The 576716-nt window shown below is 33.4% G+C and overlaps 2 protein-coding genes across 5 annotated transcripts; both read left to right on the top strand.

Annotated features, from left to right (window-relative positions):
* Positions 1–109330: 109330 nt before the first annotated feature.
* On the top strand, positions 109331–520321 carry LOC114338271 (uncharacterized). Of its 4 annotated transcripts, XM_050659371.1 has the most exons (4): positions 109331–109594; positions 291242–291262; positions 408855–409386; positions 509761–520321. In XM_050659371.1, exons 3-4 carry the CDS (start codon positions 409050–409052, stop codon positions 511065–511067), a joined length of 1644 nt encoding a protein of 547 aa, XP_050515328.1. In that variant the 5' UTR covers positions 109331–109594; positions 291242–291262; positions 408855–409049; the 3' UTR covers positions 511068–520321. The 4 variants fall into 4 exon arrangements, with proteins under 4 accessions (XP_050515328.1, XP_050515329.1, XP_050515330.1 ...); XM_050659372.1 differs by lacking the exons at positions 109331–109594; positions 291242–291262 and adding an exon at positions 352590–352719; XM_050659373.1 differs by lacking the exons at positions 109331–109594; positions 291242–291262 and adding an exon at positions 389092–389271.
* Positions 520322–548001: 27680 nt separating this feature from the next.
* On the top strand, positions 548002–571535 carry LOC126890749 (pre-mRNA-splicing factor ATP-dependent RNA helicase DHX16). The gene is made up of 5 exons (XM_050659920.1): positions 548002–548504; positions 550172–550488; positions 554698–556078; positions 561087–561305; positions 571056–571535. Exons 1-5 carry the CDS (start codon positions 548158–548160, stop codon positions 571462–571464), a joined length of 2673 nt encoding a protein of 890 aa, XP_050515877.1. The 5' UTR covers positions 548002–548157; the 3' UTR covers positions 571465–571535.
* The last annotated feature ends 5181 nt before the right edge of the window (positions 571536–576716 follow it).

Raw genomic sequence — 576716 nt, 5'->3', positions numbered from 1 at the left:
TAGGCATATTCATTACAGTTCATAAATTACTCAAGAAAAAATTCAAGGAAAAATACTGAAAAATAAGCCAACGGTGTCAAATTTTTAAAAGACACCTCAAAATATAATGAATTTTTCGGTGGACATCAGAAATCATCACTGAATCATGGTAAACCAAAAATTCATAAAGATTTTATTAGCTTATGAGTTTTATCTAATTTTGACATTTTGATATCAGTCAGAAATCTAAACAAAGAATTTTTTTGCAAAAAAGGGTAAAAATCAATATATTTATTATTGTTAAACAAAAAGTTAACATTAAACAAAAATATCTTAAAAGCGTTACCGCAAGGAATGTCTAAAGAAAATATATACCAAATTCCAGGTGAGTTGGTCAAGTAGTTTTTGAGTTACAATGTCTACAGCGTGAGAAAAGCAGTTTTGAGAAAAACGCGTTTAAAGTATTGTCAACTTTTATTTTCAATTTCTTTTTTGTCTGTCAAATAGTAAAGTGATGCACACCGAAATATATTTTTAAATCGCGGAGTTATTTACAACAGAAAATAAGAACAGCTATTGACCGTTTCTCACTACTCTCAAGCGCGTTGGAACGAACTTGCTATAAAACGACTCGAAGGTAGGGAGATAGTGTTAAATAGCCTTATTAGCTTCGATTCGATTTGCAGCAGGTCGCGCCAGCACCCTTGAACGTAGTAAACAACGGTCAACAGCTGTTTTTATTTTCTTTTGTAAATTTTACGATTTGAAAGACAAAAAAGAAATTGAAAATAAAAGTTGACAGTACTTTAAACTCGTTTTCCTCAAAACTCCTTTTTTCAAAGGCTGTAGACATTGCAGCTCAAAAGCTACTTGACCGACCAACCTGGAATGTTGTAAATATTTTCTATACGCTGTGAGCTCGTACGTAGAGGGGATATAATATTTACAAATTCGCGAACGCCAGTAGTGCCAAGTTTGTAAACGTTTACTGGAAATTTGACATAAATGTCAAAGTGATTAATTTAAAATTAAAATTAAAAACATTAATTATAAACAATATTAGTTGGTCAAAGCTGTGGTATATATTTTTACCTTAAATATACTTACGTTCTAAATACTGAATTTAAGTTTTTTTAATGTTCCGTAATATCTAATTATAAATAATCTATTGTAATCTTAGCGCCATCTACACGATTATTGTCAAAGTATCCGAAGTAAGAAATTGATATTTTATCAATAGAACGTCAAAATGATTAGAAAAATCTTAAAAAAATCGAGTTGTTTTGATTTCTGAGTGGTATCAAAAAGTCAAAATTAGATAAAACTAAAAAACTTGAGAGCGTTACCTCGAGAAACTCATAAGCCAATAAAATCTTTTTGAATTTTTTGTTTACCATTATTCAATGATGAGTCCTGATGTCCACTGAAAAGTTCATTATATTTTGAGGTGTCTTTTAAAAATTTGCCACCGTTTGCTTATATTTCAGTATTTTTCCTTGAATTTTTTCTTGAGTAATCTCTGAATTGTACTGAATATGCCTATTTTATTTAAAAATAAAAATAATTCTACCATACTTTAAAAAAATGTATTTGGAATATTGAGCCCTAATAGTGCCCCTTAAGGGCACGATTAGGGCTCGATAAGGCACGGCATCCTTAAGGGCACGATAAGGGCCCCCTTAAGCTATGACACGATTTTGATAGGCAACCCATGCTAGAAATATTTGTCTATGTATGAAATTTAATAAAAAAAATGTTTCATCCGGCAAGCAGATGGGTACATTTTGACCTCCTATTCGGATCTTAGACTATTACATGATTGAACCATTCTCTTCGTCTTTGTCCATTACTACCCACCTTACTACATCTTGCACGCCACATTATTCCCTAATCATGTTGTTTCGTATTCTATCCCTTCTTGTCTTCCCTGCAGCTGCTCTTAGTGTGTTCATTTCGGATATTCGTAGCATGCTTTTGGTTTTATTGGTGTCTTCTCTTGATTCATAACAGGTCTGATGCAAGTTTTATATAAATTCTAACTTTGCTGTAAATTATTATATACCGCATCTCTCAAACGCCTGAACATTTGTTTGTTGTTTATTTGGGTTTATATGACTGCGGACACTAAATCCATTCGCCAAAAGCCTGAACATGACTGCGGCCTTGTTTATTTGTCCTCATAGGTCTCTGGCTGAGTCATGATAACTTGATAAATCTACACCTAGATATTTGAACTGGTTTAGCTCTTCTATGGATTTCCCCTCTACCACGAGCTTGCATCTAATTGGATTTTTCGCAATGGTAATGCATTTTGTTTTCTGCGTGGATATGTTCAAGTTCAGTCGTCGACATGCTTAGTAGAATCGATAAAGCTGTCTTTGTAGGTCATCCTCATCCTCTGCAATCAGAGCTGCATTATCCGCATAGCACACTATACTAATTCTACTGTGACCGAGTATATATTCTAGTTGTAGCGATTTCACATCTTCTGTTATTTCATCCATCAACATATTGAATAGAAATGGGCTCAGGCTGTCTCCCTGACTGATTCTCCCTGGTGTTGGTATGTTGGCCGTAGTGATGTCGTTTGTTTAATTTTTGCCATGTTGTTATTTTTCATATGTTTTATGACTTACACAATGTTTGCCGGTATCCTTTTTGCTTCATTCAATTTTGCCTGCATGATATTGGGTGGATTGGGTAGCTCAGTGTCATGTTGCCGGTCTCAAGCAGATAAAGAGGAGGGGCCACCAGGTTAGGTTAGCCCCCTGCCTGGAGGTAGATGTGGCTCACAGAACCGAAACTGCCTCGGAACCAGGACGGATTAAATTTATGATGGAAATATGTACTTAAAAAAACAATGGACCATTCCATAAAACAGGTAGATCCCTTGTTAATAGAATTTCACATCTTGAAAAATAGCACCCAGCTGAGCTGAATATTAACGATTCTCTTAGTTTGCTTGCAGAACCTTACCTTCGAAGATTTGTGGCTTGCCAACAAAGATGGAACCGACATAGCCCAATATTAGGCTGAAATTCTATGAATGACATGTTACGATGTTACGACATTATACATGTAGAGCTCGGGAAATATGCACTTAAAAATCCCTAAAATATACATGCAAATATGCATAAAAAACCGTTTAAATATACACTAAAATATGCTTTTATGCATTTAATGCATACAAATAAAAAACGCAGCAATATTTATACTGAAAGTATTTAATTTATTTTTTCTTCAAACGTCAAATAATGATGAGATTACTTATCTAACTTGATCCTGTCAAAGTTTGATGTCTCCGCCGGCAGCAGTTTTTTTTCCCATTTCTTTACGGCGGAGGGAAAAATGTTGTCATGGCAACAATATGAAACATGTCACAAAGCAACAATACAAATGTCATTAACAACAATTAAACATCATTTTTATTTATAGTAATATTAAAAGTACAATTAGTTAATGAGGCATTTTCAAAATTGAAACCGTGCAAAAATGTTCCCGACTCTTGATACGCATTGGTAATTGTTGATGATACTGATGGTCGAGCACAACTTTCAGCAATCATTCCGACGACTTAATTATTTTAATTTCTAACATCTAGACGACTTTGATAGTTGTCACAGTTAATTTCGAGTAAAAATAGCGTATGAATTGTACTATTTATGGTTGAAAATTGCTATGTTTGAAGAAAAAATAGTATACTTTATTCGGCAAAGAAGCGACTTTTCTTGACTTGCCCTCTATTACGCGCCTCACTTCGTTCGGCGCGTAATATCGGGAAAAGAAAAGTCATGCTTCTCCGCCTCATAAAGTAATATACTATTATCCAAAAGTTAGAAAAATATTTTTTGAAATTTCTACATCATTATATTCATGTATTCTTTATATTCATTATCACCATCATCATTCTTTATTATATTGTTATTAAAGTTAAAACTCTATATTATTAAATGATTTTCTAAATTTTCTAGAGAAAAACTGTGTCGTCCATCTGATAATAATTGTTTATACGCGGAAAAACTTGTTTCTATTTCACCCATGTTGAGCTGACCCCCCCACCTTGTAGAGATTAAAATACAAATAGCACCAAATTACGAGCTATTTATGAGCTTTCATATATCGTAGATTAAAAATTTCGGGCTCGTTACACTGGTCAGGAATTCAGTATTTTTCTGGTGGCTGACGCAGCCCCCTCCCACTACTTAAAAGTAGATATATTGAATAGATCTTTGCGGTGAAATTACGAGCTATTTATGAGATTTCGAAGTGATACAGTTTAGATTTTTGAGCTTATTAATTTAGGCCTCGAACAACCCTTTAATTGATTCAACTGAAGAGAAAAATGTCGAGAAAAATTAAAATATATCGTATTGAGGATATAATTTGTATAGCGTATAAATTCTAAGAATAAACTTTCAAAATACGCGCATTTCGATTATTGAGCTACAACCCTTTCTTCCCGGAGAAAACCTCCCATCTTCCCGGCTTAAAAGAGAATTGTACTTAAAATTAAAAAAATTAATTATTTTGTGACTACATATGGTTTACTAATTTATGAGCTTGCAAAATAGTGCCGTCACTGAAGGTAAAAATCAACTATTACCTTAAATTTCGGTCAACCTTCATCGATGTTCACAAAAATTGATAAAAAGTAAGACTATACCTCAATAAACAAGAGTGACATGGTGCCAACTTGCGCTTTTTACCCTGGGAACAGTATATAGAGGTTCCACAGTAAAATCACTCTTCTGTCGGCGCTTTGATCTCAGGAAGTAATACCGGCGGTACGCAATTGGTAATTCACCAGTGGTGGATGCGGGTTTTCCCTGTTAAAAGCCGTACGTTTCCATACGAATAGTAATGCGAGAGTGGGGCAAAAGCGACTGTCAACATTTCGTGGTCACCATGCGCGACTACAGATTTTACTTCCAATTTTTCGGAGAGTGCTTCTACTGTCCCTCTTTATACTGTGGCCTGGGGACTCATTTTCGGGGGTGAAATTACTTTATTAAAAATAACCCCACAAATATGTAGATAGAGGGACAAATTCTAAGGAAAATTTATTATATAAAGTTATTAAAATAAAAAAAACTTTTTAAGTTATTAAAGATTAAAGAATTTGATTTTTCGTGAAAAAATGCATGTTTTAAAGCGGTTTTTAAATAAATAACTGAAAATATTCAGTTTTAATAAATGGATGTGCACGTATAAAATTTATCCAAAATATGCAAATATGCACTTAATATGCATTTTGCATATTTCCCGAGCTCTATAACATAACATAACTATACATTACCTATGCAATTTCTTCTTTTACGAATTTGAAGTCAAGTAGAATGGAACGTGGAAGGATTTTTATAATTAATGTGTTGGCTTATTATTTTGTTATATTAAAAACATGTTGGTTCAAAGATATTGCCCAATCTAAAGACCCAATTATATGCTTTTACATTCTACAATCAGAACTTGAATACGAATTCGATTTAACCTAAATATAACGATTTGTTTGATTACCAATATACCTCGTATCTGTGAATCTAATGAAATAAAAATGAGGAGATGCTATCTTTAAATTCAGACTAATTGTTGAAACTTCAGTTAACCAGCCTTTTCTTTACAAAAAATTGTGTAACTAATCGCAATACACTATACACGATTTATTTAGATCTTTATCACATACGTAAGGTAATTAATAAAGTTCTGTGGTCCATTAGTATTTTTTATATGAGATGTACGTTTAGAAGTATAAATTTTAAGATTTTAAAATCATTATAGGGTATTATTAGTAGTTATCATACTTCATAAAACAGGTGATGCTATCAACCTCAGAAACTAGAGGTCCATAAGTCTACTTTCCCATATTCATAATCTATTTACAAAATTACGAAACTATTAGAAAATAAATTACAATTTTTTCAGACTAATGTTAGAGTGGGTGATTGTTAAACTCAGAAGACTGAAGATCTACGAAAAATTCCTTCTAGAATTTAACAAAGTCTATGGAATTGGTCCAGACGAGGTGGAAGCTGATCTTGCTGCTTTTAGGTCCTTTCTCACTCCTGAAAAAATTATCCATTTACAAAAATCAAGGGAATGTCACCGGAATTACTATTCCGCTGTCTCTCCTAAACGAAATTTTTAAACATCACGACGTGTTCCGAGGGACTATAATCCTTAAATTATTTATGGATAACAACTTTAGCATGGTTCTGATTAGTATTCCTTCTATAAAATACAAAACTGATTAATTATTTTTGTTTCTAGAGGAATTAGGATTTCCCCCGGTAGTTGCGGTTACAGAGCACTGGCTTGAAGTCAACGAGCCTTTTTTTATAGAAAAATAGATCATAATTGCTAGGTATCGTCCAAGCTCAGCTCATGTGGGCACTCTAATTCTTTCTACAAGTAATGATTTTTCTTTGGTAACAAAATGTGACTTTCTGTTAAGTGAATCCTTCTTTGAGTTTTCCTTAGTTTACAATAAGAATCTTAATCTTTATATTATTTGCATTTATAGATCACCTCTTCAGTCTCTTCAGTGGAACTATTTTTTCAGAACCTGCTAAATTTGCTAGATGACCTCCCCATAAAAGCAGAAAAATTTTATGCGGGGACTTCAACATTGATTATGCTGCTGCTTGTGCTACACAAAAATCCTTGGTCAACATATTTGAATCGTATGGTCTAACAATCCACGTTGATTCTCCTACAAGGATTACATAAACTTCATCCACCATAATTAATTATATTGTCTCATATTTCTCACCCATTGTTGTCCGCTCGACAATTAATTGAACTATCTGATCATGTATCAATTTATACGAAGTTTTAATATCTTCAGCAAACCCTCCTCGAAAACCCGACGTTTAGGTAGAATTTCCCCCCCCCCTAAAACTTTCGTAAATTTAAAAATTTATGCATAACATCTGAATGGGAATTTCCTTCTTTGGACGTGGACTATAATTTCCGTGATTTTTTTTAGATAAGCTTGTCTGTATCTTCAATAAAGCATTTCCCTTAATTAAAATTAAGCCAAAACATTGTAAACCCTGGACTACCAACGGTATTCGAATATCAGCTAAGAATATGCGTTCACTACTCTACATCAAGAAATTTACGACCAACGTCTCTGTCGCTGAATATATCACCAAGTACATTGCAACCTATCTTAAACTTATAAAATCAGCTAAAAAAGTGTACTATCAAAACCGGCTGGGAAGGTCTAACAGTGTTGCAAAAGAAACTTGGTCCATAATAAACGATCTTCGAAATAAAATACACACTTCTCAAATGTTTTCTAAATGAATACTTTGTTAATGTGAGTAAAAATATTACATCAACTATTTTGCCGCAACAAAATTCTATTTCCTATCTCCCTAGTTCAAGAAAGGTCTCGAATTCATTCTTTATAAAACCAGTTGGTAAATCTGAAATGATCCTAACAATCAATAGTATTAAAAGCAAATCTTCCTGTAGTACTGATGGTCTATCGATAAATTTTTTTTCAAATCTCCCAGAAAATGTGTTGGAAGGTAATGTTTTGAGAAAGGTAAATTTCCAGAGTGCCTAAAGACAGCCATCATTATTCCTCTTCATAAGGTTGGTGAAAGATCTAATACCTGCAAATTATCGACCTATTGCACTACTACGCGTACTTTCCAAAATTATTGAGAAACTCATAAAAGCTCGACTTATGTCCTTTCTCATTGAAAACAACATTTATCACAAAATCAGTTCGGCTTTTTAAATAATAAATGTACCAGTGATGCCATGTTTTTTTGTACTACATGATGTTTACCAAGCACTGAATAATAATCTTCGCACTGCCACCATTTTTTGTGACTTCCCCAAAGCTTTTGACTGTGTAAATAACGACATTTTGATAAAAAAAACTAAATTTCTACGGAATTCGAGGTACTTTTTTTAATTTGTTCCAATCTTGGATTGGAATGATAGGAAACAACTGGTTCGAGCAAATGAGACAGACTCTTGTATGTGGGGTACCTCAAGGTTCAGTATTGGGTCCTCTACTTTCCCTTATCTTTATTAATGAGATCACTAGTTTAAAAATCGATGGAAATATTTTTCTTTTTGCTGATGATACCAGTATCACTTGGAGCAACCCAAATATTGCAATTCTTCACGCTACTATAACTTCTGATCTACTTACAATAAAAACCTGGTCCGACTCTAATGTGCTCTCGTTTAACGTAGACAAAACAGTAGCATTATCTTATAAAGAAGATCTTCAACCCTTACTCCTTAAAAACAGCCAGATCAGTAACGTTGATTCTGTAAAATTTCTTGGTATTTTTTTAGACAGCAACCTTAAATGGTCCCTTCATATCGATGTATTAAGGAAGAAATTATCTTCAGCTTGCTATGCTATAAGATCTGTTTCGAAGAAACTCTATTTAGCATCTTCCAAAATAACATATTTTTCTTTGTTCGAGTCACATCTTCGGCATAGTTTTCCTTTTTTGGGTTCTGGTACAGTTGCCCAATCCGATGTTATTTTCAAATTACAAAAAAGAGCAACACGATATCTGTTTAGCCTCAGAAGAATAACACATTGCAGAAGCTACTTCAAAGATCACAGGATTTTAATTCTTCCTTATTTATATATTTTAGAAAGTGTTTGCTTAATTCGTAAACATCTACATGTCTTTCCAGCAAGACCGAATCATGACTATTTCACAAGAAATTTTACCTTTGACGTCTACTAAGCGACCCCGTTCTCTGAGTTAGTAAAGAAATCTATATAATTGATGAATTCGAACGTTACTTGATGGAAGTTCATTTTATGTAACAATAAAACACTGAAAACGTTTGTTTTCTATAATAAATTTTGTGGAAGTATAGAAAACAAACGTTTTCAATGTTTTATTGTTAGAAATCTGTATTAAGTATATTCCGCAAAAAAACTGTACAACCATCTCCCTCTTCAACTTAATCTGCAACATCTATCTCTAAATTCCGTAAAATGACAAAAGCCTACCTATCTGAAAGACGATATTATTCAGTAGAAGATTTTTTTAATCAATAACTAAGAAATTGCAGTGCCCAGCAGCCAAACTTTAAAATTTATTAGTTACTTAGGTAGACTATGCAGTTTGTAATTTATTTAAATTTTTAAATTCTGCAATTTATTGTTTCTCTTTACTTCATTATTATTATATTTTTTTTATTTAATTGACGATTTATGTAATTTTAGTAAATAATTGTATTGTTATTGTTTTGATTTCTTGACTTTTCATAAGATTTGTCGATAAAATTGTACAATTGTTTTCATGACAAAAAAGCTAGTCTATTAAAATGTTACATTTAGGTTGCATTTCTTAGAGGAGTCAATTTTATTTTTTTAATGTGTAGGGGGGTTCAGTAGAAGCTTACGTTCAAGTTTTTGGAGTCGCCACCCTTGTCCCCCGGCCGCCATATTGGAAAAAGGGGTGCAAAGGGCTTTCGCGCTGTATCTCCTAAACTAGCAAACCTACAGAAAATTCCATTATACCTAAAATGTAGAAAATTAAATTTTCTACAATTTTATATGTATTACTTTTTATCGTCAAGTGACCACCAAAACAGTTATACACAAAAATATGAGAAAATTTTGTAAGAAGTTTTCTTTTGGAGGTTATAACTTTTTTTCCGTTCATTTCACAATAAAATAACATCATAGCGATTTTGTAGAGGATTTTTCAATGAATAATAATTTTCACTATAAAGTTGTTTAATTTTATTTATTATCTAGGTTTTACAGCGCTCCAATCTTGACTAGATTCTCGAATTCTCATACGAATACAATAAAAAAAAATACTTTTCTATCTATAATATTAGTCGAGCGGCAGCAATCGTTATGCCGACCACGAAAATCAAATTTAAGGTAAATGACCTTATAGTCCTGTCGCCAGGGGGGGTACAACGGCCTCCTTTATTCAGATGGACTTACCCAAGTCTTTTTCATGTATTTTGACCCGTAGAATACGAATTTTTTGGGTAACAGTTGATCCGAATGTCGATAAGATTGTTATTGACCAAGAACTTGAGGAATTACATAACCGCGATCTCTCGCAAAACAAAACATTTTTTGGTATTTTTTGGGTCATTCTAAGCAAAATATGTTTCTACAATTTTTTTCGTAGGATGGCTAGTTTTTGAGATAACCGCGGTTGAACTTTCAAAAAATCGAAAAATTGCAATTTTTGAACCCGAATAACTTTTGATTAAAACATAAAATAGCCAGTCTGCTTACCGCATTTGAAAGTTTAAGTCAAATTATATCGGTTTTAATTATTTGCATTGCTAAAAATTTATTTTTTTATTGTTTAACAAAGCTATAAACACATAGTGTTTCCCGTGCCTTTACATGCATTTTAACGCATGCTACGTAGAAATAGCCTCGATTGCACTAGTACCTATTCTACCTACTCGTTAGCTTTTAAATGAGAAATCATAGAAAACATCACTCACGCACTAGGTGTTTGTAGCTTTGTTTAACAATAACACAATAAATTTTTAGCAATGCAAATAATCAAAACCGATATAATTTGACTTGAACTTTCAAAGGCGCTAAGCAGAATTGCTATTTTATTTTTTAATCAAAAGTTATTCGGGTTTAAACATTGCAGTTTTTCGATTTTTTGAAAGTTCAACCGCGTTTATCTCGAAAACTGAACATCCTACGGGAAAACTTGTTAGAACATTTTTTACTTAGAATGACCCAAAAAATACAAAAAAATGTTTTGTTTTGTGAGAAACCTCTGTTATGTAATTCCTCAAGTTCTTGGTCAATAACAATCTTATCGACATCCGGATCAACTGTTACCCAAAAAATTCGTATTCTACGGGTCAAAATACATGAAAAAAACTTGGGTAAGTCCATCTGAATAAAGGAGGCCGTTGTACCCCCCCTGGCGACAGGACTATTAATGTTGGTCTATTTTTATGTTTTCGAGGTCGCTGAATCCGAATATGAAGTTTATTTTTATCTAGATTTGGTGGAACATGTTCAAAAATCAAATTTTATACAAAAATGCCGAAAATCAGTTTAGATGATTTTTCAAATTTACCTCGCTGTATCCTTGGTCGCTGTAAATATTTCCTTTTGAAGATTTTACTGTGTCATCTTTGAAGTATGTAAATAACAATGGAATTTGTCCAAAATGTTTAAACACATTAAAAAAGGAGTTGTTAGTTTTTAAACATTTTGTCATCATATTTCATTAGTTTCATGTTTACTTAAAAAAGTTGAGTGACAAATTTTTTAGTTTATACAGTCGAACCCGCTTATTGGAATAGCCTTCGTGACAAGCAAAAGTATTCCTATAACAGGGATATTCTAATAACCGATCATTGGTGGCTAGTAGGAAAGTTTCGGGACCTCAAATTCCTTAAAGTGGGATATTCCTATAACCGGTATTCTAATAAGCGGGTTCGACTGTAATTTTAACCAACACAACAATAAAATATAAGTCATGAAGAAGTTTTTGGGAAAATTTTAAGTCAAAATATACAATAGGAAAAAAGGTATGTTACTTCATAGAGAAGCGGCACACCCCAAAAACGCTTGTATCTCGAGATCCTGACCACGGTGTGGTGAATGGCTAATTTTGATCATTCTTTATGATTTTGATATCAAAAATTCGTTTTTTGCTCTTCTTAAGAATTTTGCATTTTGCGGTTGCGTCATTCTTCTGAACCGGCAAACAACTTCTTGGACCTTTTCTATATATGCTTAGGGTTATAAGTTTTATAGTGGAAAGAAAGGTCAAAAACAGATTAATAATAGCATAGGAATGTTAAAATCATAATAAATTGTATGAATAAAAAATATGTATAGATAGAAAAGTAAGCCTAACTTTTTTTTATTGTATCCCTATGAGCATTCGAGAATCTGGTCAAGTTTGGAGAGCTGTAAAACCTATATAAATAAACAGAATTAAACAACTTTATAGTGGAAATTGTTCGCTGAAAAACCTTCTACAAAATTGCTATAATGTTATTTTATTTTAAAATGAACTGAAAAAAAGTTATAACCTCCAAAAGGAAACTTGTTAAAACTTTTTAACATATTTTTGTTTATATCTTTTTTGTTAGTCACTTGACGATAAAAAGTAATAGAAAAAAAATTGTAGAAAATTTAATTTGCTACATTTTATGTTTAATTAGATTTTTCGTAGGGTTGGTAGTTTACGAGATATAGCGCGAAACCCCTTTGCACCCCATTTCCAAGATGGCGGCCGGGGGACAAGGGTGGCGACCCCAAAAACTTGAACTCAAGCTTCTACTGATTCCCCCTTCACATTAAAGAAATAAAATTGACTCCTCTAACAAATGCAAGGTATGGTTTAAAAAATGTAACATTTTAATGGAGTAAGCATATTTCTAATTCTAATAATTCTAAATTCTCGAGAGAACATGGAGTACGTCAGAGGGACACCATATCACAGAAACTGTTCACTATGCTTTTGAAATATATATGTGAAAGGGTAAAACTGACCGACAACGGCATATATGTATATTAACGGAGGAAAGCCTAGTCATCTGAGGTTTGACGATGATATTGTGCTAATAGCTGATAGGATTAATGGATAGACGAGGCCAAAGAACTTTCAAATCAGCTCTACCTTTCCTGACTAGAAGGGGGATACAAAGTAAATATGTATATTATCTAAAACTCAGATGATGAGAAATCTTTTAGTCAGCGAAGATATATGCGTAAGAACAAAATCCATAGACCAGGTAATGACTTATAAATATCCATTGAGCTTTTCCGTCGCATATGACTGTATAAGACTGACGTGGAAGCTTTTGGCAAGCTGAACCATATTTTCAAATCGTCTCGCATACCAATATGTCTTAAAAGAAAAAGTTTAATCAGTGGGTTTTGCCAGTGTTGACTTATGGAGCGGAAACGTTGACCATGACAAGGAGAACAGTTCAAAAGTTCTGTGTGTCTCAAGGTGCTGTATTGGGCGTTTCACTATGAGACAAGTGCCCGTATTTATAATCGAGTCTCGAAACCGACTTTGAACAAAATTTGGGTTTAGTTTACACACAAATTTTATTCAAGGTCGGTCTTGAGACACGACAAGGTCTTCAGACTCGACTATAAATACGGGCAAAGATCACAAACCGCCAGCTACGATAAAGATCAGGAGTGGCGGATTCAGTAGAGAGAATAGCAACACTGAAATAGAACTGGACAGTTCACGTAGCTTAAATGACAGATAACAGATGGACAAAGCAGATACTGGAATGTAGACCAAGAGATCATGCCTACCAATGTAGGGGTCGTCCACCAACACGTTGGACTGATGATATTAAACGTTGTCATATGAATTGCAATTGGATGCAAGAGGTACAAGATCGAAACAAATGAAAAATTGTAAGGGAGATCTATGTCCAGAAGTGAACAAGCAAAGATTGAATGATAATAGGGTATTGGTTTTAAAAATATTATGAGGACCAGAGAGGCACTTTTTGCTCTCATTATCCTGTTACAAAAGTGCCGTGATTAAAAAAGATGTATTTGCATGCTTCGTAGACTTAGAAAAGGCATTCGATAAAGTACAGCATTAAAATTATCTACTGCAAATACTAAAAAATATAGGAATAGATTACAAAGATATTCGTGTCATTAAAAATTTATACTGGAATCAAACTGCAATCATAAAATTGGAGATAATTACACTGAGGAAATCTCCATACAAAGAGAAATCAAACAAGGTTGCATTTTGGGACATCTTGGATATTAAAGCACCCTATGTAACGCACAGCTGAATGTGGCTGAATTTTTATGTTTGTGCGTTACAGTGTTGCCATGCTGTTTTCTATATATTTCTTTCATAATATCAATCAATGTTAAATGTACCTACAAGAATAATATAATAGTAACGTTTACTTCTCCGTCATTATACTAGGTAAAATGACAAATGAGGTGTCAAATAAAAGCTTATAATCCAAGGGTAGTACTAAATGTGAGAAATTAGACCTAGATTGTCTGTCCCTCAAAAAAGAAGCGTTATATTGGGGATTTATAATGTTGACATTAGAAGTTGCACTATTTTTTTTCTATAAAACATTTTGATCTAAAACTTACCAGAAAACTTATTTGTACTCTTTACTTTAAAATAAACGTGATTGAGAAGCTAAATTTTAAACTTCGTCACACAACTTTTGCGATTAAACTTTGCAATGCACAAATCCGCACCTTTTTCTTTGAAAAATGTATAACCTTTATCATGATAAGAATAAAAACTTGAGGCAGATACCTTTGTCTTCAGAAATGTTACAGCTATATAGTGTAAAAATTTCAGAAAAAAATATTAAAATGGAACAGAGTTGTAGCGAGGTAAACGCAAAAAAACGTGATTTCTTTTTTCTATTTTTAGGTTAAAATTGCGATTTTGACAATGTTCCCCCACATAAAATTCAAAATAAACTTCATTTTCGTTTTCAGCACCCTCGAAAATATAAAGTATGAATAAAATTAGCCATTCATCCCTCTGTGGTCAGTATCTCGAAAACTAAGCGCTTTTTGAGGGTGTCACGCTCGTGTATAATATCACAAAAATTGTAACGTGATAATATAAAAAAATAGAGGATACGGCAACGATGTCACAAGTGATGGTCGGATCGAACGCCAAAATCTACATAGACATATTAGGGTGTTTTCAATTGACCGAACAAATTGGAAGAAAGTTGTACAGTCACCCAGGACCCACCCAGGGTTGTAGTGCTACGTGATGATGATGATTTTTCAATGTTTATTCGCACCAGTTATTTAAAAAGGCACTTGAGAGACAACGATATGGAATAAAAATCAACGGGGAACTACTTAATGTACAGAAAATATTGAACGTCTCCAAATTATTCTTGATCGTATTCACGACGTAGAAGAGGAAATGGGCATTAAAAGAAACTTAAAACTAAATTTTTAGTTTTTAGTCGCCATTCACATCCAGATGCAGCGTTTCAATTAAACGGAGTCCAAATTGTAAAAATGTTCACAAAATGACATATTTGAAAACTGTCATAACGGACCAACTAAATAGATCTAGATATAGAAATAAAACGCAGAATCTTTTTCTTCTTAAAGTTCCCTCTCCTATCGGAGGTTGGATATCATAATGACTATGGTCATTTTGTTGGCTGCTGCTCTGAACAGTTGTAATGAACTACAGTTAAACCACTCTCTAAAGGTTCCTCAACCAGGAGATGCGTCTTCTTCCTATGCTTCTTCTTCCTTAGATCCTTCCTTGCATAATAATTTTCAGCAACTCGTATTTTTCTCCTCTGGTAATGTGACCCAAATATTCCAGTTTTCTAGTTTTTATACTCTTCACAATTTCTAACTCCTTATTTAAACGTCGTAGCACTTCAACATTGGTAATCCTTTGAACCCACTGAAGTTTCAATATTCTTCTGTAACACCACATTTCGAACGCTTCTATTCTTCTCATGTGTTGTCTCTTCAATGTCCAAGCTTCCATTCCGATAGAAATATAGAAAATATGTATCATGTTGGAGCCCTCAATCTGAGAGGCAACTGAAGGTCTTTGTTTGTAAGCAGTGTCTTCATTTTTATAAATGCTTGCCTTGCAGTTTCAATTCGGACTTTAATTTCTTTGCTTTTGTCATTTTTGTCATCAACCCAGGTTCCCAGATATTTGTATATCTTTACTTTTTCTATTTGGCTATGCTCGATCATTAACCTTTCATTTCCATGTTCTGTTTTTGAGACAATCATAAATTTAGTTATTTTCTTGTTTATTTTTAGTCCATATCGCATGCAATAATCGTTAATTCTATTTAGAAATTCTTGTAGTGATTTCAGGGTGTATTCCATTATAACGGTGTCATCAGCGAATCTTATGTTATTTACTATTCTTCCGTTGATAGAGATTCCATCACTTAGCTCCGCTATCGCTTCCTGAAATATGGCTTCACTGTACAGGTTAAACAGTAGCGGCGACAGAACACAACCCTGCCTTACTCCTCTCTTTATATCAATATTCTCGGATTCTTGTTCTTCTATCTTTATGATAGAAGAAGTCTTTTGATTCTAATACAGATTGATGATAATTCGTAAATCTCGTCTGTCTATATCTCTGTTTTTCAATAATTCTATTAGTTTTTCATGTCGGACCCTGTCGAACGCTTTTTCTAAGCCGATGAAACAGGAATACATATCCAGGTTCATATCTAAGCATCTTTGAGAGAGGACATTAAACGCAAACAATGCCTCTCTTGTTCCAAGTCCTTTGCGGAACCCAAATTGGTTATCATCCATATCATATTCTAGCTTTTTGTATAATCTTCCATGAATCACCTTTAGAAATATTTTGAGGGTATGACTTATTATAGTAGGGTTGGAAATTATGCTAAATGTGCAGTCACTCGAGCGCTTTGGGGACCTATTGGGTTGTTAAGAGTAGGTTCTAAAACCAAAAAAAGTTAAGTAAAGTTCTTCATTTTAGTGGGGACTTTCCATTTTTAATTTAATTTTCCATTTCCAACAATCGTTTTTTCCGATTATAGCGCCATCTATCCATGATTCGAAAAAATGTTTCAAATAAAAGTTATTTACTGCAATAAAAAATGGGGGCTCCTATTTAAAATTTTAAAATAACCCCCCAGCCCACATCCGTGGGGGGGGGGGTCATGTTTGGTGCCAATCGATAGATTTTTTAAAGATATTGAATAAGTGTATTTTTCAGATTTTCGATCTGATGTTCATTTCGCGAAATATTGCGGAATTCGTATTTAAAATTTTAAATTTACCCCTCACCCCTCTCCGTGGGCCGTCGTGTTTGGTATTATTCGATAGATTTTTGACAAATATTGAGGACGTATTTTTTAGTTTTTAGATCTATCGTACATTTCGCGAAATATTCGCTTTTTTCTTGTGAAACTTTGTGACTCACATAATTTCCTTACGCCCCGCCCAAATCTTCAGATTTTTGAAATATACACTGTTTTACATGTACTTAACTTACCTTATCTTAATCTGACAATTTCGAGTTTTTCTAAGGATAGAATTTTTTCAGCCCCCCTTAACGAACTCCCCTTGTTTTGAGCCAATATATGGTAGAGGTACATCTACAGGGTACCAGGGTTCTCCCCATATGATAATCTGACGCGCTCGAGTTACTGCAAAAATCCCCGCTTGGGCTCCCCTACCATTAGTGATATTGTCCTATAGTCCGAACAATCTTTGGCATATATTGTTTTTGGTATTGTTACACAGGTGGACACCAACCATTCCTGAGGGATTTTTCCGGTTTTATATACTTCATTAAACAGACTAAAAAAGCAGAATGGCAATGACTAAAACTACTTTTATGAACATGAAGTCATTTTCATAAATCAAGTCATGCCGTTCATCATGGATATGGCTTTTCTACGCTGTATGTTTCTGTCTTTTATAGCATTATCTCAAGTTATCTTCATGCCCAGTTACTTGTTTTCATCACAGTGTTTAATTCATATCCCATCGTCTAATGTAATGGACTGCTTTGTCCCTGCAATACACATGGCACTTTTACCATGTGTATTGGAGGAACATGCCTTTTATTGTTTAAAAACAATTTATAATCATTAATACAAATTAAAAATAAATATAAATAAGAAATACGCCATCAAAAATTCATAAAATTATATAACATTCAAATATCAATAAAAATCTATAATTAAATAATCTGTAAAGTTTGTAAATATGCGTAAAAACAAAAAAAAATCCTTAAGATTATTAAATTATACGAAACATCTGCTAATTATTTTACACACAGCTGACCAACACAGTTATATTATTATTCCATTTTTGTAAAATAATTATAATTAGTCAGAAGTTGTGAAAAAAAAGTGTAAACATTGACCAAATCACATATAAACGTGATCCACAAATAATGGTAAATATGGGTAATAATAATTGTGGTGTATACTTTACTTTTACACCTACTTTATTGGTTTCTTCAGTCCCTTAAAATAAAATTTAATATACCTAATTGAATATGCTAAATATGTAAATTTTTTGCAAAAAATATCCAATCTAATAAAAGGCTCGGACGACACGTAAAGCGGAAACGCTGTTTGTCCGGGACGATAACTCGATATACAGGGTGTAACAAAAATACAGGTCATAAATTAAATCACATGTTCTGGGATCAAAATAGTTCGATTGAACCTAACTTACCTTAGTTCAAATGTGCACATAAAAAAAGTTATAGCCCCTTGAAGTTACAAAATAAAAATCGATTTTTGAAGTTATACTTCTTTAGGCGCGATTGAGATTGAGGGTGAATTTATATTGATCTGCGCGCATGCGCACACATTAATTTCGTTTATAATCATATAATCATATAATAGAAGTATAACTTCTTACGTGCGTACAAAGTACACACACATTCTTTTTTCCAATAATTATATTGAAAACTGTTTTTTTAAACTGAAAACTGAAAAAGAAATTTTTTATTTAAAATGGGCATGTGGCATTCATACGGAAAGGCTAAAATAGGCTAAAATAAAATAAAATAATCTTCGTTTATTCATCATTCATCACAAACCAGTAGTTTTATTTTTACAATATAATAATAATCAAAATTATGTAATTACACTTGTGTGTATTATAAGAATTCATTTAAACCTTAAGAAATCCAGTTATTGCAAGAATTGAATGAAAGACTAAAATTGTAACTAACGAGTAATTCGTTAACAGGATATGTTTTTTCGTACGAAGCAATATTTACATTGTGTATGAATGTACCGGGTGTCCCAATAAGAATGGCTCTCGGAAATATCTCAGAAACCGTTTATAGTACAGCTTTGAGAAAAAAATATTTATAACAAAAGTTGCCTCGGGAAAAGCCTGGCAATTATTTTCATAATTGTAGGTCCACCGCTAGAGGGCGTAATTGAATATCAGAAATTAAAAAATCAAAATTTTACAAAATTTACCTAATGAAAGGGCACTGGAAAACCAATCGTCGTAATCTTCATAAAATTCTGCGCATATTAGATTTCACAAGTTTAAGTCTACCTTTGCAAATAAGAGGTGGGGGTGAGTGGGAACCTTCTTATGAAAAATAGCTGTAAATCCGGTTCTGCTAAATCGAATTTTGCATACTTGGTCTTGTTGAAAACAGCTCTTTTTCATCAATGTATGTGTCTTATTTTCGAAATAGCCTAATAAGTAATATGTAAGCTAGTAGGCGTCATTTAATTATTTTCAGAAATCTAGTTTTCTTTGGAAAATATTAAATACAAGTATGCATTTTTAATCGTGTATTACAAAATTAGACCAAATTACCAATATAATACCGAAAACCGCATGTCGATATCTTTTTTCTATCTCGAGATATCTTAAGAAATGTGTAAATTTTAAACATAACTGTTACTGTCACCGGTAAACGAGGTTAAGGAAAAGTAGTGGGCTATGGAAAAAACAAATGAACGTTTTCCAGATGTAAACGTATATGATTAATTAAAACAACAATAAGACAAACAACAATATAAAATATAACAAAGAAATAAAAGCAACTACTTACGTAGTGGCAACCTAAATGTTCAAATTATTGCTTATCATTTTCGATGCAAGCTTTTACTCTTTCAAGAGTGGATTGAACAGCAGTCTCAATTTCTGCTTTGGCAATGCTTTAAATGGCGTTTCGTATTCTCTAGATTCTAGTTCTAGATCATATTTTCTCGAGTAGTGGGCCTAGCTGCAAAAACAATATCTTTAATCCGTCCCCATAAATAAAAGTCTAAAACAGTTAAATCTGTTGCTATTCAATCTACTCTTGAAAGAGTAAATGCTTGCATCGAAAATGATGGGCAAGAATTTGAACATTTAGGCAGTTACTAAGACTAAGTAAGTATGTAGTTGCTTTTATTTCTTTGTTATATTTTATATTGTCGTTTGTCTTATTGTTGTTTTAATTAATTATATACGTTTACATCTGGAAAATGTTTATTTGTTTTTTTCCATAGCGTCCGGCGACAGTAATAGTTATGTTTAAAATTTACACATTTCTTAAGATATCTCGAGATAGAAAAAAGGTATCGACATGCGGTTTTCAGTATTATGTTGGTAATTTGGTCTTATTTTGTAATACATGATTAAAAATGCATACTTGTATTTAATATTTTCCAAAGGAAACTAGATTTCTGAAAATAATTAAATAACGCCTCCTAGCTTGCATATTACTTATTAGGATATTTCGAAAATAAGACACATACATTGACGAATAAAAAAATATGAAAAAAAGTTTTTAGGAAACGCTTTTTTTAGTTCCGGGTGACTAAAATTATAAATATTAAAAAATCAACTAAAAAGCAAAAAAAAAATTGAAAAAATCCAACACATTCGTCAAAGAAAAGCGTGGGGCGTCTTCATCGAATAAACGGTTTTCGCCCCACGCTTTTCTTTAACGAATGTATTGGATTTTTTCAATTTTTTTTTTTTGCTTTTTAGTTGATTTTTTAATATTTATAATTTTAGTCACCCGGAACTAAAGATAAGCGTTTCCTAAAAACTTTTTTTTCATATTTTTTTATTTTTTACTTTTTAGTCTTACACTTTTCAAACATTAAAATAATATATCGTCATGTTTATTAAAATATGTATATAAAACATATGATATACAAACATAAAAAGTAGTCGGAATCGGCAAAAAATTTGAAACTTCATTGTTTATTTGTGAAGCATAACGTAAACAATTAACGTAAAAAGTGAAATTATGTATAGTTCATATCATTAGCTACAATCCGTAAAAATTTCAAATTTCTAGGTGGTTAAAAACAAGAGAATTTAAGCATTTTCCATTAAAATCGTTTTTTTAACAATTATTAAACATAAAAAAATTTTTTTTATTGACTATTCGTGTATTGTGCCCGCGAATGCATATGTCTGCAAATTTTCATTCATTTGCATTGATTGACCTCTAAAGATTTGACGCAAACTATTGAACTAAAGAAAAGCGTTTAAAAAAAAAAGAAGAATGTGTGTAACTTATTAAATTTAAATTAAAATACATTTTACTGCTGTCATAAACCAGACAAAAATGTTTATATCACAAATAATCATTGCCTTTCGCTTAAATTGGATATTAAAACTTCCAAGAGGCAGGTGGCTGGCGGGAGCTGGCTTGAATATTTAATTTAATCGAAAAGCAATGTTTATTTCTGTAATACACATTTTTTCTGTTTACGGGCAACTGTAAAATGTATTCTGAGTTAAATAAATTACATACATTCTTCTTTTTGTCAAATAATTTAATTAAAAAATTATTTTTGGACACCCTGTACAAATAATTATATAAATTTTTACATTACTGAGTAAAGAATTGAATTGCCTTTCAAATGAGCTATCTCATGTCCCCTATTCTTATTTAAAAAAATCATCGATTACGTCATCGCGCCCAGATGGATGACGTCACTAGTATGACGTATATGCCAAAATATCGTAATTTCAAAATAAAAATCGACCTCTTTCGAGATTTTTCCTTAAAGTCGCCTTTTTACGAAATAACGAATTTATTCCTTTCATTTGCATCATACTGTATAAACAAACATATGAGTGCTCAAAATTTAAAACTTTATTGTTTATTTATGACGCATAACGTAAAAAATTAACGTAAAAAGTGAAATTATGTATAGGTTATATCATTAGCTACAATCCGTAAAAGTTTCAAGTTTCTACATTGTAAAAAACAAGAGAATTTAGGCATTTTTCCATTAAAATCGTTTTTTTTTTTATTTAAACAATTAATAAACATAAACAAAAATTTTTTGTTGTCTATTCGTGTATTGTTCCCGCGAATGCATATGTCTGCAAATTTTCATTCATTTGAATGGAAGAAAAGGTAGTCAAATTAACATCCAAAGATTTGACGCAATCTATTGAACTAAATACAAGCGTTTAAAAATCATCGATTACGTCATCGCGCCCAGAAGGATGACGTCACTAGTATGACATATATGCCAAAATATCGTAATTTTAAAATAAAATCGACCTCTTTCGGGATTTTTTCTTAACCCTGGATTGCTACACTTATTTTCTAAACTCAATCTGCTACATCGAGGTACAGTGGTACCCCAAATAAAATCGACCTAAAATATTTATATATGTATGTTTTAAGAACTTATGACAAAAACAATCTTAAGATAACATGCTAAGAATTTATTTTGTATACAAAAATATTTTATTATATTATTATTCACAAGTTTATTTTCATATTTTCTACACCCACTACTGCAAATTGGTGTAACTTACAAACAAGGTTGGGGTACAAGTGTACCCCAGGTAGCATTCCAGGGTTCAAGTCGCCTTTTTACGAAATAACGAATTTATTCCTTTCACTTGCATCGTACTGTATAAACAAATATATGAGTGTTCAAAATTTAAAATTTTATTGTTTATTTATGACGCATAACGTAAACAATTAACGTAAAAAGTGAAATTATGTATAGGTTATATCATTAGCTACCATCCGTAAAAGTTTCAAGTTTCTACATTGTAAAAAACAAGAGAATTTAGGCCTTTTTCCATTAAAATCGTTTTTTTTATTTAAACAATTAATAAACATAAACAAACATTTTTTGTTGTCTATTCGTGTATTGTCACCGCGAATGCATATGTCTGCAAATTTTCATTCATTTGCATGGAAGAAAAGGTAGTCAAATTAACATCCAAAAATTTGACGCAATCTATTGAACTAAATAAAAGCGTTTAAAAAGAGCTATTTTCAACAAGACCAAGGATGCAAAATTCGATTTAGCAGAACCGGACATACAGGTATTTTTTCATAAGAAGATTCCCACTCGCCCCCACCTCTTATTTGCCAAGGTAGACTTAAACTTGTGAAACCAAATATGCGTAGAATTTTATGAAGAATACGATGATTTGATTTCCAGTGCCCTTTAATTAGGTAAATTTTGTATAATTTTGATTTTTTAATTTTTGATATTAAATTACTCCCTCTAGCGGTGGACCTACAATTATGAAAATAATTTACAGGCTTTTCCCGAGGCAACTGTTATAAATATTTTTTTCTCAAAGCTGTACTATAAACGGTTCCTGAGATATGCCCGAGAGCCATTCTTATTGGGACACCCGGTACGTGGCCAAATTTAACTATTGGAATGAAGTAAATCCAGGTTAAATACATTAAAACAGTATTCAAAGAATGCAAAAACTAAATTCATGCTCAAATATAGTGAGTACTTACTAAATGAAATTGTGCTTGCCCTAAAAAACAAGGTTGGAGCCAATTTTAATGACATTATGCTTTCAGCTAGACGGAGCTCCATCTTTTTTGGTGTAAATGTTCGGCGTTATTTAGATCTGCCATTTTCCCAGACGATGAATTAGGCAGTATTGAATGGCTTTCGCTTTCATCCCATTTGAATCATAAATATTTTATTGGATACATGAATAGTATAATGTATAAAACTAAACCAGCAAGTGTTGCAGAGCTAAGGCAAAAATTTATTGAGATGAATCCATATTAACTAAAAAGGGTAGTTCCGTGGGTTGACTGTATACCATATAGTTAAACAAACTCTAACATGAAGTAAAACCACTTCTATGTAAAGGTATAATGTACTAAAATTTTAAAAATTCCCAATGGATTGAATAAAATATGTTCAGAACGAACGTTTTCGGACCTATCAGTCCATCATCAGTGAACCTAAAATAAAATAAGTAATCCCACTATTAAAATTGAAAAGATGGTTGAAATTTTGAAACTTAAAAAATTGTGGTTATGATTACTTACTCATATACTTGCTAACTAGTCCCAGAACCAAACAATGGTTGTAATTATAAATCAATCTACATTCTGTGCTGTGTGCGTAAAGTGAGTTAGGTCCAAAAATGGTCGAAATTAGCCAATACACTATCTTTATGTTAGAATATGATATCTACATGTGTGTATAATTTGTCAAGTCCAATTCCATTCCTAAACTGAGATATTCATTTTACACAAATGAAAAACAATCAATACTAACTGTGTAAAGCGTGTTAAGTCCTGAAATTAGATATATCACTCTTTACACTAAACATTATTTAAGAAACAGGAAGACAGAAGTAGTGTACAGTGTGTTAAGTCCCACAATTTTGCGACTTAACACACTGTACACTAATAATATACATAAGTTATTACGTTGACTCTCTGTACACCACGCGCCTTTAAAGCTGATTTGGCTATTTTATTAAAAGTATTCGAAGAAACTGAAAGATACCTATAAACTATTATTCAAAAGAAAAGATCAAAAGTAAATCAATTTTTAATTGGAATCCCAGCTTATGAAAGCCACTACTCAAGACGAGATTGTGGAAAAAATTGGTTTTCCACATTTGACAATAGTGACACTATAATATGAAGAAAAACGCGGAGTATGCGTCTGAGTCTAAAAAGTAAGACCAAGGAAATTCAAAAGTTAACGATTCAACCAAAACTCTGACATTTGACATGCAGCAATGCTTTTCCACTCCACTCGTGCACAGTTCTGTAGCATTCGACAAACGCCAACTTTGGACTTTTAATCTAACAGTCTACGACTGCAGTGATGGCACAACTTACTGTTACCTTTGGCATGAAGGTGTAGCTGACAGAGGTGCTAATAAAGTTGGCTCATACATATATGTATACAAATTTTGTTTCTAAAGCTTTAAAACCTGTTGTGAAAAGTTTGACCATGTACTCAGATACATGTGGTGATCAAAACAAGAATACTCATGTAGCAGCTATGTGCATGGTAGCCCTGCAAAATTCTGCTAATTTGGAAGAGAATAATCATAAATTTTTTAGATCTAGCCACACGAACTTTAAGTGTGATATATCACACGCCCTTTTTGAAAAAAATAAAACAGCTTTTTGCTGGATGTTTCGCCATCCTTATGATTGGGCCGAATTTATACAAAGCACTGGTAAGAAACACCCTTTCGTGGTGAAGGAGATAAATTAAGATAGCTTCTATGACTAAGCTGCTAATAACCGAACTTCAGCAGCGAAAAGATGATGTTGTTGGAAACAATTTTAGCTGGAGAGATGTACATTGGCTGATTTTTGTCAAAAACGAGCCTAGAGTAATTTACTATAAGAATTCTTTAGACCTTAATTAACCATTTCAATGCATTATTTTCAAAAGAAGAGGCAAAAAACCATCAGCAATATGGACCCTAGTTTACGTTACCCAATACAAAATTCTATACCTAAGAAGAAAAAAAAATGACCTCCTCAACATGCTTCCGTACATTTTACCAGTATTTAAGCAATTCTATAAAGACTTAGTAACCTCACATGAAGCAGAAGATATCTACGCTGATGACATTCCTGATGAAGAAAATGAAGAGATAGTGCAACTAGTTGACAAAAAAAGGAGGCAAATGTGAAAACCACGAAAAAATGACAGTTGCCAAGAAAATAAATCAACGAAACAAGCTGTCAGGAAGAAGGGAAAAATATAAATACTATATAATAAAACTTAAAAAAGTATTGATTTGTTTTCCTTATCAGTTTTTGTTTATTTTTTGTATTATTTTACTCACTTTGTATTATTACTTACTAGGTTTATATTTATTATTATTTATTAAAACTTGCTTTTTTGGTCTAAAGAATCCCTATTATTATACTTAATTATTATTTTTTATGCTTTTTTTAATAGTTTATATTATGCGTTAAGCGTGTTAAGTTCATGATATTTGTGCAAATTGTGTTAAGTCCATGTAAGAAAAAGTATATTATTTTTTTTATAATAGTTATATGGTTTATTTATATTATTTATCGATTATGTTATTGAGCGAAATAAATATTTAATTGATCAAAAGTATTTAAAAGAAATTTGAGCGATACATTCCTGTAAAAACTCCAAAAGTATAACTCGAATATATTATTGCAAACTTTAAACGCGATTATCTCAAAACAGTGTTTTAGGACTTACTCTCTTTACGCACAGAGCACAGCATTATAATGTTGTAAAATTGAAAAGGCTAAAGACAGATGTTAATAGATAAACTCTGGGAACATGGTGAAACTCTAATCGAAAACTTTAACCAACCATCTTGGGCCAACAATGTCTGCCAAGTGTCAAAAGTTTATAAGGAACTACTTGAAGTGACAGTGACAGTAAAGGAAGAAGGTAGTCGATTTTCAAACCATATTATCGAAACCATATTCGAATCCATATTAATTTCTAGAGCTAGAGAAACATGAAGAAATGTAATAGACGCATTCTACCACCGCGATACTGCCAAATTATAACGGAGAATATTTTGAACACTTTATAATAAGTAGACACTAATTTAGCCATGTACTAAAGTGTAATTTAAGTTACAATTAAAAAAATAATGAATTATATGAAGAGTACGATATTGTAAGATTTGTGAAAAGTCAAAGATTATGGTGGCTGGAACATGTGCAGAGACAACAAGATACGAAGACAACAAATAAAATATTACAATGGAAGCCGATAGGAAGACGAAAAAAGGAAGGCCCAGATCGAGATGGATGAATGATGTGGAAGACGATCTGAACATTATGAATGTAAGACAATGGAGTAAAAGAGCACAAGAGAGGTCTGAATGAAGGGTCACAGTCAGACAGGCAAAGAAACATCCGGGGTTATGATGCCAAAAGAAGAAAAAGAAATAAAATTTAATCATTGTATATGTATAGCTTGTTTCTAGACTTTTGTTCTTCTAGCTGTAATGGGAATACCGTTCGAATCCATCACTTTACAGACACATATTTTCTATTATTTTAAGCGAATTAAAGCTAAATTTAATGTTCTTTCATTGCAAATCTCCGGAGCCTAACCTGCCTAACTAAGTATAGGTTATAGAACCAAATCAACATTCCTGCGAGCTAATAGAATAGAATAGAATAGAATTTATTTCATCAAATATACAAAATTTCTTTTTGTTTTTGACAAGTCAAAAGAGTACCTACGTACCTACATTATAAAATTTTGACAAAATTTAAAAGATAAATATTATAAATTAGAATGAACAGATATACAAACAGGTAGTAACAAATTTAAACAATTTAACACACTATGTAAAAACTTAAAGACATGAAATAAACTTAAAAACATGAAATATCGTCATAATCGGCAAAAAAAAACCTGACCAAACTAGTGTACTTATTATAATGTATTATAACCGGTACCTAAGTACTCTGTCTTTGTGTAAAAACAATGTTTTAAAAAGTGTGATTTTATTTTATTTTTAAACGACTGCAAATGAAGACATTTTACTTCATCTGGCAAAAAATTATACAAACTAACATCAGTTGAGTTTTTTATACTTTTCGTTAACCTAAAACGTTGTGCTCTAATAGCATCGCTCGATCTTGTATGGTGATCATGGAAGTTGGAGTTTATGTTAAACTTAGTTTTGTTGGAATGAATTTCAATCAGCGTCTCATATACAGGGTGAGTTTTTAGTGTGGGATCGGTCCATAATTCCATTACGGTATAAAATATCAAAAAAAGTTATTTAGAAAAAATATAGGCAATGATATTCTCCATGCTTGGAAAATATGTCCATTTCTACAGGGTCATCAATAACAGCGTGGTATATCAAACATATAATTTTTTAAATGGGACACCCTATATATTTTTTCATATTTATATTCCCCTCATAATTCTTGTTCATATAATATAGGGTTTTGCATTACTATACAGAGTATTTAACAAGTTACGACCATTTTTATTTCGAAATCCCTATGAGATTAACACCCTGTATTTAAAGAAGTAATTCATAGACAATAATTTGTTTTATGTAGTAAGATAAACAATATACTGTAGTTTTTAAATGAAGTCCAATTGAAATCATCGACGAATGTTTGTATACAGGGTGAACTACAAAACCAAATTACGATTTTCTCTATTTTTTTAAATAGATCACCCTATATTTTATTTTTCAAAAATATTGTATTTATTATACTCTTTCATTTTTATATAGCATTCCCTATATCTAAACTTATTACTTTCGGAGATATTTTTAGTTTTCTTCAACTTTCGGGAATACATTCAATTTTTCTAGTATAAATAAGTTGGTATTGAATGATAATTAAACAAAATTATTTTTATTCAATAAATAACTAGCACAAAATATAAACCATAGCAATATGCAATGAATGTATCAATAAATGTGATATTAAGGAATTATCATATTTCCCTAATATACAAGAATCATACAATTCCTACAAAACGAATAGGTATCTTGTGTATAATAAAATTACAAGATTATTTTTATTTAATAAACAACTCACACAAAATATAAATCAAAACAATATACAACTAATTTAATAGTTTTTAGATTATTATATCAACAGCATTCTAAGCCAAGAAGTTTTTAGTAACACATTCCTAATTGCAGATTGTGACCCGCAGTTATTAATAATATAATTCTCATATTAAATTTCATTAATATGCATCAAGAAATCCCTACTTTGTTAACATTCAAACTAGGTGATCTATAAATGTTTAAGGTGATATTGTTAGAGATTATGTGATTGGTCCACATTTTTTGACGGTTGAGGTTATTATACGACGGTGCTCCAGTTCTTCCAAAATTGATTTTTTTAAGTGGGGCTATATAAAAAAACCTTGTATACCAGAAGCATCCAACAGCGCTTGATGATATGAAAAATAGAATAAAAGAAGCTTGTAATAATATTGACTTACAAAAATGTTAGAAATGTGGCTGGGTCATTTGAATATCGGTTAAAAAATTGCATAGACGTTGAAAGTGGTCATATTCAAAATTTACTTTAGACTTATGTTCTTAACATCACATTAATTGGTACATTCATTAAATTTTGTTATGGTTTATTATTTTTTTGTTAGTTATTTATTGAATGAAAATATTTGTTATATTATTACATAATACTTATTTGTTAAGTTATTTATATTTATAAGAATTGAATGTATGCCCGGCAAATGAAGAAAACTAAAAATATCTCAGAAACTAATAAGTTTAGGTATAGGAAAGCTATACAAAAATGAAAGAGTATCATAAATACAATATTTCAAAAAAATAAAATATAGGGTGATCTATTAAAAAAAATTGAGAAAATCGTAATTTTGTTTTGTAGTTTAAAAGTGCTTATAAAAATGAATGTTCTACTAAAAAATGCTTGGCTTAGAATGCTGTTGATATACCAATCTAAAAACTGTTACATCAGTTGTATATTGTTTTGATTTATGTTTCATGTAAGTTATTTATTAAATAAAAATAATCTTGTTATATTATTATATACAATACAAAGTTTTTTTTGTAGGAATTTTACGATTCTTGTATATTAGGGAAATATGATAATTTCTTAATATCACATTTATTGGTATATTCACTGCATATTGCTATGGTTTATATTTTGTGTTAGTTATTTATCTAATAAAAATAATTTTGTTTAATTATGACTCAATACTAACTTATTTCTACTAGAAAAATTGAATGTATTCCCGAAATTTGAAGAAAACTAAAAATATCTCGGAAAGTAATCAGTTTAGATATAGGTAATGCTATATAAAAATGAAAGAGTATATTAAATACAATAATGTTGAAAAATAAAATATAGGGTGATCCATTTAAAAAAATAGAGAAAATCGCAATTTGGTTTTGTAGTTCACCCTGTATGCAAATATTCGTCAATGATGTGAATTGGACTTAATTTAAAAACTACAGTATATTGTTTATCTTATTACATAAAACAAATTATTGTCTACGAATTACTTCTTTATATACAGGGTGTTAATCTCATAGTGATTTCGAAATAAAAATGGTCATAACTTGTTAAATACTCTGTATAGTAATGCAAAACCATATATTATATGGTGAAGAATTATGAGGGGAATATAAATATGAAAAAATATATAGAGTGTCCCATTTAAAAAATTATATGTTTGATATACCACGCAGTTACCGATCACCCTGTAGAAATGGACATATTTTCCAAGCGTGGAGAATATCATTGCCTAGATTTTTTTTAAATAACTTTTCTCGATATTTTATACCATAATGGAGTTATCGACCGATCCCGCACTAAAAACTCACCCTGTATATACAGGGTGTCCAGAAACTCTACCGAAAAATGAAGACAGGAGATTCCACAGATAATTTTAAGATAATTTAACCCAATTCACTTAGTCCGAAAATGCTTCCTAAGGGAGCTAAAGCTCTTTGAAGGTGGCGTCTTGTAATTAGTTTTTCTTAAATACCTCCAGAACGCTTCTATTTACAAAAACAAAAATTGGTACGCGTATTTATCTTCAAGATATAAATCTAATCCATCCATTGCAAATTTCTAGTACCGATCATAGGCGTCCGTTTTGGGTAGGGCAACGGTTATTTTATCGCCTAACTTTTTTATCTTTAACTTTTATGCATTTCTGACAATGGATTATTAAATTGTGAAGTATTCTAGTACTAAAAGGTACTCTTGTTTTAAATCGGTAGGACACACCGTTTTCTAGAAAAATCAATTTGAAAATTTTTCGCTTTTTGAATTAAAAAAAAAATTTCAAAGAAAAAACTGTTTAGAAAGACGAAAACTGGTACATTTATTTATATTCCAGAGATAAATCGATTTCATTAATTGCGAATTTCTAGTACTGGTCATAGGTGTCCGTTTTGGGTAGGTCAAAAGTTATTTTAAAGCATAACTTTTTGTCTTGAATTTTTGAGCATTTTTGACACTAGATTATTAAATTATGAGGTATTCGAGTACTAAAAGTTACTCTTACTTTATGTTGGTAGAATACTTCGTTTTTTGTTGAAAAGTTCTTTCAATTTTTTTTCAAATTCCAAAAACGAAAAACTTTCAAATCGATTTTTCTAGAAAACGGTGTGTCCTACCGACTTAAATCAAGAGTACCTTTTAGTACTAGAATACCTCACAATTTAATAATCCGGTGTCAAAAATGCATAAAAGTTAAGGACCAAAAAGTTATGCGATAAAATACCCGTTGCTCTACCCAAAACGGACGCCTATGACCGGTACTAGAAATTTGCAATGGATGGAATCCATTCATCTCTGAAAAGTAAATATGCATACCAATTTTCGTTTTTCTAAATAGAAGCGTTCTGGAGGTATTTAAGAAAAACTAATTTCATGACGCCATCTTCAAAGAGCTCTAGCTCCCTTAAGAAGCATTTTCGGACTAGGTGAATTGGGTTAAATTGTCTTAAAATTATCTGAAGAATCTCCTGTCTTCGTTTGTCGGTAGAGTTTCTGGACACCCTGTATATATATAGAGTGAAGGTAGTGACATAATACCTAACTTCTGAAATAAAGGTTTACAGTGTTCCCTATACTCTGCTCCTGCAAGTATCCTCACTACTTTCTTTTGTAACTTAAAAATTCTGTCTGCGTGACAAGAGCCACCCCAAACAGTTATTCCGTACTTTAAATGGCTATGGAACAGTGCAAAGTAGATCACTTTAGTGGTGCTTTTAGGGATCATAAAAACTAAGTTGCGTATCAAAAATATAGTTGTAGCAATTTTAGAACTTAAGTAGTCTGTATGAGCACTCCAGTCCAAATTATCATCTAGGAAAATTCCTAAGAGTTTAACACTATTTCTTAAGACATACTTCCGGTCAGAACTAAACATCAAATTCTGATTTTTGTCTTCATTTAGCTTCAGACCATTATGCAAAAACCAGTTTTTTGCTTTCTGAGTATCACTATCTATTTTAATTTTCAAATTATGATGATTAATATCAGTATTTATGAGAGTGGTATCATCTGCAAAGCACACACATTTTATGGGAAAAGTGTAGTGAAATAGATCGTTCAGATAAATAAGAAACAAAGTGGGTCCTAGTATTCAACCTTGAAGAACCCCGTATTCGACCGTGTTCAAATCAGAATAGCTATTATTAAGAAAAACTGCCTGTGTTCTATTTGTTAAATAAGATCTAAATAGATTGAGAGTGGTTCCCCTTATACCATATTTATGCATTTTTTCCAACATTTATTTATGCGAAACACAGTCAAAAGCTTTGGATAAATCACACAATGTCAAAGACACGAAATGACCTTCCTCCATGCCGTCGACTATATCTCTCACAATTTTCTGTATAGCATGTGTAGTGCTGCACTTTTTTCTAAAGCCATATTGATTACAGTGAAGTATTTTGTGTTTATCTAGATATTCTATCAAACGAGTATTAAGAATGCTTTCAAAAATTTTACCGAAAATGGGAATGATAGAAATGGGACGGTAATTTCCAATTTCATCTATTAAAGTTGGCTATTAAAGCTATTAAAGTTGGTTGGATGAAAATTAATAGTATATTATTCAACGAGCCTGTAATGATGTCTATTACTCACGATGATGAAGTTTGCGACACGAGCCGTAGGTGAGTGTCGTAATTCATCAGAGTTAGTAATAGCCATTACATGCGAGTAGAAAACTATACATTTTCTACGACCTTTTTTATTTTAATTATTAAAAAATATAATTATTATCAACTACTTGAGATCTAAAATATAATAATTTACAAAAATACCTAAATGCTGTTTACCCCTAGTACGTGGCTGAATAATTGGTTGCCAACTATTACCAAAGTCTTATGTATTGTAAAAATACAACAATAAATAGTCAATCCAAATTCTATTCGTTTCCGAAAAATTATAAGCATATTATATTTGTACCTGCTGTCACTGAATCTAATAAATATGAAATGGCTATTATCGGTGGACGTATTTCATATAGTTATAATGTATATTTACATTTAACTATCATCATCATCATGGCATCTACACTCCTAGCGGAGTGATTGCCGCCCTCTTTGGGCTCTTCCGATTCGTTTGTCGCGATGAATCAATCCGCATTAACATTTTCGTTTTACAATTGGTTGTGTGACTTGGCATCTTCTACAATTTTCCTCCATTCGTTCCTGTTTTTGCTTCTGGTTACCCATTCTCTGACTCCCATCTTCTTAAGGTCCTCCACTATCTGGTCCTCCCATTTAGTTTTGGGTCTTCCTCGTGGTCTGCCTCCATTTGGCAATTTTCTAGATAACGGCTTCTGGATTCCTCCTTTCTATATGTCCCATCCATCTGAGTCTCTGTGCCTTGATAAATCTGACGATGTCTTCTCCTTTCAGAAGTTCTCTTACTTCGTGGTTCATGAGTTCTCTAAATTCATTATTACCAAGTTTAGTGGTCCTGCTATCATTCGAATTATTTTCCTTTCTATGATCCTCAACCTTTCTTCCTCTTTCTGTGTCAGACACATTACTTCAGCACCATATGTGATTACTGGTCTAATTGCTGCTTTGTAAATTTTCAGTTTTTGTATTCTGAGTAAGCTTCTTATCTTTGAGGAAGTTACTGTATTTCCAGTAGGTTCTGTTTCCTGTCTGGATTCTTTCATTAATTTCGATACTTCTATTATTAGTTCCATTAACTGAGACTCCAAGATATTTAAAATGTTCTACCTTGTCAAATTCATATTCACCGATATTTAAGCTTATCATATTAACTGAGTTTTTTCTTGAGCATATTAGGTATTTTGTTTTGTTTTGATTTATTTCTAAACCCCTTTTGGATGCTTCTTTGCGTAACTTCGTAAATTCTTCCTTTAAACTGTTTAGGTTTCTGCTAATTAATGATATGTCGTCAGCATACGCTACAAGTTGCGACGTCGATGTTATAATCGTACCTTTTATTTCTGTAGCTCTTATTGTTCCTTCTATAGCGGCATTAAATAGTGACGTTGATAGAGAGTCGCCTTGTCGTACTCCACTTGCTATTTCTATATTTTTGGTGATTCCGTTATCTGTAATTATTGCTGCAGTTGATCCTTTCATTGTTATTTTCGTAAGCTTTATAAGTTTCATTGGTATATCTAGGTTTTTCATGTCTTGTATTAGGTCGGGTCTTGTTAAGCTGTCAAAGGCTTGCTTGAAGTCTATGAAAAGGATGTGTAAGTCGATATCATGTTCGTAACATTTCTCAATTGAGTGTGTGATTATGTGAACTGCGTCTATTGTTGACCTTCCCTCCCTAAATCCGTGCTGGTAGTCTCCTATTTTAGTTTCAATGTGTTTTGAGAGTTTTTGTCTGATTAATGATGTCAATATTTTGTAGCAGCTGTTTAACAGTGTTACTCCTCTATAGTTGTTACATTTTGTGGTGTCCCCTTTCTTAAGGATCGGAAATATCCATCCAGTTTTCCATTCTTCGGGCATTCTTTCTTCTTCCCAAATCCTTATTATTAGGTCGTATATTTTCCGTTGTAGTTTTTCTCCGCCACGTTTTATTAGCTCATTTGGGATTTCGTCTGGGCCTGCTGCTCTCTTTTGTTTTAGATTTCTTATCACATGTGAAAAGTCCTCATATGACGGCTTTTCGATTTCGATTTCATCATCAAGGTCTGTTTCTTCTGTATATTCGAGGGAACTTTCTCTCGCCTTAAATAACTCTTCGTAGTATTTCTCCCATATTTTGGCATCAATCTTAACTGTGGGTTCCTTCTTGTTTTGTGATTTTATATATTTGTAAAGCTTTACATTATTCTTGCTATTTACTTCCAACTCTTCTATAACTTCATCAATCCATATCTTTTTTTTTATTTGTATAGCATTTGTCTGAGTATGTCTTTTTTCTCCTATACTCTTCCAGATCTTCTTCTCTAGCTGTCTTCAGCCATTTCTTTCGGGCTAGGTTTTTTTCCCTGGTTGCTGTTTCGCAGTCTTCGTCATACCATTCTTTTTGCCTTTTTATTTTTTTGTATCCTATTACTTTTTCTGCTGCTATCGAAATGTGGACTTTTATTTCTTTCCATGTTTCTTCTATGTTATTAGGGTTCGAAACTTTTAAATTTGCTTCAAACTCTTTAGAATAATCTTTCTGAACAGTATCCGAATCTAGTTTCCTTACGTTCCAATTTTTTCTTTTCGTGAATTTCTTTGTGTCTTTAATTATTTTCATTTCCATATTTCCTATTACTAGGAAGTGGTCAGAATCTGCATTTGCACCACGATACGACCTGACATCTTGAATTGTTCTCCTCCACTTCTTTGAAATTAAAGTATGATCGATTTGATTACCCTCCGTTGATCCTGGTAAATATTAGCCATGTTACCTTATGTTCTTTTTTGTGTTTGAAGTGTGTGCTCATTATAAATGTGTCTGTTGCTGCTACTACGTTACAAAGCATTCTCCCATTAGTATTCGTAATTGTGCGGAGAGTTTCCTTACCAGCTACGTCCTTATTTATATCTTCCTTTCCTATCATTTAACTATATATAATATAATAATAAAACTGTATAATATAATATGTTATAACATATTTAACATGATATAACTTAAAAAGGAAACAAAATATTAGTTATAAATTTCAATTAACACAAACAAAATGCGCTAATGTCACTGTCACTAAATAAATAATAAACCGACGCCGACACGCCGACGGTTAAACTGCAAAACCTTGTAAGTCAGTTTTATGTGACTTTAGAGGAGAGGCGAAAAACATGTTGGCTTCTTTATGTAAGACTCAATTTATTCGTTTTTTGTGTGTAGAGTCCTTTTTAGGTAACGATTCCATTACCATTAAGTAAAATTCAGTAATATTGTTTTTTTTTTTATCAAAAAGCGACTTACGAGGTTTTTTAACTTAAAATCTTAAGCTATCATTAAACTTACGAAATTTTGTCTCATAAAAAATGCTTACGTGGTTTTGTAACTTAAAATCTTACTTACGAGGAGGGTTTTGTAGATGTCGCTAACACCATTAAATTTAAATATTGACTTAGCTTTCGTAGTTTAAAAGATGTATAAAAGTATAAACCAACAAAGTATAAAAGTTATAATGGACCATAAATCGACTTACGAGGTTTTGCAGTTTAACCGTCGAAACGTCAAAATTTGTAGTAAACAAGATATACCTAAACGTAAAAAATATACTGACATTGCTACAGTTAAAATTCCTTTAAACATTCTTCGAAGTTAATAATTATTGATATAAATTACAATAATTATTGTATTAAATAAACAAGTTAAGTAATTTTATTTGCAGTTTATATACGATTAATATTAAAAGAGGCATGGGCTACTTGAATCTAATTTCAGCCCGTTAGTAATGATCCGTAAGTAACTTCAACCTTACTCAAGGGTACGGTAATGGGTGCTATTATCTATTAAAGCGAATAATGAGCATGTTATTAAACGGTCGCAGAAAAAAGATTTTTTTCCGATCATAATTCCTCCACAGAACATAACCCTTCCTCTTTTATATTTGTGAACAAATCTGGCAGTTTCCGCTCTTGCTGTTTTTCCTCGTCCTCTAAATGCACGAATTCGTCAATAATCTGATTTTACATATCCTACTTTCTTTTGAAAATAGCAGACTTTTCTAATTTTCAATGTTACAGTTTTGGTGTTGAAGACACCAATTTCGTGATCAATATTGTGCTGCCTAGTTAACTCGGGATTCCATAACTTTTTCTTGCTGTATATATTTTTTTTTTCTTTGGCACGGCAACTACTCTTCTTCTTATCGTTTCAATTAAAATACTTACACCTATAGCTTACAAAAGCAGCAGGTTTCAAATACATAGTGATTCCATATAAGTTTGGTTGAGTATATAGTTTAACCCTTAAACGCCCAACCTTTTTTAGGTCCCATGTACGCCCAAGGGTGGGTAAAAAATGTCCACCTTGAAAATAGCTAATATATTTATTGAGAGTTGTTGGAAATGAATTAAACTTAAGAATCTGATGCTCAAGAAACACAGCATCTTCTAAAATATTAATATAAACAATTTACAAACCTTAAAACAAAATTACAATGTAAATCAAAATTAACATACCAGTAACTGCCAGTAATTCAGATTTGTCGATTTTCTCCACATTCTTCCTTTCAGCCTCCTCATTGGCGGATAATTATGTCGATAATGTAAATTATACGTCGATAATTATATGGATTATGTTCCTACCAACGAGAAATTATAGAGAAACCTTTAGTAACAAGTTTTACCAAAGGTGTACTTTTTATGCCCACCCATATTTAACTCAAGATATTACTTTTATTTTCAAAAATATCGGTAAAACCAAATTAACATCAGATAAAGGGCTGTATTTGTAACAATAAATAATTTTTGAAATATTTTTAAACACGTAATAAATAAGTTACAAGGGAATACGCATTAGGTGGACATTTTTTACCCACCCTTGGGCGTTTAAGGATTAATGGGTGGAAAAAGATGTTTTCAACTACATTTTCATTTCTTTTAACTTTCGGTATGTTATCTTATAGCTTATAAGGTTTAAAGGAATTAGTGAACAGAAATACAGTTTCTAAAATATAGTTCAGTGATTGCAGAAAAGGGGCTAACAATGGAATAAAATTCCTTTTAGCTTGTTGGGCCGTCTTGTCCTTGAAGAATAGAAATGAATTTGAAAGCTTACTGTACAGAAACTTACCTATTTTCATCTAATATTTGTTTTATTATAATCACGTGTCATTAACCGCCATTCAGCAATATGATTATTTTTATTATTATTATTATTGTCGTAGTGTTTAGCTTCCTAGTTTATGTTTTTAAATACTGACCATTCCAATTATTTATTGAAAGTACCCTTAATAATAATGTTTCTAAACAAAGAAAGTGACAGTATGTATGCATGTTTTGCTAACGCTGTAATAGAGTTGAATGATATTAGTTGATAGCTGAAAATATATTCATTAGTGTTTTATACAGGGTATTTGGTAAAGAATTGGTCATAGCTTAACCTTGAATTCCTGAGGTTAAAATAGGTCGATTTAAGCTAACTTACCTTAGTACAAAAGTTAATAATAACCGAAATACATCGTGACAAAGTTAAACTTTTATTTTATTTATTTTTGAATATTTCCTGGCAGGCATGGGACAACAACACGAAATTTGGTAAGTGGTGCTGGTACTGTACACCCTACTAAATTATGTTAAATAAACGTTTCTGGCTACTACCAGAGGAGTACGACGGGGGAACGTGAATAGTTGACCTTTCCCAAATTCTAAGCCACTGGCGGAATTTCTATTTTAGTGCAATTTTTTGATTCACCAATACTTCCTATGTAATTAACATACTCTGTATTCGTAACGATAATGCCATTAGTTTTCGAGATATTTGAAGCTAAAAACGAAGGACCATAATACATTAATCCAGGGCCCCCGTAAGAACTACTGGCGCCTGTGTGCAAAAAATGATTTTGGCGCCCCTTAAGGTATTTTGATAATTTTTTTTTATTTATTTTTTTTTTGAAGGTAGGTAGGTAGGTGCAAATAAAGCAAAATAGGAACAAATAACACCATAGCAAATCTTAATTAAATAAAGTTTAAGGGGCTTTATTGAATCAATTCTGCTGGACCATCTTGTCACACATAGAGGGTTTAGACTTAACCCGAGAACATTTTTGCTCACCTCACAACATCCCACCTTTTTGTGGATGGCGAACCCAGAGTAACGCGATTTTCAAATTTTGTCCATTTAAGGTACGTTTTTACTGCAGCGGCTGGCTCGTTAATCGCTGAAAGATCGTCGCTGAATCTGAGCATTGATTGCGGTATACTGCTTGTGTGATTTGTTGGCGGTGCGTGTTTCGCAGTTTTGTATTTGAGAAATTTTTGTGAAATTTTTGCTTGTTTTTATAAGTATGTATCATTTCATAATTTCCTAATAAATGGTTGTTAATCACAATTTTGAAGTATCCTTCTTCATGTCTTCTTTTAAATATTGCATGTTTTTCTAATCTTGTAGCATTGGACAATTCTTTCTTCATCCTCTATTTCCTCTGCTCGCATGTATTTTAACAATAATTGTTTTCTTTGAATAATAATATTAATATTGTCCGTCTGTCGTCTGTCCGTCCGTCCGTAAACATAACTCCTCATTATACCAGGTAGAATGAAAATGAGGTGTCCAATGAAAGCTTATGATCCAAGGATACTACTACAGGTGAGAAAATTTGACCTAAGACTTCCGCTTTTAGAAATCCAACCGCAAGTACTATTTTAAAGTCAATAGTACAAGCGATGTAATATTCGACGCGCTATAGCAAGATGAGAACAAATATATACCTACTTCTACTTTCATGACTGTCTGCCCGTCTGTTCGTCGTCCGTGAAAATAACTCCTCCGTCATTCCACTAGGTAGAATGACAGATGAGATGTCGAACGAAAGCTTAGGATTCAATGATGGTACTAAAGGTGAGAAACTTGACCTAGGACTTCCGGTTTTAGAAAGGCGACCGGGAGTACTGTTTTAAAGTCGCCAGAATAATAATATAAGCAATGTATTATTCGACTCGCCTTAGAAACACGAGAGCAAATGTATACTTCCGGTTTTCTGACTATCTGTCCGTCTGTGAAAATAACTCCTTCGCCATGGCACTAGGTATAATGGCAAATGAGATGTCGAATGAAAGCTTATAACCCAACGATGGTAATAAAAGTGAGAAATTTCACCTAGGACTTCCGGTTTTAGCAATTCGACCGAAAGTACTGTTTTAAACTTAAGTCGTCGGAATAGTACAAGTGATATATTATTCGACGCGGCTCAGCAATACGAGAACAAATATATATTTCCGGTTTCATGACTGTCTGTTTGTCTGGCCGTCAACGAAATACGCCACTATAACCGCCCAGTGTCTACGATTTTGTCTGCTCTCATACTCTCAGAGCAGTCACCAAAAATCGACACTTGCTGCCCCTGGGTACAAAGGTTATAGACGCTTCAGTCAAAACGGCTCCTACAATCCACACAACCACACGCACAATCAGATACACCGCATTCACTGTTCAGCTACAGAGTTGCTAGATGTGATTTTATAAATCTCCCACTTAGAAACTGAAATTCCCTCAATTTGAAGCTCAAATCTCCCAAATTTAAATTTTTGGAACATTTTAATGCAGTAGTAGTCATATGTAAAGAAGATTAAACCAAAATTATACTACTTATTAACAGAGGCCCTGGAAATAATTCATAGGTCCTATCGTCTTCGATTATATGAGAGTATAATATACAGTTCTATGTACATTCGCAAATTGAATTCCCCTAGTAGACGGTTTCAAATTACCAAAAAATTGTGGGAAAATACCCCAATCTGGCAACCCTGTTCAGCGACGATCTTTCAGCGATTAAACGAGCGAGCCGCGCCAGTAAAAACGTACCTTTAGACGGGACTTACCATAATACTTATAACAAATCCACAGGGTACCAGGCGGTGCCGTGGTCGAAAAATTATTTAAACAATTTTTTTTTAAATAAATTCACAAAAGAAAATTTTTCATTTTGAACAAATTTTTTTTTGATAACTATGGTCATTCTGAGTAAAAATAGTTCCTTGTCATTTTTCTCTAAGATTGATTGTTGTCGAGTTATACGCGATTTAAGATTTGAAAAATGCGAAAAAATGACCATATACCTAACTCGACAACAATCAATTTTAGCGAAAAATCACTAGAGACCTTTTTTGCTCAGAATAACCCAAATTATCTAAAAAAAATTGTTCGAAGTGAAAAAATTATTTTTGTGAATTTGTTTAAAAAAAGTTGTTTAAACAATTTTTCGACCAAGGTACCGCCTGGAACCCTGTGGATTTGTTATAAAGACCTCTTTTTGAGTAAGTTTTTGCAAAAAAAAAACATCGAAATAATTTCGCTAATTGTTAATAATTAAATACAACAGCTTTGTAATAAAATAATGACAAAAATTTCTAAAAAGTTTTAAACTTTGACTTCGTCACTTTTTGACTCTCATATTAATAATTTTTAATCGAGTTACGGGCCTTAAAAATGGCCATTTTTGCATTTTTAAAGTTTAAATCGCGTATAACTCGACAACAATCAATTTTAGTGAAAAATGACGAGAGGCATTTTTTACTCAGAATGACCCAAGCGATCTAAAAAAATTGGTTCGAATGAAAAAAATTATTTTTGTGAATTTGTTTTAATAATTTTTCGACCAAGGCACCGCCCGGCTTTCTGGATTTGTTATAAAGACCTCATTTTGAGTAATTTGCAAAAAAATCGAATCGAAATAATTTCGCTAACGGGGACGACAATACAGGCCGGTCTAATTAGTTATTTGATGGGTACGCGATTATCAAATATTGTCGATTCATCATTTGAGTGTCACACAATCGTTGGCTTATAGATGAGATAGAATTACCGCCCACACACTACTACTTACATGTTTAGAATTTTTCCACGAAATCAGGGCTTAGTTAGGTATTTCTTATCTACAGTTTTGTCTACGGAATGGGTGTTTGTTATTTTTATAGCAGGATTTTTTATTTTATATCTATAGAAAGACTAATAATGTCATCCAAACAAAGTAAAACTGATCTATTTAATTTCTCAACTTTTATTTTAAAATTAATTTTTGCTTTTTGATTTTTTTGTAAATATTTTGCAATTTTTGATCCTCAATTTTTGCGCCCCTAAAGGATGGCGCCCGTGTGCGTTACACACTTTGCACTTATGGTAGCGGGGGCCCTGCATTAATCAAAATAAGTGTGCCTTTTCATTTTTAACTTCAAATGTCTCGAAAACTAATGACTTTATCGTTACGAATGAAGAGTATATTATTTGCATAGAAAGTATTTAGAAAGTATTGGAGAATCTTAAAATTATGCTAAAATAGCAGTTTCATCAGTGGCGTAGAACTTGGGAAGGGTCAACCATACACTTTCTCCTGTCGTACGCCTCTGGTATTAACCACAAACGATTATTTAACATAATTTAGTAGGGTGTATAGTACCTACACTTTCTGCCAAGTACCATAATGATATGTCAAATAGTTTTATAGTACCGGGCACACAGTTCTTAAAGTTTTAAATAAAGAATAAATTATTAAAAAAAAGAATGCTTTAAAATAATTTGACATATCCGTGTGATACTTGGCAAAAAGTGTAGGCACTGTACACCCTACTAAATTATGTTAAATATTCGTTTCTGGCTACTACCAGAGGCGTACGACAGGGGAAACTGCTATTTTAGCATAATTTCTAGATTCTTCAATACTTTCTATGCAAATAATATATTCTTCAGTCGTAACGATAAAGTTATTAGTATTCGAGATATTTGAAGTTAAAAATGAAAAGGCACACTTATTTTGATTAATGTATTATGCTCCTTCGTTTTTAGCTTCAAATATCTCGAAAACTAATTTCTTAATCGTTACGAATGAAGAGTATGTTTTTTACATAGAAACTACTGCAGAATCAAAAAATTGCACTAAAATAGCAATTCCGCCAGTGGAGTAGAATTTGGGAAGGGCCAACCATTCACGTTCCCCCGTCGTACGCCTCTGTTAGTAGCCAGAAACGTTTGTTAACATAATTTAGTAAATTGCACAATTCCAGCACCACTTACCAAATTTCGTGTTGTTATTCCATGCCTGTCAGGAAATACTCAAAAATAAATAAAATAAAAGTTTAACTTTGACACCGTGTATTTCGGTTATTATCAGCTTGTGTACTAAGGTAAGTTAGCTTAAATCGACCTATTTTAACCTCAGAAATCTAAGGTTAAGCCATGACCCATTCTTTACCAAACACGCTGTATAGAGAAATAGTTGTCTCTCATAAATAAAATGGAAAATGTGTCTATGTAATATGAGTGGTTTTAAAATCTTATGATTGCATGACATCCACTTCCCTCCTCACTAAAATTTACTCGAAGTTATTTTCTAGTAAGTGGATCATTTCTTATGACCAAAATCTCGGTGAATTTTGATCATACATAGCTACCTTCAGACTAATTTAGCAGACCAATGCAGTTGTCCAGGGCATAAAAACATTGCAAAAGGTAGATGCATTGATGTAGCCGTGAGAAACCTACATACGACAATGAATACAATAAAAGAATAGGGTATCTAATGGAAAATAGCAATACAGTAACAAATCCAGAGTAGATCCAAGCGGTTATCTTTAAAAAGCGAAGGAATAACTCCAAAGATCAACTAATAGGATAAGAAAGACCCATGGAATGAAAAATTGAAGCGGCTAGCTCACCCTTTAAGTTGAAACCCCTCAGAGGTGTCGTGACGTTTGAAACAACGTTTGTAACAACGATGTGACGTTTGAAACGTTACAAAATGAAGCCAAATACCTATGAATCACATTAAATAAAGGCCTAACGTCTACAAATGCAACACAATAATTCATAAGCCAGAAGCAGCAAAAGCGGTGATCAGAGGAATCACAGGAAAAAATAGAATATTAACAACACTAACAAAGATCAAACTAATAAACAGCGTTATACTACCTATAATCAAATATGCATCGCTCGCATAGAGACACACGTGCAAAACAAACAGAAAGAAGATAATGAGTTATACTCTGGGCTATTTAGCAAAATACAAGGAAAAGTTATTTATACCAGCAATTTTATTGCTGGAATCGAATCTTATGATCGTATATATTAATAATATAGGTATGCAAAGTCTTCAGATAGTGTGCTACTTTTTTTATAAACAAAATGGCGCCCGAAAATCGTGTTTTTTCAATTTTTTCTCTATAACTCCAAAGATTACACTTTACACCAAAAACACTCAAATAAAAATTCACAGTAATTAAATTCTGCATAGAGACATGTTTTTCCCGATTTACTTCGACAAAAATTTTCCCCGGGAAATGCGGGTTTTTCCAACCAAATTTTTAATTTCCAACTAAAATTTTAGATAAGTAATTGTTTATCAATAATTAAATAACTTAGTAATATAGAAGCTCTTTTTGTATAGATTATAATTCCAGAAGCCGATGGATATTGAACGAACCGTTTAGCAACAATTGAAATGTTAATTAAAATTTTACGGTCGCTATAAAAGCCACAATAATTATGATACATAAGAATAACTATGATTTTTGTATAAAAAGACACTGTACCTATCTAATGTATTTAAGCGGCCTCAGGAATATTTTAAAATTATAAACAATTTTTTGGCTTATAAACAAGTAGAATATCTCGGGAATTATTAAATTAAATTAAATCATGAGAACTGATTGGAAAAAAAGGCAGGACGCTTCTTTTAAAAGAAAAAACGTTTAATTGTGTTGAGTGGTTCCTGAGATACAACCGGTCAAAGTTGACAGGTATTTACGGCAAATATATAAACAATAGGATCACAATTTTCGAACCATCACCTCTTTATTTTGGTCCTCTTTCTCTACACCAATTTTCATATCTTTAAAATTTTCATAACATATATTATTATAATAAAAACTATCGATATTACGAGTGACAATTGCCAAAAATAGCAAAATTCCAATAAAAAATTGGTGAAAATGTAATCTCAAAATTCAAAATCGGTATACGGTAAAAAAATGCATGTTCTCGGCTTCCCATGGATCATGGAGCAATTTTCTTCATTCTTTTTTTGTTCCCAAGTAACTCGAGTAGAGCCATCTAACTAACGTATTATTAAATGTCAAAGTTGCTTTTGTTTTCTTATATAGAGGCCATTTTTGGGAAAAGCTTTTCCCAAAAATGGCCTATTCTCCGATCATATGCCCAGACTAATATATTTATATTGGTTTTCACTAGGATTGATTTACCATAGTTTATTAACGAGTACTATGTTATATGATTTCTTTAAATCTACCATTAGCAATTCTTATGCTCTTGAAAGACTTTTTCTATTACTTGGGTTATATTTTTATATGTATACTCTTTCATTTAGTCGGCTTATCCTACTGGTTATGGTTATTATTCTGTAATTATTAAGGTTTTGTTTACTCCCTTCCTTGTTCATCTATATTATTTATCCTTATTTCCAAATATGTATCTGCTCCCCATTTTTATATCTGTTAAATAATAATGTATTTATTTTTATTAATCTAGTAGATTAATTTTTTAAGAGTTAAGCAGGTAGTTCTTCAGAACCAGGACCATGACAATTGTAACAAGGTTATTGCTTTTTTAACTTATAATTTAATCAAATAATAAAGAAAGAGAAGGCACTAGAAATAGTGAGACAGGACCTGGATGGATGAGGTAACAAATTACAAGTAATGCGATCATGTGCCCTTGCAGCCTACAGCTTACAGAATAGACGGATCTGTAATTATTAGGTAAGTACGATGTTTCTACAACCTCGAGCACCAGCTCTTTTAGGCAGGCTGCACATCAAAGAAACATGAAACGTAAAACATGAAACATAAAACGTAAAACACGTTTCATGAAAATAAAACAATACTAAACAAATAGAAGTCTGCCTACCAATGAAACGAGTGTGATTCATGTGTGTGAAACATTTTTATCTTCCGCAGGCGCACACTAAGCCAGGCCGCACATCAAAGAAACAAGAAACGTAAATTACGGTTCATGGAAATAAACCACTGCTAAACAAATATACGTCCGACCATTTATGAAACTCTCCGAAAATAAAAATGTGTCATGAGCATGAATCACACTCGTTTCATTGGTAGGCGGACTTTGAGATTTGTTTAGCAGTGTTTTCTTTTCATGAAACATGTTTTTCGTTTCATGTTTCATGTTTTTCGTTTCATGTTTCTTTGGTGTGCGACTTGCCTAAAGAAACATAAAATGTGAAACACGTTTCATCGAAATAAAACACTGCTAAACAAATAGACGCCCGCATATCTATGAAACGAGTGTGATTCATCCCCTTGAACCATTTTTATCTTCTTGAAACCTGTTTCATGAAATAGGACGTGTTCTATTTTTCAATATTAGTTTCATTGTTTTGAATAATTAATTACGTGCGTAAAATAAATGCCACCAAGAATTTAATATTGCATTGGTTTCTGTGGTGGAGCAGAACGAAGAGTTGTACAATTATAACCTGGAGTGATACTCGAATAGACAATAACAAGAAAATATCGTTTTTTTTTAACCAGGGCCCACAATAAAACAATGTAAATGTTTGAATATTCATTCTATAAAATTATTGAAATTTAACAAGATGATTATTTAATTCGTTTGCAACCAAATATTATGTACTATGGTTATGATTTTTGGACAGTACTCTACAAATTTTATTTTTGTTTCTTTGTCAACACAAGTCCGGTTTTACTTTTTTTCTGGTATATCAAAGGGTGCTTATTATGAGACTAACATTTTCTTAAAATATTTGCCCCGGAACACACATTTTCATTCCTTTAAAGGGGGTAGGGAAAATCCTACTCCATCAGTAGGGTTTTTTATAAATATATATTATGGTTATTGCAACATCCCTGCGGAAACTACCCTTATCCCTGAAAATAAGTTTGGCGAGCATGTTTTTACGATTTTTTACCTATATATTTTTTTGAAACAACGCTTATACAGAATTAAATACCACTATTTGCTCTACAAATAAAGTCCTATGCATTTTTTTGTATGAGCAACCGTTACGGCACAGTGGCGCCGCAAACCTCAGAAATGCTTTGGCGTGCTCCAGTTTTTGTTTTATTTTCGTCACCTATTCATTTTATTATTAACATACTTTTATACTTATGACAAATAAAAGAACATACTGTCTGCTACATATTATATGACCTATACATATTTTACTTTCTTGGCACCCTAAAGCCACAGTGGTGGCCCAGAGTCAATTTTTGCATATATGTATTTTCTTTATTCATTTCCCTTTTTTGGGATGGTTTCGGGGAAAATATGGGGGTGAATTATACAAATTTGTAAATAAAAGTTGTACATGGGTAATCGCTGAAAGTTTTTTTACGCTAGCATAAGCGGTTCAGATGGTATAAAAAGGGACTTTTTAAAACTTAACAACCTGTAATTAAAAAAGAGAGAATGCCCTTAAATGAAACCTATACCAAAAAATAAGACATTTATTTGTGATTAATTGCCGCTAAGTTGCTTCTTGATTCCGATTACGATTAGGGAAAAATATTTTTTTTAAAACATCTTTTTTAAAAACTTGTCAACTTTGGGGCGCCACCTCCGCTAAACGGCGTATGATAGATATATGCTGTCGCGGAATAAATTGTAGGAAATATAGTCCTCTTCATATTTCTATTAAGGAATTTGTAGCAATAACGTATAGGAAGGGCTACGTTTAGCAAAAACCACAAACTACCCCCTTTAAAGGGATGAAAATGGGTGTTCCGGGGCGAAATCTTTTAAGTAAAAGTTAGTCTCATTAAAATTACCCCTTGATATACTAGAAAAAAAAAATAAATAAAACCGGACTTGTGTCGAGTTTGCGAAGTTCAACCTCTGTTTCCTACACTATATAACATGAAACGGTTTCGTTCTTCACAATTTATTTGTTTCATGTTTCACGATTTATGTTTTACGTTTCTTTAATATTAAAAAGCAATTAAAGAGCGGCGCCGACAGCAACGACCACGTCACTATTCATTGCCAACTATACGAATTTTATTTTTGTTTCATCGATTAGCATATCACATGAAACGGTTACTTTTTTTGCAATTTATTTGTTTTATGTTTCACGTTTCATGTTTCTTTGATGTGCCTTATTCTTCATATTATTTTAAGTGGTTCTTATGGCTTTTAGGTAAGAATATTTTGATCCAGTTGAAGTTTCAGACAGTACAAGACATCCCAATGTTCACAGATTGAACTCGTCCGATGGTGTCTTGTCTGGAGAGGAGGTGGCTTTAGTTGGTAGACGACTGTTCAGACCTAACATCCGTTCCTTTCCAGATCAAATCCATAAGTACTAGGTAGATACATCTTCCCTAGTCGGTTTAGAATCTCTCCACTTCAGTAAAAAATATATTTAAATGAAAGCCTGTAATCTCCATTAAGAATATTCTTAAAAAAAACGTTTGAACGAAAAACACAAAACCATTTTTAAGAAATAGCATAGGTACCTATTTACTGTTACTCTACATGTAAGAATAAATAACTCCGCAATAATAACAGTTCCACCTCTACCAAGTAAACTAATTATAACAATTACAGCATTTCAATGTCTTTTAACAATTCTTTTATTCGCCATGTGAGTACAACGACCTTTTTCCGTATTAGCGACTTTTAATAATAAAAACTTTCACCTTTTCGAAGTGGCAAGTTTCATTGATATTACACACCGATACACAGCAAGTGATAGAAAGTCACCAAAAACACACCTGTCTGAAGCGACAAAAATGTGGGGTGAAATCAGATCGGATTAAAGATTATGCAAAAGTTGCATAATGCGAGACGGATTTTGTGCAATTATGGAGAGACTGCAAACCTGATAAGCTTACTTAACACATAATTATATCATTAAATTCATAAATATTGGTACAGCGGAATAATTGAAAGCTTTTTAGGAGTTATACTAATAATGTACCTAATGAATGCAACCGGTTGATCATTTTTACACGGACCGTTATTGGTCTACAGGGTTGCGTAATATCTGGTAAGTGAAAGTGGTCCGGGATAGGGTGGTTCATCACTAGAGACTGGAATATATATAAAAACATGTAATTTTTTAGCAGGCTGTCTCTTTTGCGGCTATGGAGATATCAGCCAGTTCGGTCTGAACTACGCCGGTATTTTTGCTCATATCCCAACTTTATTCTTAGATTCAGTGATCTGGAGTAGGGGAGAGTTGGATAAAACGGGATAGTCGGATAAAACGGGATACCTAGCCTAGAGACCCAACTAGTGCTGCTATCAATCGGACAATGACGAAAACTTGTTCTCAGTCGTCATTTTAAGATTCTCAGATCGTTTTACCTCGATGCCATTATTTGATAAAAAAGTTGTTGTGTTTAGAATTGTTTGACTCTATTTTTTTGGTACTTTGTACTTTTAAGTGCGTTGTTTTCTACATTATATTGCCTACATATCTAAACATATAATTCCGGTGACTATTACATTTAATTAAGCACTCATTACCGAATATTCTCATGTGTAGCCTAAATTAAAATATGGTCCTATAACATCAGTAGATGTAGAACGAACTTTTTCTGTGTCCAAACACGTTTTTAGTGATAGAAGGCAAAAGTTGCTAGTTGAAAATTTTGAAAAATATTTGATTATAAATTCATAGGTCTGGATCCCGCGTATGAAAAAAAAGTTGATTAATAGCAAGCTGAAAATTTGTTAATAGCTTAAGGGTGTCTAGTCGGATAAACTTTGATACATGGGAACACTGGAACAGGGGCAGTTTTAATTCTGGAACAGGTTAAAAATTTGGAACGGTCAGACCACGAAAACGGCACATTTATTTTTTCCGACAGAATAGACTTAAACTCTCCGAACAGAGATTAAACTCTCATGCAAAAATCAGACGGCTATTTATCAGCTGTCATAATTCCTGTCATTTGCAATATTCTACATGTTCCACTCATTAAAACGCCCATTTGGTGATAAATAGCAGTCTGATTTTTGCATGAGAGTTTAATCTCTGTTCGGAGAGTTTAAGTCTATTCTGTCGGACAAAATAAATGTGCCGTTTTCGTGGTCTGACCGTTCCAAATTTTTAACCTGTTCCACAATTAAAACTGCCCCTGTTCCAGTGTTCCCATATATCAAAGTTTATCCGACTAGACACCCTTAAGCTATTAACAAATTTTCAGCTTGCTATTAATCAACTTTTTTTCATACGCGGGATCCAGACCTATCATACTATAATTTAGATTCTTAATTTAATTATAATATCAGTTTTTGTGTGTCATTTCATTTGTTTTTATGTGAAAAATAAATATGTATTAAACATAAATGTAGGTTGAATTTTTTAAACATAAATGTTTATATTTAATATATTGTTTTATTTTTGAATACCTGCAATTTAGAACTTGAACTTTAGAAAAAATACCTGCATATTTGTAGTAAAAGTAATGCATATATATGCGCATATTTTGGTAATGTTGTGTTGCATATATTCCGCTCTCTACTGATAATTCTAAAATTTGAAAACAAAATAATTCCAGCAAAATGGGTTTAGTTAATTTTTTAACGAAAATGTAGCTCGCAGTCAAACACCCTTGTCTGGCCACGGACTACGCGACGACCAATAAAATGAATTCGTCCCTTCGTTTGCGTCACGACGCCAAAGATGGGCCGGCTTAATGTTGCTGCGCGATGTTTTACAGCTCCGTCTGGCCATCTACTATTCTCACCGTGGGACCCATTTTCGCGCTTATTTTTACTTGGCTCGGGCCAAAGGCCCTCGGTCTATACGCCATTGACCTCAAGCGTTATTATCCTTAATACCCTTGGTACCTTAATAACTAATAAAATTTGCGAAGAACACAAAATGTTTCTAATTCGGGTAAAGTGATTAGCAGACTAAACATTATTCCTTCTTAGTAAATCTATGCAAACAATTACGTTCGTAATAGTTATTTTCCTAACTAATGCCGAAAGTAATACTTTTCCGCACGCGATTGCAGTTTGCCGAACGACGCGAAGCGGAGTTCGGCAAGCAAAAAATATTTTTTCTACGAACGTTTAAAAAATGACCAAATCTTAATCAATTAATTGAATTAAAAAATAACGCTAATAAGTTATAATAATCACGAATTAAAGTCAATGCGGTGCTTAAATACCTGTTATGCAGTAATGAATGGTGTATGTGTATATCAATACAGGTTTTAATATTTTAAAGTCATAGCAACGATGTCAAACAAAGCAAGCAAATATTGTCAAAAAGCACGTCACACACTTTAAAATTTCCACGCATCTTCACTTTTTTTTCCACGAATTTTAAAATATTTCAGTGATTTAGATGGCATCAAGTGACGAAGAACTACCCCCATCTATTCTCGGCGTTGTCAATAATCTTAATCTGTTACAGGAAAAATATGTATATAAATTCAGTGCGGAAAAGTAATGCGGAAAAGTAGACTTTTTTGCACGCTCGTAGAAAATAGTTATTTTCCTAACTAGTGCGGAAAGTCATACTTTTCTGAGCGCGATTGCAGTTTGCCGAACGACGCGAAGCGGAGTTCGGTGAGAAGTCGAGTGCGGAAAAGAGACTTTCCGCAAGAGTTAGGAACTAGTTATTTACGAAACAGTTCGTGAAGTATGCTTTTTTCGAACGCATGTGATTTTTAGAGCACGGGCGACAACGGAACGAGTGCTATACATCGCGTAAGTTCGCAAAAAGTACTTCACGCACAGTTGCATACAATATTTTATCTACGATAAACAATAAAAAAACTGTAACTCTTCGTCACTGGAACTCATTTCTATTCTACAATTTTTAGAACTTTGACATTTAAAAATCCTAGCTACTTTCAAACCACAAAACTGTCAAAACTTTTGTTGTAAGTCATTGCTCATATTGTCATCACCATGACAACGCGAAAGTTAAGGATATTTGATTATATTATGAAAGTGTGCCAATAAACCTATTGAAAGTGTGCGAAAAAGTAAATCCCATTTAAAATTCATTGTTACTTCACGCACACTTTAAACCCTTCACGCACTGCTATCTATAATGACTTGACTGCTATCTATAATGAGAATTGAAATACTTGAAATCAACATTTAACTTGTGGCTAAAGGTTCCAAACCAAGGCCAAAAAACAAAAAAAAAATGTTATAATTAATTTTGTAGTACTACCCACCCACTTTTAAAGGGAGAATTGAAATACTTGAAATCAGCATTTAACTTGTGGCTAAAGGTTCCAAACCAAGGAGAAAAACAAAAAAAAATAACTGTTATAATAAATTTTGTAGTACTAGTACTACCACCCACTTTAAGGGATAATTGAAATACTTGAAATCAACATTTAACTTGTGGCTAAAGGTTCCAAACCAAGGCCAAAAAACAAAAAAAAAATTAAATGTTATATTTAATTTTGTAGTACTACCACCCACTTTTAAAGGGAGAATTGAAATACTTTAAATCAACATTTAACTTGTGGCTAAAGGTTCCAAACCAAGGACAAGAAACAAAAAAAAATAACTGTTATAATAAATTTTTTAGTACTACCACCCACTTTTAAAGGGAGAGTTGAAATACTTGAAATCAACATTTAACTTGTGGATAAAGGTTCCAAACCAAGGCCAAAAAATAAAAAAAATAAACTGTTATGGTTAATTTAGTAGTTCTACTGCCCACTTTTAAAGATAATGTTTTATAGGTTTCAAATGGCACGAACAAATCGCTTTCAACCAATAATATATCTTGTTAATGGTATTGATTAATTTTCCAAATACCCAGAACATGCAATACATTTCTATGTTGTTTTTATGCCAACATAAAGACAACATATAAATTAAAAACTATTGTTTTTTATACGATATAAAATTTATTAACAAAAACACTTTAAAAACACGTTAAATTTAGCATTTCCGCTGAAGTTATAAAGCGGATGCAGAAAAGTTTTTACAGACAGAATAAAACAATTCTTCTGTTTACGCCACTTAAATAATCCACCTATTTGTCTTAATAATTATTATTATTATTTAGTTTTACAAGTCTCACAGCTCAAAAACAAAATTTTAAAATTCTTAAAAACAGATGTTTATTATTTGTTTCAGTATTGGTAATACCTGTTAATAATGACAATTAATTAAAAACCATTGTTAATGACCAAAGAAAAAAATTACAGACAAACAATTACTGCTTCCAAAAACAATACTGACGGATGACCTTGCTGTTATGGGTGAATATTTTCGCAAATGGAGGCTACGGCCCAATGCAACGAAAACTGAAGTGTGCTGTTTCCATCTGAATAATGCCCAAGCCAACAAAAAACTCTCCGTTCACTTTGAAAACAGACTACTCACTCATAACTCAACACCAAGGTATCTTGAAGTGACTCTTGACAGAACTTTAAGTTTTAAGGAACACCTAAAAAGAACGGCAGAAAAACTGAAGACGCGAAATAATATAATCCAAAAGCTATGTGGCACCACATGGGGGTCCTCAGCCTCCGTACTCAGATCATCCGCTACCGGACTCGTATACTCGGCGGCTGAATATGCTTTGCCGGTATGGCTCAATAGCAAACACACGAAGATCATTGACACCCAATTAAACCAGACAATGCGAATGATCTCAGGTACAATTCGACCAACACCGAACTATCGGCTATCCATTCTGAGTCACATTCCACCGCATAAACTAGGAAGTCATTCTCCTCTCAGAGAATATCGAAAAATCGAGGCTAACCATCAACTACCCATCCACCATGATAAGCTTGAAATCGAAATGAACAGACTGCGCTCCAGATATTTCCCATTGTTAAGGGTCACTTCCCTACATCAGGAACATTTCGACCTCACCAACGCTTGGAGAAGACAATGGGAGAGCGACTCACCACAGGAAGCACACCAAATGGCCTGTATCGATCAGAAACCGCCAGGCTTTGAACTGCCCCGCAATACATGGACGGCGCTGAACAGAATAAGAACAGGTACCGGTAGATGTGCTGACAGCTTGCATAGATGGGGAAAGGCCCTTACTCCTGAGTGTGACTGTGGTGCGCAACGGCAGACCGTCCGCCACATTATTGAGGAATGCCCCCGAAGGCGGTACCCTGGAGTTTTCGAAGAGTTCCTGAATGCGACCGAAAATGTTTTACATTATATTGATACATTAGAAGTTCGTTTGTGATATTTCATGTAATGTTTTATATATTTCTTTTTTTTTTAATTATGTGTTCTTATTGTATCTATGCCATACGATAAATAAATAAAAACAAATAAACTGCTTACCACATTTAAACAGTGACGTTAAAAATAAACATAGACTGGTACCATCCTATATCACTCACCAACGTATCATGTAAAGTTCTAGAAAAAACTATAGGTAAAAAAAGGCTGTTGTGGTAGGTAGGTACTTAGAACAAGAAAAATGTTTAATTCATTACCAAAGTGGTTTCTGCTGGACATAGGTCTCCCTCAGCAATTTCCATCGGTCTCTGTTCTGTGCGGCTTGCATCCAGTCACCGATAACATGCTTCAGATAGTCGGTCCATCTGGTTGGCGGGCTTCCTCTGCTCCGTAGTGCTTCTTCTCGTGGTCTCTACTCGACAATACGTTTTGTACGTTTTGTCTATCGGTTTTCTGACAATCTCGCGACGCGTCCTGCCAAATTCCACTATTTACCGACGCGATTTTATCGACAGCGTCTGTTATTTTTGATTGTCAAAATAGATCATTTAATGTATATGTTACAGTTCAAGTTGATTCTCAGTTAGAGTCGACTCCAACTAGTTGGAGCCAACTCTAACTGAAACGAGCAGTAAACGTTGATTTTAAAAATTTAAATCAACTTGTACTAGTTGGAGTTTACTCTTCCTGGATCGATTCAGTAAATGTTGATTATACGAGAATCTCAAGTGCATTTTTGATGAGTGTGCGTTTCTTTGTCTTGACCGTTTTAACTACTTATTAGTAGAGTCTGTAAGGTCGTCCCCGTTAGGTTAATTATTCTGATTCGATTTTTTGCACAAACTTACTCAAAGAAATACATCCTTATAACAAATACACATGGTGTCACGCGGTACCGCGGTCGAAAAATTGTTTAACCAATTTTTGTAAAATTCAAAAAAATAATTTTTATCTACTTTATCTCATATTATGTAAGTAAAGGTTTTATTGTGTGAAAATTGTAAATATAGATAGCAGTACATGAAGGGCTTAAAGTGTGTCTGAAGTAACAATGTATTTTAAATGACTTTTAATTTTTCGCACTGTTTTTTAGCACACTTTCATATAATTAAACATCCTTAACTTTCGCCTTCGGGAGGAAATCAGACTCGCCCTTGCAACGGCAACTGAAATGCGCACAAAACAGCGACCACGGAAGCAAAGATGGATGACAGAGGAAATATTGGATTTAATGGATAAAAGAAGAAAATTCAAACAGCACAAAGCAATGTACAAAGCATTAAATAGAACCATTAAACAAAAAATAAAAATTGCAAAAGAAAAATGGATAACAGAACAATGTGAAGAAATCGAAAACTTATATAAAAAAACATGATGACTTCCATCTGTATAAGAAACTCAGGAATTCACAAGCACGACATATTCACAAGGACTAAATAATCTAATCAACGCAGAAGGCAAACTGATTTCAAGCCCTGAAGAACAAATAAACATGTGGGAAGACTAACGACGAAGGTCTTCCAATACTGAAGTTCGAACTGGAATATGCTCTACGTCAACTAAAAAACAACAAATCTGTAGGAAAAGATGAAAAACCAGCTGAGCTGTTGAAGTTAATCAACGAGAAAACTTAGACCTTCTTCTTGGACTATTTAATAATGTTTACAATACAGGGACTATCCCTAAAATATGGCTTGAATCAGTCTTCATACCACTACCTAAAAAGAAGAATGCCAAATTATGCCAGGACTTCCGCCTTATAAGTCTGTTAAATAACATTCTAAAGCTTTTCTTGCGTATCATACAGAATAGAATATAAAGTAGAGTCTCGGTTATCCGCCCTTCATTTATCCGCCGTTCCGTTTTATCCGCCGCTCCATTTAAGTAATAATTTTTTTTTCAAATTTTTATAACTTTGAAAATATTAAAGAATGAGTAAAAATTTTTTAAGATGAGGTAAAATAAGCCGAGCATTCCGAGCAACAAGAAGAAAGAGCTGTCGATATTATGATGCTACAAGATGGCGAGTATTGGCAGCAACAAAACGAGATACATCAGCAAGGCAGATGAAAATCGCTAGTTTTTTTCGTTCATCCTAAATCATTCTATCTACAATGTCCAATGTCAGTCAAAATTAAACTGATTCTCTTATTCTTCTTCTTGTGCCACTCCTATCGGAGACTGTCTCCTATCTAATGACTGATTCGGACCATAGTCTGCAGATACTGTTGGATAGGGATACTGAGAGTTGTGAAAAAATGGGGATGAAGATCAATACTGCGAAAACCAAAGTTATAAAAATATCAAGGAACAAAAATTTACCTCTTCCAATTAATATGTGAAACACCAACAGCTTGAATACGTAAGCCAGTACAAATATCTTGATTGCTGGTTCAACAATAAACTTGATTATAAACAAGAAGTCAAGAGCGAAAATACAGGTAGCCCGACAGGGGTTTATCAAAATGAAAAGCTTATTTTGTAACAGTAGCATTAATATCAGCCTTAGATGTCGTTTTCTGCATTACTATGTGTGGTCAATACTTTTGTATGGAACGGAGGCCTGGACACAACACAATACTGATGAACAAGTTGGACGCCTTTGAACTCTGGCTTTATAGAAGTAACTTGAAAATACCTTGGACAACCCACACCACCAACGAATATGTTCTGAGGAGAATAGGTACAGGTAGGGAACTGCTAAAAATCATTAAAGTCAGAAAAGTTAGCTACCTGGGACACATAATGAGAAACGAAAAGTACCGCCTCACGCAACTGATCATCCAGGGTACAATTGAAGGAAAACGGGGTCCCGGTAGGCGCCAGATTTCATGGCTTAGAAATATCAGAGACTGAACCGGCCTTGATTCAACATCTTTGTTTAGAGCCGCATTGTGCTGCAGTGTAGTCGCTAACCTCCACTAAAGGAGAAAGCACTACAAGAAGAAGAACTTTCGCCATGTCATGGTGATGACATGTGAGCAATAAATTACAAAAAAAGTGTTTTTGTGGTTTGACAGAAGTTTGAATTTTTAAATCTCAAAATGGTGCAATGGTGCATCTCACTCGCACTCACATTAGTAGCTGCGTCAATATGCTCCTAGCGTTCATTGTTAATAATTAAAAATAACCGCTTAGTTTAGTAATAAAATAATAACAAAAATTTCTTCAGTATCTTGTAGGGGGGTCGTTAAAATTTTATTTGGTGACTTTCGGACTTTCTCGTGACTTTCGGTGACTTTCTCGTCACTTTCGGTGACTAATATAATTTTTAAATGAGTTATTAAGCCTTGAAAATGGCCATTTTCGTATTTTGAAATAAATATAACAATAAACAAGTATGAACAATAAATTTTACAGAAAAATCACAAAAGACCTTTTTTGACCTTGCTCCGAATGACCCAAATGATGTAAAGAAAATTGTCCTAAATGAATTTTTTTTGTGAGTTTGTTTAAAAAAGTTGTTTAAACAATTTTTCGACCACAGTACCATCTGACACCCTGTGGATTCGTTATAAGGACCTCTTTTTGAGTAAGTTTGTGCAAAAAAATCGAACTGGAATAATTTACCTATCGGAGGCGACGATACAGCCTAGAATATAAATATCACAATTTGAACATAATTATTTCCAGTAACATTTAATTTCTAGAATGATGACGTCATCTACGTTTTTTTAAATGAGAATAGGGGTCATGTGATAGCTCATTTGAAAGGTAATTCAATTTTATATTCAGTAATATAAACATTAACATTATTATTTATACAGGGTGTCCAAAAATTTTTTTTTGAATTAAATTTTTTGACAAAAAGAAGAATGTGTCTAATTTATTTAACTCATAATACATTTTACTCCTATCAGAAAACAGGAAATAATGTGTATTTGACAAATAAAAATATTGTTTTTGCTTAAATTCAGTATTAAAGCAGCCACCCACCTTCCTCTTGACAGTTTGAACATTTAATTTAAGCTAAAAGCAATGATTATTTTTCAAATAAACATTTTATTCTGTTTGATGAGAGCAGTAAAATGTATTTTGAATTAAATAAATTACTTGCATTCTTCTTTTTGTCAGTAAATTTAATCAAAAAAATAAAAAAATTTGGGCACCCTGTATAAAAAATTATGTTATTAGTTATATTATTGAATAGAGAATTGAATTACCTTTCAAATGAGCTATCACAAGACCCCTATTCCCATTTAAAAAAATCATCGATGACGTCATCACGCCCAGATGGGTGACGTCACTACTATGGTATATATGCCAAAAAGTCGTAATTTAAAAATAAAAATTGACCTGTTTCGGGATTTCTTTCTAAAATCGTCCATTCTCGAGAAAATGAATTTATTCCAACCTTTACGTACTGACTGTATATTATGAAAGTCAGAAACTAAAAAAAATCAAAGATTAAAGCTACCTCTATAAGATCCTGAAGAAATTTTTGTCATTATTTCATTAATAAGATATTATTTCTAATTATCAACAATGAGCGCTAAGCGCGTATTGAGGCGGCCGTCAATGTGAGTGCGAGTGAGATTCACCATTGGACGGCCCAAATGGTGCATCTCTTTAGCACTCACCATTGACGGCCGCCTAATACGCACTTAGCGCTCATTGTTAATAATTAAAAATAAAGCTTAGTAATAAAATAGTGACAAAAATTTCTGCTGGATCTTGTACAGGGGGCTATAAACTTTGATTTGGTCACTTTCTGACTTTCATAATAATGGATTTTAACCGAGTTATTAAGCCTTGAAAATGGCTATTTTTGCATTTTTCAAATTTTAAATCGCGTATAACTCGACAACAATCAATTTTAGAGAAAAATCACAAAATACCTTTTTTGCTCAGAATAACTCAAATGATCTAAAAAAAATTGTTCGAAGTGAAAAAATTATTTTTGTGAATTTGTCTAAAAAAAATTGTTTAAACAATTTATCGATCAAGGTACTGCCTGGCACCCAGTAGATTTGTTATAAGGACCTCTTTTTGAGTAAGTTTGTGCAAAAAATTCGAATCGGAGCAATTTCACTAACGGGGACGACGATACAACCTAGACTAATTTGAACATATTCAGTAACATTAATTTAATTTCTAGAATCGGCTGTTTGTGTGAATCAGAATCAACTTTTACTAAATGGCATTGGGAAGAGTATACTTTTCCTAGTTGGAGTCTACTTTTACTAGTAAATGTTGAATATAAATCTTCATTTTATATTTATAATCAACTTTTACTGAAACCAGCCGTTAGAGTCGACTCCAACTAGTTGGAGTCAACTCCAACTGGATAATCAACTTGAACTGTAACATATATAATAGGTTTAGAGTCAGATGCACGAAGGTTTTGCAAATAATTAAAAGATCATCATTTACGACATGTTTAGAGGCATACGACATGTTTGGAAGTTTACTATTATAGTATCAAAATTACACAAATAGGGGATCAGAGGTGATATACTAAGATTCATAAAACACTTTCTTCAGTCAAGAGCTTTTCTAATGAGAAATCAGTATATCTACTGATTTAGGTTACCGTGTACTGATCTACTGATTTTATCCTTAAATCTACTGAAAAAAATGATCAAATAACCAAGTTCAAATTTAAACAAACAATAAACCGATTACAATAGCAAGTACTTTTGTGCAAAACTTTTTTCTGGGTAGGGGAGATGGAGCAAGATTGAATTAAATAATTCATCGTATTTTGTCAAAACAAAAATGATGTCAAACAAAAATGTAGAATATTTTGAGAGAAACTGAAAAACCTGTGTAGAAAAAAAAAAGAGTTGCCATAATGAGTTGAAATTAAAAGAGAAGTTTAAGAGCACAGAGAGGTAAGGTCGTTCTACAAAGAAGTTAAGAAGATAGGAAAAGGTTACCTGAGCCACTGTAGTTATATGAAAGGCAGTGACGGAAATTTAATTAGCAATCCGGTAGAAATAACGACGCCACTGTGGTTCCAAATGCCGAAAACATGGGCATGAACCTTTAAAAGCGTTGATTGTTTATATAATTCGGAATTAATTTCGTTCTTAAGTGTTTTTGGCATCGCTGATTACGAATCTCACATTATTTTTTCTGAAAAACAAAATGGCGGATCCAACATGGCGTAAAGAAATTCAAAATATCAATCAAAACGTAATTTTTTCTGTCCAATTTGGTAGTTTGAGGTCGCTGGTTACAAATTTAATATTACTTTTTTTTAAACAAAATGGTGGATCTAATATGGCCGAAAGAAATTCGAAAATTTTATTTTAAACGCATATTTGTTTAAAATTTTATATTACAAGGGACTTTTGAAATTGCTGATTACCAATATATTTTCTTTATGAAGTATAATATTCAGAACCTCTTACTTATGTACAACCGGCCATACATACTCAACAATCGCCAGAATCATGTAATATGCGTCATTTCCCACTTTTGTATTCAAACAACTGCCAGTAATGCATATAGTATAGTATAATTGATCCAAAAGATGATAACCCAGACATCCAAAGTGAAAGTTATCCTTCAACAACAAATTGTTCTATATGATCCACGCAATGCCTAGAAAAAAGTTACACCATTTTGAACGTCGGGTTTGGGGGGGAGAGGGGGGAGAAATCTGTAAATACGTAGTTTTTTATGTTTTTCGTCAATATTTTTAAAACTATGCGGTTTAGCGTGAACAACCTTCTATACAAAATTGTTCTACATTAAATTTGAAATAAAAAAGGCCCTATACATAATCCTTCTAAAATGAATGGTTCCAAAGTTACGGAGATAGTACCGTATAACTGGTCCAAAAAAATAACTAACCCAAACATCCAAAGTAAAAGATTTCCTCCAACACCAAATTGTTCTCTATGGTCCACATATTGTTAAGTAAAAAGTTACACCATTTTGAGCGTCCGGTTTGGGGGGGGGAGAAGTCGGTATATTAGTAGTTTTTTTACGTTTTTCGTCAATATTTCTAAAATTATGCTTTAGCGTAAACAATGTTATATACGAAAATGTTCTACATGAAATTTAAAACAAAAAATGTTCAATACATAATTGTTATAAAATCAACGGTTCCAGAGTTACGGAGGGTGAAAAGTGGAGGTTTTCGACACTTTTTATATTTTTTGGGCAATGTATGGTATAACTATACCAAAAACCCAGACATCCAAAGTGAAAGTTATCCTCCAACACCAAATTGTTCTATATGGCCCACACAATGTTCAGAAAAAAGTCACACTATTTTGAGCGTCGGGTTTGGGGTGGAGAGGGGGAGGAGAGGGGGGAGAAATCGTTAAATTCGTAGTTTTTTACGTTTTTCGTCAAGATTTCTAAAACTATGCGGTTTAGAATGAACAAGCTTTTATACAAAAATGTTCAACAATAAATTTAAAATAAAAAAGGTCCTAGGCACAATCCTTCTAAAATGAACGGTTCCAAAGTTACGGAGGTAGAATAGTATAACTGGTCCAAAAAAAGGCCTAACCCAGACATCCAAAGTAAAAGATTTCCTCCAGCACCAAATTGTTTTGTATGGTCCCCATAATGTTCAGAAAAAAGTCACACCATTTTGAGCGTCGGGTTTGCGGGGAGAGGGGGAGAAATCGGTATATTCGTAGTTTTTTACGTTTTTCGTCAATATTTCTAAAACTATGCGGTTTAGCATGAAAATCCTTGTATACAAAAATGTTCAACAGTAAATTTGAAATAAAAAAGGTCCTATGCATAATCCTTCTAAAATGAACGGTTCCAAAGTTACGGAGGTAGTATAGTATAGCTGGTCCAAAAAAAGTCCTAATCCAAACATCGAAAGTAAAAGTTTTCCTCCAACAGCAAATTATTCTATATGGTCCACATATTATTCACATAATGGTGTAAAAAGTTACACCATTTTGAGCGTCCGGTTTGGGGGGGGGGGGGAGAAGTCGGTAAATTAGTAGTTTTTTTACGTTTTTCGTCAATATTTCTAAAACTATGCTTTAGCGTAAAACAATGTTCTATAGAAAAATGTTCTACATACAATTTAAAACAAAAAAGGTCGGATACATCATTGTTGTCAAATCAACATTTCCAGAGTTACGGAAGGTGAAAGTGGAGGTTTTCGATACTTTTTATATTTTTTGGGCAATTTATAATATTATTACTGATGAAAAAAATTTCCCTTAACTAGAAATTTTCTTTTCTTGTGTTTTGTAAATAAAATTTGCTATTTCAGTGGCCGATGGTATGTTAGTGATAAGCTCTTGAAGAAACGTCAACCTTACCACCCAAAATCATCATCAATTGCCCAAAAAATATAAATAGTATCGAAAACCTCCACTTTTCACCCTCCGTAACTCTGGAACCGTTGATTTTATAACAATTATATACGGGATCTTTTTTGTTTTAAATTTTATGTAGAACAATTTTGTATAGAATATTGTTTACGCTAAAGCATAGTTTTAGAAATATTGACGAAATACGTAAAAAACTACTAATTTACCGACTTCTCCTCTATCTCCCCCCAAACCGGACGCTCAAAATGGTGTAACTTTTTACTGAACAATATGTGGACCATATAGAACAATTTGGTGTTGAAGGAAAACTTTTACTTTGGATGTCTGGGTTAGGCCTTTTTTTGGACCAATTATGCAATACTACCTCCGTAACTTTGGAACCGTTCATTTTAAAAGGATTATGCATACAGCCTTTTTTATTTCAAATTTAATGTAGAACAATTTTGTGTCGAAGGTTGTTCATACTAAACCGCATAGTTTTAGAAATATTGACGAAAAACGTAAAAACTACGAATTTACAGATTTCTCCCCCTTCCCCCCACCCAAATCCGACGCTCAAAATGGTGTGACTTTTTCTGAACATTATGTGGACCATATAGAACAATTTGGTAATGGAGAATAACTTTCACTTTGGATGTCTGGGTTTGGGTCTAACTATACCATACTAATAGGCAGTTATAGGCAGCTAAACCAAAGTGATTATGTATCTTCTTACTATATATTTTAAGATTAATAAACATTAGTCGCAGAATTATGCAGAATTTTCTACTTTTTGAATGTATCTTTACAAAATTATGATTATTTCAAGTATATTTTCACAATTTATGCATGGACAAATTTAAGGCATTTATTGTTACTGAACCTTAAGTTAATTTACATATTACATTACTACATACTTAAAACAGAAGAATCTGCTTTACAGCGATAAAATTGATAAAATACAAAACGTTTTACAGCGTTTTCAATATACGCGTTCTTTTTCCCTTTCTCTGTCGACTAAAATAACATGGCTCACTTGTTCCTGAGCTACATCTAGTCTGATCCTTATACCTGCGTATTACGACTCTACGATAGTATGAGAAAACAACTGTAAACATGAAAATCCCTAGATAGGGCCTTTTTTGTCGCCTCATACCACGTTTTCAGCATTTGGAACCACTGTGCGACGGAGTGAAAAAAACATTTCGAAGCATTATTAAATGGTGAGGTGGAACACGGCAGCACGGAGCAGTAGACAACTAGGAGTTGGAGAATACGAGATAGTTGAAAGGCAGCCTACACAGAAGGAGATTATGACAGCAATATAAGAAATGAAAAATAACAGAAACCCTGGTAAAAATGACGTATGCTGGATGGAGATATTGTATATAAATTCTTGGCAAGATATTGAGAAATAGACTAAGTAAATAGCTATATAGTCGAGGAAATGAAGCTGAAAAAATGGCAAAACCTCGCAATTTTTTCGTCCACCATCGATTTGTACAAAAATTTGGGATTAGCCTCATTACACCCTCTAGTTCATTTTCTATATTGAGCCGTTGTACGCTTTTGGTTTTGTAAGGGTGAAAACTACCCCTAGTTGTAAAAAATTATAAAATAACATTTTAAACTTTAATATTGTCCACATTTGGTTCTTATTAGTTACATAATGAATGTTTTAAGATATACTATCATAATATTTCAACCCTTAAAACCACCCTTGTTGGAGCTATATATAAAAAATTTACTTATCCTACAAGAATAATTTCGGCTTGCATCGATTTACATAAAAATTTGGGATTAGGATCATCTCACCCTGTACTTCATATTCTATATCATGCTTAAGGGCGTTGATTATTTTTAGGGGTGTAAACTACCCCTTATTGTCAAATATTATATAAAAATATTGTAAACTTTAATATGGGTAAAATTTGGTTTTGATTGGTTAAATAATGATTGTTTATACTTTAGGATATAATATCATACTATTTCAACCCTTAAAAACCACCCTTAATAACATTACAGTTTTTATAATTAGATATTTTAATAGATCTATACAGAAAAAAAATAGAATTAAAGAATTACAAAAACATTTATTTACACAAAAATATGAATTTACAAATATGTACAAATACAAATACAAATAGTTTTTTAGTCATCTTCCAGTATACGAACCGGTTCTGTGGTATTATACATACATTGCAATTATCCATAAGTGAACTATCCGAATTTTTCGAAAAAAAAAAATTTTTTATAAACATAGCTCCTTCATTTTTGGCGATAAAAAGTTTTTTCGAAAATAACTTTGTAGAATTTTTAAAGAGACTGTGTAAACTATATTCCGTAAGATCCCTTAGTTTTTAATTAGGGTGGGTTTAAAGGTCTCGAATAAGGGGGTTTTTGCTCGTAAATATAAGTTTTAAACAAATATATCTCGCTGACTGTTCACTGTAATGAAAATCTACGTACAAGTAATTTTAAGTTATTAAAAAAGCTACAATCTAGTAGTCTATCATTTTTGTCGTATCTCCAGTATTTTCGAAGATATTTTGAAGTAAAAGGTGAAAAATGGGAAATTCCAAAAAATTAATTTTTATTTTAAACTCCAAGTTTTCTAAAATTAGGCCTTTTAAATAGGTCAAACTTTTTGGGTGTATTTATAATACAAATATAAAAGGAATTACAGAAAGGAGAATACCAATTTTTAATTAGGAGGGTAGTTAGGGGGTTGTTTTCACTGATTTTTTCATAGAGAAAAGCAGGTACCGATTTTTTTTTATCATAAGTCGCTTAATTTTTAGGATAGAAACTTTTTGTTATTATTTTTTGAAAGGTCTAACTGTATTCTTGAAAAAATATTATTTAAGTTTTCCTCAAAAAATGCAAAGTTTTTCCGTTATTTTACTTTGAATATTTTAAATTTTGCATTTGACGAAAAAAACTAACTTTTAACATGCGTATCTCGGTTTGTATTGGTCTTAAAGATATCACAGAAAAATAATTTAGTTTGTGTTACTAAAAGATATATATATATATATATATATATATATATATATATATATATATATATATATATATATATATTTATTTTTAGCATCTCATGACGTCCCCCCATGTTAAACTGTAGTCTCTCGTGGCGTCCAGGTCTTCGTGGACTCCGATATACGGTTGCCACGAGGATTTTCTCTAAAATTTATCGCAGGTGAAAGGTACCACTTCCTACAATGCCTGAACAAAATATTGGCCGGATGTCCTCAGACACGTTATCTGTATAATAATATACACATTACTTGGGGCAGTTGCCGTCAGGCGCGCCACGTTTGCTTGCTGTATATCTAAAATCACTTTAACGGTTTTGATGACGTCCAAATATATATTTATTCATTTTAAGGTTGTCGCGGAATCCGTATATTTCAGTTTATGTTCTCATGGCTTCTACTACGCTGTTGCCACCTCAAATGTTGGTATTTAGACTTTGGATATTTTTATAAATGATTATTGTAGTATTTTAAAACAATTATTTTTGTGACAGATTAATGATATTCTCTTTGTACAGGGAGATTCATTAAGAATGTTCAATCTTTGAGATGTAGATTCTAGACCTCAAAATATTAAGATTTAACCCAAATCATTTAAATAAAATGTGGCTCGTTACTGAGTTACAGGGTGTTTTATTTAAAAATTTAATAACTATTTTTACCCAGAGTTTTAAAACTATTTGACATATTCTTGTCATAATTGGCAGAAAATATAGATACTGTACATCCTACTAAATTATGATAAATAAACTTTTCTGGCTGCTACCAGAGGCGTACGACAGGGGAAAGTGAATGGTTGGCCCTACCCAAATTCTACGCCACTGGCGGAATTGCTATTTTAGCACAATATTTCGATTCTCCGGTACTTTCTATGTAAATATCATACTATTCATTCGTAACGTAAGGTCATTAGTTTTCGAGATATCTGAAGTTAAAAATGAAACGGCATAGCTATTTTGATTCATGTATTGTACCCCTTCGTTTTTAACTTCAAATATCTTGAAAACTAATGATTTTATCGGTATGGATGAAGAGTATATTATTTGCATATAAAGTATTGGAGAATCTAAAAATTGCACTAAAATAGTAATTCCGCCGGTGGCGTAGAATGTGGGAAGGGTCAGCCATTCACTTTCCCCTGTCGTAGGCCTCTGGTACTAGCCAGAAAGGTATATTTAACATTATTTTAGTAGGTTGTATAGTATCTACACTTTCTGCTAAGTATGATAAGGATATGTCAAATACTTTTAAAATACTGGATACAAATATTTAATATTTATGTAATAGGGATGTTTGATTTAAAAATTTAAAAATGGTTTGTACCCAGTTCTTTAAAAGTATTTGAAATGGCCGTATCATACTTGCCAACAAGTGTAGGTACTGCACACCTTACTAATTTATGTTAAATAAACGTTTCTGGCTACTACCAGAGGCGTACAGTTGAAAATGAATGGTTGAACTTTCCCAAATTATACGACACTGATGGAATTGCCATTTCAGCATAATTTTTAGATTCTCCAATACTTTCTATGCAAATAATATACTCTTCATTTGTATCGATAAAATAATTAGTTTTCGAGATATTTGAAGTTAAAAATGAAGGGGCACAATACATTAATCAAAATAACTAAGTTTCATTTTCAACTTCAAATATCTCGAAAACTAATGACCTTAACGTTACGAATGAAGAGTATATTATTTACATAGAAAGTATTGGAAAATCGAAATATTGTGCTAAAATAGCAATTTCGCCAGTGGCGTAGAATTTGGGAAGGATAAACCATGCACTGTCCCCTGTCGTCGTACTACGTCTGGTAGTAGCCAGAAACGTTTGTTTATCATAATTTAGTATACGGCAACTACACTTTCTGCAAAGTATGAGAAGGATATGTCAAATAGTTTTAAAGTACTGGGTAAAAATGGTTATTAAATTTTTAAATAGAACACCCTGTAACTCAGTAACGAGGCACATTTTATATAAGTGATTTGGGTTAAATCTTAATATTTTGAGGTCTAGAATCTACAACTCAGAGATTGGACATTCTTAATGAATCACCCTGTATAATTAACAGTGTATTTTTTTACTGCAAAAATAAAAACAATTAAAAAGTATGTTCATTAAAATTGATGAATTTATCATAACCAGTTGCCGAAACTGGTGGTCTAATTGCTCAATTGTAACATATTATAGAAGTGTTAGAATTTAATTCTTAATTCTTTATTAGAAGATCCAGATTTAGAAATTAGAACCAAAAATACATTTAAAGAATATAAATATCTCGAATCTATATTATCTAAAGAAGGCAAAAGAGACATCGAAAACAGAACGCAGCAGGGCAAAATAGCGGTAAACATTCTCAGCTCTCTACTATGGTCTAAAGCTAAGGAGATAAGACAAAAAACGACAATCTATCGTACCTTGGTAAAGGCTATTATGACTTATGGAGCAGAAGTTTGGCAGATCACAAAAAAAGATATAAGAACGTGTGGTATATAAAAGATCGCATCAGGAAGGAGGACAAAAACTGTATATTCCAGTGTAGATAGAATTGAAACGAGACAACTAGTGTGGTATGGTCCCGTCAAACGAATGAATGAAGATAGATGGCCAAATAAAGCTTTAAATTACATACCACAACAAAGAAGAAGAAGGGGAAGGCCTTCAGTTACCTGGGAAGAACATGTACAGCACATCATGAGAGATAAAGCCATCAAAGAAGACGAATGGTTGGACAGAAAAAGATAGCGGTCGAAATGCGAGAAGTAGCAGAGGCTATAGGAACCTCGCTTATAGATATATAGATAAAATTCTTTATTACAATATTTTTAATAATATAATTTTTCTATTCTCATACTATAATATACCAATTATAATGTCACCACCTGTATCATAGATAGAATCAGATAGATCATTAGATAGAACTAAAAAAGCATGACGAACTTCTCCAGGAAGTACATAAAATAATGCCCTCTATTCGTAACGGAACATCAAAAGAAATATGGGAGACTTTTAAACATTGTGTAACAACACCAACTGATCATCCAAAGATAAATAATCCTGTGAAACGGAAACACTGGATAACAGATGAAACCTTTCAAATCATTGAAAATAGAAGAAATCTTTGTCAAAGTGGTATACATAGTGAAAGGGAAAAAGCTAGTTTAAGAAACCTCAATAAAAAAGTAAAGCGAAGAAGCAAGGCAGATAAAAAACTGTACTATCAAAGTATATGCAAAGAAATTGAGAGACATGATCAGAATAATCAGCCGAGAGATCTATTTATAAAAATACGCTACTTAACAAGATACTTCAAAGCCAGAACTTGGGCCATAGAAGACAACACTGGAACACTGAGAACAATCAGAGAAGATATAGCAGAGACATGGAGATCGTATTGCAGGGACCTATATAAAGATGATTAACCCCAAGAACCTATTAACCAAATATTTGATTAGGTAGAAGAAGAACCTGATATACTTGAAAATAAAGTAAGACTAGCGATCATTAAGCTCAAATATAATAAAGCACCAGGTCCAGATATGATAACAGCAGAAATACTCAAAGCCATAGAAGAAACTGGCTTAAAATTACTTCATCTACTCTGTAACCAAATATGGCATTCTAAACAATGGCCTGAAGACTGAACAAAATCTACAATAACAACAATTCATAAAAAAGGCAGCTTCCATAAATGCGACAATTATAGAACTATTTCTCTTATACCACATGCCAGTAAAATAATACTACATATAATCAATGAGAGACTAAAAACATTTCTTCAAAGAGAAATTCCACAAGAGCAAACTGGATTTAACAAAGGTAGAGGTACTCGAGAACACCTGTTGAATATAAGACAGATAATCGAAAAATCTAGGGAATTAAATATTCCACTGTACATATGCTTTATAGATTATCGTTAGGCGTTCGACAGGGTCAAGTGGAGACACTTATTATACTAAAAGAAGTAGGCGTACCCCAACACTTTATTTCGCTTATAACTGAACTATACGAACACACTATTGGATCGGTTAAACTGCTTGACACACTTTCAAACGAATTTCATCCAGAACAGGGTGTCAGACAGGGATGTATACTATCTCCACGATTATTCAATATATATGAAGAACATATTATGAGAAGAGCACTTGAAGGATAGGAAAAAGGCATCTCAATAAATAATCATAAAATAGACAACCTACGTTTCGCAGATGACACAGCCCTTCTTGCAAATAGTCAATCAGAGCTGATTTATCTTATACGACTGGTTGAAAACGAAAGTCAAATATTTGGTCTGCAATTAAACATATCAAACACATGCGAGTAAGGGCCAAAATAAAGATGAAATTAGCCAAAGACAAAAACCGGAAAGTAAACACAAGAAGAAGACACAATGTGGAAGCTCTTAAACAAGAAACACAAGAATCTATTTCCACAAAAAGACTGAAATTAAACCAAACAGCAGTGTCCCAACATGAGGAAACAGTGGAAGAAATATGGAAAAACTTCAAGGACATTATGCAAAAACTGCAAACGAAATTATAGGGATGAAAAAAAAAAGAGAAAAGAAATGGATAATCGGAGACACATTGTACTCCAGGGAAATAAGGCAAAAATATACGTTCGGAACACTTGACCGGCCAGGTTGCAAATGGATTTTTTGGACACTATATACCTATTACTAGGGAGCGGATTTATATGCGATCAATTTTGATGAAATATGCGCATATATATGCGTTAAAAAATTACGAAATATGCGCAAGATATGCACAAAAATTCAAAAAATGCGCATTTCGAGAAACCACAAATTTTCTATTTTATTCTATTCTAGGAGGTTCTTTTATGGGGGGGCGGTAATCTTATTTATTATCTTTCAAATAAAATCATTTTTTTATATATGCAATTTATTCATAGTTTTTACAAAAACTGCTACCAATAGTTACCTATTTAAAATAAAACAACAATATCACTATAAATATATCTTCGATTATAATTCACTACAATGTGCTTTTCCAAATTCTTTACGAGGAAACATATTCTTTGATCAGATAAAATATTTCTATAACTTGAAAAACTCCTTTCAACATCAATATAAGTAATTGGTGCGTATTTAAAATAACTTGTTAATTTCCGTTAGAAAATCGTAAAACTATGGTTAAGGTGTAAATTCTCTTAACAATAGAGGATTTAAAAGAATCACCAGAATTATAGGTATCTAGTAAATATAATAAAAGTAAGTAAAATTCGGATTTCCGGGTAAACCATCCTTCATCACTTTAACATCCTACAATCATTTTATAACGGCGTACTATAAGTACTTTGTGTAAAGATCGGGTATTTTCTAAGAAAAATGAAAGGCAGTGAATGAGCCGTCTCTCTTCAGGTAGTTCTCGAATTAATCGATACGACAGCCTGTGCGGGAAATATTTTGTGTCAAATTAAAAAATTTTAAATTTTTTTTGGACTAAAAAATGTTTTTAAATAGGCACAAAATATGCATGTTTCTTTAAAAATATGCAAAATTTAGTAAAGTTCTCAAATATGCGAAATATGCATGCAATATGCATTTAGCATAAAATCCGCTCCCTACCTATTACATTATAAATACAAAATGTACGTTACAGTTCGGACGATAATTTTAGTTATTAACAAATAAGGGTCAAAAATGTTAGTTTTTGAATTTTGGTACGATTATTTGTTGCTTCGGAAGTTGCAAAATAAAACTTAAATTTCGAAAAAAAAAATTTGCTATAACTTTTGCAAAAATAAACTTAAGACTGATATTACATGAAAAATTGGGTCAAACAGTCCATGTCCAGTCCAGATAATACACAAAAAATTTCAAGTCGATTCGTCAATTAGTTTACATTTTATTCAATTTGTTTATAAAAAAAAAGCTTTTTTTTTCAATGATGAAGCATGCTTTCTTCATCAAATAATAATGATATAGCAATTTTGTGGAAACAGCATGTCAACAGAAAAAAGTCATTTTTATCATTCCGAAAATATTTTAGTAAAGTAGAGTCATTTTTGGCTTATAAACAATTTGAATAGCTTTGTTAGTATTGACTGCAAACTAAATTAATCGACTTAGGGATGGGAAAAACCTACCGGTTATAACCTAAAACCGGTTTTTTTAATTCGAAATAATCGGTTTTACCGGTTTTTTTTTTCCCGGTTATAACCGGGTAAGTTACCTGTGGAAAAAAAATTTATTTAGAGAAAAATGAAGAAATTTCTATCTATCTTCGATCTCAATCATATGTATTATAAATAATATGCGAAGTAATAAGTAATTAACCCAAACAACCATAATTCAACTTTTATTTACTAATAAAGAGAACTGGACGAAATTGTCACATCAGCTTTTATGAAACAATTTTGGGAATAGTTATTTAGTTTTAGATGATAATATATTTACATAAAAAGTAAGTGATCTGCTTGAAATCGATATTCCAATCATGATCTAAAAAATTGTTTATACTTGAGTACTTGAGACTTGAGACTCTTGTATGAAATGTGAATACCGAAATACGATTAGGAATCTCCAATATGTAATTTTTAAATATTAGGAAATAAAAGGTAGATTTTATGCAAACGTTTTAAAAAATAATATTACCTACTGAAATTTTTTGATGGCAATAGAGAAGTAAATAATGAATTGGTTTATAGAATTTATTTTTAAGTAAAATATAAGTCATTTGGATATTTTTCTAAACTTGATAGATCCAAGGGACATTTCGATAGATCGGTAGGATCATCATTTTTGAGAATATTCCAATGATTGACAACGCAATATACGACGAAGCCGTCTACAACGAGCGACGAATCAGAGATTGGGGTACTTTCGCCCATTTTTTGGGTAATTTGAAAGCGCCTGGGAAAATTTTTAGAGGTTGAATTGGTTGGGGAATTTTTCGGGAGGAAAATTGAGCATACTAAAGTGCAATATAAATGTAATATTATAACCTATTGAGTATTTGCTTTGGATTAAAAAAACGAAAACCGGTTTTTGGAACAACCGGTTATTTGACCGGTTATAACCGCCAGGTTAAACCGTAAGTAAAAAAGACGGTATAACCGAAACCCGGTTTTTTGTTCAACAACCGCCATACACCATCCCTAGACTTTAGGATTTAAAAAGCTGGTACTTTTACATTATTATTGTATTATCGGTTTATAACCTTCTCCGTCTTCCGATACCCGTTCGCCATTTCTCTCTGTCCGCACATTGATCTACTTGCAGACCTCTTTCATCCATGGCTTTGTTTATTCCTGCCTGCCAAATTTTCCGCGGTCTACCTCTTCTTCTTCTACCTTGCGGTTTCTAGTTTTGCACTTGTTTTGTGATTCTGTCTTCATGCATTCTTTGTACGTGACCAAACCATCGTAGTTGTATTTCGTTGATTTCATCATTTATTGTATGTGTGACCTTCATTATTTCTCGTATCGGTTCATTGGTGACATGTTCTCTTCTTGATCTTCCTGCAGCTCTTCTCCAGAAATCCATTTCAGTGACATCTAACATTTGTTTTGATTTTTACTTCATATGACATACTTCGCAGTTGTATGTTATAATGCTTTTCACTACGGCGTTATAGATTTTTTCTTGTTTTGGTTGTTTATCTGCTTGTCCCAGAGTACTGAGTTTAGAAGCCTAATTGCTTTCCTGCCCTGAGTATTTCGTTCTTTAATGGCTCCGTCCAGTGTTCCATCGTTCGTGATTTTCATACCCAGGTATTTATATTCATTACATTTACTGATTGTTTCTCCTCCTTCTATAGTCGAGAAAATGAAGCATTTTGTCTCGCAATTTTTTCGTCCTGCATGGATTTACTTGAAATTTCACAGAAGGTAGGGAATAGTCCAAGGATCATTTTCTACATCATGCCGTTGCACGCTAAAAGCTTGGGGTTTTTGCCACCCCATCTCGGGGACGGGAATTTTTTATTATATTTTAACCATGTAAATCGAAGTAAAAATGAATTCTAAGAAAAAAATGTTTTTTACATTTTCTTTGTAAAACTAGTATTTTTCGAGTTATTCGCGCTTGAAAGTAACAGTTTTTCGACGAAAAAATCGACATTTTTAGATGGTTTTTTTGAAAAATATGCATTTAATAAAAAAAACTGTAGATATCAAAAATGCATCTTTTACTAACACAAATTAAATTAAACTAAAATAATATTTTTAAGTATACTGTTAGACCTTTCAAAAAATAATAATATGAAGCTCCTAGCATGAAAATTAAGCGACTTGTGATCAAAAAAGGTCGGTACCTGCTATTCTCTATGAAAAAATCAGTGAAAACAACCTCCTAACTACCCTACTGATTAAAAATTGGTCTTCACCTTTCTGTAATTTCCTTTATATTCGTATTATCAATACACCCAAGAAGTTTGACCTATTTAAAAGGCCTAATTTTAGAAAAATTGGACTTTAAAGAAAAATTGATTTTTTGAAATTTCCTATTTGTCACCTTTTACTTCAAAATATCTCCGAAAATACTGGAGATACGAAAAAATTATGGACTACTAAATTGTCGCTTATTATTTAATAAGTAAAATTCTCTTGTGCATAGATTTTCATTACAGTGAACAGTTAGCGAGATACTATAGCTATTTAAAACCTCTATTTACGAGCAAACACCCCCTTATTCGAGTCTTTTAAACTCACCCCAATTAAAAACTAAGGGATCTTACAGAATTTAGTTTTCACGGTCTTAGAACTCTTTAAAAATCCTACAGAATTATTTTTGAAAAAACTTTTTATCGTCAAAAATGAAGGAGCCATGTTAAGAAAACGATTTTTTTTTAAATATCGAATAGTCCGCTTATAAATAATTTTCAATGTATGTATAATACCACAGAACCGGTTGATATACTGGAAGATGACTAAAAAACTATTTGTATTTGTACATATTTGTAAATTCGTATTTTGGTGTAAATAAATGTTTTTGTAATTCTTTAATTCTACTTTTTTTCTGTATAGATCTATTAAATTATCTACTTATAAAAATTGTGATGTTATTAAGGGTGGTTTTTAAGGATTGAAATATGATATTTTATCCTAAAGTATAAAACAATCATTTTTTAACCAATCAAAACCAAATTTTACCCATATTAAAATTTACAATGTTTTTATATAATTTTTGTCAATAAGGGGTAGGATACACCCCTAAAAGAATCAACGCCCTTAAGCATGATATAGAATATGAAGTTCAGGGTGATATGATCCTAATCCCAAATTTTTATGTAAATCGATGCAAGCTGAAATGATTCTTTTAGGATAAGTAAATTTTTTATATATAGCTCCAACAAGGGTGGTTTTAAGGGTTTAAATATTATGATAGTATATCTTAAAGCATTATGTACCTAATAAAAACCAAATGTTGACAATATTTAAGTTAAAAATGGTGTTTTTTAATTTTTTACAGTTAGGGGTAGATTTCACTTTTCACATTTCTATATTTATATTTGTATTCTCCATTGCCACCCATAACTTTACCGAAGGTACACTGTCGTATGCCTTTTTCAGATCAATATAATATACGAAATGAATCTCGTGGTTAATCGCTGTTTTCTTTTCCAGGACTTGTGCGATTGCAAAAAGATGATCAATTGCAGATCTTCCGGCTCTAAATCCTGCTTGTTCTTCTGCTTCCATTTTCTTGTATTCGTCTTCTATTCGGTTTTTTAAGATCCTTCCGTATATTTTGCTGATTGTTGGTGTACAGGAAATACCCCTGTAGTTATCACATTGTTTTCGATGTGTACTTTTACATAAATGTTAAAAAAAACTTTCACCTTGGTTAATTACGGTCAAAGTTAGCCACTTTTTTTTATTTAATTCACAGCTAGTTTGTTCATAACAATTAAGAAAACTAACTAACGCTATTTTGAAGTTCAAGGTATGTATATAGTTTATATGTAAAAGTTTGAGTAAACTTGAACAGAGTGGTTAATATATCTTTAAAAATAACGTCCTAACGAAATCGACTCGTGGTCGGCGGAGGGAATTATTAAAATTAGTGCACTCAAAAAATGAAATTTATTTTTCAAAGATATGCTGCTCTTAATATCTCCAGAGATAGTTGATGGATTTTGATCATTTTTTTTTAATTTATATACTTCTTGTAGTCTTGTAGAGTATATTATGTACACATATACCTAACTAACAATACAAAATGTTATGGGGCCGATAATTATGATTCTAAGACCTTCGAGTATACATATAATTTCATAAAAATCGTTCAAGCGGTATCGAAGGATTATGGCAACTAACACTACGACAGGAGAATTTTATAGATGTAAATAAATAGATGGCTATTAAAAAATAGGGTCTTGGTGATAGAAGGGTGAAAATTAAGGGTTGTATATATATTTTTAATTGTACATACTATAAAATTAAGGTAGACAATTTTTTCTAAAACAATAAAAAAGTGGCAGAGGGTAACCCCGCTTATAACTTATTGGTATAAATAATAGATTGCAATCTCTTTTCAGTCCTACAGAATATATGTGTAAAGTTTCATAAAAATCGGGCAACCCCTTTCGGAGGCATATGATAACTAACACTGTTACAGGAGAATTTTATGTATACAGAAGTAACTATAAATTAAATAAGTAATAAAAGTGGCTAAATTTGCTCGTAATTAACCTAGGCGAAAAGTTTTTTTTTAAATTCGTGTAAAAATATCAGCTTTTCAAATCCCAACGCAGATTTAGTCAATATGTTAATATGGTTATTCAAATTGTCTATAAGCCAAAAATGATTCTACTTGCGTAAAATGTTTTCAGAATGGTAAAAATGACTTCTTATTGTTTTTTTAAATAAGTTGACAATGTAAGTATTCTTCTTTCCTGTGGTTTCCAGAGAATTGCTGTATCATTATTATTTTCTGAACAACAACATTGCAAAAAAGCTTTTTGTGATAAACAAATCGAATGCAATTTAAACTAATTGACAAATCGTCTTGCAATTTTTTGTGTATTATGTGGACTGTTTGACTTAACATTTCATGCAATATCAAAGTCTTAAGTTCATTTTTGCAAAAGTTATAGCAATTTATTTATTTTCGAAATTTAGTTTTATTTTGCAATTTCCGAAGTAACAAATAATCAGAACAAAACTCAAAAACTTCCATTTTAAACCTTTGCTTATCTACTAAAAGATGAATAATCTAAATAAGATATTTAATTACGTTATTTTTACCTGTAGTCATTTAAACGAAAAAACTGTCATATTTGACCCTTATTTGTTAATAACTAAAATTCTCGTCCGAACTGTGACGGGCATTGTTGTATTTATAATGTAATAGGTATAACTCCAAAAAAACCATTTGCAACCTGGCTGGTCAAGTGTCCTGACAAAAACCTTATTTTTCTGGACTATTGCAACTAAGAGAAGAAAGAAAGAAACTTAAAGAAGAAATGTTACAAAAAGAAGCAACCGAAGAAGGAAAAGCAGTAGAAAGGAAATACAAAGAAAAATATAGCGGTTAAAAATCAAGCCAGAAAAGACAAAAGATACTACGTAAATCATATGGTAAAAATGTCAGAAAAAGTTGCGCAAGAAAACGACCTGAAAGTACAGTACAATATCATCCGAAATTTGACAGGGAAAACACTAAACAGTAATAAACAAATCAAAGATAAACAAGGAAATAATATAATTAAATCAGAACATAAAATAATACAAAGATGAAAAGAACAATGCGAGGAAATATACTCCAAACACCAGATATAGACGGAGATAATGTAATACAGGAAATAAACATTAGAACAGTTGAAATTACGAAAGAAGAAATACAAAACACACTGAATCAACTAAAAAAGTGGCAAAGCCGCTGAAAGCGACAAACTACCGATAGATTTAATAAACGCGGACGTAAACGAATCAGTAGAAATGTTACACAAACTCTTTAACAAGATATGGGCCGGCCAGGAGCTCCCACAGAAATGAAACGTGGGTGTAACCATTAAGATATCAAAAAAAGGCGATTTAAATAAATGCGAGAATTGGCGAGCAATAACACTGCTAAGTGCCACATTCAAAATAATGTCAAATATCATATTGAATAGACTGAAGCCAGAAATAGACAAGAAACTAAGACTAAGAAGCAACCAAGAAGGTTTTCGCGCCACTATCGACCACATTTCTACTCTATCTGTACCTCTGTATCTTGTAACTGTACCTCTGTATCTCTTGTACTTTATAATTATCTTGGAACAAGCTGGTGAATGGCAAAAAAATATAAACATGTGACGTTGAAAAGGCCTTCGATATTATAAACACTAATAAACAGAGAACAAATGTGGAAGATTCTAAAACTATATGGACTACCGATAAAATAAATCAACTTAATCAGACTATTTTACAAGAAATATAGAGCCAGACTAGAACATGCGGGAAAAATGGTAGTAGATGTAGCTATACAAAGCGGAGTTAAACAAGAATGTGTGCTATCCCCGACAATATTTATAATAATAACGGACTGGATCATGCCGAAATTGCATAACTAGTTGGACGATTTGTAGTTCGCAGATGACATTTGTCCCCTAACCGAACATAGCAGCCATAAGCAAAAGAAGATCGCCAAGCTTGCAAAATACTCCAAGATAATGGGCCTGAAGATAAAGACAAAAAACCAAACTTAAAAAAAACAGCAACCAAGAAACTAAAATTAAAATACAAGGAAGACAAATACAGGAGGTAGATAACTTTACATATCTGGGATCGATCATGGAAAAAAAGGCGCTAGTAGAGCAGATGTAGAAAAAAGGATAGTTAAGGCACACTATGCACTCATTATATAATCATATAATGCATTAAGGTGATACAGTAGCGATCAACAGGTAGCCAAAACGCGTTCCAAGATTGCGGCTGTAATTTTGAATATTTTTTCGAGATATTTGGCACACGTATTCGTAATATAATAAAGAATGGCGGTACAGAGCCAATTTGAAAAAATATATTAATATGTGGAAATTACTCTGTAATTAAATACAATATTAAAAAAACGAGCCTGTACCGCCATTAAGAAGAAAAAAAAAATACACTTTCTTCAAATAAACTTTTTTATTCGATGCCTAGATTTTGTGTAATTTTGGAACTACTAAAATTTTTTATTTCATTAGTAGTTCCAAAATGACACAAAATCTAGGCATCGGATAAAAAAGTTCATTTGAAGAAAGTGTATTTTTTTGTTCTTCTTCATGGCGGTACAGGCTCGTTTTTTTAATATTGTATTTAATTACAGAGTAATTTCCACAAATTAATATATTTTTCAGAATATATATATCAGAATTAACCAAAATCAAAATATTAATAGCTAGAGAAGCCCTATAACAAGAGATCACGAAAGAATTGGCGTTGAGATGGAGAGAAGTCAAACAGAGAGCGAGAAACAGAGAGCAATGGAAAATACTTGTATAGCAAATTTCGAAAGAATAAAACAGAAAAGGATGCGCTAATCCTGTGAATCAGCCATCTTTGATTTTTGGCTAAGAAACGCAAGAGCGACCAATACTTCATAATAAGGGAAGGTATTACAGGGAGAGAAAGAGAAGGAGAGAGAGAAAGAGAGATAGAGAGAAACAATACCGATTATTTATCAAAATAAAATTTAAGAATAAACCTAACCTATCGAAAGGCTCATCAAACACTTATTAACTCAAAAAAAATATTTGTCAAGGGTATATAGTGGTATTGTTAGGCATATTACATTATAACTTATTCCATCGAAATCTTCCGAAATCCATAATATTCTTCCATCAAAATAAAATAGAAAATTTTAAAGTCTAGAAAATACATTATTCACAACTACACCCAAGAAATAAGTTTTTCTAACCTGATTTAAGAGTTCAAAAATGAAAACAAAGAATTTACAGCAAATCCTTATCGTATATCCGAGCAAACCACCTAGTTGGCAAAAGTTATAAATAGAATTTGTCTGGGTTCTTCAACTAAATTCTCACGTAAACACGACCAAGGTTAAATATTTTACTTGATACCATTAGTACATTGTTGCCAGTATAACGGATGCCAAAGCGAGCGCTAACTATATGGAATCATTCTTGTTAATATACACGCTGTATATTGATCGGAAGTCACGAAGAGTCAAAACTATACAGAAGCCACGAGGGACGCAAATGCAATATATATATATATATATATATAGTTCCCGCGCGCACTGAGAGTATAAAAGGAGCTACACAGGCGAAGACAGGTCGTCACTCGACACTGAGGAGTAGGCAGATTGAGACCTCAGTGCCGCTTGACCGTTCTCCTAGAGAACAAGACACTACTGGTACGTCACGAGTGAGGGGAGTAGGCAGATTGAGACCCCGAACTCGAACGGAACCATACCCCTCTTGATAATGGCTCCAAAAAGGGTGCCGAAACGTCGAGTTATAAATTCTCAACGCGGTTCTTCCCGAGAACTTAGTAATTTTCATATATATATATATATATATATATATATATATATATATATATATATATATATATATATATATATTGTTATATTTCTATTTGATATGAAAATTAAATTTTGATAATTATAAACAGAATTCAATTTAATATAAAATATTTTCAATTTTCTCAACCACGGGCATATAAATTTAAAACAACCTGTATACAACAAATTGTTATATGTAATTTTAAGAAGTGATTAGAATAAGCGTACGAAACTCGGAACAATGTGCTTAGAATAAACAAAGTGAATGACGCGTACCATTATCGTTTCTTCGCGGAAGGTCGATCATTAGCCTATGCTAAATAAAACTCAGTGAAATAGATGATAGTTCATTATCGTTTTTCGCGGAAGGTTTCGATCATTAGCCTATGCTAAATAAGACTCATTTGAAAGAGAGAATAGGTCATTAAAATTTGTAAATAGTTAGAAAGTATTTTAGAATGGGAATTAAATATTTTCTTTTGAAATCCATTAAGCATATTTAGAAAGATTAAAAATTGGTTTTGAGGAATATTACGAATGAGAGTTGGTGGTGGAAGATTGATTTGTGAATTTGGAAGGGATATTTAGAAAGTAGGGGAATGAATGACAAAGTGAGATCAGAATGTTTTGAGCTGTCGAGAAGTGAAGTCGAGTAGTAGACGGTAGTGTTCGAGGAGTGAGAAAGCCGGTGTAGTTCCGTGAGTGTGGAGTATCTATCGTGGAACGAGAAGTAGGCCAGGTCGAGAGTAAAAGAACCTCCTTGAGCCCAGAGTGTCCCGGTAGCTGATAGCAGTTTCGAAAAAGGTAGAACACAGCATCACGACAAAAGCAGGAACGAGAGCTATTCGAGCTAGTTTTTCAAAGGAGAACATCACTGGAAGCCAGGACGAGGTTTGATCGCAGCCAAGGATAGCAGGAAAGGGTCTTGTGTGAGGACATTTTCAGTTCACCAGGAAAAGGTCAGTCTCATTTGTTTGGACATGAATGTATGGGTTTTTCGTATTAAATTCCATATAAAAAATTGAATAACATAATCAATAATATCAGAAAAGCTTCATCAAACTTAAATAGAGTTGTTCCTAATAACTCCTAATAGTTAAATGTTAATAAAAACTTTCAATTGAAAACCAAAAGGAAATAAGATTCCCATTTGTAAATGTTATGTTTAAGAATAATAAGAAATAGCAAATATTAAGCATTGATTGCCTTTTAAATAAAATAAAAAATATTTTGATTATAATTGTAACCCATATGTGTATTTTTTTTACTCTTTTCTTTTCTATCCCGATTAGGAACCATTAAGAAATATTTAGAAGCCACGGAAGTAAGTAATTAATTTATAATTCGCCCTGAGATTGAAAACATATTGATATGTGATCTGGTTAATTAATTAGATTAGTATTAATACATTGATTAAATTAAGTAACATATAAGATATTATCTCATATCAATAATCAAGATCACATCAACTGTCGTCCAACGTGGAAAGCATTGAAAAATATTTCTAGTGGCAAATTTGAAGGATAGAAAGAGTAAAGCCGGTATTTGAAAATTTATATGCCTGTGGTAAAAAGTGAGATACTTACATTGGATAACATAAAATTTTAGATCTCTTTAGGTACAAATTTTGCATAACTGATTTAATATTTTAATTTTACGATATTTACATTTGATATATTTATTGACAATTTATAATATTTGGGTGAGAAAAAGTCGTTTTGGGTAACATACTATTAAAATTTCACATTTGGCGGGGATAGTACTTCTTGAAAACAAATGTCTGTGACAAGAAGCCAAAGCAAAGACAACAAAAAACAAAAAGAACATTCAGATCAAGAGGAAAATTCAGACCAAGAAGATATCTTAAACACAACAATCATGGAAACAGGAAAAAAAGAATTGTCAGAATTAGAAAAGATATTACAACTTATGCAACTCCAGTCACAAAAAATGGATGAAGCAAAACGAACAATGGATAAAAATCAGGAAGAAACATCAAAGAAAATGGATGAAACACAACAAAAATTGGATCAAAAAATGGATGAAACATCAAAGAAAATGGATAAAGTGGATAAAAAAATGGATGAAACACAACAAAAAATGGATGAAACTCAACAAAAAATGGATGAAACACAACAAAAATTGGATCAAAAAATGGATGAGACACAACAAAAAATGAAACAAGCAATAGAAGAGAACAACAAGAAAATGGAGGAACGCATAGAAAAGTATGAAGTGAAAATTAAAGATCACATGCAACAACAAGAGACAGAGATTAAAGAAATCAAAAGCAAAATAAATGAGATAACGAATTGCCAGAAAAAAGAAATGGAAAGTTTGGAAAACAAGTTGCAAAACGCTATTCAAGCAGACATAGAAGAAGTGGAAAGAAAGATTGCAGAAATCAATACTCAACAAAATGTCGGAGAAAGAAGAGAAATGGTTATACATAGCACAGATGACGTGAAGATAAGGTTTGGCGGGGATGTAAGAAGATTACACCCAGTGCCGTTCATAAATAGCCTGAAAAAGAAAATACAGCACATCGGAAATTTCGAAACAGCAAAAGAAACTATCAGAAACCATCTCAAAAATGAAGCAAGCCTATGGTTCGATTGCAAAGAAGAAGAATTTGACAGTTGGCAACAATTTGAACAAAAATTTTTGAATTATTTCTGGGGAAAAGTCCAACAATTGGAAATTAACAAGGAATTGCAAAATGGGAAATACAATGATAGGATGGGTATATCAGAAAGGACATATGCATTACAAATTTACTATAACGCAAAACATTTACAATATAATTACTCATCGGAACAATTAGTCGAACTGATTGCAAGACATTTCGAAGAAACGCTGGAAGACCATATCACATTGCAAAATTACAAAGACATAGATAGTTTATGCCAATTCCTACAAATAAGAGAATCACGTCTAAGAGAAAGAAAATCAAGAAGGTCGCGAGAAGATTACAGGCCCCGAGAAACACAAGATTACAGAGATAGAAATCAAAATAGGAGGGACTATACAAGACGAGATTTTAATCCCAGAAGGGAAAACGAAAATAGAGACAACGGAAGAGGAAATTATGAACAAAGAAATAGGCAATGGAATGAGGACAGAAATCGAGAATACCAGAATAGAAACACCACACGCTCAAATCAAGAAAACAGAAATAATGGTAGACAAAATGAACAGGGATATCGAGAAAACCGAAACAGATCCGACAGACCAAGAGAAAATAGAAGAGAAGTAAATAATACCCAGACAGATGAATATGACGGAGAGAGACATTATGACGAAAATATAAACAACGATGAGCAACCGGCGTCTTTTCACGACGGCGCTCACTAAAAACCAAAAATCAAACAGGAATCTTTTGTCACCCCAAGGAGTTTATTAAATTGGCAGGAAACAACGAAAAGAAAAATGGAGTTAATTTAAAATTTGTGGATGGATTTATCAACGAGAAACCAATTAAAATTATGATAGACACTGGATCTGAAATAACATTGGTCAACAGAAAACTAATAGAAGAAGTTAACTTAACAAATTTAATTTATAAAATACCTAGGGTAAATTTAGTGGGCGCAAACAAACGGACATTGGCAACTATAAATGAAGGCATACGAGTAATGGTACGACTGGGCAAGAATATGTATGTACTACAATGTGTAATAATGCCAAACATGTCACATGACATGATAGTAGGAGTGGACGAATTGGCAGAAAAACATGTAGTGATAGATTTTAAAAATAATACGATGAAACTAACAGAAGAAAAAGAAAAAGAACAGGACAAGGAACATGAGAAACAAAATACGGACGAATCAGGTAAAGAACAAACAGTGGAAATGAATTTGGCAGCGAAGCAAGGACAAAGAAGAAAAAGGAGAAAAGGTCAGAAAAAGATAAAAGAAAATGAAACCTGTGGCTCCTCAAAAGAAGAGTTGAGCCCAGAAGAAGAAAATTTGAGAGTATCAGAAACAAAGGAAACCTGGGATTCCTCAAAAGAAGAGACGGGCTCAGGAGAAGAAGAAATAAAGCTAAAAAATGAAAGTGAAAAGAATATGATTGAAACAGTGGTATTTGAAGAGGAGGTATATGCACGGTAAACATGTGTGAAGAATCTGAGAAAAAAGACAGAAAATTGATATGTGGAGAAGGGAAAGAAAAAGAATTGCGGTTGATGTTAAGAAACTACGAAAATTTGATCAATGAGGAAAACAGAGTGGCTAAAAAGTACGAACATTCATTTGAGGTGAAAAACTTGGGAAATTTTCGATCAAAGACTTACCCGATTCCATACAAGTATCGACAAGAGGTGAAAGAAGAAATAAATAAAATGTTGGAAGATCAAATCATCGAAAGATGTGATTCACCGTATGTTAACCCGATTGTGATAGTAAAGAAAAGCAGTGGAGAATTGAGATTATGTTTAGATGCCAGGAATATCAACCAGCACACTGTATCACAATATGAATCACCTCTAAACATCGAGGCCATTTTTGGAAGAATCACCGGGTCACACATATTTTCGAAAATTGACTTAAAACACAGTTTTTGGTTGATACCGTTAGCTGAAAAGTGTAGAAACTACACCGCTTTTTCTATTGATGGTATTGTCTACCGGTTTAAGGTAGTGCCGTTTGGATTGCAGAGTGCTTGTGCTGCACTCGTCCGAGCTCTACATACCATTTTGAATCGCCACGAAGATTTCATAGTTCATTATATCGATGATTTATTAATTTTTTCACAAGATACTCACAGTCATCTGAAACACATAGAAATAATTCTGGAAGAATTGGACACAGCGGGATTGAAATTAAACATTGAAAAATGTCAATTTTTTCAAAAAGAAGTCATTTATTTGGGTTTTCAATTGGACACCAAAACAGTAAGATTATCCGAAGACAGAGTCAAGCTCATAGATGAATACCCAAGACCAACGAATTTGAAAACATTGAGAGGTTTTCTTGGCACGATTAATTATTTTAAAAAACTGATTCCCGATTTGAGCCAAAAGGAAATCCCTCTGATAAAGTTGCTTAAAAAAGGAATAAAATGGAATTGGAAAGAAGAACAGGAGGAAGCTTTCGAAACATTAAAACGAGAATTCGCAAAAGGAACGAAAATATACCACCCCATTTACAATTTACCTTTTATACTCCGAACTGATGCGTCCATACAAAAATTTGCAGGAGTTCTGTCTCAAATACAAAACGACCAAGAAGTGCCGATATGTTTTATATCGCGAGAGACTAAAACACATGAGAGAAAATATAGTGTTACAGAATTGGAGTTTGCCAGTGTACTATATTGCGTAAACAAATTGAGGTTTTACTTATTGGGAGCAAAATTCACAATCGAAACAGACCATGCAGCTTTAGTACATATCATGAAGAATAGATTAGTAAATAATAGAATACATAGAGGTATTCTATTATTACAGGAGTATGATTTTGAGTTCCGATATATAAAAGGAAAAGACAACATAATAGCCGACGCTCTAACACGGGATGAGGACACGGGAAAAAAGGAAACAATTACTCTACAGGTGGGACTAAATAGATTAATACAAGAAGAAGGGATATATTCGTTAAATGAGATAAGGACAAACCAAGAAGACCTAGAGGAAAGAGAGAAAAGAAGAGCGGAAGTAGAAAATGACATATATTTCAAGAGAATAGACGGAAAGGAACTATATTTAGTGACACAGACATTGGCCGAAAAGATAATAAAGAAATTACATGAGGACAATGGGCATATCGGTAGCAGAAAAGTTTGGCTCGTTTTTAGGGAAAATTACATCAGCCGACAGGATTACCGCATTGCAAAGGAAATTACCCAGAAGTGCGATGTATGTCAAAAATATAAGAGTCGGAATTTCAAAAACGAAAATGTTGCCAAAAATATTGAAGCCCGAAACAAACTAGACATTGTAGCAATAGATATGTTAAGCGATCTAATTATGACCACTAAAAGGAACAAACATATTCTGGTAATGGTGGATGTGTTTTCAAAATACGTAAAATTATATAGTTGCCGCACCACAAAGGGGGAGGAAATATTAAGAAAAATCGACAATTTTATAGCCATAGTAGGAACACCAAAAAAGATCCTACTGGACAATGCAACGTATTTCCGAAATGATCGTTTCAAGGGACAACTTCGAGAACGAGGAATAGAGACAAATTTTGTCAGCATCAGGCATCCACAGAGTAATCCTTCGGAACGATTCATACAGGAAGTGACGAAATTTCTTCGCATTGCAACAGATGGTCAACATCGCCACTGGGACAGGAAAATGGCGGAAATAGAAAGGTATCTAAATACAATTCCGAGCACAGTAACAAAGGAGACCCCAGAATACATCATGAAGGGTGTACTGCCGATAAGGCCATGGGAAGACCAAGAGCCAAAAGAATATCAACAGGTGATTGAAACCGTACAGAGAAGATTACGGCGAAGCAACGAAAAATATATCCAAAGACAGGAACAAAATAGAAAAAGAAGACCAGTGACTTTCCAAAAGGGTGAAAAAGTACTCGTGAGGGCATTACGAGTATCAAATCTTCCTGGCGGCATTTGCGCAAAGTTGATGCCTGTTTTCGAAGGCCGGTACATCGTGAATAATGAAAATGGGATAAATAGTTATGAGTTGAGGCACAGGAACTCGGAAAAGATCCGAGGAATTTATAATATTCACGATGTATACAAATATCACGAATAAAAGACAAAATTACATGAAGTAGATAGTAAGTTAGGATATAAGACGTAGATTAAAGTAAGGAAATATACAGAGAGTTGGTTTTGCCTCGAGAAAATTTATTTAAAAATGCAGATAAATTTTATCGAATACAAGGCGGGGATTTGTTATATTTCTATTTGATATGAAAATTAAATTTTGATAATTATAAACAGAATTCAATTTAATATAAAATATTTTCAATTTTCTCAACCACGGGCATATAAATTTAAAACAACCTGTATACAACAAATTGTTATATGTAATTTTAAGAAGTGATTAGAATAAGCGTACGAAACTCGGAACAATGTGCTTAGAATAAACAAAGTGAATGACGCGTACCATTATCGTTTCTTCGCGGAAGGTCGATCATTAGCCTATGCTAAATAAAACTCAGTGAAATAGATGATAGTTCATTATCGTTTTTCGCGGAAGGTTTCGATCATTAGCCTATGCTAAATAAGACTCATTTGAAAGAGAGAATAGGTCATTAAAATTTGTAAATAGTTAGAAAGTATTTTAGAATGGGAATTAAATATTTTCTTTTGAAATCCATTAAGCATATTTAGAAAGATTAAAAATTGGTTTTGAGGAATATTACGAATGAGAGTTGGTGGTGGAAGATTGATTTGTGAATTTGGAAGGGATATTTAGAAAGTAGGGGAATGAATGACAAAGTGAGATCAGAATGTTTTGAGCTGTCGAGAAGTGAAGTCGAGTAGTAGACGGTAGTGTTCGAGGAGTGAGAAAGCCGGTGTAGTTCCGTGAGTGTGGAGTATCTATCGTGGAACGAGAAGTAGGCCAGGTCGAGAGTAAAAGAACCTCCTTGAGCCCAGAGTGTCCCGGTAGCTGATAGCAGTTTCGAAAAAGGTAGAACACAGCATCACGACAAAAGCAGGAACGAGAGCTATTCGAGCTAGTTTTTCAAAGGAGAACATCACTGGAAGCCAGGACGAGGTTTGATCGCAGCCAAGGATAGCAGGAAAGGGTCTTGTGTGAGGACATTTTCAGTTCACCAGGAAAAGGTCAGTCTCATTTGTTTGGACATGAATGTATGGGTTTTTCGTATTAAATTCCATATAAAAAATTGAATAACATAATCAATAATATCAGAAAAGCTTCATCAAACTTAAATAGAGTTGTTCCTAATAACTCCTAATAGTTAAATGTTAATAAAAACTTTCAATTGAAAACCAAAAGGAAATAAGATTCCCATTTGTAAATGTTATGTTTAAGAATAATAAGAAATAGCAAATATTAAGCATTGATTGCCTTTTAAATAAAATAAAAAATATTTTGATTATAATTGTAACCCATATGTGTATTTTTTTTACTCTTTTCTTTTCTATCCCGATTAGGAACCATTAAAAAATATTTAGAAGCCACGGAAGTAAGTAATTAATTTATAATTCGCCCTGAGATTGAAAACATATTGATATGTGATCTGGTTAATTAATTAGATTAGTATTAATACATTGATTAAATTAAGTAACATATAAGATATTATCTCATATCAATAATCAAGATCACATCAATATATATATATATATATATATATATAATCGGTTCATAACGTTCTACGACGTCTTCCGATTCCCAAGCGCCATTGCTCTCGATCGTAGCACATGTCTTCGTTCAAGCCTCTTTCTCTGATTTCCCTATGGATTCCTTCTATCCAGCTTTTCCTAGGTCTTCCTCTTTTCCGCCGTCCTTTTGGTGCCCATCGTAGCACTTGCTTGGGTAATCTGTCTTCTTCCATACGTTGTACGTGGCCAAACCATCTTAGTTGCTTTGTTTTTATATCGTCCATTATTGTGTGCTTTACATCCATTATCTCCAATATTCTTGTATTTCTGATTTTTTGTATTCTTGATATATCAGCAGATCTTCTCCAGAAGTCCATTTACTAAAAGATACAATTTTGATATCTGCAGTTATTTTGATTACATGCATATTTTTCGAGATATTCTCAAAAAACCCTCTCAAAAAGTCGATTTTTTCATCGAAAAATTGTTACTTTCAAGCGCGAATAACTCGAAAAATATTAGTTTTACGAAGAAAATGTAAAAAACATTTTTCTCTTAGAATTACTCTTTACATCGATTTACATGGTTAAAATGTAAAAAAAATTCCCGCCCCCGAGATGGGGTGGCAACGACCCCCAAGGTTTTAACGTACAGCGGCATGATATAGAAAATGATCCTTGGAATATTCCCTACCTTCTGTGAAAATTTCAAGTAAATCCATGCTGGACGAAAAAATTGCGAGCCAAAATGCTTCATTTCCTCGACTAATACGGAAAGAATCCTATACATGAGTATCAGCCGCCTTTTGAAAAGAAAAAAAAATCTACTACAGACCAAATATTCTCCTTAAACTAGGCAAACAATTCTTTATGAAGGTAGAGTTCCTCTGCATGTTTTGTTTGTGGATTTTAGACAAGCATAAATATGATCACGGGATCACGGAATCACGGGAGGCCCTTTTTGCTGTACAGGTGCTATTTCAGAGATGCTTCTTCTTCTTAACGTGCCCTATCAAGTCCCTTTGACGTTGGCGATTAACATGGCGAAACTGTCTCTGTCTCGAGCTATTCTAAATAGTTGTTCTGCTTTCTTTATTCCTGTCCACTCTCGGATATTATTCAACCAAGAGGCCTGCTTTCTACCAATTCCTCTGCGTCCTTCGATTTTACCCATCATAATAAGTTGAAGAATATTATACCGGTCTCCCCTTACTACCTGTCCAAAATTGGCCATCTTTCTATATTTGATGTTATCAAGCAGCTCTTTGATCTCTTAAGGACTGACACATTTTTCAGCATAGCCGTTCATAGTATTTTCAGTGTACGTCTGTGCAGCCACATTTCAAAGGCCTCCAAACGATTAATGGTGGATATTTTTCAGATTCAGAGATGCAGAGATGTAAATTGTAATATATACGTATGCTTTATAGATTACCAGAAAGCATTTGACAGAGTAAAACACGACAAATTAATAACTCTAAATGCAAGAAATTGGAATTGACCACAAAGATCTGAGAATTATCAGAAAAAACAATAAATCCTGTATAAAAGGTATATTTAAAAAACCCTCAAAAGGGCCCCATCAAATTCGCATTACTAGTTTTCGACTGGTTTACCAGTCATCATTAGTGCTTACCTAAAATGAATATAACCTGATAAAAAAGGCAAAGATGTTGAAATTTTGACTAGGGTTAAAAAAATGTTAGGTTATACTCACGTGCAATGTACATGCTTAACCACCAAGATAGTATTACACAAAAATATGTGGGTCAAAGCCCAGTAAAAGTAGTCCGTCAAGGAAACATAGGTATAAAATGCTACCTTAAGCCTGGTAAAATATTATCAGAAACGTTTATTACACTCAAACGGCCAAAATCAAAATAGAAGACCAGTTAACTGATAAAATTTCAATAGAACGAGGAGTACGACAGGGCTGTATGTTATCTCCACTACTATTTAATATTTACTCTGAATGGGTATTTAAGGAAGCTTTAGACAGTTATGCGAAAGGAGTATTAATAAACGGTGAATGGTTGAATAACATTAGATATGCAGATGACACCATAGTTTTTTCCGATAATCTGAATGATTTACAGATATTAACAAATCGTATAACAGAAGTCAGCAACCGATACGGACTAGCTCTTAACATAAAGAAGAACAAATTTATGACAATAAAAAACCAATACTAAACGCTCAACTTACAATCAACCAACAAAATATCGAAAGAGTTGAGCAATATACATATCTGGCCACGAATTTAAATAGCCAATGGGACCACCCAACAAAAATTAAACAGCGAATAATAAAAGCGAAAGCAGCATAGATACGTTAGAATGGGACCCATTTTCAACAGTCGGGACATATAATTAAAAACAAAATACCGTCTGTTGAAATGCTACATATTCACAGTTCTACTCTACGGAATGGAAACGTGGACACTAACTGCTGCATCTATAAATCGGCTCGAAGCTTTCGAAATGTGGTGTTATAGGCGCATCTTACGTATATCCTGGGTTGACGAAATTACTAATGTGGAAGTTCTGCGTAGAATGGCAAAAGAGTGTGAAATTCTCATAACCATCAAAACAAAAAAATTAGAATATCTAGGACATGCAATGAAAAATCTAGAACGTTACGGCCTTCTCCAACTGATTCTCCAAGGGAAGGTAAATGGTAAAAGAGGACCGGGAAGAAGACGCATTTCCTGGCTTCAAAATTTACGAAAGTGGTATAACACGACTACCACTGAACTGTTCCGCGCTGCGGTAAACAAAGTCAAGATAGCCATGATGATCGCCAACATCCGGAACGGATAGGCACTTTAAGAAGAAGAAGATAAGTATGATAGAGTCGATAGAGACAAAATGTATAGAGGAATGGAACATCTGGGTATACCAAAAAAACTGACCAAAATAGTAAAAATGACACTAAATAACTACTGTACCTGTGAAATTGCTTGGCACATCACATTTCCGATCACATTACGGTTGCAAGAAGCGAGAGATAGAGAGATCCTTTATCCACCATCTTATTTAATTTAGTGTTAGAAACTATAATCAGAAAATGCAGCATGAAGGTGGAAGAAACAATCATGAAAAATTAGCGCCGGTGCTTGGCATTTGCTGACGATCTAACGATCCTAGAAAGAAACACGAAAGAATTAAGAAGAGTGATGAACAAAATTATTGAAGAAGCACATACATTCGGATTGGAGCTAAATGAAGGCGAAACCGAATATATTATGTTCATGTGAGGGATAGAAAAAAAAATGAAGAAGAAAACCTTGTGAGCTCTGTAAATGGTAAAAGCATAGTTTTAAAGAGGTGGCCCATTTTGGATACTTGGATGTAGTATTCGATGAAAATGGAATAGAGAAATCAGAGCTCCATGCCAAAATAGAAAAAGTGAATCAAAATTATATTGAGATGCTTATTTGGAGGACGGAAGACAAAAGTCGGGTAGGAGAGAAGAACCAACGACGAATTAGTGGATTTGTACAAAGAACCTACCATCACCAGGTTCGTCAAGTCACAAAGAATCAGATAGTTGGAACATGTAGAAAGATGGCAGTGAACAAAATGTCTAAATATCCCGATCAGGGAACACAAAATTTTACGAAAACTTCCAAAAAAATAAAGGAAGGATGAAAATTTGAGAATGGGTAGTTGAAATTGTCTATTATTATACCGGGTGTCCATTTATATTTTCCCCCATTTTAACTGCCTATAACTTCTAAACGGCTCAAGATAGAAATATGCGGTTTTGAAATGTTTTATTTTAGTAAAAGTTTTGTCTGAATGGATTAAATTTTTTATATCGCTTTCAAATACGAAAAAAAATGGCGGATTTTTGAAAAAAACTTTGTTGACTTTTTTTTAATGGAATACCCAGTATATTTTTTGTAAATTGAAAGAAAGGTCATTTACCTATTAGTCCAGAAAGCCACTGCGCATTCGCTAGGAAAAATATTCTAATTCGGATTTTTTGCACAATCTTACTCAAAAAGGACCCCTTATAACAAATTTGCATGTTGCCAGGATCAAAAGTTGGTCAAAAATTTTTTAAAGGTTTTTTTTTTGTTTTTTTCCTAAAATTATTTTTTTTGCATGGAACAAAATTTTTTTAGATTTTTTGGATCATTCCAAACAGAAAAGGTCTTTAGTGACATTTTTCTAAAGTTGATAGTTTTTGACATATATAAGCGATTAAAAATTGAAAAATTGCGAAATCGGCCATTTTTAACCCTCAAAAACTATGTGAAAAACTGAAAATTTGAACGTTGCCAAGATAGGTAGATATTCTTTAAACATCGATTAATGAAATCCCGAAGAGTTTTTTGCAATACAATATCAAAAACCCCTTTGTTTTTTAATTGGCAATCAAGCATGCGCGACACTATTTTCCACCGTTGCATGTGTATGCAGTATGGTGCAAATGAAAGGAATAAATTCGTTATTTCGTAAATCGGCGACTTTAAGGAAAAATCCCGAAGCAGGTCGATTTTTATTTTTAAGTTATGATATTGTGACATATATGGTATACTAGTGACGTCATCCATCTGGGCGTGATGACGTAATCGATGATTTTTTTAAATGAGAATAGGGGTCAAGTGCTAGCCCATTTGAAAGGTTCTTCAATTCTCTATTTAGTAATATAAACATTTACATAATTATTTGTACAGGGTGTCCAATAATTTAATTTTTTTGTCAATTTGCCAAATGATTTAACTTAATAAAAATTTTTTGGACACCCTGTATAAATAATTATGTACACGTTTATATTACTGACTGGAGAATTGAAGAACCTTTCAAATGAGCCAGCACGCGACCCGTATTCTCATTTAAAAAAATCATCGATTACGTCATCACGCCCAGATGGATGACGTCACTAGTATACTATATATGCCATAATATCATAACTTAAAAATAAAAACCGACCTGTTTTGGGATTTTTCCTTAAAGTCACCGGTTTACGAAATAACGAATTTATTCCTTTCATTTGCACCATACTGTATACACATGCAACTGTGGAAAATAGTGTCGCGCACGCTTGATTGGCAATTAAAAAACAAAGGGGTTTTTGATATTGTATTACAAAAAACTCTTCGGGATTTTATCAATCGATGTTTAAAGAATATCTAGCTACCTTGGCAACATTCAAATTTTCAGTTTTTCACATAGTTTTTGAGGGTTCAAAATGGCCGATTTCGCAATTTTTAAATTTTTAATCGCTTATATATGTCAAAAACTATCAACTTTAGAGAACAGTCACTAAAGACCTTTTCTGTTTGGAATGATCCAAAAATCCTAAAAAAATTTTGTTCCATCCAAAAAAATAATTTTAGGAAAAAAACAAAAAAAAAACGTTTAAAAAATTTTTGACCAACTTTTGGTCCTGGCAACATGCAAATTTGTTAAAAGGGGTCCTTTTTGAGTAAGATTGTGCAAAAAATCCGAATTAGAATATTTTTCCTAGCGGATGCGCAGTGGCTTTCTGGACTGTATTCAGCGATATAAAGTTTTTCAAAATCGGTTGTCAAATGACTGAGTAATTAATTTTTAAATTGAGAGGTGCAACTCTCTAACTAAGCAAATTGATATTATGTTATGTGATTTCAACATTGCATCTCTTATTTTAAAAATTAATTTCTCAGTCATTTGACAATCGATTTTGAAAATTTTTATATCCCTAGATAGGTAAATGATCGTTTTTCCAATTTCTTATGTAAATGGACATTTTTCATATCGCTTTTAAATAAAAAATGGCGGATTTTTGAAAAAAAAACGTTGTTGACTTTTTTTATTAAAACACCCAGTATATTTTTTTTAGCTTGAAAAAATGGTCATTTACCTATCCAGCGATATAATTTTTTTTAAAATGGGTTCTCAAATGACTGAGAAATTAATTTTTAAAATGAGAGATGCAATGTGAAAATCACAACATAATATCATTTTGCTTAGTTACATGTTATTTAGGTATGTGATATCCACGCTGCACCTCTCATTTTAAAAAGTAATTACTCAGTGATTTGACAACCGATTTTAAAAAAGTTTACATCGCTGGATAGGTGAATGATTGTTCTTTCAATTTACAAAAAAATATACTGGGTGTTCCATTAAAAAAAATCAACAAAGTTTTTTTCAAAAATCCGCCATTTTTATTTTCGTAATTGAAAGCGATATAAAAAACTCAATCGATTCATACAAAACTTTTAGTAAAATAAAACATTTCAGCGAAAACCGCATGTTTCTATCTTGAGCCGTTTAGAAGTTATAGGTAGTTAAAATGGGGGAAAATATAAATGGACACCCGGTATAAGAAAAAGTTTACAATTCTACATCCTCTCCATTATACAAAAATTGGGAAATACCGGGTGGGAAATATTTTCTCGGGAGTGAAAAAATATACGAAAAAATATAATAAACTCGGCCCGGAATTGGATAAAATGACTAATTCTAAGCAACTTTTGTTCTATAGAGTTTTTCCATTAAGTCAATACTTTTCGAGTTATTTGCGACTGAATATGTTCATTTTTAACAAAAAAAAACATGTTTTTGGACGGTTTTTCGCAGATAATTAAAAAATAAAGTATTCTAGCGACAGAAATATTCTTAGGAAAATATAGCTTTTAAAAAATTTAAAAAAAATGGTGTAGGCGTGAGGTCTGCAGACCTGGTATAAACAGTATTTAATGAAAAGTAGGTTCTTTTTCGTCAAATTCCAAATCGAATATTTCAATGTGAAATAACTAACAAACAGCACTTTTCGGGGAAATGCATTACAACTTTTTTAAAGTGTTTAAAAATAGGTCTATTTTTGTTTATAAAAAAAAACTTCTAACATTAAAAATAAGTGAGTTACGCTCAAAACACTGTTGGTCCCTTTTATTGTTTGGTACAAAAATCGCGAAAATCACCCTCTAATTAGCTTCCCAAATAAAATTAATCGTTACCACTTTAAAAGTTACTTTACTTAAGTATTGTTTATATAATCTATAAGTTTCATTAGTTCAAAGTGCTCATTTTTGAAAAAAATTGGGTTTAAAAGAAAACATTTTTTTTTTAATTTTGAAAAAAATGGAATTATTCATGGAATTAATTTAAACATTATTAGTAATACCAAAAATTTTAAAGAGTAATAAAATGTACGTTTTGCTTTTCTGAATATTTTTGCTTTTTTGTTTTCTTGTTAGACAAAAATTGGTTATGCTATGGCTGTTCAAAATTTGCCCAAACTCGTGATTAGTTACTCGTTCAAGCCATTTTAACTACAGCTTTTTAAAAAATAAGCACTTTGAACCAATGGAACTTACAGATCATATAAATAATACATAAGCAAAGAAACTTCTGAAATGGTAATGATAAAATTTATTTATGATGCTAATTAGGGGGTGATTTTCGCGATTTTTTTACCAAAAAATAAAAGGGACCAACAATATTTTGAGCGTAACTCACTTACTTTTAATGTTACAGGTTTTTTTAATATTGCTTAGTAATTTTTTTTAATATTAAAAGCTTACTAATTGCCAAAGAACCAATAAAATGCAAAGTGGAGTTAGACAATCAAATTATACAACAAGTAATGACTTTCAAATATCTGGGAATTAATCTATCAGCCGACAACAATATCGAAGAAGAGGTAAAAGACCAAATAATTAAAGCCAGTAGAACGGCCGGATGCCTAAACGACACAATTTGGAAAAACAAACACCTAATATTGGAAACAAAGGCCCGAATATATAAGTCAGTTATTAGGCCAGTTATGACTTACACGGCCGAAACAAGACCAGATACAAGCAAAACACGAAGACATCTGGAAACCAACGAAATGAAGATCTTAAGAAGGATTGCTGGAAAAGGACTACAGGATAGGGTAAAAAGTGAGGAAATCAGACGAATATGTGGGGTAGACAATATAAATACCTGGGTAAAGAACAGAAAAGAAGAGTAGAATGAGCACATAAGCAGGATGTCTGAATCAAGGATAGTAAGAATAGCCAGGGACAAGTCACCGTTAGGCAGGAGAAATATAGGACGCCCAAGAAAAAGATGGAATGACAACTTAGGGGCAGAATGAAAGGCACCGTTGAAGAAAAACAGGCAGTACTGCCTATATAAAAGAAGAAGAAAATTAAGAAGAAGTTTTTTTAAAAAACAAAAATTAACCTTTTCTTAAACACTTTAAAAAAGTTGAAATCCCCGAAGTTTCCCCGAAGAGTGCTCCGTTTTTGGGTTACTTCATATTGAAATATTCGATTTACAATTTGATGAAGAATAACCTAATTTTCATTAGCTAAAATCAGGGCAGCTTTATCCATTAGGCAATATAGGCAGTTGCCTAGGGCGGCACATTATGAGAGGGCGGCAAAAATACTGTACCAAAAATATTTGTATATAAAAATTATGGATCTGGGTTCTGTCAATAAAGAGTATGAAGCTCTTTCAAATTACTTTAAGAGTAAACAGTAGCGCGTCATTAATATTTTTGTTTTTCTAAAGTTCTGCGATCTTTCAACAGTGAGGCAACAATGCGTTGGTAATTCGACACTGACAGTGACATTTAGACTGTCAAAAACAATAATTTTTATACTCATAGGAGCGAAATGTTGTCGAGTCAGTCACGTTCGATTTCTTGTTATAGAATTTTAGTAGATCCAATAGAATAGATTTTTAGTAGATCCAATGTGATACAAAATCTAGGCATGGGATAAAAAAGTTTATTTAAAGAAAGTGTATTTTTTGTCTTTCTTATTGGCGGTACAGGCTCCTTTTTGCAATATTTTATTTGCCACATACTAACATATTTCTGAAATCGGGCTCTTTACCGCCATTCTTTATTATATTACGAATATGTCGTGTGCCAAATATCTCGACAAAATATTCAAAATTACAACCGCAACCTTGGACCGCGTTTGTTGCTACCTGTTGATCGTTACTGTATGCTCTTAACGCAAGGAAGCCAAAAAATTTTGCCCAAATAAAACATATAAAGAAATAAGAAAGATAGAAAAATTCAATTTGACGAGCTTTTCAGCTAGTGATGAGATGAAAATCCACACATTCTATATTATAATCACACTGTGATAAGAGACCTGAATACTCGTCTGGAATCTTATCGACTTATTTATCAACGTTTTCGTGTTATTAACAGATTTGCCAAAATTAAGCAATGAAAAAATTATTTAAGAAGCTAAAAATCTGATACAAAATAAAGACGACCAAGATACATCATTCATACATGAATGCATTCACTTAAAGCGTCATTTGGATACCACAATAAAATCACCAATTGACATAAATATCTTAATATTTAAAGAAGAGTTAGTGCAGTCACTTAAGGTGGATATGAGCTATTACCTCCGATTTCGTTGAACCTCCATCGATTTTCATGAAAATTATTGAGTGGTTAGAGGATATCTCAAGGAACAAAGGTGATATTGTGTCAACTTGCGCTTTTACCCTGGGGGTGGTTACCACCCCTCCTCGGAGGTGAAAATTATTTTATTAAAAATAACCCCAGAATTCGATAGAGGGACAAATTCTAAGCAAAATTTGTTACATAAAGTTATTAAAATTTAATTACACAAAGATTTTAATTTTTCGTGAGAAAAATGCATGTTTTTAACCGATTTTTCATAAATAACTCAAAAACTATAAGACTTTACAAAAAAGATATTATTACCAAAGTTGAAGCTAATAAAAAATGAAATAAACTCCTTACTGTAAAAACCTTTTAATGATAACTAAAAGTGAGTTTTAGGTAATTGAATGTAGGTATATTTTTTTCGGCGAGTACCCAAATCTAAGTATTCAAGCTTAAGTAACGGGAAAATGATGCATTTTATATAAAACATAACCTTCTTAAACAATTGTCAAAGTACTTAGAAATATTTATCTATCAAATAAGCCCCGAACAAGTAGATAGCATTAAAATGTATGCACCAAATATTTTTCAAAATATATCATTTAAAAATTTTTCCAAAAAGTTACTGTTTTTTTAAATAACTCCGTTAATTTTTACGATATCAGGTTTGCCTAAAAACTATTTGAAAGTTCATTTTAATGGCTATTAAAACACGTTAAATTTAATCTTTTCAACCCCTTACTTTTTTAAAAATAAAAGGTTAAATGACCCTGGTTACATGGTTCTCGCAGCAAAATTTAAGCTTTAAACGTTTTTCGGTTTCTTAAATCTCGGTTATTTTTTCCCTACAGAAATAGTAAAAAGGTAAAATATTTGATACAGAACAAACTAAAATTTGGTTATATGCATATATCACTTTTTACGTATATTGAGTATTTTTTGAGTTATCAAAAGGAAATGAAAATTACGATAATCTTATAAATCCTAATTTTTTAATTACACCTTTTTTTTAAATATGCATTCTAAACCGTTTCAAATTGTTGAAATCATTACTTATGCTAATAAAAAGAAATTATTCTAAGGATTACTATAAATTTTTATTTTTTTGGAAAATAATAAATTTTTAGTTCACTTTTTCCTAAAAAGTTCCAAAGGATTCCCTTATTTTCATCATAACTTGTTTAATTGTGATGCTATTAACTTCCACTGCAGCTCATTTGATAGGTACTCCGAAGTACTTTGACAAGTGTTTAGCAGGTATATTTTATAAAATGCATCGTTTTCCCGTTATTTAATCTTGAATACTTAGATTTAAGTACTCGTCGAAAAAAATATACATTCAATTACCCATAACTCACTTTGAATTAACATTAGTTTAGTGCTTTAAGTGATGGGTGTATTCAGCTTTTTATTATATTCAATTTTGGTAAGAATAAGTTTGTAAAAGCTTAGAGTTTTTGAGTTATACGTGAAAAACAGCTTTAAAATATGCATTTTTTTACGAAAAAATAAAATTGTTGATCTTTAATAACTCAAAAAGTATTGATTTATATTAATATCTTTATATAACAAATTTTGCTTAGAATTTGTCTCTCTATCGATTTATGGTATTATCAAAAAAATTTCACCCCCGAGAAGGGGTGGCATCCACCACCACGGTAAAAGCGCAAGTTGGCATCATGTCAACTTCATTGAGGTATCCTCTAACTCAGCGGTTTCCAACGTTTTTTAGTTTGAGGCACACTAACTTAAAAACTGGTTCAGCCACAGTACACTTGGGTAAATAATCTCTGTAATGATAGTGAGTATAATCAAGTTTCGCGGCACACCTACAGGGACTTCAGGGCACACCAGTGTGCCACGGCATACTTGTTGGGAACCTCTGCTCTAACTACTCACCAATTTTCGTGAAAATCGATGAAGGTTCAATAAAATCGGAGGTGAAAACCTGCAGTGACTGCACTAAGTGAATTGAAAGATAATTTTCCTAATTTTGACATTGCTTTGCACATTTATTTGTGCATCCCAGTTGCCAACGTGTCCGCTGAAAGGTCATTTTCGAAAATGTCAAGAATTAAAAATAACTTCCCATCAAGTATGACGCAAGAACGTGTTATAACAATTTGTCGATTTTGTCAAGAAAAAATTTTTTTTGTGAAAAGTCTGTTTTTGAAAGAAAGTCTCTGATGTGATCGAAGAGAAATGACAATTTTTTCTGTTAAGTATAGGTAAGTATACAGAGAGAGTCTGTAAAGTGGAATAAATTCAATATCTCAAATACTAATTGTTTTTTTGGAAAATGCTCAGACCCGTCGACTAGTATTTCAAATTGTCCTTTTTGACATTCAATAAAAATGTATACAGGGTGTCCCAATTTAGAGATATGACGTCATCGTCGATTTTCTTAAATGGCAACACTGTCATTTTGATAGCTAATTTGATAGGGTTTGTAAAGTTATACATAACTGCAAAATATCAAATTTTTATTCTCTACCATTTACAAGATAAGAGAAAATAACAAAGTTATATCTGTAATTTGGAATATATTCAATAATTAAAATACTAACTGTTTTTTTGAAAAATGCTCAGACCCGTCGATTAGTATATCAAATTGTCATTTTTGACATATAATAATAATGTATACAGGGTGTCCCAATTGAGAGATATGACGTCATCGTTGATTTTCTTAAATGGCAACACTATCATTTTGATAGCTATTTTGATAGCGTGTGTAAAGTTATACACATCTGAAAAATTTCAAATTTTTATTCCCTACCATTTACAAGATAATAAAAAATAACAAAGTTATGAAGAACAAAAAGTAATCAAATAATAATTGAATTTATTTATTTCAATTAAGAAAATGCTCATAACGTTGCCCATTGACAATTTGACAATAATTGAGGGCAACATTATGAGTTGTTGCTTAATTTATTGAAATAATTAAATTCAATTATTAGTTGATTAATTCTTTTTCATAACTTTGTTATTTTTTATTATCATCTAAATGGTAGAGAATACAAATTTGAAATTTTGCAGTTGTGTATAACTTTACACACCCTATCAAAATAGCTATCAAAATGACAGTGTTGCCATTAAAGAAAATCAACGATGACGTCATATCTCTAAATTGGGACACCCTGTATAAATTATTATTATATGTCAAAAAGGACAATTTGATATACTAATCGACGGGTCTGAGAATTTTTCAAAAAAACAGTTAGTATTTTAATTATTGAATATATTCCAAATTACAGATATAACTTTGTTATTTTCTATTATCTTGTAAATGGTAGAGAATAAAAATTTGATATTTTGCAGTTATGTATAACTTTACAAACCCTATCAAATTAGCTATCAAAATGACAGTGTTGCCATTTAAGAAAATCGACGATGACGTCATATCTCTAAATTGGGACAGCCTGTATACATTATTATTGAATGTCAAAAAGGACAATTTGAAATACTAATCGACGGGTCTGAGCATTTTCCAAAAAAACAATTAGTATTTGAGATATTGAATTTATTCCACTTTACAGACTCTCTCTGTATAAACTTCGTAGTTTAAATCCATTTTTAGTGTATTCTTATTTAAATAAAAATTTCTGCAACTTTTTTTTCGCAAAAATGGTATATGTTTGAAGGGCGGCTAATATAGAATTGCCTAGGGCGTTAATTTACTTAAACGCGGCCCTGGCTACAATTCTGCTTCTACTGGGTCTACAGACCTCAAGCATACACCATTTTTTCAGTTTTTTATAAGCTATATTTTTGCTAAGAATATTTTTTCGCTCAAACACTCACTTTTTGAGTTATCTCCAAAAATCCGTCCAAAAACATGCTTTTTTCTGTTAAAAATGAACATATTCACTTGCAAATAACTCGAAAAGCATTGACTTAGGGAACAATCTCTAAGGGACAAAAGTTGCTTAGAATGAGCCATTTTATCTAATTCCGGATTTATTTTGAATGTATATTTTTCATCTTTGAGAGAGGGGTATTCCGTAGAATTGTAAACTTTTTCTTATATATAATTATAATAATATAATTTTCATCCTTCCTTTATTTTTTGGGGTCAGATTGTTCTTTGATCGGGCTAAAACTTGTTATGACCAGAAAACTAATCCGTCCAAAAAGAAGAGGTAGACCCAGAACTAGATGGATTTATAAAGTGGAGGAAGCCCTTAGGCGAGGGACTGGAAAAGAAAAGCACAAAATAGAAGTGAATGGAGAAATATTACATTGCTTCAGAGCAGTTAAGAATTTTGTATAGCTACTTCCCTTGCTCCCTATGCTATTGCTATTCCTTATCCTTAGCGTTGGCAGCATTTGGTCGATGACAAACAGTATTTAAATGAAACTTATCAAATACTCTAAAGGCAAAAACCTTCGATCAGTACGTATGGCCAGTTCTGACATATGAAACTGAAACTTAAGCTTTTAACAACAGCCTAGTCTTCACGTGGGTGAAGAACAGAACATGGGTGAACATGGTCTCCAATTAATGTGGAGACTGTGCAATCATGTATGGAGAATCGGCAAATGGCCCAGTGCTTGGTGTACGGCACTATTTACTCCCATTCATAAGAAAGGCGTAAGCACAAAATGTAGTAACTACCGAACTATTTCACTAATTTCACACCCAAGTCAAATTCTGTTGAGAATCATCATGTGTCGCATGCAGACATACCTGGATAGACAAATACCACACGAACAGGCAGGCTTTGTGAAGGGTAAAGGCACAAGGGAGCAAATTCTTAATATGCGACAACTCATTGAGAAAGCACCAGAATTCAAAATTCCGATGATCATCTGCTTTCTGGATTATCAGAAGGCATTTGACTGTGTAGACTGGACAGTTTTGTGGAAAGTTCTACATGAGATGGGGGTTCCTGATCATCTGTCAGCTCTGGTGAAAAGCCTATATGAGAACAGTGAAACCAGAATAAGAATTGAAAACCATAAATCTGATCCTTTTAAAATAGGTAGAGGAGTCCGACGAGGATGTATTCTATCCCCAAGCCTTTTTAATTTCTATGGGGAATATATAATGAGAAAAGCACTCGACAAATGGAATGGCGATATTTCTATCGCAGGAAAGAAGATCTCAAATCTCAGGCATGCAGATGATACAACAATAATAACTGCATCCGAAGAAGAAATGTTCAGCCTGCTACAGCTAGTGGAAGCCGAAAGCAATAGATGTGGTCTCAAGGTCAATAAACAAAAAACGAAAATTATGATAGTAGATTATTCAAATTCACTTCAGACAACAAGGGCCTTAGACCAGTTTGAAGTGGTTAACGAGTTCAATTATCTAGGATCCTACATCGGTAATACAGGATCTTGTGAAACAGAAATACGTAGGAGAATAGACGTGACCAAAAAGGCTATGAGTCGATTATCGAAAATCTGGAAAGATCGCTCCTTGTCGAAGAACACCAAAATAAGATTAGTACGTGCCTTAATTTTTCCTATATTTAATTACGGATCCGAAACGTGGACAATGAAATCGGATGACAGAAAAAGGATTGACGCCTTTGAAATGTGGTGCTGGAGAAGAATGCTTCGGATCTCATGGACGGAACACAGAACAAATCACTCAATCCTCCAAGAGCTTAATATTCAGACTCGACTTTCCTCTATTTGCCTCTTCACCGTCTTAAAATTTTCGGCCACATTGCAAGAAGAAGTGATGATAATCTTGAGAGACTTATAATTTCGGGAAACATTGAAGGGCGCAGAAGTAGAGGTCGCTCACCTACTCGATGGACTGATCAAGTACAGAAAGCCAGTGGAAAAACATTCTCTGGATCCATGAGGGAAGCTCAGGACAGAAGCCGATGGAAAGAGATAGTTGCTCGTATTATAGAGAATCACGACAGTCAGCAATGAGGAAACGACTGAGGAGGAGAGAGTCTTCAAATGACTCAGAGATTAGTGGAACGGAGAATGCTCAATATTAAGTTCAGCGATCGCAAACCCAATGATGAGATAAGAAGACGATCAAAAGTAACACATGTGATCCAGAAGATTGCAATGTTAAAACGAAACTGGCGAGGATACATAGGGAGAATGGAAGATAACCGTTGGACGAAGCGAATTCTCGAATGGCAACCAAGGGCAAGCAAAAGAAGTAGAGGCAGACCTCAAACAAGATGGACTGCGACAAGCGAATGTCGGCCACGAATGGATGCAAAAAAAACAGCAAACAGAGATGAATGGACAATGGACACACCTAAGGTAAGCTTGCATCCGACGATGGACGGCATAGCTGAAGATTATACCTACTTAAGTTTGATTGTAAATTATAATTAATTAATCTAATTATGGTCAAAGTCAAGGTCTTGGTCAAGACCTTAGCTGTTACTACGTTCCAAACAATAGTTTTACTCCAACCCCCTTTAACTACAACTACAACCTGTCACCCATTCCTCCGCTACCATGGCCGTACTCCGGCGATTGTTTGATATTGACATTTAATATTATTCCAAGCGGAGCCCGAGAGTAGTAGGCCGTGGAGCGATATTAAGCGAAGTCCTACCACATCGCGGTTGGCGATCATACGTCGATTCACGTGTTGAGTTCAGTCAGCTCTTGCGGTGACCGGCCGGCAGTTGTTTTCAAAGCTTCTTGATTCTTGAACGATTTTAAGTGCATACTTCTTCTCCAGTGTCGTGAAACTTGTTTGTTGTCTTACTACGAGCTTTCGAATAACGAAATTTGGATTATCTTCAGTCATCAGGTCTTTCGCAATCCAGAGAACACAAGCATCAGCAGAGCAATGGCATTTCATAAACCTCTCGTGGAGGAATTGTTCTCCGAATACATATCCGTTCTTGAAAAGTACAAGTTTAAACCAGAAGAAATATGAAACTTAGATGAAACTGGCCTAATGACCGTGATCTTACCTATAATGGTTGTTGCTCCTAAGGGTAAATGGCAATTTGCTCATATATCATCTCAAGAAAGGACACTTGCTTCTTTTTTGGGGTGTTGTAAATGCTACAAGAGGTACAGCTCCTCTGGTTTCTGTATATCCCAGAATGAGAAACCCAGAAAAATCCTTAGGAGATAAATATTCAGCCGCATCGATTGCTTTTGGAAACAAAAGGAGATGAATGACATGAGAGGGAAATGACTGACATCCTAAGGTAATAAAACACTTCGTCAGTCATCAGTCATGTAAAATGCACTCAACAAAATAGGGTTTTGCTGCTTCTAGGTAACCATTGACCTATGAATCCCACATTTCTGTGGAAGCCACAGGGACTATGTCGAGAAAATGGAATCCTACTGCTCACCGTTCTCCGCATACCATTCATAGGTTGCAGACTTGTAGTACATGGCTCTTTTGAAACGTATGTACCTATACCTATCGACTGCGCATGACTGGTTGCTAGCAACTCCTGCTGTCATAACAATTAGGCACTTAGGTGTTCTGACAAAACGTGTATATGAAACTACTTTTTCTATTAAAAACATGCAGGTCCGTAAGTACGATGTTGAGTGCCCCGGGGAAAACATGATGTGGGGGCCCCCTACCGGGGGTCAGGGGGTTCACCCCCCAGCGGAAGGGGTTCCGGAAAAATGTTTAATATTTAACCCCTTGAAAACGCATTCTAACGCATTTCATGACTGAAGTTTCTTGTACCTACATATTGTTATTTTAGTTAAGCAACACAAAAAAATTTTGAAATCAACTTATTTTAAGCTAAATAATTTTGCAAGTACCATCGATATAACATCGTATTTTAGTCGAAAAGACTAATTTTCCCAGTAGAAAATTCAAACTTTATGTTGAGGTCTAGGGTGTCCCTATAAGGTAATTGTGTTATTTGAAAATATTTCGTTGCGATCGGCTTTTAACATACATATTTAATTTTCCTCGTTAAAATCTTTGCACGGCCATCCAAAAGGGGGCCCCTGCTGGGCCCGCCTTTGCCGGGGGCTCCGGGACACTGCCCGGTTGTCCCAATGGTAGTTACGGCCCTGAAGCTCGTTCAAAAATACTTAGTTTGGCCTTTAAACTGACAAATGTCTAACGAGCAAGACTTTATAGCTTGCAAAGTGACTGAGTTAAGATTGCTAAAGGAGAAAAATCAGCCCAACAAGATTATAAGGAGAATTAAAGACATTAATACGAAGAACAAAACCAGAACAAAAGTCGAGAATGAACTAACATCGGAAGTAGAAATCAACTCGGGAATCAGACAAGGGGATAGCTTGAGCACATTGCTTTATAATTTAGTAATGGACAAAATCATAAAAAACATTAAGTACTTAGGTACACATTAGGTACTGAAAAAGGATATAAGATGGCATGAAAACAAATAAAAATCCTCTGTTATGCTGACGACGCAACCTTAATTTCCGATAACGAGGACAACCTACAGCGAATTGCACAAACTTTCAATACAGTGGCGAAAAACTACAACATGAAGATATCAACAGCTAAGTCATAATCCCTGGTAGTGTCAAGGGAACCCATAAGATGCAAATTAGTAATTAACAACGAACTAATTGAACAAGTCTCGAGATTCCAATATCTGGGAGTCGAAATATGTAGTTATGGAGATGTTAAAGAGAGCGTCCTAAAGCAAGCAAATAAATCCAATTACGTGTCAGGATGTCTGAGGGATGTCATCTGGCAAAACAAAGATATGAGGCTGGAAGGGAAAGTACGCATATACAAATCATGTGTAAGACCGATCATGATGTACGCGATAGAAACAAGATGTGACACAGCAGAAACCAAGAGGAAACTGAGAACATCAGAAATGAGAACGTTGAGGTCAATAACTGGGAAAACACTTCTTCTTCTTCTTATACTTGTTGTAGATATGTCGATCTGTTAATTCCGACGTTGAAATATTTATTTATTGAGAGGTAGACTGCCAGCTATCTTTCCATCTTTTTGGTGGTCTCTCCGGTGGACGCTTGCCTGCTGTTTTTCCTTCTACCGCAATTCTTGGTAGTCTGTGCTTCTCCATTCTTTTTACATGACTGAACCATTCTCTTCGACTTTGTCTGCCCCATCTGACTACATCTTGCACGCCACATTGTTCCCTGATGATGTTGTTTCGTATTCTATCTCTTCTTGTCTTCCCTTCAATTCCTCTTAGTGTCCTCATTTCGGCTGTTCGTCTTGCTATTGTTCTTGGTGTCTTCTCTTGATTCAATGCCGTGGGTCACAACGGGTCTGATGTGCAAGTTTTATAAATTCTAACTTTGCTGTCCATTCTCATATATGAGTTATTCCAGACCACAGCTGTCAAACATCCAGACAAGACAGCGGCCTTGTTAATTTGTCCTCTTAGGTCTCTGGCTGGGTCATGATAACTTGATAACTCTACACCTAGATATTTGAACTAGTTTAGCTCTTCTATGGGTTTCCACCCTACCACGAGCTTGCATCTAGTTGGGTCTTTCGCAATGGTAATGCATTTTGTTTTCTGCGTGGATACGTTCATGTTGATGTTGAGTCGTCGACATGCTTGATAGAATCGATAAAGTTGTCTTCGTAGGTCATCCTCGTCCTCTGCAATCAGGGCTGCATCATCCGCATAGCACACTATACTGATTCTACTGTGGCCGAGTCTGTATCCTAGTTGTAGCGATTCCACATCTTTTATTATTTCATCCATTAGCATATTGAATAGAAATGGACTGAGGCTGTCTCCCTGCCTGATTCCTCCTGGTGTTGGTATGTTGGCCGTAGTGGTGTCGTTTGTTTTAATTTTTGTCGTGTTGTTATTGTTCATTTGTTTTATGACTTCAACAATGTTTACCGGTATCCTTTTTTGCTTAATTTTCTTTATTATATCGCTAAGTATGACTCTGTCTTAGTCTCATGAGCCACTCTCTCAAGCTACTTCTTAAGATAATTCTTAATAGAATCAAGCAGAAATGTGAAGAGACAATGGGAAACAAACAATTCGGTTTCAGAGAAGGATTGGGAACAAGGGAAGCTTTGTTCTCAATGTTAACATTACTTCAACGATCATGGGAAGTACAGAAACCAATTTACGTCTGCTTTATAGATTTTGAGAAGGCGTTTGATAGAGTTCAACATAATAGGTTGTTTGAATAATATCTAGAAATGATTGGAATAGACGATAAAGATCTGAGACTTTTACAACATCTATATTGGTATCAAGAAGCTTCTATTCTGGTAGACGGCAAAGAAACAGACAAAATTTGCATTCAAAGAGGTGTCAGACAGGGTTGTATGTTATCCCCAACTTTGTTTAACGTATACTCAGAAATAATTTTTAATGAAGCCTTGGAAGGACAATGTGGAGTTAGAATCGGGGGAGAAACTATTAACAACATCAGATATGCAGACGACACCGCGATCATGGCTGAAAATATCGAAGATCTTCAATTCCTTATAGATCGAGTCACTAGGGAATGCTCCAATAACGGACTTAACATAAATGCAACAAAGACAAAGTTACTTGTTGTTAGTAAACAAGACGTCGGCCCTATGCAACTAATTGTCAATGATGAATCAATAACAAAAGTTAACCATTTTAAATACCTAGGATGTTGGATAAACGAGACACTAAATCCGGATGAAGAAATTAAAACTCGTATAGAAATTGCAAGAGGAGCATTTATGAAACTTAGATCTATTCTGAGCAACTCTCAGCTGAACTTACAACTAAGAATCAAGTTCCTAAAATGTTATGTGTATCCTGTATTACTATATGGATGTGAAACCTGGATCATGAAGGTTAACATGATGAACAAATTAGAAGCCTTTGAGATGTGGTCGTATCGTAAAATGCTCAGAATATCTTGGGTTCAACGCATTTCAAACAGAGAAGTCTTAAACAGAGTAGGTCAAGGCGAAGGTGACTTAATGAAGATGATAAAAAAGAGAAAACTTGAATATCTGGGGCATATAATGAGAGGTAGCAGATACAGGATGCTGCAGTTAATACTCAATGGAAAGATCGACGGAAAAAGAGGAATTGGTCGAAAGAAATATTCATGCCTCCGAAACCTTCGTCAATGGACTGGCTTATCAGCAGATCAATTGTTACATGCCGCACAAGATCGAGAACGATATCGGCAAATTGTTATGGAAGCTACCCACGCCTAAAAATTTGGGCACGGTACTTAAAGAAGAAGATGACTCTGTCAAATGCTTTCGTTAGGCCTACGAAGCAAATATATGCAGGTTTGTTATATTCTATCGACTTCTCTTTCACTTGTTTCATGACAAATATTGCGTCCGTCGTCGACCTGTCTTTTCTGAATCCTTGCTGTTCTTCTCTGTTCTTTATCTGTGGTTCCAATTTATCCTTGAGTATGCCTGTGAATAACTTCATTGTCGTATTTAAGAGAGTTATTCCTCTGTAGTTGTCCGGACATGATCTTTGTCGTTTCTTAAAAATCGGTATTGTGATACCGGTGTGCCAATCTTGTGGTATTTCTGCTCTGTCTATGATTTTGTTAAACAATGTTGTGAGACAATTATTGAGTTTCTGACAGCCGTATTTCAGCAGTTCGTTCGGTATTCCATCAGTACCTGGCGATCGTCTATACTAAGATCTTCATTCTGAGAGGAAAACACTGAGAGACATAATACTGAACGACAGAATACGAGATCTCTGTAACATACAAGATATAGTACGGTGGGGAAGACAGAGACGACGAGAGTGGAATCAGCATGTGACGAGAATGGACAGCGAGAGACTAGCCCGTATAGCCAGGGATTTGAAACCAACAGGCAAGAGACCAATAGGAAGGCCCTTTAAAAGGTGGCGAGATAGCTGGCAGTCAACATCACAGCTAGGAATACAAGCTCAAAATCAGTTAAGAACAGGCCAAGAGGCCTAATATAAGAAGAAGAGGAATAAGAAGAAAGTGACTGACAAGCCACTAGCTGAAAATCATTCAGAAACTAATGCATTCACTGAAAGTGATAATGTTTCAGTTTTTAGAGAAATAACTCCCCACCTCTTGTAGAAAACTTAAATAGCGATTCTTTCGTTGGATTATTTGTGGAATCAAATACTCTCGTTCACAGAGAATTATCCCCAACAATTCCGGCAGAAAGACTATACCCCACTATCGGGGAAATGAAGCTCATCCAGTACCATGTACTTCAAATCCTTTGTGTTTAGATAAAATCAGACCTTTCCCAAAAAACAATTTCCAACGAATAGAGGTAAATTCTAGCGAACAAAGCAAAAGCAAAAAAAAAGAGCAAAATCGCAAAAAATCAAGATATTTCGTAAGAAACAGTAGCAAAAAAACATGAAAAAAATCCCTAAAACGGCCTTTTGTGTGTAGAATTAAATTAAATTTATACCAATTTTTTTACCACCTGTTATTCCAAACAATAGTTTTACTACAACCCCCTTTTACTACAACTACAACCTGTCACCCATTCCTCCGCTACCATGACCGTACTCCGGCGATTGTTTGATATTGACGTTTAATATTATTCCAAGCGGAGCCCGCGAGTTAGTTAGTAGGCCGTGGAGCGACATTAAGCGAAGTCCTACCTCATCGCGGTTGGCGATTATACGTCGATTCACCTGTTGAGTTTAGTCAGCTCTTGCCGTGACCGGCCGGCAGTTGTTTTCAAAGCTTCTTGATTCTTGAACGATTTAAGTGCATACTTCTTCGCCAGTGTCGTGAAACTTGTTTGTTCATCTACGCGCTTTCGAATAACGAAATTTGGATTATCTTCACTTCTTTTCAATTGGATATTTCGTTGATTTGAACGTAAGTAGTTTTTAAAAATGTATCAACTCAGTCTTATGGAATGTTATCCGTTGCATGCACTCCGTTTTCTTTGTTACGGTAATTGAGGAATGTCGGTGAGTATAGAATAAGTAGGCCTCATTCTAGCTCACAGCAAGACGGTGTGGTTTTAATTCTTGCGATACCGACAAGTACCTACGAGATTTCTTCATTATTTTATGCATTTTTATGCATCCGTTATGTTTTCATTGTGGAATTATCTTTGAAAAAAAAACCTTGTATTTACCTTTCATCCGTAAGATTTGCTTTATAAATTTAGGACATGGAAATAAACGTTTACGAAGAGAAAGTATACAAATAATTCTGATACAGGCTATGAGAATGCATCTTATTGAATATACAAGTTCATTAACTAAATAAACAGTTTTATTTACAAATGATGGATAATTTTTGACAGTTATAATTTTATTTATCTACTTAATGTTATGGTTTTCTATATTGCGTTTAATGACATCATTTTATTTGTTACCTTCTTTGGAGATACTAGAATGGTAGTTCAAGACAAGTTTAATAAAACAACTATCTGTTATACCAGAGTCCTGTGGCCCAACCTGCGGGAGGGGTAATTAGAATAAATAAACTTTAAGAATACATGTTCTCATTCTTTATTGCCAGGAAACTATCCTGATAGAGATTTCATTGTAAACAATGAGAAAATGCACCTGCAAGTAGAGGCACCTACTAGTCGAGGCTTTTTTTATATCCCAAAATAGTACCAGGTTAACAATTATAGTGCCTAGACTTTGAATAATAATTATCGTGGTATAAGCGGTAAACCAATCAATAAACACAGCGGGGCTGTCATATTATCATATCATGAACAAAAATTAAACACCTAATATTAAAGACCAACACCTGAAGTTAAGACAAATGAAAAAATATACATCGAGGAGGGAGAGGTAAAGGAAGAATTAAGAAAATTAAAGAATAGAAAGTCTCCATGAGAAGACAGAGTAGCGAACGAACTCCTAACGTATGGAGGAAAAGGTCTGATTAAACAACTATTAAAACTAATACAAAAAGTGATAGAACAAAATAGAATACCACAAGAATGGAGATCAAGCATCCTAATACCTCTCTTCAAAAAAGGAGACAAATCGGACCCGGAGAATTACAGAGGAATTAACTTATTAAACACAACATTTAAAAAACAACCAAAGCGATAACAAACAAACTGAAGGAAGTTATAACATTAGCAGAAGAACAACAAGGTTTTAGGTCGAGAAAATCATGCACCGACTCTATCTTTATAATAAGGCAAGTTCAAGAAAAATCATTAGAACACAACAAACCGGCATATTTATGTTTCGTGGACCTTAAAAAAGCCTTTGACAGGGTCAAATTAAAGGACGTTATCCGTTTGTTATACTCAAGAAAGGTACCTCTAAGAATAATTAAAACAGTCGAAAATAGCTACCAGAACAACACAATAAAAGTAAAAGTAGAATATGAACTAACTAACCCAATTTAAGCTGGCAATGGAATAAGACAGAGGAATTCCTTGAGTCCTGTATTATTTAACTTGATCATAGATGAAATAATAAAAAAAAGTAAGAAATAAAAAAGGATACCAAATGGGCGAAAACAACTTAAAATAATCTGCTATGCAGACGATGCAATACTAATCTCTCATCAACGTGAAGATGATTTACAAGGTATGCTGCACTAATTTAATATAATCGCCAGAAAATTTAACATGTTAATTTCACCAAAAAAACAAAATGCATGGTTATTACAGCAAATCCAATAAAAAATACTAGATTTGTTGTAAAAGGTACATTTTAAAATACCCTAAAAAAGGGTCACAAGACAAAACGTTTTCGGATTAAGAAATCCATCTTCAGTACTCTAAAAGCCCTAAAATTAAGTATAACCTAATTAATTGAGAAAAAGTTGACAGAGGTTTTAAAAAACAAGAGGTCATACTTACAAAAAATAGCATGCCTGAGCCACCAAAATATGTTGGGTAAAAACCATTTAAATGTAAAAGATCAAATCCAATAAGGTGTAAATTGGAGCTCGATGGTCAGATAATAGAATAAGTGATGGAGTTTAAATATCTAGGCATCACACTATCTAGCTACGGAAGGCTCGATACAGAAGTGAAAGGCCGCAGGTTGCCTGAACGACACAATATGGCGAAACAAAAATATCGGAAAAGAAATGAAAGGTAGAGTTTACAAAACAGTCATCAGACCAATAATGACATAGGCGGCAGAAACACGACCTGGCACAGAGAGGACAAAAAATTGCTCGAAACAGCGGAGATGATGAAAACCCTTCGAGAAATCGATGGCAAGGCACTATGCACAGAGCTAAAAAAATAGAGCAGTAAGGTCAGCGAGAGACGGTTCCCCAATAGGAAGACGATCAATGGGAAGACCACGAAACTGATGGAACAACAACTTACTGGAGGCACAAACAGACAGTGTCATGTCTATACAAAAAAAAAGAAGAAGAATATTAAAGACATTTCCTCTCATCTGATGCTACATAAATATAACAATTTCTCCTAGATTTGTCAGAATCCCTTATCATCATATTTGAATATTTTGTTGATCTTAAATAAGATGCTTAACACATTTTTTTCCTATAGATTTTCATTCCGATTGATGTCCCTAAAAGTTACATCTAAATATGTACAACAAATGTTGCTTTGAAACGAACTTTGATCTAAACAGACATTGCTCGAATAAATGCATTCAACAACGAGGTACTACTAAAGTTTAATATTTTAGACCTGTCTCTCTTTCCCTCTCACTCGTCTTGCGAGGTTATCTCAAATTAAGTTTTTCCTACTATTTTGATAGGTATCTAGAATCCCCAAAATAAAATGAAGAGGTGTCAAGTCGGGTGATCTTACCGTCCAATTAATCACACCTCTTCAAACAATTCATATCATAAAAAAATGGTATAAAAATGATGCCTAACTTCCCTATCATAATGTATTTATACGTTATATAGTCTTCTTTTTCTTCTTATAATTTTTGTAGATCTGTCGATCTGTTAATTCCGACGTTGAAGTAATTCTTGAGAGGTAGACTGCCAGCTATCTCTCCATGTTTTTGGTGGTCTCCCCGGTAGACGTTTGCCAGCGCTGGTTTTCCTTCTAGCGCAATTCTTGGTAGTCTGTGCTTCTCCATTCTTTTTACATGACTGAACCATTCTCTTCGTCTTTGCCTACCCCATCTTACTGCATCTTGCATGCCACATTGTTCCCTGATCATGTTGTGTCGTATTCTACCCCTTCTTGTCTTCCCTGCTATTGCTCTTAATGTCTTCATTTCGGCTGTTCGTAGCATGCTTTTGGTTTTATTGGTGTCTTCTCTGATTTAATACCATAGGCATAACAGGTCTGATGCAAGTTTTACAAATTCTATCTTTGCTGTCCATTCTCATATATGGGTTATTCCAGACCACATCTCTCATCTCTCAAACATCCGGACATGACTATGGCCTTGTTTATTTGTCCTCTTAGGTCTCAGCCTGGGTCATGATAACTTGTTAAATCTACACCTAAATTTTGAATTGGTTTAGCTGTTCTATGGGTTTCCCCTCTACCACAAGCTTGCATCTAATTGGATCTCTCGGTCTCGACATGCTTGGTAGAATCGATAAAGTTGCCTTTGTAGGTCATCCTCATCCTCTGCAATCAGGGCGGCATCATCCGCATAGCACGCTATACTGATTCTACTGTGACCGAGTCTGTATCCTAGTTGTAGCGATTCCACATCTTCAATTATTTCATCCATTAGCATATTGAATAGAAATGGACTGAGGCTGTCTCCCTGCCTGATTCCTCCTGGTGTTGGTATGTTGGCCGTAGTGGTGTCGTTTGTTTTAATTTTTGTCATTTTACTATTTTTTATTTGTTTTATGACTTCCACAATGTGTGCCGGTATCCATTTTTGCTTCATTTTCTATGATATATCGCTAAGTTTGAATCTGTCAAATGCTTTTGTTAGGTCTATGAAGAAAATATATGCGGGTTTGTTATATTCTATAGACTTCTCTTTCACTTGTTTCATGACGAATATTACGTCCGTCGTCGACCTGTCTTTTCTGAATCCTTGTTGTTCTTCTCTGTTCTTTATCTGTGATTCCAATTTATCCCAGTATGCCTGTGAATAACTTCATTGTCTTATGAGAGTTATTCCTCTGTAGTTGTTCAGACATATTCTTTGTCCTTTCTTAAAAATCGGTATCGTGATACTGGTGTGCCAATCTTGTGGTATCTCTGCTCTGTCTAAGATTTTGTTAAACAATGTTGTAAGACAATTAGTGAGTTCCTGACCACCGTATTTCAGCAGTTCGTTCGGTAAATCCATCAGTACCTGGCGATCGTCTATTTTTTAAAATCTTCATTCCCGCTTCTACTTTAGATTCTTTAGTGATATGTCTTCTGTTTTGTAATCAAGTTCGTCATTGGCTTCTTCACCTTTGTAGAATTCTTTGAAGTATTTTTCCCATGTCTCAGTCGGTATTTTGTCTGTACAAATTCATTTACTGTTTTTTCTGTTTTTTAGCATTTTCCACACTTTCTTCTGTGCGCCATAGATATCATGATCCATGTCACTTGTAATCCAATGCTCTCTTTTTATTGCTTTCATTCGTGAATTTATTCTGTTTCTGGTTTCTATGTAGATGGCGCGTTGTTCCTGCGTTCCGGCGCTTTTGTTACACAGATAGTATTTTCTCTTTTGCTCTGCGAGTTCCTTATAAAAATACGTTATAATAACTTATAAAAATGAGATACAAATTTCTGTAAACGTTAATCAAAAATAGATACGATTTTACAAACTACAAAGTAACGATTGATTGCAAAAATAAAAATATGAAACCACGACCGTTAAATAAAAGAAAAAATGTATTTAAGTACAGCAAGAATAAATAATATTTTACGATAAAGTTCCTTGATATTCATACGGAGAAAGATGCTTTAAAAGGTTAAAATGTTTGACCCCCCGACATAAATTTAATTAATTAGTCAGTCTAATAGCATTCATTAAATCATTAACTGATTAGATAATTAAGAATTTGAGATATTTGCAACGAAGAGAACTTCCTGAGTTAACTGCATTATTTATATAAGATTAATTTTAACGGTTCTCATAACAAAGTTTAGGTACAAAGTTAACAATATCTAATAGAAACAATTAATTTATCACTGAGTCACTTAGAAAAGTAACGTGCGGTTATAGCCTAATAAAATAAAAAAAGTCAAAATGTAAATTCGTACAGCTTAAAACAAATTTTATATCAAAGTTTAGGTGGGTACAAAAGATATTTTCAAGAAAGTATCCAAATCATACAAGGGGATCATTGTTTAAATAATTAAAAAGGGGTCATTTTTGCAAAAAAAATACTTTTTTAACTGCTGAGGTAATTCACTTAATAATGAAGATATATGGGATTTTTTTCTGCAAAGCTGAAGGGTAAATATTTCACATAAGACTTACTAAATTAAATGTGACCCCCTATTTATTTAAATAATTGTATATAAAACTTTAAAAACAAATTTGCAAAAAATTATTTTTTGCGTTTTAAATAAGCACTATAAAATATCTTATTTTACAGACTAAATTGCGATATGTTACCAGTATTAAGCAAAAAAAAATTGGTCAAAAAATATTTAATATTTTTTGAGATATTGAATTTGTTTATTAAATGTTACTATATTTTCAATTGCAAAAACGCGGTTGTTGCCAAAGAAATATTCACCTGCTTAAGATCTCATTATTTTTATTTTTATGTAAATTTTTGACAAATGTATTGATAAATTCAAATTTCAATTAAACTCCCCCCTAAAATGGCATTTGAAAATTATTGAAATTTGTTTATAATTTGTTTTTTTAATAACGTCGCAAGGATTAAGTATTTTGAAATGCCGTTTCGATAATTGGGTTCCTGGGAATTTTTTACTAATTAACAAAATTTTTTTGTCGTTTTTTCTTCTTCTTTTTTTCTTGGAGTTATATTACTACGGGCCCTTGTAGGGTTAAATTTTATTAAGAATGTCGAATTTTTGAGTTGTAGATTCTAGACCTAAAAATATTAAGATTTAACTAAAATCTCTTAAATAAAATGTGGCTACTTACTGAGTTACAGGGTGTTTTATTTAAAAATTTAAAAATTATTGTTACCAAGTACTTTAAAACTATTTGACGTATCCTTATCATACTTGGCAGAAAGTGTGGCTATTATACACTCTACCAAATTGTGATTAATAAACGTTTCTAGCTAGTACCAGAGGCGTGCGACAGGTGATAGTGAATGATTGACCCTTTTCAAATTCTACACCACTGAGTGAATTACAATTATAGCGAAATTTTTCGATTCTCCAATACTTTGTATGTAAACAACTTTATTGGTATCGATAAAGTCATCAGTTTGAGAGATATTGGAAGTTTAAAATGAATGAATAGATGAATCAATATAACTATGCCGTTTCATTTTTAACGTCCAATATCTCGAAAACTAATGACTTAACCGTTACCAGTAAGGAGTATATTATTTACATAGAGTGTATTGGAGAATCGAAAAATTTCGCTAAAATAGTAATTTCCTCAGTGGCGTAGAATTTGGGAAGGGTCAACCGTTAACTGTCCCCTGTCGTACGCCTCTGGTGGTAGCTAGAAACTTTTATTTATCACAATTTAGTAGACTGTATAGTACTCACACTTTCTGTCAAGTATGATAAGGATACGTCAAATAGTTTGAAAGTACTTGGTAAAAATAATTTTAAAATTTTTAAATAGAACACCCTGTAACTCAGTAAGTAGTCACATTTTATTTAAGTGATTTTAGAAAAATCTTAATATTTTTAGGTCTAGAATCTACAACTTAGAGATTCAACATTTTTAATGAAATTTAACCCAAAAAGGGCCCGTAGTAATATAATTCCAAGAAAAAAAAAAGAAGAGGAAAAAAAGACAAAAAAAATTTGTTAATTAGTGAAAAATTACCAGGAACCCAATTATCGAAACGGAATTTCAAAATATTCAATCCCCGCGACGCTATTAAAAAAAAACAAATTATAAACAAATTTGAATAATTTTCAAATGCCATTTTAGGGGGAAGTTTAATTAAAATTTGAATTTATCAATACATTTATCGAAAACATACATAAAAATAAAAATAAGAAGATTTAATACAGGTTAATATTTCTTTGGCAACAACCGCGTTTTTGCAATTGAAAATAGAGTAATATTTAACAAACAAATTCAATATCTCAAAAAATATTAAATGTTTTTGCACCAATTTTTTTTTATTAATACTGATAACATAGCGCAACTTATCCTGTAAAATAAGATATTTTATAGTGCTTATTTAAAACGCTAAAAATAATTTTTTGTAAATTTGTTTTTAAAGTTTTATGTATAATTATTTAAATAAATAGGGGGCCAAATTTAATTTAGTAAGTCTTATATGAAAGACTCACCCTTCAACTTTAAAGAAAACAATCCTATAGACCTTCATTAGTAATTGGATGACCTCAGCAGTTAAAAAAGTAATTTTTATGCAAAAATGACCCCTTTTAATTATTTAAACAATGATCCCCTTGTATGATTTGGATACTTTCTTGAAAATATCTTTTGTACCCACCTAAACTTTGATATAAAATTTGTTTCAATCTGTACGAATTTACATTTTGATTTACATGTAGTGTAATTTTATTTTACTAGACTATTACTGTAGTTAGATAAGATGCTGTCTTTTAACAATAATTATTAGATTAATTATTATTTAGATAAAAAACACCGGAATAAATCGATTTTTAAATACAGAACTTGTCGACTTTCAATTTTTATATTGTGTTCGAGATGACATCAGGAAAAGTACAATAGAAAAATGGGTGGGAATGCATAATTGCATTTACAGTGCATAAAATGCATCCAAAAGTGCATAAACATGTCAAAATCAGTATATTAAGGGACATGTTTTGTTACTTGGGGATTTTTGAGGTCGGTAAACATGATTACGCCATCAGAATCCATTTACTGCCTTCATAGACTGTAAAAATGCATTTGAGAGTATTAAGATATGGGCCATAGGACAAACTATTAATAATTTTAGACTAGATTCGAAATAATATACATAATATACACTGCGGTGCAAAAAAATCGATCCACTAAAAACTTGGTCATCTTTGATGTTTCGAATTTCCTAAACCTGTTGTCCGATTTAAGTGACTCTTTTACCACGTTATAGCCTTATTCATTGACAATATCTCTGTAATAATATTGTTGCTAGACAGTCAAACTGTCATTGTATACCGAGTGTACGAATCAAACTGTGTTTTTTTCTCAAAGTTGGCATCACCCTCTGAACTATTCTAGCATTTATAAAGTACTGAAATTATATATATATATATATATATATATATATATATATATATATATATATATATATATATATATATATATATATATATATATATATATATTAGCCTCATATTAGCTACTATAGCCTCAGGTTTTCTTAACATTTTTTCTTTCGATTCATTCGCTTATATTGGATAATAAAAAGTTAGGTACTTTAACAACTGGCCATGTCCGTCATCAGTACAGGGTATTTCTAAATAAGTGCGACAAACTTTAAGGGGTAATTTTACATGAGAAAATAATGACAATTTGCTTTATAGTCATATGTCTGCAAACGCTTCGTTTCCGAGATACGGGATGTTCAATTTCTTTTTACAAACTGACGATTTACTTATTGCTTTAAAACCAGTTGAGATATGCAAATCAAATTTGGTGGGCTTTAAGACGTAGTTATTGCACATTTTTTGACATACAGTCAAGAATTTTATATTCACCATTGGCGTGCGTACGGGTAATTTTATCGGTCATAATACCCCTTTGCGCGCCAATGGTGAATATTTAATTCTGAATTGTATGTCCAAAAATGTTCAATAACTACGTCTTAAAGCCACCAAATTTGATTTGCATATCTCAACTGGTTTTAAAGCAATAAGTAAATCGTCAGTTTATAAAAAGAAATTAAAGATCTCGTATCTCGGAAACGAAGCGTTTGCTGACATATGATTATAAAGAAAATTGTCATTATTTTATCGTATAAAATTACCTCTTAAAGTTTGTCGCACTTATTTAGAAAGCCCCATGTACTGATGACGAACATGGCCAGTTGTTAAAGTACCTAACTTTTTATTATCCAACATAAGCGAATGAATCGAAAGACTAAAAGAAAACCTGAGGCTATAGTTGGGTTTTAATTTCAGTATTTTATAAATGCTAGAATAGTCCAGAGGGTGATCCGAACTTTGAGAAAAAAACACAGTTTGATTCGTACACCCGGTATACAATGACGGTTTAACTGTTTTAGCAATAATATTATTACAGCGATATTGTCAATGAATAATGAATAAGGCTATAACGTGATAAAAAAATCACTTAAATCGGACAACAGGTTTAGGAAATTCTCAACATCAAAGATGACCAAATTTTTAGTGGATCGATTTTTTTGCACCGCAATGTATCTGAAACTGGAAATATGATAGTATAATTAGACGAAAATACAAATTATATCCCAATTAAAAGAGGAGACAAATCGACGTAATAACTCCAAAGCTGTTTATATACAGCCCTACATGACGTCTTCAAAACTACAAATTGGTAATCATATGGCATCACCGCTAATAGTAGGATAACATTGATCCAAATAATGGCATATAACCCAGACATTCAAAGTGAAAATTATCCTCCAACACCAAATAGAATGGAATAGAATAGAAGAATAGAATAGAATAGAAGAATAGAATAGAAATATGCTTTATTGTCACTGAAAATTTTTACAATTTTATGGACAAAGCTTACATACAGTCAAAAGAAAACATAATATCAATAACAAAATAACAACTACAATTTACTAAAATTAGATATATCGTCAATATATGTACAGTATAATATAAGATATAAAAGCCAAGACAAATACAATTTATTCCAAAATTTATATAAATTGCAAATTGAACATACTTACAACAAATAAAATAAAATACATAACGAACTTACAAGTTTATGCTACTGCGTATGAAACCCAATTTTCTTAGCTATTCATTAAGAAATTCTTCTATTGAATAGTATGGTCTTTTAGATGGATAGGCTTTTGTCATTTTACGGAACTTTAGGAAAGATGTTGCAGATTTAAGTTGTAACGGGAAATGGTTGTACAGTTTCTTTGCGGAATATAATATAGATTTCTTTACTAACTCAGTGGATTGAATCGGTAAATAAATGTCAAAGATTGAATTTCTGGTGGAGTAAAGATGATTGGGCCTTGCTGGAAAGACATGAAGGTGTTTACGAATTAAACAAACCGTTTCTAGAATATATAAAGATGGCAGTGTTAAAATTCCGTGATCTCTGAAGTAACTTCTACAATGTGTAGATCTTCTGAGGCCAAACAGATATCTTATTGCTCTTTTTTCCAATTTAAAAATAACATCAAATTGAGCAGCTGTACTAGAACCTCAAAAAGGAAAACCATATCGAAGATGAGACTCGAACAACGAAAAATAAGTTATTTTAGAAGATGCTAAATTGAGTTCCCTTGAGACAGATCTTATTGCATAGCAAGCTGAGGCGAGTTTCTTACTTAACGAATCGATATGAAGGGACCATTTAAGGTTGCTGTGTAAAAAAATACCAAGAAATTTTACAGAATCAACGGTACTGATCTGGCTGTTATTAAGAGGCAAAGGTTGAAGAGCTCCTTAGGATAATGCTACTGTTTTATTTACGTTAAAAGAGAGTAAATTAGAGTCAGATCAGGTCTTTATCGTCAGTAGATCCGAAGTTATAGTTTCATGAAGAGATGCAGTAGTTGAGTTGCTCCAAGTGATACTGGTATCATCAGCAAAAAGAAAAATTGTCCCATCGATTTTTAAATTAGTGATGCCATTTATAAAGATAAGGAACAGAAGAGGACCCAATACTGAACCTTGTGGTACCCCACATACAATGTTTTTGAGACTAGAGTCAGTATCATTTGCTCTAACTAGTTGTTTCCTATTATTCAAGTAGGATTGGAACCAATTTAAAGAAATACCTCGAATTCCATAGAAATTTAGTTTTGTAATCAAGATGTCGTGATTTACACAATCAAAAGCTTTGGCATAGTAGCAGAAAACAGTGGCAGTATAAATATTATTGTTTAGTGCTTGGTAAACCTCATGTAGTACAGAAAACATGGCATCAGTGGTACAATTATTTGTTAAAAAGCCGAACTGATTTTGTGATAAAATGTTGTTATCAACGATAAAGGACATAAGTCGAGTTTTAATGAGTCTCTCAATAATTTTGGAGAGTACCGGTAGTAAGGCAATAGATAAATTGTTCTATATGGTCCACATAATGTTCAGAAAAAGTCACACCATTTTGAGCGTCGGGTTTGGGGGCGAGAGGGGGGAGAAATCGGTAAATTCGTAGTTTTTTAGGTTTTTGGTCAATATTTCTAAAACTATGCTGTTTAGCATGAACAACCTTTTATACAAAAATGTTCTACATTAAATTTGAAATAAAAAAGGCCCTATGCATAATCCTTCTAAAATGAACGGTTCCAAAGTTAAGGAGGTAGTATAGTATAATTGCTCCAAAAAAGGTCTAACCCAGACATCCCAAGTAAAAGTTTTCCTCCAACACCAAATTGTTCTATATGGTCCACATATTGTTTAGTAAAAAGTTACACCATTTTGAATGTCCGGTTTGGGGGGGAGATGGGGGAGAAGTCGGTAAATTAGTAGTTTTTTTACGTTTTTCGTTAATATTTCTAAAACTATGCTTAAGCGTAAACAATGTTCTACACAAAAATGTTCTACATAAAATTTAAAACAAAAAGGTTCTATACATAATTGTTATAAAATCAACGGTTCCAGAGTTACGGAGGGTGAAATGTGGAGGTTTTCGATACTTTTTATATTCTTTGGGCAATTTATAGAAATTTTCTTTAACAGGATTGGGTTTTGTAAATAAAATTTGATATTTCAGTGGCCGATGGTATGTTAGTGATAAGCCCTTGAGGAGACGTCAACCTCACCACCCAAAATCATCATCAATTGCCCAAATAATATAAAAAGTATCGAAAACCTCCATTTTCACCCTCCGTAACACTGGAACCGTTGATTTTATAACAATTATGTATAGGATCTTTTTTGTTTTAAATTCCATGTAGAATATTTTTGTATAGAACATTGTTTACGCTAAAGTATACTTTTAGAAATATTGATGAGAAACTTAAAAAAAACTACCAATTTACCGACTTTTCCCCCATCTCCCCCCCAAACCGGACGCTCAAAATGGTGTAACTTTTTACTGAACAAAATGTGGACCATATAGAACAATTTGGTGTTGAAGGAAAACTTTGAGTTTGGATGTCTGGGTTAGGCCTTATTTTGGACCAATTATACTATACCACCTCCGTAATTTTGGAACCGTTCATTTTAGAAGGATTATGCATAGAGCCCTTTTTATTTCAAATTTAATGTAGAACATTTTTGTATAGAAATTTGTTCATGGTAAACCGCATAGTTTTAGAAATATTGACGAAAAACCTAAAAAACTACGAATTTACCGATTTCTCCTCCCTCTCCCCCCAAACCCGACGCTCAAAATGGTGTGACTTTTTTCTGAACATTATGTGGACCATATAGAACAGTTTGGTGTTGGAGGATAACTTTCACTTTGGATGTCTGGGTTTGGGTAGTTATACCATACTATAATGGTAACAGGTTAAACCACCACAGATTCGCTGAAGACATTGTGATTATACCGAGCACATTTGATGAAGTACAAAATATGATGGAGGATTTAGCAGACAGCTCCTAATACTTCGGCCTAAAAACGAATACGACAAAAACAAAAACAATGACAAGCACAGAAAGTATATCCCAGAAGTATGGTAGTATACCCCAGAAGTATAACGATAAGTGGCAATGAGATCGAATATGTCGAAGAATATATCTACTCAGCCCAAATTCTAAAACTTACAAAGACAACCAAATTGCAGAAATTACTAAAAAAGCAAGACTGCCATGGGTGGGATTTGGAAAATTCAGTTGCATACGTAAGAACGGCAAAATACCACAATACTGCTTAATAAACAAAAAGTTCAACCAGTGCATCTGTAACGTCCTGATCAGAGCAAGACCAGGGCATTAAGCAACACCACACTGCTGGGAGAAACGAGGGGAGAAATTCCTCTAACATCCCTTAGGATATTCAAAAGAAAAACGTCCACCATTCCATCCATCAGAATGGTGCTCTGCCCGACTGCTCAGCCCTGGGTTCGTTCCCTGTTCATTCTACCTTCACACCCATCCCAGAAAAGTACAGGAAATAAAAAGTTCACCAAATCGTGCCATTAAAATAAAAAAAAATAACAAAAATCATTCTAGATATTATTATTTACAGGCAACAAAATTAACTTTTCAAAACTTGACCGAGACCCTGCTGGTTCCCGGTATAAAAGTTATAAAGATAAAAAAGTACTCAGCTTTAAATCTTCCTGTCACACAGTTCTTAAGGGAGGTCCACAATCTCTGCTGAACTTGTTGCTGCCGGTAGTTATGGGAAGTCGAGCGCTATTGGGAAGTCTAGGGCTATCTTGTATAACTCATTCTTCTGATGCATCCGGATACTGTGGGCGGTTGCGAGCCAGTTCTGCTCTCCAAGGTAGTGTGGTTACAGTTTTCTTTCCCAGGTAGTATTTGACTATAGTTTTCTTCCCGAGGTAGGGGCTAGAAAAATTCATACAAGGATCTGTTTTCTCCCAAAAGAAAAGCCTGATCAGAAATAAAGCTGAGTATCGAAAGAAAAACGATCTCAACAAAATCTCTGATCACAGCGTGGCATTATTCGCCTTGTAGGCGACTATTCGTATAGTCGCTTGTAGAAATGCATAGTACGAGGGACAAATACCAAGCGGAGCTTGGTGTAACGTTCAATCGGTTGATTGAAACGTTACACATCCTTCCTATCATGACATATGGATGTCAAACTTATACCCTAAGCAAAGAAAATGTGAATAAACTAGCCACAACAGAAAGGGCAATGTTAGGTATATGACTGTCAGATAGAAAGAGGAACTACTGGACAAGATCAAAAACAAAAGTAGAAGATATCACAATACAAATTGCAAAACTCAAGTGGAGCTTCGCAGGCCACACTGCTCGACAAAAAACCAAAACAATACAACATTGAAGACCTTACGAAGGTAAACGACCAAGAGAAAGACCACAGATGAAATGGGTAGATGACATTAAAAGATAGCTGGAACAAATCGGAAGTATGTTCTTCAAGATAGAGATCGATGGAAGGAGTTGGGAGAGGACTGCCCAAAAAAGGACGATAGAAGGCCAATAAGAAGAAGATGGCTCTTACTCGATTACATATTTTATTTTTTGTGGATGGTCCCAATCTAGCGCTATGTTATTCTGATAACATCGTATTTGTTAGTTCAGTTGGCAACATTTTTTTTTATAATTTATTTTAAAATTCACTAAATATTGTACTTATTTAAATAATGTATGCTGTATACTTGAAATCATATTATAATGATGGTTATATAATACTAAAAATTACAGAAGCATTAAATTGTTGTTATTTGAGTGTATTTTTTTCACACCGGTAACCAAATTTATGGTATAACGTCAACGTTAATAAATTATACTCAATTTACACGAAAAGTAAAAAAAAATACTCATTTATAATAATTACATCGTTCCGACAGAGAGACATTTTTGTGTGTTCAGTTATTGATGTTTTTTACAACGACGTGATAGATTTTATGCCATAATAATCAACACTTCCAATTCATTAATATTTCAATTGCAATTGTTACATCAATACTGAAAGTAAAACCTTTGCCTACCATCATTTCTAGATCTGTATTTTTTAGTTTATCGGTTTTTGTCTTTTTAGTGTGTGTGCTCTTTTTTCTCTATTAAGGGGATCGATACAAAGTTTCTGCTCCAATGCTATTTAATTGGGATCCATTTTTTTGAATCCTGAGAAAACTAATAAGTATTTTTGAAAAATTTAGACGCAGAATGAAAGATTACGTTCTTGCAGAGGGCCGAAAGTCCCTGAAAACTTCTTTAATGTTTATTTTAATAAATTACTGGGGTGAAAAACTAAGAGAAAATGTAGTGTGATTTTAATTTCAAATATCTCATTCAAAAAAAACTTTTTATTTATTCTAAGGGACTTTCGGCCCTCGATAATAATTTAATCTTTCATTCTGCGTTTTGAATTTTTTAAAAATATTTATTAGTTTTTTCAGGATTCGAAAAACATGGACACCGTGTCCGGGGTGATATTTTCCAAATCGAACATTCGCTATCTTTGTCATACAACGCACTAACGCACTGAGTCGAATATAATATGGTGACAAGACAGTTACAATTTTACAGTTTTAAATATTTGACATGGCATCGGGAATATTTTGAGTTGTTGGTTAAATAATATTGATAGTGTATTTGATAAATAATTGATTTAAAATGTGAACTTAATAAAAAGTTACATATAAGTATACATAATCGATTGCCTCTTTTACCATTATAGGTGTCGAGGATTCCTCCTTTACATGACACTCTCTGCAAATTTACGCCACTTCTTCCTATCTGCTGCTAAAACTTTTGCTTCTTGCCACGATGTTCCTCTTTTCTTAAGTATTCAGTTTACACTAGTGTTCCAGCTTTTCCTTGGTCTGCCCCTTGTGCTTTTACCCACTGCTTTGGCCTCCCATGTCATTTTCACTTGTCTGTCACCACTCATTCTTATCATGTGTCCAGCCCATTTTAACTTCTTTTCTTCAACTTTTTCGTTTAGCGATTTTACCTGTGTAATTAATGTCTTAAATCTTCGTTTCTTCTTTTGTCTAATCTTCTTGCTTCCACCACTTTTCTTAAGTATCTCATTTCTGTAACTTGTAATCTTTTTCTTTGTCTGTCATTAAGTAACCAGTTTTCAGCCCCATATATTGTAATTTGCATATACATATACGGTTTTATATACTGTCATTTTGGTTTTTCTCGATATTCCTTTTTGTTTAGGAAATTTTTATACAGTGAATAATAAGTTCTCGTTGCCAATTTTATTCTATTTCCAATTTCATCTTGTTGTGTACCTTTGCTGTTTCACATTATTCCCAAATACTTAAAGAGGTCTACTTGCTCGATTTTTTGCCCTTCAATTTCAATATTTACAGTTGCTTTTTTGTTGGCTATTGTCATTACTTTAGTTTTCTCCATATTTATTATTAAGTTGTAGTTTTTTAGTTCTTCAGACCAGATTCTTAAGTTATCTGCGAGAGCCTTTTCAGTTCTTGCAACTAATACAATGTCATCAGCAAATGCACAGGCTTCCATTTTTATTTGCTGCAGATTTCTATACCCTATAGCGCATTTTTTAGTTTTTTCTAACACTTTTTAATAACTTCATCCATAACAGAAATAAATAACAGTGGGCTCAGCACCCCGCCTTGTCTAACCCCGTCGTTGTTAGATATATAATAAAAAATTATTTACTGTATATTATTTAGGGAAGATCCAAGCAGAGAATACACCAGTATATATTCTGTGTTCCAAGTATTTTGTTGTTAAAGATGTTCAAAATTGTAAGCGTTCCATAGTAACAATATATTATTAAAAAATCACTTTATCACTTTTCCTCTTTTCTCGATTGAGTATTAGTTTTTGTTGTACAGTATGTAAATTATTACAATCACTGAATACATAGTTAGTAAAAAAATTATCATATTAATTAACTGAATTAATAATTTAAGCAATTATACAAGTAACAGTTATCCAAGAACATTCAAAATCATCTCTTTAAAGTTAATGATGACATTGTCAAGTAATGTTTACATATCCATACCAGTGAGCCGTAAAATATTAGCGCCTACACTCTTAATGCTACAACGTAAATTTTAAAATAGATGGGTAGAAAGGATTTTCAAAACTTGGGCGTTACTTTGGGTAATGTAAAAATGAACCCAAGGAAAAGGGTTTTTATTGGAATTTAACTTAGACGAAGAATTCCAGGTTCAAAACGTTCACTACGCAAAACGTTTAAAACTTTTATTTTCTATACTTCCACAAAGTTTGTTACAATTTATTATCACTACAGCTGTTTAATATTAGACCTGGATCCCGCGTACCAAAAAAAGTTGATTAATATCAAGCTGAAAATTTATTAGTAGCTTAACGGTGTCTAGTCGAACAAACTTTGATGTATGGGAACACTGTAACAGGGGAAGTTTTAATTGTGGAAGAGGTTAAAAATTTGGAACGTCAGACTACGAAAACGTTCCATGTATTTTGTCGGACAGAACTCACCATTTATTGGTTATCATTTCATTAAACTCTCATGCAAAAATCAGACTGCTGTTTATCACCAACTGGGCATTTTAATGAGTGAGATACGAAGAACATGTCAAATGACAGGAATCATGTTGGTTAGTAATAGCAGTCTGATTGTTGCATGAGAGTTTAATGAAAGGGTAGCAAATCAATTGTAAGTTCTGTCCCACAAAATACATGGAACGTTTTCGTAGTCTGACGCTCGAAATTTTTAAAATGTTCCACAATTAAAACTTCCCCTGTTCCAGTGTTCTCGTACATCAAAGTTTGTCCGACTAGACATTGTTAAGCTATTAACAAATTTTCAGCTTGCTATTAATCAACTTTTTTTTTGGTACGCGGGATCAGGTCTAAAACATCTCAACTAATGGTACGCAAATTGAATAAGTAAATTAGGTAGAAATAGTCAAAGAGCAAAGAGCAGAGTAAGAGCAGAGAGAATGGAACTGGCATGGGCGGCTTACGGAAACTGAGGGAAGTCTTTAGATCAGATATTCCCATGTGCTTGAAAACTAAGGTCTTTGATCAATATACACTCAACAGCACAAAATTCCGCCACTCAAAATTTTTGATTAAATTTGACAAATTATAACTTTATTATTTGTGCTCCGATTTTCAAGATTCTTACACCAGTTTGTAGGTGCATGTATTGGTATTATTTGGTATTATTCCGGTAACAAAAAAATTGTGCTTGCATGGCATTAGGGTGTTTGGTAAAGAATGGGCCATAGCTTAACCTCAGGTTCCTGAGGTTAAAATAGGCCGATTTAAGATAACTTACCTTAGTACAAACTTTATAATAATTGAGATACAGGGTGTCAAAATTAAACTTTTTTTTATTTATTATTGAATATTTCTTGACAGGCATGAGATATCAACACGAAATTTGGTATGTGGGGGTTTTTCGGGATGAGAAAACTAAATTCCCTACCAAAAAATATATGTTGCTCAGAGGGCGCCACATACCCCTTTCAGCACTAATTTAATACGTTCAATTTTCTTTATCCATCACTCGGTATAATTTTGACATTAAAACGTTTATTCTCCTATTAGTTTTACTTAAAAAAGGTATACCTCTTTCATCTCCCTAAACTCAACCGTTTACGAGATAAACGCATTTTAAATCTGCGGTGCAACATAATTTTTAGCATAATATCATTGTAGTTACACCAGAAAAATAACTTAAAACCATAAAATTATCTAAAAATGTATCGCAAATTTCTTCAAATGGAATTTGCGATGCAATGACATAAATGTGAGAACTCGCACAATTATTATGGTTTTAAGTTATTTTTCGGGTGTAACTACAATGATATTATGCTAAAAATGATGGTGTATCGCAGATTTAAAAGGCGTTTATCTCGAAAACTCTTGAGTTTAGGGAGATGAAAGACGTATACCTTTTTTAAGTGAAACTAATAGGAGAATAAAAATTTTAATGTCAAAATTATACAAAGTGAGGGATAAACAAAAATTGAACGTAATAAATGAGTGCTGAAATGCGTATGTGGCGCCCTCTGGGCAATACATAATTTTTGGTAGAGAATTTAGTTTTCTCGACCCAAAAAAACCTAACATACCAAATTTCATGTTGTTATCGCATACCTGTCAGGAAATATTCAATAATAAATAAAAAAAAAAGTTTAACTTTGACACCCTGTATCTCGGTTATTATAAACTTTGTACTGAGGTAAGTTAGCTTAAATCGGCCTATTTTGAACTCAGGAACCTGAGGTTAAGCTATGGCCCATTCTTTACCAAACACCTTGTACAGGGGTGAAAGAATTCGTTGTATTTTCTCCTAACTTTAAAACATTCTGTGGAAAAATGGAATAGCTGATTTTGTTTCATAGTCACGTCATATTATCCCGGAGGCATCACTGCCGGAGGTAAGAGCTGTAGCATTTTTTGTAAATAAAAACACTGATTGATTGATAAGATTAGAGGTTGGATTGATAAGATTAGAATGGCCCGCATGCAGCCCAGATCTCAATCGTATTGAGTATTTATGGGATAAATAAAAAAAAAAGCTATTTACCGTCATCCTAGGCCTCCAGAAAATTTGGTACAGTTATGGCCCTAGTAAAGGAATATCGGACTATTCCCCAGACAAGGAAAACACATCTTTATTCGATGCTACACAGATTGCGAGCAGTCGTTGCTGCAAGAGGTGGACATACCCGCTATTGAATTGTTTTGTTAATTTTAGTGCGTTTGATATTTTTAATTAAATAAACCTTCAAAGCAGTGTTTTTATTCACAGCTTTTACAAGAAAAGAGATATTCGGATAATTCAAAAAACAAAACCTTAGTGATACCTCCAGGATAATACAAAAAGAGTATGAAACAATATCAGCCCTCCAATTTTTCCACAGAATTTTTTAAAATTAGGAGAAAACACAACGCTTCCATTCACCCCCGCATAATGCCATCTAAGCAAAAATTTTTTGTTACCGAAATAATAACAAACGACACCAAAACATGTAGTTACCTATAAACTGGAGCAAGAATCTTGAAAATCGGAGTACAAATAATAATATGGGAGGCCTATGTTCATCAGTGGATTCAAGACGGCTGATGATTGGTCATTCAGAATTATATCTGTATTTTTTAATTTATTAATTTTCATAGACTCTAATGAAGATAGCTTAAGGTCTTTATTTTGAATACGGCGAATTTTTAATTGTTATTAAAATAATGATTATGATCCAGAAGGTGAAGTGCGTGCGTGGAATCTGTTTTTCTATTACTGAAAGCCATTTTGTGTTTTGCTATACCGTTGTTAAAGATTCTACCAGTTTGACCGATGTATGTTTTTTGGTAGTCATCACAAGTTTTAAATATACAGCACTGTGGCGTGTTTTTTCTTTTGGGTCTTGTTGTTTTTAATATTATATTTGCTTAAGTTGTTGTTTGTTCTGAAAGCTTATTATTCCATGTTTTTCCCTTCTTCTTTAAGTATTTGTCTAGTTTTTAATATCTTGTATAACTAATAATTGAAGATAATTAACTAGTTTTGATGGGAAATAAGCCACAATTTTACTAAAAAAATAATTTTATTAAAAAAGGTACTAGATTTTTTCCTTGTTATGGAAAGACTAATTTTATTTCAAGGCTTTCCTTTGCAGTTTTAGTTTAAAATTTTGTTTTTTTGTCGTTCGTTGTTGCATAAGAAAGCCCTGGAATGAGTCTTTCCACCACCAGAGAGTACCTTTGTCTCTATTACATAGGCAAGATATCAACAAAAAATCGAAACACGTAAAAAAGAGAGGAATAACGCCAGCTTTTCTCACAAACAACAACTTAAGAAAATATATAAGGAATGATTGATGGATTCGACCGTTACTTGATGGAAGTTCATTTTATCTAACAATAAAACACGAAAACGTTTGTTTTCTATACTTCCACAAAATTTATTATAACTAAGTGACTACAGCTGTTTCGGCGGAGTGCCTTTCTCAAGTGATATAGTTTACAATGTGTTTGCCTTTTTTAAGTCTTCAACTGAAGAGGTTGAGGAGTGGGGAGCTGTTTGTCTCGAGTTGGTCATTCAGAATTATATCTGTATTTTTCAGTTTATTAATTTCCATAGATTCTAAAAAAGATAGCTTAAGGCCTTTATTTTGAATATGTAGAATTTGAAACTCTTCATTGAAAGAATGATTATGATCTAGAAGGTGAAGTGCGTATGTAGAAGTGTCTGTTTTTCTATTGTTGAATGCCCTTTTGTGTTCTGCTATCCGTTTATCAAAAGTTCTGCCAGTTTGACCGATGTACGTTTTCGGACAGTCACCACAAGTTAGTTTGTACACACCACTCTGTAGTTGCTTTCTCTTTCGACTTTTATTGTTCTTAATATATTTGCTTAAGTTGTTGTTAGTTCTGAAAGCTGGTGTTATTCCTTTCTTTTTTATGTATCTGGCTATTTTTGTTGTTGTCTTGCCAGTATATGTGAGAGAGCAGAAGGTACTGGGTTCTTTCTGTGGTGGTGGATACACTAATTTCAGGGCTTTCTTATGGAGTTTTTGGTTTAAAATTTTGTTAACTGTTTGTTCGTTATAGCCGTTGTTTACTGCTATTTGTTTAATGATGTTTAGTTCTATCTCGAAGTTATTTTTTGTCATGGGAATTTCTGTCAGACTACACAACAAACATGAGTTCTCCGTATATCATAAACCTACCCATACTGACACAACTATACACAATTCATCATCCCATCCTACACAACACAAATTAGCAGCCTACCATAGCATGATACATAGACTGACAGAAATTCCCATGACAAAAAATAACTTCGAGATAGAACTAAACATCATTAAACAAATAGCAGTAAACAACGGCTATAACGAACAAACAGTTAACAAAATTTTAAACCAAAAACTCCATAAGAAAGCCCTGAAATTAGTGTATCCACCACCACAGAAAGAACCCAGTACCTTCTGCTCTCTCACATATACTGGCAAGACAACAACAAAAATAGCCAGATACATAAAAAAGAAAGGAATAACACCAGCTTTCAGAACTAACAACAACTTAAGCAAATATATTAAGAACAATAAAAGTCGAAAGAGAAAGCAACTACAGAGTGGTGTGTACAAACTAACTTGTGGTGACTGTCCGAAAACGTACATCGGTCAAACTGGCAGAACGTTTGACAAACGGATAGCAGAACACAAAAGGGCATTCAACAATAGAAAAACAGACACTTCTACATACGCACTTCACCTTCTAGATCATAATCATTCTTTCAATGAAGAGTTTCAAATTCTACATATTCAAAATAAAGGCCTTAAGCTATCTTTTTTAGAATCTATGGAAATTAATAAACTGAAAAATACAGATATAATTCTGAATGACCAACTCGAGACAAACAGCTCCCCATTCCTCAACCTCTTCAGTTGAAGACTTAAAAAAGGCAAACACATTGTAAACTATATCACTTGAGAAAGGCACTCCGCCGAAACAGCTGTAGTCACTTAGTTATAATAAATTTTGTGGAAGTATAGAAAACAAACGTTTTCGTGTTTTATTGTTATATAAGGAATGACAAGAACCAAAAAAAGGATGTATACAGTGGTGTATACAAACTTACATACAGTATGGTGCAAATGAAAGGAATAAATTCTTTATTTCGTAAACCGGTGACTTAACGGAAAATCCCGAAATCGGTCGATTTTTATTTTTAAATTATGATATTTTGGCATATATATATCACACAAGTGCCGTCATCCATCTGGGCGTGATGACGTAATCGATGATTTTTTTTTTAAGGAGAATAGTTGTCGTGTGCTAGCTTATTTGAAAGGTTATTCAATTTTCTATTCAGTAGTATAAACATTAACATCGTTATTTATACAGGGTGTCCAAAAACACTTTTTTTATATTAAATTAATTGACAAAAAAAGAAGAATGAATGTAATTTATTTAATTCAAAATACATTTAATACTGTCAGAAAAAAGGAAAATAATGTTTATTCGAAAAATTAACATTGCTCTTCGCTTAAATTAATTGTTCAAACTTCCAAAAAGCAGGTGCCTAGCGGGAGCTGGCTTGAACATTGAATTTAAGCGAAAAGCAATGTTAATTTTTCAAGCAAACATTTTTTATCGCCAACCGTCACTAAAGTCATTCATTATTGTACTCATTTGCCCTCATTTGCGACAACAAAGTAGCACTTTATTGTACTGAAAGAAGAGTTTTATTTTACCTGCCGCGATTAATCAAATTAACCAAGATTGAATGTAAGTGGTCGATGGCAGTAATCGAATGGCGAGTATTTGAGTGGACTTAAAATTTATTTACTTTAATTATTAAAAATATTGTACGCAATTTGCTATATTATCAATTAAATTTATGTCAAAAAGTGAAATTCTGTAGTATTTTGTAATTATATTCATATAAAATAAATTAAAACTTTACCAATTTAGTAATTATTCAATATTGATAACTATCGATTAAAAATCGAAAGCGGCCATCTTGCAAGTTATCTGTCATCACTGTCATGAAATTATTTATTATGGGCGCGTTCAGCGGTGGTTGATCAATTTACGCTACTGATACATCGAATGAACTGCTCTTTATATTCCGCTACATTTCCAGCTCCAATTTGTTTGTCAAATGTCAAATATTTTATTTAGCTGTCAAGAGTGTCACGACCTTAACCAAACTTTATTTTGTAATTTTGTCTACTCTAAAGAAAAAAGAATTAATTATCAGATATCAGATCATCTAGATACTGTTTTATTTTCAACCAGGTAACATTATATACAATAGATACCTTTATAAATCTGGTTCACTTCCTCCCTTTGTTAGGTTTTTATCAAGAACTATTAGAATGGAATTCCAGAATATTCTTGAAGAGGAAAAGGAAAGAGGAATATTTGCGCGAAAAGTACCTGTTTATTGCTTTTACGCATGCGTCATTTTATGCTACACTCAAAGTATTACACTCAAAATGTGCTCCAAAAGACGGCGACCGCTCCGCTACATTTTCGAATCTAATGAATCGAATTTAGATGTTCATTCGATGTAGCGCACAACGCTAAAGTCGTTCAGCGTGAAGGAGCGACTTGTGATCCTATAGATCACTTCATGCACATTCGCCGCTGAACGCCACTAATAGGGCTTTTCATTCACCGTCATTTGTTTCGAGCTTCTGTCATGTGTCACATAATTTTAATATATCTACGTCATACGTTATTGCTATATACCAATGATACAAACCAAAGACGTATGGCGTAGATATATTAATATTATGTGACACATGACAGAAGCTCGAATCAAATGACAATCGATGAAAAACCCTATTACGTCCAAAATTTGAAAAGTTCTTAAAATGTAACTTGCAAGTAAGTGTTAAAACTAATGTCAAATTATGTTGGCAAATATTATTTTATATTAATAAAACATATCTTAACCGATTGTCAAATATACCAGCAAACGAGAAGTAAACTTAACCTTCCCAGGGACATATCTGAGCTTCTTAGAGACAATAAAATATCAACAATACCATAATACACTTTTTAACGGAAATAGGAATAAAAGACATTTAATTGTATCACAAATTTTTCAGGTATACTTTTTGTTAGTACATTATGTATTTACTTAATATTATAATCTCTTTTTATTTTTAATATGTATTTTCCATTGTTGTTCTTTATAACCCCAGTGCTTCGGACGTCATTAAATTTAAAAAATATATGTTGGCGATAAAATTTTGTATGCACCACGTCAGTAAAGACTCCTTATCGAACTCGTCTGTTACTCGCCTCGCTCGCTACGCTCGCTCTTCTCGTAATATCAGACTCGTTCGATAAAGAGTGACTTTACTGACTTGGTACATAAATAACTATTTTCTGTTTTCTGATAACAGTAAAAAGTGTGTTGTATTAAATAAATTACATACATTCTTCTTTTTTTGTCAATTAATTTAATTTAAAAAATTGTTTTTGGACACTCTATATAAATAATTATGTTAATGTTTACATTACTGAATAGAGAATTAAATAACTTTTCAAATGAGCTAGCACACGACCCCTATTCTCATTTAAAAAATTATCGATTACGTCATCACGCCCAGATAGATGACGTCACGCGTGTAATATATATGCTGAAATATCATAATCTAATACTGTCCAAAAACATACATCGGTCAAACTGGTCGAACTTTTAACAAACGTATACCAGAACACGAATGGGCTTTCAATAATAGAATAGTATATTGTGCAACAAGTGCAGAAAGGTACTAATTTCTCACGAGTTTGAGAAGTTGCGGTACGAGCGCAAGCACAGTTTTTCCTAAAAATAAAAATCACAATTTCCAAACGACGATTAATTATAATAGGTACCTATGTGATAAATTTTAAACTGTATTTAATTAATACCTACTAATCAATTTAAATTCCTTATACCTAAATAAATTGCACAGAAATCAGTTAAAAAATTAATGCACTGCCTTAATTTGTTTAAATTTAAACAATTATTACACATTATTGACATTATGCAGTCACGGATTTACACAAAACCTACTTCATTCGACGTGTCTTGCACGGGTTGCTAAATCCTTATTGGTTATTTGATAATTATAAAATGTTTAATAAGAATAAAATTGTAAAATAAAACAGTTGTAACATCCATAATTTAGTTTCTATGCTATAGTTAAATATAATAATTGTCTTATAGGTTATATATTTGTCTAAAGTTTAACCACGGATGTAAACAAAATATAACGTTACTCAGAATGCGGTAGTCCACGGATGTAAACAGAATATAACGTTACTCAGAATGAGGTAGTCAACTGTGCAGAAAAGAACTTTGCGGCACAGAAACGTCACTTTGCGGCACAGAAACGTCACTTTTCTGCACACTAATGTCAAATATCTTACACTGTGAGAAAATATCAAGTTTGCTAACATAAAACCGTGCAGAAAAGTGCACTTTGAATAGTGGTTGTAGAAAAAAGCAGATTCCATATACACACCTTCACCTTCTATGTAAATTATAATCATTCTTTTAATAACCAATTTCAAATTCGTCATATGAAAATAAAGGCCCTTACCTATATTTATTAGACTCTATGGAAAATAACAAACTGATAAATACAAATATAATTCTGAATGACCAACTTGAACTTGACCAACAAACAGCTTTCCCGTCCTCAACTTATTCAAGAATTGTATAAATTTCTAATATTTCCAAACTATGGTTTTTTCCTATGCACACTCCAAGTGACTTCCCATATGAAATTTATTTGTTTTGTAATCGCCACAGAATTTAAATGATCATTTTATTTTTATAATACGTGCAGAGGTATGACCAACAGTAAATAGTATCTTTTCTGTGAGTTAACTTTGTTAGTGCCAAACATAGTTGAGTGTGATAGGCTTCGCTACTTATTTATGATATATTTTCATGACTGATGGAAAATGTAAATTACTACGCAAGTTTCGTCGAAATATTGAAATTTTTGGGCTATTTTTAACTCCATTTAAAAATAAATTTATGAAATATTTGTAAGTGTTTATCTTACTGAATGTATGATAATCTGTTATTAAATAATATTGTATTTTGTTGCGACTTACAAAGTCAATTCTTTATATTTTAAATTATAGGACTTAGGTTCAGAAAGATGTACTGGTTGATGGAAAAAAATACACTCTCTCTACTTACAACAAATTGTTATTGCATAAGAAAGTTTGCTTTAAGGCGATATGGATATTTGAGCTACAGCTATGGGGCTGTACAAAAGAAAGTAACATCCAAATAATTATACAACGATTGTTAGGGAGCATCGTAAACTCTCCCTGGTACTTTGGGAACTGTGCTCTTCACTGAGACCTCCAGATGGATACGGTTAGCCAGACAATAAGTAAGTTTGCCAAGAGTCATGAACAAAGGCTCTCCAATTATGTGAATTTCGAGGTCATCAAACTTCTAGACAAGGCTAATCAGATCTTCTTCTTCTTGCGCCACTCCTATCTGAGATTAGAAATCATCAAGGCTATCCTGACCTTGTTTGTAGCTGACCTAAAAAGTTCATTAGTGGTGCAGCCAAACCACTCTCTCAAATTCCGCAACCATGATATTCTTCTACTGCCTTGATTGCGTTTTCCTTCTATATTTCCTTGTATTATATTCTGAAGTAATGCGTATTTATGTCCTCTCATCATGTGATGTAGATATTCGAGTTTTCTTCGTGTTATCGTTAATAAATTTTCTGGTTATTTTCCTTTCCTTCGTAATCGTAATACTTCAAGTTTTGTGACTCTTTCAACCCAACTTATCTTCAGCATTCGACGGTAGCACCACATCTCGAAACTTTCAATATTTTTATGTTGTTCTGTTTGAGAGTCCAGGCCTCTACACCGTATAATAGCGTGTTAAATACGTAGCCTCTTAGCATTCTTAATCGTAGAGGGATGCTTATATCTCTGTTGCAGAAGAATTTTCTCATCTTTATGAAGGTGGCCCTGGTAATTTCGATACGTCTTTTTATTTCATTGTTTTGGTCTCCAGTTTCGTTTATTAAAGTTCCCAAGTATTTGTAACTTGATACTTTTTCAATTTGAATGCCGTTTTATACTAATACAGTGCGTCCATAAAGTAACGCATAAATTCGTTATTTCGTAAACCGGCGAATTTAGGGAAAAATCCCGAAATAGGTCGATTTTTATTTTTAAATTACGATTTTTTGGCATATATATCATGCTAGTGACGTCATCCATCTGGGCGTGATGACGTAATCGATGATTTTTTTAAATGGGAACAGAGGTCATGTGATAGCTCATTTGAAAGAGTATTTAATTCTCTATCCAATAATATAAACATTAACATAATTATTTATACAGGGTGTTCAAAAAACATTTTTTTAATTAAAATAAGTGAGACAAAAAGAAGAATATATGTAATTTATTTTAATTCAAAATGCGTTTTACTACTGTCAGTAAAGAGAAAAAAATTTTATTTGACAAATAAACATTGATTTTCGTTTAAACGAAATGTTCAAACTGCCAAGAGACAGGTGGGTGGCAGCTTTAATATTGAATTTAAGCGAAAAACAATATTTATTTATCAAATAAACATTTATTTCCTGTTTTCTGACAACAGTAAAACGTACTTTGAATTAAATAAATTACATACATTCTTCTTTTTGTCTCAATTATTTTAATTAAAAAAATGTTTTTTTGAACACCTTGTATAAATAAGTATATTATTGTTGATATTAGTGAATAGTAAATTGAATACCCTTTCAAACGAGTTATCACATGACCCCTATTCTCATTTAAAAAAAAAGTGAGCGGCCGTGGGTAACGGCATAAACGCTGGCCTCATACGCCAGTAGACGTGGATTCGATCCCTGCCAAAGACAAACCATTTTCATTTCCAATAATGACACGAGCCGTCTCACCGTGCCTCGGAGAGTACGTTAAGCCGTCGGTCCCCCTGGGCTAGTGTACATCGACACTAGTTACTTGAAACAGGGTTAAAGATGTAATTGGCGCTGGAACTATCCGAAAGGATCTCCCCGGCAAAAATGCCATACGATATTATTATTATTTAAAAAAAAAACATCGATTACGTCATCATGCCCAGATGGATGATGTTCACTAGTATGATATATATGCCAAAAAATCGGAATTTAAAAATAAAAATCGACCTATTTCGGGATTTTTTCTTATTATCGCCGGTTTACGAAATAATGAATTTATGCGTTACTTTATGGACGCACTGTATATGCTGATTGTGTCATGTTTTTACTGAAGACCATATACTTGGTTTTTTTGATATTGATGTTTATGCCATAATTGTTGCAAGCATTATTTATGTTTGTGAGTAATCGTTGTAATTCTTCTACTGTTATTGCAACTAGTACAGTGTCGTCCGCGTATCGAATATTATTTACAACCTCTCCATTGATTATGATTTCTTCGTTTGCTTGCAATAGGGCTTCCTGGCAATTGCTTTCACTATATACATTAAATAGCAGTGGTGACAAAATGCATCCCTGTCGTTCTCCTCTACGTATTTCTATTGCTTGTGATGTCTCATTTTTTTCTATTTTGATGTTAGCTTTCTGATTCTAATATAAATTGAGAATTATTCTCAGATCTTTATTATCTATGTCTTTCCTTTCAAGAATGTCTCTTAGCTTATAGTGGAGTACTCTGTCAAACGCTTTTTCAAAATCTATAAATCATGCACGTACTTCTTGATTAACGTCTAGGCATCTTTGTGTAAGAAGATTCAAACCGAAGAGAGCTTCTCGAGTACCTAGTCCTTTTCTGAACCCCATCTGTGTATTACTCATATACGACTTTAACTTTTGATAATCTCGGTTATGGATGATTTTTAGAAATATCTTTAGTAGATGGCTCATTAAAAAAGATATTGTTCGATGTTCTGAACATTCTTTTGCATTGGATTTCTTTGGAAGTGTAACGAATGTAGCAACAGCCATTCTTTAGATCTAATCAGATAAGAAGACTTAATAAAACAAAGCCGTTCTATTTAGTGTCATAAGTTAATTAATACGTGAAAAAGCATAGCAAAGTGCGGCTGAAGTGTACACGTTAATTAGGAGTGTTAGGCTCGATGCACACTTGCGTGTTTTCAAGTTGCGTGCACGCTGCGAGCAAGCTGCTTGTTTTCACTTGCAAGCGACTTGTACGCCGCGGCTCAGCTCGAGTGTCCAGTGCCTGATTACAACTCATGTTCTGCCGAAACGCCAGCGATTGCACGCAGCTTGCTCGCAGTACAGCGTACTCGTGACTTAAAAAGACGCAAATGTGCATCGAGCCTTATTATGTATTGGATCCTAAGGATTAGTAATGAATATGGCCTTAGATAAGTCTCCTTTTTAAGCTTTTTTCGTATTTTTATTCATGTTTTGTAGACTTTTAATAACCATATTTATCGCCTGAACTGTCTACTATACTGAATTTTATCTATGTATTATGTTCTAAGTAATTGTTATATTTAATTTTAAACTTATAATGTCTTACTGGGTGCTCGCTACTGGGCGGTAGGGATGGCAGTTTTTAACAAAACACCGGTTTTCGGTTATACCGGTTTTTTACTTACAATTTAACCTGGCGGTTGTTTCAAAAACCGGTTTTCGGTTTTATTAATGAATAGGCAATACCCATTAGAGGTTACAATGTTACATTTACATTGCACTTTAGTTTGCGATACTCCATTCAAATCGATATAAATATTAATCATATCGATACTGTCGAAAGAATATATTGATACCAAGATAATCAATTTTACCCAATTTCGATTCCAGTTGGGATCGAAAATAGAAATCAGTCATCAGTGGTTGTCAAATCGGTTTCGGTTTCGGTCAGCTTAAAATTTCTTCATCGCGCTCGGGGGCGAAAAATTTCCCCATTTTTTCTTTGAATTCGTCATTTTTTCCAGAGGTTGTAACTTATCCGGTTTTTCACCGGTTATTACTGTAAAAAGAGAAAACCGGTTATAACCGGGACAAAAAATAAGCGGAAAACAGATTATTGCAAAGTAAAAAAACGGGTTTTCGGTTATAACCGGTAGGTATTTCCCATCCCTACTGGGCGGCTTCCCTCTATGTTATTTTTCAATGATTATATACAGTATGTCCCTGTAAGTTGTATCCATATGGAAAACTTTTTTATTATTAGTTTTACGAAAACAAGTTATTCTTTATAAAAAGCTCTGCATTGTCCAAAACCTAAGATTTAATCACCAAATATCAAAATTTTTGAATATTATACGAGGTATGTCAAAAAGTTTGAATTTCACTCAAGAGTAAAGTAGCTTTATTTTTCACAATATTGAAAATTGCTATTTTACAGTTGTTTGGAATTAAAAAACTATATTCTAGTATGCAATTACATCCTTCTATTTGAATTTTTTTTTTTTTTTGAAAAATTATGGATAACGTACCATTATTTTGAGTTATTTCAATTCAGATAACTTTTTTATTATTAATTTTACGAAAAAATGTGATTCTTAATAAAAAGTTCTGCATGGTCTAAAACCTAAAATACAACCATCTTATGTCAAATTGTATCAATTTTATACGAGGTATGTCAAAAAATATGAATTTCGTTCAAGAGTAAAATACGTTTTTTTTTTCACAATATCGAAAATTGCTATTATGAAAAGTTATTTAGAATTCAAAATCATGTTTCTGTAATTCATCTAATTGAAATATTCTGATCTATAAAGGTACTTTACTTTTGATCTAAATTTATGTTTTTTGACATAAATCGTATAAAATTGATAAAATTTGATATAAGATGGTTGTATTTTAGGTTTTAGACCATCCAGAACTTTTTATTAAGAATCACTTTTTTTCGTAAAATTAATACCTATTGAAAGAGTTTTATCAGAATTAAAATAACTGAAAATAATGGTTGTTATCCATAATTTTCCAAAAAAAATTTCAATTAGAAGGATATAATTGCATATTAGAATATAGTTTTAATTCCAAACAACTTTTCATAATAGCAATTTTCAATATTGTGAAAAATAAAGCTACTTTACTCTTGAGTGAAATTCAAACTTTTTGACATACCTCGTATAACATTCATAAAATTTGATATCTGATGGTTGAATTTCGGGTTTTGGACCATGCAGAACTTTTTATAAAGAATAACTTTTTTCCGTAAATTTAATAATAAAAAAGTTTTCCATATGGATACAACTTACAGGGACATACATACTGTATATTGCTTATTGTTTGTAATGAGACAGATTGCAATAAACATTGGATGGTATTAAAAAAAAGATAAGTCTTCTATTGTAATTAATTAAGATAGAACTAAGTTGCTTATTCGTTGTAATGATCAGATAGCAATAATTATAAGATTCCTGTTGGAGTTTTACTAAATAAAAAAAAAATATTTTAGACTGTTGAAGCGTAGAACTCACCCTGTTTCCTGTTACAGGTCATGTGTACTACCTGTTACCTACTTCTTTAAGGTGCCAAGGGGGAAACTAATGTAGCTGAACTCATGGGAGTCTCATAAAGTGTTATGTAGGTTGACAATGATCATAGCCACTTTCAGAGCAATAGAAAGCTGTAACCATACCAATATCTTAGATTCTTCCAACAGTCCTTCTGTCCTCTCTATTTTTCGTTGGATTATGAGCCGAAATATGTTATTTCTGCACGTATTATATCTTACATATTACAGTTTTATTTCTTTAACTGTCGTTTAACAGAACAATTAACAACATTAATTAACAAAATCATAAAACACAATAAAATACCGGAAGAGTGGAGAACGAGCGAACTAATTCTACTATTCAAAAAAGGAGATAAAAAGCAGCCAGAAAACTACAGAGGTATCAACTTGTTAAATACTACCCTAAAACTTACAACTTATATCTTACAAGACGTAATGAATCAGAGGATAAGTTTAGCAGATGAAAAACAGGGTTTTCGTACTGGAAGATCGTGTACAGATGCAATATTCGTCATAAAGTAAATTACTGAGATATCACTAGAGTATAATAGACCAGCATTTCTATGTCTGATTGACTTAAAGAAAGCATTTGACAGAGTAAGGCTCAAAGATGTAAGCCATCTTCTGTATAATAGAGAAGTCTCTCTAGATATTATAAAAACTATTGAGAACATCTACCAAAACAGCAAAATGAAAGTCAGAATAGATGGACAACTTACAGAACCTATAGATATAGGTAGCGGAATAAGACAGGGAGACTCATTGATTCCTATGCTTTTCAATTTAATCATGGATAAAATCATCAAAAACGTCAACAAAGGAAGAGGTTATAGAATGGGAAAAAAAGAAGTAAAAATACTCTGCTACGCAGACGACGCAATATTGATAGCCCAAGATGAAGATAGTCTGCAAAGATTAGTCCACAGATTTAACATAAGAGCAAAAGAATTCAATATGACAATTTCATGTCAGAAAACCAAAACAATAGTAATCAGTAAAGAACCAATCAGATGCAAAATAGAAATTGATGGTATCAGTATTGAACAAGTAATGGAAGTAAAATACCTTGGAATTACATTGTCAAGTTACGGAGACCTAGACAAAGAAGTGAGAAATCAAGTACAAAAAGCAAATAGATTGGCAGGATGCCTTAATAACACTATATGGCGAAACCGACATATTAACACTGAGATGAAGTCAAGAATTTTTAAAGCCAGTGTAAGACCAATAATGACATATGCATCAGAAACAAGACCCGATACAGCCACAACACAAAGACTACTGGAAACCGCAGAGATGAGAGTACTGAGAAGAACTACAGGAAATACACTGAGAGATCGAAAGAGGAACGAAGATATTAGAAGACAATGTAACGTACAGTGTATAAACGAATGGACATTAAATAGAAAAAAAGAATGGAACAACCACATAACCAGAATGGGGGTCTCCCTGTGTGGTCAAAATAGCAAGAGATAAATCACCAATCGGTAGAAGAAATAATATCGGCCGACCGCGCAAAAGATGGAGTGACAACCTTCCATAGAGGTATCAATCCGCCAATGAACAAGCAGAATTGCTTATAAAGAGGAAGAAGAAGAAGAACTGTCGTTTTTATGGTTCCTTTTATTTTCGATCAACGTCCAGGAGGCCTTCACATCTTTAACTTAACATTTTTTAAGTGTTGTTTTGCTATCTTTAAGTAATACCTTATTTATTTGAAGGTTTAGTTTGCTATTTTAAAATTTAAAATCAATATTACGTTCGAAGTTCGAACCAACCATAATAGCAGTACTTTATTTAAACAATGAACGTTTAATTTACTGTTGTCTCTAATGCGTTCTTCAAAAGAATAATAATTATGAAAACTATTAGGCAGTTGACCTTAAGAGATTTAGATCAATGCGATTAAAATAAAATTATAAGGTTTAAGTTTAATTTTTTAAAGTCTTTGTAATAGGTACTTCACTTAATTATTTCCAGTCCCAACTGCTGTTATTGTTAGGACAATGATTCGACCTTATTCGATGTCATTTTTGGGTTTAGATATCATCCTGGTCATTTGTATTTTATTTACTACTATTCTTCTTATTCTTTATGTGCCGTGCTTGTTTTCAAGCGTTGGCTATCGTCCTATTAACAAGCTGATGAAATGTTTCTTGGTCGGCAGCTATATGAAAGAATTCCTCGACCGCTCGACATGTCCATTGTCTAATGTTACGCAGCCATGACAGTTGTTTTGTTCCAACCCAGCGTTCTCCTTCCATTTTGCCCTGAACGATCAACCGGAGTAACTAAGTTCTACTACTATTCTACAACAACATAATTTAAAATATTTTTTAATAAGAATAGTCTCCCGTTTTATACCGTTAACGTGGATTTAAGATTATAACAAGATAGTCTGCTATCTCTAGGGCCTACGATATCTTCTTCTTTAGACCATTTCTATCCAACTTCTTCTAGTTCCTGCAGCTTTTACAATATAGTCCTTCCATCGCATCTGAGATCATCCTCTTCCTCTTCTTCCTGTCCACGGTCTCCAGTTTTGTATTTCAGCATTCCATATTTTATCTTCCTTTCTCGCATTGTGGCCTGCAAATCTCCATTTTAACCCTGTTATATGTTCAGTTACATTTTTTACTTTTGTTTTCTCTCTTATCCATTTGTTTGATTTTCTATCTTGTAGTTTTATTCCCAACATGGATCTTTCCATTTTTCTCTGAGTTATTTTAATTTTGTTTATGTTGGCCTTTGTTAATGTCCATGTTTCTGAGCCATACGTCAGAACAGGAAGGATGCAACGGTCAAATACAAGGTTTTTTAGGTACTGTTGGACGATATACAAGGAAGATAACAGGTGTTACATTTACCTCAGCTACATTAGTTTCCCGCTTGTCACCTTAAAGAAGGCCTACAGCTAAGGTTACCATACGTCCGGATTTCGTCTGGACAGTCCGGATTTGAAAGACATGTCCGGATTGGCGTCCGGATATGAGAAAGGTCCGGATTTTTTTCTTTACTAAAAAAAACTGTAAACACTTGGCCTAACGGTCATGTCATGTTCCGAATTTCATGACAAAATAAAAAATGACAAGCCATTTTTTGAAGAATTATGTCTTCTGAAAGTACGAAAGAAGAATAGATGAAGAACAACCTATTTCTGAGCCCAGTACAGACTAAGCAAAACTTGAATATTTATCGTTTTCTTTTTCGTGAATGTTTTTGTTTGTTTTTAATTAAGTAAAAGTGTATTTAACATAACGTCATCATATATTTGCAATTTATTATTTTAACTCCCTTTTCTATTTTAAAAATATTTTTTATATCGTTTTGTAATATTATTTTCTAGGTCTAAAGCACCAATGTTAAAACATAAATATGTAGGTGTATAATATGTATGAGATTTTCGATGTTAGTTGCATATTATAGCGAAACAGCTGTACCTTTAATTTTGCCATATGCATTTCGCATATATGTACAATGTAAAGTAGCACACAGTCAAATTCACATTTTACATTTTCTACAACCCCTTGGACTACCCCTGTCTGGATGTGGCCTTAATAAAATTTGGTAACCCTACCTACAGTCCTATTGATCTCATCCAAAGTTAACGGATATAGCACTTAAAAACTTTTTTTATTGAGAATATGGATTATTGAGAAATTTTAAGATATTTTCTTCAATCTGCACCATTTATACTGTTGCATTGCATTCTACTGGCATTTTATTATTTTTTTAAATCAAAGTAACACAAATAGCTCCTATCCTATAGTTTAATATTTATTATTTGAATATCTGAAAGTAACATTGACTTTTACTGAATTAGTTGATATATTATAACTAACAGAATACGCGAGGAAGCATAATATGTGACATTATTATATAATATGTTTAGATAAAAAGCTAACCTTGGAAGCCCATACTTTATAATTACGACTTACATTTTTACACATAACAATATTCTACTGTTATTAAAAGTGCATGGTATATTTATTTCTCATTTTCAGAATATAGCGAAGCTTACGCAATCCTCTTTGATTAACCATCATTTAACTGTAATTATATAAACATAAATAAACGTAAAAAAAAACAAAAATAAAATAACTGATTATTTTGACGGATTCACTAAGCTCACTACAATCCATAGGAAAAATATACCCAGATAATCACATTGTGGGAAAAATAAAACAAAATCTGATCGAAATACAAAATCATAATAAGGAGGTAATCTTCATTTGGATCCAATCACATACTGGTATTAAAGGTAATGAAGAAGCAGATAAGTGTGCGCGTGAAGCCGTCAACTCAGCTGACTCTACTATCGTTAAATATGCGACAACTAGTTTCAAGTGTTATCAAATCGCGTATCCTAAGTGAGTAACAAAACCAGTGGCAATTTTCATTGTCCAATCTTTGGAATATTAAACCGAACATCAACCCATGGATATGTTTCCCCACCAAAAGTAGGGATCAAGTGATAATAACCCGTCTTAGGTTAGGTCATACCAGTGCCACACACAAGTTCTTGATAACAAAAGAACCCGAACCGAAATGTGATCAGTGTAACGTTGAACTCTCGGTGAAACATATAATTGTAGACTGTCCAGTTTTCTCCACAACAAGAAGAATTTACGGTATTCCAATAAACTTAGAGAAAGCACTTGGTGACAATTGTTCGTTCACAAATATGTTAAACTACTTAAAACCTATTAATTTTGTAAATATATAATATTGAATATTGTAAATCTGCTCCTCGCTAATAACCTTCGGGTTGATGCGAATTTCTAAATAAAAAAAAAGAAATTTGAAAAAAAATTAAAGAAAAAATTTTAGTGAAAGAAAAGACATACGTTTTAATGTATAACAATATGACTAGGTACTCATCAGAAACGGTGGGCGCCAATATGTAACAATAAGAGCCGGTTCACATGAGAGGCGCTTAACGCGCGTTTTAATAACGCCTCTCATGTGAACGGGCTCGAAAACTTCAACCAACGCGCATCGTTGGGAACAAATTGTTTCAGTTTTGAGTAGCTCTGTCTCTCAGGAGTAGGTTCGTCTTATCTTAAATGCAAATCTGAAAAATAAGTTTACGTACCCTTAGGTCCCGTTCTCATGACAGTCGCTTAATGCGCGTTTTGATAACGCGCCATTACAACTACATACATTTTACTTGAGACCGTTCACATGCCAATGCGCGTTTTAAGTCATTAAACGCTCGTTGGCATGTAATCGACCTCAAATAAAATGTATGTAAACAAAGTAAGTTATCAATCGAAGTAGCACAAAAAACGACAATAAATATCGTTCCCATACCACCAGATTGACAACAGGTGGAATTCTTTCTTGGGTTACACCCCCTGAGATTTTCAAAATTTATAAATCAAACAGGATGCCGAGGAAATTAAGATGAGAGAATTTTAAATAATTCGCAACTCATCTGCTCAGCGTGGTAAAAGTTCCAACAAGAAAGATTCCTTAATACTCCTACAAAAGAGTAAATGAATTAAAAATGTATAAACATTTTCAATTTCTTTGCAACAGGAAAATGCAGAAGCTCCATTATAATGCTCTGGTTAAATCGGAGAGTGCAGGAAGAGTCTATACCGGTTTCGGAGGTCTATTCTCCCTCATCAGTAGTCCCATATCCTCTTCTCTCCAATTTTCCCAGGCATCATACTTTGGTCCTTTCCGAATTGCAAAGAAAGAAATGTCACGGGTGAACTAGAACCATCTATCGAAAAACAAAGTAAGTTATCAATCGAAGTAGCACAGAAAACGACAATAAATATCGTTCCCATACCACCAGATTGACAACAGGTGGAATACTTTCTTTGGTTAAAACCTCCCGAGATTTTCAAAATTTATAAATCATACAGGATGCCGAGGAAATTAAGATGAGAGAATTTTAAATAATTCACTCATCTGCTCAGCGTTGTAAAAGTTCCAACAACAAAGATTCCTTAATACTCCTACAAAAGAGTAAATGAATTAAAAATTGTATAAACATTTTCAATTTCTTTGCAACACGAAAATGCAGCAGCTGCATAATACTCTGGTTAAATCGGAGAGTGCAGGAAGAGTCTATACCGGTTTCGGAGGTCTTTCCCCTTCATCAGTAGTCCATATCCTTTTCTCTCCGATTTCCCCAGGCATCACACTTTGGGCCTTTCCGTTTTATTGTCGTTTTCTGTGCTACTTCGATTGATAACTTAGTTTGTTTTTCGATAGAGGGCTCTAATTCATCCGTGACATTTCTTTCTTTGCAATTCGGAAAGGCTCAAAGTGTGATGCCTGGGGAAATCGGAGAGAAGAGGATATGGGACTACTGATGAGGGGGGAAAACCTCTGAAACCGGTATAGGCTCTTCCTGCACTCTCCGATTTAACCAGAGCATTATGCAGCTGCTACTTCATGTTCGTGTTGCAAAGAAATTGAAAATGTTTATACATTTTTAAAATGTATGTAGTTGTAATCGCGCGTTATCTAAACGCGCCTTATGCGCCTGTCATGTGAACGGGCTCTTAGGGTACATCCTTAGCGGAACTTTTTTCTAGTCCAGGCCCAGCTTTTCTGTAGTTTTTTCCCTGCCTTTACATAGGTACTGTATATTTTTCTTGCTGACTTTCAGACCCCACTTTTTGTATTCTTCCACGAGTTTTCTTGACATAATATGTTCTAAATTTTTCTTGTCCTGTGCAATAACAATTTGATTAACAATTTAATGTCCGCTGGTTCGGACTATAAATATGTACTAATCATTGTATCTAGACGCAATAATTATTTGTGTAAATGGATGATCTAAAGTGGTTTAAAATATTTTCTTTTTTACTTTTAGAGTTTGGGTAAGACCGCGTTCCATCTTTAAAGTTTTCATATTTTTTTAACATGATTGTGAACCATTACCATTATGGAGGGAAAACTAAACATTAAAACGTTAAAAATTAAAAAGTAGATACTTCAAAATACTGTAAGTCTATGTAACTCCGGTTCTAGTTGATAGATTTGTATTTTTAATGTGATGTACCTACTTTTTGCGTTACAAATATGAAATAAGTTAAGAAGTTCAGTAGTAGATAAATGATAATATATAATTTGTTTAAACAATTAAAAAAATTTTATTAAAAAAGTCGAAATTTTATTCTTAAAAAATTTAAATTTTTTACGGTTTTCTAATCGATTTTCTCTATTTATGTATCTAATCAGCCTTAAATGCCCATTTCTGGGCATAAGGCTCCCCTGTTAATCTTCATTGGTCTCTATTCTGGGCGATCTGCGTCCAGTCCTTTCCTGCCGTTCTGTTAAGGTCGTCCGTCCATCTCATCTGTGGTCTTCCTCTTTTTCTTTTCTGTTCATGGCCGCCAGTGGATTCGCTTATTCCATCTTTCATCTTTTCGCCGCAGAGTGTGGCCGGCGAAGTTCCATTTAAGTTTTGGAACCTGTCTTGATACATCGTTCAGTTTTGATTTTTTTATCCATGAGTTTCTTTTCCTGTCTTAAAGACCGATACCCAGCATATGTCTTTCCATTGCTCTTTGTGTTTTGGATATCCTGTCGATGTTCTTTGCGAAAGTCTATGTTTTTGAGCCATATGTGATAAATAACTGGTAATATGCACTGGTTGAATACTTTCGTTGGCATATTTGAGAATAGGTCAAAACGGCAAACAGGTGTATGTTTTCAAAAAACTATTGATAGTGTGTAAAAAATATTTTATTATCAGCTAAGTACTTTCAACACATAACGTGCCATCATCAAAGCTTCCTAAAAGGACATATTAAAGATAAGATTTTTTTTATATAAAAAATGAGTGAAAAATTTACGTCCTCTTATAAAACCTTCATAGAAGAGCAATTGCTAAACGACACAATAAAAAACATGCATACTGGGCAAAAGCCACAGATGTAGGGTATAATAACCCTTTAATAGTATAGTATAGTAGTTGATCCAAAAGATGGCATAACCCAGACATCCAAAGTGAAAGTTATCCTTCAACACCAAATTGTTTTATATGGTCCACACAATGTCCAGAAAAAAGTCACACCATTTTGAGCGTCGGGTTTGGGGGGGACAGGGGGGAGAAATCGGTAAATTCGTAGTTTTTTAAGTTTTTCGCCAATATTTCTAAAACTATGCGGTTTAGCATGAACAACCCTCTATACAAAATTGTCCTACATTAAATTTGAAATAAAAAAGGCCCTATGCATAATCTTTCTAAAATGAATGGTTCCAAAGTTACGGAGGTAGTATAGTATAACTGGTCCAAAAAAGGCCTAACCCAAACATCCAAAGTAAAAGTTTTCCTCCAACACCAAAAATGTTCTATATGGTCCACATATTGTTCAGTAAAAAGTTACACCATTTTGAGCCTCTGGTTTGGGAGATAGATGGGAGAGAAGCCGGTAAATTAGTAGTTTTTTTTTTAAGTTTTTCGTCAATATTTCTAAAACTATGCTTTAGCGTAAACAATGTTATATACAAAAATATTCTACATGAAATTTAAAACAAAAAATGTTCTATACATAATTGTTAGAAAATCAACGGTTCCAGAGTTACGGAGGGTGAAAGTCGAGGTTTTCGGTACTTTTTATATTTTTTGGGCAATATTTATGATATAACTTTACCAAAAACCCAGACATCCAAAGTGAAAGTTATCCTCCAACACCAAATTGTTCTATATGGTCCACATAATGTTCAGAAAAAAGTCACACTATTTTGAGCGTCGGGTTTGGGGGGGGGGGAGAGGGGGGAGAAATCGGTAAATATAAAAAGTATCGAAAACCTCCACATTTTACCCTCCGTAACTCTGAAACCGTTGATTTTATTACAATTATGTATAGAACCTTTTTTGTTTTAAATTTTATGTAGAACATTTTTCTATAGAACATTCCTTACGCTAAAGCATAGTGTTAGAAATATTGACGAAAAACGTAAAAAACTACTAATTTACCGACTTCTCCCCCATCTCCCCCCCCCCCCCCCAAACCGGACGCTCAAAATGGTGTAACTTTGTACTGAACAATATGTGGACCATATAGAACAATTTGGTGTTGAAGGAAAACTTTTACTTTGGATGTCTGGGTTAGGCCTTTTTTTGGACCAATTATACTATACTACCTCCGTAACTTTGGAACCGTTCATTTTAGAAGGGTTATGCATAGGGCCTTTTTTATTTCAAATTTAATGTAGAACAATTTTGTGTAGAGGGTTGTTCATGCTATACCGCTTAGTTTTAGAAATATTGACGAAAAACTTAAAAAACTACGAATTTGCAGATTTTCCCCCCTCTCCCCCCAAAACCCGACGCTCAAAATGGTGTGAATTTTTTCTGAACATTATGTGGACCATATAGAACAATTTGGTGTTGGAGGATAACTTTCACTTTGGATGTCTGGGTTTGGGTCTAAGTATACCATACTATTAAAGTGAATAAAATCACATCTAAATTCTGTTATTAATTAATAAGACAACATGGCTGAGTCAAACCATTTTGAGCCCACGTGAACAGCAGATCAGCTGAGGAAGACTGTCATTTATTAAAATGATAAAGAAGGAACTACAATCTTATGCGACCTCTATGTTCATAAATATTAATTAAAAATTGAAAATGACTAAAAAGCCATGTATAGGTTATATTATAGGTTATATTATAACCTATACGTGGCTTTTTAGTCATTTTCAATTTTTAATTAATATGTATGAACATAGAGGTCGCATAAGATTGTAGTTCCTTCTTTATCATTTTAATAAATGACAGTCTTCCTCAGCTGATCTGCTGTTCACGTGGGCTCAAAATGGTTTGACTTAGCCATGTTGTCTTATTAATTAATAAAAGAATTTAGATGTGATTTTATTCACTTTAAAGGGTTATTATACCCTATATCTGTGGCTTTTGCCCAGTATCCATATTTTCTATTGTGTCGTTTAGCAATTGGTCTTCTATGAAGGTTTTATAAGAAGACGTAAGTTTTTCACTCATTTTTTATATAAAAAAAAATCTTATCTTAAATATGTCCTTTTAGGAAGCTCTGATGATGGCACGTTATGTGTTGAAAGTACTTAGCTGATAATAAAATATTTTTTACACACTATCAATAGTTTTTTGAAAACATACACGCCGAAAGAATTGCATTTATTTTCAAAGAACGAAAGCCAAAGTAGTTAGTGAGTTTTACCTCTAATAGGACGATATTAGACCTCTTTATTAGTGAATCAGTTTGTTAATAAATAGTAGAGAATTTTTTATAGTTTATCTATTGTTTAGTAAAATGTGTATCAAGGTGACAAATAATAATATCAATGGAATTTTAAAAACAGTATAGTTATTAAATTACCATCACGTACAGCCGATTCCAGTGATATTTGTTAAGCAACTGATTTTGATATTATTATTTAACCTACCACAAATAGTGTAATATTAGTATTAATAGTTTTGTTGACATTTACCAACAATACTATGCTGTTTATGTTATAAAAATCAACGCAATGTCAACATGTTCACAAAGAAGATTCGTATGATTCATAATACATATTGTATAACGATATTATTCATGTTTTGTTTAATTTTTTTACCAAAATAAATTGTCATCGTTTTCGCCAATGGCTTTATTATTGTCAGTAGTTGTCAGGCATATTTATAACTATCGGGTATTGTATCGGGACTATATCGGTTATGATATCAGGACTATATCGGGAATGACATCGTCAGATGTAATTAATCTTATAAAAATGATTCTCTTTAGTATTTGCTCTCAGTTGCTGGGTGTACATTTATTATCAATTATTTCTCTAAGAAATATCAAATTTGAATTCAAGGTAAGTTATCCAGATACATAGGTACATAAACCTGACAATTAGATAATTGAACAGCTTTAGTGGGAGCATTGACAAAAATTTTTTTGTTGATGTTATACATCTTTTATGCATTCTTTGTTATATCCTTAATTTGTTTCCTCTTATAATTCTATCCATTTATTTACATTTATATTATTTTTAATTCCATAGAGCTATCTATGTAGTGACCTTTCTTTATTGTTACAGAAATTTCATGTTTTTTGTCTACATGCTACAGTTTTGAGATTTCTTTGTGTTTGGTTTTCTCTTATTTAATTTTTTTTCTCCTTCAACTGCATTCCTCTTTAGCTTCGCACCACTTTAATGTGTCCTTTTTCTACTCAGACTTTTGGAACCTTTTCTGATTCCCAAAATACTATAATATAGGTAATACGGTTCCTTCTTTGGCCATTAATGGATGGTGCCTAAATTTTCGCATTTATTTCTTCTTCTTCTTCTTAAGTACCCTCCTGAATGGAGGTTGGCTACTACAATGGCAAACTCTTCTCTTACATTAATTAATTTCCTTTAAAAACGATTCATAAAATTTTTATTTTGAACCAACCTATTACCCTGTCTAACCCATTTATCATCATCAATGGCGTTTGGCGTTAAGACTCTTCGTGAGATTTTGCCTCGTTTATAATTGCCTTCCTCGTTTGTCGGTTTTGTGCCATTATTTCCCATTGTCTTACTCCCATTTTCTCAAGATCGTCTCTGATTGCAACTTTCAATCATTTTCTATTTCGTCCTACAGACCTTCTTTCATCTGGCCTTTCAAAAAATACATTTCTTCTCTAACCTCTTCTATACTTAAGTATTTGCTTATTTTCTTAAATTATTCAATATGGGTTTGATCGTTTTAAATTTTTCTTACTTGCTTTGTTCCTTACCTATTCGTATTAGTATAGTATATAGTTGATCCAAAAGATGGCATAACCCAGACATCCAAAGTGAAAGTTATCCTTTAACACCAAATTGTTCTACATGGTCCACACAATGTCCAGAAAAAAGTCACACCATTTTGAGCGTCGGGTTTGGGGGGGAGAGGGGGGAGAAATCGGTAAATTCGTAGTTTTTTAAGTTTTTCGCCAATATTTCTAAAACTATGCGGTTTAGCATGAACAACCCTATATACAAAATTGTTCTACATTAAATTTGAAATAAAAAAGGCCCTATGCATAAATATTTCTAAAATGAATGGTTCCAAAGTTACGGAGGTAGTATAGTATAACTGGTCCAAAAAAAGACCTAACCCAAACATCCAAAGTAAAAGTTTTCCTCCAACACCAAAATGTTCTATATGGTCCACATATTGTTCAGTAAAAAGTTACACCATTTTGAGCGTTCGGTTTGGGAGGGAGATGGGAGAGAAGCCGGTAAATTAGTAGTTTTTTTTAAGTTTTTCGTCAATATTTCTAAAACTATGCTTTAGCGTAAACAGTGTTATATACAAAAATTTTCTACATGAAATTTAAAACAAAAAATGTTCTATACATAATTATTGTTATAAAATTAACGGTTCTAGAGTTACGGAGGGTGAAACGTCGAGGTTTCCGATACTTTTTATATTTTTTGGGCAGTATTTATGATGTAACTATACCAAAAACTCAGACATCCAAAGTGAAAGTTATCCTCCAACACCAAATTGTTCTATATGGTCCATATAATGTTCAGAAAAAAGTCACACCATTTTGAGCGTCGGGTTTGGGGGGGAGAGGGGGGAGAAATCGGTAAATATAAAAAGTATCGAAAACCTCCACCTTTCACCCTCTGTAACTCTGGAACCGTTGATTTTATAACAATTATGTATAGAACCTATTTTGTTTTAAATTTTATGTAGAACATTTTTATATAGAACATTCCTTACCTTAAAGCATAATTTTAGAAATATTGACGAAAAACCTAAACAAACTACTAATTTAACGACTTCTCCCCCATCTCCCCCCCCCCAAACGGACGCTCAAAATGGTGTAACTTTTTACTAAACAATATGTGGACCATATAGAACAAATTGGTGTTGAAGGAAAACTTTTACTTTGGATGTCTGGGTTAGGCCTTTTTTTTGGACCAATTATACTATACTACCTCCGTAACTTTGGAACCGTTCATTTTAGAAGGGTTATGCATAGGGCCTTTTTTATTTCAAATTTATTGTAGAACAATTTTGTGTAGAGGGTTGTTCATGCTAAACAGCTTACTTTTAGAAATATTGACGAAAAACCTAAAAAACTACGAATTTGCAGATTTCTCCCCCCTCTCCTCCCCAAACCCGACGCTCAAAATGGTGTGACTTTTTTCTGAACATTATGTGGACCATATAAAATAATTTGGTGTTGGAGGATAACTTTCACTTTGGATGTCTGGGTTTGGGTCTAACTATACCATACTATATACCATTTTGTGCCAAGTTTTCTCGTAACGTTATTTCATGTTGGGTAATTATGGCTTTACTTCTTCTTACGATAGGTGATTTGTCTTGGATTAGCGTCTGATTCTCAATGTTTATATTATATGTATAAATGTGTCATCAGCGTATCGTAAGTTACTGATTTTTCTGCTTCCTATATTCGTCAAGTACTTTCCTCATTGTGTATTCAGAATATGTTTTATATAATAAAGGTTATATTATGCTAATTCCTTTTTTTTTGTGTTGGATGCATTTGAGTATATTCCATGTATTTTAACTTTTACCGTTGATTGAAATTATTAATATTTCAATCAACGCTTTTTACTGAGTTTTTATCATACATATTTCGTATTAGATTAATAATATCCAATCAACAGCCATTTTCTCGTGGAATTTTGAGAACTAAGGTCGATTTCCTTGAAAATTGGGATTTAGATAGTAATTATAACCTTTCTCAAAATCTACCCTAAGCCGAACTGCGCTTTTGCCCTGGGGGTAAAAACAACCCCATCTAGGGGATGAAAATGTTTTAATCAAAATGACTATGGAAATCGATAGAGTGACCAATTCTGAGTAAATTTCACTCTATAAATTTTTTTTGCAAAATTGATACTTTTCAAGTTATGTGCGATTGAAACTATGCATTTTTCATTCATTGAAAAAACTCACGCTTTATAACCGTTTTTCATAAATAACTTAAAAAAATTTAATTTTATAGAAAAAATCATTAAAAACAAAATTGTAGCCAATAAAAAAACAAAGAGATTCGCGTCTTAAAGACCTGTGTAAACCCAATAACGACTGAGTTATTGCTCTTTAAAGGATGGTTATTTTCGAAGGACATCGGAATGGAGAACCTTTAATCTCAAATAACTTGAATGTGGTGCAATTTTTTGGGAAAACTTAAGAGACATCTTTTAAAGCCTTTAAGCATTAAAAAGCCTTTCAAATAAGCTGTAACAAAAGTTTTTTGTTTAAGAACTGACTGACTGATGATGCAAATAAAGTCGCTCTCTGCTTCTTTCTTTTTAAAATGTAAAAATTAAACCCTCGTCGTTACATCCTAATAGCAATGCATAGATTTCCACTTCAAATTAACTTTTAGGTATAGTTGATACGAGCCATGTGATTTAACCGGTTTAGAATGTTTCGTTTAGAAAAAATAGTTGATTAAATCGAAAATGACATTTTTAAAATTAACAAAAAAAGTGCATTTTTCTTAAATAAATCTATAAGTGTTCATAATTTTCCTGCTTAGCTCTGCTATTTCTTGAGTGCTTTTTTCTCTTTTTGTTGTATGCTATAGCATAATTCTTTTTTCCCGCTAATTCTAAGATTTCCTCTGAAATCCAGTGTTTCTTCTTTTGGGTTTTACACGGTGTGCACTCTATTTCATATTTTATTTATCTTTTCTGATATTTATGGTTTCTCCTTGTTTATCAGTTTAAATATGAATTTAAAAAGACTCGAAGCAGTGCAATATCGATTTTATTTTCAGTAAACCCAAAATCCTTTCTCTTAATACTTTTCATTGCAGTCATAATGAACAATTTTTTGTCTATTATGAGATTTTATTTCAAGACGTAACTTTAAACTTAAGAAGATTTGCCATAAATTAACTGTTTTATATAGGTACTATCACCATTACATTGTACAAGTCTCAGTAGAAAGCGTAACACATTAAGAATGTTCTGAAAAGTTACTCTTCTAATGCTATAATGATTACAACTATATTATTGTTTTATAACAATTGCATCGCCTACATTAGCAGATATGAAAGTTGTACAGATTTATCTAATATTTCATTTAAATATTTAAGTGCTTATTGTTGTTAAATAACAGGATTCTGTGAGTGTACTAACGGAAAAAGTTACTTCGTTTGAAATTAAATATACAGGATGGCCTGACGAAAACTAAACAAAGGCATTATCAGCAGAGCCTATTTTATTTCAAATCGGGCCCGAGGCACTGCACAATTTTCGGGCCCCTAAATATGATTTAATAATAATAATAATAATAACTGTTTTAAATGAATTAATTAATAGAAATATTGTTGCACCAGAAATTTAAATTTGTATTAGCAATAAATAAAATTTATATTTAAACAATTAAACATTGTTTAAATACCTACAATGTGTCGCATTTAAGATAAATACAGCTGTATATTTCGGCTATCAAAACAAATCGAGGGCGTACTGGGAAAATCCACTAACTCCATTTTTTTCAATTTTGATATTTTAATACCATTAAATCCACAAACATCCAATATAACTGGAAAAAATGTATATCTCCAAATTTGTCATGCACCGTGATTAAATCGGTACATTCAATGACAACTAAAAGCAACTAACTCCATCTTTTTCTAAGTTTTCATGAATAAAATAATGTTTTTCCAAATATTTTTATGTACATGTATGTGTACACTACCTGTGGTTAACATCTTCAAAATCATATCCAGGTACCAAAACTTAAACAGTCGGTGTACCCGATTTTTAAGAGGTAAGCCATAAGGTATAATAATGTTTAAATGCGTTTTTCTCTTTACGTTTGTGAGTTAGTGGATTTTCCCAGTACGACCACGAAATACAGATTTGAAGTTTTGCACAGTCATACAGGTTGGAGGTTCACATTTTTTAAGATACTTAACTGAAATTTAAATTTTAATCGCAGCCTACTGCGAATCCACAAACATAGTTACTTTTCTATATTTTGCTTCGCGTTAGAGATATCGGAAAAAGTTATTTGAAAAAGTACTTCCAAATCTTAATCTAACCCCACATACCAAATTGCATGACAAAATTCGCACTTTGAGTTTTTTCAGTATTTGTAGTTAGGACCCTAAGTCATCTCAGCTGTCGCAAGATGCATGTTGGGCCCGCCAATTTTAAGTTTTAAAGTCCTGACTACAAATAACGAAAAAATTAAAAGTGCGAATTTTGTCATGAAATTTTTTGTGTGGGTTAGAATAATACTTGGAACAACTTTTTCAAATAACTTTTTTCTATATCTCTAACGCGAAGCAAAATATCGAAAATTTACCCTGTTTTTGGAATGAGAGTAGGCTGCGTTTAAAATTTAAATTTCAGCTGAGAATCTTAAAAAATGTGAACATTCAACCTGTATGAACTTCAAATCTGTATTTATTTTGATAGCTAAAATTTAGGGATGTCTTCATCTTAAATGCGACACACTGTAAACCTATATGTCATTTCCTTTTTTTATATATTTATGGTTGCAAATGGTCATTATTGCCATATCCTGCTCTGAAGCCTGCCTGCCTAATTTTTTATTAAAGGAGGACATATTTTTCCGGTACTTTTGACTATTTTACTTTCATCCTTAAGTAAGAATCACTTCAACATTTTTTATTAGCAGTGGGGGGTCAGATAACATCATCATTATTTAAAAGCCCTTGCAATTCGCTATACATTAGTCTTTACATTTTTAAATTCGATCCAATACTTTATTTTTATTTTTCTGGCTACCCATTTCTGTGGCTAGTTTCAACTACCGATACGTTTGCATTGAGAATGGTCTGATATGACCGAAAACGTTTTGTGGTGTTCTTTATTAATCCATTTGGATATTTTTAATAATTTTTTAATAAAATATACCATTTACAATGAAATTTTGTTACTTCATTAGTAAGCTTTTCCAAACTATATTATTTAAATATCGGATAGAAGCCCATTGTCTTCTATGGTTATGCAGTATTTTATGAGTTCGCCGTACGAATTTTTGGTCGATATCATTGTTAATGTTAGGAATACTCTAAACAATCCGCAATCTTAACCCCTTAAGTACTAACACCCCGTCTCTCAGACGGCATCGCTTGTCGAAAGTGGGATATTTCCCTTCCTAAAAAATTTTGAAGGTCACCCGTTTATGACTTTTCAAGTTGGGTGGTTCTTTAGTAGTATTGAATTCGGCAATTTGCGGCAGGTTGTTATTCGAAAGATATTTAGACTCAAAGTGTGATTTCCGTCTAATAGACGGAGTGTTAGTGTTTGTGCTCAATTCGTCATTACACATAATGTGTCCCAGTTCGTCAAAAAACATCAAATAAGGGAATAAAGACCCTTAGGAAACTCTTTTGAAATGATAAATGCAGATTTTTGTTTATATTCGATTCAGAGTTGGACCACCATCTCCATATAGCTATTTCAGCATCCTCATGCCTCCTCAGTGAAGCTATGCAGTCACAACTCATTTGAAATGGTTTGATGAGGTAGAAGACGACATAAGTATATAGTACCTGTCAGTTTTTTTTTTGTTTTAACATTTTTTAAAAACCTTTTTATTTTCATTTTTCTTACTCTTTGTTTTACTCAATTATACATTTTTATTAAGATTATTTAATTTGTTTAATTTTTATCACACTTTTTTCAGGAGTAAAAAGGTACACAAACAATCCTTCCATTCTTGTTATAATATTTTCTATTTTAATAAATACAGAAAAACTAGATTAATTACTGTGTTTTTTGGATAATCAATACTTTCAGTAAGTCATCAGAGATATTTTCTTGCATTAAAATATTTAACAAAAACAATAATTACCACTAAAATATTAAACCCGTCTGTCAGGCGGTTAGTTAGTGTTTACGTCATTGATTTAAGATGTTAGTACTTAAGGGTTAATTGTTTCTCGTTACCTTTTTTGATATTCGTTAAATGAAACATTAAAAAAGTGTTTGTTCTACATATTCATAAAATTTTTAATTAACTTACTACAGCTGTCTGTTGGGTATTCTTTCTCGTGTGACAACAACTGACAACAGATGAGAGAAACGTTAACAGATTCAAGGTTTTAAATTCGTTATTAGGAATTTTAATTATATCATTATATTATTATTATTAATTTCTATGCTTTTATTTGTATATACTTGTCCAATTTCTCATACAGTGATAAGTGCGCTAATTATCGGCAAAATAACGCATGTTATTTAGTAAGATCTGTAATAAATTTAATTTTTCTACGGCCGTGCTGAAAGAGCCACTTTCACGCACGCATTTCGTTTCTGAAAGTTGCACTTTCCCGCACGGCTTGCGTGAAAGTAAATTTTCCCGCACGGCGTGCGGGAAAGCAAAGTACCTTGTAATATGGCAATATAATATATTATAATACATGCAATAAACTAATTTTTAGATATTATTTACCAGTTTATTTCAAATTTATCTTATTGTGTTCATGTTCTAATGAAATTAGCGCGATTATTTCATTCATATGAGATTCTGACCAATAGAAAGCTACATAAATCTAAAGATAATTTTTGATAATTTCCCGTCGTCAAGTATATTACGTCAGATGCCCTTCGTTGCTACGAAAAAATACATTCAGTGACATTAATGACAATTAATATTTTAAAAATTATAAAAGTGATGACTTTCAACCGTCAAGTTAATATTTATAACTGTGTGTTTAATTGTACTAATTTGTACTTATATAAATAAATTACAATAAAATTTTGGTGTTGAACAGTTCTATTCATGAAATAATCGCAACAAATTGCACTCGATCTCTAAAATTAATATAGAATTTTAGAGCTTTTGTGCAATTACTACTGATAATTCAATGAAATAAAATTATTTTGACATAATATTTAAAAGTCAGATCAGTACACAATTACAATGGTTTTGAATCGTCGTCATGGAAATCAATATCGTCGTCGTGGTAACCCATTATATTGAAAGATTGGTTTTCACAACAATGGGTCTATTGAATAAAAAGAAGTATTTGCTATTACACAAGTATTTACTTGATAGTAATTGAATAAATTCATTTCTTTAATGTTTTATTTAATTACTATTAAGTAAATACTTAAATACGAGGAAGTAAAAGCAAATACTTCTTTTTATTCAATAGACCCCTTGTCAGAGAATCAATTTGTGTATTTTCACTTCTAAATAAAAATTGATATAACTCTATTTATTTTTTTCCTAACGTACGGCCCTAGAAAAAATATTGTTCCTAACTCATGCGGAAAGTGTCTTCCCCGCACTCGACTGCTGGCCCGAACTCCGCTATGTCTCGTGCGGGAAAGTATCGCTTTCCGCACTAGTTAGGAAAATAACTATTAATTAATCTTGGTTTAGGCAAACGTAACAAAGCTATGTTTTTAATAACATTCCACAAAAGGACAAAAGCAATATAAATGCAAATTGTGATATTATAGTCTACCAATTTCTAAACCAAATTTTGTTGGTTTTTAAAAATTTACAATCTCTTGTATGGGGAAACTACTAAAATAGAATTAAATTATGGATTTGTGTTGGTATTCACTACCGCTAGAAGTGAATTCCTGATAAAGATTTGCATAATATATTCCATTTATAATTTTATAAAGTATTCAAATTATTAGGCATAAAATGGTTAATTTAATTTTCACCTAAAAGTGGAAATGTATAAATAATTTAACCTAGATTTTAATATCCAACTTCGATATTAAAATATTTATTTTGTTTACTCATGCCATTGATTAATACACACATGGGTACGTTTATAATCAATGCTCATGCAAATATATTACTAGTTACTAGAACAACGTACATTTTTAATATACAAGATATAATGTCGACTTCCTTCACGTTTCAATGGTACTAACGAAATGATTTGATTATTATTAGAGTCTATACTGGGATGCAAAATTAACCGGACACTCAGATGTTTCCTAAAAACTGGCACTTAAAAAAATTTAAGATGTTCCCAATTGGGTATTTAATAATAAACAAAATTTAAAAGTCAAATTTACTACAACTCAAGAATGTCACACAGAAAAAAGAATAAATAATTCAAACATTTGAAAATCTGCAAATAAACTATTTTTTTTTTAATTTAGACATCATCCTGTAAAGTGTGTAAAGCAACAATTGTTCACACAAAACATCTGAACAGGTTCAAACAAAAAAAAACTATTAAGCGCTTTTTACGTTTTTTTAAATTGCTGCCTCCTCAATATTGTTTTTAATTTTTTTCCCAGCTCTCAATATCTTAATCTTCGATGTTATTTGCTTGTTTCAGTTGTACCTTCTGCGAGAGCCTTTTTGGTTTTGCCTCTTTGGTACTGAAGCTCTTTTCCAAAAATTATTGATTTTTGGACCCAAGAATTAAAAAAAATGTGAAATTGTGAAAAAAAAATTATGAAATGTTCCCATACAATATCAAAATAACATGTAAACTCTATATTTTCTGAAACTATAAACATCCAGTCTAAAAGACTTTATTTTTGGTACCACCCCAGGGTTCCTTGCCTCTCGCTTTTGCTGCTCGTAGTTTTCTTCTTATATTGTTATTCATTTTTTGTTATTCCCCGTCTTTTTTTATATCTATATCACCTTTTCGTTTCCATAATATTTCAAGATTTGTTTTTTCAAAATGTGATTATGTGATTAATAATGCACTTATATTTTTGTTTGGTCGATTTTCTTTAGATGAAAACTGTCCCCTGTAAATTAGTCTTGTGCAGTACGCCAAAAAGTATCTTTCACTTTCTTCTATGTAAGAATATTGAAGTTGTCATCTATATTATTAATATTTTAAAGTTATTTCGCTGGTTACATTCAGTAATCAATATTCACCTGTAGCTTTCACATAAGGAATTTATATATTTTTATTACTGTTTTATCTCTTACTTTAGAAACTATTTATAGCGGAAGTGGTAGAGAATATCTATTTTTATAATCAGGAAATAAACCAAATCTTATATACGTCGTATTAAAATATTTATCTACGACTGATACATAATATATGTATTATACTTGTGGTGTTTGCAATATAATGCCATATAATAATCCCTTAGGGATTAATAATGCGGGATAAATAGCTATTAATCCCTCTGGCACAACAATCACAAAATTCACCACGGAAACAAAATAATCAACCTCAAAAAGTGTCACTGTCAAACGAATAGTATATTTGACAGTTTGTGTTGAGATGGACGAAAATGAAGAATCTTTTAATTGTACACCACCAGAAATTGTAGAACTAGCTACAGCAACAGCATCTACCTTAATACCTGAAACATCGAAATCCATTTATAATAAAACGTATAATATAATATAATTAAAAAAAACTCTACTAAAGTTAATGATGATTCTCAACCAATTCAGTTTATTAATTGTACTATTACTAATTTTAATGTTTTTAACAAATAAAGTTGTTCATTAAAAATCTTAAATTAATTAATTTGTCGTAGATAAAGTAGAGTATACTACTCGCAATAATGGCTCTCATTCCCTCGGAATGTTACTCCCTCGCCGCTAACGCGGCTCGGTTCGTAAATATTCCTCGGGAATAATAGCCATCATTATTGACTCGTGGTATAATCTACTCCATTGATTTAACTGATAAATTATTAAATTATTATATAAATCAAAGCTTTGTATATTGATATAAAATATAAAAAGGAAAGAATCCCTCTCATTGGCTGTATACCATAATAAAAATTACTAAAGAAGTAAAATCTTCCTTTGTAGATGGTATATAATTTATTTAAAATTTTTTTCTAAAAAAGATCCAAGTTGAATTTAAAGTGGGTATATCACTGGTACGATACAAACAAACGTTTTCGGACTAATCAGTCCATCATCAGGTTAAAGTTCCAGATCCAAAGTAGTTGAAACTAGCTACTGTGGTAGGTCGAATGACCTTACCTTACCAGTATAAAAAATTAGCCATTTCGGCTACATCGAGAGTAACAATAAGTCGATGTTACAAGATTTAAGTGTAATTAAACCAAAATGGAGTCTTCATCTTGGCTTCAAACTAAATGGTTATGTTGAAGACAGTAGGAACGTTAGTCAACAAATTCAAAATTACGTTTTTACCCCGAAATAGCTATTTGTATAACAAGGGAGGAAAGTGCTACTTTTCCTCTCGAGAATGAAGTTTACTGCCCGACGTGTAGCGGAAGGCAGTAATCATTCAAGGGAGGAAAAGGCACTTTACTCCCATGTTATACATATGGTTTTTCCACCTTCCTCAAATTAATAACAAGTCGTTTTTCATTTTTACTTAATTTATTTATGTAACTAACCAACAAAATTTATTAAAACTAAAACTAAAAAGTAGGTACAATATAACTGTAAACTGTCTAATAACTCTAATACAAGTCACATTATTAATGTAAACATTGTTAAATCAAAATAACAATTTACTGTTTTTTACCATTCTGCAAAATACAGGGTGTTTTATAAATACACGTTAAAATGTATAGATACTTACGTAATAGAAAATAGATATTGTACAGGGCGTCAATAAGTTATATTTCATGAATGAAATACCATGACGTCACTTTTACTTTTCCTCCCTAGGGAGGAAAAGTACAGCTTTGCTCCCTACAATCAGGTCCGGAAAAGTATACTTTCGGTAAAAGTAGGTGGAAAAATATATTTTTAGTTTTTTTTGGTTATTTTAAACACAAAGTTTCCGTATCTTTTCTCTCAAAAGTTGATAGTTTTGGAGTTATAAGCGATTTAAAATCTGAAAATTGCGAAAATGCGCATACGCATTTTTGAGCCTTTAAAACTCATGTATAATATATTAATGTTCACGTTGACGAGTGCCTAAATTGAAGCTTATACATTCAATTTCAAGATTCTTACGAGCAATCGGGGCTTATTTCAGTATAGAACGTTGTTTTTTAATCGTTAATTTTCGCGTGTCTCACTTTAAGGTGCGTCTTTTACTTATGCGAAAAATTAACAAAAAATACTTGACATTTATTAAAATTTTATGATATTTTATTAACATAGCTTTTTAAATAATTTATTTATTTATTCGATTAATTATTGCCAATGTGCTAATTAAATACGCCAATCATATAGTGCAATACGCACCTTATAGGGCAACGCGCCGCCGCGGCGGCTTAAGGGTCGAGTGGACGCTCATAATTATCAATTAAAAACAACAGTCTAAATTGAAATAAGCCCCGATCACTCATCAGAATCTTGAAATTGAATGTTTAAACTTTAATTTAGGCACTTGACAACCTCAAAAATAATAATTTACACATCTATGTTCAAGCTTCGAAAATACTATTTTCGTATTTTCACATTGCTTTCATTTAAATCACTTAAAACTCGAAATCTATCAACTTTTGAGAAAAATGACAAAAGATCTTTTTTGTTTAAGATGATGCTAAAAATATATTTTCGGAGGCAAAAAAGGTGATGTTTTGAATTTGTTTAAAAAAAATTGTTAAACAATTTCTGTCCAAAAATTTCACATGGCACCCTTCTGATCTGTCTATAGGGGATATTTTTTAACAAGAATCCGCAAAGAAACCGAATCAGAACAACCAGACATAGGTAGCATTAAATCCGGACTCTGGAGGTGTCATAGGTTTTCGGAACGGACCCTCAGGGAAAATAAGTGGTGACCCCTGATCTAGATTAATATGTCCTAATACTGCAACTTCACTAGGTTTATTCTACAGGCCTTGTTTCTCAGTTTCTCGTTTTTCATTACCTATATTCCAGTTTCCTGATTTTTTTAACAACTCAAAAAAACTTCCTCGTACTGCCATGTTTAAATTGATGTCGTATATTAAATTGCTGAGCTGTCATATTGGCACATTTATTGTTCATAAAATACAACGGAACGATAATTAATATATATCCTTTCCTAAATGGAATAAACCACGATAATAAATATTCACAGATTATAAATTAATACTTACAACGGATATTCACAAGAGAATTATCTAATTTCACTTTCTTTATGTGTTTGTATCATACCATTTACTTAGTGTGACAAATGTGACAAAAAACAAAAGTTATGCGAAGAAGGGAATTAAAATCTAAACCATTGGCGTACAAAAACAACTAAGTAAGCAAGTAAATAGGTACAATATAAAGTTTACAATTATTTTTAAATAAATAAAATAAAGTATTAGAAAAAATTAAAAAATTCCTAGGCTAATGTATAGGGAATTGTAAGTAAGGGCTTTCAAATGATATCTTATTTGACCCACATTACCATTAAAAAAAGTTAAGGTGGTTCTACCCTGATTTAGGGGTGAAAATAAAATAATCTAAAATACCGAAAACAAAAATCCAAAATTCCCCAGTCGCTGGGTTTCTCAAAAATGTTGTAGTCCTTGATAATGCCTCTTCCCTCTGCTTCGTTTTCGTCCGTTCACTCTATAATTCTTAGGTATTAAAATAATTTAGTATTTAAGAATATTGATCAAGAGCTAATATTGTATATAAAAAAACTAATATAGTGGAAACTAAACACCATAACCTTGTACTTTAATTTAAAAAACAACGAGGAATTTATAAGAAAAAGTTTGATAAATATTCAAATATGCTTTTAATTAATAATTTTCTAATTATATTGTGTATTCAAAGTTTCAACCATTATAGTTGATATTTTTCAACTCGTTTGTGTACAGTTTTATAAAAGTTATTAGCAGATGGTGTTTAAAACAAATCCATATTTTATTTCCTTTCTAGGAACATAAGAAATGAGTCATTGACTTTAACATCTATAATAGTCTGCAATCAGTGACTCAAGAATAAAATTATAAGATGATATTTATTGTAGTATTTATATTATTTATTAGACCAGGACATTTGGTAAAAAAACACCGGAATAAATGGATTTTTAAATACAGCACCCATCCACTTTCAAATTTTTGGATTGTTTTTAGAATGAAGTCAGGAAAAAGGTCTACAATAGAAAAAGGGTTTTCACACCTTTTTCTGCATAATTGCGTTTTAAAGTGCATAACATGCATCCAAAAGTGGATCACCTGGTGCATCTAAAGATTTGGACCAACGACGCCTTAAAGCGCGCTTCAAGATAAAACGGTTAGCACCCCTTGTTACTGTGTAATTAATAAATATTTATTTTTTGATAAAATAGGTTGAACCCAGAGGAAGAACGGTACACCAGCAGTGTCGACGGTAGAAATTTTATTAAATTGGTTAATTCATACAATGATAAAACACAACGTGGTTTGACCACTACATAGTAAATTTACCACGGCACTGATCGTAGCTCCATAGGAAGGGTGGATGCTTTAGTACCTGTATGTTAAATTTCCTTTGAACCGTGTCATTTTACCGACAATTGATCGTAAAAAACGCGACGCTCCACAGGACAATAAAAATAGGGTACAGAGGTCATAAATTAGGTTTCGCTATTTCACGTTGCGTTGAATCTATTTCACTATTTCACGTTGCATTGAATCCCGTCTTCAGTTTTTATCTTTTTCTATTACATTTTTCTATTTTATAATGCCGGCCGCGCCACGTTCCGTGGGATTTATTTTTTAGGCACGTCATCTTCTGGAGTTTTGTGAAAGTCTAGTCGCAACATAGGGGGTCCCGTGGGGAATTTTAGCTCGCCGTGATTTGATGGTAGTATTATAGGTTTTTTGGGTCGCCGAATCCAATGGAAGTGGTCAGGAAGCCCAAATATAGTGCGTTTAATTGTTATTAACTAATTGTGGTAAAATTAGGCATTTTTCAGTAAATATTATAAGCCCTGTAAATAAACTGATAGTGTTAAGGTCTTCTCTGGTGTATTTTTGGTCGCTGAATCGAATGCGACTAGTCGCGATTACTCAAAATATGTTCTTATTTTGTTAATAACAAAATAATTGTTTCTTCGCACAAAAGCTCGAAATAATACGCTATCTACAGCAAGTTTGTAGTCTTTTCATAGTATTTTCATACTCTAAATCGATTGCCACTATTCGTGATTGCTTAAACCACGTTCCGACTTTGTTATTAATAAATTATTGCTAAAATAACGGTTTATAGAACGTTTACGCATGGTTTTTGCTCTAAATTTTAAAAAACCACTTGGATCGACAAGAAAAAAATCCACGTTTTAAGACGGCTTTTCGCAAATAACTCCCGAGATGGAGATTCACCCCCAAAAAGGGGTGAAACTCATCCCCAGCGTAAAAGCACACATCGGCACAATATCAATTGTTTTGTTTGACATGTTAGCTACGTGTATGCCAAATTTCATGTCAATTTCAGTGTTTTTTTTTTAATTTAGAGTAAAAACCGTTAGTAAACGTACTATAAACCGTTATTTTTGCAATAATTTATTAATAACAAAGTCGGAACGTAGCTTAAGCTATCACGACTCTTGGCAATCGATTTAGCGTATAAAAATACTATGAAAAAGACTACAAACTTGCTGTAGATAGCGCATTATTTCGAGCTTTTCGGCGAATAAACAATTATTTTGTTGTTAACAAAATAAGAATATATTTTGAGTAATCGCGACTATAGTCGCATTCGATTCAGTGACCAAAAATACACCAGAGAAGACCTTAACACTATCAATTTCTTTACAGGGCTTCTAATAATACCTGAAAAATACCTAATTTTACCAAAATTTGTTAATAACAATTAAACGCTCCATATTTGGGCTTCCAGACCACTTCCATTGGATTCAGCGAACCAAAAAACCTAAATACCACCATCAAATCACGGCGAGCTAGAATTTCCCACGGGACCCCCTATGATGCGACTAGACTATGAGTTTTCGACACTAAATTGATGCAAACAGATTACTTGGGGTTTTTGAGGTTGCTGATCACGAATATGACATGGTAAACGCCTCTGGAGTATCTGGTGTCCAAGGTCAGGAATAACAATGTCAATGTAAATAATATGTAACTAATATGATAAATGATATAATAATTCATAAGTTTCTCAAATTGTAAATGTAAAATGTCCTCTAAAATATTTAAATTCTTGATTGTAAAAAATAAAGACATGTTTTTTAAGAACAAACCATATTAATTATTAAATTTTTATTTGTATGCGCTCTGGACAACAGATACTCCAGAGGCCTTCACCTACGTCATAATTGTACTCAGCAACCCCGAAACTCCCCAAATACTGCATAAATTTAGTGACGAAAACCTTCGAAACTCCTTAACGTGCCGAAACGTGCCTTAGCAGTCACCGTGGGCACTAGGTGCTTCGGGAGTCGGTCATTATGTCATATTCGTATTCAACAACTCCAAAGACCCCCGAGTAATCTGTTTGCATCAATTTAGTGCCGAAAACCTTCGAAACTTCAGAAGATGACTGCCTTAGCATTAGCAGTAACCCTGTGCACCAGGTGTTCTGGAGGTCGGCGATCCTAAAAACCTCATCATCATCATCATCATCTTGGTGCTACAGCCCTTAGAGGGTCTCGACCTTTTCAAGCTTTCTACGCCATTCTGTTCTGTCCCTTGCTTGCATTTTCCAGTTGCCGACTCCGATCTTTTCGGCATCTTGTGTTACCCCGTCCATCCACTTCAGCTTTGGTATACCCCGTCTTCTCATTGCCACGGGTTGCGCTGTTAGAATCTTTTTTATCGTGTTCGATTCAGGGGCTCGGGATACATGTCCTGCCCACTGCAGGCGGTTTCGCTTAATTATAGTGATTATATCTTTTCCACCAAACTTATGCTTGTAGATACTCTGCAGTTCAAAGTTATATCTACGCCTCCATATTTCACCCTCTTGGGGGTGAAAAAAATTTTCGTCCTAAGTAAGTCCGGAAATGGATAAACTGACTAATTTTAAGTACCTTTTATTCTATAGAGTTTTTTCACTACGTCAATAAGTCAATACTTTTAGAGTTATTTGCCAGTGCTGATGTTCATTTTTTCAACAAAATAACCACACTTTTAGACGGTTTTTTGCAAATAACTCAAATAGTAAGTATTTTGTCGAAAAAACATTCGTAGCAAAAATATAGCCTGTAAAAAATTAAAACAAAATGGTGTATATATCACGTCTCTATACCTAGTAGAAGCAGAGTTATAGCTAATTAAAAATAGATTCATATTCGTCAAGTTCCAAATGGAATATTTTAACGTGACATAACCAAAAATAAAGCATATTTCGGGGAAAACTCATTACAACTTATTTAAGGTGTTGAAAAAAGCTTCATTTTTGTTTTATAAAAAAAAATTTTAGCATCAAAAGTAAACAAGTTACGCTGAAAATAAAGTTAATCCCTTTTTTTTTGGTAAAAAATCGGGAAAATCATCCCCTAATTAGTATCTCAAATAAACTTAATCGTTACGACTTCACAAGTTTCTTGACTCGTGTATGTATTGTTTATATGATCTGTAAGTTTTATCGGTTCAAAGTCCTTATTTTTGAAAGGGCTGTAGTTAAAAGAGCTTGAACGAGTCACTGATAACGAATGTATGCAAATTTAGAAACACCAAATCTTAATCAATGTTTGTCTAACAGAAAAACAAAAAAATACATGTTATTCAGAAAAGCAATACTGACTTTTTTGTTTTTCGAGATTTTTGGTATCTCTAACAATTTTTAAGTTATTTTGAAAAAAAGCATTATTTTTCAAAATTAAAATTTATAAAAATTTTACTTTAAAACCAAATTTTTTCAAAAATAAGCACTTTGAATCGATGAAACTAACAGATCATATAAACACAACATAAGTAAAATAATTTGTGGAGCGGTATCGATTAATTTCATTTAAGTTGCTAATTAGGGGGTGGTCTTCCCGATTTTTTTTGCCAAAACAAAAGGGACCAACTTTATTTTGAGCGTAACTTGCTTAAATTTAATGCTAGAAACTTTTTATAAAAACAGAAATAAAGCTTTTTTTAAACACTTTAAAGTTATAATGGGTTTTCTCCAAAAAGTGCTTAATTTTTTGGAAATTTCACTTCGAAATATTCTATTTGCAATGTGGTGAATATGAATCTATTTTTCATTGGCTATAACTCTGGTTCTACGAGGTCCAGAGACCTAACGCGTACACCATTTTTTTACTTTTTTACAGGCTATATTTTTGCTAAGAACATTTTTTTCGACAAAATACTTACTTTTTGAGTTATTTGCGAAAAACCGTCTAAAAATGTAGTTATTTTGTTGAAAAATAAACATATTAACTTGCAAATAACTCGAAAAGTTTGACTTTGCGAAAAAGCTCTATAGAACAAAAGTTACTTAAAATTAGTCAGTTTATCCACTTCCGGACTTATTTTGGACATATATTTTTTCACCTCCAAGAAGGGGTGAAAGTCACCCTCAGGCAAAAGCACACATCGGTATAATATCACTTTTTTCTTTGACATGTAAGCTATGCGTATGCCAAATTTCATGTCAATCCAAGCGGTTCTTTAAAATTTAGAGCAAAAACCGTGAAAGAATGTACTATTAGGAGAGTTGATCCTAAAAAACCCCATGAGTAATAAAATCTGGCTCTTCATATACTGATTATGACATGCAAAAATTGCATTCACTTTTGGATGCATTTATGCACTGTAAATGCAATTATGCATCTACACCCATATTTTTCAATTGTAGATTTTTTTCCTGATGTCATCTCGAACCGAATGCACAAAGGCAACGGTCGTATTCAGGAGACGAAAAAGTGAGAGAGCAGGTCCCGATGGAGCGGTAACAGTTGTATTTCGTCTTGTGAACGCTCCGCTCCCTAAATTCGTGACAGCCTATCACTTTCTTATAATAATGTGAAGTTATATACTTGCTTCTGCACAATAAATTGTTTTTTACTTCATAATCATGGTCAAATATCATGGATTGTTTACCGTCTGCGGTATTTTCCAATTGATAGTTGGTACTTGACGCCATCTTTCAACAAGTCTATTGACAAGTTCACAAAAGTAGCATACGTTGGACGGAGGTAGCGGAATTAAAATGAGCTCACTGTCATGGCGACCGTTCCGTAACAAGTTCCGCAAGTAGCGCCATATTCAGAGAACGAATTTTCAACAGTTGCGGAGCCGCACCGTCACTTTTTCGTCTCCTGAATGTGACAATTAGGTGCTGTATTCAAAAATCGATTTTTTAGTTTTTCCTAAATCTCCTGGTCTATTATATTTATGCTGCGTTTTTAATCATTAGTTCCTAGCCATGTGCTTCATTATCACAGTTTGATAATTTCAACGGGTTGAAAGTATTTATTTATAGCGAAAATATATACACATGTAGCATTTTTTTAGTATTATGTTTTTATGCCCATAGACGTAGCCAGTTTTTTTAGTCTGGGTTCCCATTCTGAAAATCGCGCCCTACTCCCCAGTCTATAGACCGTGTTTTTAATTTCCAACAATTATATTATAAAACAAAGTAAGTTATCAATCGAAGTAGCACAGAAAACGACAATAAATATCATCTCCATACCACCAGATTGACAACAGGTGGAATACTTTCTTTGGTTACACTTCCTGAGATTTTCAAAATTTATAAATCATATAGGGTGACGAGGAAATTAAGATTAGAGAATTTTAAATAATTCACAACTCATCTGCTCAGCGTGGTAAAAGCTCCAACAAGAAAGATTCCCTAATATTCAAACAAAAGAGTAAATGAATTAAAAATGTATAAACATTCTCAATTTCTTTGCAACACGAAAATGCAGCAGCTGCATAATACTATGGTCAAATCTGAGAGTGCAGGAAGAGTCTATAGCGGTTTCGGGGGTTGTTTCCCCCTCATCAGTAGTCCCATATCCTCCTCTCTCAGATTCTTCCACGTACCATTTTCCACGTACTCAGATTTTACCACGCTGAGCAGATGAGTTGTGAATTATTTAAAATTCTCTCATCTTAATTTCCTCGTCACCCTGTATGATTTATAAATTTTGAAAATCTCAGGAGGTGTAACCAAAGAAAGTATTCCACCTGTTGTCAATCTGGTGGTATGGAGACGATATTTATTGTCGTTTTCTGTACTACTTCGATTGATAACTTACTTTGTTTTTCGGTAGATGGCCCTAGTTCATCCGTGACATTTCTTTCTTTGCAATTCGAAAAGGCCTAAAGTGTGGTACGTGGAAGAATCTGAGAGAGAAGGATATGGGACTACTGATGAGGGGGAAACAACCCCCGAAACCAGTATAGACTCTTCCTGCACTCTCAGATTTGACCATAGTATTATGCAGCTGCTGCATTTTCGTGTTGCAAAGAAATTGAGAATGGTTATACATTTTTAATTATATTATAAACTCATTAAATGTAAATCGAACAAAAAACGAAAATTGCTTATAAAATGTAATTGTACAATGTACGTGTAAAGTTTGGAAATATAAAGATATCTGTGATATCCCGTATGATGTATGTAGTAACAAAGTGTTGGTTTGTATACAGGATGTTTCATTAGTAATTGTCCATATAGTAACTGGAGAAACCTTAGCACAAAATATGAAGATTTAACCTGAAACACTTAAATAAAATATTTCTCCTTGCCGAGATACAGAGTATTTTATTATAAATACCCTAAAATTATTTTAGCCCATTGTTTTAACACCTTCCAATATTTTTTGTTCAAACTTGACAATCGGTTTACACTTGTTAGAATACTTTAACTAGTGTTAAAAGATAGTTTTCCGCTGTTACCAGAGGCGTGCTGTAGGGATATATACTTAATTTTCCCACTTTTTCCCCTTCACAATTTACGCCACTATCCTAATAATAATAATCATTCCAGCATGTTTTTTTTGATTCTTTGTTACTTTATACGTAAATATTATCCTCTTGTCTTAATGCGATAGAGTGAGTAGTTTTTAAGTTATTTGCGTTTAAACGTAAAGGATTCAATAAGATTATATATGTGTATTTTAAACACATAATCTGATTTAATGTTTAAAATACATAATCTTATTGAATCAATTACCTTTAGCCTTCAAACGCAAATAACTTCAAAACATACTGAAATAATTATTACGATAGTGGCGTAGATTATGAGGGGGAAAATTAAGTATATATCCCTACAGCACGCCTCACGTAGCAGCGGAAAACTATTTTTTAACACTAGTTAAAGTATTCTAACATGTGTAAACCGTTTGTCAAGTTTGAACAAGAAGGAAGGTGTTAAAACAATTGGCTAAAATCTTTTTAGGATATTTGTAATAAAACACTCTGTATCTCGGTCAGGAGGAATATTTTATTTAAGTGTTTTAGGTTAAATCTTCATATATTGTGCTAATGTTTCTCCAGTTACTATATGGACAATTACTAATGAAACACCCTGTATATTGTATTATTAGATGGACCCGTGATTTAAAATTTTATATTTTAGACGTTGCCAAATGTACAGTTCTGATATGCGTATTTTTAAATGGGACCACCCGTGTATTTTTCTGTTTTTTGTTACAGTTTTTTATTACCGATGCAACATATTATAATCTTTTCTTTTCTAATCGTTCTGGAGAAATTAGTGCAGTCTCTTCTCTAATTTTGTCTTTCAGTTCTTGGATAATCGGTGGCCTATTTAATTTTTGATTTTTAAATAACCCCATAAAAATAATCTAGAGGTGTCAAATCCGGGATCTTGCCGGCTATTCGATAGCTCCTCTTCTTCCAATCCAACGATTTGGAAACGTATTGTCGAGAAATTCACGAAAGCCTCGAAGATAATGAGGAGATCCTCCATCTTGATGAAACCAAATTGATATATTCGCGAGATAAGGATTTATTTCACCAGAAAAGAATCTAGCCAATTCTGGAATTAACTCCAATTCTAAAAATGCTCAGTATTCTTCACCTATTATGGTTTTATCCCCATTATTTATTTATGGTTTTTATTAAGGTCACAACTCTATTCTGCGTACTGGATGTTATTCTTTTAGTTACTGTAGGTACCAATATTGTGCTTTATAGAGATGCCATTTTTCTTTTTTTTTAACATTAATGAACAGTTGTTTGACGGATTTGATTTTCGGTTATATTACTATTCTAGTAGTCTTATAAGGATTTTCAACCATCGGCAAAAAATGTCAGATTTTGTTTCCTCTGGAGTACCAACAGGGCGAGTTACTTTTTGGAAGTAACAAACATTTTTAAAAATATCATCCTAGGGCCTATAGTCCAGGGCGGATCTGTTTTCGAGATGGACGTTGAGAGGTGACTCTAATTTTTTTTGCAGAAATTGCTAGAAATTAACCCATATAATAATAATTGAGTTATCCTCCCACTCAAAAATGTCCGGAACATTGTTTAAATAATCAAAATGTCAAAAAATGAAGGAAAAATTCGATTTTTTCTTCGTTTTTTTATTATAACTTTAAAAGTATTCACTTCCGAGTTGCACTAAAATAAAAGTTGCGTAATTCAATTTCTTACAATATAAGATTGATTAAAAATTTTTAAAATTGTTACCCTATTGCAAAATAGCAATAATTGCGAAAAAAAAATAAAAAAAAAATAAGTATTCGTATTTTACGTTTTTCAACCATTTCTGCTACACTTAGGACCTTCATATTTCACCCAGAAAAACTTTATGATATCATAAAACAATACTGTAAATTTAGTTAAGATCGGTTCAATCGATTTTGCAAAATAAATTTTGCAATCCAGCTTTCGCAAAAAATTCATTTTTTAAAATGTTGCAAGACTGAAAATAAAGTAGATAGCAAGTTATTTTTTTTACAAATAGAAAAATACTGTACCTTTCATTTGCTATTTGCAAAATTAAAATCGGTTAACTACCACGGCGTCAGGAATTTTTTTAAATAAACATTAATTTTTGGTGCTACGCGCAGGACAGCGGTGTTCGATTCACACAAGTTGATTTCCACCAAAATTTCTTCCAATCTTTAATCTAATATATTATTTTCTTACTCTATATTTTGTTGTATGTTTAAAAATAAATGTTAATATGTTTAAAAATAATACACTTTTATTTTCTAAGTTAAAATAAATGAAAAAAGAAAATTTTTGCTAAATAAAGTGTTATTTCAAAGGACAGAGTATGTGTTTTTATTTTGCAATAAACAAATTTATTTATTTATTTCGAAATTTACTAAAAATTAAAATATATTAAAAATTAAAATATATTAAAATACATATATTACAATTAAAATATTATCAAAGGTCATTGGAATGCCCAATCAGAGCGAACGTACCCGTTGCCTGCGCGTAGCACCAAAAATTAATGTTTATTTAAAAAAATTGCTGACGCCGTGGTAGTTAACCGATTTTAATTTTGCAAATTGCAAATGAAAGGTACAGTATTCTTTTATATGTAAAAAAGTTCAACTTGCTGTGTGCTTTATTTTCAGTGCTGCAACATTTTGAAAAATGAATTTTTTTTGCGAAAGCTGGATTGCAAAATTTATTTTGCAAAATCTATTAAACCGATCTTCATGAAATTTACAGTGTTGTTTTATCATATCGTAAAGTTTTTCTGGGTGAAATAAGCAGGTCCTAAGTTTAGCATAAATGGTTGAAAAACGTAAATTGCGAATCCTTGTTTTTTATGGATTTTTCGAAATTATTGCTATTTTGCAACAAGGGTGAGAATTTTTAAAATTTTCAGTTAATCCTATATTGTAAGAAATTTAATTGCGCAACTTTTATGTCGGTGCAGCTTTTCTCGAAAATTAATATTTTTAAAGTTATAATAAAAAAACCAAGAAGAAAATCCTGGCTAATTGGCTCTGCCAAAGCCATTTTTCAAAAAAAAAAAAATCGAACTGTTCCTTCATTTTTTGACATGTTGATTATTTAAACAATGTTCAGGACCTTTTTGAGTGGAGGATAACTCAAATATTATTATATGAGTTATTTTCAAGCAATTTCTGCAAAAAAATATGAGTCACTTCTCAACATACAAATGTACTAATATTTTTACAGATGCGCCTTGGTCTACTATTAAATTTAAATAACTAGTTAAATACTGTGAAGGTGATAAACAACAACCTAAGTAAAACTATGGTTACCACAATTACGTTACGACGCTGGTAAATGTACTTATTCGAAAACTAATTAATTCAAAACTCTTTCAAATTTTTTGCATATAAAGAATACCTATATTTACTCGGACATTAAACGTTAAAGGCGCCACTGGTATTATGGATAATAACCTTAGTACCTTAATAAAATAACTATGTAATACCTTATCTTATAAAGCTATATAATATATCTGACCAGTAGGTACGTTTGTAAAGCTGTCTTCGAATTATTATCACAAATTTTGTCAAAGTAACATTAATAAAAACAATACCAAACACCTATTGTATAAAATCTTATTTAGGGACTGGCCTATTATAAATATATAATAAAGGCAGTGTCAAGCATGAGTATTTGAAATTTAATCCACGAAACGCCGGAAGTCTGTTCTACCTGACTTTTTTTATCGGAACGCATGAAGATAACGCATGAAGATACCTTTATACGCAGACAGTTAAAGCCGATTATTAAGGCAACGAAAATGTGTTGTGTGTGCTGTGGGTATGTCATGTCCATTCACATACTATTGTAGTTGTACCCCCTATGAGCACGATAGGAGTATGCAGGCATTTTGATACTTTTTAATATTAAAAATATTTTTTATGGTCTAACAAGCTATGTTTCTCTGTTTTTCTCTGGTGGACTAGGCTGTTCTTCAATATTGCTGTATTTCTGCATGGTTTGTCAAAAACTTTTGTGCTCTTTCCCCAAATATAAACCCAACTAATTTCATAATTTTCTGATATTCAAATGAAAATATTCAAGGGTTGCAGTCTAAGTCTAAACAGGTTTCTACTGGAATGAATGTTCAAAGTTGTATTCACAAACGATCCAACTTTCCGTGCAGTTGAAAATTCGTCAACGTGTTAAAAATATAAGGGTAAAATAAAAATAAAAGAATAATTAAGTAGTGGTATATCATTTGTATTGTATATTGCATACAGACGATTGTATACATGACGGTCTTCCGCAGATACATTGGACAAAGTGTGTTACCTTAAAGTAGTTAGGAATCAGATAGACTACATTTTGCTAAATGAAAAATACAGTAATGTTGTAAAAGCCGTGAAAACATATCCTGAAAAAACGTGGCCTCAGATCACAACCCATTTATCACCAGGATTACATTTACACTTAAAAACATTAAAGAACAATAAAGTATTCCTACAATAGACACAAGCAAGCTTAAAGAACCCAACGTAAACTAATGTAACAATCAGTATAACCAAAAAAGGAAATATATATACATATTATTTCCTACACACTACAGTTGGTACTTGCAGAACGTACCAGGAGCAAGCAATAACATGATCTTTTCTTCTTGATGTGCCTATCCGTGACGAATGATGGTGATTATCATGGCAATATTTATATTATCTGCAGCAGTGCTTAAGAGCTGTACAGATGTTGAGTTGAACTAGGTTCTGAGGTTCTTTAACCAAGATTTTCTTCTTATTGCTGGACCTCGCTTTCCAAATATTTTTCCCTTCAGGATAGCTTCCCTCATAACACCAAACATTCCATGTATGTTCCTAGAATGTACACACAGGACATTGAAAACATTCCTGGAATGTCCTCTAATGCACAAGAACGTCCCCTGAATGTCCCAGGAAAGTCCCCTGTCAGCATTTTAAATATTCCCTGAATGTCTTATTCGAACATTCCATGAATGTTCAAGAATGTTCTTAGGACATTCAAAGTATAGTTTTTAGACATTCTCTGGATATACCCCAAAAGCACAAGAACATTCCCTGAACGTCCCAGGAAAGTCCTGTGTCAGCATTTTAAACATTCCTTGAATGTCTTGTTGGAACATTTCATGAATGTCTACGAATGTTCTTTGGACATTCGCAGTATATTTTTTAGACATTCTCTAGATATAGTCGCTGATGTGACATAATACCTCCGATTTGTTTTTTCATGGGTTCTGTAAGAGATACTAAAAACTTTTTTTATATTCACCTCCTGTTTTCATATATTTTTTGAAATGTTTTGTAGTAAATTCAAGTTTTTATTTACTTCAAAACATGTCAAAATTTACATGTGAAAACAGGAGATGACCCTAAAAATAGTTTTTCGTCTCCTACAAAATTCATGAAAGAGCAGATAGGAGGTATTGTCACATCACCGACGATATATCAGAAGTATATTATGTGGTCATACGAAATAATACATCTTTGATAAATATAAACATTCTTATTGCACAAAATCTTGTCATATATTTTTTTCCATAATCATCACTACGATGATGATTCATTGTATTGAATTGTACATTACAATTACAATCTGGTCATAACTGACCAATGAGCAATTTTAATTTAACTTAAATTACTACTGTTTCTTAAAATGAAGAGCTTACCCCCTAGCGTCTCTAATCTAATCTAACAAGATCTTGTACTATTCTAACATACACAGGCACACAAACACTATGCTCTGCTTTTCACTATCACCTATCACTTAAACTGGTTCAAAAGGCTTTGTCCTCTTCAATCTTCTAGTTTGCCCAGTAGTATCGAGCAGCTGGATTTCCTCAATATTCTCGTACTTATGAAGTTGTTGCTCGTGACTTCCTGCCATCTTCTTCATGATTATATCCAGGTTCCATTCCTAGGTCCTTATGTAGATCACTGTGTGTCACATACCAATGAGCATCTACAATATTTCTCAGTATTTTGTTCTGGAATCTTTGTATAATTTTTATATTACTTGATCTAGTACACCCCCATAGTGGGCATCCATAAGTCCATACAGGTCTTAATATTTGTTTATAAAGTAATAACTTATTATGCATCGACAATGTGGAGTTTCTTCCAACTAGCCAATACACTTTTTATATCTTTCTTTTACCTTTCATAGCCACAAGGCTATACGTTTCCTTCCTGGTTTTTTTGTAGACCACTTTCAGCTGATTCTAAAAAAAATTAAAATGAATGGTAATTTTTCTATTCTTTACAATTAAAAATCAAAAGAAATAGGTACTATTTATAGGTAATAATATGCATAAATAATTCGTTTCATAAAGAATAAAGAAAACGGATTTTATAATACTTACATAATTGTTTAAACAAAAGAGATCCAGCCAGAGCAAAACTAACAGACAGAACAGCAAAAAAATCCACTAATTTCCATTTTCATTTTCCAATCAGAAATGTTTAGGTTATTATGAAATGTGATGATAACGCGACACTATAGGACATTGGTAGTATGTTTATAGAATGTCTTGAACGTCCACCAATAATTTAATCAGATGTTCACCGAATGTTCCCTGAATATCCAGGACATTCAAACATTAATAGAACTGTGATATATTCCTGGAATGTTTTATGTTGTTAGGGTTGTAGATTCTCGATTCATTCAGAATAATATGATGTCCGAAGTATTGTAACTTTTGAGATTTGATAGTGATTCTCGTAATCGACCAGACATACGTAAACGTCGCAATTGACGTCTCTGTATCTCTGGAATAAGACCTTTATTGATAACAAAGCCTCTCTCGTACCAACACCATATACATATAAACCCGAACTGGTCGGGGGAAATTTGACTTTCACACAACTCGTAAATTGTCTTATCGTTAGGAACAGTTTTAGGAGATGACTCATGAGCCTTATCGTATTCTTCGCATTTTTTGGCGATGTCGGCCGGTATGCGCTCGACCGTTTTGCGCCCTTACCTGAAATCGGCCGGTTTGCGCTCTAATACTTTCTTATTGGAGATGTATAGCTAATTATTTTCTTATATCGACCGTTTTGCGCTCTCTTGTAATCGACGTTTAATTTTATTCTACCATAACGATCAGGTAAGGGTTAGGCTAGTAAAATTAGTTTTAAAAAATCATAAAACTATAAAAAAAATGGATATAGTCTAGATGATGTGCACAGCAATTGGAAGGTGGAAACACAAAAAAATCTTATGTATGTCTTTGTACTCACTTTATAATGCTAAAAAAATCACGGCTTTTAGATTTCAATGCCTATTTTTTTTATAATTCTCATTATAGAAACACATATAGAAACATGGATAATTTTGTTTTAATTACTTGCTTGTAGCCTGTAGATATGTAGTATGTGGTTCTTTGATAATATTACGAAAATTAATGTCTAAAGACGGAAATACCCGAAAGTTAAGTTAGGACCGAAGGGTTGGGTCTTCCTCCTTACCCACAGATTTTGAGTCAGGTAGGTTCACCAGACTATTATTGTAGAATGAAATTAAAATTATATTGCAAGAGAGCGCAAATCGGCCGATTAAGGAAACTATAGTAGTTAGATATTTCTATTATGAAAATTGCAAAGCGCAAACCGGTCGATTTCAGGTAAGGGCGCAAAACGGTCGAGTGTAAACCGGCCGTATTCTTTTTGGATACTGTTTTTTTTTTTGAAAGTGCAATAAACTCAGACTCAATAAACTCAGCTATTCTGTTCTTAGTATCATGAGCATTGGTTCATTTGTTTATGCTGATATGATCACGCCGGAACTAAGAATTATATTTTTAAGAACGAATAGTCAAGTTTCAAAACTAATTATTGGTAAAAAACACATATTTTCCAAACGAGTACTAGCTTTCTAAATCTAATTGGCTCTTTATTAATGTTTCTATTCCACTTGATTAGGAGTAGGTCAAATATGATACTGACCATTATAAAATTATTGTTGTTAATAATATTTATGTAATAGGTTGGATCGTTCTAATAAAATTCTTAAATGATGAGAGCGGTTTCTACTCTATTTCTTTTAATTAATTTCTAAACAAGGTATTTTATTAAGTAGTGGATGAATTATTGACAGGTTGTAATATTATAAACCGTTTATTATGTATTAGATTTGATTTAATTTTAGTGGCAGCAGGTCTTATTAAGAAAGGCAAAAGATGTTTTATCTATTAGACCAATTAAAAACACTGACCGACCTTATTTTTATAATTTAAACTTTTATTATAATATTTAAATAAAAATTGTATTTGGGAATTAGCTCCAATGACTGAAAATAGATATATGCATATGTTATAAATGGTGAAAGAACATTAGAAATGTGAACGAAAAATGTCAAAATATATAGGGTGTCCCATATAAAAAAACATAAGTTGGTGTTATATTCTCCAAGTGAACTAATTTGGTGAGCTATTGATGATTTTGTTGGACAAGCATTACTTTAACAAAAGAAGAAAGCATGACATTTTAACTACTTTTTTTCTATCTCTTCTAGGTTTTGGTATAAGTACCTGTAAAACATACCAATTTGGGACACCCTGTACATGTAGGACTAATGTTAGGGTAGTAATCTTATTTCTATTAATAACAAGAACAAGCTAATTTTTATTTATACAGGGTGATTGATTAGTGGGGTAAAGCTCAATAGATCCGCTATGGTAATAGATAGCAATAAAAGTTAATAAAAAAATTGTAGACAACTTTGATATTCATATTACAAAATTAGTTAGAATGTTACAGGGTGTTCGATAACCTAGTGACAGACCAAACTTCTCTTTTTTTAAATAGAACACCCTCTATTTTATTTTATATTCGAAATCTCCTTAATGGTCCCATCACAAGAACATAAAGGTTTGTTATGTTATACAGAGTATGTACCAAGTTATAACCAATTTTATATGAAAATCGTAACAATTTCAACATCCTGTATAAATAAAAATAAGCACAACAGAAATGGTTTATTGGTGCCATATTTTTTATTGATTGTCAAAATTTTCAAAAATGATTGATGCTGCTAATTTTTTTTATATCAAATACAGGGTGAGTCAAAACGCAAGTACATTATTTTCTCAGTAATTTTAAATGGAACACCCTGTATTTTATATCACTATTGAAAAGTACCATTACCGTACTTTATTTTCCCCAAATCCCTATGTCTAAATTTATTAGTTTTCGAGATATTTTCATTTTTCAGAGCAAATTATTAATTGGGTGTCTAAATTTTTCCTAATTTTAAGTAAGCCATGACTGAACCGTTTTTGTGAAACGTAGCTTCATCTCCAAATAGTGCATTATCCAAGAAATCTATCTGTTGATTGATTTTATCTAAGGCCCATTCACCAAATAATATTCTCTTTTCAAAATCTTCCTGAATTAATTATTGGTGCATTTGAATGCGGTAAGGATGCATTCTGTTTTTTGCAAGAATTTTTTGCACGGAGTAGTAAGTTTGTTGTTTTTCTTTGGAAATATTTCGAATACTTGCATGTGGATCTTCAGTAACTGCCAGCAACACATCTATTTCGTTTTCCTCTTTTACAGTACTTTTTGTTCGTTCGTGTTTTTCATACCTAACTGAACCAGTGCGGTTAAACCGATCCTTCAATCTTTCAAAAATTGCTTTTGTAGGTTGTCGTCTTCCAGGGAAACGCTCATGATAAATTCTTACTGATAATAATGCATTTTTATTGCACTCCCCCAATATCCAGCCAGATTTACCATTTCCTCAACAGTAAAATTCATCTCAACTATTTAATAACACAATAACAGTTTTATCACGATGAACTGCCAGTTTTCGACCACTCAGTCATGGCTTACTTAAAATTTGAAAAAATTTAGACACTTAAATATTTCGCTCTGAAAAATGAAAATATCTCGAAAACTAATAAATTTAGACATAGAAAATATTATATAAAAATTAAAGTATGGTAATGGTACTTTTCAATAGTGATATAAAATATAGGGTGTTCCATTTAAAATTACTGAGAATATAATGTACTTGCGTTCTGACTCACCCTGTATTCAGTATAAAGAAAGTTAGCAATATTAATCAGTTTTGAAAATTTTGACAATCAACAAAAAAATATGGCACCAATAAACCATTTCTGTTGTGCTTATTTTTATTTATACAGGATGTAGAACTTGTTACGATTTTCATATAAAATTGGTTATAACTTTGTACATGCTCTGTATAACATAACAAACCTTTATATTTTTGTGATGGGGCAGTTAAGGAGATTTTGAATATAAAATAAAATATAGGGTGTTCCATTTTAAAAAACATAAGTTCGGTCTGCCACTCGGTTATCGAACACCCTGTAACATTTATACTAATTTTGTAATATTATGAATCCCAAAGTTGTCTATAATTTTTGTTATTAACTTTTATTGCTATTTATTACTATAGCCGATCTATTCAGCTTTACCCCACTAATCAATCAGCCAGTATTTTTAATTATTACATTTTTTAAAAGTATTACGTTTACCAATAGTGTGTTCTTAGTTTCTCCATCATTTCATCTGTTTTCCCGTCTGTTATTTTTTAATCTCTGTTGATACTTTCACACCTATCGTTTGCGTGGTCTTTGTCCTTAAGTTCCATCGTATTTTTTTCCTTCTTGTTCTTCATGTTTGTAGCTTAATTACAGTTTGCGGCAAAATAAACAGTACTGAAATGAATATTAAAATGTTTATGATTATTTATACATCAAGTATACATTATGTATCCTTGCAAACATTATTCACGACGAGGCACGTTCCCGATAAAATAGGTGTTAAAGATACCCTCTGGTCAGTGGTGGATCTACGGGTAGGGAAAATGAGGAAATTTTACCCCCTAACACGGTCCAAAATTAAAAAAAAAGAATTGTTCAAACGTAAAAATATATCAGCTGACATGAAACCGAAAACACAGGAAGACAAATTTAACACAATAAACATGCTAGTTAGGAAAATTAAGGGAACTTAATGTCTAGTTATTATTTTTGTCTTTTATGTAATCTGAGTTTGCCTTTTTTATGTCTTTTGGTTAGTTTTTCACTAGAAGTTACCCCTAAGGCAAATTTTCCCTCCCAAGGAAAATTTCTAGCTCCGACGCTGCCTCTGGCACGAAAAAGTCTTTAATTCTAGTCCGCAATTCCGAAATGGCAGACGGTGGATTTGTCTGACTCCTTCAGCATTCCCCATATGTACGCATCTGGTGGCGTTAGTTCTGGTGAGTGGAAAATCCCAAAATTATCGCGTAGTTATATTATATGATACATAACTTAAAAGATGTAGCGACTGACTAATACCATACTGTCGGTGTGCACACGCGCCAGGGAATGTAAAAATTCACCCTCGTGCCTAAAAATTATAACTTCAAAAATCACGTTGTTCTTAAAATTAAAAGTTGTACAATTTTTTTCTCTATAAAACATTTTGTTTTTTGTACTATATATTTCAACATAAACTTGATTAAAAACCTAATTTTAAAATTTTTTCACACAACTTTTGCGAGTAAACTTGGCAATTCATGAATCTTTACTTTTTACTTTAAAAAAATTCATAACTTTTATTATAATCAGACTGAAAGACTGAAATAGTTGTAGCTAGTTAAACGTAAAAAACGTGATTTCATTTTTAGGGTAAAATTTCGGTTTTGACAATGATTCCCCACATATTCATAATTCAAAATAAACCTCATTTTCGTTTTCAGCACCATCAAAAACATGAAGTATGACCAAAATTAGCCATTCACCACACCGTGGTCAGTATCTCGAGAAATTAGCGTTGTTTTGGGGGTTATAACTTGTCTATAAAGTCACATAACTTTTTTCCTATTGCAAATTTTTAGTTAGAATTTTCCAGAAAACTTCTTCATGACTTATGTTCTAATGCTGTGTTTGTCAAAATTATAAACTAAAAAGTTTGTCACTCATCTTTTTTAAGAAAACATGAAACTAACGAAATCTGATGACAAAATGTTTAAAAATTAACAACTCCTGTTTTAATGTTTGCAATCATTTTGGACAAATTTCATTGTTATCTAAATACTTCAGATATGATACAGTAACATTTTCAAAAGGAAATTTTTACAACGACCAAAGATACAGCGAGTTAAATCTGAAAAATCATAAAAATTGATTTTTCGCATTATTGCTTAAAATTTGATTTTTGTGTCAAAATGTTGCACCAATTCTAGATAAAAATAAACTTCATATTCGTATTCAGCGATCTCGAAAACATAATGAATGACCAAAATTTGCCACCTATCAAGGTCGCTTTTTCGATTTCTAAGCCTCAAATTAGGTGCGTGCCGCTCGCCTATAAATTTCCGCCCGCCTACATCTGTATCTGGTAATTGGGGGGTTGTTTCTATCATGTCCCAATATTAAAATTACTAAAAATAAAATAAAATCGTATCTGGGTCAAGCGTTTTTTGAGCTGAATATTTGTTTCATATTTTTAAAGTATGTATGTTTAAAATATTAAGTTGATTATAATGTATTTTTATGGGAATTTAATATATTATAAATGTGTTTAACGTATATTTCTTTTTGTTCCAGGTAAGTTGAAAAATCTCCTGTTATATTTGATTAAGGGTAAGAGTTTATTCTCGTAAAATATGTACCTACAATATTATAAATAGGAATAATAATACGTAATATACCAGCGGTACACGCAATGGGGCTTTTGGTTTTTATGGTAATGAAACCAGTCGAACCATGAGACTAAATTTCCCATCGTAAATCTTCTGAGTAGTAAAGTTCTTCTTCTTCTTCTACGGGCCTACGGCACTACAGCCCAAATTGAGCCTTGGCCTTCTTTATTTTTTGCCCCCACCCTTGCTTGTCTGTGGCTGCTCTTCTCCATACACGGACTACTAAAAGGGCTTGTGCGTCGCTGTTTGTGTACTGTATATTCCCAGCGCTTTCTTCGCTTTCCAACCGGTCTCTTTCCCTGCATTCTAGCATTCAGTGCTCTTTTTGGTAGCCTATCCTCTCCCATTATTATCACAGCCCATTGCAATCTTTGTATTCTAATGAAGTCTGACAGGGGTGCTTCCTTATAAAGTTGATAAAGGTCGTTGTTGTATCGACTTCTGAAGATTCCGTTTTCCCTCACAGGTCCTAGTATTCTCCTCAGTACTTTCCTTTCGAATGTGTCGAGTTTGTTTTTGGATGTTTCTTTCAGGACCCAGGCTTCACTGCCATAGCATGTTATTGGTCGAATTAAAGTTTTATAGATTTTTATCTTTGTATTTGGGTGGAGACTTTTAGACCGAAATATATGGGAGAGGGCAAAATAAGCTCTGTTTACCTGCGTTATTCTCTTCCGTATTTCTCCATCTTCTGATCCGTCGGCATATATTTCTACTCCCAGGTATGTAAACTTTCCAACCGTTTCAATGTCATCTTCATGTATAATGTTTTGTGGGACTATATTTCTTCTCGTCTGAGTCATTATTTTTATTTTTTCTGTGTTAATTTCCAGACCTACCATTATTATTTGTGCTTTTAACTCTGTGTATGTTTCCTGTGCTCCTGTTGATATACTCTCCTGATGAGTAGTAAAATTAGTCAATTTTATTTATCCGCGAATTCTAACTCAAAACGGGAGGTAAAATTTAGGTTTTCTATTATGGCACACTTCCTGTACTTGTCTTTCTGTTAATATGAAGAATATCTAGGTTATTTCTCTACTAAAATCACACAATAAAGATGCACTAGAAATAAACAAACAAAGACACGTTGAACGTTACGAGGAGCTCTCGCGAATCATGATTTATACAATGTATAAGTTCCATAGAACTCTTCACGAAAGGGAAAATGCAGTCAATTTTAAATGTAGCCATATTAAACGTATCTTGTTTTTATTCCCACAACTATATATCTTCAAACTGTAATTTTAACCAAACTGTGGCCTTTCTTATTTCCGTTCTTATTTGTCTGTGAATATTGTTGTACATTATTTTATTGTCCTTTGATTTTCTTCTTTCTTTCATGAGTTGTAGTATTTTGTCATTCATCTAACTTTTCCTCTTCTCTTTCTTTTCTATTATATTTTTTCCCTGATCTTGTTAAGGGGTTCACATAAATTCCGGAGTAATTCTTCTGAATTATATGTTTGCTCCATGTTCACTTAGCTTCTCTGAGAGAACCCGTGTGACTGTCTCGTTTGTTTCCTTACCTTTATCGTTTACTATACCTATTGTTTACTACTATACGGATTCGAAATGTGAATGTACCGATGGCTGTCATGAATAAGTTAAACCAGTAAAACTACAAATGATGAGGTATTAACCAAAATGAACTAAGGCTTTTAAATGGCATACCTTTCACATCTTATAATGCTTTATAAGTAATTGAAACATGTATTATACGAAATTATGATTAAAGATAAAAAAGTGAAGAAACAAAAAAGTTATGGATGCGTGACATACAGGATTGGACACATTGGAAGAATTTACCATATTGATCGCCAACCTCAACCGAGAAGAAACTTGGAAGTAGTGTTAATTGTCTATTTATTGGTTCTTTTTCTTCTTCTTAACTCAAGCGAGACTCGTTAGTCTCTGGCACTTGGTCATAAGACCTTTGTACCAAACCCTGTTCTTATCCTTAAACTTTAATAAGTCCTGTGGCCTCAACAAAGGCCAACAGTTTTCTTATTGGTAGTTTTAGGATCTCTTCTGGTTCAAACCTCATTTCACCAGTGAAGTCCTGCCTTACATCACCTATAGCACACTGCAATGGCATAGTATGTGTATGGCAGTTTCTTCTTCCATTTTGCACTTTCTGCACCATGCTTCATTCACCTTACCTAGTTTGTATAGGTGATTTCTTAAACGGCAATGTCCAGTCACCATATCAGTGACTGTTTTGATCTCTCGTTTATTGAGGTTCATTAAACTGTTCGAGAGTTTTTTATCAATATTCTTGATTATTTTTTTAGCCTGGATTTGCCCTTGAGTGGTTCTCCATTTATTTTGATGATTCTTTATCAGCCATTTCTGAACCTCGTTTTTTATAGCATCTTTAGTGATGCCACAGAAAGGTTCTGGGCCTTCAAAAGTTTCTCTCGAGCCTTGTTTCGCTAACATATCTGCTCGTTCGTTCCCATGCACCCCTTCATTACCCGGCACCCATATTAAAGACACTCTATTGTCTTTTGCCAGGTTATTGAGGAGATCTTTGCAGTTTCTCACCAGTTTTGATTTGGTGATAGGGTTCTTTACAGCCAGAATAGCCGATTGGCTATCTGTGTAAATTTTGATTATCTTAGCTTTAGGGTCTTCATCAATGATTTCATCAATGCAGGCCACCAAAGCAAAAATTTTAGCCTGAAACACCGTTGTATTTTGACCTAGGCTGTAAGATTTATTATAGTTACATGTTTGCCCAAAGACTCCTGATCCAGTACCATGGGCAGTTTTAGATCCATCAGTGAACCATATTAAGTCCCCATTAATATTTGGGACTTTTTGTTCTCTAGATGGTATAATTGTGTTAATCTTCTCAGTGAAGATTATTTCTGGTGTCATCATATCTGAGTTCATCATAAAGATGGATTCCTCAAGTATAGTCCCAATAATGTTTGTGTGGCTATTCAATACATAATTTGGCCTCCAAGTATTGTTTGCTTTGAGTCTCAGGATGGTCATAAAGGCTACCGCCGAAATATATAATTCCAGCGGAGGGAGACCTGTGATAGCCTCTAGTGAAGCCATTCCTGTACTATTCAAGGCTCCTGTTATGTATAGAAGCGCTTGTCTTTGTAGGGTGGTGAGAGAGGTCACACAAGATTGCAAAGCCGTCTTTCTCCATCAGAGTACTGACCCATAAGTGACTATCGGTCGTATCACTGATGTGTACAACCAACATATCACCTTTGGTTTCAATCCCCAGGTTTTACCTACAACTCGTCTGCAGTTCCAGAAGGGTCGCTTAGCCCTATTGGTTATATTGGTAATATGAGTATTCCAATTGAGTTTCGAATCCAGGGTTACCCCTAGATACTTAACCTCATTGGTTCTTTCCAGTACCTCTCCAAATAATTTCAGCTCACTCAGTCCAGTAAGCTTCCTCTTATTTGTAAAGGCTACCAGTTTAGTTTTAGAAGGGTTCACGGAGAGGTTTTCTTTCAGGCACCAGTTCTATATATAGTGAAGGGCATATCGCATCTAATACGCAACGGTGCTGGGAAATTTTCCCCTAGTTACTATTACGATATCATCTGCGAAACCCTGGACCCAGATTCCTTGGGCGCTTAGCCCATGAATCAGATCATCGACAACTATGTTCCATAATGACGGTGACAATACACCGCCTTGAGGGCATCCCTTAGTTGCTCTCAGATTTATGGTATCTTCATGCGTATCTGTGGATATTATTCTGCTCTGAAGCATTTGAATAATCCACTTGCATGTTGTGTTGTTGTATTCATTGGTTATTAAACTAGCTAATATTCTTACTAGAAGACAAAAAAATCATCTACAGATCCTCTCGACAAGTTTATTATCGTAAGAAAATATTTATAACATTCCGTCAACAAAATACTTCCTTCATTTAATCTTTTAACCTGTGTTTAACACGTGTCATTTCAAAAATATTGTAAAACAATACTGATATTAAAATTCCTTATGAGTTTAATTTTTATAGTGCTTAAAGTTGTTAGATTTAAAAGGAAGTTGTTTTCTAACACATAATGTTATACCTAATTGTGTTATCTGACTTTAATGAACTTACTGTTAATTTATTGTTTTATAATTATCAAGGTAAATTCTAAAATGTATTTAAAAAACTAACTAAAACGAGTTTTTTCCATTTTACCTGTTTTTAACTAACAGTAGGCCTTGAAAGTTTCTCGTCGACATTTTAAATATCTGGTCCTGCAGGATTTTCTTTATATGATTAAAAAATTCTCAACTCATTCTAGAAAATGGTTAAAGTGAAAATAAATATTAACAAAATGAAAACAATAATAAATAAAAAGATTTATATTAAATAAGATAACAGTTATGTAAAAAAACTGATACATTTGTTCTTGATCATAACGAAAGCCTTTAAGTTTTAACATTTGACATATAACTCAAATCCATTAGGATTAAAAATAAAAAGGTATACCATTTTTATTCAGTTGCAATGCGAAGCCAAAACCGACTAAATTTTTACTTAGATTAGAGAGTGCAGCCAGCACTCTTATCGACGATTTCAGCTCTTGTTAGAGGCTCTTCAGCGAATGCATAGGCTGCTTTCTCTAATCCTGGTAAAAATTTTTCGACATATTAGTCCCCCATTACAACTGACGTGAAGGTAGTAGGTGCGTAGCGGCATCTGATAAATGAAAGACTAAGTTTTTCAACCTAATAAAAATATTTGTTGAATAAAATATTTCTTCTATTGTAGAAGCCTTGAAGGTGTCACCAGTGAAAAAGACTAATAAGTTTTTCAATTAAAAATCTTTTAAAAATATTTTATTCTACAAATATTTTTATTAGGTTGAAAAACTTAGTCTTTCATTTAGCAGATGCCGCTACGCACCTACTACCCTCACGTCAGTTGCAATGGGGGACTAATATGTCGAAAAGTTTTTAGAAAGCAGCCTATGCATTATCTGAAGAACCTCTAACAAGAGATGAAATCGTCGATAAGAGTGCTGGCTGCACTCTCTAATCTAAGTAAAAATTAAGACGGTTTTGGCTTCGCATTGCAACTGAATAAAAATGGTATACCTTTTGATTTTTATAATGGTATTGCTCCTATAGAGTAACTAGGTCCATTTTCCGTTGGAACTTTACCAAGCTGCAGACGGGGATTGTGAATTGCATAGTCTAGAATTCCTTCCCTTTTGTCTTCACTGCAGCATCCATTTGGCTTGCATATTGTAGAAGCCTTCTAGGTGTCACCAGGGAAATGGACTAATAAGTTTTTCAATTAAAAATCTTTTAAAAATATTTTATTTTACAAATATTTTTATTAGGTTCAAAACTTAGTCTTTCCATTGGGATTGTTTATAGGGCTTTTCATTCACAGTCATTTTTTTCGAGCTTCTGTCATATGTCGTATAATCCGTGTATATTAATATTATACACAGATTATACAACATATTATGACATAAGCTTGAAACAAATGACAATAGATGAAAAGCAGTATTGGACAGGAGGAACTTATATCAAATACTATTGACTGTAATACATACAACTCTTGACATTTCCCATTAATTTTTGCGGATGCAAACAAAATAGCGCCATCTAGTAGTATGGGTTGTAACCACAAACTATGCATTTAAAAGAAAGGTATTTTTATAGGATTAAATCAAAATACAAATTTAGTTGTGAGCTATTTTCTTTAATTTTATATTCTTACTTTTTAATTTACATAATTTTTCCTTTTTACTATCGTTAATGTTATTTACATACACTTTTATTAAAAGATCAAAATATTTATCTATAAAAGTTTTGTGACAATTTGCAGGAAGGTACATACATTTTGGAGAGGTTCTTGTAAGTAACATTTTAATTTTAAATTATATTTAACATTTTCAACACTCTCTTGTATATAATTTTAAAAACACCTTTTAAATATATCATTAATTTTATCTGAAGCTCCCTTTATAAGTTACACCTAAATTTCACACTATCACGTGTATCCTTAGACCTAATAATAGAAAATAAATTTCCTATACAGGCTGGGGTTAGCCTTCTTGTAAAAATAAATTGCACCTAAACGCCCTTTCATCGGGGTGAATGGAGGCAAAGTAATACACTTTTTACTTAATTTTGTTGCCATCCTAGGTATTTGCTGAGAATCCATTTTATCGAACCTATTTTATAAGATATTTTGTGTAAAAATACAAACACAATTTACCAAGATTAGCTAATTAATTATTCAAAAATTAACAAAATTAAATTTGTATGTATGTATGTCTCTCCTTAAACAATTATCCCCAGTTATAGAAGAAAGGAAACTAATTCCCCAACACCAATTTGGGTTCAGAACACAACATGGAACGATAGAACAGGTACATAGATTGGTAAAACACATCAGAAGTGATCTAGAAAATAAAATGTATTGTTCTGCTGCATTCCTGGATATTGGTCAGGCCTTCGACAAGGTATGACATGCTGGTATGCTCTTTAAACTAAAGAAAAACCTTCCCCATCCTTTTTATCAAATCCTAAAAAGCTATATTTCCGACCGACATTTCCTAGTCAAACAGGATAATGAATACACAAGATTAAGACCAATAAAAGCCGGAGTACAACAAGGAAGTGTCTTGGGACCGATATTGTACTTGCTCTACACTGCTGACCTACCCACAAGTAACAGAACAACGTGTGCAACTTTTTCTGATGACACTGCTGTACTAGCCTCTCACCATGATCCATATATAGCATCCAGAACCCTTCAGAAAGACCTTAATAATATACAAAGATGGCTTAAAAAATGGAAGATAAAGGCGAATGAGAGTAAATCCATCCATGTAACATTCACCATAAAAAGACAAACATGTCCATCTGTAACACCAAATGAAACGCAACTCCCACAAACCGATACTTCAAGTACCTAGGAATCCATCTTGATAGGAGATTAACTTGACAAAAGCACATTTTTACAAAAAGAAAAAAACTAGGAATAAAATTCCGAGAAATGTACTGGATCATCTGTCGTAAATCTCAACTATAGTCATCGCCAGTTAACTCGGCGAGACGCACAAACCCAAAATGGCAGTGTGGCTTAGGGGATGGTCATCAGTCTCTGTGACGTTTAAGAAAAATTTAAACGCAGAATGAAATTATTACACATTACCGAGGGCAAAATGTCCCTTAGAATAAACAAAAAGTTTCTTTTGAATGAAATATTTGAAATTAAAAATTACACTAAATTTTCTTTTTTTTTGACACCTGTAACTTATTAAAATAAACATTATAGAAGTTTTCAGAGATTATCGGCCCTCGGTAATAATGTAACCTTTCATTCTGCGTTTAAATTTTTTAAAAATACTTATTAGTTTTCTCAGGGTTCGATAAAAATGAATGCATTTAAATAGCATTGGACCAAGATTTTGCGTCTACCACCTTAAACATTTGATTCATCTTATATTTCGTCATTGATTCATAGTCAATTTTTTATTATTTGTTATGTCTAGTTTTTTACTTCCCATGACATGTGGCAATATAAATATGTTTTAAGATCAATCAGGAAGTCTTTTGTAAAATATACTTTCTCCTAGAAAGTAAGGACGCTTTTTATAAATTACCAAAAACCGATAGTTTTATATAATTTACTTCATGGATTTCTGTGTGAAATAATTATTAAAAAAACGGTTATGAAAATACAATGCAGAAGCAAGATATTTGCGGTTTTAGTCACTGTTGATAGAAATACCAGGAATAATTAAGAAGACTAATAAATTTGGAAAGTTGTAATTTGATTAATCTATAATAAAATTACTTTAATAATAGCTAATAGCTAGGAAAAACTGAATAAAGCTACTAAAAACTTCCACAAACAATAAATTCGAACACAGAGAAAAATCAAATTAATTTACAATATAATTAAAAGTAAAAAAGGATAAGAAGTGGGGGTTTTTATGGCCAATGTTTTGTAATGGTTTATTGATTTCCGGAATTATAGGTCATGGTTTTCTTTACTTGATTCTAAACTAACCTGGAAAGATAGTCCAGATCCTACTTATTTTCCAAAGCGAGGTTACCAAAGCCTGTCTCTCTCCTTAGGGCTTAGGGAAAAGTGTACCAATATTCCCAACTGTACAGCTGGATACTGACTGAAACCATTACCTTTTCTTGCCACATACACTGAGTCTTATCTTGTTGATATAACCACCCAGAGCATTAGCATGTTTGGTGGATGTCCCTTACGTGGAAGTCTATGTCATTATTAAATTTTTCTCTGTGGTAGTTGTGTGCAGTATCGATAGGGATTACTTACGATGATGTTTCCACTCCATGTTCACTCCTTTATCATCAAAATGTAGTAGGTACGTTTGTTTTGCATCATCTTCTTTGAAACGAAATAGGCGATAGACTACCCCAGCTAATTGAAATACCATTCGAAGGTAATATTTCAACCAACCAAGGTAGCTATTGTTCACCACAGTCTAGCTCAGTCTCCCAAGGTGTGTGTTCGCCTTGTCCTAATATTAAATATGAACTATGAAAATTCGGAATGGAAGCAAACAAAACAATACTTTAATTAGTTATGTTTATTGTTCAATAAAGATATAATAAAAATGTGACTTATTAAATGCATTAACAAATATATTCAAATTCTTGCCAAAAACTAACAATTCTTGGATTAAACTTATGCATGTGGTACTGGTTCGATGGTAACTTCTTGATGTCGAATGGTACAGCTGTTGACTTCTCTTGACCTGGGTTCGATGGTAGGCCTCAGGTCTATTTGGCAATTTTTTTGGCTTGTTTTATGGTAGGACCTTGATATTACAGTGAAACGAAACACGCGGTGGACTACCCCAGCTAATTGAAGTACCATTCGAAAATAATATTTCAAGCAACCAAGATAGTCATCGCTCAGCACCCTCAGCTTAGCTCAGTCTCTCAAGGTGTGTGTTCGTCTTGTCCTAATCTTAGATGAACTCTGAAAAAGAATGGAAGCAAATAAAACAGTATTTTTAACTAATCATGTTTATTGTTCAATAAAGATATAATAAAAATATGACTTATTAAATGCATTAACAATATATTCAAATTCTTGCCAAAAACTAACAATTTCTGGATTATACTTATGGTTTGTGGTATCTGGTTCGATGGTAACTTCTTGATGTCGAATGGTACTGCTATTGGTTCTGCAACTGGCTCTGGTGTTGTAGGTGTTCAGGGCCACCAGGCCTACAGGTGTTGGTCGTTGCAGTCTGGTTGATTTGGTTGCAGTCTAGATTTCATGTTCCTCGTTCTTGTATCGCCGGCGATTGAGGATTCTTGAAGCTCCCAGAGGGAGGACGGTGATCTTTATCCCAAAAACTATAAGAGTAAAACACATATCAAACATTAAGAAGAAAAACCAAAAACGAGCCTTTGCCAAACAATCTTAAAAAGTAGTTATTGGCTATGGAATAAATTAAATGGAATTAAGATTGATACTTACTTACTTACTTAGTCCTAAGCCTTTCTACCTTTAGGTGTAAGGCTGGTGGAGTTGAGTTTGGCATTGTAGTCTCCATGCTTTCCGATCTTGCGTTAGGTTTCTTGCACTTTCCAATGTCAATCCCTTCTTCTCGACTTCTTTCCTGATTTCATCTACCCACATAACTCTTGGTCTTCCTCTTTTGTTTTTCCCCTGCACTCTCGTTTCGAACACTCGTTTTGTAAGCCTCTCGTTCGACATTCTACACACGTGCCCGAACCATCTTAGTTGTCCCTCCACTATTTTTTCATTGATTGGTTCCAGTTTTAGGTTTTGTCTAATTGTTTCGTTTCGTATTTTGTCTGTCCTCTTTCTGTTTGCTATTTTCCGCAGGAATCTCATTTCCATAGCATTGACTCTGGATTTTTGTCTCCCTGTCAATGTCCATGTCTCGCTGCTATACATGATTGTTGGTCTAACTACTGATTTAACGACTGCCGTTTTTACTTTCTCCGGTATCTCTTTTTTCCCCAAAAATGTTGTTTTCATAGCGTTAAATAAGCTTCCTGTTCGTCCCATTCTCTCGTTTATTTCCATGTCTTGTTTACCATTTGCTTCGATTATTACTCCTAGGTATTTAAAATATTCCACTTGCTCTAGTTGTTTCCCGTCTAATTCTATTGCGTGTGTATTCCTCGTATTTGAAATTATCATTGTTTTTGTTTTCTCTGTATTAATTTTCATATTTATGTTTGATAGTTCTTCTTCTAGAATTTCAAGATTGTTCTGTAAGTCTTCTCTGGTTTCTGCTATCAATACCATGTCGTCTGCAAATAGTAGCTCCGATAGTTGAGTCCGTTTCATTTGCCAGTATCCTAATGTTAGTTTTTTCATTCTTCTCTTGGCTTTCTTTATCGCTTCATCCAGTACCACTGAGAATAGCAGTGGACTCAGCACGCATCCCTGTTTGACGCCTTGACTTGTAGTAAATTCTCTGGATTCCTCGTTATTGGTTCTTATTGTATTTGTATTATTTTTGTATATATCCTTTATTACTTCTATTATGTGTCTGTCGACTCCCCTTTCTTTTAGTGTCTTCCATACGTCCTTTCTTCGGATTCTGTCAAACGCCTTTTCCAGGTCAATGAAGCACTAATGTATCTCTCTATTCTTCTTAATTACCTTCTCACTTACTTGTCTTAATGTGAATATTAGGTCTTGCGTGCTTCTGTCCTTCCTGAATCCACACTGTGTGTCTTCCATAGTTGTTTCTATTTGGGTTTTTATTCTTGTCTCTATTATTCTTGCGAAAACCTTCCCAGGGATACTTGATAAGGTGATACCTCGGTAATTATTACAGTTTCTCTACAGAAACTGTAATAAAAGATTGATACTACTAGTTAAAATTTTATTTACACGTGCATATATGAAGATTAGAAAGAAATAGGTATTTAAAATTGACCATGTGGTCGTAGACATTGAAGGTTACATGAAGTACGTTCCGTATGATGATTTAGATTTTAGATGAAAATAGATATAGGAAATAGAGGATAATAAAAGAGGGCGCCAACGAGTGTTTAACGAAGAAAACTGGTAAAACAAATACAGAAGATAATCATTAATGAAATATTAAAGAAAATAAAGTAAAATAATTATTTAAAAATAAAATATCAAAGATGTGACGTTTGCAACGTTACATCTTATCTTAATAGGTACATATGTAGCCTTTCTTATTCAAGCAAGCAATAGTGATTTAACCCAGCCTAAGAGACTTGCTCACCCCTTGAGAATGACACTCGGGTGATACAACTCATTGGCGAGAGGAGGATTAACTAATTTAAGCAGGAATCACTCCACCCCGCTCCAATGCTCCAGACAATCCACTTCCCCACTGATAGCACTCTGATGCGCTATAGGGGCTCTCAATCAGCAAAGTGCTTATCATATGAGAGTCCTGGGTACACGGACTCCCACATGAAATCTTACCCCGATCAATGCAGGCCAGCGTGAGGCGCTCTATTCCCGCTATCTCTAGTGACTTATCTTCGTTCTGCATTGCTTGCTCGGGTGCCGAGTCCCCGCTCTGGGCTACGTGCTACGTCCAGTTCGGTGACCCGGCACTCGAGGATGTGGGCCCCTCTTGCCCGTTTTTTTTTGGGTTTTGTTAATATTTTTTTATGGCTGCGCCTATTGTTAATGTTTTATTGATTTTTTTAGTGGTCGACGCCGTTTTTTGAGTTTTTGCTAGATTTTTTTTTAGGGAGGTCTGAAACGTATAAAAATCAACATTAATAAATATAATGCGATGCCAAAAGTGAGCACGTTGTCTTCTTTTGATAGAGCTACGATTATCTAGCCTTTATTATATATTTACTAATATTTGCTATTTGGGTCTTCTGTGTTTCCATCTATGGTACACATCATACCTTAATATCTCTTGCAGGATCCGGTTTGGGTGGTCTTCTAGTTTAGCAAATTTTGTTCTCGCTTTTTCCTCGATTATATCCAGTACTCTTATTTGTTTTAGGTCTCTAAATAAGTACCGTTCAGCGACGTATCTGGGCACGTTTTCAGCTTCTCTAAGGCAGTTGTTGTGTGCCGCTTGTATCTTCTTTTTGTTACTTTGACTTGTGTGAACCCATGCAAGAGATGCGTATGTAATTATTGGCAGTATAATGCTATTTATCAGTCTTAATTTTGTATTCATGGCTAATTTGCTTCTTCTTCCTGTGAGCCCTCTTATTGCCGCTCTGGCCGCTGCTGTTTTCTGGACTTTTGCTTTGACATGTGATGTAAATGTTAGACCTTGGTCCATTGTGTCTCCTAAATATTTAGCTTCGTTTTGCCATTCGATGGGTCTTTCTTGCAGTGTCCTGCAGCTGTTCTTCTGGGTTATCTCTTCTCTTTTTGAAGATAACCGCTTGGGTCTTATCTGAATTTATTATCTTTCTTATTCCATAGGGAATTTTCGAAAATTTACATTCCCAATCAGAAATTAATAAAATATTTGGTATTTTTGATATATAATAAATCGGGTTGGCAGATCTAGCAGCGTCAGTCTTTCCATGTATAGCTGTTGCTATTTTTTTATTCATTTATTTTTTTTCCTAATTATTGCCGGACTTGATGTTCCTGTTCTTTTTCTGTTTCACGTAGCTCTTTTCTTTATTGTTAGGTGTCTTTGAATCAGTGAGCTATTCAATGCAATACTAGAATTATTGTGCAGCTACCGTTGAAACAGCATATAGTTGAAATAGCGTATGGAATTTTTGTTTTTATGTGTTTTTTAGTATACTCTCTTACTATACTAGCGTATCATACAGAATGGTGGAATATAATAGATTCAGCACGATTTTCCTTCTCTGATCATTCCTACTGATCGACTTCCTATTTGTTGTAATTCGGTGTATGTGGTTGTTCCATTCTACTCTTCTGTTTCTTACCCAGTTATTAATGTTCTCCACCTTGCATATTCATCGTATATCTGTACTTATAGCTCTGTCCCATACTGTCTTACTATTATATCTTCAGATTGAATAAGTAGGACATTTCGATAAATATATTTTGACAACTAATAAAATATGAACTGACATAACTATATATAACATTACATAACAACTATAATAACTACTATCAATAGAGGAGGATACTATATTCTCCCACGCTATTTTGAACTTAAAAAAATACAAAAGAATTAAAAACCTAAATCTAAAATCTTGACTTGAAAAGTCGAATCCGTTCAGACCTTCTTAACTGTGGAAGATCATTACGTTCTTCAATAGCAGGTTCATTAATGGGTACCGCAGCAGGTTCATTAATGGGTACCGCAGCAGGTTCATTAATGGGTAACAGTTCATTATCAGGATGATCAGGTTCTATCATTGGATCTACATTTTCGTTGATAGCATTTAGATGTAAATGGACTGGAAGTTGGATAGATGGCAGAAGATACAGGGGGGTTCTTGATACTGTGGCTGATAATTAATTACTTCTGGTTCGTTTACAAAGGTTACATTCTTTTTAGGCACCATGGTTTTACGAATTTGGACAATGTGACGTTTTAAACAATAGCCATCATCAGGTTGGACTTGGTAATGTAGCAATCCATACTTTTTAACAATTGTGCCAAATTTCCGTCTCTCGGAGAGAGTACAAGTACGGTATTACCAAGGTAACCAGGAACTTTGGAAATTTGGCACAATTGTTAAAAAGTATGAGTGAGTTTTTGATAGACCGGATATAATTTGATCAATAATTCGATTGAACTCTGAAGGGGCAGTTTTAATTCCAAAAGACAGTCGATGCATTCGACATGTTCCTCGATGTGTTGATATAGTTTGGATAATACTGCTCTCTTCGTCTAGATACTGCTAGATGAAGATATGCTTTTAACAGATTCAATCGACAAAAATATCAATCTTTTAAGCTGTTCAATATATCTTCGATTTTTCTTATTGGATAGTTTGCGGACACAATTCCAGAGATATGTAAAGAAAATAGATCAGGCTAGTCATATGCCACTCAATGCATCGGGGTGTAACGCCGATATCAAGTACGGTGGTCTAGCTATCTTTGTCTGTCGTGCGAGTGTGAGCGTATCTACCAAGAGGTGGGAATAACGAACGACAGTGACACACAGGCGGCGGCCATCATATGCTAGAGAGAGAAAGCTAAGCGCCGGTAGAGAGAGATAGATAGACCACCGACCCGAACTGTTCCGCGTTACGCTATTTTTCGAACTGGCCTAATCTATTCTGTTATATCTATGCAAAATTCTCTCATTAAAACCAATTTTGTAATCTACACAAAGTCTCACACCTCCATCAGTTTTTGGAATAACAACCAGTGGTAAACCCCAATCACTATGGTTGACTCTCGATATAATTCCTTGAGCTTCTAAGTTGTCAAGTTATTTCTCAACTTTCTCCCGAAGTGCATACGGTACATCTCGTTCTTTAAAATAGACTGGCTTGGCATTTTTACGCAGTTGCAAATTTACTTTAAAATTTGATACAAGTCCAATTGATTCTTCAAATATGTCTGAATATTTTTGAACAAATTCTTCTTCATTAGCCGGTATATTTTTGATTTGTCTGATTCCTGTTGAGCTACCGATGTCTTGAAGGTTAATGTTTAAATGTCTTATCCATACACGCCCTAATAAGGAGTCTAATTCATCAGGAACTACGTAAAATTCTTCTGTTGAAATTTTATTTTAATATTGTATTGATGTTTTTGCTTTCACCAGGGGATAAAATACGTTTTTTGTATATGATCTAAAAGCAATATCGGATTTTTGAAGTGGTAAATCAAGATCAAGTTCTTTAAATTTTGATTCTGAGGTGAGTGTAAATCCTGCTCCATAATCAACTTCAAATGATGCCGGTTTGTTTTTAATAAGGACTGTCACATAAAACTTTTGAGCATCCGTGTAAGATTGATTTTCATAAATATCTACAATTTTATTAATGCCAAAAGTATCCTCTGGTTCTGTTTCGTTGGTTGATGGTTGATATTCATTAATTAGATGATGGGTCGAGTTAGTTTTATCTTTGTTTGCTAAAAGCGTTGTAATTCAGACTGTAATGACGTGACCATTTTTTTACAACCTTTGCACTGAAGTAGTTTAGGATCGATTTTACAGTTTTTAACAAGACGTTGTTTACCACATCGTAGGCATTGATTGTCTATACCCAATTATTGAAAATTGATTCTTGACCTATATTGAGAACGCTTCCTAATATGAATCGTTGAATTTGATCTCTGTTTGGATTGACTGATTTGGTTGATATTTAAGGAATTGTTACTTGACGAAAATTCTTTACTGTTGATAATTGGAGATTCTAAGATTAAAGCCTTTTCTTCCGATTTTTCAAATGATTTTTAACTGAGCTCGTAAAAAATGTTCAGAAATGTTTGCCTGACATTCGCACGTAGAGATAAATTCACATTCAAGACTAGCTTGTTTTATCAGTAGTATATTCGGAAATTTACTGATTTTCTTGTTGATATAAGGAAAGAAATTTATGCTGCAACACAAGAATATTTTTCTTTGGATTCAGGCGATTATCAAATTTCTTTACAATGGTGTTGTAATCAAAATCTCTAATTTTGTCAGGTGCAACTAAGGATGAAATCATTGAAAAAGTTGCGGAGCCGATAGAATTCAATAGTAAGTCTAAAGCAAATTTCTTGTCATCGAAAACGTGTTTGATTTTAAGGTAGTTTTCGAAACGTTCTATGTAAATTTTGAAGTTTTCTTTTTGTTCATTAAAATTTTCAAATAGAGGTATAAAATGATTAGTATTATTTGAATTTGAAGTACTTGCCAAACTTTTATGCAGTTGATCTAAAACTTTCTGGTTTACTATCATAAATTGTTTAAATTGATCTGGATCTATGTTTGATATGTAATTTAAAAATCTGGTTATTGAATGATTTACCTCGTCGCCAATTTATTATATCTTCAGATTGAATAAGTAGGACATTTCGATAAATATATTTTGACAACTAATAAAATATGAACTGACATAACTATATATAACATTACATAACAACTATAACAACTACTATCAATAGAGGAGGATACTATACTTACCATCCATTTTTCTGAGGGTTTTCATCTCTGCTGTTTCTAGCATTATTTTTGTCCTCTCTGTCAGGCCATGTTTCTGCTGTGTATCTCATTATGGGTCTGATGACTGTTTTGTAAATTCTGCCTTTCACTTCTTTTCCGATATTTTTATTTCTTCATACTGTTTTAGTCAAAATTGAAGATAAGTATCGTAATATAAAACAGCTATGTATTTGCCGTAGCAGACAAAGAAGAAAAAAATACTGCTATCAATCCACACAAAAATTTATTATCTACCGCGTTCTATCAGTGGTATCTCAACTAGTTTCATAATTTTATATGCGATGAATAATTATTCAGTTTTTTATTCAGTGGGAATTTCCTGAATGTACACATTAATAAATAATTAATATTCTGGTTATGTATAAAACTGGATCGCAATCCAAAACGATCTACAAAATATTTATATCATATGGTAATAAATTTCGCAGAACGCTGTCTTTGTTATAGGATTTTGTCGCTCCCACGGATTATATAAAAACACGAATTTATTTTTATATCTCTATGTCAATCATAATAATTATATTTATAATAAATGGTGCTAGTCTAAAAAAATCACAGAACTATTGGGTTTATTAGCTTGTTTATTCAACTTAAGCAAAATGTTATTTGTCAAAAAGTGATGGGATGGAATAAATAATATGCGTCTTCTTATTCTTAGGGTGCCGTCTTATTTGGGAGATTTTGATGAACAGAGAGAAATTAAATAAGTGAGTTTGAGTAACCACTATATTCGTCTCTCTACGGTTCGTGTTCCTGGAATGTTCAAAAAATAGGGCTAAAAGGAACTAAAACGTTAAAAGAGTTTTATTGTTTCATATGTTCAATGAACCCTCGAATATAAAAAAACCTCAGAGTGCTACCATTTAAAGAGGTGCGTTTTGGGGAAAGGAGTGAATTAGGGTGAATGCACTAGAGTGCATTAGGATGAATTCGATGCACTTTGTATATATACATCTACAGAAAAAGTTGTTCAAAAATAAATTTTCTCTAGAAATATCACATCTCAAAATCAAACATAATTTTTTTGAGAAAATGTATTCAAAAACGAAACAATAAAATCAAGAAAAAACGGTTTCAGGAAAGGTAGATCCACAGCAAGGGTAAGCAAAAAACAAATATGCACCATTTTAGCTATGGTGAAGAATGCATTCAACACGTTATAAAAATATAAAAATTACTACAGAATTGATTAATTGACTTAAAGGAAATAAATTAACATTAGTAATTAAAAAAATAAATAAACAGATAAAGAGACAAAATGTAGATAAAATGTAGAATAGAGATAGCCCGCACGACATTTTTAAAAATGGGGTCATTCTTCTGTAATGATAACTTGCAACTTCAACTTCGAAAGCGCATGATTAAATGTTACATTTTGGTCAATCCTCTTGTATGGTGTCGAAGCATGGACATTAAAAATATTAATCATTAATCGTTTGGAGGCCTTTGAAATGTGGCTGCACAGACGTACACTGAAAATACCATTGACGGTTATGCTGACAAATGTGGCAGCCCTTAAGGGAGCAAATGCTGCCCGCGAGCTGCTTGATAACATCAAATATAGAAAGATGGCCTATTTTGGACACGTAGTAAGGGGAGACCGGTATAATATTCTTCAACTTATTATGATGGGTAAAATCGAAGGATGCAGAGGAATTTGTAGAAAGCAGGCCTCTTGGTTGAAGAATATCCGGGAGTGGACAGTGGACAGGAATAAAGAAAGCAGAACAACTATTTAGAATAGCTCGAGACAGAGACAGTTTCGCCATGTTAATCTCCAACGTCAAGGGGACTTGATAGGGCACGTTAAGAAGAAGAAGAAGAATTAAAAAAGGAATTTGCTTACATCGTTTACATATCTTGAAAAAGTTGAACTCAGACGGATAAGAACACCATATTTGAAAAAACTTAGGTCGAACATGAAAGCTTCAAATTATCAGAAGAGGATAAATCCTGCTAAATCTAATACATATATTCAACCATTATTGTGTATAACGCGCTAGTATAGTAAGATATTTAACTAAAAAGCCCATTAAAACAAAAATTCCGCATAAATACAGTCCGTACAATATAGATACCGTTGCACGTCATCCACGTCATAGCACGTGACGTCACATGATACCAACATGAAATACTTAAGTCGTAGGTGTGTTCCTTTTTAGAATCGTTTAGCTGAGTGCACTGGAATTACAGCCATAGACATAATATTTTATTATATACGCATAGAAATAATATTGGAAGATTTCTATTAATGTAAATTTAAAGAAACATAATATCCTAACTTGTTTTATTTAATTTGTATAAGTGGAATATAAAGCGAACTGCAATCAAACAAAGGTGACATTTTGGCATAAATTGGTAACATTTATTTGACAGTTGCGATATTGACACTTCAGATTTGTTTCTGTTATTTACTTTAACGTAAGATTATAACTTAATTTTTGTTTTCTATTTCTAACGTTTTTATTTATTTACATTGAATATTAATTTGTTTTGTTGTTTAATCCACTTCTCAAAAATTATGTGATATATTTGATTTAAAATGAATTCAATAATTTTTTGTAATTGGCCAACAATGTCAACTTAGATAATGACGTGCAACGGTATGTATATTGTACGGACTGTATACGCTGTTCCAACGGTAGCTGCACAAGTAATAGCACCCTGATTCAAAGACATCTACTGATAAACTGAAGTGCACATATGGGTAAAACAGAAAAAAAACAGGAACAGCAGGTCTGAAAACCATTTAAGATATGCAGTTTTGATGAATGGATAAATGAATGGACAACCAGTAACAAAGATAGATGGAAGAGAACGATGCTGCTAAATCTAGTTCTTCTAATTTAAGAAATTCTGTCATAAAGGCTCATTGCTAACATGTTTATGATTTAAAGCCGAGACAAACTCTAACAAGACTAGATTTGTTATATTTGAGCTTGAGCCCATCAGAATTAAAACCTGCTAAATTATAAAGTTTTAGTTCTGCTAAATCCAAACTAAAGAAGATGTAAGGGGCATAAAGAAAAATGACAAATTAGTGTGCAATTTTATGATATTTATTGATGCCCCTTTGATTGAGGAATGCCGGATACTTTTTGGAAAGTTTACATTTTTAATGTTTTTTTAGCCTCCTGACAAAAGTTCAAAACATGGTTTGATTATTTGATCATTTGTGAGTAAGAATCATATTTTTTCTTTTTCAATATCTTTCAGTTTCCATTCGCTTTTCTATAATCTTATCCCCTTTGCGATTTTATCAACATTTACCTTTCTAAGTAGATTTGTGAATCCTAAATAAAATTCTTATAGATACTTCAAACTTACGATCAATAAATAATCTAATTATAAATTGCTAAACAAATTCAGTTGAATTACCTTGAAAGATTTTTAAAGGACACACGGAAATGTTGATGTTAATATTTGTCACAGGTGTCGTTTCATAGATCCTTTTTGATATTTCCGTCCACGTCCAAGATAAGAGATCATACTAGGAAGAGTCTAATGAATAATGAGGCAACCAAGACTTTTTTAAATTTATGTAGTAGGTCCAAACAGGAAACCAAAAAAGTCATTTAATCTGAAGGTATTGAAATCTAATATAAAACAATTACTAAAAAAAGCAAGCGAGTTTTATTTTAAATAAAATTAAAATAATATCAAAAATAAAACTTTATTCGGGTCAATTTTCTGGTAACACCTTTGTGGTATATAAAATTTGCAAACCAACAAATTGCCGGAGCAAAGATGGCTGAGGGAGATCTAAAAGTTGCATCTCACTTCTCGCCTGTCCAGCGCGGTAAAATTCCAATGGAAAATTGTCGTGCATATTACTCAGTTAGGAGTAGAGCTAATATAAATAAATAATCATTTCGTTGTAAAACGAAACAAGAGCTATCTTATTTTTCAGTTTGTTCAGAGAGCACCATAAGCACCCTAACCGGTTTCAAACCTTATTAGGTTATCATCAGAGAGTGAATATATTATTATCTTTGAACAAACTAAAAATCGGGCTGCCAGTATCGGTTCGCAATGAAATAACATGATGGCATGGATGTAGTGGCGACATCTGCTTAAGACAAGCGAATGTTTTATTTTTAATAAAATTAATACACTATTCACAAAAAGTATCGCATAATTTTTGAAACAGAAAATAAGTTTGAAAATTATTTTTAATTTTTAGCAGAATGTTATAATACCCGTCTATCGTCTTCTTTAGGTGTCTACAAACCCATAACATTTCAAGTTAAAACGTGTTTTTGCCGAAAAAGAAAACAAGAGACAAAACGTTGTTAAAGCAGAGTATTTATTTTGGAAATTTTTTGTGTTCGAGAATTTGATCTGTGCACCATGTCTGCTTGAGTTTTCAATGAGCACGTGTGTTCTTACAAAAAATTAGTAATATAACGTCAGAACAAGCAGCCCAAATTGTAGGTTTAATTGGAGATGGCCGATCGCAGCAATATCTTGCTGAAGTTATGGGAATCCACCAATCCAGCGTATTTTCTCAACGGTCTTCAGATCTTCAGACCTCATGGTGTGTCCTACAAATTGCCATTTATCTTCCGACATCTCTTCTTCTTCTTCAAGTGTCTTGTCCGTTGCGAACGTTGGCTATTAACATGGCAATTCTGATCTTGCTTACGTCACTTCTGAAAAGTTCGACTGAGAGGTCGGGAGGCTTGTCCCCGAGGCAGTTTGGTTTCTTTAAAGGGAGAAGCACGATTGATGCAATCGTGAGTGTATTCGACGCATTGCGCAATAGAGGGGATGAAGACCGGTGGGCGGCCCTGTTGTTGTTCGATGTTAGGAATGCATTCAATACGCTGCAGTGGAACGAGGTAATGAAGGCAATGGAGGAGAGAGAATGTCCTGGATACCTGATGAACGTGCTAGCGGAATATCTGTCTGAAAGTAGAATTATGGTGGAGAAAGGCACGATCGTGGATGTGACGGCAGGTGTTCCCCAGGGATCTGTCTTGGGCCCGACGCTATGGAATCTAGCATATGACGGGATTCTGAACTGTGAATATGGAGAGGGTACGTCTCCCTTCGCATTCGCAGACGATCTCGCTGTGCTGGTAGTGGCGCGGGACGAGCCAGATCTTAAATACCGGGTACGGAAAGCAGGCGGCGTCGTGAAGAAATGGATGACACAGCACGGACTGAAACTCGCGGCAGAGAAGACCGAGGCCATCATTCTGAAGGGGAAAAGGAACAGGCAAAGTGTGGAGCTACAATGTGCAGGAGCGTGTCTAACACCTAGGAAACACGTAAAGTACCTAGGAGTGACGTTGCACCAGAATGGAAAATGGGGGGAGCACGTGCAGGTGGTGACCCGGAAGGCTGCAAACAGTGCGGCTGCGTTGGGGAGGGTGATGCCCAACATTGGAGGACCCAAATCCGAAAGGAGGAGGGCCTTGCACGGTGTTGTGCAGTCGATCGTCCTCTATGCGGCACCAGTCTGGAATGAGGCGGTAGGGATACAGGCCTACAGGGAGCTCATTACACGAGTGGACAGAACAAGTCAGCTGCGAGTTACATGCGTTTACAGGACTGTGTCTGCCGCAGCCTTGTGGGCCATCACTGGATGTGTTCCGCTGCATGTGTTGGTAGTAGAAAGAAAAGAACTGTATGAGAGAAGAGACCTTGAGCTCACTATGGCCGAGAGAAGACAGGAAAGAGAAAGGTCAATTGAAAGATGGCAGCAAGAGTGGAACAACATGGAGCATGTGGCACAGTGGACAAAGATGTTGCTTCCTAACTTAAAGGATTGGATGGACTGTGGTCACAGGCGACTGGACTATTTCCTGACGCAGGTGCTCACAGGACACGGGTGTTTTAGAGCCTACCTCTCTAGGTTTGGAAAGGCTGACACTGATGAATGTCTATACTGCAGACAGCCGGACACTGTTACACATACGATGCTAGAGTGCAACAGATGGATAGTAGAAAGAAATAGAATGGAAAGAGGGACAGGTGTGAATTTTGTGACAGTGCGAGAAATGATTGAGAGAATGATTGAAAATAAAACTGGTTGGACTAGCATACACAACTATATCCGTGTAGTGATCAAGAAGAAAGAAGAGGAGGAAAAACAGCTGTACCAACGATAGGGGTGAGAGGGAAATATATTGTGAGTAAAAGGCAGAGGGAATAAGTTTTGACGAGAGGCGAATAAGTGAGATATATTGTATGAGACAGACTGTGAGAAAAAAGCTCTAATTAAAAAAAAAGAGAAAAAAAGAAAGCCCAATCTTGGGACCAAAAAAAGGGGGGAACGGGGAAAATGAAGGGCCTTCTTGCTTACAGTCTGTGGATAAATGAAGGTAAAGTGCTTCGGAAGCGATGTCGACCTTGCAGCGGCCATTCCGCTTTCGGAGCGCTGGATGACAGAGGAGGGTCTAGTTTAGCAGGTAGGCATTCGGCGTAGCCTCGGCGACGAGAGAGCGTTTTAAAGCACCTCGGTAACTATCGCTGGTACTACGAAGAATGAATCCTGCACTAAGGTCAGTCAGGCGGCGTTCTGGACTGAGGTGTCTTTTGAAGATTCCAGACCCCCCCCCCCCCTCTTTAAAGACGAAAAAAAAAAGTTGTGCTTGATGCGCTTGATGTCGCCGACCACCTTGTTGGAGGACGTCTTCGGTTACGATAGGCATCGTGTCTAGATCTCCATTCCAAAATTTTATTGTTCCATCTTGCATCTTTGAATCCGGCAACGTGTCCCGCCCAGTTCCATTTCAGCGTTGTAATTCTTTTAACTGCGTCCGTAACACCAATTTTTCTATATCCATTTTATTTGAGACTCTGGCTCTGAGGGATATATCTAACATTGACCTCTCCATTGCCCTCTGTGCTGCTTGTTTTTTATTGATTCGTTTTCTGGTAAGGGTCAATATTTCTGCTCCATACGTTAGAACTGGGAGTACACACTGATCAAAGACTTTTTTTCAAGCACATGGCAACATCTGATCTAAAGACTTCCCTCAGTTTTCCGTAAGCTGCCCATGCTAGTCCTATTCTCCTGTTAAACGCTGTTTGATTATTTCTTTCTAATTTAATCTCGTGGCCCAGATATTTACAAGTATATTGGGACCGTGCAAGTTCGGCAAAGCGACACCTGGTTTCTACGCTCAGCAACATTATTCGCACTTTTAATTATATTGGCCAATTATATTAGTCCTGGTTACTGGATAATTGTGAAGGCCATAGTCCAAAAAAATAATAAGAAGAAAAAATTAGATTCAGGTTATGTTATTAAAACGTAAACAATTGTATGTACCTAGTAAATAAAATTAGTTATTAAAATGCAAACCTCAAGCTGCAAGCAAAATACAATTAATTAAATTTACCATTTTAAAATAATTTCATATCATATCAATATTGTGGAGCAATATATAATTTTTCTTCTTCAATGGCAGTAGGTACGAAATATTCGTCAATTTGACAATTTCAATTGACAATATGAATTATTTAAGAAAGTTGCAATATTTCTCCGCTAATGTCGCACGATCGTTTCTTGTATCCCCTCCAAGTACTTGCACACCGCGAATACTTGTTCAATTTGCGTGCCATTAGTTAAGAAGTTTTTGGCCAGTACAAGTTTAGTCATGTATTGTGTTTTGGAAAAATTAATTTTAGGGCCAACTAGTGTACAAGATCTCTGAAGGTCTTAAAGACGTTGGCAGGCATGATCTACCCGGTCTGTAATGATCACTATGTCGTCTGCAAACCTCAAGCTGTTCAGAAACTCCTTATTTATGTTGACTCCAATATTTTCCCAATTATTGTTTCTCATGAACTCTGTAACAAAGATGTAAATAGTTTAGGCGAGATGGTGTCTCGTTGCCTAATACCCCTCTCTAAGGGAAATCTATTTGTGTTGCCATAGTACATTCTTACTCCGATTGTTACGCTATTATATATTCCGAAGAAGAGTTGTGTAGGGGAGAGTTAGATAAAACGGGTTAGTCGGATAAAACGGGATACCTAGCCTAGAGACCCAACTAGTGGTGCTATCAATCAGACAATGACGCAAACTTGTTATCAGTCGTCATTTTAACATTCTTAGTTCGTTTTACCTCGATGCCACTATTTGATGAAAAGTTGTTGTGTTTAGAATTGTTTGACTCTATTTTTTTTTGATACTTTGTACTTTTAAGTGCGAAGTTTTCTACATTATACTGCCTAAATATATAAAAATATAATTCCACTGACTATTACAATAATTAAGCAGTCATTAACGAATACTCTCGTGTGTAGTCTACCTAATTTTACTTTCACATTTAGGCAGCAGCCATTTTTGTTTTTAAAAATGTCTGAGTTGGACAAAACAGGACACTTATAAGTTGGATAAAATGGGATACAGTTTCTTATGTTCCGTTTTATCTACCTATTTACTTGTTGGCCTATTAATTTTTTTAAATAGGGATATGAAGCGTTTTCTCATACCGCAGAGAAGAACAACATATTTTTATGTGACTTTTGTTCTGATATACGTACCTAGTCCTAAATAAAAGGTCTTATTTCCCATTTTGCTATAAAACATAAAAAATTACTATTTTTAAGTTTCTTACTACTGAAGATATTATTTTTTCAAGAATAAATTTTACTATACAGTTTAATGTTTAATTTAGACATAAATTAAGTTTTAGATAATTTTATACAAAAAAGTAAATATTATAAACCTATCCCGTTTTATCCAACCGTGGTTGGATAAAACGGGATGTGTAGGACTTTAATAAATATATTTTTTTACTATTTTACAGTTATTAAAAGTAGCTAAAGATATGTGTTTTGTGTGCTGCAATAAATGTTATACCTATTAAAAATAATATTATTATATTGTCTTTAACATATTTTCCGTAGTAAAAGTAAACAAGAATGGTATCCCGTTTTGTCCAACTCTCCCCTACCTATGATCAATACTACACTCTGTAAAAGGGTGCGTTCACTACGAAGACCATAGGATGGTATCCTAGCCTAGAGCATGGTATCGTACTCTTCATATTCGTAAATTCTCGCATTTAAAATAATTTATTTATTTTACCTGGCGATCGAAACTATATTATCGATCGCTATGTAAAATAACTGCATTATTTTAAATGTGAGAATTCACGAATGTGAAGAGTACGATACCATGCTCTAGGCTAGGATACCATCCTATGGTCTCCTTGGTGAACGCACCCTAATAAGAGCTCTTAACATGGAGCTATACTGGAATGAGTCAAATCTCTCGCTTCGAGCTAATTATGTAGTTATAAATATCATAGATTTTTAAGTGTGTCTAATGTTTTCGCTTTTGTCTAGAGTTAGCTCGTTCTGTCTAGGACTGTCTCCTTTTATCTAGAACTGCCTCGTTCTATCTGGAATTGTCTCGGTATGTCTAGACTTCTAGAATTTTTGCTCTGTTTTTTGGATTTTAATTTAAGAACATACATGTATAAGAAGTGATATTTTATATGTTAACTAGTTTTGAATTAAGTGAACTTTCAAAGATATATTTTGTTTTTTACAATTTTAAGAGAAAACGATAAAATAATTAAGATTTATAACAACAAGACAAATAAACAAAATGATTTATCTATTTTAAGGATTCACTTAACAGAATATTATAATATCTTATTCAAACTACAGTTTTAAATAAATATTGTCATTTATTTTAATTTAATATGTTATGAAAAAAGCAAACGTAAATATTCACATTAATCATTAAATAATTATATTTTTTATAAAACTAGTTTTATATTTTTATGATGCGAATTGTTCCTGACAACTTGATTTATTACAAAAGATTACTTGAGTTCACGGGTTTACGACAGTTTACGTAGATTGATAATGTATTATTAATTACTAGTAATTTTGTCAGTCGCCATTAGTCCAGGAACCGAAGCTTTTCACCTCGCAATTTTTACAGAATAGATCGATTTGCTCGAAAATTTGAGAATAAGTAGTGGATAGTCCAAGGATCAAAATCTATATTATGCCGAAAGGCGCTTTTACCATGGGGGTAGTTGCCACCCCACTTTGGGGGTGGAAATTCTTTATTATATTTTGACCGCAAAAGTCGATAAAAATATGCATTTTAAGCAAAAAATGTCCCATATATTTTTTTGATAAAATTAATATTTTTCGATTTATTCGCTATCGAAAGTGTTAGTATTATATCGAAAAAATCATTGTTTTTCGATATTATACTCATTTACGATTCACTCAATTTTTGCCGTAAAAATTTTTTTTTCAAACCAATTTCTTGAGAATTAAATAACCTACAATTTCATATTTAACAATTTTTTCGTATCTCTGATGCTAATCTTTCTATTCTGAAGAAAATGGCATTTTTACCAAACTACAAAAATTCATTATTCGCTTTTAACTCCAGTTTTTTAAAAACTAATCATTTTAAGTCAGTTAAACTTCTGGAATCTATTAATAATATATAAATAACGAAGAATAAATAACGCCAATGACTACAAATACCGCCAACTTACATTATTATGCTTCCAATTGGATTTCTCCTTTTTTTTTTTAAATATATTGATTTTTTACCCTGTTACTTTTTATTTTTTATCGTAGAAAGTTTTGTAAAAAACAATTTTATAGGTTTTTACAAGCTCTATAAGGCTATTTATATTAAATCCTTTTAAAATCCTCAGTCGCAAAATGAGGTGACTTTGAAGGGGTTGGTAAAGGTGGTTTTTGCATGTTATTACAAGTTTTAATTGCCAATAGCTCACTTAATTTGTGCCGTAGAGAAAATTTTTTCAAACCCCTTTCTTAGGAATTAAATAAGCTACAATTTTATATTTAATCATTTTTTCGTATCGCTGATGCTAATCTTTCAATTCTGAAGAAAAGGGCATTTTTTACCAAAATACAAAAATTCGGTATTCGCTTTTAACTCCATTTTTCTAAAAACTAATAATTCTAAGCCGGTTAAACATCTAGAACCTAGTAATAATACATAAATAAAGAAGACCAAACAAGATCAATGACTAATTTTAATCAGGGTGGTGAGTAGGGGGAAGTTTCCAATCACTTTTTCGCTGAAAAAAATAGGGACTGACATTCTTTTTATTATAAGTCACTTAATTTTTGAGCTAGAGACTATTTTTTTATTTCTGGAGATGGATTTTTTTAAATACTTTAAATTAGTTTAAACAAGTTATCCTTGAAAAATGCATAGTTTTCCCGTATTTTGACTTTGGAACTACAATATTTATCATTTGACGAAGAAGAGCTTATATATAATAAAGTATAGCTCGATTTCTATTGGCCTTAAAGAAATTAAAAAAACGGTTTTGTTTATTTTCTCAAAAGGTACATTTTTGTTAAGTAAAGTTGTTTTGATAAAACGAAAACCTTTGAGTTATTAGCAGAAAACTGTTTAAAAACATTGATTTCTTTGATATAAAATTAACACTTTCGATAGCGAATAAATAAAAAACTATTAATTTAATCAAAAAACTGTATAGAACGTTTTTTGCTTAGAATAAACGGTTTTACCAACTTTTGCGGTCAAAATAAAATAAAAAATTCCCACCCTCGACATGGGGTGGCAACCACCCCCGTGGTAAAAGCGTCTTTCGGCCTCATATAGATTTTGATCCTTGGACTATCCACTGCTTATTCTCAAATTTTCAAGCAAATCGATCGATTCTGTAAAAATTGCGAGGTTTTGTCATATTTTAAGCTTCATTACTTGGACTACATGCGATGTAGGATTCAATCAATTTATATCTACAGTCACTCATAGTAAATCTAAAGTAACATACAGCTTCAAATTATTATATTTTTTTTTCAATTTTGCCAAAAATTTAATTACTGATAAAGTAGTAAATATTTCGAGTAAGGATATTTGAATCGTCAACGTAAAACGACATGTAAAATAGATGAAAGAGTCAATTTACTCAGGTTAAAGCAGAGTCCGTAATGCAAACAACGAATATTGATATATTCGTTGATATAAATGTAGGTACACATTTCACTTGCACATAATAATAAAAGCAATATATTTCTACTAATAGCCTAAGAGCTAGTGAACCCTCCGACTAACGGTCTTCCTGTAAGGCTAGAAATAGTGATAATTCATAGCACACCACGGCTAAAAACCATGACCTGGCAGGCATCAGCCCTGCACGTGTATCTACCAGGTGAATCGAAAAGTGCATAGTTTAGGGGAAAAATCAACTTTCTCCTGTAAAGTCTAAATTTAAGTATGTGTTTGAGTAAGTCATTTAGAAGAAATGTGTACAATGACAGGCGATTCTGAAGAGCATAAGACCTTGCCAGGCGAGGGGAAAGATTAGGGGTTTTTCCTAAAATTATTTTTTTTGCATCGAGAAAATTTTTTTTAGGTTTTTTTTAAATCATTCCAAACAGAAAAGGTCTTTAGTGATTTTTCTCTTATGTTAATAGTTTTTGTTATATAAGCGATTAAAAATTTGGAAAATTGAGAAATCGGCCATTTTTAACCCTAAATCGGACATTTAGCTAAAAATTTCAATGTTGCCAAGGTAGATAGATATTCTTTAAACATTGATTGATGAAATCCCAAAGAGTTTGTTGCAATACAATATCGGAAACCCCTTTGTTTTTTAATTGCTAATCAAGCGAGCGCGACACTGTAGTATAAGTGAGGACGTTTGAGTTGGCATAAATTCATTATCTCGATAATGGGCAAATTTTAAGAAAAATCCTCAGACAGGTCGATTTTTATTTTTAAATTAGAACTTTTTGGCACATATATAATACTAGTAACGTCATCCATCTGGGCGTGATGACCTAATCGATGATTTTTTTAAATGAGATTAGAGGTTGTGTGATAGCTCACTTGAAAAGTTATTTAATTCTCTATTCAGTAATATAAACATTAACATAATTATTTATACAGGGTGTACAAAATTTTTTTTTTATTAAATTAACCTTGATTAAATTTGACAAGTAGAAGAAAAATTGTTTTTGTACAACCTGTATGAATAATGATGTTAATGTTTATATTAATGAATAGAGACTTAAATAACCTTTCAAATGAGCTATCACACAACCCCTACTCTTATTTAAAAAAATCATCGATTACGTCATCACGCCCAGATGGATGACGTCACTAGTATTATATATATGCCAAAAGTCATAATTCAAAAATAAAAATCGACCTGTTTGAGGATTTCTCTTAAAATTTGCCCATTCTCGAGATAATGAATTTATGCAAACTCAAACGTCCTCAATTATGCTACAGTGTCGCGCCCGCTTGATTAGCAATTAAAAAACCAAATGGGTTTTCCATATTTTATTGCAAAAAACTCTTCGGAATTTCATCAATCAATGTTAAAAGAATATCTACGTACCTTGGCAACATTGAGATTTTTAGATAAATGTTCGATTTAGGGTTAAAAATCATTCAAATCAAATCTCTTCAGAATCGCCTGTCATTGTACAAATTTATTCTAAGTGACTTACTCAAACACGTACTTAAATTTAAACCTTACAGGAGAAAGTTTATTTTATCCCTAAACTATGCACTTTTCGATTCACGTGGTAGATACACGTGCACGGCTGATGCCTGCCAGGTCATGGTTTTTAGCCTTGGTGTGCTATGAATTATCACTATACAAATTTCTAGCCTTACAGGAAGACCGTTAGTCAGAGGGTTCGCTAGGCTCTTAGGCTAAAAATAATCGACTCACTCGCTGAATTGTACACGTTAGAAGTCTCGAATTTCCTAAATATGTTGTCCGATTTGAGTGATTTTTTTTAATATGTTAAAGCTTGATTATTTAAGAAAATCGTTATAATAATATTGTTGCTAAGACAGGTAAAGGTCATTTTATACCGGGTGTAACAATCATACTGTGTTTTTTTCTTAAAGTTCGGAACACCCTGTGTAATATTCTAGGATATATAAAATATTTAAATTACAACTCAATTGTAGCCTTAGACTTTCTTAATATCTTGTTTTTTGATTCCTTTGCTTATGTTAGATAATAAAAGAGATATGTACTTTTATATTACAAATGAGGTATGTTATTTGGTCTTGATCAATATCATTCCAAATCTCGAGTACTCTTTCTACCTCTTGTAAGGTTCTAGGAGGTGGTAAACGCTGTCGTAGTCTTCTGCCAATTATGTCCCACAAATTTTCGATCAGGTTAAGAACTGGACTATGAGATGGCCAATACAAAGTCCGAAGATTTACCTGTTGTACATATTCGGTTACAGTTCATGAACGTGAGGTCTTGCATTATCGTGCATTAGCAAAAAATTGTTACTAATATAAGGAGCCGATAGCATAGTAGCTAAGTCCTTCGTTATGTAAGATCACTGCTTGAACATACTCATCGCGGGTCAAATTCCTTGTAGCGCGTTCCATTTCCACCAAACAACAAAAAAAAACTACGGACTTAATTGAAACTTTTATATCATAAATCTACTAATTTTCACAACAAACCAGACGCTTTTTGACAGTCAATCATTTGACATGCATTAGATTGTTAATTTCTCACAGTCTACTTTAGGCTTGCTTATTAAACTAAGCAGAAAATGAGGCTTTATTGATGAAAAACATCGCTAGTTGTTAATGTACCTAACTTTTTCACTATCTCACATACGGAAATGAATAAAAACAAGAATGTGTGTGTACTTTGTACGCACGTAAGAAGTTATACTTCTACTACATATTATTATGTGATTTTTAAGACTATACCAAAAATTTAAAAAAATAAAAGAATAAAACGCACACAAACACATTGAAAAATGCCACAAAGAAAAAATGATTTCTGGACGATAATAATTGTTGGCAAAAACTTTAAATACGCATTTGCTGAAAAAAAAATTATATAACAAATATACTTACAATCATAATATTATGCATAAAAAAATAAAAAAATAAAACTTGCATCGGGAATTGAACCCTTGAATTTCGTGCCGCTTTGACTCGTAATCGAAGCGTAGACTCACTCGTCCAATCGCACATTATTTATCATGTGGAAAAATACGGTAACTGAACGTTTTACTGTTTGACAATTGTTTTGAAAATTATGTAGTTTAAATTTTGTGGAAGAAAATATAAAAATATAACAAAACAGTAAGAAAACAATATATTAGATGAAGATTGGTAGAACTTTTGTTGGTAATCAAATTAAGTATGTAAATCAAAGCATTACATACCTACTAGATAAATAAATCTACGCCAAAAAATCATAATTTAAAAATAAAAATCGAACCTAATTTGGGATTTCTCTCTAAAATCCGCATTCTTGAGAAAATAAATGTATGTATTTCAACCTAATCCAAATGTATAATTACAATATGATTATAATAAAAACTAGGTACTTACCAAATTAGAATGAGTTTTCCTTTTCCAAAATAGTCCAAAAGTCCAAAAATATAGGTATATGAAAACTATTTGGAGGCCGATCCTGACTGTATGTCGGAACGGTGTGTTTATTTTGGCTCTACAAAATAGTTCAAATTAAGTGAGAATAAGTTTTCAAAATTTAACCAAACTTGGTGAAATTATTAGTGATCAATTGAATCTCAACTTTCCAAATTTGTAAGTACAGTTGTACTGTAATTTCCACAGAAAACATCTAATTAGTATTTAACATTATTGTAAATTTTTATATCGAAATCTGCTTGACGTTAAACAAAAACATTTAATTACCATCGACCTGTGTGTCCACTCGGCTTTTTTCCCAGCCGGGGACAGGTCCGTACTTAGAAATGTTTAAAAATCGATCAAGATGTCACAAAGCGGTGAAATAAATTTACCAGGAAATTCTCAAATGGATAATTCTACACCAAGAAGTTACTCTACCGCCCTTATTCAACAAAAACATCCCTCTAAGCGCCAGGCAATCATTTTTAATTCCATTGAAGATGCGAAAATACAAGATTACCTCCTCCCGCTGGGAAAAATCATTCATCCAAAAAATATACTATTCTGCTCTAGATTATCAAACAATAGAATATGTTTGTATTTATCATCTGAAAATATCGTAGAAAAATTCATGACTGAAAATAACGGCAACATTGTGGTTAATAATCAGATTATACAAGCTCGAAGGTATATAACTCCTTCCGAAAGAATTATTCTCTCTAATGTTTGTCCATCAATTCCTCATGATGTATTAATTAAAGAACTCGAGTCCATGGGACTTGTTATTCAATCTACAATGTCCTTTTTAAAAATTGGTGCACCGTTACCTGAATTTAGTCATATAATGAGCTTCAGAAGGCAAATCTTTATCAGCCCAACAGACCTCACAATTCCAGAATCGTTTTTAATCAACTACGATAATACTTCATACAGAATATTCTTATCGAGTGGCAACTTGACATGTTACAACTGTAAACAAAATGGTCATACGGCAACTAACTGCAAAAACCCTATCAATCCAAACTCAAATCCTATCGCTTCGACCTCGGTAGAAAACATCCCAACATTCACTCCTCCAGAAATATCAACCAGCATACCAAAACCTATCAATCCAAAACCAAATCCTATTGCTCCAACCACAGCAGAAAAAAACCCAATATTAAATCCTCCAGAAATATCAACCATCACACCAGCATCTGTTTCAATTCAATCAGCTACCCCAACTACAAACAATCAACTGAACCCCAAAGAAACTGAGAGCGAATCAACTACCTTACATATGAATATTGAGTCTTCACAAAATAGTTCAAAAAGAACGATTGACGATACCTTAAGTCCTCCCCCGCCCCCTAATGATACCACTGATAAACCGATGTTTACCAATCCAGCAGAAATAGCACTTAATCCCAAGAAAAAGAAAAAACAAAATAAAGGAAAATCTCTAGAAGCATTCATAAACCAGCAGTCGCCACCATTTGTTCTAAGCTATGTTCAGATAACAGACCTATTCGAAAACATAAAGAGTTCACCCGATCCACTTATTACCGTTGAAAATTATACAGATAACTTTACAGCTCTCATCGATATGTTAAACAAAATATATCCCTATACTCAAGACAGATCTACAAAGACCCGAAATACCAAATTAAGGAAAATTCTTCTAAAACACTTACAGATGCAAATCCCACAGGACCTAGTATCCGATACAGAAAGTGACTCCTCACAAACAAATCAATAAATAAATTTAATAAATTAAAATGGAATTTAATAAATTAATACAGTGGAATATAAATGGCTATTTCAATAATTTACCCATGCTACAGATCATTCTTTCAGAACAAAATCCAGATTTTGTATGTTTACAAGAGACCAATTTTAAACCAAATCAAAATATAATCTTAAGAAACTATGTTTGTCATAATCAAATAAGACTTAACCAAAACATTGCTAGTGGCGGTGTATCAATTTTAATTAATAATTCATATGACTCGATAAGAATACCTCTAAATACTAACTTAGAGGCCATTGCTGTCACCGTTATTGGGAAAACTAATATAAACATTTGCAACATATATCTACCTCCTGGAGCAGTAATTTCCAGAAACGAACTAGAGGATCTTTTTAAACAAATTCCTACTCCTCGAATCATTTTGGGTGACCTAAACGCATATAATCACATCTGGGGATCCGCATATAAAGATCAACGGGGTACCGCCATTGAAGAAATTATAGATCATCTTAATTTGTCTCTCTTAAATGACGGAAGCCCAACTAGATTTAATATAAGAACTGGAGAAGCTACACCACTTGATCTAACAATATGTGACAGTGATCTTTACCCACATTTGTCTTGGTATCCAATGCAGTACACATACAACAGTGACCATTATCCATTAATTATAGAAAACAATCAACATAAACGCACAACCCATTTCTCTCCCAAATGGAAAATAGATAAAGCCGATTGGAAGCATTTCGCCCAACAGATAGAATCATATATAAACAAGTGCTCGACAACAATAATTAATGTCGAAGAATGTCTAGACAATTTGACCCAAATAATTATTAAGGTAGCTGAAAACTCAATCGGTAAAACAGCTCCAACGAAACATTCAACACCAGTTCCATGGTGGAACGAGTCTTGTAAAAAGGTCATTAGAGAAAGTAAAACTGCCTTTAATAAATATAAAAGAAATAAATCACTTGAAAACCAACTAGAATATAAGAGAACTCGAGCCATAACTAGATTGACAATAAAGACAGCTAAACGTCAATCCTGGATTGATTATGTTTCTAAAATAAACAGCTCTACTCCTATGAGTGACATATGGAAGAAGATAAAACGAATATCGGGAAAAAGTTTAAATTTAAAAATCAACTCACTAAATATTCAAGATAAGGTTATTACCTCCGACAACGAAATCGCAGAAGAAATGGCTAACACTTATAAACACAGATCTAGTAATACCCAGTATAACCAGAGCTTTATTACACTTAAGCAACATGAAGAACGTAATCTAATTAACTTCGATGAGATAGATAAAAGTCCTATAAACTCTCCTTTTTTAATGGAAGAATACAACGAAGCCCTTAACTCATTTAAAGATTCGGCAGCGGGACCTGATGATATTCCGATAAAATTTATAAAAAATTTACCTTCGAACGCTCACCAGTACTTACTAAGGTTATTTAATTTAATCTGGACTCAACATAAATTTCCACCAAAATGGTCAGAATCTATTATTATACCAATTTTAAAACCAAACAATCCAAAAAGTAATCCAAATGCATATAGACCAATATCTTTGACATGTGCTATGGGTAAATTAATGGAAAAAATTGTAAATAAAAGGCTTTTATGGACTCTTGAGAATCGAAACCTAATCATTCCAAATCAAAGTGGTTTTCGTAGAAATCGATCAACAATAGACAATATTTTAGCATTAGAAAATGACATACTTGAAGCTTTTGCTGTCAATCAAAAATGCGTCGCTATATTTTTTGACATCAGGGGAGCCTATGATGTCACTTGGAAACACCTAATAGTCAAGAAACTACATAATTTAAATATCAGGGGACACTGCCTAGCGTTCATTAACAATTTCCTTACCAATAGATCATTCCAACTTAAAACTAATGGTATGCTATCACCAAAAACAAAACTAGAGAATGGTATTCCACAAGGATCAGTGTTAAGCCCTACACTTTTTTTAGTAGCAATAAATGATGTCCTAACCAATATGAACTTACCACTGAAAGGTCTCTTATACGCAGACGACCTTGTTATCTATGCGAGAAGTCAAAATATGGAAAACATCACGAATATGCTACAAACGTTCTTACATCAACTAGAGAAATGGTCGCAAAGTTGTGGGTTTCAATTTTCTACAGAAAAAACACAATTTATATTATTCTCAAAGAAAAGCTGCCCTAATCACCCTTCACTCTCACTATATAACAATTCGTTAGTTCGGAAAAATACTGTAAAATTTTTAGGAATGACATTCGACCAACATCTAAATTGGAAAGAACATATTAAGAAACTGGCAATCGAATGCCAAGGAAGACTTAATATCATTAAATCATTGTCAAAAAAAGACTGGGGAGCAGATAGACAAACTATGCTCTCTCTCTACAGAACTCTAATCAGATCTAAATTAGACTATGGCGCGATAGCATATTCATCGGCTACTGAGTCTTCTCTTAAAATTTTAGATTCAATCCACAATACTGCACTCCGCATTGTCTTGGGAGCTTTCAGAACCACACCAATAGAAAGCCTGTATTGTGAAGCAGCTGAACCATCACTGTATTACAGAAGAATGTACTTAAAGTTAACCTATGCAATTAAATCAAATGCAAATCCTAATAACCACACCTTCAAATATGATCACCTTAACCGATTATCAACATTTTTCTCCAATAAACCACGTCTACACAAACCTTTCTACCACCGAATCAAAATGGATCTCTCATCTCTTAACACCACCTTACCTCCTTGCTATCCTGTTAGTTTTGAACCTGCTACGCCATGGAATTTGGGAGTACCAAAAATAATTACCACCTTAACTTCATTGGACAAACATACTACTAACCATAGTATAATACATCAAAATCTGCAAAACTTATTATCAAAGTATACAAACTTCTCTCAAATATATACAGATGCTTCAAAATCAACAGATGGCGTGGGAGCAGCAGTTATATCCTCGAATATGTGCCAAAAATATAAGTTGCCAATACACTGCAGTACTTTTAATGCAGAATTATATGCCATATACGGGGCACTGACATATATTATATCCTCACCAAATCAGAAATACATCATTTTGACTGATTCACTAAGCTCACTACAATCCATAGGAAAAATATACCCAGAGAATTACATTCTGGGAAAAATAAAACAAAATCTGATCGAGATACAAAATCGTAATAAGGAGGTAATCTTCATCTGGATCCCGTCACATATTGGTATAAGAGGCAATGAAGAAGCAGATAAGTGTGCGCGTGAAGCCGTCAACTCAGCTGACTCTACTATCGTGCAATATGTGACAACTAGTGATGTTTCAAGTGTTATTAAATCGCGTATCCTAAGTGAGTGGCAAAACCGGTGGCAATTTTCAGTGTCCAACCTTTGGAATATTAAACCAAACATTAAACCATGGACATGTTTCCCCACCAAAAGAAGGGATCAAGTGACAATAACCCGCCTCAGGTTAGGTCATACCAGTGCCACACACAAGTTCTTAATAACAAAAGAACCTGAACCGAAATGTGATCAGTGTAACGTTAAACTCTCGGTAAAACATATAATTGTAGACTGTCCAGTTTTCTCCACAGCAAGAAGAATTTACGGTATTCCAACAAACTTAGAGAAAGCACTTGGTGCAAATTGTTCGTTCACAAATATGTTGAACTATTTAAAAGCTATTAATTTTGTAAATATATAATATTTAATATTGTAAATCTGCTCCTCGCTAATAACCTTCGGGTTGATGCGAATTTCTCAATAAAAAAAAAAAAAAAAAAAAAAAAACTATTTAAAAAGGCAGTATAAGTATTAACTAACTTTTGTTTGTTGTTTCTTTTCACACAAATTTTAAAACGCAACAACCATAAATAATCTAACTACAGCTGTGCCACAGCCGCCCTATTGAATAATTTTTGACATGTCATTTGAACATCCAATCAGAACAAAGTTATAATGCGCATGCGCCCGGTCGCTAGGTTTTCCCATATAAAAATTTACCCTCTATCGCCGGTAAAGAAGTATAACTTCAAAAACGTTAATAAAACCTAAGGCTACAACTGAGTTTTAATTTAAATATTTTTTATATACTAGAATATTCCACAGGGTGTTCCGAACTTTAAGAAAAAAACACAGTATGATTGTTACACCCGGTATAAAATGACATTTACCTGTCCAGCAACAATATCATTACATCGATTTTCTTAAATAATAAGGCTATAACAGTAAAAAAATCACTCATCGGACAACTGGTATAGGAAACTCCTCGAGAAACTCGAGACATCTAACGTGTACAGTTCAGCGAGTCGATTATTTTGCTCTCAAGTCTAGATAAAAATTTGAACAGAATTCTGCATCCTTATTACTCAAATATGAGTAAAATGAAATAGGAAAAGACGGCTTTAGATTGAATTCGATTCGGGGCCACTACCATCGGCTGACCATGGTTTCTGCTTTTCAGCGTGTTCAGAGCGCCTGTGGTGTATCCCGAACTGAACTGAATCCAAGCTGTCGAAGTATATTATAATACCGGGTGTCCACTTATATGTTTCCCCATTTTAACTGCCTATAACTTCTAAACGGCTTAAGATAGAAATATGCGGTTTTCGATGAAATGTTTTATTTTAGTAAAAGTTTTGTCTGAATGGATTGAATTTTTTATATCGCTTTTAAATACGAAAATAAAAATGGCGGTTTTTTGAAAAAAACGTTGTTGACCTTTTTTAATGGAACACCCAGTATATTTTTTGTAAATTGAAAGAAAGGTCATTCACCTATCCAGCGATATAAAGTTTTTCAAAATCGGTTGTCAAATCACTGAGTAATTAATTTTTAAAATGAGCGGTGCAACGTAGATATCACATACCTAAATAACATAACTAAGCAAAATGATGTGATTTCAACATTACATCTTTCATTTTAAAAATTATTTGCTCCGTCATTTGATAACCGATTTAAAAAAATTTAATATCGCTGGATAGGTAAATGACCGTTTTTTCAAGCTACAAAAAAATATCAAAAGTCAACAACGTTCTTTTTCCAAAAATCCGCCATTTTTAATTTAAAAGCGACATAAAAACGGTCATTTACCTAAACACTTGAAAAAACGGTCATTTCCCTATCCAACGATATATATTTTTTTTTAATCGGTGGTCAAATGACTGAGCAATTAATTTTTAAAATGAGAGATGCAATGTGGAAATCACATAACATAATATCAATTTGCTTAGTTATGTTATTTAGGTATGTGATATCCACGTTGCACCTCTCATTTTTAAAATTAATTTCGCAGTGATTTGACAACCGATTTTGAAAAATTTTATATCGTTGGATAGGTGAATGACCTTTCTTTCAATTTACAAAAAAATATACTGGGTGTTCTATTAAAAAAAAAGTCAACAACGTTTTTTTTCAAAAATCCGTCATTTTTCTTTTCGTATTTGAAAGCGATTTAAAAAATTCGGTCCATTCACACAAAACTTTTACTAAAATAAAACATTTCAGCAAAAACCGCATATTTCTATCTTGAGACGTTTAGAAGTTATAGGCAGTTAAAATGGGGGAAAATATAAGTGGACACCCGGTATTTTATATTTATCGATCATAGAGGTTAAGTGATTAAGACACAGCAAGACAAATTTTATCATCGTATAAAAGAACTGTTTTAAAGTTGTGTTTGATGCTCATTTGAAGATTTGAAAATCTTTCTTGTTGTTGTTGTAGTCAAAACCAAATTCAGTAAGCCACTAATGCATTTGCTTGAATCCCAAAATCTGGTTTTTATATGCCTGTGTTTATGCCTCAAGATATTTACGCGAATTCGAAGAATATGGTTTTTAGAAAATGCAGATCAACAGCTAAGATGGAAATTCCGTTAACGTTTTTAATTGAGATGTGACAGGCACGGTGGTTATTAGTGTATTTAAGAGTTCTATATATCTCTTCCTAAATTCTAGCAGGTAAATTTTGAAAAGATGCTAACTCACCACATAAAATTTCTTCTCTTTATTGGTCACTAGTCAATCGAGTAAATAAAAACAACATAAATATTTTGGAAAAAACATGATTTGTAAAAAGCCTGTTTCATATTAAAAACAATAATCTCAAATATACAGTGAGCACGTAAAGTTTGAAATAAATTCATTTTTTCATTAATGGGCAACTTTGACGATAAATCCCGAAGCTGATCGATTTTTATTTTTGAATTACGATTTTTTGGCATATATATCATACTAGTGACGTCATCCATCTCGGCGTGATGACGTAATTGATTGTTTTTTAACTAAAAACACGCTCTTAAATAAGAGCGTGTGATAGCTCATTTAAAAGATTGCTCAATTCTCTATTCAGTAATATAAACATTTATACAATAATATAAATACAGTAAATAAATATTTGCTTACCTGCAGGGTGTCTTTATTTTAATTAAATTAATTGACACAAAAAGAAGAATGTATGTAATTTATTGAATTAAGTCGTTATTTTTCTAACTAGTGCGGAAAGCGATACTTTCCCGCACGAGACATAGCGGAGTTCGGGCCAGCAGTCGAGTGCGGGGAAGACACTTTCCGCATGAGTTAGGAACAATATTTTTCTAGGGAAGAACGTTTGGAAAAAAGCTACAAAAATAGAGTCATATCAATTTATTTAGGAGTGAAAATACACAAATGAATTCTTTGACAAGGTTGTCAAAACCAAACTTTCAATATAATGGGTTACCACGACGACGATATTGGTTTCCATGACGACGATATTGGTTTCCATGACAACGATTCAAAACCATTATAATTGTTTACTGATTTGACTTTTAAATATTATTATGTCAAAATAATTTTATTTCATCAGACGCATAGTAAAAACCCATCACTTGATAAACGTGTTCTACCTAAACTAAACAATAAACTAAACTAATATTGCAAACAACATGTTTTCGGTGTTTTATTGATACAATAATATAATGGTTTTTTTAGAACAGAAGTTAACTCTCAAATGAATCATATTCGATGAAATATCCCTACAGATAAAATTTAATTCAATTAACTATTTCCTGTTGAGTCTACTAAAAAATATATTGAGATTTTTTATATCAGGTTCGTGTTTATATCGTGTTTACATATAATATTGAAATTTAAATACATAATATCCAAATACAAAACTTGGAACACGCACCCACTATTTAACAAGTTTTAAATTGTGTTTATATCAATTTAGTTAACAGTTTACATAATTATGGTAATAGACTATCCACGTGTATAATAAAACTTTAATGTGTATATTTGAGATGTAATCGGATTAAAAATTTAAAAAACCTATACTGCTTCGATTAATATTAATGCAGTTTGAATAATATGAGTTTAATGAATAAAAACAGTATTTTAAACAAACGAAAGGGGCTGTACATATATTATGAAATTATGTATTAATACAATTTTTCTACAACCGTGTTAAAAATATGCAAATTTTAGCACTCCATGGGAGCGTTAAAAATGCTACTTTAAAGCACTAGTGCTTTAAAAATTTTAAGGCACTGCAGTTAAAAGTGAATTGTCAAATTGTGAAACGTCAAAATATTTATATTTCATTTATTAACATTAATATTAACAGTACAACTTGCGCAATTTGAAAAAGGTGGTTTAAAAGGTTTTTTAAAATTTAATTTAAACTGTATTATTGCATTTTTAACACGTTTGTAGAAAAAAACTATTTTTACATTTACATTTACATTTACAATTACATTTTAACATTTGTTAGAATATACAACAATAAAAGTAAGATGTTATTCTATAGTTGTTATGATTTACGTATTGACAGTATAGGCAGTTTTGATTAATGTCAAGAAAAATATAAAAATGGAATGTCAGTCACGTAAAAGTCAAGTTCAATTAAAAGTTTTTGTAGATATTGTCCTGTAATTCGCTTCTCTCATTCTGCAAACTTTCACATGCGTGCCTTAAAATTGTACTTTTAACACTTATATCATAAATAACTATTAAGTTGTGTGGACTGTATGTTTTCGGTATCTGGTTCAAGTGGAAATTTAGAGAGGGACTATGATACTATAGATAATGTTATAGGTTCGTAAAAAATCTTACCCAAAGTCCTATTCGGCCACTGTTCGCGTGTTGATCAAACACATATGCCGGTTTCACATGCGGACCAACTGGTTCATGCACGAATTTGAATTGTTTATATGGAATTGGCGTCATATAATATTTGCGCAGAGAAAAAGCGTTTGTTCAGGGATAATGGTACCCAAAAAAAGTTCCAGATGCGTTGCACACGGAAGCTAACACAAGAGAGAGAGATTTATTTATATTTTGCTGCCTTTGCTGGTCAGCAGAGAAATGTTTTGGTGCCAACGAAACCAGAACGATCTTTTCCCTTGGGCAGATAGAACTAGAAGACATTAATTACTGTTCACAATGTTCGTTTTCTTACTAAGATTTAGTCCAGAGAAAGGCTCGCGCATTTTCCTTTCATACCTTTCCACGGCTCCCATACCTTCCACCTTTGCGCAAGGAAGCTAAATGAAAACTCCAAATTGCGTGGAATTGAAATACATTAGAACACACAGACCAAGCTAAATATCTTGGAGTAACTCTGGACCGATCTCTCAGCTACAGACAACACTGCAGCATACGCAGGAAGCTAATGGGAAGTAAATGGGGTGCATGACCTGATGTTCTAAGAACAACGACAAAGGCACTGTATTTTTCAAGTGCTGAATAGGTGTGCCCCGTTTGGAACAGCTTGATACTGCGCTAAATAAAACATGCAGGATCGTAGCGGGATGCATGAAACCGACGCCACTCTCAAATATACAGGGTGAGTTTTTAGTACGGGATCCGTCGATAATTCCGTTATGGTATAGAATATCGAAAAAAGTTATTTAGAAAAAATGTAGGCAATGATATTCTCTAGGCTTGTAAAATATGTCCATTTCTACAGGGTGATCAATAACTGCGTGGTATATCAAACATATAATTTTTTAAATGGGACACCCTATATATTTTTTCATATTTATATTCTTCTCATAATTCTTGTTCATATAATATAGGGTTTTGCATTACTATACAGAGTATTTAACAAGTTATGACCATTTTTATTTAGAAATCCCTATGAGATTAACACCATGTATATAAAGAAGTAATTCGTAAACAATAATTTGTTTTACATAATAAGATTAACAATATACTGTAGTTTTTAAGTTAAGTTAAATTGAAATCATTGACAACTATTTGTATACAGGGTGAACGACAACACCAAATTACGATTTTCTTAATTTTTTTAAATGGATCACCCTATATTTTATTTTTTCAAAATTTTTTATTTGTGAGACTCTTTCATTTTTATATAGCATTCCCTATACCTAAACTCGTCAGTTTCCGAGATATTTTCGGTTTACTTCAAATTTCGGGAATACATTCAATTTTTCTACTAAAATTACATAAGTTGGTATTGAGTGATAATATAACAAAATTATTATTAAATTTACACTCGTAGTCAAACTAGGTGATCTATAAATGTTAAAGGTGCTATTGTTTGCGATTATTTGATTGGCCGACATTTTTTTGACGGTTGAGGTTTTTACACGACGGTGCTCCAGTTCTTCCAAAATTGATTTTTTCATGTGGGTCTATATAAAAAAACCTTGTATACCAGAAACCAGAAGCATCCAACAACGCCTAATGATATGAAAAATAGACTAAGAGGAGCTTTTAATAATATTAACTTACAAAAATGTTAAGAAATGTGGCTCGGTCATTTGAATATCGGTTAAAAAATTGCATAGACGTTGAGCGTGGACATTTTCAACATTTACTTTAGACGTATATTCTTAACATCACATTAATAGGTACATTCATTAAATATTGTTATGACTTATATATTTTGTCAGAAATTCATTGAATGCAAATATTTATTTGTTATATTATTGCACAATACTTATTTGTTAAGTTATTTCTACTTATTAAAAATTGAATGTATTTCCAACAAATGAAGAAAACTAAAAATATCTCAGAGACTAAGAAGTTTAGGTATAGAAGATGCTATATAAAAATGAAAGAGTATCATAAATACAACATTCCTAAAAAGTAAAATATAGGGTGATCTATTTAAAAAAATTGAGAAAATCGTAATTTTGTTTTGTAGTTTAAAAGTGCTCATAACAATGAATGTTTTACTAAAAACTTCTTGGCTTAGAATACTGTTGATATAACAATCTAAAAACTGTTACATCAGTTGTATATTGTTTTGATTTATGTTTTATATAAGTTATTTATTGAATGAAAATAATTTTGTTATATTATTATATACAAGACCAATTTTTTTGTAGGAACTATAGATACGATTCTTGTATATTAGGGAAATTTGATAATTTCTTAATATCACACTTATTGGTACATTCACTGCATATTGTTATGATTTATATTTTGTGTTAGTTATTTAATGAATAAAAATAATTTTGTTTAATTATCACTCAATACTAACTTATTTCTACTAGAAAAAATGAATGTATTCCCGAAATTTGAAGACAACTTAAAATATCTCGGAAAGTAATGAGTTTAGGTGTAGGGAATGCTATATAAAAATGAAAGAGTATCACAAATAAAAATTTTTGAAAAAATAAAATATAGGGTGATCCATTTCAAAAAATTAAGAAAATCGTAATTTGGTGTTGTAGTTCACCCTGTATACAAATAGTTGTCAATGATTTCAATTTAACTTAACTTAAAAACTACAGTATATTGTTAATCTAACTATGTAAAACAAATTATTGTTTACGAATTACTTCTTTATATACATGGTGTTAATCTCATAGAGATTTCGAAATAAAAATGGTCATAACTTGTTAAATACTGTGTATAGTAATACAAAACACTATATTATATGAACAAGAATTATGAGAAGAATACAAATATGAAAAAATATATAGGGTGTCCCATTTAAAAAATTATATGTTTGATATACCACGCAGTTATTAATCACCCTGTAGAAATGGGCATATTTTCCAAGCCTAGAGAATATCATTGCCTACATTGTTTCTAAATAACTTTTTTCGATATTCTATACCATAATGGAATTATCGCCCGATCCCGCACTAAAAACTCACCCTGTATAATATAAAGCAGCAGGTTTTGCAGATCCTTCGACACACAGAAATCTAGAGTAGCACATAGCGGAAATTAAAGAAATCACCACAAAAGGGACTAAGTTTCCAAAAAAAAAAACTTCCTCTTTGAACAGTGAAGAATGAATATCGCCCTAATATTTTCCTCTTCCCCAGGTTCATTGTTGGTCCGATAAATATCTAGATTTTAAAACGTGGAAAACTATGAATAGGATAAGAACGGAGGTCGTTGCAGTAATATCAAACATGGCAAAATGGGGGAAAATAGACCAAGATGATGTAAACTGTGACTGTTGAGAAATACAAAATATGAAACACCTTTTTGCAGAAACTGTCCTAGTCGGTGTATCCTGGAATGTTTGTGAATCGCCAATAAAAATTGAACACACGTAACCCGATCATCCATCATCATCAGCCTCTCTCAATCCACTGATGGACATAGGCCTCCCCTGTTTGTCTCCAAAGTGTTCTGTCTTGTACTTTCTGTATCCAGTTTTTTGTTGTCTTTCGTAAGTCGTCCTGCCGTCGTGTTGGTGGTCTTCGATACTGGAACCCGATACTGGACCGAAATGATATAACTGACATGCCCGGACACGATAAAGTAAAGTAAATGCAACAGCGATCCAATCTTCAAATCTTGGTCTGAAAGGTCATTCAGGATAAAGAAAAAAATAGTGATTTCTACCACGTTGTGGCTTAACTTGCGCAACTGTGAATGGTTTTCTATTTTCACCAATAAATGTGGTTTTAGCACGTAATACAAATTAAAATTAAAAACGTGCATGACAAAATATATGTAATTTTCTATTAATGATTAATAAAGCAATTGCGTTAAGAAGATGAATAGCATAAATAATATTTTCTAATTAATATTAATGATACAAAAACATAATTAAAAATCAAATTGATTATGTGTATATAAAAACACACAGACAGTAGATAAGTATCCAGCAGGCCGTGAACTGTCTGATTATAGACCTTTTATTTTAGTCCAATCAAACTAAATTACAATACATGCAAATCAAAATATAATTCCGTAGAGGTTGGAATAAATTTTACATCAAAGTTCAGGTGAAAACAAAGAATATTTTTAAAAAAGTATACAAGGGAATCATCGTTTAAATAATAAATAAAAAAATATGAAAAAAAATTTTTAAGAAACGCTTTTCTTTAGTCTTTCTTTAGTCCTATCCTTAAACCGTTTATGCAATGAAGACGCTCCCCACGCTTTTCTTTAACGAATGTGTTAGAATTTTTCTTTTAACGAACGTTTTTTTCGAATAATCCTTCGCGTTTGATTTTTTTATTTTTTGCTTTTTAGTTGATTTTTTATAATATTTTTAATTTTAATCACTCATAACTAAAGAAAAGCGTTTCTTAAAATTTTTTTTTCATATTTTTTTATTTTTTACTTTTTAGTCTTACACTTTTCAAATATTAAAATATATCGTCATGTTTAAAAAAAGATGTGAGTATAATATAATAGAGACATTTTTTGTAATTATTTCAAATTTGATACACACATTGTACATTTTCTGTAATTTCTGCATACATTTCTTAAATCAAAATCATTATTTACACTTATTACAGTTTTCGCAGTTTTTTCATCTCTTTTAATCCTTTACTACTGCACGATGTAGCCCCTTTTAATTTCTCGCAATGCATTTCTTCGATGCGCAAGCCTTCTAAAGGTACGTATCCATACAAAGGTAAACCTCGCTCGGTGTAGCAGCTCCACATAGTGGATACGTCGGTGATCGCCGCTCGGCGCTCACCCTCTTCGATTCAACCGTTTCGCGGTTTATATGTAGGGGATCGCATGCCGTATCCATTTGAGCAGCTACACCAAGCGGGGTTCACCTTTGTATGGATACGTACCTTAGTGATCTCAATCGGTTGAATGCAACGTAAGATTTGCAGACTTAATGCAAGCTTTTAAGCCTGTCCTTACGCAAACATTTTCGGGCCCAAGTTCACGACAGCGTAGTCAACAGTCAAACCTTGCGTTTTATGGACAGTCGAAGCCCACGACAATACTAAGGGCAGCATTCGTCTCTCTGCGATGCCGTAACTTTTTTCGCTGAAATCTGGATACGAATCGGACAGAAACTGGATAAATTTGAAACTTTATTGTTTATTTCTGAAGGATAACGTAAACAATTAACGTAAAAAGTGAAATTATGTATAGTTCATATAACTAACTTTACACTCTTAAAAGCTTCAAGTTTCTACATTGTAAATCACAAGAGAATCTAAGCATTTTCCATTAAAATCGTTTTTTTTTTGTTTAAACAATTATTGAACACAAAAAATATTTTTTTATTGACTATTTGTGTATTGTTCCCGCGAATGCATATGTCTGCAAAGTTTCATTCATTTGCATTGAAGAAAAGGCAGTCGAAGTAAGGTCTAAAGATTTGACGCAAACGATTGAACTAAATAAAAGCGTTTAAAAACGGGGCATTTTTGCACAAAATTTACTCTTTTAACTGCTGCGGTAATTCATCTTTAATTTATGAATATTTATCGATAGACCACCTTTACGCAATCAGACATTTCGACCTTACTCAAAGTCATTTAGCTGAGACACCTGGCGAATTCTACGCAATCTAGGCAGCAATGTCTTGTACCTTAGTGTGTCATAGGATGCTGTCGAATCTACGAAAGCAGGCACTGTTATGTATAAAGTTTTTCTTCAAAGCCCTCTTCAATATGTTCTGTTAGTGCGAGGAATTGACCGGTGCAAGAATTGCCGGGTCTGACTCCTCCTTGTTATGGTACGAGGAGTTTATCGAATTTTTCTTTTGTATAGTTTTAAAAGTGGCAACAAAGAGATAGGTCTGTATCTACTGGGATTTTCTGGGTCCTTTCCTTGTTTTAACACGGCTATTATTTTAGATTTTCTTCATGATTTTGCTGTAAGCTTAAAATTAAGCTATTATTGCACTCTTGGCATGGTGTAAGTCTTGAGGGTATATACAAACATTATTAATAATAATATGTAAGCACTACGAGCCTAGTAGGCCCATGGCTTGATGTACTATTCTTTTCCACTCCCTTTTGTCAGTCGCTTTTCTTTCCCAGTTCCTTACGTTAATTCTTCTCATATCTTCTCTAACTCCATTACTCCATCGTGACCTCGGTCTTCCTCTTCGTCTTTTCCCTGCCAGTGCACTAGATAGTACCATTCTGGGAATTCTAGATGGAATCATCCTCTACACTTGGCCAAACTATCTAAGTGTTTGCGCCTTAATTACTGCTAGTATGTTAGGATCTTGATAGAGCTCAGTTAGTTCCTTATTTGTTCTTCTTACCCATTGTCCATTTAAGTTTTTCCCACCGAAGATTTTGCGCAGTATTTTTCTCTCCCAAACTAATAACAACTCTTGATGTTTTTTATTGTGACCCATGTTTCAGAAGCATACGTTACTATCGGCCTTATTACGGTCTTGTAAATTCTTAGTTTTGCTCTTCGTGATATATTTTTACTTCTTAACAACCCATTAAGAGCAAATATAGCGCGGTTGCCCGACATAATTCTCTTTTGTATTTCTTCTTCACAGTTAGGATCTCTTGTGAAGACAGTTCCTAAGTACTCAAATCTCTCAACTTCTTCGAATTTATACTGTGTTCCCTTCGCTGTTGTCATTGTTATGTATTGCCCGAACGAATTGCTTATTTGTCCATTCCATATACTTTGTTTTTGCTTCATTTATATACAATCCTTTGGTTGCTGCCCTCTCCTCGAGTTTCATGACTGTTTCTATAAGTTCTATTTTGCTCCTAGCCAAGATTACGAAATCGTCTGCGAATGCCAAGCACTGATGTTTTTTGTGGTAGATCAGACCTGTTCTATTAATGTTTGCTTCCTGTATAACCTTTTCTAGTAATATGCTAAACATTATAGACGATAATGGATCGCCCTGCCGCACTCCTTGTTTGACCTCAAAGCTTTCTGTTATAGTATTGTTTATCTTGACTTTATTCATTGTTCTTTGGAGAGTTAATTTTATAATTCTAATAAGCTTTGGAGAAACGTCCATGTCTTGCAATGCTGTGAATAACTCGCTTCTTTTCACTCGATCGAAAGCCTGTTTAAAGTCAATGAAAAGAACCATGGTGTCTTTATTATATTCGTAACTTTCAGCCTGTATTTCTCGTAGTGTGAAGACCTGATCCACAGTACTTCTGCCTTTTCTGAACCCACTTTGATATTCTCCTATGCTTTTATCAACCTTCGTTGTTAATCTGTTTTTAATATGCATAGCCAATATTTTATACGTTATCTTTAGCAGCGCTATGCCTCGATAATTCTGACAATCAGCCATATTTCCTTTTTTGTGAATAGGACACAGTATTGCTTCTGTCCATTCCTCAGGTAGTATTTCTTGTTCCCATATATTATTAATTAGTTTATGGATTTTCTCTACTAACTGATTTCCTCCAAATTTAATCATTTCAGCCGTTATGCCGTCGCTTCCTGGGCTTTTGTTCATTTTTAATTTATCGATGATATTCTGAATTTCGCTTATAGCCGGGGCCTGCTCTTCACCCTGTTGATTTTGTATTTCATTTACTAGATCCTCTGTTTCCTCGTTATTATCGTCTGTCTTTTCACGTCCATTTAGAAGCTCATCAAAGTGCTGCTTCCAGCGTTCTAATATCTCTGGTTCACCCATAATGATTTCTCCATGTTTGTCTTTATAATGTACAGTTTTCGGTTGGTGCCCTCGTTTCTCATTTTTTATCCCTTGGTACAGGTTCCTAATTTGATTATTTTTGTAGCTTTCCTCTATATTTTTCAGTTTAGCTTCATAATGTTTCTTTTTTTTTCTCGTAGTATTTTTTGGTTCTATTTCTTTGTTTAGTGTAATTTTCCTGCGCTTCTCTTGTTCCTTGAGTTATCATTTTTAATCGTAGCTTAGCCCGTTCTTCCAATGATTGTTCACATTCTTCATCAAACCATTATTTTTGTTTTTTATTTGTGTTGTCATTGGTGCTGGAAATATTTGCTGCTTCTTTAATTACATCTTTTAATGTTCCCCACATGCATGCTACATTCCTTTCATCCACTATGCTCTCTAATTTGTTGTTAATAATTTGTCCATACAACGTTTGCTCACATTCTGTCTGTAATCTGATTGGTTTATTTCTTTTGTATTTTAATCTCTTTTTGTTTCGAAGAGTTGGTATCATTGTTTCATTGTTTCATCCATATTCCGACCAAATAGTGGTCTGAGTCCATATCAGGTCCTCTATATGTTCTCACCTTTGTTATGCAGTGTTCTTCGTTTTTCTCAATTAAAACATGGTCGATCTGGTTGACTGTACGGCCGTCTGGAGATTTCCATATTCCCTTATTTTCGTTGGTGGTACGTACTTTTTATTATAAGTCCCTTTTCTTTGGCAAAATCTACCAGGAAATATCCATTTTCGTTGGTCTCTGGATGTAAACTGTGCTTGCCTATAGTGGGCATTAATATTTCTTCTCTGCCTATTTTGGCATTAGCGTCTCCTAGAATGATCTTCATATCATACCTGGGTATAGCCTCATATACTTCATCTAATTTGCTATAAAATTGCTCTTTCAGATCCATTCCTTTTTCCTCCTCGACCTTACTAAAAGTCACTTAGCTGAGACACCTGGTGAATTCTACGCAATCTAGGCAGCAATGTCTTGTACCTTAGTGTGTCATAGGCTGCTGTCGAATCTACGAAAGCAGGCACTGTTATAAAGTTTTTCTTCAAAGCCCTCTTCAATATGTTCTGTTAGTGCGATGAATTGACCGGTGCAAGAATTGCCGGGTCTGACTCCTCCTTGTTATGGTACGAAAAGTTTATCGAATTTTTCTTTTGTATAGTTTTAAAAATGGCAACAGAGAAATAGGTCTGTAGCTACTGGGATTTTCTGGGTCCTTTCCTGGTTTTAACACGGCTATTATTTTAGATTTTCTTCATGATTTTGCTACAAGCTTAAGTTTTTATTGCACTCTTGGCATGGTATAAGTCTTGAGGGTATAAACAAACATTATTACTTTAATATTATAACATATCATTATTAGAAACAATTTAGTCATTACTATAATAAATTGTGAAAGATCCAAGCTAATTTCTTGTTTCAATATATTATTTTTTTTTTATTCTCAATTTTAGCAGTCTTACACATAAGATCGTTTTTAAAACGTCTTCTCCTTCTTCCTACCATGTTAATATTTTAACGTCAAATTTAGCTTCCTTTAATGTTGTCTGACCATATTTTTAGTATGTGATGTTATCATCATTTCATTAATAAATTTTTTTAATGTCTGTATGGTTTTTCAATGTGCCTCCAGTAAGTTGTCATTCCATTGTTTTCGTGGTCTTCCCACTGATCGTCTTCCTATTGGGGAGCCGTCTCTCGCTGTCCTTACTACTATATTTGTTTTCATCCGGCTTATGTGGTCATTCCATTCTATTCTTCTGTTTCTTATCCAGTTATTAAGGTTCTCCACCTTGCATCTCCACTTCTAGCTCTGTTCCATAGTGGTAGGGGAGCCCAAGTGGGGATTTTTGCAGTTACTCGAGCGCGTCAGATTATTACATGGGGAGAAACCTTGTACCCTGAAAATGTACAACCTTGTACCCTGAAAATGTACCTCTACCATATACTGGCTCTTAATGCAGGGGAGTTCGACAAAACGAAAACGACAATAGACTACCCCAGCTAATTGAAATACCATTCGAAAATAATATTTCAACCAACCAAGATAGCTATCGTTCACCCCAGCTCAGCTCAGTCTCCCAGGGTGTGTGTTCGTCTTGTCCTAATCTTAGATATGAACTATCAAAATTCAGAATGAAAGCAAACGAAACAGTATTTTTAACTAATCATGTTTATTGTTCAATAAAGATATAATGAAAATGTGACTTATCAAATGCATTAACAAATATATTCAAATTCTTGCCAAAAACTAACAATTTGTAGATTATACTTATGGCACAGTATATAGAGATTCCACAGTAAAATCACTCCTCTGTCGGCGCTTTGATCTCAAGAAGTAATACCGGCAGTACGCAATTGGTAATTCACCAGATGTGGATGCGGGTTTTCCCTGTTAAAATCCGTACGTTTCTATGCGACTTGCAATACGGGAGTGGGGCAAAAGCGAGTGCCAACATTGCGCGGTCGCCATGCCCGACTACAGACTTTACTTCCAATTTTTCGGAGAGTGGTTCTACTGTCCCTCTTTATACTGTGCTTATGGCTTTTGGTATCTGGTTCGATAGTAACTTTTTGATGTCAAATGGTAGTGCTGTAGACTTCTTGTAGACCTGGGCAGATGTTCGGCCCTAGGCACCTGCAGCTGGAGATGGTAGTCGTTGCAGTCTAGATGTCATTCCCATTGCTGTCAGCCCTAGTGTCATTGCCGGAGATAGGCTTTATGCTGGAGGCTCCCCAAGGGAGAAAGATTTGATTCCTTTCCAAAAACTATAAGATAAAAACACATATCAAACATCAAGAATGAAAACCAAATTGTACCTTTGCCAAATAGTATTCAAAAATTAGTAGATGGCAAGGGTAAATTAAATGGAATTAAGATTGATACTACTAGTTAAAATTTGATTTACACGTGCATATATGAAAATTAGAAAGAAATAGGTATTTAAAATTGACCATGTGCTCTCAGACATGGAAGGTTAGGTTAGATACGTAAAAATGATTAGAAAATGCTAGGTATGAAAAACTCACCCCAAGAGAATATTACAGTTGACGGAAAATAAATCTAATATTCGAATTTCATGCCTTTAAATAAATTAATTCTTCCGTTCCATTTTTAATTTGTGCCAAGGAGTAGGGATGAAGTGTCACTGTTATACCAGCGAAACACACAACACAGAACATAAAATTTGAAATAACGACTATGGAACACAAGATTATATCAGATGCTAGAATGTAAGATTATGAAGTATGTTCAGTTGGTGATTTAAATGTTAGATGAAAAGAGAGTTGCCTATATAACGGGCGCCAAACAAGTTTTTAACGAAAAAGCAAGTTAAAACGAATGCAGAAGATAATAATTATCAATAAAATATTAAAGAAAATAAAGTAAAATAATTATTTAAAAATAAAATAGCAAAGATGTGACGTTTGTAAGGTTACAAGGGGGGGGGAGGAATCTATCCAAATCGTCAGATTAAGATAAGGTAAGTTAAGTACATGCAAAACAGTGTATATTTAAAAAAATCTGACGATTGGGGCGTAAGGTAATGGGCGAGTCCCAAAGTTTCACAAGAAAAAAGCGAATATTTCGCGAAATGAATGACAGATCGAAAAACTAAAAAATACGTGCTCAATATTTTTCAAAAATCTATCGAACGATACCAAACACGACTTTCCACGGAGAGGGGTGGAGGGTAAATTTAAAATTTTAAATACGAATCCCGCGATATTTCGCGAAATGAACATCAGATCGAAAAATTGAAAAATACACTTACTCAATATTTTTAAAAAATCTATCGAATGGCACCAAACACGACCCCCCACAGAGGTGGGGTGGGCGATTACTTTAAAATCTTAAATGGGGGCCCCCATTTTTTATTGTAGATTTGTATTCCTTACGTAAAAATAAGTAACTTTTATTCGAAACATTTTTTCGAATTATGGAAAGATGGCGCTATAATCTAAAAAAACGATTGTTGGAAATAGAAAATTAAATTAAATATGGAAAGTCCCCGCTAAAATGGAAAACTTTACTTAACTTTTTTTGGTTTTAGGACCTACTCTTCACAGCCCCATAGGCTCCCATAACGCTCTAGTGACTGCACATTTAGCATAATTTGCTCTCGTACCATAGTGTCTTACTATCGATTTTTCGAAGGGTTTTAAATCTCCGCTGTTTCGAGCAATATATTTTGTCCTCTCTATGTCAGGTCGTGTTTCTGCCGCGTATGTCATTACTGGTCTGATGACTGTTTTGTAAATTCTGCCTTTAATTTGTTTTCCAATATTTTTATTTCTCCATATTGTGTCATTCAGACAGCCTGTGGATCTTTTTGATAGAAAGATAAAACAGCAAATGGGTGGCTGGGGGAATAAAACTCTTTTGTGAGTTTTATTCCTCCGTTATTATTGTGGTGAAATAAGGAGGATTAAATAATAGCCGGAAATTATTCGGAAATATATTTATAAGCAAATTACAAAGAACTTAGGATATAATATACCTATCAATCTTACAGACGGCAAGTGACCAGCTAAGGGTTGACGTAACGTTTTTAACCTGTCGTCTGAATGGGGTCTAACTTAAGAGTAAAACAGATCTATCTATAAGCGAGGTTTCTACAGCCTCTGCCGCTACTCGCATTTCAACCGCCATCATTTTCCGTCCATCCATTCGTCTTTTTTTATGGATCTATCTCTCATTATGTGCCTTACATTTTCTTCCCAGGCAACTGAAGGCCTTCCCCTTCTTCTTCTTTGTTGTGGTATGTAATTTAAAGCTTTCTTTGGCCATCTATCTTCATTTATTCGTTTCACGTGACCATACCAAAGTAGTTGTCTCGTTTCAATTCTATCTACATTGAAATATGCATTTTTTTGTCCTCCTCCTAATATCTTCATTCCTTATGTGATATTTTTTGGATATACCACACGCCCTCCTTAGATAATCCATTTCTACTACTTCTATTATTTTTCTATCTTTTTTCGTGACCTGCCAAATTTCTGCCCCATAAGTCATGATAGGCTCTACCAAGGTTCGATAGATTGTCAATTTCGTTTTTTGTGTTTTTGTGACCAGCACCGGAGAAGCTCTCGGTGCTGTTCAGTTGGAATATGGAGAACAAGCTTGCGCTCTCTCCGATGAGATTCCAATAAGAATCGAAAATCGCGATTCAGAGGGCTGGATTGCACTCCGTATTCTAATTGAAAAGTAAGATTGTTTTGCCTTCGCATTGCAACTGAATAAAAATGGTATACATTTTTATTATTCGTTTTTTGTCTTATATCTATAGACCATATTAGAAAGCTTAGAATGTTTACCGCTTTCTTGCCCTGCTGCGTTCTGTTTTCGATATCTCTTTTTGGTAGTGCCTTCTTTAGATATTATAGATCCGAGATATTTATATTCTTTACATGTTTTTGTGGTTCTAATTTCTAACAAATTCTGCAAAACAGATAATCCCACTTAATTTTTATGAAATATATATATATATATATATATATGTTATAGTTAAAGCCCGAAATTCAGTCAATCCTAGGTTTGACTAGGTAATCCTCAGGTCTGACTGACGGTCTTAGTCAAAGCCCGAAATAAATTACATTTTCGGCCTTTGACTAGTCAAACCTAGGAGAGACTAAGTTGGTCAGGCAAAGGTCGAAATTTAATTTTATGAAATCGGGGTTTGACTAGTCAAACCCCGATCAGCTATTAAAATGTCGTAATTTGTTAGATTAGTTTTAATAAAACATCATTTTTTAATTTTAATGTTTATTATTTTTACATTATCGTAATTAAAATAAAAAAATTAGTGTTTATTCTCACATGTTGAGACATTATATTCTGGCATATAGGGTTGCACAATACGTTAGACCTTTTACACTTATATAATTTTGAAGAGCATTCCCTATTGCAATAGCATTTTATAAAGCCTTGTCTTCCAAATTTAGAATCTTTTGTACTAATTTCTCTTAGAGACATCTTAACGTCTGTAACATCTCCGAAATTAAGAAAATTCTCTTTGCATTCTCTTATTTGATTTCTTGAAAAAGGTGTGTTTATTGTTCCGTATTTCGTAGCAGCTCTATATAAACCGTCAATTGTTTTATCTTGTATGATACTCTAAATATTTCGAGCATCTCATGTGGCTCTATCAAAGCTGGGGATAGGTATTGTTACAGTTTTTCTGATCGAAAATGGAGAAAAATTTTTTTCACTTAATTATTTCATAGCAGTAGCCTGGGCATGAAGACCTTCAATCGCCTTTCTTTTATTTATTTTAATATTTTATGTCTGCGCATGTAACTTTTCTTTCAAAACCTTCATAGTATGCACCAGGTGTGCTGTCAGCGCACACAACATCTGATTACAAACCTGATTACAAATTATGCACGTATGTGCGTCAGAGCTCTCTTTTAACAAATATGTACAACAAACCACATCTGAAGAAGTTAAGAAGTAATCTGAATTGTAAAAACTGAAATGGTTTTTGTACACACTTATGACTACTGAATGACAGGGAGAGAAGAATACTTTTGAAGTGTGTAAAATATTTAATTCCTAGCTGCGCACTTTCTGCTTATAAAGCAATCTACAGAGCTATGGTCAATAATTTGAAAATACCACTATGAAGAGAGAGGGTTCCCATGTAAGATTGAAAAAGACCTTTTCTTATGCAGTTTTTTATTGATTGAAAACAATTTGTACGTTTGGAAAACGTCAACGTTTCACAACTGACAACAAGATTTTTTCCAAACTTCGAACAATGTTTTTTCAATCAATAAAAAACTACATAAGGAAAAGTCTTTTTCATTCTTACATGGGATCCCTCTCTCTTCATAGTGGTACATATTTTGAAATTATTGACCATAGCTCTGAAGGTGGCTTTATAAGCCGAAAGCGCTGAGCTAGGAATTAAATATTTTACACACTTCAAAAGTACTCTTCTCTCCCTGTCATTCAGTAGTCATGAGGGTGTACAAAAACCATTTCAGATTTACAATTCAGATTGCGTCTTCAGATGGGGTTTGTTGTATTTGCCAAAAAGAAAGCTCTACTCACATACGTACATAATTTGTAATCAATTGGTACATGTTCCAGACGATAAGCCGTCCCTAAGAGAAATTAGTACAAAAGATTCTAAATTTGGAGGACAAGGCTTTATAAAATGCTACTGCAATAAGAAATTCTCTTCAAAATTATGTAAAAGGTCTAACGTATTGTGCAACTGTAAATACCATAATGCCTCAACATGTGAGGATAAACACTAATAATTACGACAATATAGAAATAATAAACATTAAAATTAAAAAATGACGTTTTATTAAACCTAATCTAACAAATTACGAAATTTTAATAGCTGATCGGGGTTTGACTAGTCAAACCCCGATTTCATAAAATTAAATTTCGACCTTTGCCTGACCAACTTAGTCTCTCCTAGGTTTGACTAGTCAAAGGCCGAAACTGTAATTTATTTCGGACTTTGACTGAGACCGTTAGTCAGACCTGAGGATTGCCTAGTCAAACCTAGGGGTGCCTGAAATTCGGGCTTTGACTATAACATATATACCTCCTATTGTTTTCCTTGATGAATTTTATTATTTTTATTTTATTTTTGGTAACCACTTACAACACCAACATTACCGAAAACCCATCCAAATTTGTATAAAAAAATTATCGTACAAAACATATTAACATGATTAATCGAGTCATCTTCGAATTTAATGTTAATAGCTTCACGATGGTGGTCTGTTCAATTGTTATGCATTCTACGTAACGTTGATGTCACCACAGAGAAACCAAAACAAGTTGAAAGTTTCCATTTGCCAAATACAAACATAAACATATTATTGTTCTAATAAAACAAAAAGGGAAACCAGACCCATTTAATCGGTATTTCGAAACCATTTTAAGAAACACAAACATTAGAAATGTGTTGCAACCAAAGGGGCTGAGTGGGTTGTTTTCTTAGCGGTACCAGTTAAGATTATTAAAAATAAGTCAATATATTTTTTTCCAAACTTATAGCCCTATCAGGTAACAAGGGTAAAAAACTGGTTGTTTTGCTTACCTTAACGTTTTCAGTAGTTACTGCCCACGGTCATAATTATTACTAATCATTAATTTTGCTCTTAGTAAAAGATCCGATATACTCTTTTAAAGAGCAAAAGAGTATATTTTATGTCTAGGACAAATCACTAGATTAAATACAGAAAATCAGACCGAAGAAATAAAGAGAAGAATAATATTGGTCTGGCCATCATTCGGAAAACTGTCTTATATTCGAAAGGACAGAAAATACCCGCATTACCTAAAAACACGAGTCTTCAATCAATGTATACTCCCTCTTCTAATATACAGGGTGTCCCGAAAAGATTGGTCATAAATCATGCCACAGATTCTGGGGTCAAAAATAGGTTGATTAAACCTAACTTACCTATATACAATAGTGCACACAAAAAAAGTTACAGCACTTTGAAGTTACAAAATGAAAATCGATTTTTTTCCTATATCGAAAACTCTTAGAGATTTTTTTATTAAAAATGGACATGGGCATACTTATGGCAGCAACATCTTAAAAAAAAATTAAAGTGAAATTTGTGCATTCCATAAAGATTTTATGGGGGTTTTGTTCCCTTAAACTTTTGTGTACATTCCAATTAAATTATTATTGTGGCACCATTAGTTAAACACAATGTTTTTAAAACTTTTTTTCCTCCTAGTACTTTTTCGATAAGCCAGTGTTTATCGAGATATTTTGAATATTTTTCGAATTCACTACATATTTTGTATATGGTTAAGTACGATTATAGAGACCTTAATACTTGTTAATAATCTGAAAATTTATTTACAATTTACATTTTTAGGTATATTTTGAAAAAGAATCCATATCTCGATAAAAGGTGACTTGACCACAAAAAGACTAAGAGGCAAAAAAGTTTTAAAAAGACTGTGTTTAATTAATGTTACCACAATAATAGTTTAATTGGAACGTACCCGAACATTTGGGCGGTTTAAAGGAACAAAACCTCCATAAAATTTTTATGTAAACATATTAAAAAGAAGCCGCATCTCGATAAAAATTGGCATCTCGAAAAAATACTAAGATGCAAAAAAGTTTTAACAACGTTGTGTTTAACTAATGGTACCACAATAATGAATTAATTGGAACGTACACAAAAGTTTGGGGGGGGGGGTTCCTGCCCCCCCCCCCCCCCCCCAAAAGATGTTCCTGCCATAAAAATCGTTCATGTCCATTTTCAATAAAATATCTCCAATAGTTTTCGATATATTGAAAAAATCGATTTTCATTTTGTAACTTTAAAGGGCTTAACTTTTTTTTATGAGCACATTTAAACTAAGGCAAGTTATGTTCAATCGAACTATTTTTGACCCCAGAATGTGTGGTATAATTTATGACCAATCTTTTCGGGACACCCTGTATAGCTCTCAGACATGGACGTTTACAAAAGAAAATATGGACATAAATATGGTTTACGAAAGAAAATAGCAAAGACAGAGAGATCCATGGAAAGACAAATGCTGAACATTAAACTATCAGACACAAAAAGTAACGAATGGATCCGTAACAAAACAAAAGTGAAAGATTTCTCAACCCAAGTAGCAAAGCTTAAATGGAAGTTCGCCGGACACATACGACAGAAAGATGAAAGATGGACTAAGATAATTATACATTGAGGACCATGGAACCACAAACGAGAAAGGGAAGTCAGATGATCTGAAGAAACACACTCGGTCAAAATGGATGCAAATTGTCCAAGATAGAGAGGCATGCAAGAAGGAAGAGGAGGCCCATATCCAAGGATGGATGTTAAGGGCTAATTAGATAGATAGATAGATAAGATCCGATATAAGGACGACCTGCACCGATCTATTGTCACCAAATCGTCGTCAAAAGTTATTAAAAAAAACATTAATTCGTTATTTATTATTTTATTTAGCGTATGGCTCTATCACAGTTTTTGTATAAAAATAAAGATCACAATACATTAAAAAATAATAATAATTCTTAGTAGAAGTAGAAATTAAGGCTGCATTTTCTATGTCTGTACGTACGTAAGTTGCTACACCGTAGGCTCTGTCGTAGGTAGCACCCAGTAGATCATAGCCGGGGATTTTTCCTCTTGTAATGCGATCAGATCAATATCGTTATCTTTTAATAGTTTGTGTAGAACTTGACATTTGGCTCTACTTATACCTTCTATATTTAATTGGCAAACTCTTACATTGGGTTCAATTTCTTTTGTAAATTCTTCTTTGGAAACTCCATTCAATAACTGTGTCATCTTTAATAATTATTCTAAAATAACTGTGATATCTGCCAGGAGATCTTTAGGAAAGATTGTCTGTAAATAAAAAATAAAAATTAATTCTTATTAATTCGTTAATAAGGTGTGTGCAACCACAATCGCCAAATTATTGTTATTGTTGTGGTTGTGTCACACTCCTGTCAACAAAGGATTGTACTTTGCCTTTGATGGTTGTAGGCAACAGCCAACTATGGCTGAAAAGTATGAGAGTGGATGTTTTTATGCTCTGTGATACATAAAATTCTGATTATTTTGTGTATTTGTGCAATAGTTCTGCGTGTTATGTGATTCTGTGTATGTATGTGTGTTGTATGTAATAATGAGTTTTTGGGGTAGTTAGTTTTTATATGTATATTGTGTGTTGCATATGCGTAGTGCATAATGATGATGTATGCTTTACGTTTCCCTGTGTTCTATTATATTTCCCTATGTTCTATGTTTTATATTCGTTGATCCTGGCATACATCAAAAATACAGTGATTTATACATACCACAGACATACAAACATGCCTTGGACAATAAAGACAGACCATGTTAGAAAAATCAAAGAAGCAGCCATCATCCCACTTAATGAAGAAAAATGTGTAGCCAATCCATCAGAAGAATACAGCAGACTTTGGTTGTCAATATTTAAAGAAGAAGTGAACAACAAAAACATACCAATAATAGAACACAGGAAAACGTAAATCATTGTAAATTTTTAATCTATTAACATCGACTGTGTCGCTTTTGACTAAGCTTAAATGGCTTAAATTTTGTAATACAAAGGTCATGGTCTGATAACACCGAAAACGTCCAACTTGTATCTTTTTTAATAAAAATTTATATACCATTTACAAAGGAAGTATTTTTTACTTCTTAAGTAATAATTTTAGTATCTTTGTTAGTACCTCGCGCTAAAGTAGTAGTATAGTCGGTTCGCTAAACTGAGACACAACTGGCTAGTGATTTTAGTTGGTAATTTTTTTGTTTTTTGCCAATTACTAACCAAAATTACTAACTATTTAGTAATTATTAACTATTTAGTGGTAACTCCGCCTGTGGTGACAAATGGGTGGATCGAGTAGCTCAGGAGTCACCACTGCCGGTCCTAAGCCCGGATAAAGGAGGAAGGTTGGGCAGTGGGCTGACAACCCACTCCCGGAAAACACACAGTAACAGGACGGAACTTTCGGAAACGACTCAAGCTACGAAACATGGACTTTGCATTTGGAAACTGGAATGTGAGGACGCTAAATAGACCAGAAGCTCAAACCGCACTTCTGTAAGAACTAAAAAGATATAAGCTCATAATTCAAGCTTCAGGAGACAAGATGGCTGGGGAAAGGTGCCAGGGACACTAAAACGCACAGAATTCTATATAGTGGCAAGGAACAAGGAAGCAAAGAATGTGGAGTCGCATTTGAGGTGGATAATGAGTTTAAGTCAAAAATAATAGACTTCCAGGCAGTTATTGAAAGAATATGCAAGTTGAGAATTTGCACCCACTTCTTCAAGCTAACAATGATAAACATTCACTGCCCAACAGAAGAACAAGAGCAACATACAAAGGAAAGCTTCTATATGATAATGCGCCAAAAAATGACATCAAGATTATAATGGGTGATATGAATGCTAAAATAGGCAAGGAGCCGCAGTTCTATGGCACAATAGGGAAACACTCACTGCACAATGAAACAAACGAGAATTGGGAGATTTTGATAAATTTTGACACCATTAAAAATATGGTTATAAGTTCCACATGCTTCCCACATAAAGACATACACAAAATGACATGGATTTTACCAGATATGGAACCACAACCAATCAAATCGACCATGTGCTGATAGACAAAAGGGCAGCCAGTAGTATCTCCGATGTAAGAACACGACGAGGAGCATGCTGTGGATCAGACGAAACGAAAGACAACAAAGAACAAACAAATTGGACCTAGAAAAACTGAAAATTCAGGAATGTAAAGAGAAGTACGAACAAGAAGTCGCAAATGAGTTAAGGACGCTAGAACTGCACTCCATAGAGGGCAACTGGAGTAATATCAAAACAGCAGTACTGACAGCAGCAGCGTCCACCCTGGAAAACAAGAAAAAGGAGAGAAGAGGAGCATGGTTTGGTGACGAGTGCAGACAAGCAATAGAGAAAAGAAATAAAGCACACAAAATGTACATAACAAGAAGAACACGGGAAAGACGAACATTATTTGAAGTCGCAAAACGGAAAGCAGACAAGATATGTAGAAATAAAAAGAGAGCCTATGAAAATGGACAAATAGAAAAAATGGAAGAAAATTTCAGAAACAACGAAACTAGAGGGGCTTACGAATACCTAAAAAATATAAAAAGTGGGTATAAACCTCAAACAAGTCTATGTAAAGATGAAAGTGGGCAAATAATCAGCGACCAACAGAAAGTCACAGAAACCTGGAAGCATTATTTTCAGACCCTACTTGGAACACAAGTAGATATGGAAGATGAAATGGGTATGAACTACGTAGAAGAGAATGAAGTAGAGAATGGAGTAGAAGTTCCAACCATAGAATAAGTTCTCGAAGCTATTATGGCCCAGAAAAACAATAAAGCTCCGGGAGATGACGAAATACCAGCAGAACTGTATAAGGTAGGTGGCAACCACCTAGCAAGTCACATCCACGTGCTCATTAAAGACATATGACAAGAAGAGAAAATACCCGACGACTGGAAGAAAAGTATAGTGTGCCCGATCTATAAAAAAGGAGACAAACTCCAGTGCAAAACTACCGTGGAATCTCTCTACTATATACAGTATATAAAGTCCTCACGTATATTATAAACCAGCGGCTCCAACCACTAGCAAACATATTATTGGAGAGTATCAGACGGGCTTCCGACGGGGAAGATCGACACTGGATCAAATATTTACAGTCAAACAGATCTTGACCAAATCATGGGAACATGATATTAATGTTCACAACGTGTTTGTAGACTTCAAACAGGCATACGACTCAGTCAAAAGGAACAAACTATACTATATATTGGCTGAATTGGCAATACCACACAAGCTAAAAAGACTCATTAAGGCCCCAATGGATGAAACTCAGGCATGTGTACGAATACAAAACCACCGGACAGACTTTTTCAAAATTTCACAGTGGCTAAGCAGGGAGATGGGCTGGCCCCAACATTGTTTAACCTGGCACTGGAGTATGCGGCTAGGCAAATGCAAACTGGACGAGGAAACCTACTGATCAACCGAACGGTTCAATTGGCCGCTTATGCCGATGATATTAATATTATGAGTAGATCATCAACAGGAGCACAGGAAACATACGCAGAGTTAAAAACACAAACAAAAATGCTAGGTCTGGAAATTAACACAGAAAAAACAAAAATAATGACTCAGACGAGAAGAAATATAGTCCAACAAAACATTATACATGAAGACGACATTGAAACGGTTGAAAAGTTTACATACCTGGGAGTAGAAATATATGCCGACGGATCAGAAGATGGAGAAATACGGAAGAGAATAACGCAGACAAACAGAGCTTATTTCGCCCTCTCCCATATATTTCGGTCTAAAAGCGTCCACCGAAATACAAAGATGAGAATCTATAAAACTTTAATTCGACCAATAGGCAGGAAACCTCCAAAAATAAATTCGACACATTCGAAAGGAAAGTACTGAGGAGAATACTAGGACCTGTGAGGGAAAACGGAATCTTCAGAAGTCGATACAACAACGAGCTTTATCAACTCTATATCATTAGAATACAAATATTGCAATGGGCCGGACATTTGATAAGAATGGGAGAGGATAGGCCACCAGAAAGAGCACTGAATGCTAGGATGCAGGGAAAGAGACCGGTTGGAAAGCCAAGAAAGCGCTGGGAAGACACAGTAAACAGCGACGCACAAGCCCTTTTAGGAGTCCGTGTATGGAGAAAAGCAGCCACAGACAAGCAAGGGTGGATGCAAAAAATAAAGGAGGCCAAGGCTCAATTTGGGCTGTAGTGCTGTAGAAGAAGAAGAAGAAGAACTATTTAATATTTTTTTTTGACAATTTTACTAAATTGGCAAAATTACTTGCTAAAATCACTAGCCAGTTGTATCTGAGTTTAGCGAACCGAATATATCTATATTTCTTTTCTGTATCTGTATATATTTCTGTGTATATATTATAATTATTTTCTTACATAATACATACTTACCATTTAAAAGCACTATAACAATTATACACTACCTTTGTTTTTGACGCTCAATTCGGCCACTCCTAAAAAGAAGGTCTATAATTGAAATAACAACGATAAATACATTAAAGAAATTGCAATTCTACATGGCCATAGTTCCATCCTACACCTCAATTGACCTTGAAATTTAAAGATAGACACTTATTGTCCATTTTAATTGCACTCAATGAAGCAGTCATGATTAATATTTGATTTGCTGGTCAGACTTTTAAACACCTTTTAAATGATTTCAACAATTATTTATTGTTGCACCTTTAGATTGTCTACATTACATAACTTTTATAAAACAATTGAATAATCTTAATCTTAATTATTATTTGACTGGTAAAGCGCAGCTAAAGATATTTCTCTGTTTTGTGGACTTGGAAAAAGCCTTTGATTTGATCGTGACGTACTAAGCCAGTGGAAAAAGCCACGTACCAAGATCTGGGAAATATTAAACCGTAAAAATATGAAACTCAAACTTATCCAAGCAATAAAGAGTATATAAATGTACACGTAATAATGTAAGAACGAACAACCGCTTATCTCTAGTATACACAAGGGAGCGTTGAAGTATTACGTAACGCAATTTTTGAAGATTTTTGACCCCCCTCCCCCCCATGTAACGCACCGTAACCTTTTTATGTACCCCCGTCCCCCTACCTAAACGTTACGTAACACCCAAGTGACCATTTGAACCTAAATGGAAAACTAGGTTGCGAAAAGTACCGGAAGCCCGGTAAAAGAACTTTGATATTATTTTAATCGCATTTGAGGTAATAATAAAAACTTACAATCATCATCCAGCCTCAAAAGTCTACTGCTGAACATAGGCCTCCTCCCCTCGTTTCCAACCACGTCTATCCTGCGCCGCGAGCCGCTCTTATCCAGTTTTTATTTAGCTTTCTTACGTCGTCTGTCCATCTTGTAGGCGGTCAACCGACGCTTCTCTTGTCTTCTCATGGCCTCCATTCCAATAACCTTTTTGTCCATCGCCCATCTGTCATTATGGCTATGTGTCCTGCCCATCTCCACTTCAACCTGGCTATCCTTTTGATGACGTCAGTCACCTTTGTTCTTCTCCTGATTTCTTCGTTTTTGATTTTGTCTCGCAGAGTTATTCCTAATATTGACCGCTCCATTCTTCTCTGCGTTACTCTTAGTTTGGTAGCCGAGGCTTTAGGTAGGGTAAGTGTTTCTGATCCGTACGTCAAGACTGGGAGGACGCACTGATCAAATACCTTTCTCTTTAGGCATGTGGGCAACTGACTTTTAAAACTCTCAATCAGTTTTCCAAATGCTAACATAATCCTGACTAACAATGACTAACATAATCCACGAAATGCAGGATAGAGATAAACTGGAAATGTTCCAGGTCGAAGTCTGGAAAAACTCAAACATGTCACCCTTTTCTTACTATACAATCCGCCAGATAATATACCAGCATTGGAATTGGTAGAGCAACAAATCCAACCAAGTACCATCATAATTGGAGATTTCAATAGTCCATCCACGAGATGGGGCTACTCTAGAACTACCAACGTTGGGAAACACCTCGAGGACTTTTTGGATAACAACTATCTTGATGTAGTGAACACCAAACCTACGTTCTTATCGTTTATAGGAAGTCAATCAAGGCCCGATCTTGTCGTAACACACCCACACATTACAGGGAAGACCAGTGTAACCCTCCTGGACGACTCAGCAGGCTGTGGTCACCGCGCTCTGCTAGTGACATGCAAACTGGCAAAGGACAAAAAAGCCCAAAATCGCGCCCCGCGCTGGAATATTAAAAAGGCGGATTGGAAAAAGTACAGGGAATGCACAGATGAAGTCCTTACTCAACTAACACTACAAGAACCAGAAGAAGCAGCAAAGAAAGTAACCGAGGCCATACTTAAATGTGCAAAAGAGTGCATACCGCGAGGTCAAATTAAGGGGTATAAGACTTTCTGGTCCCCAACGCTATCTAAATTGAAAGCTGCCAGAAATAAAGCCAGGGGCAAAGCTGAAAAATCCAAGCAAATGAACGATTGTGTAGAGCTTCGAAAGAGACAAGCGATCCTAACTCAAGCCATTAAGTCAGGGAAAAGAGAAGCTTTCAAATCCTTCCTTGCTAAGCTCGACTTCCGAAAAGACGGCGTCAAAGCGCACAGGTTCATTACTACGCTAAACAATGATGGAAACAAGCAACAGCAAATGCCAATGAGAGGCATGGCTAGAGAACTCACTACACATGCCGATATAGCAAACGAACTCTGTAAACACTACACAAAAGTGAGTAATATTAAGATAAATAAGAGGGAGAGAGCAAGACTGTTGCGCTATCCCCCTCCCCGGCGGATGAGCAAAAGTATAAAGGACATCTGTACAGAATATTTCTCGATATGAGAGCTGGAAGCGGCTCTCTCTGACACAAAAACGAAAAAGGCAGTAGGGATTGACGAGTTGTACCCGGAAATGCTTAAATATCTGGGAGCCGCAGCCAAAAACACCATTCTGAACTTGATTAACCTAACATGGAATTCAAGAGTCCCAAGTCAATGGAGGAAGAGCGAGGTCATACCCACCCTAAAGAAACAAAAAGACCCGAGCCTGACTGATAGCTACCGGCCAATATCCCTCACAAGCTCCTTATGCAAAGTAGCCGAAAAAATGGTTCTGGACAGACTGAACCGAGCCATAACCCATCTTGAACTGATTGACGACGCACAAGCGGGCTTCAGGAAACACAGGAATACCATGGACCATGTAGTCGAGTTTGCTCAAAAATTCAAGGATGCTTTCCACCGTAAGATGTCAACAGTTGCGCTAGTAGACCTCAAAGCTGCATACGACACAGTATGGAGCTGTCATCAGCTGTCAATTTTTCAACCTAATGATAAACGATGTGCTCGCAATGATTAGAAAGACACCTGGTGTTGAAGTCCTTCTGTATGCCGATGACCTCCTAATATGGGCATCAAGTAGCAATCTGAAAGCGTTCGAGGGAATAATTAACCAGGCTCTCAAAAATCTAGAAAAATGGGCGGATAAAAACTGCCTTACTGTCAGTACAACCAAAACCGTATATCAAGTACTTACCCTTTCAACAAAGCAGACTGCTGTCAATCTGACATACAAAGGAGTCGACCTGGAAAGAGAGGATGTAACAAAATACCTGGAGGTGTACATAGATAAGAAAATGACGTGGAAACCTCAAATCGACGACATTGCAGAGAAAGCCACAAAGAGATGTCGACTGCTCAAACGTCTCACAGCAACAAAATGGGGCGCCACGCAAGATGTCTTGGTAGCAACATACAAAACCTATGTCCGGCCGATACTAGAATATGGGAGTGAAGCTACAATAACTGCGAGTACAAACACCAGCTCCAAGCTTGAAGTCGCCCAGAACACTGCCCTTCGCGTCATCACCGGTGCTCCAAAATCAACACCGATTACATCAATGGAAGCCCAGACCGGTATTGAACCAATACAATGCCGCAGAGAGCAACACGCGTTAACCTTCTGGGAAAGGCAAAGACGAATACTTCCACAAAAAGGGGACGAATATAGACAAGCAGCCTCACGTCTTAAAACACAAACCACTCCGCTTACAGTAGTAAATCAAATCATGGAAAAATATCACATTGACCTGTCGAAAGCCGCCCCCTTCCCAGCGCAAACTACAGTCGCCCGCTGTCTACCAAACACAGAATTGCGTCTTGAAAACCATAACGACCCGAAGCACTTATCGCCAGACATTGTCCTAAGGAAAGCCGCCCTAGAGACGATACACACCAATTACTCAGAGCATGAGTGGCTCCAAATCTACTGCGATGGCTCCTCGATGCCGGACTCGGGAAGAACAGGAGCAGGATATGTCTCAACGTTCTCCAAAGGCTCCATAGCTGTGGGTGCCCCTCTCACCAACTATGATGGCGAAATTGCTGCTATACACGAAGCCGCCCAAAGTCTCGAGAATCTCCAACACCCCCAAAAAGTTGCCTTCTTCATCGACTGCCAAGCCGCAATCCTCGCCCTGTCGACAAATCGATATACCGACTGTTATGTGCCCAAACAATATCTTGCCGTGTCCAACTATCGAACTTGCTGGAAAAAGGGTGGCTGATTACTTTACAATGGATCCCTAGTCATGTCGGTGTTAAAGGGAATGAAGCGGCGGATGAACTTGCAAAAGAAGGCACTACTCTTCCACAGCCCCCTAGCTTCCAATCGTACACATCAGCAAAGTCCACCATTAAAAGAGGAATTAAAGCGAAGATAAAAGACCAGCAAATACAAGCCGGTGCTGGAAAATCTTGGGCCCACCTAATAGAGTCACCAATCCCTCACAACTTGCCGAGACCCATCAGTGTAGCCGCGTTCAGAACAACTACGGGGCATGACTACCTGGCCTCCCATCTACATCGCATCAGCGTCCGTGAAAATGACAACTGTCCACTATGTAATCAGCCCCAGATGGATGCTGCTCACCTCCCAGAGTGCCCAGCCCTGATAACAGACCCACCCGAGGAGGATGAAGATCGCCTACGAGAAATGGCTCGTCTATTCTTGTCAGCGCGCCGCCAAATGGCTAACATGCCAAGGGTGGGCGTTGGCTAGTAAGTAAGTAAGTAAGTAAGTTTTCCAAATGCTGCCCACCCAAGAACGATTCTGCTTTTTAGTTCATGTGTCTGGTTATCCCTGCCAATCGTAATTTCATGTCCCATGACATGAAATATGTCCAAAACTTAGAATAATAATCTTTTATTACTAATTTTACATTTACCTACATTTACATTTTCCCTGCTTGGCCCCATCCTTACATACATTTTTGGCTTCATCCTTTATTGTTCTTCTCATGCATTCTTCTATTTTATCTTTTTTAATAAAAATTTAAAATAAAATAACATTTATTATTTCAATATTTTATTTTGCTTAGTAAAAATTTTTGTATAACAAATGAAGCGTATAAAAGCAAAACCAGACATTTGACATTTTTTTTAAATGAGTATTATGGATTCCTTGTAAACATTGATATAAATCCGATTTTCTGACTCTTATATTCATAAACACACATTTGAATGGCATTATTCGTAGTTTAAATGTAGCTTTAGATGCAAAAACAGACATTTGTGTACACTTTTTACGTGCAAAAGCAGACATTTGCCTTCAAACCAATCCGGATGCGACTTCTTAGTCACGTGCCGTTATGTTTAACATGCCGTAGATATTAACTTGATAATTTAGTTTTTGTATTAATTTTGTACAATTCTTTTTTAAATTCATTAAAAGCATTCTTTTTTAAATTTAGTTTTATTTTATTACGACCCTTTTTTGTTAGTATCAGACACGAAGCTATCAATATAAGAAATAATACAAAATCAGTTGAGGTTCATTTAGATGCATAAGCAGACATGTGCAACTCTTAGGTGCAAAACAAGACATGTCTATCTTTTAAAGCAAAATATCTTTTTACAAGTAACTCTAATTTATGTTTTGTTTAGTAGTAACTATCTCTATCAAAGATAGAAAATTTTGGTTCGAACGCGATGTTCATTGGTGTCATATTACGATTTTGGTAGGTTTTTTGCGTTTTACTCAAAACAACTTATATGTCAAATGTCTGGTTTTGCTTTTATACGCTTCAAATAATATACGATGTTGCCAGTAGTTTCGGAAAAATAGTGAAAAAAATGTGTAAAACTTTTTGTTCTTCAACGCCCTGTATCGTGAAAACACATGCCGTTACAAAAATTTTATACTAAGCAAACCCCAATTATTTTTCAGTTTTTCACCTATCTTAGAGATCGTGTTACCTTTTTCTGAAACACCCTGTATATATAAGAAGGCACTTATGGAATAAAATTATTTCTGTCCTTGTTTTAATCAATTTTAAAAAACGCTGAGACCCGTAGATTTTCATATATAAAAATGTGTTCTTTTTAAACATAAATTTAAATGTACAGGGTGATTCATGCAAGCCTACCGTAGTCCATAAGCTTTATTTTTTAACACCCTGTATATTTTTATATTTTTAAAAGCTGCTTAACAATCTGATTTCATGGTCTTTATGAATAATACATGGTGATCATTTAAAATTATAATGTATGGAAACCACTTATGGAATAAAATTGTTGCCATGTGTCATTATTTTAGAAAATTATAAAAACGCTAGGATACGGCAACTTTTAAATTCAACTATGGACTATTTAAACATAAATTTGAATATACAGGGTGATTCACTCAAGTCTAGCATAGTCCATTATCTTTAATTTTAATTAAACATCCTGTATATTTTTGTTTTTAGAAGCTGCTTAACAACCTCATCTCAAAAATGTGTATTATGTCGGGTCTATTTATTATGAATAATGCAAGGTGAAATTCTGAAGTTAATAATGCAAGGTGAAATTTTTAAGTTATGTATAATTTTCGTCAAGATATTAATCACATAAAACTTTGAAATTAATAATTCAGGAATCACACTTTAAATAAGGGTATTATTTTTTTTTAAATATCTATCAATTTTGTAAACTTAGTATCAATATAGTCGGTTTTGTATTTAACGCTTTTTATTTAAAGACATTTTTAAATAATTTGAAAATTTGCGTATTTAAAACATTAATGAATATCTACTGCAGAAAACGATTTCAGAAAACATACATGATTTATGAACATGTAGTTCTCTTTGCAACCTCTGAAATAACATCTGTATCTTTTAATCTTTTGTTGTGGAGAGAGGTCCATCTAATTATTGGAAGCAGATGTTACTGTGCTTCATCTGTGTTACAAATTTTAAGATTTTTTCACTTGAATAGGTACTATTAATTTTGTCCTGTTGTCGGAACATGAGCGGAGCGTGAGGGTGCAACATAGTACAATTCAGGGGTCTATGTAAAACATAAAAGAAATTCCGTAGTTTTTTTTTTCATTTAAGTTAAAAAAAATGTTACCTAACGCGCTGTTCGAACCCCCCTCCCCCCATGTAACGGACAAAGGACAGGTGTAAGACAAGGTGGTGTCCTAAGTCCTTTGTTATTCATCACTCTAAAGGACGAAATTGCAAAACAATGTTTGGGTAAGGTAAACAGGACTAAGGTTGGGGTGTATAAACTTCAACAAGTATAGGTGTCACAGTTGATATACGCCGATGCCGATAACCTGGTAATTGTGACAAAATGAGAAATACATGCAAGTAAATGTCAATATTTGGAATGAAGCTTTTAAGAAATTCGGGATGAAAATACATATTGAAAAAACAGAAGCTTTAGTAATATTGAAAACTCAAGAAAATATAAATGTAAACTAAATAATTTGACCATTACAGAAGTAGATAACTTCAAGCGTCTAGGATCAACAATGAATGGACAAGGAAATATGGAACCAGAAGTAAATAGCAGGGTAATGAGTGCAACAAAATTATGCTATGCATTAAATAACAGTTTTATTAGGAAAAAGGAACTAAACTGAAAAATACGTAAAATATAAAATAGTGATAAAATTTTAGTCGTTGAATGCTGAACGTTCGTTCCATTTAAATTATTAGAGATGGTAAGGTTATGAGCAATGTCAAGAAATTTTCTCTAATTTCTGCCATTTTAAAATTAGCGAGCTATTTAATGCTTTTTATAGATTTATGTGTTAACTATCATCGACAATAAGTAAAGTAAACCGCAATTTACCTCATAATTAATGATGTTTTAACTGCACCAACAAAGTGCAGTATATCGACACATTACGTATGTGCGGTGAAAAATACCTAAGTAAACCACTACTACTTTATAAATAAAAAACAATTATGTATCTTTGGAAGAACCAAATCCGCAAAATACATAAATCGGAAAAGTCTTAAGATACCTTTATATAATAAAATTAATAAAAATAAATATACCTATGTGGTTTAGTCCAGAGAAATAAGGTTTTTTTCGGAACACTTAAGCAGCCAGGTTTCAAATGGATTTTTTGGGTACTATATACCTAATGCCCTAATCCATTATAAATACAAAAATGCCCGTCACAGTTCGGACGACAAACTTAGTTATTAACAAATAAGGGCCAAAATGGCAGTTTCTTCGATTAAATTGCTACAGGTAAAAATAGGGTAATTAAATATCTTATTTATAATATTCTTCTTTTTGTAGATGGGCCAAGGTTTAAACTGGCACTTTTTGAATTTTGGTCCGATCCTTTTTTGTTACGGAAAGTGCAAAATAAGACTAAAATTTCAAAAATAAAAAATGTGCTATAACTTTTGCAAAAATGGTCTTAAGACTTTCATATTGCACGAAAAGTTGAGTCAAACATTCCATACAACGCACAAAAAATTTTAAGACGATTCGCCAATTATTTTAAATTTTATTCAATTTGTTTATCGCTTTTTCGCAATGTTTTTGTTCAGAAAATAATAATGACATAGCCATTCTGTGGAAATCGCATGCAAGAATAATTGTTATATTTTTAAAGTGTTGAAAAAAATCTTTAAAAATCGTTTTTATCACTCCGAAAAAAGGTTAGTAAAATAGAGTCATTTTTGGCTTCTAAACAATTTGAATAACTTTGTTAATATTTACTATAGAGTAAATCTACTTTAGGGTTTCAAAAGCGGACATTTTATACGAATTTTCAGAAAAAAACTTTTTGCCTAGGTTAATTAGGTTCAAAGTTAGCCACTTTTATTATTTAATTCGCAGTTACTTCTATATACATCAAATTCTCCTGTAACAGTGTTAGTTACCGTACTACTCCGAAACGGCTTGGCCGATTTTTATAAAATTTTACACGTTTATCCTGTAGGACGTTGAAGAGGTTTTAATCTATTTTTTATACCCATAAGTTATAAGAGGGGTTGCCCCCCTGACATTTTTTTTGGACACAATTATCTACAGTAGGAAAAATGAAAGAGTACCCATGAACGAACATATAAAACACGCTATATTTTCCTGTCACCGTGTCACACAAAAAATTGGCTAGCGCAAGTACATGTAATAATTATTATTACATGTACTTGCGCTGGGCAATTTTCTTTGTGACACGGTGACAGGAAAATACAGCGTGTTTTATATGTTCGTTCATGGGTATTCTTTCATTTTTCCGACTGTACCTTAATTTTATATGATGTAGAATTAAAAAATACATACAACCCTTGATGTTCACTCTTCTATCACCAACTCCTATTTGTTAATAGCCATCTATATATTTACATCTATAAAATTCTCCTGTCACAGTGTTAGTTTCCATACTCTCCCGAGACCGCTTGACCGATTTTTATGAAATTATATATGTATATTCGGTAGGTCTTAGAATCGGTCGTAATCTATTTTTCATATCCCTGAGTGATAAGGGGAGTTCCTCCTAACATTTTGTAATGTTAGGTGGGGTTGTGTGTACCTAACGTACTCTATAAGACTACGAGTACATACAAATTTAAAAAAATATGATCAAAATCCATCAACAAGTTCCAGCGATATTAATCGCAGTTTCATTTTTTGAGTGCACGTATTTTAGTAACTCCCCTCCACCGACCACGAATTAATTGTGTTCGGACGCCATTTTTAAAGCTTTATTAACCACTCTGTTGAGGTTCAAAGTTTACTCAAACTTTTACATATAACCGATATATCTTCAACTTCAAAATGACTCTAGTTAGGTTGCTTAATTGTTATAAAGAAAGTAGCCGTCAATTAAATAAAAAAGTGGCTAACTTAGACCGTAATTAACCTAGGCGAAAAGTTTTTCTTTAAAAATTCGTATAAAAATACCAGTTTTTCAAGTTCCATGTAGTTTTAGCCTACAGTCAATATTAACAAAGTTATTCAAATTGTTTATAAGCCAAAAATGACTCTATTTTAGTAAAATGTTTTCTGAGTGATAAAAATCACTTTTTAATGATTTTTTTAAATGCGTTGAAAATACGACTATTTTTATTTCATGTTTTTTTCACAGAATTGCTGTATCATTATTATTCTCTAAACAATAACATTGCGAAAAAAAGCTTTTTGGGATAAACAAATTGAATAAAATTTAAACTAATTGACGCATCGTCTTAAAATTTTTGGTGCATTGTATGGACTGTTTGACTCAACTTTTCGTGCAATATGAAAGTCCTTAATTCATTTTCGTAAAATCTATAGCAAATTTTTTATTTTCGAAATTTTAGTTTTATTTTGCAATATCCGAAGCAACAAATAATCGGACCAAAATTCAAAAAACGCTATTTTAAACCTTGGCTCATCTACTAAAAGAAAAATATTATAAATAAGACATTTAATTAACCTATTTTTACCTGTAGCGATTTAAACGAAAAAACTCTCATTTTTGACTCTTATTTGTTAATAACTAAATTTCTCGTCCTAACTGTGACGGGCATTTTTGTATTTATAATGTATTAGGTATATAGTACCCAAAAAACCCATTTGCAACCTGGCTGCTCAAGTGTCCCGAACATGGTATATGCCTTATTTTCCTGGTGTAGTTGTATAAATAATCATTTTGATGTGCCTATCCGTAACAAATATTAGCGGTCATCAGTGGCAACATTTCACCTACAGGGTAGAAACACACTTCGGCATAGAGTAGATATTTTTTTGTTAAAGTATTCCATACGTACTCTTATCCCCTCTACATACTGTTAAAACTTCAAGAAAACCGTTCAAGAATATTTCAAGAAAAAAAGTTAAAACCGTGGTATACTGAAACTAATATGGCAATTCTAACAATAGACGAGGGCATTTAGCACAAAATAAATCGATTTTTAGATACAGCACCCAGAGACTTTTTGCATTGTGTTCAAGGTGATGTTAGGAAAAAATTCTATTATAGAAAAATGGGTGGAAATGCATAGTTGCATTTTAAAGTGCATAAATTGCATCCAAAAGACCATAAACATGCCAAAATAAATGTATTAATGGCAATATTTTATTACTCGCAGTTCCTGGTTCCCAGGGGGACCTGGTTCCCTGTCGTACGTCATTTGAAGATTTGAGGGTTTTTGGCACTATATATATATATATATATATATATATATATATATATATATATATATATATATATATTCAAAAAACCTTTTTACCACATAGTGGTGTAAGGCGACAATACATTACATTATGTTGCATTATAATACAATACAAAAACAACTTAATCTTAAATGTAACTAATAACTGCTATACATTACCGTACACATGGCCTACTTTGCCCAGCAAATTTCAGTTTTATTTAAATATTTCTTTTCTTAGCACATATAAATAAATTCAAAAATTATTTTGAGAACTCTCGAAATATTAACCGAGAATGTTCTTATCATTTTTTATAAAAATCTGTAACACAGCCGAGAAAAAAAAATAAATACAAGGTGGGCAAAGTTGCCCCGGAAAAGTTCAACATTGCCCACCTATTTTAAATTCACTGTAGGGCAAAATTAAAACGTAATAGGACTACTTTGCCCATGGCATACGTTTTAATTTGTCTACTATTCCCACGATATACGTTTTTAATTTTATTTTTTAATAAAAACTAGAACAAAAAGCTCTATTTTTCAGAGTTTTCTTTAATTTCGGAGAAACTTTTATTAAAAAATTAGAAAAAAATTATTACACTTTTATTATAAAAATAGAAAAAAATATTACACTTTTATTAAAAAAAACACGACAAACTATAACTGAAAAAACTTAAATTTTCTTTAATACTTTTGGAAGGTTCCTTTAATATTTTTATAATTTCTTCAAAATTGACATCCGATATGTCTAATATGTTTGGATAAAAAAACCATTTATATTTTTTCTTAAAAATTTTACGGTGCAGTATGTATTGTCGTCGTTTATTACTACTATAATTCCGATGAAATATTTAACGGTTTTTTTTTGTAAGAAATTGGACCACCACAAAAGTACCAATTTTTAGATTATTTCCGTCTACTTCGATATTTTCATCAGACTCGATATTTTCAACCATTTCATCCTGCTCTTCTTGATGTAATTCATCTGCCTCCCTACCAATATCATCGTCACTGTTAGTCATCTACATTTCTCCTGCTAAATTTTCGTTGTCACTCGTCTCCATCTCTATTTCTTCTTCTAAATCCTCGTTCCCACTTCCCTCCTGATTCTGACCAATTTCTTCAAATTGAACTGATTGACCGGGTTCCGTATTAAGCAACTTTTATTTTTGTTTTTTATTTTTTGTTGGAAAAAAATTTAATAATGCATTATAAATTTCAGAACTTACTCTTTTGGCAAATCTCTCATTTTGCATCTTTTTTAGCACTTCATGTGGGCCAAAGGGACAAATTCTAGTTGCACGAAATGAACTTTGAAAATTTTTTTGAAAATTTGGTTCAATCACGTCTATTAGTTTTGTTAGCAATTGAGGAAAGATGGTTTTTTCTACTGAATTTAAGTTAGGTTGACTAGTTTTTAAATCAGTAAGGATCTTTCTCCAGGCTCTTTTTAAAGGCCGGAAAAATCCAACATCAAGTGGTTGTGTAAGCCCTGTAGAATTAGGTGGCAAAAATACAAACCTTATATTTGCCCTTTGACAAACCCTTATTATCTCAATATTCAAATGTGGGGACAAGTTGTCTCCAATCAAAACCTTTGTGCTGTTATCCCGTTTTGACCATACAACTTTAAAAAACCAGTCTTGGAAAGTTGATGCATCAAGGAGCACCATATTCTGCACTTGCAACATCCACTAAATGACGTTCTTCTATTTTAGTGAGTGTAAGGGGATGGCCAATGGAGGAAACATGCGTTCGTTTAATTTTATTCAGAATAGTTCGGCGTGGCATCTTAAAACGTTCTTCTGCCTGACGGGAACTTAAACCTCCTCTCACTGCTTCCACAGCTCGTTCAAGCATGGTTTCAAAGTAGTTTACATACTGCCTTGCTCCCAATTTTTTTCTGCCTTTTCTTGGCATTTTGATTGGTCCTTGAACGAAAAAAAAAACAATTAGGTAAATACTGATACTGACATGCTGTTTTACGTAAAAATTAATACTTTGTAGCGTTAAACTCAAAAGCACACTTCCGTTTCCTATTACTAAATAAGACGTATAAAGAAATATTTAGTCAATATTCCTACTGGTGTATACCCAGCAGTGCTTAGCTTTTACCCTAAAAAAACTACAAACACGTGTTCAAATTTCTTACCTTACTACAAGCATTACACTTCACTCACACAGGTTAGATTAAACTGTCTTGATTTATGCATGTTTCTTAGTGCGCGCGTAAACGTCTGTGGTACTTTGTTATGTTGCCAAGTATTTTTTTTTACAAATATTATAACCCTTACAGTGGGCAAAGTTGAACCCACTGGGCAAAGTAGGCCATGTTTACGGTAATTTATTCCTTCTTATTTCTAGTCAGCGTCCTTGCTTCTATCCACGTTGTTCCCCTTTTCTCGATTATTTTGCCTAGTGTTCTATCCCATGTTCGTCGTGGTCTACCTTTCTTCTTTCTTCTTTGCCTTTTTGCCTGCCAAATTTCTTTCACCGGTTTTGTCTGATCCATTCTCTGAAGATGACCCCACCAATTGAGTTGCCTTCTCTCTACAAATTCTAACGTTGACTCGATTTCCAAATCTTCTCTTATTTGAGTGTTCCGTAATCTATCTCATTTGATAACTCCTCGAACTCGTCTAAGGTATTTTATTTCTACTGCCTGTATTTTACTCTTTTGTCGTTCTGTTAGTACCCATGACTCGCAACCAAAGGTTAATACAGGTCTATATATTGACTTGAACACATTAATTTTTATTTTTCGTGTTATTTTTTTTATTTATAAATTTATTGCTCATTGCATGGTATAGGTTCATTGTTTTTGAATTATATTATTAATTTTTGTTTCCTGTCTTCCGTTGTCTTCTAATTCTACTCCTAATTATTGAAATGTTCGTGCTTGTTCTATATTTACTCCTTCTATTTTTATGTTTATCTTTTCTTCTTCTGCCTTTTCCCCCATGACCATAACTTTTGTTTTATTTTAATTAATTGTCATTCTATATTTCCCTAGTGTTTCATTCCATATTTCTATATTTCTTTGTAGTTGTTTCTCATTTTCGGCCAATATGACGACGTCATCGGCGAATGCTCCTTCTGAAATGTCTACTCTTCTTAAATTTCTATAACCCACATGCATTTTTTTCACTTTTACTTTACATTCTTTAATTACCTCATTCATGTAAATTATAAACAGTGTTGGATTTAATCCTCCTCCTTATCTCAGTCACTCGTTCGTAGTAAATGGTTTTGATGTTCTGTTTTGGCTGATGATATAATTCACATTGTTGTTGTAAATGTTCTTAATTACACTTATCATTTTGTTACTTATACCTCTCTTCTCTAATATTTCCCATAATTTTTACCTTGGTACCGTGTCAAAAGCCTTTTCAAGATCTATGTAAGCCATATACATTTTTTTCTCCTGTTGCTGAGTTTTCGGCACTAAATTGATGCAAACAGGTTATTCGGGTGGGTTTTGGGGTCGCTGAACAAGAATACGTCATCAGAACCGACCCTTGGTGCACCTGGTGCCCAAGAACCCTCAAAAGTCCAAAAGATAACACGCTGTAGCAGTGACGTTGGTCACCAGATAGACGGGGGTCGGTTCTAACGACGTATTCGTATTCAGCGACCCCATAAACCGGCTAGTTATCTCTTCGCATGCATTCAAGGCCGAAAATCTTCGAAACTCCAGAAGATGACGTGTCTTACCAGTGACGTTGGGAACCAGTTGCTCCGAGGGTCAGTTTTGATAGCGTATTCGTGTCCAGTAACCTTAAAAACCGCCCGATTAATCTATTTGCATCAATTTAATGCCGAAAACCCTAGAAACTCCAGAAGATGACTTGCCTTAACAGTGAACCTGGGCCCCAGGCGCGGGTCGGTTATGATGGCGTATTCGTATTCAGCGACTCCAAAAATCTCCAAGTAATCTGTTTCCGTCAATTTAGTGCCGATAACTCTCGAACCTCCAGATGACGTTAGCAGTAACCGTGGGCACCAGCTGCTCCGGAGGTCAGTTCTGATGGCGTAGTCGTCTTCAGCGACTCCAAAAACGCCCGAGTAATAAAATCTGGCCTTAATATGCTTATTTTGACATATTTATTCACTTTTGGATGAATTTTATGCGCTTTAAAATACAATTATGCATTTTCATCCATTTCTCTTTAGTAGACTTTTTTTCTGACATCATCCTGAACACAATGTAAAAAGTTGCAAGTCTCTAGGTACTGTATTTTAAAATCGATTTATTTCGGTGTTTTTAGTGCTAAATGCCCTGTAGTCCAGAGAAATAAGGATTTTCTCAGGACACTCAAATATCCAGGTAGCTGACTACTTTTTAGTTATTGTAGATAGGAAGAAAACCTACCTATTTCCTGCCTAGAGTTCGCGTTCGTTTTTTAATTATTAACAATTTAGTGCAAAAAAAGCGATTTTTTCGATTTTTTGCACCCCATTAAAAAGCTAAATAGTTGACATAAAGTTACAAAATTTTATTTTTTATAACATTGGAAAAGCTTCAAAATACTGATTTCTGAATGTTAAAAGTCAATTAGCAACCGACGTCGTCGAGTTTCCGGGCTGGACGATGGGAAATCAGAGGCCGGCCACACATCGGTGGGTACCAGGCCTTGCGTGGAAAAGATGCGACTGGATAAAACAAATAAAACAAATGAAAATATCAGAAAATATACTGTTAAGATAGCTACATGGAACGTAAGAACTCTTTATCAGACTGGAAAACTAAACAACGCAATTAATGAAATGAAGAGGCTCAGGTAATGGTAAGTGCGAGAAGGAGGATGCAACAATATTTTTTTCGGGCAGCAGAGAAGAAGATGTCAACCATAGGCATGGAGTAGCGGTTCTAGTAAATAATAAAATCAGAGAACATAAAAAATTTTATTCCATATTCAGAACGCTGCATGTTGATCCAGATAAGTGCGCACCCTCTAGACATAAATATAATTCAGGTTTATACTCCCACATCTGAGAGTACTGATGAAGAAATTGAAGAGTTTTACGAACAATTAGACGAAATCATAAAAAACCTAAAGAAATAAGACATAACCATGGTAATGGGAGATTTTAACTCCAAAATAGGAAAAGGCGAAGTCAGTGACGTAGTTGGCAAGTATACGTTGGGAACAAGAAATGAACCAGGTGATCAACTAATACAGTTTTGCCAGGAGAAAAACTTAATTATCACTAATACTTGGTTTAAGTTACCATTAAGAAGATTGTACACTTGAGGTCACCACAGGACAAGTCTGGGTACATCGTTAGAAATCAGATAGACTTCATAACAATTAACAAATGATTCCGTAACCCAATAATATCAGCGAAAACATATCCTGGAGCTGATATAAACTCTGATAATAATAATCCTCTTGTAGCCCTATTACGAGTCAGACTAAAAACCTTAATCCAGAAACAGAATAACAAAAGATTAGATATGGATCAACTTAGAAATCCCGAGATAAAAGTCAAGCTTACAAATAGCATTAACAGTAATGTTGCTTTAACAACCAATACTGATGATATTGAAAGAGACTGGATCAACTTAAGGGACGCTATATGCAACGGTGCGAAAGAAGTAATTGGTGACTACGAGCGGAAGAAGAAGAACGAATGGATGACAGATGAAATATTACACCTCATGGACAGAAGGAGGGAAAATAAGAATAATCCCGAACAATATAAAGAACTGGATAGAACTGTCAGCAGAAAGATAAAAGAATCCAAAGAAAAATGGTTACAAGAAAAATGTCAAGAGATAGAAGAGCTAGAACGAAGATACGATAGTTTTAACATGCACAAAAAAAACCAAGGAGTTTACTTATACTTACAAGAAAAAACAGTTTGGTAAGTTAATAGACGAGAACAGTAGCGGATCCAGGGGTGGGGCACGGGGCCACGTGCCCCCCCCCCCCCAGACGGATCAAAAATACACTAGATAGAATAGATTTTATCGGGGTATATTCCAGATTCCTAAGTTTGTACCCTATGTGCCCCCCCTAATCGATTTTCTGGATCCGCCCCTGGACGAGAACAACAAACTTATTGTAGATAAAGAAGAACAGTTACAGACTTGGGCAATTTACATAAAATATTTGTTTATGGATTATCGTCATATTTCTACGAACACTCTTGATCTGAATGGACCAAAAATATTGAAAAGTGAGGTGATAAAAGCTATAGATCAAACGAAAGATGGGAAAGCAACAGGATGCGATTAAATACCAGTCGAATTTTTAAAAGTTTTTAACGAGAACAATATGAATGTAGTATTGGAACTGTTTAATAAGATAAACGATACTGGTCAAATTCCATCGGACTGGTTGAAATCTACATTTGTGCCCCTTCCCAAGAAATCCAATTCTAAGACGTGTAGCGAATATCGCCTTATAAGTTTAATGAGTCACACCCTTAAAGTATTCTTGCGTATTATCCATTCCAGAATACGAGCAAAATTAGAACACAGCATAAGTAAAACACAGTTCGGTTTTAGATGCGGTTTTGGAACTCGAGAGCCCCTATTTGCAATACCAGTCTTGATTCAAAAATTCCTGGATCAACAGAGAGATGTTTACTTACGCCTGTTTTATCGACTATGAGAAAGCATTTGATACTATCAAACATGACAAACTCATAGAACTATTACATATTTCAGGACTTGACACTAAGGACATCCAGATTATAAAAAATCTATATTGGAATCAAACAACCCACATAAAGAATGGACATATGGTGAGTGAAAACATAACCATTTCTAGAGGGGTTAGACAGGGCTGTATTCTTTCGCCACTGCTTTTCAACCTGTACACGGAACAAATATTTCTAGAGGCACTGGAAGAGTACAATGAGGGCATCAAGATTAATGGCGTACCAATAAGTAATTTTCGATATGCAGATGATACTGTTATACTGGCCGATAACATCGAAGATTTACAGATGATGCTAAATAGAGTAAATACAACTGGCAACCGATTTGGACTGAAGGTCAATAGAAAGAAAACTAAATTTATGGTGATCAGTAAAAAGAACATTCAACATATCGACCTGAATATTGAAGCCGAACGTATTGAAAGAGTACACCGATTTAAATATCTGGGATATACAGTAAATGATAAGTGGGACCCAGACGTAGAGATTAGGATACGAATTGAAATAGCAAGATCCAAATTCATAAAAATGAGAAAGCTCTTAAGCAACCGCAACCTAAGCATTAACCTCCGATGGCGCGCCACGAAATGCTACGTATTTTTTACGCTACTTTACGGAGTAGAAGGGTGGACGTTAACAGCAGCAACTATAAAGAAGTTAGCGGCTCTAGAAATGTGGCTGTATCGACGCATACTGAGAATACCTTGGACAGACAGAGTGACCAACACAGAGGTATTGAGACGAATGGGTAAAGAGGTGGAATTGTTAACAACTGTTAAAAGGAGGAAAGCGTCATACCTGGGCCATGTGTTCCGTAATGATAAGTACAGTCTGCTACAGCTTATCGTGGAAGGCAAGATTGAAGGTAGAAGAGGTTTGGGCAGAAAGAAAAAATCCTGGCTGAGAAACGGGAGAATGGTTTCAAATACCAGAAGCTGCGAACAAAATACATGCGGCACAAAACAGAGAAACCTATCGTTTGATGGTCGCCAACCTTTGGTAGAAGACGGCACATAAAGAAGAAGAAGAAAAGTCAATTTGTTGCTTCGCAAATTGCAAAATAAATGAAAATCGATATTTGTTAATAACTTTTACTAAATTTGACTTGGAATTTTAGGGTTTCATCCAAAGTTGGGTATTTTGGTACTTAAAAGACCCTCTAAATTTGAGACCGATCCATTAATTAGTTTAAAAGTTATTCTATTTGTTTTTCCCAGAGACCTTTATTTTGCAATAACATTAGACAGAAAATAATAAACATAAGGCAATTCTGACTATGCCAAATGAAAGTAGAAAAGTGATAGTATCAAAATGTATTAAAAAGGGATAAAAAATTATCTAATATAGTCAAAAATCCTAATTCAAAATTTTTGAAATTTTCTAGTTTATAAACATTTAGAATAACTTTAAAAATATTCTCCGTAGAAAAAATCATTTCACATATTTAAAAATCTGGTATTTTACACGAATTTTGAAAAATGTACTTCAATTGGTGACTAGTCGTGGTAAGTGAAGGGGGAGCCGACAAATGCACGAGTTTAAAAGCTAAAAACGGCAACTTAAACTTACCCAACTTTGGGTAAAGTTCTAAGGTAGTTTTAGTAAAAGTTATTAACAAATAACGATTTTCACTTATTTTCTAGTTTGCATAGCAACAAATTAACTTTTTCTTTCAAAAATCGGCATTTTGAAGGTTTTTTAATGTTCTAAAAAATTAAATTTTGTAATTTTATGTCAACTATTTAGCTTTTGAATTAGGTGCAAAAAATCGAAAAATTCACGATTTTTGCAGTACATTATTAAGAATTAAAAAACGAACGCGAACTCTAGGCAGGAAACAGGTAGGTGTTCTTCCTATATGTCTACAATAACTAAAAAAGTAGTCAACTACCTGGATATTTGAGTATCTCGCACATTGTCTATTTCTAGCTTATTTCCCTGGAGTACTGGTCTACAATAGTATATTGTACAAGAGAGAAAAAAGACATATTTCTCACGAGCGCAGAAGTTTGTTGCAAATCAAGCGAGAGAGAAATATGTCATTTTCTCTCGTTTTGTACACTGTACTTTTTCTATGGATGCGTTTTTGTCAAGAGTTCAAAATTCAAAATTAAATAATTTAGGTGCTTTTAGGTATATTATATGCCTAAATTGAAATAAAATACATATATACACATAGGTATTTAATATTCTTAATATTTATATACTTTATTTATTTAAAATTATAATTCACAGTTGAACAGTTTTAAAAGGTAATTTTTGATAAGTTTTGACAAGTTGTTTGACATTTTGTTTGACAAAAATAATTATGTTTGTATTGTGCATGTTACTATGGAAATGGCGATCATATGTATGTAAACTGGCGGTGAACCCGTGAGAAAAAATATTTCTCACTGCAATAGCCGACTTTTCTCACTGCCTGAGAAATTGTTCGTTTTGAATATATGTAAGTAATGAGAGAAATTGCACATTGTATAGCATCCATAGAAAAAATTATTATTTTGTGATTTTCTACACTTCTCCACTCTACAGTATTATTTATGCACACTTTGCAATATTTGCCCACGCGTGAATATTTAATCGATCGAATACGAATATTTGATTATAAAATAATTAACTTTTGTTAGTAATATCACATACATATTATTGATTTTTCAATTAGTTACCTTCCTACTAACACAAAATATTTACCATATTTTTTTGAAAATATTCCAGTATATCACGTAACTAAATATAAAACTGTTAATAGACCTTAATTAAAATTTAAAATCTAATTACCATTTGGGAAATAGACGTCAATCACAAATTTGAATATACATACCATAAAGTTCAACAAAATAGAATAATTATTTCTTTTTGTGGCCGAACTTTGAATTGGTGATAATTCCAATGTAGATATTTGAACCGACAGATTATTCAAATCGCTTTATAATGTTATGGTGGTAATTGGATAATAGAACACCTTAATACGCAGTTGACAGATTACCTAATAAACACATTGTTTCTTTTTTTTTACTGAGGTTTTTACTTAGTGAGGTAAATTATTATGAATTTAAATGTAAGAATTATACAGTTTCAGAAATTATAGAATATAAAAATTGTCATCATTATCATTATCATGAAACTTCGTCCGTCCACTGCTGAACATAGGTATCTACCATTCTACCATTTTTCGCCACTTTCCACGGTTCTGTGCGTATTGTTGCCAACGAATGACATTCGTTTAATCTTGTCTATCCAGCATGTTGGTGGTCGTCCTCTGCTGCGTTTGTCTCTGGGGTACCAGTCAAAAGTTGTATTAACTATTAAATTAAGTATAGATTTCAAATAATATCAATAAACATAAAAATGGATTTGTGGAAAGGAATTTAGCACTGCTGGTTCTTTGATAATCAACATTCAGTATATTTTACTTATTGCACCACCTTAAAAATGGGTACCTAATTATTGATGTCTCGAATTTCCTAAACTTGTTTTCTGATTTAAATAATTTTTTTAATATATGTTATACCCTTATTCTATAGCAATATCGCTGTAATAATATTGTTGCTAGACAGGTAAATTGACATTGTATACCGGGTGTACCAATCATACTGTATTTTTTTTCTCAAAATTCACGTCACCCTGTGGAATATTCTAGCATTTATAAAATACGGAAAATAAAACCCAACTATAGCCTCAGGTTTTTTAACGTTCTGTTTTTTTATTCGTTCGCTATAATAATAATAATATCGTATGGCATTTTTGCCGGGGAGATCCTTTCAGACAGTTCCGGCGCTATTTACATCTTTAACCCTGTTTGAAGTAACTAGTGCCGATGTACACTAGCCCAGGGGGACCGACGGCTTAACGTGCTCTCCGAGGCACGGTGAGACGACTCGTGTCATTATTGGAAATGAAAATGGTTTGTCTTTGGCAGGGCTCGAACCCATGTGCACTGGCGTATGAGGCCAGCGAATATGCCGTTACTCCACGGCCGCTCACTATTCATTCGCTTATGTTGGACAATAGAAAAGTTAGGTACTTTAACAACTAGCCATGTTCTTCATCAATACAGGGTGATTCTAAATAAGTGCAACAAACTTTAAGGGGTAATTCTGCATGAAAAAATAATGACAGTTTGCTTCATAAACATATCTCCGCAAATGCTTCGTTTCTGAGATACGGGATATTGAAATTTTTCTTACAAACTGACGATTTATTTATTGCTTTAAAAGCGATTGCGATATGCAAATGAAATTTGGTAAGTTTTTACTTATGAGGTAGTTATTGCGTATTTTTTGACATACAATTAAGAATTATATATTCTCCATTGGCGCACGTACGGGTCATACTAACCTTTTTTTGATACAGTTTTATATTGGAGTGCATACTTCGTTTGTAGCAAACTCTACAACATATTTTATTATAAGACTCGAACACCAAGTTTTTGTAGAAGTTCTACTTTAAATCTGGAATTAATGAGGCTTTCCATCCCCTCATATTATAAGCTAATTAAGAAAAGGGAAGATAGTTTTTATTGCTGTAGAAACAGTATTTACATTCGTTCTATCTTTAATCGATGTAAATGCGATAAATATGGTATTAGTTATTATAGTTAATGAACTATGTTTTGTTTATTGTTAACATTATTTAATAACGATTTATTTAACGAAAATATATTTATATTAAAGTAGAGTTTCTTAAAGTAAAACACGTTCATATACTATCAATTTTATGTAAAGAAATTATTTCTTTTGATTCATGTTGCGGTCACAACTTCCTTATTTTTGCGAAATTCCCTACTTAATCTGAATATACTTTTCCTGTTCTGATTTCGATAAATGGTTATATTTCTTCACCTCTAAACAAGAGATTAACGAAATGTGAATAAATTATTCCAAGATAAGATTATTTATTTTTCTGAAGCTATTTTCTTGTGGCATCATAATACAATTTACTATTTTTATTGGGAATAATCCACAATTTTACTTTAAAATAAGTTTATTTTGACGTTTCGATTTCCACTTCAGAAAAGATAAAGCCATATTTATATATTTTCACTTCCACTAAAAGCTATAAGAACTACTTAAAATAACATGCAGAAGTAGTAGGTATTGTAAACAAACAGTATAGACCTGGATCCCGCGTACCAAAAAAAGTTGATTAATAGCAATCTGAAAATTTGTTAATAGCTTACCGGTGTCGTCGGACAAACCTTAATGTACGGGAACACTGGAACAGGGGAAGTTTTAATTGTGGAACAGTTTAAAAATTTTGGAAGGTCAGATTACGAAAACGTTCCATGTATTTTGTCGGACAGAACTTCCAATTGATTTGTTACCATTTCGTTAAACTCTGTCCTGTGAATCATGTTGGTTAGTAATAGCAGTCTGATTTTTGCATGAGAGTGTAATGAAAGGGTAACAAATCAATTGGATGTTCTGTCAGACAAAATACATGGAACGTTTTCGTAATCTGACCTTCCAAATTTTTAACCTGTTCCACAATTAAAACTTTCCCTGTTCCAGTGTTCCCATACATCAAAGTTTGTCCGACTAGATATCGATAAGCTATTAACAAATTTTCAGCTTGCTATTAATCAACTTTTTTTGGTACGCGGGATCCAGGTCTATAATATGGGATTATAAAATGTCCAGGTAAATGTGGCATTATAAGGGGGGAAATGTAAAAATAAAAGAGGTTACGAGGTCGAAAAAGTATTGTACATAATATAATTGTAGATCTTGCAATAAATGTACCGTCTATTCCGTCGTGCTGCTGGAAGATTCAATAACCTCACTATATGTAATTTGTTTTTTTGGACCATGTTACTATATCAGGGATTAACATTTTGGTTCATTGGGCCTGCGACTTTCATACCTCCCATTCTTTTTGCCATATTTATAACATATGATCTTACTTCGGATTTTATTTCCGATGGATGACCCTTTTCTCTGTTATATAGAGTTTATCTTTCTTCTATGAGATGAATGGGGAGCGTACCCATTATAACTTGTAGGGCAGTCGTAAAAGTGTTCAGATAGAGAGGGGCTTTTAGGAGGGGCTTTCTTTGTACCTTTGTAAACAGTTCTTTATACAATATGCCCCTCTAAGTTGGAACCATATGGAAAACTTTTTTATTATTAATTTTACGAAAAAAAAGTTATTCTTCATAAAAAGTTCTGCATGGTCTTAAACCTAAGATGCAATCATCAGATATCAAATTTTATCAATAGTATATGAGGGATGTCAAAATTATGAATTTCTCTCAGGAGTGAACTACCTTTATATTTCACAATATTGAATATTTTTATTATGAAAAGTTGTTTGAAATTAAAATTATTTCTAATATGCAATTACATTTTGAAAAATTTTCTCAAATTACGGATACCTAAATTTTATTTTTGATAACTCTGATATTAATTTTACGAAAAAAGTTATTTATAAAAGTTTTGCATGGTCTAGAAACTACGATGCAACCATCATTTATCAAATTTTATCAATTTTATACGAGGTTTGTCAAAAATATGAATTTTGCTCAAGGATAAACTACCTACATATATAGTTCGCAATATTTCAATTAGAAGGATTTAATTGCATATTCTTACATATTTTTTAATTCTGAGCAACTTGTTTAATAACAATTTTCAATATTGTTGGCTATTCAAAACTTTTTATAAAGAATAACTTTTTTTGGTAAAATTAATAATACCGGAGTTATCATAAATAAAAGTAATGTTAGGTATACGTAATTTAAGAAAAAAAAATTTTCTCAATTAGATGAATGTAATTGCATATTAGAACATAATTTTTAATTAAAACAACTTTTCAGAATAAAAATTTTCAATATTGTGAAATATAAAGGTACTTCAATCCTGAGAGAAATTCATATTTTTTGACTTCCCTCGTACACTATTGATAAAATTTGATACCTGAATTACATCTTGGGTTTTAGACCATGCAGAACTGTTTATGAAGAATAACTTTTTCGTAGAATTAATAATAAAAAAGTTTTCCATTTGGTTCCAACTTAGAGGGACATTATGGTATATAGCTATTCTCAAGGCCTTGTACCGTATGGGGGAGCCGTATAAGAGGGCAGAATATACAACCTAAAGGTTAAGGTCCTTCCTATTCTTCCTTTGAGGGCATTGGACCGCCGGCCGATGTTTGGCATAAATTTTAAGCTTACAAATTAATATTTTTGATAAAATTTTTAAATAAAGCCACAAGTCATATTTAAATAATAGTTAGGTATACTTGATTTTATCGTGTTCTTTTATTTATAACGGTAGCAATTTCATTAATATTTCTAAAACTATCGACCCAGAGTGAACCTTGATAAGATGGACGCTTGTGGGAGGACATCAAAACACCATTAACACAAAGAAAATTACATTAATGCAATTCTAGTGCCATAAATACAATGAAAGGAGCTTGCAGTTAAATTGAATAATGGTTTGACTCCTTAGCATACTGTTTTAAGGTCTTTGATTAACGACGTCTATCTCGTGGCCAGGGTAATGTCCTTGCGTTATTATAGTAATAGTTTGTTTGTTTACTAAAGCTAAAAATAAACAACGTGTAATTTTATACCAAAACACTGGACGTACCTAAATATAATGTAGTTGGTGTTGAAATTGTTAGAACAACCACATAAATTGGAACTTTTTCTTCAATATTGATTTATATATTATGTACCTTCAGTACATAATATGTTGAATCGAAACTAAAATTTTAAAAGATTTTTAGATTTAATAGCAGTGAATCCCCCTATTCCCTGCTGCGTTTATAGGTTAGAGTAGAGAATTAATCGAAAACGGAAACTGAAAAATACTTGAGAAAAAGTTTTGGATGGATCTCAAGCTAAAATAACAACAGAAGAAAGTAGCACAAACACAATTGCAATAGAAACAGGAAAGCGATAAGGCGATTCCATGTCAACCACACTATTCAACGTAGCAGACGGTAGCAGTAGAAGGAAGAGTCAAGGCTAGTGGATTTAACACAAATACTGGCCTATTCGGATGATATAGTTCGTATGGAAAAATATGAGGAAAGACTAAAGTAGGTCTAGAAATTAGCGAAGGAAAAACGAAATTTCTAATCTGCTCTAGAAGAGAATATAACAAGACGGGAGAAATCAAGATAGAAAACTACACTGTTGAAAGAGTTCAACAACTGAAATACTTCGGAGTAAATACCAATGACAAATTAAGAGAAATGAAGAAGTAACGGAGAGAATACTAGCAGGCAAAAAACTTACTGAAAATATCATAGGCTAATGAAGTACAAGAACTTATCCAGAATTACAAAACTGAAAATATACAGAGTTACAATCAGACCAATAGTTAGGTACATACGCAGCTGAGAATATATGCTGAGACTATGTATTCATCAAGATAAAGATGAAGAAATATTAATAATATTCCAAAGGAAACTCCTTAGAAGAATTATGGGCCCAATAAGAATGGTAAACAGAGAAATGAGAAGAAGAATGAACCATGAAATAAGAGACATAATGAAGGGAGAAAATAGAGTTATCTTTACTAAAGCGCATAGACTGAGATCTGTAGATCTGAAATCATAGGTTGGGATACAAGTTAAGAAGGTTAATTATGCACATGAAAGCCAGAAACTGAAAGACAAAAGGGAAAACCTAGACAAAACCTAGATGGAAGAACCAGGTCATGAGAAATATCAAAATTCTGAAAGGGAGACCTAAAGGCACCTATGCCCAGATCCAAATAAGTGGACTAAAATTATAATGAATGCGAAGTCATACAACAAACTTTGACAATATACAAGAAGATTACCAAGTGATTCACCGCAATTAGCGGATCAAAGAGCTCTAAGTAAAAGGGCAAAGATTTGTTTTAAAGTATTTATCTAAAATGAGATTAAAAATAACCTGCATAATAATTAGGGTCGGTGTCGGCGAACACAAAGTTCTTAAAGCTCTATAATAATATGTCGTAAAATAGAAAACCTTTGTCTCTAATAAACATAATAAAAACATAATAGCTGAGAAAGTGAAAAGTCTGGTTTAAATTCACAAAAGTTGGCCGAAAAATATAGTGTTGAAAAATTATCAAGCTGTATTATAGAAAAAATAAAGATGAGTTGAAGAATTCTTTAAAACGCTTCACTATACGCTAACATCAGGAATGAAATGCCTTGGTGAATATGATGTTCACTAATACAGAAAGACTTTCATTTTCTGCAAACATGTTGATAAAAATATCATCTGTACACAAAGTTTTGTCCAATAATTTCAATATTTTGTTTTCTTGTTGTTTTTAAATTAATGTTATAGTTTGTATTATATTTTTAGTTCTTGTATTTATCTTACAGCTTTTATGAGTTTTTTTCGATCGAAACAGATATTTTTCATTGTGCTTATTTATCCATATGCATTTGTATTTAGCCAAATGGATTAATTGCGTTTGTCAAATTTGTGCTCAATCAACTAACTTAAGTCTCTTTATTTTTCGAGTAAGTACCAACTACCAACACTTACTATCCAGTTAAAATAAATGGTATCACTAAATCGTTTTACAGATTCAATTCTATTAGACCGGAAGGTATTAGGTAGAAGAAGTTCAGCCACGATTTTCTCCTGTCACAAGGAGTCCTGTCCTTTGCAATACTGGAAGATTAGAGGAAATACTTATAATTTAAAAAATCCACGGGTTTACTGTGAAAATTAGATTTTTCATTAAAAAAAATGGGTTGCTGCAATGCATTTCTTAGTCATTTCTTAGTCCTGCCATATCCATAGAATAACAAGATACTATCGATTTTATGAAGAAACTCTTGAAAATTTTATTATATTCATTACATGTTGGTATATAGGTAATATACATATTTAGCCCTTTTGCAACCTGCCTGCCCGAAAAATGTTTTTCATAAAATTAATAATATCCTATCATTCTATGGATGGACTCAGAACTTCATTGCAACACCCCATTTTTTTTTTAATGAAAAACCTAAATTTTCACAGGAAAATGTTACAAGAAACCCGTGGATTTTTCAACAAATTGTAAGTACCTCCTCTAACCTTTCAGTATCGCAAAGGGCAGTACTCAGAAAATCGTGGCTGAACTTCTATCTAATATACAGATTGATTTTTAAATAAATATAGGCCTGGATCCCGCGTACCAAAAAAGTGGATAAATAGCAAGCTGAAAATTTGTTAATAGCTTAACGGTGCCTAGTCGGACAAACTTTGATGTACGGGAACACTGGAACAGGGGAAGTTTTAATTGTGGAACAGTTTAAACATTTGGAATGTCAGATTACGAAAACGTCCCATGTATTTTGTCGAACAGAACATGCAATTCATTTGTTACCCTTTCGTTAAACTCTCATGCAAAAATCAGACTGCTATTATTAACCAACATTATTCCTGTCATTTGGCATGTTCCTTGTGTTCCACTCATTAAAATGCCCAGTTGGTGAAAAAGACCAGTCTGATTTTTGCATGAGAGTTTAATGAAAGGGTAACAAATCAATTGGATGTTCTGTCCGACAAAATACATGGGACATTTTCGTAATCTGACGTTCCAAATTTTTAAACTCTTCCACAATTAAAACGTCCCCTGTTCCAGTGTTCCCATATATCAAAGTTTATCCGACTAGACACCCTTAAGCTACTAACAGATTTTCAGCTTGCTATTAATCAACTTTTTTTTCATACGCGGGATCCAGACCTATAAGAGGCAAAAAAGTTAAGATACCGCGTTTTAATTGAGGACGGCAGAGTAGGTACCGCGGTCGGAAAATTGTTCAAACATGCAAAAATCAGACTGGTGTTTATCACCAACTGGGCATTTTAATGAGTGGAACACGAAGAACATGTCAAATGACAGGAATCATGTTGGTTAGTAATAGCAGTCCGATTTTTGCATGAGAGTTTAATAAAAGGGCAATATCAATTGGATATTCTGTCCGACAAAATACATGGGACGTTGTCGTAATCTGACGTTCCAAATTTTTAAACTGTTCCACAATTAAAACTTCCCCTGTTCCAGTGATCCCGTACATCAAAGTTTGTCCGACTAGACACCGTTAAGCTATTAACAAATTTTCAGCTTGCTATTAATCAACTTTTTTTGGTACGCGGGATCCAGGTCTAATATACATACATTGAGTTATCATTCAACAGTTTTAGTTTATTTCTGTACAATTTTTTTAAAGAGTGAAAACTAGGCAGCATCCTGTCTGAGAACTTTTATTGTATTAAACGCATGAATAAATTTATTTCTTTTTTTATGTATTTATAACTTTTAATCGCTTATACAGGGTGTCCAGAAACTTTACAGACAAACGAAGATTGGAGATTTCTCAGATAGTTTTAAGACAATTTAACCCAATTCACCTAGTCCGAAAATGCTTCCTAAGGGAGCTAGACGTCTTTAAAATGGCGTCTTTTAATTAGTTTTTCTTAAATACCTCCAGAAAGCTTCTATTTAGAAAAACGGAAATTGGTACGCATATTTATCTTCCAGAGATAAATCGATTTCATCCATTCCAAATTTCTAGTACCGGTCATAGGCGTCCGTTTTGGGTAGAGCAACGGGTATTTTATTTCATTACTTTTTTATCTTTAACTTTTAAGCACTTTTGACTCTGGATTAATAAATAGTGAGGTATTCTAGTACAAAAAGGTACTGTTGCTTTAAATCGGTAGAACACAACGTTTTCTAGAAAAATCGATTTGAAAATTTTTCGTTTTTTGAATTTGAAAAAAAATCAAAAAGATTTTCAAAAAACGGTATATTTTACCGACTTAAAGCAAGAGTAACTCTTCGTACTAGAATATCTCATAATTTAATAATCTAGTGTCAAAAATGCTTAAAAATTGAAGACAAAAAGTTACGCGATAAAATAACTGTAGACCTGCCCAAAACGGACGCATATGACCGGTACTAGAAATTCTCAATTAGTGAAATCGATTCATCTCTGGAATATAAATAAACGTACAAGTTTTCGTTTTTCTAAATAGTTTTTTTTTATTTTTTTTTTTTAATTCAAACAACGAAAAATTTTCAAACCGACTTTTCTAGAAAACGGTGTATCCTATCGACTTGAAGCAAGACTAACTTTTAGTACTAGAATACCTCAGAATTTAATAATCCAGACTCAAACATGCTTAAAAACTATGACAAAAAAGTTATGCGATAAAATAACCGTTACCCTACCCAAAACGGACGCCTATGACCTGTACCAGAAATTGACAATGGATGAAATCGATTTATCTCTGGAAGATAAATAAACATACCAATTTTAGTTTTTCTAAATAGAAGCGTTCTGAGGATATTTAAGAAAAACTAATTACAAAACGCCATCTTCAAAGAGCTCTAGCTCCCTTAGGAAGCATTTTCGGACTAGGTGAATTGGGTTAAATTGTCTTAAAATTGTCTGAGGACTCTCCTGTCTTCGTTTATCGGTAGAGTTTTTGGACACCCTGTATAATCCTTTATTTCTTATATTCCTCGTTTTATCTGACTATCATGACTTGTTTGTTACCTTATCGTCCACATATCAAATAAATCTCAAACTGACAAAACCCTTTATCGAGCAACTACGGTACTTTACTTTTGCACAATATGGCTCTAAATTGAACAATATTATTGCACATCATCTCGCTGTTAGATTAAATTTAACTTGATTATGGTCGATGATGTTTTCTCGGCATTAACAATTTCTTCATTAAAACGAAAATGAAGCGTGTATGCATCGTAAACAGGATGCTAGCATTGAAAAAGGAGGCGTTTATGTTAAATACCGTATCCTATTGAATCTGTATGTAATTGATCAAGATTTTTTAATTGTGGTCTAAGAATATCGTAATTATTCAATTTATGTATACCTACACGGTGTCCGACATATAGTGCGAGGATTGTTTGCCTGGCTTAACAAAGAAAACAGTAAATATAGATAAGACTTCAGGTCTCCAGTAAGGTAACTAAACGATGCCGATACAAGGAATGTTTTTCTATTTTCGTCAAAACATACTCAAAACACCATTATGGTTGACAGGTATTTGATAGTCATCCATATTGCACAATACGTACATAGGTCAGGTCTCACCTGATAGTTGAAATACTTAGAGAGGAATATTGAGATTCGAATTGAAAATATCTATTTATGTTGTTCTGAAGTTATTTCCTCGTGGCATTTTTGTAATCAACTATTCTAAATGGGAAATAAGCCACAATTTAACTAAAAAAATGATTTTATTAACGTTTCGACGCCTAAATCGGATGTCGTTGTCAAAATACAAAATATTACTAAATTAAACACAAATGTTGTTGCTTAGTAAAAAATTCTTCTGATAATTTATTTAATCTGACTCATTTATATTGGCAGTTCAGACATATATTTCGGCAATTCAGACTTTAAGATGATATTGCCAATATTTATGAGTTGCGTTTCTGGGACGACTTTACAGAAAAATAGTTCATTCGATTACATGAAATCAACCCCAACTCAAAAATATCCGTCACAAAAATCATAGCAGGTGATCTGTCTTTAAGAAGACAACCAAATGCAACGGTGACAGTAAAATTCTCGTGTTAGAGATTCCATAGTAAATCACGAGGGAAAACCAGGAAAAAACCTCGTGATACTATCCCGACATCGCATCGTAAGTATTTGGCCTCGTGATATATAAGTAATACTAAAATATATAATATGTACTCGATATGTTATTGACTTACCAATCGTGGTATTTTCTTTCTATTGAGATCTCTCTAGTTTATATGTCAAAATACTATTCTTTAGTTTATATCAGCATATCGCCTATTTACACTACAATTAACGTGCACACTACCGCACTATGCGCACCACACTAGCTCATATGGTTTAGTTCTTTTGAGTCGTCTGGTCTGATTCGTGCTCTCAAGGAGCTGGCTCAACATCCATTAAAGATAGTCTGTCTAATGGTATCGATCTCCAGATCTTTGTGAATGTTAACTTCTAATATACCAAGGGGCATGCACGATATTCCTTCGTACCTTGTTCTGGATGCGTTGAATTATTTGTACATTACGTTCGCTGGTACACCCCCATAGTTCTATGCCATAACTCCAAGCAGGCTTGAGGATTTGATTGAACATTAGCACATTATTATGAATTGATAATTTGGAGTCACGTCCAAGAAAAAAATATTTTTTTTATAACTGATTCCAAGCTCTTATATTTTCTTTTTAATTTGTGCTTTCCATCTGAGCCTTGCATTAAGTGTGATACCTAGATATTTCGCAGTATTGCCTACTGCTACTAGTATTGCCTAGTATACCTACTTATACCTACTAGTATACCTACCTATACTTGCCTAGTATACCTACTGCTTCTTTATGTATATCTATTTCCAATTGCGATAATACCCGTGCGATCTGCAAATGTGTCAATAGTAACCAAAATGTAGTAACAAATAGTGAAAAACCAAAAATTGTAACTACATAATAATTATATTTATTTATTGTAAACAGATATCTGTCTTGAAAAATAATTAAAATAAATTCGAAAGCTTGACAGTAAGTCAAAGAGTTTTTTGTCTTGTGGGCCAAATAGACTGCATCCTTAAGAGTCACTACTTGATATTCATTTACTTGATATTCAAATAGTCAACATTTCATTATTCACCTTAAGTTTCCCTTAAATTTGGGGAAAACGAACTGTAGACCATAACTGGAAAAATGTTTATATTGAAAATACTAGAATGATTTTGTAGGTTTTTTTCTCATATAATACACCTACACATATCAGACACAAGATTACAATCAACTAGTCTCTTACCATTACCTCCTTTAATTGCATTTGTATAATACGTAATAACTTATTATGGAGATGTAATATCTACGCGCCCGTGTTGAATATAAAAACCACATCCTGTTTGCTGTTTGTTTTAACGAAGATGTATGTAACTTGTCTCCCAAAGTATACTGGTAATGTATTATTTATAAGAACTAGTACCTATGCATTTAGACATAGCAAGAACTAGCGCAAATATCAGGAAATAAATTTCTAATTAAGTTCTTAGATTTCAGAAAGGCGGTGGTAAATGAGATCAGGTTTAAATAAAACATGTATGAACGGTATTTATTATGGCTTAGTTAGAAAAACTTTAAGGAAGTTACAAGTGTAGAATATAATAGCATTTGTTATAGGAAAACAAAATTTAAATTTAGGTAATTACATTACTGTATTAAATTAGATTCCCAGTTAAAATCTAAGACGTTTTCTTCATTTTTTTTCTACTATTTTGTCAAGAAAAAAAAAAGAAAAAGAGGTCGCCCAGCACAAACTTGGAGAAGATCCATCATGGACGAGATAAGAAGTCAAGGAAAGTCTTGAAAGTTTTGGAATGAGGTGAAGGCCCTAGCGCAAAATAGAACCCGATGGCGCGTTTTCACTGAAGCTCTATGCCCCACTTAGGAACATTATATATATATATATATATATATATATATATATATATATATATATATATATATATATATATATATATATATATATATATATATATATAGTGGTTTGAAGTTTCAGCAATTCGGTCATGTGAAATAAAATTCTATTTGTTATTTCTCAATATTTCGTCACACTTTTGTGACTTCTTCAGGAGAAAACTGTAAATTTATTAAGATTAGAAATTAACAAAAGCTAAATATTTAGTTACTTACAACTATAAGAGTATTAATTTAGATTTTTTTGAACATATCGTAAGGGACATTGACTTAATTTTGATTTTGACATTTATTATTTCGGAGTTATGGTAACTGTAATAAATTTTATTTTCATAGAATATTGTCTGATATTTAAAATTCTTTTTTTAATAATGAATAGGTCAAAGTAAACCAAAGAAAATATTAACGGAATTTTAAGGTTGAAAAGTATGATTAATAGTAGAAAAATTTTAGAAAGGGACTAGATTATATTAAATTGATCTATAAAATGTAAGTGATGGTACATAGTGAGTTAGTATAAGGCTGATATTTTTAGAAATTAAATAAAAATTAAGATGGATTAATTATTAGATGAATAATTGAGTAATTTGTTTGAATTTTTACACTTTTTGAAAATATTTTAAAGGTTATTTATTATTTAGAATGTTACAGTAGATATTACTCAAATGGTTAGTATCAGTCTTATAATTAATAGATTCTGGAGTTTTGATAATATGTACCATCTCAAGGAAGAGTCGTTTTTTATAATTGTCAACTTGTTCCAAGATTTTTACATTGTTAAAGTCAAATTTATGTCCCGTCTTTAAATGGTGTTCTACCAAGGCACAACAGTTTTTTCTGATATTACAGTCACTTTTATGTTGAGTGACACGTTGCTTAAGCCACTGTTTACTTTGACCTATATAACAACCTTGACATTCAATGCAATTTATTTTGTAAATTATGTTGCTCATTAATCCTAAGTAAATTAATCATAAGTAAACAGTGGCTTAAGCAACGTGTCACTCAACATAAAAGTGACTGTAATATCAGAAAAAACTGTTGTGCCTTGGTAGAACACCATTTAAAGACGGGACATAAATTTGACTTTAACAATGTAAAAATCTTGGAACAAGTTGACAATTATAAAAAACGACTCTTCCTTGAGATGGTACATATTATCAAAACTCCAGAATCTATTAATTATAAGACTGATACTAACCATTTGAGTAATATCTACTGTAACATTCTAAATAATAAATAACCTTTAAAATATTTTCAAAAAGTGTAAAAATTCAAACAAATTACTCAATTATTCATCTAATAATTAATCCATCTTAATTTTTATTTAATTTCTAAAAATATCAGCCTTATACTAACTCACTATGTACCATCACTTACATTTTATAGATCAATTTAATATAATCTAGTCCCTTTCTAAAATTTTTCTACTATTAATCATACTTTTCCACCTTAAAATTCCGTTAATATTTTCTTTGGTTTACTTTGACCTATTCATTATTAAAAAAAGAATTTTAAATATCAGACAATATTCTATGAAAATAAAATTTATTACAGTTACCATAACTCCGAAATAATAAATGTCAAAATCAAAATTAAGTCAATGTCCCTTACGATATGTTCAAAAAAATCTAAATTAATACTCTTATAGTTGTAAGTAACTAAATATTTAGCTTTTGTTAATTTCTAATCTTAATAAATTTACAGTTTTCTCCTGAAGAAGTCACAAAAGTGTGACGAAATATTGAGAAATAACAAATAGAATTTTATTTCACATGACCGAATTGCTGAAACTTCAAACCACTATAACACAGTACGGTCGAAAATATTTGTACAAATATATATATATATATATATATATATATATATATATATATATATATATATATAAACAAATGAAATAGAGAATGCGGAAAAATCCCCTTACGAACAATTCACACATCCACTACTTCGGGCTGGGAAAAATTTTTTGAATAGAATCGAAGATCCAAACACCATATATATATATATATATATATATATATATATATATATATATATATATATATATATATATATTGTCAAGTATTGATTGTACAAAAACCTAAAAATAACAAAAGAGCAGGAGAAAACGGTATCCCTGCTGAGATTTTTAAGGAAGGCGGCGAAAAACCGAAAGAAAGAATATTCCGTTTGACATTAGCAGTTTTAGACGGGGAGATATTAGATATATTACAATCACAATAAAGATGCACTAGAAATAAACAAACCAAGACACGTTGAATGTTACAAGGAGCACTCCCAAATCATAATTTACAAAGTTTATGTATTGTAAATCATGATTCGGGAGTGCTCCTCGTAACATTCAGCATATCTTGGGTTGTTTATTTCCAGTGCATCTTTATTGTGATTTTAGTATAGAAGTTCAGCCACGATTTTCTGAGTCCTGCCCTCTGCAATACTAGAAGGGTAGAGGAGGTACTTACAACTTATGGAAAATCCACGGGTTTCATGTGACATTTTTCGGTGAAAATTAGATTTTCCATGAAAAAAAAAATCGGGTGTTTCAATGAATTTCTGAGGCCTGCTATACCCATAGAATGAAAGGATGCTATCGATTTTATGAAGAAAATTTGAAGAAAATCATGAAAACTTCATTATTTTCATTACGTGTTTTTGCAACCCTCCTGCCTAAAAAAATTTCTTTATAAAATCACTAGTATCCTGTCATTATATGAATATGGCGACTCATAAATTTTTTCATGGAAAGTCTAATGGTAGGGGAGCAAAGTATGCTAAATTTGCAGTCACTCGAGCGTTATGGAGACCTATTGGGTTGTGATTATTAGGTCCTAAAATCAAATAAAGTTAAGTAAAATTTTACATTTTAGTGGGTGCTTTCCATTTTTTAATTTAATTTTCCATTTCCAACAATCGTTTTTTCCGATTATAGTGCCATCTATCCATAATTTTAAAAAATATCTCGAATAAAACTTGCTTATTTTTACGTAAAGAATCCAAATGTGCAATAAAAATTTGGGGTCCCATTTAACATTTTTAAGTAACCCCCCACCCCGCCTCCGTGGGGGGCCGTGTTTGGTACCATTCGATAGATTTTTCAAAAACATTTTGAAAGTGTATTTTGCAGTTTTTCGATCTGATTTTCATTTTGCGAAATATCGCGGAGTTTGTATTTAAAATTTTAAATTTCCCCCAACCCTCTCCATGGTGGGTCATGTTTAGTACCATTCGATAGATTTTTGAAAAATATTGAAGACGTATTTTTTAGTTTTTCGATCTGACGATCATTTCCCGAAATATTCGCTTTTTTTGTGAAAGTTTTTGACTCGACGATTTCCTTACGCCCCGCTCAAATCGTCAGATTTTTGAAATATGCACTCTTTGGTATGTACTTAACTTACCTTCTCTTAATCTGACAATTTAGAGTATTTTTAAGGATAGATTTTTTTTCGGGCCCCCCTTAACGAACTTCCCTGTGTTAAGAGCCAATATATGGTAGAGGTACATCTGCAGAGTACCAGGTTTCCCCCCATATTATGCTAATCTGACGTGCTCGAGTAACTGCAGAAATCCCCGCTTGGGCTCCCCTACCATAATGTGTCCAGGAAAATGTCAAAGGAAACATGTGGATTTTTCCACAAATTCTAAGTACCTCCTCTAACCTTCACGTGTTGCAAAGCACAGGACTCAGAAAATCGTGGCTGAACTTGTATCTAATATCTCCCGGTCTATTCGTCCTATCTATAAAGAGACGTCAAAATGAAGAGAGAAAACTACACTCACCGGCAAAAAATTCCACCACCCAAAATTTTTGATTAAGTTTGACAATTTATAACTTTATTATTTGTGCTCCGATTTTTAAGATTCTTACACCAGTTTGTAGGTACATATATTCATATTGTGGTATTATTCCGGTAACAAAAAATTTTGCTTGCATGTCATTGTACAGGGGTGAAAGGAAGCGTTGTATTTTCTCCTAATTTTAAAAAAATCTGTGGAAAAATGGAATAGCTGATTTTGTTTTATAGTCCTGTCATATTTTGCCGGAGGCATCACCAATATTTTGTTTTTTGAATTATCCGAATATCTTTTTTGTTGTAAGAGCTGTACCATTTTTTGTAAATAAAAACACTGATTGACTCATACAATTGAGGTTGAATTGATAAGATTAGAATGGCTCGCATGCAGCCCAGATCTCAATCATATTGAGCATTTATGGGATGAATAAAAAAGGCTATTTGTCGTCATCCTAGGCCTCCAGAAAATTTGGTACAGTTATGGCCCTGGTAGAGGAATAGCGGGCTATAACCCAGGCAAGGAAAACACATCTTTATTAGATGTTAAACAGATTGCGAGCAGTCGTTGCTGCAAGAGGTGGATATAACCGCTATTGAATTGTTTTGTTTTGTTATTAAATTTGTTTTGTTTTGTTAATTTTAGTGCGTTTGATATTTTTAATTAAATAAACCTCCAAAGCAGTGTTTTTAATAATTTCAGCTCTTACAAGAAAAGAGATATTCAGATAATTCAAAAAACAAGACCTTAGTGATACCTCCAGGATAATACAAAAAAAGGAGTATGAAACAAAATCAGCCCTCCAATTTTTCCACAGAATTTTTGAAAGTTAGGAGAAAAAACAACGCTTACATTCACCCCAGTATAATGCCATCTAAGCAAAAAATAATACATTGTTTACCGGGTAGGAAAAGCTTAACATTCCTGGACGACTGTGAAGATTGCTAAGTCGAGGCGCAAGCCGAGACTTAGCAACACAGAGTCCAGGAATGTGGCTTTTCCTACGAGGTAAACATACTATTTTTCCGCAAATCGTTTAAAATTCGACAGATATTGATTGATTTAAAAAAAAACGCGATAATTTTATTCCCAAATAAATGGTGCTTTGAAATTCCTAATAAAATTACTTGGGTTACTATGGAAACGTATTGAGGTTGAATTGTCAAACTTGACGCTTATAAATTTAATTGCTGGTGTTCTCGAAAGTAAAATGATAAGTGATGATGAAATTTCCATTCCTGGGACTTCAAATTACTGTATTACATATCAAATTTCAAATTACTGTAAATATAACAAATTGATCTTAAAAATGTATTCAGCAATGACTTGATGTTTTCAAAATATAAATTAATTCCTTATAAGCAATGTGTTTTCTATCATTTATGTAGAACACTAACAACTGTACGGAAATATCATTTCCTTACAGTAAGGAAATGACATTTCCTTACAGTAAGGAAGTCCTGACTTTTTCTTCTAGAAATTTTGACAGGAATGTCAAAATTTCCTGGCGATTTGCGGAAAATTTTATTACCGGAATAATAGCAATTGACATCAATACATGTACCTACAAACTCGTGCAAGAATCTTTAAAATCGAATTACAAATAATAAAGTTATAGATTGTCAAACTTGATCAAAAATTTTGGGTGGCGGAATTTTGTGCCGGTGAGTGTATTAGTCTATAAAATACTTCCAAAAATTATTAAGGCTATGGGTACATAATTCGCAAATATTTTACGGCTATCCCTACTTTTTCTGTCTTTACACGGCAAATTACGTGTAGTAAAATTCTCAATGGTATGGAAACTGCAGATGTAAACATTAGGTTGACAGTGACATTGTCATTAGAAAGGTAGAGATGGCTATTTCGGTTTCGTTCAGTTTTTAAATGTTCTTGGATAACCTTTACTTGTATAAATGAGAGGATTATTTTTTCACTAATTATGTATTCAGTGGTTACCATTATTTATATACTATACAAATAGTCGAAAAAGAAAAAAAGTTACTGTTACCTGTGACGAAAATGTCCTGTTACCATGGAAAGCTTAGATAAGGTTTGAACATGTTAAGAACTGCGTTGTATAAATGTAGTATTACTCAATTAATTTATAAAGACTTTATTTATTTCTTTATTTGCGCAAATTAAAATATGGGACGTTGTTCAAGAAATGTGTTACTGAAAAGCGAAGAAATAGACGGTTAGCTCAATTGAAGTAAGTACTTTTTTACATAAATCAAATTAATTACTTTTGTATTTTTCAAATTAATTTTAAATTTATAGTGAAAATATAATCTATAAAATCTATCGGTAAACCAATAATTTTCGCATTAAATTTTATTCTCGTTTAAAGGAGTAAACTATTATTTATTACTACACAACAGAAGTACCTACTACTGACCAGAAGTATCTACTACAAAGCGTAGCGCCAGCCGTGTCTTCATTACACCAATCGTGATGGAATTAGTTTTCCATGTGCTTGTGATTTGTGAATTCACATTTTTACGTACCAAATTATGTATTAGAATTGTACATGAGTAAAAATGAGTGACTCAGATCCGAAGCGACAAAAGAGTTACGCGAGGATAAAAATGAACGATTGTTATTTGTTAATCTTCTTCACAATTATTAAATTTTATTTGATAAAAGAATGACCCCAAAAATTAAGAATCTTCTTCTTAGTTTGTAAATTTTTCTATGACACACATTCATAAATGCTGCCATATTGTAACAAAAAAATACCTACGCCGAAGACATCCACCCACCAACTTCACTTAAACTGAAGCAAAATACTACTAAACAAGCACATACTTCAAAAGCGTAGTACATTCTTATATGTAGGCTGGTAAATAGTAGCAAATACTACGGAGAAAAGCAAATGCTTTTTAAGTGTAGTGAAATCTTCAAAAATGTAGTACGTACTTGAAGCATTAGCATTTACTACATGTTATGCCACCATGGGCATTTTACTTTATAGCTAAACTCTTACCTATTTACGGTTATCGGAACAAACTCATATAAAATAATTTTATTTGAACTTTAATGACTTGAAATCGTTGGATTTTCCATAAATAATATATTAGCAATAAATAACTATTTATTAATTGTACGCCTTAAATCAATTATTATTTTTTAAATACACTATCAATAATATTTAATAAACAACTCTGATTGATTTTATTATCATCGCAAAAGCGTTAAAAAGCAGTAGCAGAATGAACTGCTATATCAAAATAGCGGGTCGGACACATCTCTACTTGTCACTGTCTTGAGTCTTATCATAACATTATATTATTCGAATGAGTGCGTTGTATGACAAAGATAGCGAATGTTCGATTTCCACGGATTCGTGGAAATCGTTCGATTTTTTTCGAATCCTGAAAAAACTAATAAATATTTTTAAAAAATTTAAACACAAAATAAAAGACTAAATTATTATCGAGGGCCGAAAGTCCCTTAGAATATATAAGAAGTTTCTTTCGAATGAGATATTTGAAATTAAAAATCACACTACATTTTCTCTTAGTTTTTCACCCCTGTAACTTATTAAAATAAACATTATAGAAGTTCTCAGGGACTTTCGGCCCTCGCCAATAACGTAATCTTTCATTCTGCGTTTAAATTTTTCAAAAATACTTATTAGTTTTCTCAGGATTCGAAAAAAATGAATCCCCATTTGAATAGCATTGCAGCCGAAAATACGTACCGATCCTCTTAAGAAAAGATTAATGAAATATGATAATAAAGTGATCGGAGAATAAAATGAAAGTTTTAGACCAGGAAGAACTACTGAGGATCAAATAAGTATGCTAAAATTAATTCAACAATATAGCTACGAACATAAATTAGGATTACACGTTTTTTAGTGATTTTGAACAGCCATACGATTCCTACGATTCCATAAACCGAAGGATGGTGTATGAGGAATTGAAAGGAAGTAGATGTCATGGATCTCATTCAAGAGATTATATAATACGTCGCATCGAAAAGGCAAAAAGTGCATTCTTGACTATCAGCTCTGTGTTCAAGAGCCATAACCTCACCCTAGAAACAAAAATAAGGCTCCTTAAATGTTACATGTACTCAGTGCTTCTATACGGAGTAGAAACGTGGACATTTAAGGCGTAAACTCTATCAAACTTCAGGCTTTTTAGCTATGGTTGTACAGAAGGATCCTGAAGATACCATGGGCAGACAAAGTCGCCAATGAAGAAGTGCTACGGATGATGAACACAACGGCAGATTTGGTCAACATCGTGAAGGGCCGTAAGCTGCAGTACTTGGGATATATAAAAAGAAATCAAGGTAGATACGAGCTACTCTAATGCATTTTGTAAGGTAAAATTGGAGGAAAAAGTGCCCCAGGACGAAAAATAATATCCTGGCTTGCTAACCTGAGAGCATGGTATAGAAAGATCTCAACAAAACTATTCCGTATAGCAACCTACAAAAACATCAGAGCCAGAATGATCGCCAACGTTCGTAACAGGACAGGCACCCTAATAAGAAGAAGATGTCATGGCTCAAGAACATTCGTGATTGGACAACAATACGCAGTGTCGAACATCTATTCCGGTTAGCTGAAGACCCTGAACAACTCTCCCATGCAATTGCAGACGTTAGGGGGACCTAATACTGCACCGAAAGAAGAAAAAAGAATCGAAGGAGATAGTCGTTTTTATTTATTATTATGTGAAAAATTGATTGTGTCAAATGTCTTTAATAATGTAATATATATGGCGTAATTTTAATAAAATTGAACATTAATTTTTTCTATGAGTTTTATATAAAATAGTCAATTTGCTCCCCTACCCTCAGATGTAAATAATATTATCAAGGTTTATTGGCAAATTATTTGCCAAAGTCATTACAATAAATTATGACAAAAAAGGCCTTAAATATAATGACTAGAGGCTCAAGTAACATTTTAAGACCTATATTGCCTTATTTACATAATTAAAATGTTTATACGTTTATTATATATAGTTAAAATATCTTAATATTTATTACTAACGGTTTCTATTGTCTTTTTCAGGAAATTGGTTATTTAAGATAGGTATGTAAGAATGTTATATTTATTATTAATATCTTAGTTAGTTTTATGGTCTGGAAAGATAATTAAACTGTAGAGATATACCTACTTTCACATACTTGTTTTTATGTCGCTGCTGTAATAAGTACCTACTACCTACATTTTATTATTGTAACTAATGCTTAAATTGAAAATACTCAACCATCTATCACTTTTTAGAAGTGCCAGAAACCAGAAATAATTATGACAATAATTATGACATCTTCATACACGGCCTGTTAAAATAAAATAATAAATATCTTACCTTTCAACATTACCTTTCTACATATCTTCAAAAGTATTAATATTAGATATAGGAAACCCTAATATCATTGTGTGAAAGACAAGTCACTTCTTTTTTCAATAAAATTTGGCCGTGATGACGTAATCGATGATTTTTTAAATGAGAATAAGAGTCGTGTGCTAGATCGTTTAGACCTAAAAGTTAGCCAACGACTCTCCCAGTAAAGTCCATCCCAACAATTGAAATACTTTGGAGATCTTATGAGAGCAAACACAGAAAACATGAAAAGATTAATTATACAAGGAAAGGTGAAAGGCCGAAGATCACGAAGAAGATCTCCAACAAGATGGATCGCTCAAATTACAGGAATATACAAAAGACCTATGCCCTATGCATGAGTTAAAAGAAATGACCAGAGACAGAGACTTTTGGAGATGGGCAATACACGACATCACCTCGACCACTACACTCCCTCCGGGGGGTCAGGATTGAAGAGAGAGAGAGATAGAATAGATCGTTTGAAAGGTTATTCAATTCTCTATTCAGTAATAGAAACAGTAACATAATTTTTTATAAAGGATGTCCAAAATAAATTAATTGACACAAAAAGTAGAATGAATGTAATTTATTTAATTAAAAATACATTTTACTGGTGTCAGAAAACAGACAAAAATGTTTTTTTGACAAATAAACATTGTTTTCCGCTTAAGTTCAATGTTCAAGCTGCAACCTACCTGCCATTTGGCAGATTAATTATTTAATTTCCAACGAAAAGCAATGTTTATTTGTGAAATAAACATTTTTTTCTGTTTTCTGACAGCAGTAAAATGTATTTTGAATGATAAATTACTTATATTTTTCTTTTTGTGTCAATTAATTTAATTTTAAAAATTTTTTGGGCACCCTTTATAGATAATTATGTTATTGTTTATATTAACGAATAGACAATTAAATAATCTTTTAAATGAGCTAGCATACGACACCTATTCTCATTTAAAACAATCATCGATTGCGTCGTCACGCCCAGATGGATGACGCCACTAGTACTATATATATTCCAAATAATCATAATTTAAAAATAAAAATCAACCTGTTTCGGGATTTTTCGTTAAAGTGTCCGGCTTACAAAATAACGAATGTATTCCAAACATTTGCACCATACTGTATATATAATGTAAGTTCGTCGTAAAACACCCTGTATATTTATGCTTCAATACTTCTGCATATACAGTATTATACTCCAGGCTTTATTAATGTTCAATAATTCCAAATCTTGCTTCGTTTTTATATTCAATGTAGAATATCTTGTCATGAGTATTGGGATAATGTAGAAATAATGTTTTGTATAGTTTTTTGCCCGTCGGCATTTTTTTTAAATACGCAAGTATTTTTACTTAACTTACCTCTTAATGTTTGCTATTAATTAGATGTTGATAATAATTAAGCGTACCTAATTGACAAAAAAACGATTTGTGACGTTAATTGGTAAAAGATAAAAGCAATTGCCACAATGTATTAAAAATAAATATGTATTGCAGCAGTACGTAACAAAATTAGCAAGATAATCATTTTGCAAACTTTTGGTTGCATATTTGCAGCATAGTCAGTACCTACTTATTTATTTGGCCTATGATACAATAATAAGAAAAATAAAAAATACAAAAACAAAAACAAGCATTCATACGTAATTGAAAACAAGCATAACATTTAATTAGACCATGATGTCGAGACTGCACATTGAGTTTATTGCTTCTGGGACTGTTTCAAAAAAGTCCTGCCATGAATATGGATCTGCTCGGAGAGAGCATTCTAAGGTAATGTATTATATGGTTTGTCTTGTATGACCACAAGCTTATGACGGAGCCTTGCCTCACATCTCTAGAACGGCAGCATATATCTACCACACTCAGATCTGAATATATTTAGTGTCAACCATGTCTTGCGATTCAAACCAAAATCTGGAACCTGCTGATCAGGATGTGTGAATATGTGGTTCTACGCTCTCTTTCTTTCAATTCTTCCAATAATTTTTTGGTTTCAAAATTGGCCGCGAATAGGGAACTAGATGTTAACCAAAGCGGGTTACATCATTTTCAGATGATCTAACAATAAAACACTGAAAACATTTGTTTTCTATACTTCCACAAAATGTATTACAACTATGTGACTACGGCTGTTTCGGCAGAGTGCCTTTCTCAAGTGATTTAGATTACTATGGGTTTGCCTTTTTAAAGTCTTTAACTGAAGAGGTTGAGGAGTGGGGAGCTGTTTGTCTCGAGTTGGTCATTCAGAATTATATCTGTATTTTTCAATTTATTAATTTCCATAGATTCTAATAAAGATAGCTTAAGGCTGGATGAAGTAGTTTGGATGAATAAAAATGGTATACATTTTTATTTTATAGCTTAAGGCCTTTATTTTCAATATGCAGAATTTGAAACTGTTCATTAAAAGAATGATTATGATCTAGAAGGTGAAGTGCGTATGTAGAAGTGTCTGTTTTTCTATTGTTGAAAGCCCTTTTGTGTTCTGCTATCCGTTTGTCAAAGGTTCTGCCAGTTTGACCGATGTAAGTTTTCAGACAGTCAACACAAGTTAGTTTGTAAACACCACTCTGTAGTTGTTTTCTATTTCGGCTTTTATTGTTCTTAATATATTTGCTTAAGTTGTTGTTAGTTCTGAAAGCTGGTGTTATTCCATTCTTTTTTATGTATCTGGCTATTTTTGTTGTTATCTTGCCAGTATATGTGATAGAGCAGAAGGTACTGGCTTCTTTCTGTGGTGGTGGATAGACTAATTTCAGGGCTTTCTTATGGAGTTTTTGGTTTAACATTTTGTTAATTGTTTGTTCGTTATAGCCATTGTTTACTGCTATTTTTTAATGATGTTCAGTTCTATCTCGAAGTTATTTTTTGACATGGGAATTTCTGTCAGTCTATGTATCATGCTATGGTAGGTTGCTAATCTGTGTTGTGTAGGATGGGATGATGACTTGTGTATAGTTGTGTTAGTATGGGTAGGTTTATGATATACGGAGAACTCATATTTGTTGTGTAGTCTGGTAATTGTTACATCTAGAAAGTTTATGGACGTATTCTGTTCGGTTTCTATTGTAAACTCAATATTACTATGAAGTGAATTAATGTATGATAGAAATTGGTCAAGTTGCCTGTTAGTTCCTGTAGAGCATACTAGTATATCATCCACGTATCTCCACCAATATAAGAACTGTTTAAATACGGGATGTTTAGAAATTGTTGTTTCAACAATCATATTGTTGAAACAACAATAGTACCGTTTTAACAACATGATTGTTGAAACAACAAATTATTTTCAGATGACTTAGCAGAGACTTTGTTAAGGTGTCGCTTGTAGGAAAGGGTACGATCTAGAGCAGTGCTGTTTTATCAATGATGTAGCCAAGTAGGGTCTTAGATTTTTTATAGTTTTCGGTACAAATTATAGACAAATTCCTGAATTGTTTCCTTGATCCCAAATAGCTTTAAAACGCCCTTTTATGAGACTAAATTTAAAAAGTTTTCCCTGGGGCGGACCTTCTTCTGAAAATCCCCCAGAACATTGCGTACCGAAACCTATATTGTTACAAAAACAGCACTGATCTAGAGTAATATCAGCATATTTAGGAAACTTATTACATGAAAGTATTTTGTCCTGAAATATAATGCTTAATTATTTCTTATGTGTCATTTTATTGTTGAGATGGAAACAGGATACTTTAGTTTTACTAACACTAGGACCAATTCTTCAGTTTTTAAAATATACCCCTACAATTTTTGGATCCGTCGGACAAGTGCTAAATCATCGGCGTAGCAAAACTGGCTAGAACTAGTATGTGGAAGATTTGAGATATATAGATTTAAAAGAAGGGGTGCGAGTACTGAGCCTTGAGGAAGTTTATTGTTTAATTTTCTTTCATTGCTCATTTTGTCTACCACAACGACTTTAAATCTTCTGTGAGATAGTATTTGGTTGATTAATCGATCAGTTGTTTTGAAAGGAAATGCCTGTAAAAAGTTATACATCAGTCCTCTCCAAATTGTGGCATAAGCAGCTGTCAAGTCTATAAAAACCACTGATGTTTTGAGGCAATTCTGAAAGACAGCTTTGGTATTAGTTGTTAGTGCCAGTATCTGATCGCAGCAGCTCCCATAGACCTAAAACCTATTTATTTCGTTTATTCAGAAACCTTTACCACGATTCTGCCAAAGATTCTCTTAAAATAGTTTTTTCAAAAGTTTATAGACACAGTTTTTCATATGATGATCATAATATGATCATATTATAAACACGACATAAGTAAAATAATTTGTGGAGCGGTAACGATTAATTTCATTTAAGTTGCTAATTAGGGGGTAGTCTTCCCAATTTTTTTTTTGCCAAGACAAAAGGGACCAACTTTATTTTGAGCGTAACTTGCTTAAATTTAATGCTAGAAACTTTTTATAAAAACAGAATTAAAGGTTTTTTAAACACTTTAAACAAGTTATAATGGGTTTTCCCCAAAAACTGCTTAATTTTTTGGATATTTCACTTAGAAATATTCTATTTGAAATTTGGTGAATATGAATATATTTTTCATTGGCTATAACTCTGGTTCTACGAGGTCCAGAGACCTAACGCGTACACCATTTTTTTACTTTTTTACAGACTATATTTTTGCTAACAACGTTTTTTTCGACAAAATAATTACTTTTTGGGTTATTTACGAAAAACCGTCTAAAAATGTAGTTATTTTGTTGAAAAATGAACATATTAACTCGCAAATAACTCGAAAAGTATTGCCTTATCGAAAAAGCTCTATAGAACAAAAGTTACTTAAAATTAGTCAGTTTATCCATTTCCGGACTTATTTTGGACATATATTTTTTCACCCCCAACAAGGGGTGAAAGTCACCCCCAGGGCAAAAGCACACATCAGCACAATATCACTTTTTTTCTTTGACATGTAAGCTATACGTATGCCAAATTTCATGTCAATCCAAGCAGTTCTTTAAAATTCAGAGCAAAAACCGTGAAAGAATGTACTATTCTTTAGGCGCGATTGGGAGTGAATTTTCATTATTCTGCGCGCATGCGCACACAGACAGTATGGCGTTTAGTTGCTAACTCTTTCAAGTTATGTATAAATATATCAGTGCAAAAAAAAGTGTGAAAAGAATATATTAGTGTTTTTAGTAAATATATTTATTATAGTTTGTGTCTTTGGACTTGCCTTCCTCAGGAGTAAAATAAGTATTATTAAAACATTTATATTTATGTATTATACTTCTTCACTTCATCTGTTTATTACCGTGAATTGTCATTATGTCCGAGACGATAGAAACACAGACCTCGTAGGATGATTGGTATAGCATTCGTTTAGAGATAGAGAGGTCTTGAGTTCAAATCCCGGACCATTCCTATTCTTTTATTTTATTTTTGGAAAGTGGTAAGCATTATAATTTGTTTAGTATTTAAATAAAATTAAAATAAACTGTTTAAAGTATATTTATTTCGTTGAAATCGTATAATAGAAGTATATCTTCTTTTTTTTTTCATTATGAGAATTAAAATTTCTCTGCTTGTTCTTTCGTTCCTCTGCTATAGAAATGCATAGAATCATGTATGAATAAGTTTGCTTTAATGATACTTTTAATCATAAGTTTCTGGTAAATTCTCCACCTGGTAAAACCAATGAAACCGCTTCGTGACAAAAATGCGAATAGATCTGTCGACATTTAAACAAAGAATACTAAATCAATTGATTTTTTGTTTCACTATAATCGCAGCTAGAATCATGTCAGGTGTTAGACGAATAAAATTAGTATATATTGTTGATACATACAAATGGCGTACAAAACCTCGTAGATTTTCCTTGTACTTATATAACAAACATATCAATTATTTATAAGGTCATTATGCAGCCAAGTCGCGAATAGGAAATTAGAGATAAGCCGTAACTTAGACTATGTATGGTTTAATTTAAGTAGTTTGGAGAAGATTATAATGTTATTATATACACATACCCAAACTTATATGGAATCACCATGTATTTCAAAGTAATATTTATTTTTCTTGAAAAAACTTGTTATTGTTTCGAAGAATAAAGGTTTTTATTGAAAATTAACAAATATATAAGACATTCGGATAGTAGAGCTCGGTACGGTATAGGTTGTTTGTAGTGATGAGCGAGACTGGTCTTGGTCTTGCGGTCTTGGTCGTGTTCTTGCAGCAAGACCAAGACCAAGACCAAGACCGCCTTTTGGTTGCAAGACCAAGACCAAGACCAAGCTTGCAAGAACAAGACCAAGACCAAGACCGAACCTTGCAAGACCACGCAAGACCAAGACCAACCTGCAAGACTCTTGCACTTTTTTGAGAAAAATTGGTTTTTATTATTTAGCTTTATTTTTTTAGTTCAATAATATATACTGACATTGTAACAAACCTTAAATAATATCGAATTTTTAAAATACGTAATATTTTGGTTATATTTTTAAGTCGTTTTGATTAAGTCAAACGGTTTGCATTTTCTCAACCTTCAAAGTGTCCAGAAGGCAAGTTTTCAAACGGCGACAGTTCAAGGATAATTTAAATTACTTGTAAGACAAAAAAATGTAATTATAGATAGGGTAATCCATTAAAAAAAATGCAATTAAAAACGGTTTTTATGTACCAGTAGTTTTCGCTTTTTTGTGTAATAAAAATACTGACACTTATTTCAATAATTCTTTTCGCACAATCGAGGAAAAATATCATAATAGATTTTGAAAAGGGATTCACAATGCTGTGAAAGGATTGTGGCCTGAATAAAAAATAATTGGTTGTCGATTGTAATGTGTCAAGCTTGGTATCGCAAAATCCAGAGCTTAGGTTCAGGTTCTGAATATAATGACAAAAATTCCGATACTGGGAAGTTTTTAAAATTATTTTTTGGATTAATTTTTTACAATCAACGAAAGTTGGAAGTTGAATTATTTGTGAAAATCCCGGATTACAAACGTGTAAAGAATTTTACTGATTTCATAGTTGAAAATTATTTGGAAGAATCTAGGTTTTCCCCAGAAAGGGCCAGTACTACAAATAGTATGTGCCGCACTTGAAATGCATGCGCAGCATTTCAGTGTGTTTTAAATTCTAGTTTTTACTACCCACATCCGAATATTTTCAACTTTTTAAATGTCATAATGGGTATTCAATCCAAAAATATGTGAAAATAAAAAGTGCGAATAACTCGTGTTACGAGAGCAATGTAGTTTAAATAAAATTAAAGAACTGCAAGATAACAAATTACAGAATTAAGCGTTTATAACTCCCCATTAGGTTTAGTTATTATGTTATAGTATTAGGTCTATAAATTGGTATGGTAAATATGTACGTATTTACTAAAAAGTATGTTTTATTTAGTTTATAAAAAAGTTAATTATAATAAATAATGATTAAATAGAATAAAAAATATTTGATTTTTGTGTTCTCTTAAAAAAATTTAATTTATGTTCTTAAATTTGACCCTCGTAGGATAAATACTACAGTGTTCGAGTGAAAGGATCAGATCATTATCTGTTAACAACTATAAACCGTTTATCCCTTTTCGTAAAATCCGTGAATTGAAGGTCCCCGACCATTTGTGGCACCTTTAAGAAGCTCTTTTTCTTTAACATTTTATTAAAATACAGGGGCAATAAACAATAATCCAGACTCAAGACGTGGTCTGAAGGCAGGCGGCAGGTATCAACAGCATGCAAAACACAGCGTGACACAACCGAAGGCCGGCAATTGCAACAAGGGTTGTAAATGTAGGTTTTTCCTACTGATAAACATTACCATTATAAAAATATACTCTTCTTCTTCTTTCTCATAATCCTTAGTGCCCTTCAGGGCGTCGGATAAAAATATACTCTAATCTCTTTATATAGAGAGAAATAATTAGGTCATTAGGTGAATGTATAATGTTTAAATTGGTATCCGTTTGAAACTACATTCTACATTCTGTTAAAATTTTAAAGCAAAAAATATAGTTTCATTCTTCACATCTTTATTTATTTCAATGTACATTTTATTCGAAATGGTTTGGTTCAAATTATTACTACCAAAAAAGCAAGACCAGCAAGACCAAGACCAAGAACAAGACCGGCTAGTGCAAGATCAAGACCAAGACCAAGACTGCCTTTTAGCTGCAAGACCAAGACCAAGACCAAGCTTGCAAGAACAAGACCAAAACTAGCCTGGTCTTGGTCTTGTTCTTGTTTTGCTCATCACTAGTTGTTTGCTTGAGTTGCAAATTGAACGAAAATAAATAAACTAACTTTTGCACCCAAAAACGAAAATATGCCTCATGTGGGATTATAGAAGTTACAACGGGAACAGATTATTGGTCTTGTGAAGAAAATAATGTTCTCAGAGGGACATGGCCGTAAAGCTAGGCGTAACACAAGGCGTTCTGTCCAAAACCTATGATAGGTAACAGTAACTAGGAAAGCTAAAAATAAAGCAAGGGAAAGTCGCCAGAAAGTAATAACAACTTGCCAAAATCGATTAATTGTCTAATCAGCTGGAAAACACCCAACAATTTCTCACCTGCAGCTCCAAAGGCAGCTTTTGGAAGCTACAGGTGTAACTTTTTCAGTTGAAACGATAAGAAAGAGAGTTCGTGCCAAGAAGTATACAGCAGGAGACAGTTATGAGTTCCCGAGTTATCTAGGCACCACAAGATTGATCGCCTAAATTGCTGTCTTCACCACCAAAACTGGAACATTGGGAGTTGACAAAATGTGCTATTTTCAGAAAAAGTCAAGATTGGTGTAAAATCAGATGACCCACGAAATCGTGTACTTAGACGTCGAAGAAGACAAGCAAGAACGAAAACTGTCAGATCTGTTCTCAAATATACAAGGGGAAGTATAATGCTCTGGAGAGGAATTGTGATCCGTAAAAAAACTCGTTTAATTTTCATACAATCAACTTTAACTGCTCACAGGTATGTTGATAACCTATAGTCAGGCTCTGAAGAGGTGCAATAGGAGACAATTTAATTTTATTGCATGATAATTGACCTTCAGGTTCCTAGCTATTTGTATTTATCAACAATTTCTATCGGTACATTTCCCAAATGTATGCTTGTTTGTATGTTTGTTTTCTTAGTAATTATCATGTATTTGGTCTTTTATATATTCATTTTTAGTCCATATTCTTCACAGAAATTGTTTGTTTTGTTTAGTAGTAGTTGAAGTTGTTCAGCAGAGCTTGCCATAATCACGGTGTCATCTGCATATCTTATGTTGTTAATAGATCTTCCGTTAATTATTATTGCTTCACTTTGAGATAGCAATGCTTCTTCAAAAATGGCTTCACTATATGCATTAAAGAGTAATGGAGACATAATATATCCCTGCCGAACTCCTCTCCTGATTGCAATTTCTGGAATGGGTTCGTTATCTATTACAATTTGTGCTCTTTGATTCCAGTAAAAGTTTGTTATTATTCGTAAGTCACTTTTGTCTATATTTTTTGTCTTTGGAATTTGAACTAATTTTTCATGTCTTACTTTGTCAAAAGCTTTCTCAGAATCAACGTAACGTTCAGTGTTACCTCAATATAATTGCGCCTTAAGAGTACTTCTGCTCGCACAAAAAGGTGATGGAAAACATCATGCGAGACCGTAAAGCTACTTGCCGAATCTTGAGAAAGCTGAAAGCTTTCATACAGCACAACTCTTATAGCTTAATACCAGATTCAAACGAATCCTTAAAGCTACTGTTTGTTTGAAGTTCAGTAGTCTACTCTTAAATATTATCAGAAAGGTAAGCTTCACATTGAAAGAATTTCTGGTGTTCAGAATTTCAGAAAACTGGAAATTGTCACTGTCATAATTCTGTTTTGGAGGCATGTTCAATAGAAAGGGTACGGAAAATAGCATCATACATGATATTCAACACGCACAAGTACGAAACAGAATGCAATGTCCTGCAACATGCGCTGCTAAGAAGTGGTGACTGAAACTGATCAGCTACGAAACTAAGTAGGGGTAGTTAGGTATATATTAACAAATAAGAGATCTTCTGAAGACAGTTGAAAGGCTGTGACAGATGTGATGTATGTAACATATTTAACTGTTCTAAAAGCCGCCGAAAATGTAGTCATTGTCCTAAGACCATATCAAAGGATTACACCGAATAAGTCCTATCTTGGAATTTAAATGAGTGCCGAGCATATTATTGACCTTGCTATCTTTTTAAACGAGACAATCAGTTTTATTTTCTAAATATGCAATCTTGATAATCCGATTTTAAAACATGCCAGTTAAATCATACTTGATAATATTATCAGTAAATATTGCTTTGTTTTTAAATTTGAATTATTCATGCACGATCAATATCATGCAACGTTTCGTTTTTTTTTTATAATTGTTAATTTTTGTAATTTAATATACTACTTGCAATTTTAACTATTTATAATGGGAAATAAGCCACAATATTATTAAAAAATGATTTTTATTAACGTTTCGACGCCCAAATCGGGTGCCGTTGTCAAAATACAAAATACTACTAACATAAACAAAAATGTTGTTGCTTAGTAAAAAAATTCTTCTAATAATTTATTTAATTTGACTCGTTTATATCGGCAATTCAGATACATATGATACATTTTAAAGTAGAAGACTTTAAAATGATATTGCCAATATTTATGAGTTGCGTTCCTGGGACGACTTTACTGAAAGATAGTTCATTCGATTACATGAAATCAACCCCAACTCAAGAATATCCGTCACAAAAAAATTATAACATGTGATCTGTCTTTAAAAAGACAACCACATGCAACGGTGACGTTAAAATTCTCGCGTTAGAGATCTCATAGTAAATCACGAGGGAAAACCAGGAAAAACCTCGTGATACTATCCCGACATCGTAAGTATTTGGTCTTACATTTAATTTACTCTCAAAATTAATATAAAATTCTGACTTTACTATAATTTTGTTTAAATTATATATTAACAAGCAACAACATTTTTGTTTATGTTAGTAGTATTTTGTATTTTGACAACGGCACCCGATTTGGACGTCGAAACGTTAATAAAAATCATTTTTTAATAATATTGTGGCTTATTTCCCATTATAAATAGATAAAATTGTAAAAATGCCACAAGAAAATAGCTTCAGAACAATACTACTTGCAATTCCACCATAGTGGAATATTTAGAATTTCAATAATTAACACTTAAAAACGGAACAACAATTATTAAAAGATAACTATTGTAAATATTCTGACCTTTCAACTTTATAAGCACAGAAAGATCAGAATTTCACATCAATCACATGGTACAACATCACCTCTCAGAATTTTATCCAAAATATGGCTACTTACCTACAAGATCGAGGCTAAAATCATATTTAACGCTTCTTACCATTCGAGAAAAGTGTAGATGAGAAAGAAGGTCTATTCAAGAGAAGAATAGTAGAAAAAATATGTTGGAACATGAAAGGAAGCCCTAATACAATTTGGAGAAAAATGGCCAGTAGTATTAGAGAGACTGCTATTGAAATACTTGGGAAAACGTCAGGAAAACAGTTTGAGGATAATGAGACTTGGTGGTGGTCAAACGAAGTACAATAGGTCTGGATCCCGCGTATGAAAAAAAAGTTGATTAATAACAAGCTGAAAATTTGTTAATAGCTTAAGGGTGTATAGTCGGATAAACTTTGATATATGGGAACACTGGAACAGGGGCAGTTTTAATTGTGGAACAGGTTAAAAATTTGGAACGGTCAGACCACTAAAACGGCACATTTATTTTGTCCGACAGAATAGACTTAAACTCTCCTAACAGAGATTAAACTCTCATGAAAAAATCAGACTGCTATTTATCACCTGTCATAATTCCTGTCATTTGACGTATTCTACATGTTCCACTCATTAAAAAGCCCATTTTGTGATAAATAGCAGTCTGATTTTTGCATGAGAGTTTAATCTCTGTTCGGAGAGTTTAATTCTGTTCTGTCGGACAAAATACATATGCCGTTTTCGTGGTCTGACTGTTCCAAATTTTTAACCTGTTCCACAATTAAAACTTCCCTTGTTCCAGTGTTCCCATATATCAAAGTTTGTCCGACTAGACACCCTTAAGCTATTAACAAATTTTCAGCTTGCTATTAATCAACTTTTTTTTCATACGCAGGATCCAGACCTACAAGGAAAAGTAAAAGAGAAGAGAAAATTATATAAAAAGTGGCAAGAAACCAGATCCGACACAGATCTTCAAAACTATATGGTGACGAAAAAGAAAGCGAAAGTAGCAGTAGCAAAAGCCAAAGCAGAAGCGTATTCAAACCTATACGATCAACTTGATACCAAGGAAGGCGAAACGAAGATATTTATAAAATAGCCAAACAGAGAGCAAAGAAAGCAAAAGATTTTAATCAGATTAGATGTATCCGAGATGAAAATAATAAAATACTAGTTCACGAAAGGGATGTCAAAAAGAGATGGAGAAAGTACTTTGACAGCTTATTAAATGAAGAATTTGACAGACAGCCTGTAGAGTCAACGTAGACAGTAGCAGCAATGTTCACCAAAATAACAAACGAAGAAGTGGCTCAAGCGCTTCAAAAAATAAAGAAAGGAAAAGCGGTAGGACCAGATGATATTCCTGGGGAAGTATGGAGAGCATTGGGAGAGACAGGAATAAGTTGGCTAGCAGGTCTATTTAATAGAATTATGGAAGTTTGACAAATGCCAGACGAATGGAGAAGCAGTATACTGGTACCTGTTTACAAAAACAAGGGAGATATACAACAATGTACAAACTACAGGGCTATAAAACTGCTTAGCCATACCATGAAAATATGGGAAAGAGTAATTGATAGACGGATACGTGAAGAGACCGAAATATCCAAGAATCAATTTGGCTTTATGCAGGGCAGATCAACAACAGATGCCATTTTCATTATAAGGCAGTTGATCGAAAAATACAGGAGTAAAGAAACAAACGCTCATATGGTATTCATTGATCTTGAGAAAGCATATGATAGAGTTCCTCGAGAGATTCTGTGGTGGGCACTCAATAAGAAAGGAGTCCCTGGTGAATATGTAAAGATTGTGAGGGATATGTATGAGGGAGTAACGACTAGTGTTAGGACAGGTGTGGGAGAGACTGATAAATTTCATGTGAAAATAGGATTGCACCAAGGCTCTGTGCTTAGTCCGTATTTATTCTCATTAGTTTTGGACCAGATAACATCGAAACTACAGGGTAACATTCCATGGTGCTTAATGTATACTGATGATGTCGTGTTAGTAGGAAATAGTGAAAGAGACTTAGAACTAAAACTGGAACAGTGGAGGCAGGCTCTAGAGGAAACAGGTTTAAAACTTAGTAGGACAAAAAAGAGTATTTGGAATGTTCATTTAAAGATGGAGTTACTACAAATAAAATGGTATTTTTGGATGGTGAACTGATTGTAAAAAGCAATAGTTTTAAGTACCTGGGATCGGTATTACAGAGTAATGGAGAAATAGATGGAGATGAATGCAGTAGAATTAGGGCTGGATGGATAAAGTGGAAAGAAGCGAGTGGTGTGTTGTGTGACAGAAAAATTCCAATGAAGCTGAAGGGAAAATTCTATAAAACAGCCATAAGACCGGCTATGATGTACGGAACTGAATGTTGGGCAGTGAAGAAGAAAGAGGAACAACGAATGCATGTGGCGGAAATGAGAATGCTTAGATGGATGAGTGGAGTGACAAAGAAGGATACAATTAGAAATGAGTATATTAGGGGAAGTCTAGTTGTGGCACCAATTGATGCCAAAATGAGAGAGCATAGGTTAAGATGGTTTGGTCATGTTCAACGTCGAGATGTTAGTGACCCAATACGAAGATTAGCTGAATTGCAGATTCCTGAAAGGAATAAGAGAGGAAGACCAAAGAAGACCTGGGGGGAGACGATAAGGCAGGACATGTTGGTAAAGGGGATTGGCATTGATATGGCCCAAGATAGAATTGTGTGGAAAAATGCAATTAGGGAAGCCGACTCCGCATAGGGATAAGGCAAAGAGAATGATGATGATGATCATTCGAGAAAAGTGAACAACAGTCTGGAATTAAAAACCAATAAATATTTTTTACGAAATCAACACAACATTCTACTAAAGTCGTTAAAAATTCAACAAATAATGTCAGTTATGTTATGTACACAGTATAGACAGTTATGATCAAACCCATCCCATTTTAACGGCATTGGTAAATACAGTAAATCGTGGCAATAGGGCTTTTCATCGATTGTCATTTGTTTCGAGCTTCTGTCACATGTTGTATAATCTGTGTATAATATGAACAAGAATAAAAAACCGCTAAACGCCGTAAAAATGAGTTGCGCATACAATACTCCAGCTACAAAAGATCTGATATGAATATTACGTGGCGCGAAAATGTATTTTTTATTTTATGTAACATAAAATTCTAGTTGTATTTTAAAAGATTTTTTCATAATATTTTCTAAATTTGAAGTAAAACGCGAAACAAAAGACTAACTTTGCTACAGTTTCAATTTTGAAGCTCTTTTGTGGCGCATTTTCTTAAAATTTGGCAAATATTATGAGAAAATCTTTTAAAATAAAACTCGAATTTTATTTGGCATCAAAATGAAAATACATTTTCGCGCCACGTAATATTCATATCAGATCTTTTGTAGCTGGAATATTGTATGCGCCACTCATTTTTACAGAGTTTAGCGAATTTTTATTCTTGTATCAGGAGTTTTTCAAAGTTATTTATAAACTAAATGTATGAAGTTGAATGTAATGTTTCTCGATTACACGTTAATCTTTATAAGTGGTCGCCTTTGTCGCATTATCTCCCAAAAATGATCTAGTAATCTAGTGTGCATTGAATGTACACTAGATTTTTTTCTATTCGAAATAGATTGAAACAAAAATATGGGATGGCCGATAAATTAACTCGGATTGCCCGTTGCCAGATCAAATTTAGCGTCGTAACCACTACAACTACGTAAACCGTTTCGGGGATAATGGTTAATTGGATTATACCTTTCTAGCTTAATAACTTCTAAACGGCTTAACCGATTTTGATCACTAAACATGAGTTTGAAACGTATTGACAAGTAATATCTGATGCATCTAAGGTCAAGTATGATGACTGAAGGTATTACAGGAATTATTGAGCTTGAAAAACTGTTTTTTCCCATAGGAAATAAATTTAATAAATCTTACTTATGAAGCCTATAACTTAAAAATTCGAATTTTCCCGGATATGAGGTGTACACAGTACATATCGAATTTTACGAAAACATATCCAAAATCAGTATGTTAAGGCCCAGAATTTGTTACTAGGGGTTTTTGGGTCATCCAAAAGTGCATGAAATTTTTGGATCCATATAGACTGTTATGAAAATATGTCAAAATCAGTATATTAAGGAGGTTAAGTATATTAATCAGATTCTGTTACTCGTGGGGTTTTTTGGGTCACCGACCCCCGGAGCACCTGTTACTCAGGGTTACTGCTAAGACACATTGTGACGGGTAGTTCTTTCAAGACGACATACTCAGTAAAACACAGGTTAAAACAAAATAAGTATATTAAATGTAATTATGTACAGATCAAAAAGAAATAAAAATAAAATACAATTTGTCGCCGCGTTGCAGCGAAGTCCTCCCCCGGATAGACGTCTGTAAAAGAAAAGCAAAATTAATAACAATACTAAATATTCTTACACCTCAGTCCAGTGTAAGTTGCACAACAGTCACGCGATTAAAATATATAAATTTATCGGGAGCTCTCTCACTTCGCTTGCTACCGTTTAATAATAAGCCGCAAATTACTTCAACACGCTACACCTTGCTGCTCAAGTCGGCCTGCCTCGCTCACCTCGCTTGGCTGGTAGTGGAGCCAAGAGCTGTCGCTTCAAGCTTCAAGACTGGAGAATCTCGGTTCGGTGGCCTTCTTAAGTATCCCTCTGCCTGTGCTGTTTAGGAGAAGTGGAAATGTGTGGGGCATCTGCGCGGATTGTGGAACTCATACGGTTCTAGTGTTCAGTGCCAGATTAACCATTAGGCGGACTAGGCGGCCGCCTAGGGCCAGAGCACTTGATGGGGCCGCATCCCACACAAATGCATTAATTAATATTTAATTATTTAGGCAGTTATTTAAAAAAAAATTATGTTAAAAAAATCAAATAGGGCTAACTGAGACAAAAAAAAAAAGAAAATGGCTAATTTATGATTTCCAATCAAACTCAGTTTTTTGCTTTGTCTTTTGTCAAATATCAGAAAAATACAACCGACTTCAAGACAAATTAAGCAATTATCTTTAAAGGCATTTTTATATTCCATGTTCTAATCATTCCCTCAATTTGGTAATCAATTTTGCAAGCAAATTTTGATAAAAGCTGGTAATTATTTTGGCATGGTACGTTTTTTTTTTCAGTTTCTACCCACCGATGGGCCTTATAGTCCATTCACTCACGGTAAAATATTGCAAAACCTCCGGATTTTAAAGAAACTTTGGATTTGAAACAAGAGCTTGGATTGACATGAAATTTAGTATAAGCATAGCTAACATGTCAAATAAAAAAGTGATATTGTACCAATGTGTGTTTTTGCTCTACGGTTGAGTCCACCCCTTCTCGGTGGTGAAAAAATATACCGTCAAAATACGTCCGGAAGTGGTAAACTGACTAATTCTAAGCAACTTTTGTTCAATAGAGTTTTTTCATCAAGTCAATGATACATTTCGAGTTATTTGCAAGTGAATATCTTCATTTTACAACAAAAAATAACACGTTTTTAGACGGTTTTTCACAAATAACTCAAAAAGTAAGTATTTTATCGAAAAAATATTCTTAGCAAAAATATAGCTTTTAAATAATTGAAAAAATGATGTATGTGTACAGTTTGTAGACCCAGTAGAAGCAGAGTTGTAGCTAATGAAAAGTAGGTTCTTATTCGTCAAATTCCAAATCGAATATTTCAACGTGGAATAATCAAAAAATTAAGCACTTTTCATGGAAAACTCATCATAACTTGTTTAAAAGTTTTTAAAAAGCATTATTATTGTTTTTAAAAAAATCCTATCATAAAATGAAATTAATCCTTACCGCTTCACAAGCTACTTTACTTATATATTGTTTATATGGCCATTGGCATGGTACAGTGGATTTTTCCAATCAGGTACCTAGTGTAGTGGGTAGTGTGTGTGTGTTTGTGTTGAGTAAATGTCTTGTTACTTAGCAAAGTCGTCATTGTTTTTGCAAAGAGACGCTAATTGTATCCGAACGTCTGCGGTCCCTCCGGTGAGTACAGATCCCACAAGGTTAGAAACTATTTTCATTTATTAATTTCTAATAAATGAAAAATTCTCTACCCAGGGTATGCAAATTTTGAACAGTCATATCTTAACCAATTTTTATCTTCCAAAAAAGCAAAAATCTGAAATATTCAGACAATCAAAACCTATATTTTTTACTCTTGAAGATTTTTTGTACCACTAATAATAATTTTTAAGTTATTTTGAAAAAAAAAATATTTTTTTCAAAATTTCAAAAAATTTGTTTTACTTTAAATCCCAATGTTTTGAAATATAAGCACTGTGAACCGGTGAAACTTACAGATCATATTATATTATATACTTATAACTTTTTTCAAGATTTTCATAAATTTTCAAGATTTTTGTGTCAAAAAAATGGAATCAACATTATTTTAAGCTTTACTTGATTAATTTTGATACTTGAAACTTGTTTAAAAAAATAAAACAAAAATAAAACTTTCTTAACACTTTAAAAAAGTTGTGATGATTTTTCACCGAAAAGTGCTTCATTTTTTGGTAATTTACGTTGAAATATTTGATTTGGAATTTGTCGAATAAAAATCTACTTTTCATTGGCTCTAGTTCTGCTTATACTGGGTCTACATGCTTCATACATACACCATTTTTTTAAATTTTGTATACGCTATATTTTTTCTAAGAATATTTTTTCGATAAAATACTTAATTTTAGAGTTATTTGCAAAAAACCGTCTAAAAAGGTGTCTTTTTTTTGTTGAAAAATGAACATATTCACTCGCAAATAACTCAAAAAGTATCGATTTAGTGAAAAAACTCGATAGAATAAAAGTGACTTGGAATTAATCAGTTATCCAGTATTTTGAATGTATGTTTTTTCACCCCCGAAGGGGTGGCACTCATACCCAGGGCAAAATCACATATCGACACAATATCCCTTTTTTTGGAATATTAGCCATAGAATACTAATGAGAAGTTGTTGCGAAATGTAAAAAAAAAAGAAAAATGATCTTTTTTACATTGTCGTAATTTATTTTTGGAGTAACTACTTCCAAAAACAACATAAATATCTGTAAATTTGTTTTAAGTAAATGGTCGATATAAAGGGGCCGACTTCTTGTGGTCGCCTAGGGCCCCATAATGCCTTAAACCGTCACTGCTAGTGTTGGTGCGTGTTCGCGGCGTATCATTACAACAACATCTTCTGGAATTTCGGGGTTTTCCGACACTAAATTCATGCAAAACCCTCGAAAATCATCCAGAAGATGACGTGCCTTATCTGTAACACTGGGCACCAAGTTCTCCGGAGGTTCTTTTTGAATTCTTTTCATGTTCAGCGACCCCAAAAACGTTCGAGTAATCTGTTGTCATCAATTTAGTGCCGAAAATTCTCCAAACTTTAAAAGCCTTGCCTTAGCAGTAACCCTGGGCACCAGATGCTCCAGGGGTCAGTTCTTATGGCGTATGCATATTCGTCGATCCCAAAAACCCCAAAATAAAAGGGTGTGGCCCTTAGTATACTGATTTCAGGGGCGTCATTTGATAGGGTCAGGGGGGTATTTGCCCTCCTAACAAATTTGATAGGCAAAGACACTTGATAGGCAAATGCCCCCCTGAACCTGAAAATGACTGAAATTTACAAAAAATAGATCAATTTTGTATTATGTTTGCATAAAAATGTATTGTATATATTATGCTTCCCCCTATCAAAATTTCAAATGACGCTCCTGACTGATTTTGACATGTTTATGAACATTTTTATGCATTTTATGCACTGTAAATGCAATTCTGTATTTTCTAACATTTTCTAATATAGACTTTTTTCTGATGTTATCCTGAGCACAATGCAAAATGCAAGAAAGTCGATATAGGTGCTGTATTTAAAGTCTATTTATGCCGGTGTTTTTTGTTCTAAATGCCCTGGTTTATTGTGATTGAATTGGGCACCGATTTGTTTAGTCTCATTTTTATCGATAATAATAGTATTCGTTTCTTCTTCTTCTTCTTCGTGCAACTAGGATTATTCCTGTTTGTCTGCCTCTTATTCTGTTTCAGTTGTTAATGATTTTACATTGTCTTTCTACTTTTTCGGCGGCCTTCCAACAGGTCTTCTGCTATACGGCTTGTTGTTTTTACAGATGTTCGCTAATCTATCTCTTCCCATTCGGTTTACATGTTCGTTCCAGTTTTTTTTCTTGTTTTTATCTACCTCTTCATATTTTGAATTTTGCATTGTTCGCATATACTTCTGTTGCCTTGTCTGTCTCTTAATGATATGCCCGCTATTGATCTGAATGCTTTCATTTCGATATTGTTGATTTGTTGTTTCGTCTTTCTTGTATCGGTCCTTGTCTCCGCTGCATATGTTAGGATTGGTCTTACTGTTGTCTTGTATACTCTCATTTTGCTTTCCGTGGACAGATATTTGTTTCTCCATATAGTTTCTTGGAGGCAACTACTTACTTTTACTTTTACTACTTTTGCTGCTTGCCTTGTCGTCTAGGTTCTTATGTTCCTGTCACTAGTGATCTCTACTTCTAGGTAATTGAATTTTATTATTTGTTCTACAATTTTGCCTATTTCTAGTTTGCATCTACGCGTCTGTTTACTGATAACTGATCACTATACATTTAGTTTTTTCTATATATTTTATTTTGTCTCCAAGAAATATGAAGCAGTTTCTTTGAGATAAACGAACATATCCTATAACTTACTAAATTTTCTTGAATTTGCATTGATACTCAACAATAATTATAAAACGTAAATAAAACATAATAATTATCGATACCGACAGTTTACATTAAGTAGCTTTTAATTATAGAAACAATTTCGGCATTTTCCTGGTAAAGGAATTATGTATTCAGACGTAAACTCCATAAGGTTAAGAATAATATTACGAACAAATTAAGCATTAACATTTTTTAAAAATTATTTATTGTCAGACATTAATGACACTTCGATTAAAGTTTAAATAGCAGACCTTAAAAATACATTAAACATTATCAATGTGGTTTACTTTGAACCCCTACTTACGTAAATTAGGTATAAATTTTTTTATAATTAGACAAAAACATTCGTCCTGCGTAGGAACATTAGCAGTTCAATAAACTAATAACGAAGTTTTATCAAGATATTATGTTTTTTGTCTAGTTTACGACTCTGTGATACAAGGAAACAATTATGTAGTTTTTGTAAATTTAATATTAAAAAAAGACAAATACATGAGACGTGTTAATAGCAGGAAGTTTATATGTATGTGGAAAACTATAAAACCGTATCCTGTACAAAATTTGTGCAATTAAATGAAACAGTAATATGTAAGATAAACTACTTATAAGTCATTTATCCGAGAGATTTCTATATTGATATTATCTGACCTTTACTAACCTGATCTTAACCTCTAGGTTGTTAGAGACGGCTCTAGCCCATGTAGCGCCCGTGTGCAGTCGATGCCCTGGCGCCCTTTGGTAGACGTGCAGTCAAAATGGAATAGTTGAATAGGTACTTGTACATAGGGTATTAGGTAATCTTATAATGTAAACAAAATTCCAGATGCAAATAGTGCAATATTAAATTATGTCGGGAGCCAATAGATATTCACGGCGTCAGAACAACCTACCCAAATCTGTTAAAAATATTTAATTAAAAATGAACTTTCTATCTATGAGGTAAGGTTGAAAATTGGTTGAGGTTGATAAAATGATGAACTACATACTACGTATTTTCAGTATTACTTAAAAAACCAACAACAAATTGTTAATATGGATAATTTTTGAGGAGCTCTGACTCCGCTGAAAGTCGCAATAATTGTGGTAGTCTTCTTAGCGTGCCTGTCCGTTCCGAACGTTGGTGATCATTCTGGCTGTGATGACTTTGTTGGTTGCTATACGGAATAGTTGTGTTAAGGTCTTTCTATACCATGCTCTCAGGTTAGCAAGCCAGGATATCCTTCTTCGTCCTGGGGCCCTTTTTCCTTCAATTTTACCTTGTAAAATGCATTGGAGTAGCTCGTATCTGCCTCGATTTCTCATTATATGTCCCAAGTACTGCAGCTTACGGGCCTTTACAATGTTGACTAAATCTGCGGTTGTGTTCATCCTCCTTAGAACTTCTTCATTGGTGAATTTGGCTGTCCATGGTATCTTCTGGATCCTTCTGTACAACCATAGCTCGCAAGCCTGAAGTTTCGTTAGAGTTTCTGCCTTCAATGTTCAATGTCCACGTTTCTACTCCGTGTAGACGCACTGAGTACACGTAACATTTAAGGAGCCTTATTTTTGTTTTTAGGGTGAGGTCATGGCTCTTGAACACAGAACTCATAGTCAAGAATGCACTTTTTTCCTTTCCGAAGCGACATCTAATCTCTTGAGTATTGTCCCATGATTCATTGATTATAGTTCCCAAGTAGTTGTATTGTGAGACACGTTCAATTCTCATTTGGTTCACATACAGATTTGCTCCAGTTACCTATGTTTTGCTTGCTGATGATCACTAGCTTGGATTTGCTGGTGTTTATATCTAGTCCATATGTTCTACTTGTTCCCGTTATTTTGTTCATTAAGTTTTGCAGCCCTTCTATGGTATTGGAAAACACTATTGTATCATCTGCATACCGCAGGTTACTGAGCTTGATTCCATTTTTATTGAGATGCCTTCATCAATATCTTTTAGAGTTTAGAGCCTCTTCAAAAATGTGCTTTGAATACAGATTGAACATCAGCGGTGAAATTATGCATCCCTGTCTCACTCCCCTTAAGATTTTGACCTGATCTGTATATTATCCATCTATTCGGAGCACTGCTGATTGATTCCAATACAGGTTAGCTATTATTTTCAGGTCTCTTCCGTCAATCCCTGTCGTCTTCAGCACTTCCATCATTTGTTCATGCCTGACTCTATAGAAAGCCTTCTTGTAGTCAATCAGGCATGCAAAAACATTACAGCTGACATCTCTACATTTCTGAAACAACACCTACACGCTAAATAAAGCCTCCCTCGTACCAACAGCGTTCACAAATCCAAACTGATTGGGCGCAATTTGTTCTTCGCATTTTCGGTAAATTGTGGTAGTAATAACAGAAAATCTTCCTTTTAATAAATTTTAATCAAATGAAAAGCCGCTTTAATTTATATTTACATGTTAACTTAAATCAAATACTTAATCCATTCCGTCAAAGCTTATTTCGCAAAATTATCCCGCGACACCTGTACAAACGCCTTTGAAAATGCCCGACAAATCCCAAGCAATTTGACCTTTATAGGTTCCACAACAGATTTCGGAAACATTGTCGGTATGTCTTTAAACGAATCAAAAGATCGCAGTCCGTCCGTTGGACGGACAGCCGGGCGGACGGCAATCTATAAATCGCGCTTAAGTGCCAATGTAATTTTTCATTAATCGTTTTAAAGCATATTTTATGTTGAAACACTGTAAAGGACCCGCTCTTTGGCGATCGGCGCCCCCAACATCCCGGCGCCCGTGTGCACCGTACACCCTGCACAATAGGTAAAGCCGCCTCTGGATTAGCTTTGGTATTTTTGATCTTCACCCATTCTTTTAACTTGTCCGTACCAAGGGCGGATCCAGAGAGGGGGTCATGGCCCCTCCCGAGAATATAAAAAAAAACTTAAATTTAAATAATATTTTTGCTATTTGCAAATATTACAAAAAACACATATCCCACTTGTCACGTTAATAATGAATCAGGTTCAAAGTGCAAATGTTTGCTCTTATTTCGTTTCGTCATATTTGACATATAGTATTAAACTTGTTGAAAGAACTGCACTTGGATCCGAAGAAATGTATAGGAATCGGTATTGGCAGTTGTAGAGTAATGAGCTCTGAAGCAGTCGGTGCAATAACAGAAATAAAAAAGATCGCACAAAATGCAGTTAGATGTCCTTACCTGAATCATATTTCAAACAATTCCCTTTCAACTTCTATTAATGAAATCCCACTGTATTTCATCAGAAACACAGTGGGAGCAATGAAGTGTCAGTAATATCATTTTTTTACATGTCAGCCAAGTGAAATGAAGTTTTAAAACTGAAACTCGGGCAAAATTTAACAAGTTTATGCGAAACAAGATGGCCCCCAAGTTCAGACCTGGCATTGTACATGTAAGTGAAGCACTAACATCTATCTCAACATGGAAGGATCCCAAGACTGCTACACTTGCATAAATTTTGCTTAATTCTTTATGCATATCTGAATTTCTGATGTCACTGATTGACCAACTAAAATTAACATTGCTACTAAGCCGACTTCTACAAACAAAATCTCTTGATGCTAACTTGGCGACTAAGGCTGTTTCCAATACCATGTCGACTTTGAAAGATAAAAGATCTAACTGCAAAAAAATTTTTAGTAGGATCTTTATCGAAGTTTAAGAATTAGCAGACGAATTGGACGTTAGAGGTTACCTAGATTTGTGGGTAGACAGACTAAGAGAGCCAAAAAACCAGGTGGCCCAGAAGAATATTGCAGACGTTTGATTTACATACCTCTTTTTTTTTATTGACATCCCAATTTATTACAATCTGCCGTTTTTTACAAAGTAATAAGCATTAAGTAATATTTATGTCGGCTAAACTATTGACACGTGGCGAACATACCCATTAATATGCCGCTCTTAATGTTAGTCTACTAAACTATTATTGGTTCTGGGAAAACATAAATAAGCACTACACTTGTTTTTAGCTCACACTAAATCACTAGTCACTTACGTTTTAACCTGCGCACTGCACACATCTGCATCAAGTTCCTTGCTAGGTGGTTTGGGTGTTCCCGCAATCGGTCCTTGTATTTTTTTATCCGATATGTAATTTCTTCCTTTACATAAGTTACCTCTGCATCTCGATGTACGGCGTTGTTGGTGATATACCACGGTATATTTAAAATCATCCTTGGCATTTTGGATTGGAACCTTTGTATAATTTCTATATTAGAATTTGCGGCTGTTCCCCACAGTTCTATCCCATAGGTCCAAATTGGCTTCAACACCGCTTTGTATAGGAGTAATTTATTTTGTGTTGATAACTGGGATTGTTTTCCTATTAGCCAGTATATGTCTCTCACTTTATGGCCCAATTGTTTTCGCTTGGAAAATATGTGTTTTTCCAGGTCAGTTTTCTATCCAGGTGAATCCCAAGGTACTTTATATCATCTTTCTGTGGTATTTGTTTTCGGTTAATACATACAGGTGGACAGGTTCCTCTACGGGTTGTAAATGTTACATGTATCGACTTTTGCTCATTTGGTTTAATTCTCCATTTTTGTAACCATTTTTCGACTTCAGTTATGTTATTTTGTAGTAGTTCTGATGCGATGTTTGGATTCTTGTTCGATCATAAGATCGCAGTATCATCTGCAAATGTAGCTGTTGTTGTGGCAGGTGATGTTGGAAGATCGGCAGTATAGAGTAGGTACAGGGCAGGACCCAGTACACTTCCCTGGGGGACACCCGCTGTTATGGGTTGGAGTTCTGATATTTCATTGTCGTATTTGACTCTAAAGCGTCTATTTGTAAGGTATGACTTTAGTAGTGTGTAATAATTTATAGGCAAACAACTCCTCAGCTTATAGAGCAACCCCTGGTGCCACACCTTTTCAAACGCTTGTCCTATGTCTATGAACAGGGCGGAGCAATATCTGAATGCTTCGAGGTCTTTATGGATTCTGTTTACTATTCGATGTACTTGTTGAATGGTAGAATGTTTCTACCTGAATCCAAATTGGTGAGTTGGAATTATTGCCTTGTCTTCTAGGAGAGGCGTTAGTCTTGTTAATAAAAGTTTTTCGAACACTTTGGATAGCACTGGTAGTAGACTGATGGGCCGGTATGATTCTACCTTTTCAGGTGGTTTGCCTTGTTTTAAAATGGGTGTTATTTCGGCTACTTTCCATTGTGGCGGAAAATAGCTGATTTTCATGATTGAATTGAATAATTGCGTTAGATATATATATCCTATTTCCGGCAGTTCTTATAGTAATATTTGTCCTGTAATTAGGTCGTACCCTGGAGCTTTTTTAGGGTTGGTATTGAATCTTATTGTGGCCTTTATTTCACTTTTTTTGAATCTTTTTTCTGGTAATTCTAGCTGGTATGATTCTTCAAGTGCTTGGTTTATTGTTTCCTCTTGGTTGGGGTCAGTTGTTTCATTGGGAATAAACACAGTTCTTAGGTGGTTTGCAAATGTTTCTGCTTTTTCCTTTGGTGTTTTTAACCATCCGCCCTGCTCTTTTTTTAATGGTGGTATATTGTATTGGGGTCTTTTTATTTTTTTAGTAGCCTTCCATAGGGAGTAGTTTGTTTGTTCAGTTGTATCTAGTTGTTTTATGTGTTCACTGAATTGTAGATTCTTTTCTGTTGCTATCATTTCTTTTAGCTCTTTAACAGCATTGTTCAACTGCGTTTTTGTTTGGGGCGCTCTAGTTGCTTGCCACTGTTTTCTAAGTTTTCTTTTCTGGGCTATTTTCTCTCTTATTGATATTGAAGTGTATTCACTCTTCATTTCATTGTTGCTGGGTGTTGTTGAGTCCCAGGCAGCTTGTTGTATAACTAAGTTTAGGTGTTCTACTGCATATTCGATCTCCTCATTGGTCTTTAGGGAAATGTTTAGTTGAAGTCACTCCTTGACCAGTTGTTTAAAGATGTTCCAGTTTGTTTTTCGGTTGTGCAATACACATGGTTTTTCCCTGTGGAGAATTTTTTTATTTAGTGTTATAACATTTGGCAAATGATCGGAAGAAAGTTCATAACATGACTCCGCATGCATATAGTTCTTGTTAATTTGTTTAGTAATGCTAAAGTCCAGAAGATCGGGTGTTTTATTTAAGTCGGTTGGCCAGTACGTTGGTTCTCGTGTTGTTACTACTTCTAGATTATCGTTGTTTATTGCTTTGTATAGCTCTCTTCCTCGGGTCGTATCTAGTGTAGAACTCCAACTCTGATGCTTGGCATTATAGTCACCGCCACAAATGAATCGGTTGCCTAGTTCATCGAAGAACTCTTTAAAGTCCTCTTTTGTTATTTTGTGCTTTGGAGGGCAATAAACCGCAGAGAAAGTAATGGTCTGTCCAGTCTTCTACAACTATGTTTGTGGATTGTATGTATTCTTTTGCAAGACAAGTTGCGAGATGATGTTTGATTGTGTTTTTAATAATGATTGCAGTGCCACCGTGGGCGGTTCCATCAGGATGCATGGTATGGTAAACTGTATAGTATGGAATCTTTAAGACGTTCTTTTTTGTGAAGTGCGTTTCTGATTTTAATATTAGATCAATTTTATGACTTGTCAAGTATAAACTAAGTTCATGTTTGTGTTGGGCTAATCCATTCGCATTCCAGATCGAATTGGACGTTAGAGATTACCTAGATTTTTGGGTAGACAGACTAAGAGAGCCAAAAAAACCAGGTGGCCCAGAAGAATATTGCAGATGTTTGATTTACATACCTCTTCTAGACAATTGTTGGTACCGATTAAATGACAAGACTACATGCCACCTCACTGGAATGCTTGGGGCTACGGGGCATTATTCCCACACTCCTAACTGATTCCCAATGAGAAAAAGAAGTGGAACTATTAAAAGATTTGAACAAAGTAGATGAACAGTTTTCACTTATCATGGATATTGGTGTAACACAGACAAACATTATTCTATTTATATGAATTGAATATTTATTCAGATGCAGTAACAAAGGTTCTTGACGTTTGTGACGGAAATGTCTGTGTGGCACTCAAAAGTATATGAAAAGTGCCTTAAAACTCAGCATTTTAACCCTAATTTTGATAATTTTCCCCCAGACCCCCGTTATCTCCCTCAAAAAAAAAAGTTCATGGCTCCTCCCGAAAATCGGTCCTGGATCCGCCCTTGGTCCGTACCATGTGAGTTCGTTAATAAAAGTGTTGCTGATCTTCTGGGAACTTCCATTTGTGTTACAAAGACGTTGATTAAATTGCCAAAATTTCTTCCGGATGTGAATGAGCTTTTAACAAAAGAATCATCAATATGAAGAAAACAATTCATTTATATTCTTTAAAATAGGTATATTTATATTAAAAAGACCCTTTAGGGCTACATCACAAAACGTTTTCGAAATTAAAATTTCATCATCAGTGCTGCTAACAAGTGTACATACATGCTTGAACCATCAGAATATATTTGTGAAAACCTTTTAAATGTTGTAAAGTTGTATAAGAGTTACATGTTTGTATAAAATAATATGTGATGTTTAAACTATTCCTTGCAGGACTCCTCACAATGTGGGTTGCTAGTCCTCACCATCAGAACCTCACAATACGGACTCTAAACAACTGAGTCAAAAAATTCTTTATTCTGAGATTCGGGTACGGATCGAGATTCGTCTTATAGTAATCATAATCTAAGGTGCGTTTAGACGGGCCACTAAAATTGCATATTTTCGGCAATATTTAGTAGAAATATTGCTAAGCGATATTTGTGAAAACAGATATATAAGGGCCTATTTTACCACTAGGCCCGTGAGGCACCTTCCTCGCGCCCGTATCTGAATGGGGCCCGCAAAGATCACCAAACAAAACATGTTTATTACAATAAAACAAATTTTCAAAATTCTTTCATTTTACGAACAGGCAATGATAAATGATAACCATAAGAGTTGTAATTAAGTGGATAAGTGCAAACTTACGGCTTCAATGCTCCTTAAATGCATTCATTTTTTCGAATCCTCAAAAAACTAATAAATATTTTAAAAAATTTAGACGCAGAATGAAATCTTACATTATTACCGAGGGCCGAATGTCCCTTAGAATAAATAAAAAGTTTCTTTTGAATAAGATATGTGTTTAAAATTAAAAATCACACTCAAGTTTCTTTTTTTCGCCCCTGTAACTTATTAAAATAAACATTATCGAAGATTTCAGGGACTTTCGGCCCTCGGTAGTAACGTAATCTTTCATTATGCGTTTAAATTTTTCAAAAATACTTACTAGTTTTCTCAGTCTTCGAAAAAAACGAATGCATTTAAATAGCATTGAGGCCGAAAGTTTGCGCCTATCCCCTCAAACAATGTTTAATTGTTTAAATATAAATTTTATTTATTGTTAATAAAAATTTTATTTCCTTGTGCAACTATATTTCTATTAAATAATTAATGCATTCAAAAAAGTTATTATTATTAAATTATATTTAGGGGCCCGAAAATTATGTAGTGCCTCGGGCCTGATTTGAAGTAAAATAGGCTCTGAGCTCGCTTACGTATGGCCTGTCAACAATAAAAAAAGATATTTACTGCAATATTTCCAGCCATGCTTCTTGCATTATATTTCCGTTTTAGACGAAAAATACCCTTGAAGTATTAACGAGACGAAGTCAAAATACAGATGTCCGACATTGTACAAGATGCTGCGTCCTTAATCGTGCTACGACGATACATAAAAATGAAAAATAAAAAGCAGAAAATATGGATACGCCCTGTTTTAAGTAAACGCGAAACAGTGAGTAATTTAACTATGGAAATAATGCTGGATAATTATTTGTTTAAAAATTTTGCAAGGATGTCAAAAAGTGATTGCAAACTACATATTGTTTTCACCCAATTTTGAAAAAATGTGAAAACGTTAAATTATCCACGTCCGTCCGTCTGTCCGTCTGTAAACACAATTCCTCCGTCATTATACCAGGTAGAATGACAAATGAGGCGATAAATGAAAGCTTATCATCCAAGGATTGCAGTCACACTATCACCCTAATACGCTGATCAGCTTAAGTCACCAACTTCCTAATGTTCTAATCAGCTTAAGACGAAATACTGGTAGTTCTGTTGTGACATTGTGCAGTCACACTCAATTCCTAATATGGTGATCAGCTTGAGTCACTAATTTCCTTATATGGTCATCAGCCTGTGACAGAGTCGATAGAGGGATACGGGTAGTTCGGTGATGAGACACGGTCAGAGTGATATGATAGAGCAGGATCAGTAATGTATTTATAGTAGTATGTGTCAGGTGGTTGAATATAAAACTATATATTCTTGACGGTGCGTGATGTGATTGTGTAATAATCATATTTGCATATTTAATAAATGTTTATATTCGTAAATACGTGTTTAATTATTTAAGTAGACGATAGTTACCTAAATAGACTACAGGATGGCACTAAAGGTGAGAAATTTGACCTATAGGACTAGGACCTAGGTTTTAGAAATGTAACTGGAAGTACTGTTTTAAAGTCGCCGAAGACTACTAAAGACGAGAACAAATATATACTTCCGGTTTCATGATTGTCTGTCCGTCCGTTCGCGAATGTAACTACTCCGTTATTACTACAGATAGAACGACAAATGAGGTGTCGAATGAAAGCTTATAACCCAATGATGGTATTAAAGATTAGAATTTTGACCTCGGACTTCAGGTTTTCAAGTTGCAACGGGAAGTGTCGTTTTAAAGTTACCGAAAAAGTGTAAGCGATATATTGTTCGACGTGCCTTAGAAAGATGCCTTTGATATAAAATATAATATAAAATATGAGTATCCTTTAATATAAAATATGAGTAACCAAAAGTATCCTTTTGGTTTTTATCTCATTTCCGATTAAAAAGTTCAAAACGGAAGTATCATAATATTATAGTCGCAGAAATAGTACATGTGACATATCAATCGAAGCGTATTGAAAAGTCGAGCTTAAATCTTTAGTTCCGGTTTTGAAGTCATTTCCGTTTAAACAATTATGACCGAAAGTTTAGTAAAAATGACCAAAAATTAGTGAAGTCGTATATGAATTGACGCAAAGTTACACGAAGAGTTCAAATATCGACTTCCGGTTCTACTTTCGGTCAAACGAAATCCGATTTTGGGTGAAAACCTATGACTTACGAAGTCCAATTACTTATTGTGTTTTCATTTGACCACGCATTCATTTTTTCTTTGTATGTTTGACAAAACCAAATTAAATTTCAACAGAGTAGCCGAGCAATATGCAAGATTTTCCACAGTAGTTCTACTTTATCGGCAACGCATCAGCCACTAATGCAATAGTGTTCAAAAACCAGCAATAGGTGTACCTAATAGGTGTATTTAGACGGGATAGTTTTTAAAGAAATACCTAGCCGGCAATATATATTCGATACTTTGCTGGCAACATTGCAGCATCTAATGAAAAAATCGCCGTATGGCCGAGCCATGTGGCCGAAATAATCAGATCATTAAAAAATATCGGAATCCGAATATTTCGGTTGCTCCCAAAAAAATATAAATTATATTTATCGTCATTTAATGAAAACTAAGTGATAATATGATTAACTAGGTACTCTATTTATAGCATCCTCCGCCTTCCGGTTCCAGCTTCGTCCGTCCTTCCATTCGCCAGGGTGAAGGTTCCTTTCCGAAATTGCCTTCTGAATGGCGCCTAACCACGCATATTTCGGCCTTCCTCTCTGCCTTCTTACCCTTGTCGTCCATTTTAAAATATGTTTTGGCAACCTGTCGTCGCCCATTATTCTACATGACCATACCAGATCAGTTATCTCCTTTGAATTTTATATATGAGGGTTGACTTGACTCTCATTATATTTCTGATTTGGTCATTTTGTGTTCTTTCAAGTCTTGATTTTCTAGCTGTACTGATCTTTTCCAAAAGTCCATTTCCAATGCAAGTATTTAGTTATTTTGTACAAATTGTACAAATTTTGGTAAAATTATAAAATAAAATTGAATTTAAAAAAACAGGGATAAACTTTAATACCTCTAAACTCACAAGTTTTTATCCTATAGACTATAGACATTTAAAATGTGAATTTTACACGCGCCTTTATCCAAGTCAATCACGAGTCAGTAATCATATTTATCCTCAATAATCTATTGATCTTAAGAGGAAACAGTAGCGATCAACAGGTAGCGAAAACGCGTTCCAAGATTGCGGCTGTAATTTTGAATATTTTTTCGAGATATTTGGCACACGTATTCGTAATATAATAAAGAAGCCGCAGTACAGAGCCCAATTTGAAAAACATATTAATATGTGGAAATTACTCTGTAATTAAATACAATATTAAAAAACGAGCCTGTACCGCCATTAAGAAGAACAAAAAAATACACTTTCTTCAAATAAACTTTTTTATCCGATGCCTAGATTTTGTGTCATTTTGGAACTACTAATGAAATAAAACATTTTAGTAGTTCCAAAATGACACAAAATCTAGGCATCAGATAAAAAAGTTTATTTGAAGAAAGTGTATTTTTTTGTTCTTCTTAATGGCGGTACAGGCTCGTTTTTTTAATATTGTATTTAATTACAGAGTAATTTCCACATACAGTCGAACCCGCTTATTGAAATAGCCTTCGTGCCAAGCAAAAGTATTCCTATAAGCGGGATATTCTAATAACCGATAACTGACGGCTAGAAGAAACGTTTGGGGACCTCAAATTTCTATTCCTTAATCCGGGATATTCCTTTAAGCGGTATTCTAATAAGCGGGTTCGACTGTATTAATATATTTTTCAAATTGGGCTCTGTACCGCCATTCTTTATTAGATTACGAATACGTGTGCCAAATGTCTCAAAAAAATATTCAAAATTACAGCTGCAATCTTGGAACGCGTTTTGGCTACCTGTTGATCACTACTGTATCACCTTAATGCGAACAATTAATAATCATCCATTATTTAATGCGATAAAATTGGGTTTGACGAATTTAATTTTTAAATCTACTAAAATTTGATGGCCCTGGTACAATAATACCACTCTCCAGGGTTGGGAACACTGTCTACCAGTTAACCAATTTTGTGTTTTCAATATTTAAAAAACATTTCTTAGAAAAAGTATAATATGCCATTCATTTTTTAAATAGTACTATTATTATATACGAATATTTTATTAAACAAAATAACTACTTAAAGCTGGAATTTGTTTATCTCTGTATTTTTTAAATTTTAATAACTACTTATTAGGTATGTACTTCTATATAACATAAGAATACAAATTATATTTTATAATACGCAATAAAATAACGATTTCCTTTTATGTCTAGTAAAAATATGTTTACTATAATTGTCTATAAAATGACGATTACTTTAAAAGTGCTCAAAATACCCCTCTTCTTTTAATTTAACACGAAAAGGGTGCTGAAGACTGGGATCGGCCTTCACCAAGTGTGTTTTTTTGTGTTTTCTGATCCACAACGCCGAAATATCGATCGATCTTCGGTACAAAGTATGAACCGATCAGACCTTTTTTTTTCTTTTTTATGGCAGTATGATTGTATCACTGGCGAACGTTCATGTAACCACTGTTACCATTGGTAACAGTTAAAAATTTTGCAAATAAATATTTTATAACGATGAATAATTCCATTTACCAATATTTTTACCCATAGAAATATATTATTATATTATGTGGGTTTATTACCTAACTCGGTAAATAGCCCACTACTCGACACCAAAATATTGGCGAGTTTATGTGACTCTGTTGCACTGTATTATACTCTGTTACCAGTCTCATTTCTGGTTACAATGGTTATACCCGCGGTGGTGCTCGGGACCGGCTAGTGTCTGAAAATTTTGAAGAAGCGACGGCGTAAGCGCGCTGTGTATATCAGTAGCCGTGTTACCAGATTTAAAATTTGTTACAGTAGCTATAAAAAGTGTGCGTGCAGTTAACCATGGATGAGTGTCGCTGCGTAATCGATCAACTACTTGAAAAGTAATTCTCCTTGTATAATTTTGAAGAAAAAAATGAGATTATTGAAAATGAAAGACCTATTTTAAACAATTTAAAGAAGGAATCAAAAAAAGTAGTTCGATATTTTAAATTTAGTTGGTACAGTGAAAATCCTTGGTTATATGGTTGCAAGAAAAAGGGACTGTATGGTTGGCCATGTCTTCTGGTTTCTACAGAAAAATGGGTGGACCAGGTTCACGATTTAAATAGTGTTACAGTTTTAAAAAGCAGACATGGAATTTCTCCGTTATCTGCATGTAAGATGTATACCCAATTTGATTCAGTTTGGCAAAACAAGAATCGAAAGTTCTCTTAACCAAGCTTTTAAAGCGAATATTGCTAAACATAATGAGTTTGTTAAAAAATAGATAGGCATATCCTTAGCACACTTATAATAGATAGGTACCATATGTTTTTGGGCCAAACAAGAACTAGCGCTTCGTGGTCATTTTGAGGGCGACGACTCTGACAATCGAGGCAATTACAGGGAATTGTTAACATTAATTGCCAAAAAAGATCAAAAATTTTGCCAACATCTAGAAACATTTGTTTTTTCGGGAGTTTCAAGTGATATACAAAATGATATTATTGAAGCTATATACATATACATTTAGCCATATCTTCATTTTTTTAAATAAGATTTTTTGCATATGGTTTTGGTAACACTTCAGAAAAAGTCACGCGTCGCCACTGGATTGTATACTCGTACTCATGTGTACAGGGTCTAAGCATCTCGACGTTAAGCATGATAAAACCATCTTAACGTATGCTCTCTCATTTGGGCATTAATTAGTGCAACCCTTAAGAATATACTTATTCTTAATTTTATCCATTTTTGTCACTCTACGCATCCATCTAAGCATTCTCATTTCCGCCACAAGCATTCGTTGTTCCTCTTTGTTTTTAAGTCACTAATATTCAGTTCCGTATATCATAGCTGGGCTTATTGCAGTTTTATAGAATTTGGCTTTCAGCTTAATTGAAATTTTTCTATCATACAATCATACATGCTTCTCCACTTATTTCCACCTTACTTTGTAATACCGACCCTAGATACATAAAACGATTGCTTTCAGCATTCAAATATACATACCATATTATTGTTAGTAACTCTATCTTTAACGCCCGGTTTCATAATCAGTTAAAGTGGATTTTAAATTTTAAGTTGGTACCTTTATCAATGCAATTCATATGGGTAAATGTCAACTTTAAAGTAAACTTTAGTTAATGTTCACTTTAAGTTGATTATGAAAGCGGGCGTAAGAGATTTTAAAAATAATTTTAAACCTTTTTTCTCAAGAGCTAGTCTTCACTATTCCAGTTGTGGCTCTAAATGGATTTCACTATTTCTTGCGCCTACGCCGTTAACCTTCGGATGACCAAGGGGGGTAAATTTTGACCCCAATATATGTTTTTATTTAATAAATTCATTATTTTTTTATTTGAGTTTAATATCATTCTAAATATCCTCATATATTGTAATAAAAAAAATTCCCTATATTTTACGAAAAAAAAAATTCCTGAATTTGGGGTCAAAGACGAACTCCCTTGGCCTTCCATGTTCCAATTTTATAAATACCGTCTATTATGTGGAATTGTTTGTAAGAAACATTCCAATATTGAAAAAAAATTGTTTGATAAACCTGTGGCGACGTAGATGAGTGTGTATTTACTGGCCGCATATGAAATGCCTCCTGAAAAAGGGTTTTTTACCTGTCGCTAAAATGGTCACATACGAATTGCCTCCCAAGGTTTAAATAAATTACATGCTTCTAATCTTTATGTGAAGGTGAGACGTTGCCACATCTTCGTCCCTTTGTAAGTTTTTGGCAAAATTGGTATTTTGTTATTTAATTTATTTTAGTTTCAACCTTTATGTATTAAACATTATTGACACAAGGCGGTATTTATAAATTTCAACTAACTTATACATATATGCAATTAGTTTTATAACCATTATAATATATTTTATAATAACCATTATTTTTGGTTAGTAATAATTTAACAAAAAATACAAAAACATAATAAGTATTTTATAGATTTATTAAAAATAACATCACAAAAAATTTATTTGGAAAATATTACAAAATGTGTATAGAATTATAAAATTACAAAATATTTTTCCTAAATTTATATGATACTACTTTTACAAATTCTAATCTATTTATTTTACATTTAGGTCTGGATCCCGCGTATGAAAAAAAAGTTTATTAATAGCAAGCTGAAAATTTGTTAATAGCTTAAGGGTGTCTAGTCGGACAAACTTTGATATATGGGAACACTGGAACAGGAGAAGTTTTAATTGTGGAACAGGTTAAAAATTTGGAACGGTCAGACCACGAAAACGGCACAGGTATTTTGTCCGACAGAACAGACTTAAACTCTTCGAACAGATATTAAACTCTCATGCAAAAATCAGACTGCTATTTATCACCAAATGGGCGTTTTAATGAGTGGAACATGTAGAATATGTCAAATGCCAGGAATTATGACAGGTGATAAATAGCAGTCTGATTTTTTCATGAGAGTTTAATCTCTGTTCGGAGAGTTTAAGTCTGTTCTGTCGGACAAAATAAATGTGCCGTTTTAGTGGTCTGACCGTTCCAAATCTTTAACCTGTTCCACAATTAAAACTGCTCCTGTTCCAGTGTTCCCATATATCAAAGTTTATCCGACTAGACACCTTTAAGCTATTAACACATTTTCAGCTTGCTATTAATCAACCGTAACCATTACTTTCCGTAACAATTTTTTTTTAGGTCGAAACAGAATTAATTCATTTTAATGTAGGGATTTATTTGAAATTGTAAAATTATATCAGTAAAATTATTAATGTTAGGATGAGGGCAGTAGAAAGAAGAATCATACTTGGAATGAAAACTTTCGGATGGGTTTGTGGTTCTTTGTAAGGATGAAGAGTGTTCAGCCCAAATTTCATCCCTTTTTCACATCCCTGTGTTTTCACAAATGCTTTGCAGGTTTTTTTTAGTACATGTCCTCCGTTTTACTGTATCTTTGGCCAACATTTTTTGAAAACCGAATGTAAAACCATCAATTGATAGTAAAGGTTTGCCCTTTTCACTGACACTTATCATTGATTCCATTATTTCGGATGTTATGACAAACACAATTTGATCTTGAAATCGACGAACTGACAAGCTTGAAATAGACAAACTGACTGATGCAGAAAGTAATAAACTTTCAAGAATTTATACAACATTTATGCCTGGTTGCACCAACAAATCTTAAGCTCCAGCTTAGCCCAGCTCTGCTTCTAGATAGGGCTATTATGGTAGGATTAAGTCTAACTTATTTTGCACCATAATTTTCGATTTTTATCGATCCAATCTACGTGGCAATCCATTGTGACAAGCTGAAAATTAATCTCAGACTCAATGGTGTAACGCTTATATTTCGTAAGCTGAGCTTAAATCACTTCTTAAGCTTAAGATTTGTTGATGTAACCAAGCATTAGCCCATTAGCACAATTTACAAAAGAGAATATAAACAAACAAAAAGATTAAGGTAAAAGTACCTATTCATGGAATCGTTAAGAAGAGATTAGAATCGGAATTGGAATTACCCAGAGAATATAAACAAACAAAAAGATTAAGGTAAAAGTACCTATTTATGGAATTATAAAATGGACTTATAAATATGGAAGAGATTAGAATCAGAATTGGAATTTCCCAGAAAAGCTGGATATTAGATTGTCTGGTAACAACTTTCTTTTCTAAAAAGAAATATGTCATACTGTGAAATATTTACGTGAAACAAATTTTATGTACACTGCATTAAGAATTAGAAAAATCCAAATAGATAGATACTACCTATTTAAATTATGATTTGGCAACATTGTGTCATTGTACAGAGATTAAATAGACAAAATATCAGCGTAAATGATTAAAGAAACGGAAGAATTTCGATTGTACCTGGGAGGCATTTCATGTATGAAAATATTTACCTGAAAAAGTGGGAGGCATTTCGATAACGCCGTATTTACTGACCGGATAAAATAACAGATGTAAAACAACAAAAACTATGGAGAAGAACAAAACAAGATAAAGTAACAGTCACGATAAACAGAACGAAATGAAAATGGATTGGACATACTTTAAGAAAAGATCAAAATAACCAGAGAGGCACTCTAATACCAACCAGGCCAAAGAAGAAGGGAAAGACCCGATAATAGCTGGAGAAGAACTGTAACAAGAGATCACGAAAGACTTGGCTTAATATGGACAGAGGTCAAATAGAAAGCAATAAATAGAGAAGAATAGAAAAGACTTTTAGAGGAAAGAGCGCCCAATATTCCACATGGATTAAAAACAACAGAGAGAGAGAGATAGGGAGTGAGAGAGAGATAGGCAGGCGTGATTAAACGTGTCTGACCTAATTTTGTCAAGTAGTCTGTTTACTGTTTAAATCAAAAGATAGATAATTTTAGACAATTTTAACATTATCTGCTTTAGACTTATCTTTGGACCTACAATTTTAGCAAAAATAGACTACAATACAAAATTATCGGTGTTCCTACAGTAATACAGTTTAATATTCAGACCTTAATTTATTCATTTCTAGATAACGTATGTTTTAATTTATAAGCAAATTACACAAAGATAGGCTAATATTTTTAAAATTGACAGTTTCATGGCTGTCTGGTTATCATAAGCTGACACAGCAACCCAGAAAACGCTCGATGGCTATGGATACACGGATATAGTACAAAGAGCGTTAGATAAGTACAGGTTATAGTACCATAGTTCATCTACAGACAATAAAGACACTTATCGAGAAGTGTAACGAATAAAATAGACCTCTTCATTTGGCATTTTTTGATTACCATAATAAGGCATTCGATTCCATAGAACTCTGGACTATATTAGAAATAATGAATAACTCAAGAATTGATTTCAGATACAGAATACTCCTAAAATACATGAACGACAATGCAACTATGCAAAATTGATGATTTTTAAGTCAACTAAGATTTGCCGGTGACATATATGTAGTACTCATAAGCAACAATACCTAGGAAATAATCTACCTGTTAAAGGAGCTTAAACAAGAATCTAAGAAAATTGGTTTAAAAATAAATTTAAATAAAACAAAAGTGATGGCAAAATCAAAATATTACAATCGACTTAGATGGAAGTAAGATCGAAAGTGTCGAAGAGTATAACCTAGGTCACCCGATCAAACTGGGCAAACAAAATCAAACAACAGAGATAAGTAGAAGAATCCGAATGATTTAGCAGCAGTCGAAAGACTAAGTAATGTGTTGAAAAGCAAAAGGATACCAATCAATCTAAAAAAGTCTTTAACAGTTGTATTCTACCAGTTATGACCTATGGTATGGAGACCGTGACACTTACAGAGTTATCAGCCAATACGTTAAGAACAACGCAGCTGGCTATCGAACGAGCTACGTTAGGAATATCTCTGAGAGAACATACACGAAATAAAGTGTGAAGCAGGATGAAAGTGGATCATGTAATTGAAAGAATTGCGCAAATTAAATGGAACTGCGCCTGGGTAAGCCTTAAAATCCGTTAAGGCTTACCCAGGCGCAGATGTCTATTCAGACCATAACCCTCTAATAGCGCAAATGAGTATTAGACTAAAAAGATTGGAGCAGAAGAGAAAAGCAAACCAGATAGACGTCAGTCATTTATGTAACCTGGAGGTAAAGGAGGAACTGCAAAGATGTTTTAATAATAATTTGAAAATACTTCATGAAAAAGAAACATCTCAGCCAACGAACAACATAGATAAAAAAATGGCAAAACGTAAAAATGGCGATAACAAGTCCTGCGAAGAAAATTCTGACCAAAGAAAAATCAAAAATGAAGCAAAGATGGATGACTGATAAAATCCTTCTTCTTATGGACAATCGGAGAATAATGAAAGGAGAAAACGAAGAAAGGTATAAACAAATACAGAAAGAAATCAAAAAAGAAATCAGAATAGCAAAGGAAGATTTTTATAAAAGAAAATGTGAAGAAATAGAGCAATTGCAGGCAAAACATGATATTTTTAATGTACATAAAAAAGTGAAAGAACTTGCAGGTACACAAAAACGTAAGCAGCCAAATATCCTGTATAATGTCAACGGAAACATAATAACAGAACTAGAAGAACAGTTGAAGACATGGAAAAACTATGTTGAAGAACTCTTTTCAGATGATAGACAACAATCTGAACTGAGTAACATACAAGGAGACGAATGTCCAGAAATAACGGAAGAGGAAGTAATGTACGCACTAAAAAGAATGAAAAACGGTAAAGCCCCAGGTCCAGATGAAATACCAACGGAAATCCTTAAACTAATAGAAGACTCGATCAACATTTTAGTTGAACTTTTCAATAGCATTTATACATCAGGAAAAATACCACAAGAATGGCTTTTATCCACCTTTGTTATTATACCAAAAAATATTAATGCCAAACAATGTAGTGATTACCGTACAATCAGTTTGATGAGCCATGTACTGAAAATATTCCTGAAAATTATACACACTAGAGTACACAGAAAACTGGAAATGGACATCAATGATACCCAGTTTGGATTCCGAAATGGACTCGGAACAAGAGAGGCGTTGTTTGCACTGAACGTTATGTCTCAAAGATGTCTTGACATAAATCAAGATGTATTCATGTGTTTCATAGATTATAACAAGGCCTTTGATAAAGTGCGACATGATCATCTAATCAGACTCCTGGCAGAAAAGAATTTAGATAAACGAGACATCCGACTTATAGCAAATATGTACTACAATCAGAAAGCAGTAGTGAGAGTAGAGAATAATACCACTGAAGAAATTGAAATAAATCGAGGTGTGAGACAAGGGTGTATACTGTCACCAACCCTGTTTAATCTCTATTCCGAAGACGTAATGAATAGAACACTCTCTGAGCAATCCATAGGTATTAAAATAAATGGTGTTAGATTAAACAATCTGAGATTTGCCGACGACACCGTTCTGATCGCAGAAACACTTGAAGAGCTACAGACATTGGTGACTAAGATAGCAGACTGCAGCGAAGAATATGGACTATCTTTGAGCATAAAGAAAACTAAATTTATGGTAATATCGAAATCAACACGAAATGTCCAAAATTTATATTTACACAATGAAATTATCGATCGAGTTAGCAAATACAAATATTTAGGCACTTTAATAAATGAAGACAACGATAGCTCAGCAGAAATCAAAATAAGAATAGAAAAGCCAGATCCATATTCACTAAAATGAAGAGAGTGTTCTGTGGAAGAGATTTGAGCCTTGAAATGAAACTTCGCCTGATGAGATGTTACGTACTTTCTGTGCTGTTCTACGGAATGGAGTCATGGACGCTGAAAAAGATTGATACCAAAAAATTAGAGGCATTTGAACTGTGGATGTATCGCAGGATCTTGAGAATATCATGGACGGAGAGAGTCACAAACGTCGAAGTCTTGAGAAGAATGAATAAAGAAAAGGAAGTCATATTTACGATCAAAAAACGAAAACTGCAATACTTGGGACACATTACAAGAGGTGAAAGATATGAACTGCTTCGAATAATTATGCAGAGGAAGATAGCAGGAAAAAGGTCCATAGGAAGAAGACGAAACTCCTGGCTAAAGAATCTACGGGAATGGTATAGCTGTAGCAACAACGAATTGTTTCGGTCAGCAGTTTCCAAAATACGTATAGACCTGATGATCCTTAACTTTCGGAACGAAGATGGCACTTGAAGAAGAAGAATGGAACTTGGTAGGACACGTGGCACAACGAAAGGTGGACGCTAAACATTGTACATTGGAAACCAAGTGAGCACAGTCATATTATTAGAGGAAGACCACAAAACGATGGCTAAACGACATCACAGCAAAAGTGAGGAGAAACTGGCACCAAATAGCACAAAACAGAGAAGAGTGGAGAACTCATGGGGAGGCATTTGTCAAGGAGTGGATGCAAACAGGTTGAAGAAGAAGATGAGTACAAAAATGACTTTATGACTACGAGTATGTATACATATAAACCAAATTAAGATAACGAATTGGACAGTAAAAAACAATATCTCAAAAACATACAAAAAAATTATACTCAAAGTGTTAAATAGCAATGACGAAGAGATGAAAATCGATTGACCCTAATAAGACCCATTTTGACCCATTTTCATCAATTATTTCTATCAATTATTGTGGATTAATTCCATATAAACATATTTAATATATTTAATTTAAAGTTTGTGTTACAAAACAAGTAATTAAACACTGAGAACCAGTTGGTCAATTTAAAACTACAATCATTCCAAAAATAGACTACAATTATTCAAAGATCTACTAAATGCTACCCATTTATATACATACTTAATACGAATGTATACTCAAATTATCCAAAGATAGGCTAATATTTTTAAAATTGCTAATTTCATGGCTGTCTGGCCATAACAGAGTGCCACAGTAACCCAGAAAAGAAGAAGACCGGATAATTCGGAATCTAAAAAAGCCCCGCTCAGTCAAAACACTTGCTAAGCATGGCGCCTCACGAAGAAGAAACGTGATTTAAGATATCCAGCAAAGAATTGATTATGAATACAGGGTGATTTATTTTGTTATATGGTTTGTTTTCAAGAATATATTTATTTTATTGTGACATCTTGTATTTTATTAATTATATGATGGAAAATATTAAAAATTAAAAAAAAACTACTTATTTTATGTGAAAATGTCTTTTCAGATCACAACCCTTTTTCTTCAGGTACCTATATTTGAAATTAACTTTAAGTTTCTTAATTTCCAGACCTATTCTTCGATTTGATATGTGTGTTTAATCATACACAACCAAACTTGGAATCACCATGTATTTCAAACAATTTATTTATTTCTTTTGAAAAAATTTGTTATTTTTGAAACTTAAAAAAACAGAACACAGCTCTGTACGTTCCTTATGTAAAGATATGCCTTACGTGGGGTTAACGAATGTCCAAAGGGGAAAGAATATTGGTCTTGTGGAACAAGGAATGTCTCAGAGCGACATAGCTGCAGTTTATTTTTATTTAGCGTATGGCTTAAGTATATCACAGAATATATTTAGATTTATGCATTATACAATGCATCACAAACAGATGTCCAATTTTTTTATATATTCGATTGACCCTTCGGTTGCCATTACAAAGTCTATAGGGTCGCCTGTGTATGCTCTGCGTGGGCAGTCCTGAACAATGTGACTGATCGTCTGTCTTGCAGCGCCGCAGTCACAAGAAGGCGAGGAGAGTTTACCCCATCTGTGTAGGGAGTCGGCGCATCTTCCACAGTTTGTTCGAATTCGATTAAGGGCTGCCCAAATCTTACGGGGACGTTCAAATTCGCCAGGTTTCCCTATGATGTCCGGTAGACTATGGTAATGCGGATCTGTCCTACTTTCCCAATCTTCTCTCCATCGGGTATTTAAGTCAAAGTTGGATTGCTGCAGCGCTTGAGCAGATTGTAGAGGGGGTAACCTGGATCGGAGACGGTTTCCAAGAATATCGGGGATGTCGTTGTGGACTAGAAGCTGGCGACTGTCCATTATTTTGTTATATTCTTTAACCAATGCATGTTCGCGGCGTAGGTTGGGTGGTGCTATATTACTAAGGGTAGGTAGCCACATTGTAGGGGTGGGCTTAATTGTGCCTGTTATCATACGCATAGTACGGTTTAGTAGGGTGTCGACCAGGTGGGTATGCCTGCTATTTAGCCACACTGGAGCACAGTATTCTGCCACCGGATATATCAGGCCAAGAGCAGAGGATCTTAATGTTGATGCTGTGGACCCCCATGTAGTGCCGCAGAGTTTCTGTATTATATTGTTGCGTGTTTTCAATTTTGCTGCTGTTTTCGTCAGGTGTTCTCTGAATGTGAGCGTTCTGTCTAGAGTAACCCCAAGGTATTTCGGGTATTTATTGTGTTTTAACAGCTTGTTATTAAAATACACTCGCAATTCTCTGTTTGCCAACTTGTTGTTTAGATGAAAAGCTGATAGTTCAGTTTTTGTAGTACTTGGCTGTAGTCTCCATTTCTTAAGGTATTCGCTGAGGATGGATAAGTCATTCGTGAGAGTGATTTCTGTAGTTTCTAAAGATTGGTGGCTTGTTGCAAGGGTCCAGTCGTCAGCATATCCAAACTTCCGAGATTCGGTTTCAGGCATGTCAGCAATATAGAGGCTGAAAAGTAAAGGGGCAAGGACAGAACCCTGTGGAAGACCATTGTTAAGTTTCATCTGTCTACTCGTCTCCTTTCCCATTATAACCTGGAAGGCTCTGTTGGTCAGCATGTTGTCAATAAGGTTAATTATCTTTCTGCAGGGGATAATGCGGGCCAGTTTATATATTAATCCCTGTCTCCAAACAGTATCATATGCTGCTGTTAGATCTATAAATACTGTTGCTGTCTTTTGTTTCTTTTGAAAACTAGCTTCTATAAAAGTTGTTAATGACAGCACTTGGTCCGTACAGCTTCGATGAGGGCGGAAGCCAGCTTGTTCAATGGGGACATTTTCTAGTATCCTGTGACTAATTCTGTTGAGGAGAAGCTTTTCTAATAGTTTCTATACCATGCTGAGTAGAGCTATGGGGCGGTAGTTTTCTGGCTTATCGTTTGATTTGCCCGGTTTCGGAATTGCAATTATCTTTGTTCGCTTAAGTGAAAAAGGAATGTTACCTGACTGAAGTATATCATTAAAGAACATTGCAAGCCACTGTTTCGTGTATGCACCACTGTGTATCAAGAACTCTGGATGGATACCATCAAAGCCAGGTGCTTTACCTGATTTCATTTCTTTCAGCGCATGTGTGATTTCAGAAATAAGTATTCTTGCTGAATATTCGGAGTTCGTTCTGTTCATTTGTTTTAATGCCCTTAAGTCTCTTTTCACGTTGGTAGTATGTGTTCGATCTCGTGGAGCTCTGGATAGAGATACTATATGGGAGGCAACCTTGTTAGGAGACATTTTAGACTCTCTGGATTCCAGCTGGTTAGCTCCTCCAATTTTCCGCAACAAGGACCATGCCTGCCGGCTTGATTTTTTGAAGTCAAGGTATAGCTGCAGTGATAAGCGTAACACAGGGCGTTGTGTCAAAAACCTACGCTAGGTATGAGGAATTAGGAACGCTTCAAAGTAGATCAAGACAAAGGCGGCAAAAAGTAACGGCAGCTCGCCACAATCGTTTTATTTTCCACGTAGCTTAAAGAAACCCAATAATTTCTCACCCGCGGCTCCAAAGGCAGCTTTTGGAAGTTACAGGTGTAAGTGTTTTAGTTAAAACGATAAGAAAAAACTTCGTGCGCAAGGACTATATAGCTGAAGATAGTTACGGGTTCCCGAGTTATCGAGGCATCACAAGACTGATCGCCTAAATTGATGTCTTCGACACCAAATCTGAAACATTGGAAATTGGCAAAATGTGATATTTTCAGACGAAAGCAGGATTTGTGTAAAATCAGATGACAGACGAATTCGTGTGCTTAGAGGCCGAGGAAAATAGGCAAAACTGGAAACTGCTAGATCTGTTCACAGAGATAAAGGAGGAAGTGTCATTTACGTCCAACCAACAGCAGTTCGCAGGTATGTTAATTTGGTTCTAGAACCTGTGGTTCGCCTCTGAAGAAGTTCACTGGGAGACAGTTTAATTTTCATGCATGATAGTGCACCTCCACATACCAGGAGTTTGACTATAGACTTCCTTGAAGCAGAAGATGCCACTGGTCTGGAGTGGCCTGCTTGCTCCCCGACCTTAACTCGATAGGGCATAGGGCATTTATGGGATATGCTTAAAAGAAGAATTAGAGCTCGCCGGGATAATCCACAAAACACGTCACAGCTAATACAAGCTGTTCTAGAAGAATGGAACAACATACCACAACAAAATGTTGACAATTTGATTATGAACATGCTAACGCGAATTCAAGCTTGCATTATATTAGGCTAGGAGTGGTAACACTGACTACTAAAAAAACATCTTAACTAAGCTCGACAGTTTCATCTAAGATTGAATCATTATCATTGCGTGTTGGTATTGTTGCATTAGCGCTTTGAATTATCATGAATACGAGCGGTATGTCTTCTAGATGTCTTGTCTATACATTATACTTAAGTTATACTTAGTTTTTATTGCCTTCTGGTATTGGCATTGTTTTTCATTTCTTCGTCTAACTCTTTGGAAAACTCTTTTTTCTTTTATTTTGAAAAGAAATTTTTATATGGTGTTTAATAGTAATTATAGTTACTATTAGAAAGTTAAGCTGACAACTATTGGCATAAATATACATAGATCAGATATAATAATAGTATAATGATCCCCAATGACCTAGAGCTGTGTAATATTTCAACACTGATCTAGACCTCCCCACTCCCCAATGATTTAGAGTTATGTAATATTTAATTTGAGCGAGGTGTATTTACGTCTAAAGTAAGTTTATTTTAAATTTTGACAATATCATAAAATATATGGTTCAAGTTTTTTAAATATATAAGCTCAATACAAATATGTTTTTCCTGTATATTCAATACATTTTGGATTTTCCAGAGTTTTTGATTGGTAATGAATTAATTAAAAGATATGACATATCTCAAAATCGTAATAAATTCAACATCATGATTATTTCTAAAATCAGAAGATAAAATTTAACTTTTGCATAACATGATTGTGGATAGTGTAAGTGTTTACGATTTTAGGATTATTTTATTATTTCACAAATTGTGCAACAAGAAGTCAAAACAACAGCTTGTTTACTGGCTTCCTTATTTTTTTTTCTATCAGCATCGAAAACTACAATATTTTTTGCTTAAATGTAATTCAATGAAATGCTTAAATATAATCGTCAAAAACACGACCTTACACAGAGAGGACAAAAATACTGCTAGAAATAGCCAGAGATGAAAACCCTGGTAAGACACTATGGGCCAGGGCTAGAACTACACATATACGAAGAAGATGCAAGGAAAAGAACATAACTGGCTAAGAAACAGAAGAGTCGAATGGAACACGATCAGATAAGCGGAATGACAACACATGTTCCTCACATAATCATGTGATATTTAATACATCCAAGTTTATTGTAATAATTCTAGTCAATGTTTCCATGACTGTTTAATTCTAAAGGGTTTTTACCCAAATATTTTCAATTTTTGGTGGCTTAGCATGTCAGCATTCTGTTCAGGGCTGATGATGATCTGTAATCAGATCGAAAACTAGTTCTGCTTTTGTGATGTAGCCCTTTTTAGGGAATTTTAATAAATATACCTTTTATAAAAGAATTTACTTAAAAAAAATTTGTGATATATGGTATACAGCCAGTTACAGGAAAACCTTTTTCCTTGTGGATTTGTATATTAAACATATGTAGTCTCAAAAGTTATGCATCATTTAAAATTGAGGCCATGAGAGCCAGAGTGGCCTAACTGATTTTAACATTACTTTACATAATCAAAGAAAATGATCAGAAGCCAATAACGTCCGATTGTTTTAGTAGTATGTTGACCAAGAATCATTATTGGTCAACATACAATTGCTAAAACAATCGGACATTCATAGCTTTTGATCATTTTCTTTGATTATGTAAAGTAATGTATCAGTTAGGCCACTTTGGCTCTCATGGCCTCAATTATGCTCATTTTTATAGTTGCTTTTTTCCTGAACAGAGTAACGGATTGCGCTATTTTTTTTACAATTTTAGGTTTTTGTTTGGTATTTGCACAGTTGGGCAAAAGTTTACTCAAATTTTTTTGTACCTATACCGGGTGAAAGAAAAAAATGTTTTTCTTATGTTAAGTTTAAGACGCCCTGCAGGGAGGACAAGGTACAAGTGTGAGTATATATCAAAACCGTATTGTAGTCTTATGTTTTGAGAAAGTTCTGATTTTTTTATTTCCCCTATATTTTTAGAAACAAAGAAAATAGACGATTTTATTCTTTAACATGTGTTAACTGAAACAAAAGTTTGAGACACCCTGTAGGGAGAAAAAGTTACAAAGATATACATCGAAATTATGTTGTAGTCTTATGTTTTGTGAACATTTTGTTTTTTTAATTTCTCTGATATCTCTAATAACAAAGAAACTAGACGGTTTTACTCTTCAATATTTGTTTTAACTGACGACATGCGGTAGGAGAGAAGGACTTGTCTTATCATACACTAAGAGGAAATTATTTCTTATATATAGTGCGAAAGGAACCACATTTTCACCAAACAAAATCTGTGTAATATACCTATCTCTCGCTATTTAAAGAGCCTCCACGTAGATAGCAAATCCATACTTACTCTCAAGGAAATTTCACCCCAAAATATAACAGAGCCTCCATTAAACAATCTCGTCTCTGTTATGTTGCGCTGTGCATACCGCTCACTTGGTCGACAAATAACTCTTATAGGTGTCGATCAGAAATATTTACGTTATGTGCCTTTCTGTTTTAAGTTTTGTTCACGGTTATTTTTTATTGTGAATTTGGTTTTATTTCAGTTAAAACTCATCATGTTAAAGAATAAAACCGTCTATTTTCGTTGTTTCTAAAGATATCAGGGACACTAAAAGCACAAAATGTTTACAAAACATAAGACTACAATACGATTTTGATGTATACCCTGTCATCCCTACAGGGTCTCCCTACATAAGAAAAACATTTCTTTTCCTCCACCCGGTATAAGTTCAAAAAAGAAGTTTGAGTAAACCTTTGTCCAACTGTGTAAACACCAAAGAAGCATCTAAAATAGTAAAAAGATCAACTATGAAAATGAGCATAATTCTAGGTGATTCGTAACTTTTGAAACTATATGTATTAACATCATGGTCAACAGCTATTCCATCAACCGTCGGGTGAAGCCTCCCTCAGGTGTGTTCATTCATGTCCGTGGTTTTTTGCATCCAACCGTGATCAACCATTCGCTTGATGTCATCAGTCCATCTGCTTAGAGGTCTGCTCTATGAAATAGAATTTCGAATACCCAAAACGAATTATAATACCCAGGCGAGTAGAGATAGAGATAGTACATTATTATATTTACTTACTTACTTAGACCTAAGCCTTTTTAACTTCAGGTGTAAGGCTGGGGGAGTTGAGTTTGGTATTGTAATCTCCATGCTTCTTGTACTTTCCGATGTCAATCCTTTCTTCTCGACTTCTTTCCTGATTTCATCTACCCACATAACTCTTGGTCTTCCTCTTTTATTTTTCCCCTGCACTCTCGTTTCGAACACTCGTTTTGTTAGTCTCTCGTTCGACATTCTACACACGTGCCCGAACCATCTAAGTTGTCCTTCTACAATTTTTTCATTGATTGGTTCTAGTTTTAGGTTTTGTCTGATTGTTTTGTTTCGTATTTTGTCTGTTCTATTTCTGTTTGCTATTTTCCTCAGGAACCTCATTTCCATAGCATTGAGTCTGGATTTTTGTCTCAACGTCAATGTCCATATCTCGCTGTTATACATATTGTTGCTCTACCTGCTGATCTAACGACTGCCGTTTTTACTTTCTCCGGTATCTCTTTTTCCCCAGAAATGTTGTTTTCATAGTGTTAAATAAGCTTCCTGTTCATCCCATTCTCTCGTTTATTTCCATGTCTTGTTTACCATTTGATTCAATTATGACCCCTAAGTATTTAAAATATTCTACTTGTATACCTAAGTTGTTTCCCGTCTAATTATATTTCGTGTGTCTTCCTCGTATTTGAAATTAACATTGTTTTTGTTTTCTCTGTATTAATTTTCATATTTATGTTTGGTAGTTCTTCTAGGATTTCAAGATTGTTCTGTAGTTTTCTCTGTTTTTTGCTATCAATACCATGTCGTCTGCAATACATTATTATACATTTAGGAAAATAACTAGAGCGTTATCTTTTGTTTCGGTTTCATCGATCAAAATGGCAATGTTAACCTTTGCGTTTGTTTATACACTACTGACTAATTTTATATTTTTTCCAAATTTTAAGTTTGGGTACTTGACCTGTCGGAGCACACTTCGATTCAATGTTAATTTCTAAATTGTCTCCGGCACACACTGATCAGTTTCTATACACGATAATAAGTGTTTGTACAATGTACATTTAGGTAAATAAAAACCCAGGTGTCTGATACGACCCAGACAATATCACAGAGAAAAGAAGTTATGAAAAAGAACCTTAAATATTGAAATCAGAAATTGAGGTGGCAATAAAAAAGCTAAAATTTAGAAATAAAAAGTAGAAGGGGAAGATGGAATAGCAGCTGAAACTCTAGAAGAAATGAGAGAATTAGGGACGGAAGTAATACTTAGAATTTACAATGAGATCTGGAATAAAGAAAAGTGGCCAAATTACTGGGGTAAACTCACGTTTTTCCCATATATAAGAAAGGTCCTCCTACAGATTGTAGTAATTACCGTACAGTATCATTGATATCTCACCCGAGCAAAGTACTAACTATCATCAATGAAAGACTAAAGTTAATTCTCTTACCACAAATTCCCCAAGAACAATGTGGATTCGTACCAGGAAGAGGAAGAAGGGAACACATTCTTAATATTCGTCAAATTATCGAAAAATCGCGAGAGTTTAACATAGAAACATACATATTTGTGCTTTCTTGGCTACTCCAAGGCATTCGATAACGTAAATTGTAATAAAATTTGGCTTATACTTAGAGAAATAGGTACGCAAGAAGATCTAATCTATTTATTACAAGAACTTCAAGCAAATAACACCGCTAATGTAAGAGTTAATAATGTAGTTTCGAAAAACTTCAAATATATAGTGAGCACATTGTATGTCAAGTTTTTGAGGAATGGCAAGGAAAAGCAACTATAGGAGGAAGAAAAATCAAAAACCTACGTTATGCTGATGACTCTGTTATATTGGCGTCTTCACCAGAAGAACTGGAACAAATTATGAATAGGTTAGGTACTTATTAAGTGGTCAGACAATTTAATTACTTAAGCTCCGTTATTACTAACAGTGAAGGATGAGAAGACGAGATCCGTAGACGCATCACAATAGCCAGATTGGCAACAGCCAAACTCACACAAATATGACAGAACACTGACATTACAAAAAACACAAAATTACGCCTTGTTCGAGCATTAATATTTCCTATTGCCACCTACGTTTCAGAGACTTGGACCATCAAAAAGACCGATTCGAAGCGTATAATGCCATTTGAAATGTTGGTCTACCGTAGAATGTTGCACATACTATGGACCGCACGTCGCACACATAATTCAATACTTCTTCTTCTTCTTCAGGTGCCATCTCCGCTACGGAGATTGGCAATCATCATAGTCATTTTAATTTTTGAGGCAGTAGCTCTAAATAGTTGTTTTGAGCTGCATCCAAACCATTCTCTCAGGTTCTTCAGCCATGAAATTCGTCTTCTTCCGATGCTGCTTCTGCCATCTATCTTTCCTTGCATTATGAGTCGCAGGATGCCATACTTCTCGCCCCGCATCACATGTCCGAGATACTCTAGTTTTCTTTCTTTAATTGTTCAACTTCCTTCTCTGTACCTATTCTTCTCAGTACTTCGTTGTTCGTAACTCTATCTACCCAAGAAACCCTCATAATTCTTCTATAGGTCCACATTTCAAAGGCTTTAAGTCATCTCATTGTCTCTACATTTAACATCCAACATTTAACGTCCATTTAACGTTCAATACTAGCAGAACTTAACGTAAACACTAGACTCACCACAACTATCAACCAAAATATACTGAGATAGTTTGGACATATATCTAGAAGAAGAGAAGGAATGGAACGAATGATAGTTGAAGGCAACGTAGAGCAAAAGATCCAGAGGAAGATCTCCACTACGATTGTCGGACCAAATAAAGCACATGACTGGTTACTCATTCTCCGAAGCAAAACAACACGCAAGGAGAAAGATACTTAGACAGAAATAGTCAAACAAATTACATGACGCCACTACATTCTTACGAAGGAGAAAAGTTACTGAATATGACGTTAAAAGGTAATCGTTTTCGAATGGACGAAGGAATACAAAAATGCCGTTAAAGAATTTTTCGACATACAGTCACCAACATTTTTTAAACAGGGTATGCGTCGGTTGGTGGAATAGGTTTCTTACATATAATAATAATTATTTGTAGATATGATTAACGATAAATTTTTTCTGGATCAAAGATACGTTTCGATTGAACAAGCCTAGTATATCTAACATTTACACCCACAGGACCAGCGATCATGGTCAGAATTCAGAACAATTTTTCCAGACCCTTCCATTGCAAAAATGGATTAAGATAAGATGATGGGCTCGTTGTTGACTAAAGATAACAACGTCAGCGAAAAAATTAAAAGAAGAATAATGCTTGCCAATAAATGTTTCTCAAAACTATCCAGTAAAATTAATGTGACCTTTTCTTCTTCTTCACGTGCCACTCCTAGCGGAGATTGGAAATCATCATGGCCACTGCGACTTTGTTAGCAGCGCTCCTAAGAAGTTTAATTGAACTACACCCGAACCATTTACGTAGATTTCGAAGCCACGATATTATTCTTCTTCCCACACTTATTTTGCCCTTAATTTTGGCCTGCATGATATATCTTAAAAGTTCGTACTTTTCACCCCTCATAATGTGCCTCAAGTATTCCATCTTTTATAAAGCATGTGACCTTCTATAAATCACTAATATGACCAGTGCTAACCTATGAAGAAGAAACGTGGTCACTTACAAAAGAGCAAGGTTTGTGGCGCAGATGTTGCAACTTTGAGTTTATAGATACTTCGTGGTTAAAAAATTAGTTATTGTAATAGCACGCCTTAGACCGATAGCGATAGGGCATGTAATCAGGCGAGAGGGAGATGCAACAGTCAGAAAAGTTTTTACCGTAGAAGGCTGATTGCACGGGCGTAGCCAGGGGAGGGTTTTGGGGGTTCAAACCTCCCCCCCCCCAAAAAAAGTTAAGATATTAACATATTTCAAATTTTTATTATAAATATAAAGATTATTTTATGTAGTTTTGGTCGTTTTACTTTTTTGAACCCCCTCCGAAACTACAACCTGGCTACGCCTGTGGCTGATTGGACAACAAGCCTGAGGAAGACAGAGACTGAGGAAGCCTGAGTCTTAGGTATTTAGATAACTTAGACAAAATTTAAAATAAATTGGAGTTAACGCAAGGAGAAGAGTTTCCAGATGCAGGGGTCAATGAAGGATTGTTCTGAAGAAGGCTTTGGCTCATAACGAACTGGGATGCCACAGATGATGATGACCAATTTTATATTTTTTGTCAAATTTTAAGCAAGGGTACTTGACCTGATGAAACACTTGGATACAATGTTTATATCTTAATTATCACTCTTGCCCACTAATACTGATCAGTTTCTAGACAAGATAATATGTTTATGTTTATTACTTAGGTAGAACCAGAAGTCAAATAATAATATTAGGCGCAACACAACAATAAAAAGTGTGGTTGCTAATGTTGTTGTTTATTCAAATTATAATTAATTAATGAAAACAAATATATGCTGTTTATTAAAACCAATACAAATCACTTCGCTACTTAGATCAAGATTATCTGATTGTACATTATATAGAAACGAGTTTTAGGATAGCTTGCCAGGTAGTATGACGTCACGCTATAAATTAAGAGCCCGTGCGCACGACAGGCGCTTAATGCGCGTTTTGATAACATACATACATTTTACTTGAGACCGTTCACATGCCAATGCACGTTTTAATGACCTAAAACGCGTTAGCATGTGAACGGTCTAAAGTAAAATGTATGTAGTTGTAATCGCGCGTTATCAAAACATGCATTAAGCGCCTGTCATGAGAACGGGGCCTTAAGCTATACTATACTAAATTTACAATCAAGATGTAGTAGAAATAAACAAACCAAGACACGTTAAATGCTACTAGGAGCACTCCCGAATCATAATTTACAATGTATATTTATGTAGATTGTAAATCCCAAATTATGATTTCCAAAGTTTATACATTATAAATAGACCAACGATGAAAAAACTTTTTTGATAAGATTACCCCTATCTTATGTATTTTAGTGTGCTGAGTACGAAGATCATATTAAAAATGCTGTATCACCCACCATTCTTTCACAATTTAACATTTAAAATCTCATAATTACCTTTGAAACCAAGATGACAACTAAGGAAAAAGAAGCTTATATATTGCATTCAAAAAAGTGGTAACAAAGTTTTTAGGTAATGTGAAAGACCCTAACTACGAGCTTATAGTAGCTAATTTATTAGATTATTTCATTCATAGGAGATTCTGACCAATAGAAAGCTACATAAATCTAAATTAAATCGATTATTTTTTAATGATTTTAACTTAAAATCGTATAGTAAGATATTTGATCACGTGTTTAATTCTGTCCAATCAGATCAAAATTATACTGAGAATTATCTACTGTAGAAAATTACCGATAGAATTTTTTAAGTAGATTGTTTCTGTTTAATGGCAACCAGTTTCTTAGTTTTGACAACTGTCACATTTAAGAAAATATCCATAATATACGTATTAAAAAATAATCTTACGAATATCACACGACAGTAAGAATAAATAAGAAAATAATGCTTCATTTTTACTCAAATTTGTTGTCATTGGGCAATAGCCACTCGAGCCCTGCGGGCTCTCGTGTCTATTGCCAGACAACAAATTTTCCAAAAACTGTCGCATTATTTTCAATTTATTATCACTCTCTTGTGATATTACACCCGATTATTTTTTAATGATTTTAACTTCCAATCGTATAGTAAGATATTTGATCACGTGATTAATTCTGTCCAATCAGATTAAAATTATACTGAGAATTATCTACTGTAGAAACTTACCGATAGAATTTTTTTAAATAGATTGTTTCTGTTTAATGGCAACCAGTTTCCTAGTTTTGACAACTGTCACATTTAAGAAAATATCCATAATATACGTATTAAAAAATAATCTTACGAATATCAGACGACAGTAAGAATAAATAAGAAAATAATGCTTCATTTTTACTCAAATTTGTTGTCATTGGGCAATAGCCACTCGAGCCCTGCGGGCTCTCGTGTCTATTGCCAGACAACAAATTTTCGAAAAACTGTCGCATTATTTTCAATTTATTCTCACTCTCTTGTGATATTATACCCCATAATTTTTTATTATTTCATTCATAGGAGATTCTGACCAATAGAAAGCTACAGAAATCTAAATTAAATCGATAATTTTTGATAGTTTACCGTCGTCAAGTATATTACGTCAGATGCCCTTCGTTGCTACGAAAACATACATTCAGTGACATTAATGACAATTAATGTTTTAAAAATTATAAAAGTGATGACTTTCAACCGTAAAATATTTATAACAACTGTGTGTTTAATTGTACTAATTTGTACTTACATAAATAAATTACAATAAAATTTTGGTTTTGAACAGATTTATTCATGAAATAATCGCAACAAATTGCACTCGATCTCTAAAATTAATATAGAATTTTAGAACTCTTGTGCAATTACTACTGATTATTTCATTCACAGGAGATTCTGACCAATAGAAAGTTACAGAAATCTGAATTCAATCGATAATTTTTGATAATCTCCCGTCGTTAAGTATATTACGTCAGATGCCCTTCGTTGCTACGAAAAAATACATTCAGTGACATTAATGACAATTAATGTTTTAAAAATTATAAAAGTGATGACTTTCAACCGTCTAATTAATATTTATAACAACTGTGTGTTTAATTGTACTAATTTGTACTTACATAAATAAATTACAATAAAATTTTGGTGTTGAACAGTTTTATTCATGAAATAATCGCAACAAATTGCACTCGATCTCTAAAATTAATATATAATTTTAGAGCTCTTGTGCAATTACTACTGATAAGTTTTTTAAGATATTAGATAAGATTTAAAATTTGGGATGTCTAGTGAGCTTAAAAATCCACTTTTTGCTTAACCAGCTTGACTTTTTCCCTGAAAATCTGAGTAATGTCAGTGAAGAACAAGGCGAACGATTCCACTATGATACCGAGGTGATGGAGAAACGATACCAGGGACGTTGGAACACCAAGATGATGGGTGATTACTGTTGGTCACTTAATCGAGAACAACAGAGTGCCTCGCATAGGAGAAAAAGCTACTTCAGAAGTTTTACATAAAAACGAGATAGAAGATACAAAGTATACTATTACAAGATAAAAGTTAGATAAAAGGTATTATTCTAATAATGTATCATTTTAAGGTATTTCGGTATTTTGCCTTTTTAAAATTATTATAAGTAGAATAGACCAGTTTCATATTGTGGGAAAACTATGGTGATACATAAAATCTAATTTCAGATTCTTTTTTAGCGCCAAAAATACATAGGATTCACATAAATTTGCAAGAAAAGTTTTATAAATATTTTTTTGTTGGCCTGTGAATTATGATTCGGTGCTCCTAGTAGCATTTAAGGTGTCTTCGTTTGTTAATTTCTACTGCATCTTGATTGTAAATTTAGTATAGTTGTTTTTAGCCTTTCAACCATAGCGCCTCTTTACAATCTCCAAACCAAAGAATATAGACCTTATTAGAGAGTATATAGTCTTTGTCCAATATGTCCAATCTATGTTCGCGGTCTTCTTTAAAAGAACGTAACGAGCAAAATAATCATTTTAATATTTTACTTTTCCTTATTTCTTATACACATACCTATTATAATTATTTTTCCTTTTGTGTTTCTATTTTATGTTATAGGCGTGTATTTATATTACTTCCTTTAACGCACATGCCTAGTTTAACTCTCTTTCCTCACTTATTTTATTTTTTATTCTTCCGTTTTTATCAAAAAAAGTATTGATAAAAATACATGGATTACTAAGCACTATTCACTTTTACTAACATGGTTTGAGTATATAATATAGTAGGTATATTAAAGTATAAGTGGATATTGAGGTCTTTAAAACACGCGCGATGTTTTAACAATTTTGCGATTTTAACAAAGACCAGTTATCCACGAATACTTCACGCTTTTTTTATTGGTACACTTTGAAATCATGTATTATTACTACATTGAAATAAGAGCTAATATTGTAAAATGGTTGAATTTGTGATATACATGAGTATACCTTTCGTTGTTATGGAAATGAGAAAAACAAAAATTAATTTGCAATCTGTCACAATAACAAAAGTTAACCATTTTAAATACCTAGGATGTTGGATAAACGAGACACTAAATCCGGATGAAGAAATTAAAACTCGTATAGAAATTGCAAGAGGAGCATTTATGAAACTTAGATCTATTCTGAGCAACTCTCAGCTGAACTTACAACTAAGAATCAAGTTCCTAAAATGTTATGTGTATCCTGTATTACTATATGGATGTGAAACCTGGATCATGAAGGTTAACATGATGAACAAATTAGAAGCCTTTGAGATGTGGTCGTATCGTAGAATGCTCAGAATATCTTGGGTTCAACGCATTTCAAACAGAGAAGTCTTAAACAGAGTAGGTCAAGGCGAAGGTGACTTAATGAAGATGATAAAAAAGAGAAAACTTGAATATCTGGGGCATATAATGAGAGGTAGCAGATACAGGATGCTGCAGTTAATACTCAATGGAAAGATCGACAGAAAAAGAGGAATTGGTCGAAAGAAATATTCATGGCTCCGAAACCTTCGTCAATGGACTGGCTTATCAGCAGATCAATTGTTACATGCCGCACAAGATCGAGAACGATATCGGCAAATTGTTATTTGGGCACGGTACTTATAGAAGAAGAACATAAGATTAATTGTTATTACTGGTTACAGGAACAGTGCAAACCGTACTTTGGAACAGTACAAACCGTAGACTATGTGGGCTATCCACTCGAAATTGCAAATTATGTTGAGGATAAACAACAACGAAGGGGTCGATTTAAGGTAGTATTAATTTGAACAGCATTTCCTCTTTTTAAAAAACGGATATATAAATGTATAAGCATTTTCAATTTCTTTGTAACCCTAAAATGCAGCAGCTGCATAATACTCTCGTTAAATGGGAGAGTGCAGGAAGAGTCTATACCGGTTTCGGAGGTCTTTTCCCCCTTATCGGTAGTCGCATATCCTCTTCTCTCCGATTTCTCCACGTATCATACTTTGGGCCTTTCCGTAGCACAGAAAACGACAATAAATGTCGTTCCCATACCACCAGATTGACAACAGGTGGAATACTTTCTTTGGTTACAACCTCCCGAGATTTTCAATATTTATAAATCAAACAGGATGCCGAGGAAATTAAGATAAGAGAATTTTAAATTCTTCCTGATGAGAAATCTTCTTCTAAATTCTTAAGATGAGAGAATCTTAAATAATCCTTCCTGCACTCTCGGATTTAACCAGAGTATTATGCAGCTGCTGCATTTTCGGGTTACAAAGAAATTGAAAAGGTTTATACATTTTTAATTCATTTACTCTTTTGTAGGAGTATTAACACATCGGAAAACATCGGAAAACAAGATCCGGCAGGAGAGGTAATTCTCATGACAACAGGGCTTCTCAGGTCGTAACCCGGCGAAATCCCTGTTTTAAAGATGCAATAAATATTGGTACGTGGAACGTCAGAAGTATGTATGAACCTGGAAAAATGAACAATATTATACAAGAGATGCAAAGGTTAAATATCGATATTTTAGGTATCAGCGATACAAGGTGGTCGAGTTCAGGCAGCTTCGCGACGAACAACGGAATGATATATTTTTCAGGAAATAATGACCCACACCACAGATATGGAGTAGCAATTGTTGTATCAAAAAAAATGATGCAGTCTGTTATTAACTTTACACCAGTGTCTGATAGAGTAATATTCCTTCAACTTCATACAAAAACTGTAAATCTTAATATCATACAGGTCTATGCTCCTACTGCAGAAAAATCAGATGAAGAGGTTGAGGAATTCTATGAACAAATTAACCATGTTCTAAAATCTATAAAGCCAAGAGACGTCACAATTATCCTTGGTGATTTTAATTCCAAAATTGGGGAAGGAAAAAGCGGCAAATATGTAGGAAATTATGGTCTCGGGTTAAGGAACGAGAGAGGAGACCGAATGTTACAGTTCTGCCAAGAAAACGATATGATTATTTCAAACACATTTTTTAAACTCCCCAAAAGAAGGCTTTATACGTGGAAATCACCTCAACATAACGCACAGAAAATAGTTAGGAATCAAATAGACTTTGTGTTGATAAATGAAAGATACAAAAACGGCATAAAATCGGTTAAGGCGTACCCAGGCGCAGATGTTTCCTCGGACCACAATCCCTTGATAGCGCGTGGAAGCATTAAACTTAAGAAACCTTCACAAAGGGTAAAACCAGATTACATAGATACCAGCCGCTTACAGAACTCGAAAATCAAAGAAGAATTAAAGCAACAGATAAATGGTAACCTAAGAATGTTGTCTACAAAGGAACCAAACACGCACGTGGAAAACAAGTGGCAAGACTTAAAAGAAGCCCTAATAAAACCCGCTCAGAATATCCTTAGCAGAGGAAATACGACAAAAAGACAAGAATGGATGACAGAGAAAATTTTAAGTCTCATGGAGGAACGAAGACAGTTTAAGGGAAAATGCAAACAAAAATACAACGAGATACACAAGCAAATTAGAGATGAAATAAGGTCAGCGAAAGTTTACAAAAGAAAATGTGAAGAAATTGAAGAACTGCAATTAAAACATGATACGTTTAACCTACATAAAAAGGTAAAAGAATTGGCAGGTATACAAAAAAGGAAGCATCCCAATGTGCTATACAACGCAAATGGACAAATAATAACTGACCTACAAGAAAAGCTTACGACCTGGAAGAATTATATAGAAGAACTCTTTGCCGATGAAAGAGAGGATCATGATATTGGTAACATACAAGGTGAGGAAGGACCAAAAATCTCTAAAGAAGAAATACTATATGCTATAAAAACAATGAAAAATGGCAAATCACCGGGTCCAGATGAACTTCCATCGGAACTTCTTAAGCTTGTGGAAGATGAAACAGTAAATGTTTTGGTTGACCTCTTTAACTGCATTTATAAAACGGGAGAAATACCTAAGGAATGGCTTCTGTCAACTTTTGTGACTATTCCAAAGAAAACAATCGCAAAACTGTGCACCGACCATCGCACAAGAAGCTTAATGGGACACACACTAAAAGTATTTCTTAAAGTGATACATACAAGAATTCACAAAAAACTAGACGCTGACCTCAGTGATACTCAGTTCGGGTTTCGAAACGGGCTTGGAACAAGGGAAGCACTATTTGCACTTAATATCATGTGCCAAAGATGCCTGGATGTTAACCAGGATATATATATATATATATGTGCTTTATTGACTACAACAAGGCGTTCGATAAAGTTCGCCACGAACACCTGATGAGACTGTTGGTAGAGAAAAACTTGGATAAAAGGGACCTCAGAATTATTTTCAATATTTACTATAACCAGAAGGCGAATATTAGAGTAGAACGGGAAACAACCGAGGAACTCGAGATCAAAAAAGGCGTAAGGCAGGGATGCATACTTTCACCAACCTTGTTTAACTTATATTCAGAAGATATTATAAACAGAGCCCTTGCTGACCAAGATATAGGAGGAAAATAAATGGCACTTTAATAAACAATTTGAGATAATGGCACTTTAATAAACAATTTGAGATACGCTGATGACACAGTATTAATAGCAGAAACCCCGGAAGATCTCCAAACACTGATAAACAGAATAGTAGAGTGCAGCGAAAAGTTCGGTTTATCACTTAACATCAAAAAACAAAAATAATGATGGTGTCGAAATCTCCACAAAATTTTTCTGACATAACCGTACATGATCAAAGAATTGAGCGTGTTAGAAAATATAATTACCTGGGAACTGTGATTAATGAAAACAACGACAACTCTGAAGAAATCAAGATCAGAATAGAAAAAGCTAGAGCTACTTTTCCCAAAATGAAAACAGTTTTATGCGGAAGAGAGCTAAGTTTAAATCTTAAAATTCGCCTGATGAGATGTTACGTGCTGTCAGTTCTTTTCTATGGAATGGAAGCTTGGACACTGAAAAAGATCGATACAAGGAAAATAGAAGCATTCGAGATGTGGATGTACCGCAGGATACTGAGAATATCGTGGACAGAGAGAGTGACAAACATGGAAGTGTTGCGAAGGATGCAGAAAGAAAAATAACTTGCGCTTACTATTAAAAAGCGCAAACTGCAATACTTGGGACATATAATGAGGGGACAAAAGTACCAGCTACTACAATTAATTATTCAGGGAAAAATAATAGGTAAAAGATCCATTGGCAGAAGAAAACATTCAAGGTTGAAGAATTTAAGAGATTGGTACAAGTGCAGCAGCTGCCAATTATTTAGATCTACGGTATCAAAAATACGCATAGCCTTGATGATAGTCAAACTTCGGAACGAGGACGGCACCTGAAGAAGAAGAAGGAGTATTAAGGAATTTTTCTTGTTGGAGCTTTTACCACGCTGAGCAGATGAGTTGTGAATTATTTAAAATTCTCTCATCTTAATTTCCTCGGCATCCTGTTGATTTATAAATTTTGAAATTCTCAGGAGGTGAACCAAAGAAAGTATTCCACCTGTTGTCAATCTGGTGGTATGGGAACGACATTTAATTTGATTGTCGTTTTCTGTGCTACTTCGATTGATAACTTACTTTGGAAATATAAATATTTCTGTACTTTTTACATCCATTTAAAAGATTAAGATTTTCAAAAAACACGCGCGTTTTTAAAGTTGAATTTAAACACGCTGAGGCATACATTAAATAAGCAAAATGCCATAAAAAAAATATAAATAATATAACCAGAATACTTTCTAAGAATATTCTAATAATATAAGAAGTTCTCAGACTACTAAGTTTCTATATCGCTATATTGACTTAACTGCACATTCCTAATAATCCCAATTAAAAACAAACACAGTCGCAGAATTAAAGGATTAACAGGAGTAGGTGTTATAATTACAATCTCCAATTTGTGTTTCCTAATAATTTGTTTACTCCCTGACTCATACTTTCTGCGTTATCGTTTTAGTAGTTACATTAAGATGAGATAAGATCACAGGTACCTATTTAATCAACCTTCTCGAGCTACCGAATTTTCAGTTCACTTTGTGCGTTTTAGTACGTTGTTGAAAAACAGTTGTGCTCATCTTATATTGCGCGTTTAATCGTGAGTTTTCTGGCAATTCATAAATAATTGTGAAATATGTAAGTAATATTTTTATAACATGTGTTTAAAGTAAGACTCCAGTTTCTCGTTCAAATAGTGTCGTTTGTTAAGAGCATACAGTAGCGATCAACAAGTAGCAACAAACGCGGTCCAAGATTGCGGCTGTAATTTTGAATATTTTGTCGAGATATTTGGCACACATATTCGTAATATAATAAAGAATGGCGGTACAGACCCCAATTTGAGAAATATGTTAGTATGTGGAAATTACTCTATAACTAAATAAAATATTGCAAAACGGAGCCTGTACCGCCATCAAGAAGAACAAAAAAATACACTTTCGTTAAATAAACTTTTTTATCCCATGCCTAGATTTTGTGTCACATTTAATCTATTAAAAATCGATTTTCTATAACAAGAAATTTGAACGTGACTGACTCGGCAACAGTTCGCTCCTCTGAGTATAAAAAATATTGTTTTTGATAGTATAAATGTCATTGTCAGTGTCGAATTACCGACGCACTGTTGCCTCACTGTTGAAAGTTTCCAGAACTTTCGAAAAACAAAATATTGATGACGGGCTACTGTTTACTCTTAGGAACCCGATAGGTACCTCCTTTTTGTAAATCGTATTTTGTCTTTCCGTCTGTGTATATTTTATTATCGCAATTTGATCTGTAAAGATCAATAAGCAGTTTTTGTCTAATTTAAATTACTGACAATAAAACTTGAATTTTCTTGAACTTTGAAACAAAAATTCAAAATAACCGCCGAAAAGTATAACCTGACAATATCCAAAGAGAAAACCCAATCGATGGTAATATCCAGGAACCCAATTAGATGTAAATTAGTAGTGGACGACCATATAATCGAACAGGTAATGGATTGTAGATACTTAGGTGTGGAAATATCTAGCGACAGGCATCTGTGGCAAGGATCAAAACAGCAGGCAACGAAAGCAGCGAGAATATCTGGTTTCCTGAGGAATATAATCTGGCGGAATAAATATATGAGCACCGAAAGCAAAGTCCGCATTTATAAGACATGTGTTAGACCCGTACTGACATACGCAGCTGAGACAAGGGCCGAGACAACAAAGACCAAACAAATAATGAGAACAACAGAGATGAAAGCCCTAATATCCATAAGAGGTATCACACTCAGAGATAGAATACGAAACGAAGACACATTGAGAGAGCTAGGCGTTCAAGACGTAGTGAGATGGACAAGAGCGCGGCGACGCATGTGGAGAGACCACGTAGATCGAATGGACCCTGAACGTATGGCGCATTGGGCGAAAACACAGAAGCCCAACACCAAGCGACCCGTAGGAAGACCCAAAAAACGATGGTACGAGAGTTGGAGCTCCGGGTCGCAGCAAAGACTGTAACAGAAGAAACAGGACATAGTCCTATTACAAGAAGAAGAAAAAGAAGAAGAAGAAAAAGAAGAAGAAGAAGAAGACAATAAAACTTAAAATAAAGACCTACTCACTAGCGATACTTAAACTCTAATAACTTAATTACACACGTGTGTCACTGTCGCACTCTATTTTGCTTTATACATACTATCACAACTCGAAAGATTTCTTCCTCTTTAGTCTTCTGACCAAATTCACATTGTCGAGGAGCTGAATTGCTTCGGGGCAGTGGCGTACTGACAGATTAGCGGGCCCTGGTTCCAGTTGGGATGCGGGACCTCCCGCCCAATAAAAACACACATTGTACATAGATCAAAAGTTTTTAATAAACATTAAATGTAAATCATCATATATTATAAAGTATATCATATCAAATGATCTATTGTGCCGATGTGTGCTTTTGCCCTGTGGGTGAGGTTCACCCCTCCTAGGGGGTGAAAAACATACGTTCAAGATAAGTCCGGAATTGGATAAACTGATTAATTCTAAGCAACTTTAGTTGAATAGAGTTTATCACTAAGTCAATACTTTTCGAGTTATTTTTGAGTGAATATGTTCATTTTTTCAACAAAATAAAACACGTTTTGAGATGGTTTTTCGCAAATAACTCAAAAAGTAAGTATAAGTATTTTATCGAAAAAAATATTCTTAGTAAAAATATAGCCTATAAAAAATGAAAAAAATGGTGTATATACGAAGTCTGTACACCCAGGAGAAGCAGAGTTGTAGGTAATGAAAAGTAGGTTCTTATTCGTCAAATTCCAATTATCCAATTCGAATATTTCAACGTGAAATAACCAAAAACTCATCACAGCTTTTTTAAAGTTTAAAAGAGCTTTATTTTTGTATTTCTATTTATGTTCTAGTATCAATATTAAGTATGTAATGCTCAAAATAAAGTTGTTCCTTTTTTTTTGGAAAAAAATCGTAAAAATCACCTCCCATTTAGCATCCCAAATGAAATTAATCGTTACCGCTTCACAAATTACTTGACTTGTTTATATATGATCTGTAAGTTTTATCGGCTCAAAGTGCTCATTTTTGAAAAAAAAAATTGGTTTTAAATTTAATTTTTTTAAATTTCGAAAAGAATTTTTTTTTTCAAAATAGCTTTTGATGATAATAAATTATTGATGATATCAAAAATCTCAGCTATTAAAAAATATAAGTTTTACTATTGTGAATATTTTGGACTTTTTGTTTTCCTGAAGACTAAAATTGGTTATATAAGATATGGCTGTTCAAAATTTGCATACACTCGTGATTAGTGATTCGTTTAAGGCCATTTAACTACAGCCTTTTCAAAAATAAGCACTTTGAACCAACGAATCGTACATATCTTATAAACGATATATAAGTAAAGTAATTTGTGAAGCGGTAACGATTAATTTAATTTCGGATGCTAATTAGAAGGTGATTTTCACGATTTTTTTTTACCAACCAAAAGAAACATACCAACATTATTTTGATCGTAACTTAGAATCCGTTCGCGGAATTGGTAAGACGTGTTTATGAGTGCTCGTAACTTTTATCGAGGTTTGTGATTATTACGGATATAATTAAAAAGCTTTTAAAGCGCCAAAGAAACCATAAAGTGACAAAGTGAAATTGTGCATAAAGTGAGCCAAGAAAACAAGCAGAAAAATTTGTAAGTACAATTTCTTATATTTACATTTATTGAACAGAACAAAAATATCGCTTGCAAATTAAAGAACTATAAAAACCAGAAACTAATTAGTTCTGATAAGGTGACTTGATTTTGAGCCATTGAGGCGAGCTCGCCACTTTTTCGCAAACCGAACTGTTACAAAATAACGATTGGACTATTAAGTAACGGGAGTGAATATAAGTAAGTAAAAATAATCTGTATGTGTACAATTTCTTATATTTATTTGGAAAGAACAAAAATATCGTATGCAAATTAACGAACTATAAAAAACAGTAACTATTTAGGTTTGATAAGATGAAGAGCCTCCGCGCTTTTGAGGCGGGCTCGGCACTTTTTTGCAAACCGAACAGTGACAAAATAACGATTGGACTATTAAGTAACGGGAGTGAATAATACATACACGCTGCGCCACAAAAAATGGCTTCGAATTTGTTAACACCGGTAAAAATAATGGATAGATACAAAGTGGATTCGGACGACGACACATCCGAAGACCATAGAAAGAGGAACAGAGAAGAAGAGGAAGAATTGTTTCGAAAAAGTAAAAAAGTGTCTAGATCGCCAAACAAAACCCGTAACGAAGATAATAAGCTCGATCAAATTATTAAAATGATGCATGACTTAACCAAAGAAACAAAACATTTAACAACGGAAGTAAAAGAGATAAAGAATGAACAGAGAAAGTACTGGGAGGAATTAAACGACCTGAAAACAGAATTGTAGAAAGTTAAACAAGAAAACCAAACTAAACACAAGGAGAAGGAAGAAATGAAAAAAGAACTAAACGATATGAAAATACGTGTACAAAGACAAGAAAAGGAAAGGAAAGTAAATAATGTTGTAATACAAGGCTTTCCAATAGATAAAATCGATAGAAATGCACTGAAACAAACTGTAGGAAATTTCATAGAAAAAGAAATGAATATCAATGTTCAAATCGAAGAAGTTATCAAACTGGGAGAAAAAACATGTTTGGTCAAACTACAGAACAAGTTTGAAAAAGAGAAGATCATGCAAAATAAAGCTAAACTAAAACACATGAAAGGCAATAAAGTATATATAAATAATGACATAACAAAAGAAGAACTACAAACACAGAAAAAATAAGACAAGTCGCAAATGAAGAAATTAATAAGGGTAAAAGTGTTACAATAAAATATAATAAATTAATAATAGATGGAAAAACACACAAATGGGATCAATACAGCAACCAGCTAGAAGAAGACCAGGGAAATCCAAAAAACTAACAGAAGATGAAAATACACAAACAAAAGCACAAATCACGACAGACAAGGCACAGAAAAAGGAATTGAGCAAGGACGAGAATAGAAATAGAGCAAAAACGAAAGATAAACATGAAATAGACATAAGAGAGAACATATTTATAGGTGCATGGAATGTAGGAACCCTACACGAAACCGGCAAATTGGAGCAGGTAAGCCAAGAGATTGATAAGTACAAATTAGACATTGTCGGACTAAGCGAAACAAGATGGAATGGTAGTGGATCAACCCGAGTAGGTGACCAACAGCTAATGATATATTCTGGGAACACGGATGTAAATGACAAACACGAAAAGGGAGTGGCAATACTGCTAGTCCAAAAGGGGAGAAAGGCTCTAGTAGAGTGGGAACCAGTGTCAGAGAGGATTATTTGGGCGAGACTGAAGGCAAGATATTATAACATAATAGTAATAAATGTATATGCTCCCACAAATAAAAACGACGAAAATGAGAAGGAAGAATTTTACGAGCAACTACGAACAACGTTTAATAGGATTAATAATAAATATAGAAGAGATATAAAAATAGTAATCGGAGACTTTAATGCAAAAATAGGAAATGATAATAAAGGACATGAACATGTGATGGGAAAGGAGGGAATCGGAGAGAGAAACGACAATGGAAATCGATTAATCGAATTTTGTGAGCAAAATGAACTTTTAATAGGCGGAAGCATCTTTAAACATAAGCGGATACATAAGGAAACATGGAAATCACCGGGAGGGAGATACAAGAATCAAATAGACCACATAATAATTGAATATAAATGGAGAATCTGGCTGCAAGATGTCAGGAGCTTAAGAGGTGCTGATGTGGGATCAGATCACATGCTAATCAAAGCGAGACTAAAAATGAAATTAGCCAGAGATAAAAACCAAAAAATCAGCAGAAGGAACAAATACAACGTTGATGCCCTAAAACAAGAATGTATAAGAAATAAATTCAGTGAGAAACTGGAAATTAACCGAACAGTATCACAACAAACTGGAGAGTCAGTCGAAGAAACATGGAAATATTTTAAAGAAGTGATGATGAATATAGCAAAAGAAACAATCGGATTAAAAAGAAGACAAAATAAAAAAATGGATTACCAAAGACACTCTACTACTGATAGAAGAAAGAAAAAAAATCAAAGAAGAAATTCTACAAAAGGAAGGATCGGAAGAAGAGAGGGCACTTGAAAGGAAATACAAGGCAAAAAACGCAGAAGTAAAAAAACAAGCCGGAAGAGATAAAAGAAACTATATAAATGAGATGCTAAATATATCAGAAGAAGCAGCGAAAGAAAACGACTTACGAACACAATATACAATCATACGAAACTTAACAGGAAAAGCACAACGAAATATACGAGAAGTAAAGGATAAACAAGGAAATAGAATAAAAAATGAAAAATAAATAATACAAAGATGGAAGGAATACTTCGAAGAGATATATGCTAAGCATGAAATAACTCAAATCATAGAAGATGAAGTAGAATCACCAGAGCTAGAAGTGAATATTGGAGAAATTACAATGGAAGAAATTGGAAACACCCTAAAACTACTAAAAAATGACAAAGCCGCAGGAATCGACAATATACCCATTGACATAATAAAAGCAGACACCGAGCAGTCAGTAGAGATGCTACATATACTTTTGAATAAAATATAGACGGACGAAGAATTGCCAAAGGAGTGGAAAGAGGGATTGATTATAAAAATACCCAAAAAAGGACATCTGAGGAAATGCAACAATTGGCGTGCAATAACACTACTAAGTGCCACATCCAAAGTGCTGACCAAAATCATTTTGGAAAAATTGAAGCCGGAACTAGATAAAAAACTGAGAAACAACCAAGCAGGCTTCCGTTCCAACCATTCCACTATTGATCACATTTGCACCCTTAGAATTATCTTGGAACAAACAAATGAATGAAATAAAGATATAGATGTGAGTTTTATCGACTTCGAAAAGGCCTTTGACCGTGTAAATAGGGCACAGATGTGGAAAATCCTTAGATTATATTTCTACGAAGGATACAAAGCCAAACTAGAACATTCAGGTGAAGTAACAGAAGAAATATCCATAGAAAGTGGAGTGAAACAGGGTTGTGTACTATCCCCTACCCTATTTCTTATTATGATAGATTGTGTAATGAGGAAAGTAATCGACGATCGAACAGGCATCAGGTGGAACCTTTTCAAACAGTTAGAAGATCTCGAATTTGCAGATGACTTCTGCCTGATAACTGAACACCGAAATCATATGCAAGCAAAAATTGACAAATTGGCACAGTACTCCGACAAGATCGGACTTCGAATAAACACAGAAAAAACTAAACTTCTAAAAAATAACTATATTTGCAGATGACATCTGCCTGATAACTGAACACCGAAATCATATGCAAGCAAAAATTGACAAATTGGCACAGTACTCCGACAAAATCGGACTTCGAATAAACACAGAAAAAACTAAACTTCTAAAAAATAATAACCATCCAAATAATAAAATAATGATAAACGGTAAAGAAGTAGAAGAGGTAGACAAGTTCACATATCTGGGATCTGTCATGGAAAGGAGCGGGGGGTGTAAAAAGGATATACAGACGAGAATAACAAAGGCGCAACACGCATTCAACGCTTTAAATAGAATTTGGCAAACAAACGAAATATCGGAAACAACAAAAATTAAAATCTTTAACAGTTGCATTAAAAGTATACTGCTCTATGGAGCATAAACATGGAAACAGGACGAAAATACAACTAAAAAACTACAAACATTTGTAAACAAATCTCTAAGAAAAATCCTGGCCAAACAAAATAACTAATACAGAACTATGGGAAAGGACAAAGCAAACTAACGTATCTACTACAGTCAAGGAAAAAAAATGGAAATGGATCGGCCACACTTTAAGGAAAGACCGAAGCAGCATAGGAAGACAAGCACTTGAATACCAACCAGAGGGGAAAAGAAAGATGGGCAGACCATACAACAGCTGGAAAAGAACAACAACGAGAGAACACGAAAAAATTGGACTAAGATGGGGCGAAGTCAAAAAGAGAGCAAAACATAGAAGAGAGTGGAGGGAATTAGTTCACAATTTATCCAGAGAATAAAAACAAAAGAAGATGCGCTGTCCCGGCCAGACAGCAATCTTACACTTTTGGCCAAGAAACGCATAAGCGCCCAATACTCCACAAGGAGGGATGGAACGAGAGAGAGAGAGAGAGAGAGAGAGAGAGAGAGAGAGAGTCCGTTCACATGACAGGCGCTTAACGCGCGTTTTGATAACGCGCGATTACAACAACATACATTTTACTTGAGACTGTTCACATGCTAACGCGCCTTTAAACGGGCTCTTACTTACTTTTGATGTTAAAAACTTTTTTAAAAACCTTGGATAACGGTGGGGTTGATATCTTTTATCAAACGACGAGACTTGAAAATAAATCTCATCAAATTAGAAACAAAAGAAGCAAAAAGTGCGTTAGAGCGGGCCCCTACGTGGCCCGGGCCCTGGTTCCGCGGAACCATGCTCAGTACGCCACTGCTTCGGGGTTACTGTGATAGAGAAGTCGATTTTCATGACTTCCCGCAAATTTATCGATGGTGATGTTGTGATTAACAGTGTCTATCTCTAAGTCTCAGTGACTTTATTCTGAAAACGCTGGATTGATTATATCTATATTGCTTTTGCTGGCATAAGCCCATAATAAATGGAAATCACTAACAGGAAAATTTTGTCATTATATGGTCTCCTTTTTAAAGACAAATCACATGCTATACAAGCAATTCTAAGCAACATACAGTAGGAAGGTTGGATATCGAGGGAAAACAAATAGAAAGAGTGAATAACTACAAATATCTGGGAACCTGGGTAAATGAAAACAATGACCAGGGCAGAGAAATCAGGACACGCATTGAAATTGCAAGACAAGCATTTAAAAATGAAAAAGATGTTTGTTAATCGAGACGAGACCTTTCTCTAGAACTGAGGATAAGAGCCGTAAGATGCTACGTGTTCTCGACTTTGTTGTATGGAGTGGAAAGCTGGACACTAAAAGTAGAAAATATAAAGAAGTTGGAAGCCTTTGAGATGTGGTGCTATAGAAGGATTTTGAAAATACCATGGATCCAACGAGGTACAAATGCAGAAGTGTTAAGAAGGTTAAAAAAATTGCTAGGTGATAAAGAACATCAAAACAAGAAAGCTAGAATATTTAGGCCACATTACCAGAGGTGCGAAATATGAGATATTAAGGCTCATAATGCAAGGTAAAATAAAGGGTAAAAAATCTATAGGTAGAAGAATAATTTCCTGGCTGAGAAACTTAAGAGAGTGGTATAGTTGCAGCTCAGTCGATCTTTTCAGAGCAGCCGCCAATAAGGTACGTATAGCTGTGATGATAGCCAACCTCCGATAGAAGAAGGAACTACAAGAAGAAGACATGCTATAATTTTTCTGACGGGTATTCTTAAGTTAAAGTTGATTTCATGTAATCGAATGAACTACCTGCCAATACAGTAGTGTCAGGAACGCAACTCTAAAATGTATAATAACTCCACTTTAAAATGTATATTATGTCTCAATTGTCAATATGAATGAGCCAGATAAAATTAAATTAGTGGAATTGTTTACCAACTATTACAAACAAAATTTGTTTACTAATTGAAGAATCTCAGATGCAGAATTCACCAATTTAATAAGAATTAAATTGGTAAATAGTATTTTAAAACTGAGATTTTTCGTGTTGAAATTTCTTACTGGTGTCTCCTTAATCTGCGACTTTTTCAATTAATAAGACAGCAGACGACGAATATAGAAAACGAAAGGGAAACGATCACATTTCGCTTTCATTCGTCTAGGAAAAACGGACAGCAGAGGAAATTTCAGTACTCAAATCCGAGTAAAGGAAATAAAAATAATAAATGATGGTTTTGCTTGTTTTCGATTCAGAGGGTTGCACACCAGCTAGACAGGCTGTTTCTACCATTTCAGGCGTCCTCAGTAGCTTTCGTTAGTGTGCCTACCTCTGGACCGAAAAACAGCTCTACCATCATTTTAAAGGGAATCTGAAAAACTCTGATTGGAATCTGATGGGAAATTTGAATTATTTTTCAGATTCCCTTTAAAATGATGGTAGAGCTGTTTTTCGGTCCAGAGGTAGGCACACTAACGAAAGCTACTGAGGATGCCTGAAATGGTAGAAACAGAGCCTGTCTAGCTGGTGTGCAACCCTCTGAATCGAAAACAAGCAAAACCATCATTTATTATTTTTATTTCCTTTACTCGGATTTGAGTACTGAAAGTTCCTCTGCTGTCCGTTTTTCCTAGACGAATGAAAGCGAAATGTGATCGTTTCCCTTTCGTTTTCTATATTCGTCGTCTGCTGTCTTATTAATTGAAAAAGTCGCAGATTAAGGATGTACCAGTAAGAACTTTCAACACGAAAAATCTCAGTTTTAAAATACTATTTACCATTTTTAATTCTTATTAAATTGGTGGATTCTGCATCTGAGATTCTTCAATTTGTTAGTAGATGTCGCTGTATCGCGTCTGATGGGAAATTTGAATTCTTTTTCAGATTCCCTTTAAAATGATGGTAGAGCTGTTTTTCGGTCCAGAGGTAGGCACATTAACGAAAGCTACTGAGGACGCCTGAAATGGTAGAAACAGCCTGTCTAGCTGGTGTGCAACCCTCTGAATCGAAAACAAGCAAAACCATAATTTATTATTATTATTATTATTTTTAAAATTTGTTTAATTTATTTATGTTTTGTGTTTGAGCCGATTTGCAAAATGAACATCGAAACTTCTAATACATTTTAAAGTAAAATTGTGGCTTATTCCCAATCAAAATAGTAAATAGATCTATTCATTTTCTTATAGTCTTAAAGATATTTATCGTCATTTAAATTATACCGGTGAACAGGTTTTGTATAATATGAATGTTACAAGGGTTGACGTCAAATCCTTTGATCTTCCTTTTTTAAGGCAATTCTGTACTGTATCGTATTAAATTATATTGTGGCTACACGAGTTGATGTGTTTCGTTGAAAAAACGTAAGATATTCAGCTAGTCTGGTTGTTAAATCAGCCGTAAAGAGTAAATAAGTATGTACATACTTCATTTTACAGAATATCTTGCGTCGTACCTTACTTTCAAAAATCTATACAAAGCATTCATCTGTTTTGGTTAGCATCCAGCCTCTGATACATACATGTGAGAACGGGGACTACATATAAGTGTTCTATACAGTCTTATACAAGTTTTTGAGGCAGAGGTTTGTTAGCTTAGTACTTAGATAGACATTTACAACACCTATTTGCAATTATAATTCGCCTTTTTATTTCCATTGATGTCTTATTATTGGGGTTAACCAATGTCCCCAAATAAGTGACTCTTGACCGCTTCGATGTTTTAGTCATTGACAATTAGATCTGCATCAACATTTCCAGCTCTTTTGTTTATGTTGTTAGTCGTCATGAATTTGGTTTTGTTTTGATTTATATCTAATCCCATTTGTTCTGCTGATGCCACTAGCTTGGTTGAGATTTTCTCGTGGTTCTCGCCCTGCTTCTTGTTATCATGTCCACTTCGTCAGCTATATGCTAGAATTTGGACTGATCTATTAAATATAGTTCCCCTGCTATCTGAATTAGCGTCTCTTACTACTTTCTGTAAGGCTCTATTAACCCAGGATCGGTCACGCTGTTAGAAAAATCTAACATTTTATCCTTTTCCATGATAACTTGATTAAAAATATGGCAATATAGCTGTCCACTCGTAAGTGCCTCGAGGAAGAGTGTAGTACTTCACATGTCCAATGGTACCGGTCTAGCGTAACTAAATATGAGTAGAATTGACTTTTGTCAGATAAAATCTCACGATGCGACTGAAAACGTAGGTCAAAATTTTTAGTAGTAATTGCACGAGAGCTCTAAAATTATCGATTTGTTTCCCGAGTGACACTTTGACAGTTTTAATTTCACTTTCCGAAGGGGAGTGAAATTATGTCAAAGTGTCACGAGGGCAACAAGTCGATAATAATTTTAGAGCTCTCGTGCAATTACTACTAAAAATTTCGACCTATGTTTTCAGTCGCATCGTTAGATGCGTCTTTTTGAATCATTTTAACTAATATTTTATTGATATTTTCACCTGAATATTTGCTAAACCTGTTTCTTGGTGTTCTCTGTGACAAGTTGTAAAACATTAATTGTCGTTAATGTCACTGAATGTTCATTTTTGCGTAGTAACGAAAGGCATCTGACTTAATTGAGAATGAGACGTTCTGAATTTTTACTGCTGATAGCATATTTGCCATCGTCACATTTATCATGCATATGAGTTTCTTTTCAATTCCTAACTAATTTAAGGCGTTGTAAAGTCTTATGACACTGTCATATGCCACTTCAAAGTCAACAAAAAGATGGTATATATCTAAATTAAATTCTTGGCGCTTTTTCTAGGCTTTGTCGTAGTGCTTTGAAGATATATTATTTAGCTTTGAATATACAGGGTGTCCAGAAACTCTACCGACAAACGAAGACAGGAGATTCTTCAGATAATTTTAAGTTAATTTAACTCAATTCACTTAGTCCGAAAATGCTTCCTAAGGGAGCTAGAGCTCTTTGAATATGGCGTCTTGTAATTAGTTTTTATTAAATACCTCCAGAACGCTTCCATTTAGAAAAACAAAAGTTGGTACGCGTATTTATCTTCAAGATATAAATCTAATCCATCCATTACAAATTTCTAGTACCGATCATAGGCGTCCGTTTTGGGTAGGGCAACGGTTATTTTATCACATAACTTTTTTATCTTTAACTTTTATGCATTTCTGACACTGGATTATTAAATTGTGGAGTATTCTAGTACTAAAAGGTACTCTTGTTTTAAATCTGTACGACACACCGTTTTCTAGAAAAATCGATTTGAAAATTTTTCGCTCTTTGAATTAAAAAAATTTTTTCAAAAAAAAACTGTTTAGAAAGACCAAAACTGGTACATTTGTTTATATTCCAGAGATAAATCGATTTCATTAATTACGAATTTCTAGTACTGGTCATAGGCGTCCGTTTTGGGTAGGTCAACAGTTATTTTATAGCATAACTTTTTTATCTTGAATTTTTGAGCATTTTTGACACTAGATTATTAAATTATGAGGTATTCGAGTACTAAAAGTTACTCTTACTTTATGTTGGTAAAATACTTCGTTTTTTGTTGAAAAGTTCTTTTCATTTTTTTTTTTCAAATTCCAAAAATGAGAAATTTCAAATCGATTTTTCTAGAAAACGAAGTGTCCTACCGACTTAAAGCAAGAGTACCTTTTAGTACTAGAATACCTCACAATTTAATAATACGGTGTCAAAAATGCATAAAAGTTAAGAACAAAAAAGTTATGCGTTAAAATACCCGTTGCTCTACCCAAAACGGACGCCCATGACCGGTACTAGAATTTTGCGATAGATGGAATCGATTCATCTCTAAAAACTAAATATGCATACCAATTTTCGTTTTTCTAAATCTAAGCGTTCTGGAGGTATTTAAGAAAAACTAATTTCATGACGCCATCTTCAAAGAGCTCTAGCTCCCTTAAGAAGCATTTTCGGACTAGGTGAATTGGGTTAAATTGTCTTAAAATTATCTGAGGAATCTCCTGTCTTCGTTTGTCGGTAAAGTTTCTGGACACCCTGTATATTATTTCATAGTTGAACTGAATAGGTTTATAAAGTTCCAGAACTAGCAGTGAGCAGTGCCCAAAAAGTGTATAAAATTCAGAATATTGATACATTTATCACTACAGTTTTTAGTTTTGTAACACAAAATGTGCATTTTAAACAGATATTTGTAGACTCGAATAAAATTACTCACTTAAATTACGGAAAATAACAATTTTCATACTTCGTCCAGTAAAAATTATAATTTGGTAGTTTGAAAATATTATTACTATTACTAGGATTTCAAAATAGTCACACATAACAGAAAATGTGCATTTTCAACAGATATTTTTAGAAACCAATAAAATTACCCGCTTAAATTACGGAAAATAACAATTCTTATACTACGTTGAATAAAAATTATAATTTTGTAGTTGGAAAATATTACCATTACCATGATTTCAAAATAGTCACACATTAAGGGTTATTATTCATCATAGTTATTTTGGAAACAATGTGGAAACATTACGTGTCTATCTAATTTAATTTTGATTTGATAGTACAGTAAATCCGTTCTAACGAGCACTTTTCTATGGTTTTTCATTAAAATTGTGTAATTTTTCCTGATTATTTCATTCATAGCAAATTCTGACCAATAGAATCCATAGCAGAAAATTAAACTGATTATTTTTTAATGATTTTAACTTCCAATCGTATAGTAAGATATTTGATCACGTGTTTAATTCTGTCCAATCAGATTAAAATTATACTGAGAATTATCTACTGTAGAAAATTACTGATAGAATTTTTAAGTAGATTGTTTCTGTTTAATGGCAACCAGTTTCCTAGTTTTGACAACTGTCACATCTAAGAAAATATCCATAATAATATACGTATTAAAAAATAATCTTACGAATATCACACGACAGTAAGAATAAATAAGAAAAAAGAGCTTCATTTTTGCTCAAATTTGTTGTCATTGGGCAATAGCCACTCGAGCCCTGCGGGCTGTCGTGTCTATTGCCAGACAAAAAATTTTCGAAAAACTGTCGCATTATTTTCAATTTATTCTCACTCTCTTGTGATATTATACCCGATTATTTCATTCATAAGAGATTCTGACCAATAGAAAGCTACATAAATCTAAATTAAATCGATAATTTTTGATAATTTCCCGTCAAGTATATTACGTCAGATGCCCTTCGTTGCTACGAAAAAATACATTCAGTGACATTAATGACAATTAATGTTTTAAAAATTATAAAAGTGATGACTTTCAACCGTAAAATGTTTATAACAACTGTGTGTTTAATTGTACTAATTTGTACTTACATAAATAAATTACAATAAAATTTTGGTTTTGAACAGTTTTATTCATGAAATAATCGCAACAAATTGCACTTGATCTCTAAAATTAATATAGAATTTTAGAGCTCTTGTGCAATTACTACTGATAATTTACCTGTCTTCACCTTTAGTATTTAAAATCAAAATAGCAATGTTATATTGTTTGTACGTAAAAAATTACGTTTAATCTTTTGCATATGATGTTTATTACATAATAATATTTTGTTTTGATAAATAATATTTGAAAACCTTGGGGTCTGTCCCATAGACCTGGTAAACACAACTCATCCGTCATTAGACCAGATATAATAAAAACTCAGGTGTCGAATAAAAGCTTATATAACCCAAGGATGTTATTAATGGTGAGACATTTGACTTAGGACTTCCGTTTTTAGAGTTTCAACCGGAACTACTGTTTTAAAGTCAGCGAATTAGTACAAGCGATTTATTATTCGATGCGCCTTAGTACATAAGACGAAAGCAAATATCTGTCTGTCCGTGAATATAACTACTCCATTATTAAAACAGAATAACAAATTGGGTTTATAACCCAAAGTTGGTATTACCTGAAGGTGGGAAATTTAACCTCGGACTTCCTTTTTTGCAGTTTCTACCGGAAGTGCTGTTTTAAAGTCCCCGAAACAGTAAAAGCTATATATTATTCGACGCACCTTAACAAGACAAAATCAAATATACGCTTCCAGTTTCATGCCTATATTTCTAAAGCAAGCACCACACTCTCAGCGAAGTTACTTTGGCAAAGTTGACCGAAGTCCGAAGTACCCGTCACTACACACTCGTTCTACTTCGCGAGGAACACATTCAAGCCGGCGATAAGGACTTCGATCCCTTTGACTCGGACGCGCGAAATCGACAGAGAACGGAAGTAGAACGAAGCGAAGCAAAGTTGCAAGAAGTGGCTGTCTACACTCTCGTACTTGCTTAACTTCGATCAACTTCGCCGAGAGTGTGGTGCTCGCTAAGATAGAATGACAAGTGAGGCATCGAGTGAGAGCTTATAACTCAAGGATGCTAGTAAAGGTGAGAAATTTAACAGACTTCCGGTTCCAGAGTTTCAGCTGGAAGTACTGTTGTAATGTCGCCGAAATAGTACAAGCGATATATTACTCGATGCGCCTTAGTGGGATGGGAATAAATATATACTTCAGATTTTTATATCACTTCCGGTTAAAAAGGTGTAATCAGAAGTGCCATATTATAGTCGAAGATAATATTACATGTGGTATATCAATAATCGCAAATTGAAAAAACGATCTCGAATATTTAGTTCCGCTTTTGATGTTATTTCCGGTTAAAAAGTTGTGACCGGAAGTTTGGAAAAAATTATGTAAAATTAGTGAAATTTTATACAATCGACGCAAAATTACAGGAAGAGTTAAAATATCGACTTTCAGTTCTACTTCCGGTCACGTTGGGTGAAAACCTAGGACTTAAGAAGTTCAATTGCTTGTTTAGATATTTAACAAAAGCAGTTGAAGGGCGAAGGAAAATAACGGAATGTCACACTTTATAAGAAATTGAGATAGTGACACTCTCTAATAGATATTTTATGTATTTACTATTTACAGTAGACTGGCAGATAATAACTTGGACCGTCCGATAAATATGCCTATTAATAGGGAACAGCCATAAACTACGTCGTAAAAATTTTGGTGTTTTTTTTTCTCTCAATTCACTGTACAACTAATAATTAGCTTTATTGGGACAAAGGACAACACTTTTATCGAAGTTCCTATGCTTTCTTAACTGCATCATATAAGTCTTAATATTTATTTTATTTTGATTCCAATGCCATTTCTTTTATTAAGTATAAATAGATACAATGTACTAACTAAATAGAATAGAATATTTTATTTCTATTTATTCTTGTAGAATTGTTTCACACAGAGTATTCAGTAAATAAGTGAACAGTTTAATATTTATTGCTTCCAGACGTTGTTCTGAAAAGAAGCGTTTGTTCAAAGACATAGAACAATGTTTTATTGTTTGTTAGTCGGTATAAAACTGCTAGCAATATTATTAAGGCTGTGAGTGATAAAAAATGAAAAGTATGCGATAAAAATAATATACTAATTTTTTTTAATTCTAAAATAGGATATATTTTTTATATTCGTCAACTTCAAACGACGTCGGATGTGCACTCATGACCCCCTGCCCCCTGTCGTATACTGTCGTAATAAGCAAAGTACCCCTCTCCCCCTTTTCAACGACGTAGTTTAATGGATGTCCCCTAAAAATAGTACTGCGAGGGATAAAAACTGGAAATGCCCACGCATGAAAGATGAAAACAAGGAGAGGTCACTTGAACAAAAACAAAAATTAACTAGGTACGTTCTTATTTCGAGTTTAATCGTTTAATTTCCATGTTTATGTTTGTTAGAAACTTCTTCTTCTTACGGTGCATGATGACTTTGTTGATTGCTATACGGAATAGTTGTGTTGAGATCTTTCTATACCATGCGCTCAGGTTAGCAAGCCAGGATATTTTTCTTCGTCCTGGGGCCCTTTTTCCTTCAATTTACCTTATAAAATGCATTGTAGTAGCTCGTATCTGCCTTGATTTCTCAATATATGTCCCAAGTACGGTCTTTCACGATGTTGACTTAATCTGCGGTTGTGTTCATCCTCCGTAGCCGTAGTACTTCTTCATTGGTGACTTTGTCTGTCCATGGTATCTTCAGGATCCTTCTGTACAACCACAGCTCAAAAGCCTGAAGTGTTAGAAACGGCACGGCCAATAAAGTTAGAGAAGCGTAATGGAGTTGCCCAAGAAATTAATGTGTGCCTTAAAGCATCCATGTCAATACATGGTTACTAAGGACAAACTTTAACACCTACAAAAAAATTTAAAAGCTACTGGACAAGACAAACGTGGTAAGCATAGTTCCCACCATAGAAAGTTGCATCCAGAATCGCGTGAAGCAATATATAACCACGTAAAGTATTTTAAAACTAGATTATCCCATTACAGTTTACACGAATGTAAGAAAAATTATTTACCAGAGAGTTTGAACATTACAAAAATGTTCAACTTGTTCAAAGAAAAACATCCGACCATTAAAGTTTCTTACGTTATATCAGCAAATTTTTAACACGAAATTTAATTTGTTCTTTGGTTACCCAAATGTTCAACGTGAGATGAATTCCAGGCGAAATTTAAATCAATAAATTATGACAAGGATACTGCAGAAATTCGTAAATTAACAATTCAAAATGAGTTACAAAAACGTAAGGCACAGACATTCTATAATTTTAAAAAGGCTGCACGCAAGAAGTAAAAATGGTAAGGCAACTATTGCACTAGACTATCAAAAAATATTGCATTGCCTTTTGTTATAATTTTTATTGCCATTTTTGTTGCCATAATTTTGTTTTCAGCCTTTCTATCAGCTTGTGCAACTAATGTTTGTAACGTAAAATAATAATGTAATGTAAAATACAACGTGATGTTTGGACAGCCCTTGTTTTTTCCAGTTTTTATTTGTAGTTAGGTACTTTTTTTAATTTTTTTAATCTCAGCTCTTTAAAAATTTGGTTAAAATGTGTTTGTGTATTTAATACAATGTAATTTAAGTTTACTAAATAAAAATAAATACTATTTATAGTTTACTATAATGGTTTAACGATATGTAATCACAAACATTAAATTTCCTAATTTCCTATTTTCTCAATACAAAGATAACGTTATATTCCTTGTTTTTTCCCTTGACCCTTCAGTTATGTGTATCAAAGAGTATCATGAATAAGGCTTTTTTTTTGGTAATTTCTCTGGTCTATAATTGCTCAGAGTGAAGAAAGAACAGAATCGTTTAAGGCACTTGATTTCTGGTCACGAATATTTGAAGGTGTCCGCTACTAAATATTTACTTTACTATATAGCAAATTTAATCCTCATTAGTTCGATGAAAGTAATGAGAAAAAAATGTAAATTATACCTTTTGTTCCCCAGACGGGGTCATATTTAAATGCACTGTATATTTGTGTAGATCTAATCGAATAACAAAACAAAAGTGCTTCCGCAAATGACAATGTTGTGATTTAAAACAAAGTGCTATAATTGGTATGTAGTAAGGACGACATCAATAGCACATTAGAAAAATTGTTTATTATTAGCGACAAAACCCTTTGAAAAATTAAGCTCTAATAAAATTAAGCATAATTGTACGATACAGTTTGTTATTACGGCAGCAGAGTAGAACATGAGCTTTGTGGATTGCATCAAGGCCTTTGACATTATTAAGTAAGGTACAGCGTGGAAAATTATCAAAGAGGTCATAAAATAATAACTGATCTCGAACAAATTGAAAAATTAAATAATTCTTCACATGCTTCATTATAATCTGGCTATATATTTTAAATAAAGCGGCGTTTGTTCAACTTTTTTACACTGTTATCTAAAAGTTGTTCTAAAGGATATTAGCCCAAGATAGTGAATAGACGTGAGTTCTGGGTGCGCCATGGAAAAATTCGAAAAAGTGGGGTAAGGTTGTTAGTTAATTTTCTGCAGTGTTGTATCGTTCTGGTATTGTTACGGCAAATGTGCGAAAACGGCAAGTTTGAAATTATCAAATGCAAAAAGTAATTTCTAACGTTTTATAATTTACCAAAAATTAAGCAGGATATTGCCAATTGTTAATAAAAAGGAAAGTCTGGAAACGTAGTGCTGCAATGATTAGGTATTTATTTATATAGGATACCACTAATATTATTTTCAATATAATCTAATTTTTAAGTTTAACTGTAGAGTACTGTTTCCTCTCTCTGTCATCGGAAGTGTACCGAGAATATCCACTGCAAGTCGTTCAAAAGGCTCTCTGGAAAGATATGGTGCCATTTTACCAAGAGTTCTTGTTCTAGGGCCTTTTCTACCATTATAATAGATAAATCGCATTTCTTACACCAATATTCTACATCTCGGCTACAATTGAAAGAAAACAAAGCTCCTGGATCATATGTCATATCTTCTGCACTTTTAAAACATGGCACAAAAAATCTGACCTGTGATATAAGTAGGATAGTATAACTGATTTGGAAGCAGGTAAAACTACTAAAAGACTGAAACGTAGGTACAATTGTACTTATTATTAAAAACAAGAAGACCAAACAGGTTGCGATAACTACAAAGGCATTACCCTGTTAAACCTGACCTACAAAATATTGGCCTACATTCTTTACGATCGACTGTCGGGATATTGTGAAAGCATAATAGTCAAATACCAGTGTGAGTTTCCCAAAGAAAAATCAACTATCCATCTTCTAAGGGTATGTACATGCCCAAGATACATGGATGAGCAAGGGCGGATCCAGGACCGATTTTCGGGAGGGGCCATGAATTTTTTTGGGGAGGATTTATCAGGGGGTCTGGGGGTATTTTTTAAAATTTAGGGTTGCAATGGTGAGTTTTAAGGCAATTTTCACACAGTTTTGAGTGCCTTAAAGACATTGAAAACTTATCGTTATTAAAGTATTATTAAAGTCAGTACCAATTCCTACACATTTCTTCGGATCCAAGTGTAGTTCTTTCAACAAGTTTAATACTATTTTACCAATGTTTCTCCTGACAGACGTTGTTCTTCCCTTCTTTCTTGATTTTCACTAATTATTTTTATGTTTTTATAAGCGTCAATGAACTTCTAGGTATTCAGGAATGTTGTTATTGTTTTTGTATCTCAAATTTAGAGAAAGCTGTTCCACGTGGGATACGTCAGTCGATTCGCCAAATACGATAGAGGAATAATATTTTCTTTGAACCTGATTCATTATTTGTTCAATTATTTCTTCACTACAATATGTTCAAGATCAATTAATTTTGACTAGTGCTACTAATGTATGTTGCTCGGGAAGATGCTGTGGATAGGTGTTGTATATTTTGAATGATGTGTGATGCGATTTTAAACCTTAACAATTCCCCTCATTCCTAGGTCCAGCATCTTCGTCCAGAAGCAGAAGGCCATCATCACGATGGCCTCTTAGATGAATATTTTGTCTACCTAAGAAGACTATAGACTCTACTATTGGTCGTAGTATTTCTCTATTTTCTTGTATCTGTTTAGACCTCTGGGAGTCTATCTGGTTAATGACTGACTTTTGCGGGTTGCTATAACTTTGTAGAAAATCCAGCCCAACCTGAACGCACTCCTTGTGGTATGATGTTTTTCATGGGGTTGTATGGCTCCGTTTTTGCCCATGATGAGTTTGGCAAAAGATGTTAAAGGTTTCGTGACAAGGCTCTGATTTATTGTGACTATATTTTTCATCAGAAAAATAAAACTTGCAAAACAATCCCTTTTGAATGTGCGAAAGTACCAATCAACTCCTTTGTTCTAAGTGCTGGCGTCCAAGTAAGGCTTCATTTCTTTTATACTCTTTATGTGTACAGAATATGGAAATTGATACGATTTTGATGGCTGCCAAAGGCTTCTAACAATTCGCACTTTGTAAAATTATCAACATTATGATTTACAAAAGCTTCCGTTAGCAAATATTTTGAAGCTTCCGTTATGTTCAATTCTAGTCCAGAAAACCTATTTATTCCCTGTTGTGTATATATGTACATATGTTTTTAAAACTAAAAACATTTGAACTTCAAACAGAGCCGGCGATAACAGGCCTGCAAGGGAAGCACCGCAGGCGGGCTCCCCTGTTTGGGCGGCGCCAGAATGAATTTTTTTTTTGCTGGTGTTATACAAAATACTAATTTAAAGGAACCGAGGGGCGCATATGCTAGTTTTTTAGGCGGGCACCTCATACCCTATCGCCGGGATTGACTGAACATATTAAAATTTCTAGGGGGTCATGGCCCCCTTCCTGGATCCGCCCTTGGGATGAGCGAGGTGTAGGTCGCGATCGCGGTCGAGGTTTACATCGATGACGGGCAGAACATACCAAAGATACCTTTCTTTCAGGGTTCTTTTCGGTTTCCATATAACCAAAACTTGTCGCAACCTGATTACAACAAGAAATGAGTAAATACACCAGCCGTATCTCCGGCGAATATCACGTGGTTTAAAAACTACCAATAAATTTTAATTTATCACGCGATTAGCAGCTCGATCGCGATGTAAAACAAACGATTTTGTTTTTTCATCGTCATCGCTTAGTCTGTGCGATCTCATAAGAAAATGAAGGTTTGTTTTGACATCGATGCAGCGACCGCGATCGCGACCTACACCGCGCACATCCATGTATCTTTGGCATAATCGTACCCTTAGACAAGCTTTGGAAAAAACATATGAGGCTGAAATTGATACTCACCATTGGTTTGTTGATTTTAGATTTGCCTGTAATAGTTTAAACGAAAACGCATTATACAAAGCCATTATAGAATTGAAGATAACAATAGATTTAGTGAAATTGGGAAAGCAACACTCTCAACAGTTGAGTGTAAGGTTAGAGTGCAGAACAGAATATCAAGAATTTTACAGACACAAACAAGACTTCGACAGAGAGATGGCATATCGTGCCTTCTATTCAACATTGCCCTAGAGAAAGTTGTTAGAGAATCTGGAATAACAACAATAAGAACTATTATCAATAGGAGTGTACAAATACTAGCATATGCAGACGACATTGATGTCATAGCAAGAAGAAAATCGGATCTGGTCCAATCGTTCATGACACTGGAAGCAGCATCAAAAAGAATGGAGCTACACGTTAATAAAACTAAGTATATGAAGGTGTTAAACAATAATCAAGTAGCAAAACCCGAAGATCTAACGGTTTGAACATATACTTTCGAAGGAGTAAGAGGGTTCATATCTTTAGGCTCACAAATCAACCAAAGTGATACAGTAACTTCAGAAACTAACAGACGTATATATCTAGCAAATAGAGCTTATAGTCTAAGAGCTGGAGCCAAAAAATCATCGTCATAAGTAATATGGAGTTTGGCATGTGAAATGTGTCTATTCCATCCATCCATCCAATGGCACTACAGCCCAAATCGAGCCTTGGCCTCCTTCAACAAGCTTCTCCAATCATTTCTATTTACCGCTGTTCTTTTCCATGAACGCGTTCCCAGGAATTTCCTGGCATCCTCATCGACTTCGTCTTCCCATCTCTTTTTAGGTCTTCCAACAGGTCTTTTTCCCTGCATTCTTGCATTTAGCAATTTTCTGGGGATTCTATTCTCATGCATGCGGACCACGTGCCCTGCCCACCGTAATCTCTGCAGTTTAGTGTATTGTGCTAGAGTTGGTTCGCTATATCGCTCGTATATTTCTCTATTTTACCTAATTCGCCAGTTGTTATTTTCAGTTATTGGGCCCAGTATCCTACGTAATATTTTTCTTTCAAACACATCTAATACATTGGCAGATTTCTGTGTCACCACCCATGTTTCACAGCCATAACTTACTATGGGCCTGATTATTGTTTTATATACCCGGAGTTTTGTTTTCCGGTGTACGTCTCGCGATTTGAATATGTGGCCCATCGCGAAATAGGCTTTATTTGTCAGCACAAGCCTTCTATTTATTTCCGGTTCTTCTTCATTGCCTGTGACCAGATCCATTCCTAGGTACGTGAATCTATTCACATCTTCTATATCGTCAATAAAGTGTTGTTGCGCTGGTCTATTTGATCTGGTGTGTATGAGTAGTTTTATTTTATTTGTTGCTAGCCCTACTGCTTCTGCACTCTGTTTCAACTCAGTTTCCGCTGCATTCACTGTTCTGCTCATTATGTTTATATCATCTGCGTATTCTGCTAATTGGGTAGATTTGTTTGTAAGTATGTTATTTCCGCTCACCGTCAACCGTCTAATTACATATTCAAGAACAAGATTAAAAAGCGTTAGAGCCAGTCCGTCGCCTTGTTTCAGTCCTTGCGTTATCGTAAACGCACCAGTGATCTGTCCTTGAATACATACCTGTGCTTCTGTTTCTGTCATTGTCATTTGCACTAGTCGTATTAATTTTGATGGTATGCCAAATTCTTCCAAATTTGGCATACCATCTATTGTATGTTGAAATGTGTCTATTGTATATTGATAATTATGACCCCTTTCAGGCTTACACCTCAGTGGATACAGGAAGTAGCAATAAGGGATAAAAGGGGAAAGTTAGTGTAGTCTTTAAAGCTTTTCACCTCCTATTTTGTTAAACCTCCATCGATTTTCATGAAAATTGGTGGCTAGTTAGAGCATATCCCAAGAAATAAAAATTATTTGGTGCCCACTTGCACTTTTACCCTGGGGGTGGATACCACCCCTTCTCGGGAGTGAAAACTATTTTATTAAAAATAACCCCACAAATAATAGAGAGGCAAATTATGAGTAAAATTTGTTATATCATGTTATTAAAATAAATCAATACTTTTTGAGTTATTAAAGATCAAATATTTGTCTATTTAAGAGCACATGCGTGAAGTTACGGATGATAAAAAGAACATATTAATTAATTGTAGGTTACTAAAATATTATTTTTATATTATTTCGATATTATAAATTTAGCAAAAGTGTATTCGAATATGTCAAATGTACCCATTATTAGACACCCCCAGTATCTGGACATATTCAGTTTATATTGATACAAAAATTCGATCAAATATCGAAATAATATAAAAATAATATTTTAGTAACCTACAATTAATTAATATGTTCTTTTTATCATCCGTAACTTCACGAATATGCTCTTAAATAAACAAATCTTTGATCTGTACATAATAACTCAAAAATATTGATTTATTTTAATAACATGATATAACAAATTTTACTTAAAATTTGTCCCTCTATCGATTTGTGGGTTTATTTTTAATAAAATTGTTTTCACCCGCGGAAGGGGTGGTATTCACCACCAGGCTAAAAGGCCAAGTTGGCACCAAATGAGTTTTATTTCTTGAGGTATGCTCTAACTAGTCAGCAATTTTCATGCAAATCGATGGAGGTTTAACCAAATAGGAGGTGAAATCCTTAAATGACTGCACTAACTTTCTTCTTTCATCCCTTATTGCTACTTCCTGTATCCACTGAGGTGTCAGCCTAAAAGGGGTCATAATTGTCAATATACAATGGACCATTTCACAGGAAAAACTCCATATTACTTATGACGATGATTTTTCGGCTCTAGCTCTCCGTCTATTACTATGGATCAAAGAAACTTTTAACATCAAACATGGTCTCAAAAGGAACGAAAATATTGATATACAGAACTTTAATTAAACCGCCAGAAAAATGGACGATAACAAAAAGTAATGAAGAACAGTTAGGCTGTTTTGAACGTATACTAAGACTGTTAGGACACCCAGTATAATATTAGAATGCTCTAGTTTCTAACATGCACTATGAAATAATCGTGGAAACATTTATTTAAACAAAAATTTCACAGTACTTTACTAGGCAAACAGCAATTAAAATTTTACAGTTGTTCACGTTAGTCGTAGGAAAGTCTACATTGCGGCATTTCACTTGGAATTCTTTGACATAATGATTATGCTTTACCAGGCAGAATAATTAGGTATCCTCGGATAGTTCAATACCGCTTTTAATTTAAAACTGAAACACTTCTGTGCAGTTACATAATAGACTTTTGTGCTGCGGTGAACGGGCAATTTTGGAATTTTTGCACTTGCTAATAGTGCAGTCACTGAAGGTTTCTATCTCCGATTTCGTTGAACCTTCATCGATTTTCATAAAAAATGGCAAGCCGTTAGAGGATACTTCAAGAAACAAAAGTGACATATTGCCAACTTACGCTTTACCCTGGGGGTGTATGCCACCCCTTCTCGTGGGTGAAGATTAAAAATAACCCCATAAATAGATAGAGGGACAAATTATTATAATCAAAACTTTTGTTATATAAAGTTATTAAAATAAATCAATACTTTTTGAGTTATTGAAGATCAAAGATTTTATGTTTTCGTGAAAAATACTGGTTTAAAGCGGGTTTTCATAAATAACTCAAAAACTGTAAGTTTTTTCAAAAAAGATATCATTAACAAAATTAAAGCTAATAAAAATCGAATAAATTACTTGGTTAAAACTATTATTAATTCAACGTGAGTTATAGGTAATTAAATGTATTTTTTCTGCGAGTACTCAAATATTAACTATTCATGCGTAAATAACGGGAAACGATGCATTTTGTAACATAAACTTACGCACTTGTCAAATTACTCAGAAATACCTATCAAATAAGCTTCAGAAGAAGTTGATGACATCAAAATTTATGCTCCAAAAATTTTTCAAAATTTATGTTCCAAAATTTTTTCCAAAAAAATGTTATTGTTTTTTTTTTTAATAACTCCGTTAATTTTTATGATATCAGGTTCATCCAAAAACCATTTGAAAGGTAATTTCAAGTACTATAAAATAAATTTAATCTTTTAAATCCTTTTTTTTAAGTATAAAAGGTAAAGGGCTCCTGTTATGGTTCTCGCAAAAAAATGTATGCTTAAACGTTTCCATCTCGGTTTTTTGAAGTTATACTTCTTTACGGGCGTAATGACGGTGAAATTTTATATGGGAAAACCTAGCGACCGGGCGCATGCGCATTATAACTTTGTTCTGATTGGATGTTCAAATGACATGACAAAAATTATCCAATATGGCAGCTGTGGCACAGCTGTGGGACTGTGTTTGGTTATAATGTATGCTTGTTGCGTTTTAAAATTTGTAGGAAGAGAAACAACAAACAAAAAGTTAGTTAATGGTTATACTGCCTTTTTAAATAGTTTTCATATTATATTTTTGGACTTATTTTGTGAAAGCTCATCAAACTGTGCCTAGTATGAGTGCCGCAGATCTCGCTTATTCAAAGCTAAAGAATCTTTCACTGGTAAGTGTTTTATAAATAGTTGATCAAATTTTGTTATGATATTTGAACATAGCCACTTTGCACGACGCAAGTGATTGCGAAATTTATTAGTCGTTATACGGGCTCCGATACCTACCTTGAACCTACCAAAATACATAAGTAGTATGTAATACTTTTATTTACATAATTTGATTCTTCTTACTCTATGTTTTGTTGTATTTTTTCAATTCTAAATCATTTCAATTCAAAATCAAAATAATTTGATTTACATAAGTTAAAAATGTCAAAAGGTTAATCTGTTTAGTTAGACGATCTTCGCACGTAATGACAAGCTGTCTCTGTGGCGAAGTTTTAATGCGAGTGAAAACGCAAATACCAGCCGCGTGGTAAGTTGGTTCGAATCCCAATAGAAACTTTTATTTTTTTTATTTTTTTTTATACATTTTATGATTGTAAGTATATTTATTATATAATTTTATTTTCAGAAAATACGTATTTAGTTAAAAATTTTTCCGACAATTAATGTTCAGAAATCATTTGTGGCATTTTTAATGTGTTTGTGTGTGTTTTATTTTTTTATTATTTTAATTTTTGGCACTGTTTTAATAAAAATGTTTGAGAAGTAGTAAGTATAAATTAATTTAATATTTAAATAAAATATAAATAAAAAGTATATTAATTTCGTTTATAATCATATAATCATATAATAGAAGTATAACTTCTTACGTGCGTACAAAGTACACACACATTCTTTTTTTACCCTATAAAAATAATAAAAATATCAAAATTTTTGTTAAAAAACACATAAATTTGTGTTAAAATTTGGTTCTCCGAAAATACTCTATCGAATATTTCGGAGTTATTATAAAAAAAATGAAATTTACGAAAATTTTAAAAATTCTCATTTTAAATCATATTTTTTTTTTCAAAAATATACAGTCTAAACCAGTCAAAATTTTTGAGGTCATTATTTTTGTTAAAATAAAGAAACTCTTATAGGAATTTCTATAAATTTTAACTTTTGTGGAAATACCGTATGTTTTATTTTTCACTTTTTCCTAAAAAATTCTAAAGGGTTCTCTTATTTTCATATTACCTCGCTTAATTTTGATGCTATCAGCTTCTTCTGGGGCTCATTTGACAAGTGTTTAGTAAGTATATGTTATAAAATGCATAATTTTACCGTTATTTAAGTTTAAATACTTAGGTTTGAGTACTCTCCGAAAAAAAATATACATTGAACTACCTATAATTTACTTTGAATTAATACTACAAGGGTTTTTAAGTAAGGAGTTTATTTAGTTTTTTTTATTGGCTTCAATTTCGGTAATAATATTTGTTTTTTGTAAAATTATGTTTTTTGAATTAGTTATGAAAAACCGCTTGAAAACATGCATTTTTTACGAAAAATTAAAATCTTTGTTCTTTGATAACCCGAAAAGTATTTACTTATTTGAATAACTTTATTTAATAAACTTTGCTTAGATTATGATGATTTAGACTACGATCTGTCGATGTATGTGGTTATTTTTAATAAAATAATTTTTAGCACCGAGAGGAGACCGCAAGTTGGCACCATGTCACTTTTGTTAAGGTAATTTCTAACTACCCACCAGTTTTTGAATTCACGCTAATTTGACTGCACTAATTTTGGAATTTTTGCATTTGCTGACTGTAACTGCCACTCATCACGAAATCATAATCATTAGAAGGAAATATGCGCTCGGTTAGAGTATGGAAGATGAAATATACAATAAGGTTGAAATAATAATAGGAAATTATATACGAGTAGTTTATATTAGAGCTCTAAAGATTTGTTGCGGTTTTTATTGGTTTAACTTTGTTATTTTTAGGAATATTAATTCCAACAATAGGAGAAAACGGAGCAACAAATAAACTACTTTGGATACAATATTTAATATTTTATCCACATGTCTTTTTCAGTTTTGAAGTTTGGTTATCATGATAAATGATAAGTATTTAAATTTTGGGTACAGCTATACGAAATAAATGCACTGAAATCACTCCCTTATGTGCCACAACCTTAAGAAATTTTATTCCCCACAATATTTTCTTGTAAGAGTTTACATCGACCACCAAGAGAACAACTTGTTACACCATGCTGAACACGGATGGCAAACTGCTAGAATTAACGAAAGATAAACTGATGGAATGGGAAAACTATATTAAAATCACAACGAAGGATCAGCAATTCTGAAATTATAAATGCAATTGATCAACTAAAACAAAAACAAATAAAAGCCTAGGTCCAGATGGAATACGCCCAGAAACGTTAAAATTAATCAGCGAAGAAAATATCGGAATATTTGTCCTTTTATTCAATCGCATTTATGATACAGGAAAAATAGCCCAAGACTGGCTAGAGTCAATACTCATCCCACTACCAAAAAAGCCAAACCCACAACACTGCAACGAGTTCCGTCTTATAAGCCTTATGAGTGATGCGAAACAATCATCGGAGAGGATCAGTTTGGATTCAGAGTCGACATGGGAACGAGAGAAGCCCTTTTCAGTTTACTAGTTCTCGCCCAAAAATGCTGCGACCAACAGAAAGATGTATGTATATCCTTTGTAGACTTCGAAAAAGCATTTAACAGAGTAAGACACGACTTACTTTAGCACGTTTGCAAGAAGTCGGTTTAGATGGAAAAGACATCAAATTCCTAAAAAAAACTTAACAGAAGTAAAAATTAGGAGGGGAGTTGGACAAGGATGTGTTCTGTGATCTGTCGCCCCTGCTGTTTATTCTTTACTCCGAGTTTCTATTTAAAGAGGCACTGGAGGATTCCAAGGATGGAGTCAAGGTGAAAGGCGTAAATATCAGCAGCATCAGGCACGCCGATAATACGGTGTTAATTGCGGATTACGACTTGAGTCTATAGCAACTTATCGACAAAACCAACTCGACCTGTGAGCAATTTGGTATAAAAGTAATCATAAAAAAAACAAAGTAATTTCAATCCGAAAAATCCAAAACGTACCTCAACCTTGCACAATAAATGGGTCCATTTTAGAACAGGTCAATAGATTTAAGTATCTGGGGGATGTTGGATCGTTAGCAGTCTAAATCCTGATTTATTGAAAACGAACTATTGGTAAGACATTTTAAATGCAAAATGCTGAGAAATCTGAGAGAGAAATCTGAATGGTACAAATATAAAGATGGTAAGTGAAGTAAAGTACCTTTAGTAAATATAAAACTGGAGTTTTCCTTGGAATCAGTGAATGGAACGAATAACTAAGAAAGCGTTGACTATTTTAGTGGTAGTGAAACGAACTCATGGAAAAATGTGGAATTTAAGACCAGATATGTTATATTGAACTTATAAAGTGGTGGTAAAACCAATAATTATATATCATAATAAGTTTTGTCACTTGGTATTAGGTAATTATGTTTTCGTCTGCCCAAACATAAACAAAATATTTACAATATGTAAAATGTGATAGTTAATAAAAACAATTAATAATTAATAAAACAAAGTAAATGCTGGTATTTTACATCTACATCGCGCTGATATCATGATAATATTATGCATTTGGGATTTCCTGTGATTGTTCTAATATTTTTATAAAAGATAGCATACTGTTTATCTTTTGTTTTATTAAAACACTTTTGATGTATGAATTTAGTTAAATGTTTTATTAGCTGAAAGCAATAATTTTAAAATAATGTGAAGATAAGTACTTTTTTCTATTTTCAAAAATTGTATTGAAAAATGCTTTGTAAAAGGTATAAAAACTTTATTTATAATCTCTTTAAGAGCTGCATCAAAACAGAGCGTTTTCGGTTTTCTTACAGAATCATCATCAGTGTAAAAATAAACCTAAAAGTAAGTATAACCGTTTTAATGAATACAAAGTTGATATATGAAATTTTGACTAGGGTTAAAGCAAGGTGGCTATACTTGCAGGTTGAATGCTAGCTGAGCCACCAAATAAATACCAGGGTGAGAACCCTTTAAATAATATGTAATGTAATGGTATGTATGTGGTTTTAATGGTATTTCTTTGGTGGCTCAGGTAGCATTCAACCTGTAAGTATAGCCAACTTGCTTTAACCCTAGTCAAAATTTCAAATATTAAGGTTATATTCATTAAAACGATTATACAGTAGAGTCCCGCTAATCCGAACTTCGGTAATCCGAAACAGAATTTGGCAATATATTTAGAGACCAACCAACTTTTTGTCTTAAAAAACGGTGTTTAATCGTAAGTCTCAGATGAATGTGTTCTTCTTTAAAGGGTTCATTACTTTCTTCTTATTATCAAACAAAATCAAAGGCTCTTATTGCGTTCAAAACGAAAGTACTGTACTTAATAATGATAGGCTTATTTATGTTACTATTTATTAAAAGGGTGTTTTAAGAAAATCTGTTTAATCCGAAAAATTCGGTAATCCGAAATGGGTTCGGTCCCAATTATTTCGGATTACCGGGACTCCACTGTAGTACATACTTACTTCTAAGTTTATTTTAACACTGATGATGATTTTGTAAGAAAATCGAAAACGTTATTTTGTGATGTAATCCTTAAAGCGATTTTAATAAAAGTTTTTATAACTTTTACAAAGGATTTTTTCAATAAAATTTTTGTGATTGATGGTATACAGTCAGCTACGGGAAAATTATTTCTTTTGATTGTGGATTTTTCTATTTTGTACCGCCAATATAGTATGTTCGTGTCACCAGGTCACCATTATATCGATGGTGGATTTAAAAATAAAAAAGAACGAAGAATACCGACTTTTTAGGCTCAAAAATATAAGAAAAAATATTATTTTTGAAACTGCGAAGTACTTACATTCAAGTTCAAACGTTATTTTATCAGTTCATCATCCAGCCTCAAAAGTCCACTGCTGAACATAGGCCTCCTCCCCTCGTTTCCAACACCATCTATCCTGCGCCGCCCTCATCCAGTTTTTATTTACCTTTCTTAAGTCGTCAGTCCATCTTGTAGGCGGTCGACCGACGCTTCTCTTGTCTTCTCTTGGCCTCCATTCCAATAACCTCTTCGTCCATCGCCCATCTGTCATTCTGGCTACGTGTCCTGCCCATCTCCACTTCAACCTGGCTATCCTCTCGATGACGTCAGTCACCTTTGTTCTTCTCCTGATTTCTTCGTTTCTGATTTTGTCTCGCAGAGTTATTCCTAACATTGACCGCTCCATTCTTCTCTGCGTGACTCTAAGTTTGCTAGCCGAGGCTTTAGTTAAGGTAAATGTTTCTGATCCGTACGTCAAGACTGGGAGGACGCACTGATCGAATACCTTTCTCTTTAGACATGTGGGTAACTCACTTTTAAAAGTTTCTCTCAGTTTTCCAAATGCTGCCCACCCAAGACCGATTCTTCTCTTCAGCTCATGAGTCTGGTTATCCCGTTTTAAAAAAAAATAAAAAAAAATTTTATCAGTTATTGATATCTAAATAGTTTGGGCTTATTTCATTTTAAAACATTGTTTTGTAGCTTTTAATGCAGGATCGCCCGTCTTCAATAAGGAACCTTCATCATTAACAATTATTAAAAAATATATTTTAACATAAAACAGCAAAACTTGTTACCGGCACTGATGGAAGAAGGTTGTACTCCGGTTAACTTACACATCCAAAGTTACAAAAATTAGCAGCCAGCTGAAAATTGGCTGGATTGTTCAAAATACCACCATAAATGAAATCTAAAAAGTCCTCATAAATCCGACCCGAGGAAAAAAATTTATGCGGGGTCAAAGGTCACCAAAAATGGTTTTTAGCGATTTTCAGCAAAGCGCTAAATTTTATCATAAAATTAGTTTAAAAAAAATATAGATTCGATAATCATCTATAAAAAATGTTTCAGTCCTTTTTTTCTAAGAGCCACCATTTTTTAGATATAGCGATTCAAATAGTTGTAATCGTCATAATATGCACACGTTTCCACACCACCTTTGAGGTAGTGTATGTACTTAGCACTTTTTTTTAAGGTGATTTTCCAGTAGGCCTATTTCAAGGATTTGTTATAATTCTGTTTAATTTGAAGCTATTGAATAATTGATATTGGCAAGGGTTGAAAATGATAAAAGTGATAAAAAGCGGTATAAATTTAAAAAAAAAGGGAAATTTATCCAACTGGTTCATAATTTTCTAATACTTCTGCTTCCTCTTCTCCTTGTTCTTCATTTTCTTCTTCGCCTTCTAGTTTTTCTTCTTCTTGTTCTTCTTCTTGTTCATCCTGGGTGCAAGTAAATTGCTCCAACAATGACGTATCCAGTGCTGTTTGTGTAACAATATAGGTTCCGGTACGCAATGTTCCGGGGGGTCTGGGGAGTGTTCATAAAGGGGGTCCACCCCCGGGAAAACTTTTTAACTTTAGCCTCAATAAGGGCGTTTTAAAGCTGATTGGGATCAAGGCAAAAATTAATTAATTTGTCTATAATTTTGTTTTTTTTTATCTTTTTCCCAAACGGCGTACCGGCGCGTACCGTCACAAAAACAGCACTGGACACATCACAAGGCTTCTCGATAGAAACAAATGAATTCTCAATTGTTGGTGATTCAACATTGGAGTACGACCGGTTTTGTCAATTAGTACATGCGACCGAACAATAAAGTTCAACTTTTTTGCAACCACATTTACCGCTACATCCCTTTATACAGTTGCAAAAAATTTTGTTTAGGGGTTTTTCCGGCGCAGGTGGGGGTAAAGTTTGAACTGGTTTTAATGAATTGTCGACTAACTTCCAGCTCCAGTCTTTTTTGGGTCTAGCTGATAACCAAGCCATGTTGATTAACAGCCGCTGAGGTTGGAGGAAGACAAGATTGCTGCAAAAAGATAAAGACAGTTTTTGTTTTCATTTGATTTAGAGTTGGACCACCATCTCCATATAGCTATTTCAGCATCTATGCATCCTCAGTGGAGCTATGCAGTCACAACTCTAAAACCAAATCAACAAACCCTGCCTATTTAAGGAAATACATCGCGATGCAATGAATCCACCTTTTGAGACGCAAAACAGCGTCATCTCTCGTAATACGAGGAACACAAAAAGCCCCAGATGCAAAGGTTACTACTTTTATACAATTAGGATAATTGAAATAAAAATAATAAACAATAATTTAAATAAAAGACTTTTCGTTAACAACCTGCTTTCTGGCTGCATCCCGTATGTCCGGCTTTTACAATATATAAGCACAAGAGACGACGAATATAGAAGAAAGCAAATAAAGATGAGAGATGTCGCTGTTTTGAGTCTCAAAAGGTGGACTCATTGCATCGCGATGTTTTCCCTTAAATAGGCAGGGTTTGTTATTTTTGTTTTAGAGTTGTGACTGCATAGCTCCACTGAGGATGCATAGATGCTGAAATAGCTATATGGAGATGGTGGTCCAACTCTGAATCAAATGCAAACAAAAACTGCCTTTATCTTTTTCATCTTTACTCAGATTTGAGTACCTTAAACTGTCTTTCGGTCCTTTTCCTAGACGAAAAGAAGGTAAATACGTGGCCTAAGTGTCCTTTATTTCCTTTCTTCTATATTCGTCGTCTCTTGTGCTTATACAGTATGTCCCTGTAAGTTGTATCCATATGGAAAACTTTTTTATTATTAATTTTACGAAAAACAGTTATTCTTTATAAAAAGCTCTGGTCCAAAACCTAAGATTCAACCATCAAATATAAAATTTTTTGAATATTATACGAGGTATGTCAAAAAGTTTGAATTTCACTCAAGAGTAAAGTAGCTTTATTTTTCACAATATTGAAAATTGCTATTATGAAAAGTTGTTTGGAATTAAAAACTGTATTCTAGTATGCAATTACATCCTTCTAATTGAATTTTTTTTTTTTTTTTGAAAAATTATGGATAACTAACATTATTTTCGGTTATTTTAATTCAGATAACTCTTTTATTACTAATTTTACGAAAAAAAGTGATTCTGAATAAAAAGTTCTGCGTAGCCTAAAATCTAAAATACAACCATCTTTTGTCAAATTTTATCAATTTTATACGAGGTATGTCAAAAAATATCAATTTCGCTCAAGAGTAAAATACGTTTATTTTTCACAATATCGAAAATTGTTATTATGAAAAGTTATTTAGAATTAAAAACTCTGTTTCAGTATGTAATAACATCCTTCTAATTGAAATATTCTGAACTATAAAGGTACTTTACTTTTGATCTAAATTTATCTTTTTTGACATACCTCGTATAAAATTGATAAAATTTGATATAAGATAGTTGTATTTTAAGTTTAAGACCATCCAGAACTTTTTATTAAGAATCACTTTTTTTCGTAAAATTAATAATAAAAGAGTTATCAGAATTGAAATAACTGAAAAAATAATGATAGTTATCCATAATTTCTCAAAAAAAAAATTTTTCAATTAGAAGGATGTAATTGCATATTAGAATATAGTTTTTAATTCCAAACATTTTTTCATAATAGCAATTTCCAATATTACGAAAAATAAAGCTACTTTACTCTTGAGTGAAATTCAAACTTTTTGACATACCTCGTATAATATTCAAAAAAATTGATATTTGATGGTTAAATTTTAGGTTTTGGACCATGCAGAGCTTTTTACAAAGAATAACTTTTTTTCGTAAAATTAATAATAAAAAAGTTTTCCATATGGATACAACTTACAGGGACATACTGTATATGGTAAAAGTCGGAGATACGGGATGCAGCCAGAAAGCAGTTTCTTAACGAAAAGTCTTGGATTTAAATTATTGTTTATTATTTTTATTTCAATTTGGTTAGATTACTGCACTTGTTTTTATTTCGAGTATTATTAACAAAACGTGCATATTTTGAGCCTTCAAAATCGTTATTTTTTCAGTTTTAAATTATTGTCTATCACTCGAAAACAACCAAATTAAGAAAAAGATTACAAAAAATCTTTTTTGTTTCGAATGATCCAAAGAATCTAAAATAATAGCTGCCCGGGTCGAAAAAATTGTAGTAGAAATTTATAAAAAAAAAAGTCATTTTTTAATTATTATTTTTTTTTTAATTATAGTCTGGACAAAATTATATCGAGCACCCCTTGTTTTTTTTTATAATTTTTAACATAATAAATTCGTGACCCGTCAAAATAGCTCGGTCAAAACAGCCCCGTCAAAAAAGCCCCGTCAAAATAGCCCGAACACAAAATAGCCTCGACGAAATAGCCCGCAAACAAAATAGCCCCGACAAAATAGATCGCACACAAAATAGCCCCGGTCAAAACAGCCCCGGCTAAAATAGCCCCGGCTAAAATAGCCCCGGCTAAAACAGCCTCTTATAAACAATTACATAATTATTTATACAAGGTGTCCAAAAACTTTTTTTAATTTAAATTATTTGACAGGAAGAATGTATTTAATTTAAAATGCATTTTACTGTTGCCCGAAAACAGAAAAAAAAAATGTTTATATCATAAATTAACATTGATTTTCGCTTAACTTAAATGTTCAAACTTGAAAGAGGCAGGAAAGAGAGGACTCGAGTTCTCTGAAAAGACAATTTTTATTTAATGTGGTTAAGATAAACATCTGAATAGATGATAATTACCATTTTCGAAAAAATGTATTTTTAAGGAATTATTTCATGATGAATTCTGAAGGGAGCTTTTTTTTCGGGGCTATTTTGTCGGGGCTATTATGTCGGGGCTATTTTGTCGGCGGGCTATTATGTCGGGGCTATTTTGTCGGCGGGCTATTATTCCGCGGCTATTTTGTCTGCAGGCTATTTTGTCGGAGCTATTTTGTGTGCGGGATATTATGTCGGGGCTATTTTGTCGGAGCTTTTTTGACGGAGCTATTTTGACGGGGTACCTAATAAATTACATACCAAATAATTTTAATCCATTAAACAGATCGATGAAGGTCGTTCTTATATCGGATCCTCTACTATAAATATGTAAAAGACAGTTCAACAAATGAAGCCTCTGGGGATAATTATTATAAACATTAGTTTTGGTATCCTTTCTTTAATTGAGTGTCTAATGAGGAAATTGTTTTAATTATTATAAGAGCTAATAACACATTATACTTTACACTTTTTCTCTTTTGGATATAATACACAGATAAACATGTTAATTTTGAAGTTGTTTTTGAAGGTTACATATTGACTTGTCGAAATATTCTTGTTTTTAGTTATCTACTACCGGTCTGTCCACCACACATGCTATTCAAGCATTAAATAACAATTAAACAACAAAACAAATAATTGAAATATATCTACGGTGTTTTCAAAGGAAAGTTTGCAAAATAGGAACAGTAATTTCAAGTTCCACAAATACAAAAACAAGAAAAACAATCTAAAAGTTCAATGGTTTTAATAGATTTTGTTAAAAAACAAAGTTTTGTCCAAACTACGGTCTAGTTGTTAGTTTCAGTTGTTGTTCTGTGTTCATCTCCATTGGGTGCTATTTTATCTTAACAGTGTCGGTAGTTCAAACTACAATAGATAGGTAAGTCTTTAGTAAACTTGTTTCTCAAATATATTAAACGCTTGAGACTCTTTTATTACTAATTTTACGAAAAAAAGTGATTCTGAATAAAAAGTTCTGCGTAGCCTAAAATCTAAAATACAACCATCTTTTGTCAAATTTTATCAATTTTATACGAGGTATGTCAAAAAATATCAATTTCGCTCAAGAGTAAAATACGTTTATTTTTCACAATATCGAAAATTGTTATTATGAAAAGTTATTTAGAATTAAAAACTCTGTTTCAGTATGTAATAACATCCTTCTAATTGAAATATTCTGAACTATAAAGGTACTTTACTTTTGATCTAAATTTATCTTTTTTGACATACCTCGTATAAAATTGATAAAATTTGATATAAGATAGTTGTATTTTAAGTTTAAGACCATCCAGAACTTTTTATTAAGAATCACTTTTTTTCGTAAAATTAATAATAAAAGAGTTATCAGAATTGAAATAACTGAAAAAATAATGATAGTTATCCATAATTTCTCAAAAAAAATTTTTTTCAATTAGAAGGATGTAATTGCATATTAGAATATAGTTTTTAATTCCAAACATTTTTTCATAATAGCAATTTCCAATATTACGAAAAATAAAGCTACTTTACTCTTGAGTGAAATTCAAACTTTTTGACATACCTCGTATAATATTCAAAAAATTTGATATTTGATGGTTAAATTTTAGGTTTTGGACCATGCAGAGCTTTTTACAAAGAATAACTTTTTTTCGTAAAATTAATAATAAAAAAGTTTTCCATATGGATACAACTTACAGGGACATACTGTATATGGTAAAAGTCGGAGATACGGGATGCAGCCAGAAAGCAGTTTCTTAACGAAAAGTCTTGGATTTAAATTATTGTTTATTATTTTTATTTCAATTAGGTTAGATTACTGCACTTGTTTTTATTTCGAGTATTATTAACAAAACATGCATATTTTGAGCCTTCAAAATCGTTATTTTTTCAGTTTTAAATTATTGTCTATCACTCGAAAACAATCAAATTAAGAAAAAGATTACAAAAAATCTTTTTTGTTTCGAATGATCCAAAGAATCTAAAATAATAGCTGCCCGGGTCGAAAAAATTGTAGTAGAAATTTATAAAAAAAAAAAGTCATTTTTTAATTATTATTTTTTTTAATTATAGTCTGGACAAAATTATATCGAGCACCCCTTGTTTTTTTTTTATAATTTTTAACATAATAAATTCGTGACCCGTCAAAATAGCTCGGTCAAAACAGCCCCGTCAAAAAAGCCCCGTCAAAATAGCCCGAACACAAAATAGCCTCGACGAAATAGCCCGCAAACAAAATAGCTCCGACAAAATAGATCGCACACAAAATAGCCCCGGTCAAAACAGCCCCGGCTAAAATAGCCCCGGCTAAAACAGCCTCTTATAAACAATTACATAATTATTTATACAAGGTGTCCAAAAACTTTTTTTAATTTAAATTATTTGACAGGAAGAATGTATTTAATTTAAAATGCATTTTACTGTTGCCCGAAAACAGAAAAAAAAATGTTTATATCATAAATTAACATTGATTTTCGCTTAACTTAAATGTTCAAACTTGAAAGAGGCAGGAAAGAGAGGACTCGAGTTCTCTGAAAAGACAATTTTTATTTAATGTGGTTAAGATAAACATCTGAATAGATGATAATTACCATTTTCGAAAAAATGTATTTTTAAGGAATTATTTCATGATGAATTCTGAAGGGAGCTTTTTTTTCGGGGCTATTTTGTCGGGGCTATTATGTCGGGGCTATTTTGTCGGCGGGCTATTATGTCGGGGCTATTTTGTCGGCGGGCTATTATTCCGCGGCTATTTTGTCTGCAGGCTATTTTGTCGGAGCTATTTTGTGTGCGGGATATTATGTCGGGGCTATTTTGTCGGAGCTTTTTTGACGGAGCTATTTTGACGGGGTACCTAAACATACCAAATAATTTTAATCCGTTAAACAGATCGATGAAGGTCGTTCTTATATCGGATCCTCTACTATAAATATGTAAAAGACAGTTCAACAAATGAAGCCTCTGGGGATAATTATTATAAACATTAGTTTTGGTATCCTTTCTTTAATTGAGTGTCTAATGAGGAAATTGTTTTAATTATTATAAGAGCTAATAACACATTATACTTTACACTTTTTCTCTTTTGGATATAATACACAGATAAACATGTTAATTTTGAAGTTGTTTTTGAAGGTTACATATTGACTTGTCGAAATATTCTTGTTTTTAGTTATCTACTACCGGTCTGTCCACCACACATGCTATTCAAGCATTAAATAACAATTAAACAACAAAACAAATAATTGAAATATATCTACGGTGTTTTCAAAGGAAAGTTTGCAAAATAGGAACAGTAATTTCAAGTTCCACAAATACAAAAACAAGAAAAACAATCTAAAAGTTCAATGGTTTTAATAGATTTTGTTAAAAAACAAAGTTTTGTCCAAACTACGGTCTAGTTGTTAGTTTCAGTTGTTGTTCTGTGTTCATCTCCATTGGGTGCTATTTTATCTTAACAGTGTCGGTAGTTCAAACTACAATAGATAGGTAAGTCTTTAGTAAACTTGTTTCTCAAATATATTAAACGCTTGAGACTTTGTATTTTTTATTTTTTAAACAGTTTTGTACATCATAATAGGCAAGCGATTTTCTTTTCTTCATATCAGGGTTGGCTGGTTTAAACCAACATGCTTGAAACCTTGGTTGAACCAAGGTTTAAACCAACTGCTTTTTTTTAAGAAAAAAACCAAACTGGTTAAAACCAACTGGCGTTTTTAAGAAAAAACCAAACTGCTGTTTTTATTTAAAGTACTTCTTCTTCTTCTTCTTATGCTATCCACTAATGGATGTTCGCGATAACGTTTGACCATTTTTCTCTATCCCTTGCAATATGTATTAGGTCTCCTATGTTTCTTAGCCCTGTCCATTGTTTAACATTACGGAGCCATGATATTTTCTTCCTGCCCACTCCCCTTCTTCCTTCGATCTTTCCTTCAATTTTAAGGTTTGAAGAAACTGGTATCTTTCGTTTCTAATTAGATGCCCCAGGTATACCGTTTTCTCTGTTTAATTGTGCATAGCAGTTGTCGTTCTGTACCAATTCTTTTCAGGATTTCTTCATTTGTTATTCGTGCGGTCCAGGGAACGTTAAGAATTTGTCGATAAATCCACATCTCAATTGCCTCTAGCTTATTCATTGTGTTTATTTTTAAAGTCCATCCTTCCATGCCATATAGGAGCACCGACCATATATAGCAATTCGTGAATCTTAGTCTTAGGTTCCTGTCAAAGTCAGAGTTCGTAAAGACGTTTCTGAATTTCATGAATGCACTTCTGGCCCTTTCTATCCGAAATTTAATTTCCATATCCGACATCCAGTCTTCACATAGCCAGGTTCCCAGGCACTTAAATTTTCTTACGCACTTTACATCTTGCTTGTTATAATATGCTAGTCTTGCATTTTGATGTTGACATAATTGACGGCTGATAATAATAAACTTTGTCTTTTTTATGTTGATGCTAAGTCCCATGGTCTTCTATATTGTCTGCTCTTAAGACTGAATTATCCGCATATTGTATATTATTGACCAAGGTACCATTTACTTTAATGCCGCTTTCGCATTCCTCAAGAGCTAACAGGAAGATACTTTCTGAATATAAATTGAACAGTAGTGGGGAGAGAATGCATCTCGTTTTACACCTTTGAGAATTTTTTGAGCTTGCGTTGTTTCATTATCCACCTTGACGACAGCTGTTTGATTTCAGTAAAGAGCTTCTATGCAACGAATGTCTTTTTGATGTATGTCGAGTTGTTTTAGTATATGTACGAGTTTATGATGTTGTACTCGATCGAAAGCTTTTTCGATTTAAAGTACATATATATGCCGCAAATGAAGAAACTGAAGATAAATAAATTCTATTTTTGTATTTTCAAACGTTTGTAGATTTGAATATTATTACGTTTGAAGATGTTTTTTGTTAGGTATATTAATTCTTTGTGTGTGTAAATAAAAATAAAATTTTTCTTAATCATTTTTTTCTTTGTTTGTTACTATTATTTTATAAAGTAATTTATTCATTTTTAAAGTATTTAGACTTACAATAGTTTGTCTCAAATAAACCTAGTTTAAACCAAATATACCTGGTTTAAACCAAAAAACCTGTTTTTTTTTTGTTTTTTGCAAAAAAACCTTGGTTTTTGCCAACCCTGCTTGATATCTCTTATTGTTGTCCAAAAGCTTCTTTTGTTTGTTACATAGTTTTCCTGAATCTCTTCTCCAAACTCTTCCCACGTCTTTGCTTTTAATTGTCTGACGGTGTTTTGCGCTTATCGTTTAAGCTTTTATTATTCGCCTTTGTCTTCTTCCAGCTCGGTTTCAGTGTATTTTTTCATGCTATTTTCTTCTTTACTGCTGTCTTAACTTCATTGTTTCACCACCTCGTCCTTTTATTGTGTTTGTTATTTTTCTCGATTCCACATATTTCTATGCTGTAGACTTTAGAACTACTTTAAAGGTTCCATCTTTCCTCCAGCTTCCATGCCTCTGTTTGATTTTCTAGTTGTCTTAATCTTCTATTTGCTTCTTTTTTGTAATGTTCTCGGGCCTATCTAAGTTGAGCTTATTAACTTTTATTCTTTGGTGATCTTTTCTTTCCACCTCCTTTATGTTTTCATCCTCGAGTTTTGCAGTAACCATCCTGTGCTGTGTAGCTAGTTCCGGTTCCTTTTCTGTTAAGACGTTATGTATTTTATCTTCTAGGTTTCTCGTATAAACTATGTAATCTGTCAAACTTTTCACGTTTCTCTATTCCACCACGAATGTATATTTGTATTTCATATTTTGATTTGTAAATGTGTTTCCTATTAGTGAGTCATTTGCTTGGCAAAATTCTAACATCTTCATACCTTTCCTGTTCAAACGTTCAATTCATCCTAATCACTCGTTAACATCTTTGCCTACTCTTGAACTCCAATTTCTTAATATTATGATTGTCTCTCCCGATTCTCTTAATTTGTCTAGTGCAGGGGCGGTTTCTCCATTGGTTCACTTGTGCAGTGAACACCCAATCAAATTCCATTAATATACATATTTTTAAAAAGCTCATAAATATCATTAAAATATTTTTTCTTAAATCTCATAAATATCATACTATCATTAAAATATAACTGTATTTATTAATCACATAATTTGTTTGCACAACACCGCTACGCTAGATGCGCGTGGTAAGTGCAGAATTCAAATTGAACCCAGCCACTATACAGTAACCGTATAGAAGAACGAGAGCTCTTAAATCCGTGAACCAGTGATTCTCCTATCTTAAAACATTGACGATTTGTGCACTGCACACAGAGACCGGGGCGGAGCGTTTCGATTCACAGTTTGGCATTTTCTGTTGTGGGATTTTATTAAATACAATATTGGTAGGTAGTTTTTTTAGGATGGAGCCTTATTCAGTGAAGTTTATAAAAGAAAATGCAAATAGTTTTGAAAATCGACTTCTTATAAAAAGAATGGACTAACTTGGCCGGAGATAAACTTGGTACAAGAATGTGCCATAAGAAACAAAAAGTTTAAACATTGTTTTAAAGTTGAACAATGTAGAAAAACTTAGTGATTATGTGGATGTGATAAACTACATTCTTTATTTTGTTTTCCATTTTTAGTATTTTCAAAGAATAAAACTATAATTTCAATCTCGGTCTTTGGATGCCGTTAAAATAAACGGATTTTTAAACAGTTTTGACAAAGCCATTTCATTATTCGTAACTTCTGGCTCCACCTTCACCACCGAAGAAGCGCCATCATTCAGTAGGAATCATATTCTGAACAAAACAAAAAAAGTGTATGACATCTTGACTAATCGGGTCAAAGATAGGTTTCATTTTATAGAACATCTTTTGGCGAGGCCCCAAAAATTTTTCGCAAGACCATATTCCTCATTTAGATTTATGTAGCCACCTCCTACCTTTTTGTTTCTTCTTCTTCTTACAGTATTGACTCCTATCGGTGGTTGGCTACTATCACAGCAATCCTAACTTTGTTGGCTGCAGCTCTGAACAACTGTATTGAACTGCACCCATACCACTCCCTTAAATTTCGCAACCAGGAAATCCTCCTACGTCCCACATTTCTCTTTCCCGAGATTTTTCCTTGGATTATGTGTCTTAGCAGAGAGTACTTTTCTCCTCTCATTATGTGGCCTAGATATTCCAGTTTTTTCGTTTGTATGGTTTTTATGACTTCGCATTCCTTCCCCGTCTTCAGCAAAGCATCTTGATTTGTTACTCTTTCTGTCCATGGTATTTTCCACATTCTCCTGTAATACCACATCTCGAATGCCTCAATGTTTTTGATGTTTATCTTTTTCAATGTCCAAGCTTCCATGCCGTACAGCAGAACGGAGAAAACAAAGCACCTTAACATTCTCGTTCTTAAGTTTATATTTATGTTCCGGCTGCATAGGAACTTTTTCATTTTGACAAACGCTTGTCTCGCTATCTCTATTTGCCTCTTGATTTCTCTTGTCTGGTCATTAGTATCAGTGAAGCAAACCCCTAAATATTTGTAGGACGTAACTCTTTCAACTGGCTGATTATTTATGGTTAAATTCACATTGGTGTATAGCTTCTTTGTTACAATCATGAATTTAGTCTTTTTGATGTTCACTTTTAGACCATACTTATTGGTATGACTGTTTATATTTTCCATCCAATACTGTAAATTTGCCAGGTTATCTGTTCCTATTAGCGTGTCATCAGCGTATCGTATATTGTTAATTAACTCTCCGTTAATGTTCTTACAAATGTTTTGCTCTAGGAGCGCTTCCTGACATATTGTTTACTATACTATAATATATTGAATAGTAGTGGAGAAAGCACACAACCCTGACGCCCTTTTTTGTTTCGCATTCCCATTATTTGGATACCCATTTTTCCATTTATTTAGTTATGTCTGTCTACTTCCTTTCCGCTTAGAGAGGTCACGTTCCATTTCGCTATTCATATTTGGTCTAATTCGGTGTGTTGAATCTGCTTATTATTGGTAACTTCTTTATTATTCTCGTTGTCTTAATTGTTTCCCATGCATTCTTTAACGTTAATTTTAAGCTTATTTTTATATTTATTACGTGCATTATAATTTCTTTTATTTACAAAATTAGTAATTGGTTTTTCGTTATTGTTATTACTACTACTAATACTTACTGACTAAACTCCAAAACAAATAATCGAAATAATATCTACCGTGTTTTTGCAGGAAAGTTTGCGAAATAGGAACAGTAATTTCACGTTCCACAAATACCCAAACAAGAAAAACAACTTAAAAGTTCAATGGTTTTTAATAGACTTTGTTAAAAAACAAAGTTCTGTCCAAACTACGATCTAGTTGTCAGTTGTTGTGTTGTTTTCATCTCGACTGGATGCTATTTTATCTCAATAGTGTCGGTTTGTTAAATTACTGTAGGTAGGTAAGTCTATTATTTGTTACCTACATAGTTTTCCTGTAACTATTCTACAAACTCTTCCCACGTCGTTGCTTTTGATTGTCTGATGGTGTTTTTCGCTAATCGTCTCAGCCTTTTATATTCTTCTTTATCTTCTTTCAGCTCGGTTTCAATGTATTTTTTCCTTGCTACTTTCTTCTTCTTCACTGCTGTCTTAACTCTTAACTTCATTGTTCCACCACCTCGTCCTTTTATGATGTTTGTTATGTTTCCTGATTACACATATTTCTATTGCTGTAGACTTTAGAACTACTTTAAAAGATGGAACTTTAGCGTTCCATTTTTTTTGTCCAGCGTCCATAACTCTCTCTTGTTTTGTAGTTGTCTTAATCTTCTATTTGTTTCTTGTTTGTAATGTTCTCAGACCTGTTATAATTTGAGCTTATTTAGTTTTATTCTTTGGTGATCTTTTCTTTCCACATCCTTTATTTTTTCATCCTCGAGTTGCAGTACCCATCCTGTGCTGTGTAGCTAGTTCTGGTTCTTTTTATGTTAATACGTTATGTATTTTATGTTCTAAATTTTTCGTATAAACTATGTAATCTATCAAAGTTTTCTGGTTTCTCTCTTTCGCCGCGACATCCACCTTTTTGATATTTTTGTCCACTCATTGAATTCCAATCTCCTAATATTATGATTTTCTCTCTCGATTCTTTTAATTTGTTTACTGTTCTTTGGAGTTCATTGTAGAATTCTGTCATTGTCTCTTTATCTCTTCTTTCAGTTAGTCCATAGAAATATATGACTCCTATTCTCTCTTAACTGTCTTTCGATTGTTAAAACTCTAGATGATGGTGCTTCATAGTCTGTTATTCTTAATTTTAGTCTCTTTTTTACTATTATATTAACTCCTTCTTTTGCTCTCTGTCCATGCGGTATTCCTGAATAATAAAGACTACATTTCCCATTTAGATTTATGTGACCAGCTCCTATCTTTTTTGTTTCGCTTATTCCCATTATTTAAATACCCATTTTTTCATTTCTTCAGTTATTTCTATTTCCTTTCCGCTTATAGAGGTCACGTTCCATTGCGCTATTCGTTGTGTTAACTCTGCTTATTAGTGGCAACTTCTTTATTGTTCTCGTTGTCTTTATTGTTCCCCATGCATTCTTTAACGTTTATTTTATGGCAAATTTTATTTTGATGTTCTTTATGACCTCGCAATTCTTTTGTAGCTTTCTGAACACTTCTGCATTTGTAAGTCGTTGGATCCATGGTATTTTCAAAGTCATTATATAGCACCTCATCTCAAATGTTTCCAGCTTCGTTATATTATCTGCTTTCAGCTCTAGAGGAAGGTTTCCATTAACATTTTTTTTTCATTTTTATAAATGCTTTTCTTGTAATTTCAATGTCCTGATTTCTATAACTTGGTGATTGTTTTCTTTTACCCATGTTGCCAGATAGTTGTAGTTGTTCACTCCTTCTACATGTTTTCCCTCGATATCTAGCTTTACTACTGGATGTTGCTCAGAAATAATCATGAACTTGGTTTTCGTAGCGTGCTGTAATCTATTTACTAATCGTTTGCAGTGCTTCTAGATCTAGACTGACTGCAAAAATAGCCGTGTCGTCTGAGAATCTTATGTTGTTCAATATTTTTCCGTTTATTGATATACCCTGTTCTTCATCTGATATTGTTTCCTTAAAAATAGCTTCGCTGTACAGATTAAATTGCAATGGGGACAACACGCAACCCTGTCTAACACCTCTTTTGATTTCTATAGTCTCTATTTCGACATTTTCAATTCTAACCTTTGTTTTTTGATTCCAGTACAGATTGACAATAACCCGTATAACTCGACTGTCCACATTTTTTTCTTTTAAAAGTTCTACAGTTCTAAAATAAAAAATATTTGGCGGTAAAATAATACCGCTACAGTCATAAACATTTTAGAATAATTATATACTCGAAATTTCATACGATGGGAAAGGACAGAAAGCTCATTTACGCAATACCTCCAATTAAAATTTCTACAATAATTGTCAACTTCCAGGCGGATGCGATTTTAACGATCAAGGCTCTTCCATGTATTAATTTTTTAATTTGTGTGTTATTATTACCTTAGCGAATTAGCTGTTAGTAACTTATAAGTTAATTGCAATATTGCAAATCTTATCTTTCTCTATATTCGTTTAATTTAAACGTTAACAACAATTTCTATGGATGTAAATAGGGACCCATATTACATTTCTATAGACAGAAACCAAAACCGGCATATTTATATTTCGTGGATCTTAAGAAGGCATTTGACAGGATAAAATTAAAAGACGTACTCCTTATTGTACTCAAGAGAGGTACAAGAGAGGGTGGAGCGCAAATTTATTTTTTCAAATTTCATTTTCGCGGGGTGCGGAATTGATGCGTCTTTCATTTTCGAATGAAAAACTTAGATGACATTTTTTCGTATTTTCAGCCTGAAAAGTGCCCCACGGTTCTTGAAATTTTGGAATTTTGTAAAAAATAAAATTTTGTAAAAAAAAATCGATAGAGTCAACGATAATGTTTTATTACTTTATTTAAGCTATTACGACTATAATATGAAGAAAAAAAAAAGAAAAATAATCAATATAAAGTAAAAAAATATGCTTACAAATTAAAGAATAACATAAAAACTCATTGCGAACGATATTCTTTCTTACTATCAAATTTAGGCATCAAAGGGCATGATTTGAGCTTATTATTAATGAATCCGTCTCTCCTCTGTGACGCACAGAGGGCATCACTTGCTTCTGTAACTAATTTGACACACATTTCAGAGGATTGTGTGTGACACGGAATTTTTCCGTGATAGCCTATGATGGCCTGAGATATCCTTTCGGTACTTAAATTCTTCGTAAGTGGAGGTTCTGTCTTGGTTTTCCAATCTATCTTATCGATGTAATCATCAGCATCCATATTTAAAATAGGTACTTGGAAAATATGTAAGGGTCCTATGTATGATGTCTCTCTGATCTTCAATATTCTGCGGAGTGCAACTTCTCTGACGTACTGTCTGTTGTCGGCTAACATTCCTAGTAGTAAATTCTCTGAATGTCCAAAGAATACATTTCTCTGTATGACTGGGACAATAACATTCTTCAAGTGGTTTGGCAAATAGCGCGACAATTTTATCGTATCATATAAATGTTTGGCACCAAAAATACAAATTGGCCTAGTCTTGATCCTGAACCACATAGGAGCATAGACCGTTAAAATAAATGTGCTTAGTATAATTAGGTTTTCTGACGGAGTTTGGCTTGAGACATATAATCTCAATATCCGATTACCATTGTCAACCATCTAGGGTGAACTAGTTTACCAGGATTTTCTTTCACAAAATTGTCATCACAATGTCCACTATTGATATACTGACATATTTGTAGTAGATATAGTATCGATGCTTAATTCCTGTGTCGATTTGGTAATATCAGGCAACGTACATTTAATTGCATCAAACGGAACAATGGGTAATACTTCACAGTTAGTAACTGCCTTGCCAATGGGACCTGTGAAAATTTTTGGTCCACTTCTAGTGCCATCTAGATGTTGAAAAAGATGACGCAATGTCAGTTCATTGGCGTGTAGTTGGCATATGAATCATTGGAGTGGAGGTGGAAACTTGATTTCCAATAAACGAATAACGCCACCTTTGTTTCCTTGGTTAACGACAGTCCCATCACAACCAACAGCCATTATTTGATTTACATCGATAGAGTTCGAGGAAAGAAATGTCAGAATAGAGTTACAAAGTAGTCCTAGCTTTAGAACGAGCTCGTCGAACTCTATTTCTGTTATAACCCGTGATGAATCGTTTTCAGTAATGAGACCAATGTCGTGGAAAGCTGCAGAAATGATTGCTACTCTAGCACGATCTGAAACCCCATAACGATCTAATGTTCTGACAACAACCGGAAATGTGACATCAGTCATTGTGAGTGAAGAAGTGGAAATAATCGATTACGATTGTAAGTTCTCAATTTCACCGCTTTGGTTTAATGTATCTGGCTGTTGAACATTCGGTCGTATCTTTGAAGTTGTAGGTAATCTAGAAGTATTAGGAATGGATTCCACCCCTATTTGCAAAATTATTTGTTCTTCACGTTGCTCTTGTTGGTGTAATCTATGTAAATCCATCTCAGTTTTTTTGGTTGCTAGGACAGTTGCAATCTCTGAACTCTAAACATTTGCAAGTTGCAATATCAAACAATTTCTTGCTATCCTCACCAAATTTTAATAGCTTCTCTTTGTAACCGTCTTTGTTCTTCCTGCCTTCATAAGGTTTCAATAATGTTATATACCTACTTATCGTGGAAAACTATAATAATTCTAGCCAATATTGTTTTGTGTTCTACTTATTTATAATTGAAATTGAGTGGGACAGTGAAGGTCGACTCCTGTGATAGGTTATAACTCTTTGGTTGCAGCGTTAGGTCAGGGGTTGGCGCGAGATCAAAATAGATCAATTTAAGTAGCGCTGGGGCAGTTATTCTGATAAAAATAGAAATAAGTGTTATTGAAGTTTTCGATCCATATCCTAGAAGCGAATTGATACTGCACCCCGCGTAGGTAAAAATGCAAAAAAAATTTTTTCAAAATTTGGATCATGTTGGGGCAGATGTTAGAGTAAAAATATAAAAAATAACAATTAACTTTTCCAATCCTTTCCCACAGTAACATCGATTCCGCACCCCGCGTTTGTAAGAATTGTTATTTCATTTTTTCCATATAACAGCGCTCCACCACGCCACCACGTCTAGGAATAATTAAAACGATCGAAAATATGTAACAGACAATAAAAGTAAAAGTAGAAGATCAACTAACTGACCAAATTTCAGCTGGCGATTGGATCCTGAGTCCTCTATTGTTGAACCTAATCATGGATAAATAAAAAAAGTAATAACTAAAAAAGGATACCAAATGGAAGAAAAACAAGTTAAAATGATCTGCTATGCAGACGATGCAATACTAATCTCTCAAAGTAAGATGATTTACAACGTATGCTTAATCAACTCAATATAACCACCAACAAATGTACATGTTAATTTACCCAAAAAAGGCAAAATGCATGGTTATAACAGCAAATCCAATAATACGTAAATTAGAGCTGGAGTGTCGTATAATAGACCAAGTGATGGAGTTTAAATATCTAGGCATCACACTATGGAAAACTCGAAACAGAAGTGGAAGATCAAGTGAACAGAGCAAACAGAGTCGCAGATTGACTGAATAAAACAATATGAAGAAATAAAAATATCGGAAAAGAAATGAAAGTCAGAATTTACAAAACAGTCATCAGACCAATAATGCGGCAGAAACACGACCTTACACAGCGAGTACAAAAATAATGCTAGAAACAGCAGAGATGAAAATCCTTCAAAAAATCGATGGTAAGACTCTTTGGGACAGAGCTAGAAGTGCAGATATTCGACGGAGATACAAGGTGGAGAATACGGATAACTGGTTAAGAAACAAAAGAGTAGAATGGAATGACCACATAAGCCGAATGACAACAAATATGGTAGTAAGGATGGCGGGAGACGGTTCCCTAATAGGAAGACGATCAGTGGGAAGACCAAGAAAACGATGGAACGACTACTTACTGGAAACACGTTTAGAAAACAGACAGACTCATATATATGTTGCAGTTCAAGTTGATTCTCAGTTAGAGTTGACTCCAACTAGTTGGAGTCAACTCCAACTGAAACGAGCAGTAAAAGTTGATTTTAAAAATTTAAATCAACTTTTACTAGTTGGAGTTGACTCTTCCTGGATCGATTCAGTAAATGTTGATTATACGAGAATCTCAAGTGCATTTTTGATGAGTGTGCGTTTCTTTGTTTTGACCGTTTCAACTACTTATTAGTAGGTATAGTCTTTAACGTCGCCCCCGTTAGGTAAATTATTCTGATTCGATTTTTTGCACAAACTTACTCAAAGAAATATGTACATCCGTATAACAATCCTTATAACAAATACACAGGGTGTCACGCGGTACCGCGGTCGAAAAATTGTTTAACCAATTTCAGTAAAGTCAGTCAGTAAAGTGAATCTTTATCGAACGAGTCTGATATTACGAGCAGAGGAACAGACGCGTTCGATAAAGAGTATTGAGGTGGTGCGTACATAATTGTATCGTTAATCATAAAAAACATTAACACTTACTTACAACTTTGAGGAAATTTTTTTAATTTTAGACGAAATAAAAAATTCGTATGACAGTAATGACAGTAATGACAGATGACTTTTGCATGATGGCCGGTTTTGATGTTTAATCGATAGTTATCAATATTGTATACCTACCTAATTACTAAATCTGTAAAGTTTTGATTTATTTTGTATGAATATACGATGGTTAAGAGCGCAAATATAGTATCTCCAAATATCTTAATTGTTGAGGAGAACGTTTTGAAGTTTTCGCGTTACTTTTTGTTTGATACTGCTGATATACCGATATATCATAATGTTTGGGTAATAAGTTCGGGTATCATTATTAGCTTAATGTAGATATTTTTTAAAATTTTATGTATTATTAGGTTAAAAAATATTTTTTTTGAAAATGTGTATGGACATACAACATAAGGCGCATGTTACTGCATGTCCGGTCAAATAATATTTACAACCATGATAAGTTTGATCGCGTGAGCACTAACATTGTATGTCCCAAAACATACTATGCTTGTGCACTTCCAAACGGACATAAAATATCTGTGCAAGTCGGTTTTTAGTACAAATGGGAAATACTATATTTTGGCAAGGCCGTTTAACCCATTTACAATCATTGAATATTTGAATCTACTGAATATTTTTATAATGTTATCTTAAAATCAGCAAAAAGTGGACTTACTATATCTGTGCTCTTAACCATCGTATAATTGCGAAACACTACAGAATTTTACTTTTTGACATAAATTTTATTAATAATAAGATAAATTTTGTACAATATTTTTAATAATTAAAGTAAATAAATTTTAATTTCACTCAAATAAATAATCGATTGCTGCCATTGACCACTTTCATTCAATCTCGGTTAATTTGATTAATTATCGCGGCAGGTAAAATAACATTCTTCTTTCAATACAACAAAGTGTTACTTTACTGCCGAAAATGAGGGCAAATGAGTACAATAATGAATGATTTTAGTGAAGTTTGGCGATAAACAATGATTTTAAACAAATTCGCAAAAATATATAGCTTTTTCACTTCGTACAAATTTTATTTAAATCCGTTGGGCCTTTTTTTCTCTAAAATTGACTGTTGTCGAGTTATTAGCGACTTAAAATTTGAAAAACGCCAAAATAACCATTTTCAAGGTTTAATAACTCGGTTAAGGATAATTATTGTGAAAGTCGAGCGAGCGGCCGTGGAGTAACGGCATAATCGCTGGCCTCATACGCCAGTGCACGTGGGTTCGAGCCCTGCTAAAGACAAACCATTTTCAGTTTCAATAATGACACGAGCCGTCTCACCGTGTCTCAGAGAGCACGTTAAGCAGTCGGTCCCCCTGGGCTAGTGTACATCGACACTAGTTACTTGAAACAGGGTTAAAGATGTAATTGGCGCCGGAACTGTCCGAAAGGCAAAAATGCCATACGATATTATATATTATGAAAGTCAGAAACTAAAAAAATTAAAGATTAAAGCTACCTCTATAAGATCCTGAAGAAATTTTTGTCATTATTTCATTAATAAAAAATTATTTTTAATTATCAACAATGAGCGCTAACCGTGTATTGAGGCGCCGTCAATGTGAGTGCGAGTGAGATTCACCATTGGATAGCTGGAATGGTGCATCTCTTTAGCACTCACCATTGACGGTCGCCTAATACGCACTTAGCGCTCATTGTTAATAATTAAAGATAAAGCTTAGTAATAAAATAGTGTCAAAAATTTCTGCTGGATCTTGTAGAAGGGGCTATAAACTTTGATTTGGTCACTTTCTGACTTTCATAATAATGGATTTTAACCGAGTTATTAAGCCTTGAAAATGGCTATTTTCGCATTTTTCAAATTTTAAATCGCGGATAACTCGACAACAATCAATTTTAGAGAAAAATCACAAAATACCTTTTTTTGTTCAGAATAACCCAAATGATCTAAAAAAAAATTGTTCAAAGTGAAAAAATTATTTTTGTGAATTTGTCTAAAAAAATGTTTAAAAAACAATTTATCGATCAAAGTACTGCCTGGCACCCAGTAGATTTGTTATAAGGACCTCTTTTTGAGTAAGTTTGTGCAAAAAAAATCGAATCGGAGTAATTTACCTAACGGGGGCGACGATACAGCCTAGACTAATTTGAACATATTCAGTAACATTTAATTTCTAGAATCGACTGTTTGTGTTAATCAGAATCAACTTTTACTAAATGGCATTGGGAAGAGTATACTTTTCCTAGTTGGAGTCTACTTTTACTAGTAGATGTTGAATATAAATCTTCATTTTATATTTATAATCAACTTTTACTGAAACCAGCCGTTAGAGTTGACTCCAACTAGTTGGAGTCAACTCCAACTGGATAATCAACTTGAACTGTAACATATACACAAAAAGAAGAAGAAGATTAAGTACATTTAGGAGGTAAAATGGGAACCACTTAATAGGAGAGATAAACAATATATGTAATATTTAAGATCGGAGAAGAACAGGCATAGAGCCAAATATAAGTAAAAGAGTTAAGACATTTCAATCCAATTTCATGAGTATTCGATGACAACAAAAATTCAAATTTAATCGTTTTATTTTACCATATCGGAGGTATTTCGTTGTATTTTCTAGTGGTATTGTTTTATATTTATACTTTTCCATTTTATTTAAATATAAAGAAATTCATAAAAAAAAATTCAATTACAATCAACTGCTAATTACTCGTCGAATTTAAAAAAAGGTCATATTGAATAACCTTGAATTCTTTGGAGCTACTCTTCCGTAAAAAATAAGGTTACAGAAAAACGGAAATGTCAAGCTTGATTATTGGTCTAGAATATTTTAATACTTATAGTTGCTAAATATATAATATATTGTAGTATGTATATATACGAGGCTTGTTCAAATGAAACACATTTTCATCATCATCATCACTGCCTCGACAGCCCTTTCTGGGTCTTGGCCTGTTCCAGGATTCTTCTCCATTCTGATCTGTTTCGTGCTTTTTTTCTCCAGTTTTTTATTTTGAAGGTTATTATATCATTTTCTATTTGTTCTAAATATCTCAGCTTCGATCTTCCTCTTGTTCTTTTTCCTACTGGCATCTGTTTGAATATTTTGTTTGGTATTTCGCCTTCTTCCATTCTTTCTACATGTCCCATCCAACGCAGCCGTCCTATTTTAATGAATGTTATGATATCCGGATCCTGGTATATTTCGTATAGTTCAAAGTTCTACCTTCTTCGCCAAATTCCGTTTTCTTTTGTGCCCTTATATATGTGTCGCAAGATTTTTCTTTCAAAGGTGGCTATCAATGTTTCCTCTCTTTTAGTGAGTGTCCAGGTTTCTGAGCCGTATATGAGTACCGGTCTTATTAAGGTTTTGTATATTTGGCATTTTGTTTTCCTTGCGACGTTATCTGATCTTAGTTGCCGAATTACCGAATTAAGCCATGGCAACTTTTATTGGCTATAAATATTCGCCTCTTCACTTACTTCGCTACGTTATTATCAGACGTGACTAGGGATCCCAAGTATGTAAAGTTTTTTACCCCCTCAATGTTGTATTCTCCTATTCTCCTATTGTTATATTTTGTTGCGGCCTTATTTCTGTATTTTTTCTTACCTGCATATATTTTGTTTTGTTCTGGTTGATTTTAAGGCCACTATTTTGTGCAGCTCGTTCTATTTGATTGAATGCCTCTATCATTTCTCTTCTTGATCTTGCGATTATGTCAACATCATCTGCAAATGCTAGTATTTGCACGCTTTTATTAATGATTGTTCCTCGAGTATTGACTGTTGTGTCCCTCGTTATTTTCTCGAGTACGATGTTGAACAAGATGCATGATAGAGCTTCTGCCTGGCGTAGTCCCTTTTTCCTTTTCCACATCTTTGGCTCAGAGAAAATTGATTGTTAAATATACCTCCAAATAATTACCAGTACAATAAAAGTTCCTATATATCCAATTTTTCACCAACCGATCTCTATTCTGCTTAAAGAATTCTTGTGGCTGTTGCTCCAAGAATTCTTTTACAGCATTACTAACTGACAGACTGAAAACTGTAAAACTGGAGTCTTTTAGCGCCTTTTTTAAAGGCCCAAAAATATAAAAATCATAATCCGATATATCGGGGCTATAGGGTGAATGCTATAATGTCCTCCATCCCTTTTTCACTACTTTGGCAACATAAAACCAATCATTGTCGTGCAGAAGAATGATAATATCTAAGAGCTTATCTGGAAGTTTTCACCTTATGGCTTGATGGCAACATAATATAAGATAATAATGACATCTAGATTCTTCGTCAGCAATTATTGAACGAAGAAAGTTATTATCGTTTTGTCTGTACTCCGTGAGATGTTGCAAAGATAAACCCATATGCAAGCTTTGTTGGTCCTCTTACAAAAGGCCATCGGAAAGAAATTTTGCTGTCAACAAGTTTATGTGTAACCCACATTGTGTGCAATACTCTGGACAGATACTATCTTCTTCTTCTTCTTTAGCCTTCAGTAATCCAACTTTGGACATAGGCCTCCCCTAATTCAATCCAGTGTTGTCTGTTTTACGCCACCTGTTTCCAGTTGTGTCCTCCAAACTTCTTTATGTCATCGGCCCATCTCATTTGTGGCTTTCCTCTACTTCTTCTTCCTAACCACGGTCTCCATTGTTGTATTTCGTGATTCCGTCTTTTATCCTTCAGTCGGGCATTGTGTCCTGCGAAGCTCCGTTTTAATTTGGCAGCATGTTCTCCTGCGTCTTTTACTTTGGTTTTACTTCTAATCCATGTATTTGTCTTCAAGTCCCAGTGTGAACAGCTTTGATGAAATAACGTCTCCCTGACGAACTCCTCTGTTGATTGGTACAGCTTTGGTATTCTCATCTATTTGAATTTTATATATAATTTAAATTATAATTTAAATTATAATAATTATTAAATTTTATATATTATAATACTGTAACCCTTTCAGAATCCTGCCTGCTCTACCGGTTGATAGCTATCAAGCTTCGACGATAGCCTATTAGTTATTACTCTCATATACAGTTTGTACATTTGGGACAACAGGGAAATTGGCCTAAACTTCTTCAGATCTCCACTGTCTCCTTATCCTATACTTGCACCAATATTTTCTGAAATTGCTCTGAATGAAATTCGATGAGTTTCTCTAATCAAGTCTTCCATGCCACATTCCCGTCTGTTGATGCATTACTCAATGCAGCTGGTCGCGAATTATCATTTATCTCATGTCTTTAATCTTAACTTTTTGATACCATTCCTTGGCAGTTGGATTCGTAAAACATGTTCCTCCAAACAATACTTGCATTCGCGTATGAATTTGCAATGACTGCAAATCTTGAGTACACGAAAATTGAATGGACCGCACGCTGATTATATTTGGACGGATTTTTAGCAACAAACGCCGTTTTTTAAATCACTTATAATCAAAGTCAAATACAAAAATAATAGGAAGCAATCAGTATCAGGTTTACAAACTTATCTTTTATGCTCTGATTAATTAATTAGTTCTTGTAGTTTATACCTGTGCAGTTTTCTGTAGTTTTTATTTAATTTTTCCTGTTTGGGGAATATACCTGTTCTGAATCTTTGTTTTGTTAGTTAACATTTTTCACTATGTTGAATTTCTAGTTTATCACAGTTATTTTGTTTATTTTGAATACAGAATCATATCTCGCTCAAAACCATTATCAACCCTGTAGAAATCACCTTCATACTGTTCATTCATACCATATTATTCGTTTACTAAGATACTCAAAGTTTTATTGGAATTCCTGCTCATATATCAAAATTGAAAAATATATATTATACATATTATTCCATTGACTATAAATGCAATTTATATTTTAATCTTATACCAAATATTATTTCAAGCTAACTCATGCATTAACTATTGTTTCAGAATTGCTAGCAGACGGACAATCCCGCATGAAAAGGCAGTAGAAAGACTTCAGTCAACGTCCACCATGTAATTATTATCCAACGACTCGAACACCTGTCGTGGAAATAAGTGTACTGTGACTTAGTACTTGTCGGAAGTACTTCTCGGGAAGTGGTTAAACGTCTCAAAGAAGTTTAAAAGTGTACTATTTTAATTATGTTAATGTCAAGTGATATCAACATTACCCTAACCCAGACGCAAATGTACGTCGCGGCGCGGGAGAGAGAGGAGAAGATGCGCGTCGACCAAGATACCGTCGACGGCGCTATTTTGCCGCCGAAAGTACCGGCGGATTTGAAGAAGGTACCATCCATAGAAACTTTGAATAGTGAAATGCCTAGAAAGGAGTTGCAGAAAGACAGAGGGAAGAAGGCGATTAAGTGTTTACTGAATAGGCTTAGATTGAAGAAGTATGGAAGTGCTACAATTTCGAAGCCAGACCCGGTCTATAGGGTGGCCTATTTGGGAAACGTTGTTACTGGATGGGCGAAAGGTGAGTTTTTTCTTGTTTTTAACTTAAAATGAGGTTATATAGTTATAACTTATAACACAACTTGTAGGCCAGGAACCGAAGCTTTTCACCTCGCAATTTTTACAGAATGTATAGATTTGCTTAAAAATTTGAAAATAAGTAGTAGATAGACCAAGGATCAAAATCTATATGATGCGGAAAGGCGCTTTCACCTTGGGGGTGGTTGTCACCCCATCTCGGGGGTGGAAATTTTTTATTATATTTTGACCGCAAACATTGGTAAAAACATTCATTCTAAGCAAAAAATGTTCTATATTTTTTTGATAAAATTAACAGTTTTCGATTTATTTGCCATCGAAAATGTTAGTTTTATATCGAAAATATCAATGTTTTGATAGGTATACTCATTTACGATTCACTCAATTTTTGCCGTAGAAAAATTTTTTTTAAACCAAGTTCTTGAGAATTGAATAACCTACAATTTTATATTAAAACATTTTTTCGTATCTCTGATGCTAATCTTTATATTCTGAAGAAAATGGCATTTTTACCAAGCTACAAAAATTCGTTATTCGCTTTTAACTCACTAATCATTCTAAGCCAGTCAAGCATCTAGAATCTATTAATAATGCATAAATAAATAAGAATGAATAAGGCCAATGAATAAAAACACCCCTAACTTACATTATTATGCTTCCAATTGGATTTCTCCTTTTTTTTCAAATAAATAAATTGATTTTTAACCCTAACATTTTTAATTTTGATCCTAGGAGTTTGGTAAAAAAGAATTTTGTAGGTTTTTATAAGGTCTATAAGGTTATTAATATTAGTTCTTGTCAAAATCCTCAGTCGCAAAAAGAGGTGACTTTGAAGGAGTTGGTAAAGGTGGTTTTTGCATGTTATTACAAGTTTTAATTGTCGATAGCTCACTCAATTTTTGCCGTAGAAAAAAATTTTTACAAACCAGGTTTTTGGAAATTAAATCTGCTACAATTTCGTATTAAACATTTTTTCGTATCTCTGATGCTAATCTTGCTATTCAGAAGAAAATGCAATTTTTTCCAAACTACACAAATTCGTTATTTGCTTTTAACTCAATTTTTTTAAAAACTATTCATTCTAAGCCGGTGAAACTTCTAGAACCTATTAATAATACATAAATAAAAAAGGACCAAATAAGGTCAATGACTAACTTTAATTAGGGTGGTGATTAGGGGGTTGCTTCCAATCACTTTTTTGCTGAAACAAATAGGGACTGACATTCTTTTCATTATTAGTTACTTAATTTTTGAGCTAGAGACTTTTTTTTATTTCTGGAGATAGATTTTTTTAATACTTTAAATTAGTTTGAACAAGTTGTCGTCGAAAAATGCATTGTTTTCTCGTCTTTTGACTTTGAAACTACAAAATTTAGCATTTGATGAAGAAGAGCCAACATATAATAAAGTATAGCTCGATTACTATTGGTCTTAAGAAAATATAAAAACATGTTTTTGTTTATTTTTTCAAAAGGTACATTTTTGTTAAGTAAAGTTGTTTCGATAAAACGAATACTTTTGGAGTTATTCAGCCCTGTGATGGATGACCGAAGTTAAGTTTAACGTTTGAGTTAAAGTTAAGATAACTCTCAGGAATAACGTGCCCATAACTATATAGGTAAAATTTGGTGTGATGTATCGGTCGCAGTTATGAGATAGTTATATCATCAACGTTATATTAGAAAGAAGTTTTGAGGAACAAATTTTGAAGTAACAAAGAGAACCTTATGTACAAATAGTACAAGTTGGAGTGAGCGCGAGAGATTGTTCCGAACATACCCGTCGTCGGCTACCGCCGATGACTGAACAGCAAACAGCTGTTTGGGTTCCTTGGTGTTTCTAAGTTGCTTTCAAACGGTAGATAGAAACAGGGTTGCCAGATTGGTGTATTTTCCCAAAATTTTTGGTTAATTTGAAAGCGTCTATTGAAATTTTTCTAAGCAGAAATTGTAGTGGGATTTTTTGGGGGCGGAAAATTATGGATGATTTTAAGGGGTTATTTAAGGGGGTAAATTAAATTTGCGAATGTACATAGAACACAGAACTGTATATTATACTCCCACATAATCGAAGACGATAGGAACTATGAATTATTTCCATGGCCCTCGTTGATATTGTAGTATGAATTTTGTTTTACTGTTCTCTTCATTTGACTAATAATTATTAAAATGCGGGAACAATTTAAATTTGGGGACTTTGGGGTATTTGAGCTTCATATTCAGGGAATTTCAGTTTCTAAGTGGGGGATTTATAAAATATCATTTGGCAACTCTGGATAGAAAGCTCAGTAGGTACTTAAAATAAAATTTCAACTTATATCGCTCGATTTGATTTTTGTATAATTTTTAAAATTGTATTACCCTTCTATTCTTAATTATTAAATTACTAGCTTCTAAATTCACTTGATTTCTGTCTAAAAACAAGTCAAAAGATGAACCTAACCTTGCATAACTACAGAGTTATGTCATAACTTGAGGTTTAACGTCGCGTTATAAAGTAACCAGATAACTCAAGAACTGTCAAGAAATAACGCAAGTAGTTAAGTTAAGTATGATACATCACACCAATTCGATGGTTATAACATAACTACAGGATAACTTTACGTTAACGATAACTTCGGTCATCCATCACAGGGCTGATTAACAGAAAAGTTATTAAAAACATTGATTGTTTCGATATAAAACCAACACTTTCGATAGCGAATAAATCGAAAAGTATCAATTTTATTAAAAAAATGTATACAAAGTTTTTTGCTAAGAATGAATGTTTTTACCAACTTTTGTGATTAAAATTTAATAAAAAATTTCCACCCCTGAGATGGGGTGGCAACCACCCCCATGGTAAAAGCGCCTTTCGGCATGATATAGATTTTAATCCTTGGACTATCCACTACTTATTCTCAATTTTTCAAGTAAATCGATCCATTCTGTAAAAATTGCGAGGTTTTGTCCTATTTTAAGCTTCATTACTTGGACTATTGTAACAAATATAACTAAAGCTCTGAAAGGTTTTTTGGTGGAAAGTATTGTTGTAGATGACTATATTTTTTTTGTTTTGTTAATACATACCTACGTTGAGTATCCTTGAATGAAAACCAATAAATTAACCTGTTAATTATTGTGCATATTTTCGACAAAAAAAATGATGATTACTACACGTGTTGATTATTGTTGTTGACCCAAAATAACCATTTGTTTTGCAGAATAATTAGAATGAAACCATTAATTTATTTTGATGTAAAATTAACAAGGGCATCTCTATTTTTCGTAGGAAACTGTCGCCACTAACAATTAAATTAAAAATGTCTTTTTAGACCCTTTCAGACCTAGTTCATTTAGAGCTAGTCTCGAAAACAGCCAATAATTTTGACAAGGTGTGGCACACAGGAATCCTTTATCGATTTAAGAAAAACCTACCTTACCCTTACATCAAACTGCTTAAAGCATACCTTTAGAGAGATGTTCAGTAAAGTGTAGTGAAGCCTAGACAAAACGCTGCGCATCATATTGTAGCGTGCTTACGGTTAAAATAATACTCTGGATTTGTTTATACGAATTTATTTCTACAAGTTACAGACTAAGTTATTTTACAGACTAACTACTCCTAAAAATGCCATCGTTATTTATATTGAATACAAAAATACAAGCCATGGTCGTGAACGTTCCAGAAAAACGGAAACGCCCAACTTCAGTAATGCGTAGGCGATCTTTCTCGAGAAATCTTTTCCTCGCTCGTCTGATAAGTCATCCTTCCAGATGTCTCCATACAGTTCACCAAACATAGCTGAAAGTGTGAAAATAACCACGCTCATGATGCGCAGTCGTCTTACGGCGGAACTCTCACTCGCACTGACGGTCCAGACCGTTTGTATGTGCGTTCTCACTTCACTGTTCGCGCAGGCAATGGGAATTTCACACTTTCTAACTTTACTAACTTTACTAACACATTGGATGTTAGTAAGTACATTACGTTGTAAATTATTTAAGAATCGCGTCCAAGGAAGATGTCCCTCTTATAGGACAGCTGTTTAAGTATTCTTGTACGAAATAAACAGACAATAGAATAGCATAAAAGTAAACTTTTCTTTTTGGTTACGGTATGCATAAAAATATGTGATTTCACTTATAATTGCAATACAATACATGTATCGAATTTGAATAAATAGCAATTAGCAAAACCTAAGGTAACATAGAAAGTGTCTTCTATTCTAATGGAATGACTGTGTTCTTGGTCACTTAAATAGCCTCTGTTTGTAATCGTATTGGAGAAAGTGTAATGATATAGTCATAATGAACCGCTAGATATAAAAACTATATTAAATAAAGTTTAATTATCTTCAGCCGATGTGAAAGTCATTCGTGTGGACAGTGTACAGAAGTCATTTACGATTATGTGGGCGACTTGTATTGGCGTAAATATAACTATTCAGATAATTATTCCCCTCCTTTTATTAGCTTTATTTATGTTATTAGATAGAAATTTATATATCTTATAAAATTATTTTGCATAAGATTAAGAGTAATAAAACACATGCAGTTATCAGACCTTACTAATTTTTATTTGACATATTTGCCTACTTTTCTTAGTTGTTTTCCTGTTCAAATAATTACTACAAGACTGTGTACAAGTACTACCAAGTACTAAAAAATTCATTCATTTGTCCCTCATACCAACAGGTCAACTTTTTTCCTGGAACTTTCCCGAATCAAATGCAAAAGTTTTCATAACGATCGTCGTACTTAAAAAAAGTTATAGGTGTAATGTTTTATTTCCTCACCTATAATAGAAAAGCCAATACATGAGATATACATAGTATGATCATCATCATCAGCATCTCTCGATCCACTGCTGGACATAGGCCTCCCCTGTTTACCTCCAAAGTGTTCTATCTTATGCGTTCTGTATCCAGTTTTTTGTTGTCTTTCGTAAGTCGTCTTGTTATTGTGTTGGTGATCTTCCTCTGCTACGTTTATCGGCTCTTGGTGTCCATTCAACTAGTTCATAGTATGGTAGCCTTCTAAATATGGTATTTATATATCTTAGAATCGCATATGCTACTATTCCAATTAACAAACTCTGGGATATCTTGAACTGAACCATACACAACATCTAAATGCAGTAAGTAAATTGTAGAAAAGGAATATTAGTTCCGTAAGAGTAAAGAAAGAAAAGACGTAAAGAATACTTTCAAGTTAACAAGTGAGTCGAAGATTTGGTCGTCCCCTGATATTTTTTGAAATTTATCCAGTTTCGGACCTTAAATACTGGCTCAATAATTGAATAGTAACTCTATTGTTTCAGAATGACCAAGTTGACAAAGAACGCTGTATATAGAAAAAATATTAGGGACTCAAAAGAATAAAAATCCGAGAATAAAACTGACTGAAGACGAAAACAATGATGGAAAAGAGATATTGTAGAAAACAGTTAATATAAAAACGAGAGATACAAAAAAGAATGTGTGTGTACTTTGTACGCACGTAAGAAGTTATACTTCTATTATATGATTTCTTAAAAGTAAATATACTTTAAACAGTTTGTTTTAATTTTTTTTAAACACCAAACTAATGTTGTGCTTACCGCCTTCAAAAAAATAAAAAAAAGTATAGGATTGCACTGGATTCGAACTCAAGACCTCTCGATCTCTGGCCGAATGCTATACCAAACACGCTACGACGACTGTGTCGTATCGGTTCGGACGTACCTAATGACAATTCACGGTAACAAACAGACAAGGTGTGAAGTATAATAAATATAAAATAAAATGTTTTAATAATACTCATCTTACTCCTGAAAAAGGCAAAGCCAAAGACACAAAAATTATAATAAATATATTTACTAAAAACACTAATATATTCTTTTCACACCTTTTCTTGCACCGATATATTTATACATAACTAGAAAGATTTGGCAACTAAACGCCATACTGTCTGTGTGCGCATGCGCGCAGTATTATGAAATTTTACTCTCAATCGCGCCTAAAGAAGTATAACTTCAAAAAACATATATGTATCATTGTGGAAAGTAGGAACTTATGGCTCCGAAGTAAATAATGACATGCCGAAGACACTACAGATAAACATTAAGAGATCACATAGAATCAAAGAATATGAAGATATCAAATAAATATTCCATAGAGGGAAAAAAACAAATCATGACATAGCGGTATAAATGTGTATTTAAAGGATGTAATAAAGGGGGAACTGCTTTGAAATAATTAAAGAATTTAAATATCTACAAGCAACAATCACCAATGACAACAAAATAGATCGAGAACTTGAAACACGAATAATGGCAGGAAACAGATCTTTATTTGCAATGTAACATCTAATAAAGTCAAAATTTCTCTCACGAGGTGCAAAAATCCAGATATATAAGACCATAATACGACCAGCAGTAGCGTATGGAAGCGAAATATGAACGCTATCAAAAGAGAAGTAAATAAATTGCTGGTGCGGAAACGTAAAATCCTTCGAATGATGTGGTCCTTGCGGAGACAGCGGTGACAAACGTAATGAAGGCGCAGATACAATAACGAATTAAGGTCCCTTTTCGGAAAGGTGAAATCTACATAGATACAGAGTTGCTAAAAAGTCTGGCAACACGGTAATTTATCGGGAACCGCTAAAACGATTTTTATAAATTTTGGTGGGTAAGGGTCTTCTAATGCTGCCGATATTATAGTGGTAATTACACTGTTGCCAAATCTTCCGTTTTTCTGGAAATCTAATGAACTTTCTTATTACAAATGAAACACCCTGTATATTTTTTGCGTTTTGAAATCCTTAAAAAATACTGATTATTTTTCGTGTTATTTATACTCCTTATACCTAAATGCCATAATTTAGGAGTTAATGCTACATTTATTAAAAAAAAATTGAAACAAATTATAAAAATCAATTTTTTCGGCCCGCCTAGACATAATTTTAGGTTCTTTGGATAATTTGAAACAAAAAAGGTTTTTTGTAATTTTTCTCTAAAGTTAATCGTTTTCTAGTTATAAACAATTTAAAACTGAAAAAAAAACGAACAATGACGATTTTCAAGGTTCAAAAACACAAGTAAAAAATAATTTTTGAAATAGCAAAGTACTCAAATTCAAGCTCAAACCTTCTTATATCAGCTACCTATAAGATTTTTTGGAACGTTTTATTGTAAAACATTGTTTTTTAATTATTAATGAAGTGCATAAGAGAGGCCGGGCGATCGGGCTGCATTCACAACTAATAAACAATATTTTAAAATAAAACAAGACCAAACTGCTTTTCGGTAACTGATAACATAAGGTTTGAACTTGAATTTAGCTACTTCGTAGCTTCAAAAATCGTATTTTTTTACTTGTGTTTTTAAGCCTAGAAAATCGTTATTTTTCCATTTTTTTCAGTTTTAAATTGTATATAACTTGAAAATGTTTAACTTTAGAGGAAAACTATAAAAGACCTTTTTTTATTTCCAATGATCCAAAGAACCTAAAATAATATCTACCCGGGCCGAAAAAATTGATTTTTGTAATTTGTTTAAAAAAAATTAATAAATGTTATTGTTCTGAAGCTATTTCCTTGTGGCATTTTTATTATCAACTATTTTCAATGGTAAAATTGTGGCTTATTTCCCATTGAAAATAGTTGATAATAAATGTTATGTATAGCAATAACACCGAAATTATGGCATTTAGGTATAGGGAATATAACATGAAAAATACTCAGTATTTCTTAATGACTGCAAAACGCAAAAAATATACAGGGTATTTCATTTGAAATAAGAAAGATGATTAGATTTCCAGAAAAACGGAAGATTTGACAACAATGTAATTACCACTACAATATCGGCCGCATTAGAAGACCTTTACCCACCAAATTTTATAAAAATCGTTCTAGCGATTTCCGAGAAATTACCGCGTTACCAGACATTTTCGCAACCCTGTATATAAAGGCCAATAAACTCAGATGGGCAGGGCACGTGATACGCAGTAACGACAATCGCCTTATAAACAGTATATTTTGGGAAAGCTAGACAGGAGAAGGTCTGTAGGACGGCCTAGAAAAAATGGAAAGATGCAGAGAAGATCTGTAGAAAATGGGAGTGAGACAATGGGATATAGTGACACAGAACAGACAAACATTGAAGGCAATAATAAACGCGGCAAAGACTCACAAAGAGTTGTAACGCCATTGATGATAGTGAATAAAGGAGGACAATAAACTGTTCGTCTTTTTTCTTTATTTTTCCTGTATTTTGAATTCACTTTCCTTCTTTATTTCACTTTTAAATACGTATAGCTGCCTACGAATTATTGCAGAAAACCCTATCTCTAACTTATTACAAAGTCATTTTCATTTGAGTGGTGTCGTTAAGTTTCCAGCACAGGTAAAAGTTTTTTTTATTTAATTTAAAAGTATTTTGCAATCTGTTGAGTGTCAAAAATAAACAAAAGTAATTACATTGACTAAGGACAAGAAAGATTTTACCTACTGGTAAAATCAAAGTACAATTTTTATAAAGTTGTGTAGAAAATAATTACATTTTATAACTACCAACTAATTAGTTTAAAAGTTTACTCTAAATGGTAAGTCCAGTGGTTTGAACCTCTTTATCCTACGCTGTTCTTAGGAATTGTCTAGGAGGTTAAGTTCAAAGTGGTTTTCATTATCCTCCAACTTGGCAATGTATGCAGCGCTACGTTTTGTGATGACTTCTTGTACCATATCCATTTTAAGGTCTCGATGAATAATTCTGTTGTTGATATACCAAGGTGCATTAGTGATGGTTCTGAGGGTTTTTGATTGGAAGCGTTGGATGATTTCGATGTTGGAGTGACTGGCTGTTCCCCATAGTTCCAATCCATATATCCAGATTGGCATAAGTATTGCCTTATAGAGCAGAAATTTATCATCCAAAGATAGTCTTGATGAACGGCCCATTAACCAATACATATTTCTGAATTGGAGACCTAGTTGCTTTCTCTTGGTCCAGATATGTTTCCTCCATGTGAGACTTCTGTCCAAATGAATACCAAGATATTTTACCTCGTTGACTGATGGTAATTGGTGATTGTTTAAGGTTACAGGAGGACAAGTTCCTCTTCGTGTTGTTAATGTAACATGAATAGATTTTCCTTCATTGACTTTAATTTTTCATTACAAAACCAAACTTGTACTCTGTCTAGATACGCTTGAAGGAGATGCGAGGCATAAATAGGGTCTGTGTGTGAGGATAGGATTGCAGTATCATCGGCAAATGTTCCTAGCATCATTTCTTCTGTAGGTGGTCTCTCCTCTAGTGGTTCCTGAAGAGTTGGAGGTATCTCTGCGGTAAACAAGAGATACAAGTTGGTCCCAGCACGCTACCCTGTGGTACGCTAGCTTTGATAGAATAGAGTTTAGAAATTGCATCTTGGTATTTAATAAAGTAACACCTACCTGACCAATATGACTCAAGAAGAATGTAAAAGCTGTGCGGTAATGTCCTTTTTAGCTTGTATAGGAGGCCTTCATGCCATACCTTGTCAAATGCCTGCCTAACGTCAAGAAATGCCGCTGAACAGTACCTTTTGGCCTCAAAATCAGCATTTATATGTTTTACCACTCTGTGAACTTGTTGGATCGTTGAGTGATGGGGCCGAAATCCAAACTGATGGTCTGTAATTAGATTTTTGATCCAGGGTTCGAGTTTTTTTACTAATAGTTTTTCGAAAACTTTAGACGTGATTGGCAAGAGGCTGATTGGCCTGTACGATGTAGTTTCTTCTTTAGGTTTCCCCGGATTTAGAATGGTTATTATCTGAGACACTTTCCATTGATCAGGAAAGTAACCTAAGTTTAATATGGCATTGAATATAAACGTTATAAGTTTTATGCATTTGATAGGTAATTCTTTCAACACTTTTCCACTGATCAAGTCGTACCCTGGAGATTTTCTGTCGTTTAAATTATTAATAGCTAAGATGACTTCGGACGATTTAAATTTCGGAATAGGCAAACTCATTTGATATGGACTTTGAAGAAATGAGAATACGTCTACTTCCACATGTGAATTCATTTGATTGGGAGTAAATACTTCGGAGAAATACTCTGCAAAACAACTTGCTTTCTCTTGTGCACTACGAGCCCATTCTCTGTCCGATTTTCTGATTGGAGGTGACGGTTTCTGGGGTTGTTTCAGTTTTCTCGTGTCTTTCCATAGCGAATAATCGCTATCTTTAGTGGAATCTAAATTTTCCAAGTAGTACTCAAGTGATTGGTTTTTGAGATCTTCGATGAGCCTTTTTAATTCCATTGATGCACTATTGAATCTACGCTTATCAGCAGGATCTCTGGTCTGTTGTCATCTTTTCCTCAATCTTATTTTTAGCAAAATTTTTTCTTTGACTACTTGGGCAGTCATTTATTATGCATTTATTTTGTATTGTTGGTGTTTCTTGCCAGGCAGCTGATTGGATATTTGTAGTTAGTTGTTCCACAGCAAGAAAAGGGTCCTCTTTGGTTTTTAGTGGAATGTCTAGAGACACCTTGTTCTCCAGGATAGATCTGAATTTTGGCCAGTGTGTGCGTCTGTTATGAAGTGAGGGGGATATTTCTTTAATAAGTACCTGGGTTCCAACTGTGAATAGTATAGGCGAGTTATAAGAAGATAATTCGTAGCATTATGCAGCTTTTAGGTAGAAGGTAATAAATGTAGAAAGTAATAAAAGCTGAGGTAGAAAGTAATACATGTTAATATATTATATCTACGTTTAATTATTTTACCTGCTATTCAGTATGTTTACCTCCCAAAACTTAATGATACCACTCAAATACAAAAGACAGCCTTTATTAATCTTGGGATAAGGTTTACTACAATAATTTGTTGGCAACTATAATTATAACGCTACCAATAGTTGTTGATCACCAAAATGTGGTTGTTTATTTTTATGTATAACACCGGTTTATAGCGTCCTGTTTGTACCTTTCCAGCCGCATCTGCCATTCCGTTACCAGCTTTGGGAGTCGATGTTCCTAAATTCTTTGTACAATGCCATACCAACAGAGTGTTTTTTGTTGGATTTCTTCTATTATGTTTGTTTTCCTATTCATAATATATCGTACTCATTTATTCGTTATGTGTGAGACTCTAGAGATGCAGGCCGATCTTCGCCAGAAGTCCATTTCCAGTGCGAGCAATTTCTGTTCCGTTCGCTTATTCAGTTGCCAGGTTTCACTTCCATAAAGTACCACGCTTTTAAAGATGCTATTGTACAGCTGTGTTTTCTTTCCTTTTGATATGATTTTTGACCAAAGTAGTGAGTTCAAAGCTCCTATTACTTTCTTTCCTTTCATAATTCTTTCCTCTATTTCGAATTCTGTCCTACCACTTTGTTGGATTCTCGTTCCAAGGTATGCATAATCAGAGCTTGGCTCGAGAACCATATCATCCTTTAGCTGTAACTCATTTTTCTGTCCTCCCATACACATGTAGGTATTTAGTTTTCTCTATATCGACATATAGGCCCCATTTTTTGTATTCTCGGAACAGTCGGTTTGTCATAAATATTAGATCATCTTTATCCTAGACAGTCACCATCTGATCGTCAGCAAAATATAGTGTTGAGTAGTCGTTTAGCTGTATACCCATGCCAGAACATGATTTCCGCCACTTATTAAAGACCTCATTTATATACAGGGTGTTTGGTAAAGAATGGGCCATAGCTTAACCTCGGGTTCCTGAGGTTAAAATAGGCCGATTTAAGCTAACGTACCTTAGTACAAAGTTTATAATAACCGAGATACAGGGTGTCAAAGTTAAACTTTGTTTTTATTTATTATTGAATATTTCCTAACACGCATGAGATATCAACACAAAATTTGGTATGTGGGGGTTTTTTGGGACGAGAAAACTAAATTCCCTATCAAAAACTATGTGTTGTCCAGAGGGCGCCACATACGCCTTTCAGCACTCATTTAATACGTTCAATTTTTTTTGTCCGTCACTTCGTATAATTTTGACATTAAAATTTTTATTCCCCTATTAGTTTAACTTAAAAAAAGTATACCTCTTTTATCTCCCTAAACTCAACCGTTTTCGAGATAAACGCATTTTAAATCTGCGGTGCAACATAATATTTAGCATAATATCATTTTAGTTACACCAGAAAAATAACTTAAAACCATAAAATTATCCAAAAATGTATCGCAAATTTCTTCAAATGGAATTTGCGATGCAATGACATAAATTTGAGAACTGACACAATTATTATGGTTTTAAGTTGTTTTTCGGGTGTAACTATAATGATATTATGCTAAAAATGATAGTGTATCGCAGATTTAAAATGCATTTATCTCGAAAACGGTTGAGTTTAGAAAGATGAAAAAAGTATAAATTTTTTAAGTAAAACTAATAGGAGAATAAAAATTTTAATGTCAAAATTATACAGAGTGGGGGATAAAAAAAATTGAACGTAATAAATGAGTGCTGAAAGCGTATGTGACGCCCTCTAGGCAATACATAATTTTTGGTAGGAAATTTAGTTTTCTCGTCCCAAAAAACCCCCACGTACCAAATTTCATGTTGTTATCTCATACCTATTAGGAAATATTCAATAATAAATAAAAAAAAGTGTAACTTTGACACCCTGTATCTCGGTTATTATAAACTTTGTACTAAGGTAAGTTAACTTAAATCGGCCTATTTTAACCTCAGGAACCTGAGGTTAAGCTATGGCCCATTCTTTACCAAACACCCTGTAGATTTTAAACATTGTTGGCGATAAATTGCATCCCTGTCGTAGTCCCTTATTCACCATGAAGCTATCGGATAATCTGTCGTTGATTTTTATGTTTTCTTGGATGTTGTTATAGAATTTTCGCATTTCTTTTATTAAAGTTATATTAATAGGGGATTTTTCCAGGACTTTCCATAACTTACACAATGGTACTGTATCATATACCTTAGTTAGATCGACGAATAGTAGATGTATTTCTCTGTCTCTGGCTACTTTCGTTAGTTGGTTGAGCATGAAGATGTGGTCGATGCAGGATCTTCCTGCTAGGAATCCTGCTTGTTGTTCGATCTCTAAAGGTGCATATTCATTTTCTATTATTAAAGTTTTTCCACATAATCTGCTAAAGGTACTGGTTACAATAATACAGCGATAGTTCTTGCAGTCTTCCTTCTTGGCCACTAAAATCTGGTTGTTTATTTTTCTGTTACTAAAATACATAAGTCATATTTACATAGGCATTGCAATTTACATATTAACATCGTAGTGGAAGTAATTGCATGCAATGATAATATTTTTGGGTCATATGTTGGTATTTAAATTATCATACAAATTACAAACGTGTGTTCGATTTGTTTTAATGTGTGATAGTTTTATTGCCAAACTCATCATTCCGAGCTAATTGTTTGACCAATAATAATGAATTACCAATATTTATATGGGAACGAACACCATGGTTGTTGTAAACACGATTATGTAAGTTTCTTTATGATCATTCTTAAGGCGTATTTTGCATTTCGCAATATACTCTGGGCAAATTAAGAAAAAAATAAGAAAAAGTTGTTTAACAGTTGTATTGCTCTGTAACACCGAAGATTTTAACTTTAAACCTGGAATGCCCGAATAAAAATTTACCGTAATTTAATTCTGCACAGAGATATAATATCCGATTTACTTCGACGAAAATTTTAAAATTGTCCACGGAAAATCCGGGTTTTCCCAAGAAAATCTTTTATTTTCAACTAAAATTTTAGTGTAGTAATTATTTAAAAATAATTAACAATTTAATGGCATAAAACATTTTTTATAGTATATTTCCAGAAGCCCACGGCAATCAAACAAACAGTTTAGCAACAATTTATTTGTTAATTCAAAATTTACGGCCTCAATAATAACCAGAATAATTATGATACACCAGAATAACTGTGATTTTGTATAAAAGGCAATATACCTAAGGTACTTTACAGAATTGAAATTGAACTATTTTCGCGGCCTCAGCAATGTTTTAAAGTTATGAAAAAGTTTTTGGCTTATCAAAAAATTTCTCGGCAACCATTAGATTAAATTAAAAAAACGATATTAGAAAGGACTCGGCAAGACGCTTGTTTTAAAGAAAAAAAGTTTAATTCCGAGCGGTTCCTAGAGGTCAAAGTTTACCGGCATTTGCGACGAAGTTATAAACAACAGGATGGTGATTTTTTAACTACTGCCTTTTTGTTTCGCTCCTATTTCTCCATACAAATTTTCATATCTGTGCACAAGACATTAATAACATATTATAATAATAATAATAATAATAGTACACATATACGACGGAGATGCAAGGTGGATAACATTAATAACTGGGTAAGAAACAGAAGAATAGAATGGAATGGCCACATAAGCCGAATGACAACAAATAGGGTAGTCAGGACAGCGAGAGACGGTTCCCCAATAGGAAGACGATCAGTGGGAAGACCACAAAAACGATGGAACGACAACTTACTAGAGGCACATTGAATAAACAGAGAGAGTCATGTCTATACAAAAAGAATAATAATAATAATAATAATAATAATAATGATCGGTATTACGCGTGAAGAATATCAAAATCTCAATAAAAACTAGATTGAAAGTGGTGTTTTTCAGGTCGAGCCAAGTAGATTCCAGGGCGAGCCGCAGGCGAGCCCTGGAAGCTTGTTGAGACCTGAAAAATACTAATTTTCGGTCGCGTGGCGTACAATATTTTTGTAAGACCGACACTTTGATGTAAATTTAATTATTTGTTTTATCTTACTTTATATATAATAAAAGGATTAACAAATACTAAAACTAGATACTGAATATAATTGCGTAAACTGAATAAATAGGTACAAGACCTATGTTTACATTATTTATGTTAAATGTACAATTGTGACTGTTAAATAATATCTGAAGGGAAGATGTGTCTAAAATGCTGGGAGTTGTTATATTTTTTGTAGTGGTATTAACAAAATTAGTTTGCTCTATATTGTTTTTGGTATATCTTACATTGATTTTGCCAAATCAGAAATCAACGAGCACTTGTCACTTCATAACAAATCGCAACGTTGTAGTCATAGTAACGGAATCAAGGCAGTCTGTGTTATGAAAAAGCGATTGGAAAAAAATAAAATATAGGGACAGGAAATAGTATATTATTCAACGAGCATGTAATGATGGCTATTACTCACGATGATGAAGTTTGCGACACGAGCCGTAGGCGAGTGTCGTAATTCATCAGAGTGAGTAATAGCCATTACATGCGAGGAGAATACTATACTTTTTCTACGACCTTTTTTATTTTAATTAGTAAAAATTTAATTACCAACTACTCGAGATTTAAATTATAATAATTTACAAGAACAGCTAAGTGCTATTTACCCCTAGTACGTGGCTGAATAATTAATGCCTACTATTACCAAATTATTATTTATTGTAAAAATACAACTAGAAATAGTCAATATAAGTTATATTCGTTTCCGAAAAATTATAAGCTTAAATTTGTACCTACTGTCAATTAATCTAATAAATAGGAAATGGCTGTTGTTGGTGGACGTATTTCAATAGTTATAATGTATATTTACATTTAACTATAATATAATAATATAACAACTATACATAATATATTATAACATATTTAACACAATCTGACTTGAAAAATAAACACAATATTAGTTATAAATTCCAATTAACATAAACAAAATGAGCTAATGTCACTGTCACTAAAATAAATGATAAACGTCAAAATTTTTAGTAAACAAGATATGAACGTAAAAAATATACTGACATTGTTAAAGTTAAAATTCCTTTAAAAATTTTCGAAGTTAATTATTGATATAAATTACAATAATTATTGTACTAAATAAACAACTTTAAGTAATTTTATTTGAGATTAATATACGGATTAATATTAAAAGTGGCATGCGTCACTTGAATCTAACTTCAGCCCTTGAGTAATGACCCGTGAGTAATGAATTATTACTCACGGGTACAGTAATGGGTGCTATTATCTATGAAAAAATATCGAATAATGAGCATGTTATTAAACGGTCGTAGAAAAAAGCTTTTTTCTGCAGCCGTCCCGAAAATAAAACTTTCGGTATGATATTTATTAAATCGAAAGTACTATTTTACACAACTCGTACCGAAAGTAAGTCGGTGCCGCCCAAAATCCCGACAGCCAAAATCCCGACAGCCAAAATTCCGACGGCCAAAACACCGACACGCCAGAATCCCGACACGCCAGAATCCCAACAGGCCAAAATTCCGACATGCAACAATCCTCGCATAAGTAAAAATTCCGACTTTTGTTTAATACTTTTAATACAAAATACTTTTGTTTGGTAACAAAAAATAAAAAACAGATGGCCGTAAACCAAAAACAAGAAATAAATGTAATTATATGTTAAAAAGAAACTTATCAAACCTGTCGGGATTCTGGCCTGTCGGGATTTTGGCCTGTCGGGATTCTGGCGTGTCGGGATTTTGGCCGTCGGGATTGTGGCTGTCGGGATTTTGGCTGTCGGGATTTTGGGGTAGACCCAAAGTAAGTACTTTCGGGACTCATTTTTTCACTTTCGGGACGCTTTTTTTACTTTCGGGACGATTTTGGGTAGCTAGGTAATGGTTTTGACAATGACATCAACTTTGTATTTTATTATGACAACGCTTGTCATTTAAGATTCGTGTCTGTTTTCGCTTCGTTTTTCAATTCCAAGAAATGGAAATCAGCAGTGGAAGTGAAGCCTAAATGATTCCAGATGAGATTAGGGAAACTGAATATCAATGTAAATAATTGTTATAATGGTGTTATTAATATTCATAAGTAGATTTTTCTAATGTTAAATTCACGAGAGTAACTTTAAAGTGTTTAATAAAAGTTTATAAGTAAGGTTTATCCATATATTCTTTTTAACATAAAAAACGGCTGCATAAAAAATATTGTACGTAACACGATCCAAAAGTGATTTTACGAGACTCGCAGGATTCCAGGACTCGCCTACGGCTCGCCCTGGAAACTTCCTACTCGTCTCGTAAAATATCACTTTCGGAACTTGTTACGTAAATTACTATTACCGGTCCCTAAAGTTCACTTTCCGGTTTTGACGGGAAAAACGGTATTTTCTAGACAAAAAATTATCCAGAAAATGTACATTTTGTGGTAGGTCTTAAAAAATGTATTTTCTCGGCTTCACTTTCTTTGCCAGCTCAAAATAAAATAGCTGGTAAATAACTTTTCCCAAAAATGGCGTGTTTTCGATAATTTACGCAGACTATAAGGCGTATTTTGCATTTCGCAATATTAACCTGTCGGTATACACTGCACAACCTTGCACTTATTACATTCTTACTTTTAACACTAGTCCAATAGTTTTATTGAATTTTATAGAGTGTGATTTTATTGACCTTTCAATGGATTGTTTGAAAGAGAATCAAGATACAATGTTACTTCAATGTAATTCCGAGATTATTCATTCGATTGTTTCAATTTAATTAAATTTAATTAGTCAGGCTAAAATGAACTCAATTCGATATCATGAGTCATATAAGGAATAAATAATAAATTATGTGAAAGGGGTCATGTAATTGTACATGCATTTTCCCTATTACATGAGATAAATTTTTTTAGATCACAGTAAAATATAATTATATACGCTGTGAGCTCGTAGGTAGAGGGGATAATTAAATATTCGCGAGCGCCAGTAGTGACAAGTTTGTAAACCTTTACTGGAAATTTGCTTTTTGACGTTCTGCATTAAGAGTTGCATATTATAGCTTTTAAATGTCACACGTAAGTTGTTGTATTAAAGAGTGTCGAAATACTGGTTACAATAGTAACTGTGTATTCTACAACTTTCCTGTCGCTAAGCATAAGGTGATTCAACGACAAAAATGGATTGATGCAATTAGAAAAAAGTAAGTAAACACAATTTTAATTTTAAAACGGTAGAAAAATTTGTGCTAAAGGATCAGTTAGCACACTCTCGAATTTTGACGGTTTCAATTTTACAATCCAATCCTGAAACAAAATTTGAAAGCGTGAAGATAACGACCAATCACAGCAAACGTAGGATGCCGTTAACTGTCATTCATAAGTTAATATTTAAGAAGTATTATACTATAATTATTATATTAAATTATTATACTTTTTTGCAGAATAAATTTTTTCTAATATTAGTTGTCAACATTTAAACGTCAAAACGATAAACAAGATCTTAAAAATAATCATAATGAATAATAAATTCTGTACTTACTGCTATTAATTACCGATTACAATCCAATTACTTCTTTACGTTGTAAATATTACACGATAAGAATTAAATAATAAGTTTGAAACAACTATTATTTGCTTTTCTACTGTCCTTTTTAAAATTCCGGCTGAAATAGGAACACTAGTCAACCGTTAGATGGCGATAGCAGCCATACCAGCGAAACTCACAGAGTATAGGCAACACCTTTTTCTTTCTAGAAAATTTCCGGTAAAAGCTATACTAGTAATCCTGTAGGTAGGTGGCGATACCAGCGAAGCTCGGAGCGGATAGATTGAACTGTTTGACAACCTGCGTCAATTAATTAGTACACTGAACAAAATTTTAACAATTGGCACTTAAAATGTATGCAACAAAATATTGTAACAATATACCAACCAATGTATAACAGTGAAACTATCACCTATACTAAAATCACAATAAATATGCACTAGAAATAAACAAACTAAGACATGTTGAATGTTACGAGGAGCACTCCCAACTCATGATTTACAATTTATATATGTTACAGTTCAAGTTGATTCTCAGTTAGAGTTGACTTTTCCTAGTTCGAGTCAACTCCAACTGAAACGAGCAGTAAAAGTTGATTTGAAAATTTTAAATCAACTTTTACTAGTTGAAGTTGACTCTTCCTAACTCTTGTTAGTAAAAGTAGATTATACATACAATTTATACGAGTATAATAGATTTTTGCATTTTTGATGATTGTGCGTCTCTTTGTTTTGACCGTTTCAACTACTTATTAGTCCAGACTGTAACGTCGCCCCCGTTAGGTAAATTATTCTGATTCGATTTTTTTGCACAAACTTACTCAAACAAATACATCCTTATAACAAGTACACAGTGTCAGGCGGTACCGCGGTCGAAAAATTGCTTAACCAATTTTTGTTAACCAAATTCACAAAAATAATTATTATCTACTCTACCTCATATTATGTATAAGTTTATATTGTGTGAAAATTGTAAATATAGATAGCAGCACATGAAGGGTTTAAAGTGTGCCTGAAGTAATAATGTATTTTAAAAGGGATTTACTTTTTCGCACTGTTTTTTAGCACGCTTTCATATAATCAAATATCCTTAACTTTAGCCTTGTCATGGTGATGACATGTGAGCAATAAATTACAAAAAAAGTTTTGACAGTTTTGTGGTTTGACAGAAGTTTGAATTTTTAAATGTCAAAGTTCTAAAAAATTGTAAAATAGGAATGTATTCCAGTGACAAAGAGTTGCAGTTTTTTTATTTGTTTTTTGGTAGATAAAATATTGTATGAAACTGTGCGTGAAGTACTTTTTGCGCACTTAGGCGATGTATAGCACCTGGCCCGCTCGTGCTCTAAACATCGCGTGCGTGCACAAAAAGCATACTTCACGAAGTGTTTTATAAATAACTAAGTGTTTCACTCCGGACAAATTTTTTAGATTATTTTGGTCATTCGGAGCAAAAAAGGTCTCTTGTGATTTTTCTGTAAAATTGATGGTTTTCGAGTTATACGCGATTTAAAATTTGAAAAATGCGGAATGACCATTTTTAAGGCTTAATAACTCGATTAAAAACTATTATTATGAAAGTCAGAAAGTCACCTAATCAAAGTTTGAAGCCCTCCCTACAAGATCCTGAAGAAATTTTTGTCATTATTTTATTACTAAGCTGTTATTTTTAATTATCAACAAATTATCAACGCTATTTCCTACAGAGGTTGAGTATATTTCTACTCACAATATACATGATATAAAGACTAACGGACATTACTTAAAAGATTTTCAATTTGTCTTTATTGAGTTGCCTAAATTTGCAAAAAATAAAGTAGAGCAGCTATAGAGTACAATAGAGCACTGGTGCTTTGTGAGTGCGAGTAAGATCCTCCATTCCGACCGTCCAATGGTGCATCTCAGTCGCACTCACATTGACAGCCGCCTCAATACGTTCCTAGCGTTCATTGTTAATAATTAAAAATAACAGCTTAGTAATATAATAATGACAAATATTTCTTCAGTACCTTGTAGGGGGGTCGTTAAAATTTGATTTGGGGACTTTCTGACTTTCATAATAATAATTTTTAACTGAGTTATTAAGCCTTGAAAATGGTCATTGTCGCATTTTTCAAATTTTAAATCGCGTATAACTCGAGAACAATAAATTTTACAGAAAAATCACAAAAGACCTCTTTTGCTTCGAGTGACCAAAATTAATGATTTAAAAATGAATTGAAAATGAATTAATGATGTAAAAAATGTCCGAAGTGAATTTTTTTTGTGAATTTGTTTAAAAATTTGTTTAAACAATTTTTCGATTACGGTATCACCTGACACCCTGTGGATTCGTTATAAGGACCTCTTTTTGAGTAAGTTTGTTGCAAAAAAATCGAACTGGAATAATTTACCTAACGTGGGCGACGATACAGCCTGGACTATAAATATCATGATTTGAACATAATATACAGTAACATTTAATTTCTAGAATCGGTTGTTTGTGTGAATCAACTTTTACTAAATGGCATTGGGAAGAGTATACTTTAACTAGCTGGAGTTTACTTTTACTAGTAAATGTTGAATAAAAATCTGCGTTTTATATTTATAATCAACTTTTACTAAAACCAGCGGTTTGAGTCGACTCGAACTAGGAAAAGTCAACTCCAACTGGATAATCAACTTGAACTGTAACATATACATTGTAAATCAAGAATATAAATATCTCGGATCTTAAATATCTAAAGAAGGTAGGTACTACCAAAAGAGGCATCGAAAACAGGACGCAGCAGGGCAAAAAAGCGGTAAACATTCTAAGCTCTCTACTATGGTCTAAAGATATAAGACAAAAATGAAATTGACAATCTATCGTACCTTGGTAGAGCCTATTATGACTTATGGGGCAGAAGTTTGGCAGATCACGAAAAAAGATAGAAAAAGGATAGAAGCAGTAGAAATGGATTATCTAAGGAGAGCGTGTGGTATATCCAAAAAAGATCACATCGGGAATGAAGATATTAGAAGGAGAACAAATACTGTGTATTCCAGTGTAGATAGAATTGAAAACAATATAATTGTGGTATGGTCACGTGAAACGAATGAATGAAGATAGATGGCCAAAGAAAGCTTTAAATTACATACCACAACAAAGAAGAAGAAGGGGAAGGCCTTCAGTTGCCTGGGAAGAAAATGTACGGCACATCATGAGAGATAGAGCCATCAAAGAGACAAATGGATGCACAGAAAAAGATGGCGGTCGAAATGCGAGAAGCGGCAGAGGCTGTAGGAACCTCGCTTATAGATACTTGGATAGAATTCATGATTCGGAAGTGGTCCTCGTAACATTCAAGTGTCTTGGTTTGTTTATTTCTAGTGCATCTTTATTGCGATTGTAGTATAGAATACCAATTCTTTAACAATAAAATGACACCTCAGTCGTGTAATTGTAAAAAGACACTTGAGATAACAATTTTATTGGTTAGGCTTTAACTAGCTCTTTTTCAGGTTTAGGTATAAGGTTTCCTTAAAATCCTTATAAACAAAAGTACAAATTTTTTAAGAAAATTATAACTTGAAACGGGTGTAACTTTATCACAAATAAATAAAATAAAGATAAAGTTATTTAATAAACTTTTTAAGTCTATGAATTAAGCTTTAAAATGAGACTTTGTAAAGCTTATTTTAAAGTTACGATCGAAAAAGCTTCGAAAAATACTTATTTTGCAATTTGCATTAAGCACTAAGTTTACAATATGTTGAGTTCTAATTATTGGATTTAAGTTTGGTTAAAGCCATTTTCTTTGTTTTTGATTAATGAACAAATTTTTTTTGAAAAAAATGTTTATTTTATATTATAAACAATTAAATTGTTTATAACAATTTTTTGACCACTCGGATTGAAATCCACCCTCGAAATTCAGCAGCCAGAAATCCATAAGAAACCGTTGAGTTTGCCCATCAAAATTGAAAAGGCCACGGTGACAGATAAAACGACAACCATTTTAAGATGTATTTTACCCCTATCATAAAATGTACTATACGGTTTTTACCGATTGGAAACAGTAAATCACTGTTAAAATACAGTTGCAAAATAGCAGCAAACTAATAGTCCAGGAAATACGCCAAAAAATAACCTGTTCGGGGCTTTGAACAATCCAGATATCTTACAATTTTTTAGTTATTGTAGACCTACAGGATAACCTAAACTAATCTAACCTACCTGTTTCCTGCCAAGAGACCTTTTTTTAATAAATAACAATTTAATGCTAAAAACGCGCTTTTTTCGGTTTGTATATTGCACCCTATTAAAAAGCTAAATAGTTGACATAAAGTTTTTTATTTTTACTTTTTAGAACATTGAAACAGCTTCAAAAGGATGATTTTTGATAGTTAAAAGCTTTCAAAAAACTTTTAAAAACTTTCAAAATTTAAAAATAAGTAGAGACGTAAATTGCCATAGTTATATACGTTTCATTGATTACCATAAAGCGTTCGATACACTAAAGTACTACAATACGATGGAGATATTAACCAATATTGGAATAAACACCTATAACCTAAAAATTATTAGCAATCTGTACTGGAATCAAACATCATCTATCCAGATAGGGGCAAGAGAATCCGACGATATCAGGGATCCCCGTCAGGGATAACCTAAAAATTGTTAGCAATATGTACTGGAATCAAACATCATCTATCCAGATAGGGGCAAGAGAATCCGACGATATCAGGGATCCCCGTCAGGGACAGGGATGTACCTATAATATCACCACTGATGTTCAACATAATCTTTCAAGAAGCAGTGGATTATGTTTAAGCCGGAATTTGAATTAACGGTGAATGTATCAATAACATAACATATTATGTAGGCGACATGGTGGTGTTCGCTGACAGTTCTGAAGCCGTCCAGGAGTTAATGAATAGAGTCACAGAAGTAAGTCAGAGATACGGACTTTCACTAAACACTAAGAAAACAAAATGTATGATGATCTCTAAAGCCGACGCCGCATTGCAGGATGCTAGATGGTCGGTTGGATGGTGGATTTTAAAGGTGGATGGTGGAGGGGCGCTGCATCCTGGACGCAGTGAAATAGTGAAATGAAGTCAGAAGTCAGTATCCAACTGACTGCTGAGGAATCATTTCTTTCATTTGTTACGTTACATTTGGTTTGTTTTTTAGCATATCGTCCTATTAGAAGTAGAACTCACTAACTACACTTTTCAGAAAGTGGAGAAAAATCGACTTAATAGTACAAATTGTTTTTTAAATTCACCTGACTTGAATATTGGATTTTTTTTAATGCAACTGCAATGAATAGATAAAACAGATATTTTAAGCCATGTTTCGTCAAATAGTGGGTCTGTTTGGTCCCAAATTGCCCTTCATTTATACACAGCACTTATTACGCTTTCCTCCATAGCCAGGCTATCCAGATGGAATATCAAACACGACTGATTTGAGTGGATAGATGCCTGGCGAACCACCGGATGGTTAGATGATAGTGGGAGGCCACTGCGGCTACCGCCGTCTTGTTATTCGTGGTATAAGTAGCTGGATGGTCGCCAGGCAGGTATCTACCATCCACCATCCTACCAAACTTCCTGCAGTGCGGCATCGGCTTAAGAGTTTGCTCACTACAAAGTCCAAAGGATGGTATCCTAGCCTAGAGCATGGTATCGTACTTTTCATATTCGTGAATTCTCGCATTTAAAATAAATGCATTATTTTGAATGCCAGCATTCACGAATATGAAGAGTAGGATACTATGCTCTAGGCTAGGATACCATCCTTTGGTCTCCGTAGTGAGCACACGCTAAGAAGGAACAGCATTTTGGACGAATCATTGTGAACGGTCAACAATTAGAAAGAGTAAAAGCATACACCTACCTTGGTAAGAACGTCAATGAAAATTGGGATCATTCTCTAGAAATCAAATGTAGGAGAGAAAGCAAGATCGGCATTTAAAAAAGAATGGCTAAGCTATTCAAATATCATGATTTATCAATATCCATAAAAATCAGGTTAATACGATGTTATATATTTCCTTTACTGTTGTACGGAGTTAAGTCGTGGACTCTCACAGACGCTACCTGTAAGAAAATTGAGGCTTGCGAAATGTGGCCTTATCGTCGAATCCTGAAGATATCTTATACAGGTAACATTAATAAGCAGGGTGTTTTATTGAGAATGCAAAAAAGAAAAAGGCTGTTAACCACAATAAAAACAGCTAAAATCAAGCCAGAAACAGCAAGAGATATGGACTGCTGCAATTAATCTTTCAGGGAAAAGTAGAAGGAAAACGAAAACCAGGAAGATGAAGGATTTTCTGGCTGAAAATTCTACGTACTTACTTGGTTCAACACAACCACAAATCATTTCAGAGCAGCAGTGTGCAAATACAGATTGTCATGATGATCGCCAACATCCTAAATCGATGGACACTGCAAGAAAAAGAATTTAGTTTTTCAATGGATGCAAAAAATCGAAAAAAATCGCTTCGTTTTTGCAGTAAATTGTTAATAATTAAAGAACAGCTTCTACATCATTATCATCATCATTCTCTTTGCCTTATCCCTATGCGGGGTCGGCTTCCCTAATTGCATTTCTCCACACAATTCTATCTTGGGTCATATCAATGTTAATCCCCTTTACCAACATGTCCTGCCTTATCGTCTCCCCCAGGTCTTCTTTGGTCTTCCTCTCCTACTCCTTCCAGGAATCTGCACTTCAGCTATTCTTCGTATTGGGTGATTAACGTCTCGACGTTGAACATGACCAAACCATCTTAACCTATGCTCTCTCATTTTGGCATCAATTGGTGCCACACCTAGACTTCCCCTAATATACTCATTTCTAATTTTATCCTTCTTTGTCACTCCACTCATCCATCTAAGCATTCTCATTTCCGCCACATGCATTCGTTGTTCCTCTTTCTTTTTCACTGCCCAACATTCAGTTCCGTGCATCATAGCCGGTCTTATGGCTGTTTTATAGAATTTTCCCTTCAGTTTCATTGGAATTTTTCTGTCACACAACACACCACTCGCTTCTTTCCACTTCATCCATCCAGCCCTAATTCTACTACATGCATCTCCATCTATTTCTCCATTACTCTGTAATACCGATCCTAGGTACTTAAAACTATTGCTTTTCACAATCATTTCACCGTCCAAAGATACCATTTTATTTGTAGTAACTCCATCTTTAAATGAACATTCCAAATACTCTGTTTTTGTCCTACTAAGTTTTAAACCTTTTTCCTCCAGAGCTTATCTCCACTGTTCCAGTTTTTGTTCTAAGTCTCTTTCACTATTTCCTATTAACACTACATCATCAGCATACATTAGGCACCATGGAATACTACACTGTAGTTTCGCTGTTATCTGGTCCAAAACTAATGAGAATAAATAAGGACTAAGCACCGATCCTTGGTGCAATCCTACTTTCACCTGAAATTTATCAGTCTCTCCCACACCTGTCCTAACACTAGTCGTTACTCCCTCATACATATCTCTCACAATCTTTACATATTCGCCAGGGACTCCTTTCTTATTGAGTGCCCACCACAGAATCTCTCGAGGAACTCTATCATATGCTTTCTCAAGATCAATGAATACCATATGAGCGTTGGTCTCTTTATTCCTGTATTTTTCCATCGGTTGCCTTACAATGAAAATTGCATCTGTTGTTGATCTGCCCTGCATAAAGCCAAATTGATTATCGGATATTTCGGTTTCTTCACGTATCCGTCTATCGATTACTCTTTCCCATATTTTCATGGTGTGGCTAAGTAGTTTTATAGCCCTGTAGTTTGTGCATTGTTGTATGTCTCCCTTGTTTTTGTAGACAGGTACTAATATACTGCTTCTCCATTCGTCTGGCATTTGTCCATCTTCCATAATTCTATTAAATAGACCTGCTAGCCAACTTATTCCTGTCTCTCCCAATGCTCTCCATACTTCCCCAGGAATATCATCTGGTCCGACTGCTTTTCCTTTCTTTATTTTTTGAAGCGCTTGAGCCACTTCCTCGTTTGTCATTCTGGTAACCATTACTGTTACTGTCTCCGTTAACTCCACAGGCTGTCTGTCAAATTCTTCATTTAATAAACTGTCAAAATACTTTCTCCATCTCTTTTTGACATCCTTTTCGTGAATTAGTATTTTATTATTTTCATCTCGTATACATCTAATCTGATTAAAATCTCTTGCTTTCTTTGCTATCTGTTTGGCTATTTTATATATCTTTGCTTCTCCTTCCCTGGTATCAAGATCGTATAGGTTTGAATACGCTTCTGCTTTAGCTTTTGCTACTGCTACTTTCGTTTCCTTTTTGGCGACCATATAGTTTTGAAAATCCATGTCCGATCTGGTTTTTTGTCACTTTTTATATAATTTTCCCTTCTCTTTTATTTTTCCTTGTACTTCATTTGACCACCACCAAGTCTCTTTATCCTCAAACTTCTTTCCTGACGTTTTCCCAAGTATTTCAATAGCCGTCTCTCTAATAATATTGGCCATTTTTCTCCAAATTGTGTTAGGGCTTCCTTTCATGTTCCAACATATTTTTTCTACTATTCTTTCCCTGAATAGACCTTCTTTCTCATCTTTTAGCATCCATCACTTGATTTTTGGTAGTCCTCTCCGATATTTTTGTTTAATTTTGCTTTTTACTTCGATGTTCAAAACAAGCAGCTTATGTTGGCTAACTGTCTCACTAACTGTTACCTTGCAGTCCTTGCATTCACGTATATCTTCTTTCCTTATCATGAAGTAGTCTATTTGGGATTGATGTCCACTTTTGTATGTAATAAGTTGAGTTTCTCTCTTTTTAAAGAATGTGTTAACAATCGCCACATCCAATGTGTTGCTAATTCAAGCATGTCATCTCCAGCTTCATTTCTAGTTCCAAAGCCTAATCCCCCATGTATTGTTTCATATCCTGTCTTGGCTTGGCCCACATGTGCATTGAAATCACCTCCTATTATAACTTTCTCCTCTGCTGGAATATCACTCACTACGTCTCCTAATTGATCATAGAAATCTCTTATTTCATTCTCACACAACATTCAATACCTCTTTATCAATTACAAATTTCACTGACATCATTCTATCACTCGTTCTTACAACGTCTACTACGTTATCTTTCATTTCACTATCAGCAATTATACCAACTCCATTTCTAGTGTTACTACTCCCTACATACCACAATTTGTATCCTTCACCTAGTTCTTTCGCCCTTTGTCCTTTCCACCTAGTTTCTTGAATACAAGTAATTTGAACTTTTCTTCGTTTGAGCGCATCCACTAACTCCAGACTCTTACCTGTAAGACTACCAAGATTCCAAGACCCTATCCTGATTTTTCTAACCTGTAATGGTGTTCCCCCTGAGATAGTCCTCACCCGGAGATCCGAACGGAGGCTAAAAAACAGCTTCTACAATAAGTCTAAAATAAGTAACTAACGAAGTTGTAAGAACTTTTCTGGATTATTCGAAGTTCTGAGAAAAATCTTACTTCCCTGGACTATAACAGCATTTATATTTTCCTTTAAGAAATATTAAATGAATCGTTCGCTCGTGAAACTAAAACCTATTGTTAAAATCATAACGACTGGCCTAATTTGTTGAAATCTCGAAGAGCATGGAATAATGTGAAATGCCCGACCGTTATTTGCTCGGCTTGCTCACCTACGCATAAACTTCTATTAGCAAGATTTTAATTTGCCACTTGACCATTTCCCCGAAGTTCAAATCAATTATTTGGATGACTAATAATTACGTTTTTTCTTTGGGAGCAGAACTGATTTTTTTTTAACAGTGGCCAACCTTGATTACCTGCTTCATGTTACTCAATAGCCTTGATTGGAGAAAATTTTTGTGATTGTGTAATATTTTCTGCGGTAAAGAAATACAAAAAAAAAGGAAATAATTTGCTTATCATAGTGTAGATTGCATTATTGTGGTTTTGTTTGAAAGGTGCACCTATAAGAGGTGAATATAATGCGTTTCTTGAGAGATTCATTTATTGGTAAAATAAAGGTTTATCAAAAATGATATTTTCTGAAAATTCCCATCTAAAATCGGTCCATCTAAAGTTACAGACCTGGATCCCGCGTACCAAAAAAAAAATGGATAAATAGCAAGCTGAAAATTTGTTAATACATAGCTTAACGGTGTCTAGTCGGACAAACTTTGATGTATGGGAACACTGGAACAGGGGAAGTTTTAATTGTGAAACAGGTTAAAAATTTGAAACGTCAGACTACGAAAACGTTCCATGTATTTTATCGGACAGAACTTCCAATTGATTTGTTACCATTTCATTAAACTCTCATGCAAAAATCAGACTGGTGTTTATCACCAACTGGGCATTTTAATAAGTGGAACACGAAGACCATGTTAAATGACAGGAATCAGTTGGTTAGTAATAGCAGTCTGATTTTTGCATGAGAGTTTAATGAAATGGTAACAAATCAATTGGATGTTCTGTCCGACAAAATACATGGGTTGTTTTCGTAATCTGACGTTCCAAATTTATAAACTGTTCCATAATTAAAACTTCCCCTGTTCGGGTGTTCCCGTACATCAAAGTTTGTCCGACTAGACACCGTTAAGCTATTAACAAATTTTCAGCTTGCTATTGACCAACTTTTTTTTGGTACGCGGGATCCAGGCCTATTAACCAGAAATATTTTTAGATTACAATTTAAACCACACAATCTTCTGCATATTCTCACAATAGTTTGTTGCAGATTTATCTTGCTATCTCCATTATTATCAGAGGCAAGTATTGTTATTTGTTGAAGATCGAAAGATAATTTATGCAACAATCTTGTTACATTTTTTTAATCATACAAATAAAAAGATTATGATTGTAGCAATAATGAATTTCTTCTCCTTATTCTTTATATGCCTTGTTCGTTGCGGACGTTGGCTATCATAACAATTTTAATTTTAAAATAAAAAATCCATTTTTATTCAGTTGCAATGCGAAGGCAAAACCGTCTTATTTTTTACTTAGAACAGGGAACGCAAACCAGCACTCTAAATCGACGATTTTCGACTCTATTTGGAGTCATCATCAGAGAGGCGTTAGGTCTGCTGCTCTCTGCCCGAAGTGACAAAATCACGAAAGCTTATCCCCGCATTGCAACTGACGTTTATGGAGTAGGTGACTAGCGTCATCTGGCAACTGAAAGGCAAAGTAAGTTATCAACCTAAGAGAAACATTAATATTATTGAAAAATATTAAAAATATTACAAAAAGATTTTTAATTGAAAACTTATTGGTCCATTTCCCTGGTAACACCTCCATGGCTTCTAAAAATTGCAAGCCAGATGGATGCTGAAGCGAAGAAGACAAGAGGGAATTCAAACTTACAATTCACGACCCCGTCTGTTCAATTTAAATTTTTTTGCAGCGTTTCTGAATAACTCGATCAATGTTAGTCCAAACCATTGGCGTATGTTTTAAAGCCATGAATGTCTTCTTCTTCCGGGTCCGCGTTTGCTTTCTATTTTACCTTTTCTATTTTATTATCAGTTGGAGTATGTATGTGTATGATATTTATCATGTCTCATAATATGACCGAGGTATTCAAGTTTCCGTTTCTTAATTGTGAAAGAGATTTCTTTTTGTTTTCCCATTCGGCGCAATACCTCTACGTTGGTGGTGTGAGTCGTCCAGGATATTTTGAGGATACGTCGGTACACCCACATTTCGAATGCCTCCAGCTTCCTCATTAATGTTTCCGTTAGTGTTCATGCCTCTGCGCCATACAGCAAGACTGAAAATACATAGCATTTTTGCAGCCGTATTTTTAATGGGAGAGATATGTCGCAATGAGTGCATATATTTCTTATGTTGTTAAATGTTGCTCTGGCCTTTTATTATATATCGTATTTCGGTTGTTTGATCCCATTTCGAGTTGACGACTGTTCCAAGGTATATATACGAGTCAACGTGTTCAATTAATTGGTTGTTTATTTTCAATTTGCCGGCAGATTTTTGAGTTTTGCTGACCAGCATCCATTTTGTTTTATTGATGTTGAGGTTAAGTCCTCTTTCTTCACTCTTTGTACACTGTCCATAAGATGCTAAAGTTCATCGATACTACTGGCAAGTACGACTATATCGTCTATATGTATCGACTATATGTATCGTCCGCATATCGGATGTTATTCAGGAGCGTCATTTTAAATTTTGTTTGGGGGGGGCAAGCACTATACAGGGTGAGTTTTTAGTGCGGGATCGGTCGATAACTCCATTATGGTATAAAATATCGAGAAAAGTTATTAAAAAAAAATGTAGGCAGTGATATTATCCACGCTTGGAAAATATGTCTATTTCTACAGGGTGATCAGTAACTGCGTGGTATATCAAACATATAATTTTTTAAATGGGACACCCTATATATTTTTTCATATTTATATTCCCCTCATAATTCTTGTTCATATAATATATGGTTTTGCATTACTATACAGAGTATTTAACAAGTTATGACCATTTTTATTTCGAAATCACTATGAGATTAACACCCTGTATATAAAGAAGTAATTCGTAGACAATAATTTGTTTTATGTAATAAGATAAAAAATATACTGTAGTTTTTAAATTAATTCCAATTCACATCATTGACGAATATTTGTATACAGGGTGAACTACAAAACCAAATTACGATTTTCTCTATTTTTTTAAATGGATCACCCTATATTTTATTTTTCAACATTATTGTATTTAATATACTCTTTCGTTTTTATATAGCATTCCCTATAGCTAAACTGATTACTTTCCGAGATATTTTTAGTTTTCTTCAAATTTCGGGAATACATTCAGTTTTTCTAGTAGAAATAAGTTAGTATTCAGTGATAATTAAACAAAATTATTTTTTTAGATAAAAAACTAACACAAAATATAAACCATAGCAATATGCAGTGAATATACCAATAAATGTGATATTAAGAAATTATCATATTTCCCTAATATACAAGAATCGTAAAATTCTTACAAAAAAAAATTTGTATTGTATATAACAATATAACAAGATTATTTTTATTCAATAAATAACTTACATGAAACATAAATCAAAACAATATACAACTGATGTAACAGTTTTTAGATTGGTATATCAACAGCATTCTAAGCCAAGAATTTTTTAGTAGAACATTCATTTTTATAAGGACTTTTAAACTACAAAACAAAATTACGATTTTCTCAATTTTTTTTAATAGATAACCCTATATTTTATTTTTTTTGAAATATTGTATTTATGATACTCTTTCATTTTTATATAGCATCTCCTATACCTAAACTTATTAGTTTCTGAGATATTTTTAGTTTTCTTCATTTGCTGGGAATACATTCAATTCTTATAAATATAAATAACTTAACAAATAAGTATTATGTAATAATATAACAAATATTTTCATTCAATAAATAACTAACAAAAAAAAAATAATAAACCATAACAAAATTTAATGAATGTACCAATTAATATGATGTTAAGGATATAAGTCTAAAGTAAATGTTGAAAATGACCACTTTCAACGTCTATGCAATTTTGTAACCGATATTCAAATGACCGAGCCACATTTCTAACATTTTTGTAAGTCAATATTATTAAAAGCTTCTTTTATTCTATTTTTCATATCATCAAGCGTTGTTGGATGCTTCTGGTATACAAGGTTTTTTATATAGCCCCACTTGAAAAAAATCAATTTTGGAAGAACTGGAGCACCGTCGTATAAAAACCTCAACCGTCAAAAAATGTGGACCAATCACATAATCTCTAACAATATCACCTTAAACATTTATAGATCACCTAGTTTGACTGTTAACAAAGTAGGGATTTCTTGATGCATATTAATGAAATTTAATATGAAAATTATTTTATTAATATAACTGCAGGTCACAATCTGCAATTAGGAATGTGTTACTAAAAACTTCTTGGCTTAGAATTCTGTTGATATAATAATCTAAAAACTATTAAATTAGTTGTATATTGTTTTGATTTACGTTTTGTGTGAGTTGTTTATTAAATAAAAATAATCTTGTAATTTTATTATACACAAGGTACCTATATTTTTTTGTAGGAATTGTATGATTCTTGTATATTAGGGAAATATGATAATTCCTTAATATCACATTTATTGATACATTCATTGCATATTGCTATGGTTTATATTTTGTGTTAGTTATTTATTGAATAAAAATAATTTTGTTTAATTATCATTCAATACCAACTTATTTCTACTAGAAAAATTGAATGTATTCCCGAAAGTTGAAGAAAACTAAAAATATCTCCGAAAGTAATAAGTTTAGATATAGGGAATGCTATATAAAAATGAAAGAGTATAATAAATACAATATTTTTGAAAAATAAAATATAGGATGATCCATTTAAAAAAATAGAGAAAATCATAATCTGCTTTTGTAGTTCACCCTGTATACAAACATTCGTCAATGATTTCAATTGGACTTAATTTAAAAACTACAGTATATTGTTTATCTTACTACATAAAAGAAATTATTGTCTATGAATTACTTCTTTATATACAGGGTGTAAATCTCATAGAGATTTCGAAATAAAAATGGTCATAACTTGTTAAATACTCTGTATAGTAATGCAAAACTCTATATTATATAAACAAGAATTATGAGGAGAATATAAATATGAAAAAATATATAGGGTGTCCCATTTAAAAAATTATATGTTTGATATACCACGCTGTTATTGATCACCCTGTAGAAATGGACATATTTTCCAAGCGTGGAGAATATCATTGCCTACATTTTTTCTAAATAACTTTTTTCGATATTCTATACCGTAATGGAATTATCGACCGATCCCGCACTAAAAACTCACCCTGTATATACAATACATTATATATGATGTTGTGATGAATATTGATGTATTTTTTGTAAATTTCAGTCATTTTTAGGGCCAGGGGGGGGGGCAAATGCCCCCCCTGGACGCCCAAATGACGCCCCTGATGTTATTTGTCAATTCTCCATTGATTTTTATGCATTCGTTTGCTTCATCCAGTGCTTTTTTAAAAATTTGTTCGGAGTAAATATTAAAAAAGAGAGAGGAGAGAACATATCCCTGTCGTGATACGGCACACAAATACAAATCAATAAATAGGGAGGTAACGAAAGAGATTAGAATTACAAAATACAACGGTACTCGATTCAGATTAAAAATGCAATAGAAGAAAATAAAAGTCTGAATTTTCTACAAAGAAAAATGGAAATACGTGCTAAAGACGAACCAACCAGCAGATAGACCGACGATATAAAGAGAATTTTTATAAATGGATAAAAAGGGCAAAAACTTAGGGAGTTCTACGTTCAAGAGTGGACATTTAGGCTTTTTAGATACATAGAGATAAAAGAAGACAAATAGTCACAATGCTAGTTTGCTAACTACGGTAGTAAAAAAATAATCAGGTATTTAAAAGCTAACCAGATAAGATGAGCAGGCCTGGTGATAAGATGAGATGAAGACAGAGTATCAAAAACAGGATTTTTTGAGAGGCCGGATGGTAGAAGGTCAGTAGGCCAGCCCAGCGAAAGATGCAAGGATTATTTCGAACCACATTTGTCTAGGATTGGGGTACAACGATGGCAAATGAAAGCACAAGAGCGTAGGAGATGGAGGATAGAAGATAGTGGATGCTGTTAAGACTCACCCCGAGTGGTGAACAAGAAGGTGAACATGGAAGACAAGAAGAATATTATTACGAAAAGTTTCTAAAATACTTAAATTATATACTTAATTTTATAACATTTTCTATTTAAATTATAAGATTATTTATTAACATAGTTATTTTGTTGACCACAATTTTTCATTATGTTACTTGTTATACATAATAATATGTATAATCAAAATATCTGCAAAACACAGATACTAAGAATCTAAGAATCAAATGTTTCAGGATAACAATATTCTTACCTCAAAGTAAGATCTTCGCTTTCTACTAATAAAAATGACCTCGGGAATATTAAATTCGTTAGTGGTCCTGAGAAATCTATTTTCATATTTAATCAAATACTTATAAAACAAATATTGGTTTAATAACAATAGAAAATGAACCAAAAATACAACTTATTTAATTTAAAGTATTTATACCCATCATCTACACGTTAAAAATATTTGTTAGTATTAATAATTGAAAAGTTTTATTTAATAAATTTTGTAGTACAAACATTATAGCTATTTGTTTCAACAATAAGGTAGTACCAGAACCGTAGTTTCATGTTTACTGAGAATATTAATAGGCATTGTACTTAAGCAAGCCTTGTGCGTAAAAAACATTTTAAACAGAGCAAATAAACTCTCGAGACTTAAAGTACAAAATTCATGTTGACACAATGTCATAATGTAAATCATCTTTAAATATACACATAAACTTAATTAAGAATCCTACTCATTGTTACATATTATGCAAAAGATTATAGAATTTACGTAGTATTTACTGGAAAAAATCACGTTCTCACATTTGATCAACATCTGAAAACGTGATCTGATAGTATTTGTTTTCAAACTTTTGTTTAACGACAAAACATAACACTTTGATAATATTCGTATTTTCAGTTAAAAGCATGTAAGTACATTTGTAGTGATTAGATTGATTTTGAACGATGCTTACGTCCTATCCATTTTTTAGAACCTTACTCACAGTTGTATATCATTTTGTTAAAACAGTTCATTACCATATCCGTCGTATTTTGTAAAAAGCTAACATTAAACGCATTGAAATCTCTTCTTTATTAGAAAATCCACAAGGAAATTGAATTCCTGTAGCCAGCTGTATACCATGAATCACAAAAAATGTTAAATTTGTTTGTAAAAGGTACATTTAAAAAAATTCCCTAAAAAGCGCCACATCAAGACAACAAGCATTTCTGGAATAATAATTCCATCATCAGGTTTTTAAATTCGAAATAGCATGCCTGAGCCACCAAGATAATAGGATGAATACCCTTTAAAGTAGTTAATGTTTACAAAAATTGTACATAGTGTTATTTTAAAGTTGATGTTTTAAACTTTCCTAGATATAACTTAAGGCAACATATTTATACATAATTTTGCCCCATATGGGTTGTAATGTCCAATGGATGAACCTCTACTGACTGACTTCAGTTGCCATATGAATGGGGCAGAATTATATGTTGCCTGAAGTTAAATCTAGGAAAGTGTAAAACATCCTAACTTTAAAACAACACTATGTACAATTTTTGTAAACATTAACTACTTTAAAGGGTATACGCCGTATACGGTATACCTACGGTGACCATATGTACTTATTTAAGTAGGACAGTACTTATTTTTAAATATTGTCCTAATGTACTTTAAAACCTTTCTAAGGACACGCGAATGTACTTATTTTATCTAAAAAATGAATATTTTTATCTTTTACTACTTTTAAACAAATTTCTTTGTATACTGTTCCGGGTATTGCAGCTTTTGTGTCTTGATGGTTTCCAATATTTCCATTCTTTTATTGACTCTTCTCGTGACTTCGTTGTTTGTTACAGACTCGGTCCATGCTATCTTCAGGTACCTTCACCCACAGTTCAAATGCTTCCAACTTTTTAGTAGTCGACGCGTTAATTGACCATGCTTCTATCCCGTAAAGAAGAGTCGAGAAAATATAACACCTTGCCAGCCTAACTCCCAAGTCTTAATTATTTCAGTTATCTTGCACAAACTACCTTTCTCATTTTATTGAAGTTGGTTCTTGCCTTCTCTATTCGAACTTTGATTTCTTTGGAGTAATAGTTTGTGTGATTAATTATTGTGCCAAGATAGTTGTAGTTTTCAATTTGTTCTAAAGTTTTAGGTACCTTTAATTTTCAGGCTTTTATCATTATTTTGGGTTTTTGATATCCTCATAAATTTAGTTTTCTTGATGTATACTGATAATCCATATTGTTCTCCATACTCAACTATCTTGTTCATTAGCTTTTGGAGGTCTTGGAGGTTGTCCGCTATTATGATAGTGTCGACCGCATATATCTAATGTTGTTAATTGGCGTTCCATTTAGGTACCTTTATTCCTGCTGTTTCTCCCTCAAAAACTTTTTTCATAATTTCTTCAGAGTATGCATTTAATAGTAGTAGTTACAATACACACTCCTGTCGCACTCCTCTTTTCTGTTCCTTAATGCGTATGTGTGCCTGCTGTTTATAATATAGATTTTTTATAATTCAAAGGTCATTGTATTGTAATTGTTTTGCTTTGAGGATGTCCATTAGCTCTTTGTGGCGGACTTTATCGAAAGCCTTGTTGTAATCTATGAAACAGACGTACATATCCTGGTTCACATCCAAGCCTCTCTGGATTAGTAGTGTAAATCCAAAGTGGGTTTCTTCAATATCCATATCAAGTGTTTGGTAAATGCGTTTATGAATGATCTTTAAAAACATTTTAAGTGTGTGAGACATCAGGCTTATGGTGCCGTGGTCGTACACAAAACTACACTGCACAAGTGAAAAATTTTTACACAAAATGTGTAACCTACCTAGAAAACTGGAGTACAAATTTTCATGAATTTAAACTATTCAAAAGCATAGACCTAAAGCGGGCTCCACACTCTCGGCGAAGTTACTTCGCCAAAGTTGACCGAAGTCCGAAGTACCCTCTCTACACACTCGTTCTACTTCGCGAGGAAGTGCGATACCGACAAAGAGCTGTGCGATACCGACAAAGATCCCTTTGACCAGACCGACAGAGAATGGAAGTAGAACGAAGTGAGGCAAAGTTACCCAGGTGGCCGTCTACACTCTCGTACTTGTTGAACCTCGATCGACTTCGGCGAGAGTGTGGAGCTCGCATAAGAAGTGAAATAACATGGAACGATGTTTATTATTCTTTGACGAACTGGGAATTTTAAAAGACGTGGCTACAAGTGAAAAAATTGCTGAGTGGAACAGAGAAGAAAAAAATATTCAGGATCGATGGCTTAAAGTTTTTAAGTGTGTAGATCAATTCAAACTGAAAAACTTACAAATATTATGCGAATTTATTTTTTGTCTTCCGGGTACTAGTGCAGCTATCCAGCGTTTTTTTTTTGTAATAAATAATTATTATTAGACGTCGGAAAAGTCACAAATGTCCATATCAAGGCAGCGATGCTGGTGTACGCAAATTTTGATGAGACTTGTATGAAATGTTTCATTTACTTCAGTCGAAGCCGGACCTTCTTAAATTAATTTTAAGTTTAGAAAAATATGAATGATGCAAAAAACCGGAAGAAGATGAGGCTATTCCAGTTGTCTTATCTAAAAACTCTTAATTACAGGCTTGGAACTTTTTTAAAGTTAATGCAATGTGTTATGTTTAGTTTAATTGATATAATTTTTTATGTTTAGTTACATAGTTTATTTACTTTTAGTGCCAAAAAGTTATATTTGTCCAATAACAAGAGACATTTTGCGTTTTTAATACATTTTTGTTTTTTGTACTTTTTTTTCTTTAAAAAGATATGGTCACCGTAGGTATACCCTATTATCTTGGTGGCTCAGGAATGCTATTTCGAATTTAAAACCTAATGAGGAATCCTTATTCCGAAAACTTTTGTTGTCTTGATGTAGCCCTTTTTGGGATTTTTTTAAATATACCTTTTACAAACAAATTTAACATTTTTTTTTATTACTACCTATTATTTTAAATTACTATATTATAGTCAACGTCAATTTGGACATATTGGACCATTTTTTCGTTCTCCAGTTATCTTGAGAAATATGTTTGACAAAATATGTCAATAAGAAAAACGTGCTCTTCAACCATGACAACGCACCAGCTCACACCTCCGCCGTCGTCATGGGCAAATTGGTCGAATTGGGCACTAACTGCTGTTCCCTACCAACGTATGCTCCAGATTTTGTCCTGTACGACTTCTTTTTGTTTCCAAACGTGAAAAAGTCACTCACCCAAATTTAAGTTGAATGAGAAGTTGGCTGTCGCCATGAAAGAATACTTTGCAGACTTCGAAGAAACGTATTTTTCAGACGACTTAAAGAAGTTTGAGCAACGCTGGGTTAAGTGTATCGAGCTAAAAGGAGACTGTGTTCAAAAATAAATCACCACCTTTCCAAAATTTTCATTTATTTTAGGCTAAGTACTTATCGACGGATCGCTCTAGTAAACCGCCGTCTTCACTTACACCTAGTAGAACGCTTAGTGCAACTATGGTGGAACGGCAGTCAGTAAGAAGACCAAGAAAGAAGTGGATAGACGAAGTGAGATCCGATACTAAAGATAAATTGGGGGTGGATAACTGGAGGAGATCATCCAAGGAAAGGGAGGCTTGGACGCAGATGCCGGGGAGGCAAGGGCCTGACTTGGGCTGTAGCGTCTTTGGAGAGAGGAGAGTTGTCTTCACTCTTCGTACGTAGTTGATATACAAAGTAGAGGACGCCTTTGTAAACAGCTGTTCGAAATATAGTAAAAAGAAAATGACACCACTTTTGAACTTTTAAGGGCGTTTATTCTTGACTTGACTTGACTATGAAGAAGTTAGCGGCTCTAGAAATGTGGCTGTATCGACGCATACTGAGAATATCTTGGACAGACAGAGTGACCAACACAGAGGTATTGAGACGAATGGGTAAAGAAGTGGAATTGTTAACAACTGTTAAAAGGAGGAAAGCGTCATACCTGGGCCATGTGTTCCGTAATGATAAGTACAGTCTGCTACAGCTTATCGTGGAAGGCAAGATTGAAGGTAGAAGAGGTTTGGACAGAAAGAAGAAATCCTGGCTGAGAAACTTGAGAGAATGGTTTCAAATACCAGAAGCTGCGAACATAATACATGCGGCACAAAACAGAGAAACCTATCGTTTGATGGTCGCCAACCTTCGGTAGAAGACGGCACATAAAGAAGAAGTTTATTCTTGATTCTAAAGAGATATTTATCTGGTTTCGACTGATAACTAATTTTGTCACAGACAAATAAGTAGTTGTAAAACATGTTGAACAACAACTCATAAATATTTAGTCAAAATATTTTTCTCCGTTCCAGCATCACTTGATCTTCCAGGATATTCCAAATACATAAATATGTGGATTCTCTTCATAAAAATCTTCATAAAGAAGAACCACAAAGACAAATATCTGAGAACTCTTATGCGTATTAATATTTAGGAATATATTGTAGAGGCCTTTCCTGACGCGGAGAAGAGCTTCTTGCTTTTACACCATGTGTACTTATTTCTTACTATTATCCCATGTATCCATGATATTGCAGCTCATGTATCCATGATATATTGTAGCACACGTAGCATATTTTCTCTAGTTTTCCTAATGATATTTTGTTTACTGTAAATGGAACCTTTATGTTCGATTTATTAATGATTTTGTTTTTCTCTCCAATATAAATCCACAGGGTGAGTTTTAAGTCTGAAACGTCTCAATAATCTCGGAAACAGCTTGCACGATTTTTATAGATCTTGATGTGCAAGGCCATCCGCACATGGGTCGATCGAAGACACGTCTCGAAGTTCGCGCATCTTGCTCGTCTTGTACGAATTCTGCGGTACAAGCGATTGCTCTCCGCACACTAGTCGATTCAGTTTGCTCACATCTTTCAACCAGGAAGAACGCATTTTTTATATATCAACCAAAACGACTAGTTATTTCGATCTGTGAAAAGTATGGTATTCTTACAATTTTAGTATAATTTGTATACAATGAGCATTGTACAATTGAGGGTGTTTTTCTACTTCCCCAAAGAATTTTATAATACACACCTAGAAACAGAAGTTCAATGTTTTCAGAATTTTATATTTCAAACAATATATTTCCACAAAGCTACTAGTACTACAATCAACGAACATAACACTTATAAACCGGGAGATATTAACAGAAGTTCAACCACGATTTTCTAAGTCCTGCCCTTTGCAATACTGGAAGGTTAGAGAAGGTACTTACAATTTGTGAAAAAATCCACGGGTTTCCTGTGACATTTTTCTGTGAAAATTAGATTTTCCATGAATAAAAAAATTGGGAGTTGCGATGAATTTTTAAGTCCTGCCATATCCATAGAATAACAGGATACTATCTATTTTATGAAGAAAATTTTTTGGGCAGGACGGTCGCAAAAGGACTAAGGGAGTATACATATATACAAACATGTAATGAAAATAATGAAATTTTCATGATTTTCTAAGTCCTGCCAACTTAATAAATTAATTATATTTATTTCAAAATGACCAAAAAAAATATTGGCATGACGTCACCTAATGTTTAACTGCACTTGTTTCTTGGAAAATTTTGTATAAAATTTTCACTCTGGTTCCGTGATTTTCTAAGTCATAAAATAAATTTTGTTACAAAATAAATAATTTCAGTATACATTATGCAAAATGGCAGGATGTTTAGTTACACCTTTTTTACTATATATAGTTAAAAAATTTGTAAGAAAATTCGTGGAAAATTACACGATTTTCTAAGTCATACCATTTCGCACATATCTCAAGAAGGTTAATATAAATCTATTTTCAAAGAGGCAGGATGGTTGTATAGTTATTTCGTATAAAAAAATTAAATTATCTGTCTGTAAAATTATTTCAGGGTGTTATACAAACATATTCATATCATCACATTTTTCTTGAGTCATACCATGTCGAGTATGCTTAAAAAACACTAATCTAAAACCGTTTACAACTTTACAAATGTCACCAGACCATCTGGTTGGCGGACGACCTCTACTTCGATATGCTTCGTCTAGAAGAAGCATATCGAAGTCTTGTAATTAGTTTCTTTAAAATAGCTGCAGAACGCTTTTATTTGGAAAAATGAAAACTGGTACACTTATTTATCTTCCAGAGGTCAATTGTCAAATGTCAATTATCAATTGTCAATTTTTAGTACCGGTCATAGGGGTCCGTTTGGGTACGGAAACAGATATATTATCGAATAACTTTTCTGTCTAACTTTTAAGCATCTCTGACACTGGATTATTGAATTCTGGGATAGTTTTGTACTAAAAGTTACTTTTCCTTTAACTCAGAAGAATACGCAGTGTTCTAGAAAAATCGATGTGAAAAATTTTTAGTTTTTTGGTTTTTTGAGTTTAAAAGAATTTAGAAAAATTCTATTTAGAAAAACGAAAACTGCTACGTTTATTTCTCTTCCAGAGATGAATCGATTTTATCAATTGTGAATTTCTAGTACTGGTCAGTGGTCATAGGCCTCCGTCTATTTAAAAGTACGCCCACCAATGAAACGAGTGTGATTCATGTGCCTGAAACTTTTTTATCTTCGAGAGGCCCCACACCAAAGAAACATGAAACATAAAACATGAAACGAAAAACACGTTTCATGAAAATAAAACACAGCTAAACAAATAGAAGTCCGCACACACAAGAAGCGAGTGTGATTCATGCACATTAAACATTTTTATCTTGGTGAAATCTGTTTCAGGAAAGAGATCGTGTTGTATTTTTCGGTTTCAGTTTCATTGTTTTGGACAGTTAATTACGTGCATAATATGAATTCTGACCAAGAATTTAATATTGCATTGGTTTCTGCTGTAAAGTAGGACGAAGAGTTGTACAATTATAACCTGGAGAGGTACTCGAATAGGTAATGATAAGAAAATATCAGTTTTCTTTAAACCAGGACCCACAATAAAACAATGTAGATGTTTGAATACTCAGTCTATAAAATGATTTAAATTTGGGAAGATGATTACTTAGTTCGTTTGCAACCAAATACGTACTATGGTTATGATGTTGGGCAGTAGTAAAAAGTTGCCACAAGAGTAACAACCTCGTCATCATTACTTTCCATTGTTGGCTATACAAATTTTCATTTTGTTTCTTTGATTAGTATATAATATGAAACGGTTTCGTCCTTCACAACTCATTTTGTTTCATGTTTTACGTTTTATGTTTTTATTTCACGTTTCTTTGATTTGCGGCCTCCCTTAGACAGTAATAAAGGTTTGCCATGACAGCAACGACCTCGTCATAACTTTCCATTGTCGACTATACAAATTTTATTTTTGTTTCTTCGATTAGTATATCACATGAAATCAAATGTTTTTTCACAATTTATTTGTTTCTTATTTCAAGTTTCATGTTTCACGTTTTATGTTATTTTAATCTGCCTTAGGAAGCATTTTCAGATTAGGTGAATTGTGTTAAATTGCCTTAAAATTATCCGAGGAATCTCCGGTCGTCATTTGTTAGAGTTTCTGGACACCCTGTATGTTGTTAGTGGTGGATATTATCCTGATATTGTAGATATTATCCTGATATTGTTTCCTATATTTGATAGCAAAATGTACTAACACTAACAACACCAGAATAAATCGATTTTTAAATAGAGCATCTATCTACTTGCAACTTTTTGCATTGTGTTCAGGATAACATCAGGAAAAGGTGTATAATATAAAAATGGGTGGAAATTGCATTTTAGTGCATAACATGCATCCAAAAGTGCATAAACCTGTAAAAATCAGTGTAAGAAGGGCAAAATTTTGTTATTTGGGAGGTTTATGGAGTTACGAATACGCAAGCAGAACCGACCTCCGAATCACCTAGTGCCCAGAGTTGCTGCTAAGGTACGTCATCTGGAGTTTCGTGGGATATCGGCAATAAATTTAAAAAAAACAGAATATTCGATGGTTTTTGGGATGGCCGAACACGAATATGACATTACAACCGACCCTCGGAGCACCTGGTGCCCAGGGTGACTGATCTCGAATTTAAGAGAGTTTTTCGGGGTCGATTCTGATGGCGTATTCAGTTCAGCAACCACAAAACTCTTCGAGTATTTTACTTGCATCACTTTAGTGTCTGAAAGCCTCGAAATTTAAGAATATGGCGTGTATATCAGTCACCTCGAGCACTAGGTAAAGATCTGTTCTAATGTGACATTCTTGTTCAGAAACCCCAAAAACCACCTGATTAATCTGTCTGTATCAATTTACTGCCGAAATTAATATATAAATATGGTATAGAAAATGCTTAGCAAATAAAAAGGTACCATAAAATATCATTTTATTATAATACTAAAATACAGGGTGTCCCATTTAAGAAAACTCAGAAAATAGTCATTCCGAGTTTCAAGTTTCAACCAACCCCGTATACTAAAATTTAACATTTTGGTATAGTATTATTAACTGACAATAGTAGACTATATTAAAAATCGTTTAAACATAAATTAATAGAAGTTTGGATATCAAATCACTAACAATATGTATGGGGTGTGAATGTTCCTACAAAATTAAAAAAAACGTAATTATATTTTAAACTACCTCGTATAATATTTCGAAACACTATATTTTATTAAAGAGAACATCGAGTAGAATCCAAAAATGTAAAAATATACAGGGTATTCCATTTAAAAAAACATAAATTTTTGTCACCCTGTGAAAACGGGTAGCCCTGTATATTAGAAAATACTGTTAAATTATAGTCCTATCTGTGGCACATGTTTTACCTAAATAACTTTTTTCGTATATCTTACGACAAACGAGTAATTGGACTAGCCCACACTAATGCCCCACCCTGTATACAAAATAACCATAAAACCATCCTGCCTCTTTGTATATAGACTTATATTAAGAGTCTTGAAACATGTGCAAAATGGCATGACTTAGAAAATCGTTGACTTTTTCACGAATTTTCTTACAAATCTAGGACTCCTGCCATCTTACAAGAACCGTTTAACCTTCCTGCCGAGTACCGAAAAGGTATTGATTGTATTTGAGTATTATAACTTTTTAAAGGCAGGACTTAGAAAATCACGGAATCAGGGTGCAAATTTTCCGCAGAATTTTCCAAGGGACAAGTATACTTAAACATTAGGAGACGTCATGCCAATATTTTTTTTGATCATTTTGAAATAAATATGTTTAGTTTATTAAGTTGGCAGGACTTAGAAAATCATGAAAATTTCATTATTTTCCTTACATGTTTGTATACATATATACTCCGTTACCCCGTTTGCAACCCTCCTGCCCAAAAAATTTTCTTCATAAAATCGACAGTATCCTGTCTATCTACGGATATGGCAGGACTTAGAAATTCATCGCAAAACCCTATTTTTATTTTTTGGGAAAATCTAATTTTTACAGGAAAATGTCACAGGAAATTTGTGGATGTTTCCACAGATTGTAAGTACATCGTCTACCCTTCCAGTATTGCAAAAGGCAGGACTTAGAAAATCGTGGCTGAACTTCTGTATAATATCTCCCAGTCTATTAGCGATCTTTAAAAAAACTAAAATATAATTTAGCGCAAAAATCTACAAAAAAAACGAAGGAAAGAAATAAAATAAACTTAGCTCCATGACTGGAAATGTGCGTCTCACTCGAACTTTTTCGTGCACTACCGATCGCAAGGGACGAGAGTCGGACAAGACGAGGAGATTTGCATTCCTAAACGCCCCATCTGCGGAGCTCATTGCCACAACGAAGGGACTTGAGTGACGGAGAAAGAACTACGCGACTGGAATAGAGTCGATTACTTCGAGCGTCGACCCATGTGAGGACGGCCTAAGAGTCTTGTGAAACGGTCGATATGGTGGTATTTACATTGTTGTCACATCTCCTGTTTCTCTATAAATCTAATGAACTTTCTTATTTCAAATAGATCACCCTGTATATTTTTTATATTTTGAAGTCCTTAAGGAATACTTTTTAATAAATTTCGTTTTACAATATCAAATTGTATGTAGTCTAAACCAACAATAGCGGCTGCTGCAAACGTTGTTTTTGGTCAGTGATCTTGTGGTTAGGTAATAATACTTTCTAACCTGCCGACTGATTCATATAAGGAAAAACAACTTACCAAAAGTATGTCTATTTTATTTTGAAAGAAATCGCCCACGACTCTACGCATAGATCGTTCTCATAGTTCATTAGTTTTTGTTTTCCCAAGGTCATTTCATTCTTTTTTACATATTCGATATACAAATACGTCAATTTTGCTTGTAGTGTAGGTACCTATGTGTTGAAATATCTCAGTCAAGGTTGTGCATATGGTCGAAGATTGTATGTATATCGATATTAAGAAATACCACTAAAAACACTGATAGGAACTCAATTGTTTACCAAATGATGAATGAAATATTTGTTTTTTAGATGCCAGTTATGTTTGTAAATATTATGCTTGTTTTGCCAATAAACATGTTAATTTATAAATACCTGTCTATAAAATAATAAACAAAATACTGTATCGTATCATTACACATTATTGCATATTTTTTATTTCGTTGTCTTTGGTTGTTTTATTACCATACAAGCCTGTATGGTAGAAACCAAGAAAGCCTTGTAGAAACAAAGAAAATAGAGGGTTCTTTTAACACATATTTTAACTACAACAATATTAAATTAACAATAAAAAGTAATAACAGTTAACAAAACTTTAAAACCAGAAAGAAACATTACGTAAACTAATATTGCATGTTTCCGTTTCAACGTGTTAAAAGAAACAAAATTCCGATATTCCTTTCGCTATTTAAAGAGTCTCCACTTAAAGACGCGAAATTCGTTCTGTCTGTCAATGAAATTCCACCCCAATATATCACAGAGACTCCATTAAACAATATTTTCTCTCTTTATGTTGCACTTTGAGTACCGCTCACCTGGCCAACGAACATCTCTTAAGCGTCGATTAGAATTGCAAAGGCAATATCGAGACTCTTCCGCAAAAAAAACATTTTCCTGGTCCTGGATTTTCTAGTTCACATGTTCTCTGCTAAATTGTAGTCTATTTCTACAATGCTATTCAACTAAGATCCTCGACCTGCGACTCGGATATGAAGATTCCCTTCCTAAAGACGTCTTCTGAGAGTATCGAAGCTAGGCTGGACAGGGTGAACTGATGCGAGCAGCATTAAAATACTCCTAGGTGGGGTGAAACCAGTGATATGTGAGAGAGGGGATACGACATAAGGGATGATTTTGTATTTACTAAATGGGACCACTTGATTTGACGCTTTTGTGCTACATCCAATATGGCGACGGGCAGGTTTTTATACGTTATATATGGACTATGTTATTAATTAGTTATTAAAATTATTAATTATTTATATATTTATATAATATAATTTTATAATTATATATTTTATATAGAGCAGAATATACTACCAAAGAGTTGTTCCGCCATATTGGACTGAGCGTTTTTGCGGGTGAAACCGAGCCCATCTACTTCACCATTTATGCCGCATCCCCTTCCTCCCACATCACTGGGTGAAACGTTCCCTTAAAACACAGAGTTGAATATACTAGATTTACCTGAAACGTGAATTTAATAACTAATAATAAATATCGCAAGTAATGTCAAAACAAAACAATGAGTATGGTTCTCCACAGCCTAAACAAGAGAAAAATGTAATTATAACGAAATTGCCATCAAAAATAATTGCTAAGAACAATGGCATAAGTCATCTGTAGCTCCATTCTACAGTTTAGTTATTGATTTTTAACACTTCTCGAGTTTAAATTTTGCGGGTGGCTATTAAACATTGAATCTAATGATATACATACAAAAAATGACAATTTTTAGAACAGGAAAACGACTCAACTAACACAAATACAAGTAAAATCATATCTAGCAATCAATTATTTAGAATTATGCATGAGAAATTAGAACAACGATTTATTAGAGAAATTATAACGTGAAGAAATGAAGATCATCTGTTTAATTAACTTTTACTTTATTAGTATTCATCATGCGTAGAAGGCTAATACGTGTAAGTATGTACCATATTTATAATCAATAACCATTTAAATTGTTAAACAATTTACTGGGGAAATACAAGGTGTATCAAAAATGCAGGTCTTAAATTAAATCACATATTCTGGGACCAAAAATATATCGATTCAACCTAACTTGCCTTAGTACAAATGCGCACATAAAAAAAGTTACAGCCCTTTGAAGTTACAAAAAGGAACATCTTAAAAAAATAAAAAAATAAATGTTTTATGGAGTTTTGTTTTCTTAAACCCCCCAATCTTTTGGGTACGTTCCAACTAAATTATTAATGTGGTACCATTAGTTAAACTGTTAAACATTAGTTAAATGTTTTTAAAAATTTATGTCTCTTAGTATTTTTAGATAAACCAGTTTTTATCGAGATGCGGCTTCTTTAAACCTCCCAAATGTTTGTGTACATTCCAATTAAACTATTATTGCGGTATGATTAGTTAAACACAGCGTTTTAAAAACTTTTTGCCTCTTATTATTTTTCGATAAGGCACCTTTTATCGAGATGTGGCGTATTTTTTAATATGGTTCCACATATACCTAAAAATGTAAATTATATAAATTTTCATATTATTACCAGGTCTCTTTAATCGTACTTAACCTTATACAAATATGTGGTGGATTTGAAAAATGATATTCAAAATATCTCGATAAACACTAGCTTTTCAAAAAAATACTAAGCAGACCAGGGCGCACCTGTAAAAATATTAGTACATTTGGATGTTGAGAGGTGACTCATATTTTTTTGCAGAAATTGCTTGAAAATAACTCATATAATAATATTTGAGTAGTACTCCCATAGGGCTTTTTATCGGTTGTCATTTGATTCGAGCTTCTGTCATGTGTCATTTAATATTAATATATCTACGTCATACGTCTTTGGTTTGTATCATTATATACCAATAACATATGACGTAGATATATTAATATTATTTGACACATGACAGAAGCTCGAAACAAATGACTGTGAATGAAAAGCCTTATTCAAAAATGTCCGGAACATTGTTTAAATAATCAAAATATCAGAAAATGAAGGAAAAATTCGATTTTTTCTTCGTTTTTTGATTATAACTTTAAAAGTATTCATTTCCGAGAAAAGTTGCACTAACATAAAATTTGCGTAATTAAATTTTATACAATATGGGATTAGATACCCTTGTTGCAAAATAGCAATAATTGCGAAAAAAACCATAAAAAAACAAGTATTCGCATTTTACGGTTTTCAAACATTTATGCTACACTTATCACCTTCATGTTTAACCCAGAAAAACTTTATGATATAATTAAACAATACTGTAAATAAGATCGGTTTAAAAAATTTTGCAAAATAAATTTTGAAATCCAGCTTTCGCAAAAAAAATTAAATTTTTTAAAATGTTTCAGGACTGAAAATATAGCACAGCAAGTTGATTTTTTTACATATAGAAGAATACTGTACCTTTCATTTGCAATTTGCAAACTTAAAATCGGTTAACGACCGCGGCGTCAGGAATTTTTTTAAATAAACATTAATTTTTGGTGCTACGCGCAGGACAGCGGATACGTTTGCTCTAATTGGGCATTCCAATGACGTTTGATAATGATTGATAAATTTTAATTTTTAGTACATTTCGATATAAATAAATAAATTTGTTTATTGCAAAATAAAAACACATACTTTTTCTTTTGAAATTACACTTTTTGTAGCAAAAACTTTCTTTGCTCATATATTTTAACTTAGAGAATAATAGTTTATGATTTTTAAACATGTGCAATTGTTTAAACAATATTTCACAAACAATAATCAAATTAGTTTGATTTTTGTGGAATTAAAATATTGAAATACAACAATTTATAGAGTAAGAAAATAATATATTAGATAAAGATTGGAAGAAATTTTGGTGGAAATGAACTTGTGTGAATCGAACACCGCTGTCCTGCGCGTAGCACCAAAAATTAATGTTTATTTAAGAAATTCCTGACGCCGTGGTAGTTAACCGATTTTAATTTTGCAAATTGCAAATTAAAGACACAGTACTCTTCTATAAGTAAAAAAAAAATTAAACTTGCTATCTGCTTTATTTTCAGTCCTGCAACATTTTGAAAAAATGAATTTTTTTGCGAAAGCTGGATTGCAAAATTTATTTTGCAAAATCTATTGAACCCATCTTAATAAAATTTACAGAAATATTTTATTATATCATAAACTTTTTCTGGGTAAAACATAAACGTCCTGAGTGTAGCATAAATGGTTGAAAAACGTAAAATGCAAATACTTGTTTTATTATAGTTTTTCGCAATTATTGCTATTTTGCAACAAGAGTGACAATTTTTAAAAATTTTAACTAATCCTATATTATAGGAAATTTAATTGCGCAACTATTATGCCAGTGCAACTATTTCGGAAGTGAATACTTCCGAAAGTTATAATCAAAAAACGAAGAAAAAATCGAATTTTCCTTCATTTTTTGACATTTTGATTATTTAAACAATGTTCCGGACCTTTTTGAGTGGGAGGATAACTCAATTATTATTATATGAGATAATTCCAAGCAATTTCTGCAAAAAAATATAAGTCACCTCTCAACGTCCATCTCAAAACAGATGCGCCCTGGACTATAAGGGGCAAAAAAGTTTTAGAAACATAGTGTAACAATAACCCAAAAAACAAACCCATAAAATTTTTATGGGGTGTATAAATTTCACTATAATTATTTTTTAAGATGTTCCTGCCATAAGAATGCGACATGTCCATTTTCAATAAAACATCTCTAATAGTTTTCGATATATTTGTTGGTTTCTAAAAACTCCCGAAATATTCAACAGAGAGTTCAAATTAACAACCATACCTTTGTGCAAGTCAAGGAATTCACATATGTTGGATCGCTAGTAAACTCAATAAACACGACAAGCGACGAAATAAAAAGACGCACAGCAATAGCAAACAGAACTGTTCACGGTCTCCAGAACAATTTAAAAAATAAAAAGTGCAGTAAAGTTTAATATACAGTGCGACAGTGCGAACCAGATCGATTTTTATTTTTAAATTAAAATTTTTTGACATATTATGTATCATACTAGGGACGTTATTTATCTGGGAGTAATTACGTAATCGATGATTTTGTTCAATGAAAATAGGGGTCATGTGATAGCTCATTTGAAAGGGTATTCAATTCTCTGTTCACCAATATAAACAATAACATAATTATTTATACATGGTGTTCAAAAAAAATTTTTAATTAAATTAATTGAGACAAAAAGAAGAATGTATGTAATTTATTTAATTAAAAATACGATTTATATATATATATATATATATATATATATATATATATATATATACAATGTACTTAAACTCCTAAGTGGAGCATAGAGCTTCAGTGAAAACGCGCCATCGGGTTCTATTTTGCGCTAGGGCCTTCACTTCATTCTCAGACTTTCCTTGACTTCTTATCTCGTCCATGATGGATCTTCTCCAAGTTTGTGCTGGGCGACCTCTTTTTCTTTTTCCTTGGGGATTCCACTCTAGGGCAATTTTTGCAATACTGGAACTATCTTTTCGGAGTGTGTGACCTATCCACCCCCACTTTCTGGATTTTATTTCATTTTCTACCCTCTTTTGTTGGGTCAGGTGTAGCAGATCTTCGTTTCTGATGGTGTTTGGCCAGAAAATACGGACAATTCTTCGTAGACATTTGTTAACAAAGACCTGCAATTTTTTCAAAATACGATTTACTGTTATCAAAAAACAGGAAAAGTGTTTATTTGACAAATAAATATTGTTTTTCGCTTAAATTCAATGTTAAAGCTGCCACACACTTACTTCTTGGCAGTTTGAACATTACGTTTAAGCGAAAATCAATGTTTATTTTTTAAATAAATTTTTTTTCGGTTTTCTGCCAGCAGTGCAATGTATTTAAATGTAAATAAATTGCATGCATTCATCTTTTTGTGTCAATTAATTTAGTTAAAAAAATTTTTTTGGACAGCCTGTATAAAAAAAATTAGGTTAATGTAAAAAATTAGTGAATAGATAATTAAATACCCTTTCAAATGAGCTATCACAATCCCCCTATTCTCATTTTAAAAAATCATCGATTACCTCATCACGCGCAGATGGATGATGTCACTAATATGATATATATGCCAAAAAATCGTAATGTAAAAATAAAAATCGTCCTGTTTCGGGATTTTTCCTTAAAGTCGCAGGTTTACGAAATAATGAATTTATGCGTTACTTTATGGACGTACTTTATACAGGACCTTAATAAGACCGGTTTTGATATATCAGGCTGAAACGTGGACATTATCTCAAAATGATGAAAGACTTCTTGGTATTTTTGAAAAAAAAATTATTAGAAAGATTTTTGGGGCCGTAAATGAAAATGGGCTATGGCGTCGAAAATACAACTTTGAACTGTATCAGTTATACACCGATCCAAATATTGTGAAATAAGTGTAGAGACCTAGATGGGCTGGACACATTGCTAGAATGCCAGATCATGAATACACTAAGAAATTAACTTTTTCAAAACCAGAGGGCACAAGATGTAGAAGATGACCACGAAGAAGATGGATTGATAATATGAAAGAAGACCTAAAGATTCTAGGGGTCAGAAGAGGGGTCTAGGGGTCAGGCAAGAAGGAGAGAAAGATCAGCATTGTAATGGAGAGAAAGAATCAGAGAAATAATGGGAGATAAAGTCATGAATGAGGAGGAACGGACCGACCGAACAATGAGTTATCGCGGTGTCGTCGGCTTAACGAACGTTATTTATCGAGTACCCGTTGACCTTTATACCACAGTCAGAGTCAGAGTCTTCAAGTGCCTCTGCCAAAACATTCTCCACATAGAGGTTAAATAGCACCAGAGACCAAACACACCCCTGTCGCACCCCTCTTAAAATATCGAATTCCTCTGTGTTCGTTGATTTGTTCAGCCTCACTCGTGCTTTTTGATTCCAATAGAGATTTTGGAGTAATATCTTTTTCATCAATATTAGCATTGTGTAGCATTTTTAGTTTTTAGAAGACTACTCATGGTGTATTCAGTTTTGAACTATGAACTAACCACATAAAATAATTATAGGTTTAATAGCACCAGCGGCAATATAAAAACATGCCTTTAAGGGCCGGTACTTTATGTCTCCGTTAACAGCCGGTTAGTTAACCGGGGTTTAATCGGGACAGAAATATATGCATAAAATAGACATACACGCAATTATACTTATTATTATGTTCATAAATAATTATAATAATAATTACAATTGCTTTTATTACAACGCAAGAGGCCCTATGAGGTACTTTTCTGTCCCGATTAAACCCCGGTTAGCTAACCGAGGTTTAACCGGGACATAAAGTACCGGCCCTAAATCTGATTTAATTAAATAAATACCTTTGAATAGTAAATTTCCTGTTTATTACTTTTATTGAGCTATTATTGATTTTAATAGTGGTTGTTTCGATATAATTATATAAGCAAAATAAGATTCAAAGTTCTCCAAAACGAAGAAAATTGCGTTAAAAATAAAAAATTATGATTTTTCAAATTACACAAATCAAAAGTTATTACAAAAAAAAAAACAATTATCGTAATTTATGTTTGACGATATTTTAATTACCATAAAAACCCGTTCTATATAGGTTTTATATAAACATAACAACCTACTTAGATATATATATCAAAAAAAGTATAATAATTAAGCTTTTCTGTGAAATTCTCAAAATATAATTTTGATAGTAGGCACTAAAAAAAGTATAACCAAGGTGAAAGAAAAAATCCAAAAAATAGGTTCATTGGTGAAATGAAAATACTGCAGTATATATGTGAAAAAATCATCCATTTTAAAATGTGAAAAAATCATCCATCAGGGTTTTTAAAGGTTCTAAAAGGTATATGAGGGATATCTGAAAACCTTGTAGACGGACCATGGGACGTACGAAAACCTTGTAGTTTTGCTGAATATCCCGTTTCTATGTTCCTCCCTTCGCTATGACTGTCATTAGATATTTAAATTCTTTAAATTTTTTAAGATCGAGAGTTGTGGGTGTCTTCCTTCGTCCTTTATTCTAAGATATTCCATTTTGTTGTTGATGGTAAGTCCCCAATTTTAGAATTCTTTGGTTAACTTTCAAATCATATACATTTCAAATCATTTGTCTGCGAAGAAAAGATTTGTTATATCCTCTTCTGTTGTACTTCTTCCCAAGTTCTATCCACATTCTTGTGCATTTTCTCCTCCAGTTATTTTATGCTTCCTGAATATAGATTTTGAATAAAATTTGATATAAAGAATATTCTTGTCTCAAGCCTTTTGTGACAGAAAATGTGTCTGAAATTGTATTCTACATTTTAACGGCACTTCTTGCATTGGTGTACATATTCGCTAAAGCGTTGATATATGCATTACATAGCCCTGCCTTTGTCAATATTTTATACAATGGTTTTCAGGGTATACTATATCATAGGACTTCTCTAAATCAACGAACAATCAATGAGTCGGTAAATTTCTGGCTGTTCTTTTCTTAAAGTACAAAAAATATGTTATCACACAAGATCTGCCTGTACGAAATCCTCTCTGATCTTATATTTCCTCATATTGGTTTTCGATTCGTTCTTTTATCAATCGACTGCATAACCTGCCCAATGAGCTAATACCTCTTATACCTCTGTAATTTTTACGTTTCTTGTATCTCCTTTTTTGTGGATAGAACTTATACACGCTAAGCTCCAATATTCTAAAATATTTTTTTTGTTTGATTAGACAATTATTAAAGATCTCCGTTAAAAATTCAACAATAACAATCTCAACGATGAGATAATCGCAAAAATTTGCAAGGTTTCAACCCGTTCATCAAAATCACGTAAAATACTTCCAAAATGATGGTACCAAAGCTAGACTTGTTAGTCCCAAGACGTAGTTGCAAGAATGAACAGGACCCAGTCCTATATTAAGAAGACGAAGAAGAAAATGATCAAAATCATAGAGATGAGCTTTCCAAGAGTTTATTGATGAAACCAGCTTAAACACCACAGTCATTTATTCAAAGAGGTGGTGTCAAAATATAAAATCTGGGGTATGCACTTGTTATAAAAATAATTTGACGTTAGAAAATAAGTTTTTTTTTTATTTTTGACCATTGCTAGAAAATTTTTTCTTCAACACGATTCTATTCAATGTGCAAATTAATATTTTTCCTTGTTTTCTTTTTGATGCACCTATTCCTGACGAATGTTGGAGATCTTTATCTTATCTGCAGAAGCGCAAAAAAACTTAAACAGATATTGTGTTGAACCAGGTTCTGACGTTCTTGAACCAGGATGTTCTTCTTCTTCCTGGACCCCGCTTTCCAAATATTTTTCCTTGCAAGATGGCTTGTAGAAGTTCGTATGTGGATTAATTTCACATGCATCCGGAGTATTGTAACTTTAAGATTTGATGGTGGTCAGTACCTCTCGGTTCTTCTTCATTATTCTGAGGACCTCTTCATTTGTGACCCGCTCAGTCCACTGGATTTTAAGTATTCTCCGATAATACCTTGTTGCCTGCTTACATTATTTACTTTATAATACTTATTTATTTACTTTATACAGGGTAGCGAGAAAGTATGGAAACACGATAATTTCTCGGAAACCGCTTAAACAATTTTTATAAATTTTGGTGGATAAGGGTTATATAATGCGGCCGATATTATAATGGTAATTACATTGTTGTCAAATCTTCCGTTTTTCTGGAAATTTTATGAACTTTATTATTTTAAACGGAACACCCTGTATATATTTGGCGTTTTGAAGTCCTTAAGAAATACTGATTATTTTTCATTTTATATTTCCTATACCTAAATGCCATAATTTCGGAGTTATTGCTACATTTATTAAAAAACAAGATGAAAATGCGAGCATTGTCATAACGAAAACTTTGTATATTTACGTATTTTAATTCATAATATGGAAAATTTCTATTATGAAAAGTAGTTTAGAATTAATAATTATGTTTTTAATGTGCAATTATATCATTCTAATTTAAATGTTATGAACTGTAAAGGTAGTTTACTCTTGATGGAAATTCATATTTTTTATATACCTCGTATAAAATTAATAAAATTTTATACAAGGTGTCCCAAAAGTAGTGGAACGGTCGAATATTTCGCGAACTGAACATCGGATCGAAAAACTGAAAAATACGTGTTCAATCCTTTTCAAAAATCTATCCAGTGACACCAAACACCAACCTCCACTACACCCCCTGGAGGTGGGGTGGGGGGTAACTTTAAAATCTCAAATGGAAACCCCTAGATTTTCTTGCAGATTTGGATTCGTTTCGTAAAAGTAAGCAACTTTTATTCAAGGCATTTTTTCGAACTGTGGATAGATGGCGCTATAATTGGGAAAAACGATTTATCCTGATACCATGGGTAAATTATAGAAACGGTCTAATATCTCGAGAAATACACTTCCAAATGAGAAACCAAACAAATTTTTTTAATACTTTTCGAAAACCTATCGAATAACACTAAACATGACCCTCCAACCCACCCCCCTGCAGGTGGGGTGGGGGGTAACTTTAAAATATTAAATATCAATCCCCACTTTTTATTACAGATTCGGATTTGTCATGAAAAACTAAGCAACATTTATTCGAAACATTTTTTAGAATAATTGTTGATAGATGGCGCTTTAATTGGAAAAATACGATTTATTAGCGCCATTTATCACCATTTTTAAAAAATGTTTCGAATAAATGTTGCTTAATTTTTCATGATGAATTCGAATCTGCAATAAAAAGTGGGGGTTGCTATTTAAGATTTTAAAGTTACCCCCCACCCCACCTCCAGGGGTGGGTTGGAGGGTCATGTTTAGTGTTTATCGATAGGTTTTCGAAAAATATTAAAAACCTGTTTTTTGGTTTCTTATTTGGAAGTGTATTTCGCGAGATATTAGACCGTTTCTATAATTTACCTATGGCCACGGTGCTCAAACGGTCGATCGCGATCGACCGGTCGATCGCCAAAGTTTTTGAAGTCGATCGCGATTCACGGAAAAAATACACATGGAAAAGGTGGAGACTGTGCTCACTTGTGGATGATATGAAGTGACATGCACTTCATGAAGTGCATTAACATCCAAGTAAAATTAAGATGAAAAACATCTTTAATTACAACTCTCTTTTTATTTTCAATATTTTTTTACTAGCAGTCGATCGCTGGACGCTTGCAGTTTATGTGGTAGATCCCATGCAGTGTAAGTCTGAGCACCACTGACCTATGGTATCAGGATAAATCGTTTTTCCCAATTATAGCGCCATCTATACACAGTTCGAAAAAATGCCTTGCATAAAAGTTACTTACTTTTACGTAACGAATGCAAATCTGCAAGAAAAACTAGGGGTTTCCATTTAAGATTTTAAAGTTACCCCCCACCCCACCTCCAGGGGGTGTAGTGGGAGTTGGTGTTTGGTGTCATTGGATAGATTTTTGAAAATGATTGAACACGTATTTTTCAGTTTTTCCATCCGATGTTTAGTTCGCGAAATATTCGACCGTTCCCCTACTTTTGGGACACGGTTGCATCATAAATCTTAGAACAAGAAGAGCTTTTTATGAAGAATAACTTTTATTTGTCAAATTAAAAATAAAAGAGTTATAAATGAAAATGTTCTTGGTATCCATAATTTGAGAAAAATCTTCAAATATTTTTTTCCATTAGAAGGATGTACACAGACACAATACTGGCTAGTGATTTTAGTCAATAATTTTGCCAATTCGACAAAAAAATAATTTCTAAATAGTTAATAATTATTACTAAATAATTAGTAATTTTGCCAATTTCGGCAAAATTCTCAAAAAACAAAAACCTTCTACAATCACTAGCCAGTTGCGTCGAGTTTAGGGAACGACTAGGTACACATAATATTTTAATTTTATAGCAAATGGAACAGTCCATTTATCATAAAGGGGAGGCCGTATTTTTACTGGTATAAACCTTTTTAAAACTGTTAATAAATTATTGCTTTTAAAATATTTATACTCAAATTGTATTTTTGAACATCTTATTTATTTTATATAATAATTAAATTCACTATCAAATGTCATTGATATTTTATTAATACTTAATTTAAAATTTAGTTTGACATTCACGAAATGTCAAACTCAAATGTAAATAACCTATGCTTGGCAAATCGAGATTTAAAAAAAAGTAGCCTATTTCCTAATCAACCATTTGAGCTGACGTTTAGTGCGTCTGTAGGAGATAACCGGATTGTGACGTCACATTTTAGACTTTGAGGTCGATTATCTCGAAGACGGTTAGATATATCGAAATGCCGTTTTCAGATTTGGATTCAGAAGGCAAAACTACATAAGAATCCATCGATACACCTGCTCTAAGTAATGCAGGAGCGGCAACGCAATAACACACAGACTTTTGCAAATTTATAAACGAAAAGCTTTCGTTGAAAAAAAAGTAGCCTACTTCCTAATCAAAACCATTTGAGCTGACGTTTAGCGCGTCTGTAGGAGATAACCGGATTGTGACGTCACATTTTAGACTTTGAGGTCGATTATCTCGAAGACGGTTAGAGATATCGAAATGCCGTTTTCAGATTTGGATTCAGAAGGCAAAACTACATAAGAATCCATCGATACACCTGCTCTAAGTATTGCAGGAGCGGCAATGCAATAACACACAGACTTTTGCACATTTATAAACGAAAAGTTTTCGTTGAAAATGTTTTAACAAATTATAAAAATCAGTTTTTTTGGCACGGGTAGTCATTATTTTAGGTTTTTTGTACCATTGGGAACAAAAAAGTCTTTGGTAGAAAAAAAATGACGATTTTCAAGGTTTAAAAATATGTACAAGTAAAAAAATCATTTTTAAAATTAGGAAGTACCTGAATTCAAGCTCAAACCTTTTTCTGTATCAGATTCCTATAATCTATAAGAATTTTTGGCATGTTTTATTCTAAAACATTGGTTTTTTTTAATTGTTAACGAAGCTCATATGAGAGGATGGGCGATCGGGCTGCATTAACAACTAAAAAATAATGTTTTAGAATAAAATAAGACCAACTCACTTATCGGTATCTGATAAAATAAGGTTTGAGCTTGAATTTAGGTGCTTGGTAGTTTCAAAAATAATATTTTTTACTTGTGTTTTTGAACCTAGAAAATCGTCATTTTTCGATTTTTTTCAGTTTTAAATTGTTTATAACTCGGAAACGATTAACTTTTCAGGAAAATTACAAAAGACCTTTTTTGTTCCCAGTGATCCAAAGAACCTAACATAATGTCTACCCTGTCCGAAAAAATGAATTTGTATAATTTGTCAAAATTTTTTTTTTAATAAATGTAGCAATAACTTCGAAATTATGGCATTAAGGTATAAGGAATATAACATAAAAAATAATCAGTGTTTCTTAAGGACTCCAAAGCGCAAAAAATATACAGGGTGTTCCATTTAAAATATTAAAGTCCATTAGATTTCCAAAAAAACGGAAGATTTGGCAACAATGTAATTACCACTATAATATTGGCCGCACTAGAACACCATTACCCACCAAAATTTATAAAAATCGTTGAAGCGGTTTTCGAGAAATTATCGTGTTTCCATACTTTCTCGCTACCCTGTATTTATGTTTAAAAATTACTTAACACGACTTTAAGTGTAATAATTATGTCGTAGATACCTTAATCCATTAAAAAATAGTAGTTGTTTTTACACAACATACGTGTGCAGAAACATGTTAAACAATAAACATTACCATTTCATTTTCCAACAATAATCTATTGCTAAATTCAACTTACATCACGTTACGTTATACATAATTTACAGGTGTACATTCTACATTACAAGATTTAAAAAAAAACCCTTTCGCAATGATATTTCTTCTTTTAAATTCTATTCCATCATCAATCAGACATTGCCCTTTTAAATGGTTCTAGTGGCATATGTGGTAGTAATAAATTATCACAGTAATAAATTATTATGCCAAAGACAAGAGCAGTAAATTGTTATTAATGCATCATTACCTATTTGAAAAATTTTAACAATGTGATTTCGCAATACTGACGTCTGAATTTGTTGATTAGAAGATGTTACTTAAACAATCAATCAACTTTCACAACTCCACAAAAAAGAGATGTGTGTGTACTTTGTACGCACGCAAGAAGTTATACTTGTATTATTATGATTTCAACGAAATAAATATACTTTAAACAGTTTATTTATATTTTATTTAAATAATAAACTAATTTTAATACTTACTACTTTCCAAAAACTTGTGTCAGAACAACCAAAAAAATAAAAAACACAAACACATTGAAAATGCCACAAAGAGATGATTTCGGAACAATTGTTGGCAAAATTTTTAACTAAATACGTATTTCTTGAAAAAAATTATATAATATATATGTACTTATAATCATAAAATATATAAAAAAAATAAAAATTTGCATTGGGGATCGAACCCGTTTTTATTAGCATTATATTAGGTTGGGAATCAAGTACATTAAAATGCACCCAATTAGACACCCCAACTGAATGTTTTAAATTTTTTGACAGTTAGTCATATTTACTTGCTGTCTGAATTAATCAAATTAGTTTGATTTTTGTGGAATTAAAATATTAAAAGATAAGGTAAAGTTAAAGGATAAAAATGGTATATATTTTTAACATATTAAAATGCAACAAAATATAGAGTAAGAAAACAATGTAATAGATGAAGATTGGTAGAAATTTTGTTGGAAATCAACTCGTATAAATCGAAGCAATACTACATTTTACTCTTTCCAAATAGGTATATAATTTTTTATTACAATACTAAAACATTTTTACAGTCAAGTACCTGTTGCCTTTAAAAACTATTTAAAAGTCACTACAACTATAAACTTACTTTTGCCTCTGTTCTCAAAACAACAAAATGTAAAACACAACCATAACACAACATTTGTTTACTCACAGCTGCCATATTGAATAATTTTTGACAGGTCATTGGAATGCCCAATCAGAGGAAACGTATAACGTATCCGCTGTCATTCATCTCCCACATAACAATTTCATGTTCTTAGTAGATTCATAGAACATACTTTTCAGAAAAAGTATATACTGAGAATGTGCGTAATTACCATTGCGAATGTGCAGAGCAGATACTGAGTATATACTACATTACAGTACTTAAACGTTCTATGTATATACTTAGAATGTACTACCGCACTTTTTTTCAGTATATACCAAGAATGTTCTTTTTAGAACATTCCAAGGACGTGCTATAAACCTTCTATGTGTATACTTAGAACATACTACCGCACATCTTTTTAGTTTATACCAAGAAGGTACTTTTTAGAATATTCCAAGGAAGTGCTATACACCTTCTATTTATATACTAAGAACGTACTACCGCACATCTTTGTATGGGAAGAATATTATATTTTTAAGAATATTCTAAGAAAGTGCTATCAAGTGCTATATTCTATATTGCTTAGAAGTATGTTTTCAGCATCACCTAATCTCATCTTAGGTTCTACTGGTTCTACCAAATATCTATTTACATATTTTAATTGCAAATGAGAATGTAGTTAGTACCTACATTCTACAATATTACTTAAAAAGTAAGTACATATTTATAAATTTTAGTTATTTATATAAATCATTATATAATATTTAGCTAAACTAAACTATGCATAATAAGTAACTAAAATTTATATAATACTTATATGTACTTACCTATTTAAGTAATATTGAGTTATCAAAATAGATTATATGTATTTTGAAGCACCGCAAACAAAATAAACAGATTATGTATGTTCTTTAGTCCTAGTACTACATCATTCGCCTTCATCCTTAACACTGCATAGATCCATAGATGATACAAATAATGAAATAATGCCTGTTTTCTTTTTCATATTTTACGGTTTTTTCCTATCCCTGATCCATTCAGGTAAGAATAGAAATGGTCAGAATATGATGGGGGGAGGGGGGGTTATGAATGTATTGTGGAATAACAAAATCGGTGGTCAGTGTTGCCAAACGGAGAGAAATTTCCCTTTTTGCGGGAATTTTCAACATAAAAGGTGATAAAGGGAAAAAGTTAACTCAAAAGGGAATTATTGTTCCAGTCCAAATTGTAAAATATTAAGAAAAAATCAAAATATTTGAAAATAATTCAACATATCTTCTCAGATTTTGTAAACAGGAGGGAAGTTTTTTTTTTATAAAAGTGGGAATTTTTAAGGTAAGTTGACGGAAAAAGCTTACTCGACGGTTGGCAACGCCAAAGCCTTTGGTTGCTTTGGTTGTGCAGTTTGGCACGTTTTGGTTCTGCGGAATGGCCTATTGAATTGAATGTACCTAAATTCAAATTCCAAGGATGTAAAAATACTAATGATTCATGATAAACTCGAAATGGTAAAGTCATTTCAATTATGAAAACGAATTTTTAATAGTATCTATGTAAACGTTAATATAATTAATGTTTAAACTTTTTTACCCTACAACAATTTTGAAATGAAATTCGTCCAAAACTACCTACATACATAAATTTTATTAATTATGTATTCTAAAAAATAACGAAGTTGATAATCTATAAGGCTAATATTATACTTCCTATACATACAAATTATTTTTAAGATATTTTAAAAGTATCTACTTATAAGTATGTGTTAAGAATGTACTTATAAGTATGTGTTAAGAATATTCGATAAAGGTATATTCTAAGAATAAACTTTTACGAATATTCCGAGATCCTACGTACACGAATATACTTAGTATATTCGGCACGAGAATATACTTTAAAGTATATGCAAAGAACATGAAATTTAGAATGTTTTTTAAGGTAGATGCTATGCTTGTACTACACATATACTAAAAAGAATATACTCCGACGAATGTTGGTAGTATATGCTTAGAACATGATGCGAACATCATTGTTATGTGGGCTGCGCATAGGGCTAAAAATTTTTGATGAATTCGCGCACATTTAGATTAGTCCCAATCCCATTTTTCCCATCGCGACTAAAGAAGTATAACTTCAACAAAACATTAGCATTAATTGATTTGCAGCTTATGGTTTAAACTAAACATTTTTCAGATAAGACAACCATAACAACTCGTGTGCAATAAAAGCAGTAACGGGAAAATTTTGAGTTAATGGTCAGTATAAATTAGCAATAACCGGCGGTTTGAAAAGAAGTTCAGGAAATGATTGTGTCTTTAGAACCAATTAAAACGACTAATTAACTCCATTCTCTTCTTTATTATTGCCTTATAAGTAATCAAAAAGAAATTAACAGATTGGTAATGTTTAGTTGAAAAAAATTGTAAAGAAAATTAAAATTAAATTTTTTTTAACTATTATTATGTTATTGACTGTTTGAAAGAGCAAGGTAATGTTGCATAGACATATATCCCTTCTCCTATAACACCTGGGGTGAATTTGGAATGTTATACATACTTAAAACATTTATCTCTTGATATACAGAGTGTAACAAGAAGGCAAATCATAAATTAAATCACATCTTCTGGGACTACAAATAATTCGATTGAACCTAACTTACCTTAGTACAGACGTGCACATAATTGTTCCCTTAAACCAACCCACCTTATATATGAATGATATATGAATATAAATATGTGGATTATGTGATAAGGGCGATCCCCGGGGACAAGTTATATAAATTATTTCTCTCAGCATTTGAAAAGCTAAACACATAACACTGTTGTAGCGATGAAGAACAGAATTTTACACATTAACAATGATAATATGTCCACACAAAAGAATTTACAAAATATTATATAACATATTTTTGAACAACTGCTATCCTAGTAATAGTATCGTATGGCTTTTTGCCGGGGAGATCCTTTAGGATTGTTCCGGCGCCATTTACATCTTTAACCCTGTTTCAATTAACTATTGTCGATGTACACTAGCCCAGCGGGACCGATCATCTGTATGAGGCCAATCATCATGCCGTTGAGCTACGGCCGTTCACGGCTATCCTAGTAAAATTCTTAAACAGCGGATCTACAACTCAGACTTATATTACGGGCAATGTGACAACAGACCATCAAATCCCGTCATTTACAAAAAGTTACCTTACATAAATGGCTTAACTAATAGTATAATCAAGCTGCTGAGATAAATTCCCAAAATAAAAATAGCTAAATATAACAGCATATCCAACTGCAGCTTATTCTCGAAGCTGAAAGACCAAACACCGCTTCAAAATCAGAGTCATATCATTTATCAAATGTCTTGTCTCGATTGTGATGGACAGTATATAGGGCAGACATCGCAGTGGCTAAAACAAAAGTGATTGCAACACACAGAAAAATTCATGTGCACCAACACACCATTCCATTACAACCGGTCACGCATTTAATTTATCTGATATCAAAATTTTAGATACAGAAAATAACTAGAGAAAACGATTATTTCTCGAAATGTACCACATCAATAAAACTAAGAATGCAATTAATTACAAAATAGATACCAACAGTTTGAGTGATATTTACTGCAATATATTACGATTATAAAAATAGCAAAATACTTAACAGCTGGTTCGGTAATAGGACCCTTTAACACATGTTGAAAAAATATAGGTACGTCTCAGTGTCCTCTTACCGCTCGTGAAAACGATGTGTATTTCGAAGCCACATTGATTTATATTAGAATAGAATTATAACATTTCATAAGTCATATTATTCCAATATTATAATTATTGTATCTGATTCCACTCGAATGAACAATAAAAGGAGCAAACCAGAGCATGATAATTCGTTTGACGAAGAGGAAGCATTTAAGAAAAGTAAGTCAACAATAAGAACACCACCCCAAAAAGACGACAAAGAAAAACAAGAAATGGATGAAATAAAGAAAATATTAGCAGAACTGGAGCAGGAGATTAAAACAGAAATAAATAACTTAAAAACAGAAATGAAGGAAGAAAATAAGGAGACCAGAAGTGATATAAAAGAACTAAAAGAAGAGATAAAACAAAATAATGAAGAAATAAATAATATGAAACTAGAAATCCAAAAAATGAAAAATGAATGGACTAAGGAAAGACAAGAACTTGATAGAAGTTTGATAGAAGATAGATGTTGATAGATGGTTTTGATAGAAGAAAATGAATTGATTAGAAAAGAAAATAAAAAGATAACAGAAGATATAAAAGAACTTCAACGAACAATAGAAATAATGGATAAAGACAAAAAGGAAAATAATTTAATTATTATTAGTGGGTTAGAAATAGATACTGACGATTCAGCAGCACTGAAAGAAAGAGCAACAAATATGATTGGAAAGCATTTAGGAGTAAATATTAATATTATAAGAGCATGTAAGATTGGAATTAGAACATGCTTAATATAGCTAGGAAACGGAGAAGAAAAAACAGCCATTCTACGAAATAGGAACAATCTAAATAATGTTAAACCCAAGAAAATATGGATAACAGAGAGTTACAAAAACAGAGAGAGAAAAAATGTAATCTCTAAGAGACAAAGCAATGGAGATGAGAGATAAAGGAAAAACAGTGAAAATTAGGTACAACAAAATTACAGTGGATAGTAAGGAATGGAAATGGAACTACAATGGCGAAAAAGTAGTGGAGGTAGCCAGTCCAAAAAACTAGCAGAGCGACAGAGAAAAGACGAAGTAGAGGCCAGACAAGGATCAGAAAACAAGGAAATTACGAATACACTGGAGAATGAAAATAAAAGTATAGACTTGATTAGTGATAAGATTAGGTTTAGGAATTCAAATGGTAAACATAATAATAGAAATAGAATGGGTGGTGGAAATATTGGTAGTATAGGTAGTATAAGTAGTAGTAGTAGCAATACTACAACACTAATGAAAAATTAAATACTAATTTTGTAAATGACGAATCAGAACAAATAGGAATAGCGACATGGAACCTGACCTCTCTAAATGGAAAGGAAATAGATAATATGGAGCTAAACTAAACCCAAATCCGACACCTGAAAGGGTATAAGGAAGGGGAGAAAGAAAGAAAGAAAGTATGTGATTGCTACTAAATTTTGTAATTTGTTCCTGAGGAAGATGAAAAATAAATAATCATCGAAATACTGAAATATTATATATTTATACATATACATATTATTTACTATCTAGGTCGCGATATATTTAGCAATGCCTTTAAGCGAGCTTAATTACTGCATTTATAGACAACAATAAACGGATTCCAGCACGAGTTCTTTTATGTATGTATCTAAAGTAGGTAAGTCTGCATATCACGATTAAAAATAAACTTGGTATATCTTGAGTATCTTTATTATTAAAAATGATGTAGTATGCATACTGATTTAAAATTAATTACTTATCGATGGTAATGTAGTCCGGCATACATTGAATTAAAAAAGCGTGTTGATGTTTTCACTTGTAATGAGTATGTGGTGATGTTATACTTAGGAAATTATGATTATTGGTTTATATTTATTCAGTGTGATACTTTGTGTATACATTTTGCATTCTTCTTCTTCTTCTTCTTGTGCCGTATTCTAACGAAGTTTGGCAATCACTTTTTTAAACGCTTCTCTAACTTTTGCAACGTGAAATATCTGTTCAACACTGAGCTTAGTCCAATCTCTGATATTCCTCAGCCAAGATTTTTTCTTTCTTTGCAAGCGTTTTTCCCCTCTACTCTTCCTTGCATGATGACGTATAGCAGAGGACATTTATCGTTTTGAAGTATGTGGCTCAAATACGATGTTTTCCTTATTTTAATTGTGTTCATAAGCTTTCTGCCATGTCCAGTTCGTCTTAACACTTCTTCTTTTGAGACTTTTGTAGTCCAAGAAATTTCAGAATACGCGAATTTTGCATTACATTTGATACTAAATATGAAATACTAAAGCCGTTCTTTATAACAACAGGCAAACTTAAAAGACCTGTTTGAAGAAGACCAAAATCAATGCAACTGCGATATCTTCCCAACGAATCCGTTTCCCGGAGAGTAATTAGTTTCTAAACTTGCACAGAATTAGTACCTATTCATAGACGATCAAATAAATGCAAATTTTTATATTGAGAATATTTTAAGGGGGATTGTGGGGTGAACTTATCCTTCAGGCAGTATGTCGCCCAACCACTCATTGCTGTGTGTACAACTAATGTACAATACTAGTGAACAAAATATTCAGGTTATGGAGTGACCACCTAAAAACACGGATCTCAATCCCATAAAACATATCTGCAGAATGGGAGAATATTTCACCATCCATCCTCTCCAAATTGATTCTTAGTATGCTTATACGATTAGAAGAAGTAATAAGAGCAATGAGGGACAATTTTATGATTTACAAAAAGAAAGTATCAGAGAATAAAACTCAATGCATCATTGACCAAGGTCCCAATTGACGTGTTCTCGGCCAAACTGAAGTTGAGCTTGTTTCTAACGTGCGTTCAAATTGGGCCATGTGTTAGCTCGTCTGGGAGTTAAAGTGACAGCCTTAAGACACCTCGAAAATTCCTCAAGGATTTTTGAAGCTCACTCCTGTCACGTGCCGTCACTTCCACAATCATACATCTCTGTCACTTATAACAGCTGAGCTTATACACAATATAAAAAATGCATCATTTAACGAATACTTAGAAAATCTGCAGACTATTCGTTATGGAAAGCGGTTAAGAAATTGAAAAGACAAAATGAGCAAATTCCACCAATTGTAAAAGGGACCGAACATGGGCACGCACAGATGAGGAAAAAGCGAATACCTTCCGAGAATATCTGGAGGAAATATTTCAACCTCTTCCATCGCAAAATACGCCTGAAATAGAAGCATCAAATGTCCCAAATTCCAAAACTCTTCAAAGTCAAAGAGGTACATAAGACAATCAGAAGAAACTTAAATCCAGATAAGGCTCCAGGGTTTGATCTGATCAAAGGCCGTCTTATTAAAGAACTCCCAAGAAAAGGGATCGTGCTAGTAACAACAATATTCAATGCAGTGCTACGATTAGGACACTTCCCTGCTCAGTGGAAAGTTGCCGACCTTATACTTATTCCGAAACCTGGAAAACCTCTAAATGAAGTAACTTCATACAGACCAATCAGCCTGCTGCCAGTCCTTGCTAAACTCCTAGAAAAGCTACTCATAACCCGACTGACTCCCATAATAGAAGAAAACCACCTGATTCCTGAACAGCAATTCGGATTCAGAAAGGATCATAGCACAATTGAACAGATACACAGAGTAGTGGACGAAATAAATGTAGCATTTTAGCAAAAAAGTTACTGCACGACTGCTCTCTTAAATATGAGTCAAGCCTTTGATAAGGTTTGGCATGATAGACTACTGTTTAAATTTAAAAAATCACTCCCCCACACACTGTACATTATTATGGAATCCTACCTAAAAGAAAGATATTTTACTATAAGGTACGGACAGACATCAGAAATCACATTGATAAAGGCAGGGGTACCAGAGGGCAGTGTTCTTGGTCCACTTCTCTATCTTATGTACACAGCTGATATTCCAGTAAGCAACTAAACAATCACAGCTTCCTTTGCAGACGATAAAGCTATAATGGTTAAACACAAAGACCCGGTCATAGCCGCAAGAATTCTCCAACAACATCTAGTGAAAATTCAGGACAAGAAACTGGAGAATCAAAGTCAATGAAGTAAAATCAGTGCAGGTTACATTTACCAAATGCAGAGGTACAGTGCCACCTGTTATACTAAATGGACAAGATCTGCCTCAATCTGACAGCGTCAAGTATTTAGGGATGCACTTGGACAAAGGACTGACCTGGAGAAAGCACATTTTTAACAAAAGAAAACAACTTGGCTTGAAACTCAGCAAATACTACTGGCTATTGGGAAGACAGTCAAAACTTACCCTAAAAAACAAATTATTTATATTTATATATATAGTAAATGCACCTTGGTTTATACCAAACAGAGAAATCCGAGACGATCTCCAAGTAGCCACAGTTAAGGTGATAGTAAGTGAATACAGCAGCCGCTATTTGGTAAAATTAGAAAACAACCCAAACAATCTTGCACTAAACCTGCTAGATAATAGTGAGCAGACTCGGAGACTGAAGAGGCACAAACCATTGGAGCTACCATATAGGTTCTAGGCAGCAGTGAAGTGAAGTGAAGTGCAATGCAGTGAAGTACTTACCCTTACAGGGCACATTTCAATAATTTAAGAGACTAGTGGAGTCTTTGTTATCACTGGATAACAAATCCAAATTTATACATACACCCCTCTGAACTGTAGTTACCGGTCTTGTTGTATCGACGGTAAGCCCTTGAGACTGCAGACTGCGTCATAAAGAGGCGACGAGCGACAGTTCTCTGACTATATCCCCTCGTAATTATGCAATTACCTGGACCGCCTTCACTGGTGAAGTATCCATTTTGTAAAATATACACTTACTGCACTTCGAAGTGTACACACAGAGTGTCAACGTTTGAAAAGCGACTGAGATGACCGTCGGCAAATTCATAGAGGTCTGCATTGCGCAGAACATGCCAGTTACAATGTTTGCTGCATGCCCTATGCCACACAGAAGAAGACAAATTTTACAACACGTTGCCAATTTGCATAAAACAATTATTTTTTGGAAACTTTATAATAGACAATTTTTTTGCATTACCTAGTTGTTTTGATTCAAAGAACACAGCATGAACTTATTATTACTAAGCATAAACTACAATTCATGGAGTGAGTCGTTTTTTGCTCTCAAGTGTAAAATATTTTAATATTTTTAAAATTAAATATTTTTTAAAATTTAAGTTTAAAAAAAACATTTTATTAAAAATTTTATTTTTCACTGTGAAAGTGCCTGATCTAAAAAGGTAATTTTGATAGAGTTAATCATGTGTTTACACCTTCATATTTTACACTTAAAGGTAAGCTAATTAAGCTACTGGGTTCATACCCCATTTATAAAGGTTTTAATCCTATTCTTTTTAATTTATAAACTATATAAAAAAAATTATTATTTTTATAATTACAGGGACTTTAATTACAGTTTCTGCTTATTCATGGTTAAGAATATGAGTAGGACTAGAGATTAATAATTTATTGAGATTTATTTCCATAATAAAATCTCATAATAATATTTTTCCTGCTGAAGCGACTCTTAAATATTTTATTACTCAGGCCCTAGCTTCTGCCATTGTACTATTCTCAATTCTTTTAACTTTAAATTCATCTGATTTTATTTTAAGAAATTGAAATTCTACATATAATTTAATTTTAAATTCAGCTTTAATTACAAAAATAGGGGCAGCCCCCTTTCATGCTTGATTCCCAGAAGTTGCGGATGAATTAAATTGAATAAATAACTTAGTGCTAATAACATGACAATAAATTGCCCCCATAATATTATAATTATATATAATTATAATTCTTTATTTTTTAGTATTATTATTGTGATTTGTTCGTTAATTAGGGGTATTTTAGGCCTAAATCAAGTAAGATTACGAAAATTAATGACTTATTCTTCTATTAATCATATTGCTTGAATATTAGCCAGAATGCTAACTTACAAAATAATTTGATTTCTTTATTTCAAAATTTATGCTATAATTTTATCTTCTATTATTTTATTATTTATATTAACATTTTTAAAAATATTCTAAAATTTTAAATATATATTAGGTGACCTAATAGAAACCCAACCGAAGAATATTTTATGGCTTAAGCTTTGAGGGGGCGGGTAGTCTTTAGTCAGACGTTACCGTTGTTGTTATATTCAGATTTCGATAAGGCAGGCAGGAATTTATGGGTTGAGACTATTTTCAGTTCGTTGACTTTAAATGTTTATTTCGTTGGGTGTTACTACTCGTGTACAATAATGCTTGATCTTGTTTTAAGTAATTAGGCTTCAGGTATGCCCAATATTATAAAATTATATAGACGAGTAGGCCGATCAAAGAAAACAAAACTTTACGAAACCCTCAAAAAAAAATAAAGGGTGAATGAAAATTTGAGGATACGTAGCTGAAAGTATCTATTATTAGTCAAAGGTTTAAAGCTTTTAACCTTATAGAAATATTAAAGATATTGAAATATATTAAAAATACTCCTAAAATATATTTAATTGGAAACTTATTGGACCATTTTCCTGGTAATACCTCCATGGCTTCTAAAAATTGCAAGCCAGATGGATGCTGAAGCGAAGAAGACAAGATGGAATTCAAAAACTTACAATTCACGACCGCGTCTGTTCAGCTGGTAAATTCCAACGGAAAATGGACTTAGTTACTCAAAGGAGTAAAACTAATATAAAATAAAATAAAAGTGTATGCCATTTTTATTCAGTTGCAATGCGAAGGCAAAACTGTTTTATTTTTCACTTAGAATGCAAACCAGCGCTCTAAGTCGACGATTTTCGACTCTATTTGGAGTCATCATCAGAGAGGCGTAGATTTTCTGCTCTCTACCCCAAGTGACGAAACTCCGAGAGCTTATCCCCGCGTTCCAACTGACGTTTATGGAGTAGGGGTGGAGTAGGTTTCAATATTTTTAATATTTCTATTAGGTTGAAAGCTTTAAAACTTTGACTTTCAGTTGCCAGATGTCATTAGACACCTACTCCATAAACGTCAGTTGCAATGCGGGGATAAGCTATCGGAGTTTCGTCACTTGGGGCAGAGAGCAGCAAACCTACGCCTCTCTGATGATGACTCCAAGTAGAGTCGAAAATCGTCGATTAGAGTGCTGGTTTGCGCTCTCTGTTCTAAGTGAAAAATAAGACAGTTTTGCATTCGCATTGCAACTGAATAAAAATGGTATGCATTTTTATTTCATTATCTATTATTATATAAGAAAAAGTTTACACTTCTACATCCCCTCCATTTTACAAAAAATGGGAAATGCCCCTTTCTCGTTGGTGAAAAAATATACATTCAAAAGTCATTGACAATTTCAACTACCTGTTCCCAAATTTTCATCCTTCCTTTATTTTTTTTTGTCAGATTGTTCTTTGATCGGTCTAGAGCGACACACTCCCAAAAAAACCTTATTTCTCGAGATACTGACCACGGTGTGGTGAATGGCTAATTTTGGTCATACTGTATGTTTCTTATAGTGCTGAAAACGAAAATGAGATTTATTTTGAATTTTATTTGGGGGAACATTGTCAAAATCGCAATTATACCCTAAAAAATGGAATCACGTTTTTTTGGGCTGAAGTCGCTACAAAGCTGTTCCATTTTAATATTATTTATCACATTTATATTTTTTGCCTTTCTGAAGACAATGGAACCTGTTATGAATTTTTTAAAGTGAAAGATGCAGATTCCTGAATTGCAAAATTTAATCGCAAAGGTTGAGTGACTAAATTTAAAATTTAGCCTTTTAATCACGTTTACGTTAAAATATAGAGTACAAAGAATTTTTTGGAAAGCTTTAGAGCAAAATGTTTTATAGAAAAAATATGGTGCAACTTTTATTATCGACGTTATAAATCCCCAAAATAACGCTTATTTTTCGAGATAGGTACAGATCATGAGTGGTGAATTACTATTTTGGTATTACGTTGTATTTATGATGGTGTTGCAAACGAAACTTAAGTTTATTTTAAATTTTAAGTGGGGAAACATTGTCAAAATCGCAATGTTACCCTAAAAATAAATAGAAATGGAATCACGTTTTTCTTAAAATTAAAAGATCACCATTTCTTTTAAGGGAAGTGCGCCCCCTATGGGGCGCGCACTTTGGAATCATAAATAATGATTTTTTTTTGAGGATCGTTTGATAAAAATACTTACAGTTTACTGGTAATATTGTCCGACAAATGTTTACGGGTACCTACTCCAGTTGTCGGACGCAGCAAAGTTTAGAAAACTCTATATTTACATTGTTCTGAAGCTATTTCCTTGTGGAATTTTTATAATTACGTATTTTTTATGGGAAATAAGCCACAATTTTACTAAAAAATGAATTTATTAACGTTTCGAAGCCCAAATCGGGTTTCGTTGTCAAAATACAAAATACTATTGAAATACAAAATACAAAATACAAAATAAGAAACGTTAATAAATTCATTTTTTAGTAAAATTGTGGCTTATTTCCCATAAAAAATACGTAATCTATATTTACGAAATGCCCTCATCCCAAAAATTTTCCGACACAGAAAAGTTATCCTAATCGACAATTGCATTTAATATTGCACTTTAATATAGAAACAAAACAACTGAAGAACTGAATTAGTGAATTTTTATATAACCTAAATTCCTTTAACTAAATTGTGTTAATTAATTTCAAGCATTTACTAAATCATTTTATAATTTTGACGTCAGTAATTTTAATTATTAGGTATTATTTATTCCTGTACCTGCAAAAAATTATGATTTTTGCATTTGATTGATTATTATTTACTGCATTCTAAATTATATCTAAAAAATAAAATTATTCCTATTATATATTATAATTTATGAAAATAACAACTCTGGTCATATCATTAGTATAAAGTTTTATTTTTTTTTGCCAACTAAATCAGGAAAAAAGTTTTAACTGCTAGCGGCAGCGGTTTCTCTTGGTTTGATACAATCCTATAAAACTGGTTTTTAACAACGAAGGACATTATTTTGAATCAGATTATTCTAAATTTAAGACCAACTGTATGTTTATAGATTATTTGTTTATGTATATTGTAATAGTAGGGGAGAGTCGTCGGCTATTGGTGCGCACCTAAGAAAAATTCAGGATATTGCAAAAACTTAAAACAATCCAGTTTCCAAATTTTTTGAAGATATACTTCAAGGGCCTAGGTATATTGGTAGAGACCGCATTCAATGAATGGTTGAACAGAAGAACAGCGAGGGGCGAAATTTCCAATGTGTAACGCGCACAACTACCCGACCTATTCGGCTAATCGTGCGCATATGTCGGATAACTGGGCACAATAATAGAACTTAAAACCTTCGAAAATGTAGTTTATTGAACAAAAATATTAAAGTGGCAAGCAAATATACGAAAAAAGATATAAAACCAAGTTACAGATATATTTAAAAATTCACAAATATATCTTTCTGGATTATCCTCTCCTTTATACATGGCATGAGCCCATTGACAACATATTGAACATACCTCGTATTTTTTGCTACCATCATCACATAATACACATAATTTAAGTCGTTTTCATCATCGCACAATTCACTTTCTAAAGTATCTCACATATCCAAAATGTTTCTTTTTGTGTGTGGGATAGATCTGGCAGTTGCTAACAGATGACGCGACAATAAACTGTTTATAATTTTATTAAATAGGAGATTAGAAACAATGATGCGCACAATTACCCGACGCGCACCATTAGCCGACTCTCCCCTACAATATTTGGCTATGTGGTTATAGGTTATGGACTAAAAAACGCGATATTGAATGTGAAATCACATGATTATTATTGCAGTAGGTAGTCTTCATCTTCAATCAAATGAAGCAAAAAATTATTGTGACAGTTTATTTTATGAAAAATTTGACAGAAAGCCATGAGACAGTTATAGCAATGGTCACCAAAATAGATAGCACCAATCTCATGTTATATCCAACAAACTCCTCCCGTGCTTGCTCAATTGCTTCCCACAGTTCAATTATATTCCGTGTCCTAAGTTTTCTTTCATTTAATTTCTTTGTCAATGCTGCCCACATATTTTCGACGGGGTTAAGGTCTGGACTCCGGGAAGGCCACGGAAGAATATTAACATGAGTTTCTTCCAAACACTCTCGAACAAAGCTAGTCTTGTGCACCGGGTGATTGTTATGCTGGAAGATGAAGTTGTTATTGAGGAAACTCTGGATTACTGAAGGCAATATTATATATTCGCAGAATAAACGTCCGGGACTTAGCACTTATCCATCCTGTAATGATGAGTATACCGTTCATTAAACCTATGATTTCTCGGCCATATAAACTCTTACTCGACCATTGTTATACAGTATATCTGCGTAACTTGGAACCATATGGGAAACTTTTTAAATATCAATTTTACAAAAAAAGTAATTCTTTATAAAAAGCTCTGCATAGTCTAAAACCTCAGACTCAATCATCAGATATCAAATTTTATCAACAGTATACGAGGTATGTCAAAAATATGAATTTCGCTCAAGAGTAAAGTGCCTTTATATTTCACAATATCGAAAATTGTTATTGAGAAAAGTTGTTTGTAATTAAATTTATGTTATAATCTGCATTTAACCTCTTCTAATTGAAATTTTTTTTTTGAAAATATTCCTCAAATCACGGACACCCAGCAATTTTTTTTTGAAAATGTTCCTCAAATCACGGACACTCAGCATCATTTTTAATTATGATAACTCCGCTATTATTAATTTTACGAAATAAAGTTATTCTCTATAAAAAGTTTTACATAGTACAATAACTATGATGCAGTTATAAGATATTAAATTTTGTCAATTTTATACGATGTATTTAAAAAAATATGAATTTCGCTGAAGAGTAAAGTACCTTTATTTTTCACAATATTGAAATTTGTTATTAAAAGAAGTTGTCCTGAATTAAAAACTATATTTCAATATGCAATTGCATCCTTCTAGTTGAAATATTGTGAACTATATAGGTATTTTACTCTTGAGCGAAATTCATATTTTTTGACATACCTCGTATGAAATTAAAAAAAATTGATATCTTATGATTTCATCTTAGTTTTTTGACTATTCGGACATTTTTATAAAGAATAACTTTTTTTCCCAAAATTAATAATAAGGGAGTTATCTTCAATAAAATTGATGCTGGGTATCCGTAATTTGAGGAAATTTTTTAAAAAAAATTTTTCAATGAGAATAGTGTACCTAAATGCATATTATAACATAATTTTTAATTACAGACAACTTTCCTTAATAACAATTTTCGATATTGTGAAATATAAAAGCACTTTACTCTTGAGCGAAATTTATATTTTTGGACATACCTCGTATATTATTGATAACATTTGATATCTGATGATTGCATCTTAGATTTTGGACTATGCAGAGCACTTTATGAAGAATAACTTTTTTTCGTAAAATTGATATTAATTAAAAAACTTTCCCATAATATGGTTCCAAGTTACGCAGACACACTGTATTATTTAAACACTTTATCATAGGAAAATGCAATGTTAGACCAAAAATTTATTGTCACGATTTATGAATTCATTACAAAAACTTTTCCTTTCTGGTAATCTTCATTCAAAAAAGGTTTCCTTGCAGCTACACAATTTATCAATTCACTTGCTTTTATCATTCTTTGTGCAGTGTGAATAATGCCCGCCGGAAGCGGTGTCTCTTCGCTAGCCTTTAGACCTATAAAAAGGAATTCTCAGATAATGTACTAACACCTCATTTTGTTGCTCTGTTGACATCTTCTCCCCTTTCAAAATACCCAACCGTGCCATAAAGTGAAAATCTTCCCACCTTTGTTTGATTTTCCACAAGCACACATAGCTCACTACAATACTAAAATGTAAAAGTGAAGGTGTAAACTATTCAGTGACCGCACATGTACCTATCCTTAGCCTTCTCGACCTTTTGGCTTCTCTCTCTCTTGTCGTTTCCCCATTACTGTGGATCGTGATTTCTTTCAATATTCCTAACAATGTTCCTCCATTGATCTCTATCTTCAGCTGCTCTAAGAGCTTCGCAGAATGATTTTTCAGCTGAATTCTTTATTTGGTCGGACCATCTAGTTGGTGATCGTCCCCTTGATCTTCTCCCCGGAACGTTTTCAGAAACAATTAATCTCTTCAAACTGTCGTCACCTCTGCGAACCACGTTACCAAAGAATTCCAGTATTCGTTGCAGACATATTGTGGACAGCCTTTTTTTAATTTTGAGTTGGTTTAGAATGGAAACGTTTGTCCTATGAGCTGTCCAAGGTATGCGCAGCATTCTTCTCCAGCACCACATCTCAAAGGCATCAATTTTTTGGCGCTCGCATGCGCGAAGTTTTTAAGTCTCTGCTCCTTATAGAAATATTAAGAATACAAGGACATTCACCAGTCTCATCTTGATATTTTGAGAGATAGATCTGTCTTTCCAAACTTTAGTTAGGCGACTCATCGCATTTTTTGCCATATCAATACGTCTCCGAACTTCTGCTTCACAGTTACCATCTTTAGTTATACTAAACCCGAGATAGACAAAGGTGTTTACTATCTGGTATTCTTGTCAGTTGAATAGTGTGAATCTGTCTACCACCATTATTTTTGTCTTAGCTTTATTGATTTTTAGACCAACTTTATTGCTTTTGTACTCAACTCTTCGCAGGAGATCAAACATTTCTTGCTCATTTGCTGCTATAAGTGTAGTGTCATCAGAAAATCTTAAATTGAAGATTTTCCTACCAGCTACTTTTACTCTACCGGCCCATCCTTCTAAAAAAGACCTTTTGGTCAGCCTGGTACAACCCGGGAATTCTTAGCACCCTCTGCTTTTCTATTTTAAGGATCACTATCGTAACCTTCTGCTTTTAGGATATCGTATACTGAGCATCCTGTATTTCAAATTTTTTTCTTCTTCAAGAGGGGAGATAAAAGTAATTATTAGGCCTATTCGCGCTGCATGCCCTGAACGTATCCTGAACTTACCCAGAGGGAGATCGCCTGCGCATTAGGTTTTCGGAGGGAAATATTCGACCTTATTGAACGTCCAATTTTGTAATACGCAGAAGTTCTCCCTCTGGGTACGATCGGGGTATACAGCGCGAATAGGCATATTAAAACGCATGTCTTGACAGGCTAGTTGGTAAGTTTCGAGTTTCGATTCACTCGCCCATTGTGTATGAGACGCTCTTTATAGTCTCTCATTCAGAGTCAGGCACTACCGCTCTAGTTTTGGTCATCCCCGGCTATTTGATTTCCCAGATACCACCCATATCTGAGAGGCATTCCTCTATCTGCCACCTGAGGAGGTGCGCAGCAGGTGACTAGCAACCCGTGCGGTTTGCTAGTTCACTGCTGAGCACTTCATTCCAGTCCAATCAATTATTTTAGGTTTCAAATCTCATGACAGTTAGTAGAAGAACGGTTTTAAACTATTAATCTTGTACGGTTTAAAAGGATATTTTTGCATGGCAATAAAAAAAGTAGACATCCTGCAGTTTTTCTACATCATTCATATTGAAACCAATTTGTACAAACTGTTTTTGTATAGATTTTAATAATGTAAAAATAAATGTAGGTTTTAAATAATAGTTATTTATGAAACAGTTCGTGAAGTACGCTTTTTGCGAACGCACGCGATGTTTAGAGCACGAGCGACAACGGAGCGAGTGTTATACATCGTGTAAGTTCGCAAAAAGTACTTCACGCACAGTTTCATACAATATTTTATCTACGATGAACAAATAAAAAAACTGTAACTCTTCGTCACTGGAATTTATTTCTATTCTACAATTTTTAGAACTTTGACATTTAAAAATTCTAACTTCTTTCAAACCACAAAACTGTCAAAACTTTTATCGTAATTTATTGCTCATTATGTTATCACCATGACAACGCGAAAGTTAAGGATATTTGATTATATGAAAGTGTGCCAAAAACAGTGCGAAAAAGTAAGTCTCATTTAAAATACATTGTTACTTCACGCACACTTTAAACACTTCACGCACTGCTGTCTATAATGACAGATTTCACAAACTAAAAACTATACATAATATGACATAGAATAGATAAAAATATTTAAGATACATCATTTACATTAAAAATATTTTTTATGTACTCTATGTCATATTATGTTTAAGTTTTTAGTTTGTGAAAACTGTCATTATAGATAGCAATGCGTGAAGGATTTAAAGTGTGCGTGAAGTATCAATGTATTTTAAATGGGATTTACTTTTTCGCACACTTTCAATGGGTTTTTTGGCATCAATATCCTTAATTCTCGCGTTGTCATGGTGATGACAATATGAGCAATGATTTACAACAAAATTTTTGACAGTGTTGTGATTTGAAAGAAGTTAGAATTTTTAAATGTCAAAGTTCTAAAAATTGTAGAATAAAAATGAATTCCAGTGACGAAGAGTTACGTACTCGCTCCGTTGTCGCTCGTGCTCTAAAAATCACGTGCGTTCGCAAAAAGCATACCTTACGAACTGTTTCAAATAACTATTTAAATGCAGTTCAAAAAAGTAATTTTAAACAGTAGTTTGTTATCAACAGTCTTTCTTAATGATTATGAAAAGAATTTTTGTGATTACTTCATTCATAGAGATTCTGACCAATAGAAATAAACTGCTCGTCAAAAGTTAGGGATATAGAAAATTATGCTGATTTTCATAGTTGATTTTTTCGCGAACAGACGGATTCCGCTATTTTTTTTTTTATTTTAGCCTTTTATTTAGTATTTACACAGTTGTGCAAAGGTTTACTCAAACTTATTTTTTGTACTTATACCGGGGGGAAGAAAAAAATATGTTTTTCTGGTGTCAAGTTTGAGACACCATGTAGGGAGAACGAGGTACAAATGTGAGTATACATCAGATAATATTGTAGTCTTATGTTTTGTGAAAATGCTTTTGTTTGAATGTCCCTGATATCTTTAGAAACAAAAAAAATAGACGGTTTTGTGATTTAACATGTGTTTTAACCGAAACAAAAGTTTGAGACACCTTGTAGGGAGAAAAAAGCACAAAGGTGAGTATACCCCGATATTATGTTGTAGTCTCATATTTTTTGAATATATTTTTTGAATTTCTCTTATATCTTTAATAACAAAGAAACTAGACGGTATTACTCTTTAATATGTTTTTCTATGTTTCATATGTGTGCTGTGACGCATGTCGTCAGTTAAAACACATACTAAGGAGTAATATCGTCTAGTTTCTTTGTTATTAAAGATATCAGAGAAATTAAAAAAATAAAATATTTACAAAATATGAGACTACAAGAAAATATCGAGGTATACTCACCTTTGTGCCTTTTTCTCCCTAAAAGGTGTCTCAAACTTTTGTTTCGGTTAAAACACATGTTAAATTACAAAGCCGTCTATTTTTTTTGTTTCTAAAGATATCAGGGACATTCAAAAAACAAAATGTTCACAAAATATAAGACTATAATGCGATTTCGATATATACTGCCATTTGTACCTCGTTCTCCCTACAGGGCGTCTCAAACTTAACATAATAAAAACATTTCTTTTTTTTCACCCTGTATAAGTACAAAAAAAAGTTTGAGTAAACCTTTGCATGACTGTGTAAATACTAAAGAAAAGTCTAAAATAATAAAAAAAAATAGCGGAATCCGTTAATCTGTTCACGAAAAAATCTACTATAAAAATTCAGCAGAATTTTCTATATCCCTAACTTTTGACGAGCAGTTTATACAAGAATAAAAATTACAGCGGGAATTTTTTTCAATTATTTCATTCATAGAGATTCTGACCAATAGAAACCTACAAGAAAAAAATTACAGCAGTATTTTTTTTTCGATAATTTCCCGTCGTCAAGTATTACGTCAGCAGATACCCTTCGTTGTTACGCAAACATGAACATTCAGTGACATTAATGACATTTAATGTTTTACAACTGGTTAAATAGAACACCATGAATAGATTTAGCAAATATTCAGGTGAAGATATCAATAAAATATTAGTTAAAATTATTTAAAAAGACAGTTTTATTAAATAAAGGTACCGAATTACTCTCGAGCTCTAATTATCGATTTATTTTGCCCTCGTGACACTTTGACACAATTTCACTCCCCTTCGGGTCGTGAAATTAAAACTGTCAAAGTGTCACTCGGGATACAAATCGATAATTTTAGAGCTCTAGTGTAATTACTACTGCTTATTTCATTCATGGAGATTCTGCTACAATAATAAAAACTACAGCGGAAATTTTTTTCGATAATTTCCTGTCGTCAAGTATTACGTCAGATGAAGTAAAAATGAACATTCAGTGACATTAATGACAATTAATGTCCTACAACTTGTCAAATAGAACACCACGAACGGGTTTAGCAAATATTCAGGCGAAGATGTCAATAAAATATTATTTAAAATTATTTAAAAAAACAGTTTTATTCATGAAATAATCTTTCCGAATTACACTCGACCTCCTAAAAATTATCCATTTGTTTTGCCCTCGTGACACTTTGACATAATTTCACTCCCCTTCGGGTCGTCAAATTAAAACTGTCAAAGTGTCACTCGTGATACAAATCGATAATTTTAGAGTTTTCGTGTAATTACTACTGATAATTTAATGAAGAATATTTTTATATCGTTGTTCTTAAGAATTTCTGCATCACACGAATACTGTTTTAAATAACTCAAGAAGTAGGTAGGTACGCAATCGAATCAATGAATGTAGAATGTACATAGTAGAATGTTTGTCCTTGAAAAGAGTACCGCAGCTCTAACCACGATCTATCAATCGTGTGTTTCAAAACAATAGGCAATCATAGCCTGGAGGAAATGTTTGTACTCACTCGGTTAATACGAAAGTTCCGCCTGGGGGTACTTAGAAATTATAATGTAGTTAAGTCGTGGGTACGCCTAAAAAATTGAAGCCTGTATCAAATTTTGGATGGGTATCAAGATAATTGTGGTTACCTGGTGTCTAGAACTGCGCCAAAGAAAGTAAAATGTGTTTTATAGTGATTCATCGGCATTAGAAAGTTTTTTTTGTTATTACCATATTAGACTTTAAATCTGGTATAAGCAAAGCTGATGACGATGGTAAAATATATAAGAAAGGGATTGTCCAATCCAAAGAATACAAATCTATAATAGAATCATAAGGTTTTTTTTTATTTAACATCCCGATACTTCCAATAATATACGTACAATAAGTAAATTGTCTGTATAAAATGTTATGTAGATAATTGCTTATTGGCAATTTCCTGTGTATCCTTGACACTGGAATAGTGTCAGATGTCTTAGGGAGCATCCATAAACTACGTCGTAACCCCCCCCCCCCCCCCCGTTCGTCGTAATTCGTCGTTTAGAGACGACCCCCCATGTCGACGTCGTCGTTGCAACTCACGACCCCCCTTTCATTGATTTGAAAAAATCAATATTATTTCTTTTTTTTAATCAAATATGAGGGGGTAGACGCAAAATCTTGGTCCAATGCTATTTAAATGCATTAATGTTTTTCGATTCCTGAGAAAACTAATAAATATATTTGAAAAATTTAAACGCAGAATAAAAGATTACATTATTACCGAGGGTTGAAAGTCCCTTAGAATAAACAAAAAGTTTCTTTTGAATGAAATATTTGAAACGAAAAATCAGACAAAATTTTCTCTTTTTTTTCACCCCTGTAACTTGTTAAAATAAACATTATAGATGTTTTCAGGAACTTTTGGCCCTCGGGAATAATGCAGTCTTTCAATCTGCGTTTAAATTTTTCAAAAATCGTTATTAGTTTTCTTAGTATTCGAAAAAAATGAATGCATTTAAATAGCATTGGACCAAGATTTTGTGGGGTACTTATGCTTTCTTAACTGCATCATATAAATCTTTATATTTATTTTGTTTTGATTTCGATGCCATTTCTTCTAAAGTATAAATACGACTTACTAACTAAATAGAAAACAATATTTTATTTTTATTCGTTCTTTCAGAACTTTTGTTTCATACACAGTATGCAGCACATAAATGAACTAACAATTTAATATTTTTTGCTTCCAGACGTTGTTATGTATATACAAGCGATTGTTTAAACCCAAAGAACAATGTCTTATTGTTTGTTGTCCTGTACAAAAGTGCTACCTAATATTATTTTAACGCCGTGACTGATAAAAACGAAATGAAAAGTATGCGAAAAAAGTATCTATAATAGAATTATCTTTTTTTCGTAAACGTTTTGTTTTATTTTCAATTTCATATCAAAAACTATACGTTTTTATATGAATATCTGATACTTTAATGCTGGTAGAAGCTAGTAAAAAATTATTTTTATAGACACAATAGCGACAAAAAATATACCAATATATTAAACGACGTCGAATGGGCACTCATACCCCTCCCCCCTGTCGTACTCCGTCGTAATAAGGAAGCCCCTCTCCCTCTTCTCAGCGACGTAGTTTATGGATAACCCCTTAGGATTTGGTTAGGTTTTTGCCTCTAAATTATATTATAATTCTGCAACTTGTTTATAGTATAATAGTATAGTATAGAAATATGCTTCTTTTCGTGAGCATTTTTCAGTGCATCACAAATGATAGAAAAAAAGGTAAGTCCGTGATAATATACATTTAAGTGACATGACATTTTAGTTCAATCTGATAGTTGTCACATTTTATTTGCAATTTGGCATAAAAACAAATCAATTATGTTTATTGCATTTATAAAATGGTATTTTCTTTGATTTGTATAGTCTTATAAATTGTACAGATTATATTCGTAGATATATTATATAATTCGTAAATAATTTTTTTTCGATTATAGCGTCATCTATTGACAACTAGAATAAATGTTATAAATGTCACCGATGAAATGTAATCACCGACGTGCGTTTTTTTCTGTCACATACAATTTAATGCGTTAGAATGAAATCGAAAAACTGTGACGCACTGAAAAAGTATAACAGAATATTCTCCTCTAGTTTTAAAATTAGCCCAAATAATCTTAATTCCAAAGCCGGGAAAATCCCCGGAGGGAATGAAGTACTAAAAACATATTAGCCTGCTTTCCATTATGTTTAAAATACTACAATACTAGAGAAACTGCTGTTTTGAAGCAAATATGCCAATTACTGGAAAACAGAAATTATTACTGCGGAATCTTCGTAGACATCTCCCAAGCCTTTGACAAAGTCTGAAAAGTCATAAAATTCCTTTCCACCAACAGGTTATAAATATACAATACATGTCAACAAGGAGTAAAAACTGAATGTAGGTCATAGAAATCTACAATGAGTGAAAATCTAAGAACATGCATTTGTTGACGATCTGATGCTAATTGCAAAAAATGAAAAAGAACTTTTGAACAATTTGGAAATATGGAAAGAAGTAGGTACGTCCATCAAGTTAGCAGAACAAAGTCAGCAGAACAGAGTTATTTTTATACCATAATTAAGTGTAAATAAAATGCAAATTTAATGTTCCAAGAAAAAATGTATTGCTCATTTTTTTAAGTTATCGCATGTTCTGCTAACTTGATAATCAAGCTAGCAGAACAGTAGTTCAAAAATTTAATAAATCATATATAATTGAATGCCAAAGTATTCTCTGAATTAAATGCAAATTTAATGTTCCAAGAAAAAATTTATTGCTAAGTTATCGCATGTTCTGCTAACTTGATAATCAAGCTAGCAGAACAGTAATTCAAAAATTTGATAAATCATTTATAATTGAATGCCAAAGTATTCTCTGAATTAAATGCAAATTTAATGTTCCAAGAAAAAATTTATTGTCCTTTTTTTTAAGTTGTCGCATGTTCTGCTAACTCGATAATCAAGCTAGCAGAACAGTAGTTCAAAAATTGATGAATCATTTATAATTGAATGCCAAAGTATTATCTAAATTAAATGCAAATTTAATGTTCCAAGAAAAAATTTATTGCTCTTTTTTTTAAGTTATCGCATGTTCTACTACTAAAATCTACTATTAGTGTAGGAAACAGAGGTTGAACCTTGCAAAATGGACACAAGTCCGGTTTTATTTTTTTTCTGGCATATCAAGGGGTGCTTATTATAAGACTAACTTTTTCTGAAAAAATTTCGTCCCGGAACCCCCCTTTTCACCCCTTTAAATGGGGTAATTTATGGTTTTTGCAGAACGTAGCCCTTCCTGTACCTTTTACAAAAAATTTCTTTTATAGAAATATGAAGAGGACTATATTTTCTACGATTTATTTCCGACAGCATCTCTCTATCATACACCGTTTAGTAAGGGTGGCGCCCCAAAGTTGACAAGTTTTTAAAAAAGATGTTTTTAGAAAAAATATATTTTTCGCTATCTGTAAAGGAAATTAAAAAGAAATGCTACGGAGATTATTCACAAATATATGGTTGATTTTTTCCTATAGGTTTCACTTAAGGGTAATTGCCTTTTTTTTAATTACAGGGTGTTACATTTTAAAAAACCCCTTTTTATACCATCTGAACCGTTTATGCTAGAGTAAAAAGACTTTCAGCGATTACCCATGTACTGGTGTTATTTACAAATTTGTATAATGCACCCCCATTTTTTCCCCGGAACCACCCAAAAAAGAAGAAGAATTAATAAATAAAGTGATTTTCTTGGAATCCTTCACACACAATGCCCTTCATTAATATGCTTCATATATCATTTTGTGCAAGTTATTATTACCCATGCATGGACACTAAACGCGATTTCCTAGTGCAACCCTTGTAACCAAAAACAATAAATAAAATGGGGGGTTAAATTTTTTTTTTTGTTTTTTGCTTTTTGATCCATATGGACATATGCTTCATCAATAGTGCTTTTCAAAAATATATATGGTTATTGCAACATCCCTGCGCAACCCACCCCTATCCTTGAAAATATACTGCAGAAACTACCCCTATACCTTATCCAGCATGTTTTTACGATTTTCTCATTACCTATTCATTTTTTTTAAACAAAACTTATACAAGGTTAAAGACCACTATTTACTCTAAAAATTAGGTCCTATTCATTTTTTTCGTTTAAGCAACCGTTACGGCACAGTGGCGCCGTAAACCTCATATATGCTTTGGCGGGCTCCAGTTTTTGTTTATTTTTTCGTCATCTGTTTGTTTTATTGATAAAGTACTTATGTAAAATAAAACAACACAGTGTAACCTACAAATCATGACCTATGCACATTTTACATTCTTTGCTCCTCAAAGCTACAGTGGTGGCCCAAAATAAATTTTTTCATATTTTCGCCACCTACACGCATTTTATTGCGTTAATGCTACCTTAATAGCACAATATTCACCCCTAAGTGGTCGCTAAGCAGTGGCGGATCCAGGGAGGGGTGATGGGGGCGATCACCCCCACCCCTCTCAAACCAAGTGATATTATATTTGAAGATTATAAAAATATTCATTTTTTTTATAGAAATACTTATATAATATTAATATTATTTTTATAAGAATGACTTTTTATGCTTTAGCGACAGTAGCGGATCCAGCATCGTTAAGAGGGGGGTGCCAATTGGTTAAATTTCGATAAAAATAAATGAATATTTTTATAATCTTTGAATATAATATGACTTGGTTTGAGAGGGGGGGGAGGTGTTCACCCCCATCACCCCTCCCTGGATCCGCCACTGCGCAGCGACCACCTAAGGGTAAATATTGTGCTGTTAAGGTAGCATTAATGCAATAAAATGCATGTAGGTGGCGAAAATATGCAAAAATTTATTTTGGGCCACCACTGTGGCTTTGTGGAGCAAAGAATGTAAAATGTGCATAAGTCATAATTTGTAGGTTACACTGTGTTGTTTTATTTTGCATAAGTACTTTATCAATAAAACGAACAGATGACGAAAAAAAAAACAAAAACTGGAGCCCGCCAAAGCATATATGAGGTTTACGGCGCCACTGTGCCGTAACCGTTGCTTATACGAAAAAATGAATAGGACATAATTTTTAGAGTAAATAGTGGTCTTTAACCTTGTATAAGTTTTGTTTAAAAATAATACATAGGTAATGAGAAAATCGTAAAAACATGCTCGCCAAGGGATAGGGGTAGTTTCTGCAGTACATTTTCAAGGATAGGGGTGGTTTTCGCAGAGATGTTGCAATAACCATATATATTTTTGAAAAGCACTATTGATGAAGCATATACCCATATGGATCAAAAAGCAAAAAACAAAAAAAAATTTTCAACCCCCCATTTTATTTATTTTTTTTTGCTTAAGGGGTTGCACTAGGAAATTGCTTTTGGTGTCCATGCATGGGTAATAATAACGTCCACAAAATGATGTACGAAGCATATTAATAAAGGGCATTGTGTGTGAAGGATTACAAGAAAATCAATTTATTTATTAATTCTTCTTTTTTTTGGGGTGGTTCCGGGGAAAAAATGGGGGTGCATTATACAAATTTGTAAATAGCATCAGTACATAGGTAATCGCTGAAAGTCTTTTTAGTCTAGCATAAACGGTTCAGATGGTATAAAAAGAGGTTTTTTAAAATGTAACACCCTGTAATTAAAAAAAGGGCAATTATCCTTAAGTAAAACCTATACCAAAAAATCAGTCAATTATTTGTGAATAATTGCCGCAGGATTTCTTCTTAATTTCCGTTACAGTTAGGGAAAAATATATATTTTTTAAAAACATCTTTTTTAATAACTTGTCAACTTTAGGGCGCCACCCCCGCTAAACGGTGGATGATAGAGAGATGGTGTTAGAAATAAATCGTAGAAAATATAGTCCTCTTCATATTTCTATAAAAGAAATTTTTTGTAAAAGTTACAGGAAGGGCTACGTTTCGCAAAAACCACAAATTACCCCCTTTAAAGGGGTGAAAAGGGAGGTTCCGGGGCGAAATTTTTTCAGAAAAAGTTAGTCTTATAATAAGTACCCCTTGATATACCAGAAAAAAAATAAAACCGGACTTGTGTCCATTTTGCAAGGTTCAACCTTTGTTTCCTACACTATATATTTTCTACCAGATTCTAAAATCTACTAGATTTAAAATTTTCCCATTAAATCAAGAAATTCTACTAGATCTAGTAGAAAATTTACAAAATTGGCAACCCTGAATATGGTACAAAAACTTATATTGTGCAGTGAAGGAAAATGGCTCTAGAGTTTCTAATCGCATCTGCTTTTGGTAGTAATTATTGGTAAAATTCCCACGGTTTATTAACTTCTTAATTAAATTTATTGTTGGATCATTTCAATTGCATTTAATTCAGAGAATAATGTGGTATTCACTTATTTGATATTTTATCAATAATTATTGAACTACTGTTCAATGTTAAAGTTGAACTACTGCTAGCTTGAAATCAAGTTGGCGGAACATGCGATAACTTAAAAAAAAAGAGCAATAAAGTTTTTCTTGGAACAAAATTTACATTTAATTCAGAGAATACTCTGGTATTTAGTTATAGATCATTTACCAATTTGATACCAAAAAATTGATAAATTATCTATACTCGTAATTGAATAGCAGTATTCTCTGAATTAAATGCAAATTTAATGTTCCAAGAAAAAATGTATTGCTCTTTTTTTTAAGTTATCGCATGTTCCGCCAACTTGATTTCAAGCTAGCAGTAGTTCAACTTTAACATTGAACAGTAGTTCAATAATTATTAATAAAATATCAAATAATTGAATACCACAGTATTATATGAATTAAATGCAAATGAAATGTTCTAACAATAAATTTAATTAAGAATTTAATAAACCGTAGGAATTTTACCAACAATTACCACCAAAAGCAGGAAACTCTAGAGCCATTCTCCTTCACTGTACAATAGAAGTTTTTGTACCATATTCAGGGTTGATAATTTAGTAGATTTTCTACCAGATCTAGTAGAATTTCTTGTGATTTAGTGGGAACATTTTAAATCTAGTAGATTTTAGAATCTGGTAGAAGATATAGGAGATTTTAGTAGTAGAACATGCAATAACTTAAAAAAAGAAGAGCAATAAATTTTTTCTTGGAACATTAAATTTGCATTTAATTCAGATAATACTTTGGCATTCAATTATAAATAATTCATCAATTTTTGAACTACTGTTCTGCTAGCTTGATTATCAAGTTCTTGAAATGCTGGACTAGTGGATTCCCATTCAGTAAGATTTTGCTGAGATCGTCCATCTATAATTAAACCTTCAATTTGGGCTGCTCGTTCTGACGTTATTTATATTATTCATTTTTTGTAAAAGCGCACCTCCTCATTAAAAACTCAAAAAGACATAGTACACAGATCAAATTCTAGAACAGAAATGTCCAAAATAAATATTCCCCTAGGTTTTCTAAATTTTTTTTCGGCAAAAACACGCTTCAACTTGAAATGTTATGGGTTTGTAGGCACCTAAAAGAGACGATGGTCGAGTATTATAACATTTTGCTAAAAATCAAAAATTATTTTTAAACTTTTTTTCTCTTTTAAAAATTATGCGATAGGTACTTATTGTGATTAGTGTATTGCCTAATATGATAAGAACAAATTCAATTAAAATTAGTTCAGATGCATAAAAAAGTGTCTAAACACAGAATTTAAGGTTTTTCACCTATAAATATTTACTTTAAGTTGTATACCTCGAAACTTAAGTATCAAGCTGGGCAACGCATGCGTTCATAAACCGTAAAATTGTTAGATAATTATTCTATATAAGACTGGTTTAGAAATAATCTAGATCGGAGCCCCGCTTATGAACTCTTTCAACTGCAAGAACAAAGCAATAATTAAAACCGACGTATCCGTTGTTAACAATTCTTTAATTCATTTTCTTTGATTACGTAAAAGAGTTTATTCACATATCGACCTTCCTGCTATTATTACAACACTAACAGGAAAGAAAGTACAAAATGGTTAGAAAAAAATGTTTGATTTAGTAAATCGACTTGACATTATTGCAGCTTCGTAAGTATGATGTGGATATAAATAGCTAATAAATGTCGTTAACACTTTAATAATTATTATGTCGTGGGTAGATGTTTTGTTATTTTAAATAGACAAGACGAAAACGGCGGGTTCATTGGAAAAAATATTCCCATGAGATTTTTTTGCATAATCACATTTTTAATACACCCCTGAATACGGTTCAAGAAGTCGCCCACGAGAAAAGTGGTCCAGATTTTTTTAACAATTAGTTTTTTTTTATTAAATTGCAAAAATTATTATTTTTGGTCTGGACAATTTTTTAGGTTTTTTAGACCATTCTGGACAAGAAAGGTCTCTTGTAATTTTTCTCTAAATTTGATGGTTTTCGAGTTATAAGCAATTTAAAATTTGAAAAACGCAAAAATGTCCATTTTTAAGACTTAATAACTCGGTTAAAAATTATTATTATGAATGTCAGAAAGTGACTAAATCAAAGTTTAGAGCCCCCCTACATGATCCTGAAGAGATTTGTGTCATTAATTTATTACTAAGCTGTTATTTTTAATTATTAACAGTAAGCTGTAAGAGCGTATTGACGCGGCTGTAAATGTGAGTGCGAGTAAGATGGGCTGCCAGAATTGCATCTCTCTCGCACTCATTATAGACGGCCGCCTAATACGTGCTGGCGCTCATTATTATTACTTAATAATAACAGCTTAGTAATAAAATTATGACAAAAATTTCTTCAGCATCTTGTAGGGGGTGCTTTAAACTTTGATTTAGTCACTTTCTGACTTTCATAATAATAATTTTTAAATAATTTATTAAGCCTTGAAAATCGCCATTTTTCGTTTTTTTCAATTTTAAATTGTTTATAACTCGAAAACGATCAACTTTACAGAAAAATTACAACAAACCTTTTTGTCCAGAATGGTCTAAAAAACCTAACAAAAATTTGAACTGGCCAAAAATATTGATTTTTGCAATTTGATTAAAAAAAATTGTTAAAAAAAATTGGACCACTTTTCAGGTGGGCGACTTCTTGAACCTTATTCTGGGATGTCTCATAAATGTGATTATGCAAAAAAATCTCATGGGAATATTTTTTCAACGAACCCGCCGTTTTCACCTTGTTTAAAAGAAGTATTTTAATTTTTGGCAGTGACGCTAGGTACCGTATTTATATTATGTATTAAAATCCTCAATTTTAGACACATACATTCTTCAGCCCTTCTATTTTTCATTTTGATTGTTACAGTATTTATTCATATGAATGATGAAAGTTTATACATTGTGGTGGACTTGTTTAACACAGTGTACAAAACAGGAAACATACCAAAAAAATGGTTACTCTCAACCTTTTGGGCTATTCTTTCAAATACAAACGCTAAAGATTGCAGTGAATACAGAACAATATCATTAATAAGTCACATTCTCAAATTATTCTTGAAAATAGTACATGGTCGTATAAATAAAAAACTGGAAGAAGGATTAGATGATAGTCAGTTTGGGTTCAGAAAAGGACTAGGAACCAGAGAGGCGTTATTTGCTTTTAATGTGTTAGTTCAAAGATCCATGGACATCAATGTGGATGTGCATGTTTGTTATGTTGATTTTGAGAAAGCTTTTGACAAAGTAAGATATGAAAAATTAGTCCAAATTCTAAAGACAAAAAAAAAATAGACAAAAGGGACTTACGAATAATAATAAACCTTTACTGGAATCAAAGAGCACAAATTGTAATAGATAACGAACCCAGTCCAGAAATTGAAATCAGGAGAGGAGTTAGGCAGAGATATATTATGTCTCCATTACTCTTTAATGCATATAGTGAAGGCATTTTTTAAGAAGCGATACTATCTCAAAGTGAAGGAAGAATAATTAACGGAAGGTCTATTAACAAGATGACACCGTGATTATGGCAAGCTCTACTGAACAGCTCCAACTACTACTCAACAAAACAAACAGATTCTGTGAAGAATATGGACTAAAAATGAATATAAAAAAAGACCAAATACATGATAATAACTAAGAAAACAAACATACAAACAAGAATACATTTGAGAAATGTACCGATAGAAAGGGTTGATAAAGACAAATACCTAGGAACCTAGATTTCAGAGAAAAATGATCGAACAACAGAAATAAGGACCAGGGTAGAAATAGCAATAAATGCGTTTGTAAAAATGAAAACAGTTCTCTGCAACAAAGACCTAAGCTTAGAACTGAGAGTAAGAGCTTTGAGATGTTACGAATTTTTGATACTGCAATATGGACTTAAAAGCTGGAAATTAAAGCAAGAACACATAAATAATCTACAGTCATTTGAAATGTGGTGTTACAGAAGGATGCTTAGAATAGCATGGACAGAGAAGAAAACGAACACGGAAGTATTGCGAGAAATGGGTAAAGAATGGGAAATAATAAACACAGTAAAAATAAGAAAGTTACAATATCTGGGACACATAATGAGGGGACAACGATATGAAATGCTAAAACTGATAATACAGGGAAAGATAAGAGGCGAAAGGAGTATAGGCAGAAGGAGAGTGTCATGGTTGAAGAATTTAAGGGACTGGTGTAAATGTAGTTCTATAGAATTCTTCAGGGCAGCGGTAGATAGAGTAAAGATAGTGATGATGATATCCAACCTCCGATTAGGAGACGGCACTTAAAGAAGAAAAAGTATGTATTCATCTTGGTCAAGCACGTAGAACTAGTAATAATAAACTAGACATAGAACTGGAGAAAAATAAGTGAATTTTTTTTACGTTGTTGTGCGTGTTATCCTCTAGGTGAAACAAATAAGGGGGCAAAACATGTAAACGCTGTTTGAAATTTCACTTGTTTCCCGTAATATTTGAATAGAATTTTATAAGGGTGGTTTTCTAAAATATAAAGTAAGAATAAAGTAAAAATAAAATCAATACGAATGTATTTTTAAGTCACAATTAAATAAGATATGTTTTTTTGTCATATGTATACATATTATTGGTTAATCTTTGGTTATGTGGTTTTTAACTGGAGTTTCTTACCTTAATTTATTAGTTTCCAAATTCTAGCTACGCAGAGTATTTCTTAACATTATCTTTCTACATCTCATAGTTACATTATCTCTCTTTAAGATAACACAAATTACGACTCTAAATATCTAATTAAAAATTTTTGATTACCTACTTTACTCTTTAAATTTATTACTATCATGTATATTATATAAAATCAAATTTTTATAGAAATAAATTGTTGTAGTTCACGCACTTGAACTTGTACGCAGTTATCTCATTTACTAATTAGGACAAAGAGCACGGAAAATTATGTGCGAGAGTCATGTAAATCATAAAACAATGTCATGCAGCAGAACATTGCTTCAGTAATTAGGGTTACAGTGAATCGTGACCACATTCGTTTTAATTATTTTATATTCAAACCTGTGATGAATAATTGTTATTAATATGGATATTCCAGCATGACTAAAAGTCATAGTCTATCTTATGAGGTCGCTCCCGTTTGAAAAAGTTTCTAATTCGGTCTCTTTGCGGATTCATCATCATCAATGGCACCAGAACTCTTCGTGAGTCTTTGTCGCGTTTACTATTGCCTTCCATGTTTGTCGGTCCTGTGCCACTAATTCCCATTGTCGCACTCCCATTTTCTCTAGATCTTCTTTGACTGCATCTTTCCACCTTTTTCTAGGCCGCCCTACAGACCTACTTCCATCTGACCTTTCCCAGAACACATTGTTTATAAGGCGATTGTCGTTACTGCGTATCACATGCCCTGCCCATCTGAGTCTATTGGCCTTTATATATCTGACTAGATTTTCTTTTCCGAATAGAGACTCTAGCTCGTTATTGTATCTGTGCCTCCATTCGCAGTCTCTGCAAGGGCCATATATCATTCGAAGGATTTTACGTTCCCACACCAGCAATTTATTTACTTCTCTTTTTGTTAGCGTCCGTGTTTCGCTTCCATACGCGACTACTGGTCGTATTATGGTCTTATATATCTGGATTTTTGCACCTCGTGAAAGAAGTTTTGACTTCATTAGATATTGCATTGTAAAGAAAGATCTGTTTCCTGCCATTATTCTCGTTTCAACTTCTTGCTCTAATTTGTTGTCATTTGTGATTGTTGCTTTGCGGATTCCTAATAAAAAATGTCCCCTTTAAATAAATCACAAGGGTGCCGCTCGAAATTTTTGGGCACAATTTGTTTAAACAATGTTCTTTTTTCAGATCTAAATTATACTATGGTGCGATAGCATCGGCTACTGAGTCTTCTCTTAAAATTTTAGATTGAATCCACAGTACTGCACTCTGCATTGTCTTGGAAATTTTCAGAACTACAAAAATAGAAAGCCTGTATTGCGAAGCATCTGAACCCTGAACCATCACTCTATTACAAAAGAATGTACATAAAGTTAACTTATGCAATTAAATCAAATGCAAATCCTAACAATAGACGAAGCAACGAAGCATTAAACCTAAATTTTGTGCAGTAAGATGAATCGTCATTCAACTTTTTGCATTCGATTCGTGAGAGTGTCAGGCAATTTTGTGAACTAAATTGATCTCCTGCAAAAATTTTTGTGCATCAGAAAAAACATCTTTAAAGTGCATCTCGAAGAGATGGAAAATAAAAAATTTAGGACTCTGGAAATATTGACGGAAATGAGTTCAATTTTTATTCTTGGGGGTTTTGGAGGTCATTGAACACGAATTTCATGACGGCGATGGTCTCCGAGGTACCTGGTGCCCAGGGTGGAACTCGTCACGTGGGACGACCGAATAATTCGCGGGACGATCGAATAATTCGCGAAATAAAGATTGGATCGAAAAATTTAAAAATATGTGTTCAATAGTTTTCAAAAATCTATCGAATGATACTAAATACGACCACCCCACTCCACCCCCTGGAGGTGGGGTGGGGTGTAACTTTAAAATCTGAAATAGGAGCCCTCTTTTTTATTACAGATTTGGATTCCTTACGTAAAAATAAGTAACTTTTATTCGAGACATTTTTTCGAATTATGGATAGATGGCGCTATAATCGGAAAAACACTTTTTATTAGCGCCATCTATTAGCAATAATTCTAAAAATGTTTCTAATAAATATTACTTATTTTTTCATGAGGAATCCAAATCTGCAATAAAGCATGGGGATTCCTATTTAAGATATTAAAGTTAACCCCCACCCCACCTCCAGGGGATGGAGTGGAGAGTCGTGATTGATGTTATTCTATAGGTTCTTGAAAAATATTAAATACGTATTTTTTGGTATTTTATTTGGAAGTGTATTTCTCGAAATATTAGACCGTTTCTATAATTTACCTATGGTATCACGATAAATCGTTTTTTCCGATTATAGCGCCATTTATCTACAATTCGAAAAAATTTCTCGAATAAAAGTTGCTTATTTTTACGTAAGCAATTTAAATCTGTAATGACAAATGGGCGTTTCCGTTTAAGATTTAAAAATTACCCCTACCCCACCTCCAGGGTAGGAGTGGGGAGTCGTCTTTACTGTCGTTCGATAGATTTTTCAAAAATATTAAACGCGTATTTTTCAGTTTTTCCATCCAATCTTCATTTCGCGAATTATTCGATCGTCCCGCGAATTATTCGATCGTCCAAGGCAACGAGCTCCACCCTGGGCACCAAGTACCTCGGAGACCATCGCCGTCATGAAATTTGTATTCACTGATCTCCAAAACCCCCAAATATAAAAATTGAACTCATTTCCGTCAATATTTCCTTAGTTCTAAATTTTTCATTTTCCATCTCTTCGAGATGCACTTTGAAAATGCATTTTCTCATGCACAAAATTTTTTGCCGGAGATCAATTTAGTTTACAAAATTGCCTGACATTCTCTCGAATTGAATGCAAAAAGTTGCATGACGATTCATCTTACTGTACAAAATTCCTAGGTTTTGGGCTTTTTAGTGCTTAGCTGCTTCGTCTACAACCACACCTCCAAATATGATCAAATTAATAGATTATCAACAGTTTTCTCCGATAAACCACGTTTACACAAACCTTTCTACCACCGAATCAAAATGGATCTCTTATCTGTTAACACCGCCTCACCTCCTTGCTTTCCCGTTAGTTTTGAACCTACTGCACCATTGACATTGGAAGTACCTAATAAAATAACTACGTTAACTTCATTGGACAGAGATACTACTAATCACAATATAATACATCAAAATCTGCAAGATTTATTATTAAACTATACAAATTTCTCTCAGATATACAGATGCTTCAAAATCAACAGATTGCGTGGAAGCAGCAGTTATATCTTCTAGGGCTGGTTGTACGAACGCTAATCAAGAAGTTGATTATAATTAAGTCCCCTTAACAACCATCAAATAACAACACCCCTTATTCGTACGTCAATCAGTTGATTGTAATCTAATTATGTTAATTATCATTATGATAATTAACATAATTGATTAATTAATTAATTATGAATTATTAATTAATATTACAATTATTAACATAATTTATTAATAAATCTCATAATTGTAATCAATTATGTTTTCAGCAACCCAAACAAAGTTGACATTGACAATAGGGCTTTTCATCGATTGTCATTTGTTTCGAGCTTCTGTCATGTGTCACATAATATTAATATATCTACGTCATACGTCTCTGGTTTGTATCAATGTTATATACCAATAACGTATGAGGTAGATATAGTAATATTATGTGACACATGACAGAAGCTCGAAACAAATGACTGTGAATGAAAAGCCCTATTGGTGACAGTAATTAAATATTTGATAATGATCAGTTGATTCCATTTTTGATTAGCGTTCGAACAACCGGCCCCTAATATGTGCAATAAATATAAGCTGCCAACAGACTACAGTACATAATTTTGATTGATGCAGAATTATATGTCATATACAGGCCACTCTCATATTACATTATATCTTCACCACAACAGAAATACATTATTTTGGCTGATGCTGATTCACTAAACTCGTTACAGTCCATAGGAATAATATACCCAACGAATCACATTTTAAGGAAAATTAAACGAAATCTGCTAGATATACAAAATTTTAATAAGGAGGTAATCTTCATTTGGATCCCATCACATATTGGTATTCGAGGTAATGAAGAAGCAGATAAGTGTGTACCTACGTGAAGGCGTCAACTCATCTGACTCTATGATCGAGAAATGTGTGGTAACTAGTGATGTTCCAGGTATAATCAAATCACTGATCCTAAATGATTGGCAAAATTGGTGGCAATATCCAGTGTCCAATCTTCGGAATATTAAACCGAACATCAATTCTTGGAGATGTTTGCCCACCAAAAGAAGAGATCAATTGACAATAAACCCCCTTGGATTAGGTCATACGAATGCAACACACAAGTTTTTAATCACAAAAGAACCCGAACCAAATTGCGTGCAGTGTAACACCAAGCTCTAGGTGAAACATGTTATTATGGGCTGTCCAGTTTTCTCTGTATCAAGAAGAAATTATGGTATCCCAGCAAACCTAGAGAACGCACTTGGTGTAAATTGTTCTTTTACCAACATTTTAAATTACTTAAAGTCTATTAATTATCGTTAATTTGTTAATTAAATAATTTAATGTGACAAATACGCACCATATAGTGCGACGCGCGGAGGCTGAAAATTGGAATGGACTCGCGTAACTAACAATTAAAAAGTAAAGATCTAAATTGAAATAAATAACCTCAAAAACAATATTTTACATATGAGATTTCATGCCTCGTAAATGCGTATTTTCGCATTTTTCAGATTTTAAATCACATATAACTCGAAAACTATCAACTTTTGACGAAAATGATAACAAACCTTTTTTGTTCATAATGACCTAAAACATCTAATAACATCCACAATGAAAGAGTTTTCCTGTTCCTGTAGTTGACTGTATAGGTACCAACATATAATATAAAAAAAAAACAAGTAAAATCCTTTATAAAAGGTATATTTGTTAAAGTGAATCACTTGCCATCATCTATTCAACATGTGAACAAGTCAATTTGGGCTCAAATGGTACCTCGAGCAGAATACATGGGATATCTTGTACATCCATGTTCAAGTTCACGAACGTAATCTATGTTTCCATGACGGATCAATTTTAAAAGGTTTTCATACGTATATTTTTGTATTTTGGTGGTTATCATGTTGCATCGTGTCAGCACTGATGATGATCGGTCAACCGATCGAAAACTAGTTACGTGATGTAGCCCTTTTTAGGGAATTTTAACAAATATACCTTTTATAAAGGATTTTACTTGTTTTTTTTTTCTAAAAACATATTTCCGGAGGAAAAGAAGGTAATCTTTCGGATTTCTTTAAAAAAGTTGCTTAAACAATTTCTGTCGAAAGATTTCGCATATTTTTAACAGGAATCCGCAAAGAAAACGAATCAGAAGTTTTTTCATACTGGAGCTGTCTCACACCATGGACTACATCTAGCGGTGATCTAGTTAACTACATTACGGCGGAAGTTGTTCGTTGTTTTTGTAAGTTTTAATTACATATGTTAAGCGATATAATCGATATAGTTTTGTAATTTGTACTGGAATTTGTGTTTACTTTCACATTTTACCAGGATTTTGCTTGTTTATAACACACTGACGAAGGTGTTTGACACAATTAAGTAAAGGGGGAAATCGATAACGGAAGATAGAAATCGCATTATCATCATCACCATCCAACCAATTTACGTCCACTCAGGGCCCCCGCTAGGGGCGCCAAAACCTAGGCGTCAAAAATTTAAAAATAATTTGCAAAAAAAATAAAAATTAATTTTAAAACAAAAGTTGAGAAATTAAATTGGATTAGGTATAAATGCTAAATACACACGAAATATATTTGTAAATTAAGTGACAGCGATCTTTTAAAACGTTGTTTTGTTCTTGAAGAATTACTGACAGATCAGGATAATAAGGATAGGTATAGACTCCAATGATTTGTTTAATGAAATTAATAAGTTATTTTCATTAGCTGATGATACTGACCCCTTAAGTATTTTACAATATATATTTGAAAACAGTTTAATCTTCAACCTTCCAAACGTAAGCATTTCACTAAGAATTCTATTGACATTACCTGTATCTTTAACTGCTGACGAGCGATCTTTTTCAAAGTTAAAAATCATTTGGCAGTGCTTCAAGAACGATTGCCTGGTCTAGCAATATTAGCAATTGAACAAGAAATTTTTGATGGTATAAATGTTAGAGATGTAATTGATAAATTTGCAACAGCAAAGTTTTAGAAAATATCGCTACTACAACTATCGCTACTTTTATTTTTCCATTGTACCTATATCCCAGTAAATGGACGTGTAATACGGCGATACCGTGTAATTTTCAGGGTGACCAACGAATTACACGAAAATTTGGATGTAGGTTCTACCTTTACCCTCCACTTCACAGTTGGACTTGTGTCGTTGGTTGCTTTTGCTTGGGGGGTGAATATTACCTCTTTTCGTTGGTGAAAAAATATAGGTTTAAAATAAGTCCAGAAATGGATAAACTGACTAATTCTAAGCAACTTTTGTTCTATAGAGTTTTGAAAGGCAGGCCCGCACATCAACGAAACATGAAACTAAATCACGTTTCATGGAAATAAAACACTGCTAAACAAATAGACGTCCGGTGGCCAGAAGCAAATGGCCAATGTTGATAAATCGATGCCTCAGAAGCCAATCGGTGTAAGTCAATAAGTAAAATTAGATAATAAGATGTTTCTGAAAGTAGTTGCAGAAATATAAGTAGTTATTAAAAACAAATAAAACGTCTTTATTTATCATAATATGGGTAACATATTCATAAATACAAACAAGGAAATAATAATATTTTTATTTACAGTATGTATGGTGTAAATGGAAGGAATAAATTCGTTATTTCGTAAACCGTAAACTTTAAGGAAAAATCCCGAAACATGTCGATTTTTATTTTTAAATTATGATATTTTGGCATATATGTCATACTAGTGACGTCATCCATCTAGGTGTGATGACGTAATCGATGATTTTTTTAAATGACAATAGGGGTCGTGTGTTAATTATAAAGGGTGTCCAAAAAAATTTTTTTTAATTAAATTATTTAACAGAAAAAAAGAAGAATGTATGTAATTTATTTAATTCAAAATACATTTTACTGCTGTCATGAATCAGAAAATAATGCTTGGTCTGGAATAAACTGGCGTCTGATCGGCCTATGGAGGAGCGGTACGGGAAGGGATAAGGGCTTCCGGCTTGGTGATACTCCTCCATAGATCCCTACCGAAGGGCGTTGGCGCCTAAGAACGGTGTATAATACATAATGAATCAGAAAAAAATGTTTATTTCATAAATAAACAATGGTTTTTTGGTTAAATTAATGTTTAAACTTCCAAGAGGCAGGTGGCTGGCGGGAGCTGGCTTGATCATTGAATTTCATTCTTACAGTATGTATTATTTACTGGCTTATTTACAGTATGTATGGTGTAAATGGAAGGAATAAATTCGTTATTTCGTAAACCGTAATCTTTAAGGAAAAATCCCGAAACATGTCGATTTTTATTTTTAAATTATGATATTTTGGCATATATGTCATACTAGTGACGTCATCCATCTAGGTGTGATGACGTAATCGATGATTTTTTTAAATGACAATAGGGGTCGTGTGTTAATTATAAAGGGTGTCCAAAAAAATTTTTTTTAATTAAATTATTTAACAGAAAAAAAGAAGAATGTATGTAATTTATTTAATTCAAAATACATTTTACTGCTGTCATGAATCAGAAAATAATGCTTGGTCTGGAATAAACTGGCGTCTGATCGGCCTATGGAGGAGCGGTACGGGAAGGGATAAGGGCTTCCGGCTTGGTGATACTCCTCCATAGATCCCTACCGAAGGGCGTTGGCGCCTAAGAACGGTGTATAATACATAATGAATCAGAAAAAAATGTTTATTTCATAAATAAACAATGGTTTTTTGGTTAAATTAATGTTTAAACTTCCAAGAGGCAGGTGGCTGGCGGGAGCTGGCTTGATCATTGAATTTCATTCTATAGTGCTTTGTTGATTTTTTTAGCACCCGGTGTTCTCAAAATATTTTTCGCTTCTTTAATTTCACTTATTCGGCTATTGTTTCATCACAGTTTAAAAATGACTTATTGTCATCACGTTTTGACTTGACTATTAAGTTTATATACCTAATTATTAAAACGAGTGCGCACATCGTTCATATCCATGATTATTTCATTCATAGGAGATTCTGACCAATAGAAAGCTACATAAATCTAAATTAAATCGATAATTTTTGATAATTTCCCGTCGTCAAGTATATTACGTCAGATGCCCTTCGTTGCTATGAAAAAATACATTCAGTGACATTAATGACAATTAATGTTTTAAAAATTATAAAAGTGATGACTTTCAACCGTAAAATATTTATAACAACTGTGTGTTTAATTGTACTTACATAATTAAATTACAATAATATTTTGGTTTTGAACAGTTTTATTCATGAAATAGTCGCAACAAATTGCACTCGATCTCTAAAATTAATATACAATTTTTGCTCTCGTGACACTTTGACATAATTTCACTCGCCTTCGGCTCGTGAAATTAAAACTGTCAAAGTGTCACTCGGGAAAAATTCAATAATTTTAGAGCTCTTGTGCAATTACTACTGATAACACTTATTAAATAAATTTACGAGTAATTTCAGCACGAAAACAATACACAATATAATATACACATAACACTTTTAGTCAAAATGTCAACATTGACCGATTAACAACGGGTATTGTCGACATTGGCCGGGCAATGATAGAAATGTTATCAAGAATTTAAAATTATCATCAATGTCCAGTTTCTATGGACAATAACGTTAATATCCGGCCATTGTCGACAATGACCAATTCAACCGGCCATTGTCGATATTGGCCGGCCAATAACGTTATTGGCCGGATTTACGTCATTGTCCGTAACATATATAATTTGTGAGAATTATTTTTAATCTCTTTTTTTTTGTTTCAGGAGACGGATGCTTCGAGAAACCTTTGACAACCTTATGGAGAAACTACACCCAATCATCCCGCCCAGACGTCCGCATGCAGCTGACAGTAAGTGGAGGCGGTCTAAAAGCCACAACCAAGGATCACGGACTCACCGAATATTGGGCGAACCGTCTAACTGCCTGTGGAGCCCCGTCCCAATTCCCTCGCCTCTTCTGCTGGGTCTACCGACACGAAGGCAAACGACTACGACACGAACTGCGATGTCACGCGGTGCTTTGCTCTTCTTCTGCTATAGCGAAGCAAATCGAAGAAGAACTCAAAGAATCGCTGGCGCTTGCACTTCTGGAGTTTAAGCGGGAGAAACTTTGCAGACAGAACGCAAGGCTTTCTCTAGTCAACTCTGTCTACGAAAATCCCACAATACCGAGAAGAAAGATTTTACTGAGTACGGGTTCACACAATTACAGACCACCGTTGGAACGATCCAAATCAGCTCCCAAGTTGATGAGCATAGAAGAAATAATTGAAGAAGAAGACGACGTGTTTCAGGATTCCAAAGAGAGTATTAAGCTTAAAAGGCTTCTTCAGCATTGCAATAGCTCTAGCAATGTATTGGATAGAAGGAAACTTTACATTCTGAGTACCATTAGATCCAACAGCAATCCAGTACCTGTAAAAGAAAAGAACGGTGATGCAACAGTCAATACGGATGGGAGAGAAGAAACAGAACATCTTATGCTTGATGAAAAAAGTGAAGTCATTTTGAATGAGTTAGTGGAAAATAGTCTAAAAAACGATCTGCTCGAATCTTGCGAAAAAGCATGGTTCAACGCCTTAGGTCAAAAACCTGACTTAATACCTATAGAAAGCGACGAAGGTTCTCTCTCGAGTGGTTGCGAATCAGCAGGTACTGCAGTTTCTGAGTCAGAACCGATGTTCCCTACTTTCAATGAACTAGAAATACTAGAAGAAGAAGGTCAGGAACTCGAGAAAAAGACTGAGTTAGATTTTAAAGTTGGGGGTGCTGTGTTATCGAGGGTGCGGAGCTTCGAGAGGTTGTCGAATCCTGATCTTCTTAAATACTGCGGCATAAATAACAAAAAACAGTTTTTGGATCAAGAGGAAGTATCTTTGGTGCCTGTAGGGGAAACCCAAACGGATTTCAGTTCGTTAAAGGTATTTAAGAGAAGAACTCTGTCTGATCCTAACTACAGGAGATTGAGCGAAAATGGATCTGATGATGAGAATGGTAGTGCCTGTAGTGACGAGAGCGGGTATGAAGAAGAAGAAGTGGCAAGTTCGATAGGGAATATAGTATTAGTCTGAGATTGTACTGTGATTGTAGATAGAACTAAGTTATTGTAGTTGGTTAGAACTGTAGAATTTGACATAATGAAGTAAAAATTAGATAAATATTAAATGCAAAGTATGTACACTGTGGGCCGAAATAAAGAAGTACATGACTGCTTTGAAAGCAAAAATAACGTACAGGGTCGAACTTATCAAAAAATTTATGTAACGGTGCATTTGAGCTCGTTGCAAATGAAAACTGTCTTAGCTAAAATTGAACTGATATATTCTTTTGGTAGGTTGACTATCCGAAACACTTCAGTAAAAAGGAAATTTTTCAAAATAACCGGATTCGCAAAATATCATTTTTTTTTTTTAATTAGGAAAATACAACATTTTAACAAATAACACCTTTATGAAAACAGTTTAATAGTTTTAAAACTTAGACTAAAATATTATGAATGTGGCCACCATTATTGTTTACCACTTCTTAAAGTCGTCTGCGCCATAAATTGATAGCCCCATTTATTACACCCTGTTCAAAATTGTTCCTAACAAATGCATCTTTGTTTGAGCTGTTCGATTGTTTCAAATTATTATCCCATAAAAATTTTGTTCGAAAATTCCCCAAATTGAATAGTCAACCGGATATAATTCTGGTCTGTTAGGTGGCCACATCTCTCAATATAGTCCGGGCAATGTTTACTCAAGAATATCCTTTTATTGTGGGAAGTGTGCGAATGAGCACCATCCTGCTGGAAAGTGTAATGATAACATACTTCTTCAATTTCAGGTAATAGGTGCTGCAAGATTTGTTCTTGATATGTTTCTGAATTAAGTTTTACGCCGGCATCAACAAAAATTAGACGAGATTTTTCCAACATGGATACTGCAACAGAGACCATTACACCTTTGGAGAAATGACTTTTTTCAATTAAAAGATGCTCTAGAGGAATTTCTCTCTTAAATTGTACCTACTTACGTCAGAATACACCCTATTCTTTTTGGGTATTTTTAGGAGGCCGTAAATAAAACATTTTTTTCATCTGAAAACCATATTTTTCTAATGTCTCCACGAGAGTGGAATATTCTTAGTAACAAATTACATCTTTTCAGTCGTTTTTCTCTTGCATTGGCAGTAAGTCTTTGAGAGTAAACTTTTTTAAATACTTTAAGATGGCAATCTTCTTTAATGATTATTCGAACTGATATGCGGGAAATCCTAGTTTCTTTTGTGATATTCCTTGTTCCAACAGATTGGCCAGGTTGCAAATTTCCTAAAAGAACCCTTACTCTAGCAATATTTCTTCAGATCTTTTCTTGCACTATAATTATATTTAATTAATATTCTATCCTCTTTGCTTAAAAGTGACATTATGAACTGGCCAATTTACTTATTTAACTGTCAAACAAATTCCATGACAATCTAAGCAGTCATGACTTACTAAGTAAAATTGACATATTTGAGCGTTAATTGAGAAATTCTTAAGACTTTTAACAAAAAGTACTGCTAATATGGATGCAAAAACGATGGAAAAGGTGTAATTTAGTGTTAAGAGGGTTTCGTTCTAGTGACCATATTAGAAAAGTACTCGAATAAGATTTCCTAATGTAAGTAAAAAATTATATTTTACAAATTCGGGGTTTTTTAAAATTATATGGCAAAGGCGTGTTCTGAACATTATTTAAATAAAAAAACGATATTTTGCGAATCCGATAATTTTGAAAAATTCCTTTTTTGCTGAAGTGTTTTTGGATAGTTACCCTACCAAAAGAGCATATCAGTTCAATTTTAGCTAAGACAGTTTTCATTTGCAACGAGCTCAAATGCACCGTTACATAAATTTTTTGATCAGTCCGACCCTGTACGTTATATTTGCTTCTAAAGGGTACCCCCTGTTAAGATAGGCAAAATGCCCCCACTCCCAGAATTCAATATATTCATTTTTTTTACGTTCTATGCAATTAAAAAATGAGATAACGCGGATTTTTAGATCGCCACCCCCCTTACCCCTCCCCCCACAGCCAAAAAGGTAGATTTTTAGATTTAATTTTTTTTTAGTTGGGTTGCAATTGATTTAAAAATTTCAAAAAATTCACACATATATCTGAGACTTTTACAAAACATGTCCATTTTTTATGGACCCGTAGATCGAGTGTACATAACCTCAAAATTTTTTTTAACTTTTTTAAAGCTTATAACTTTTTCTTGGAGGGGGCTGCAGGTCCAATTTTTTTTTGCATTTTGTAAATTTTATCAAAAGCTATCTCTCTGATTTTTTCAGATTTTTCCGTTACCTGCGCCATCTTGAAAAATCCGGAAAACTCTTTTTTAGGGGGTTTTTGGGGATTTTCTCCATTTTATAGACTGCAACATAGATCAACTCAAGGTTTTGTTAATAGATTATGTAGAATTCGAAAAAACTGAGTATTTACGACTATCAAAAATTGGGCAAAATACCCCAAGCCCCCCAAAAACAATGTTTTTTTTTTATGTTATATAAGGGTTTTTGTTGGCTTAATGATATTTTTTGAGATCGATACAGCCTAAAAATTTTGATTTTTTTTCATTTTTTTACTTTGTGATTAAAAAATAAGACTCATCGCATTTTTAGCCCACCAACCCCTCCCCCTGCCCCCACAAAAACGTCATTTCTTTTATTTTTTTATTTAGTTAAAGTTTTGTAAGGGTTTTGCGGGTCTAATCATATTTTTTGAGGTCGATACAGCCTGAATATTTTTTATTTTTTTACGTTCTATGTGATTAAAAAATTATGACTCACCGGAATTTTAGCCCACTTCCCCTATTACCCCTCCCCACAGCCAAAAACGTAAATTTTTCGATTTTATTTTTTTAAGTTGGCTTGCAATTAAATCGAAAATGTTCTAAAGCTATTTCTTTGTGGCATTTTTGTAATTAACTATTCTTAATGGAAAATAAGCCACAATTTAACTAAAAAATGATTTTATTTTCCATCTGTAATGCGTTAGAGAGAATTCGATAATCTGTGACGCACTGAAAAAAGGGTTCGGGGCGATCTATATAAATAAGTCAGATTAAATTAAATTATTAGATATTTTTAAGATAAGATTTTTTATTAAGCTACATTTTTGTTTAATTTATTAATATTTTGTATTTTTACAACGTGGTGGACGTCGAAACCTTAATAAAATCATTTTTTAGTTAAATTGTGGCTTATTTCCCATTTAGAATAGTTAATAATTATTAAATTATAAATTACAAAAAGTACATTTTAATATATCATACTTCTTGTAGTTTTGTGAATCAAAACATTTTGTCCTTTGTTCATTAGTTTGTATTTAGTAGGTACCCTAATATTACCTTACATTATACATATTCTAATTATTCAAACATCTGCTTGTACAATCTACATAACCTATATGTATCTCTGCCTATAGTGACACTTTGCTTCACGTTTACTGCCACATAAAACACCATAAAATGAATGAGGAAAGTGTTACCAAAGAATATATAGCTCCGTATAGGTATATGCATAGAGTATTCGGAGAGTTATATTCGTTGGTATTACACTTAACAGTTCTAAAGTCTTCATCGCTGTCTTCGTCTATTACAGGTATAACATCTGTATTGTCAAACAGTTTTGCAAGATATTCTGCTGGCATGATGATTTTTGTAGAATATCTTCCATGCCATAAATATTAAACTATGGCAGCTACATGCGAACAACAGAACAGCCTATGGTTATGTTGCCGATTGCGCAACTTGCATCTACAAGATATATACAAGACATAGATATCTATCGTTTAATGTTTTCCAAACCATCTGCATTTGGCTCATAATGGAAATAGTCCACGACGTATGCTTGTCCCCGTTAGGTAAATTATTCCGATTCGTTTTTTTGCACAAACTTACTCAAAAACAGGTCCTTTAAACAAATTCACCTGTACCGCGGTCGGAAAATTGTTTAAACAATTTTTTAAACGAATTCAAAAAAATCAATTTTTTCACTTCGGACAAATCTGTTTTAGATTATCTGGATCAACCGGAACAAAAAAGGTCTCTTGTGATCTTGCTCTAAAATTGACTGTTTTCGAGTTACACGCGATTTGAAATTTGAAAAAGCCGAAAATGGCCATTTTCAAGGCTTAATAACTCGATTAAAAATTATTATTAGGAAAGTCAGAAAGTGACCAAATGAAAGTTTAAAGCCCCCCCTACAAGAGCCTGAAGAAATTTTTGGTCATTATTTTATTACTAACTATTAATTTTAATAATTAAAAATGAGCGCTAAGCACGTATTGAGGCGGTCGTCCGCGAGAGAGATGTACAATTCATTGGACGTTCTAAAAAATATCGATAAAACAAGTATCGATCGAAGTCAAAAATACGTTTTAAAAAAAGAAAAAAGGAATTTTGAGGTTATGTGTACACTTGACCTACGGGTCTATAAAAAATAGATATGTTTTTTAGAAGCCTCATAAAATGTTTAAATTAATTGCAACTTAACTAAATAAAAAAAATAGAAGAATTGTCGTTTTTGTGGGGGCAGGGGGAGGGGGTGGTGGGCTAAAAATGCGATGAGTCTTATTTTTTAATCACATATAAAGTAAAAAAATGAAAAAAATTCAAAATTTTTAGGCTGTATCGACCTCAAAAAATATCATTAAGCCAACAAAAACCCTTATATAACTTAAAAAAACATGGTTTTTGGGGGGCTTGGGGTGTTTTGCCCAATTTTTGATAGTCCTAAAATACTCAGTTATTTCAAATTCTACATAATCTATTAACAAAACCTTGAGTTGATCTATGTTGCAGTCTATAAAATGGAGAAAATCCCCAAAAACCCCCTAAAAAAACGGTTTTCCGGATTTTTCAAGATGGCGCAGGTAACGGAAAAATCTGAAAAAATCAGAGAGATAGCTTTTGATAAAATACACAAAATGCAAAAAAAATTGGACCTGCAGCAAAGAAAAAGTTATAAGCTTTAAAAAAGTTAAAAAAAATTTTGAGGTTATGTACACTCGACCTAGGGGTCCATAAAAAATAGACATGTTTTGTAAAAGTCTCAGATACATGTGTGAATTTTTTGAAATTTTTAAATCAATTGCAACCCAACTAAAAAAAATTAAATCTAAAAATCTACCTTTTTGGCTGTGGGGGAGGGGTAAGGGGGGGGTGGCGACCTAAAAATCCGCGTTATCTCATTTTTTAATTGCATAGAACGTAAAAAAAATAAAGATATTGAATTCTGGGAGTGAGGGCATTTTGCCTATCTTAACGGGGGGTACCCTTTCCAGTCATGTTGAGGACGTGTTAGGCTATCCTGAAAAAAAAATTAAATCGCCCAAAAAACAAAAAAGTTATTTTTAACTAAAAAATGTACACCTTTATTTTGGCCCATAGTGTATATAAAATCGGATGTATTAGAAAAGGTTCCATGACTGAATCGTTTCGTAGACGACCTGGAATAGGTAGAAAGCAATTTAAAACTTCTCGTAATGATCGCTTTATTGTGTAAATTCCATTGTGTTCAACATTTAGAAATCGTCACCATAATGCCATTCAAGTAAAGCAACAGCTCCATGAAGTCAGAGGAGTGGTTACTAGTCAGTGGACAGTAAGACGGAGACTGAAGGAAAATAGTCTGACTTCTCTAATATCTGCTATTGCTTAAAAACTTACTGCAGCTCATCGTCAAGCATACTTGCTTTTTACACGGGATCATCTAAACTAGACGTTGCAACAATCGAGGTTCTGTTCTCAAATGAGACCAGAATATGCCTCTAGGGTAGCGCCCGAATAAGGAAAAAGAAAGTGTACCGAAGAGCGTTTGCAGAATGCTGCATTGAAGAGCGTAGTCCTAATGGAGGTGGTTCCTAAATGATCTGGGGTACAATTTCCATGGGGGCACGAACCGACCTCGTTTGCATTCGTACGGGTAACCGTCTTCACAAGGGAGGAGGTTTAACGTGTTCTAGATATTTCGAGGACATTTTAGCAATGCATGTGGTACCTTACGTTGACTACATTGGAGATGAATTTATTTTTATAGAAGACAATGCAAGGCCACATACCTCAAGCATCGTGCAAGATTACATTTCAGAAGTTATTTTTCGGGTGATGGAATGGCCAGCGTGCAGTCCAGAACTCAATTCCATAGAACGTTTATGGGATGAGCTATAACAAAGAATTGGGGCTAGACTTCATACCCAAAACTCGATCCCAGAGCTTATTGTCGCAGTAGAAGGAGAGTGGCTTAACATCCGACAAGAAGCAATAGCAGAGAACTTGATTAAATCTATACCTAATCGTATGAGAAAAGTTATTAATGCAAGAGGTGAAGTCCATTATTAAAACATTAATTGTTAAATTGTTAATTGTCAAATGCCCTTTTTGTGTTAGCAATAAAAAAGTTGCATTCATTTTACAATACAATTTTTTGATGCATCAAAAAAGTTTGATGCATTAATTTTACAATGTTAAACATACGAAGTCGAAATCAATGTTCATAAATGTATACCTACTCATATTTAAGCATATTAAATTATTATCTTTCAAACAGTAGGTATACCTATTTTTCTGAAAAAAAATACAGTTCAAGTCAAAAGTTTAAAATGGGCCGATTTCTATGCACTTTAGATTAATTTATAAAATTAAAATATTTAAACTTAATTAATTATAAACATAAATAAAATAATTACAAACAGAAAATAATTAATATATTAATTTTACGAGCATATGTTTTTATGCGTAATAATATAATGTGAGTTATAATTTTTTTTATTATGTCAAATCCTAACCTATATAATTATATTTTTTCGTTAAAATAACAATTATAGAAAAACATTTAGAAAAATTTCATACTTTATACTAATTTCACTAAGTCCATGTTTTTTTAAATATAAACAAGATTCACCAGTTTTTTAATGTTTTTCAAATTATTAAGTATTTGTAAATAATAAATAGAGATATATTTGATATTATCTCAAAGATTCAAAACTCTAATAAAAAAAATAGACTACAAAAGATGGGTCATTTTTGATGTCTCGAATTTCCTAAACCTGTTGTCCGCTTTAAGTGATTTTTTAATAGTTCTAGCCGTACTCTTTAACAATATTGCTGTAATAATATAGACTGTAATAATATAGGCTGTAATAGATAGACAGTTAAATTGTCATTGTATACCGGGTGTACCAATCAAACTGTAATTTTTTCTCAAAATTCACATGACCCTGTGGAATATTCTAGAATTTATAAAATACTGAAATTAAAACCCAACTATAGCCTACATAGGAATTTAATATTCACCATTTGCGCGCATACGGGTGATATTACTCTTATGTGCGCCAATGGTGAACATTAAATTCTTAATTGTATGTAAGAATGCAATATAACTACCTCTTTAAACCCACCAATTTTATTTCCATATTTATCTCAATCGGTTTTAAAGCAATAAATAAATCGTCAGTTTGTAAGAAAAATTTCAATGCACCCTATCTCGGCAACAAAGCATTTGCGGACATACGTGTACAGGGCCGGCGATAACGGGCCTGCAAGGGATGCACTGCGGGCGGACGCCCCTGTAAAGGGGGGCGCTAAACTGAGCTTTTTTTGTGCTGGTGCTATACAAAATACTAATTAAAAAAACCAAAGGGCGCCTATGCTAGTGTTGCAGGCAGGCGTCTTATACCCTAGCGCCAGTACTGTACGTGTATAAAGCAAACTGTCACTATTTTTTTATGCAGAATTACCCCTTAAAGTCAGAATGTTAAGAAAGCCTAAGGCTACAATTGAGTTTTAATTTCAACATTTTATAAATGCTAGAATATTCCACAGGGTGACGCGAACTTTGAGAAAAAATCACAGTTTGATTGGTACACCCGGTATATACAACGACAATTTACTTGTCTAGCAACAATATTATTATTGCAGCGATATAGGGCTTTTCATTCACAGTCATTTGTTTCGAGCTTCTGTCATGTGTCACATAATATTAATATATCTACGTCGTACGTTATTGGTATATACCAATGATACAAACCAAAGACGTATGACGTAGATATATTAATATTATGTGACACATGATAGAAGCTCGAAACAAATGACAATCGATGAAAAACCCTATAGGGCTTTTCATCGATTGTCATTTGTTTCGAGCTTCTGTCACGTGTCATCAAATATTAATATATCTACGTCATACGTTATTGGTATATACCAATGATACAAACCAAAGACGTATGACGTAGATATCTTATTATTATACGACACCTGACAGGAGCTCGAAACAAATGACTGTGAATGAAAAGCCCTATTGTTAAAGAATAAGGTTATAATATGTTAAAAAGATCACTTAAATCGGACAATTGATTTAAGAAAATCGAGGCATTAAAAATGACAAATTTTTAAGATGGTGCGATAATTTCTTGGACAAGTGTACCTATTTATAGTTTTCTCAAAGATCTGTTCGGCTATGATAAAAACGGCTTTAAAAACCAAAACTTTATTAGGGACTTTACGTTATATAGTCAAACTAAAAATATATATTATTGGTGCTACTATAGTATGCGGTCTACCTGTGCATAGTTTTATTATAGTGCGCGGTGTTCCGATCGCAATCTGAAAATTCCTGAATTATTTTCGCAAAATAGTTAAATGCAAGAAAACTCTCGTAGAAAAAAATATATTTATTCACAAGTAATAAACATTTGGAGAAGAGTAAAAATGTAAAATGAAAGGTGACTCATTATTTACAAAAAAATGCACCCCAACTTTTTACAAAAAAATATATACTTACCTATAACCTAATTATTTACAAGACGGTACAGCATAATTATTATTAAAGAAAAAATTTATGCACCTTAATTTAAGAAAGTAAGATAGTCAACGATTCTAGTTTAAAAATATAAGACAAGTTAAGAAATAATTTTATTGTATATTCCGGAAATATTTATTACTACTCAGCAATAAACATTTTGTCTACAAACGGTTTGAAGTATTTCATTGTTGTGTGCAAACCTTTCTGAAAAAAAATTAAAATGTTTAGACGCATCGGTAGACCGCAAGCTATAGGAAACACGCGAAGATAGACCGCGCACTTTAGTGGCACCGTATTATTTTAATAGTCCGTATTGTCTTGTACAGAGAAGAGTCGTAAAATGTGCGTTGGTAATAATTGTATTATTGTTAAATATTGTTATATATGTATAATACCGATTAATATGGTATGTTGTTGTAAATGTTTTGTGTAGATTTTACCCATTTATTGTACCTTTTTATATTAAAATTGTAAATAAATCAATTATGATAATTTTGCAGTATTTTTATTACATACATAATCGAGAATACCGAGAAGTACCAGATGATCATAAATCAAAAACTAGAAAATACTAAAGAAAATAGAGAGGATCAAAACGTTGAACAATTATGGAAATACTTCAAAGAGATAATACTAAATACACCGACAGAAGTATGGGGAACAAGTAAAAAGAGCAATAAAAGAAAGCAAACTGCATGGTGGAATGAAGAAATAAAACAACAAGTTAAAAGAAAAAAACATGCTCGGAAAATATACTTACAAAACAAAACACAAGAAAACTATGAAGAATATAAAAAAACACCGGAGATAGTAAAAGGTTACAAAGGCAAAGAAGGACAAATGGACAGAATTTGGTAAAATATGGAAACAAACAGTAAAAAGAATCAAAAACTGTTCTATGGAGTATTAAAATCAATGAGAAAAGAAAGAATTCAAGAAATAGAAAACATAAAGAATAAAACTAACGAAATTCTTACAGAAGAAAATGAAATAATGAACAGATGGAGAGAATATTCCAAGAGATGCTACAAACTCACTGATATCAAGAAGAAAACAATGTAGCGAACCAGAGAGTAGAAGTAGACAATGTATAGACCCTATAACCATAAATGAACTGCAAGAATCTATAGCAGAAATGAAAAACGGAAAAGCACCAAGCTATGACAGAATAACCAGTGAAATGATAAAACAAAATGCAACAGAGCTATTATTAAAAATATTTAACGCAGTTTGGAGAGAAGAACAGATACCGATGGACTGACAGAAGGCACAGATAGTGCCAATTTATGAAAAGGGCGATAGAACAGATTGCAACAATTACAGAGGAATAACACTGTTAAACACTGCCATGAAAATATACGAAAATATACTGAACAAAAGAATCGGAAAAATTGACAGCACACTCCAGGAATCACAAAGCGGTTTCAGAAAAGGCAGAAGCACCCAGGATCATATATTTACAATCAAGCAAATAATAGAATAATATCAGCAACAGGAGAAAAAAATGTATATGGCTTACATATATCTTGAAAAGGCTTTTGACACGGTACCAAGGCAAAAATTATGGGAAATATTAGAGAAGAGAGGTATAAGTAACAAAATGATAAGGGTAATTAAGAACATTTACAACAACAATGTGAATTATATCATCAGCCAAACGAGAACATTAAAACCATTTACTACGAACGAGGGACTAAGACAAGGAGGAGGATTAAGTCCAACACTGTTTATAATTTACATGGATGAGATAATTAAATAATGTAAAGTAAAAGTGAAAAAATGCATGTAGGTTATAGAAATTTAAGAAGAGTAGACACTTCAGAAGGAGCATTCGCCGATGACGTCGTTATATTGGCCGAAAATGAGAAACAACTACAAAGAAATATAGAAATATGAAATGAAACATTAACAAAATATGGAGTGACAATTAATAAAAATAAAACAAAAGTTATGGTCATGGAGGCAAAGGAGGAAGAAGAAAAGATAAATATAAAAATAGAAGAAGTGAATATAGAACAAGCACGAACAATCCAATACCTAGGAGTAGAATTAGAAGACAACGGAAGACAGGAAACAGAAAATAATAATAGAATTCAAAAAACAATGAACCTACACCACGCAACGAGAAATAAATTCATAAATAAAAAAGAAATAACACGAAAAGCAAAAATTAATGTGTTCAAGTCCTGTAGTTCCTTCAAATTATATAGACCTGTATTAACCTTTGGTTGCGAGTCATGGGTACTAACAGAACGACAAAAGAGTAAGATACAGGCAGTAGAAATGAAATACCTTAGACGAGTTCGAGGAGTTACCAAAAGAGGTAGACTGCGGAACACTCAAATAAGAGAAGATTTGGAAATCGAGTCAACGTTAGAATTTATAGAGAAGGCAACTCAGTTGGTGGGGTCATCTTCAGAGAATGGATCAAACAGAACCGGCGAAAGAAATTTGGCGGGCAAAAACGCAAAGAAGAAAGAAGAAAGGAAGACCACGACAAACATGGGATAGAACACTAGGCAAAATAATCGAGAAAGGGGGAACAACGTGGATATAAGCAAGAAAGCTGGCTAGAAATAAGAAGGAATGGGTCTTTGTACATAATATAAATGTATAGCAGTTATTAGTTAAATTTAAAATTAAGCTGTTTTTGTATTGTATTATAATGTAACATAATGTATGGTATTGTATGTAATATATTGTCGCCTTACACCACTATGCGGTAAAAAGGTTTTTTGAAAATATGTATACATAATCGAACCCGGATAAAATGTGGAGGATGATTGGCAAGGTTAGCAACCTACCAATCGTAAAAACGAATACTACTCAAAGAAAGCCTCGAGACCGGATTGATAATATGAAGACGATCACGGCAAGAAATAAGGACACGAAAAAAACCTCCAAAACCCAAATGAGAATAACGAGTTGGAACATCAGATCGCTCAACACTAGAGGTTAAGAAATAACCCAAGAGCTAAAAGATATAAGCGCTCTACAGGAAACCAAAAAGAAAGGAAAAGGCCAGTCAAAATGAGACGAATACATATATACTAATCTACAGTGGAGTAGCAAAAGAAAACAGGGTCAAAAAGGGTGTAGCCTTACTAATACACTACAGATACCAAAATCAGAGTGTCAATACGTATCAGAAAGGATTGTTGCAGCAAAAATAGGAATGGAGAAGGAAGACCTGAACATCATCGGAGTATACGGTCCAGAGAATATTAAGCCCCAAACAATAAGGAAAATATTCTATGATCAATTGCAACAAGTAGTAGATCAAGTTAGAGGAAAGTTGATAATACTGGGGGATTTTATCGCTCGAATAGGTAACCAAGTAACACCCGGAATTAAACAGAAACATAATGAGAATGTCAAAAACGAAAATGGAGAGCTGATGATAAACTTCTGCACAAATAACGAACTTCGAATAAACAACACCTTTTTTGACTACAAAGACAAACACAAATATACACTCAATAACACCCGTGGACAAAGATCTATGATAGATTAAAATCCATAAGAAAAAATTTCCTGTAACTGGCTGTATACCATTAAGTAATTACAAAAATTGAAGAAAATCTTCTGTGTAAAAGGTATATTTATTTAAAACCCCAATAAAGGGCTATTAAAAAACAGAAAGTTTTCGCTCTAAAGAGAGCATCATCAGTGATCAGTGTTCTAAGCAAGTTCTACATGATAAGCCACCAAAATACATGGGTTAAAACCCTTAAAACACCGACCAAAAGTCTTACATTGGCGTGTTATATATTAAACCCTGCCGATGGGTGAAATTTAAACAAGATATACCTCAAAGCATCATATGACTATACCACGTGTATATATATTTCACAAAGAGAAAGGTAAAAGCCAACTGTTGGCAGACTATTTTGAAGACAGAGAAATCAACTCAACCACCCACATACACGTGGTATAGTCACATGATGCTTTGAGGTATATCTTGTTTAAATTTCACCCATCGCTAGGGTTTAATATATAATACGCCAATATAAGACTTTTGGTCGGCGTTTTAAGGGTTTTAACCCATGTATTTTTGGTGGCTTAGCATGTAGAGCTTGCTTAAAACACTGATGATGCTCTCTTTAGAGCGAAAACGTTCTGTTTTTTAATAGCCCTTTATTGGGGTTTTAAATAAATATACCTTTTACACAGAAGATTTTCTTCAATCTATGATAGATTATGTTGTAACTAACAGAGATATACATCCATCAAGAATAATTGACGTGAGGTGCCTCAACTCAGCAGATGTGGATAGTTACCACAGCCTAGTATTGTGTAACATTAGAATCACCATGAAATGCTTCACACATAACAGAGTGGCACCAACACAAACAAAAATCAGAGTCGAAAGACTAAATACGGAATCCACTGAATACTTATACAGAAAAAGAATATCACAGAAGATAGCTGCGAATGGACTATTAGAAAACGATGGCATCGAGGAAAGCTGGGAAAAACTCAAAAGTAACAAAATTAACGCAGCAACAGAATCACTTGGAGAGAGCAAAGTAACGAACACTAATATATCAAAAAAGAAAACCTCATGGTTTCAAAAGGAAGTGAAAATAAAATGTGAAGAAAAGAAGAAAGCCCTTTTTACAATACAGAACAAAACAAACACAACAGACATACAACCGCTATAAACGAACTAAAAACCAACACTTTAGTCAGACAAACAAAAAAAAACACGGGGAGAGCTTCTCAAAACAGATGGAACACGACTTCTACAGAACACAAAAGAAAAAATATGGAGGATGATCAGAGGTCGAAGAAAAGAGATGAACGAACTAATAAAAACGAAACAAGTTCAGATGGAAACTTGGGCAGACTATTTTCAATCTCTGTTTGCTAAATGTGACGATAACGAACCACCAACACCTGAAGTGACAACCAACGAAGAAATAAACATTGAAGAAGCATAGGTAGCGGAAGCATTAAGGACATTAAAAAATATAAAATCACCAGGAGAGGACAGAATATCGAATGAACTCCCAAAGTACGGAGGACAAGATCTGATCAATCAACTATTAAAACTAATTCAAGAAATAACCGATACAAAAAATAATAGGACAAAACAGAATACCACAAGAATGGAGATCAAGCATCCTCACACCTCTCTTAAAAAAGGGAGAAAAATCGGACCCGGAGAATTACAGAGGAATTAATTAAGCACAACACTAAAATTAACGACCAAAGTGATATCAAACAAACTTAATAAAATTATAACATTAGCAGAAAAACAACAAGGTTTTAGGTCGGAAAGATCATGCACCGACACTATATTTATAATATGAAGCAGGTTCAAGAGAAATCGTTAGAATAAAACAAACCGGTAAACTTATATTTCGTGGACCATAAGAAGGTATTTGACAGAGTCAACCTAAAGGACGTTATCCATTTATTTTACGCAAGAGATACCTCTAGGAATAATTAAAATGACCGAAAATATCTACCAGAACAACACAATAAAAATAAAAATAGATGAAGAACTGACTGACCCAATCGAAGCTTTAAAATGTTAATTTCCCCAAAAAAGACTACATGCTACATGTATGGTTATAAGAGCAAATCTAATAGGTAAGGTGTAAATTAGAGCTGGAGGGTCAGATAATAGAACAATTCATGGAGATTAAATATCTAGCCATCACACTATCTAGCCACGGAAAGCTCAAAACAGAAGTGGAAGATCAGGTGAATAAAGCAAACAGAGCCGCAGGTTGTCTGAATGAAACAATATGGAGAAATAAAAATATCGGAAAAGAAGTGAAAGGCAGAATTTACAAGTCATCAAACCAATAATGACATACGCGGCAGAAACACGACCTGGAACAGAAAGGACAAAAAGAATACTAAAAACAGCAGAGATGAAAACACTCCGAAAATTCGATGGTAAGATACTAGGGGATAGAGCTAGAAGTGCAGATATACGACGGAGATGCCAGGTGGACAACATTAATAACTGGGTAAAAAACAGAAGAGTAGAATGAAACGACCACACATAAGCCGAATGACAACAAATAGAGTAGTAAGGATGACGAGAGACGGTTCTCCAATAGGAAGACGATCAGTGGGAAGGTCACGAAAACGATGGAATGGCAACTTATTGGAGGCACATTGAAAAACACACAGAGTCATGTCTACAGAAAAAGAAGAAGAAGACATCGATGTTCTTACCTGAAGGTGTCGAGGTTTTTTTTACTTGTTATTCTCTGCGAACTTCCGCGACTTTTTTCTGTCTGTAGCTAATTCTTTGGCTTTCTGCCACGATTTTCCTCTATTCTTTAATATTTCCATCACACTTGTATTTTGTATTCCAGGTTTTCCTTGGTAGGAAAACCCTTTCTCCTGTTTTTCCCTATTGGCCTCGCCTCCCATATCATTTTAACTTGTCTGTTGTCATTCATTATATATTATGTGTCCAGTCCATTTTAATTTCTTCTCATGAATTTTGTCCTTTCTATCTAATCAGCCCTAAACATCCATCCTTGGATATAGGTCTCCTCTTCCTTCTTCCATGCCTCTCTATCTTGGGCAATTTTCATCCATTTTGACCCAGTGTGTTTCTTCAGGTCTGACCATCGCATCTGTGGCCTTCCTCTTTTTCGTTGGTGGTTCCACGGTCTCCAAAGTATAATCATCTTAGTCCACCTTTCATCCTTCTGCCGTAGGGTGTGTCGGGCGAACTTCCATTTAAGCTTTGCTACTTGGGTAGAGACATTTTTCACTTTTGTTTTGTAACGGATCCATTCGTTTCTTTTCCTGTCTGATAGTTTAATGTTCAGCATTTGCCTTTCCATGGATCTTTCTGTCTTTGCTATCCATATTTTCTTTTGTAAACGTCCATGTCCGAGAGCCATATATTATAACAGGGAGTATACGTTGATTGAAGACTCTTGTTTTTAGGTATTGCGGGTATTTTCTGTTCTTTAGGATATGATGTTTTCCGAATGATGCCCAGGCCAATCTTATTCTTCTCTTTATTTCTTCGGTCTGATTTTCTTTATTTAATCTAGTGATTTGTCCTAGATATATATCGTCGGTCTAATGAGCAAATTGCCAAAGTCACAAATTGAAAATTTTACAGGAGAGACAAAAAACTTTGGAACAAAAGTAAAAAGAGAGAAAATTGCCTAACTCCATGCAATGCATAATTGACCAAAATAAGTTAAACAAAAGTCACTCAACACGCGATAGAAAGAGCAATGCTTGGCATATCACTTAAGGACAGAAAAACAAACACATAATAATAATAATAATAATAATAATAATAATCCCTGTGGGATTCCCCACAGGACTCCCTGTGGGAGTTTTATGTCAGTTCTTCTATCAGGCGCGGCCCCCTGCGAATGGGGGATGCTTTCTGGGTATTCGTAGCGCCAATACCCAGAGAGTAGCAGGAATACTTGCCGTGGAACAAAAACTGACACCTGGCAGTAGGTATAAAATGCACACCCATGAGAATGGAGACAAATAGTTTATGTTTAGGGCCGCTGCCTGGGGATCGCCAGGGCACGTCTGGAGCCGACGCTGGACGTGACAGCATGCGGGACGTCGGTGGCAGGGTGTTGAGGAGGCGGGCCCCTGTCACACAAACAGCTACAGCCCAACAACAAGAACAACAACCACAAGCGAGCCAAACAACAGCAAGAGCTCCACTCGCTGAAGGTGCTGCGCCGGAACATCAGCCGGCGCTCACTCAAGCGGGACGACCGAGGCAGCGCATGAAATGGACTGTGTCCATTAACGAAAGCATTTTGCGCTTCTATTATAAGGTGACAAACCTCGGTCAAGAAACGATCGGCTACAGACAACAGCTGTATGCCGAATTTTGCAGGGAGTACCCAGATATTCAAGTATCGGAGCAAAGAGTATCAGATCAATACCGGGTAATCGTAAGAAACAACCTTATCCCAGAGACTAGACGCAATACGATCAAAAGCGAAGTCGAACGGGAGATTAATAACCAAGAGCTAGTTTTAGATCAAGTCCCTAATGAAGTCCTTGATGAGCAGATTCCTGAGATTCCCATACCAGAAACTCAACCTGACAATACACAGCAGGAAAACAACGAGTTGCGCGATAGTCTAGAGAACGAAATGGCTCGTGCCGTACAAGAGTTTAATGGAACAAATCCACTTAGCAGACCACCGCTACCACGAATAAACTCTTGTAAGAAACTAGGTGCCCTGTTACAAATTGTGAATACTGAAGTCCTACCCAATTATGTCGTAGAAGCCCACACATTGGAATATCTGCATATGCTAATCTACTGTGCAGCTACAGCAATTGCCAATGTAATGGGCGTTAAGATCAGAACACGACGGGGTACTAATAACGGAAGGACTGGTAACAGAATTGCACCCTGGGAAAAAAGACTTCTCGGAAAAATTGAATTACTGCGTAGGGATATTGGTCAAGTCACAGAATATATAAGAGGTGTTACAAGTAGAAAAGTCATTAAAAGAGCTGAAGAAATAATGCGGAGCACTGCAAGACACTCGAGATACGATCCAGAAAATAACACAGCCCAACAGTGTCTGGATACATTAAAACAAAAACTCTCCGTCTATTCAGGACGATTAAGAAGGTATAAAGTTAGTAACAACCGAAAATGTGACAATGCACTTTTTGAGAACTCTGAGAAGGCGTTCTACCGAAAACTCAATTCCACCGTAGAAAGTGTCGACAGGTCTTACCCAAGCCAAGAAGAAATTCATGAGTTTTGGGGAAATCAACTTTCCACACCAGCTGCTTTTAACAACAATGCTGGCTGGATAGAAGATACGACGCGCAACTGTCACCACTACGTCACTGCTAACTACGAACCATTCACGACTGAAGAAGTCTCAAATGTCATCAAAGAGCTTCATAACTGGAAATCTCCTGGACCAGACGGAGTTCAGAACTTCTGGCTTAAAAAGTTTTGGAGTATTCATGAGTGCTTATCAACATTAATTAATCATGTTATTTCTAATTCGCAGGAATTACCATCATTTCTAACTCAGGGAACTACTTATTTAATACCCAAGGATCAAAATAACACCCAAGATCCATCCAAGTACCGCCCAATTACTTGTCTTCCAACTTTGTATAAATTGGTCACATCCTGTGTAACCCGGCGTATCTACCAACACTGTGCTCTAAACAATATCATAGAGCCTCAACAGAAAGGATGCGCTAAGGGTTCCATGGGTTGCAAAGAACAGCTTATCATCGACTCAGTCATTTCTAACCAGGCATTCGCTAAAAAAAGGAACCTTTTTACTGCATTTATTGACTATAAAAAGGCCTTTGATTCAGTACCGCATGAATGGCTAATAGATATATTAAAAATATACAAAGTAGATGATAACATAGTGACCTTTTTAAGGCATATAATCAGAGATTGGAAGACTAAAATTTACCTCCAAATACCTGGTGAAAACAATATCGAAACCGAAAATATCGCAATCAACCGGGGCCTATTTCAAGGAGACTCGTTGAGTCCATTGTGGTTCTGTTTAGCTTTGAACCCCCTTTCCCAGCTATTAAACTCCACTGACTCAGGTTTTAGCATTAAAAGCAATAATACTGTGGTAGCGAAGCTCAATCATCTGTTGTATATGGATGATTTGAAATTAATGGCTTCCACTCGAGAACACCTAGAAGAGATGCTAAAAATTGTAGAAACATTTTCTAATGATATTAGCATGCAGTTCGGTCTAGACAAGTGCCGTGTTTTGAATATAGTCAGAGGAAAGGTACAGCCCGGTGGATTCGATATGCAAAATGGCCAGAACATCGAGGCCATGGGCGACAACGATATGTACAAATATCTTGGAGTAAAGCAGGCGCGGAAAATTGACCATAAGCAAATGAAAACTGAGATAACTACTGAGTTTATAAGAAGGGTAAAACAGCTGCTTCGTTCACAGCTTAACAGTAAAAATTTGTTTAAGGCACTAAACACCTACGCTTGTTCCGCGCTTAGCTATTCATTTGGTATTGTTAAGTGGACAAAAACGGATATAGAAAATCTTCAGCGAAAAGTACGAACACACCTCACAAAAGCACAAAAACACCACCCTAAAAGTGCAGTAGAACGAACGACATTACCCCGGTATTTGGGAGGAAGAGGACTTATGGATATAGGTGAGCAATTAGATAAACAAATTGCTAATTTAAGAACTTATTTTCAGATGCAGGCTGAGACATCTACTCTACATCGCGCTATCTGCGCAGTAGATGACACAACACCGATCAAACTGAGGGAAGCAGAACTGCGCATAAACCACCTTACTAAGGACGAAAAAGTGCGCGCCTGGATGGGTAAACCTTTGCACGGGCGACATCCCAATGAGGTCAGCCAAGATTATGTCGACAATATAGCGTCGAACTACTGGTTGACATCAGGAAAGATGTTCCCTGAAACGGAGGGTTCATTACTGGCCATTCAGGATCAGGTTATACCAACCAGAAACTACCTGAAATATATCATCAAAGACCCTCAGGTTCAAAACGACAGATGCCGATATGGATGTCAAGCCCAAGAAACCATCCAACATCTTACAGGGGGCTGCCAGGCATTTGCTGCAACTGAATACAAGGAACGGCATGACGCAGTGGGAAAAATCCTTCATCAAGAGATAGCTATCAAGCTGGGACTTCTCCAAACGGACCATCTCCCGTATTATCAATACGTCCCTGAGAGTATGCTTGAGGATGGCAACTACAAGCTATACTGGGACCGCACTGTGCTCACAGATCAAACAGTGGCACATAATAGACCAGATCTCGTACTAGTTAATAAATTAACAAGACAAACAACACTAATTGATGTGGCGATACCTAACAACAATAATCTACGTAGTAAATTCACTGAAAAGATCGCCAAGTACAGAGATCTGGAAATTCAAATACGAAGGCAATGGAGAATGCAAAGTACCCAGACGATACCTATTGTTATATCTACTACTGGAGTCATTCCGAAGAACCTCCTCGAAAGCATAAAAAGGCTGGGTCTAAATGAACATCTTTACAAGACCATGCAGAAAGCTGTACTACTCGCAACGGCCAGATGTGTACGAAAATTTTTGGGAGATACACCTGCATACCAAGTCACCTAGGGCTCGATAACACGGAAAGAGTCCCACCAGAGCTCAATCCTTTTGATACCGTAGGTATCTGGGATGAGTCAATTTTCCCCTTAGAGGGAGTGTGAGCCGTATGGCTAAATCTGGATAATAATAATAGCTTTATTGCCCAACAGTTTCCCATTTATAGGACAAATACAGGAAAAAAATAACATAATTCATTAGTATAACATCTACAAAGTAATAGTAGAGACCTAATCTAAGTAAAGAGAAGCCATTTTTAACAAATCATTAAGTGAGCACGAAAAAATATCACAATGATTGCAAATACTATTATAATTCTTACACATGACAAAAAGAGGCGATTTAACTAATATATTTGTTCTTGCTCTTGGACACTTAAATAAAACGTTTGATCTAGATCTAACTCGAGGAACGTTGAAATTAATTTGTGCTAATAAATCACTACAGTCAATACTGTTATGTAATAATTTATACAAAAATGTTAATGAACTAATTTCTCTCCTTAATTCTAAACTAACCATGTCAACTCTACAACATAATGTATTATTATCACATCCACGGTTAGGATAGATTCCATCAATTTTAAATATCAGATATTTTATAAGTTTTCTCTGTACTTTTTCAATATCTTTTGTATAACAATTATATATAGGATACCAAACTAAACTGCAATATTCTAATTTTGGACGTACTAGAGAATAGTATAATAATTTTATTGGTGTTATGTTGGTGAAGTTTCTGCAATTCCTAATAATGAAACCGTACATTCTCATAGCTTCAGAAACTTTTTGTTCAATATGCAAATTGAAAGTTAACTTGCAGTCAAAAATGACACCTAAGTCTTTGAGGCTATTACATTTTTCCAAAACAGAGTTCTGAATTATATAGTTAAAGTTAATTGTCGTCAATTTCCTGCAAAAACTCACTACTTTACATTTTGCAGAATTTAATAGTAGTTTGTTATTAGTACACCATGTATCAATAGCAGTTAAGTTACGCTGAAGTTCTAAACAATCGCCAATAGTGTCGATCTTACAGAAAATTTTCAAGTCGTCCGCAAAACACAATTTTTTACAGTTAATTTCTTGAAACAAATCATTAATATAAAGTAAAAATAATAACGGTCCTAGATTGGAGCCTTGCGGAACACCAGACTTAGACAGAATTAAATCTGACTTAAAACCATTATAGAATACATACTGTCTCCTTCCTATTAAATAACTACCAAAGAATTTAATTAAATTAACAGAAAATCCTAAATTTGATAACTTGGATAATAAATACGGATGAACCACCTTATCAAATGCCTTCGAGAAATCTGTATATACGACATCAATTTGTCCTTGTTCATCTAATACTTCAGAAATAAATTGTGTCATCACTACCAGGTTTGTGACAGTAGATCGTTTATCTATGAATCCGTGTTGAAAAGGTGCAATATAGCCGCGAACACACGGATATATACGATTATACAGAACAATCTCGAAAATCTTTGAGAAGTTACACAACAGAGAGACAGGTCTGTAATTAGATATATCAGATTTAACTCCATTTTTAAATATAGGACATACTTTTGACTCTTTCCATATTTCAGGATATTTTCCAGTTTCCAAAGACAAGTTAAACAGTTTTTGAAGCGGTTTGACAAATATTCGTGTACAATCTTTAACTAGAAATGCTGGAATCTTATCTGGACCAGTCGTCATTTTATTTTTTAATCTTTTAAAAGCTTCCAGAATTTCATTTTCTTCAAATTTCAAAAAATTAATGGTTGGTAAATTAAAACCCTGAACGCTGATGTCCTCTGGTTCATTATTGTCAGTAGATACATATACTTTTTCAAAAAATGTTTTAAAAGCGTTGACAATATCCTGGGGATTATCAAAAGTATTTCCCTCATAGCACATTTCACCTGGAATTCGCGATGACTTATTTTTAGTATGTACATAAGACCAAAATGATTTTGTTTCAATGGTAATACTGTCTTGAATGTTTTCAATGTAATTGTTATATGCAGTTTTAATTTGCTGTTTAATAACTTTGCGCAATCTTTTAAATTCTATGAGATATATTTCGTTTCCTGTTTTTCTATAATTTTGACGGTTTTTGGCTTTGAGTTTAATATTTTTAATAATATCTGAGTGATACCAATTTGGATACTTATGTTTATAATTTTTGTATACCGGAACATATCTATCAACTATTGTATACAATATATTATAAAATTGCTTTAATGCTATATTTACATCATCGTAATTATCTAAAAAGTCCCAATTAGTTTGTAATAGTTCAGAATACAGAGAAGTGAAATTTGCTTTCCGAAAATTATACATTTTCGAATTAGAATTTGGTAAAAACCTAATTTCCTTTTTTCCCAAATTATTAATCTTTATCATAAGTGCAGGATGATGACCATCTTCTTTAACCAGTGAAGAATTATCATGAATAATATCACATTTCTCTGATGACATTACTAAATCCAACAAACGACCTAAGTTATTAGGCACATCATTGTATTGAACTAAATTAAATAAACTTAAAAAATCTAATACAGTTGATGTTTTTTTATCTAATCTGCTTTGATCTACAAACTTGGGTACATTGAAGTCACCTAATATAACAATGGTTTCATTAAATATATCCAGTTGTTCTAAACATTCAAAAAAGTATTCGAAGTCTTCAGAACTTAACTTATCAATAATATAAAGAACTAAAACATAAAATTTTCTATAACCAACACAACATTTTACAGCTAACATATCGATTAGGGGAAACTGTAGATCGTATGTGGATACATCGATAACAGACGATTTAATCTCCGTCTTCAGCGCTAATAAGACGCCTCCCCCAGTGGTTTTATCTACAACATCAAATTTTCGATCCTTTCTATACACATCGTATTGATCAGGAAACAACTCTAGACTGGACACATCCTTGTTCAACCAGGTCTCACTTAAAGCAATAATGTCATATTCACCCTCACTTACACTAGTATAAAACTCTGAAACTTTAGAGTTAAGACCACGTACATTCTGGTAATAACATATAAGTTCACATCCTACAACACTGTCGGGCTCTATTGGTTTAAAGGCACTACCTTGGGTATACCATTCATATACTTGATTTTGAAAGATCCATTTCCACTCGCATTCATGTTGTTTAGTTCAACCTTTACATTGTTGTAATAATTAATTTGATTTCTAGTTCGATCAAATGACATTGACACATTTTTGTAGTTCCCATTTCTTAGAAATTTAGCTTGCCGTATTAAAGCAAATACATCATTTTCATCATCTAATATGACCTTAATTGGTCGAATTCGCCCTTGGTTAACTTGCCCAAGTCTGAAGAGCTTAATGTTGGCAGTATTCACATTAGGACTTACGCTTGAGATTATTTTTTGAACTTCAGACTTATCGCTAATCTTACGATGATCCTCTGATAGTTGTTGATCCTGTTCCGGCACACCAAAGAAAATAACATTTCGTTTTCTTTTATTTCGTTCGTTGACTTCTTGTATTATTTCTTCCATTTCTAGTGGGTTCGAAGAAGATTTCAAAATCTGGTTATCATTTTTTAGGGCTTGTATTTCAGCCTGAAGTGAGAGAATTAATGATTTTAAGTCTTTAATCTGATTACCAATTTGTCTACAATTTATGCAAGACCAGTCACATCCCTTCTCTTCATCATTAATCAGTTCAAGCTCATTTGCACTAATGTTAACACAAGTATGTCTAAATACTTTAGTACACACCGAGCATTTTAACATTAAATTTGGTTTGTATGATTTGCTGCAGCAAGAACATATTAAATTTGACGGCATATTTCCGAAAATACAGCTAACGATACGCTTATGTTCCTCCAAATACTTTAAAAAAACAACAAGAAACAAAAAACAGACTGGAATGTGTTACCTTACTTTATGAATTCTTGTAATTAGCAAGCAATTAAAAATTGTAATATACCTGTTCCAAAACACTAATTGCAAATCACTTTTTAGACTAGTATAAAGAAATCACAACAAATATCAAATATTAATACGTTGATTCGGTTATTAAAGAGATTCGATGTTGCTTCGATCGTGTCTCAACTACTACTCATGGACAACACATGGATAAGACAGAAAACCAAAGTCAGACCAAAGTCATACGAACACAAAAGACCCAGAGACAGACCTCCTATGAGATGGACAGATGATCTGAAACGAACTGCCGGAAGAAATTGGCTACAAGTAGCGTACAACAAAAAACAATGGAAAGGAAGACTTGAAGAGGCTTATGTTCAGATGTGGACGTGCATGGCTAAACGAAGAAGAAAAAGAAGAAGAAGAAGAAGTTAAACAAAATATTTAAACAAACTTTCTACTTATATACTATATCCATATTATTAATAATAATAGTCAAAATATATTTATTTACTGACTAGATGATACCAAAAAACAATTTTCGGAAAAAATGGTCTTAGGCAATTTGCTCATTGGACCGACGATATACTCTTTTACTTGTTCTATTCTTGTTTGTGCCACTGTAATTATTAGTTCTTCTTGTTGATTGGTCATGGTTTTTGTTTTACTGTAATTCATCTTCAGTCCTATCTTTGTCGATTCTCTATCTAGTTCTTCCATCATTCTTTGTAATTCTTCATTTCTTTCTGTTATTATTACAATATCATCAGCATATCGTAAGTGATTCAGATATTGCCCGTTTATGTTTATACCCAAGCCATCCCAGTGTAGTTGTTTGAAAACATCTTCTAGCGCTTGGTTGAATAGCTTGGGCGAGATGGTATCTCCTCGGTTTATTTTAATAGGCTCCGTTTGTTTCATTAGCTTAATAGTTGTTGTTGCCTTATTATATAATATATTTGTAATTAAATCGGTATATCTGTAGTCTATTCAGCTGTTTTGTACTGCCCAGTATTCCACACTATCAAATGCTTTTTCGAAATCAATAAATGCCATGTATAGCGAGATATTATATTCGTTAGCTTTTTCGATTAATATCTTCATCGTTAAAAGGTGGTCACTTCTACTGAAGCTCTTTCTAAATCCGGCCTGTTCTCTTGCCTGGAATCCATCTAATTTAGTTGTTAATCTGTTTGTTAATATCTTGGTTAATAGTTTGTCCTTTATTTATTTTTAATTCTCTTCTAATATCTTCGCTATGCCTCTTATCGGTTCTCCTAGCTCCTACTACTTTTCTGAAATACCTCATTTCCGCGGCTTGCAATCTCTTTTCTTAGCTACCTAATTCTACCTAATACCTTATTCTTTGCTCCATATGTAATGATAGGTACGTAAATTGTTTTAAATATGACGATTTTGGTTTTCCTTGTTATTTCCTGTTTATTTGAGAAGTTTTTAAACAGGGTAGCGAGAAAGTATGGAAACACGGTGATTTCTCGGAAACCGATCGAACGATTTTTATAGATTTTGGTGGGTAGAGGTGTCCTAATGCGGCCGATATTATAGTGGTAATTACATTGTTGTCAAATCTTCCGTTTTGCTGTAAATCTAATGAACTTTCTTATTTTAAATCGAATACCCTGTATATTTTTTGCGTTTTGAAGTTCTTAAGAAATACTGATTATTTTTCATGTTATATTCCCTATACCTAAATGCCATAATTTCTGAGTTATTGCTATATTTATCGAAAAAAAAATGTTTAACAAATTATAAAAATCAATTTTTTCGGCCCAAGTAGACATTATTTTAGCTTCTTTGGATCATTGGGAACAAAAAAGATCTTTTGTAATTTTCCTCAAAAGTTAATCGTTTCCGAGTTATAAACAATTTAAAACTGAAAAAAATCGAAAAATGACGATTTTCAAGGTTCAAAAACACAAGTAAAAAAATCATTTTTAAAATTACGAAGTACCTAAATCCAAGCTCAAACCTTTTTATATCAGATCCCTATAAGAATTTTTGGCATATTTTATTCTAAAACATTGTTTTTTTTTTGTTAATAAAGCTCATATGCGAGGACGGGCTATCGGGCTGCATTAACAACTAAAAAATAATGTTTTAGAATTAAATAAGACCAAATCACTTATCGGTATCTGATAAAATAAGGTCTGAACTTGAATTTAGGCACTTCATAGTTTCAAAAATAATATTTTTTACTTATGTTTTTGACCCCAGAAAATCGTCATTTTCCGATTTTTTTCAGTTTTAATATGTTTATAACTCGGAAACGATTAACTTTTGAGGAAAATTACAAAAGACCTTTTTTGTTCCCAATAACCCAAAGAATCTAAAATAATATCTACCCGGTGCAAAAAAATAAATTTGTATAATTTGTTCAATTTTTTTTTAATAAATGTAGCAATAGCTCCGAAATTATGGCATTTAGGTATAGGGAACATAACATAAGAAATAATCAGTATTTCTTAAGGACTTCAAAACGCAAAAAATATACAGGGTGTTTTATTTAAAATAAGAAAGATCATTAGATTTCCAGAAAAACGGAAGATTTGACAGCAATGTAATTACCACTATAATATCGGCCGTATTAGAATACCCTTACCACTAAAATTTATAACAATCGTTCCAGCAGTTTCCGAGAAATTACCGTGTGTCCATACTTTCTCGCTACCCTGTATAGAGGATGACATGTTCCTGTGGATGTTTTTTTTATATTTATAATTTCATCTTCTTGTGTCTTCTTCTTATTGAAAAATGTTCCAAGGTATTTAAATGTCTTTACCTGGTTTATTTTATTGCCTTTGATTTCATTATTTTTACATTAACTCCTTTGTTGGATATTGCCATCACTTTTAAACATTCTGCAAATATACAGGCTTCGATTTGTATTTGTTGTAGGTTTCTGTATCCTGTGGTATATTTTTTTGATTTTTGGCAGCACTTTTTAATTACTTCGTCAATTACACATATATACTGTAGTGGACTCAATACCTCTCCTTGTTTGACTCCATCGTTATTTGTAAATGTGCTGGAAATAAAATTGCCTGCTCTTACCTTATTTATACAAACTATACTCATACTATACTAATACAAACTCTAAATTGTGGTTATTAGTTCCATATCTACACCCTTATTTGTCAAGCTTTGCCATATTCCCTCTCTGCTCACCATGTCAAAAGCTTTTTTCATATCTAGGAATCTCAAATATACCTTTTTATCTTTTAGTACTACTTTTTCGATGATCTGCTGCAGAGTGAAGATATGGTGCTGGGCGCTATATGCTGACCTAAAGCCACTTTGAATATCTGCTAATCTAGGCTCGACTAAATTCCGGAGATTCCGTTCTAGGATAATTTCGTAGTCATTTTTTAATTCTGTCTTTTTAAGTCAGAGCTTTTTCAGTCCTTCTGTAAATAAGAATATCGTTTGCAAATACACAGGCTTCGATTTTTTTATTTGTTGTACTTGGGTTTCTGTATCATGTGGTATATATTTGTTTTTGGCCGGCACTTTTTAATTGCTTTGTCAGTTACACAGATAAACACTAGCAGGCTCAATATCCCTCCTTGTCTGACTCTGTCGATATTCGTAAATTTGCTGGAAATAAGATTGCCTGTTCTTACCTCATTTATGGCGTTGCAATACAAACTCTGGATAGTGGTTATCAGTTCCATATCTACTCCTTATTTGTCAATTTTGCCATATTCCCTCTCTGCTCATCTTGCCAAATGCTCTTTTCATATCTAGGAATTCCAAATATACCGATTCATTTGTTAGTATTGCTTTTTCGAGTGAAGATATGGTCCTGGACGCTATGTGCTGGTCTAAAGCCACTTTGAATATCTGCTAATATAGGCTCGACTAAATTCTGGAGATTCCGTTCTATGAAAATTTCGTTTAGTCATTTTTTACTTATGTCTCTCATATTTCTCCATTTTCTTCCAGAGCCTTTTCAGTCCTTCTATAAATAACAATATCGTCTGCAAATACACAGGCTTCGATTTTTTTTTGTTGTACATAAGTTTCTGTATCATGTGGTATATATTTGTTTTTGGCCGGCACTTTTTAATTCCTTCGTCAATTACACAGATAAACACTAGCGGGCTCAATACCCCTCCTTGTCTGACTCCGTCGATATTCGTAACTTTGCTGGAAATAAGATTGCCTGTTCTTACCCCATTTATGGTGTTGCAATACAAACTTTAGATTGTGGTTATCAGTTCCATAACTACTCCCTTATTTGCCAAGGTTTGCCATAGGTATTCCCTCTCCTGCATTGATGAAATCATTGATGAGGACCCTAAAGCTAAGAGAATCAACATTTACACAGATAGCCAATCGGCTATTCTGGCTGTAAAGAACCCTCTCACCAAATCAAAACTGGTGAGAAACTGCAAAGATCTCCTCAATAACCTGGCAAAAGACAATAAAGTGTCTTTAATATGGGTGCCGGGTCATGAAGGGGTGCATGGGAACGAACGAGCAGATATGTTAGCGAAAAAAGGCTCGAGAAAAACTTTTGAAGGCCCAGAACCTTTCTGTGGCATCACTAAAGATGCTATGAAAAACTAGGTTCAGAAATGGCTGATAAAGAATCATCAAAATAAATGGAGAACCACTCAAGGGCAAATCCAGACTAAAAAAATAATCAAGAATATTGATAAAAAACTCTCGAACAGTTTGATGAACCTCAATAAACGAGAGATCAAAACGGTCAGTGAAATGGTGACTGGACATTGTCGTTTAAGAAATCACCTATACAAACTAGGTAAGGTGAATGAACCATGGTGCAGAAAGTGCGAAATGGAAGAAGAAACTGCCATACACATACTATGCTATTGCAGTGTGCTAGGTGATGTAAGGCAGAACTTCACTGGTCAAATGAGGTTTGAACCAGAAGAGATCCTAAAACTACCAATAAGAAAACTGTTGAGGCCTTCGTTGAGGCCACAGGACTTATTAAAGTTTAAGGAGAAGAACAGGGTTTGGTACAAAGGTCTTATGACCAAGTGCCAGAGACTAACCCACATAACAATGATGTTCGCATCATGTTCTAAGCATATCCTACCAACATTCGTCGAAGTATATCCTTTTTAGTATATGCGTAGTACAAGCATAGCATGTACCATAAAAAACATTCTAAATTTCATGTTCTTTGCATGTGCTTCAAATAATATTCTTGCACCGAATATACTAAGCACATTCGTGTACGTAGTATCTCGGAATGTTCGTAAAAGTTTATTCTTAGAATATACCTTAATCAAATATTCTTAGTATATGCGTAAGTATATGCAAAAGTATATGCTTAACACATACTTGTATATACTTTTAAAATATCTTAAAAAGAATATACTGTATGTACCTATAGGAAGAAGAATAATGTTAGCCTATAGATTATCAACTTCGCGTTAAGAATAATTAATAAAATGTAGGTATTTTGGTAGGAACTATACTGAACTATCTAATTCATTTTTTTTAAACCGTTTTAATTGTATGGTAAAAAAGTTTAAAACTTAATTCTATTGAAGAAAAATGAAAAATTCTCGTTTCGTTTTCCATTGAAATGAATATACCATTTTGATTTGAGTTTATGCCATAAGTATTTTTACCTATAATTTTCGGGAATCCGGAAACGGCCATTCATTGTCATTCTGACCCTTGCATTGCATATTTTATACCTGCACAAGGGAAGGGGGTAGGTAACAAAAGGGCAAAATATGAAAATAGTTTCCATCAGTACAGTTCATAGATGAGGGGGTAAAGTTCTACAGTTAGGTTAGGCATTTATGTCTACGCTGTTAGGACGAAGCGAAGACAAGTATTTCTAGCTACAAGGACTAAAACATTTTTAAGAACATAAAAAGCAGCTTGAAAATAATAAATTCATATTGGTACTTTAATATTTCCTAAATACCTAGTAAGTAAAAGTATGTATAATGTATATAGATACCTATAAATTTTAGTAATTTACATACATATTATATATATTTGGCTATTATATAATATATAAGCAGAATTTTTATTTTGATGTGCACATAATAACTAAATATATTACTTATATTTTATGGTAGGGGAGCCCAAGCGGGGATTTTTGCAGTTACTCGAGCGCGTCAGATTATCATATGGGGAGAAACCTGGTACCCTGCAGATGTACCTCTACCATATATTGGCTCTTAACACAGGGGAGTTCGTTAAGGGGGGCCCGAAAATAAAAATCTATCCTTAAAAAAACTCGAAATTGTCAGATTAAGATAAGGTAAGTTAAGTACATACAAAAGAAAGTATATTTCAAAAATCTGACGATTTGAGCCGGGCGTAAGGAAATGGGTGAGTCCCAAAATTTCACAAGAATAAAGCGAATATTTCGCGAAATGAATGACAGATCGAAAAACTAAAAAATATGTGCTCAATATTTTTTAAAAATCTATCAAATGATACCAAACACGACTTCCCACGGAGAGGGGTGGGGGGTAAATTTAATATTTTAAATACGAATCCCGCGATATTTCGCGAAATGAACATCAGATCGAAAAACTGTAAAATACACTTATATAATATTTTTAAAAAATTTATCGAATGGCACCAAACACGACCCCCACGGAGGTGGGGTGGGGGGTTACTTTAAAATCTTAAATAGAAGTCCCCATTTTTTATTGCAGATTTGGATTCCTTACGAAAAAATAATTAACTTTTATTCGAAACATTTTTTCGAATTATGCATAGATGGCGTTATAATCAGAAAAAACGATTGTTGGAAATGGAAAATTAAATTAAAAAATGGCAAGCGCCCACTAAAATGGAAAATGTTACTTAACTTTTTTTGGTTTTAGGACCTACTCTTCACAACCCAATAGGTCTCCAAAGCGCTCGAGTGACTGCACATTTAGCATACTTTGCTCCCCTACCATTATATATTATAGGCTACTTACCCATATAATATTTATTATACATAGGTACCTATATAACTAACTAAAGTTTATATATTTTATACTTACTTTTTACGTAATACATATTGTAGAATGTAATAACTACATTCTCATATGCAATTAGAATATGTAAATATAATATATTAGTAGAACCTAGGATGAGATTGGGTGATGTTGAAAACATACCTCTGAGAAATATAGCACATCCTTGGAATATTCTTCCCATATACTAAAAATATGTGCGATAGTACATTCTAAGTATATAACTATAGAATGTATATAGCACTTCCTTGGAATATTCTTCCCATATACTAAAAATATGTGTAAGGGTCGATTTCTCATACCTGCGTTAATCTATGGTTCAGTTGAACCAGGTTCACCGGTGATCTGTGGTTTTGTTTGGAATGCATTTCTCATTTCACGTTCATGTCAGCGCTCGTTCTACAGCTTTCGAGAAATGCCAATAGATGGCAAAAGGTAAAAAACTGTCGCCATTTTGAACTACCTTTTTTATGCTGTTCTTGAATAAAGTTAAATTTAAGTATTTATAGTCAAATAATCATTTTAATAATTATAAATAAATATTATAAAAACAGAAATAATGTTATCGTTTATCGTTAGGCTTAATATAATAAAATAGGATATATTAATTTTATGACAGCGTTTCGTGTTAATACAACGCATGCGTAGTCCATGAAATCATCTGAACTGAGTTCTGAAATCTTTGAACGGCCGAATTCCACCGTTCAAGCATTGTTCAAGTTTAAACTGCTGCCATCGGTTGAACGTGCGAATTGAGAAAGACGATTTTGACTTTAAACTGACGTTTACTAGAAGTTCAGGTTAAACTGGAGTTGAACTCGATATGAGAAATTGGCCCTAAGTATGTAAATAGAAGGTTTATAGCACCTCCTTAGAACCTTCTAAAAAGTATCTTCTTGGTATATACTGAAAAGAAGTGCGGTAGTACATTCTAAGTATATACATAGAACGTTTAAGTACTGTAATGTAGTATATACTCAGTATATGCTTTGCACATTCGCAATGGTAATTACGCATATTCTAAGTATATACTTTTTCTGAAAAGTATGTTCTATGAATCTACTAAGAACATGAAATTGTTATGTGGGAACGAGTCTCGCCTGAGTTAAGAAGAAGAAGAAGAAGAGGTATTCCCTCTCTGCTCACGATGTCAAAAGCTATTTTCATATCTAGGAATCCCAAATATACCGATTCATCTTTTAGTACTGCTTTTTCGATTATCTGCTGCAGAGTGAAGATATGTTCCTGGACCCTATGTGCTGGCCTAAAGCCACTTTGAATATCTGCTAATCTAGGCTCGACTTAATTCCGGAAATTCCGTTCTGGGATAATTACGCAGACTTGTAATATTGAACAGAGCAGCGATAAGCCTGTGTAACTTCCACATCCTCTCGAACCTTCATTTTTATGAATAGGCAGCATTATAGCCATGTTCCAGTTACTCGGTATTTTTTAGTTTTCCATGTTCCAAATTAATAAAGTATTTTTATTATAACTACCAAATACACCCAAAAATTCTCCATAAGCTTCTATCTTGGGTCATATTAATATTAATCCCCTTTATCAACGTGCCTATGTCCTTCCTAATCGTCTCTCCCCAGGTCTGCTTAGGTCTTCCTCTTCTATTCCTTGCAGAAATCTGCACTTTAGCAATTCTTCGTATTGGGTGATTAACGTCTCGATATTAAACATAACCAAATCATCTTAACCTATGCTCTCTCATTTTGGCATCAACTGGTCCCACACCTAACCTTCCCCTAATATACTCATTTTTAATTTTATCCTTCTCCACTCATCCAACTAAGCATTCTCATTTCCACCACATGTATTCGTTGTTCCCCTTGCTTTTTTACTGCCCAACATTCAGTTCCGTATATCATAGCCGGTCTTATGGATGTTTTATAGAATTTTCCCTGCAGTTTCATTGGAATTTTTCTGCCACACAACACACTACCACTCTCTTCCTTTCACTTCATCCATCCATCCATCCAGCCCTAATTCTACTACATACATCTCCATCTATTCCTCCATCATTAGGTAGTCTGTAATACTGTAATACCGATCCTAGGTACTTAAAGCTATTAATTGCTTTTCACAATCATTTTACCATCCAAAAATATCATTTTATCATTCATTTAAAGTTTTAAACCGTTTTCCTCCAGAGCTTCTCTTCACTTTTCCAGTTTTTGTTCTAAGTCTCTTTCACTATTTCCTTGGAATGTTACCATGTAGTTTTGTTATTATCTGGTCCAAAACTAATGAAAATAGATAAGGACTAAGCAGCGAGTCTTGGTGCAATCTTACTTTCACATGAAATTTATCAGTCTCCCCCACATCTTTCCTAACACTAGTCGTTACTACCTCATGCATATCTCTCACAATCTTTAGATATTCACCAGGGACTCCTTTCTTCTCCCTTAACTACTCTTGTGGATGTTGCAAGGCGTAGACACTAACATGCAGTGTTATACCGTTGCCTACTCTCCTTTGTTTTTAATATGAGTTTGTCTTATATCACTGTAATATTTTTTACATCAACTGCAGATTGATATCATATCAAGAATATTCTTCATACTGCTGTAAAATAAAATACTGCTCCAAATATAACTTTATTTTTTCAAGAAAATTATGAACGCATGCATAATATTTAAAAAATGGTGGAGGTCCAAGAAATCTTTAGAAACTGAATTACAAAAAAAACGAGTATTGTTAACTAAAAAATAGTAAAACAATGTTGAAAGTACTTGAAAGTAGAACAACTGGATGAACTTGCTGCCAGTCTAATATTAAAACAATACTGAATGGACCGCTTTTAACTATAGAAGCGTAACCACTGACATGCGGTACGTGATACCGTCAAAAAACTTTAGATCAACGTAGCTGAAAGACTAAACCATACTAAAACTGCAGCAGTTGGGAGCAGGTACAATATTACGCACCACTTGAAGGTACACAGATGATGTTCGAAAAAATCTTTTATAAAACAAGTTTTACAACAAAATATATTTTCTACGAAGCATGGCCATTGACGGAATGGCATACCGCATATACAGTGAGCACGTAAAGGTTGGAATAAATTAATTTTCTCGAGAATGGACGATTTTGGAAAAAAATCCCGAAACAGGTCAATTTTTATTTTTAAATTGCGACTTTTTGACATATGTGTCATACTAGTGACGTCACCCATCTGGGCGTGATGACGTCATCTATAATTTTTTTAAATGAGAATAGGGGTCGTGTGATAGCTTATTTGAAAGGTAATTGAATTCTCTATTCAGTGATATAAACATTAATATAATTATTTATACAGCGTGTCCAAAAAAAATTATTTAAATTAAATTTATTGACATAAAAAGAAGAATGTGTGTAATTTATTTAACTCAAAATACATTTTACTGCTATCAGAAAACAGGAAATAAAGTTTATTTAACAAATAAATTTCGTTTTAGCATTTTAGCCGCCCACTCACCTTCCTCTTTTTGAACATTTAATTTTTTTACATTTGAACATTTGATTTAAGGGAAAAGCAATGATTATTTTTCAAATAAACATTTTTTTCTGTGTTCTAAGAACCTTAAAATGTATTTTGGACTAAATAAAAATTACATGCATTCTTCTTTTTATGTCAATAAAATTAATTAAAAAAAATTTTTTTATACACCCTGTGTAAATAGTTATGTAAATGTTTATATTACTGAATAGAGAATTAAATTACCTTTCAAATGAACTATCACACGACCCCTATTCCTATTTAAAAAAATCATCGATGACGTCACCACGCCCAGATGGGTGACGTCACTAGTATGACATATATGCCAAAAAGTCGTAATTTAAAAATAAAAATTGACCTGTTTCGGGATTTTTTTCCCAAATCGTCCATTCTCGAGAAAATGAATTTATTCCAACCTTTACGTGCTCACTGTATAAGTGGTTAAAGGTTAAGTCAGAGTTTTAAATTTCCTTAAGCCGCCGAATTTGACGGTTTAAATTAAGTGAGGTTTAAATCGAGTTTGACATAGGTACGGTGCAAGGTTCATAGATAGGGGTACCCTATATAGATGCCCTAATCTATTAACCTTGGGTACGGTGCAATGAAAATATTTACTTTAAGCGGGCCTTAGTCTTAAGCTGGCCTTAATATAGTTGGTGCAAATAGCCCTAACATTAGTTAGGGCTAAAATTTAGGTTAAAATTTAGTTGTAACAGAACATTTCAAAGTAAAAAGTGATGAAAAAAGTGATGTTTTCGTTTATTCTATTTTACATCCTTATACTACACTAACGGCTCAAATTGTTTTTAACGTAAGGTTATTATTTGAATTCTTGTTTTTGATTTCTAATTTTTTATTTATTTACATTGGATATTAATTTACTTTGTTATATAATCCACTTCTTCAATAATTATGTGATATATTAATTTGATTAAAATGGATTCAAGATTTTTTATACTCTGGCAACAATGCCAACTTAGATCTCTGACGTAGATCATCATCACATTGTTTGATTTGCTTGTCTAGAAAATGCTTAGAAGAAATGCGTTCAATGTGCTTCCCCGTTTAGGATTTTGTCCTCTTCAGGGTTTGAGGTGAATGTTTAGTGTTGGCAGCAAAAGCAAACAGTCCGAAAAACACACTGGGGCAAGCGCCGTGTCCTGGTGTTCTTGGATCCTGGGTTATGCCGGGCGGTGGTGTCCAGAAGGCTAAGAAGTCAACAGAGAAGAAAGTTTGATGGATTGTTGTTGGTTCCATAGACATTTATGTGTACTGTCCGTGCTTTGCTCTCGACCAGTCTCCCTAGAAACCATTGTACAACGACAGGCGAACCTGCGTCCCTCGTCGGCGGTCAGGAGGTGGCTTTGAGCGCAGCGTGGACAGTGTGCGTTCGAGTGGAGAAAATAGTTGCGGCTATTTTCTTGGGACGAACAGGTATAATTGTGCAATGAAGTTGGGAAACCGCAAAAAACCAACTTCTCCCTGTTCGGGGTAGGGAAGAGGAAATGTTAGAGGTGGGTACGGTAGGCTAACGGGGTAGCCTCAAGGATGTTTTCGTACTCCACCGGGAGTACGTCAATGCATGTTTGCATTAGAGCGGACGGTACATGAATCTTTTTGCGTTTGGGCTTTCGGTGGAGTACGTGGCCGGAAGATGAACAGGAACATTTGAGAGATTGTTGTGTGTCGGAAGGGGGGCCGTTGATTACTTTGATTGTGAAGTTCCTGTTCAGAGAGTTTATTCTCTCGGTGATTTTGGGGGTGTTCGAGATGTTATGGATAAAAGTAGATGATGTCTGACGTAGATGATGTCTAACGGTATTTATACTGGACAGATAGATGGCTCCGTGCGTCTCCCCTCTACTTACAGTCACGTGACACGCTGTCAGATTTTGTCAGGACGTTTTAACATTAAGTCTTATGGGATTATTTTGTTAAACTTGAATATTTTATTTTGTAGTGATAATAACCGAAAACAATTGTTAGAATTCATTAGTTATTAATTTATACTGTAATTTATAGTGCAACAAAAATATTTTCTTTTTCGTTAATAAAGATTTATTGACATAAACTGCCATAGTGAGGTTATGTATACAAAATCAAACTGATAATCAATGGGTGCGTTCGGACGACCACAGCGGCTGGACAGCTGAGCCAGCAGTAGCTGTCAGACGTCACCGCTGGAAGCCAGCTGCTGAGAGATTTACTAAGCTTTCCCTATCACGGCTGGATGCAACCACTCAGCCGATTTCTGCTGGCAGCCAGCCGCTATGGTCGTCCGAACGCACCCAATATTGTAAATAGAATAATTTATATCAGCATAGGGATTACGTACACTCGATACGCATCGTATCCGCCATGTTTTCCCATAAGGCGCTACGGTAAAACATGGCGGATACGATGCGTATCGAGTGTACGTAATCCGGGCCCAGATTAATTGCGTTTTTATTTTCTGTTTATATTAATACATAGTATCACTAGCGGGACACGGCATTTTTTTTAAATGTCTCATTTAAACATACACAAAGCGTCCTGATAAAATTTCAAAAAACCGCCACCATGAGCAGGTCGGTCGATTTTGCTTTGACACTTTATTAACGCTCAGAGCGCAAGGTTCATGAATGGACCTTGGCGAATACGGCTGTTTTCATACTTGTTCCCCTGGCTGTATTCGTACATAGTAAATACTCCTCTACAAAAAGAAACTGTCACTGTCATAACATAAACTTAACCTAGTTATTTACTGTCATCGTTTCGTTTACTAAACGTAAACGAATAAAACAATAAAAGTACAATGAAAATTATTTAAATAAGAACATAAGTATTTCAGTATGGATCGACCAAGTACAAGTAAGCGAAATGTCTTTGACTCCGATTCAGATAGTGTCGACAGCACTGAAGAAGCTCGCCGAAGAGATCTGAAGGAAAGAGATGAATTCGCAAATAGGCTCAAAAAACGCGATGAAGAACGTACTAGAAACGTTGCCAGTACTTCTGATAAGCGCGCTTATGAAGAGGCTGCTAAAAGACTTAAATTGGACAATGCAGAAAAAGAGAAACTTATTCCTGCACTCAGAGTTGCTTCCAGGAGGAAGTATTTGGAGAAGAGAAAGGAGGACAAACTACAAGAATTGGAAGCTGATATTGCCGATGATGAGTACCTTTTTGAGGAAGATGTGTAAGTATTACAAAAAGAACTTTCTTCTTATTTAGCCCATTAATTCCCAAAGTTTCGTAAACGCAACATTTTTAACACCTTGGCTGGGTTTAGAGTTATTTATAAAATTACGTTGAGTTCGTTACGAGGCACATATGTCCCGTATACTCCATTTGCTGCCGTGTGTTATGAGAAAGTCAATACAGCCAACCATTAATCTAATACGAGGTCAATTTGTCTTGTAACGCAGCCAAAGTGTTAATTGTATTTTTTTAATGTATCACTACTTGAATAACATTTTTATTTATACATTTTATTTCAAATAAAACATAAAATACAATCTAATAAAAATTTTTGAAATAATTAAAACAGTATGTATATTTATACCAGGTGGTGCATTGTCAAACGGGCCATAGAGAATTCAATGGAAAATACTAAAATGTTGAATTCCTGCTTCCCTAGTTATTTTACATAAAAAGTCATGAGAAACTAGGTATTTGTAGAGAACAAAATCTCTATTAAAAACAAATGTTAGATTTGTTCTATGAATTAAACACATTCCAAAATTTTGCAAAAATTTAATACATTTGCCAGAGTATTTCTAGTCCAATCGTGAGAGATTTGACCACTAAACATCATACGAGCAAGCTGAATTTTTCTGAGAATATCAATGTTAGGACCCCAAACATATGCAAAAAAAATTTTGCCACTCCTACCCCTGGGCTTCTATCTAAAACTCCCATAAGAATCGTAAAAATGCCAAAAATATTGGATATGAAGCTATCCTTTTCACCTGCAGAACGCATTTTGATTTTTGTCAATAGGGGACTCTGATCAAAAGATATCGAATTTTTACTGTTGAGTTGATACACATTTTATTAAAATAATACAAATATATTGTGTTATGTTTAATTATTTTTTGGTTAAGTCCGGTGAACCACAGTGGTTCCACTTCGGTCTCTAACTTGAGACTAACCTCTCTGTATGGTGTTCACTTAACAGTATGAACCTCAATACCAGCAAATTTCATGTAATTAACTTTAACAGTGCTCACTACTCTATATTATCAAACTATTCTTAGTATTTCTATTTTTTGTCTTATCATTTCTTCTACCAGTTCTTCCTCTTTTCCATTGATGCTTCTCACATTCCATGTTCCCATTTTTATCTCTCCTTTTTCTGCAATCTAGCTTTCACCTTCTTATCTTCATCCTTTTTTACCTTTGCATCATCTTTTTCCCTATCACTATTCTTATGCGTTGCCATTGTTGTGGGTCTGGCCTTATTATTTTCTATTACTTTTTTGGAGTCCTTTTCCCGATATTTCTGTGAGTTTGTATAATTTTCTCATTATTATTGTCCCATTTCCACTTCTTCCCATTTTCCAGTTTCATATACCCTATCGTCTTTTTCTTCTTTCGACATTTGCCTAATCTTTGCTTGTATTTTCCTTTCCTTTCTTGTTAAAGCTGATTCTATGTATACCTTTTGTTCCTGTAGATTTTTCAGTTTTCCTTTGTGTTTTAGTACACTTAGCTTATCCGTTAAGTCTTCCATTTCTGCTACATAGATTTGGTCTCCGATCTTCACCGCTCCTTTCAGTTTGACCTGTAATTTCAGAAAATTAATAAATAAATAAATAAAATATTTTTAGCTAATAATTATTAACATTTTATGTATATTTATAGTTTGACTGAAAGAGAGAAAAAAGATCGTGTACACAAGAAAGAGCTGTTAAAATTGGCGCAGGAACATGAAAAGGCCAGGGAACTTGAGCGGGTTCAAAGGTATCACATGCCCAGAGATTTGGGCAAGGACTCCACTGCTGATTACATTGAAGTTGATGACTTGGAGAAGGTACCACAATCTGAACAGAAGAAATGGGAAAAAGATCAGATGGCCTCGGCAGTGTTTAAGTTTGGAGCAAAAGATGGGATTAAAAAAGAAGAGTATGAGTTAGTGTTAGAAGATCAAATTCAGTTTATACAAGCACTACAAATGCCAGGTATGTTATGTCCCCTTTTTTATATGTGTGGATGTCTTTGACACCTCAAGTATTTTTATTTGAAAAGATTTTTTAAATTTCTATATTACTTTACTACATTTTCTTCATTCTTTCATACCTTTAACTTGCTTGTCCATGTTTTTTATTTCCTTATTTGTTTTCTTCCATCTGTTCCCTCATTGTGTCTTCTGTCTTGCATTAACGCATAGAAAGGTTTTATCACTATAAAAACACTTATCAACATCAAATAAATAATAATCTTTTAACTACTTACTCCTATCAGACTAATAGTTTTTCTAGTTCTTTTCTACTTAAAGTTTTTTTAAGCTTAATAATGTTGCCTTTTTTATTAGCCCGCTGGAATGCGGTTTGTTTCCCACACCTCTCGGATGATGGGGAGCAAAAGTTCAGCAGTTAGATGCGGATCAGTTTTAACTATTTCGGCAGCAATGTTATCGATTCCCGGGGACCTGATATTTCTCAGAAATTTAATAGCTGTTATTATCTCCGTTTCGGAAGGGGCCTCGCAAGATATATGCAAGTCTATATTCTTCAGGAAATCAAAATCAGAATAGGAAAGTCTAGAGCAAATTTTAGAAAAAGAGATGAAGTCGGAGCTAAGAGTTAGGTTTACTAGGTGCTACGTTTTCTCGACTTTGTTTTATGGAATGGAAGCTTGGACCTTAAATTCTGCATCAATGAAAAAACTAGAATCATGCGAGCTGTGGGTATACAGAAGAATTCTGAAAATATCGTGGTCAGAACTTGTCACACACATAAAGGTTCTGAGAAAGATGAGTAAATAAATGGAAAACTTAAATACCATCAAAACAAGAAAATTGGAATATCTCGGATATATTACACGTGTAGTAGACCAGGGCGCATCTGTAAAAATATTAGTACATTTGGACGTTGAGAGGTGACTCAAATTTTTTTGCAGAAATTGCTTGAAAATAACTCAAGTAATAATATTGAGTTATCCTCCCTCTCAAAAAGGTCCGGAACATTGTTTAAATAAACAAAGTGTCAAAAAAATTAAGGAAAAATTCGATTTTTTTCTTCGTTTTTTTATTATAACTTTAAAAGTATTAATTTCCGAGAAAAATTGTATTGACATAAAAGTTGCGTAATTATATTTCCTACAATATAAAATTGGTTAAAAATTTAAAAAATAAACACCCTTGTTGCAAAATAGCAATAATTGCGAAAAAAACATACAAAAACATGTATTTGCATTTTACGTTTTTCAACCTTTTATGCTAAACTTAGGACCTTCACATTTCACCCATAGAAACTTTATGATACAGTAAAACAATACTGTAAATTTTAATAAGATCGATTCAATAGATTTTGCAAAATAAATTTTGCAATCCAGCTTTCGTAAAAAAAATTCATTTTTTCAAAATGTTACAGAACTGAAAATAAAGCAGATATCAAGTTGAATTTTTTTTGCGTATAGAAGTGTACTGTACCTTTCATTTGAAATTTGCAAAATTAAAATCGATTAACTACCACGGCGTCAGGAATTTATTTAAATAAGCATTAATTATTGGTGCTACGCGCAGGACAGCGGATAGTTTGCTCTGATTGGACATTCCAATGACCTTTGATATGATTAATACATTTTAATTTTTATTACATTTCGATATAAATAAATAAATTTGTTTATTGCAAAATAAAAACACATTCTCTGTCTTTTAAAATAACACTTTTTTAGCAAAAACTTTCTTTGTTCATATATTTTAACTTATAGAATAAAAGTTTATTATTTTTAAACATATGCAATTGTTTTAACCACATTTCACAAACAATAATAAAATTAGTTTGATTTTTGTGGAATTAAAATATTAAAATACAACAAAATATAGAGTAAGAAAATAATATATTAGATAAAGATTGGAAGAAATTTTGGTGGAAATCAACTTGTGTGAATCGAACACCGCTGTCCTGCGCGTAGCACCAAAAAATAATGTTTATTTAAAAAATTTCCTGACGCCGTGGTAAATAATCTATTTTAATTTTACAAATTGCAAATGAAAGGTACAGTACACCTCTATAAGCAAAAAAAAATTCAGCTGGCTATCTGCTTTATTTTCAGTCCTGTAACATTTAAAAAAAAATGAATTATTTTTGCGAAAGCGGGATTGCAAAATCTATTAAACCGATCCTAATAAAATTTACAGTACTGTTTTATTATATCATAAAGCTTTTCAGGGTAAAATATGAAGGTCCTACGTGTAGCATAAATGGTTGAAAAGCGTAAAATGCGAATACTTGTTTTTTAATGGTTTTTTTCGCAATTATTGCTATTTTGCAACAAGGGTGACAATTTTTAAAATTTGTAGCCAATTCGATATTGTAGGAAATTTAATTACGCAACTTTTATGTCAGTGCAACTTTTCTCGGAAGTGAATACTTTGAAAGTTATAATCAAAAAATGAAGAAAAAAGTCAAATTTTTACTTAATTTTTTGACATTTTAATTATTTAAACAATGTTCCGGACCTTTTTGAGTGGGAGGATAACTCAAATATTATTATTTGGGTTATTTTCAAGCAATTTCTGCAAAAAAATTTGAGTCACCTCTCAACGTCCATCTCAAAACAAATGCGCCCTGGACTATAGAGAGATACAACTTGCTCCAATTGATTATGCAGGGAAAAAGAAGCATAGGGAGACGCAGAATATCGTGGCTGCGCAACCTGAGAGAATTGTACGGATGGACATCAAATAAACTTTTCAGAGCAGCCGTCTCTAAAATCCGAATAGCTATGATGATTGCCTACCTCCGTCACGGAGGTGGCACTTAAAGAAGAAGATATTCTGCGAGTTTTAGACAATTCATCTGCGTTATCCCTGGGTGTACCTAGCATCTCCTGAAAATGCTCTTTCCATCTCTCTACTTGGTCATCTGTTGTAGTAAGTAATTCGCCTGTCTAGGATCTTACAATGTTCGAACAGTTGGACCCATTTTTTGTTAGTCGTCCTGTAATTTCATATAGTTATGTTGTGTTGTGCAGCTATTTTTGCTTGTTTTGCCTGTTCTTCAGCCCACCTTCTTTTGTCTCTTCTTGCATTCCTTTTAACTGCTTTATTTAGTGTTTCATATACTTGTTGTCGGTTCGCTCTTCCTTCTACAGTTCTTGCTTGCAAGATGTCTTTTTTTCTTGTTTTCTTTCCTCGATAAGATTCAAAGTTTCATCTGATATCCATTTCTATCTTTATCTTTTTGCCCAGTTGGTCTTCATCTATTTCTGTCAAAACATCTGTTAAATCTTCCCAGCTATTTACTTCACGTTCTCTTGTTTTTAGCTGAAGCTCCTCCCTAAACATGTATCTTCCTGGGGTCGTTTTTGATTTATCTAGATTGTATGTTGGTCTGTTGGTGTTTTGGTTTCATTTTTATCACATGTCCATACCATTCTAGTTGTTTATGTTGGATGTGATATAATATTGGCTCTATTTCTGTTCTTTTTCTGATTTCTTCACTATCCCATTTTGATTTTCCTGCGATTGTTTTAAGTGTTTCAAATCCATGGCTTCTATTTTTGACTCGTTTCTTCTGTTTCCAATTTTCACTTGGATAGGTTATTACTGATCTCGTTACTGTATTATGAATCTTCCTTTTCACTTCCAATTGTATGTCTTTATGTCCTTGTATGGGTTTATTTGAGGCATAAAATATTTATGGCGATTTGTTTCCTCTATTTGCTATTTCAGCGTCTATTTCTCCCGTCGTCAGTTATTATACTCCCTAGGTATTCATAGGTTGATGCTTTTTCTAATGTTATCTGATTGCACTTATCTCTTTGTTGTGTAGGTCCTCCTTGTTATTTATTATCATTGTTTTGGTTTCTTCAGTCCATATATTAAGGTTTTTCTGCATTTTATTTTTATTATTGGCTATAAGCACTATATTGTTCGTCCGCTCTAACTTTTCCCATGCGTCACGATTTATTTTCAAACAAATTAAGTCAAAACCTAAAGTGAAACTTACGCCGATGTTTGTATAGTATATAGTATACAAAATGTCTACACACATCGACGTTCGTTTCACTTTAGGTTTTGACGTAATTTGTTTGAAAATAAATCGTGACGCAGGGGAAAAGTTAGAGCGGACGAACAATATCATCTGCGTATACATAGTAGATTATTTATTTTTACTGGTTCCAAATTTCTGTATAGTAAATGTATTTAATTTGATTTTTAGGAGTGTCTGATAAGAAAGAACCCGAACTAACGGAAACAGAAAAGAAAAAACTTACTATAGAAGAAACAAAGAAAAGCCTTCCGATATACCCTTTTAAAGACGACTTAATACAGGCCATTAGGGAACACCAAGTTTTGATTATCGAAGGTGAAACCGGCTCTGGCAAAACCACACAAATTCCACAGTATTTATACGAAGCTGGTTTCTGTGAAGATGGGAAGAAGATTGGTTGTACTCAGCCACGAAGAGTAGCAGCCATGTCAGTAGCTGCTAGAGTAGCACAAGAAATGAGTGTTAAATTAGGTAACGAAGTAGGATATGCCATCAGATTTGAGGATTGCACCTCTGAAAGGACAGTTATTAAATACATGACAGATGGTACCTTACACAGAGAGTTCCTATCAGAACCAGATTTAGCGTCTTATAGTGTTATGATTATTGACGAAGCTCATGAAAGGACTTTACACACTGACATATTGTTTGGTTTAGTTAAAGATATAGCTAGATTTAGACCAGACTTAAAGCTCTTAATATCCAGTGCAACACTTGACGTAACAAAATTTTCTGATTTTTTTGACGATGCTCCTGTTTACCAAATACCAGGAAGAAGGTTTCCAGTTGACATTTATTACACGAAAGCTCCTGAAGCCGACTACGTCGATGCTTGTGTAGTATCAGTACTTCAGATTCATGTGACACAACCCTTGGGCGACATACTAGTATTTTTGACTGGACAAGACGAAATAGAAACGTGCCAAGAACTTTTACAAGATAAAGTTCGTAGGCTAGGGTCAAAAGTTAAAGAATTACTTATATTGCCACTATATGCAAATTTACCCAGCGATATGCAAGGTAAAATTTTTGAACCGACGCCTCCAGGTGCTAGAAAAGTTGTTTTGGCCACAAATATAGCTGAAACGTCTTTAACAATAGACAATATTATATACGTTATAGATCCTGGGTTTGCGAAACAAAATCATTTCAATTCGAGAACAGGGATGGAGAGTTTGATGGTAGTACCAATATCCAAAGCTTCTGCAAACCAGAGAGCTGGCAGAGCTGGTAGAGTAGCAGCTGGAAAATGTTTTAGGCTATACACTGCTTGGTCTTATAAACATGAGCTAGAGGACAATACTATACCGGAAATCCAGCGGATAAATTTAGGAAACGCCGTACTCATGTTGAAGGCGCTAGGAATAAATGATTTGGTACATTTTGATTTTTTGGATCCACCTCCTCATGAGACTTTGGTGTTAGCATTAGAACAATTATACGCTTTGGGGGCTTTAAATCATCACGGAGAATTGACCAAATTGGGCAGAAGAATGGCCGAGTTACCGGTGGATCCCATGATGGCCAAGATGATATTAGCTTCGGAAAAGTAAGTATTTGTTTTGTAAGTAATTTGCTAGTAACAAAGTAAGTGTTTACTTTGTTACTATTATATACTAATGGCCAAAAGAATTCAAAACTTTGTATAAGGGTATTTATTTGGATCTAAAGTATTTCTTTGTACGCCTTATCTAAAACTATATTGTAACACCCACCTACTCCCCACCATAGCTGTGAGTGCCAACTACTAGAGGTCAGCCAGATAGAAGAGTGACAGATCAACACTTTTCGACTATGAAAAAGATACACAGTCTTAACCGCTTTACACATGTTTACCTTTTTTTGAGTAAATAGTTTAAATAGTGTCTGATTTTCACAGTTTTGGTAATTTCGAACCGCGGGAAAACATACCTCCCTTATAACTGGCGCCCAACGTGGGGCCCGTGGTGCAAAGAAAATTTTTCAAAAAAAAATTAGTTTTAATTGGAAGGATGTAGTTGCATATTAGAATATAGTTTTTAATTCCAAACAACTTTTCATTTTAACAATTTTCAATATTGTGAAAAATGAAGCCACTTTACTCTTGAGCAAAAGTCATTTTTAACATACCTTGTATAAGATTTATAAAATTTGATATCTGACGGTTGAATCTTAGGTTTTAGACCATGCAGAACTTTTTTCGTAAAATTAATAATAAAACAGTTTTCCATGTGGTTCCAACTTACAGGGACATACTGTATAAGGTGAATTAAAAAAAAGGACCAACTTTATTTTGATCGTAACTCGCTTAGTATTGATGCTAGAAACTTTTATAAAAAATACAAATAACTTTTTTAAACAGTTTAAAAAGTGTTAAATAGTTTTCACCGAAAAGTGCTTCATTTTTTGGTTATTTCACGTTGAAATATTCGATTTGGAATTTGACGAATAAGAACGTATTTTTCATGAGCTACAATTTTTCTTTTACTGGATCTATAGACTTCATGAATACACAATTGTTTTCGTTTTTTATAGGCTTATAGGCTAGGCTTTTATAAGCTATGACGCTTCATTTTTACTGTGAATATTTTTTCCGTAAAATACTTACTGTTTGAGTTATCTGCGAAAAACCGCCTGAAGACTTGTTTCTTTTTTTGTCTAAAAATAAACATTTTCACTCGCAAATAACTCGAAAAGTATTGACTTAGTTCAAAAACTCTATAGAACAAAAGTTGCTTAGAATTAGTCAATTTATCCATTTCCAAACTTATTTTTAACGAACGTTTTTCACTCCCGAGATGGGGTGACTCTCCACCTTCAAGTAAAAGTAACCAACGGCACAAGTCGAACTTTGAAGTGGAGGGTAAGTAGAACCTAAATCCAAATTTTCATTCAATTCGGAGTTGCCCCTGAAAATTACACTCCAAAACGATCAATTACTTAGCATAACTTTTGTAAATTTAAAATAAATATTGAGGGGACTCACTCAGATTTAATCTCTCTATTTGTCTTAATACAGTGTCAGTGTTTCTTTACTGTAATCAGCTATCAACTTTAGTAATAATTATTTGCATAGTTCTTTTCTTAAAATCAACAAGAAAAGGCTACACTCACGACTTAGAAAAGGGTATACAACTATTAGTACGTTCTTTAAAGGTAAAATATTGCAAAACCTCTAGATTTTAAAGAACCGCTTGGATTGACTTGAAATTTGGCATACACATAGCTAACAAGTCAAAGAAAAAAAGTGATATTGTGCCGATGTGTACTTTTGCCCTAGGGGTGAGTTTGACCCCCTTTTGGGGGTGAAGAATATATGTTCGAAATAAGTCCGGAAATGGATAAAATGACTAATTCCAAGCAACTTTTGTTCTATAAAGTTTTTTCACCAAGTTAATAATTTTCGAGTTATTCGCTAGTGAATATGTTAATTTTTGTACAAAATAACCACGTTTTCAGACGGTTTTTCGCAAATAACTCAAAAAGTAAGTATTTGGTCGAAAAAAAAAATTCTTATCAAAAATATAGCACGTAAAAAAGTGAAAAACATGGTGTATATATTAGGTCACTATACCTAGCAGAAGCAGAGTTACAGCTAATGAAAAATAGGTTCATATTCGTCAAATTCCAAATCGAATATTTTAACGTGCCATAGCCAAAAAACGAAGCATTTTTGGTGGAAAACTCATTTTAACTTTTTTAAAGTGTTTAGAAAATGCTTATTTTTGTTTTTTAAAAAAAAATTTTAGCATCAAAAGTAAACAAGTTACGCTCAAAATAAAGTTGGTCCCTTTTTTTGGTAAGAAATCGGGAAAATCACCCCCTAATTAGTATTTCAAATGGACTTAATTGTTACCACTTCACAAGTTTTTTACTCGCGTATATATTGATCATATGATCTGTAAGTTTCATCGGTTCAAAGTCCTTATTTTTGAAAGAGCTGTAGTTAAAAGGGCTTGAACGAGTCACTTATCACGAGTGTATGCAAATTTAGAAACACCGAATCTTAACCAATTCTTGTCTTACAGAAAAACAAAAAAATACAAAGTATTCAGAAAAGTAAAGCCGACTTTTTTTCTAGTTTGAGATTTTTGGTATCTAACAATTTTTAAGTTATTTTGAAAAAAAGCATTTTTAAAAAAGCAATAAAATTTTTAAAAATTTTACTTTAAAACCAAATTTTTTCAAAAATAAGCACTTTGAATCGATGAAACTTACAGATCATATAAACACAACATAAGTCAAGTAACTTGTGAAGCGGTAACGATTCATTTTATTTAAGTTACTAATTGGGGGGTGATCTTCCTGATTCTTTTTTGCCAAAACAAAAGGGACCAACTTTATTTTGAACGTAACTTGCTTACATTTGATGCTAGAATTTTTTTATAAAAACAGAAATAAAGCTTTAAAGAAGTTGTAATGTGTTTTCCCCAAGAATGCTTCATTATTTGGATATTTCACATTGAATTTTCGAATATCAACCTATTTTTCATTAGCTATAACTGTGCTTTTGCTAGGTATAGAGACCTAATATATACACCGTTTTTTTTTCACTTTTTTATAAGCTATAGTTTTGCTAAGAATATTTTTTCCAACAAAATGCTTACGTTTTGAGTTATTTGCGAAAAACCGTCTAAAAACGTGGTTATTTTGATGAAGAAATATTCACTTGCAAATAACTCGAAAAGTATTGATTTGGTGAAAAAACTATATAGAACAAAAGTTGCTTAAAATCAGTCAGTTTATCCATTTCAGGACTTGCCTTGGACATACATTTTTTCACCCCCGAGATGGGGTGAAACTCACCCCCAGGGCAAAAGCACACATCGGCACCATATCACTTTTTTTCTTTGACATGTTAGCTATGCGTATACCAAATTTCATGTCAATCCAAGCGGTTCTTTAAAATTTACAGCAAAAGCCGTGAAAGAATGTACTATAATATACAAGTTGCAAGTACACTTTTTATGACTTACTGAAAGAAAAAAGCAGAAGTGTTCTTCTATTATCATTTGATTGTCTGAAAAATCATCCTTCGCCAAAGCTTCCAGATCAGGCTACATGCTACAATCGCCAGATACATCTAAATAATTTCACTATAGTTTCAGGGCACTCAAAGTCTTCCTTAACTACAAACAATGTAACTGATTACTATTATTGTGTTAAGAAAAGAAAAAAAAAACAAAAATCGTAAAATTTCATCTTTAAAACAGGAAATTGTTTCAAAACTTGCATTCTCCAAAAGTTTGCTTCAAAACTCAGTTTCTCCAAACAAAAAAGCTAATTATTTAATTATTGATGAGAGTTGGAGTTCATTAATTATGTAATACTAATAATTTCTATGGTCAAATTCAAATGGTCAAACACATATTATGAAACTTAAATTGGTGTGATAACTGTAAGGGCTTGTTTTTAGCAAGTTTTCAGTGTTTTGTGACAAATGAAAATTTTGGAGAAAGCAAGTTTTGATTATATACCCTTCTTATACACTCACCGGCACAAAATTCCGCCACCCAAAATTTTTGATTAAGTTTGACAATTTATAACTTTATTATTTGTGTTCCGATTTTCAAGATTATTGCACCAGTTCGTAGGTATATGTATTGATATCGTTTGGTATTATTCCGATAACACAAAAATTTTGCTTGCATGGCATTATACAGGGGTGAATGGAAACGTTGTATTTTCTCCTAACTTTAAAAAATTCTGTGTAAAATTGGAAGAGCTGATTTTATTTCATAGTCCTGTCATATTATCCCGGAGGCATCACTAAAATTTTGTTTGTTGAATTATCCGACTAAGAGCTGTACCATTTTTTGTAAATAAAAACACTGATTGACTCATAAAATAGAGGTTGGATTGATAAGATTGGAATGGCCCGCATGCAGCCCAGATCCTAATCCTATTGAGCATTTATGGGATGAATTAAAAAAAGCTAGTCGCCGTCATCCTAGGCCTCCAGAAAATTTGGTACAGTTATGGCCCTAGTAGAGAAATATCGGGCTATTCCCCAGGCAAGGATAACACATCATTATTCGATGCCAAACAGATTGCGAGCAGTCGTTGCTGCAAGAGGTGGACATACCCGCTATTGAATTGTTTTGTTTTGTTGTTAACTTTGTTTTGTTTTGTTAATTTTAGTGCGTTTGGTAGTTTTAATTAAATAAACCTTAAAAGCAGTGTTTTTATTGACAGCTCTTACAAGAAAAGAGATATTTGGATAATTCAAAAAACAAAACCTTGGTGATACCTCCAGGATAATACAAAAGGAGTGTGAAACAAAATGATCCCTTCAATTTTTCCAGAGAATTTTCTAAAATTAGGAGAAAATACAACGCTTCCATTCACCCCCGTATAATGCCATCTAAGCAAAAATTTGTTGTTACCGGAATAATAACAAACGAGATCAATACATGTACCTACAAAGTGATGTAAGAATCTTGAAAATCGGAGTACAAATAATAAAGTTATAGATCGTCAAACAATCAAAAATTTTGAGTGGCGGAATTTTGTGCCGGTGAGTGTATTTATAATATAGATGAATACATAATTATATTATTTATTTAATTCTTTTATAGATACAAATGCTCTGAAGAAATAGTCACCATAGGAGCCATGTTATCAGTAAATGGTGCCATATTTTACCGACCAAAGGATAAAATAATTCACGCTGATACTGCTCGAAAAAATTTCAGTCACTTAGCAGGAGATCATCTAAGTCTTCTAAATGTTTATAATCAATGGAGGGATTCTGATTACTCCCTACAGTGGTGTTACGAAAATTTCATACAATACAGGTAAGAAAAAATGAAAAAGAAGTTTATATTTTCTTGATTAATATCATTTTCTTTGCCTTTGTCCCTATGCGGGGTTCTTCTTCTTCTTGTAGAGCCTATCCCACGTACACTTGGCGTCAAAAAAAACTGGTACAACTCTTATAACCGAAAATTCGTGTTTTTCAAGTTGTGTAAGTTGATCTTGTCACAAGTGTCATTCCAATTTATAGGGCAACGTTGCCAGTTCAACGAAAATATTATATCAAACTAGGTAAAAACGGGGCTGTGCGACAGACCGCATTTTTTAATATACTTAAAACTAAAACAATTGTAATTTACCGTCATCTCAATTAAGTATCCATACATTGATTCGTGTTTTATTATAATTTATGAAAATATTTCAGTTCAAAAATAATGATAGATAATAAATCTTGACATGACTTTAAATTATTATGTTTAATGTCAAATCGAGAGGTGTGATTGGTTTCTCGTAAATTGTAGGACAACGCTGCATTAAGTTGTGTAGAATAAATAAAACACACTGGAAAAATTAAAAACTTAATTTGAAATTAATACAAAATGAATAACTTTTACAGTGAACAAGTGTGTAATTTAAATATATGTATTACAATTCGAAATATACATTTTAAACGTTATTTTTTTGTATTCAGATTTAGTGCATTTCCGTTATCTGTGATGGCAACAACGAAGTGATTCACGAACAGTAATTGTCAGTCTGGACAGAGGTTTACATTGGGAAAAAAAAAGTGTACCAGTTTTATATGACGCGAAGTGTACGTAGATGTTTCAGTCAGGAAATCCTTCGCCTTCCTGGTCCTCGTTTTCCTTCTAGTTTTCCCTGCAAGATTAGTTGCAGCAGTCTATATCTATATCTGTTTTTATTGTGGTTAACAGCTCTTTTTCCTTTTTCATTCTCAACAAAACACCCTGATTAATAACGTGGTCGGTATAAGATATCTTCAGGATTCGACGTTAAAGCCACATTTCGAAAGCTTCAATTTTCTTGCAGGTGGCGTCTGTGAGTGTCCACAACTCAACTCTATTTAACAGTATAGGAGAGATATAACATCGTAGTAACCTAATTTTTATGGGTATTGATCAATCATGGCATTTTAATATCTTATTCATTTTTTGAAATGCAGATCTTGTTTTCTCTATTCTACATTTGATTTCTAGGGAATGGTCCCTATTTTCATTGACGTTCGTACCAAGGTAGGTGTATGTTTTTACTCTTTCTATTTTTGGACCGTTCACAATGATTCGTCCAAATTGCTGTTCCTTCTTAGAAATCATCATACATTTTGTTTTCTTAGTGTTTAGTGTGAAAGTCCGTATCTCTGACTTACTTCTGTGATTCTACTCATTAACTCCTGGAGGAGTTAGTTCAGAACTGTCAGCGAATACCACCGTGTCGTCTGCGTATCTTATGTTAATGATTCAATAATCCCGGAATTCAAAATCCGGCTTGAACATCATCCACTGCTTCTTGAAAGATTTCCTCAGAGTATATGTTAAACAGCAGTGGTGATAATATACTGACCTGACTGACCCCACGTTTGATTTTGATATCGTCGAATTCTCCTGCCTCTGTTCGGATAGACGATGTTTGATTCCAGTACAGAATGCTAATGATTCTTAGATCACAGCTGTTTGTTCCAATGTTGGCTAATATCTCCATCAGTTTATCGTGCTTTACTGTATCGAACGCCTTATGGTAATCAATGAAGCATTCATAAATATCGCAATTTAGGTCTCTACATCTAGTACGTTCTTTAAAGGTAAAATATTGCAAAACCTCTAAATTTTAAAGAACCGTTTGGATTGACATGAAATTTGGCATACACATAGCTAACAAGTCAAAGAAAAAAAGTGATATTGTGCCGATGAGTGCTTTTGCCCTAGGGGAGAAATATATGTTCCAAATAAGTCCGGAAATGGATAAAATGACTAATTCTCAGCAACTTTTGTTCTATAAAGTTTTTTCACCAAGTTATTACTTTTCGAGTTATTGGTGAGTGAATATGTTAATTTTTTTACAAAATAACCACGTTTTCAGACGGTTTTTCGCAAATAACTCAAAAAGTAAGTATTTGGTCAAAAAAAAATTCTCATCAAAAATATAGCACGTAAAAAAGTGAAAAACATGGTGTATATATTAGGTCACTATACGTAGCGGAAGCAGACTTATAGCTAATGAAAAATAGGTTCATATTCGTCAAATTACAAATCGAATATTTTAACGTGCCATAACCAAAAAACGAAGCACATTTTTGGGGAAAACTCATTTTAACTTTTTTGTGTTGAAAAAATGTTTATTTTTGTTTTTTAATTTTTAGCATCAAAAGTAAACAAGTTACGCTCAAAATAAAGTTGGCCCCTTTTTTGGTAAGAAATCGGGAAAATCACCCCCTAATTAACATTTCAAATGAACTTAATTGTCACTACTTCACAAGTTTTTTACTCGCGTATGTATTGATCATATCATCTGCAAGTTCATTGTCATTGGTTCAAAGTCCTTATTTTTGAAAGAACTGTAGTTAAAAGGGCTTGAACGAGTCACTTATCACGAGTGTATGCAAATTTAGAAACACCGAATCTTAACCAATTTTGGTCTTACAGAAAAACAAAAAAATACAAAATATTCAGAAAAGTAAAGCCGACTTTTTTTATTGTTTATGATTTTTGGTATCTCTAACAATTTTTAAGTTATTTTGAAAAAAAGTTATCTCTAACATTTTTTTCAAAATTCAAATTTTTAAAAATTTTACTTTAAAACTAATTTTTTTTTTAAATAAGCACTTTGAATTGATGAAACTTACAGATCATATAAACATAAAACATAAGTAAAGTAACTTGTAAAGCGGTAACGATTAATTTCATTTAAGTTGCTAATTGGGGGGTGATCTTCCTAAATTTTTTTTTGACAAAACAAAAGGGACCAACTTTATTTTGAGCGTAACTTGGTTACATTTGATGCTAGAAATTTTTTTTATAAAAACAGAAATAAAGCTTTTTTTAAACACTTTAAAAAAGTTGTAATGTGGTTTCCTCAAGAATGCTTCATTATTTGGACATTTCACATTGAATTATTCTATTTGGAATTTTTCGAATATGAACCTATTTTTCATTGGCTATAACTCTGCTTTTGCTAGGTATAGAGACCTAACATATACACCATTTTTTTCACTTTTACTTTATCGTACTATATACGTAGTATAGTATAATAGATAAAGTTATAGGATCGTGCAAAAAAAAATTTTTCAGATTTCACTTTTTTTCGACGTTTTGAGTCCCCCTGAGTCTAAAAAGCAAATAAAAAAAACATGTCGGAAGTATGTACGTACGTACGTATGTACGTACGTATGTCGCCACCGCCCAGCAAAAACTACTGGACCGATTTTGATGAAATTCGGTATGAGTAAGTTTAAGAGAATTTTGTCGAGAAACTAAGCTTTTAAAAAAAATCTCTTAAAGGGGCGCCGAAATAGGGGGGTTATTTAGGGCCCATTTTTGCAAATTTTGACAGAAATAAATGAAATTCAACTCAAAGTAAGCTCATCGATAGGTAAATAAAAGTACGGAATTTGACATTTCCAAATTCAAAATGGCGGCCAACATGGCCGACCGCCCCCCCGACACATTTCCCTATCTATCTAAAAAGTTTTTGAAGATAAGTTTAATTTGAAAAAGTCGTTATATAGCCTAAAGATGGGGCTATAAGAAAGATGTTATCGTTTTTCAGAAAAAGTTACGGGTTGCCTATATTTAAGGGGTCAAATTTTGACATAAATTTGAACTAGATTTTCTCAAAAATGGCTCCAAGGAATTTTTTTATTTTTTGATATATTTTTGATATCCTATCAGTAAATTGAATGACATTAGTCATATATCTTAACTCCCCATAGGAGGGGAGTTATGAATTTTTTATAAAAAAATATTCGAGTGCCCGTAACTTCCTTCTTAATAGAAACTAAAATTTGAAATTTTGCAGACATATATGGTATTTTATTATCTATTATCACAATAGATTTTACCAAAAACATGGCTTCCGGTTGAACCGGAAATGAATAAAAAATCTTAATTTTTTTGATACGCCCTGTATATTTTAACACATTTTGAAAGAATGCAAAATTACCTTTCCAATGACATAAAATTTATTGCTGTAGCTCAAAAACTCGAAAAGTTACGGTAAATAGAAATTTTGCTATAATCTTATGTGTGTCCTCTCTCACGCGTTCATAGCAGAGCATTATTGTAGAGCAGTCAATGAGGGTATTTGGCTCCGAATTCCATCCTACTACATTGATGTACTTGATATTTTCACAGTAAGTAGGGAATAGCTCAAGAAACAAAATCTACCCTATATACTATGGCGCTTTTATCTTGGGGCGGTTCCCACTTCTTCAAGGGGGTGGAAAATTTGTTGGTCAAAATAAGCACGGAAGTGGCTGAAGAACCTATTTCTAAGCAAAAACTGGTCTATACTTTTTTTTGAGAACTCAATACTTTTTGAGTTATGCGTAGTTGAAAATTGGCCATTTTCATTGAAAAATGACACCTTTTCGGACGGATTTTTTGTGAATACCTTAAAAACTATGACTAAAAACTCTATATAAAACATTTTTTAGATTATAAATAATAAAGAGATTCGTTCCTTCGTAAATGTTCTATTTATAATACAAAAAGAGATATGGTAGGTGAAAATAGTTTGTTTTTTGGTGCATGCTCAAATTGGTGTATTCAACTTGAAATAACAGAGGAACGGTAGGTTTTAGGTGTATAATGCTACCAACACCTTTTGTAGTGTTTGAAAAGGCCTTTAAAACGAGCACCGTTAAATGTCGGTTACTTACAAACTAAGCGAGATATGGTGCAAAAAATATAATGACTAATGTACTTTAAGGAAAAATGAAAAGTATATACATTTAACTCCCCATCCACCATAATTTAAATGCATTGTTTTTCTTCTCAATACCTTTTAATATAGTGTTATTTCTACTTTCAAAAAGTTAAACGGGTTTAAAATGAATGGTTTTTTTAAAAAATGTGATCAAATTATAGAATGAATTTTTAAATTTTCTTAAAAATCTTCCTTTTTCTCCATGTAATTCGAAAATAAAAATATTTCACCCCTGAGAAGTGGTGGGAACTTCCCCCATGATAAAAGCGCCATAGTATATAGGATAGACTTTGAATTAGGAGATTGGGCTACTCCCAAAATTTCATTAAAATCCATGCAGTAGGATAGAATTTGGAGATAATATATTGTTCTTAATCTCGCGCATTGACTGGCGTAATCGAAATAGAATGAAATGCAAATATTGTAAACTATTAATTTCTCAGAAAAATGAACTAATTTGAAATGAAAGTATGACTATAATATTCTATTGATTTATGCAATAATCTACACATCTATAGTGTGTCCCCGAAATATGGCATCGAACATTTTCTCAAATGCAGGAATTAATGATGCGTAGAACCATAAAATACTTTTAAGTACAGTAGGTGTTTCTAAAATATCAAAATAACGAGTAACTTTGTTATTTTTATAGAATGCCAATATCTAGTACCATAACGATAATAGATCGGCACGATAAAGTTCTCGGGCGGCCCTTCCGTCCAGCGTTTTTTATAGGCTATACGCTGTGAGCTCGTACGTAGAGGGGATATTTACAAATTCGCGAACGCCAGTAGTGACAAGTTTGTAAACGTTTACCGGAAATTTGACATAAATGTCAAAGTGATTAATTTAAAATTAAAATTAAAAACATTAATTATAAACAATATTAGTTGGTCAAAGCTGTGGTATATATTTTTACCTTAAATATACTTACGTTTTAAATACTGAATTTAAGTTTTTTTAATATTCCGTAATATCTAATTATAAATAATCTATTATAATCTTAGCGCCATCTACACGATTATTGTCAAAGTATCCGAAGTAAGAAATTGATATTTTATCAATAGAACGTCAAAATGATTAGAAAAATCTTAAAAAAATCGATTACAATTTAATTACTTTTTTGCGTTGTAAATATTAAGCGATAACAATTAAATAATAAATTTAAAAATTACCAGTAAAAGTTGAATTAGTAACCGCTAGGAGCGACACCAGCGAAGCTCACAGCGTATAGTTTTGGTGAGAATATTTTTTTCGAGAAAATGCCTAATTTTTGAGTTATTTGCGAAAAACCGTTTAAAAACGTGGTTATTTTGTTGAAAAATGAACATATTCACTTGCAAATAACTCGAAAAATATTGATTTGGTGAAAAAACTCTATAGAACAAAAGTTGCTTAAAATTAGTCAGTTTATCCATTTCGGCACATATCTTGGACATATATTCCCCCCCCCCTCTCGAGATATGGTGAAACTCACCCCTTGGGCAAAAGCACACATCGTCACCATATCACTTTTTTTCTTTGACATGTTAGCTATGCATATGCCAAATTTCATGTCAATCCAAGCGGTTCTTTAAAATTTACAGCAAAAAACGTGAAAGAATGTACTAATCGTTGAAACAGCACTTGTATGCTAAACAGAGCCTCTGTCGTACCCACTGCATTCCAAAAATCAAACTGTGTACAACTGATTTTTCTTTGTACAGTCTATATATCTTGTGATGTACAATTTTCAGAAAATTTTTTTAAAATATGGCTCATTAAGCTGGTGGTTCGGAAATCACTGCAGTAACTGTAACTCTTAACTGATAGGTATCTATTACGGAATTTCTTGTTCACCATTATGTAATCAATTTGATTCCGTATTACTTTTCCTGGTTGATCTTGCGGGGAAACCCAGATATACAAGCCAAGCGCCTTGATGGTAGTTTGAAGAGTTTATTTAGTATTGCAATTTTTTCTTTCTCTACGAACAGTTTTAATCTTTCTCCCCTTTCATTTCTCTGCCCTAGACCAAAATCACCAATGAATTCACCGCTTTTTTTAATTCACCGCAAATTGCTCCGCGATCACCACCGAGCATGAACACAAGCTCCATTTTTACTGCTAAAGATATACCACCACAAAACAAACACGAATCACCTACATAGCTCACTGTTTTGACTCTGCAGCACTGGGCACACTGGGCAAATGATTCTCCGGGCCTCCCATATACGCGTCGTCTTCTGTCATTGCGTTGCAAGCACATTCGACTCTCATCAAAGCATAAAACTCTGCTCCATTGGCCAAGGTCCCAAGTGACGTGTTCTCCGTCAATCTGAAGTTGAGCTTGTTTCTGACGTGCTTTCAATTTGGGCCCTGTATTAGCTTGTCTGGGAGTCAAAGTGGCCGCCTTGAGCCTTCACCTAACTAGCCACTGAGTGACAGTTAAACCTTAAACATTCATCAAGGATTGTTGAAGCACATTATGAACCTAGCGCTAACGGACATAGACGAGGGAATACTTATAAACGGAGAACGATTGAACAACATAAGATACGCTGATGATACTGTCATTTTTGCAGACAGTCTTGAAGGTCTGCAGACACTTGTCTCCAGGGTGGCAGAAGTAAATAGCAGGTTTGGGCTTGATTTTAACATAAAAAAACCAAATACATGGTTATAAGCAAAAATAGGATACCACCTGGTCAATTACGAGTTAACCAACAACCTATAACAGAAATCACCAACTTTTGTTATTTGGGTGCAAACTTAAATCAACAGTGGGACCAATCGACGGAAATTAAGATAAGGATCGAGCAGGCAAGATCAGCTTTCGTCAAAATGAAAAAATCTTTAACAGCCACGATATAAAATTGGAAATAAAGGTTCGTTTACTAAAATGCTACGTATTCTCCGTTCTTTTATATGGCGTGGAGACATGGACCTTACTGAAGCATCACTAAAGAGACTCGAAGCATTTGAGATGTGGTGCTATAGACGCATGTTGAGGATTTCCTGGATAGACAGAGTTACCAACGAAGAAGTTCTACATAGAATGGGCAAAGAGCGCGAACTAGTCGTAACCATAAAACGTCGCAAACTGGAATACCTGGGCCATATAATGCGCAATGGACAACGATATGACCTACTTCGGACCATACTTCAAGGTAAAGTGCATGGGAAAAGAGGTCCAGGACGAAGAAGGATATCCTGGCTGCATATAACCTGCGAAAATGGTTTAACTTAACCACTACCGGACTTTTCAGGGCAGCAGTCAACAAAGTCAGAATAGCCATGTTAGTGTCCAGCATCTGTAACGGATAGGCACCATAAGAAGAAGAAGGATTGTTAAAGCTCAACTTGTGTCGCGTGCTAATTCCGCAAGACGATCAGGACAATTAAGCGACCGTCCCTCTCTGTCGTTACACGTGGCCGACCCGAACCTGATCGTTGACTATTCGCTGTGTGCAAGTACTTGGAGGGGATGCGAGAGACGATCGTGCGCGTATAGCGGACAAATCTTGCAACTTTCTTAAATAATTCGTATTGTTAATTGAAATAGTCAAATTGACGTATATTTCATACATACTGTCATTGAAGAAAATGGGATTTCGCAAATGATGTGTTATAAATTGTAAAAATTATATGTTGCTCCACAATTATTGATATTATATGCAATTATTAAATTGAATTTAATTAATGGTATTTTGCTTGTAGTACAATATCTCTTAATAACAACTTTTTAATAACATAACCTCAATCTTACTTTTTCTTCTTATTCTTTTTTGGGCTATGGTCTTGACAATTATCCAGTAACCAAACCAGGACTAATATAATTGGCCAATATAATTAAAAGTGCTAAAAATGTTGCCGAGCTATGAAACCAAGTGTCGCTCTTCCGAACTTGCATGGTCCCAATAGCTACCGGTGTTCTGGTATCGACGGTGAGCCCTTGAAACTGCATACTGAGTCATAAGGGGGCGACGCGACGGACGACAGTCCTCTGACTATAGCGCTTTCGTAATTATTCAATTACCTGGGTCACCTTCACTGGCGAAGTATCAAATATTCACTTACTGCTCTTCGAAGTGTACATACACGTCAACGTTTGAAAAGCGACTGAGATGACCACCGGCAAAATCATAGAGCTCTAAATTGCGTAGAACATGCCCTTTTTTACAATATTTGCTGCATTCCTTATGCCTTACAGATGTACATAGGCAAATTTTACAACACGTTACCAATTTGCATAAAACAATTATTCATTGGGAGAACAAAAACAGAGTATTTGGAATGTTCATGTAAAGATGGAGTTACTATAAATGAAGTGATCTCTTTGGATTGTGAAAAGCAATAGTTTTTTAAGTACCTAGGATCAGTATTACAGAGTGATGACGAAATAGATGGAAATGCATGCAATAGAATTAGGGCTGGATGGATGAAGTGAAAGGAAGCAAGTGGTGTGTTGTGTGACAGAAAAATTCCAATGAAGCTGAAGGGAATTTTCTATAAAACAGCCATAAGACCGGCTATGATGTACGGAACTGAATGTTGTACACTGAAAAAGAAAGAGGAACAACGAATGCATGTGGCGGAAACATGAATGCTTAGTGAATAAGTGGAGTGAAAAAAAAGGATAAAATTAAAGGATAGAATGGTATGGAGAAATGCAAACAGGGAGACCGACCCCACATAGGGATAAAGCAAAGATAATGATAATTAATTATTCTGAGAGCTCTGTAATAGGCAATATTTTTTTGCAGTAGATAGCTATTTTAATTCAAAGACAGCATGAAATTACTAAGCATAAACGTGTAGAAACGTATTGATTTTTTAGATTTTTTTATTGACCATGCCTTATTTTTTAGATCAATGAAGCGAGCCCGAGACGTCAGGGAACAGCTGGTTAATTTGATGACAAGAGTAGAAATAGAAATCGTTTCCAACGTTTCTGAAACCGTGGACATCCGCAAGGCTATCACCTCCGGTTATTTCTACCACATAGCTAGATTTTCCAAAGGGGGAAGTTACAAGACGGTGAAGCACAACCAAAGTGTCACCATCCACCCCAACAGTGCACTTTTCGAATCATTACCTAGGTGGGTTCTCTACCACGAATTAGTTTTTACTTCAAAGGAGTTCATGAGGCAAGTGATAGAGATCGAGAGTAAATGGTTATTGGAGGTAGCTCCACATTATTATAAGCAAAAGGAATTAGAAGATCCGACGAATAAAAAGATGCCGAAAACGGTAGGCAGGAGTACCAGAACTGATTAGTGAGTGTTGATTATTATTAAGATTTAAGATTTTTGTACCAAGATGTAATAAATTTAATTTAATTTAAAAAAGATTTAATTTAATAAATACTATATTTATTTTATAATATAGGTACAGTGCGGGCGTAAAGTATGGAAACATAAAGATATCTGTAACACCCCATACGATATGGTAACAAAATGTTGGTTATGTTATGGTTAAAATACTATATTTATTTTATAATATAGGTACAGTGCGGGCGTAAAGTATGGAAACATAAAGATATCTGTAACACCCCATACGATATGGTAACAAAATGTTGGTTATGTTTATTCGATGGACCAGTGCTTTAAAATTTTATGTTTTCGATGTTGCCAAATGTACAGTTTCTGAGATATACGGATAATATGCGTAAAAATATCACAAGGAAAAATTCCTGTACTAGCTGTATACCATAAATCACAAAAAATAAAAACCTTATTTTGTAAAAGGTATATGTATTTAAAATCCCTAAAAAAGGGCTGTATCACAAAACGTTTTCGGAATCAATATTCCATCATTAGTGTTATCACCTAAAATAAGTATAACTCTATAAGTAAAACAAACGTGAGGTTAAATTTTGACAAAGCAAAAAAGTGAATAGATAGTTATACTTATAGTCCATTCATTAACGGTAAAATATTGCAAAACCTTTAAATTTTAAAGAACCGCTTGGATTGACATGAAATTTGGCATACACACAGCTAACAACTCAAAGAAAAAAAGTGATATTGTGCCGATATGTGCTTTTGCCCTGAGGGTGGTTGTCACCCCCTCTTGGGGGTGAAAATATATTCGTCCAAAGAAAGTCAGGAAATGGATAAACTGGCTAATTTAAAGTAACTTTTGTTCTATAGAGTTTTTTCACTAAGTCAATACTTTTCGAGTTATTTGGCAGTGAATATGTTAATTTTTTCAACAAAATAACCACGCTTTTAGACGGTTTTTCGCAAATAACTCAAATTGTAAGTATTTTGTCGAAAAAGCATTCTTAGCAAAAATATAGCCTATAAAAAATTTTAAAAAATAGTGAATATATCACGTTTTTTTTATTTAGTAGAAGCAGAGTTATAGCTAATGAAATATAGGTTCATATTCGTCAAATTCCAAGTGGAATACTTTAACGTGAAATAACCAAAAATTAAGCACATTTCGGGGAAAACTCATTTAAACTTATTTAAAGTGTTTAAAAAAAGCTTCATGTTTGTTTTATAAAAAAAATTTCTAGCATCAAAATTAAACAAGTTACGCTCAAAATAAAGTTAGTCCCTTTTGGTTTTGGTAAAAAAATCGAGAAAATCACCCCCCAAGTTTCTTGACTCGTGTATATATTGTTTATATGATCTGTAAGTTTCATCGGTTCAAAGTCCTTATTATTGAAACGGCTGTAGTTAAAAGGGGTTGAACGAGTCACTGATCACGAATGTATGCAAATTTAGAAACACCAAATCTTGATCAATTTTTGTCTAACAGAAAAACAAAAAAATACATGATATTCAGAAAAGCAAATCTGACTTTTTTTGTATTTCGAGACTTTTGGTATCTCTAACAACTTTTAAGTTATTTTGAAAAAAGCATATTTTTCAAAATTTAAATTTTTAAAAATTTTACTCTGAAACCAAATTTGTTCAAAAATAAACACTTTGAATCGATGAAACTTACAGATCATATAGACACAATATAAGTAAAATAATTTATGGAGCGGCAACGATTAATTTCATTTAAGTTGCTAATTAGGGGGTGGCCCTATTTTTTTTGCAAAAACAAAAGGGACCAACTTTATTTTGAGCGTAACTTGCTTAAATTTAATGCTAGAAACTTTTCGTAAAAACAGAAATAAAGCTTTTTTTAAACACTTTAAAAAAGTTAAAATGGGTTTTCCCCAAAAAGTGCTTAATTTTTTGGATATTTCACGTCGAAATATTCTATTTGAAATTTGGTGAATATGAATCTATATTTCCTTGGCTATAACTCTGGTTCTACGAGATTCAGAGACCTAACGCGTACACCATTTTTTTACTTTTTTATAGGCTATATTTTTGCTAAGAACGGTTTTTTCGACAAAATACTTACTTTTTGAGTTATTTGCGAAAAACCGTCTAAAAATGTGGTTATTTTGTTGAAAAATGAACATATTCACTCGCAAATAACTCGAAAAGTGTTGACTTGGCGAAAAAGCTCTATAGAACAAAAGTTACTTAAAATTAGTCAGTTTACCCATTTCCGGAGTTATTTTGGACATATATTTTTTCACCCCCAAGAGGGAGTGAAAGTCACCCCCAGGGCAAAAGCACACGTCGGCACAATCATAGAGTTATATATTAGCATAGAGAGAGTATCATTCAGAGCGAAGTGACGACACCATCATTTTTATTTGGATTAGTGCTGTTTCACTCTTACGCATAGTAAAGCTGCTACAGTTGTCCTCCTCTTCCGTGCCTATATTCACAATGAATGTCATCAGAGATTTTCGATACAATGTGTTAGAAAGAGATGCAGCAAACCAGTCCATGAGATCTTGTCGACAGGAAGCGCGGAAGGTAGGCTCTCTCTATGTCAATATATACCTCTATGGGCACAATATCACTTTTTTTCTTTGACATGTAAGCTATGCGTATGCCAAATTTCATGTCAATCCAAGCGGTTCTTTAAAATTTAGAGCAAAAACCGTGAAAGAATGGACTATTACAGGTTTACATGCTTTAAGCCACCAAAATTTACGGGTAAAACCCCTTAAATTGATTTTAAACAGTTGGGGTTACATTGTGTTATCTGATTTTGAAGGATGTTAAAAATATTTCCCGATTAACCCCTGGCATCACATGACATCAGCCATATTGGTTGGAAAATTGTAGGTAGAACCTTATGGCTCCAGTACACGTTGGGCCAACTAGTTGGCCAATGAGTTGGGCCAATACGTTGGGCCAAGTAAGAACAGTGAATACATGGTGATTACACGTTGGTGGAGTTATCAGTCTGCATTAACCTTTCTTAGTGGATAAACAAAAAACAAACTCTGATTATGGATATGGATGTAGAGACTGTAGCAGCTGCCGCAATTAATTTGTACAAGGCGTTCAATGCTTATAGAAAAGTGTACCAAACAAGAGTGATTAAAAAACAATGGCGCAAACGACGGTGCTTTTACACCGAAAAAAGTATTCATATTAAAACACAACCTTAAAATTAATACTTATAAACAGTATCAGTATTGTGAGAAGAGAAAACAAATATTTTAAACTCAACGACAACAACGTGTTCAGTGTTCATAACCAAACAGCTGTTTGGCAGATCGCGCAAGTCCCAAAAATCCTTTGATTTGTGCACCAAATACCGACAAGATTCGGTTTGTAGACCAACGCTGACCGCCAATCGCAAACTCATGCCAAGTGGTCCTGTACACGTTGGCCCAACTCCTTGGCCCAACTGATTGGCCCAACGTGTACTAGCCCCATTACATGGCAGAGTTTAGGTGACAACTGATCGGAATGGCCTCCGGAAGGATGTCATTACCAGACTGACACCGCACTTTGACAGAATCTAATATGTATAGTTAATTCAGCCAAAAGAAATAAATTTTAAGTTAATATTTAAATAATAACAGTAGTGAAAAATATTTGTTGGGATTAAAAATAATTTACCCTAAATAAGTATGATGGATGAAAGTTAAAAATTATAGAATCAAACAGAAGTGAATTAATACTTTCTTTAGGGTAGGCAATTATCATTACATGAGATGGAAAATTATGTTATTAGGTAAGCTGATGTTATGAGCTTAATATTTGGTGTAATTTATTAATAGAAGGATCCAACAAAATAAATAAAACTGGTTTGCGGTATCTCTTTCTAGCACATTGTATCACGAAACTAAAGGCGGCTGCACAATTGCCCGGGAACGGGAACGAGAACGGAAACGGGAAAAAAGTTAACCTCTACGTAAATTAATGTTGTAGATGCACAATAACCGAGAACGAGAAGCTGTCCGGTAACGGGAACGGGAAAGTTGACCATGTTTTAACTTTCTCGTTCCCGTTGTATTCCCGGAACCAATCAGAAGGCAGTATTAAAAATACTGTCAAATGCCCAATAAAAATTTGTTATTAGAAGTGTGTGATCAAGTTTTAGTGACAATTTTTATACATTTTGCATTAAAATAAATGACGAACGATTGATTTCTTTATTGGAAAAATGTCCTCATTCGTATAATTGATGTAGATCATAGTACGTACTTATATGGTAATTAGATACAATAATAATATAAATATTTGAATGATATGCTTTTTATCTTTATGCTGACAAACCTTTGCGATTGCACACATATTGTGTAAATTAGTTCCAAGATTAACAGACATGTTCTTTTAATAAAATTAGAAAAAGATCGTTCCACAAAATTTATTTTGAGAAGAAAAATAATTAATAGCACAAGTGACAGTGACACAAAACAGCTCTTTACCATTTAATTGTGAATCTGCTGATGCTTTCAGTTTCCGTTCTCGTTCCTGTTTCCGTTCTCGTTCCCGTTCCCGGTCAATTGTGCAGCCGCCTTAAGATGACATTAAGTGTGAGTATAGGCACAGAAGGAGAGGATTACTGTCGCAGCTTTACTATGCGTAAGAGTGAAACAGCACTAAGCCAAATAAAAAAGATGGTGTCGTCACTTCGTTCTGAATGACACTCTGTCTATGATAATATATAAGTCTATGGTCTGGTCCTCAGGTCGTCAGGTCAGAGTCAGTCAGAAGTCACAAGTCACTCAGAACTACTCAGAAGTGAGAACACGAAGTGACAAGAAGACGATTTTAATTTATTAATTGAAAGTTTATGGTTTATGGAAAAATGGCGATGGGTGTAATTATAGGTTTTTTCATAAAAATCTTAAATCATCGCGTTAAAATTGTTATAAATTAAGTAATTATACTGTAGATATAGTTAGTTAGTGTTTGAACATTAATTTAATAGTTAAGATAAAGTTAAAACAGGGTAATACGTTAGTAGTTAATAAGAAATACTAAAGGATCTTTCTGTAAGTTTTGCTTTTATATAATCATAGTAGCAGTAGTATAGTAGAGTAGAGGCTGGCTTAGGAGATGGACACAAACTCTCCCGGTTCCTCTGACAAAGGGGGCGGGATCTATGCTTTGCTTTCATTGAACTCGTACAATTTTTTAAATTCTATACACATGCTAACCCCGAGACATAAAAATAATATTAATCTAATAGAAAAAGAACTCTGT

The sequence above is a fragment of the Diabrotica virgifera genome, chromosome 8, assembly GCF_917563875.1.
Source record: "Diabrotica virgifera virgifera chromosome 8, PGI_DIABVI_V3a".
In the NCBI taxonomy this organism is placed as follows: Eukaryota; Metazoa; Arthropoda; class Insecta; order Coleoptera; family Chrysomelidae; genus Diabrotica; species Diabrotica virgifera.
The sequence above is the reverse complement of the archived record's forward strand: the minus strand, read 5'-3'. Positions and strand labels throughout refer to the sequence as shown.

What these genes read in the sequence shown, in the direction of transcription:
- LOC114338271 (XM_050659371.1), top strand. Translation starts at nt 409,050, where the DNA reads ATGTTAATGTCAAGTGATATCAACATTACCCTAACCCAGACGCAAATG. An exon ending in TGTTACTGGATGGGCGAAAG is followed by an intron (nt 409,387 to 509,760) that starts GTGAGTTTTTTC and finishes TTTTTGTTTCAG; the next exon opens with GAGACGGATGCTTCGAGAAA.
- LOC126890749 (XM_050659920.1), top strand. Translation starts at nt 548,158, where the DNA reads ATGGATCGACCAAGTACAAGTAAGCGAAATGTCTTTGACTCCGATTCA. An exon ending in ACAAGCACTACAAATGCCAG is followed by an intron (nt 550,489 to 554,697) that starts GTATGTTATGTC and finishes TTTGATTTTTAG; the next exon opens with GAGTGTCTGATAAGAAAGAA. An exon ending in GAAAATTTCATACAATACAG is followed by an intron (nt 561,306 to 571,055) that starts GTAAGAAAAAAT and finishes CTTATTTTTTAG; the next exon opens with ATCAATGAAGCGAGCCCGAG.